Genomic DNA, 541532 nt, shown 5'->3' on the forward strand with positions numbered 1-541532 from the left:
AAGTAGGTAGATTGTTTTGAAACAAGGCCTGTGTCTTCCCCCAGCATATTCCCAGCCTACCTAAGACATCTTGCAGTTCTTCAGATGGTGTGGGGTCCTTTGTTTCTTCAGATGGTGTGGGGTCCTTTGTTCCTTCATGACCCCTCCCATGGAGTCCGTGTAACACCCGCTCACCCTACAAAACCTGAGCCAGGTGTCTCCACTTTCCCAGACAGGGCCACTCGCCTTCCCTCCTCTGGGCTGTCCTGGGCCCCCAACACAGTTCCCACACGCTAGTGTGCAGTTGTCTTTTGCTTGTCAAGGAACCTCATGGGGGAATTAGTGCAGCTGATTTTGAATCCTGGCTCCATTACTTTCTTACAGTGTGGTTTGGGGCAAGTTACCTACCTTATCCAAGCCTGTTTGTTCATCTGTAAGGTAGGGTGATATACCTTGCAGAATTACAGGATTAGAGATAATACCCATAACATACCTCACATTGGGCCTGGAAGGTGCCCAGTGTGTGCTATCTTCATCTCTTCACCTCTAATCCTTAGTGCAGTGCTGTGCTCAGTAGATACACTATAAATATTGGTTCAGCAGGTTAGGGAACAAATTACTCCCCATGCCCAGGTAGTTTTCATTTTAAAAGCAGAACTAATGAGGCCCAGGTGTAACCCAAAGAAAAAGGCCTAACAATGGGATCTGAGACCCTGTGTAGGACTGGAGTGCAGTGAGAAGCTTGGGGCATGTGTGTTGGATCTCCTTAGTAGAAGCCCACATCCTGCCCATGCAAGGAGAAAATGACCCACAGTTGTCCTGCTCCTGAAGCCGCTCCTTGGTTCCCATGAGGAGAGCAGGAAATGGAAGGGAAACAAGGTTGACAGTTCCTGGGCCCTCTGGACTTCCTGCCATCCCAATGCCCATGGCTCCCTGAGCTGGGCCTCAGGAATAGGTAAGGGCAGAGTGGCAACAGCAACAATGAATCATGTTGGAGACCCTGAAGGCAAGAGGCATCTTCGTGCCTCAATTAGTGAAGTATGGGGCCTTCACAAATGGCTGAATTTTCCCCTTTATTTAAAAAGCTTAATTTTTTTTTTTTTTTTTTTTTTTTTTTAGACGGAGTCTCACTCTGTTGCCAGGCTGGAGTGCAGCGGCGCAATCTCAGCTCACTGCAAGTTCTGCCTCCCAGGTTCAAGCGATTCTCCTGCCTCAGCCTCCTGAGTAGCTGGGACTACTGGCATGCGCCACCACGCCCGGCTAATTTTTTGTATTTTAGTAGAGACGGGGTTTCACCATGTTGGCCAGGATGGTCTCGATCTCCTGACCTCGTGATCCTCCCACCTCGGCCTCCCAAAGTGCTGGGATTACAGGCATGAGCCACCACACCCAGCAATAAGCTTAATTTTTTTATAAGCAAATTCTTAAGATCAATGCAAACCCAGTTGAGCACCCCCAGTTTGCACTGATCCTAAGAATTTGCTTATCATTTTCTCCGGTGTTAAGTGTACTGGGGGAAATGGCTGACACAGCTCAAAAGGCTTTTGAACTTCAGGTAGCTCCATAAAATGTTAATAAATATTATATTTATTTCAATTTAATTTTCTCACCTTGTTAATAATAAAAGCTCCCGTCTATCCCTACAACCAGCAAGTGCTACCAAGGAGGGGGACTTATGCACCCATTAGCAACATGTTTACTAACTTGTTACTCACTCACCTTTAAGAACCCCAGCTCTATCAAGGAGAGAAGATAATCAAGGAGAGAAGGGAAGAAAAGGATTGGTACCTAGATCAATATAGATGCTGTCATTTCTTAAAGGTGAAATTGGGGTTGTTGAGAAAAAAAATCAGAGGAAAGAAGGGAGTAGGAGACATGAGAGAAGGGCTGGAGGGGAGTGACTGTGCAGAGAGTTTACAACTGAGGGAGATCTGATGTAGAGATCAAGAGCATAGCCATGCAGATAGACCTGGACTTGAATGCTGATTCTGGGTAATTTAGGTGAGGGACTTAACCTCTCTGAGCCTCAGTTTTTGCATCTGTAATATCATCTGCATCACCGAATTATTGTGAGAATTCGATGAGATTATAACTAAGCAGCTCTTAATGCAGTGGCTAGTACAGAGCAGCACCCCATAAATGACAGCTACACCCGTGCCTCAATGAATGATGCCCAAATGATAAGAGTGGGACTGGATGGCCCCGATGCCTCTGCTCAGTCAGTGGGTCCCAAGCATCCCAAGGCCTGGGCTCACCTCTTGGGAGTCACATGGGGCAGCTACAGGAGCCTGGGCACATCACTGCCTGGCTCTGGGTCTCCTCACTGAAAATGAGGATGACAGCTGAGTTCCTTCCACCTACACACTCCATGCCCACACACTTAAAGAGCAGGGTAAACAAGAACTGGCAACACAGGCTGCTGCTAGGGAGAGAAATGGATGACTGGATTCAAGGGTGGGAAGAACTTCATTGTTTCCTTTTTCCTGTGTTTTGAATTTTGAAATATATGAATACATTATTCAAAAAAATAGATAAAATTTTTTAAAATGCAAAGACCAAATTAGTATGCAGCCTGAGGCCATGTGAGCCCAGAGGAGGAAGGCTGCAGATAGCAGCAGTCACAGTTGCATTGGGAATGCTCTTGGGAAAGGAAAGGGTAAAGAGAGCAGCGGGGGCACAGGAGTGTCAGCTAATTGGGGTCCCTGGGAAAGAGCAGTGAGAGGCAAAGGTGTGTGCACCTCAGCATGACAGGAATTCTCTGGGAGTGGCATATGCTGACTGGACTTCACAAAAAAATGACCTAAAATGGTCTTGTATCAAGTTCAAGTTTGCTTCTGTTGGGAGGTAGATTGTCAATAGAATGGAATTAAGAAAAGGGAAGGAGGATGGGATCGCAGCCTGAGCCATTCATTCTGAGTATCTATGCTGTAAGAAATTTGCCACTCTGATAATCCTTGGGGTGGAATGTAGCTGAGTGTGGCTGTCTCTTGTTCACTTCTCAACACTCTTGGGGGTGGTATTATCCCCATTTTAGAGATAAGGAAATTGAGGCTCAGAGAGGTTAAGTAATGTTTCCAAAGTGACACAGAAGGTATTAGAGAGAACTGTGATTTGAATCCTGGTCTGAAGTCAAAGTTCATGCCTTTTTCACTCTGATACCCTAATCTTTCCATCTCCTCTTCTAGTCTGGGAAAGTCCTGGTTAGAGCTCCACAAAGGGCAGAAGCAGAGATGGAGACGCTCAGAGTTTCCTGAAGAGGCAAACAGTTAAGCTGGCAGGAAAAGGGAGAAAGGTTGATATACAGGGCCCTGGGGAGCTGATGCTGGCTCTCCAGGCTTCCACTCTGTCACTAGCAAGTCCTGGGGCACCTGGGAGTGTTGGGGACCAGAGACTGGGGGGTAACCAAGGGGAGGACTTGAGGAGAGAAGGGAGGGCAGCTTAGAGAAATAGAGGGAGGGTCAGTAGGCGGAGGAAACTAGAAAGTTAAAATAAAAATCTTATACTTGCAAGCATTTATCTGGGGATGGGAGGGTGTGTTGACTATACACTTATTTCACGTGGTATCACTACTTAAAGAGCATTTCCAGAACAGCTGCCTCTTTGGGACATGCCTTCAGTTGTCTGTAATTTGTCCATTCCTTCCTTCCTTATTCACTCATTAATGCAGGAATGAATCAATATTGACTGAATATCCAACTTCCAGAACTCACTAGTCTGTTGAAGGTAGTATATCAATGGTAGCTAATAATTTTTATTTGGGGGTGGGTTCCATTTGGGTAAATAGTCAAATAGCATTCACAGCCAAGTCTGATGCTGTCACTTTGGGCTGGGCTTCCTAAGCTCACTGCCATATGTCCCTTATTCACTTTACCAAGTGAGCAAGCAAGGTGGGGAATGTTTATGTTTTACCCGCTGTAATTCAAACACTAGCCCTGCAGACCCTGTGCTATGGGGATCTGCAGCTTTGCCCAGATGACCAGCAGCAGTCCTGGAGGATGGAGGCCCTGGCAGTGCTTGCATGAGTGGGGAAGCTCTAGTATGTCTTGTGTTTTTCTCTACCAGTGCTTAGCGTGAGGGACGGGGGTGTAATCCTGCTCAGAACAGGAAAAAGGTCAGATCTTTAGAAAAACACAGAGGGAGATGGGAGCATTAAATGAAAAGTCTCAATAAACATTACTTTTTCATACTAGCATCACAGCGATAGGAGGATAGAAGGAGGAGAAGAAAGAGAAAAGAGAGAGAAGCTGTGACTACAAAGCTTTGGAGGAAGAGCTGGAAGGACTTTGAAAGTGCTGCTGGGAACAGGTGCAGTTGCCCTGGGGAGGTACTGGAGAGGAGCCTGGGGCTCCCACCAGGAGCCAGTTCCACCCCAGGATAAGGCCGTGGTGAGGCTATGAAGGCCAAGTTCCCCAGGGGCTGCCACAGCAAGGTTACAGATGCCCAACAGGCCAGAGCCAGCTGGCAGACATCAATGCAGCATGGAAAACATTAAGGGGAAATGGAGGCATTTAGCAATGAAATGACTTGATACCTGGGATTTTTGTCAAACTAACTGTGAGTTGAGGTATATGCTGAAGCTAGGTGGTGAGTACATGGGGATTCCTTATGCAAGTGTCTCTATTCTTGTTTATTGTGCTTGAAATAAAAAGTTTCTAATAATAAGCAAAAGGTCTTTTACAAATAGGGGTGTTATGAAGAAGCCACACACTGCAGATAGGATAACAGCAAAGGAATAAAAGCCATAGAATAGAAGCAGAAATTAACAAGAATTTTGTCTTGGGTTCTCTTAACTAACATTGCAAATCAGGAGTTCTTAACCAGGGAGTGATGGATGAGTTGCCGGGATCCCTGAGCTCTCCATAATCATGTGAAAAGTGATCTAATAGTTTCCAGCAAGTTTTCAAGGAATCTCTTTTCCCCAGAGGTTAATAAATTGTATTCTCTCTTAAGTGTGCTATGCATGTATCAGTCACTTGGTGAGTGGTTTTTACATTGAAGTTTTCTTTTATAGAACTGGAATGTTCATATCTGGCTCCAGTGTTGTCAGTTCCCCTCTCAGTCAGCCATACCCGGAAGAGGGCGACATTGTCTGGCTGGCTTCACAGCCCATCTCTCTGGTGACAGCTCCCAGGGTGCCTACAGCCCTTAGCCACAACACCTTAAGTGGAGGTAGGGGAGGGCTATGTCTCAGAGACAAGGGTACACAGTGGGGAGGTGGACACAAACAGGAGAGGTCTGGGGAGGTCACTTGGGGATCTTCGGGAGGCTTCCTGGGGTCTGAAAGAGTAAGAGGGGGCGCTGGGGGTTGAGGTTGTCCTCTTTCAGCTGCAGGTATGCAACAGAAATCACCGTGTTGACTAGTCTGAGGCTCAAAACCTAAAGACACCTCCCCACTCCCCAGAGAATTTCTTAGAAAACACCTTCCATTCTTCTCAGGGCAGAATAATACCCAGTCTGACATCCAGCCCCTTGAAGCTAATTCTTCCAAGAAGTGCAGCTCCCTAGAATGGACACAGCAGGCTGTCACTTGGACTTGCAGCCCTGTTGAGCAGCAAAGAGGGGTTAGTTTAGGGGACATTCGGGGTCTCCTCAGTCCCTCTCTCTTGGAACCATGTCCACATTTAGGTCAAGGCTGGAAGGCCTTCCCTTATTTGCTGATACATGAAGATCTTTCTCTCCAGCCTAATGCATCACAGGCCAGCATCAGAAGCACAGACTTGGCCCCTGGCCCTGAGAAGAGAGATGGGAGGAGAGGATGGAGGATGGGGTCCAGGCACTGCTCTGTAGCTGGGGCTCTGAGCTCTACTCTCCATACCCTCCTTCAGAGGAGACAGGTGGGGACCGAAGCCATTTCCCCATCTCCCACAGTGGGGCACAGACTGACAGACAGTCAATGACCCTTGTTTCCAGGGGCTTGTCTTCTCTCCTCCATGCATCTGAAGCCTTGCAGCTTCCCTGCCCCTCACTTGGCAGCCCTCCTGTCTCAGCAGTGGAGAGAAGTGGGGGCCCTGGGAAAGAGTCGCCCGTTCCTAGACCAGACTGCAGGGCTGAGGGCAGGGGAAGGGAAGGAGGTGGGAGAGTGAAGATTGAGAAGAAGGTCTGTCCCAGGCCAGGACTGGGTGAAGGCATGCGGCTGGTGTGCAGCTGTCTGGGCTCTCCTCTCCAGAGGCCTGCCGCCCCTCTCCAAGTCCTGCGTGGTGTCCTTCCTCCTTCGGAATGCTCTTCCCTCCCATCCTGGCATTCAGGGTCTGGACACCTCTCTCCAGCTCATATCTAAGTGTAGGACAGGCAGCATGCCAGGAAACCCCCCAGGGGAGGGCCCCTACTCTTCTTTCTACACCCCTGCCCCCACCAGGACCCTGACTGAGGGCCCAGAATCCTGTTTTCTCCATCCCTGCAAACTGCCAAAGCAGCAGGAGGTGTGGGGCCAAGAGCAAGATGCTTGCTGGTAAATTTGGAGTTACATCCTCATCCTTCTTCCTTTATTGTGGACTCTTCCCTCCACTGCCTCCTTCCCTAAGGTGTCACGTAACTTCCCCCCAACCCAACATTTGCTCGGCCTTCAGGTCGGGTGGCCTTGGTGGCCTCCTTTCTGTCCTGCTTGGACACTGTGGCCACCTCTGCCAGGAACCCAGAAGAATGAATTTGCAATGGGGACTTTCAGAGACACACACCAGTCCAGAGAGATTCTTCCTAGAGTGGAACAGGACCTCCTTTTATTGTTCCCATCACCTCCCAGAAAGAGCCTCACATGCTGAGGCTCAGAACGAGGGCCTGTGTCGCAGATTCCATAAAGAGGACCAAAGCTACTTCCAGTGGGCAAGCCTTGGGGCTGTGAGGCACAGCTGGCCAGAGTCCGAGAGGCACAGACCAATGAAGAAATCTTTTTTTAAACTGTGCTTTATTTAGGGCTAAGCTGGAGAAAGCGTCATCCAATAGTTACAGAAGGTTACAAGGAGTTTTAGGGAGTTGAGTGTGAAAAGAGCAGTTGTACTGAACTGCAGCTGTTTTCTTTTTTTTTCTTTTTTTTTCTTTTTTTTTTTTTTTTTTTTTACATCTGGACATCCTAAAAGGAGGAGTCAAGAGAAAAAAAGAAAATGAAAAACAACAACAACAACAAAATTGACAGAAAGAAAGGAAAGGCAGGAGGCCCTAGAGGTACTGGAAATTTGTTCTTCTAAAGGGAAACAATGGTAGGTCTGAGAACCCCCGGCCTCCAGATGACCTGGACATCAATGAGAAGGAATCAAGGCAGAATGCCAAAGCAATCTTCCCAAGGGTGCAAATAAATTATAATAAATATGTTATACTTTAAAATATATGTGTTCTTAAATAATTCAGTGTTTTTTCTGATTCTGAGTTTTTTAAGCAATGTCTTTAACTGCTCTAAAGTCATTTACCAAAGATAAATATCGTGCTTTCATTAAATAGTTTTCCTTGTTTTTTTCTCTATCATTACAATTAAAAGTCCTACAAAATATGCAAATTTATTTACAGAAAAACAGAGCCGGCATCATTTTAAACATCCCTGTTTTTCAAAATTCCTTGTAAACAGTTTCAGAAATTCTTCAAAGATTGTTTATTTTTCTCTCTCTTTTTTAAGGTTTTGTGTGTGTGTGTGTTGTCTAGTTGTTTTAAGATGAAAGTTCCCAGTTCTCCCTTGCCCGGAAAGTCTCTGGAGCAAGCGTGGAAGGCGAGTGAAGCGGAAGGTGAGTGAAGCGCGCGCAGCTCCCAGAGGGAAGCGAGAGGCGAAGACGACGGCGGCGGTGGCGGCGACCCGGGCGACGCGACCGTTCCCGGCCCACGGCGTGGCCTCCACCGGCGTTGGGCAGCCAGGCGCCCGCAGGTGTGGGGCGAGTTCGGACTGGCCCTTGGGGACAACGGCATCCGACAGCACTCGCGGGGAGAAGGGATTGATGCTCTGTCTAAACTCTACAAAAGTACAGTCCTACAACATCTGGGATTTTAGCAGTAATGCTAACTTCTATAGATTTTTTTTTTTCCTTTTTTATTTTTTTTTATTTTTTGCTTTCCTCTAATTTTTCTTCTATTATATAGGTATTTTAAACTTTTCCTTTTTAAAATTCTGTACAACTATTATGATTTTAAGAGGGGGAAGAGTTAGAAGCATTTACAGACTTTTCACAACAATGACCTTGCTTGGTAAGTCCCATTTGTTCCCCTCCTTGTTTTCTCACACTTCACGGGTGAGTTTTAAGATTTGTGTTGCTTTCCCCAAATATCCACCAATTTGTTCAGCTTTTAACAGCTCCATCCAGACATAGAATACAGAAAACCATAGGAAAGTGTCATAGACTTGGATGAGGGTCATCAAAGCGCCTCTCAAAGTATCAAAGAACTATTATCTTGCTGTTTTAAAAGCACTGAAGCATTATTTTTCCTTTTTTGTTGTTTTTTTGTTGTTTTTTGGTTTTTTTTATTTTTTATTACATTTTTTCATAGAATCGCTCTAAGCTGTTTCAAGAACAGCCATGAGGCAGGAAGGAGGAGGTCCTCCATTCCCCCTCTATTTGACATAGAGCTACACATCTGCAATAAAAAGTTTGGTCCTTTGGTCCCTAAATAGCTAAAGGAATGACAGATAGAGATGCTCAGTGGCGGCCTCTCAGCCGCCCCTTGGGGACAAGGCCCCACGCACCACTTGCCCCAGCCTGCCTCAGGCGCCCGTGGGCTGGAAAAGCCCCGGGATCGGTAAGCAGCGTCTCCTCCTAGTTCCCAGCCCTTCAGCCTCCCCGTCTGGTCTCATGATATTTTGTTTTAAAGTTGCCTTTTGTGTGTTTTTTTTTCTCATTTTTCTTCATCTTCTTCTTCTTTATGTCATATATATTTTTCCCCCAAACACGTGCCCTCTGAACTCCATAGACGCTATACTTTCCTTGAAGAAATGTTACAGTCACACAGACAGTGTCTGGAGTCTTCAGCTTGATTGATATTGGCTGATATGTCAAAGGTGTCATCCAACAGTTCTCATTTATAAATATATATAGAGAGAGGTTTGTTTTTTAATGTAGCCCGTTCAGCATCCTGCCCTAAAATGAAGAAAATCAGGGCTGATTAAGCCAAGAGGGAAAACACAAACAGCATCCAAACACCAATAGGAACCTGCCTCAGGGGCTAGGATGGGAGCTCTAGGGGATGGTGGGAGGGAAGGAAGAGAGACCAGTATGAGAATTAGTCATGATCATGATACATTAAAAAGAAATATACTCTTCTATTCAGAGTAGAAACCACTGGGAGGTCTAGTGGTGATGGTTGTAGCTGAGGTTTCGTTGTTGGGAGAAGGTTCTTGATTTGGGTTACTTTAGCATTCTGGATTGGGGGTAGCTACATCTAAGGGGAGAATTTGGGACTACGGGATATGAATTCATAATTAAACTTGTCTCTGAGGGATCTAGCCCAGATACAATATGTATACAGAAGCCTAGCAAACAAGACAGGAAAAATCTAGCAGCCCAGCCCACTCCTCCCAGCTCAAGGGAAAGAAGGAAGACACATCCGTGACTCAAATTTTGTAGAATCCTTGCCCAGCGTCCAGCCAACCACTTCTTTCCCGGGGTCAGTAACTATTTGCGAGGCTGTGTATATATATGTATATCTGGATATATGTGTAGAATATATTCACCTGCACATATGTGGATATACATGGATATGTGTGTATGTATATGCATATATACACACATACACACACATAATACTTTTCTCATACATGCCAGGGAATTTAGAGGAATTCAGAACTTCAAGGGAGTGGATGGGAAAACCTAAAAAAAGGTCAGAAGAGATTTAATTATCAAACTTAAATAAATTAACTCAGACAGTGCTTGATTTTGTTTTGAATGGTGGCTTTTTGGTGTTTTGTTTTGCTTTAAAAAAAAATCATGATCTGACTAGAATCAGAAGGCGAATGCTTAATCATTGTGAATTAACAAATGAGACTCATCTCCATTCTAGCAAGCAGCTTCCACTTATACATGGGGGTGACTGGTTACATCAAGAAAGTTAGAACTGCAAAGCCCCCACTTGAGGGGACAACGTCATGCGTATATCAATCCATGCTGGCAGGTTTTTCACACTGTTGATTCAACAAACAGCAAACCGTACACAGCAGTCTAAACAATTACAACACCAAATAAAATAATAATAAAATTAAAAAACACTTGTCAAGGACCCTTTTTCAGTTGTAAACAAAAAGGTGCATTTTGCTTTTGTTAGTACTGTTTCTTCCAAACCAACCAAAAAAACCCTCCCGAGCCCCCAGTCCCCAGCCTCCCCTCCCCACATTTAATTTAGCAGAAGTGGTTACAATACAAACCTTACAATTGTTACTGGGCTCTCTTGCAGAGGCCTCTGGCTTTGTACTCTAGTTTTTTGGTTTAGAATTTTTTTTATCATTCTGTTACTGTAGATATTTTGTTTTTGTTTTTTGTTTTTGTTTTTTTTTTTTTCCCTTTGAAGTGAGATTGAAAATAGCCTAACTGGAAAAAGACCAGACCTAGGAAAGTGTCAATTGAAAAAGGCCCCCAAATTTCTAGAAAAAAATAAAATCACAATATTTTCAAGTGCAAGTAAATCAACCACGCATAGATATTTTTAAGATGTTTTCCTTATTTTTAAGAAAAAAATAATGGTTTGCACAGGTAAATGATCCCATGTTTGATAATTCAGGAATTCATCTTTATTTTGACTATTTTTTGTTCTTTTGTTTTGTTTTTTTCTCTATGTGACATCTAGAGAAGCATAAAAAAACGCTGAACAAGAAAAACCAAACAACAGAAAGTAAAACCACTGCAAGCACCAAGAACGAAACGAAAATGAGCACAGCAAAAAAGATTGTGGCAGCACAAAAGTCAAGAAAATGCACGTGTGATCATGACTGGCCAATCATCAACTGATACAACATCCAAGAAAAACGCTCCAATCACAGCACCTCCACGAAACTTGACGGCAATTGTCATGCAACCGATTCTTAGCCTTGTTACATGACGCCATCATGTCACACTGTGAACTTTGAGTTGATTTGAACTTACGGATGGGGGACTTTTCTCCACTCTCATGTGATTACGTGAACTTTATTCCTAGCTCAGCGCGAGACTGTGGTGGATTTGACTGGCCCTGGTTGGGTTGTTGGAATTTGATTGAATGACAAAAGAAGAAAAGATTTATATATATATTTATATATGTAGAGAGAGAGAGAGAGAGGACAAGAGAGTGTGGGTGGGGGAAGGAAGAGGTAGGGCAGGGCAGGTGGGGTTGGGGAGTGTGGGAGGGCAGGGAGGGCTGGGATTAGGGTTAAGGAGGGCAAGGAAGAAGTTAAAACAAAATTAAAAAGAAAATATATTTATACAGCACCAGACCACAGCATCAATCTAGAAGCTCTGATGAGAGAACAGCAGTCAAATCATAAGAGAACTGAAAAGAACTCAAAGGATGGAGGAAGCCAGCAGACAAACATGGGCACATCAACACACACACACGCACACACACACACGCACACACATACACACATACACACACACGGTTGTTTATGCAGACACATGATACACTGTGAACGGAAGCAGAACCTCACACAGGGCCACTAAGGGCATCCATCATGCGTTGGGGAGGGGGGCATGGGCGGTTTGGCAAGGAGGCCAGAAAAAAATAAAACAGCCCCTCAAACCACTTTGGCCAGCAAGCAATCTCAGGGAGCAGGCGCTCTGGTTTTCATCACCCTTGATTCTTTCTCTCCCCCAGGGGTGGCGCTCCCCCCATCCTCAGCTTTCTGTGACTGCAGCCTGTGGGACAGCAGGGGATGTCTGTCAAGGTGGCCCTGGTCAGCTGGGTAGGTCAGAGGCTTGCTATGGTAACTGCTGTGTCCACGGGGTCCATCTACAAAACGCTTTGCTGCCATAGTACCACCCAGGCTGGCAGCAGCTCAGCCCTCCCACCCTGTGGACCCACCCTGGCCACCATCCTAGAGAAGGCTGCAAGGGCACCCACTGTGGAGGTTATGGCCCTCCCCCGCTTCAGCTCCACCTCAAATTACTTTCCTCAGAACCTGAGCAGGGTTCATTTTGAGATTCAGGGTAAAATTCATCAGTGTTCTTGGAATTCTAGAAACATGCCTTGGCACTACTGAGTTCATCTTGCATTTGCCTTACCCTCTTTCTTTGCTCACACTCTTTGCCTTGCTCCCAAGTGGCCTGTGTAACCAAACTGAGGCTGCATCTAGGCACATGAAGCCCTTCGAAGGTTCTGCAGCCCTGACCCATAAAAGCGCCACATGGAAGGCTGGAGGGTGCCCTGCAGGGGGCACAGAGGCGAGCGCCTCCAGCCTCTGCTGCTCCCACTCTTGCTCTGCTGACTTCCCCTGCTCCTTACCCCATCCTCTTTTCCCACCCCCTCACCCCACACCCCACCATGAACAGCTTTCCAGCCTGGCCCACCGCAAGGCCCCAACCTTCGGCTTTCTTTCCTGGTGGAGCCCTAAGTGTTTGAGAATGAGTTCTTTTCCCTATCAGGAATCATCAGATGATTCAACTTTCGGTTGACTTCTCCACCCCTCACCACTTCATAGTCCTCTGCTGCACCTGGGATTTGGGGTCCCTAGCTCCATCCCTCCCCATAGTTATCTTGAGCTTGCACTGGATGCCCTGCTCCCCTGTGGCACTCAGGCCTGGGCCAAGGCCTGTGTGCCAGGTTGATCTGCAGGCTTTCCAGTCCACAGGCTTCTACATACAGTGGACTTTCACTCTTAGCTTTATGCTTTCCTTCAGGGAGGGAGGAAGGGAGGCCTGGGATCTTAAAATATCACTGTGGATGAGGAGCAAAGAAGCTGAGCCCAAGCCCGGCCTCCAGCTCAGCCTTCACAGAAGCACCCCAGACTCCTCCTCTGCAGACCCCAGCCTGCCTGCCCACCAGGGCTGGGTTCTTTGTTCTTCCAACATTGGATCTCCTTCCCCCAGATCAGGGACCATCCCATGCCCACCAAGTCCTGAAATGCCACTTCCAACTCCTGCCAGAAGCCCTTAGACCCACCCAGGATGGCCAATGGGAGGTCCCATTGGCACAGGAGAAGAGGCCTAAGGAACTAAGGAGGGTATTGCCATCAGATGGGGGCTGTGGCAACTGCAACTCAGGGACTCTCTGGGACTCTCCTCTTTCTCCCTCCATTCCAGCCCTGAGCCCCTCATGGGCGTTTACTCCTTCCCACTCTGCCTGCTCCTCTCCCAGCTTTAGAGTGCAACTGCTTGTCAGGGCCAGGCACTGTCCTGTGTACTGCAGCACAAACCTGAATAGCACACAGCCCCTGTCCCTAAAGCTCAATCTAGGGAACTTCCTCACATACACCCTCATCTCTCACACATGCGTGGCCCTAGACACATAACACACCCTCACACTCAGTCCCTGAGGAGCCCCCAAGACTCCACGGGCTCAGCTGGCTACTGTCTTCATTAGGAAGCAGCTCCTCTTCTGCCTGCAGGGTGACCCTTTCCCAACCACTCTCGGGGTGGAGGCTCACAGAGCACAGCCCTAGGTGTGGCAGTGGGATCACTGACCGGCATGGTAAAGTCCAACTCACCGAGCTGGGTGAGGAAATTATGGCCAGGCTGAACCAATTCAGATCTCAGGTCCTAAAATCAGCTGGACTCAAGCAAAGGACGGCCAGGCCGAAAGCCACAGCCTGGCCCTCTATAGGTCAGACCCAAAGCACCTGTGCCTGCAAAGCCTGGACCCGACACTCTCCAAAAGCATACTCAGAGCCAGAGTCACAGGACTCACTGGGGTCAGGACAAGATGCTTGGTGCACTCTCCAGCCATAGAACTGGAGTGCTAGGAGTCTGAGAACCTGGCCTGCTGCTGGAGCCCAGTGTGTCTGGTAAGCGGTGGCAGAACAAGGGGCTCAGAGGCCAATCTCTGAGCTGGGCGGGGCCAGGCTTGGTGTGTTCTGCCCGCTGGCTGTGGACCTGGCCACATGCAGGTTTTTGCCTACTCTTACTGCCTTTGCTTCCTTCCTTATTTAGTTTCCTGGCAAAGATTGCTTAGAGAAACTCCAGTCTTAGCACAAGACAACAAACCCAAGCCGCCAGAGGGGTAGGGCAGCGGGGAAGCAGAAAACCAGCCAGGAAGGAGAGTCACTGACTCCAACCCTGATCCCACCCCACTCAGGACCTTCCTTCATGGAACCAAAGCCCAACTGTACTGCCCACAGCTGCCCTGCCTAGGCCCCTCTCCCTCCCCCAGGTCTGCCCCCACTCCCTTCTGACTTGGCCTTAGAAAGCCTGCACTACCATGGGGCAGCTGCCCTAGCCCTGAGGTCTCCCTTCCACCTCCCACTTTGCTCCCAGCTATGGCTGGTCCCTCGGCCCCTGTTCAGGCTTCCTGCCCTTCTGAGCACCTGGGGCTGCAGCTCAGGCCTCAGCACGAATGAATACCCTTTACTGGCCTGTGATACCCGGCAGTATTTTAGCTGCTTTTTTGTGGCTTTTCCTCCCTTGCTGGCAGTCCGAGGGCAGCCACTTCTCATTGCAGTCCCCAAGGCTACCTTGAGAACCTCCCTATCTCTTCTTAGCAACCTCCTTCTATTAGAGCTTCCAACAGTCTTGGGCTGGGAAGCCTGACAGCACCATTTGTTAAAATACTGTCTAAATGAAAATTAAATGTCAACTTTACTGTAGGAGTTATGTCACATAGTAGTTTTTTAAAGGACTGCTTAGTAGAAAGGAGGTGGTTAGATGGCTGACCCCAGAAAAGTGACGTGTCATATGTGCTCCCTCAGGACATTCAGGGTACTCTGGGGTGATAGGTTGGGGTGAGGGTAGTGTGGGGCTTCTCATTCTCCTCACTTGAAGGGGAGTAGGCTCCCTGGCTTCAAAGCTTGGCTCTGCGACTCACTAGCTGATGGGCAAGCTACTTAATCTCTCTGTGCCCCATCTGTGAAATGGAAATACTAACAGTACCTACTTTATAGGTAGTTGTAGCTATGTAGTTAACATCTCCTAATTGTTACTTCTCAGAGCAGTGCCTGGTGCATGGTAAGCACTGTGTAAAGGTCTAGGGTTCTGATCTTTCTGCCCTTTGCATGCCCTGGTGGAAGAATCCACTCTGTTTTAAACCACTCCTCCCAAGCCCCCACCCCAACTCTGAATGCCAGCTGGTTCAACCCTGTGGGCACTTCTGACCTTATATCCCAAACAATAAACCTGCCTTCTACCTCCTTCATCTGGGAATTCTTCTAACCTAGAGGTTTTATCCTGGCTTGAGCCAAGGAGGCTAAGACAAGCTACTTTCAGGGGTGCCCCTTGGAATCTTGGGGCATGACCCTGCCTGATTCATATCCCCCTACCCCCAAATCTTCTAGTTGACTCTTAACACCTTAGTCTCATTAATGAGAAAAAAGAAGCCCAAAGAGGTGTAACCCAGGTCACACCTTAATGGCAGAGCTATGCTGATTTAAGAAAAAGTGTCCTATATACAGAAAAAGCTGCTTTCACGAAACCGTCCCTCCATTCCTATGGAAATAACCCCATCTGCAAGCTGCCTCCTGGTGTCTGTGTGTGCACAGAGCCAGAAGCTCCTTGAGGGCAGGGATGGTGACTCATTCATCCTTGCATCCCCCGTACTGAGCCCAGTGCCTGGCACAAGAAGGTGCCCAAACTCTGAATAACATGTGTGTTTGCATCTGGACACAAGCCAGAAATGGGCAAGGATGGGAAACAAGCCAGAAATGGGCAAGGATGGGAAACCAGGAGGCAGGAAAGACGGGTTTTGCTTCTCCAGGATTGCAGAGAGTGGAGACACAAGCACTCCCCCAGAGAGAAGGCCCCTGCTCTCTGAGGGTGACAGTTGCTACTTCTGGGTGGAGGAAGGGTGTTCTGTTGGTATCTGTACCCTAGCACTGGGTGGAAGATTTGAGGGGAGACTGAGAAGCTGGAGACCTCCCTCCCAAACTCTGGACTCTGAAACTCAACTTAAATGTGTAGTTCTCACATACCTAATCTTTCTCCCAATCCCTCTGTTCTTCCAGTGACTTGGGCCAAAAGCCTGGGACTCATCCTTGGCTCCTCTTTCAAAATAAATCTAGAAATTAATTCCTTCACTTCTCATCAACTGCTGTGACACTGGACTGAGTGGTCAGTGCAGTAGACCTATGCTTTGGCCCCCTGCAAGCTATTATCAACACAGAAGCCAGGGTGACCCCACTGAAATGCAAGTTACCCATCACTCTCCTATTCAGAACTCTCCAATGCTCTCTCCATCTCCCATTTCAGAGAAGAGACCAAAGTCCACGCAATGGCCTTCAAGGCCCCACATCAGGTGGCCCTCCTCACTCTCCCAGCAACCCAGTCCCTTGCTGTTCCTATCCCACTCTGCAGCCCCACCTTGCAGCCTCCATACTGACTGTTCCCTCAGAGGCGGGGGCATGGCTGCTCCCCTCACCTTCTATGCTCCAATTCACTTCCTCAATGAGATCTACACTGACCATGTGGTTTAACTGTAGCCAGCAATCTCGACATACTAGATCATATTCTTTGATCACATGTCATTGTTTATTGTCTGTCTCCACCTTCTCAGTCTTGCTCACTGCTGAACCCCAAGTACCTAACACAGTAGCTGGCACACAATACTGCTGAATAAATGGAGGAACATGGGCAGGGAGGGGCGGTCAGAGGGCAGCAGGGTGCTGAGTTGGAAAGGCCCGAAAGGAGCCTTCACCTCTGCTCTGTGAAGAAGCCGAGGCTGCAAGAGCCACAGCACTAGGGAAAACCATTCTGAAGGTTGACTTTTGATGTCCTGGGGAATCTCCCCCCATTCTTTCTACAGGAAGCACCTTGCTCAGGGGAACACGTGGGCTGGAAGAGGCGTGGCTGACTGTGTCTTCGGCTCCCAGGCAGGACCCAGCGCAGCAGAAAAGGTAACAACTTCCACTTATCATGACCCATGTGGGGCAGGCAGGGCCCAGGATCTCAGTGCTGTACCGTCACCCTCCTCAGCTTTCGTCCCATCCTGCTTTGTTTCTTAGTAAAGTTCCCTTTGAAAGATCCTGTCCTTCCTCTCTTCACTGAGCTATGGGGAAAGACAGGGGTGCAGGGGCAAGTGTCTAAAGGCTACCAGCCCCCTCCTGGGAGAACTGGGGAGGAGAGAGCCGGGGGTCTGGAAGCAGGCCCCGCGGGCGGCTGCAGCTCTCCTGGGTAGAGCCTGTTCTGCTCCCAACCTCTCTCAGCCTGAGCTTGCCACCTGTTCACCCCAGGGTTCTCTGGCCAACAGGACTGCCACTGTAGACACGGAGGCGCAGGCCCAGGGCTCGCCTCACCCGCCCGGACTGGCTCCCTCACTCCTGCCCCTGGTGACCCTGCCACAGGGAGATGGCCAGGCCCATTTCTGCCGGGGTGACGGCAGCTCTGCGCCTGGCCCGAGGCGCAGGGCGAGGAGCAGGTTGAGCCGGGCGCAGCGGGTCCAAGGCACCAGTGAGGGTCCGGCCCACGGAGGCCGGAGGAGGCGGCGGGTCCGTCTGGTTCCCTCCCAACCCCCGTCCCCGCGCCCCGGCCGCCCCCGGTTACCTGTGCGAGTCCTGGTCTCCCCCGGGGGACGCTCCCGCCGGCGCTCAGTACGGGCGATTGGCGTCTTTGGGCCGCTTCAGTTGCACCTTGAGCCTCTTCATGCCGATCTGGAAGCCGTTCATGGCCTGGATGGCGGTCTGCGCGCTGGCCGGGTTGTCGAAGCTCACGAAGCCTGGCGAGACACGAGGGACGAGGGCCTGGGTTTCCACGGGGCCGCCCGGGGCGCTGCCGGCGGGGAGGGGTCGGGGGACGGGGGGCGGGGCGGGCCTGAGGCTCTTCCCCTCGGGCCCCGCCCCCGGCCCCGCCCCGGTGCCCGCCCCCCTCCAGCCCGCGCGCGCGTGCTAGGCCCCTCCCGGGGCGGGCGCTGGCGGGGACCCGGCTCGCTGACCTGCGCCTAGTCTCTGGCCGCGTCACTCGCCCGGCGCCCGCTCCCCAAGTGGGGCCCGCGGCCGGGCGGCGCTCGGAGAGGCGCCCGCCCCCCACCCCCGCCGGCCCCGGCACCTCAGCCCTCGCCTCGGCGGGAGAGGGCGGACACACCTGCGGGTGGAGGAGTTTATTGGACACTGTCCTCCCTGACAGGAGGGGGCCTGGCAGCGCGCGGGCACAGGGTGCCGGCCTGGGGAGAGAGACGAGTGCGAGGGGCCGGGAGGGAGGCGCCGCCGAGAAACTTCTCCACAGCCGGCCCGGCCGCCCCCCTCGCCACCGCAGGTGCCCGGCCGTCGGGGGAGGCCCAGAGGCTGAGCCCTCGCGGCCCCTCCGCCCCCACTCCCGGCCCTGCCCGCCCCGCCAGGCTCCGGGTGGGCCCTGGGCGTCACCTCGCCCCGGGCGCCGTCGGCACCGCTCTTCTCCACGCCCTGCGCCGTGGACTAAGCACGCACCAGCTGATATGTCCATAACAAGTCACAAGACCATCAGTGCAAATCAGGCCACAGCCCTCCGTGCAGAAGCGCTTCCCACGCGTTCACTCCTGTGCCCAGATGGGATGCACAACCTTGCGGCTCCCAGGCCCAACCGCGCAGGTCCCAGATGGGCACAGGTCATGTTCCCAAAATGAGGTCAGAAGTCACCTTTGGGGGGGACTCTGAATGCATCTCCTTATACAGACAACATTTTACACCAGCATTTCCCAAACTGGCCCTAATAGGTGCTCCTCGAGAAAGGGCTTGTGTGGTCAGGAGGTTTAGAGCCAGGCCCACTGGGCCAGTCCAGCATATCAACAAATAACGTCCCCTCCCTCACCGAGTTGTAGTAAATGAACCTTCATAGCTTTGTTTAGTCTAGTATTTCCTTGAATTTATTCGACTTTAGAGGCCTTTTCTCCTGTAAAAAGGACTTAGATCCTGCAAAATATATGAAAGCTTGGTGAGATACCAAGGCGTTGCTATGAACGTGCCCATTGCGTACTGGTCCCCAAATGGCCATTAGGTATAAGACAGAGATGCACAGCCACCCGGGAGTGAAGTAGAAGCGGTCTTCTCAGTTAATTGTCTGTGGTACCTCGGGCCTGCCTTGGGACTTCTCTCCAAGAAAGAGAGCCCTTCCTCACTCTCCCTACCTGCTGGCTCTTTTCCCTATTTCCCTCTGCCCCAGATGCTGCCTCCATCGTCTCTTTCTTTCTCTCCTCTCCTTCCTGCCTTGCTCAAGTTTGCTCCTGCAGCCGAACAAGTGCAACAATTGGTCAGAGCTGGGCCCAGAGCAACAAAACTAATCTCTGTATAAATATAGATACCAGAATAAACAGGGAGAATTTTGGCCGATCCATATGAGATTCACCTCCAGCCATATTTCCACCAGCTCCCCTCAGCCCCTCCTGGCCTGTCCCCACCTCCGCTGACCTGTATGTCTAATCACTAAAGTCAAGTCACGTCAAGTAAAAGTCAAGTCCTTAGTAAACCAGAGCAGTTTTCAAATATGTGAATTGTGTGTTGATACTGCTTTCCCCAGAATAAGGAAGGTGGCTGGACAAAAGCCTGTCCCTGCCAGGACAAGGTAGCCCGACTATGGGGGACACGCTGCCCCTCATTCTTCTCATCATCCACCTGAGCTCAAAGAAGGGAGGGGAAAGAAGATAAAAAGGGCTGGAGGAGCTGTCTAGGGCACAGGTGTAGCGGCAGGCAGAACCACTGTGTGGGGAGGGCAGAGAGAAGTTCTGGAGGAGGGCAGAAGCCCAGCCTTCCTGGAAGACTTTAGAGGTCCCTGGAAGCCCGAGAGTTGAGAAAGAGTCCAGGGTCAAGGGAATTTTTCTTCCCTTGAACTGTTATTAACTGGCTAGCAGTCTGAGCAGGGTCCCTCCCCTGCAGTCTGGAGGCCCCTGTGGCAGGGCTCTGGGCACTGTCTCCCAAGTTCATGGTTCCAGGACTGTCTTCCTTCTTTCAGAGCTACCTCTCCTGCCCTCCTCCTACCCTCAGAAGGTTTCTGCTCCCAGGCCCTGTGGGAAGGCCCGCAGATAGAATCCCCCTATGGTATTCCCCCAGCCCTCCTTCCAACATAGGAATATTTGTGCTAGACATGCCCTCATGAAGGTATCTGGAAGATTCTGCTCATAAACTTACACGTGTGCTTATCAAGAGTGAATGTGGCCTTTGAGGAGTTCACTTTAACATAGGGCCACTTTTATAGCAAAAATAGCGCTTTAAGAACAAAGGGGACCTAGCACTTCCTGAGGGTCTGCCCTGGGTAAGCTCCCTCACAGCATCCCTGGGGCGATGATTAAAATCCCCTTTTCACAAAGGAAGAGAGTGAGGCTCACAGGGCTAAATGACTTGTCTATGAGAGAATGCTGAAGTTAGGTATCACTTTATTTTATTTTTGTTTATTTATTTATTTTGTTTATTTATTTATTTTGTTATTTATTTTTGAGACGGAGTATTGCTATGTCGCCAGGCTGGAGTGCAGTGGTGTGATCTCGGCTAACAGCAACCTCCCTTCCCGGGTTCAAGCAGTTCTCCTGCCTCCACCTCCTGAGTAGGTGGGACTACAGGTGCACGCCACCACACCCAGCTAATTTTTGTATTTGTAGTAGAGATGGAGTTTCACCATGTTGGCCAGGCTGGTCTCGAACTCCTGACCTCAAGTGATCTGCCCACCTCAGCCTCCCAAAGTGCTGGGATTATAGGCATGAGCCACTGCGCCCAGCCTAGGTTTCACTTTAAAGGCCTCTGGGATATTGGCAGAAAGCTCAGCTGCCTGGTGAGAGAGAGAACCCAAGTGGCTTAACCAGGAAGAGCTGGGCTGGACCAGCATCTCAGGAGTCTGTCGTTTTTTCAGGGCTGGTATGCTTGACATCAGAAATTTGTTCAAGGAGGAGAGCTAGATTAGAGGTATACAGAGAATGTTTCTTTAAAAAGCAGGAAGAAAAAAAAAACTGTAGTCCTGTCTAATTTAAGTGGGCTAACAGCTTAAAGAGGGTAGTGCTTAGAGCAGACTGAAAGGAAATGCCTTTGGAAAGCCGGACTGCACCCACACCCAGGACGGTGCAAATGTGCCAAGCCCAGCTATGGCTGGAGACTAAACCTGTTCCAGCAGAGGCGCCCAGAGCTTCCTGGGCTCTCAGCAGCGCTCTTCTCATTTATGTAACATTTGGGACTTACTTAAAGAGCAGATGCAACTGATTTCCAGCTTGTTGTTTTTACATACATAACTGTAATTCATAAGGAGAAATACCAAAGAGTGGAGGGCTGCAACCCTGTCTTTTGCTTCTGCTTTGTTTTTCCACACCCAGAGAGAAATGAGCTGCGGGGGCAACTCCATGCCATTGAAAGACCACAAGTTTCCTGTGGCAGCTCTATAGGGGAAGGGACAATGGTGCAAAGATCTTGACTACTTTGGGGAATATGCTCCGAATCCTCAAGCCCTTCATGATTCCAGAAGGTTGGACTCCAGACTGGAAACTCCTTAACATGTGCTTCCTGATGCTGCACTCCTGTCTCCTCTCCCCTCCACCACCCTCAAGCTGTGACCTGGGTTCCCTGCAACTCAGCCTCCTACTCTCTCTTCCCAGCTCCAGAATCTGGGGGTCAGCCTGGAGATACTGAGTTTCTAGCAGACTCAGCTCTGGTTCCATATGTGGCTCTCTGGGGACCGGACTCTTCAGTCCTCATGACTTATGAAAGGGGCTGGCCCAGAAGGAAGGGCTGATGGAGAAGGATGAGGAGGTTGGAGGGCAACAGGGAGGAGTGGAGGAGAGAGGGTGATATGAAATTCCAGGAGGAGGTCTGACGCTTCCTGGATAGGGTTGCCAGACTTAGCAAATAAAAACACGGGATGCCAGTTACATTTAAGCTTCACATCAACAATAAATACTTTTTACTGTAAGTACATACTTATACTAAAAATGTATCCTTTGTCTATCTGAAATTCAAATTTAACTGGCCATCCTATATTTTATCTGACAGCCATACTTCTGGATGCTTTTGAGTTTTCCCTCTCCCATCTAACACCATGCCTTGGGCACATTTCCTGCAAACTTTATTTTTATTACTCTCAGCTCAAGGACATCCCACCGTTTCCACTGCCTACCACACCCCATGAAACACCCCCCTCTGCATAGTGGAAACCCCCCAGCACAGACACCACACCCCCGTGCCTGGTCTCCCTCTCACTGTCCTCTGGCTCGTCTCACCCCAGCCCCATGCCTTCCTCATCCAATTCTCCCCACCTGGAGTTCCCTCCCTTCCTTTTTGTGTATTTACATCCATCTGCCTTTCTTGTCGCTTCATTATTAGGTGCCTCGCAGATTTCACTGCTATAAACATAATTTTCATCTAAGCTCAGCGCTTAGGCTTCCTGAGGGCAGGGACCAGTCTCCTCTTCCTGACTCCTCAACAATGCCCAGCTCTGGTGGCCTGAGGCAGGTGAGTGGGGAGGGCAGGAGGGGAGCAAAAAGCAGGGTAGACAGAGAAGGAGTTGGGGCAGGACAGAGAGCTGGAGAGAGGAGGCGAAGGGACGGGCAGGAGAGGGGCCTGGCTAGGTGACTGCCCTGCCCAGGTGTCACGCTCTGATTTAGCCTCGGGCTCAGGCCAGGCCACTCACCATGAGAGGAGAGGGGCTACTGGGGGAATGGGTGTGGCTGGGCTCTGCCTGCTGCCCCTGCTACCCCTGTCAAGGTGGCCCCTTTCCCTTCTCAGAAGGTTGGAATTTGGCTGGAAGAGGAAACCCATTTCTTGGATTGGGAGTGGGAGATGGGGAGCCAGGTTGGGTGGGTAAGGGAAAGCCAAGAAGCAAAAGGAGTAGTGGGAGAGAGAAGGGTGCGATGAGGCTGGCAAGGGCCATGGAGCAGCTGGGGCGGGGGCAATGTGAAGGAGCAGGTTAAAAGCAGTCGGACACCGGTAGGTTGGTGCGAGCACCGCCCTGTCCTAGGTGAAGCTAATTGGTTTGTTATCTTTACCCACCAAAGCATTTACTTTGGTTAGTCGCCCGATCCACAAACACTTTCGAGGAGATGACATTACCGAAAGGGAGGAACATCTGCATCAGCTCAGCGTCCCCAAACTCCTGGGGCAGATGGTAGATGAACAGGTTACAGCCCTCGGGCCCTGCGGTGAGGGGAGGGGGTGGGCGGGGGAGGAGGGATGGCGGGGTGGGGGAAGAGAGAGACAGAGGAGAGGTGAGCGAGTTAGGCAGCACAGCAGGGAGGGGTGGGGACAAGGTTAGGAGGGGGGGTCTCATTCCAGATCCAAGGGTGCCCCGGAAGAGGCAGGGATGCTGAGCCCCGGGTCTGAGCTCCGGTCTCTGCTCTGCCCTTGGGCAAGTCACTGAACCTCTCTGTGCCTCAGTCGTCTTTTCTATAAAATGGATCCGTAGCAGAGGCTTGGAAACCCTAGGGCTCCAGAGGCGGAGTCGACCTACTGCTGTGTCTCTGGAAACCAGGTGCTGAAGATAGGGAAGTCCCGGGAGATCCGGGAGGCCTCCCTCCTGCCCTGCCCCTGCTCTGGGGGGACCAGGGCATCCCCTGGGGCAGCCGTGTCCTGTACCGGGGAGACACCCCACTTTCCCCTCTCGCAGGCCAGGCTCAGACTCTGGGATTGGGGTGCCCATCCTCCCCCTGGCCTGCAGCCTCTCTTTCTCATCTGCCCCTAATGGCCCAACTGTCCTGCCCAGTTCCACACACCCAGGAAACCAAGATTTATCCTGTCTCCTCCTGTGTAGGTCCGTAGGAAGGGCTGCAACCGAGGCTCTATGATTAGCCAGGGAACCCTCCAGCCTCATGACATGAAGGTTCTTCATTTTGTTACCACAGTAACAGCCCTGCGACTTCAGCAGCACAAACTACGTGTCAGGCTGTTCTGAGCACTTTACATGTCTCTAACTCACTTAATCCTTACAGCAACCCTGTGACGTTATTATCATCATTGCCACTTTACAGATGAGGAAGTGAGGCCCAGAGAGGTTAAGTCACCTGCCAAAACATGCACAGCTGGGAGGGGCCTGGAGCCAGGACATGAGCCCAGCCTGTCTGTCTCCGTAGTGTGAGTTCTCTCCCTCTTGCTACCAAAAAATCTCAATATCCCAGACTCCCTGAACACTATGTAGGGCTTTAGCTTTCTAAAATTCCCAATAACTATTTACCTGTTTCTTTTGAAATAGTCAAAACGCTCAATTTTAACTCTTTGAAATGGAAATCGTTCCAAGATGCGTCTTAGATAGCATATGCCACATATAATTTCATCTTTTAAAGTGACTTGTGGTCATTTCAATGATGGTATCCAAGCTGTGGTGGGAATGGGAAGGAACCAGCTACACCTAGCGTTGTGTAAGAAGCAAGGTTCTGACCAGAGGCTGCTGGAAACCTAGGCACGAGCTGAACAGTGAAGGCTGTAAGGCACCAACATGGGCCGCTGCATGGCTTTCACAGCCAGAGCCAACCATCCTTGTTCTCTGGGAGCCGTGAGGCTGCCAGACAACCCAGTTCTGGAGTAAAGGTTTGATTTAGAGACTCTGCACCTTCTCTTCTGCTCCTCTACTTTCTACTCTCCTCCTTTTCTCCATCTATCTCTACTCCCTCGAGGTCCACAGCCTAGAACAAAAATTTCCCCAACCCCTAAAGCTGCCCAAGGAGCCACTGGCCTCCTCCCTCCTTGGTGCTCGCCCTGTGCCCTCTGCCCACCCCAGCCCTTCGGCCTCCCCTCCCTGGACTGCTGGCTCCCGGGCATCCTGCTGGGGGACGGCACATTCAGAACCGGGCACAAACGTGCTCCCTCACCCCCTTCCAGGGGTTCCTGGTGCTGGATACCCCCGAGCTCTGGTGGCCCTCCCCTCACCCTGTCCCCTCCAACCATGCTGTCTTCCCACTGGTTCATGCACTGTGAATGTGCCCTCGATGGCCCCCAGCTCCCCATACCCTCCCTCGCTGAAAGAACCTCCAGCCTCTCCCTGCTCGTGCCCGAATCCACACTTCATCCTCTGGGGTGGGGCTCTTTCTCTTTTATGTCTGGAGGTTTTTCTCTTCAACCAGACTGGCTGCTCCCAGGGGCATGCTCCTTCTTGTGTCCTCCTGCCTGGCCCCCTCCAGCCCCACACACACCTTCCTTCCTCCTCCCATCCTCACTCTTCCAGGCCCTGATTGCTCCAGCCCATGCTGACACTTGCCTTGACTTGGGGCCCTGGCTCCGAGTTCAAGTTCTGCAAGCTGCTTTATGTGGAAGCTACATCTATTCTCCTTAGAGATAAGAAGTCTTCACAGACAGGGCCCGCAGGCTCAATCCCACATGTGCGGTGTGTGGCGGAGCCCCAGGGATGACTCTCTAGCCCAGGCCTGACGAAGAAGCCAGGGCAGCGGCTCTAGTCCCTTCCCCTGGACAGTGAGCCCACACACTGTCTAACTCCAGCTACTGCCAAGCCCTTCTGCACTCCCTCATTCACAGATTACAGAACATGCAGATGGCAGAGCTGGCAGGACTTTAGAGACCAATGTGGTCCAGCCCAGCCTTCTGAGAAATGGTGAAGCGGAGCTGAAGAGACAGAAAGCGGCTACCCCTGACCACCTTGCAGCCCTGGCAGAGCCACTGCGGCAGCCATCCCTGAGGGCAACCTTGTCCCATCTGTGGGGCAGATGGCCTCTGGGGAATTCAGGCATCTGTCTGTTTTCAGGCTCAGCTCAAAGATGAGGAGGTGGCAGAAGGGTCCTCCCCTGCCACCAGAATATCCTGGTATTTCCATGACATTCCACATGGGGAGGGGACCATGACATAAAGAAGCCAACTCTTGGCAGGGTTGGAGGAACGCAGCCTTCTTTCTTGTCCATGACTCGGACAACTCTGTGGGACACGGCTTTGGCCAGGCTCCAGCCCACCTTGCGCCTGTTTCTCCCTGGCCCCATGCGCACCTTGGACTCTGCAGCAGCTGCACTGTTGCTCCTGCTGTTCCCCTTGCCTGGACCTCCTGCCTCCCCAGCTCTATGTGCTGCCAACCTCTGCTCATCCTTCCAGACCCACAGAAGCCTTCCTGACAAACCACTCCCAGTGCCACGCTCTCACCCACCCATGCTGTGCGGCTCTGTTGGTATCGTGCGTTACTCTTCCCCATCCCCTGCATCCCTGGGGTGGCTCAACCCATGCACCATGGCCTGGGAGAATGGGGACAATAGCAGCAGATCCTGCCACCCCAAGGAGAGGCTGGATCCAGGATTGGCCACAGAGGGCCTAGACTAGGGAGCAGGGTGGGTGAGGGGGCAGGAACTGCAGCTGCTCAGAGATGGCAAGAAGGAATGAGGAGGAGTTCAGAGCTATGCACATGAGATGGTGCAGAGTGTAGGGTGGGAGAGGGGCAGAGGGGCCCATGGGGGCCTCAGTTTAAGGCCTGCAGTAGGGGCTGTCATGTGTGTTGGGCAGGGTGCCATTGACCTATAGCTGTGTGAGGGGTGGGGCAGGATTTAGAGACCCCTGAGCCAATAGGCCAGAGTGATTCAGGGAGCTGACAATGGCACCAGTGGGAGAAGAGATATCAGGGCCTATAGGCACAGCTCTCTGTTCTGCAGCTGGAGCGGGCAACATGGGGACTCCTGGACCCCACCCCTTGTGGCCCCGGTCTGACTGATGAAGGCTTGGACTGTGGGGAAGGCAAGGGCAGGGCAGGCCCAGGGCTGCAGCCTGATGAGGGGACCACCCCCATCCCCACTTCACCAGTGGTAGCCCAGTGTCCCTCAGCTGCAGCAGCGTGAGGCAGGGTATGGGCTGGGCCTTCCTGTGCACCCCTCTGGGTCCCTGTAACTTGGCTTTCCTGGGCATGGGAAGCCCTGATGCCCCTGATCTCAGAAGTTGCCTGCTAGGTGTGAGCTGGGGCAGTATGCCTCATGCACAGCCTTGGAAGGGGTGGTAGCTTGGTAAAAGAAGGGCAGTGTGCACAGACACTTGCAGAATGGAGTTCGGGGACAGACTCAGCTAGCTTCGTCCTCACACCCCTCCAGAGAACGCTCCCCACTCTCCTCATTTTGCTGTGAGGACACTGAGGCTGAGGGCATAGAGTGATTTGTTCAGACTCACAGGGGAAGGAGGTGCCAGAGTCCCACCCAAAAGGGTTTTCTCTGAAGGCCAGGCTCTCAGCCAGGCAGGCTGTGGCACCTGTTTGGGGTCTGAGGGACTTGTCTGGCACTGGGGCCTGTCAAATGATGTTGGACCGGCAGACTCTTGAGGCTCTTTCCAGGACTAACCTACATCGGAGGGCTCCAGGACTCTGTGCTGCAGGGGCTGTGAGTCAGGCTTTTGGAGGCCACCGGAAGGCTCTGACCACACGGGCTGCAGGGGCAGATTTGGTGCCTCACTACCCAGTGACCGTTTCCATAGGGGTAGAGAGAATGGGACCTTGTTAGTGTCCTGCCCCCTCAAGCTGAGCTCTCTGTGGCAGGCCCACAGAGTCCCAGAGGGTGGGCCTGTTCATCCAGCCTCCTGTCTTCCTGCTTATGTGGGTACCTAGGCACTGGGATGGGAAGACACTGACTGGCATTCTGAGGTCCCTGGCATCTGACCCAAAGATCTTGCTGTCCTGCCATGTTCACACCAGGGCCTTGGGACACAGCTTTCCAGGATCACCCCCTTCTTCCACTAGGCCCGCACTGGGGCATTCCCATCTCTTCTCATCCTGCCCACGCAGTCCTGCCCTGGGAGCTCCACCTGCCTTTCCTGGTCACCCAGATGTCACAGCTTCTGTGGGTGATAAACTCATCTCCCTCTCTCATTCCCCTCAGCCATGAACACTCCTGCTTCTCCCCACCCTCCCCACTGGCCAAATCCTGCCCGTCAGAGGAGGGGGATTCTTGGACCCCACCTCCTCTGGGGCTTCCCTTCCTGACGCTCTCAGCCTGGTTACCATCTTTTCCTCAATGCACACAGCTATCAGAACTGGTTCTGCAATCCACCATGTTGTTGGAGTCTCATCTCCCAGCTATTCTCCCTGGGAACACAGTGGGGGGCCCTCCAGTGACGACCCCAAGGATGGGCCTCTATCTCCTCTGGAAGACCAGAAACTCCCTGGGTCAAGGACAAGGCCTCCACTGGTACACACATGCCTAACCTCTGCTAGGTTCTGTTTAAGGGATGGTTCAAGGGCTTGCCAAAGAAGAAACACAAACCCAACCATTCGGAAAGGGTTCTCATAGACCAAGGTTTCGATATGTGAGCTCTGTGTCAGGCCAGCAGCAATGATTGAAGGGAGTAGGAAAGGCGCCTCGTATGGGACCTGCCAGCCCTCAGGGCATTCTGTCCAGGCCCCTGCCCCTGGGCCAGACACCACTCTGGTGTACAGAGCTGCCCACAAGAAGCGGACCTCTACCCTTAAGTTGGAGAGCGCCACTCCTCACAGCACTGCTGTCTTCCCTTGCCCACCTCAACACAGCACACAAACGTGGTCACCTTTCCAATGCACACCCCAGCCCAAGGCCCAGGTGAGCAGCCTCTTTGGGGACAACAGGGGGAGGGAGGGGCCCAGGAGCTGGCCTGCAAACTCACCTTCTCTCTGCTGTTGGGGGATCATTGGAGGCGGCTGAGGAAAGGCCTGGCTTATCTGACCATAGGCAGCAGGGTAGGCGGCTGCTGGAGGCCCAAGACAAGAAGCAAGAGCCGGCGACAAGGCAGAGAGTGGAAGCAGGAAGAAAGAGAGAGATTTCAGTGCAGGCAGTAAAAGCAGATCAGCCAAAAAGCACCCTGCCACTCAGCCACTTAGGACAAAGCCGGCTTTCAGTTCCCGGACTAACAGAGGAGTTGCAAGGTGAAGAGTGGAAATGCGTGTGTGGGTGTGTGTACGTGTGTGTACATTACATGCATACATGCATGTATGTGTGAGGATGTGTGTGTACATTACATGTGTACATGCAAGTGTGGGTGTACATGTGTGTACATTACATGCGTACATGCATGTGTATGGGTGTATGTACATTACACGCATACATGCATGTGTGTGGGTGTATGTGTGTGTACGTGTGTGTACATTACATGCATACACGCAAGTGTGTGGGTGTGTGTACGTGTGTGTGCACGCGTGCACTTGTGTACATGGTGTTAGTGCATGTGTGCATACATTACATGCACACATGCACGTGCGTGTGTGTATGTTTTGGGGGAGGCAAGTTGAATTTGAAATAGTGGATGAAACACACGTGTGCATAACACACAATCATGGATAATTAAAAACACCAAAATGGCCTGGACAAGATCACCCCACACCACCTGGAATCCACAGGAAGGATTTCCCACTTTGAGCCACAGCTGACTCCAGCTGGCAGGCCCTCACTCCCACTCAAATGGCACCTGTGTGGGAGGTGGGGGGCCACCTGAGGTGTGGACTTGGCCTCTGGGAAGGCTGCCAGGGGGTAGTCCCCAGGGACAGAGGACTGAGTTGGATAAACCTGATTGTCCAACTGGAAAGGGCCCCAGGTAGGACAGGAGTGGCCGGCTCCCTCCTCTGCCTGGCCTGGCTCCCATAGCAGCAGAGCCTGAAGTCAGAGCTCAGGGGACCCAAGAGGTGACAGCACCTCCTCTGGGCTCCAGATGTGCCAGGCCAGCTTCATCTGTCCCCTCACCCCTTGCCAGGTAGCCCCACTGCACTCATGGGAGACAGCACTGGCTCTTCTAAGCACAGGGAAGAGAGACCCCGATCAGGTCAGGCAGTAGGACACAGGCTAGGCAGGGACGATGATGGGGTGCTGTGTAGTCCGGGGGTGACAGAAAGAGAGAAGCCTGGCTGACAGCTCGGCTTGGGCTCAGTGATCCCAGGCCCTCTGCTCACTCAGGGCTGTCCCTTCCCACCTCTCCTCCTCTGCTCCCTGTCACACCTGCTGGAGCCCCATCCTGCTGCCAGTGTGTGAGGAAGGGAATGGGGAAATGGTATCTCTTCTAGAGGCCCTCCTTCTCTCAAACCAGGCATCTGTGCTTCCTGGGCCAGTGACTGTGGCCCATGGTGGGCAGCACCCAGGTCCAGCCTCGCCTGTGGTGCTGGTGTCAGACCTGGTGCTCCTGGGCAAAGTGGCCCTGGAAGCTCCTTGGGGAAGGGAAATCTGGCCTCAAAGACAGGTAACTGCCCAGCAAGGGTGAAACTTCCACCTGGCCTGCCCACTTGCCTGAAGTTCTGCCCAACCCCACTGAAGGGGCACTCTCGGTGGCCCGCTGACAAGAAGGCAGCCTGGAGGGTCTCTGCCAGCACGGCCCCCCCTCTTTCCACTCTCTCTCCCCACCCCATGCAGTGCTGGCCCCAGGTCTGAGGGGGCACTGGTGTCACAGGCGTGGAGAGATAAACGGAGTTGGGGAAGGAGCCGTGGGGACGCGTGGATACTAACGACCTGCATACTGCTGCACTCCGGCGTAGGCCTGCTGCAGGGGGTCCGCGGCGGTGGGGCTCTGCGCTGTAGGGAGCCAAGGGGACAGAGGTCAGCAGTGCCCACCACACTGGCCCTTCCCCTCATGCCCATGGGGACAATGATGTAGCTGCACTGCCTTTTCTGGCTACTGCGGGCTTTGCCCTGGGGCAGGGCATCTGAGACAGAAACCCTGAGTGCCTGGACCCTCTGGGGGTCACCTTCCCTAGCCCAGGGCTCTTGGCAGGGTAGACAGTTGCCCACCCTGGCTGGGGGATGCAAGCTGCAGTTGGCCTAGGGTTGGGGTAAGATGGGGGCTCACACAGAGCACTGTGGAGGGTTGGGGAGGAGATGCCAAGGAAACCTCAACACTGAGATGCTGGTTGGGGGGACACACAAGGGGCCGAGCCCTGCAGAAGGGCTGTGGGGAAAGGGGAGGGGGCTAGCAGCCCCCAGTGGGTGAAATAAAGGGCAAGAAGGCCTCACACTACCACTTTTTCCTCCTGGGCCACTGTGCCTGCTCACACAGAGGGACGCACCCTCACTGTCAGGGAAGCTGCACCAGGCATGGAGGTCTTCCACCCCCAGTCCATGGCTAAGATCCTCTCAGCAGGGACCAGCTATGCAAATAGGGTCTTCCCAGCAAACTGGGAGGGGGTGCTGCCCGCAGAACCGAGGAACCGGAAGACCAAGGACCTTCCTCCTGTCTTCCGACACTGTGACCCTGGGATGTCTCCTGCCCAGTGGGAAGAGAGGTCCCCTGTACAGATACTTTGGCAAGAAACTCAGGGAAGCTGGGCTGAGAGAAAGGCTTGGTTCCCTTCTGTTGCCTTTGCTGTCTCCGCAGAAGCTGTGGGCAAAAGCCTGAAGCATGGGCCAGCAGTAGGCACTGGTTTTGGCGACCAAGGCTGGTGGTGACTAATGTGGGAGTGGGCTGGTCTTGGAAGCCCAGAGAGGTGGTAGAGGCAGGGACTGCCCAGAGGGAGGATGAAGCCCTAGGATGCTTGAGGGAAAACTGGATAACACGAGGTGGCAGGAAGAAACTATCTGGGATGATCCGCCTATCAACTCAGGCCAGCTAAGCTAACTGGCTATGCCAGGCTTTGGGACCTTTAGTCTAGGGAGAGTGCCCCAACTTCCCTCCTGAGCACGTTTCCCTGAGTATCTCAGTAAACCTCCATTAGAAAAAGAGCACCTGGGCTGGGCAAGGTGGCTCATGCCTGGAATCCCAACACTTTGGGAGGCCGAGGTGGGTGGATCACCTGTCAGGAGTTTGAGACCAGCCTGGCCAACATGGTGAAAACCCGTCTCTACTAAAAATACAAAAAAATTAGCGGGCATGGTGGTGGCCACCTGTAATCCCAGCTACTCAGGAGGCTGAGGCAGGAGAATCACTTGAACCCGGGAGGCGGAGGTTGCAGTGAACTGAGATCATGCCATTGCACTCCAGCCTGGGCAACAAGAGCGAAACTCTGTCTCAAAAGAAAAGAAAGAAAGAAAAAGAGCACGTGGGCCTGAGGGGTGCCCAGGGAAAAGCCTGGGGCAGAGGTCCCTAGAGACAGTGGGACAGTAGGTTCCATAGCCTCCAGGAGCAGGATGCGGCAGGGGAGTCAGACCCACAGGGGCTCTGCTCAGATGGGGGGAGCTGAAGATGAGCCACAATGCAGGCTGCTTCCTGCCTGGGGCTGTCCCCGTCCCACACCCTGTCCCTCTATTTCCCCCATGGTAGAGACTGGCGCTGAGGGCTCCTCAGTGTGATGTACTTGGGAGGATGGTCTCCTCTCTGCCTTCCCTCTGCCCCTATCTTCTGCCAGCCTCTAAGCTCTATGGAAGGAGAACCACATCCGGATTGTGTTCTTGGTCTTTCCAGCTATTCACCCATGCAGTGTCTTTATGCAAATTAGAAAAGGGTGCCCCTTCCTTTGGGCATACAGTTTGGTGCCCTCATGCAAAATATAACCTGCACGATTTGCATGGCAGCTGCCAGCACAGTGCCAGGAACATCATAAGCATCTGGCAAAGAGTATGATGAAAAGAATGAATGATCAATCTTTAATGTTTGCAAGAGCCACCCCTTCAAGGGTGTTTATGTGACAGTAAAGGCCACACTGTGTGTATCCAGCAAGAACCCAACAGGGGAGATCAGAAAAGCTACCTGGGGCTGGGAAACAGAGAAAAGCATTTATGAGACCTTTCTCTACTTCTCTGCCTAACGACCTCATTAGTAACTGCCAAAGAGTGAACATTTTGAAGGATCTCGCTCATTACAGCGGGTCCAAACTCCGCATTTAAAGATGGTAAATTAATATTTTTAATGTACTACTTTTTTCCTTTCCTTCCCTCCATCCCTCCCTCCCTCTTGCTCTGGCAATAAATTGTTTATGAGATATGGCAGATTGTTACAAATAGGGGAAGAAACATTTCCAAATTCCATGAGGGAAATAGCTCACAGATGCCAGAGGGGGTTGGGAAGGAGCAGGTTTATCAGGATCCAGAGATCCAGATGGGCTTGTGGGCAGGAAGGGGTGGGAAATGAAGCCATCCAGATGTGCTGGGGATGCCATCTCCCAGCCCATGAGCCTTAGACTGGTGGGATCTCTTCCACCCCCAGCTTGCACAGCCCCACCCTGCCACCCTACCAGCTTGGGATCATCACCCTTAAACAACACTCCAGATCATTAGAGCCTCATCACTTCACTCTCTAGACTCCTCTGGCCTCTTCTTGGTGGACTGAGGGATATATTATGGGGCAAGCTCTGGAATGGGGAATGGGATCAAGGACAACTCCAAGTTCAAAGTCAGGAAATTCTCCTCTATTTCCCTCTAGTACAGTGACCTTGCACTCTGCCGCTAGTGGGACTTTTATATACTACAAATGCCTGGTCTGCACTCTAGACAGGGAAATGAGAATGTCTGGGCTTATGTGGTTGTATAAAGCCCCACAGTGGATTCTGATGGGCACCCAGAGTGGGGAACAGGACCCAGCCCCTGCTGCCAATCCACCTTGGGCTGGCCTGCCTGCCGTGTGTGCCAATCTCCTTACCACCTCCACTCTTGCCAGGCAGGTTCCTCCAAAGGAGGGTGTTCCCTGTTCATCACCTCTCCAATTCCTGCCCATCTGTTAATGCTCGATGGTAGTTTCCTCCTTGGGAATGCTCTTTTGGGCTTCTTTAGCCTACAGAACTCTCCATTCATTGGGATCTTTAGCATTTCAAGTCTGAGAACATTCACTCATGATCAAACTTAATTCTGCCGTATTGTCTCATCATTCTGCAGACTTAGATTGTGTTCCCAATGGACTCTGACCTCCCAGAGTCCATGTCCTGCTCTACTTCTTGGGCCCCCCTTTCCCAGCACAAACTGAGTACTTACTGATACTTACGGGGACTCTAACCTCATCCTCTGCCCTCCAGGAAGCGGGGCGGCACTCCACATCTGGAGCACATTGCCCTTGTAGTTTACTAGAGGGCTTTGGGCCCAGCTTCCCTGCCCTGATAGCAGCCCATTCTCCAGACCAGGGAGAAGAGCTGCTTCAGGCCAACTGGGCACTCTCACCCTGTGAGGACGGCTAAGTTTGAGGAACAAAGTTAATCAGGAGCAGGCCTCCTGGATCTTTCCGTGTGCCAGACTTTTTGAAAAAAAAAAAAGATAGTTTAGGAGCTGTCCAAGGTGCTGGGCTGTTTGTGGTGCTGAGCTGTCCAGGGTGCTGATCTCGCTTTTGCGTGCACCATGATCGCACTTTTGTGTGCATCAAGGGACGGACTGGTCTGTACTAAACAGACTGCCAATTGTTATACCTCCCTTCACTCCTTCCCAAAGAGTCTTTTCCTACTTAACACTAACCCTGATTGTTCTTCTAGTTTCTATCCCCTTACTTCTTGTAGGTTAAATTCACACTCAATTATTTTGCACTTACTGGCCTCTCTACATGGTTGTACAACTGCACCCAGTCTCCTTTCTTCCCTAAGGGAGTACCTGGAATGGGGATCTGTCTCCCAGATCAGAATGACACATCCCCAAGGGCAGGATTTTGGTCTCATTTTTTCCATCACGGGCTCCCTGAAGGAAGATGGGAGGCTGGCCCTCTCTGATCACACTTGGGGTTTCATCAAGGAATGGACAGAGGGCAGGAGCCACATCTTGTTATAACAGCAAGGGAGGGACAGCATGGATAAAGAATGTGCTGCATAGGGAAATAAGTGCTGACAGATGTGCTTACCTGGGTAGGGGTGGATGCCATTGGCGAACACAGCTTCCGCAGCAGGTTGCCCATTGGCCTGTGGGGGGAGGCCGGTGAAGCCATTCACCCCAATGGGGGATGGGATGCTAGGCACGGCTGGTGCAGTGATGCCCGGAGGGGTGCTGCCACCTGGTTCCAGGCATATGGAAGGGTGGAGGAGGAGGGGAGGCAAGCAGAACAAAGGTGAGGAAGGCTCACCCATAAAGCTTCACTCAACTGTTTCCAAGGACCTGCAGATAGACTTGGACCTCACATACCAGCTCAATCTTATCTATGACCCATGCCTTGGCTTATCTCCCTATATGAAGTGACTTCACCTATCCCAATTGTATCTATCCTTCATGGCAGAGTCCAAACTCCACCTGCCCAAATAAGATTTATCTGACCCTGATGGCTTGTCCTTAGACAGCACATAGACTACTCTCAATGCCCTTGACTGTAACCACACTTGGTCTTCCTTAAGTCCTTTTCTTTTTTTTCTTCTTCTTCTACTTTTTTTTTTTTTTTGTCTTGCTCTGTTGCCCAGGTTGCTGGAGTACAGTGGTGCAATCTCAGCTCACTGCAACCTCCGCCTCCTGGGTTCAAACAATTCTCCTGACTCAGCCTCCCAAGTAGCTGGGACCACCAGCATGCACCATCAGGCCCGGCTAATTTTTGTATTTTTTAGTAGGGTTGGGGTTTCGCCATGTTGGCCAGGCTGGTCTTGAACTCCTGACCTCAAGTGATCCACCCGCCTCGGCCTCCCAAAATGCTGGGATTACAGGCATGAGCCACCGTACCTGGCCCTCCTTAAGTCTTTTTCAGTGCTCTTACTTTCTCTTCAGCTAAGGCTGGATGAGCTGGTCTTTACTCGGTCATTGGGGGGCTGATATGCCTCTCCAGGAAGAAGTTTTTCTGCTCAGATGGAGTAGGTCTTAATTCTGGCATTCTCTTGTACTGAGGCAGAGAGGTTATTACAGAGCCCAGACTCAGCTCTAGCTCATACACAAAGTAGACACTTTGGCCTCCTCCAGTTGAAGCAATAGTAATGGTCATGATGGTGAGAATAAAGTTGGGGTCAAATGACAATACCCTGTGTCCTCCCTATGCCAAGTGGGTGGAACCTGAGATGTGGATATTACGGTGATTGTACTGAAAGCCCAGAGGCTGGAAAGGGCCTTCCTCTCATGTAGGAGGCAGGGTCCCTCTGAGAATGTGGACCTGAGGCTGGCCACTGCCTGGGCTCATGTGTATCCCTTGAAGTTGGGGATCAGAGGTGAAGGGTAGTGTTCAAGTTGAGCCCAGAGATGGCACAGTCTTTTTGGCTTTCACCTGGGAAAGGAACAGCTCTTGGATGTTAGGAAAGTTGCTGCTGTGGCCTGGGCACAGAGAGCCAAGGAAGCTCAGTGAATGAGAGCCTGGGGTGCAGGACCAGCCCTTAGCACTAGACTAGCGTTTCTCAACTTTGACACTATTACCATCTGGGGCCAGATAGTTCCTTGTGGTGGCTGTCCTGTGCACTGTAGGATGTACAGCAATATCCCTGGCCTCTACCCACTAGATTTCAGTAGCAATCCCCACTCCCAGTTGTGACAATCAAAAATGTCTCCAGACATTGCCAGATGTCCTGGGGATTCGGGGGCATAACTGCAACAGCTGAGACTCACTGGACTGGACAATAGCCAAGATTCAATTGAAAACATGATTTGTGAGCTGGGTTCTTTCCAAACTCCTGTCCCTTGATAACTCTTGTGGCCCTCTTTAGCTTGTTGCATAATTGTCTTAGGAAAAGCCAGTGAGTCTAGGTTGGGTTAAAGGGAAATGAAAAAAAAAAAAAAAAAAAAAAAGACGACACCCAAATGGGTTCCTTCTGTGCTTGGGCCAGGGGCTGAACAAGGCCACAGAAAGGCCAAGGCTCTTTTCATCATAGACTCCACAGGGAGATGTCTTCATGTCAATTTCCTTCCAGGTCTCTTGTTAGTAGACATCAAGATACATTGTTTCCTGATAAGGTTAAACAGCTTGAGAGAAATCCGCCCCACCCTGAAATCACACGGTAGACTGCGTGAGTCCCATATCTCATCTTCCCTTGGATCCCCATGGATTAGAACATTTTTGAGATAAACTGCCAGAAGGCAAGGCCTCTTGGGCCCAGACACTATGTGCTTTTGCCACAGAATGGTCCGCTGGTAGCTGAAATTAGGTCCCAGCCTGGGGCCAGCTGTTCTCCCACCGGGCTAGACCCTGTGTTGGCACCTGCCAGCTCACCTGAGGTTGGGGTCATAGGTGCGGCCGCCAGGCCATTCATGTTGAGGGCCGCCATCTGCTGCATCTGGGCGGCAGCGAAGGCAGCCATGGGGTTCAGGTAGCCGCCCTGCGCGACTGATGCCATCAGGGCCGCTTGCTGCTGCATCAGCTGGGGCAGAGGGAGTGGAAAAAATATCACGTGCTTCCAGGGGGCATCCCTCCCCGACAGGGGCCTCAGCTCCTGGAGACCAACCTCCCAGGCTCTGAGCCCCAGAAGCTCCCAGCTACCACTCCAGAAAGCCCTGATGCCTCTCCCATTCTTGCCCTGTACCTCAACAGCTATTAGAGTCCACCGCCCTGAGAGATGACTGTATTTAAAAGTAATGCTAGGGTCTTTGGAACTCCAAAGTTGTTGCTAGGGGCAGGGGAGGAGACTGGCTCTGTGGGTGCTAGTCAGCCCTGTGTACAGCCTGTCATTCGTGGGGAAGTGACATCCAAAGCACTAGAGACATGCTGGATGAGCCTCTGCAGAACTTACTTAGCACAGGTTTCTGTCCACAATGGTTTTAATTTGGAGTCTGTTGGTAGAAGTGACAGGAGAATTATGAATAGAACCCCAGGCACCCCTAGCGTTTTCACAAAGGTGAGTGCAGACAGGGGAGGCTGCGGAATGTGGCCAAGGCGGACAGTGCTGCAGAAGTGAGGTAAGCCTGCATTTTCAGACCCAGAACCGTGGCCTGCCTCAGTGCCACCCACATGGGGGCTGTGGTTACCAGTCTGGAGGGAGCTCCGGGAGAGGCTGACAGAGTGGGCCCCCATGTGGAAGAAAGAAGTAGGTGGGCCAGAGGCCTGAGGGGATATCAGAAGTGTGGGTGTGTAGGGCTTTAGGGCGCCTCACAGGAGCCCTGCCAGGAGAGACCAGAAGGCCTGAAGTCATCGTTCCATGGAGTAGGGGTGGTGTGCAACCAATGACCTGAACCTCCCCCTCTCATCTGTGCTTCCTGGGGTTCAACGTTGATCTGGCTGAGAGGAAAAGGCTCAGGGTAACCCACCTTTCTGTGGGGCCTTTCTCAGCTCTGCCCCTTAGAACCAAGACAGCAGCCCACCTCCTCCTGGCAGCCACCCCAACTGGGCCAGCCTTCTTTCAAACCCTTCTGAAGTTACACCCCCCGGGTTCATGGGTTCATTCCCGGCCCCTCCTCACTCTGGAGGGAGAGGACAAGGGATAGAGTAGTATTTTCGGTTTCATGTCCCGCTCTCTGAGGCTCCCAGGGGAGTGAGCTTGAGAACCGCTGCCCATGCGCGCTGCCACTTACTGCCTGAGCGTAGGCGCCGTAGGCCCCGAACGGGATGGCCATGGGGTTGAACATGCCCATCTGGCCAGCCATCTGCTGCATTCGCCGCATCGTGCGCTCCTTGTCGGTGTCGGCGAACTTGACCACCAGACTGGACGAGGCTCCCTGCGGCCGGGGCGGCGCGTGAGACCCACCTGCTCCAGAGCCTCCGCCCGCAGCTGTCGGTGGCTCTGGCCTGCGCCCACCCCGCCCGCTCCTCGGGGGGCTTTGGAGGGGGCGGCATCTGCGCTCGCCCAGGGGAATGAGGTGTGAACCCCACCGCGGGCATTTTCTACCCGGGTTACCTCAGGCCGGTTCCTTAACATCCCTGGGCTTCCAGGTCCTTGTCTGAGGCCCGGGGATAAGGGTCATGCTTTCCTGTCTCTTGGGGAGACTGGACAGCCGGCGGGGCGTAGCGGGTGCTGGGGTCTTGGCCCGCCACTGCCCTCGCCCCCGCCCCAAGGGGCCAGCACTCACCGGCATGGTCTGGCTGCCGTGTAGCGCGTTGATGGCGGCCTGCGCCTCGGCATGGGAGGAGTACTTCACAAAGGCGCACCCTGCGGGGACGCGAGAGGCCGAGCTGGGACCCAGAAGCAGGGCCAGGGAGGGGCCGGGAGGAGAGGACGCATCCCAGGTGAACGCAGACCGGTGAGGCAGAGATTGAGAAAGAGACAGCAAGAAGCCCAGAGACAGACGACGACGGCCCCGGAGACTCAGAGGAGCCCTCAGGTCTCCCTCCGCCTCGCCCCTCCCTCCTGGGCATCCCTCCCGGCCCCGCCCCGCGCACCCTTGCTGTTGCCGTCGGGCCCGCGCAGGATGGTGCACTCTTCGATGTTCCCAAAGGCCTCGAAAAGGCGGCGCACGTCGTCCTCGGACTGTTGCTTGTTGAGCATGCCCACGAAGAGTTTTCTATCTTCTAGAACAAAATTAGGAGATGCTTACCCGGGCCAGGGACCGGGCTGCGCGGGAGCAGGGCACGGCCGGAGGGGAAGGGCGGCAGGGAAAGGGAGGAGCCGGGGAGGCGGGGCGGGGGCTCGGAGCCGGCGAGGGAGAGGTGCGGGGGAGGGGGACGGGGGCGGGGCTTAGTCGGAGCGGGAGGGGCGAGGGAGAGAAGTGGGTGGGGTAGGAGCGCACAGCCGTGGGACAGGTGCGGAGAGGGCTGTGGCAGGCAGGAGCTGGATCGCAGCGACTCGGCCTCCTCCCGCCTGCAGGGCAGGCTGCACCCTGAGGAGCAGAGCCCCTGGGCTGGCCCCTCACTAGAGCACACGGGCAGCCTGCGTTCCCCTCCTCCCTCGTCTCACGCGCTATCCTCTACAGGCTCCAAAATGAATCACAACTGGCGGGTCTGACCTCGGGCCTTTGCAGATGCTGTTCCCCTGCCTGGAGCGCACTTATCACGAGGTCCAGTCGTCTTCTTCTAGGTCTCAGTTTGAGTATTGCCTCCTCACCCATGCCCCTTCTTACCCCTCCCTTACTCTGTCTCAGCCCCCCATCCCTGTGGCCGGAATGTCAAAGGACAATGACTACTTTGTGGGTTTCCGTATAGCTCTCCTTTCCCACCCATTCCCTGGGATGCTCACTGGGGAAAGAGACCAGGGCTCTCTGCTGAAGCAGCAGTGCCTGAAGCAGCAGTGCCTGAAGCACAGGAGGCCCTCCATTCAGTGATGAGGTGAATAAAGAACGAATGACTGCCCGCCCTGTGCCATCCCAGGGCACACCTCCTTGGTATCTCATATTTTTTCTTCCATCTGGATGTGCCCTCCTCGGTCTGGCTCTTCCTATTTCTTCACGCTGCAAAATTCGACCCTGGGCACTTTGGGGGCGCCTGTTCCTGAAGATGCCTCAGCAGCCCCCACACACCTGGGATGAGTATCAAGTGCTTTGTTGACTCCATGCTGTGTGCTCAGGGAGACAAGGCATGCACGCACGGGGCTGTATCCACCTGCAGCAGCCGGTGAATGACTGCAGAAGGCACCCCCAGCCCACATGCTACTACTTCAGTGTGACTGCCACACCTCTCACTGAGAGTCGGGGGGCGTATTCCTTCCCCTTGACTGCTCTAACAAATAAAGAATGGCAGAAGGGATACCAGGTGACTTCTGAGGTTGGGTCATAAAAGAGATCAGCTTCCACTTGCCTCTGTTTTGGCGGGGGGATGTTAGCTCTGTGGAAGCCAGCCACCATGTTGTGAACCCCCAATTAGGCCATGTAGAAGAGTCCCCATGGAAAGGAACTGAGTTCCCAGCTGACAGCCAACATCAACCACCAGACATGTGAATGAACGAGTCCTCAGATAATTCCAGCTCCCAGCCTTTGAATTTTCCAGCTGAGGCCCAGACATCCTGGAGCAGAGACAGGCCTTCCATGCTGTGCCCTGTGAATTCCTGACCCACGGAATCCATGAGCAAAATAAACGGTTGTTTTATACCACTCAGTTTCGGGCTAAATTGGTATGCAGCCATAGGAACTGGAACAGAGTCCCAGGGGTGGCTGCACTCAGCAGGCACTCACTAGATGTTTGTGGATGATTACATGATTGACACACAGCCAAAGCTGCAGAAATGCAGACCCCAAAACTGCAAATGGCCATGTGTTCATGGTTTCCTCTGAACACATGGGCACTCAGGGACCCTGTGTCCTTCTGTATTCAAGGTGGTTGGTACCTTCTCTCCCAGAGAACCCCCACCTTGCCCAAATTGTCACGAGAGTTCACTTAGAGCTGAGGGTCTGTCCCGGGTTCTGAAGCAAAGCAGAGGAAGTTTCCAGGCCCCTGCGCTCCACAAGCCACCTGCAGAGTCCTCCTGCCTTCTGCCCTGCTGGTACTCCTCAGTCCAGATGCACTCAGCACTGGGCCAGTTCTCAATGATGATGTGGTGCCGCGTCCCAGCTCCTCCCATAACCTGTAGGGCACATTTGCTGGTCCCTGTTACCAGCTGTGGGTCAAAAAACACCAGCTGGCCCTCCAGCAGGGTGGGCCTCAGCTAAAGCTCTGGACCCCAGAGCCCCAGCCCCACTACCTGCCTCAAGCTGCTCTTCTGGCTCCTTTGGCTTGGCAAGACTTTGGGGCACACCCCCACCCCATCTCCAGGGTTCTGCGTGCAGCCCTCCCCCACTTACTCCAGGCTCTGGGGCACAAGGAGAAGGAAGAGAGACAGGGAGGGTGGAAGAGAAAAGCTGAAGTGGGATGGGAGGAGATAGAGTTCAGCGCAGAAAGGGAGCGGGGGAGAGAAAATGGCAGGAAACACAGACAAGAGAATTAGAGGCAAAGAGCTGGGAGAAGAGGGCTGGGGGGAAAGATGACAGAGACAGAGGAAAGACTGGGGAGCCCTTATGTTTGACTCCTGGAAGCAGCAACAGCAATTTACTGGAAGTGAAATGGGAGCTTTTCCTTCTTTTGTGGAGTAATTAAAACTCTTCTCTCCAGGCACAGCCCCCAGTGTTCCCCCTACCTCCCCCTCAACCTTTAGTGCCTTTTAAAGGCTCAATCGAATAGGGTTTCCAGAAAGACTTAGAAATGGAACCCCGCCCCTGCTAATCCCTGGCCCTCTTGCTAAAAATTCCACTTCCTCACTTGGACAGAAAAAGGAAAGAAAGGGAAGGCACCTCCTCTGCCCAAGCTTGATTTACATGCGGAGACTGCAGCTCCTCGCCTTCGCCTCTCCTGACGTCTGAATGCATTCCTTTATTATTGCTATGACAGCTTTCTGATTGCATTAAAATTCATCCACATGTGCCTTTCTATCCAGCCACTTTCTTTTTTGCCGGTTTTGGTTTTTTTTTTGTTTTTTCCTAATTCCTCGTTCCCCTCCCCTGAAATTTCCCTTTACTGTGCAGTTCTCAGTTAAGCGCCTCCTTCTCGAGGCCTTTCTAAACATATAAACTGCCAGGCTCCCCCTCTTCCTCCCCATCTGGATTTCCCCAGGGAAACTACAGCCACCCTTACCTTTCTGGAGGGCTGCAAGATACCAAAGAAACCCAGCCTCAGACTCAAATGTCTGAGGGAGTAGGTAGAGTCTGTATTCGCCACCCCACCTGCGCAGGAGCTGGGGCTGGGGGAAGACGATAAAATTGTGGACAGGAGAAGCTCCCAGTTCTGTGTCAGGTGAAGGTGCTGACAGCCACCTCAGGAGGGGCTGGACAAAACCCCTGACATACTTTGCATCTCCCCTCTGGCTCCCCTTTCAGCAGGCATTGATTGAGCACGCACTGTGTGCCTGAGAATTGTTAGAACAGAGGATCTGAGATGAGTTTTGGGAGCACTTCTGGGTTTTCTCTTTTAAGGGGTTGGGAAGAAAGAGTTGTGCATGGCTCTGAGATCCATGGAGAGTCCAGAGTCTTTGGTCTGTGGGCCCAGAGCCTCTGCATTGGAGCCCCTGATGAGAGAACAAAGGCCTGATAGATACATCCAGTAACTCTGGGATGAAGGCCAGAAGAGGCTAGAAGGGGGAGGAGGAACTAGCTACACCCTGACGGCTTCCAGGAGGAGGTGGGCTGGAGTTATGAAGTGCATGGGACATATGCAGGGACTACAGGCCCACAACAGAATTTGAGCAAAGGCAGAGAGGTGGAGGGACGCCTTCGGCTGCCCTTTTCAACTGCTCCAAGTGGTCCCTGCCTGTGGCAGCTTTGCAAGAAGGGGACCCTGAGGAAGCTTGACTTTGCTTCTTCACCTGCCTCCTGCCTGCTCTCCTTTCCACCAACGCATACATCACCCATTCCTCTGGCTTCAGGACACTTTTTAATTTTCCTTAAACCCCAGTCTAACTCTGAGCTCTATAAAACCTATAAAAAGCATTGGGTGACACCCAGGGAAGTGATAGGTGCTAACGAAAAGACAATGGAATCTGGCTGCCAGAATCTCTTGCATCCTCCCATGGGTGCCTCCACGAGGGAGACAAAAACTCCTGAGCTCATTCGATTCAGGGTGTCAGGAAAGGACGGGGCTCAGGCTGAAAGGATTTGTATTCTAAAAAGAGAGCCCAGGGCACCCTCAGTGGAACCTCAGGATTAGCACAAACCCCTAAGGGGGATGTTTCGGGGCTGTGCCTTCTCTGCTGCCCCACCCTAACCACGTGGGAAGCATCTTGCTGGCCGGGCAGGGTGAGTGGGCCCCTGAGTGGTGAGGAGGGAGGTACCACTTGACTCACCAAATGCCAGCATCCTGGCACTAATGCTCAAATTCCAGTTTAATTTTCACAATTTGATTCACTCATTACCATCAACATTAAACAATATTTCTTGCTTAAGGATAGACGATTGCAGGGGCACTGTGGGCGAGTGTTCAGATGGTTAATGCCTTTTATTACCACAGTAGATTTTTACTATTCTCTTCCCTCCAGCTGCTGAGGGAAGGTTGGCGGGTACTGAGCTGGGGAGAATGCTGGGGTCAGGGACCAGGGTGGGGAGTACATGGCTTTGAGGTCTAGTGGCTGGTGGGGTGGACAGAGAGGCTGCTAGGAGACCTGGAGGCTCAAAGGCAGCAGTTTGGGGGTGCAGAGAAAATGCCAGATATTCATGATGACAGAGCTGGAGGCCTCTTTCCTGCTTTGGAGTCTTTGGTCTTGGGGAGTGACAGGGACTGGGCAAGAGCCCAGAGACCAGAGCACCCCATGAATCTGATCCTCAGCTGCCAGGCAGAGGCTGGAGCCCAGGGTCATTCCATGCAGTGCCCCCCCCCTCCCAGGGTACCTCCTGGATCCCAGGGTCTTCTATTCTCTCTGGGCCCGCAGGCAGTGACTCTGAGGATGAAGGACATGCCCCCCTCTTTAACTTTACCTGTGGATCAGGGAGGACCTTCAGTAGCAAGGGACAGGGAGACACACCTGACTCAACAGGAGGGCCAGGCCAATGGTGTCCTCCAGATACTAACTGAGGCTGTTTGTCAAATCCTAGTTCCACCACATTTTGGCTGTGCAGGCTCAGGCAAGGCATATAACCCCCCAGGCAGGTCTGGAATTAAATGAGGTTTTTAGCACGTGCGTGGCACAGAGAAAAGGCTCAATAAGTGCCAGCTATTGTGAATGTTGTAACCATCACTACTGCTCACCCATGGGGACCCCAGCTGGCAGGAGGGTGATGCCCACTCCCACCCCGGGAGTGTAGAGAGGACCACCAGGGACATTAAACTGAGCAAAGTTGTGCCAGCCCAGGTCAGTCAGAGAAGCCAGCAGCATTTTGAGAACCACTGAGATGCTCTCCAGCCTCCACCAGGAGGTCTACATGGGTTGTGCAAAAACAGACATTTCCCCTAAAGGTACTGAGCATCCCTACATGCCATTTCCATGAATTCTCCCAATCCAGATCTGTCAAGCACCCATGGTTCCTAAGGGACAAGCAACTCATCTGAATCTACATCTGTGCAGTTTTCAAGGTTGCCTGACCACTCCACCCCAAAACCCAGAGGCCTCCTTTTCTTCCCCTTTGCCAGCCCTTGTAGAGCCACCTCACTGCCCCAGGGGGCAGCATACAGCAGCAGAACTGCCTTCTAAGTAGGGATGCAGTGGATAGGGACAGGGGTCTGCACTCCCATCGTTGGAGGCTGAGAACCCAGCAATTACCCCCGATGAGGTTGGCGCAGACAGTTTCCAGCACCACTGTCCACACTGGAGTCAAGAACCTGCAGCTATGTGACCAGGCTGGCCATCCTCCCAAGAGCCAGTTCCTTCACCTGAGACACAGGGTCACCACAGGCCAGGTCTCAGGAGGGCTTTGAGCCTGAGCCAGTGGAGAGCTACGCACTCCCCTTCCCTCCATCGCACTGTGCTACAGCCAGCTGGGCTGGGAGCCACCTCTGAGGATAAAAGCCTTCCTGCTTGGGAAGAAGGCTGAAGGAGACATCAAACCAGATCAAAGGCTGCTGGGATCAGGAAGTGTTTGGGGGCCTGCAATGGCATGCAAATGAAGACCCTCACCCGCTCTGCCCCGCCCCCAAGGAGGCAGTGCTGGCCTTGATCTGCTTGGCTCCCTCCAGGCCTGGTGCTGTTTGATGTTGGGGTGGAAGAGGCAGGAGACTGGAGTCCCCGTCACTTGCACTCCTTCGCCAGCGCTGCCTTCCAGATACTTCAGGGTCCGCCATCCCTCCTCCTTCTCCCCTGAGGTTGGAGCCACCCAGGCACGATGGTCACCTCCTCAGTGCTGACACCCACCAAGCCCCTGCTGTCTGCTCTCCACAAAACAGCAGAGGGGGGCATTAAAATCCAGGGCAGACCCTGTCTCTCCCCTGCTGAAACCCTGTGGTGGCTCCCCTTCACTCTGAGACCAAGCCAAGTCTGGTAATATCATGTAAGGGGCTACACAGACACCCACACTCCATGCCCTCTGACCTCTCTCCTCCATGAATGAGATGTCCATGTTCGTTCATTCATGCAAGGTCCAATTCCTAAGTCACCGGGCATGTAGTAGATGCTCAACAAATACACGTTGCCATGAATAAATGAATCCATTTGCTCAATGAGCATTGGGAGTGGGGCTGCTATAAACCTGGCATGGTGATGGGTGCAAGGGACAAGGAGCTGACCTTCAGGAATCCTCAGAAGGTAGGAAATGAGTGTTTCCTGGAGACGAGTAGGCACTGGACATACTGCGGAAACAGAGCATGGAGTGATGAGCCCTGTAGGTATGAGGGGCTGAGAAAGACCTAAAAGGCCTGCGCTGGACCCTGAATGATCCATGGGCAGGGTCTGCATTGTGGGAGAGGCAAGGGGCGGGCACTGCGGGCCAGGGAACAGCACATGCAATAGCAGGGAGTGTGAAAGGGTGTGCGGTAGGAGGGAGCGGCAACTCACACACAGACACACACCAGTACATGCACCATGCGTATACCCCAACACACACATACGCATACACACACCAATACATGCACCACACATATACCCCAACATACACACACACACACACACACCGCAATACACGCACCACACATATACCCCAACACACACACTCTCACACATACCAATACACTCACCATGCATATACCCCAACACAAACACACCCCCCATACACGCACCATACATACACCAACACACACACACACACCAATACATGCACCACACATATACCCCAACACACACACACACCAATACATGCACCACACATATACCACAACATGCACACACACACCCCAACATACACACCCGCAATACATGCACCACACATATACCCCAACATACACGCACATCCCCAATACACACACCACACATATATCCCCACATACACACACCCCCAATACACGCACCACACATATACCCCAACACACACACACCCAATACACACACCACATGTATACCCCAACATACACACACCCCCAATACACACACCACACATATACCCCATCACACACACACACCAATACATGCACCAACACATATACCCCAACATATACACACACCCCCAACACACACCAAAGCATATATGCCAACACACACATGAATACACACCAATGCATATACCCCAACATACACACACAGACACACACACAATACACACATGAATACACACCGATGCATATACCCCAACATACACACATACAGCAACATACACCCTAACACACATACATACATATACACACACCAAATATACACAAACCCCAACACACACAACCAACACCCCCACACACCCAACACACACACATACACGTACACACACATCAACACATAGCTACACACCCAAACACACACACACACAACATACACACATATACACATACATACCCCAACATACATAGACACACACCCAACTCACATCCCAACACACAAACCCAACCACCCAACATGCACACACACCCAACACACACACACACCAACACACAAAGACACATACCCCAACACATACATAGACATAGACACTAACCTACACGCACCAATATGCACACCAGCACCCACCCCTCAACACATAGATACACATACACATACAGATACACACGCCCATACTCTCCAACACATACACAAACACATATGTGCAGATACACACCAACATACACACACAGATGCACATACACATACACACAGATACACCAACACACACCTCAACATACACACATAACACACACAGACACACACCCCAATGCACATACACACACACACACCCCTTCCTCCTCTCCCACCCACCCTGATCTAAGCACCTCCCCAAGGCAAAAGGCCTGGCCCCTCTCCTCTGACCTCTGGAAGCCTGGCCTGGGCCTCCAACCCTGGGCCCATTCTCGCCTGCGCCTGGCCTCAGAGCGCACCATGCCCTCCCTTGGCTCCATCTGGTTCCTCATCCACGGCACCCATGGCTGCTCCTGTGGCCCAACACAACGTCACCCAGGCCCTACATGACAAGAGCCTGAAGGACCCAACTCCCACATCACAGAACCTCTGCCACCCCAGCCAGCGCTGCTCAGCCCAGTCAACTCCACCTCCCTGCCCCGGGCTTGAGATGCCCTGCCCATGGCTGCGGCTCTGACTCAATCCTCCAGGTGGTGGCTGTAAGAGCAACAAGAAGAATCACAGTGGTTCTCATTTCGCCCCCAGTTACTATGATCCAGACACTGAGGACAGCACTTTACAGGTATGGCAGGTATTTGATTATTTCCACTGTTTACATGAAGAAACTGAGGCACAGAGAAGTTAAATATCTTTCCCAAGAAATCACACCCAGTCACTGGTGAAGGCAGGACTCAGCCCCAGGTGGTCTGGACCGAGCTGAGCTTTGGGGGTCTTCCTTTTCCCCCCAGGCAGAAGAGGGTACCGCCTGGAGTTCTCACTCCCTCTCTTCCCTCTCCACCCCTCCATCTCTGCACAGACCACTGGCAAAATGCCCAATAACCACACTGCTTTTTGAGAGCTAGGGCTTTGGTTGAGAGCCCCAAGGGGTGAGTGGGTGGGGCACCCATAGCCTGCTGCTAGCTGCAAGGGAGTGGGCTCATGGGATTCCCCATTGCCTGGGGTCCCAGTTAGGCCTCACAGTCCCTCCCCAGTCCTGCCCATCCCTCTGATCACAGCCTGCCTGTCTGGAAGTCTCCTAGGTGCTCGAGGAGGTAAAGTTTTTCCTTTTGAGTCCTCTGGCCTTCCCCTCCCTTAAATGTGGGCTGAAAATGTCCTCTCTCATCATCACACAGGAAGTCTGCCCTGCTGGCAGAATCTCCTCTAACTGCACTACCCCCTCCATGCCCGAAGCCCCTCCCTGGCCCCTGAGGCCTGTTCTGGGCAGAGGTGTGGCACCTGAGAAAGGGGTTTGTAGGGGTGCCTTTGAGGGGCTTGCAGTATGTTTGCAGAACCAGAGCCAGAACTTGGGGTCTGTTCATTCCACCCTCTGGGGGGCCAGGAATGGCTCCTTCACTCCCATCTCTTGCGCTCTGAGAGGAGATGAGCTGGCCTAGGGACCCTGAGTCAGGAGAAGCTGAGCCTTGGGATTCAGTACAGGTGAGGGGTCTGGGAACTGTCCCCACCTGCCCCCTTGCTGCCTCCCTCTGGCCTTCGGACCCTTGCCCTATGAGTTTGAGTCAGGCCTTTCAGCAGGAGCCTGGGACACCACAGTGGCTCTATGTAGAAGTCACCTTTTGCTGGGGTAGTGGTGCGCAGCCGTCTCTCCAGGTAACTGATTATACATTTGATCTGCTACATTATCCACCAGGCGCACGGCACACGACAGACGGCCCTGGAGTTCTGTGGGGACTTTTCGCAGCCGAACTCTGTTGTCTAATGGGGTTTCCGCTGGCGTCTGGCACACTCTCCTGCATTTCACCCATTGCAGGATAATTTATAACATAATGGGGCTTTTTTTCCTTTATATCACGCGGGAGCATAAATTATGGCCAGTTTTGTCCTCAGCTTTCAAGGAGACAGACAAAGCAGGGCTATTCCAGCATGGGCGGGGGGAGGCTTCTGCAGGGGAGGAGGAGGACAGGGTGGTCTACAGGGCAGGAGCGGCAAGAAGAGACCAAGGAATGGTGTTAAAAGCATCTCATTGACAGGGCAAAGAATCTACTCCAGGTGGCCACAAATGCTGGGGAAGAAATAAAAGACTCACTTAGAGCTGTTTGTCTCTATTAACCACGGAGCGGGGGCTCGTTAGCTGGGCGCAGAGCTGCACAGTGATAAGGCTGTGTGGGGGGCAGTGGTCGCCGCCTGCAAACCACCTGGCCACAGACCTTCCAACATTAGCCACAGGCTGACCCTCATGGGGCCTCAAATCCTCCCAGCTGTGACCCAAATTTCCACAGTCTCACAGAGAGGGTGAGTGGGCATGGGTCTCCTCGGTGCCTCCCGCCATCGCCAGAGACACAGTGAAAAACTCAGTGCTGGGGGCGGCCATGCAAACCCCCTGCCCCTCTGACCCACAGCCCATTTTTAATATCGACAGTGGGGCTTGGCTTTCTGTGGATGGACAGCGATAGAGAAGCTGCCTACCAGCCCACTGTCCATCTTCCCGGGGAGATGCAAGGCCTCAGCATCTTCCTTACTTGTCTAACCCGGGAGGAGTTACACTGGAATGAAGAGACTGACCTGGCGGCTGCAGCCACCACGCCCATTCCCCACACCTGAACACTGTGCCGAGAACCTCTAGCAACTCTGGGTTGGGAGTGGGTCTTCAGAGGCCACCTGGCCCAGCCTCCTCCATTACCACTCAGTTGCAGGAATGATGCTTCCTGATCACCTGCAGAAGGCCTGCTGGCCTCCCTGCGAGACCCAGGAGGGAGCCCAGAATAACGTCTTATGTGCCTCCAGAGCCCAAATCCCGCCCTGTAGCACCAGCGGCTGCCCCTGCGCCCTCAGGACAGCCCTTCAAGGATGAATAACAGGTGTCTTAGATCTCATGGGACAGAGATCTTTAGCCCTGGCTGCCATGGAAATCACCTGGAGGCTTCGACAAGCCAGGTGACTCGGGCTGGCCCCGGAGATACGGATTTGAGGGATTGGTTGGGAGCTCAGATGTCAGTATTTCTGGTTTTGGTTATTTAAAGCTTCTCAGGTGATATCAACATGCAGCCAGGGCAGGGAAGGGATGTGATTGGATTGGTCTTCTCCAGGCTGCTCGTCTCTCCTCAGGCACTGCGTCCCTGGCCCTCCACCTGCCTGCTGGGATAGAGCCCTTCAGACTGCAAAATTCTGGGCCCTGTTGGTGCAGGGATGGCAGCACCCACCTTCTATGCCCTGACACCTGCCTGTGCCTGGCCATCCTTCCCATTGCTCAGGAGTCACCCTGTAAAGCTACTGAACTAATTTCAGGAGGCAGGGTGAGGGGACTTCTCTAGGTCAGCATGCGGCTTAGCCCCTGAGGGCTTTGCAAGCCCCCTCTTCTTCCTCCTCTCTCTTCCCCTGTGCCCCTTCCCCCTCCATCCACCAGCCAGCCCTGCTCTGAGTGGGGAATCCCAGGCCCCAGTTTCTCAGGCCTCTGGGTTCCTTTCTATCCCTCTTTGTTCCAGCCATCATGGCCCTCCTGGATTCCCTGCTGCCCACTCTCAAGGAACTCAGAGGGCCCATGCTTAAGTACACGGTGTATTAACTCATAACTGATAATGGGCTGCAGATAGACATAGAGATGGATGGATGGTAGACATGATTAATAGATGCTAGATATCCAGATTAAATGTTAGATGATAGATAGATACACAGATGAGAGAAAAATGATTGCAGAAAGCAGATAGATTTATGATGGATGACACATAAATAGCAATAGGTAAATGTGGATGGATGGGTGGCCAGGATGCTTCTGAGGTCTTCAGGTAATGAGGTCTAAATGCAAAGGTCAGAAAATCAGTCACAATCACCCACACCTGCTGGGGTGCTGACTCTCAAAATAACAAGGAACGCTGCTCTGTTCAAGACCTATCTTGAACCAGCTTCTCTTTCAACACAGGTCCCTGCATCTCTACATTTGCCAATGGGTTTGCAATTAACATAGGTTGCAATTGGGCTGGTTTTCTGTGGACACCTGAAGATTCTCTTTGACATTTTCCTCAACCTACTGGCAGGCTGAAATGACCTCTCAAGCCTCCACTGCACCCAATGAGGTCCTCCCTTCCTGCGGGGAGGGATGTCTCCCTTATAGGTGCCTGCTCCTAAGGGAGCACTGCTCCTAAGCCCTGCAGTGAGACAGCAGGTGTTAGCCCACATGGTTTATGCAGAGCTCCATGCATTCATTCTCTTGGTCAAAGACCATGCCATCAGAGAGGATGATGGCAACACACACCATGGGCCAAGAGCAGCTCAGAGCACTTTAACCTTATGAAGTGGGCACCACTGTTCCCCATTCTACAGATGAGGAAACGAAGGCACAGAAAGGCTTGGCAACCAACTTGCTGGGGATCCCCAAGCTAATTCACAGCAGAGCCAGGCTTTGAACCAGGTGGCCCAGCTCTCCAGCTCTCATGTAACACGCAGAAGGCATCCCCCTGCCCTGCTCACCGGAGGATGGCCATGAGGCCCTGCTCAGCTCAGGAGGGCAGGCGGCTCTGGGCACCTGGAAGGGCTGCACCATCTGCAAGCCTTGATTCTTTCTAATGACTAATGAGATTGTGAGGGGGAGAGTTCACTTTCTTGAGAGAACCAACTATTTTGAAGGGTGGCAACATATTATCTGTTGGTATGTGACTGGCATTGCTAACAACAGAGGAGCCTGTTCTCTGTTGTTAGAGAACAGAGAACAGAAATATTGCCTTTTAAGGGTGGCAATATTTGGTTACCGTGAAATTCCTTTAACAGAGAGGCACAAGAGAATTTTCTGTCTCAGAAACCTGCATGCCAGCTCTGGGGCTGCCCTGGACCTCACCTGCTATTCACCACTCAGTCCGGCAGTCAGTATTCAGCAAACTATGCACAAGGGACTGTGTGAGGAGATGCCGGAAGTAGACTTGATCCTTCAGGAAAAGTGCTTCCAAATTAGGGCCTGAGTGGCCCAGCTGTGGAGGGCAGACCATGATGGGGGATCCTGGGGTGAGAGGAGATGGGGGCTGGCAGAGGGGGAAGTACACGGTGGAGCAGCAGGAAGAGTTTGCCACGCTGCAGTGTCCTCATGGCTGAGGTCACAGGGCACTGAGGTCAGGCTGTGCTGCCTCTCCAGGGAAGGGTGGGGAGAAGGATGGAAACCTGGGGATGGGAGCTCAGAGGACAGAATGCAAAGAGTTTCATTACTCAGCTCAAGTGCTCAAGGAGAATTGTATTTTGAAAATCAAGACATGGTCCTCCCACCCACAAGTCTCCAGGGGGTTCTGGGGATGACAAGCACTGTGGGGCTGCTCTGCCGGGAGCAGGTGGTCTGGGGGTGAAGGAAGCAGGTGAAGGCCCCCACTTGTTAGCTGGTAAACCCCAGCTCGTCCCCCCACCTCCTTTCCCCCACAGCCAGACTCTGCTATCAGGGACACTGTCAGCTGCCCTTTGGATGTCCTGACGGTGGGCTCTGTGCCAGCTGGCCGTCTCCACACATCCTGTCCACTTCTCACTACCATGCTCCAGTAGAATATGATGAGACTCCTGTTTGATAGATGAGTTAACTGAGGGTCAGACAAGCTAAGAAACTGGTGGAAGCTCCCCCAGGCAGTAAGTGGCGCAGGTGGGACTGGACCAGGTATCTCTGGTGGCTGCACCGCCTTCTCTGTTGTGTGACATGGAGTATTACACAGCCCTGGAGTTTCATCTTTTGGGTTCTAAGCCTGCAGACTGGGCATTGCCCTCTTCAGGGAAGTTTTTGAAATGTGGTGGCTCTGGTCACCTCCACATGACTGATTTTGCCAGAAAATGTCCTTTGTGATCAAAAGGACCTGATAAGCTTTTAGGCCTCGAGTGCCTGAGAAGGGAAGAGAAGTGGAGGAGGCAGCATGGAGGGGCATGGCTGGGAGAGGGCTCGACGCTGGGGAATTAAGGGCAGCCTGGTGTCTGGGAGGTGGGTGGTGATGGTGCTGAGCTGGGGAGGCCAAAGAAGGTGGCTGGGCTGGAGGGAATGTTCCTTACCAGCCCCGACTCTCCTTCCCTGTCCATACACAGCAGCTAGATGGCCCAGGGCAGTGGAGCCCCCTGAACATGGGTCCCAGGCACCTCAAGCTTTGTCTGTTGGCTGCATCAGAAAGCTTCATCCACAGGTATATGTGACTATTTTTCAAATGCATCTAGATGCTGTTGTGATTTCAAAAATACAAATCCATTTAAAAGCATTGCTGAATTCAAGGTGGAATTTTGTCATTTTGCATTCTCTCAAACAATGGATACTCGAAGTAAAATATCTGTCAAGGGGGGCACTGATGAATTTTTGATGTTAAAAATGGCTCCTTAACCTTGAGAAGTCTGGAAATGCTGATCCAAGAAGGGCAGCGGGAGCTTGAGCAGGAGAAAGTGCCTGAATTCCAGGCCTAGTGCGTCTCACCCACAAGAGCACACATTACCTATCTAGAGGGAAGAATTGTGGTGGGAGGGAAGCAGGGACCACCCCAGACATAGTTAGTAAACTCACCTCAAACTACAACCTGGGCCTAGTTTCTGCCCTCCTCTGGGCCTAATCCTCAAATTTATCCTTTGATTCGACCGAGATAGTAATAACCAAGAGAGTGAAAATGATCGCCTGGGGGCCTAGACTGAGAGCTGTGTCTTCCCCTCTTCTCCTCCTCCTGTCTGTCTTTCTCCATCAGCCTTTTCAGCTTCCTTTACAACATGATCCACGACAATTTTCAGTTTTATTTTTATTTTTATTTTTTTTTTGAGATGGAGTTTTGCTCGTTCTTGTTGTCCAGGCTGAATACAATGGCATGATCTTGGCTCACCGCAACCTCCGCCTCCCGAGTTCAAGCAATTCTCCTGCCTCAGCCTCCTGAGTAGCTGGGATTACAGGCATGTGCCACAATGCCTGGCTAATTTTGTATTTTTAGTAGAGATGGGGTTTCTCCATGTTGGTCAGGCTGGTTTCGAACTCCTGACCTTAGGTGATCTGCCTGCCTCGGCCTCCCAAAGTGCTGGGATTACAGGTGTGAGCCACCGCGCCCGGCAATTTTCAGTTATGAACATTTCTGGTGATGTGAGCCTGGGAGTTGTGCGTCTTCCCACTGCTGGGAGGCCCTAGTGTGATCCCTGCCTCACAACACAAGCTCAGGAAGCACTGTGAGAATGAATAGTGACTGTAACCCATGTACTCAAGAGGAGGGTTCATGTCAGAAAGCTCAAGGTTGGGCAGGGAGCCTGGACCCGCAGATGCATCTCTTTCTACCCCACACCCTGGTGTGGTCAGGGTCTGCCTTCAACAAAGATAAAATGTGAAAATCACCTTGGATTTAGTGGCTGGAGGCTTGGATTTGGTTTTCCACCAGCCCTGTGATTGGGGCAGGGGTTCAGCCTAGTCTCTCTCCTCAGCTACAGAATGGGATGACCAGGCCTGCCTCAGGACTGACCTGAGGGCCTGGGCATGAGGCCACGGGTTTTTAGAATCCTTTTGATTTGCAGAATCCTTTCAGCGGCTGCTCACAGGGTGGTTCCCTCTACTCATCAACCTCCTCTGTCCCACCACATCGGGGACATCCCTCTGAAGTCTCCAGGGTCCACAGCTGTCCCTTAGAACATCTGAGTTTGGCCAACTCTACTATACTCACAATCAGATTCAGCCTCTTTCTAACCCTCGTGGAACTGACCAGTTCCTTGTCCCAACACAGCAAGGCCTATGTTCCCTGCTGTAGTCTGGATGTGTGTGCCCTCCCAAAATTCACATGCTGAAATTCTAACCCCCAAGGTGATGGTATTAAGAGGAGGAGCTCTTGGGGGGGTGATTGTATCATCAGGACAGAGTCCTGGTGAATGAGATTAGCACCCTTATAAAAAAAAAAAAAGAGGCCTGAGGGAGTTTGTTCACCTCTTTTCCACCACGTGCAATTACAGCGAGATGTTCTCACCAGATATGGAATCTGGACATTCCGGCCTCCAGAACTGCGAGAAATTGATTTATATTGTTGATAAGCTACCTGGTTTATGGTATTTTTGTTACAGCAGCCCAAATGGACTACGACACTCCCACTGAACACCTTGTCAGTTCCAGGCACTAATGGTGGATTAGTGCGTCAATGAGTTTTTCATTGACGTTCCAGGTTCCAGGAAAAGAGGTTCACCTCTTTTCCACCACGTGCAATTACAGCGAGATGTTCTCACCAGATATGGAATCTGGACATTCCGGCCTCCAGAACTGCGAGAAATTGATTTATATTGTTGATAAGCTACCTGGTTTATGGTATTTTTGTTACAGCAGCCCAAATGGACTACGACACTCCCACTGAACACCTTGTCAGTTCCAGGCACTAAAGGTGGATACTGCGTCAATGAGTTTTTCATTCCAGTACAGGTGCATTTTAACAAGACTGTCTAAAGCCTTAATCCAAAGAAGTGGAGGATTGTGGTGACATTTGGGGGCAAGTAGGGGCAGATGTGAGATGGCTCAGGGCAAGGAGACCTTCTTGGGGCCCTCAAACCACCCCACAGAAGCGCCCACTCGTTCAGCCTTTGGGAAGACTGTGGGTGAAGGGGGTGTCCCAGGAGAACTTCTTCCTGCCTGGCTTTTCTCCCTGCCACCGGAAGTGACCCGGACAGGCCAGGTATTTAGCACAGTCCCTGGAATGGAGGAAACTTGCTGCGGTTATTAGTGGTGCCTAATGATATTTCCATAGATTAACAGACTTTAATGCAATCAGAATGCCACAATCCCGAGAAAATAATGAAGAAATCCATTACAAAGTCATAAAGTAACTAAGTCAATACAGTAATAACTTGATCCTGTGTTAGTAATAATTTCATCTCCTGCTGCAAGGCGATTTTGCAATGTGCACCGTTTCTGGACACTTTTATAAATTTCACCTTTGTTTGAGATAATTAATTAACAAAATAAAAAATACACTGCTGGTATTTTATACAGTAAATTAGTCATTAGTCTAAACTGGCAGGCTGTAATAAAACTTATTATGATGGATGTGCTGGGATTTTTAACTTCTCTTCAAGTGGCCTGTAACCCTCTCATAGGCAAAACTCAGGGCTGCCTGATGGCAGTGGCTCAGGTGGACAGAAGGACCAGCAGGACCCCACAAAAGGGGGTTGAGGTGAGACAGGTTTGGAGGCCTAGACGTGGGCCCACTGGGCTCGTGGAAACCCCTTGGGGACCTGCATCCTCAGCCCAGGCTCCTTCGGGCACAGTCTTAGTTTCCCAGGGCTGCCATACCAAAATGCCACAAACTGGGTGGCTTAGAGCAACACGGATCTATTCTCTCACGGTTCTGGAGGCTGAAAGTCAGAAATCAAGGTTTTGACAGGGCCACATTATCTCTAAAGTCTCCAGTGGGGTTCTTTCCTTGCCCCTTCCTAGCTTCTGTTGTTTCCCAGCAATTCTTGGCTTTCTTTAGTTGTAGCTGCGTCACTCCAGTCTCTGTTTCTATCCCTATGTGGTGCTCTCTCTGTATGTTCTGTGTCTGTGTCTGTCTCTAAATTTCTTTCCTCTTCTAAGGATGCCAATCATATTGGATTTAGGGCCAGTATGAATCCAGTATGACCTCATTTTAACTTGATTACATCTGCAAATACACTATTTCCAAATAAGACCATGTTCACAGGTTCTGGGTGGATGCAAATTTGGGGAGAAGACTACTTAACCCCCTCCAGACACTGTAGGCTGTGAGATCACTGTCCTTATTCCTGCAGGAAGGAAGGGACAGACCAAGTCATGATGAGGTGCAACGACTTCCAGGTGAGTTGCCTAGCAGGGACTGGTTATTAGAAATCTATGGTATCCTAAGAGATTATCTGATGGGCTAGAGGGGACTGTGAAGTCTTTGAAATGATCAGCACCATTTCATGTCTATGGCTGCTTCTCCTGGAGAATAGATTCAGAGCTTCCATCAGATTCTCAAAAGAGCCTGGCACCCCAAAGTGTGCTTATCTCTTAACCACATCAAACATATGGGGGTAAGGGAGGAAGGGATTACCAAAACCAACCAACTAACCAACCAACTAGCCAACCAGCTGACCCACCAACCACCTGACTGACAACTTCCAGATAAACAATTTCACAAAGTTTCCAGAAATCTTCCAATACCCCCCTATCCCAAAAGGAGTGCAGATTCTGGGGCTTTAGAAGGGAAGCTGTTGAATATCTGTATTTCCACTGTGGCACGGGTGAGGGTGGGGGCAGGCCGGGGCACTCCCACGGTTCTGTGTCTAGAATGAGAACTTTGCTGGGTAGATGTCTTTGGATTTTGAATGTATTATCCTTCATCTCATCCTTCGGACCAGTTTCAGGTCATCAGCACATTTTAAAATCAGCTTCTATGTTTCCCACCTTTGAGAAGTTCTCGATAAAAATGTTCAACAGGAGGGTACCAGAGACAAGGGCCATGGCCATAGATGTCACCAGGAACCTCCCTTTCTGTCGAGCCAGCTCTGAGTTACCCTGGGCAACTTTGCCATCTGCCCCTAGTACGTGACATGATGCCAGCTCAGGTCCTGCTCCTATGCATGGGGCACCCACTTACCAACACAGACACCCAGCTTCCCTGCTCTGGCTCACCCTGGTGAACCATTGTGGTTCCTAAGTCACCATCATTTTCCCCCAAATGCTCTCAAGCCATCAGTTTGACAAATTTATTCTAGAACTTGGCCAAAGGTTGTCTTCAAGACTGCCAGCCTGCTAATTTTTAGAATCCAGCCTCTTCACCTTTTAAAAACTTGGATCTTTGTCCATTTCTTGTCTCCACAGTGTCTCAAGTGACCTGCAGCAGCTCTGTCGGTGGAATACCTGTTTCATTTGTCCACCTGAGGCCATGGCTCAATTTGCTCTGTCCTAGAAATACAACCTAATTTATGGGGCCAGATTTGATCTCCTTGACTTGTTTGGATATTAATTCTCTTTTATGACGTTTATCTACATTTCCCATCCTGAAGACCAGCCTCTTTGCTACAGAAGATGGAAGAAATGCAGAAGGTAAACTTCTCTTTTTCCGCTAGTTTGTAGTCTGCTTTTCAAGCAGATAGAATTGATGGGTCTCGGGCAGGAAAACATGCAATGCGTTGTTTGTCTTTCTGGACCACGTAGGTGAACTGCAATTCTCTTTCTTTTTTTTTTTTTTTTTCTTTTATTATTATTATTATTATTATTATCATTATTATACTTTAGGTTTTATGGTACATGTGCGCAATGTGCAGGTAAGTTACATATGTATACATGTGCCATGCTGGTGCGCTGCACCCACCAACTTGTCATCTAGCATTAGGTATATCTCCCAATGCTATCCCTCCCCCCTCCCCCCACCCCACAACAGTCCCCGAAGTGTGATGTTCCCCTTCCTGTGTCCATGTGTTCTCATTGTTCAATTCCCACCTATGAGTGAGAATATGCGGTGTTTGGTTTTTTGTTCTTGCGATAGTTTACTGAGAATGATGATTTCCAGTTTCATCCATGTCCCTACAAAGGATGTGAACTCATCATTTTTTATGGCTGCATAGTATTCCATGGTGTATATGTGCCACATTTTCTTAATCCAGTCTATCATTGTTGGACATTTGGGTTGGTTCCAAGTCTTTGCTATTGTGAATAATGCCACAATAAACATACGTGTGCATGTGTCTTTATAGCAGCATGATTTATAGTCCTTTGGGTATATACCCAGTAATGGGATGGCTGGGTCGAATGGAATTTCTAGTTCTAGATCCCTGAGGAATCGCCACACTGACTTCCACAAGGGTTGAACTAGTTTACAGTCCCACCAACAGTGTCAAAGTGTTCCTATTTCTCCACATCCTCTCCAGCACCTGTTGTTTCCTGACTTTTTAATGATTGCCATTCTAACTGGTGTGAGATGGTATCTCATTGTGGTTTTGATTTGCATTTCTCTGATGGCCAGTGATGGTGAGCATTTTTTCATGTGTTTTTTGGCTGCATAAATGTCTTCTTTTGAGAAGTGTCTGTTCATGTCCTTCGCCCACTTTTTGATGGGGTTGTTTGTTTTTTTCTTGTAAATTTGTTTGAGTTCATTGTAGATTCTGGATATTAGCCCTTTGTCAGATGAGTAGGTTGCGAAAATGTTCTCCCATTGTGTAGGTTGCCTGTTCACTCTGATGGTAGTTTCCTTTGCTGTGCAGAAGCTCTTTAGTTTAATTAGATCCCATTTGTCAATTTTGGCTTTTGTTGCCATTGCTTTTGGTGTTTTAGACATGAAGTCCTTGCCCATGCCTATGTCCTGAATGGTAATGCCTAGGTTTTCTTCTAGGGTTTTTATGGTTTTAGGTCTAACATTTAAGTCTTTAATCCATCTTGAATTGATTTTTGTATAAGGTGTAAGGAAGGGATCCAGTTTCAGCTTTCTACATATGGCTAGCCAGTTTTCCCAGCACCATTTATTAAATAGGGAATCCTTTCCCCATTTCTTGTTTTTGTCAGGTTTGTCAAAGATCAAAAACCACATGATTATCTCAATAGATGCAGAAAAGGCCTTTGACAAAATTCAACAACCCTTCATGCTAAAAACTCTCAATAAATTAGGAATTGATGGGACGTATCTCAAAATAATAAGAGCTATTTATGACAAACCCACAGCCAATATCGTACTGAATGGGCAAAAACTGGAAGCATTCCCTTTGAAAACTGGCACAAGACAGGGATGCCCTCTCTCGCCACTTCTATTCAACATAGTGTTGGAAGTTCTGGCCAGGGCAATTAGGCAGGTGAAGGAAATCAAGGGTATTCAATTAGGAAAAGAGGAAGTCAAATTGTCCTTGTTTGCAGATGACATGATAGTATATCTAGAAAACCCCATTGTCTCAGCCCAAAATCTCCTTAAGCTGATAAGCAACTTCAGCAAAGTCTCAGGATACAAAATCAATGTGCAAAAATCACAAGCATTCTTATACATCAATAACAGACAAACAGAGAGCCAAATCATGAGTGAACTCCCATTCACAATTGCTTCAAAGAGAATAAAATACCTAGGAATCCAACTTACAAGGGATGTGAAAGACCTCTTCAAGGAGAACTACAAACCACTGCTCAAGGAAATAAAAGAGGATACAAACAAATGGAAGAACATTCCATGCTCATGGGTAGGAAGAATCAATATCATGAAAATGGCCATCCTTCCCAAGGTAATTTACAGATTCAATGCCATCCCCATCAAGCTACCAATGACTTTCTTCACAGAATTGGAAAAAACTACTTTAAAGTTCATATGGAACCAAAAAAGAGCCCGCATCGCCAAGTCAATCCTAAGCCAAAAGAACAAAGCTGGAGGCATCACACTACCTGACTTCAAACTATACTACAAGGCTACAGTAACCAAAACAGCATGGTACTGGTACCAAAACAGAGATATAGATCAATGGAACAGAACAGAGCCGTCAGAAATAATGCCACATATCTACAAGTATCTGATCTTTGCAATTCTCTTTCTGTGTCTGGGGCTCTGACTTGAAAGCAGGGAGGAGGCATTTCCCCTAGCTGTGTCTCACCTTCCTCCAAGAGGGGGCGCCCTGAAAGCACCAGTCCCTGGGCCTCTCCTGGATGCTGGCTTGGCTCGTCCCAGATCCCTGCCCCTGCCCGAATGAATGAGGAGGGCTGCAAACGTCCCCTTTTCCTCTTATTGTTTTCCTCAAAGATGTCATCCAGTGGTCACTGGTGCCAAAGGCCTGCTGATGCCTGAGAAGCCCAGGTTTGGCAGATCTTGAATCCAGATTGGAATGGTGTGGCTAACAAGCTGAAAGGATTATGAGTTGCAGGTAGATAAGGGGTTTGTTTTTGAAATGAGACATACATCATCCTTGAATTCAGCAGCAGTAGATCTGTGTCAAGTGGTGATGAGTCTAAACATACTGGCCCAGGTCAGAGACCACTCCATGCCAAGAGGGCTCAGAGCATGCTGGAGGCAGGGAGGCATCTGGGGAGAAGACGACTTCTATTTTTGGAACTCTTGCAATGCACCAGTCATCAGAAATAATATTATTGTTATTGCTACTTTACAGAGGAGGAAATGGAGGCACATAAAGAGGTTAAGAAGTTCACCTACAATCAAACAGTTAGTAATGGGTAGAATATGATCTGTACTTCACATGCCCATTCGAAATCCTGGTGTGGGCATGGGGAGTCTCCAACATACAGCATCCGAAGGGAGGCACCCAGGTGAAACCTAGAGTTGATCTTTCCAGCACTGGCAGCGAGAGGAAGAGGAACTGCACTGGGGGTCAGGGCCTGGGTTCTGTCCTGGCTCATCAGCAGGCTGTGTGACCTGTGCCCAATGGTGCCACTTGTGTGGGTCTTCGCTTTCTCTTGCAGATGTGGTAGTGTGAGATTGGTGTGTCCCACTCAGCTGGAGAGGATCTCTGTGAGAAGCTCTGAAGCCCTCGGCATGTGCAGAGACCCTCAGCCCTGTCCCCTTCCTCTCTGCTATCTCCTTCCTTTCTCCTTGTCCCCCACAAAAATCCTCATTCCAGTGACTTGGCACACCCATGGGCATCCCTGCTTCTTGGCTTGGCCATTCAACTATCTTTTTGGCTTGTTTGTTTCATATTTTATTTTGAGACAGGGTCTGGCCCTGTCGCCCAGGCTGGAGTGCAGTGGCACGTTCATGGCTTACTGCAGCCTCTGCCTTCCAGGCTCAAGCCATCCTCCCACCTCAGCCTCCTAAGACTACAGGTGTTACAGAGAGACTATAGCTTCCTGAGACCACAGCTGGCATTACAGGTGCACACCACCATGCCTGACTAATTTTTGTACTTGTTGTAGAAACAGGGTTTTGCCATGTTGCCCCGGCTGACCTTGAACTCTTGGGCTCAAGCAATCCACCTGGCTTGGCCTACCAAAGCACTGGGATTACAGGTGTGAGCCACTGAGCCTGACCTGTTTGTTTTTAATGTGTTGGGTGACCATATAATTTATTGCCCAAACCGGGACCCTCGGGACCCTCATTGGTTTGAAAGGGAACACTATTAATAATTAGTCCAGGACAACAGGCAACTCCAGCCTTGTCCTGGGCACCTTGGGACTTGTGGGCATCCTAGTTTGGCTCTGTTGCCCTTCTTCTGCTGATGGCAGTCCTCCCCAGTCTTGAAACGCTAACAGCCCTGCCTTTTGCTCCAGCCCACACCAGTGCCCCACCTGTGGGCCCCATCGACAGTCCAGCATCATTCTATGTCCTCCTGTTTCCTAAAGGAAGCTGTTGAACTGTCAGTCTCGGCTAGGTGGCAGTTCTGGGGCTGGTAAGTTAGCAGTGAACAGGAGGATGCCCCTTCACCCCCAAGGGTCAAACCAGGGAGCAGAATCTCCCCTCCAGCCTTTTCCCACCCAGAGGCCTTAACTGGGCCAGGTGAGGAACACACCAGACTGAGGCCAGACTCTGCAAGCAGCTCAGGCCTACAACCAGAAATCAACTAGGGAGATGTTGACAGCGAGCAGGGAGAGAAGAGGGGAGCAGGGGAGATTGAAGGCCAGGCTAGGCATCAGGGGGTGCAGTGAACTGGGAGGCCAGTGGAAAGGCCACTGGAAGGGGTGGAATGGGTATAAGGTTTCTTTCCCTCCCTCTCCTCTCCCTGGCCCATCACAGTTATGAGCAGATCACCTGCTATCAGTGAAATGTAGCAGGTGGCGAGGGCACCGGGAGGCCACTACCCGCCATCTACCAAGGGGCCTTGAATCCCACCATTAGAGATTCATCTCTTTGGGGTAAGCATTGCTGTCTTCAGAATTCTCTTTTAAAATGCAAGATCACTTTATCCAAGCAGTCAGCCTCTCATGCTTTCACATGCATTCCTCATCGGAGCACGGTCCTCCTGCAGCAGCTGGCTCAGAGCCCTTGACAAGGTGCAGGACCACTGTCCCCAGGAGGAAAGGTCCTCCTAGGCAGCAAACTCTCCTAGCATTATCTGGGATATGTCATCCTTTTTAGGTCTATTTTTTTTTAAGATAAAATTTACAAACAGTGACATGCATACATCCTAAGGATATAATGTAATAAGTTTTGACAAATGTGGACACCCACACCCATGAGAAGATATAGAGCATTTCCGTTTCCCCAGAAGTTCCCTCATGACCCTTTCCAGGCAGGGTCCCCAAAGGCAGGTTCCTCAAAGGCACCCAGTGCTCTGAAAGTCTTTCACCATTTTTTGGTTCTGCCTGTTCTAAAACTTCATACATTAATCTAGTTGTCTGTGCCTGGCTTCTTTCACTTGATGTAATCTCTGTGAGATTCATCAGTGGGGCCTGGGCCATGCAAAGGCCCAGATGCCAGACCCCGTGCCCTCTGGCCATTAAGTAGCAGGCTGCCTTCTCCAGGCATTCAGCAGAGCCTGTTGGGTGTTTGGGAAGCAGGAGTCCCTTGGCCAGAGGTGCAGCCACCAATGGTGCACGGTTCTACTATTAACTGTCCTCCTTGTGTGGTCTGCACTGGGCTCAAGGGATCTGCTGGCCTCAGCTCCATGAATGGGCTAAGGATTAAAGGTGTCTACTAGAGTTAGGGTGAGAGGCCCAGGAGGCTGGGGTCTGAACCCAGGGCTGCAGGAAAGAGTGATGGCTGAGAGTGTGTATAAAATGGCCCAAGGATCTGCAGATGCTGGTTCTTCCAAGGAGAAGGATCATAGCTTTTCTCACAATGACAGCCACCACTCTGGTCCCAGCCATGTCCACCTCTCCTGTGTGACTGCAGTGACCTCCTGACTGTCCTCTGTGTCCACACAGCAGTCAGAATGAGACAGTGTATGTCACTGCTCTGCTCAAGGCCCCTGGTGGTTCCCTGTTCCACTCTGAATAAAATCCAGTTTTGGCTGGGTGCGGTGGCTCACACCTGTAATCCCAGCACTTTGGGAGGCCGAGGTGGGTGGACCACTTGGGGTCAGGAGTTTGAGACCATCCTGGGCAACATGGCAAAACATGGCGAAACCCCGTCTCTACTAAAAATACAAAAATTAGTTGAGTGTGGTGGCACACACCTCCCAGCTACTCGGGAGACTGAGGCAGGAGAATCGCTTAAACCCGGGAGGCAGAGGTTGCCGTGAACCGAGATTCTGCCATTGCACTCCAGCCTGGGCGACAGAGCGAGACTCCTTCTCAAAAAAAAAAAAAAAAAATCCAGTCTTAACAACAGTCTACAAGATCCGATAGGATCCTCCCCTTCTCTCCTGCTACTCTCCCCTCACTCCCAGTTCCGCTCCAGCCAAGCGGGGCCCGGTCCTGACCAGGAACACTGGCTAACATGCTGTAGTCATTGCTTTCCTTTGGGGTTCTAGCATACTTTCTGCTCTCTTCCCTAGCTTGTAAGTCCCAGGAGGGCAGTGGTCACCTAGCACTTAGCATAGGGCCTGGCAGGTGGCTGTGCTTGCTAACCTTCTGTGGAACAATTCAATGGAAGAATGAAATGCTTCTTCAGTCCCCCAAAGGGATCTGTGGCCCAGAAAGGCTAAGAGCAAGTAGGCAGGATCCAAGCAGGCAATGCTGGGCCAGGCAGAGAGGGCCCCTGGGGTGAGCTCCCTCCCAGGCCCCCACTCAGTCACGGCGCCATGGGGGAGGGCCCTAAACAGAGGCAGACCAGAAGAGGCACTGCAGCAGGGGCAGGACTCAGACCATGAGCTAGGCTGGCGGCTCCAGAAGGCAAGACATTTGCGTCTCTTAAGCCTACTTCTTGCAAATATTTTCTTGATTTATATGTTGTTTATATGTTGTTTCATTGTGCCCATCCCTTAGAAGTGAGGGGAGGAAAAATGGATGGCCAGGGCCCAGTCACCTCTGGGCAGGGATGCTCCTGGGAGTGAGGGTCCCAGGGGCCTGGTATGGGGACCAGGCAGAACTGGGACAGGATGGGAGCCTTGGGCCACATGGAACCCTCCCACTCAGAATGTCGGGCTCACAGGGACAAGGGATCCAGGCCAGAGGCCCCAGGAGGAAGGAGTGAGAACCAGGAGAGGCTGGCACTGCGGGCTTGGCGTCTCCTGCGGCGTGAGCACTGCTGCCTCTCTTTTCCCTGTGTGTCACTTAATGTTTGCAGTTAAGTATTTACAGATATGTTCCCATGGCAACCAAGGCCTCAAAGTTACTCTCACAATTCTGTTTTCTCAAATGTGTTTCTCTGGCTGATTGCACAGGGTTTTCTGGAAGCCAGCCAGGCTGAGTGAGTCACATTCCCTGCCCTGTGCTCCCGTGCCTTCTCCCTTCCCCCTCCAGGGTCCAGCCAGCCAGCATGGTCCCCACCCCCATCTCTCCCAGGCCGAACAGAGCTCCCAGGCCCATCCTCCCCAGCTTGGTCAGGTTGTCCCAGGGCCTGGAGTGCAGAGCCACAACCCCCACCATCTAGACCCTTCAGCTCTTTGGATCATTGCAAGCTTCCCCTTCCAGGAATCCTTCTTCAGCTTCCCTGGCCTATGATGTAGACCTGAAACTGCCCCCACCCCATGCTTCTTGAGGTTCCTTAAAGGAGGGGCCTTCCGCCTTCACTTCTGACCCTGGACACCTGGCCTGGGGGCCCCATTCACATAATCCCTGCTGTTGTAGGTGTTCACTGAACACACCACACTCCCTTGTGCCTGTTTGTTGCATGTGATCCCATGCTCCAGCAATTTTTTTTTTTTTTTGATACGGGGTCTTGCTCTATTGGCCAGGCTGGAGTGCAGTGGCATGGTCTTGGCTCACTGCAACCTATGTCTCCCAGGCTCAAGCGATTCTCCTGCCTCAGCCTCCTGAGTAGCTGGGATTACAGGCACCTGCCACTGCACTTGGCTAATTTTTGTATTTTTATTAGAGACAGGGTTTCACCATGTTGGCCAGGCTGGTCTCGAACTCCTGACCTCAGGTGATCCTCCCACCTCGGCCTCCCAAAGTGCTGGGATTACAGGTGTGAGCCACTGTGCCCGGCCTCCAGCGCTTTCTTATGGCACTGCCCTGTGGGTCCCTGTCCTGTGCATTCAGCCATTCATTTCCTGAGCTCCTGCTCTGGGCAGGGCACTGTGCAAATTGCCAAGATACAGAGAGGAACAAAGAGTCCCTGTCTGCACGGAGCTCATCTCTAAGTGGCAAGGGGTGGATAATGAATAAGAAACAATCAGGGTAGTGATATATGCCATGAATAAAATAAAACAAGGAAGCAGATGGAGGAAGTGGGGCTGCATTAGGTTGGAAGTCAGGACAGGTCGTGGGTAGAGGGACACAGAAGCTGGGACAGGGTGAGCAGCAGTGGCATCTGGGGGTGCCTGGCAGAGGGAGCAGCTAGTGCAAAGGCCCAGAGCAGGTAAGTTTGAGGAACAGCCATGAGGCCAGGCGCCTGGAGCAAGAGATTCGGGCAGGCACTAAGGCAGCAGGGCTGGGAGTGGTAAAAGGCTTGGACTTCCATGTAAGTGAGGATGACCAAAGCATCTGATTGGGCCACTGTGTAGAGAATGGAGTGGTGGGGTAGGAGACACAGGAGGAGGCAGGCAGATAGAAAGGAGGGGGGCAGTTGTCCAGGAGACAGAAGATACTCCAAGTGGGCAGGGATGAAGGAGAGCTCAGATGAGCAAAACTGTGGCACCAAAGCAACCAAGCTTGGTGGAGTGTATGTGGGAGGTGAGAGCTGGAGAGGATGTCAGTGCGACTTCCTGGGGTCCCAGTGGGTCCTATTGCCCCAGCTAGAGTGAGAGGCCACTGCAGGTGCTGCCACAGCCCCCTGTCCCTGCCTGATTCCTTGTTTCTATCCTCCACCAGACTGGACACTAAAAGAAGGCAGAGATGGGGGCATGAGTGCCTGTGATGGCTCCGTGTCCAGCCCAGCATACCCGGCAAAGACGGCTGCCTCCCCGCAGCCCCAGGAGTAGCCCTCTCCCAGCAGAACAGCTACCACAAAGTCCGGGGGACAGGTGTCTCCCTCCATCTGATGGCACTGGGGGCTGCCTCATGCCAGGCACGGGGCTGGACCATGTGTTTCTCCTAGCTCAGCCCTGCTCCAGGTTGGGGGTTCTCCTGCTCTGGGCTGCCCTTCCTCAGATTCCATGAGCCTGGAGGTGCAGAGGTGCTCAGAGCTGGAGCCCAGGCTGAACCACCGCTCTCTGTTGGACCCTGCTGGGAGCGTGAAGGCTCTGAAGGTACCTCCTTTAAAGAGCCGGAAGGCCTTACTCGGCTAATGGCTCATTGAGTGGCTGTTTCGCTACTGTAAGTGATTTCAGTCACTAGCCCTTAATTGATGTTATCCACACAATACATATGACACAGTGTGGGAAAGTTCCTGTCCACGGAGCAGGTAGGTCTCTGGCACGGCATGCCATGCCACCCACCTTTCCCCTTCCCCCTGCTCTGCTGGACTCACCACCACTGTCCAGACCTCCCACCTGCTCTGGACAGGGGTCATTCAAAACTGGGGAACATCGAAAAACTCAGGCCATCCAAAGGGTTGAACAGCATGCAAACCACTTTGGTTGGCTTTGGGATATATGTTGACTTTCATAGCGAACAAGTTGGATGCTTATGGGAATTTGGGCCATATTAATAAAACTCACAAGAATACACTGGAAGAACTGTCCAGAATGCCCACTGGTCACCCCTTCCTGGCACAGGTGGATAGACTTACCTGTCCAATGCCCCACCTCATCAGAGCCCCTCCCCTCCGCTTCTCCTATCCTCTCCTGCTGCTGGAGTTGGCTAAGCCCCAGTGTGTGGGGAGAATAGGATTCCTGTCTGTATCCACACAACTTGAGCCCCCAAAGTGCTTCCTTTAAGTGGCCAGAAGGCCTCACACTGCCTCCGTCCCCTGATCATTGGGGCAGGCACCCCTCTTATTGGATGGGAATTATCACCCCCAACATCAGCCAGCAACATGGCTCCTGGGAGCCCCTTCTGATGAGGGCACAAGCTGCACAAAGGGAAGACAGACGTGAGGATACCTACGAGGGAGGATGCACATCAGTGACCACATCTGAAGACGCTAGGGTGACACTGACAGCTTTCCTGGAGGTGGGGAGGTGGAGGGAGGGAAATGGATGGGTGAGGATGGATGCCTCCCCAGGCTTCCAGGTGAGAGGCACAGCAGAGTTTCCTGGGTGCTGCAGGGGATGGAGAATGTGAGCCTGAAGCTTTGTTAGGGTGTGTGGTGTGTTCTGAAAGTCAGACTTTCTCCCAGACCAGCAGGGTGAGCCTTCAGGAGGCAGAGGGTGGGGGGGTGGGGGGCGGGCTGGCTGGTTGCAACAGCTCCCTCCAACAGCATTGCTTCCTGGTCCACTTTTTCCTTCAGAGTAGTCAGGAGCAGCCAGGAGCACAGGGCTGTCTGAGGGACAGGGTGCACCAGCCAGGCCAGGCACAGAGGAGGGGTGGGATAGGAGAGTGGGAAGGGGGCTCCACCTCCTGCAGAAACTGGGGGCCCCTGGAGGATGCTTAGCAAGTAGGGAACTGAACACTGTAGGAGGGGAGAAAGAACGCAGCAAAGATGGTGGAAGAGAGGAGAAGGAACAGGCAGGAAAGTACCATTGTTCTCAGCACTTCCTTTGGCTCTTTTGAACCCCCTGGGTGAAGGCGTGCTCTGGCTAGAGGCGGGGACAGAAGTGAAGCAGAGCCGTGGCCCCGGGAGTCCCAGAGCCCACAGGCATTGAGGGCTAAGGGGATTTGACTCTGTTCCCTCCTCCCACCTACCCAGGCCCCCTGCAAAGCTTGCTCTGCAACAGGGAGAGATTAACATTTGAAATCCTGGCGGAAGGCTCCTTCCTCCACTCCCCACCCTTCACTTCCCTACAAAAAGGAAAACAGTCGTTGAAATTGAAAAATGGTGCTCAGTGAAGGGTTTAAAGACATTTTGAATTTAAAGTATATTTTAAAGGTCATTTTCAGCAGTAATTATGTTATAATGGTGGGGCTCTTAGCAAAAGGCAGTCCCCACAGTAATATCAGACCAAACAGGAATCGGAGGAGAGCTTGGATCTCCTGCAGCCCTCAGAACTAGGCTGGGCAGAGGTGAGGCGGGCGGAGAGAAAAAAAAGGGAGGCAACACATCCTCCTTTTTAGAGCCACATCTTGGTCACTGCTGGCTCTCCAGGTCCCCAGGAACAGGGAACTACACAGTTAAATCTGGCCCTGGCATGGAAGCGTCCTCCAAGATCCCTCCCAGGCTAGCCTTGTGGGCTTTGGGGGATTCACAGGACCCTCTGATGAGGCGGGTCTGGCCTCCTGTCTGACGGGACATTCTACCTCCTCCCACCCCACCCCATGTCCTTTCCTTCTGTTTCCAGACACTCATTCTGTGGCCCATCCTGGCTGCAGGCATCCCAACCCCTCCTGGAGACAAGTCCCCGGGGGTAGCATCATAGGGGAAGGCTGCCTTGGGCCCCAGCCCCATGGTAAGTGCCAGCCACCTGCCTAGGCCTCTGCCCAATGCTGCCTGACCCAGGACCAACGTTGCAAGGAGCCTTCATTTGGCGTTTCTTGCCCATCAGTTGTGCTCTGAATTTTTTTGAACAGACTGGGACATGAATACACTGGCTACTTGTCTGAACCTCACCATTTTCTACCCTGTATCCCCAACTTACAAACCCACGCACCCTGGGCTCACATTCTCCCTCAGTGAGGGCATCCATTCTTTGCCGGAAGCATCGCCCACACAGACGCTTCACACAGGCTTGTGGAAGCAATGCACTGAAAACACATGCATGAGCACCTGCTATTAATCAGACTCAAAATATTCTAGAAGGGCTGGCTGTGGGTGAGACACTGACCAGGCCCCAGGGGGTTCCATGAGACAGCAGGCTTCCAGACTATGGGGAGAAGACACTGCAGAGGGCAGTGAGGAAGGGATATAGCTGGGATTGTAGGAACAGCCAAAAGGGCCCATTGTGGGGCAGTGGATGGAGGTAACCTGGGAGGGCTTCATGCAGGAGGTGTGTGGGGCATAAATTCAAGGACAAACTGACCAAAGAATGAAGAACAAAGAGCCAAGAATAAAGAAATGAGCTTCAGCTTCAGCTTCTTTCAAGCCTTGGCCAATGCCAGTCCACCTGGGGAGAGGCAGGTTGATTTTTAGGCTTCTGCTGGGTCCCCCAGCTCAGCAGAGCCCTGGAGGTGGGGTGAGGAGCACAGAACCAGGCCTGGGGACAGCACTGTGTGGTGTCTCCCTGCCCTGAGCTGCCCTGCCGCTATGGGGTTCCTTTCGGGGAATGTAGAAGCGGAGCAGCACCCAACTAGGCGGTGCTCCCCCTTCCACCAGCCCTGGGGTGGCTCTCCGCAAAAGGGAGGCTGTCCACAAAGAAAATTGAGGGTCCAGAAGGGAGGGGGAGCAGGTGGGGGCTGGAAGTCCCAAACAGGAGCCAGCAGTGGTCCCAATTGGCCTCCACAGGAATAGGGTTCCCAGGTGGAAGCATGGCTCAGGGATGGTGGTGGCAAAGGGACCGGTGGGGACGTGGCTCAGAGCCTTGGAGGTGGCCACAGCGTGGAGGGGAGCAGGAGGAGGGGAAGGGGTGAAATATAAAAATATCCGGGAGAAGCGCAGCGCTGGGCTACAGTGTTATTAAACTAAAGCATCTTATAAAACTCGAGCCATTAATAACAGGCTGCCGCCACGTTGGGGTAATTTATTCAAATTGCGGGTCCGGGATGGAGGAGCAGATGTTTCAGAGCTGCTGGTGTCACTGAATGAGTTTCAGAGGAGGAGGGGTGGTGCCAGCATTCGCGGGGGCTTGGGGCGCCGCGCACCCTCCTTTGTCCCTCTTAGCGAATGTCTCCGCTCCACATTCCACAACACGGTGGAGACTCACCCAGTCTGCTGGAAGGGAGGAGGAAGGATCAGACTGTGGACAGCTAATTTAGGTCAGCAAGTGCTGACCTAAAAACTAGGGTGTGGGACAGGCAGGCAGGTTCCTCTGTCTAGAGTGTAACAGCTCCCATCCCGGCCTCTGCTGGCCTCTGTACTCTGCTATCCCCTCCAGTTGAAATGCCGACTCCTACACAAAGTCACCCATGGTTTTCGCAGACCCACAGTGGGGTGGTGCTGGGAGTCAGATGGCCTGAGAATCAGATGGGCCTGGGCTCCTTCCTGAGTGCACCACCCACCAGCTGGTGACCCCAGCAAGTGAGCTCATGGGCCTCAGCGTCCTCATCTATACAATGGAGCAATGATACCTAAGTCATGGTCTGGGGGAAAAAGAAACACATTGACCCACAGGAAGGCCTTGGCCCATGCCAGAGGGCTACTAAGGTAGGTTGGTGTCTGGTATTGAACCTGATGGCCCTCACTGATGGTCAACTTAGTGCTTTGATTCTAAGTCTGTCCCTCTCTTCTAATTGTTTCCTTGGTTTTACCCTTGGCTCCAACCAAATGTAAACACCCTGAGGCCGAGAATCAAGTTGGCCTGGGAATCGGTGGGGGTATGGGGCACCCACTCTGCTTACAGCTGAGTTGGTGCACTGGACAGAAGGACAGGACCCAGTGGGCTTCTGCCCTGATGGGGAAGAGGCATCAAAGCTCGCACAGGCCTTCCCTTAGACTAAGCGCAGCCCTCTGGGTTTTGAGAAAACCTGGGTCCTGGTGGGGGGCCAGGGCCTCAGGGTCGGGATGTGGCCACAGTTTCTAGGACAGAGACTGTCAGGCAGTCCCTGAGGACTGCCTGTCAAGCCCTGGGGCAGAGGGACTTCTGTAGATGGAAGCCCTCCTGCCAGATCTGCCTTCGGGCAAAGCAGAGGCGCCCGGTGAAGTCATCTTGGACTCTGTGTCACTCCCCTCCTCGTGTGTCTAATGCTGGGGCCGGGGGCACTGCTCTGCTGATGTCTTCATGCCTGTGAGTGACTCCACCTGGCTCGTGGGTGACTTGCTGTGGATGTGTTGATTTTTACTGCTTACCTCTGCCCCAGGACAGGGGACACAGAATGGGCCCAACAAATTCAGAGTGCTCTGACTCCCAACTTCAAATGTGTGAAAGGAGATTTTCTCCTCCTTCGTCTGCTTGGCAGAGCCAGGTGGCTGCTCACTGAGTGGCTTTGGGTGTGGCCCAGCCCAGTCAAGAGGTGCTCTGTGCTGCCCCTGCCTGGGGGGGGTCCCAGCCTTGTGCTTGGATTCTGGCCAATCACTGACAAGAGCCCTTCAGTGGCCCTGATGGCATGCTGTGGTGAGCGGTGAGTGGATAAAAGGAAATGTCCCAGTTGGAGGCCGACACGTCTCTTCCCATGGGGCCCGGCGCTGATGGTGCCACCAAAACGTAAGGAGAGGAGAATGGGGAGGGCCCTCTGCCCCCAACACAGCTCTGACCTGAAATGACACCGCTACAGTGATACTCCATCAGGGCGAGACTGCCAAAGCAAATTCTGCACTTGACAGGACAGCGTCGCTGCATTTCTCAAATGCTGGGGCCCAGGGAGAGGGGAGAGGAGCCATGTTTGCCACCTCTGTGGTCTGGCCACTCTAGGCATGGGGGCAGGTGGGAGTGCTGCTTGTCAGAAGCCTTGAGTGAGACAGAGGGGGCCACCAAGACCTCCCCAGGAGCGGTGAGGGAAGGTAGGTGGCTGTGACGGCAGAAGGGGGCTTGTCCTCCACTCCCAGCCTGGCTGTCCCCCAGGGTGTTCCCGGCCCACCTGGCTGTGAGGGTCAGTGGCAGCTGCCTGCCCTGTGCCTCTGCTCTGGGCAAATTGGACCTGCTCGTAGCTCAAGGTTCATTTCAAATGAAGGAGAAATCACAGCCCCACACTCGCAGGGCAATCAGCGCGCTCTGTGATGAATGGAGCCTGTGTCACTCAGCGAAAATGAATATTTCTTTGTGATAATGGCCAGATGGTAGCAACTCTCCGATCCAAATTAAAACATGCATGATAAATGCCAGGAAAACAGAGGAAGACAAAACCCCAACCTGGAGTGAATTCTCTCTATAAATCTTCCCCCGTCCCCCGCTCCCCACCCCCCCCACCACAGCGGCCCTGCTAATAGCCATTAAATTATTAAGATGTGCCGCAAGGAGAATGCCAATGTCAGTGGCATCGGCCCCACTGCCCACCCCATGCCTGTGGGCTAGGGGGTGGGGAGACGACAGAGGGGCTACTTTTAGACTGGCAGAGAGCCTGAAGGTGGGGAGGACATCTGCGTAGAGATGGGCCTCATGGTGCAAGCACAAGGAGGCTGTGGGGCCTGGTGGCCAGCCAGGTTCTGTGGAGGGCCAGACCTGGCTGCCCTCAAGGAGGGCACAGTCTCTGTGAGAGACAGGAGTTAATTGACATAAAGGCTCAGACAGAGGGCAGGGAAAGGGTTCAGAGCTGGGAAGGCCAGTGGGGACCCGCTGGACAAAGCATTGCAGTGGGGTGTGCCGTGACGAAAGCTCTGACCAACAGCATGGAGCTGGGCAGGCGGGAAGGGTCAGAGATGACTTTCTGAGGATAGACATGCGCCTGAAAGTATGTATGTTCCTGGAGGTCTGGAGGCAGCAGGTCCTGGGCAGGGCAGGGATGGCTTTGGGGCATACATTTCATAGCAATGACAGGCTCCTGAACCTATAGTCTAATTCTCCTGCCCCTGCCCAACCCCTCATGGCTGGAGGCTGCATTGGTCTCTGGTTGGTCCCTCTAATTTCCTTTCCAGTGCTCCCTGCAGGTGACCTGTCTTCCTAAGTCCAGCTTCTGTCAATCACCAACTCCCTCTCTGGTCTCGAAGACTCCCCATCATCTTCTGGAACTGCCTCCCCACCCCAAACTCCTTTGCCTGGCGTTCCCTGAAACCTCTTCTCTGGCCAGCTGGTTTCCTCCTTTTGCCCTGGGCAGGCTCTAAGCCATGGCGTCTGCATTCCTGGTCTCAGCAGCTTTTCAGCCTGGAACCGCCTCCAGCAGACACTGTCCTCCAGAGAGCCTTCCCTGACTGCTCCAGTGGGCACAGGCTACCCCTCTGCCATGCACGATGTGCTGTCTCCTCTACTCATTGGATGCTCAGCATGCAGCTGGCTGATCTCCCTGCCCCCAGACTGTAAGCTTCTCTAGGGCCCAGACCACAGAAGAGGCTTGAAGACATCTCCTCCATGTACCTGTCTGTCATCGCCCATCAGCTCTCCAGGAGCAAGGACTGTCCCTCGAAGTTTAAAGTTATTTGCAACTGGCCATTTATGTGCAGGCCTCAAGCCTCCTAAGACATCTAGGCCAGTCACCCAGTGCCAGGATTTGGTGTCTAGGATGTTGGGATCATGGATTTTCCCCTGATAAGGGTCCCAGCTGATCTCTAGATTTCTGCAAAGCCTTTGTCATTGCCAGGCCCTAGACAGACAAAGCCACGACTGGTCAGGCTGGTTCTCAACCTGGGCATACATGGAGTTTCTCTACCTGCTCCTCCCAGCTGACCCTCCACACTCAGCACAGACAGGCTCATCCTGCTGCTGGCTGGGCTTGCACCTGGGCAGGTTCAGCTTCAGACCCTCTTTGAGGACACCTGGCTGGGCTTTGACCTGGGTAAGTCCAGCCTCAGACCCTCTCTGAGGACCCCTACTACCCACCCATGCCAAACGGCATGTGGGGTAGGGGCATGAGAAGCTAAAGAGCCCAGCCTGAAAACTGAGGCAGGACCCATCCTCATCCTTAATGGATCTGATAGTTGGTATTGAAGCTGGAAGAACTTCCTCTAGGTGTCAGCACCCCAGCACAGATCCGAGGGAGGACAGCAAGACTTGGAAGACTGCCCAGAAAGACGGAGGCGCGAAGGCTGATTACTAGCCATGTGGTGTTGAGGAAGTCACCTCTCTTCTCCAAGCTCTCATTTTCCCCTCCATAAAATGGGAGTGCTCCTCACCCAATTGTGCAGGGCTGCTGTAAGGCTCAAGGCACTCTTACTGGAGGCTCTGGGGTGACTTAATGAGAGGATTGAGGCCCCACTGGCTCTATTTACTTTCCTTCCAGAGCCCTAGCAGCTGCTGCTACAGGCAGTAATTGGTCCCCATGTGCCTTGTCCTGGGCTGGGGAGGGAAAAAGCAGACCCCGCTAATGGAGGCAGGGCATGACCAGGAAGACTGGATGGGAGAACGAACTAGAGAAACAAGACTCCAGGATGGGCCTGGTAAGCTTCGGCTGGAGGATGAGAAGAGACGATGTCCCCCAAATGCAGATACTGTGTGCATGTGCATGAGCAGAGGTGTGCGTACCCTGGGATGTCAGCAGCAATGAGATTCACGGTTTACCAAATCTGGGTCTTTCTATTCCAGAAAGTGGACCCTGTTCTTCAGCCAAACCAATTCTTCATTACTTTGAAATATCTAGGATGCCACATATTTGCCTTGCTTGTCTCTGTTTTCAAGACTTTGCCTGTGACACAGTCCAGATTTGTCCTCTCAGTAGACTTGTCATTCCCATAATCACCACCCCCAGGAAGGCTTCCTTATCCCATTCCATTCTGGTAATTCACATGCTCAATATAGCTGTGGCCCCAGGCAGTGTGATTTCTATTTGCACTTGTCAATCAAACCTTGCCAGAGGTCATCACCTCTGCCACCTCCTCTCTTTTCCCATGGACTGGACTATAAAAATAAAATGACAACTTCAACAGCTGTCATCAAGGAAGATTCCACAGTTCACCAACTATGTTTCTCCCGTGGCAGCTCTGAGGGGATGTCACCATCCACTTTGCAATAGGAGTATGCAGCTCTTGGGGCAAGATAGCACTGTGAGAAGGGGATGGAATTGGGATCAGAGGGCTTGGCGGGCAGTGAAGCCCAGCCAGGTCCCTGCTCCCCGCCTGCTCTCGCTCCCTCCCTCTATCCGGTTCAGAAGGCCTAGACGACTGCTTCCAAAACTCCATTTCTATCACATAACTCTCCTGCCCAAAAGCTTTAGATGGCTTCCCTTTACCTAAATGTATCCATTTAAAGCAGCTTCTGGAAATCATTGCTCCCCACCAAAGTAGGCCCCCCATTCTGGCCTCTTGGGGTCTTCCAAGACTGCCTTAGTTCGGATTATTTTCCCACTTGGGAAGCTCTGCTCTTTGAGCTCTTCCGTGCTCAGATCCTCCTCCCCTCTGAAGGCCAGGCAGGTGCTACCACTTCTGATCTCTCTGGTTCATGCCGTCTCATCCTTCTTCCTGTCCCTCCCCCATGATCACCTGTCCCTATACACCCCGCCATTCCAGTGTTTTATCAGGCTGTTCCCAGTGCAGTGTGCCGGGTCCAGGGGAGCGCTGGATACATCACGTTCAGGGCTCACTCAGTGCCCACTTGGTACACCAGGGCTCACTCTGTGCTGTGTGGAGGACACCACCTAGCCCTGGGAGGATTGCCTGGGAACCTTCTCTCCTCTCGCCCATCTCCCAAGGAAGTAGGGGTCTCCCTCCTCCACGCTCACATAGTGGCCTGGCCAGATGGTACTGACATGGGAGTGGCGATGGGATGGGACACGAGAAGGCCGTGGTGCCTTCTCTCTGTCATTCTTATTCCTGGGCACACAGGCATGAGGCAGCTTTTAAATATCATCCAGAAGCCCATTTGCTATGATTAATATCCCATTTCCCCTGAAACAATCCTTTGCTAAATTAGCCGGGGCCAGAGGGAATTTGTCGAGGAGCTGTGAGTCTCAACTTAACTTTCCAAATGGATTAAGAAAAACTTCAAAAACAAAATGCAGATCAATCAACACCCCCTCCCGCAGCTGAAAATCTAAAGTCCATTTAAATTCAGCAGGTTTGCAGTTAATTATATTTTCGCACCTATGGCAGGAGTTACAGACGTATTTATAATGTGTGCCTGCTCCGCTGGTGCCTCTGCAGGGCCCTCCCTGGGGACTCTTCCCCACCAGCCACTTCCCTCCCCAACCACGAAGACCAATTCTTCACGCAGCTGCTGTTTGGGTCCAGTTGTGTCAATAGAAGAGGCTTCCTGGCTTTTTAAAACTTATTTTTACAAAGGGGCTTGAGAAAGAAAGGAGACAAAGATTCTCTTAAATTTTAAGTCAGAAGGGCTGGCCTGGTGGCTCACGCCTATAATCCCAGCACTTTGGGAGGCTGAGGCGGGTGGATCACCAGGTCATGAGTTCGAGATCAGCCTGGCCAAGATGGTGAAACCCCGTCTCTACTAAAACTACAAAAAATTAGCCGGGCATGGTGGCACGCGCCTGTAATCCCAGCTACTGAGAAGGCTGAGGCAGGAGAACTGCTTGAACCCGGGAGGCGGAGGTTGCAGTGAGCCAAGATCGTGCCACTGCACTCCAGCCTGGGCGACAGAGCGAGACTCCGTCTCAAAAAAAAAAAAAAAAAAAAAAAAATTAAGTCAGAAGGAACAGGGATCTGCCCGGCGCGGTGGCTTACGCCTGTAATCCCAGCACTTTGGGAGGCCAAGGCGGGAGGATCATGAGGTCAGGAGATCGAGACCATCCTGGCTAACATGGTGAAATCCCATCTCTACTAAAAATACAAAAAAATTAGCCAGGCATGGTGGTGGGCGCCTGTAGTCCCAGCTACTCGGGAGGCTGAGGCAGGAGAATGGCATGAACCCGGGAGGCAGAGCTTGCAGTGAGTCCAGATCACGCCACTGCACTCCAGCCTGGGCTACAGAGCGAGACTCCATCTCAAAAAAAAAAAAAAAAAAAGGAACAGGGATCATTGAGAATAAAACCCCAGGGCAGAGAAACGCTGCACTGTGATCTAGGGAACCTAATGGCTGGAAATGCTAAAGCAAAAATGGCAGGGAATGTGGTCAGATAGGTGACAGAACTTCCTGACCAGCAAGGAAGCCATACCTTGGGCGAGCAACTGGGCCTGGCCAGGAGGTGTCTAATCCTTTAGCCCTTCCTAATCTTTCATACCGCATGCACAGCACCTGTCTGAGCACCGAGGACTGTCGGGCCATGCTGTCTTATGTCTCACACAAACCTCTTGTGTTGTAATGTCATTTCTTAAACATCAGCCCCCAGTAAACCTGGGATTCAAGTATACGAAAGATCTGTCAGGACATACACTTGGCGCTGGTTGATGTTCAAGGGAAAATATGCCCACCTATAGCTTGAGAAATTCAGATAGGGGATAGGACAGGACAGGCAGGCAAAGCAGGAGCCCAAGGCATGGAGAGGAGACTGAAAGAGGCTGTGGAGTTGTTTTACTTCTTAAAAATGTTTTAAAATGGAAGCTGGGTGAGAGGCAGACTCATAGGATGGGGATAGGGTAGACACAAGGGCTCCTGCCCACCCCCCAGGCCTAGGAGGTGCTGTGTCCTGGCCAACTGGGCAGGTAACTATCCCCCAATCCAAACTCCCCTTGGTTTCCTGTGATGCCTCCCCAGGACCCCTGGCCAAGGACATGGCTGTGGAAGGGCTATGGTGATGAGCTGTGGGCATCCAGGTCTGGAGCAGGGTCTGGAACAAGGATATGTGGCCCCCAAAACACATATACAGGGGCCACAAGTGGAGGCCACACACAGCCCACCTTTCAGAGGCCTCTGTGGGACAGGAAGTGTGGAGGCAGGTGGGCAGATGAGGGTGGGGTTCTCCGGCTCTGAGGGGCAGACTCCTTCTCCTTCAGTCACTGGACGCCTTCTCTCCCAGACTGCACCCTCCATGCTGGGGTGGGGTTAGCTCTGCTCATCCCAGGGTCTCCCACGCAGAGTCCAAACCAACACCAAATCAATGGGTAAGGACATGCTGGACCTGGGAGGAGGCTCTTAGTTTCTTATGGACTCAGTGCAATTTCAGATTAATTTTCAACGTGCTGTGGTCCCAGCCCTCTGGATGTTTCTCTGCAGTCCCTCCTGCCTGGGCCGAGGGCTTCCTCAGCAGAGCTCTGAGAAGTTTCTGTGCGCCCAGAAGCTTTTGTCCAGTGAGTCACTCGCTGACTCCTAAGATCGGAAAATTGACACTTCTGTATATTGAATTTTTGTAAAGCAGGGCCAGCTTGCACATCCAGTTAATCTGCATACTCGCTCAACTGCCTTCCTAGTGTGGGAGAGAATAGCTAGAAGAGTCTGGAAGGGAGAAACCCACTACCGAAAGTCAGCAGTTGTGGCTAGGGGTCTCCCCAGCCATGCCCCACAGCCTGTCCCACCGCAGCCACTGGACGCTGCCCCCACCCAGGCCCGCACTCCACAGCTGGTGGCCTTTAGGCCCCTGAAGCCCTTGCAGACAACACGTTGTCTGTGTCTGTTTAGAAATAAAATAATGCTCGGAGGAGTAATGAGGAATTTAATAGGATTTTAAAAGCCGCAGGAACCGACAGGGCTACAGATGGTGGAAGGGCCGGGAGGATGCAATCGGCCACGGGTTTATGGTGGGGAACGTGGCCTCAGGGAGGGCCTGGGAGCCCAGTCACTCACATTATGTCCAATCTCATTAGCTGGCCCAGCGGTACTCCACTGCCACATCAGTGCTGGCGCAGTGAGGGGGGATGCCCTGAAGACCCTGTGAAGTGTGCTGGGAGCACCTAAAGGCTGCAGGAACGCTGGACACTTGGCCAGCAGCTGTCTCAGGGATGCCTCCCAGGCTGTCACACCTGACCTCAACCCTCTCATGCCTTCCTCGCCCTGCTGAGGTCCCACCAAAGACAGGCTGAGAGACAAGAACACAGAGACACAAGATGTGGGAGTGCGGGAAGGGAAGAAACACTGGCTTCCGGCCACGTGGTGGCTCACGCCTATAATCTCAGCACTTTGGGAATCTGAGGCAGGTGGATCATTTGAGGTTAGGAGTTCAAGACCAGCCTGGCCAACATGGCAAAATCCCTTATCTACTAAAAATACAAAAAAAAAAAAATTTGCTGGGCATGGTAGCAGGCACCTGTAATCCCAGCTACTCTGGAGGCTGAGGCAGGAGGATCGCTTAAACCTGGGAGGCGGAGGTTGCAGTGAGCCTAGATCGCACCACTGTGCTCCAGCCTGGGTGACAGAGTGAGACTGTCAAGAAAGAAAGAGAGAGAAAGAAAGAAAGAGGGAGAAAAAGAGAGAGAAAGAAAGAAAGAAAGAAAGAAGAAAGAAAGAAAGAAAGAAAAAAAAGAAAGAAAGAAAGAAAAGAAAGAAGAAAGACAGAAAGAAAGAAAGAAGGAAAGAAAGAAACATGGGCATGGGCTCCCAGGTCTAGATATGGAGGCCAAGGGAGGAAGGTGAGCAATTCTGCAGGACTTGGGGAGGGGAGGGTAACATAAAAGAGGTTCATTTACCCTCTGAAACTTCCCAGGGGGTCTGCAGATAGCTTACTGCCACCACCCTGCCTGGGCCCCCTTCCTGGCTGGTGCCCCAGGCTGCTCCCCTTTCCGTCCTCCAGCCTCCCCTGCAGCTCGTGGGGGGAACAACAGGACATTCTCACGGCCAGCTCAGCCCTGCCTGCCTTCACCTGCCTGCCTTGCTTCTCCTGGGTTCAGTTCTCAGCTGCCTGCTTTGCTGATCTGCCCTGGGCCTGATAGAAGCCCCTGAAGGAAAACAGGCTCCCATTGACCAGGGAGAGACTCGGGAGCCCCTCAGTGGTGGGACCTCCAGCCCGGGCCTCACTTGCCACAGCCAGAAGTGTGTTGTCGGCCGGTGGTTTCATCTGGCAGCTTCTCTATGCAATCAGGCCCGATTCTGCTGTGCAGGTGGCCACCTGTGTGTGTCTGTGTGTCTGTGTGTCTGTGTGTCGTGTGCTTTTCAGTTCTGGGTTCCTGGAGAGGGTGGCAGACCCTGGAAGGTGGTTTTCTTTCTTGCTGTGTTCCCTCTGGATGGACTCTCCAGTGCTAGACCCACCCCCTCCCAAGCCTGTGCCTTGGGAGACAAGAGTTGGGCCTATTATCCCCAAGGCCCTGCTGAACAGAGCTTCCACTTGGTTCTCAAGTGGCCACTGGGTAGAAAGAGACAAAGGGACACCACAGGACAGACAGAGACAGAGGCAGACACAGGCCCAGAAACACGGACAAGATGAGCACGGGCAGGTGGCAGCCCCTAGGGGGTCCTCAAGTCCCCTCTTTCCCAGGACTCTCCTCCCAACTCTTCATGGTTTTTAACTTCTCCCCAGCCAGCCACCTTGCTGGCTTTTCTGTCATTTTGTGTTGATGAAATAAAACCTGGTGGCCCCAGTCTGTGCCCCACCCCAGCCAGCATCATCAAAGACCGTCCCCACCTCCTAGCAGTAACCATCACACTGGGGTTTAGCCAAAGTGGGCCTTGTCTGCTCTGTGTCTGGAGGAGCCCAGGGTGCTGCCACACATTTTCCCATGGAGCACCCCTCAGTGTGCCATGCACTCATGGTCACTGACAGAGGCACTGCAGACACACGCCCAGTTCCACACACGCACCCAGGGAGGCGGGAAAGAAACGTCCTCCCCAGGGACACAGGGGAGATAGCACGCATCTGCAGTCTGCTATACCTGACCCAGGTATCAGCCACTCGTCCCCTCCTTCAGGGCCCCTGTCTGGCTGCTGATCCTCTTCGGCCCACTGAGCGGGGTGGGCACACACCTCCGTTCAGCCCAGGAGCTTCCCAAGCAAGCTGGCTGCGTGAGGCCACAGTAGTCAGAGCCTCTACCTCCTCATGTCTGACTCCCTGAAAGTAGGCCCTACAACCTGGCTGCAGGAGGTACCTTGGTCGGGGGACTGTCCTGTCACCTGGACTGAGACCTGGGAGGAGAGGAAGTGGTCAGGGCTGCAGGGCAGCTTCCTAGGGACACCCATGGAGACTCCATTTAGAAACTGAGCATGAGCCAGCTTTGGGGTCTTGGGGTGGGGTGTGTCTGCCTGCCAGGAGGCACAGGACACTGCAGCGCATGCCCTAGGGAGGTATCATCACCATGTTCAAGGCAGGCAGGGAGGGGCCTGCTCTCCACCTGGCTCTGTCCCCAGCCAGCATCACTGGTTAATGAATTGGTTTGCTTACATTGGGGATAAATCTGAGTTTAAATACAACTTGTTCCAGTGTGCTCTTGGGGATAACTGGATCCCCCAGGCAGACAGATGGCTCCTGGGGAGGCTCTTCTTTGGCCTTCCTTCCCTACTTAATTGGAACCCCAGCTCCTGGTGGTGGTAGCAGAGGCCCTCTCTCTTCTCTTCCTGCCCAGGGACATTCCAGCCCTCTCTCTGTCTGTGATCTCTTACCCAGGATCAGTGCTCCTGCTTCCAATGGTGACAAGCCCAACCCCTTGGCCTTGTGTTCAAGGCCCTGTTTTAACTTTGTGCCCTCACTGTATCCCAGCTCTCCACCTCTTGATCTAATTCCTAATTCCCACTTCCTCCAGGAAGCCCTTCCTGCTTGCTCCAGGCCACAGTGAATTCTCTCTTCTCCGATCCACTCCTACCCTGGTCTTTCATGTCTCATGAATAGGTCTGGGAGCTCCTTGTCCAGCCTAGCCTTGCCTCCCTCACCTGGAACCCTGCTCCTCTCACTTCAGCCGCCTTGAGAATGGGCCTAAAGGTGAGACAAATGTCTGTGGTGCCTTCTCACTGCCCCTAGGCCACCCAGAGACCGAGAAGCCCTCCTGGGAGTGAGAGGAATATAGGTAACCTGGGTTCTGGTGGCTGACAGGTAGGAGTTGGAATTTTGGTTCTGCCACTTTCTGTCTGTGTGCTCTGGAACAAGTTATCTAGCTTCTCTGTGCCTTGGTTTGTACCTTTAAGTGGGGCCAAGAACATCCATACCTTGAGGTTGCTGTATAAATTAAACATATTTCCAGCCGGGCACGGTGGCTTATGCCTATAATCCCAGCACTTTGGGAGGCCAAGGCAGATGGATCACCTGAGGTCAGGAGTTCGAGACCAGCCTGGCCAACATGGTAAAACCCCATCTCTATTAATAATACAAAAATTAGCTAGGCGTGGTGGCGCACGCTTGTAATCCCAGCTACTCCGGAGGCTGAGGCAGGAGAATCACTTGAACCCAGGAGGCAGAGGTTGCAGTGAGCCAAGATCGTGCTATTGCACTCCAGTCTGGGCAACAAAAGCAAAGTTTCATCTCAAAAACAAAACAAAACCATATTTCCATAAAATCCCTAACACTCAGTCAGTGTTCTGTAAATAACAGCTTTGTGGATAATGACTCCTGAGACCCCCAGATGGAGGCCCAGAGAAGGTGGTGTGCCTGAGCTGGAGCTCATTCCGGATAAGAACCTTCCACAAGAACAAGAACTGCATCCTATACTCTTCCTGGACTCTTCCTGGTGCTTGCTCCAGCCAAGCACTCAGCCAGCTCCACTTCCCTCTGTACCTGTATCTCCACTCCAACCCCTCCAGAGGCAAGGCTGGCACTACCCTCACACCAAAGAAAAAAGAGCTCCCTGAACTGCTCCTGATAGGATGGTGGCCTGTCAGCCTCAGCCAGCAATCCATGCGTGTCAGAGACAGGAGCCGTAAAAGTTACAAAGCCTCTCCTGTGCACACAGACCTGACAACTCTCCGCCATGCCCATCCCTAGACACCCCCACACCTCATGCGTGTGGGTGGATGTGACTGGGAATGTGTCTAGAGGCCTGAGGTGGGGGATGAGAAGGTGGAACCACGATATGGCCATACAGTGGGCTGCAGCCTGCTCTGTGCTGGGCGAGGTGGAGAGAAGCCTTCCTCCTGCTCCTTGGCCAAAGGCCCCGCATGTTCCCCAAATCCTAAGCAGATAAGACATCTTTCTGTGCTACTTATGAGCATTCAAGTGTGCCTGGAAGGCAGCTGGGGATGGGTGTCCTGTGTCCTCTGGGTTTTGGGGACTCGTAACCTGGCTCACTGCTGAGCCAGGGCTGGGGCTGACCGTCGCCCTCCTTCTGCGGCCACTGCCGGCTTCTGCTCCCCTCGCACCACTGTGCCGCAGTCTTCCCTCACCCACTGTCTTCAAGGCCTCGCTCCCCCTCCTCCTCCTGCCGCTTAACCCCTCACCTCTCTACTTTTCTCACCTCCTTCCCTTCTCTCCTCTCCTCCTGCCCGCTGCTGTCATGCCACCTCCTCCACCCCTCTCCCATTCCTTCTTTCCATTCCCCTCTCCTGTTGCCTATTTCTTTAATCTTTTAAAATGTTCACTTCTCCCCCCTTCTCCTTCTCCCCAGAAGTATTTAATGGCTATTAAATTATTTTAAACTAACTTTCTTTAAAAAAAACCACACAGCTTGGTGATAGTGCTGACTCAGGGCCATCTCACTGTTTAATATTGAATATGCAATTAATAGATAGATGTTTAGGTTTGGCTTTCCCCCCACCTTCCCCCACCCCCCACCCCCCACTTTCTACTGCAAGAAGAATAAAAGAGCTGATTAATCTGTTTCGGGGCGAGTGTCAGCCACAGGAGATATATGGGGGAAAGCCGATGAGGTTAGCATCTTGGAATCAGAAAGCTATTGCCTCTGAGGCAAGTTCAGGGAGAGAAAGGTTTGAGTTAGAGCCCAGCACGGCCTTGCTGGGCAGAGGGGATTCCAGACATCCCTCTTCAGTGCTGGAGAAAACGGCCTGGACTCTGACCTGCCTGCTCCGCACCAGATGGCGCCTCCTTGTGGCCCACAGAGGCCTGGGTCGGTGGCCCTTGTTCATGCCATATCCCCTTCTCAAGCTGTGGGATCTCCCACCTTCAAGACAAGAAGTGCCACCTCCCCTGAGGCCTCTGGCTGCCCCCACCTGGGGGATCTCCTCTCCGGAACTGCTGCTGGCACCTACTATCCCAGCTTTCCTGCCCATCCGTGAGAGCTTCCCTGTGCCACTGCCTCCTGGGCGGGCCGTGTGAACTGGGGGCTGCAGGTGAGTCACTGTGTGCCTGGGTGATGGTCTCCAGGAGAAACCCCTCGCACTGCTGTGGGCCTCACGTGCCCTGGACGAGGCTGAGTAAGGATGGCACTCCTCTCACTGCCAAGGAAAGGACAGGAGCAGGCAGCACAAACCACATGGGCTTTGCTCACGTGGGCCCCTCACGCCTGAAGCATCTCTAACCCTCAACCAACTGGACCTCGACTACCGGGGTCCTTAGGACAGGAGCACTCCATGGGTGTGAGGAGGTGCATCTGTGCCCTGGGGCATGGGATCCCTTCAGGCAGCACCAAGACACCAGCCGAAGCCCTAGTGGGTAGGATCTGAGGTCTGGGTTGGGAGGGGGCCTGAGTCCTAGAGGCCTTGTGCCTGGGTCAGTGCCCTGCTGGGGCAGGAGGGCAGATGCCTGACTGAGGGGATGAAGGAGTGTTCTGAGCAGGCCCAGGACCCAAGGATGAACAGATCACTAGTGGCCACACCACAGCACCCTCCAGGACAACTGGCTCTCCAAATTTGCAAGTAGCTTTCGCCTACTCGACATTTAGCCCTTGATTTCCTGGTAAACTTTCTGAGGAAACGAGGGGGAGGGAAATTCCTCGGTTCCTGGCTGATCTAACCAGCAGGGAGAAACCCAGAGCACTGGGCCTGGGCCTGGGCCTGGGCAGGGGAGGGTGGTGAACACGGACACTTGGGCCAGAGCCCAGGGCATGGCAGGGTTGGCAGAAGCCAAGAGCTCCTGGCCAGGAGGTGGAGGGCAGCTGCGACTGGCTGTCCCATCTTAACTACCTGGGCCCTCATGCTGGACACCCCAGCCCTGGCGGGAGGAAGGGTAAGCTGGGGCCACCTTGGAGGCTGTACCTAATGTCACCTTCTCAGGGCAACAAAAGGCCCCAACTCTGGCTGGGCACGGTGGCTCACGCCTGTAATCCCAGCACTTTGGGAGGCCGAGGCGGGCAGATCACAAGGTCCGGAGATTGAGACCATCCCGGCTAACACAGTGAAACCCCGTCTCTACTAAAAATACAAAAATTAGCTAGGCGTGGCGGCATGTGCCTGTAGTCCCAGCTGCTGAGGAGGCTGAAGCAAGAGAATGGCGTGAACCTGGGAGGCGGAGCTTGCAGTGAGCCAAGATCACGCCACTGCACTCCAGCCTGGGCGACAGAGTGAGACTCCATCTCAAAAAAATAAAAAAATAAAAAGGCCCCAACTCCTTACGCTCCCCTTGGTGGCCTCATGGGTGTTCTCAATTTTTCTAAACCCTTTCCGGGCTGCTCCTGTCTCTGGCGAAAGAGCGGCCAAGGTGTCTCCCATTGTGGGAGGAGGCTGGAGGTAGGGAGCCACCGCCCATCTGTCCTCTGGTAGTGTTTCACTTCTGTATGGCTGTTTGGCTCACTGCCTGGCTGTGCCTCTGTGGGAACTTGGGCTGGGGCCCCTAGCTGGTGGAGAGGACAGAGTCTCTACTCGGGGGTCCTTCACCTGCTCGGAGCCTCCGTTTGGCCCCCTTCCCCTGGGAAGTGGCTGAGAGCTCAGTTTAGAGCAACGTCTGGGCAGGGCCCGGGGGGATGAGGCTCAGTGTGAGTGCCAGGGGCTAGTGATCAGGAAGGACAATGGCCCCCTCCCAAGGAGGTGGGACAGGAAGGGGGCACCTGGCAGGGGCCTGCACATTCTTCTACCCTATGGGGCTGGTGAGTCTGTTTCTCTCCCACAGGTGAGGTGTGATGGGCTCTGTATCCTTGGGGCAGTTTGTTTCGGGAGGAGCTGGTGCCCGGGTAGGGGAGGCCTGATCTTGGATGCTGGATGTATTTTCTTTGCCACGTCTTTGCCTTTCATTTTCTTTTAATGTCAGAGTATGTTTGAATCTCATCTAGGGGAGCCTAGGGCCAGGGCTGTGCCTAGGGTGGGCCCTGGTTACTCCTGTGGCTGGGATGGGGGGGGGCAGTACAGACACACAGGCACTGTGCCAACAGGATGCTGTTACTTGGTGACGGAGCTGCCCCTGGCTGGCCATCTGCCTGACCCTTCCAGCGGTGAGCCTCAAGGTGCTGCATTCCCTTACCCAGGCTCTCCACAGCCAGTCTCCAGTGGGCTCCACATTCTGGGACAAGCGTCTGCGGAGTGAGGCTGTGTCCTTCCCCTCTGTCCCTTTCCAGACACCTGTCTGACTGCCTGCCTCTATCTCCAGGATCTCTGCCTCAGTGCTGGCCTTGAGTGCCCACACTCCCATGGACCACTCAGATTTGCCTCCTATGGCCTGAATCCTTCTACAGCACAGCTGCGACCACTTCCTGTCTCCCTTCTGACTGCACAAGCCCCATCACGGTGGGGTTTTCCTTGGCCACACCGAGGTGGGCACACCCTTTTGGGTGTTTTAATGGAGGGGAGAAGAATATCCTGGGACATGGCACTTGTTTACTCTGAGAGGCACAAACCCCACCGTCTGAGGACCCCAAACACCCCCCTTCCCCCCTGTCTCTCTCCACACCAGTCACCCAGAGCTCCAAAGCTCTGTCCCCAACCCTCAGCCACGAGATCCCCAGAGGGGCAAGAGGAGGAGGCGGGGAGTCGCTGCATCGCATTGCTGCATCGGGAAAAGGAGGGAGGAGTGAGAGGGGGAGGGGGAGGGGCAGAGACAAGTGGGCCCTCACGTGAAGGGGGCTGGCGCAGGCAGCTACTACCTCCTCGGCTCTCGCTGTCCGCAGGCTTCACCTGGATCGGCCGGTTCATCTGCAACAGAGCACAGGGGGACAGCATTATAGCAGGCCTGCGGGTGAGGGGACAGACACCCAGCACTCAGGTGCACAGGTGGATGTGAGTATACAGACTGCACCCACAGACACACGCTCCCACACGCTGTTGCAAGCACACACACCTTCACCAAAGTGCTGCCCGTCTCCCCTCGACGGCACGGCCCCATGGCCCCATTCTTTCAGGGGGGTGTCTCTGGACAGGAGACCTTGAGATGCCTCCTCCTCCTACTCCGAGCAGCTCCTGCTAGCCTTTGATATCAGAATCTGAGGTTGACAGAAATGCTGGCCTGTCCCTCTGCGTCACACAGGCCTTTGTGTCCCCAAAGCACACCTTTGGCTCAGCCCTGGTTCACTCAAGCATCTGCCTTTATGGAAATGAGCTGGTCGCTGGCTGCAGATGGACCCCACCCAGGCCAGGGCATCCAGCTTCATCCCAGCCCATATCAGCTCGCAGAAGTGGCCTGTGGGTCAGGCGTGGCCAAGTCTCTGGGCCGTCCAGCTCCATGGTTAAAGCAGAGCTCAGGGCTGGGGCTCCCGATTGCAGCCAGGGCCGTTCTCTCAGGGAGCGCGTAGAGTGGGCACAGCTACTTGTCCCCTGTGGTGTCCGGGTGCCAGGAGGACAGGAGAGCAACGCCTGACTCCCCTAGCCACCGGCATCTCTCTTCCCTCTCGGGGATCTGTGTCAATGGCCCATTCAGGCCACTAGGGGTCTCTGGATTCCAAGCATCCCGGGCTTGGCTGCCTGGCTTCAAGGCTCACCGGGAGGTACCAGGGTGGGCTCTACAGCCAGGAGGTCTCAGAGTGGTTTAAGCATGAGGAGGATCACGCAAGCGGATTTTGACCTGATGTCTTCACCAGTGCTTCTGCCCTTACGCACCTCCCTGAGCCCTTCTTGCATCTGCATTTCTCTCACAAACTCAGACTCAGAGAGGCAGTGGGGCAGGTACAAACACCCCCATTTTAGAGATGGAGAGGCTGAGGCCAAGAGGCATTCAGGTACTTCCCAAGGCCACCACGTGGCAGGACATGGCTGGGAAGTGGGGCCTGTGGAGTGATTTCTGCATGTCTGTCCTGCGCTTTGAGACCTTCCGTTGCCAATTCCCTCCCGTACAGCGGCTGGACCAGCCAGTCACAAGCTTCCTCCTACCTTCTGCTCTAGGACTTGAAGTGAGTTTTGGCTGCATCAAGACAACTGGGTGGGGGAGTATGGGTGCCTGTGACTCAGCAAGGTGAACACGAGGCCAGTGGAAGGGCAGAGCCGCAGCCGGGAAGGACAGAGATGGGAGGCAGGACGCAGCCGACAAGGAAGGAGGCACAGGTAGCCAGAGGCAGCAGGGGAGGATGCCAGGGCCAGCCCACCGAGAGGGGCCAGGGTGTCATTGTTCACCACCAGGTCCCCACTTGACATCCCTTATGGAGTTGAGGGGAAGCAAGGTGCTTTGTTCCCAAGCCCTGGCAGCAGAGAATACTGCCATGTTACAGCAAATTCCAATCACAGGGAGAAGGAGGAGGAACGTAATGAAGTTCCTGGGTTCCCCGTGAACCAACTCCTTTCCAGTCTTTGAGGGAAGGATCCAGAAGGCCGCCCAGGCATCTGGCTATGGGAGAGGGCCTCCAGGAGGGAGCCAGGTTGCTCCTGGTTCCCTGTCCAGTACTGTTTGGGACTCAGCATCTCACCCTTTCCTAGGCTGCTGTGTCCTCCTGGAATGCCCCACCCTCCTAGCCTCCCCTTCCCTGAAACCTGCAGCATTTTTCTCCCCTAAACAGGTCTTAAGGACTGACCTGGACCCAGTTCTAGCCCTGATGCTCTCTTGGACAGATTTCTACAGCTTTCCTGCTTATGTAATTTTACAATTCTCTGAGGTAGGGATTATTATATCCATCTTTTCAATGAGAAGAACAAAGCACTGAGGAGCGGCAGAGCTGGGATTCAGCCAGGATGAGTAGGCACACGAGTGCTACCAATACAATGGCCTTTGGCTTTGTCATATTTTATCTCAGTTGACCTCAGCTGCTCCAGGAGGAGAGGACCAAGGAGGAAGAAAGTGGGAAAAATACCCATCCCATAAAGGGGGATTGAAGCCAGGTTCCTTGGGCCAGCAAATCAAGTATCTTTTCTGCCTGACCCCCACCCCACAAAATCTGGCCCCACCACCTCTTGTACCACTCCTACTGCACATCCTGGCACCTCCCTCCCCCACGTCCATTCCCTGGGCCTTCAAGCTCCCTGCTGTCCCTCCCAGCCTCCTCCTCTTGACAGTCTATTCATTCTTTGAGCCTAGTCCACTTGGCTTCTGTATGGACTGAAGTGTGTCCCCCCAAAATTCATATGGTGAAGCCCTAACCCCCACTGTGACTGTATTTGGAAATAGTACCTTTAAGGAGGTACTTAAGGTTGAGTGGAGTTATAAGAGTAGGGCCCTCATCCCATATGATTCGTGTCCTCACAAGAAGAGGAAGAGACACCAGGGATGTGCACACAGAGAGAAGACCATAGGAGGACACAGCAAGAAGGCCGCCGTCTTCAAGCCAGGAAGAGAGCCCTCACCAGAAACTAATCCTGCCCACACCTTGATCTTGGACTTTCAGCCTCTGGAGCTGTGAGAAATACATTCCTATTGTTTAAGCCATCTGGTCTATGGTACTTTGCTATGACAGCTCTAGCCAACAAATAAGCCCCCTAGTTCATGAAACCTGGTTGGTACCCCATTGGGAAGGGTACTACAAGGAGCTCCCTGTTTTCCATTAAAAAGGTACACTCAAGGCTGGAAATTGACTTGCAAGTGGGGGTGGTGCTTAGGCGGCCCAGGCCTCCCCAAGGATCCATAACACCCCTGAGAACAGGAACAACTGCTATACTCATTGCATTGCTAGATCATCACAACTTCTCCTGTGATGTATGCAAATAGATTATCTCTAACTTCAGTCAAGGAAATGGAGTTTCAGACAGGTTAAGAAGTTAGCCTGAGGTCACAAAGGTTGTAAATGGTGATATCAAGATGAACCCAGGACTCCTGACATCTGCCTACTCATTTAGGAGATGCTGGGAGCAGGTGGAATGGGCTTGGGATGGTCCAGGAAAGTTCCAAGCAGAGGCCAGGAGTGTGGGGGAAAGAGAGGAGAGCAGGGAGCCACATGGGAAATTCAGGCTTCCCCTGCAAGGATGGGAGGAAGGCCTGGCTGAGAAGGGGCAGGCACAGGGTTGTGAACCAGAATCTGTTGGGCTTTGCCGCTCTGTCCCAGCTGGGCAGTGAGGCCATTCCTGGGGCAGGAGACTCCATTTCTAGGGCCAGAGCATGCTAGGCAGACCCCACATCCCTAGGGGCCTCATCCTGTGTGGGAGGAAGGCTGGGACCACTGGAGGAGACTCCTTTCCTGGCACCTCGTTTCTGTGTTTTACAGTCAGTCTTCTCTAATCGGGCCTGAGAGCAGCTGGGGTGAGTCCTGCGGATTGGCGTGGCTAGGATAGAGCTGTTTCTGAAATGACGGGTCCTATTTTCCATGGTAAATTAAACTGAGCAAATGAAATCTCCCTGTGTCTGGAGACTTCCACCGTAGAGGCCACCCCAGTCACAGGCAGCCAGCCCACTGTCCTTGGCACCTGGGCACCTGTGATGCTTTGGCCTAACATCCCTGCTGCAGGAGCCCTCCCAACTGGACGGGCCCTGGATGGTGCAGGCAGACCTCCTCCATGGCGTGCTGTTGAGCTCACCCCTCACACACAGGCCCCTCTGCTTCTCTCCAGTTTCACTGTGGGCTTTCTGACAGCAGGGACATGGAGTCTCATCCAGCCTCCCAGCTGCCTTCAGCCATGGGCTAGGCACCTACGGGGTGCTCTAAACAGACTGGTAAAGGAGAACTGAATTGGTTCCCATGCAGCCATGGCTCCTGGGGTCATTTTTCATGTCCCATTATAATCTGATGGTGGTCAGCATCCAGACAGCCTTTGAGGGGCTTGTCAGAGAGTTGCCGAGCTAGATGGTGAGATAATATACGGCCCTGTGCTTTCTTAATTCTCAGCAGAAATAAAGTGTCAGGCTTGGTCGGGAAGATTTCTCAGCTGGAGCAGTCTCTGTACAGGTGGCCCTGGCCTGAAGAGAAACCTTCCTCCCTCCCCTAGTCCTCGGCCAGCCTCACTCAGCCCTGACTCTGCCCTGAAGAGGGAGGAGGATGGAGCACATCTGTCCTGGGAGAGGAGGCCAGACCAGGCTGCAGAGATTGGGAGAGAACAAAGCAGAGCACGACGACAGAGCAAGGGGAGAGGTGAAGAGAATGCCGGAGAGGGCGAGGGGAAGGGAGAGCAGAGGGGTCGGGGAAGAACCAGGAGAGGAGGGAAGAGCCAGGAGTGACACCAGGAGGAAGACCAGAAAGCCAGTTGCCATCTCCTTGCCCTTCTTGTAACTTTGCCCCCTGGGACCCTGGCCATGGCCTCAGGACCCCTTTGGTGCTTTTCCTGCCCCCATCTCTGCTCCTCTGTCAGCTATTCCTCTCCACCAGCGCGCTGTCCTCCCCGGAGGGCCCTGGGGCTTGCGGCTGCTGGGAATCTGGGGTGGGGCGCAGGAGCCTTCCTTGCTGATTCTCTTTCAGAGATGTCCTCAGTGTCCCCATGGAGGCCCCGTGGCCTTCAGTCGCTGTCTTCCTCCAGGTGCCTGAAGGGGGTTTGGTGAGCCAGGCCTGCCTTCCCTGGGTCAGGAAAAGCTACCTGCAGCTTCCCTGGAGGCTCCTGGGGTTGGCCCCCCAGGGACATCACAAACCCTTGTGGACTGTGTTTCTACTTCTAGCTGGGCGTCCCTCTGGGGGAGCGAGTGGGCCTGGCCCAGATCTGGAGCTGTCTCTGCTCCCGCCTGCGGCAGGGGGTGGCCAGGTGGACGGCCCCTTTCCTCTTCCGCTCAGGCTCTGCCTCCCTTCCCCCTCCCCATCCCTCTGCCACTTTTTGCATCAACAGATATCCATGCATTAAACAAGACATTCCATTAATTTCTTCATCATCATAACTTAAGCTGGGACATACCCTTTAAATATTCATTCAGCTATGAAAACTGGGCATTAAAATTTTAATAATGTCGAGCTCATTTGAACCAGCCTCCTTGGGGACGATTACGATACAATTAGAATAAATACGATGATTGAGCTGGTCGAAAGGCTTCACCTGTCCAGTGTGGCTCCCTCTGGAAGGGGAGGCCTGTGGCTCGTGGGCAGACAGACAGACAGGCCAAGCTGCTCTTTCCTGACTCCCTCCCAACCTCGCCGCTTCCCCTGCCTCCTCTTGCATCTGGTTCTGGTTCTGTGCTGCCAAGTCTACTCCCACCGGCCTCTGCAGGTCTCTGCTGCCTTCTTCCCCGAGGACCAGGGTGCAAGGGGCCCCTCCCTGTCTGAGAAGGTGGCCCTGATTCACCCCACCGGTTCCTACTACTCGTTTCCTGGTCCTGGTATGACCTGGGCTAGCTCACTGGGCTGGTGAGTGACATTTTCCTGCCTATACACGTCTCTTCTCCCCTACCTTACTAGGACTCCCCGAGGCTGGAATGAGCACCCAGCCAGAGCAGGGCCAGCCTGTGTGTGGGGTGTGGAGCCCAACTGCATTCTGCCACCAAGAGGGGAATGTCTTCACCTGGCTTCTCCTTCAGCAGCAACCACCATCCTGAGGGTTGGCCTAGAGGTTTGGGATGGGGCTGAGCCTCCCTTGTCCTTCACTGCCTGATGCCTGCTTAAAGCCAAAGCTGAAAAAGCCAGGGGGGAGGGGGGAGGCAAGGGGGGGTCCACTCCTGCACTCATCCTGCCTCGCTCTCCCTCGGGACAGCTGTCATCACACACAGGATCATGGGCCCTCCTCAGAGCTGGCCCCTCGTCCACCTCTGTGCCCTCTGCTTCACGCTGGGCCCCAGCAGGGCCCCCTCACCCAGTGCTGTCTCTGAAATAATGGAGTTGACTTTCTCCCCACCTGGAAAGCTTCCCTGTCACTCCTCATTGCACCCAAACCCTCTTATTCCCCCAAAGTCTAGGTTTGAAGCTCACCTCCTACAGGGAGGCTTCCTGATTGTCGCACACGAACCTGCACTACTCCTTTCTCTCTCTCGTGCGTGTGTGCATGTGTGTGACAGAGAGAAAGAGAGAGGGAAGGAGAGAGAGAAAGGAAGACGGAGATGGAGACTTACTTCACAAACAAGAGCGGAGATCAGGGCCCCTACTCATGGATCCCCAGAGGCAGCCTCAGGACTGTGCTTCTTCCCCGGAGTACGTGTGTGCAACTGATTAGTGCTATGTGACATCACAGACATCCTAAAAGAATTCACTGCGGCAGGAGCAGGGGGATTCGGATTGAACGAGATCATGGAAGAAATGTGCAAGAGCAGGTTCTCAACAAAGGTCAGCCTGCACTGGAAGGTGGGGACCGATGCCCCACAGGGAGCTGGGGAGAGGGAGGATAGGCGCTGGCAGCTGAGGTGACTGGCCCATGGGATGGCCAGAATGCTCTCCAGAGTGACTATTCAAACCTCAGAGCTGAGGGTCCTTCTGGTTCCTTTTGGGACGTGTTGGAGCCTGAAGATACCTGGCTCCCTGCTCAGCAGAAGGGCTCACCTCGCCAAGCTTCGGAGGAATACCCCTGGAGACACAGATTCGTATCTTCCCCAAACAGACATAATTTGCAGCCTTCACCAGGAAGGCAGCTCTTACCTCCCCATTCCTGTGTGGTCTCTGAGGAGGGGCAGTCCTTGACCACCTACTTGTGGACGTGCTTGTGTGGACTTGGCCCTGCTCGTCAACTATCCTGGTGTTTTAGGACAACACCAGTTCCTGTCCACCCAGAGAACTCAGGTTTTATGCTCTGCCCTCCAACCCCACCCCAGTACACACGATGATCATGGAAACAGTGAATCAGCAGACCTGCACGCTAGAGCTCACTGGGGGAGTCTGTGCCCTAATTCCACCAGCATCACTGCTCTGAGAAAACAGACATAATTTGCAGGACCCCTTGTTCCAAGTGCCAAAATAAAAAGTGTCATTAAAGTACTAAAATATAAAGCCTTTCCTTCTTGGTCTTGCTCACTCTCTCAACTTGTGGGTTTTTTTTATTTGCATTTGATGTCATTTCAAGTAAAGAAAACTATAAATTTTAAATTATTAGCACAGACTTTACAGTTCATCTTTATTTTGTGCAATGCCAGTTTTAAATGCAAATATCAGAGCATTTACCTCCTATGCAGAGTCACCAAAATTTCACAGTTTGTATTTTGTGGTTTATGCCTGGAGGGTGCCTTCAGCTGGAAACGCAAGCCAAACTCAGGAAGCCTACAAGAGAGGTCCCCCAGGCATGAGAAGTTCCCAAGGGATTTCTGCCTCAGACACGGGGACCCTCACAGGCCCCTGGAGTCCCACCTGCAACCTTGGGCCTGAGGACTGCCGAGGTCCCTTCTCATTGGCTGTGGACTGATGTGTCAAGCCCCAGCTGAGGGTGGGCTCTGAGAAGTCGAGCCAGACATCACCTCTTCCCACGGGCTCTCGGTCCTAACCCACAGTGGACAGGAAACTTTCAAGGGTATTGTAAACTCTGTGCCTGGGACGTGCTAGGTATCTGTGCAATAGACTCATCTTTGCTGAGTCATGGCCTCTTTTGGCTGGCCAGATGTGGCACAGCACGGCCAGCCTGGGCTACCACAGGGTGAATGTGACCAACCCTGATCCCCTTAACCTGTGCCTAGACCACTGCTGGATTGCAGGTGGGACTCTGGACATGGGTGGACCGGGCAGGTAGAGAGAGGCTGAACTATGCATGAGCAGAGACTCCAAGCCCCATGGATTTCATTTGCAAAGCACACATTCAAAGATAAAGTGTTAAGAATTTCAAGATGGAGACTGCAGAGCACGAAACCCAAGCGTAGGACTCTTCTGAGTGTGGGGCCCTGTGTGGCCACACGGGGTTGTCTGCCCATGATGCTGACCTGGAGGTGCCTTTCTGGGTCCCCATCTTCATCTGCCCACACCAGACATCAGGCGTTTTGTGGATAATCAGGTGTTTTAAGCATTGCCCAGGTCTGTGCATTAGTGCTATCTCCAGAAAGATCATCAGTCCATTTTTTAAAGATAAGCTTTGTGCAATTTTGAGGGGATAGACCAAGAATTTTCAGCCATAGGGATAAAAGCCTGGTGATGCAACCAACTCGATAAGGACAGAGAACTCACCAGTGAGCTTGTGGGGATCAAAGGTGGGTTTGCTCTCCAGAGACCCTGCCCTCCACCAGAAATTTGTCTTCCCGGCGCTTAGCAAATTGTAATTAACAAATTAATTAATGATGAAATTATTTGTTTAAAGCCCCAGGAGGACAGGGTCTGAATCACAGGCCCTGTTGAATTCCAGGGGCTGTGCTTAGTAGGCTTGGAGTCGCTGTGGGAGGAAAGAATGAACCCTTGCCTGAGGGCTTCTGCAGTCCCCTAGTGAGACTGGATCCCAGGGGAACCACAGAAGCGGCACACATTATTTCTAGCTTGTTGTAAATATATTAATGCTTTAATTACCTCCTTAATAAATCACATATGGTGCGTTCCATAGAGAGGGGTTAGAGATTCAAGAAATCTCATCTGTTGTCAGCATAAAATTCTGACTCCAGGACACCCTCAGCAGTGATTTCAGAGACACCTGACAGATTTATGGATTTGTTTGTCTGTTTGTCTCCACCCTGAGGAGTTCCCGATGCCCACGCAGGGCCCAGCATGGCCCCGATGCACAGTAGGTGGTCAGGAAGTACTGACCAAATGATGACTGAATCCTCCATCACACCACGTCATGACCCTCATTCCCTCCTGCCTCATCTGTGCCCTTGCAGCAAGAGTGCCCAGAGACCAGAATTGGGTCACCACCGGACAGCCTTGTTTCCAGCCCAGAGAGAAAGGCCCTTTAATCCTCCCTCCTCCAGCAAAGTGGCGTGCTGCACCTTTGGATTAGGAAGGGTTTATTGAAGCGGTGGCGATCATCGTTTAGAGAGACAGCCAGTGAGCACTGACCAGACAGAAGAACCGGAGGTTATTGTTAAAATATGCAAATCCAGAGCCTATTAAAATGCAAACCCTCCAGATAAGATTTTTTAATAAATTTGGTCTCTGCTCCCACTCCCCACTCTGAGGAGGCCATCTGATGCTTGTCGGGTCAGGACACATACCGGCATGTAGGCCCTGTTGGCTCTTCACCCCTCTCCTCATTCAGACAGCTGCGCTGCCTGGGCAGGGCTGGCTGTCCCTTCTTCCCGCAACGCCCTGTCCCTTGAACAAAGCACTTGAGGTCGTGTCAGGGTAATCTGCAGACATGTCTCACCATCTCCCCATACTGGCTGCATTCCATGTTTCACCTCTCCTCTCATAGCTGTGTCTGCAAAGTGAAGTCACAAGCCTTTGCCTCCTCCTCCAGCAAGCCTTCTGTGATTGGGTCCACCCAGTTACACTTACTGCCTTTCCAGTCATCGCCTCTGGACTCACTTTCTGTCAAAAGTAACCCTCAAGGGGATGATGGGAAGGTCGCTGAGAAGCTGCACAGGCTCCCGAGTATGATAATGATATGGCGGGGATTCAGGCTGGGCTTGGACATGTTGGCTTTGAGTCAGGGTGGAAAGAGCCATGCATGTGGGCTGGTGCTGTGTGCCTGGCTGGGGGTGTGCACTCGGGTCTCAGAGGCATGAGTGAACTGCAGTGGGAGAGGGTTTTCAAGTCCTTCCCATGCTCCAGACCTTCTGTTGACCTCATGACAGGGCTCAAATCCTTCAGACCTTCCTGAAACCTGATGAATCAGGTGAGCAAACTCATGGGGTGGGCAGGGTGTGGATGGGGTGGGGGTGGGAATAACCACCAAAGACCTGGAGGAGAGTGGAGGGAAGGGCCAGTAGGGTGTGAAAGGGTGTGCAGCAAGTCACCGAGGGTGGGAGGACAGGCAGGCAGGTGGAGGTGGGGAGGATCTGGTGTGGCCGCAGAGGATCTGGTGTAGCCATGGAGGGCCTGAGCTTGTAAAGTGGGCAGCGGGAGCCCCTGTTAGTTTGCAGACAGCATTGCGCACTAGGACTGCGTTTGGAAAGAGCAAGGAGGTAGCTGTGCGTGCAGGAGGTGCAGGAGGTCAGAGGTGACTGGACAGAGGTGCCCGAGACACCAAGCAAACGTTTGTTCAGTTCAAGAATGACCAGCAGAATCTTGGCACCAGGTGCCTTCCCCACCTGTGGGAAGACAGGAGCCTAAAGCTTGTACATAGGAGGTGCTTGATGAATCGGCCCAAATTTCCCCAGGTTGCCTTTTATTCTTGGTTGTAGAATGACCCCTCACTCCAGTCCAAGCCTGGCCTTGCCCACAGTCCACTTGCAAAGGGTCTGGAGGATGTGGGGTGGGACGCAGTGGCCTCGGTCCAGGTGGCACCCTTTGCAGCCCACGTAGCCTCACTGGTCCAGCCCCCCACAAATAGGCCCGGGCAGTTGCTATGCAACAGGCAGCTCTGCTCAGCAGTGTCCAGAAAGAAGCGGTGAGCGGTGAGCGGCCCTGACATAGCCTGCTGGTGGGCTGGCTGGGGCTGCCTGCTCCTCCTTCTCTCTGCTCTCCCCACTCTCTCCCATCCCTCTCCGAGCCTCCATCCTCTCCTATCTCTCTACAAAATGCTTTCCCTTCACCTAAGGGGCAGGGCTGGGTTGGCATAAACGAAAGAGGTGCCCCTCACAGTGGTCAAAGGTCCCTCAAGAGGCCCAGCCCCAAGCACACTGCTGGTTTCCCAGGGGGAGGGATGGAGCCCCTCCCTGCTAGGGGTTTGGAGCCATATTTATGGGTAGAAGCTTCCCGCGCATGGCAGGTAAGGTGGAAAGACACGATGAAAATCACCAAGATGGAACTGGTGGACCCGTGACCATGCTGCTGCTGGGCTGATGTGCCCCCAGCTCTCAGCCAGAGCTCCCTGAGGCCCTCACTGCCAAGGGCAGAGGGCCCTTTGTCTCCAAGCCCCACGTCCGTCTTGCTGCTCCCGCGAACACGCCAGGGCTGCACTGGCAAGGGTGGGAGGATCCTTGTGGTCTTAATTAAGATCTGCTGCCATGGCAACCAAGCTAATTAGGCGGCATGGCCGGGCTGGGTCGCTAACCCTCTTCAGGGTGGGGGAGTGAGGGCATGCAATTTTTTAAATAACAGTAGTGGATAGATAATTCTGATGAAACAGGCCCTGATTTAGTTGTGAGGCCTGGATTTCGGTCTTAGCTCTGCCATATACTTGCTCATACAAGGCGGGGCTGTTAACTTAACCTCTAAGAGGCGTATCCACGTATCCCCTCATGGGGTGTGGAAGGGATTAAATATGATCGCTCAGGCCAAGCTCTGAACATCGTGCCTAGCACCTAGTAACAGCCCAGGAAACAAGCGACAGCTACCCTCTCCCTCCTCCCCCTCCACTCCCTCCTCTCCCTCTTCTCCCTCTTCTCCCTCCTCTCCCTCCTTCCCCTCTTTCCCCTCTTCCTATTTCTCCTCCTCCTCTCACATCTTCCCTGCTTTTCTTAGTATTTCCATCACTTTTGAGGAATACCTAACATTTGATTTTTCCCTTTCCACTCTGGAATACTCAGGCTCTTTTGGACTCTGCTGAACTGAAGATGTTGGACTCTGTGGGGAAGAGCTGAGAATGGGATAGGGAGGCCACGCCTCATGGAGAGGTAAGATGCACCCTGAACTCAGGTTCTCATGGCTCCATTCTGCCCATGCTGCCTCTCCTCCACCCTGCCCCAGCTCTGCCCTCTCTGCTTGGTCTACCAGCACTGAAGCTGTTGTTGTGATGGGCCACAAACTCCATCCATCCATCCATCCATCCATCCATCCATCCATCCATCCATCCATGCATCCATCCACCCATCCAGTGCTTACTGAGCACCTCTGTGTGCCAGGCCCTGTTCTTTAGAATTGGATGGCACAGAAAACATGAGTGGCTCTTCCCTGAGGGAGCCACCACCCAGTCTCCAGAAGGGCCTTGTTGGGAGGGCACCGGGTCCATCCTTCCTCGGCACTGGCTGTGCACTGTTGCCTGATTGCCTGAATGCCCAGCCATGCAGTCCTGCACTTGGCCTCCCACTCTCCTGAAAGTCTGTTCTTTACCTCTGATGTGTGGCTCTTGGGTATTTGCTCACATACGTATAGTGTTGGAGTTAGGCTCCCTCCTGCATAGGGCGTCGTAATCCAGGATGGCCAATTCTAGTGATTAGAAAGGAGGCATGTCTAGCCCCAACTCATCTCCCATTCATTTTCCCTCATCCACCCTGCCTGGTACCAGCCCCCCACTGGGCAACTCAAGCCCATCTTCCAGAGGCTGCCCCCAGTGCTGGGCCACTATGTAGCCCTGAGGTTTCAGTGTCTTTCTTCTAAACTCCCAGGCTTCCCTTCACCACTGGGTTTCTGGCCCTGTCACCCTGACAGCTCACAACCATCTAGGAGCCCTCATATGTGGGGTCCTGGGCCTGGAGAGGGGATCTCTCCAGCTGTGACTGGCCCTTCCCAGCCCACAGTGGGACCACTGCCTTCGGATTTAGAGCACACTGGCTGGGTGGGAGTGAGAAGCGGGTGGCATTGTGGCCACTGGCGGCTGGATGGAGACCCTTGTCTGTGTTATCCAGGGCCCAGTCTCCCTTCCCCCTCCAAGCCCTCCCCTGTGTAACTGTTCCCTCCACTCCCCTGGGACTGTGGACTCTGTTTCTAAGATGAGCCTCTCCATGGCCAGGAGAGGTGTCCTGGTCCACCCCTACTCTGCCCTGACCCGAGGGGGACAGCTCCTTTCTCTCTCTTGTGGCTGCCAGGCCTCAGTCTTAGGCCTGGCGAGAGCAGGAGAGAGTCCCCAGGCATGTTAAAAGAAAAAACAAAGCCCACACCAAGTAAATGACAAATCGAGAGGAAATTGCTCTTAATCCCTACGACACAGCCTGATGATGCCGGCCAAGCACAAACCTGAGTCATCCTAGAAATGGCACCGACATTTGCTTTTTAGAATTTGTTTTGTCTCTGGGCTTTAGATTTAATCACTCCCTCTCTCTCTCCCTCCCTCCCTCCCTCCCTCCCTCCCTCCCTCTGCTCCCCCCTCTCTCCCTCTGCCCCTTGCTCTCCCGTTTTCTAACACGAGCCTGCACCGCCAGCTCGTCCAAGTCTCTTTTCCTGGCCTTAATTAACACAGCTCTCCAGCTTCCAACAGGCTAATGATGAATCGGGTTAAATTCCAGACAACAGCCGCGCACCGCCATCAATTAGCCATCTCCGGGGCAGCTTCATTAATAAGCATCGATCACAGCCCTCCTCCTGGAACACGCCAGGGTCTCTGGGTCACGGGCACTGCCTGCAAGCGTGTCAGGCTCAGGTGTGGATGTGAGCGTGTGTGCGTGAGGGCTGGAGTGTATGGTGAGGGGTCTGCATGTGAGTATGTGTGTAAGGATGCGGGTGGGCCACGTAAATGGGTGACTAGGAGTGTGTGAGGTGTGTGTTGCATATGGAAATGCATGTGTATGCATGTCCATGTGTGAGGATGCATGTCAGTGCGTGCAGTGTGTGTGTGTGTGTGTGTGGAGGTGTGGGGGTGACCGGGTGTAGGTATGGTATGTGATGTGCTTGCTGTGTAAGTGTGGGAGTGTGGTCAGGCCTGGCCCCCTGCTGGCCTCCGCTGTGCCTTCTCTAGCTCTCCTCTGAATTCCGTGTCCTCCCTGGCCTGTGTCTGGGCAGGTGGCTCAGGTCCTCCTCGACCCCTGAACATCAGGGTTTTCCCAGGTGCGCTGCCCCTAAACCTGCCCCACTGTCCTCTCCCCTTAGAGACTCTGCCTGTGGCTCTTTCTTCAACCTTCACTCCCTTGAAGGTAATTCCAAAATCTCCACCGCCATCCTCTCCCTTTTCCTCAACACATGCTGAATGACTGGTCATTCTCCTTGGCATGGCCTCCAGCCCAAGGCCTGACACCCGCAGCCTGCTGGGGCAGGAACATCACCGCCACTGCCCAGGGGCCTGACTCCCTCCCTCCAATACCTTCTGCTCTCCTAGCTTGGACTCCAACTCTATTCCAGCCATTCGTACTCTCAGTCTTGACGGTCCTGCATTCAGCCTCCTCTGACATTCTTCGCAGCGCACTTCTAAGCCCTGAGGAGCAGCCCCCACCTCCCCAGATTACAGCCCATCTCCTCAGTCTGCTGGCCACACCCCCCACAGCCGGCCCCAGGAGCCTCACTCAGGGAGGGCTCACAGCCAGAATGCGCCCCTCATGGCTGTGGTGGCTGCCAGTCTCCTCCTCTCTCCTTTTCTCTATCCTGTGTAGGGCCTCACTCTGTCACCCAGGCTGGAGTGTAGTGGGCTCAGGCTCCTGCCTCAGCCTCCCAAGTAGCTGGGGCTATAGGCATGTACCTCCACGCCCAGCTAATTTTTAAAATAATTTTTTTGTAGAGAAGGGGTCTCTGTTGCCCAGGCTGGTCTTGAACTCCTGGGCTCAAGCAATCCTCCCACCTTGGCCTCCCAAAGCTGAGATCACAGGCGTGAGCTACCCCATGTGGCCTATCCTGTGTAGTTCTTAGCATGGCCCCTCTCCACAAGCCCAGGCCCCCAGGACACCTCAGTGGGAATTTGTCCACCCGCCATTTCTGAAAGCCTGCTATGAGGGAGTGGCTGGGGACACCCTCAGACTCATATGTGTGACAGTGTGCCCAGAGAGCCCACAGGCCCTGGCACACGTGCATGCCTGCAGGGATGGATGTGGCCTCCTGAGGCGGCCACCAGCAGATCATCTCCTTAAAGGTTAATTAAGAACCTGAAGCTGGCCAGCGTGCGTGGCCGATGACGGTGGATGCGGCGTCTCTCCAGGCCATTAAACACTAATTAGGTTTGGAAAGTCTATCGAGCTCCTGAGGTCTCGTCAAGGCAGGCGCTGGCCCTGGGGTGCCCTTTGAAATGCCAGCGCTGTCATCCCAACCCCCGGCGGGGCTGCCGGGCTGGCCCCATGACCCGGACCCGAGGCTTCCGCTGCGTCCCACTTCATTTCTTTCCATTTCATTGTCCCTCCTGGGCCCTGGCCGCCTCCGGCTGTGCCCCGCTCACCACACCTGGCGCTCACAGGCCTGGTGGTCTGTCTGTCGACCCTTCCATGCTACATCCTTTCTGCTCGGGCAGCATCTCCTGTCTCTGCTTCCTCCTCAGTGGCTCAGAGACACTGGTCAGAAACAGGCCTGCGGTGGCCCTGGGGTCTGGTGAGCAGGACAGGAAGCTAACCGTGTGGGCCCAACTGGCCTGGGCTCCAGTGTCCCACAAGCGGAGGGAGAGGAGGATGTTGTGGGGAGACTGGCGAGACCCACCGCCTCCCATGGTGAGCCTCACACCCTCCCCTTGAGATTCTCCCCATCTTCAGAGCCACCTGAGAGCCTTTCCTGAGATGGCCTGGCCTCAATACTGCCCACCTTTAGCACAGCTCCTGTGTCCCCAGAGACCCGGCTCTCCAGCTAGGCCCCTCCTTCCCAGGGTCTAATTTCTTCCCCGGCTGCTGAGTTCAGCAGGTGCCACCAGGAGGCAGCTGTTCCTGATGGCATTCATTCATTCCCTCCCTCATTCATTCACTCACCTATCTGACTGCAGCCCTGGCATGTTCCGGAGGGCCTGCGGAGGAAATGCCCCTGCAAGGAGGCCCCCTCAGTGACTGAGGCTTCATCTCCAGATGGCAGCGTCCTCTGCCTTGGAAGTCATGTTCCCAGCACCCGGGGCCCTTTATCTTCAGCACAAATGGTTTGTCACATGGTGCGAGATTTGCCACTCAGTGACAGAAGCACGCTCATGTCCAAGTTTACCAGAAGGAAAGGTCACTCTACCCACTTCCACCTCTATGCTCTCCCAGGCCACCACGCCAGGGACAGGATTCTTGGTTCAGTTCTTCTAGAAAAGTTGTGAAGCAGAAACAAGTTTATCTCCAGTTCTCCCTGAAATGCCTGTCTGTGTTTAACCTCACCCCCGCCCCACGTTTGCAACAAACATCTGGAAAATCACCACTGTCACCACCACCATGTCACCATCACCATCGTCACCACTACTGTCACTGCCACCACCACCACTGTCGCTGCCACCATCTGTTACCTTAACCTTGTCACTATGACTGTCACTGACACCATTGTCACCACTATCATTGTCACCATTATCAGCACCTCTGTCACTGTCACCACCACCATCATATAACCTGTATAAAATATTGCTTAGCTCAAAGAGATACTGCTAGTGGTGGGATTCTGGGTGCTGGGGTGGCGGGGTATTGTTCTGGGTGGAGTGGAGCCTTCTAGGGGCCCCTCACACCCCATGTCATAGCAGGCCCCTACAATCTTTGGGCTCCAGTGGGCACCAGGCCACATGATGTCATGGGAACAGCATGACTAGCTCGGCCATGACTACCAGTGACCTGAACTCAAAATAAAAGATTTTAAGCTCTCTGTGCTCTTGCTTCATTTCATGGACTTGAAAATGCAGGAGCTGTGTGTGTGTGTGTGTGTGTGTGTGTGTGTGTGTGTGTGTGTGATCTACCTCCACAGGGTGGCTTTGAGAGCAGAACAAGCCACATGGGCAACCATGCCCAGCGCCGTGCCCCAGGGCCAGGTTGACGTCCTTTTGCTTCCCTCCACCTTTCTCTCTGGACAATGCCCTGAACCCCCACTGCCCCAAGGAAGACCAGGTAAAGGATGGGCGATGGCCATCGTTTGGGTCTCTGCATCCATCCTGGTCCCAGAGCCCAGGGTTCCTAGCCTCCTTTGACAGGCAGAGCTGATGCGGGCTGTGTGGGCACAGGAGGCGCAGCCCAATTTTATAAGCACAAAGTATTATGATTGCATTGATTTCCATCATAAATCATACTTCCTATCTCCTGCCTCTCTCTCCTGCACACCCCAAGTTAAGCCTTGGTATTTTCTTTAGCTGCTGCCACTGCCAAGCCTGGAGATGATATTAGGATAATGATGATAAATTTTACCCTGCTGCCAAGCCACTGCTTCTGTATGGGGGAGGGGGAGTGTTTGTCCCCCAAATGGATCCCTTGACCAGAAAGTGGGGGCTTGGCTTGCGCGTGGAGGAAGGAGGATGCTCACCAGAGCTCGGCTATGTGGGTCCATGCAGATGGATAGGTGGATGCATTTGTGTGAGCATGAGTGTGCTCATGCATGTAGTCATGTGTGTGCAAAGGCCTGAGAGGTGGACAGGCACAGTGGCTCATGCCTGTAATCCCAGCACTTTGGGAGGCTGAGGCAGGTGGATCACTTGTGGTCAGGAGTTTGAGACCAGCTTAGCCAACATAGTGAAACCTCATCTCTACTAAAAATACAAAAAGTAACCAGGTGTGGTGGCACACATCTGTAATCCCAGCTACATGTGAGGCTGAGGCAAGCGAATTGCTTGAACCTGGGAGGCAGAGGTTGCAGTGAGCTGAGATCACACCACTGCACTCCAGCCTGGGTGACAGAGTGAGACTCTGTCTCAAAAAAAAAAAAAGGGGGGCCCGGGAGGCATCTTGCTGGGTTTCTCGTGTGTGGACGCATGGTCATGCCCCTGCCAATGAATGAACACATAGCAGAGGGGGCAGGGGGCAAAGGCAAGGGGAGAGGGTAGGCGCTGAACTTCCCAAGGTGCAGCCACTCCCAGCCTTGGGATTGCCAGTGACTCGGGATTCTGTGTGTCCCACTGTTTCCCCCATAGAGTGCACCCCACCTGCCGTCAGCGCATTAATCCTTATTAGCATGGCTGCATTAGGCCCTTTCCTCATTAACAGCCTCAGCAGTTTCCATTGTTATGTGGTTTAGATGGGGTCTCCCCCTTTCCTGACTCCCACCACAATGCCCAGCCTGGGGGGCTCTGATAGGAAAATGTCCACACACATTTTCCTACCAACCCCAGCCTCAGGAAATCTTGCCGGAGTGCAGCCAACACCCAGGCTGGGGCACCCATCCTGACCTCAGAAATGCCAAATTAAGTGAGAGTGAGAAGCTGGTTAGTGGCTCTCTGAGCTCTCAGGCTTGTGCCTTTGCCAGCTGGGCTGGGCTCAGCCCTGACTGAGTGGGGGCTCCTCCAGCAGGTGATAATGTCACTGGGGTACCAGGACCAACATGACAGTGCTCCTCACAAGGTCCTGGGCTGGGTCTTCATACAGTGGGGGAGTCCAAGGGGAGGCTGTAGGTTCTCTGAATTGGGGATGAGCCTGGGACAGGAAGAAGCTTCAGTGGGGACATGGTCTTGTGGCTGATCATTCACTAATTCTCTTGTTCATTCATTCACTCAACAACTATTCCTGGGCTGAGTTCCCTCTCTTGTCTCCCAGTCCCACAAGCCTGAGGGTGGACCCCAGTGATCAGTGGGCTTTCTGTCTTCTACACCAGGGGCGGCCAGCCTGAGATCCCTGAGCAGAGGTGTGTCGGGTTTTCTCAGATGGTCACAATTAAAGAAGTCTTATTTTTGAAGAACGTGTCCATGCTGATGTAGATGACAATGACAGTGAATCACAGACTCAGAGAAGATGCAAGGGCCCTAATCCTACCAGGCACAAGCTACTGGCAGCATCTCACAGGCAACCCTGGTTTGAATGCCTCTGCTGACTGGAGGCTCACTCCATGCATGAGTCAGCTGTTTTCATCTATTTGACATTCCTTCAGTGATATCAAGCTAACATCTGAGCCACTTGTAGCTTCCACTGTTCAGTCCCCAGCCATTCATACAGGAAATGCCAAATTTTTCTTCTTTAGAATAATTGCTTAAAGTAGGTATGGTGACAAGAACCACCTTGGCGAGCAGGGAAGGGCACTAGCCACTCAGACTCGCCAGTGTGGGTTCAGTAGGGCACTTAGATAGGAAGTGAGGTTTCAGGGCAGGATTTGGCTACCATGTGCAAGAAATGGATCCATCATGGTTTGAATAACCAGGCTCCATGGGTGTGGCTGTGCCCTCCCAGGGGGCCTTGGAGGGGACAGCAGGCTGGGCTCTGGTCTGTGTAATCAGCAGCCCTGGGATCCTAGAGGGGCAGACTGGGAGGAAAGTGCCCACACTGGGCAGCTAGCTCAGCATGAGACGTGCTGCTGACAGTGGGGGTGGTCTGGGCCACAGCCCACATGGGGACGTGGCATTTAGGTCAAAATATGCAGCGTGTTCAGACACAAGAGAAGTATATCCACCTTACATGAGGAGGGTTAAAGGAGACGGGGGCCACTCAGCCTGAGGAGGTGCAGGGGCATCCCACTGGAAGGCAGCGAGTGGAGGGCATAAGGGCTTTCCACCTGGCTCTGGGGTTAGGACATTGCAGACGGTTCATGCAGGAACTCCTGGTCCAACAAGGGCACAGGCTGCCTGGAAGCTCAGAGTGTCCTCTGCCCCATGACCATGCTCTATCAAGCAGAACCTGTGGGCTGCTGTCCAGCATGCTCCAGAGGGGACCCTGCCTGGGGTGGAGTTGGGCCAGTGACCACTTAGGTTCCTTTTGACTCTAGGACTGTATGATGACAAAAGGAAGTGCTCCTAGGAGCTAGGATGGTGAAGGTTTCAATCCAACAATGCTTGCCTCACAGCAGGCACTTATCGTTCTAATGGATCCCTGATGCCATTAGGCTCAAGATCTTCCTCCTCCAGGAAGTCTCTCCTGATTAATCCCACAACTCTCCGACTCATCTGGGTCTCCTTGCTAAGACTCGCATACTCTCCTTGTTTGTGATCTATCTGTAAATGGATGTCTGCAGGCTGCATGTCTGTGGTGCTTGGTGTTGTGTGTGTGCGTGTGTGTGTGTCCCAGTCTCCTCTCAGGTGGAGGACAGGAGGACAGTGGAGCTCATCCTTGGTGCCACACACAACCTTTTCTTCTCTGCCAGCCCCTCAACTGGGTCTCTTAGAGCCATCCCTGGCAATTGTGTCCTGGTAGGGCTGTGGCCATTTTGTATCCACATAGGAATTTAGGCTGGGGAAAGATAACAGCACGTGCACACACATACACACACACACATGCTGGGCACACGGCAGCCTCTCCACCTCCTCCCCAGTTTTCTGTTCCTGCCAGCAGTCCCTAGGGCCCCATAAAGATAGCAACCTTCTCTAAGCAGGTTAAGCCTGGAGAGTGCAAGGGTGGAAGAGTCAGAGAGCGGGACTCAGAAAAAGTGACCCCATGTTCTGTTTCCTGATGCTGCAGCTTGGTGGGGAAGGGGGCCTGCCTCGGAGGGTGGGAGGCCTCTGAGAGGCAGTGGAGGGCAGGAGTGAGGAGTGGGCACCACCCTCCCCTGTGCTCTGCAGCTGTGGCCCTTCCTCATCCCAGACTGGAAACAGCTCCACTGGGCCTCAGGTCTCCCCAGGGAGTACAGGCCAGGGTCCAGGCAGAGTGGGGGAGCCTGGGTTCCTGCAGGCATCTCTTAGCTGTGTGACCCTAGGCCAGTTAACCTCCCTGAACCTCCGTGCCTCCATCTGGGAAAGAATGGGGGAAATAATAATGCATATTGAGCTAACGTAGATAAAGATGTGTTGTGAGCTACATGGGACAAAAACCAATGCAAAAAAAGTTGAATCTCACCACTCCCATTAGTGCAAGGAAGCCCCCTGGGTTGCAGCATGAAGGATTCTGTGGGTGGTGCCCCCCGAAACCCCTATGTCATATCCCTGGTGGTCCCCATGGCGTGTGGGTGTCTGTGGGAACATGATCCCTGTGGGAGTTGCCCACTGAGCCACTCCCACCCTTACACTGAAGGAGGAGATCCTGAAAATGAAACGTGTGGGCGCCAGGTAGATGTGGGAGCTGGAAGGGTGTGCACCGTGTGACCACAGGTGAGAATCACTGGTGTGCTGAGAACAGACCAAGGCCTCTGGAAACTCAGGGAAGCTTGCTGTGCTTGTGCCTGTGCTGGGCTAGCAGCAGTGTCTTCTACCCTTACTTTCTGAATTTTAGTTGGTGAGAAGAGGTAGAAAAGAAGTGTGCATGGGAATGACTGCGTCTGTGTCCCTGTGTTTGCAGCAGTTTTGTTGTGAAGCCCTGTGTGCATTTGGGTGTGGGCCATTGTGTTGAGAACAGGTGTTGATTCTGTGTGTGTGTGTGTGTGTGTGTGTGTGTGTGTGTGTGTAGACACGAGGTGGGGAGGGGGATGCCACTTCTGGGTGTGACATCCCAAAGGCTCCAAAATCCTGAAATCTTAGAGGGCGCAGAGCTGCATATAGCCACCAGATGGCACCCGGGTGCAGTCTAAGGGTTGCCGGCCAGGCTCGGCTTTGTGTTCAGCCTCCCCACCTCCCATCCCACCCCTGGTATATGTGGTGCATATGTGTGTATATGTGGGGGTGCGTGTGTATATGTAGGAGTGCAGGAAGGGACGGCCTGACTGCAAGCTGGGCACCTGTGCGTGTATTCAGAGTGGCCGGTCTGGGCATGCCGCATCCTCTTCCTTGCCATGACAGCTGGATGCTGCTCGTGTTCTGTGCCATGCGAACCCTGGCTCTCTAAGAACACGTGTGCAGACAAGTGTGCACATGTGCTGCAGCAGACCCTATCCAGACTCCCCACTCCCAAACCCTCACCTTTCACTCCTATCAGGCTGTCCACTCCCAACTCTCTGGTACCCCTCACCATGGCTGGTTCTTCCCTCCTCCTTCACCCTGGCTGTTCCCTTTGCCAGAAATGGTCTCTCTGCAACCAAACTCCTCCCCATTTTTCAAAGACTTCCATCTAAGGACCCCCTTCTCCAGGAAGCCCATTAGATCTCTTAGCATCAACCTTTTACCCTCATTTTGCTCCTTTTCTGATCACCCATTGCCTAGGACTGTCAGCTCCACACTGTTCATCCACTGCTGGCTTGATGTGGCTCATTCATGAGGCTTCCTCGAGAGGTTGAGTTCTGCAGGGTAGGATGGGGCTGGGCATCCACAGTAATACCAGGTAAAAACTAGATCATCGATGAGCACATTTCCCCACTGGCCTGTCCCATGGGGTCCAGAGAGCAAGTGCTGAGGACAGATGTGGCTTACGCATGGCAAGCAACCCATGAAACAGAGAACAAGTGACTCCCTGGAAATTTGGCAGGCATTGCCACAGCACTGGGGTGCCATGGGGCAGAGGCAGGGGGTCAGGGGAGAAAGAAGTAACATTGAGTATAGCGGCTCCCTGGGTTTTAAAATCCAAAGGTAAGCCATTTGCTTTCTAGGAAGTGTTGAAATGTAGCATTATACCTTGGCCATAGCAAGAGAAACTACAGGTAGACTCTGGAAGAACTGGTCTTTGCCGAGGTGAGGAAAGCTCTGGTGTGAGCCATGAAAGCTTGTTCCCTTGGAGTTAAAAGGAGCCAGAGTCACCACGCATATGTGCACAGCTTTCTGTATTTTTCATCATGTCTTGCTATCCATGCACTAACCCCGTGTTACATGTTGGCAGAGGGTTTTCAGAGGCATGCAGACACTCGTGAACCTGAAGACAGGAGCTGTCACCATTCCTGTTTGACAGATGACGGGAACGGCTCGAAGGAGAGGGGACACACCCTGGCAGCCCAGCTTGCTGGTGGACTTGCAGCATCCTGGATTTCATCCCCCTAGGGATGCATATGAAAATCCTTGCCCTTTTTGCAGACTCTAAGAGGGGAGTGTGCCCTCCCTGATCTCATCAATGCCTGTAGCCCCCAGTTCTGCTCCACCTGCTGGAACCCGCTTCCTGTTTGTCCAGAGATGACCCAAGTCCATGTTTGCAGGATGTAGAATGTGCTGGGGTGGAGAATTGGAGAATGGCTGTGGAAGCGGGCAGTAAAATTTGGGTGCCTCGGGAGGCTCTGTCTCTGGAGGGGCTGGAGTCCCCAGGACTGGTGTGCAGAACTCCTATAAGGATGGGTTTAATTAAAGGATTGTTAGGTTAGGCCAGGCATCATCTCAGCAGGGGCTACCCGCACCAGCCCATTCCCCAAAGAAGAACTGCAAGAAAGCAAGAACATTCCCTTCACTCATTTTAATTGTTCCACAAAAGACCCTAAATGCAAGACAGCATCATAAGGTGGAGGAGTGGGAGAGAGACGAAGTGGAGAGAGGGGCAGGGAGAGGGCAGAACAGAGGGCAAGACCAGCAGCCAAGAGCTGGGCCCTGGCCACATCCAGCCTCTCTGTGAGCACTGGGTGTTGGGGGGTGGGGTGGGGGACACAGGCTCCCCTAAGGGATGGCTGCATGGCCTTAGAGACCTCAGTTGCAGCAACCAGCACATGGTAGATGCTCAGTAGACATTAAAATGAACTGAGTGCTTTGGGGTGGGGTGGGGCAGACTTTCTTATGGGTGGGGTGGCAGCCTGGGGAATTCAGTGGAGGACTCCTTTGGAGTGGCTGAAGGCCTGGGAGGCTTTTGGGGGAGGAAGCTGCAGGTTGGGAACCCCACCTCAAGAACTTTTTGAGCAGGTGTCCTGCTGCTCTAGGCTGAAGGGAGAATGGAAACAGGCCCCAGGGAGGCTGGGGACCCCTGATCCAGAAAGGCACAGCCTACCCTGAGGCTGAGGTCTCTCCAGTCTCCTGGGTCTCTCCTGCACACCTTGGCACTCCCAAAACCACCCACCTACCCACCTACCTACCTACCCACCTACCCACCCTCTTCAGTGCTGAGGTGGCTGAATGGGCTCTGAGGCTCCCAGTGCATGCCTGGCCCCCGGAGCCCCCAGGAGTTCTGTCCCAGTTCCTGGAGTGGCAGCTGGGCAGGTTACATACACTTAATTACTAGTAATTAAAAAACTGATTACTCCAAATGGCGCCCTCCTGGGGAGAACCGTGCTGTGCCTGTCCCGCTGGTCCGCCACAGAGGCCATTTCTGGAGTGTGCAGCAGGGACCAGCCTGCAGCCTCCTTCTACGTCTGCTGGGGGATGAGGGCTCCTTATGTCAAGAACAGTGCCTGCCCCCACCTCCTCCAACTGGCCTGCCCCAATGTCTAGTGCAGCCGCATTCCAGCATCACTTTAGTGGATGAGTCACTGGTCCCTTCCAACGTGCATATCCCTTGGGAGGGGACATACCCAGAATGCTATAGGTCACAGGGAAGGAGCCTCTTTAGGGAGCCCAGGGGGAAAAAAGAGCTCTAGGCCCCAGGGGAGAGGTGGGGAATGAATGCAGAGTGTGACAGAGGCAGGGCAGGTTTGCCAGTTGCAGAGCTGGTATCCTAGAATTGACTTGTTTTAGTCATTCTGTGACTGGGGTTCAGCAAGCACCTAGTACACACCAGGTATGGATGGACCACCCAGTCGGGTTCTTTGTGTGGATGAAGACACGCCAGGAGGTGGGGGGCAGGTGCATGAGCCATGGTCAGTTAGGAAAGTGCTGCTGGAACCAGGACAGAGAAGAAGGGGGTGCCCAGTTAAATGGGCAGTTGGAGGAAGCATCGCAGAGGAGGGGTTATTGAGGGCGAGGCTCGGGATTGGAGCCAGTGTTGGGGAGGAGTATGTGGAAGGGGTTTGGGCAATGGGAGCTGCTTGTGCAGAAGCCCTGGGGGATTGGCAGAGCCTGGCAGGAGGGAGGAAGCCTGGGGCAGCCGTGGGGGCAGCATGTCTCATGTTACTGCTGGGCTGAGGAAGTCAGCGGCCCCAGGATCCCATCCCAGGGTGTCTGTCTTTCAGCAGCATTGGGGAGTGGTGGATGGGGTATCTTTGGTGGATCCGGAGAAGGGACTGGCTGACCTGAGCCTCTGAGAACAGTGAGGAGGGGAAGAAGGGGAGTGGGAGAGTGAGGGCTCATATGCCCAGGCTGAAGTGGGAGGGACAGTGGGTGGGCCTGGGAGGTGCCTTGGAGAGGGGGGCCTCCTGGACCTGCTGATGGAGGGTGTTGGAGGTGAAAGGCCCAAGCTCACAAGAGCGAAGTCTGAACAGACAATGGCCAATACCTCAGAGGACCCTGAGGGTGGGAAGTCTGTCTGTAGGCTTGACCAGAAAGAGAATAGGGAGCCCCAGAGTGTGGAGGAGGGGTGCACAGGGAGTCTCCAAGGTCTCCCCGCCACCCCCCACCCCACGCCCAAGTGGGTTGGTGACAGCGGCCACGAAGGGAAGATTCATCCGAGGCCCTTGTGTGGGAGATGCTGTCATGCAGCCGTGCCCCTCCCTCAGGGGAACGCTGGGCCAATTATTCATTTATCACTAAGGGGTTTGCAGGCCCATCCCCCACCCGTACACTTGGCTCTCTGTGCCTGAGTCTGCTTTTATTCTGGAAAGTGTCCCACAGAGGCCCTGCCTCACAGCCACTCAGGTCCCTGCCTGCCTTTCTAGTTCGGGGCAGGTCGTCACCTGCATGAAGGACCCAGGGCGGCCGCACACCCTCTGCTGGAGGTTCCTTCGCAGCTCCGCCCCTCACTTCCCTCTCTCCTGAGCATATGTCTGGGGGCATCAAGCCAGCCCCAAACCCGCCCCTGGGCACCCTGGCAGAAGGAGCCAAGTAGAGGGGTGCCAAGTCCAGGGTACCCAAGGACTTGGGTACACAGGGGGCAAGTCCCACACCACACAGGGGGTTGCAGCAGGTGAGAGACCAGAAGCCCGCTGCAGGGAGGAGGAGGACGAGCTTGGTTTGGCCCTGCTGGCCTGGCTGCTGTGGACTGTGTCCTTGGATTAAGGCTCAATCCAAGATGGGCCTCCCAGAGGGCTCCCCTTTATTTTCTTCTTCTTCGAGAGATACCTCCCATGTTCCCAGCTCAGAAGGGGCCAACCAGGTGTCTCAGTTCCCACCCTGAGAAACACAAGCAGGTGGTTATGGGTGGGCCCGGTGCCTGAGGTCAGCAGCTGACCTTCCTCCAGTCCTGGCCTCTGGTCTCCTGCCTGCCTGGCCCTGTGCCCTGCATCCCCAGTTCCGTCTTTGCCTCTGTCTACCTCTGCATTTTGCTCTTCTCTCTTGCACCTCCTTCTCTAAACAGCCTTTTGGAAAGAGCACAGAGATCAGTTATTATTTGACCCCTCTTAGCCACAATTTCCCCACCTGCTAAGCAGGGTCAAATGTCCTTCACCTGGTGAGGTGAGGCTCAGGAGCTACACGCACACGCTAGGCCCCTGAAGAGCCTCCTGGGCCAGAGCACTCCCAGCTCACCCAGAAAGAAGGGCTTCTTTGGTCCCTTCCTTTTTTGCCCACTGAAGCCTTCCTCCCTCCAGCCAGGGGTGTGAATTCACCCCGAGTCCTGTCCATCCCACATCACATCAGGCGCTTCCGGGCACGGACCATCTGCTCCACAACCCTGCTTCTCTATGACACAGCCTCTGGGGCCAGGGGCTCAAGTGAGATCTCCCATTTTCTATCTGCCTGGATTTGGAGAGCAAGGGACAGGACCATGGCCTTGAAAGTCTTGGAGGAGGGAGGTGGAGTGGGACGGTGGGGGGATGGGAGCAAAATTCCCTCCTCCTGGTCTTGGCTTTTGCGGTTTCTATCCTCCAAAACAACAACAACAACAACAAAACCCATCGGGAGTCATTCCTGGTCTCCTCACTCCTCCATTACTTTCTCACTCCTCCTTTCCTCCTTTTCTTCCAGGAGCTTTTATTATCACACACTCCCCAAGGCAAGGCCCAGCCCATCCTCTGCTTCTGGGAGAGGGGAGAGGAAGAAGCAGTCACTCAAGGCCACCCTTGGGGTGCTTAGAGACTCCCCAAGGGGAGCTGCACTGGGGGAGTCTCTCTCCCCTCTCTCATGCCTCCAGGGGATTTGGGAGAGGCTGCAGGCTGATCAAACTGGCCCCTGACCTTGCCTGCTTTGCTGATGAATGTAACTCTCCAAAGGTGGAATGAGCTGGAGATCGCAGGGTGCAATTGCGGCGCATCCACGGGGCCTGGAGAGAGCCCTGGGAAAAGTCAGGGATGAAGCAGGGGGAGGTGCTGGACACGGTTTGAGGGTAACCCACACTTCATGAAAACAGTGTTTGGAAACTCAGAGATAGCGCAGGCAGTTTCAGCAGTTCCCAGTTTTCTGAGGTTGGCCCTGCCCTCCCAACCTGAACTCGCATCAAGGATAGCCACCAGGACGTCCCTCCTATCTGAGGGTATCTGTTTAGGCTCTCAAAGAAGAGGGACAAGTTGGTGGGAGAAACTGGAAACTTCCTTGTCTAAGTCAGAGGCCCTGGAGGGGCCTATCAGCCTGGAGATGCGATGCCTTCCCTACCGTGGCTGGATTCTTTCTGTAGTGGGTTTAGGGAGGAAGGAGGGAACCAGGAGATGACACAATAGGCTTAAATTAAAGCAGGACAGATTATGGCAGGCCTAAAGAATCATTTCTTTTTTTATTCAGAAGGCAATGGAAAAGACACACTCATTTACTCCAAAGCACTTATTGTGCATGAAGGACAGGCAGCCCCTTTGCCAAGTGCTAGGGTGTATCTGAATAAGACACAGGTTCTACCTGTAAACCAATAATGCAGGTGAGCTAAGACCCAGACAGCAGCATGGGCCAGCCCATCGGAACCACAGAGCTGTGAGTGACCGAGGATGTGCTCTAGGGTGGTTGGTGCAGTTGATTCCTGAAGGACAAACAGGAGTTTTCCAGCAGCATGAGGCTGAGAAGGGCATTCGGGCAGCAGGACAGCAAGTGCAAAGGCTCAGAGAGAGAAGACCTGTGGTAAGTGGAGTGAAAGGTGAGGGGCTGCACTGAAAAGGGGAGCCGGCCAGAGTTCACAGGGCAAGGGATGGGTGAGGGGATAGGCAAGTGGTGGCCCCTCGATCACGTGCAACGTGACTGGGTTTGCTTTTTAGTAAACACTCTGGCAGCCTCCAGGAGGAGGAGAGATAAGCAGGCAAGGAGGACCCGAAGCAGGCTGTGGCAGTGTAATTTGGGAGAGGGACATGCCTGGGACAGATAGAGGAGCAAGAATCTGTAGAATTTTATGTCCAGTGAGGTGGATGAGGGGCCTTCAGCAACCAGGGACAGGCACATGACGGGAACAGAGCCCCATTCTCCCCTGACAAATGCAGACACTTTAGCAAACTGCCTGCAGCACACAGCTTAACGTATGATGACCGGGACTTTCTACGTGAACATGACTTGACTATCCAGAACATTCTCGTCCAGGAAGCAAAAGATGCAAATAACTTTGTTCCAAGAACTTCCTGAAAATCCAAATTTCTGAGCAGTAGACCACGTGCGCTCCTCTTCTCAGGACAACAGCTCACTCACCCGGACAAATCTGCTGGCCTGTGAATGGCTGTTTACTCACCCTCACCTGCTCAAACCCTGGCCTTGCTCTGTCTACCAGTTTCTAAAGGATTATGTCATGGAGCCTGTCCAATCCCAATCAATACTGCACATTGCAGGACCCACCTTCAAACAGACCCCTAACCTCCCCTTTCTGAAATTTCCCGAGGCCACCAAGGTGGGGGTGCTCTCTCTTACTGAGCTAGGCAATCTGAACTTGGCTTTGCTGATCAGCGGATTATTCTGCTGGTCTCTTTGGGAAATGAAGCTAAAATCAGATGACCTCGCAAGGGTTCTTTTATCTCTCCGAGTCTAGCAGGCTCCAAATGTCTGATTCTGGGACCATAGGCTTATCTCACTTAAGACCCCAGGATTCTGGGATCCCCAGTTTCAGGTGCATCTGGCCTGAAGTCCTGAGGGTCACCAAGAGGAGAGGGCGTAGTCAGGATTCCACAACAGCTGGGGAGCAGTCCTGGAGCTCTGGCCTGGGCCAGTCTTGGGTCTCCGGGGAGACCCCACTCAGAGAGCTCATACAGCCTTCAAGGTGACCCAAGTCTCCCTGTTGGTCACATCCCTACCCACCTCCCCCCTTCTTCTTTCAGGGTTTTATTTTTGGCCAGGTAATTAGTATAGCTCTTCTCATTAATATTATATTTAAAAACGCAAAGGTGCTGGTGGGGGAGAGGGGGGCTGGAAGGGAGGGGCTTGCACATGCCAGTAATTGTCTTGACAGCCGGAGATCCTGGTGCAATGACAGTCTAGTTTAAGTGGCCCAATTAGCATAAGAAACGACTCGCCAAAAGTTCTGAAGGCATCGTGTTGATTAATGCAATTTATCTTGCATACCAGCAGCAGACAGCTGAATCGCTGCTAATGATTATTATATACATTTATACACATTATGTACATGTGGCTTCCTCTCCAAGAAACGATGCCTCTCCCCTCTCCTCCTGCCTGCCTGCTCAGGCCCACAGGCCCAGCATATACCAGAATGACTCTACCTGCCCTGAACCTCCTGCCCAGGTTTCCCATTGGTCATCTGAGTCCTCAACTCTAATTGCCAGGTTGCCTTTGATATGAAGGGGCTGGTTTTATGTTGATATTATATTCAGTCTTGAGCCAGTGTCCAGAAACACAATTTTCAGCTTTCTTTTTCTTCTTTTTTTTTTTTGAGGCAGGGTCTCACTCTATTGCCCAGCCTGGAGTGCAGTGTTGCAATCTCGGCTCACTGCGGCCTCCACCTCCCAGGTTCAAGCAATTCTCCTGCCTCAGCCTTCTGAGTGGCTGGGACCACAGGTGCATGCCACCGCGCCCTGCTAATGTTTTTTCTATTTTTAGTAGAGACAGGATTTTGCCATGTTAGCGAGGCTGGTCTCAAACTCCTGGGGCCTCAAGTGATCTGCCCGCCTCAGTTTCCCAAAGTGCTGGGATTACAGGCGTGAGCCACCACTGAACCTGGCCCAGAAACACAGCTTTCAAGAATATTTTTCACTACTCAGGGGAGGCAGCTGTAGGCGGCCAAGGGAGTGGCCAGCAGATGAAGTTAGCATAGTGAAGTCTGTCTGGGTACACGGGTCTCTAAATGTTTGGTTCACAATCACGGTTTAAACGAGGGATGCATGCAATGTGGTGCTGCCAACATCCTCCTCCCTTCCATCTTAAACATCTTGTTATTCTGAAAACAGGGAATTTTTATCCTGGGTGTGCAAGGGCAGAAGCCCAGACCACACCTTTGCAGGTGTCTCTCCTTCTGGGCAAGGCCAGAAGAACATCAGTGCAAGCCACCAAGCAAGGGGACTATGATGGCTGTCAGTTCATGCTGGCACAGCCATGAGAGCTTACACACACTGCCACATTTGTCCTCAATATTACCTCCTCCCCATCCTGCAGAAGAGAAACGTATCGCTGCATGTTGTGGCTCCCGCCTGTAATCTCGACACTTTGGGAGGGTGAGGAGGGAGGATCACTTGAGCCCGGGAATTCAAGACCAGCCTGGGCAACGTAGTGAGACCCAGTCTCTATAAAAAATAATTAGCCAGGCCGGAGGATCCCTTGAGGCCAGGAGTTCGAGACTGCAGTGAGCTATGATTGCACCATGGCACTCCAACCTGAGCCACAGAGTGAGACCCTGCCTCTAAAAAAAAAAATTAGAAATTAAAAAAAATTTTTAAGTATCTGCTTTGGAGTCCAGGCAGCCTGGCCCTAGAGCTGGTGTTGCCTTCATCGCTATTCTCAGCCACCAAATTAGGTCAGAATCTGGAGGTCAGCATTGGAAGCGGGGGATGAAAGCTGCCACTTGGAGGTGGATGGGGGAATTTAGGTAGGAAAGGCTCCCAGGTGGAGATGCCAAGACTCAGCTGAGAGGAGGCAGCTGGGAATCTGGGGAAAGACAGACATCAAGGTGCAGAGTGGGATGGGGTGGAACAGCGTCTTGCCATTGGTGCCCGAATGCACCAGAGGCTAGGGGAACAAGAACCCTTTCTTGGCTGGGCGTGGTGGCTCATGCCTGTAATCCCAGCACTTTGGGAGGCCAAGGTGGGCAGATCAGGAGGTCAGGAGATCAAGACCATCCTGGCTAACACAGTGAAACCCTGTCTCTACTAAAAATACAAAAAATTAGCCAGGCGTGATGGCACGTGCCTGCAGTCCCAGCCACTTGGGAGGCTAAGGCAGGAGAATCGCTTGAACCCGGGAGGCAGAGGTTGCAGTGAGCCGAGATTGCGCCACTGCACTCCAGCCTGGGCAACAGAGAGAGATTCCATCTCAAAAAAAAACAAAAAACAAAAAACATATATATATCTATATATATATCTATAGATATATATAGATAGATAGATAGATATAAAAGACCCTTTCTTGAGGGGGCTTAGGGACCAGGGGTAAGCTCAACTGGGCATATGGTTTTATAGTTAAACTATAAACAACTGGGCCTCCAGTGAGGCCAGATTCAGCAATCCCAGGGGTCAGCAATGGAGTGACAGGGCTGGCCCCTGTGGAAGGGTCTGAGGTGATGGCGTGGGTGCTGAGGAGAGCAGTGGATGTGGGGGAAGGGGAGGTTGGTGTGGAGCTGGGAGAACCCGTTGGAACATCCTGCAAAGGGCTTGGAGGCGGCTGGCAGCAATAGGGCATGGGGGAAGAACTATGGGGACTTGGGTCAGCAAGCAGGAGAGACCAGGAGCCGTTCAAGGGGACTTGAAGATTCCATGACAGTGATGCTGTTGACAGTAATAAGGATGTGAGGTGGGGCTGGGGGAAAGGTGGGGGACTGGGGATGAGGGGGAATGATGAGTTTACTTTTAACTCTGCCCAGACTTCAGGTAGAAATGCCAAACAGACCAGTGGGCTGGTGGGGGGGGCCAGTTCTTCCTTTTTTTTTTTTTTTTTTTTTTTTTTTGAGATGGAGTCACCCAGGCTAGAGTGCAGTGGCGCGATCTCGGCTCACTGCCAGCTCCATCTCCTGGGTTCACGCCATCCTCCTGCCTCAGCCTCCCAAGTAGCTGGGACTACAGGCGCCCGCCACTACGCCCAGCTAATTTTTTGTATTTTTAGTAGAGACGGTGTTTCACCGTGTTAGCCAGGATGGTCTCGATCTCCTGACCTCGTGATCCACCCACCTCGGCCTCCCAAAGTGCTGGGATTACTGGCGTGAGCCACTGCGCCCGGCCTGTGAGGGGACCGGTTCTTAGGACAAAGGTCAGAGCCGGAGATGAGTTTTTACTTTTTTCCCTTAGGACTTGGGCCCTTAGGGGAGGAAGTGAACTATGCTGAGCACCTGCTGTGTTCTAGGGAGTGTGCCAGGAGCTCACGTCCCTTCCCAACAGCTGCATGAGCTGTTATCCCCATTTTACAGATGGCCAAACTGAGTGTAGGTGAGTGACCTTCCAGGGCCATGCAGAGTAAGGGAAAACAAGCTCAGCCTTGCCCCAGTGCTGTCAGACCTCCAAGTTCATTGCTGGGGGAAATGAAGCCCATGCTTCTGATTGTGGGGCCTGGTGGGGGGCGCAGAGGGCCTGGGCTTTTCTGTCCCAATCTGGGGTGCCTGGGAGAACTAAGAGCCACCTCTGTGAGTACAAGGCCAAGGAATTTCTTCCACAGACCTATGCTCGGCTGCATACAAATGTGAACTTGAAAACATTCTGGTTCCCATAGGTAGGTAAAAATGTATTCTCTTAGCAAATGCTTTTGAATTTGGGACCAGGCTCTAAAATTGGAGCCCTTTGGGGTTGAGGTGGTGCCATGTTGGCTTCTGCTCCCCTGACTCCTTACCCTGTGGCTTTCAGGAGAGGTGGGTGCACTCTGGGGTGAGCAGAGGCCCAGGGTGGGGGACTTCAGGAGGAAAAGGGCCCTCTAGGCCTTCCCACCATGCCTTCTCTCCAGCCCTCCTGCCCCGCAAGGAGCCGTTGATGAACCTGTTTGCGAAAGTTCTAAATCCTCACCCTGCTGTTCAGATCATTTTGATAATTCTGGTTTGTGGTGGGAGCCGGGGAAGTAGCACTTAGGCCTCAGTGAGGCCTCTGCCTATGGAGAGAGATATTTCCATAAGGAAGAAGCCTTTGGTTTTCAGCAGCTCTTTCTCCAGACATTGAGAGCAGGGCTCTGAGGGTATGAAGTTGATCACATGTGTGCCTACTGTGCATATGTGCAAGTGTGTATATGTGTACACGCATGTGCATTTGTGTTCCTGTGCCTGGAAATGCTTGATTTTGTGTCTGGACACGATGGAATCTGTATGCGACTCTGGGAGAGAGACAATGTGAGCCTACTTGGGGATGTAAGGTGTGCGCACACAGGACATAGAGTTGTGTCTGTGAATGTGCGCCTTGTTACTGATGTCTGCACATCTGTGAGTGTGTGCACATGTGAATATGTCTGAGAAGATGAGATTGCCTGATTATGTCCAGGAATGCATGTGGTATTGAGTGTGTATTTCTGTGTGTGCAGGTACATGTTGTGTCACATGGAAAGCTACAAACTTTAAACTGAAAACATAGACCTGGCCTGGTGCAGTGGCTAACGTCTGTAATCCCAGAACTTTGGGAGGCCGAGGCAGGTGGATCACTTGAGGTCAGGAGTTTGAGACCAGCCTGGCCAACATGGAGAAGCCCTGTCTCTACTAAAAACACAAAAATTAGCTGGGCGCAGGGGTGCGTGCCTGTAATCCCAGCTACATGGGAGGCTGAGGCAGGAGAATCGCTTGAACCCGGGAAGCAGAGGTTGCAGTGAGCCGAGATCATACCACTGTACTCCAGCCTGGGCGACAGAGTGAGACTCCGTCCCCACCACCCCACCTCCCCAAAAAACAAAAGAAAAGAAAGAAAACACAGACCTGAAGAGACAGAGTGCCATGATGAAGAGTGGGTGGCCAGACCAGGCAGGCTCCCTGGAGGAGGTGGTTTCTGAGACCTTTACTCAGCCATACCTCCAAAACTGGCTTCCCTGGGCTCTGTGCCACTGGACTTTGGAGTCAAACCAGCCAGGAGCCAAGACTCAGCAGGCCTCTGCTAGGGAGCTGCAGTGGGGATACCTACATGAGATGGGGCCTTGGAATGCCCTGGAGGCATCTGTTCTGAGCCATCACTGCAGTCTGTCTTCATCAGCCACAGGCACTCAGCCCAGCACAGCCCAGCCCAGCCCAGCCCAGCCCAGCCCTGGTCTGGCCCCAGGGTCTCTCTGGAAATGGTAGCATGGGTGTGCCGAGGCCATTTATTTTCTGATTCAGGTGACAGTCCAGTGGCCAAGGAGAGTACCCACACCTTTCCATTTTCTATTAGGAACCAATGACCAATGGACAGAACCACCATGGGGCCATCAAAGCCATTCTGTTGAGTTTTTGCTTTTTAATAAGAAAAAATAGTATGTGGCACTCATCCACTTTTAAAATGAAAAACAGTGAACATAAAACTTGATTTAATAAGGACACCAAATAAAATATTCTTCTATTCTGTGTTACAGTAATTGAAGGGAGAGTGACAAAAGGGTGGGGGGGGGGGGGGCAGCAAAGAGAGAGAGAACGGTTGGGTGTGGAATGGCAGCCCAGAAAGAGACAAGGACGTGAAAGAGTTGCTGGGAAGGCCAGAGGTGCTGGGAAGGTCAAAGGTGCTGGGAAGGTCAGAGGTGCTAGGAAGGCCATTGGTGCTGGGAAGGCCAGAGGTGCCGGGGAGGTCAGAAGTGCTGGCAAAGTCAGAGGTGCAGAGAGTAAAGAGGGAGAAGTGGATTCAGGTCCCTGGGCACTAGGAGGACCCCAATGTTTGCAGGGACCAACATCAACGAAGGGGCCCCCTGGGCTGGCAGTGGCTATGCTTGATATCTATTTTTGGCCACATCCTCTCAATAATCCCAAAAACTATTAAAGGAAAGGCACATGGCATGCAGCGAGCTTCAGTAACTTGCCTGAGTCCTCAGCTAGGCTGCCTTCTGACCTTGGTTTCTCTGACCCTGACCCAGATCTCTCTACTGGCAGCCTGGGTTTATGCCAGGCATTCTGCACCTTGCTTAGCCTCAGGTGTCCATGCCTCACACTTCTCTGCAGCCTCCCTTGGGACTTCTTCCTACACTCTTCCTCTCCCAGAGACCTGTACTCTGCCCCTTTTGCAGGATCCCAGGCCCAAGCTGCCTCCAGCCCCTCTCCTACCCATTCATCCACCTGCCCCAGGTTCCACCACTCGCTTCACTGGGTCACACCCATGCCTTTTAGTCTGAAATGCCCATGGGGACTACATAGGTTTGTACAAAGCCCAGTGGGAAACTTGGAAGAGGGTCTAGCAGCGTCAGTGAAAGTTCCCAGAGGAGCTGAGGTTTGAGCTTGGAGCCCGCAGGCCTGTGAAGGTCTGAGAACATTCCAGGTGGAGGGAACAGCAAGCGAAAAGGCAAGGAGGGTGATATGGTTTGGCTGTGTCCCCACCCTGCGTCCTAGCTGCTCCAGCTGGGGCTGAAAGCGGCCAGTGTAGAGCTCGGGCTGTGGCTTCAGAGGGTGCAAACCTCAAGCCTTGGAGCTTCCATGTGGTGCTGAGCCTGTGAGTACACAGAAGTCAAGAATCGAGGTTTGGGAACCTCTGCCTAAATTTCAGAAGATGTATGGAAACGCATTGATGCCCAGGCAGAAGTTTGCTGTAGGGATGGGGTCCTCACGGAGAACCTCTGCTAGGGCAGTGCAGAAGGGAAATGTGGGTTCAGAGCCTCCACACAGAATCCCTATTGGGGCACTGCCTAGTGAAGCTGTGAGAAGGCCACTGTCTTCCAGACCCCAGAAAGGTAGATCCACCGACAGCTTGCACAGTGCGCCTGGAAAAGCCACAGACACTCCACACCAGCCTGTGAAAGCAGCTGGAAGGGAGGCTGTAACCTGCAAAGCCACAGGGGCAGAGCTGTCCAAGACCATGGAAACCTACCTCTTGCATCAGCATGACCTGGATGTGAGACATGGAGTCAAAGGAGATCATTCTGGAGCTCTAAGATTTGACCGTCCCACTGGATTTCAGACATGTGTGGGGCCTGTAGCACCTTTGTTTTGGCCAATTTCTCCCATTTGGAATGGCTGTATTTACCCAATGACTGTACCCCCACTGTATTTAGGAAGTAGCTAACTTGCCTTTGATTTTACAGGTTCACAGGCGAAAGGGACTTGCCTTGTCTCAGGTGAGACTTTGGACTGTGGGCTTTTGAGTTAATGCTGAAATGAGTTAAGACTTTGGGGGACTGTTGGGAAGACACGATTGGTTTTGAAATGTGAGGACATAAGATTTGGGAGGGGCCAGGGGTGGAATGATATGGTTTGGCTCTGTCCCCACCCAAATCTCACCTTGAATTCCCACATGTTGTGGGAGGGACCCGGTGGGAGGTAATTGAATCATGGGGGCAAGTCATTCCTGTGCTGTTCTCATGATAGTGAGTAAGTCTCACAAGATCTGGCAGTTTTAAAAACGGGAGTTTTTCTGCACAGCTCTCTCTTTGCCTGCTGCCATCCGCAAAAGATGTGACTTGCTTCACCTTGCCTTCCGCCATGATTGTGAGGCTTCCCCAGCCACGTGGAACTGTGAGTTCTCTATTACACTTTCCTTTAAATTGCCCAGGCTCGGATGTCTCTTTATCAGCAGCGTGAAAACGGACTAATACAGAGGATAAGACACTGTGTGCAATGTGGCCACAGCAGGACATGGAAGGGTAGGGGGCTGGGGTAAGGCTGGCAGGGAGGCAGGTACCCCCAGACAAGGCCACCCTGCCCTGTTTGTGTTCTCCTGAATTAGTCCAGGTGCTTTACACCTCGCTGTGAATCTTTCTTCAAGGTTGACAAAGGAGCAGGACGCAGGCACACGCATGAAGGCGCGTAGGCTATAGTCCCTCCCTCAGGTTGCAGGACTGCAGGCTCCAAGAGGGCACACAGTGTGCTGAACTTGTTCCCTGTGGCCTGACACAGAGTAGGAGTTCAGCAAAGACCTGTCAAAAGGCTGGACGGTGGTTCATGCCTGTAATCCTAGCACTTTGGGAGACCGAGGTGGGTAGATCATGAGGTCAGGAGTTCAAGACCAGCCTGGCCAACATGGTGAAACCCCATCTCTACTAAAAATACAAAAATTAGCTGGGCATGGTGGCGTGCACCTGTAATCCCAGCTACTTGGGAGGCTGAGGCAGAATTGCTTGAACTCAGGAGGTGGAGGTTGCAGTGAGCCAAGATCGCCCCACTGTACTCCAGCCTGGGCGACACAGCAAGACTGTCTCCAAAAAAAAAAAAAAACCACAAACCTGTCAAGTAAGTGAAAGGGTGTCATGTGAAGGGTGAGAAGGGGGCCTGGCAAAGGAAAAAGGAATAAGCAAAAGGCAGGTCAGGCACCCTGAAGACTCAGCCCATGTGAGAGGATCTCAGAAGTGCCAAAGAAGGGCTAGTCAGTGGTCACCTCTGGGTGTGGAGCTGAGCAGTGCTGGGCCATCTGGATTCCAGCAGAGCCATCATTTGTTGCCTTTTTGGTTATTTATTTTTTAAGGGTCTCACTCTGTCACCCAGGCTGGAGTGCAGTGGCGGGATTATAGCTCACTGTAGTCTCAAACTCCTAGGCTCAAATGATCCTCCCTCCACAGCCTCCCAAATAGCTGGGCTGCACATCACCAGGCCTGGCTAATTTTTAATATTTTGTAGAGACAGGGTCTCGCTATGTTGCCTAGGCTGGTCTTACAGTCCTAGACTCCTGGCCTCAAACGATCCTCGTGCCTTGGCCTCCCAGAGTGCTGGAATTATAAGCATGAGCCCTATGTGCTCGGGAAATTGTTGCCATTCTCTTGTCTCAGCCTCCCAAGTAGCTGGGACTACAGGCGCATGCCAACATGCCCAGCTAATTTTTGTATTTTTAGTAGAGACGGGGTTTCACCGTGTTAGCCAGGGTGGTCTCAATCTCCTGACCTCGTGATCTGCCCACATTGGCCTCCGAAAGTGCTGGGATTACAGGCATGAGCCACCATGCCTGGCCTTTCTTCTTTTTTTCTGGAGATGGAATCTCGCTCTGTTGCCCAGGCTGGAGTGCGGTGGAGCAATCTCGGCTCACGGCAACCTCCACTTCCCCGGTTCAAGCAATTCCCCTGCTTCAGCCTCCCAAGTAGCTAGGATTACAGGCACACACCACCATGCCCAGCTAAATTTTTTTGTATTTTTAGTAGAGACAGGGTTTCACCATGTTGGCCAGACTGGTCTCGAACTCCTGACCTCAGGCAATCCACTCGCCTCGGCCTCCCAAAGTACTGGGATTGCAGGCATGAGCCACCATGCCCGGCAGTTGTTGCCTTTTAACCTGCAGCTGTCTGTTTCTGGTTGCTCAGCTTTGCCTGCTGAAGGCCCCTTTGCAATCTCTGGCCACCACCACCATGGACACTAAACATCTGATCCAGGGATGGAGTCTCAGAGGGCCCCAGAGACCTGAGGGCTCTGGGCAAGCACCACTTTATCACTGCTGGGCCAGGGACCTCCCCTGACACTGGCACCCACCGGCTGCACAGGAACCATCCTGCTGAGCACAACCTGTGAGCAAGGCCTTCTGCAGAGCCCTTCAAGTGGACCTCTGAGTTGGGGGGATCCCCAGTTACTAACACGAGTGAGCACTTACTGTGTGCCAAGCCCCCTTCTCGCCCTTCACATGACAAGCAGGGCAGTACTACTGAAATCATCCCCAAAATGAGGACAGATGAGGAAACTGAGGCCCAGACAGGTGAAATCACTTGTCTGAAGCTATGCACTGGTCTGCTCAGAGCCTCACTGGAGGCAGGCAGTCTTGTTGCAGGGCTATGCTCTTCATGCCTGCAGGCTTCTTCTGGGCAGGGAAGGCTCCTCTGCTGGCTTGACATTTGGGTTCTGTACAGGCACCTGCAGATGTGTGGGTGAGTTCAGGAGGACCACCAGTGGGACAGAGGGGGAGCTGCTTGGGATTTGTAGCCAGACACGCCCATTACTGAATCTCAGTTCTAATGCATGGAGCTATGTGATTGCGACAAAATCCCTCACCCTTGCTGGGTCTCCAAAGTGGGGTTTATTTACATATGAGCCTGTTATCTTTGTCTTTGTGGGGTTGTCAGGATCAAGGCAGGCACATGTTATAAAACAAGACCTAGCACAGGTATGGCCCACAGTAGGTGTTCATTAAATTCTAGTTACTTTTAGCAGCCATGCCCCTCCCCACTCATGTTGGGGCCCCCAGCAATGCTGGACATACATTAAGCCTTGGCAATTCTGCTTGTGAAGGCCATTCATACAGGAAAGCCAGTTGTCATTTGTACAGGTACTTTTGAGTTTCCACAAAGGTGTTGATCTTTGCAAGTGTTGCATTTTCTGCCCTGGATCTGGCTCAGCAAACATATCAACCCAAAGGGCAGCGTTAAACCAAGAGCTAACCTTGGGTATGGAGAGTTAAAGATGCACCAGGATTAAAGTAGCTAAATGGGGTTTTTGGTTGTGCCTGTGGCTCACCGGCTAACCGTAGCTCTTGTCCAATGCATCCAGCTGCCTGATGGGTTCCTGTTCCTCCAGGGAAGCTGGGGTGGGGTTTGGCAGGCTGGCCAGGCTGGCAAGCCTGGGGTAACTGCATGCAGCCGCCCCATTAGCGAAGTTATTTAGACTTTTGTGTTAACGACTTCCGAAGGCAGCACTCCTCCTGAATATGCAAATCAAGAGTCTTGGCTGTTAACAAAATTAGCCGCCTCGTTTACAGTTGCACCCCTACTCAGCTCCAGGGTGTGGCCTGGAGCAGTGCCTGGGCCCCACCCAAGTGTGGAGGTGGGGAGGCGGACTAGCACTGAAGCTCCCCTCAGCTTTATTCCGGCCTCTTTCCCTCCTAAGGGGTCACTCCTGCTCATCAAGGATATTTTAAGTGGCTTTTAAAGCCTTTGCTCCAGCCTCAATGGGAAGACTACCCTCAGAGATGCCCAGCCAGGGGAGCAACCTGGCCCATTAGAGCCATTCTAGTGGCAGCCCCTGCTGGGGAGGCGTTATGGAGGGGGGTGGGGGATTCCTTCCCAGCGCTCGAGAGCACCGGGAAAAGAAAGGCAGGAGGGAAGACCAAAAGAAGCTTCAGCGAGTACCCAGGGGCACTGAGGCCAGGCCAAGAGCCTGCTGGAGCGGGAAGCGGACGGTCAGAGGAGCCCTGTGGTCCGACCTTCACCTGGGTCCTGGGGTCCGGCCTGTGCTGATGGAGGCTGTCCCTCAGTCTTGGTGAAATGAGCAAAGGGCCCGGGGCAGATCAGGGGAGGAGGCCTGTGAGGAGGGGCAGGCGGCCTGGCCACATCCCCAGCCCTGCCGTCACCCTGACCCCCAGGGACAAGTACGGATCTTCAACTTCAACTTGGCGTCTGAGGTGCAGGCTCCCCAGCCCAGACGCCCTAACCAGCTTTAGCTCCAGCTCCAGCTCCAGCTCCATCTCCAGCTCCGAGGTTTGTTTGTTCCAGCCCCGCTCCTCTAACCAAATGGCATTTAAATGTTAATCAAGTCAGGGTTGCGGACGCACCACTCCCCGGCGGCAGCCGAAGGTCAAGGCCAAGCCTGGGAGGCAGCCCCATCTCTTCTGGGATTGGCGATTCTGCAGCCCTGTTAGCTCCGGGCCTGGGGCTGGCCGGCTGTGGGGCTCCTTGGACAAAGCGGGACGAGGACAGAGTTGGGGGGCTGGGGCACGGGCTGGGTATGGTCAGAGAGCACAGTGCAGACTCTGCCGGGCTGGGCACCCTTCTGCCAGGACACAGGGAGGGCCACGGGGCTGCTGCAGCCTGGGGAGCAGGCTTGCTCTGGACTCCTCCATGGGTCCCCTAGCTCGAAGAGGCCACTGGGGCGCCCGCTGGCTGCCCTGCCCGCGCTGAACTCTGAACCTTCCTTCCCACCCTGTGTCACCTGTGGCCTTTCTCTCCATCTCTTGCCGGTCACCTGCTCTCACCTCGGCTCTCCCTGCCGATCTGCTGCCTCCCGGGGCCTCCCTCCCATCTCGTTCTGACAAATCTGCTCTACACATTTGCACACCTCAGTTCAGGGGTCAGGTGGTCAGGTGTTGGTTCGGGCAGCTTCTCGGTCTGGACCAGAGAGACGCTATTCCCTCTCAGGCCCCTCAGGAGATAACAGGAAGGACCCTGGCACACAGTAGGGTCTCTCTAGATTCTTCTGGTTTCTTCCTTGCTTTTCTTCTCTGATTCTCCCTGAAACTCATTTCTCCCACTCTCTCTTCTCCCTCTCTGTCTTGGGCACACCCCTGCAGAGAATTCACCCCAGGCGCCTGGCTGAGCAGCCACCAGAGCAAAGACCCTCCTGGTGCACTACAGGGTCTGCTGGGGGGGGCGTCTTAGGGGCTGTGTGGGGAGGGGACGAGGGCGGGGGAGTTTGGGAGGTGCTGAGTAGGCTTTCATGCTCAAAAAAATCCCATTAGTAGCCTTCCGACAAAGGAAGGAAACTTCCCATCAAGGCAATATTTTCATGTACAGAAATTTATCACCTACCAGGATATAGACAAGAAATAGGAAAGGAGGAAACATTTTTCCAGGGATCCAAAATGAACATGATGAAAATAAGTACAAACATTCTTCATGCGAGAGACTTCTCAGGCCTACTCTTAGAGCCCTACAACTTTTACTTTAGGCAGAATTCTAACCCTATTGATGCTGTGTGGTCCTAGTACACAAAATCGGGACACAATGAGGGGTGGCAGGTGGCAGATGTCACTAGAGAGTTATGCTAGTAGAAGTAGAACTTGTTGGCTGCCAGCCACCTTACTTACAGGAGGATGATACAAAGAGCGGTAAGATTTTGGTGTCATAGGGTACGGGTTTTCAGTGACCTGAATGATCCTTGGTTAATCAAAGCATGTTATTTAGCATGGCTTCTTCATAAGTGGGAGGCAGGCTCTGAGCCTGCTGTCCTGCAGTGGGCTGAATCTTTGAGCATGCCCCCTGGACAGTGCCTGGTCCCCTTTATGCATGTGCCCCTCCCTCCCAACTCTGTGCCTTTCTCTGCCCCACTCCAGCCCCTGTCTTATGCTCAGGACCCTGGGCACTCTCTGGCCTCCTCTGCCTGGTCCTTGATGCACCCATCTGTCTGCAGTGAGGTGGCTAGTGGTGTGGATTGACAGGTGGGGACCACATCTGTCACTGTATCTCCAGGAATCTATTGCTTCTAAGAACCAGGGGCCCTCTGAGGAGAGGCCTGAAAAAAGGGATAGGGGCACAGCCTCTTTGCCTGGTGGAGGTCTTTATTCTATGTAATACTTTGTCCTCAGATTCCTTTAAATGGGACTGTTTCCAGGGGATTTCCAATGAGGCACGATGGGAGCTTCTGTTTGCACTTAGGCTTGGGGAGCAGTCAGTGGGTGCACGTGCCCCGTCCCTTGCTGGCCTCCTTCCCTCCTTCCTGCACCCCTGTCTCTCCTCTCCCCTAACCACCAGCTTCTTTACAGACATAATGTTCTTGGTTTTTGCTCTGTTTCTCAACCCAAGGTCCTTTGCCCGGGGCAGGAGAAATGACAAGTGTCCTTTCACTTCTCCCTGGCAGCCACTTCAGGAATTGGCCCCATTCCCAGCCTGGGCTCTAGAACACATGCTGGAATGTCAGGCACTCAGGCCAGGGCTGAGGAAGACAGCATGGAACACAAGGATCCCAAGACAGTAATTTGAGGATCCAGCACTGGGGCTCCAGGCTCCAGGCTGTGGTCTAGAGGCGTGGCTGTGGTCTGCAACCATGAGCCTGGATGGGGTTTCTCTTGGGGCTTCATCTCCCTGGGGACCCCGAACTCAGGAGCACACACTATCCACCAGGCCCAGGTATCTGCTCAGTCCATGGAGAGGATTTGCCCAGTCTTTTCTGGTTAGGCCTAAAGAACTTAGAATTAGGAAGAGAAACAGACTGCTTATAAGTAGAACCAAACTCAAATGCTCTCATCATAAAGTATTCCAAAGCTAAATATGAATGATTTCTATGCAGTTCAGTGATGGGGTATGGGAAAATAGAAAGAACAGAAGACAGAACCTCTGCCCTCTGTAGACTGGAAGAAGGGGCAGGGAAGACTGTAGCAGTGACTGTGGAGCCCAAGACGGGCAGACAACGGGTGCTAGAAGAGGTAGGAGAGACGGAAGGTCAGCAGGGACCAGGGCAGTTACAAGAAGTCTCCTGGGGTGGTAGGAATCTGGCTGGGTCTTAAAGGAGGAGGAAGATTTGGGAAGATAGCAGTGATGGGAGAGGTTGCTGGGAGAATGATTTATAGGATAGGATGGGCGACAGCAGAGAATGACTTTACTGAATTAAGGGGTGGGTGCTGAGCAAAAGGGACTTTAAAGGGAGAGGAAGAGTAAGGCTAGAATACCAAGGGCCTTGAAGGCTCAACACAAAGACAATGGGCAGCAGCTGCAGATTCTTGAGCAGGAGAGTAGCCTGCAGAAGATAGCAGTGTGGGTCTCAAACACTCTCAAAGTTGGGCAATGGAGAGTTGATTGAGCCTTTCTGAATACCCTTCTACCAAGCCCAATGAAGTGAATGTAATGAAACCTCATTCAAAGGGAGAAGCATGTCGCCCACCCCCTGTGAATTGAGGCTAGGAGCCAAAGGCTGGGGAGGGATCTGGATGAGGCAGAGGAGAGAGAATTTCTTCACAGATCCCTGAAGGCGGATGGGGCAATTTTTTTTTTTTTTATGTTTTTTTGAGATGGAGTCTTGTTCTGTCACCCAGGCTGGAGTGCAATGGTGCTATCTCGGCTCACTGCAACTTCTGCCTCCGGGGTTCAAGCGATTCTGCTGCCTCAACCTCCTGAGTAGTTGGGATTACAGGCACCCACCGCCACACCCAGCTAATTTTTGTATTTTTAGTAGATACCAGGTTTCACCATGTTGGTCAGACTGGTCTCGAACTCCTGACCTCAGGTGATCCGCCTGCCTTGGCCTCCCAAAGTGCTGGGATTACAGGTGTGAACCACCGCACCCGGCCTGGGATGGGGCAAATTTAAAACTAAGTCAACAGCTGGACACCAGATCAACTCTTGAAAGATGATGGACATAGTACAATATGGACATAGTGTTCATACTTTACAATAGTAAAATCCTGCCTATGGGCCCAAATAATCAACTGAGTGATCAGGAACAAGGGCCCCCTATTGACCCTTTGTGTGAACATGACCTGGAAGTTTCAGCAGGAATTTAGAGGGAGGCAGGCTTTAGGTCAGCCTAAGGAAGAACTTTCTAGCTCTTAAGACTGACCATGGAATAGAGCATCTTGAAAAGGCCATGATCTCTGTCACTGGAGATGTTCACAAAGGAGGGGCGGTATCTATCACCATGTTCTTCCCTGTGTACACTGTGCTGAGGAGGTTGGTCTCTGCTTCCCCAAACCAGATCTTGAGGCACTCAACAGGGTAGGGCTGGGGCTGGAAAAGCTATAGCGCAGACCCAGAAAGCTGCTATAGCACAGAGCAACAGTGTGGCCAGGTCTTCACTGTCACTGTGGTTATGTGTAACATCCACAAAGACACTCAAGTCACACCCAGATGTCAGCTCTCCTGTGTCCAGGCTCTCACTTCTCATCTCCACTTGCCAGCTCCGAACCTCACACAAGTCCCACAAGATGGCTCCTATTCCATTTTTGCAAACAAAGCACTGAGGCTGAGAGGTGGGTGGCTCATCTGGTCAGGGGAGGTGCAGGGGCTGCAGTGTGCCTGACTCAGACCCCGTTCTTCCCCACACTCCAGTTTGGGGTCCTTGTCTGGTCCTCTCCCTGCTCAGTAGGACCTGAGGCTTGGTTCCCATGGAGATGGAGCCTGGGAGAAGGTGGAGTTTCTCATCTGTATGAGAAGCCCCTAATCTCCATTAGGCAAGGAGGGTTAGGGAGGGAGGTATCGCCACTATCAATGGAAGACAAGAAGACTGGGCTTGGAGACGGAAAGTAGCATCCTTGGGGTCACAGAACACCTGGATTTGAATCCCAGACCTTTCTAAATTCCATGCTTCTATTTTTCCCACTACATCCAGAGCCTCCCTGTCTGGGTGGAGCCCTCCACTCCCATCCCACCCTCTTCACTTCTCTCTGCTTCCACGCATCTACCCGTGCCCCATGGAGCTCCTCCTCTGGGTGGCCCCTTCTTGGTTTCTCATTTAAGAGGTATTTACAGAAAACACCATTGAAAAAGCCAAGCTCTGTGGGATCATCTTGAAAAGGAGTGGGAGACTGGGGAGGGTGGCATCCCAGAAGCCTTAACCTGGCTTCAGAGGTGAGATCTGGGAGAAGAAACTTGGCAAGCCATGTGGCCAGCACTCACCTGAGGAGGGGGCATTGCAGGGTTCATGTGCTAAGGTGTTCGCAGGAGGAAGAGGAGGAGCTAGGGCTCAGGTTGTGGTGGTGGTGGTGATGGTGGTGGTGGCTACCTGGAGGAGGTGTGACGAGAGAGATGGAGAGCATGGAGCAGGTGGACAGAAAGGAAGCAGTGTTAGTCAAAGAGAGGGGGTGGGAAGGATGGAACAGCCAGACTGGAGGCAGACACGGGGGAGTGGGGAGATGTCACTGGAAACAGTTCGTTTGGGGCCAGGAGCTGTGGGCTCCTGAGCCTCTGTTTGATTCTCCCAGCCCTGGGAGGCAGCAGTGGGTTCCTGAGCTGGGACAGGGGTGGGGGTGGGGAGGACAGAGGGAAAGGATGCTCTGGGAAGGCCTTTCTTGTCCTGCATAAGATGCTTGGGACAAAAAGGACAGGAAGGCCACGGCTGACTTTTCCTAATGAGCTCTGGTGTAGGGTCCCTGGAAGGTGCAACGTGCAGGATGATCTCTACCTTCCCAGCTGTAGGAACAGAGGAACGGAGGAAGGAAAAATGCAAATCAGGTCATGGAGACTGTGTTTTTTTCTTTTCTTTTTTTTTTTTTCTTAAAAGAAAGAAAGAGAACGAAAGCACAAGTGACATTTGGAGCCATAATACCTTAAAGTCAATATCATTACCTCTGATATTTACTGTCAGCTCCGTGGCGCCGGTGAAGTGGGAAAGTTCATCCATCTCTCCTAACGCTGCTGTGTTGCCAAGAGTGTCCCTCTCCCCACCCTTCCTTTGTGCAATTCCAGTTAATTGTTTGGCTGTGTTAACACCCCCACACCCAGCCCGTCTTCCAGCAGAGTCGGGGGAGGGTGGGCTTGCTGAGAGGAGGCGGCACAGTGCGGTGCAGCCCAGGGAGGTGGGAGGGGAACCAGCCCTGGGTATAAAGAGCCAGGTTCCAGCACCAACCTGAACACAGCCTGTGGGTCATTTGGGTCTCAGTGACTCCATCTGTGGAGGAGACCTGGGCATGGTGACACTACATGTGACCTGGGTATGGTGACACTCTATGTGTCCCAGGATACAGGCGTTCATTCAAGTATTCATCAATTCTTCAGGAGAGAACTCAGCCTTCCCCTGTCTCCCAGCCCAATTTTGTGAGGCTTTGGTTTCCTCTTAGCACAATGTGGAGGAATCCACCATCTGACCCCATCTCCCCCTTCAGCCCCATCCTTCCCTCCTCCCTGCCGATCTCCCTACTCTAGATCACAACTCGGGGAATTCTCTTCAGCCCTTGTTGCCTGTCAGCCCTCTGCCTTGATCCTCCCCACAATGATGCACACAGCAGGGGCCTGATGGCTCCCCAGGGAGGGGTAGGGAGGGCACTGTCTCCCTCCTGCTTGGTTCCTGGCTGGACTCCCCTCCCACTGCCCATGCCAAGGTCCCGTCCCGTCTTGGCTGCTGCTGTCTCTGACTGAACCTCTTCCCAGGGGCCTGGTCTGATTTCAAATCCAATTTTCTGCCATAAACTTCCTCCTTCTCTGTGTTGGCAGTGAGCCTCTGTCACTTTCAGCCAGCAAAGTCATTTTTCCAGCCTGACCCCAAGGTTTGGGGTCACCTCAGTGTGCAGGGAGCAGGTAGCTACAGCATCCTCCTCCCCTTCCACATGAGTGAATGAGCCCAGGTCTGTCTAGCCTGTGTCCCTATGGAACAGCCCTGTGTGCACACCAGTGAGCTGCCCATGCACACCTGTACAGTCTGTGCCTGTGGCGGTGCAGGTGGGCATGCACCATTTGGGTGCAAGCATGAGGACCTGGGTGAACACCTGGGCATCCCTGTTTGGGGGAGATGTGTGGTCCTGGTGCATACAAGCCTGCACACATGACCACATGGGCACTGCAAACCTCCAGGGGATCTGCCTCCTGGGGGCTGAGTGCTTGCTTGGGCAGCTGTAAGGTGGATTCCAGAATGGGGAGGGGAGGAAGGAGCAAGCCTGAATAAGGTTCATTTTGAGATGTTTCCCCAGGGAGATGGAAACCTCCTGCCCCCAGGCCGTCCCATTAGCCAAAAGGCCAAAACTCTTTTTCCTTTCCTCATCTGCAGCCTCCACCATGGGGCTCCCAACACCCGAACATGTAAACATATACCTGTCTCTCCCAGAACACTGCAGTGTATGGGGGGACAGCGGGAGGCTGGGCTCTCTCTCAGAGTCTACTGGGACCCAAACCCTCTCCCAGTCATTGCCTCCAGGTGCCTCCTTTCCCCCAGTTCACTGTGGCTACAGTATCTTCTAGAGGATTGGCTCTCTGGGTCTTTGGAGGAACCTATGAGTGGCTCTGGGGACCAAATGTCACCTTTGCCCAGGTGGGTGAGCGGTGTAAGGATTGCTCCTGGGTTTTCTGAAACCTCAACAGCATCCTGTCCACACCCTCTCCTTGTATACTTAAGGGCCAGGCACATTGAAATAATTTACAATTCTTTAGACACTCTGGGATTGCTCCTTCCTCTCTAGTTTCACCATCTCTGCCCTCATTGCTTACAGTGCTACACCTACACTTGATTCCACCACTCAACAGCTCAAAGACATGCTATGGCTCCCCAGTGCCAAAGGATTAACTTTAAATCCTATGGACCAGAATTCACAGTTGATCCCAGTGACTATCGTAGAATCACTGCTGTCTCTAACACCATTCACTGTCTGTTCGAGCCAGGCCAGGCCATGCGCTCATCTCTGTGTTCATACTCTCTGTGCCCAGCCAGCACAACAGATCCCAAGAGATATTGCCCAGGAAATGTGCCCGTGCACTGTGCCCTCTGCATGAGAGCCGTGCCTGTCTCCTCCTGGCTCTGGGGCCTTGGGCTGTGCAAACTGCAGAAAGCCGAAGCTCCCCTCTTCACCTCTGCTAAGCTGACACTGCAAAAGCCTTTGCTCCCTCTCAGAGCCCAGCCTAGTTCTCTGGCTTGCCTCAGCCTAGTGTTCCTCTAAAGCAGAGGCACCTATAGCCTGAAACCACAGGGACAGGGACAGAGAAATCCAGCAAGCAAGAGACCCTCAGACTGTTTCCAGCTTCCAATCCAATAGGTCCTATCCCAGAAAGGTTCTCTGGCCTTAGTGTCCTTTTATGCCTCCCGAGGGACGAGTTGTCCTGCTTTCCCAAGCCCGAGGGGAAGGAGGAGAGGATGGCTGCCTGGTTGGGGGCCATTTCCCCAGGTTTACATTACTCATAGATCCATTGTACTGCTCAGAAATGGAGGGCTCCACTCTTCCCACCTTGGTCTTGGGTGTTACTGGAATCATTACACTTAGAAGGGGTATGGCAGGCTGGAGGTGCCCTGCATTTCTCCAGACCCAGTAGGAAGCACAGAACCCAGATGTCTCTACAAGGGAACTTTGAGGCCATCCAGCCTCCTTACATCCTGACCACAGTCCCACTTAGTGACCCCTGCTTTGAGACATCCAGTTTATCTGCCTATGATGATCTAACCGCATGACAGTGGCCACATACTCCTTGCACAACAATGAAAAGTAGCACGCTTTTAATGTTTGCCTAAAATCTGACGGCTGGTACTTTCCGCAGGTGGCCCTCCTGTTGTCTTTTGGAGCCCCAGGAAACAAGCCTTTTCCTTAGGACCACCCTGGAGTGACCCTTTTCGCAGTTGGCCCCGCTCAGCTTCACAATGCTGGCTCTGTGACCACATGTCACGTGTCAATCATGTAAAATCCTTCAGTGTGCTACCCACTCTCTTCTGAACTTAGTTTTTGTGTAATTTTTACCCAATTCTTCAATTATTCCCAGAACTGGTTGAAACAGCAAAGAGCAGACTGTGACTGACACCTCCTCCTGGATGTCACACGTGTCTTCAAGTGCAGTTCCATCCGGGGCAGCCAAATGCTGCTGGAGCCTCCTATTGAGCTGTCAGGAGAAGCACTTGCCCGCGGGCACAGCAGCTGTGTTCTTCGCCTGTCCCTGCCTCTGTACTTAGATCCTCAGCCCCGAGTGAAAAGGCCCCATATTTCTCCCTATTGAACTGTGTCTTGTTGGATTCTACCCATCACGTCCATCTGCTGAGATCTCGTTGCATTCTTTTTCTGCCATCTAAGGGATGCACCATTTTTCTCAGCTTTAAGTCATCTGAAGATTCAGTCAATCTAACCAACATTATCTTTAGCCAAGTCATTGATAATGTGGATTATGGCAGGACCAAGCTGAAAAATTCATAGTGCCAGCCCTGGAGCAGTTCAGAGGTGGCCAAGGCCCCAGGGTGCTCTGTGGGTCCTTAGGGCCTAATAACTGGCCAGAAGCCCAGGGATCCTGGCCTCAGGGGATGTGCAAGGACCCTTGGGGAGAAATGAGCCCTTTGTGGCCATCTTGCCCAGCGCCTTCTCTGCAGGAATGTAGCAGCTACTCTCCTGATAGAAAGATCCCTCCTTTCCAGAGACGTCCTCAGACTGAAGAGTGGGGCTTCTCATGATCTGCTTCTAGAGAAGCCCTTTGAGCAATGCCAGGCTCCTAGTGTTGGCTTTCTTGATTCGTTGTTGAGAAAGGGAGAGAAGAGGCATGGTCTTGCCACCAGGAGCTGGGAGGGGGCAGTCAAGGCCCTTGGCTACCCCTGTGAATGTGACCACAGGGCTGGCCCAGGATGGAATAAAAACAGCCAGAGAGGGCTTGGGGTAGTCATTAAGCAGTGCCCAGGCCCTGGGGATGGTAACAAGGGGGACTGAGGCTTATGCCTGACTCAGGGGCCCAGGAAGAACAAGGTTCTCAGGCCAGAAAGGCCACATGACAAGCCTGGGAATGCATGCAGTTCAGCAGCTCTGAGTACACTCTTCTTAATGTGTGCATGGTTTCTTTTCAATGTGCAGTTGGAGCTTGTAAGAACAATAACATAGACAACCAGCCTTAGAAAGAGAATGATGTTCTACTTTTACACTGTTGGTGGGAGTGTAAACTAGTTCAACCATTGTGGAAGACAGTGTGGAGATTCCTGAAGGATCTAGAACTAGAAATACCATTTGACCCAGCCATCCCACTACTGGGTATATACCCAAAGGATTATAAATCATGCTACTATAAAGACACATGCACACGTATGTTTATTGTGGCACTATTCACAATAGCAAAGACTTGGAACCAACCCATATGTCCATCAATGATAGGCTGGATTAAGAAAATGTGGCACATACACACCATGGAATACTATGCAGCCATAAAAAATGATGAGTTCATGTCCTTTGTAGGGACATGGATGAAACTGGAAACCATCATTCTGAGCAAACTATCGCAAGGACAGAAAACCAAACACCGTATGTTCTCACTCACAGGTGGGAATTGAACAATGAGAACACTTGGACACAGGGCAGGGAACATCACACACTGGGGCCTGTCATGGGGTGGAAGGAGGGGGGAGAGATAGCATTAAGAGAAATGCCTAATGTAAACGACGAGTTAATGGGTACAGCACACCAAAATGGCACATGTATACATATGTAACAAACCTGCGTGTTGTGCACATGTACCCTAGAACTTAAAGTATAATAATAAAAAAACAAGAAATCACAATGAAAAAAAATTACCATATATTTTCAATGGAAACAACCATTTATAAACAAACACAGCATAGATTTAAATGACTTGCTATTACTTATGAGACTCAACTGGGTAAATGTTTAATAATTACCCAGTTTCCAGATAAGATACTGATTATTTTTAATGAAATAAAATAATTTTTACTTATTAACCTGAAAAAAAAAAAAGAGAAAGATGTTCTCTGGGTGGGGCAGGGTCCTGCCCGAGCATGTGAATTAGTGTGATCTGTTGAGGGCTGGGGTGAGGAATATGCCAGGGGAGGGACAAGAGCCCCAATCGTTAAAGATTTCAGCCAAGAAGACTCCATTCAACAACCAACACCCTTACACTCTCTTTACCTGGTAACTCTGCTTTCATCTCACAACAAGCCAGGAAGATATGCAGGGAAAAGGTGATTCCCATTTTACAGATGAGACACCAAGGCAAGCCGAGAGACTGAGGCTGGAGTGGACGCCGCCCTGGTGAGTGGTGGCAGAGCTGGGGCCACTGACTCTACTCTCTGTCCCATGCCACTGCCAGCTCCAACATGAGCCAGGCGAAGACTGGCCCATTCTCACTGCTGGTTCCCATCAATCAGGGCATCAGCAAGCTGGTCTCGACTGAGGGTGTCTCACAGGCGCAGCCATGTGCCCAGAGCCCTGCCCTTCTGATTTCAGATGCGGAGGGGACGACCAGGCTCTCATACACCCTACCTGGCTTGACCACAGACAGCCCATCCTGGCCCATCCCTACCCGAGACCCTGAATGGTGGGGCACTGGGCATGCTTAAGACAGAGCCTCTGCTCCCTGGGGAACTTTGTTGGAACAAAGAACATGCTAACGGCAATGGTGATGGTTAGCATCACTGATGACCAGCAGGTGTGTGTGTTTCCCCACTTGCTCTTCACCCCAGCCCTGTGAGAGGAGCACTTAGGACCTGCATTTTACAGACTAAGAAACTGGCACAGGGAGGGTCAATAATGTGCCCAGAGCGAGCCAGCTCTAGAGTGGGCTGTGTCCCAAAACCTCCCTGCCAGGTTTCAGACTCTAACAGTGGGAGGGGCTGGAAAGCAGCCCCAGGGGTCCGGGGAGGCTGTCCAGGCAGGGCATCATGCCAGCAATGTGCAGAGGATGGGGTCCCTCGTGGGAGTGCTCCCGCTAGGCACATGAGAGGCCCAGGTGGGCAGGTACAGGACCCATTCCCAATGCCACAGCCTCTGTCAAGCTGCCTGCGGACTCCTAGCAGCCAGGTGATCTACAGTTGCTGGCTCAAAGATGTGCTTTAATAGAATAATAATATTGGGGAGTGAGGAGCCACCATATATCAGCTCTCACCAAATGAAAAATTCGAAGGATAATGTAGGAGGTGAGATGCACTGGAGTGGGCATTTTACCAAAATCCACAGCAAGTCACATGCCAGAAAGGTGGCTACTCCACCGCCCAGCCACTGAGATCACAGGTGGCTACTGTGTCCCAGACCCAGCTTGGGCAGAGAAGTTCCCCACAGGTCCCCACCTCTTCACTCTCCACCTCACCATGCACCCTTAGTTCAGCCCTTTGAAGCCTCAATGCAACTAATTTGTTGAGTCAGGAGGTGAGGCTTTGAGCCCTGCACCCAGCGAGTTTGGGGTCTGCTCTGCCCTTTGCCAGCGCACAGGGCGGTCCTCACTGCCTGGTGCAGGGGCTCACGCAGCTCATCTCCACTCTGACATCCGGCTCCGAACTTCCACAGCTGGGGCTGGGATATCCACATTCCCTACCCTTCTGGAAGCCTCCCGAGGAGCCCACTCCTCTCTGTAACTTCACTGGCAACTGAGGGGCTCACTGCCTGTTGTGGGTGGCCAGGTCTGCATATTAACAATGACAATATGCAGACTGACAATGACATGCCAGTGTGCAGAAGCAGGGGCTCCCCTGGTCTGGCCAGCATGTGTACAGAAGGTGAGCACTCCCAGGCACTCCAGAAGACGTGGGGGCATTGTTCTGAGTCAGTCTCTGAAGAAAAGCCTTAGGAAGACCATCGTGTCCCTTCTTGCCTGGTTCCTTCCCCTGTGGAAGGGAGGCACAGAGTGGATAAGCATTGTCCTTACCCAGCACTGAGTTCAAATCTCCCCTTTGCTTCTTACCGGCTTCCTACTCCCAGCCAGTGGCCCTGCCTCTTTGAGCTGCAGCCCCATCCTCCAATCCTCTGAATGGTGGGAGGAGTGAGCCAGTGGGTGGTTATGAGGTCATGTAGTTCAGGGCCAATCCTGGGACAGGGCCCAGGTGAGCAGGCACTCTTGCAGTTGGAGCCATGGTGTGTGCATGAGTGTGCTTCTGTCTGTGTTGTGCGGCCTGCCTGTGGTGTGTCGGCCTGTCTGGCCTGTGATGTGTGTCCTCAGGTTGGGTGTGTGTATGGGGTGAGAGTTTTTTCCATTGGCTACAGCTGGCCTGGGCAGGGGAAGCTGTGTCTAGGGTGGGGTGGGGGCATGAGAGCCTGTGGGTGCGTGTGTGTGTGCTCATGCGTCCTCCAAAACCTCCTTGCCGCAGAGTATAAATATTTATACAGATACCTGCCATAAATCTGCCTGCCTGGCAAACAAATGAATTGCAAAGGTAACTTTGTGTGTTGGGAGGGGGGCATTTACAAAAGCACTCAGTGATGGGGTTGAAGAACACCAAAGGAAGTCAGCGATGACGCTGGCTGGATGGCTCTCGGGGCCAGTACCAGGGCAGCAGCTAGGTCACCACAGGGCCTTCAGAGCTGGTTCCTTCAGCGAGGGGGCAGGGACACATCCTAGGGAGCCCCCCACTGGCATGGGATAAATGCCTGAACCACCCCACCAGAGTCAGCTTTCCCTGACCTCCGATGCTGATGCTGTCCAAAGAGCTTGGTCCCTATAGCTTATTTAACCCTCCCCACCCCTGTGAGATGGAAACTTAATATTCCCAGATCGCAGAGAGGGAAACTGAGGCCCAGAGAAGGAAGAGGCTTCCCTAGATGGCAGAGGCAGGACGTGAAACTGAGTCTGAGCTAGAGCCCTGGCTCCTACCAGTATCCTGTACCACTGCCCACCTGGCCTCTGGGAGCTCAAGGCCTGAGTGTGTGGGATGCAGCCGGGCTACAGCCAGCTCCTCTAGGGCTACAGCCAACTCCTCTACTCTTCCACCCTCAAGCATCTACTTCTAATGACTGCCCTCTCCGTGCTCCCTGGTCCCAGACCCTGGCCTGGGGAGCCTTCCCCATTCCAGCCCCTCCCCATGGGCTGGAGGAGGCCTTTTTAATTGGGTCCACAAGAACTTTATTACTGGGTAACTAGTTCCTTTGCTTTTCCTGTAACAAATTATCCTAACGATGTGACCCGGGACCAGATGTTAATTGCAATGGAAAGTAATCAATTTCTTTTACTGAGCACAGGCTCCTGGGCAGGTTTGTCAGGAGCAGAGCCAGGCTTTTTAATGAGGAGGGCACTGGAAGCATCTATCCCAGGCTGCCTTCACCTTCTCTCTTCCTGACCAGCCCTCACCCTTTCTCAATAAGGGCAGTGCCTGGCCAGCCCTCTCCCAAATGGCAGCCTCCTACCTCTTCAGGCCATGTCCCTTTTGGGCCATCTACCTTTCAAGAGGCCACCTACCTTCCTCTGGCTCCCTATCCCCCAGGAGATCAAGCTTAGTCCTCCCTCCTGGCACACGAGGCTTCTGTAATCCACGTCAAGCCCCTGCCTGGCTTGGTGTTCTTCTCTCCCTAGCCGAGACACTGCAGCCCAGCCAGGCCACTTCTCTGCCCCTGCAAACCCTGCATCCATTCCCACCTCTTGCTTTCTTCTGCAATTCTGCTCTCTCCTGGGTGTGCTCCCTACTCCTCCCACTCTTCTGGTCCTAGCTCAGTCTTCCTCTGGCCTTCAAGGCTTCCGTGTCTGCAGTGCTGGGGGCTTGAGAATCCCAGGAAGGCCCCCCTCCATTTCTGTTCTGCCATAATCCATCATCCTCAGGAGTGTGGGGCTCTGGGTGAACGCAGGAATCTTGGGGTCTGGCCTCACCTTGGTGGAAAATAGGCAAGGCCCTGGGGCCCCCACAAAGCAGCCTGCAGTGCTTGCAGGCTCACCTTTCAGGGTGCAAGGGGAGGGTAGGTCCTGTTTTCCTCTGGCCTGGCAAGGGTTGGAATCATAAACTGGAGTTCAGTTCATGCTAGTGGATGAATTCTGCAATGTGCTCCATTAGAGAAGCTCTGCTCAATTTGAAAGCAGAGCACAGGAGAGCCCCTCCCTACCTCTGGGTACACCTGGGTTAATAATGAGTCTGCTTTCAGCAGGGGGCACAGCAGGCAGCATCCAGGGATGGGGGAGTGGGCACAGGCGAGGGTGGAGGGGAGAGGGGAAGGGGAGGTGAAGGAGGGAGGACAGAAGAAGATAACTAAAGCAAGGAGGAGAAATAAAAAAAGAAGAGAAGAGGCAAGACAAAACTGGAAAGAAATGGAGAAGGAGAGAGAGAAAAAGGAGATGTGAGGAGAAAAAGGGGAGAAGGGAGAGGCCAGGGAAACAAAGGCATCCTGAGATGCAGGAAGGCAGTGGTTGGACTGGTGGAGCAGGGCTGGCAGGTGGAGGGGCTGTCCACTGCCTGGTAAGACTGCCTGAGGACGGCCTCCTGCTTCTGCAGGACTCTGAGGTCTACATGTCCCAAAAAACTGCCTCAGTGGAGTCCAACCCTGGCTGCATTTTAGAACCTCCTGGGAGCTTCAAGGAAAAACAAGAAAAAAGAAAAAGAAGGAAGAAAATCCCCCTTCCCAGGCAAATCCAATCAGACCAGTCTGTGGGACCCAGGCATGGGATGCTTCTCACGAGCTCCCTGGGTGACCATAATGCTCTGGCACCAGATTCAGGGCAGGCTGGGCTGGTGCCAGCTGAGGGGTCATTCCTGAGGCTTAGAAATGAGAGGGAAGCTGGGAACACGGTGATGAGAGAACATGGAGAACATGAAATGAACGCGCACAGATCTGGCTTCTGACCAGAAGCTTGCGACTGGGCTTTCAGGAAGACAGGTGTGTTCCTGGGGACATGTCTTGAGTTACTCAAGTCAAACTCTGCCTTTGGGGTTGGGGTCAGAGGCAGGACCCTTCTCTAGAGTGTGCTTGGTTCCCCTTGGACCCTGCTGGGAAGGATGCGTTTGTCCTGAGGCGGGGCTGATGCCACTGGAGGAAAGTGGGTTTGTGGCGTAGGCGGAAAGGGAGGGTAGGCAGTGCTCTCAGAAGGAGATGGGGGACTAAGGGGAACAAGAGAGCCGGAGAGCCACAGAGGAGGCAACAGGAGAGAACCTCTAAGGCAGTGGAGAGCAGAGGTCCTGAGTCCAGCAGGGCCCTTCTCCTCCTCCCTGCACCCCTACGTTGGAGCTGGCTGGGCTTCCAGGAGCCTCGTGCTGGGTAGGGGAAGATAGTCACATCCCTGGTCCTCACTGTAAGACACAAAAGAGAGCAGCTCCCACTCACCTTGCCCACAGATTGACCCTTTCCCCAGTTCTTTTCCCACGGTGGACCCCCTCCTCTGGAGAGCAGCACTCCCTGGACAGAGGCTACAAGAGACGACTGCTCGCCCCACGCCCACCCCAGCAGCGGAGGGTGCTTTCTCTGCCACCCCTTGCTTGTTGCTTGGATCGCGGGAGGTGGGGTATGGCCCAACAGTGGCTCCGCAGGGCTGGGCCACCCCCACAGAAGGGAGCCCAGGGAGCCCAGGGAGGGGGCAGGCACGGAGAGGGCCATAGGGGTGGCCCAAGGACAAATTCCCCCGACTTTACAATTTCCCTGTGAGTCTACAATTCTATTAAATAGGATAATGGATTTTAAAATGCCCCGAAAAGCAGAGAGTGCTGTAAGATGGGCGGCATTATTGTTATTAACAACCGCATCCTTCTTAGAGCGTCGAGAGGAAATAAATCAGACAACACTAGCGATGGGAAAGTCCCGTGGAAGCATTCATTGCCATGAAATAAACACATATATATTAGAAACCCCAAATTAAAGGGAAAGAGCACTTGGGGGTAAGCCATGCTTTTATTTTTTAGGGTCTTATTAAAACCCACAAATGCTGGGAAAGCCGGTCTGAGCTGATTGGCTCATGTGCAACCACAGTGGGGCTTGCCCAGGCTCACAGAGGAAGGAGTAGCTGTGGGGGTGCACTGCCCCATGAGTCAAAAGCAGGCCCTGGGGACAGCGTGGACGGGGCAGCATGGGAGGGGGCAGGAAGACCGGGCTGGGCTCCAGCCAGCCAGCATCCCTGAGCATCTAATCTCATGGTATCACCCAGCCTTTTGTTCTCTGCAAGGCTGATACGTCCCCTTCTCCAGAAGGTCTCCCAGGAGCTCCCACCCTCCCTGGTCTTCCTGTCTGTGTCTGACCATGCTGCTGGCTCTTTCTCACCTGGGGGCTTGCACTGCTTGTCCTGCTTAGGCTAGGAGACCAGCCTCCCTGCAGACCTTAGCAAGGTGTCTGGGGCCTCATCCAGTTGTTCACCTGCCTCCCCCAGGGCCTGGCCTAGGCAGGCACCTAGTGGGTGCTGTGAAACACTTAGTTGAATGGAGGATTGGATGAGAGCAGCGATAAACGGTGAACTCCCTAAGGCAGAGGATGTCTTCACTCTGTTTTTCCCCTTTGGCCCTGGCGTGGGGATGCTATTGAGGTGCTAGTGTGGAAGCTCAGGTGGGCTGCCATCCTAAAAGGGACTGGGAGTATTATTTTTTTCTCTCTTACCTCATTAAGCTTAGCTTCCAATTACGTGTTAATGATGCTGGCTGCCTTTTGTAGGCTGGAGTTTACTGCAGTGTCTTTAAATTTAATCACCTTCATAATGGCCAGCTCTGGAATCACAAATAAGAGGCCATGAGAAAAAAAAAAAAAAGTACTATCCTTTGCTCCTGTATATGCCAGCAAGATCTGGGGTCCCACGGAAGCCAGAAAAATCCTTTGATATCTCCCTAGCCTAGAGAAATTCTAAGAAATTCTGAGGACTGTCTTTTGGGACCTCAAACTGGGCTCCCTCTGCTTCCTTGCTCACAAATGCACCAAGAGGAATAAAGGTCAGACTCAGGGCAGGACTTCCTGCTTGTGCTGGAACATGAGCAGAGCTGGAGAGGTTCTTCTGAGAGTGCTTGAGAGATCTGGTGACCCACTCCTGCTCTCCCTCCAGCTCTCCATTTTGTGTGCATGGAGCATGGTGTTGGAGAGAGGCAGAGGGGTGGATTAAACATCTGGTGTTCAGGGAACCTCAGTGAGGGAGGCCAAGATGCTTTGCTGCTCCAGAGTCCCTCACCCTTAGACCCACCCTTCCACTCAGAGGGTGGATAGGTTTCAGGGACTCATGTGTTCAGGACCAGATCTTCTGTCCATGTTCTTCACTGAACCAGAGCCAGGCCCTTTCAGCTTGTGGCTGGTGCCTCCACTCTCCTGTCCAGTTGTCCTGTATTTGATTTGAACCCAAGGTTGAATTACTGATGCCAGGCTGGCACTCCCAATGCTGTTGTGATTTTTCCGATGCAGAGAGAAGTTCACCTGCCCTCACCTCCCTCTTGGACCAGCTGCCATCCCTTCCACATTCTGACAAGCACCACTCCCCCAACTCCCCACTTTATCTATCACTGTCCCTCCGGGGAAACTTCCCCAGTGCTTATGTGGCACTGAGTCTTCTCTCCTATGCCTCAGGTTGAAGGTCTATGTTCAAGCTCTCTCTCCCAACTACTCCTCCCAAACCCATTCTCATGTCTTTGCCCAATTGCCCATTCATGTCCTTCTCTGTACTCTGGCCTCTGGTACTCCTGCCACCCATCTACAAGTAATCCATCGGTCATTCTTCCACTTAGCATCCATTATTAATCCAGCATCCATCCACCATTTATCATCCATCCATTCTCCATCCATCTATCCATTCTTCCAACCATTTATTTATCCATCTATCCATCCATCCATCCATCCATCCATTCATCCACCATTCATCCATCTATTCATTCCTTCATCCATTTATCCATCCATCCATCTATCCATCCATCCCCTGATTTAGTCATCCATCCCTCCATCCATCCATCCATCCATCCATCATCTATCCTTCTATCCATTCCTGTATCCATTTATCCATCCAGTCATCCATCCATCCATCCATTCAATATCTCTCCTTCTATCCATTTCTCCATGAATTCATCCATGCATCCATCCATCATCTATCCTTCTATCCATTCCTGTATCCATTTCTCCATCCAGTCATCCATCCATCAATTTATCCATCCATCCATTCAACATCTATCCTTCTATCCATTTCTCCATCCACTTATCCATCCACCCATCCACCATCCATCCTTCTATCCATTCCTCCATCCATTTATCCATCCATCCATCAATCAATCCATTATCCATCATTCATCCATCCATCCATCAATTCCTCCATTCATCCATGAATTCCTCTATCCATGCATCCATCATCTACCCACCATATATCCTTATGTATCCATTCATCAACCATCCATCATCCATCCATCTATCCATTCCTCTATCATCCATCATCTACCATCCATCCATCCATCCATCCATTCCTCTATGCATACATCCATCATCCCTCCGTCTACCATCAGCCATCCACCATCCATCCATCCATCCACCTACCATTCATCCACTCAACAATAAGTATCAAGGGCATACTTGATGCCAGGCCGTACACTAGTACTGGAATAAGGTCTAGTCCTAGACTGCAAGGGGCCAGGTAGGAGTAAAGAATGTAAGCAATCTATTAGGCAATTGTGTCACAAAATCAGAGAAGGCTTCCTGGAAGAGGTACTCTCTAAGTTGGGCTCTAAAGGGCAATGGAGGAGGCCCTCATGTTCTGTTTGTGCTTGACTCAGTCCTCCTGGCTCTGAGCTCTGAACTCCCAGAATGCTGATGCTTGTATCACATTATACGCGAGCTCTGGAAGGCAGGAAGCTCCTTGAGGTGGGAGCCTTGCAGGCACCCTAGGGTAGGGACTGAACACTCCTTCACATGAACATTCCTTCAGAATGGGAGATAGAGGAGGGTTTTGTGTCCTCTATCTTCCATTTGAATGAGGTCTCTCTGATGGCAGGGATGGTTTTCTCTATTTGTCCTCATCTTTCCCACTACCCAGGCCAGGACTCGGATGCTGGAGTTTTTCGACTGAGATTGAAGGATGTCTTTAGCTGCTTTGCTGATTAAGGAGACCTCCATGCCTCACTGCTGCCCTTTGGGTCAAGGCTCAGATTCCTGTCAGCCCCAGCTCTCCCTCCGGCTTGGCCCACTACCTGCATCTACGAGAATTCCTAGCAAGTTGCTGTGCGGTCCCAGTCTCACCCTGAGTGCTTTACCACTGGCAAGTCTTACTGAATATTTACTGATGGGCCCAGTGGGGCCAAGCAGGGAAGAAGACGCAACCCAGGGATTGTAAAGGGGGCCTTCATGTGCTCTAGGCCTGGGAGGAGGAGCCTTGGACTGGGAAGGTGGCCTGAAAGTAGTAACTAGAGTTAAAGTCTCACTCTTTATGTTAAACCTGGTAGTCCTTAAATTGACCTGGTAGGGAAGTTAAAGCAAAAGTAAAAACAGCAAACATTTACTTAGAGCTTATCATGTGCTGGCACTGACTGTTCTAAGTGCTTGACTTCTGTTGACAGAAGTCCACTTCACTATGAGGCAGGGAATGTTACCATCCCATTTTACAGATGGAAAAGCTGAGGCGCAGAGAGGATAGGCAGCTAGCCCAGGCCCACAGAGCTGGCATCAGCAGTCAGCACGTGCAGTTTGGCTCTTGAGCATGTTCTAACCACTCTCCTTCTCTGCCTGTCTTAGCAGGAGCTCTTTTAGAGAATGGGAAACACAGGTCCAGAGTGGTTCAGACCTGCCCTCCCGACACACACAGAGCAGGTCCATAACCAAACCAGGCTCCGTCTTAGGTACGATGATCCAAGACTAGGGGTTCCTCCCTCTTCACCATGTATCCTGGGCACCAGAGAACACAGACCTGCTGGCCCACTGCTTCCAGAGCCCCTGTTTACCCCTTTCACTGGGCGAGGTGGTAAATTCACACATATGTGCATGCGTACACACATGCCTGAGTCATGCCTTTTCTATCCAGAACAAAACTAGCAAGCAGGCTGCCTTTTTCTCTAGAACACAAATGAACACAGAACTGAGAAGTAGGTCATGAAGGCCCTTAGGATTTATTAATCCCTTCATTGATTAAACAAACGTAAAATATTTACGGTCCGTGTATTAAAACTCTTGTGCACTTTGCTCATAGAAAGCCCACTCTAGGGCTATTAACTGCCAGTTTACAAACAATGTTGACAAGCTGCTCACCTGCCCCCCTCCACAGAAATGTAAGCGCCCTGACCCTGACCCTGGATGGAGTGTGGCCCACTCCTACTCCTGGTGGCCTGGTCATTCCAGTTCCCATCGTTAGAGCTGACTTGCCAGCTCTAACAATTTTATTATATACATAACAATATTATGTATGTAATAGTACATACATATATGTATGTATGTATGTATGTATGTATGTGTGTATGTATTATTTTTTGTAGAGATAGGATCTCGCTATGTTGTCCAGGCTAGTCTTCAACTCCTAGGCTCAAGCCATCTTCTGGCCTTGTAAAGTGCTGGAATTACTTATAGGCATGAGCCACTGCACCCAGCCACTGATTTAATCATACGGACCAGGAGGCGCTGAGAAAGGCTGAGGCCTGGCAGACCAGGCAGAGCAGCGGCCACTGGGGGAAGCAGGAGGCTCAGGAAGGTAGACGTGGGTGGTGCTGCAGCAGGAAACGGCCCTGGCCCTGTCCTGGGCATCCTGACAGCACCACCCTGCATGGAAACAAACTGGGGGCAGGAGGAAAACTTGGTTTTATACTGAATAAGGAAACCGAGAGCTTGGAGTGCATTTTAGAAAGATGTTTCCTCCAAGTAGTTAAAATGAAAGTTTAAAAGTTTTGATGCTTGAAGGAGGCAATCCTCAGCCAGCTGAAAACTCTATTATACATAATACTTAATTTCCAGATGGTTCATGTATAATACAGAAGTCTGTAATATGCAGCCCCAGGAATTTTTCCTCCCATGCCAAATGCCATGTGGCATCTGTAAACCACTCCTTTCTTTTCCAAGCACGTCCACATCTCGTTTGATTCCCATGATAGTCTTGTGAGGCAGGGAAGTCGGGTATTAACCCTATTTTACAGAAGAGGAAATAGAGACCCAAAGGGGTTCTGTGTCTTGTACAAGTTACAACTGGGACCAGCCACAGGGCCAGGGCTCTGGTGGGCTAGTCCAGGGACCCTGCCGACTCCTGAGCTCCTCTCCTTGCTGGCTAGGAAGGCAGCAGACCCTCAGCGATTGGAAAAGCAGGAATTCTCCCTAAATCCACCATGTCTGCCCTGTGGGTTGTGGCGGTGAGGGGGGTGGGGGGTGGGGGGGTCGGGGGGCGGAGGCTGGTTGTTCCTCTTCCTTCCAGACACCCTGCTGCACTGACTGCTCCTCCACTGCTCCCCATGGTGCTGAGCTTGTCCTGCCTCCTGCATGGCTAATTGGGAGACTGGGCAGAGATGCTCAATGCGGGGGTGACAGAGAGATAGATACATTGATTGATTGATTGATGAGAGGAAGTCGTACAGGTTGGCTAGTGGGAGGGGGACAAATTTGGCTTCCCCAGGCTTGTTATCTCATTTATGGGGCTGGGGGAGGGGAGACACTCTGTCCTTCCTGAGCTGCTAAATTCTGTCACAAAAACATTTATTAATATGCAAATTCTAAGTGGCAATCTGGACCCAGTCGGGTTGTGCTAATTTGCACATTAATATCTGTCTTCAGACCGGCCTCCGCTCTAGGGAGGGAGGCGGAGGGACTGGGGATGAGGACAGGGGAGGGAGGACACATAGGTGGGGCAGGGTGTAGAGGGGCCCTGTTGGGGGCCTGTGGCTTGTCCAGACAGGGGCGGGCAGGGACTGAAGCCAGCCTACAGGGGAGGAACTGGAAAGCACCGAGACTCAGCAGGTTCAGAATGTGCTGTAGACACAGGCCTGGGACACTGGCCTGGAGGTCCCCCGGGCCATGTTGGGAGCCTTGTCAGGAAAGGGACTCTGCAGAAGCCTTAGCCTACGGAGGGTGGTGGTGTCAGGAAGCAGAACAAAGTGAAGGTGGTAGGAGAAATAAATGGGGAACATCACGGGTCACTTCAGCTGGCCAGAGTGGCTACTGTCATCCCGCTCGCCATCATGAGCTCCTTTACTCATGAGCAGGATGGCTAAGGAGCCCCTCCTGCTTTATCTGCTCCTTCTTGGACCAGGACCCATTCTTCACACAGGTCACCCAGTGAGGTGGCCAGTCCTGCCTGTCCCAGAGCCACCTGCCCTCCTCAGTGGACTCATATCCCTCATTAAACTTACTAATGAGTACGGAACCATACGTCTCAGATTTGCTGGGTCAGTCCTCATTCCAAGCCTTTTCTCCCTTTGTCTTCATAAATACACACTTATATTTGTCAGGCTGTGTGTCTGATTTTTTTGTTAAGAAAATGTGATCACTAGGCTGGGCATGGTGGCTCACGCCTGTAATCCCAGCACTTTGGGAGGCTGAGGCGGGCAGATCACTTGAGGTCAGGAGTTCGAGACCAGCCTGGCCAACATGGTGAAACCCTATCTCTACCAAAAATATAAAAAATTAGCCGGGCGTGGTGGCGTGTGCCTGTAATCCCAGCTACTCGGGAGGCTGAAGCAGGAGAATCGCTTGAACTCGGGAGGCGGAGGTTGCAGTGAGATCAAACTGCTGCACTATAGCCTGGGCAACAGTGCAAGACTCCATCTCAAAAAAAAAAAAAAAAAAAAAAAAAGAAAAGAAAGAAAATGTGATCACCTCTAACTAGATTAATGCCGTGGTGGTGGCAATGATAGGGATGTCAAGGGAAGTGGGGGTTGCTACTGGCTGTAGTTTCTCCCCATCTTAGCTTGTCCATGCCACCTGGTTAATCAATTAGTCAGTAGTCAATCAGGCCAGTAGTTAACTGAGCCAATGTCTCCCCTCCCCTCCACCACCCCAGCCCACAACACCCTCTTGCCTACTGGCTTTATTCTAACCTGATTCATTCTGCAAACCCTGCCTTGGGCATGGAGCCCTCCCTGACATCCTGTCCAGAATGCTTTTTCTATGATATTGTGCCACACACCTACAGTTTTGTTTCTCTAGTGGTTTCAAGTGCGAATCCTGTTTTTCCATCTACATGGGAGCTCTCTGCTCCACAGTACCTGGCAGAGACCCCACATGTGGACTATTTTCAATATGTATTTATTGATTTTCCAAAGTACTTTCTTCAGTTAACATATTTACCTTCATATAAGTCTGTGAAATGACAAGGTTGTTATTTTCATATACTACACTCATAGTGCTCAAGTGTGACATTTATTGAAACTTCAAAAGTTTAGATTTAAGAATTAATTTAATCCAAATAAACTAAACTTGCAATTCTAAATGTGGCCACCAGGTGGTGATATCTACCTTGGTATATTTTTGCTTTGGGTATATTACCTGGAGATGATGAATGAATGTATTCATTTTTCTCACTCTTCTGCCATCTTAATTTGCCTACTCTTATATTCCAGGCACATACCCCTCTGTCCCCCTAAAGAATGTCTGCTCTGTGGACCTGCAGATGTACAAAGAGGATGACAATTATTACATGATGTGTGGAAATAAACAGTGTTCTGGAAGCTTAGAGAAAGGAATAATTAACTTAATGAAGAGGAAGCCTTTACAGAGGTGGCAACATCAGAATGAGGTAAGTAAGGAGGAAATAAGGCGAGAGTGGTGGCCTACAGTGGTAGGAGGCTGAGCGAGGATACCTTGCGGTCGTGGGGAGAGACGGGAAGGCAGTGCTGTGCGGAGAGGCCAGCTTGAGGGAGAACCAGCTTGAGGGAGAACCAGCTGATGGGAATGAGGAGAGTGAGGAGGAGAGTGAGGCGGAGAGCCGTCCTGATTCAAAGACTGTCTAGATGATGGTGCCATTAACTGAGAGTGAGAACACACGCTTCCCCACTAATTATCCTTAGAAAAAGTCAAAATAGAACTTTTGATTGAATTAAATTAACTTGAACATGGTGCCATTAAATGAGATTGGAAAGTCTTATAAAACAAGCCTATAAAGAAAAAACACCTAGGTACAATTCAGTCCCTTTCTCAATAATCTTTAACTGTTATGGTCCTAAATAGTCTCTCTTTTCCTAAATAGTTTCCTCTCTAGGGTTTCAAAGAAGAAGCCCTTGACTGCATGTTCACCTCTTCACTTTGTTCTCATACCTCAGGGTGTGTACAGAGTGGGGCTCTGTGAATTCTCTTTGCATTAAAAAGGCTTTATTGTCTTCTGTAGGACAAGTTTGTACTCTCTCTCAGTGACTTGAAGAAGAAGAAGTCACTGGTAGGCAGAAATGATGGACTGTGCCTCTCACTGGTCCTGGGGCTCTCTTGGCGATAGAGAGATGGCACGTACGGGGCTGAGCCTGCTGCGCTGTGGAGGCGGCTCCCCAGCCCTGGCTGGCCTCAGTGGAGGATGTGGGGCTTTTGCTTTGATCCTTGCCCATGGTACAGATTCTAGCAGTAAGAAGAGACAGATGGCCCCCAAGTTCCCCTGGTTTCTTGTCCTGGGCATTACTTTGTGCTGCCCCTTCCTCCCTGCCTTCTCCCGGCAACCAGGGCCATCCCAAGTGGGGGGCTGGGCCAACTGAACCCCATGGTGAAGCTGAACCCATGCCTCTGGGCCAGGCCTTGCTCCCTCCCCAAACCAGCAGAGCGGCAAGGGGCCCTCACAACCTGCCCTGGGACCCTGGCTGGCTTCTGTCTTGGTGGGATGAGGCCTGGATACCCGGAACCACAGGCAGCCAACTGCTTCCTTGACCTCCAGAGCCCCTCTTCTCATGGGAGGCTCTTGTTCAATCCCAGAGATTCAGGATCCAGGGCCCACCTTGTGCCAGGCCCAACTGAGTCCGGCTTCCCAGTCTCCACCCCGAGAGGATTGAATTCAGTTGCTTCTTCCAACTCCTTTGGACAAACCCAGAGTCTCGGTGTAAAGTTGAGGACTCTGGTCTGGGGCTTTTTCTGGCCTCAGGAGGCTGGTGGAAGAGTCCAGGGCTGGCTGAAGCTGCAGGTTTTTCCTTGTACCCTAGCAGCTCCTCTGTGGGTGGGACTCTGTTTTGCAGCATTCTGAGCAGATCTTCATGTCCTGCTTTCCAGTCTGACCCTTTACTCCTTCCAGCTGTAATCCCAGTAGATCTTGGTGCTGGCCCACAGCATCCCCAATCCTGGCGAAAGAGCCAAGGGCAGGTAGCCCCCTGCACTCTCTCATCAGAGCAGAACAGAGTAGGGTCTCATCTCACCTGGCCTGGGGTGAGGCCAGCTTTCTCCCTAGTATTCATCCAGACCCTCCTCCTTCTCACCAGCTGATGAGGTTCTGTGGCCCTCTGTGGCCTTTATTGTCATTGTCCCTGCTTTAATGCCACACTCAGTGGAAGGCAGGAGTAGGGGGAGGGGGGAGGGTATTGTACAGCGCAGTGTGATTTGGGTAAGTCCTTTGGGGCAGGTTTCATTGAGGGGAGAGAGGAGGGATCACCTGAGGTGTGAGAGGGGCTTCTCTAAAGGGAAAAAGAAAGGTGAGGCTGAGGGTTCAATGCTAAGCTCAGCACATCTGTCAGGCTTGGTCCTAATGGTGCCAGAAGTCATGCACCATTGCATGAAAAGATGGGGTAGGGAATGCTGTCCCTTCTCCCCAAACAGGCCACCTGCGGCCTCTGACTGCACTCTGATGCTTCCTCCTTTCCCAGCTCCTCCTCTGTCTCCTTCTGCCCTTTGCTTCTCCTCTTCCCTCCTCCTTTTCCTCCTTTCACCTCTCCTTCTCTCTCCTTCTTCTCTGTCTTCCTCCTCCAGTCTCTCCCATTCTCCCTCTCTTCCTCCTCTCCCTCCCCAAGGCCAGTGGTGCCCTGGCCCTGGTTAAACCTGGCATCATGCCCTCTCTAGCTTTCCTGTTGCATGGGGTTCCTCTTGGTTACTAATGAGCTCAAGACAGCAGCAAACACCCTTCTAGGTCTGCTGCTGTCATTCATTAGCATAATGGGCCATATGAGGAGTGGTTATTGCAATAAGTGCGGTGGGGAGGGAGAAGCCAACAAGTCCAACTTACACAGGAGTAGGGGGCCTCCCAGAGCCTCCACAGAACACGCTGAGGATGCCTCCCGAGCATGCCCTTCCAGTCTAAGCCCCCACACCCTCTACTTCTGCCTGGAGCACCTCAGCCCTTGTCATCCTGGACCCTCTTGTCCAGGAGACCTTTTGCAGTGCCCTGAAGGGTGACCTGGGCCATGTCATCCATCGGTTAGTTACCAGGGACTTCCTGGGTGCTCCTGTGCACCTCCTGATGGCTCTTCCTGAGGCTTCCAGTGAAGGCTCTCGGAGGCACCACCCAGCACCTCATGAACAGACTGGGGTCCTGCCCTGGTGAAACAGGGTGGGAGTTAGCCCCCACCCCAAGTTCCTGATGGTTGGCTTAAAGTGAGAAGAAACACAGAGGGAATGAGGGGTCACTATGGTTGAGAGTTGGAGATGCACCTGAAACACGGAGCAGGCACCAGAGGCTGCTCTCAGGCTGTCGCTGTCTTGCTCAGATGTGACGAGATGGGGACCAGGCGGGGCATGGTGAGACCTTCAAATTACTGATACCAACCTCCTTCAAGTAGCCCAGCCCTTCCCTGGGCCTCCCCAGATCGGATCAGAGTCCACACCCACAGGGTGGCCAGTCGGGCTGCCAAGCACTGCAGGCCACCGGAATGTAGGGCTCCTAAAATTTATGGCTAGACTTTATGACAATGGAAATATTTTTTTAATTGAGCCTTGCACCACCATTACACTGCTAATTTAATTATTCCCTATATTTCATCCATCACCATCTGATCTTCAGGAAGCAAATAGCTTGTCTTCTTGACAAGAAAGCACCAAATTGATGAAAAGTGTGTGTGGGAGGGGTGCTGGGCTGTGGTCTGCTCACCATGGCTGGACCTCTGGGTATGCTTGGGGGAGGTGGGAAGCATGGAAAGCAGGACAGATGTCCACTCCCCCATGCACCCACACACACCCCTGAGGATGGTCACCACATCCTGCCCTCCCTGCAGCCTCACTGTCACACTGAGCGTCACACGTACAGGAGTGTGAGCATGCACACAGTCAGAAATTTATAGACACAGCCTCCAGTATACCGCAAAATGCTGCCCCCACCCACACGGAATCTGGCAAATAAAGCCGTGCACAGCGAATCCACCCTGGTCACAAACACACACAGGCACAGAGTCACGCACGGCTGTCTCACTCAGGGACACTGTCAGGAAGCAGTCTGGATTCCTCACGCTCACTCATGCTGCACAGATCCTTCAGGGATGGGCCCATGGAACATTCTGGGGCTCCAGGCTTGCTTCTGTGCAGGGTTTTGGGCCTCAGCCTGTTCTATCCCACCCAAGAGTGAAGGCACAGCAGCTCTCTGCCAGCCAGCCCTGTTGGGATGGCCCCTCTGCCCCTGCTAGCTCCAGGATGGCTTCTAGGACACCTTGTCCACGCCCCCTCCCCGCCACATGCTGTAGGTGGCATATGTCCATGAGCGTGCGCCACATGGGAGCCTGCAGCGTGGGTTATGGAGGCGCCTGAAGGAGTGTGGCTGTGTGTCGTGTCAGTTTCTCCACTTGATTCTTCCTCTCGGTTCCAGGACGCCCCCGACAGCTCCCAGAGCCCTGGTGATGAGAGAACTGGGAGCCATGTGTGGCAGCCCCCAGCCTGTCACTTCGGCCATCTCTTGGCCATGCCCCGGCTGGGATTTCCTAGTAGTTTTGTGCATGTGGGTCTCCTCACTCTGGCTGGAGGGTAGCTCTTTCAGGGCAGTTACTGGATTTTCTCCTCTTTTTCCCTCTGCTGGGCCTGTAGGGCTGGCTAAGGCATGGCTTGTTGACTGGGGCAATCCTACTGTCCAGGTGATGGTGAGAGCACCTGTCATGTGGAGGGGGCTTGGCAATGGTGCTGGTGAGCAGAATTAAGCTGGGAGCAGGGGGCTGGGCAGAAATCTCTGGTGAGTAATCAGTAAATACTTACTGACTGGCTGACTGAGTGAATGGGTGGATGAGTAAAGCAGCAGCCAGAACAAGAGCCAAGCATGGGCGGCACCTGAAGGTGGACTACCTGCTGAAAAGCTGGGTGGACGGGAGGGCTGGTGGTGGTGATGGGGCGGGGGGGTGGGGGTGGGGGTGCTGCTGCCCGGCACAGCAGTGGCAGCACTGCCATTAGTCATCTTGAAAGCTCCAGGTGCCTGGTGCAGGCCCAGCAGACCCCTGACCCAGCCTGATCAATCCTAATGGAATGGAGCAGAGGGGCAGCCGCTGCAGGGAGCAGGCCACCCGTCCTCCCTCATGTCCCCGTCCTTGTAACTTTGTCAGCTGTCACAGCAGCCCTGAATGTGGAGGCTGGCCGCCTCAGTCATGTCTGGTCTCATTTGGCCAGCCTGAGCTGCCACCAGACAGGAGATGTAGGGAGGAGAGGACAGGGATGGACCCCCTGGGGAGGGGCCCCTAAATCACAGCCTGCAGGTGGCAAGCATAAGAAGCAGGCAGGGAGAGAAGCCTCTTGGCGAAAGGCCCCTGCCTTTAGTTCATATTTGTCTCCTGAGGGGGCAGAGGGTCAGGGACCCCAAACCTTTTCTTAACCATCTAGGACACATGGACACATGCCCTGGCAAACCTGCCCCTCTCTAAGGAGCAGTACCCTTGCTCGTGCCTGCAGGAATGGACCCTGGCATCCCTTGCCTAAGCAGCTGTCTGCTCTCTGAAGCTCTGCAGCAGTGGCAGCCTGCTCTGCTGGGTCTGAATGCAGGCTGGGCCCTCCTGGCTCAAGGTAGCACTTGCCAAGGTCCCATGAGGTCGAACAGTCTTTGTGCTGGAGTGGTCCTGTCTTCCGGGCTGGGCACCCTCCACCCCATGTCTCTGTCGTTGCTATGATGTGTTCATGTGTCTATCTCCCCCACCAGACCATGCCTTCCCTTGGTTGTCTTGATGTCCCGACCCATGGCATGGCGACCAGGTCAGGGTCCATGCTCAATAAATGCTGGCTGGTCCAAGTAGTGAGTTCTAGCCTGAATCCCCTCAGGGCCTTGCATAGAGCTTGTTTTCTGATTGTCAGAGAGGATGCCACCAAGGGCAGATGTCAGGACACTGAGGGTCCGGGGGGAGATTCAGGACACAAGAGAGGCACAGCTAGGATAAGGCTCCGAGCAGCTCAGAGGCTGCAGTGAGTGTGCTCTGCGCAGACAGGAGCAGGCAGTCGGCACCAGGCATTTTCAGCTGTGGAGTTTCGCCTGTCTTACCCCACCCTGAAAGCCCGGATCCAAGGCACTATTGGTCCCAGGGTGGCTTTAGTGTGCAAGGCTGAGAACCAGAGGGGTAAACCATGCTGCCTGCAACTGGGTCATCAGAACCGAATTCAGGGAGACCCTGCCCTGGGGGCTAAGAGCCTCTGCTCCCCTCCAGTGGACACTTCTGTGACGATGACTCAGCTTCACACACCCATATCTGCTCATCACTGTGGTGGGGGAAGTGAGAGAAAGAAAGGTTTTCCCCCAAGAACAAGCTAGTTCTGGGCAAGAGCTGTGAGCTGGTGATCTGGGGCTAGGACGGGCTCCGTCACAGAGAGAAGACCTAGTTGCACCCCAGGGTACCTCCACGAAAGCCACCCACAGCCATCCCCATTTTTAGCTTGCGTTGCTCTGTGCTTGCACTGGGCCATCTGTTTTGCATAAGGGACAACCCCTGAAAGCACTGTTGAACCCTTCGTGTTTAGGCGCACAGCTTGTGAAAGAAGATGTGGTGAAGCCTCTTGCTTAGTGCTCCTCACACTGGATCTGACCGCTGACCACTCGGACAAACTAGGAACCCAGAGCTGAGAGGAGCGGGGAAGAGGCAGCGCTCACTGCAAGGCCATGCTCTTCCTTCCAACAACAGGCTGTTTCCTTCACCTCTGAAGTTCCTTTGTGCCCAGAAGCAAAGTAGAGATGCTACTTAGTGCAGTATGGCAGCACTCCCTAGCAGGCCATTTAATTCCTGGTCCCCAAATCACTGGACTCAAATGCTTCAAAAAGCATTCTGCAATTCACAAACTCAGATGGATTTTGTTTGTTGTAGAAGGGAACTAGCCTGTTGTGCTACTGAGCATGCTCCAGTGGTCCCTCAGGTCTCAGCTCAAAGTCACCTCAGTAGGGGCTTTCCGGCCACCACATCTCAAACAGCCCCTTTCCTTTCCCCCTGTCACCTGCTTCATCCTCTTCAAAGCTCTTATCAGCGCCTACATTGATATTGTTTATCGGTGGATTATCTCCCTTCTCCCATGTCATTCCATTCCACGGGAGCAGATTTTTTTTTGTCTGTTCCCTGTGGTGCCCCATGCCCAGCACGGGGCCTGACACCAGCATATGCTTAGGCATAGGGTGTTGCACAGACACATGGACTGCAGTGAGTTGGACAGACACATGGACTGCAGTGAGTTGGACAGACACATGGACTGCAGTGTATTAGAGAGACACAGGGATTGCGGTGTGTTGGACAGACACAGGGACTGTGGTGTGTTGGACAGACACATGGACTGCGGTGTGTTAGACAGACACATGGACTGCGGTGTGTTGGACAGACATATGGATTGCAGAGACAGGGTACAGGCTTGAGGAGATAGCTTGGTTCCTCTCAGGGATACCCGGATGCCCTCCTGCCACCTCCTGGTCAAGAGGTGCCCAGCTTGGCCTGGCACCCAGTGGGGAAGACCAACCCCAGACACAGACCTCCTGATGGGATGTACCTGGCACTTGCTCAAAGCCACTCAGAGCCATGGAAACAGGGCATGGGGTAAATTTACACAAAGGGGTCATTCATTCGTTGTTCTCCAGGGCACTGGCTGGGGCCCAACTTTTACCCTCAGGAGGGGCTGCTCAGGGACTTGTGGATGGGGTGGCTCAGGTTTTCAAGAAGCAGCCCTTTGGACACTTGGGCCCAGGTCTGGGTGGGCAAAGCTGGGTTTGGGCTGCCTGAAGTCCTGCAGGGAACTCATTGCTCACAGAGGGAGGGCTCTGCCAGCAGCCTGCAGCCCCACATCCCCCGAGGGGACCAAGTCCCACAGAGGCATGTGGTGGGGAGAGGAGGTGTGGGCTACACTGGGTGGGGCTGGCTTTTGGAGTCGGGACTTGGTGCTCCAGCCCCGGTACCTGAGTCTCTCTTGGTGACAGGTGCCCATCTAGGCAGATTCCTTCACCTTTTAACTCACAACCCATCCCCAATCTGAACAACCTGTGAAGGTGTGGAGCACACTTGGCAGCGACAAATGCTACACTCAGATGAAATTAAGTTATATTCCTTTACGTGGCTTTTTTTTTTTTTTTTTTTTTAATTTTAAGCAACACCAACAATTCCAACTGCAAAGGCCAAGGGAAAAAAAAAAGGCAAAAACACCCCACCTCCTCCGATCGGAGCGCCAGCGGCCGGCTCTGGGATTTGCATGACAAAAGCACTCTACAAACAACAACAAATTGCCAGCTTGTCGGGGGCCGCAGGGCGCGCGGGACAACTGGTGCTTTCCTCTGGGCGGCGCTGGGCTCCGAGACCCGCGGGAGGGGCCCGCGGCAGATGCTCGGGGACCGGCCCGGCGGGGGCGGGGCAGCGGGGTTCCGGCCTCCATAGCAACCGAGCTGTGACCATGGCCAGAGAGATGGCTCGGCAACCGCCACCTCCCACTCAGGACAGGCGCGAGGGGCGGGGCGGAGGGCGCAGGCCGCGCAGAGCAGGGAGAGGGACGCGGGGCGGGAGGCAGGAAGCTGGGGGACGGAATTGGGCGGCTTCTCCCCTCCTGCTCGCGTGTAGCCGCCCTGACCTTAGACCTGGCCGGCGCCCACGGGCATACCATGCGGGCACCAGGCAGGCCGTGAGCTGCCCTCGGTCCAGCAGCCGGGCCTCCTCCTGGCCGCGCGTGCGTCCAGGCTGGGCTGGGAGGGGGAGCGCGTGATGAGGCAGCGGCCGGCTCCCCCCCGCCGTGAGGCCCAGGCAGATGGCTGGCCAGAGCTAAATTGATTCCTAATGATTTGTGTCTCTCCCCTGCCCGGCAACGGGTAACTTTTCATTAGAGACACAGATGTCTTCATAAGGCGTTGCCAGGGCCCTCCCACGACAGCCCCAGCACCCCTCCACTCCACTGCAGACATGGGGGTGTCACACGGGTGAGAGGGTGGGAGGACTGAAGGGTCCAGAAGGAGGCCTGCCACACCCAGCAGTCTGCTGTCTCCAGGATGCAATGTCAGCCGCCCACTCTCCCCAGACCGCAGCAGCTCCTGACCTGCTCTGGCAGTGGCCGCTGGGGCCACCTCCTAGGCCCTAGGCTGTGTGGGTGCTCCAGCATCACTCCCTCCCGGGCAGGCCTGTCTGGTGGCCATCACTCCACAGCCTTCCTGCCATGCCCATGACCCCCTGCCCCCCAGCCCCGGCCTCCACTCACTGTCCCCAGAGTAAATTTGCCACCCACCCCTACAGATCCAAGTCTCACCTGTCCACTGCCAACCTTCAAACTCTGTCCAAGACCCATGGCCATGGGTTTCCCATATCTTCCTGGGTTTTGACCACTATTTCTGTCTACATATCCCCTCACCATGTCATCTCCTCTATGCCATGTTCACTGTCTCCCTGGCAGAGCCTTAGCAGACAGGGAGGCAGAGGCTCACTTTCTCCTGCAGTCCTGTTGCACTTCTGTGGCACTTACAACCCACGGTCCTGGTGAGAATGCTGAGAATGCTTTTTTTGTGTGCTTCCCCCACCATTTCCTCCTGCACTACTTCATTCGGTGGGTGATGACTGCTCCCATGGCGGGCTAGGCTATGTGTTAAAGGCCAGACACGTTCCTTCCTCTCCCTTCCAGGCTCTTGCAAGCTGCAGTCTGAGCTGACCCCTCTGTATCCTCCCCGTTCCTGCGCCGCACACTTCATGCATAGCAGGTGCTCACTGGAGATTTAGGGGAAGGGAACCGCAGTATCTTGGTGACCACTATAGCAGTTTGTCATTTTGAGATCAGTTGTTCTTCTCTGGGATCCTCTTGTAAACACTAAGCCCCTGAGGGGTCAGGTGAGTGAGGGGTGAATGCTAGAGTCCCCATCTCACAGAGTGAATCTGTCATCTTGTTTCTTGCCTGGGGGCACGACTCTGTCAAGTGGTAGAGGCGCTGAAGTCCAATCCAATTGACCTCTTGGTTGTTGGGGGTCAGCCCGGCTTGCCAGGTGCTGAGAACTCCAAATAGCACACACAAGTACCAGACCCAGTCCTGAGGCCCCCACACGGCAGCCAGAGGAGAAAGGAGGTTGGCTTCGGGGCACTCAGCTCCCCGTGGTGTGAACTCCTCAGCCTGGGATCCAAGGCCCTCCCAGCCCCGTCCAGCCAGCCTGATCCATCTAACTCCCGTGCTGTGTGCTCCAAGCCACACCTGCTCTCTTCTTGCCCGGGTCCATTCATGGACCCTGGTGATTTTGTCTCACTCACTCCTCCTTGGCATCTTTGGTCTTCATAGGTCCCCCCTTCTGATACTCTCCCCATTCTTGCCTGTCTAGGTAAATCCAACCCATGGTCCCAGACCAGGTTAAGGATTCTGTCTAGTCTGTGGGTTCTTTCTCTCTGTCCATGAGTACAAGACTGCAAGAAGACTCTGACTTCTCACATTTCTCTCAGGACTCAGCAAAGATGCATTTGGATGCGCTTGTGGATGTGAGGTTGCAAGTATCTCTGCCTGCCTTGCCAACAGCCACACGCCACTGTGGCTCTTGTGCAGTGCTCTTGTGCAGCCTGTGACCACACAGTACATGCTACAGGGCTTGAACAATGTGCTGCTGCAAGATGGGAGATCCAAATTCTTGTCCTAGCTGTGCTGCCCTTTTTCCATCTGTAAATTTTTGGCTATTGAAAACATGTCTCAAGGTGGTAGATCGGAATAGGTTTTCAGGATTAAAAACAGACAAACAGAAACAAATAAAAGCAGGGTGAGTGAGTCAGGGATAAAGGCTGATAAGGAGAGCTGCTGTGAGAGCAAGGTGTTTCCATTGCTCACAGCTGTGTCCTCTGCACTAAGCTTGGTACATAGTAGGTGCTCAGTAAGTCCGGTTGAGTGAATGCAGCTGCACTGTCTTACCAGTGTCCTTATAAGAGACAGCATGGATGAGGCGGGTGACTGGACAAAACTAGGATCACTCTGAGTCTATAATTGGGGTCAGTCTGGGATGGGAGATTTGGATTCTTTCCCCCACACCTTGTAGGGTGCGAACCCATGACCTCAGTCTCAGTGACGGCACAGCCAAGCCACCACGTGTGTTCCTCCCAGACAGCCCTCCTAGAGGAAGCCAAGAACCTATCCTTTCTACCTCCCCAGCATCTTTGAGGCAAACTCACCCTGCTCATATCTTTTGTTTTTCTTAATTAAAGGAGCAAGAGCCAGGATTCCGTCTCTGAGGGTGCAGGCTTGTGTCTGGATGTCTTCATTTCTGCCAAGCTATTGGTGTGCCTGCCTGTGTGGCAGCTGGACGCTGGGCCTCCAGAGCCCAGGGGGGAGGTGAGCGGACTGCGGCTCAGCCCATGTGCCTCCCCACTGCCTTTGTCACCCCCAGCTCCCCACAAACCCTCATGCCTCCCAGACATTATAAGGACTGCTGCTGTCCTGTCTGCAGACACAAAGCAGCTGTTCAGTGCTTGGTTCTGCCTCTCGACTCTCTGAACTCCTTACAGTGCTTGCACATCCAGCCCCTCACCCTCCATTTAAAGAGCTTGGGTGCTTTCATGCACAGGGCATCTTGGCAGACATGTCATTTATTCAGGGAGATTTGCCAGGCCCTGTGGTAGGCCTGGGGCTTGGGGCCAGGCTAGACAAAGCCATGATCCCTGTCCCCCAAGAGTTTCCATTCTAAACTGCAGCTGGGCTGGGCAAGGGCAGGACCATCTGGGTTGCCCTGGGTACCCAGGACCATCTGGGTAGCTCCAGGCTTTGGTTTTCTCATCTGCAGATTGAAGGGATTGGTTGGGATCCCTAAACTGCATGGAGGAGTCCTGGGGAGTCCATGGGTGGGGAGGGATGGAGGCTGGGCAGGCTGGGCTCTGAGCTACTCCTGGCCACTTCCTCTACAGCTGCACAAGTCATGCTGCCCAGAAACCAGGCCCGAGGTGGGCAAACCATGCCTGACAGATGACCAGCTCCTGGCTTATGGCACCCTCTATATTTGTAAGTAGCACTGGCTGTACATGAACCTTGTGAGGTGGGTATGTTGGCTTTTTATCAGAGAAGTCTAGTCTCAGCTGGGGAAGAGTGGAGCTGCGGCTCGAACCCAAATCTCTGTCTCTGAGCTCTGTACCTCCCAGGAATTCCATCCTCAGACCCCGGGTGGAGTGGGTGGGGGGCAGGGGGTGCAGATCCTTGGATGTGCTTTGTTCCAAAACAAGGTCATCTCTGCTCTTTCCAGCAGGGGCTCCTCCCACCCTCTATCCTGACGATAGGGCTGCCTCCTCCCTCTGGTCTCTCCCCACTCAGGCCTGGGTCAGTGGCAACAGCTGTGGCAGTGGGGCTGTAAAGGGGCCCTGAGCCCATCTGGAATGTGAAGGGCAGGTCCTTCAGGGAGGACAGGTGTGTCGAGTGAGCTGTCGGCCCTCGCTGTTGGGAGGGAGGGAAGGAGGCAGAAGAGCTTTTACAGCCTGTGAGCCCTTCTCCCATTCACTTTCAATAATAGTCCAGGCCAAATTACTTCCTCCTCTAAAGTTCTGGAGTTTGGAGTCAGAAGGGAGAGGGGGCTGGAAAATTGGCGAAAGAGGGCCAGGATGACAGTGAAAATCCTGTCCTGGGAGGGTGGGTTTCGGGAGGAGAACTGTTCTATTGTGGACAATGACCTTTAGAGAGAAGGAATCTCCCTTCGTGGCCTGTGCCTCACAGACATGGCTGCTCCATGGTGTGGTTCTGGCACGTGAGGGACCTTGAGGAGCAGACACCTGCTGATCTTCAGGAAGATCCTAGCCTTGGGACAGTGGGAGGAGGCTTCCTGCTGTGGCCCAGGAGTGAGGCCACTGGCCCGTCAAAGGGGTCTTCTGCTGGGACATAAGGCTGCAGCCCATCCCTCCATCTCACCCTCCTCCCTGGCCCACAGACATCCTCCCAAGGAGGCCCATCGGTGAGAGGGCCAGGGACACGTACCAGCCACTGACACTGCTTGAAGCCTCTGGCCTTTGTTTCTCTCCAAGGCGTGGGGGTTCCGGAGAGTGGTGGAGCTTAGCAGGCAGGGCACCGTGTTGCAATCACTCGAGATCGCACCATGGACCCAGCCACCTTGGACAAATCCCTTCTCCTGCCAAGTCCTAGGTTCTTCAACTGTAAGATGGGGGTGGCTACATCCCCTCGAGTGGCTGAGAGGATTTACAGAGATCCTGGGGGTGCATATAGATTTCAAACTGCCCATGCTTCACATGTGACTGCTTTGTCCTGCCAATTACCTTCCCAACTGTGGGTGAGGCCTGCCCACTGCTTCTCACTCTAGGAAACCCCTTTCAGGTCAGCATTTCTATTGTAGTAGGCACTGTGCCAAATGATAGGGCGCCCAAGGTGAATAACGCACAGGAGATGCTAACAGTCGTTTTTTGTTCAGAAATACTTGTTGATCACTGCTATGGTTTGAATGTTTGTCCCCTTCAAAACTCACATTGTAAATTTAATTGCCATTGTGATGATATTAAGGGATGGGACTTTTTAAGAGGTGATTAGGTCATGAGGGATCTGTCATGGTGAATGGATTGATGCCGTTATCATTAGAATGTTCCTGTGAGAGTGGGTTCCTGATAAAAAGAATGAGTTTGCCCCCTTTTTTTCTCTCTGCCTCATGTACTTGTGTCCCCTTCTGTTTTTCCTCCTTGGGATGATGCAGTAAGAAAGCCCTCAGCAGATGCTGGCTCCATGGCCTTGGACTTCTCAGCCTCCCCACTGTAAGCCAAATAAGGCTCTATTATTTATAAATTACCCACTCTCAGGTATTCTGTTATAGCAGCAAAAAATGGACTACGACAATCACCAACACAATGCCTGGTATCCTGTGGGGGCTTTTACTAACAGGCTGAACAACAGTTGCTCTAGAAGGGTCCAAATAACAGAAACACAAAGTGCCTGAGATACACCCACCAGTTGTCCACTAACCAGAGTTGGTTTGTAACAGCTGCACACCTGTGGCACAGGACCTTGCCTAGACTTGGAGGCAGGCAGGCAAAAATGGTTGGTTCACGTGGCAGGTGAGCCTACTGTGGTCCTGATTCAGGAAGACGCTTGCCCATCTAACTAGCTATGTGACCTTGGGCAAATCAATTCAGTTATTTTGGCTCCAATTTCCCTAAGCACATCCTTTCCAGGGTCTGCTCTGGCTCAATCATTCCTTGATGTTTCGCTTCTCACCCATGCAGATGAGCCTCACTGATTTAGGTCCACTGGGAGAGGAGATGCTGAGGGAAAGGCAAATCCTGGAGGCAAACTGATGAGATGGTTGGTTTTATGTATTACCTTGGCTAGGCTGTAGCATGCATCTTATTTAATCAAACACAAATCTAGGTGTACAGTCTACATCTACCAGTATTTGCCTTGAAGTAAAAGGAGGGTATATGGGTGGGCCTCATCCAATCAGTTGAAAGGCCTTAAAAGCAAAACTGAGGTTTCTTTGAGGAAGAAGAAATTCTGCCTGAAGACTGCAGCTTCAACTCATGCCTGAGAGTTTCCAGCTTGCTGCTCTGCCCTATAGATTTCAGACTTGCCAGTACCCCCACAATCACATGTGCCAATTCCTTCTAATAAATCTTTATATATGTGTGTATATATGTATATGTGTGTGTGTATGTATATATATGTATGCATGTACACACACACATACACATACACATGTGCACACACACGTATATATAGCTTCTATTTCTCTGGAGAAGCCTGACTGACACACCTGGGCTCAAGAATATCTCCAAAGAAATGTGTTCATTGCATTCATGTTCTTTCAGCAAATACTACTTAGAAACAGATCAGATGGCCAATTCCAGTAAACGGAGAAGAATCATTTGTAGTTAGGTCCATCCGTTGGTCTTCAAACCATATATTGGAGCACTTAAAATACATTCTCTTCTTCTTCATTGAACCAACTGCCCAGTCCAGCTTCCCACACCAGGCTTTGTGTTCTCAACCCAGCCTGCCCACGGTATTCACAAAGGCAAGCTGGATTCCATCATCCCAGACCCAGAATGAATGCCGTTCATGGGAATCTCTAGTTTTTGAGAAATTTGACTGGTGTCTATTTTACTGTTATGAGCAGATGATGTTCTTTGTTTATGAGAGAAATTAGGCCAAATCCGAGTTTTCCACAGATGGAGACGCCTGAATTATTGATCAGAGGCTCATGGATTGGGTTCTGGCAAATGACAGGGCTGAGGGCGGCTGATTTGTGTGTCACTATGGGAACAGCTTGATCCCAGCGGGGCCTGGGCCCTTCTGATGTGGTGTTGGGCCTGGCAGGGGCCCCGGGGGCTGGCTCTGAGAATGGAGTAGGTGTGGGGGTAGGAGTGGGGGTCCTTCCTTAGCTGCTTCTGCTGGGCTCCGCTGGTTCCCAGAGAGCTGTGAGGCAGGGCCTAGATGGGGGCCTGGACTGGCAGCTGGGATGAATGCTCAGGCTCCAGCGATTACTCTGCTGGACCCCCAGATGGTTGTAGGTAGGTCTTCTTCACTCAGAAAAGAAAGCAACGGACATGGAGATGTTCATTGCAACTTCCCTTCTCCCACCAGGTCATCCTCTCCTTTAAAATTGAACTGCAAGGCCAGCTGATGAAACCTTTCACGTGGTTGGTTGTGTCTGGCAGCTCAGCAAGCACCTACTGTGTGGAGGCCCTGTCCTGGGCTCCTGATGAGCAACACTGCTTCATGGAAGAGGCAGTGAGCTCTGCATTTGTGGGGCAAGGACTCAGGAAAGTGCCTCTCAGAGTGTGATCCGGCCATCTTACAGACCAGTACTAACTTAAGTTCACTGAGCACAGGTCAACGGTTGTCCATGCATTAAATCATTTGGTCCTCAGAACAGCCTTATGAGCCAGTTCTGTTGAGAGTGCAACCAAGACACAGAAACATCCAGGAGCTTGCCTAAGACTTCCCAGTCTGTGAGCCACAGAGCCCAGCTCAGGCAATGTTCTACCCCTCCATGACATGGATCTGAGACTTCCCTGACACCAGCCATGAGCCAGAAATCCTTCAGCCTTTAGCTGATAGTTGAGTGGGGAGATAGACAAGGACACCATCCAGCGTTCTTCCCACCAAAGCATACTTACACAGGGCTGGCCTCTCACTTCCCTGGGGGCTGCAAGGTTACTCAGCTCAAGAAAGGGATATTGCATTTCAAGCCCTGAGTTGGCTTGACCTGGGGCCTGGCATGATCCATAAGGAGGTCTGGGCCAGACCCCAGGTCTTCCTGCCTATTCAGGTGCATCACTCTCTGGTTATAGCCCACTGTCTCCTTGGTGCTGTCTGCCTTTAAAACCTAACGTTGAGTACGCCATCAGTTTGCTGGGGAGTTGGGACAAATCACTGCAGCTCTCCGGGCCTCCAACTCCCTCACCTGAAACCTAGGCATCTGGACTCTGCCTCTGGGCTTCCTTCCTTTTTTATTTCTGAGGCCACCTGGAGGGGACGTGCCCCTTCTCATGCTGAGGCGGTGAACACATGATCCGCTGGGGATGAGCAGGGAGGCTGCTGAGGTGAATCCATAAGTGTTTGGTCTGAACCACTTTAATTTGCATTCCAGTTTAATTACCATCCGTCTTTAAGGTTGCCCACATGGGAGAAGAGGCATTGGGGCCCCAAGGATGCTCGCTCCTGCTCCTAAACGCTCCTATTGCACCTGCCTGGAACATACACCGCTGCCCACCTCTATGGACCTATCTGTTTCCAGGGTTCCAGGGTCGGGGGTACCCCAGGGAGCTGCCCCTTCTCTAACCCCTTTGAGCCTGGGTGGACCCCCCCCCCTTCTTGTCCTTGTGTTCTGAGTAGGAGCCCCTTCTCAATCCTTCCAGCTTGGAGGTGGCAGGTGGAAAGTGGGTGTGGGGTAGGGTGGGGGTAGAAGCTCCTTGTCATTCTTTATTCCAGCAAAGAGCCAGAGTCTGAATGTGGAAAAGGTGAAAGAGAAAGACAATAAGTGAGTCAAAGAGTAAGTAAAAGTTCAAGCCAAAAGGAACTTCTGAAATTCAAAACAATCTTTCTCCCCCCATAACAGAGCTCCCCACCTTGCCCACACCTAGCTTACTCTGCCCTGGGGACTGGCCAGGGCTGTTCCTTCTCTTCTGGGCAGCCCTGTGCCCTTCTACAGCCTAGCATGTTCAAGGTCCCTGCAGGCCTAGCTCAAGGACCTCTCTTCTGAGGAGCCTTCCCTGGGCCCTTCTCCCCCAGCCTTCCTCTGCCCTCCCCACCCTCCATGCATGGCCCGAACAGGCCCCAGTCCTGGCATGCACAGGGCCCCATGAGGCTTCCTGTGGCTCCGTGGGGGTGGGCATCTTTTCCCTCACTGGGCAGGCTCTCCAGCCCCAGGAAGGAGGGCTGGGAGGAAGGGAAGGAGGAGGTGGCAAAGATGCCTAATCTGAGACAGCGAGAGTGAGGGGAGAGATGGGGCAAGGAGGGGAGAGAGGCAGACAGAGAAGGAAGAGGTCTGGGGTTGGGGAAGGGCGGGCCAGCCAGCAGTCCTCATTGGACTAAACACAGTCCCGGGACAGCACATAATTCGGGCCTGAGTCAGCAAGTTTCGCCTATGATTTCTTAAGCATCTGTCAGGCCACTGTCTCCCTGCCCCCCTCCATAAGAGGAGCAGCCGCTTCAAAGGGAGCCTGGGAGTGAAAGCCTCATTTAGCAAATGAGGGGAATGTTTAAAAATAACGCAAGGAGTCACCCTCCATGGAGGCGAGGCCACCCCTCCCCTGTGGCTCTCTGTGCTCCTCCTCCAGTCACACAAGGCCCACAGGGAGGGCTGGGGACAAATGGCCGGAGTGGAGGGACAGGGCCATGTGACTCCATGTTTGCATGTGACTCCGTGTGACAGCGTGTGGCGAAGGGGTGGTGGGTGTGTGTGCTGGCAGGGGCCCAGGTTGCTGGGCGGCCTGGCCCAGCTGTGCCTGACGGTGTGCAGTCCTCTAGAGGTGGGGCTGAGAGGGCGTGGTGGGACAGGCAGGACAGCGCAGGTGTGTGTTCCCCTTCACAGAAGGGTGGCCCTAGGCAGAAGTGTGAGTGATACGTGTCCGAGTTTCCATAGCGCACATGAAATGATGTGTGCAGGGTCATGCAGATGCTGTGGCTGGGACAGAGCCACTGGGCCTCCTGGGCTAGTGCTGCTCATACCCTCTTCTGAGATGGTCTCAGCTACACAGACTCCCCTGGATTTAGCCCCAATTCTCATTCCTATTCTCAGAGGTCCCCTTCCTTACCTCAAGGCTCTCGGTACCCATGGCTGGCCTTGGTGTGGCCTTGCCCCCCGCTGTGAGGCCATCTGTCCAGGAGGCATTCAGGGTGCTTTACAGTCAGCATCTTCCACCCGAAGTGGGATCTTTGACCACCATTCCCGGATTCCCCCCTGGGGCCCGGCCAGGCCTTCACATGCCTTGTCACGGTTACTCCTCAAACAGCCCCATGGGCAGGCCTGAGCCGGCAAGTTCATTAACCCTACATCATAGACAAGACAGCCACAACTTGGAGAGGTTGAGGCACGTGACCTCGAGCACATCCCCCAACCCCTGAAGCTCCTGCTCAGCTCATGCCCAGTTCTTGAGCCCAAAGGGAAGCAGAGGGTCTCAGTCACATAGTGGAGGAGTTCTCTGCTCTCCAGACTACACCCCACAGAAGAGGAGGCCCCCCATTTCCAAATCCTGGGGTGCCTTCATGCAGGGCGCCTCTGGAGTTAAGTATTTGTTTTCAACTTATTAACTCACTGGCAAAGAGGTGGAGTAGGATCTGGGGCATAGACACAGGGCAGGGAACTTGGAAAACAGGAGTCCAGGCCCTGCCTGATGGGGCACGTGCACAGTTGGTTGCCCAGGGCCCTCCCGAAGCCATGGGAATCTCACATGGGGGCTGTGCCTGGGTCTGGACATCACTTCAGCCAGGTCCACCTGGCTCGACCTGCTCCAGCACTCTCACCCCATACACTTTGGTTCTTGGGGAGCTCGGCTCACAGAGGACTCAGAGGCACCCCAAGAAAGCACAGAGAGCCAGGATGGAGAGTGTACACCTTGTGAACAAGACCAGTGTGGAGGTGTGGCTGCCCTAACAGTGAGGTCCAAGGCACTCAGAGAGCCCCTCCTTCTAGCATCTTCCTTGTTAATCTACTCTGGAGGCTGGCATGCCACCATTAGCACTCATTTTGGGGTTAAGCACTGCCCATCCCTTGTCACATGCTTTTCCTTGCCTCAGCATTCTTATTAGTTCTGTCCCACCCTCTAAAATGTCTTTGCTATTTGTTCCACCAAACAAACATTCCTTGTAAAAAAAAAAAAAAAGTCCATCATACACCTGCACCCAGCTGTTCACCCATGGGGCCACTCTCTGCTCTGAGCTGGCTGGGCTTGGGTCTGAAAGCAGGCCCCAACCTCCCCCGTGTCCTTTCCTTCAGATTCCTGGTTCCTCCAGCTATTCCTCCTAGGACATGTTTTCCAGACACTTCTTCCACGTTGTCATCCTGTCATTTTCACTAACAGCTGAATGTCTAGTCATTTGACAGTGTTGTCCACAGGTCCCGTGGAATTGGGCCTCCCTGTGTGGGAGGAATTTCCACAGGCAGGGGCATGATCCACAGGGATGATCACATATCCCCCCACCCTCCGGCCCTGCCCTTGCCCCTTCCTCTGCTAGTTCAGATCTCTGCACCCAAGGCGTGCTCTGCTCAGTCTCAGGACTGGGTAATCATCCCGCGGCCTCTGCCCAGTTCTTTCTCTGTGGTGTACACGCCACTTCCTGCCTCTACCCTTCCTTTGAAGGGGGGGCTCTGCCCCGGGATGCAGGAGACCGAGAAGGTTTAGAGAACTAGCAGAGAGATGTGTACACCTTACCAACAAGGCCAGCAAGGCCCATCTTTGTGTTCCAAAATGCAGGGGAAGCCTTCTCTCTATAACCATCATTTAATTCGTTTATAAAATAGGCCTTTAGCTCAACACTGGAGGGTCCCTAAGATTGCTTCCAGTTTTAAGAACCTGTGGCTATGTTCTTCCTGCTAAAAGCAGGAGTCCCCTGTCTACCTGTTGAGGGAAGAGGGCGGTGGGCTGTGGCTGCAGAGGGAGAGTGCCTGTGAGATATTAGTGGGGGAGGTCCCATTGTCCCCGTCTGTCCCCTTCACACATCATTTCCATCACTTCAGGCCAGGCATGGGGTGGTGGTGGGGGGCTGGGCTGGCTCCCCTCCAGCCGGGAGTGGAAAAATCCATCACGAACCTAACATATATTTTAAAATAACTTACATGCATAACACCCCCACGCTCCCATTTCTGAGCCTCAGATCTGATTATCTGCAGCTCTCTTTCTCTCTCTCTTTTTTAATAAAAAATTGCTATAAATCTTTTTGTCACAGAAGATAGAAGACGCAGGTTCGCTGGAGAAACTGCCTCGCTGAGTTGTTTCATAGGGTGTTTGGTGCCCTGCTCCATTTTTATTTTTTTTTAAACTCCCCTGCAGCCCAAACTGAATTTCAAAGAATATGAGGAGTAAAGGAAAGCTGTCCCTGGTTGGCTTTAAAGGAGGGAAAGCAGTCAGCAGAGATGGGATGACACGCCCATCCCATCTCTATCCTCGGAGCCCCACACATGCACCCCAGTTCAGTTCGGTCAGTGGGACTGCAGAAGAGGGAGGAGAGATTCCCCAGCATAAGACCACAGGATAGCTCACTAAAAACATGCCTTCTACGGGAAAGGTCTCTCTGCCTCCCACATCCATCCCTATCCCTCTGGTTTAGGCTGACGGTCCTGCACTATAGGCTTGTTGGAATGGAAAAGAGGGTGAATGGGCTGCTGGACCTTGGGGGAACCTGGGCAGTGGGGCCAGTGAGGACCTGCATGATAAATCATCTACAGATAGACAACCTGGAAGGTGGCCTTTTGCTGAGCAATTGTTGTCCCAATATACCTGACCCATTTGTTACCCAGGCACAAAGCACACTGAAAGAAGAAAATATTTTCCTGGTTGCTCCATTGTGGGCCAGGGTTGAAGAAAAGGAAAACCCCTAATGTTGCCTGTTATATGCAGCCTTTGAGTGCAGGGCCCTGTATTCATCAGGTGCTCAGCAGCTGGACCTCAGGGAATAGAAGTTGGGTAGGGCAGGTAGAGGAATTGGACCTTTGGAAGAAAGCCAGAAAAGGTATTATGGGGTTGTGGGGAAGTGGGGGAATGGGGAAAGCCAGGAATTCAAGGTGGGCCTGTCTAGGAGGGGGTGAAGGAGACCAGTCTGAACAAAATGGAATGTCTGGGAGAGCTGCTGATGTGTCTATCATCCATCCATGCAAAGGTGGAATGTCAGACCTCACTTTGTTAGACCTCAGGAGAGACAGCATGGTTTATTGAAAAAAGAAAACAAACCTTAGGATCTAATAGACCTATTGTTTACTCTTCTTTGGACCTGGGCCAGTTTCCTTACATCTTTGTGCCTCACTTTCCCCCCTTGCAAGACAGAGAGGATGATATTATCTGCAGAACTGCTATGGGGGTTAAAGGCACCAGTATACATAAAGTTGGGCACACGGGAAACTCTCTGAAAACATTGTCCCTACCCCACAACATCACTCCAGGGAGAGGGCTGCTGGATATTTACTCCAGTTCCTGCCAGGCTGTTTTTAGAACGAGGCAGGTTTTTCCAGCCCAGCATGAGTGAGCAGACATGGCACCTGCCTGGCCGTTCCTGGGTCCCATCACTTCATGGGCTGTTGCTGGATGAGACAAATTTTATCTGTGTTTAATAAAGTCCAGTAGTGTGGCAGCTCATGAATCACAGTGTAACACAAGAGAATGGATACTAGATAAATATATGTGTGTGCATGTGTATAGGTGTGTATGTGTGTGTATATATGTATGCATATGTGTATATATATGTGTGTGTATGTGTGTGTAGATGTATATATACACATACCCAGACACATACATACAAATGCACACGTTAGGATGTTCAGGCATTAATAACAATAAATATTGTTATTAACCTGGTTCACAGCCAGCAGCCTGGTTTAATATATGAAGTGAAATGGCAGGTCTGCATCTGTCCTTCCCTCCCCTGCTCCTTGCCTTCTGTCTGCTCTCCAGGACAACACTATGCACATGCCATATTGGATTCCATTTTGGTCCTATTCGGATAAGCAGGAGATTAAATAATGAATGAGATTTCCATTAGCTCAATTTTTGGGGGGCATATTTCAGGCAACCTTTTCCCTTTTTAATCAAATCTGCTCTGTACCACAGAATATTTTTACATTGATTTTGAAAAAAAAAAAAAAGGATTTTTAAAAGGACTGGTTAAACCGCAACACTGTGTGTACTGAAATTTGGCTGGCACAGAATACTAGTGAGGAGAAGCGGCTGGGATGCAGCTGGAAGGCAGAAAGTGGAATCTGGAATAGCTCTGAATCACTGGGATGCTAGCTCTGTCTACCTTTCCTCTTTCCCACCTCACCACCCTCCTCTCTCCCATGCCAGGGTCTGCTGCTTTTAGACTGATGGGCTGGGGAAGACAAGTGGCTCCTTTGTTCTTATTAGTAAGCAGGATTATTTATTAAAATTCTATATCCATGATAGGAATTATGAGCAAGGTACCCATCCTTCAGGAAGCCTCCTTCTTTGAGTTGAGGCTACTGCCTTTCTCTTAGGAAGACCCTGAACCATATCTTTCAAAGGACTGCAAGGGACCAAGCACCCAACTTTCCAGGAACGTAAGAATCTGCTGTTTCTCAGCTACCCTGACTACACACATGGAAAAATCAAGAAGGTTTTTTTTTTTTTTTTAGTTGGTGCGGGGGGGTGGGGGAGGCAGGAGGATGTGAGAGGAGGAAGCCTGGAGATTCCATACGAGTTTGGCAAATCTGAAGGCCTCATCACACTTCACGTTATGATTCTTCCCGTTTCCTAGAACGGGAGGCAGAGTTGGGAAGACCCAGTTCTCGGCTCCTTTCCCCTTGGCTCTTCTCAGAATTTCACAGCTGCCCTTTGTTGAGTCCCAGCCACAGCTCCTAAGTCTGAGAGTCTGGATTCAGGCTGGGGACACCCGGCACACTCGCTCCCGAACACCAGCTTCTCTTTTTGGTCCTGTCCCACCGCCCAGCTCTTCAGGGTACAGGTGTCGCCGCCTGCTCCATGGTGTGTGGGGGTCTTTGTCTCCCTCTCCACCTACCCACCTCTCTCCTAGCTCTGGTCTTAGGAAGCACAGATGCCATGTCCTAGTCCTTCATGGGTCCCTTTCCAGACAGCAGGCAGAGAGGTCTGTCAATTCATCGTGGGATCCCCCGCACCGGGTGCTCAGAACATATGTGTTGACTGAATGACTCCAAGTGAAGGCTCAGGGGGTGGGGGCAGGGGCCAGGACTGCTGACTGTCCTCAGATACCCAAAGGGTGGCCATGCGGAAGAAACCCTGAGCCTGACCTACATACCCATGTGCTAGGAAATGTGGCTCTCCCCGATGATTTGATTTCCCACATGAATAAACACTTTCCCACCGGCTTTCTGGGAGGACTGACCAAAACCTGGAATGGGTTTGGCGCCTCTTGCCCTTTTGATGACTGGCCTGAGAACTAGGAGCCAGGGGGCAGCCAATGGGGAGGGCCCCCTCAGGATGTGATGCACTGATTCCTACTGAGGGGCAAACTCAGCGTGTTCGAGCTAGGAGGAACCTTGGGGGTACTGCAGTCTCCCAAGGATGCCTCATTGTGGGGGAGGATTGGGCAGACAGTTACTGCAGAGGAGGTCGCTGTGTTTTGGGACACCCCTTGCTGTAAGCACGCTCTTCACTGAGCTGAAATCTGTCTGCTCATCCCTTGTGTATCTGGTTTACTCTAAGCTATTCTGAAAAGTGGGCTAGGCAGACCCTAGCCTGCACCCTGTTGTCGAGGTCCAGAAAGCCAAGTGTGGGGGGCTGCATCAGGGAAGGGAGTGTCCAGAGTGAGGGAGATCCTGGTAGGGGGTAGAGAGAAGGGGTGACAGAACCTGGCAGGTGACAAAGACAGAAGGCGGAGCTGAGGGACATGGTAGGGAGGGGACAGAAGTGTCAGGACTCTGGGTCTATACTTGAGACCTAGCAAGGGGACAGGGCTCTGTTTACAGATGGGTTTCTTGCTCTACCTGCCCAGGCCCAACCACCGGCCATTCCGCCATTCTGGGCTCCCTGGGGCACCTCAGACAGAGTTTGCTTTACAAAGTGACCCTTCACACGCAGCGCCTCAGGGCCAGGCACACCCACTGGGCCCAGCCTGAAAGCCCTTCTCTCTCAGGAGTTTTGGTTGGCTGCTAATATTGGGATGAGAAAGGCCAATGAGAATGATGGAGGCAGAGACGGCCTCAGGGCCACTTTCAGGTGTTGACTGGACTGAGCGGCTGCCACTCCCCACGCCGATGTGTGTAAGGTTCTCAGGAGAGCATGACAGGAAAAGGACAGAAAGAGGAGAAGAGCAAAGCTGGACTCTCCCTACCCCCGCCTCTGCCTCCCTGGCAGCCTAGGCTTACACAATCCCTGGCTCCTGTTCCAGGCCCAATTAATCTACTCTCTCCCCTGTCTCCTTCCTTCTCTGCTCCTGAAGACAAGGAAAGGAGAGTGTGCCCTTTTGGCTGATGCCTCTGCTGAATTATTTGAGAGATAAGACTTTAAATGGATGTTTAAAGGGCCAGAGGCCTGGGCCTCCACTCCTGGGCACATGAAGGTCCAGGGCTGCAGGCCAGTGTGGGCATGCTGTCCCCCGGCCCACCCACTCCAAACCTGGGCTGCCAGAACCTCAGGCTGGCAAACCCGACGATAGGGCTTGACATCATGCCTGTGTGCTCATGTGTGCGTGTGGGCATCCCTGCACACGCTGTGCCAGCCACCTTCAGTGTGCGTGCTGGTGAGAACTGTCTCTGCACATAGGCCATCTATGCTTTTGGCATGTGTGTTGGGGTAGACGGATGTGGCATGTGAAGGCGAGGGTGTGTCCAGCAATCTCATATTGTATGCCTGTGTGCATGTACGACCAAGTGACTTAGGGTGCGTGAGTCAGCCTGCACACCCCGTCACTGCAGATGCAAGGAGGGCACGCAAGCAGCCTGAGGTGGACATGTGCCTGTAAAATCCCCTGCCAGGGCTGGGCTGCTGTTGGCCTCAAGGCCTGAAGTGGAAATGAATGGTCCGGCTGCCCTGCAGGGACACTGCTCCCTTGATCCTGGAGTTCTGCATCCATGAGATCCAGAGATGGGGAGAGGCACTGCTTCCCAAAGGCAGAAACCAAGATTTTTTTTGAGACAAGGTCTCACTCTGTCACCCAGGCTGGAGTGAAGTGGCACTATCATAGCTCACTGTAGCCTCAAACTCCTGGGCTCACGAGATCCTCCCACCTCAGCCTCCTGAGTAGCTGGGACTACAGGTGTGTGCCACCATGCCAGGGTAAGTTTTGTACTTTTTTGTAGAGACGGGTCTCACTATGTGCCCAAGTTGGCCTCAAACTCCTGAGCTCAAGTGATCCTCCCACCTTGGCCTCCCAAAGTGTTGGGATTACAGATATAAGCCACTATGCCCAGCCCAAATAGCCTGATTTTTAAGGGAAGAGCTTTGAAATTTATTTGGAGTTCAGCTGTCTCGAAGAGAGGGAAATCCCATCCCAATGTGTGGGAGATGTGTGTGTTTATGTGGGCATGTGGCTGCATTGTTGAGGCTGTGTGAGGGTGAGGGAATATGGTCCCACATTAGCCAGTGGCCCCTGGTCCCATGGGTATCTGTGTATGTGTGTGTGCATGGCAAGAAAAAATAGGGTCTGGCTTTGGCCAAACCATCTCCAGGAGGTGAGGCCATGGGGTGACTTACTCATGAGGGGCACTGCTGCTACTTCCTTCTCACTTTCTGATGGGTGAAGAACTTTAGGTATTAACTGGCATTTAAGACACACAAGATACCTAAAATCCTACAGAATCCACCAAGTCCAGCCTAATCAAAGTTCCCTGAAACCCAGAGAGCAGCCAGCACCAGGCAGGGCTCTCCCCAGGCTTCAGAGATGGGCAGCTCAGCAGCTTATCGAGAAGGGCAGTGGCAGGCAGGAGATGAGGCGGGCTGTATGGGAAAGTGGTGCAGTGCAGCTCCCTGCTAGCCTAGATAGGCCCTCTCAAGGCCTAGTTCAGCTGTACTGACTGTGCCTCCCTCCCAGCCAGGACCCATGTCCAGGGGCTCCTAGCCACTGTTTCTCCTGCAGGAGGGTAACTGTGCCCTCCAGCCGCCTGGCATACCAAAAGCAAGGTCACCTCCCTATCCACCTCTTCCATGGAGCAGATCCTGACCAGTCAGCACCCTTTTCTTTGCTGTGGTGTTTTCTTTATTTTCTTCCCTCATTCATGCTGGGGGATGAGGAAGAATACAACCACATAAGACCTCTAAGTAAGCCGTCCAGATTTGAATCTAAACCCATTCAAGTTCGCCAAACATTCACAGAGTACCTACTGTGGCTTAAGTGCCGAGAGTCCATTGATGGACAAGACAGATATGATACCTTCTGTTGCAGAACTTCCAGCCCAGAGAGGGAGACTGCTTATGGCATGTTATAAACCAGAGTGTCTGGTGCTGTCTGAGGATACAGAGGGTACAGCTGGGGTTCAATGAGAAACACATCTCATCCCAATCGGAGTGGAGATTCCAGGGGGCACGGACAGCATGTTTCTTCTTGCCCTCACCTCCACAGTCCTTAGTCCAGGCCTGAATTTTCACAGAATATGGATGGATGGATGGATGCATGCATGCATGGGTGGATGGGTGAGCAGATGGATGCATGCATGGGTGGATGGATGGATGGATGGATGGATGGATGCATGCATGTGTGTATGGATGGGTGGGTGCATGGGTGCATGTGTGTATGAATAGGTGAATGGTTGAGTGGATGGGTACATGTGTGTATGGATGGGTGGGTGGGTGGATGGATGGATGGATGGGCGCATGTGTGTATGAATGGGTGAATGGATGGATAGATGAGTGCATGTGTGTATGGACGGGTGGGTGGATGGATGGATGGATGGATGGGTGCACGTGCGTATGGACGGGTGAATGAATGGATGTTACTTCTGCATCACACTCTGCTCTCTTAGCTTTGGAAATTTTGGTTGGCTGCTAATATGGGGATGAGAAAGGCCAATGACAATGATGGAAGCAGAGATAGCCTCAGAGCCACTTTCAGGTTTTGACTGGACTGAGCAGCTGCCACTCCCCGCGCCGATGTGTGTGAGGTTCTCGGTTGTTCTCGGTGTGAGGTTGGTTGGTGAATTGGGTCAGAACTCAGTGCTGAGTAGTAGTAATGATATTCACTGCCTGCTCATGGCTCATAGCAGGCTGTGGGGGCTGGGCAGAGGGCCTCCCCTCCCCGCCCAGGCTGTGCACACACATTATTGGCTTGCTCTTCAATCATGCCTTTCCAGCTAGCTGCTCCTGTCACAGCACATCTTGTTAGCCCTGGAGGCTCAATGAAATGGAAATTCATGTTTAAATTTAAAAACAACATATTGACCCTGGGAGCCAGCGATGTCTACATTTTTAATAACTTACTCAGAATGAAGGCTTGGATGAGTATGCCTGTTTCTTCATGTCTGTGTGTCTGCATGTGTTCACGTGTGGGTGGACATGTGTGTTTTAAGGGGTGCATTTCTGCATTTGTTCATGTGGGTTCCTGTAGGTGTGTTCACCTGTGTCGGTGAGCATCTGTGTGTGTAGGGGGTGGCGGAATGTCAGCATTTGCTCTGGAGCTCCGTGGTTAAGGCTGTGTAAAGGTATGTTGTGGGGCATGTTGGAAAGGTTTTGATTTGATTGGGGTGTGTTTGTACAGAGGGCCTGACAACAGGCCACACAGGAAATGAGACAATTTTTCTTCCCACTCCGCCATGCCCTCCATTCCTGTGACATCTATTTTGGTCATTGCCTGTTCTACAGTTCCTCTTTAGTCTGGTCTCCTAATCCAGATGACCCCATGGACCAGTTATGGAAAAAATCTCAGTCAACTGAAGCTGGTTGAGTCCTGAGAGGGCACCTCATCCTCTTTCATTTCTTGGCAGAATCAGAGTTAACCACTTGGGACAGTGCTTTTTTCTTGGTCAAGTCCCACATCCTTCCAGAGCCCCATTCCTCCTCTCCAAGGAGCCTATCATCTTCCCTTATGTGCAGTGCCCTCTGGTGTGAAGGAAGAACTGCAATATGGTGGTCTGGAGACCCAGGATCTGGCCCTTCCAACCTGCTGTATAGTTGAGCAAAATGTCTATACCCTCTGTACCATAAGTCTCCTTTGTAGGGTGAGGGGCCACATTAAGGCCTCCAAAAGGCCCATCTTAAGGGTCTGTCAACTGTGATGTCATGATCTCCACTCTCCAACCCAGTCTGATCACCATCATCCTGTTCTAAGCACTCTCAGTGCCAAGTCATTGACACTTCCTCTCTGCTTTCCAACCTGACATAGCAGAGATAACCACCAAGGCAGGGCAGGGATTCAGCAAACACTTGCTCATTGACTGAAAACAGTATGATGCCAGTTTCAAGTTTCTTATTTTTCCATTCATTCATCTATCTATCCATCCATTCATACTTGCATACATGCCTCCATCTACCCATTTACTCTTCCACTCACCCATCTACCCACCTACCCATTCATTCTTTCATCCATCCATCTATCTACCCATCCACCTATCCATCTACCCATGTATACTCTTTCGCCCACCCATTCACTCACACCCACTTATTCATCCATTCACCCACTTATCCAACTAGCTACTCACCCATTCTTCTATCTATCCATCTACCCATCTACTAATTCTTTTTTTTTCTTTTTTTTTGAGACGGAGTCTCACTCTGTCACCCAGGCTGGAGTGCAGTGGCGCGATCTTGGCTCACTGCAAGCTCCGCCTCCCAGGTTCATGCCATTCTCCTGCCTCAGCCTCCCGAGTAGCTGGGACTACAGGCACCTACCACCGTGCCTGGCTAATTTTTTGTATTTTTAGTAGAGATGGGGTTTCACCGTGTTAGCCAGGATGATCTCGATCTCCTGACCTCGTGATCTGCCCGCCTCAGCCTCCCAAAGTGCTGGGATTACAGGTGTGAGCCACAAAGCCTGGCCCTAATTCATCCATCCATCCAGCATTCATCCACTCATTCATCTATCCATCCACTCATCCACCACCCATCCACCCACCTACTCATCTATCTATCCATCTCCCCACTCATCCCCAGTGGACTCATTCTACAAATATTTCTCCTTTCTTATTGTACTGAAAGATGTAGAAGACAACTTCCATTCTTGAGATGCCTGCAGTCTACTAGGGAAGATGGTATGTGGAAAGCAGTGTAAGAGGTATGTGTAAGAGTGGGCCAGGGTGCTCTAGGGAGATGTGGAGGAGGAGAAAATATGTCTGACAGGCAGGATCAGGAAAGGTTTCATGAAGCAAGTGGTGGCTGAACTGAGCCCAGAGTGCTGGTTAGGTCAGACGGACAAGGGAAGAGACATGGAGGGCGAACAGGAGGGCAGGGGCCCTCTCTGTGGTGGCCACGTGGAAGACATGTTTAGAGAATAGTGAACCAGCTGACTTGGCTGGTGTAGGGTATGATAGTGGAGAAAATCCAGCCTAGCTATCTATTTGTGGCCTAGAGCACTTTCTTTCCCATCACCTCACAATTATCTCATGACACCCAGGAGAAAAGCAGGGAGGCACCCCTTGTTTAGAGATTGGAGACTTAGCCCAGGATGGTTGAGTACTGGCTCAAAGTCACGCAGCAAGTTTGTGGTAAAGTAGGGATCATACCCAAGTTTCTGAATACCTTGAACTCAGGTTTCTTCCCCCCAATGATAGGAGAAAGTGCCCATCTAGAAAGTTTTTTGGAAGTCTTCTTTTTTTAACTTTAAGAGAAGTGGGAAAGGGTCTTCAAGCACTTTGTTTTTATTATGTATTGAAATTTGACATAATGCCTTGGCAGTTCCCCCTTAATATTCTGCTGTATATGGAGCCTGACGATTTCTACCATCGAATGTGACAGGTTGGGAAGATGAAAAAGAGGAGCTAAACTAGCAGCAGTTGGAGATGAGGAAAAGTAGCACATTTATGAATAATTTCAGCTGAATCCTCACAACATGACATTCCCTGGACAGAACACATTCATTATCTTATTCACCACGACTACTGCAATATTAGTGATTTGTTACTGAATCAATTATTAATTCATACAGGAGAACGAGGCTCTGTCACTTAACTCTTCTCTGAATGTTGGGCCCAGGGTGGGGCAGGGAGGAGGAAGGGTCAGATTTAACCTTCATTCTCTTGTTTGGTATCTTTCAGAAGGTGGCAAAACAGCAAAGGGTGGTGGAAAGTGGAAGAGCGAGAGTTTTGGTTGGGGAGCATCTCGTGCCACTTAGAGCCTGGCCTGAAACCATAGACACCCAATACACAGGGCAAGGCAGAGCCCAGTGGTCCCTTGGGGCCATTTGAAGTCATCCATCCATCCATCCATCCATCCATCCATCCATCCATCTAATATATTGCCTGCCATTTGAAGTATCTGACTCAAATAATTTGCTCTTGCCTGTAATCCTCCCTTCTTTGACAGCCCATGCAGATCCTCCCCCTGTCAGAGCCCAGCTCCTGGGTTTCACCTCCAGGAGCCCCCAGGTTTTCTAAGCCTCTAGCTTCCATCTTGGAAATCTCTAGTCCTTAGCTTGACTGCATATGGTTTTCACATAAGTGTCTTGTCTTTTTAGCCCAAGATTCCCCAAAGTATCTTGGTACCTGCTTCATATCATCTGGTCTGCTCTTTAACAAGGAAGATGCTGGAGCCCCACCACAGACATATGGAATCAGCATCCTGGGACCATGGCCTTGGAATCAGCCTTTAAAAAGAGGACCCAGGGGATCCTTGGGCACACTGCTCAGCCAGCCTGGGGGGCCTCTCTGTCTTCTCATGCATCAAGCCCAGGGCTGGGTCTTCAGGAAGCTGGGGGATGGGAGACTCCAGTGTGTCCAGGCCCTGTGAACAGGCTGTGGTCTTTCTCTCCCTCTTTGGGCTTCACGCTCCCTGTTGCATCTGTCCTGTGTTGAGGAGGCAGGAATGTACTTCTGCAATCAAGTAGGCTCAGAAGCAAGACAGGTGGAAATGCCAGAGGTGGTAGCATCTCTTTGGGGAATAGAGAAGGGAAGAGGAAGGGAGGGAAAGGGAAGTAGACACAGGAGGAGGAAAGGAAGGAGGACAAGAAGAAATGCTAAAGGGAGAATAGAAGAGAGATGAAAGGAAAGGAGAAAGCAGGAAGGAAGAAGGAATGAAAGGAAATCATTAAAGAGAGGAAGGAAGAAAATAAAACAGAAAAAAAGGGACAAGAAAATTAAGAATGAAGTCTTCCTGTGGTGGGAAACTGCCCAGGCATCCTGACAGGCCTGCACAATTGCACCTCTGTGTAGTTTATGGACAGGGAGAACTTGCTGACTGGGCTCCAATGCAGGAGATAGGGCTGCTTGGGAGCTGGGTCTGGGGGTAAACATGCCCATCCATAGGGATGGTTCAGCAATGGGCAGTCACTGGGGAGCAGGTAGCTGCCTCTAACACCTTCCTTCTTCCAGCCACAGCTCCTTTCCCGCCAATGGCCCAGAGACAGAGCACTGGGCTTCCCCTGCCTTTCCACTTCTCCTGCCTGCCAATTTCTCTGACTTAACTTGTGGGAAAGTCTCGCTTTCCCTATGTTCAGGATCCTTCCCCACATCTTCTCTGGACTCTGCCCAGCAGAATATAGCAGACTCAGTGAAGCCCCTCTGTTGGCCAAGTGGTGCTATCTCCCTTTGGAAGCCCGTAGGGCAGGTCCTGCAGTGATCCAGGGAGGTGCTTCTTGCAGCACTGGCCAGTAGCTGGAACCACCAGCTCTCCCAGGAAAAGTGCTGCTCCAGGGCCCATCAGGTCAAATAGGAGAGAGACCGGGTCAGTAGGACAGTATCCTGCAGATGCCATCCTCACCAGGACTACGAAGTCCAGTCTGATTGTAATCTTGGCCAGATCCTGACCATGTCAACCCCATCCAGATGTCCTGTAGCTGCTGTTAGACCCTCTGGATATCCTAGACTCCCTGTAAAGACCATTCAGAGCCAAGACCCACAGAGGGGTGTGGTAAGAAACATCACCTGCTCATAACGAGTCATGTGATTGATAGCTTATGGGTCTGAAGGATGTTTGGGGTCAACTGAGCTTCAAGTTCCTGAACACTTGTTTTTAACCCTCAGTTTAAAGACTGGAACCTGCCTACTTTCCTGGTATGCTTGCTTTCCTGGAAGCACTACCAGTGAGGGGCATCATGAAAATCCACCTATCTTTCAAGGCAAAAGTGATCTGATCAAAGACCCCAATTGTCTTTCCTCCCCAGTTCTCTTTCTGTCCTCTCCCCACCAAGCTGGAAATCCACATGATTGGGGAAGGTGAGCAGTCCCACTACGGAGCTTTGCTGGTGGCAATTGCTTTTGAATACATAAACCAGAGGTGGGCAGTGGAGACATTGGTAAAAAAGTCTAATGACTGTAGCATGGAGGTTTCACACTTGGTCAAGCATGGGCAGGTCTGATTTCTGTACCCTTGTAAACCACAAGCAGTCAGCATATCCCCATTGCTCACTCTTGGTGTTTGTCTCCCCAGTGGCTCTGCTGTCTCTTCTCAGGACCACCTGGCCCCCACTGAGCCTCTGCCTGTAGTTTTGGGGCCTTCCTAGACTTGACTTCATATGCACCCTGCTGCCTCAAACTTTCAATGTCATAGCATTTTCACAGTGAATGACACTTTGGAAATCACCTAGCCCAACCCTGGAAAAAGCAGTGAAGAAGGACCCAGAATGTTTGGGTTCTGGCTGTGTTCCTCCCACAGTGTGACCTAGGTCAAGTCACTTGGCCTCGCTTACATTTTCCTCATTTCCAAAATAATAACATATACTTTGCCTGTCTCATAGAATTGCTGAGGCTAATCAAAAAATACTGTAAAGCACATGTTAGACAGGAGGAAGATCATTGATCAGTTTTCTAAGAGGAGAAACTAATGCTCAGAGAGATTCAGGAACTTGCCAAAGGCTCATAGCTTCTCAAATCACTGAATGGGTGCCTGCTGTCAGGGATGTGTGCATTCTCTGAGAGCCAGGCTCTTTGTCTGAGCAAAGGTTAGGCGTGCTTGATAATTCCTTCTGGAATACTCAGCTGACATTTCATGCTGTGCCTGTGTCTAGTCTAGCATAGGTGCACATGGTAGGTGTACTTCTGGGGATGAAGAGGGGGGGACCTGCTGGTGTCCTCTGGTATGGCTGGACCTGGGGTGTCCAACAGTGAACTCATAGATACAGGACCCCATCTTCCTCAAGAGTGGGGCACTGCTCTGTTCCTCTCTATTTCCTTAGCATCTAGTGCAGAGCCAAGCACCCAGGAGGGGCTAAGTCAGTGTTACAGACTGATTGTTATTCAATATCGGTTTTAGTCTTTTGTTTGATTACATGGATTTTACAAATGAATTGGACTTTTAAGTGGTGAAACTGCATTTCTTTAAAATAATTCTGGAAGTATCTTCAGGGTCACAACTCAAGAAAGATGCACTGAGGAGGAGGTTAGTCCTTCTGGAATGTTCTACTCGGAGAACCACTGGCACTCTGTGAGTCAGGAAAAGAGGCAGGAGAGATGGGGCCAGAGTTGAGGTATGTGACTGCAGGGAAACCTCACCCCCTGAGCATCTGCTTTAGGAATGTTGGGAGATGGAATGTGGTTAGGCCTGGGAACTGGCATCAGGTCAGAAAGGATGGTGGCATTCCTGGAAGACGGATGGGGAGAGGAGCTGCCTCAGGGTGTGGTCAGGGGGAAGGGAGGGAGACGGCCATGTGGACATACGTTGTCCTATGCTGGTCAGGTGGTCAGCCTGGCCTTCCTCTCCTGAGAGGGTGGAGAGAGCTTAGGGAAGACTGTAAAACCCTCAGGTATGCCCTCCGGTACCCAAAGTAGGGGACCCAGGGGATGATGAGGGTTTGCTCCGCACTTGGAGGGTCCCTACAGGATTTTTTCAAGGACAAAGAGACAACCAGTCCTGTCTGGGTTAACAGCCCATCTGCTCCTCAGGAGACCCTCAGCTTCAGGCCAGCCTGGCTGACAGCGAGGATCTTGGGGACGTATCTAGCCCTGTGGTGGTCCGAGGTCGGCGGGAAGGGCGTCCTCTGTGAAGGACTCACAAAACGGCCACTCCGGGGTTCTGGCAGCTACATCTAGTCATCATGTGAGCCATCTGCTCTTGGTATCCAGCAACACATTGATCCACATGCTTTTGACACCCTGCTGGGAGGCTTGGGGGTGGGAAGGGTGGACCGAGGCCATCCAAGCCCTGGCCTAAAAGTGGCCTGCTATGCGGTGGGGGGACCTTGACCCTCAAAATAGAAGGAGCTGCAGGGGCTAATTCAGGTCCAGTGTCTGATAGCAGGCAGCAGCTGGGAGAGGCAGTGTGGCCTCATGGTTAGGGTGCAGACCCTGCAGCCAGAACCTGGGGGTTGCAAAAACTGGCTCTACCGCTCACTAGCCATGGAACACTGGGCAGCTACTGAATGTCTCAGCACCTTGGTTTCCTTATCTGGTAAGAGGATGACAGCACTTAGCTCACAGTTCCGATGAGGAGTGAATGAAATAGTGTGGCGTGCTGAGAATGGCTGTGAACGGGAATCCTCAGGAAAGGCTTTGTGTAGGAGGTGGGACTTGAACTGGGTGGCGAGAGAGGGAAATGCATGGAACTGTGTGAGCCAACGTGTGGGGGTGGGACCCGTGCTGGGAGCACTGGGTGGAGGGGCACTCTGTCTACTTCCCGGCTGTGGGGATGTCTGCCTGGCAGGCTGTGGCAGGGAGAGGGTGCAGGTGCTTGCAGGATAGCCCAGCCCCTTCTAGAGAACAGGTTCCAAGCATGGGGCCTGGAACCTGGCTAGTGGAATCATTGCTTCACCACACAGGTGGAGCCACAGGCTTCCTGCATCCCACGAAGAGAACTTTCTGAGCACAAACTGCAAGCCAGGCAGAAGCCACCAACCTCTCCAGTGCCCTGCCTTCCCATGGATCAGAGACTCCCAGCTTCTTGGAAGCCCTGCCTCATGGTCTACCTGGCAGCCTTGAGGGGCCAAATGACCTTGCTTTTCCCATTAAGAGCCTCATGCCATGTTTTGTAGTCCTGTTCCCATCCAATTCAGGTAAGAACTTGGCTTGAACCTACGACATTCCAAGTCTGTAGCCAAGATTCTTCCCTCCTCCTCTTCTTTCCTTTCCAACTCCTTGACTCAAGTGTAGGAGCTGCTGGGTCTTTGGTCCTGATCTTTCTGCCTCTTCCCCATCCCCTCCCCAACATCCATCTCCGGGCATAGGCCCATTCACAACCTGCCAAGTGTCTCACAGTCCCCTGCCCGGGTCATGGGGCAGGGCTAACCCCACACTCTCAGTCTGTTGAGATGGAAACTAAGGCTCAGAGAGATTGAACACGAAGCATGCTATGAGTAGGGCTGAGATTAGAACACAGGGCTCCCAGCTCCCTGGCCAAAGCATTTCCTACTCAGCTGCCTTCTCTCCCTCCTTGCGCACTGGCTGGCCTGGCCACAGGGGCTGTGGGGCTGTGCAGCCTCCTTAAACACAGGGCGGTTTTATCACTAACACCCTGGGCTCCACACAGCTTTCTTCTTTAGCTGCGGTAGGCCAGCTGAATGCATCTCTGCCTACAATGAAGAAGGCAGCCTAGGAGTCCAACCCCAGCCTCCTGCCCTGATTAATGGCCACCCTGTCCTCGATTGTGTCATGCGTGTGAGTCATGTCTCCCAGCCAGACAGTGACCCGCTGCCTGCTGCCATGGGCACGTGCCTCTATTCTTTGGGGTCCCTGTGGCCTGAGCACACAGTAGGGGCTCATGGGAGCCCACCAAGTGATAAACAGATCGGAGGCTCAGGTATGAGGGTGACTGAGTTTGATTTTTGCTCTCTCTTTTGAGAGTGGGCTTGTGGAGAAAAAGAATGGCCAAGCCAATTCCAGGACAGTCACGCGCAGCCTGTGAAATGTGAGCTGTAAAACACCGGATGTGAATTCAAGCCTTCCTCAGTCAGCATGGATTAGCATGGCCTGATTCTCTCCTCGGAAGGCAATCCTCACACCTCCCTCTGGTCACCCACGCGGTGTCTTTTTAGAAAGCAGCAGAATGTGAGCAAACACGGAGAAAAGATATTCCTGGAGCCTTGCCCTTAAGAACTCTCATTTTCAAAAGCTGGTCCTTCCTGTCTAACTGAAATCCCTCTTGCTGGAAGACACGGCGCTCAGTTGTGTGCTGGGGCAACAAATTATAACGCTGGCTAGACAAGTGAGGAAACTGAATGTGGTGGGGAGGCGACTTCTCCCAGGAGATCACAGAAGAGGCCAGGGCCTGAGTGGGGCCTGTGTAAGGACCAGATTCCAGACCCCAGGCAGCTCTTGCGGCCTCCTCTCCTCCCCCTGAGATAGGAGCAGGGAGAATGGCAGCTGCCTCCCAACTATGATGGCCAGCCAGGGGCCACTCTTGTGGCTGAATAAGAAACACAGCTGCATTTCCCTGTTTCGGCCATGTGGTCAATGAAACAAACAAGACATTTATCAGGGAGGAAGGAGGAGCTGGTTGACTCCCAGCTCCCCTCCCCTAGCACACTTCTTGTAGCTTTGACCCCAAGCCCCTGCACTTCTTAATGCAACACTCAAAAGGCAAAGTCAGCCCTGCAAGTGTCAGGAATAAGTGGGGGAACCAGGAGAGGAGCCTGGGAGCCTGGAGGAGGGAGCAGCTGTACCTGAAGAAGAACTGAGAGATGAATGTGTGTGTTAAGCATGTGGGAGTGAGTGTGTGCCCGAGAAAGAGCAGGCCAGAGTGTGTGCACATGTATGCATGCATGCATGTGCCAGCACATGCATGAAAGTGAGAGAGAGCCCTGGGTTTAGGGCACGCTGCCTTTGTACAGTTGCCCTGTTACATTCGTGGCCATAGGGAAGCCATGCCTTGTTATTTTCTGCCAGGGAAGCTGGCCAGAGACCACCCCCACTTCTGATTTCTCAATGAAAAGGCTCTGAAGTCATCCCTTGTCCTATTTCCCTAGCAGAAATGACCCATGAATGTTTCTCGCCTCTGCCATGAGCACAACACAAAATTTCCCTGTTTTCTTCAGTACAGTGCCCATCCCTCCACCTCATTTCCAAAGCCACTTTCTCTGCTTCTTCATGGGGCTGGGTAGGATATGGGAGCAGCTAGTGGTGCCTAAACATTGTGCAGGTTCTACACACAGACACACACACACAGAGAGAGAGAGAGAGAGACAGACAAACAGACAGAGAGAGAGAGTCAGAGAGACAGAGAGACTGGCTCATGAGCTCCAGACAAGTCAATGAAATGCCTAATGCAGTGCTGAGTGTTCCAGGAAGGTGGGTTGAGGACAAGGGGCACAGATGCAGGTGTGCCCTAGCCTTGGCTCATCCAGGTCCAGGTAGGCTGCCAGGGTCTTTCTCATGAAATAAACAGCACTGGGAGCTTGACCAGGCTCCTCAGGTCTTATGTGGTGCTGACTCCTCGGGGGACTGGTTTTCACAGGGAAAGGAATCCTTGTGGGGCCAGAGTGGGATGGGAAGACTGCCTGGAGGAGGTGGGGTCAAAGGCGGGCTTAGGAGGAGCTCAGAGACATTGTTGGTGGAAGAGGGGTCTGAGTGAGGCACCCTTGAAGTCATTCTTGGCGGAGAGCAGGGGTGACTGTCCTCCCACTCCTCCCAGGTCCCTGGCCTGGTGTTCTTCTTCCAGGCCCCAGGGCAACCCAGCAATGGCAGGTGGGCGAAGCTATTCTAGTGAGAAACCAAAACAGTGGAGGTACCAAAGTCCTGGTGACAGCCATGGCCTTGGTCTCCTGAGGCCATCACCGCACTCATCCCTAAGCCCTCTAGGAAAGGGGAGGAAGGCTACCTATGCTCCTTCTCCTCCTTGCCTCCACTTGAAACCTTCAGGAGAATGGCTTTGGGAGGCTTCAGGGCGATGCACCATAGCTGAGAGGCTCACAGATCTTTGACTGGGGGTTCATCATGCTTTTCCCACCTTCTCGCTCCATAAGGAACAGATTTTTGGCCAGACTGGCTGTACACCATGCCATCTCTTCCTCGTCTCTGAGTTTCTTCCTCCTCCACCCTTCTAAGTCCTGGGGAGAGGTCTCTGCCACCGAGAAGCCTTCTAGGACTCATGCTGTCTGGCCTTTTGAGACAACTTCCTGCTCTATGCACTTGGAACGATCTATTAGGTTGGTGCAAAAGAAATTGTGGTTTTTGTCATTGAAAATCATGGCAATTACTTTTGCACGAACCTAATAGCTCCCTTCTCTAATTTGTGGTTCCTGCAAGGGCCTGATTTGCTGTTAGCTCCCTTGGCCTAGGAACGAGAGGCTCTTGACTTTATCCCAAGAGGGCTTATCTAACATGGTGGTAGACTTTACCCTGAATGACAAGATCTCTGTGCAGGCATATGGAGCCAAGGAGAGGTGGGATATCACGGGAGGCTGGGGGCAGAGGGCAGTCTAGAAGGGATGAAATGGTAGTGGTTTGCCAAGGAGAAAGGGGTGCTAAGGGATTCAGAACAGGTACAGGGCTTGGTGGCAATACCCAGAGAGCAGAAGGAGGGGAAGGAGCTCTGGCCTTCCACCCCGTGTGGCCTTACAGCCTGCCTTGGAGGGTCGTGGCCTAGCTCCAGGACCAAGCACCTCTTGCCTCAGGCACTCTGAGCACCCGATAGCATTTACAAGCAATATTTTGCATGCTGTTACTGGGTTTGTGCAGTTATGCTGTGGCCTGGGGTAAGACTTCCCAGTCGCTAGCAGCAATGCCTGTGGTCACACAGGCTCAGAGGCCGAGGGAGCACCACTGCCCTTCCCTGGAGGTTCCCCAGCTACATGGTTACCAGTGTTAAGCCCGGCCTAGCTTTGGCTGCCTTCTCCCGCTACCCTTCTCACTCGTCCTGCGTTCTGGCTAGATGAGTAGTCCAACCTCCCCATCTAAGCTCCCAAGTCCAGGGGATTGGGCTCCACACACTCCTGACCCTGCCACACTCTTGCTACCTGCCTGCTATTCCTTGCTGTGCTCTTTTAGTCCTAACCATGTCCTCTCTCCTGAATCTGACCCTCAACCTGCACCTGTTCCACTCCCACACCCCCCCCCCCCAGAGTGCTCTCTGGCCACTGTGGTCCCCAAGGCAGGTTCTTAGCTCTCTGCCCTTCTCTGGGCATTTGGTCACATCCTATCTTGCTGTGGGACCCAATTGTCATTTGTGAATGTGTGACTCCCAGCAGGGCTTTGGGATTCTGGAGGATAGAAATAATCTATTCCAACTCTCTGGGTTTCCTGTTCTGCCAGGCCCAGGACTGGGCAACCTGAAGGTGCTCGGCCGTGACTAGACAAACGGATCATCTGACCATGATGTTACCGGCCTCATGTGTGGGCTAATGACAGGATCGTAGGCCTGCAGGTTGAAATAGGGATGCTGTGTACGTGTCCATTAATGTATCTGCTTTGGAACAAAGAGGACAAGGCCCCTCCAGGGCTCTAACCCTTCCCTGCTCAGTCAGCCATAGACAGGAAGCCAGCTGCAGGGAGGGTGCCTGAGGGGTCTCTGAGAGGCAGCTGCTGCAGGAAGCCCTCCTGGCTCCCAGATTGCCTCCTAACTGTGGGTTTATTAATGCATGCCAGAATACCCGAGACCCAAAGAATTCATAATAAAATGATTTCTTTAAAAAACATAAAAGAACAAAGGAAAAGGAGAGTGCGCTGCCTTTCTATCAAGTCATTCGTAATTACCTCATTATAGCAGACACTGTGCACTCGTCCACCAGGGAGAAAGCTCATAGAGATTCAAGAAAGAAAAAAGCAGGTGCCTTTGGAGACTTCTAGGGCCAGGAGCCAGCTCCCCTGGCACAGACTTGACCTTTGACATCTGCAGAAACTACAGCTGCTTGGCAAAAGCCCTTGGGCCATGGTCCTTGCCATCTGAAGACACCTTGGAAGATGGACATGTTACCATCAAGGCCTGCCTGATGAGGGGACCTTTGGTCTCCAAGACAGTTGGTTCTCTGTTAGGTGCTGGGGGTAGCACCTCCATTCCCCAGAGAGGACATCAGCCAGGGAGGGAGAGGCTTCTCTGCCAAGTCTGCCAGGGACAGTGCCTGGAGGGGAAACAGGCTCATTGGTGGTGAGGGACAGTGGTCACTGGGATCAGACCAGGACATAGCCCCAGCCCCAGCCCTTGGCCTGGAATCAATGTAGTCCCAATTCTGGCTATGGGCCTTTCTCCCCAGTAGCACTGGACAGGTTCCACAGGTCCCAGCTGGACCTGCCCCCAAGCACAGGTCCTGGCCATGGGGAGGATGATACGGGGGGAAGGGGAAACAACTGAGAAGGGGGAAGAATATCGGGACACTGGTCCTCTGTCTGCCACGGACACTCTAGGTGACGGAGGGTAAGTCATGTCTCCTCTATCAGCCTCAGTTTCCCCTTATGTAAAAAGAGAGCATTGGCCTGGGTGCCTGCCATGCCAGATCCCAGCTTTGGTCCTAGGAGTTAGTGGCTAGGCCACTCTTCCAGTGGCTGGGGAGGGGACACAGACTATCCTGTAACAGAGCCTTACAGAGCGGCCCAGGGTCACACAGGACCTTGTCAATGACCACCCAGGGGCTGAGCTGTGGGAGAGCCACTGGAGGAAGCCACAAATGGCCCACAAAGCCAATAATAAACCTGCAGAAATTGAGTGGGATGATTGCATTTCCTAAGTGGGGTGGGCGCGGGCAGGGTTGATCGCTTCTGCACCAGCCTCCTTCTTGCTTCCAGGAGTGGGACTGCAGAGGGTGCAGTGCGGGAGGGCTGGGGGCGGGGCAGCCTGCCCAGGCGGCCCTGTTCCCTTAAAAGTCTCATTAGAACACGTGGAAAACAATTTGCCAGGCCATGTTGCGTCGCCGCTGCCGTGTGCGGTTTGCTGCACATTAAATTCATTATTTTAACAGGTCAATGCCTCTGACAGATATGCATTTGTGAGAGATGAGCACGGCTGCTTCTTTAATCCCCATGGATTACTTGGCTCTCCCGAAAAGCGATACCAACGACTTGCAGAGACTTTAATCCCAATCACTCCAGACTGTTTACAAGGAGTAAAAAAAAAAAAAAAAAGACGGTCAAGGGGGCTGAGGCTCAGACTTGGCGGGTGCTGGCAGCAGCAAGGACATGGAGGGGAAGCTGGGCACCCTGGGTGAAGCCCACCGTGGCAGCAGCATAGAGCGCGGTCTGGCGGTAGCCTGAGGAAGAAGGCCCTTGTTCAAATGAAGCCTCCTCTCATCAGCTGGAAGCGGGGTTTGCTTCCTCCAACCCAAAGCAGATGTGCAGGATCGCTGGACTGGGGTAGGAGGTGGAGGGGTTCTGGGGTGGCCTCCTGAACACATTCTTGTTTTTCTGTAAAGTTTTCAATAGCCCAGGCAAGAAATAGCACAAGTGGCTACGGTCATGAACAAAAGGGGCCCCCTCCTAATGGACTCCCATAGGCAAAAACACCCAACTCGCCAAACCCAGCTCTCCCCAGGGCTGCATGGGGGATTTGCCCTGTGGACTGTTCTAGACCTTTCCTGGATCTGTTGATGTCCACATCTGGGTCCTTTCGGGGAACTGTGGGGGAAGCCAACTTGGGCCTGACTCGAGTTTCCTTTCCGTGGCCTCTGGGGACCCTTACAGCCCTGGCCTGTCCCTCTCTGCAGGCTCCCCAGCCCTGACCCCCAACCTGACCTCATTTCCTCTTGCATGGTCCCCTGCAGGTTCCCCAGCTACATGTGGAGACATCACTCTCTTTGTTCAGCTTTCAAGGGCTTCCCTTCCTGCTCAAGGCCCTGGGTTACTAGCTCCAGCTGCCATCTTTGGGACCTTCCTCAGCCTTGATCACCTCCTCTCGGTGCTGCTGTTCTCTGCACTGAAGGAAGAACAAAGAGGCCTCCAGTCGTGCAGAGTTCTCCACATGGTTGACAGATAGACAGGGGATGGCCTGGCACTGAAGACCTGGGTCTCCCATGCAATGTTTTGCTGTCCTCCTGGTTCCCAAATATATGCACAGCTGGATTTTACTAGGCCAAACTTCTACTGGGGAAAGTGTCTAGGGTGTGTGTATGTGTGCGTGCATGCACACACCCAGGCATGCATGCTTGTGTGCACCTGTTCTATGTGCAGCTTCACCTACCTGCAAGTATGTCCATCCATGTTCTGGGGGCAGCAGCTACCTGTCCACTGAAAGAGTAATTAATTGGTGGGTGATAAAGCAATTAGCCCTAGAGCTTTCAAAAATAATGAATGAGGGTCCTGTAGATGTCAATATTTGAAAATACTAATTTAAGGCCTATTAGCTGAAGCAAATTTTAATTAAACAGGGAATAATCAGGGTGATGAGAGGAAAGTAAAAGATTTGGCCAGTGGCTGAGTCCTCAGGAATGCACGGAGAGGGGAAGGAGGGGGCGGTGTGGAACTGGAGCTTGAACCTGACTGGCTGACATTTGGGTCATGATCCGGGGCAGGCAGGGGATGAGGGAGGAAGGTGAAGTCACATTCCTGCTCTGGGTCTCTGTAAGGAAGGAGGTGCTAAGCAGAGAGGTTTTTCTATGGGAGCGCATCCTTTGGGGTGTGGCTGTGTTTCCAAGGGCATCTACAAGGAGTCACTCCACAGTAGCTGCATCAGAACTCACACATCCAAAGGGGCTGCACCTACTCCAGTACAGCTAATGGGACACAAAAGCCTTTGAAAGGACTTATGATTTCAGGTTTCCCAAACAGGATCATCTAATTCCCTTTTAGGGAATCTCAGTTATGTACCAACTTTAAATCAGCACTCAGAGGAAGATTTGCTGTCAGTAGGGCTGTATGAGGCAGGAAGACCTGAAGGAGACTCCTAAAGTAGGCCCCCCATGTGTTCTGAGTAGCGGCCGCCCTGCAGGAGGAAGTGTGCCTGATCCCTCCAGCCCACACCACGCACTCCCTGGTGGCTGAGAACAGGCCTTCTTTATTTCTGTATCTCTTCCACAAACATCATTTTGACAGCCAGAGGGCACACAGCAAGTGCTTGCTAAACCCAGTGACCCATCGAGGGCATGGACTGCGTCTTATTCACCTGGGCACCCAGGATCTAGAGTGGTGGCTCCCAATAAATGTTTGCAGGGGCCTGAGCAATTGCATCGTAGGGGAGGCATGGATGCCCCTTGTCTCTGCTGCTGTATCATGGTGAGGGAACCCTCCTTCCTGCCATGGTAAGGAATATCGGAACACTGGGTGCTTGCTTACTTTATAACGGGCTGGGGCCATCGCTGGCTACGTGGGAGGTGTTCCTCTGAGTACTTGTTCTGAAATGTAGCTCTCTACCTTGACTCCTGACAACCTACCTTCTCTGGTTACAAGGACCCCCTATGGGTGTGGCCAGGAGAGGAGAGCCTGAAAGCTGGGAAGGTGTATGTGTAAGTCTGTGTGTGTGTGTTTGTGTGTGTGTGTGCGTTGGGGAGCATGTGTATGTGCCTCTATGTGTGCTCTGTATGTCTGTGTACATTTTGTCTGCCTCTTTGTGTTTGCTGGTGTGTGTGTGTCTGTGTGTGTCTATAGTCTCATTGTGTGTGCATGTCTGTGAGTGTGTATGTGTGCCTATGTGTGCCAGTGTCTTTGCATACCTGTGTGTTTGCATGCATTCTGTGTATGTTTGGGTGTGTCTGTTTCATGCAGCATCTGCTGCATGTCTATGTCAGAGGTCCTGGAGTTTCCAAGTGGGCAGTGCTACCCCATGCAGGGACTGCTTCTTCCCTGGGCCTCAGCTGTAGCAGACACAGGCAAGAACTTCAGCACACACCACTGCCTCTTTGTTTGGTTATTTATTTATAACTCACTCTATTTAAAAAATGAATTGAGTGGAGATCTTGATGAGGCTGGGGCTTCCCTTTGGCCTTGCGCAGGGGCTCTCCTCTACAGCCTATTGAGGAACACAGAACAACCTCATCTCTTCTTAGGACTGATCCCTACGGAAGACCCCACACTTGGGCCTCATCCTGCCCTGCCTGACTCCTGTGTCAGGCACACATCTGCACTTCCTGCCTCCCACTTAGCTGCTCCAATCCCTGCTCAGCTCCAATCTGTCTCCTGACTCTGAAGCAGGAAGTCCAGGCCAGCTGGTTCCTCCTACTGGCCACGCCCTTTGTCTCAGGCACCTCCTCCTTCAGCATCTTTCCCTAGGAACAGTGTGGCTCTCACTGCCCACTTCTCTCCTGGCCACCCCTCTTGGGGGAGGTAGACCTTGGCTCTGTACCCTGCCATCCACCACCCCACCTCAGCCTGAGCTGGCTTTGTGGGCAGGAACCACACAGCCTCCTGCCCAGTCCCATGCCTCGAAACTTTGCAGCTGAGCACGGACTGGGGACCCCATCCACTCAGTCAATGCTGGTGGAATTGCAAGTTGCATAATAACCTGGGGCCCCTTGGAAACTTTTCATCTCAACACGAAGACTGATTAAATAGCAACAAAAATAAATTATGTATACACAGAGTTGTAAAAGCACCCAGAGACTGGAGACTTGGGGTCTGTGCCTCATATAAATGCAAATACTGTAATAGCATTGCAGTGGGCCCTCCACCCCCACTCCACACAAACCTCGGGGCAGGGAGGGTGAAGCCAGCAAGGATGGTGTGTAGCGCAGTAACAGGCTAGAGCCTGCTGGGGCTTTAAACAAAACCTAAAGCCAGGCACAAGCCCAACCCAGCACAGAAACGACCAGATAACTGTGGTTTAGGGCCTGGTTTTTGCAAACGACAGGCTGCAGAAGCAGTGTGTGCATCTAGCTTCCTCTGAGCAGAATCGGGGGAGCACTGAGCAGGGCACCCCTAAGTTGCTGTGAGATGCCTCCTCCTGGCTCGGGCCCCCTGGTAGCTAAGGAAGTGGCCTGTCAGGCCCCCTCCAGTTGTGTCTCCCAGGGCTGAGCAAAAGTGCACTCCCACCCCAGGGGAAGTGCTTGCTCCTTCTCCTCACCCCATGGGGATCTGGCACATTAGCAGGTCTCACTTGGTCTGGAGGTGGGGCTGGAGCTTTTCATAGCTGTAGGTGTCTCTGGGTAAGGCCGCCTCGCCCACATTCCCATCCATTGCCTGCTTCTTCCCTCCCACAACCCTGGTCTGGGGAACTTGGTCTTAGGCCTGGCTGCTGGGTTAGGCTTGGGTCCTGGGGCAAGTATAGGGAGGAAAGGACTCTAGGTGCTGCTGTGGTTGGGTGTTGTGGGTGAGCCAGAGGTAAGGATGGGCCTCTGAGCCCTCCCTGCTCTCCTCTGTCTGGGGACAGCTCTGTTCCCTGACTGTGCCATCTAGTTCACTCCCTGGCGTACAGTAGGTGCCTAATTAAAACTGACCAACTGACTGATTAAAAAGTAATTATGCCAAAAAACAATTGCTTATTTTCCTGGAGGTCTTATCATCTCGTCTTCTTTTCCTGGTGGGCTTATCATCTCCTTATTTTTGTGTTCTTTTTCTATTACACAGCCACTTTCTCCTTTCTCTCCTTTTTTTTTTTTTTTTGAGATGGAATCTCTCTCTGTCGCCCAGGCTGGAATGCAGTGGCGCAATCTTGGCTCACTGCAAGCTCTGCCTCCCAGGTTCACGCCATTCTCCTGCCTCAGCCTCCTGAGTAGCTGGGACTACAGGTGCCCGCCACCACCCCCAGCTAATTTTTTTTTTATATTTTTAGTAGAGACGGGGTTTCACCATGTTAGCCGGGATGGTCTCGATCTCCTGACCTCGTGATCCACCCGCCTCAGCCTCCCAAAATGCTGGGATTATAGGCGTGAGCCACCGCGCCTGGCCCTTTCTCTTCTTCTAAGTTATGTGAAAACTCAATAAGCCACAGTCACCATATTAAGATTAAATTGTTAAACTTCCCTGGCAGTTGAGCACAGGACTTTAGGTTTTTCAAAATGCCATTGTATTAATCTCTCATCTCATCCTCCAAATGCATCTGTGAGGCCGTTTGGGCAGGTAACAGCATGCCCAGTCTACAGATAAGGAAACTGAGGTCCCAGGAGGCAGCTTGTCTATGCCCACATAATTAAGCCTCCTGAGTCCTTGGCTTTCGTTCTGTGGAAAAGCTATAAAAGCATGAAATAGGTCCCCCCACCTTGAACACTTAATTGTCCACTGATTGCAAAGAGTGTGAGGCATGAAAGACGCCTGTCTATTGCTGTCTCTGGGCCTGAGCTGGGAGGCTGTGAGGCTGGGAGCCCAGGCAGCTTAGCTTTGGGTCCCACCTGGTCCTCTCTTTGGATTCACTCCTGCTGGGTCCTTAGCCTCCAGATCAAACACACTGGCTGAGAAGCAGCCAGCACTGATGGCCTCTGCCCCTCAAGTGGATCCCACCTTCCCTTCTGAGCAGCAGAAGGGGTGCTGTTGTGAGGGCCACCTGCCAATGTGGGTGCACAGGCTTCAGAGGCCCAGAGACTGGTTCCCATCTGAGGAGGCCCCCAACTCCCAGCACATCCCACCTGGGCCCAGAGAGGGAGCTTGGAGGTGGGATGGGAAAGAGAACATTTGTTCTACCGATTTATTTGAAAAGACCAAATTAGAGAAATAAGAGAACAACAGATAGGAGAAATCATGGTAGGCACACTATCCTTCAACTTTATAAACAACAAAGACAACGAACGCTGCACCCGGACCAAGCAAAGCAAATCCTGGGGGCAGAGAGATTGGAGAGAGCTGTAAGATGCCAAGCAAAGATGTTTGAAATGAAAGATGCCCAGGAGAATACAACATATTCTCACTCATGTGGTTTGGCAAAAATGTCTGTGCAAGGACCTCATCATGTGACTATCTCATAGCTGAGAACAGAGCTTTCTGTTTCAGGGCTAGTGGCATTATTCAAGGCAGGGACCTGGAGAGACCAGCACTGCTGCCCCCGAGACCTGGCCAGTGCTTCACATTTACTGTTTTCTACCTTCCTCAACGTTCTCCTCTTTCAGGAATCCTTCTTGGCTTGAGCCCCTGCCTTGAATAACTTTCTTATTATGCTCTCTCAGCTCCTTCATCCTCTTTCTATTTCATGCTCTTTTGATTTGCTCCTGGTCAGAAGTGAGCTTGCAGTACCACCAGGCTTCTAATGCCTGTCTCCTGTCCCAATCCACGGTATGCGCAACACAGGAATCTTATTGCCACACACACCTGTCTCCAACATGATACAAAACCAATGAGTGGATTGAACGCCTGTGGGAGGTGAGCAGTGAGGGAAAGTGTGGCTAGGATGTGCCCATGAGTGGGGTGCCACCCCATTCACCTCTGTAAGTTCAGTGCCTCCTACACTGGCCTCCTCTTCCCCAAGAAGTGACTGTGTCCCTAGGAATGTGAGAGCCAGAAAGCACTTATGGGATCATTTGGGCCCACCCCTTTTTTTGCACAGATAAAGTGACTACGGGCCTGCCTAGGGAGGGAGCTGTTTCAGACCTCCCCATGGTTAAAGGTGGCCTGGGGACACTGCAGCCTGATGTCCCATGCCCTGCTCTTGCCAATACAATGCAGCAGTTGATGTGTTCTCTGTGGTATCATCATTCTTTTATTGTACATTTTTCTGGCCCCCAACTACACTGAATGTTGCTTGAGGACAAAGATTTTATCTCTGCCTGTCTGTGCCCCTACAGTGTTCAGCACAGCACAGAGCACACGATAGGCAAATGATGGCGCTATTAACATGAGAACCATTTTCGTTTGAGTTTTTGTTTTTGGAAATTATCTCAAAGTGCCAGGTCGGGGCCATGACTGTCTTTGTCTTGGAGCATCTTGTCACTGGCCAAGCAAGGAATGGGGTCACCCAGCAAGTGGGGAGCTCCCTGTGGGGAGGAGTGTGTAAGCAGATGGGGAGAGGGTTCTGAGAGCGGGTCTGAGGATGGACCACCTCTTAGGTGGTCTCTAAGCCTTCATGATTCTGTCACTTGGAGAATGAAAGGAGACGCGGGGAGGTAGACTGGGTGGCAGTGTCTGGAGCCCGGGAAGATGGCTTGCCTTGTGGCAACCAGTCTTTGAGACTGGCTAGCTCCCCAGACCTCAAAATCCCTACAAGAGGCAGAGTTTGGAAGTGTTTATTTTTATTTATTTAGTTATTCTTCCCACACCCAGGCCTGTGTGGCAGAAGTTTTTAAACAGAGAAATCTTAGTTGAGTACTCCCTACACCTAAGGCCCTACAGGCACCTGGGTGCCAAGGGCCGGACTGACAGGGCTTGGTATCTGACGCTGGTGAGCTGATCGCTTTGTTGGGGAGAAGGGAAGCTGCACATAAACTCTGAAACACAAACCATAAAAAGTAAATTAATACTCCAAGAGTTAACTAATAGTTCAGAATAAAAAGAGAAGCAATGTTTCAAGGCCATACACGATTAGCTGCCCAATGAGGAGTATAGACAATGAGGGTTTGGGTTACTCTGAGGAGAAAGCACCCACCTCAGGCTGCTGGGCTCATGGAAAGCCCCGGAGGCTGGTTTCTGGCATTTTTGGTCTATTAACTGCTGTTGTGACCACTGAAATTTGACTTCCAAGGACCGGAAGCCCAGAGCTAATTCTGCGGCTTGTCGGTCAGGGGCTGGTACCAGTCAGCTTCATGGGGCAAAAGCGCTTCAGTGGCCCCTGTCTAAAACAGCGGGCTGTGCCATCATCTCCCCGGCCCAACCGCCTTTGGGAGTGAGGTGCATCCACCTCATTACACCAGTGAAGAGCAGCAAGGAGATGGAAGACAGCCAGGGGTTTGCTGTGCCACCCTTCCCTGGTGGGGTGAATGAGCAGCTGCACCAGGAACCAGGGCCTTTCGGGCTGCATGGGGATTGGCCTTACCGCAGCCACTCTGTTGATGTCAGGAGGCCACAGATGCGATCAGTAAATACCTAGGGCAGCCTGCCTGTCCCATGGCCCTTTCAGCGTAGGGAGTAGGGAGGAGACTCTGGTCTCCTCACCAACTCCCCAAGTCCTCCCAGTGTTTGATTTGCGATGTTGCCTCTAAGTACACCCTCAAACACCTTCCTCCTGCATCCCCTCCTTTTCCCAGATGAAGCCCTGAGCAGGGAAAATGGGCATCTTGTCTTCCCTATTGCAGGGGGAAATTCAGATCTTTTGACTACCCTCTCCAAAACTCTTGGGGGAGAAAAATGGCAAGTCCACAGGAGGGGGGGATCCAGGGGATGTAGGGAGGTCACCTGCCCACTCTAGTAACTGTTCTCTTCCAGCCCCTGTCTGGGCTTCCCTGGGTTCCCCTTTGGGGGTAGAGAACCCAGGGAAAGGTGATCCTCGCCACATCCCACTTCCTAGGACTCACTACTCTGGCCTGACTGTGAACAAACCCCCTTTTTTAGCTCAGCTGAGACAGGTGGAATTTTTCCAGTTCTACTTTCTCTGTGAGCATCTAGAAGCCACAAGGATTACATATCTTGCAGGAGGCCCAGGGCTTGTTTGGCTGACCTGTGACCAGCCCGCAGCCCATTCCCCAGCTTGTCTGGTGTGCATGTGCACGTGTGTGTGTGCACGTGTGTCTTGGGTGTGTCTGACATGTTGCTGCCCTGCTGTCGATGGTTCTAGTCTGGGTCTGGGGTGGGGCTGTCCCTTTTGGCTCCTAGAACCTCTCTTCAGGCTTTAGCTCTCTTGACCACTGAGTTTCTCTCTCTTGCTTAGGGTCTCTGATCCCCAGTTTTCTTTGCAGAGCAGACTGAGACAACTGCCAGGTTTTGAACTTCACAAATGATCAAGCTCTTTTCAGCTCAGGATCTCAGCAACACCCACTTCCCTGGATTCTCTGCAATGATTCATCACTCAGGTGCCTTCTTCCTGCCCCCACCTCATCATGTCCCAACAAGGCACTGGCTCCCAGGCGACTCTCAGCAGGGGAGGCTGCACCCTGTCAGTTCAGCCTCAGTTGACACCCCAGTCCTCAGCACTGTAGCCCACCCTAGTGTGTCTTCCAGAGGGGCAGAGCCCAGTAGGATGCCACATCCCCAGGCAGAGCCTGGCAAGACCCCAGACCTTGAGAGGGCCTATAGGGAGGAGAGAAGGTGAACTAGTGGATATGAGGAATAAACCCAGGACAGAGTGGTGTCTCTCTATGGTCACAGATTGGAGCAGGTGGTGGGCACTCCAGGACCCCCGCTGCAGGGCCCGCACCTCTCTGTTCACCTCTCTTGGGAGGGGTGAGCTGGAGGCAGCAGGAATGACTTCACATTTTTGTTGCTGTAGCTGCTGGGCTGAAAATAGTCCTTTCTCGGGCAGGCTGGCTCAGGGTGTGAAAAGCTCCGTTCCCAGGGAGCGGCAGGAACCAGCCAGGGAGAAAAATTAACCACAGGCCTGGCGCTGGCTCGCTTAAGAGAAGAGCGCGGCTCAACTCTCCAGCACTGTATACCGATACGTTTGTTTAAGACGGTAACCACGAACTCGGGAGCAGTTCGAGATGCCCTCAAATACTCCCTCATTCAGACAGCATCTGCAGGCACGCTGGTTACCATTTCCCGAGGGCTTCCTGTCCGGGGTGCTGTGCTAAAAGCTCCTCGCCGTGCAATGTCTGATCCTCTAGAGACCCTGGACAGAGCTGGTTTCCCATTCATTACACAGATGTGGAAACTGAGGCTGGGGTAAATCAAGCAGGCTGCCTAGGGTCACATAGCAAGAAGCTGCAGAGGTGGGGTCCAGAGCCAGGGCTGACCTCTGCCCTCTGGGGAAGTTTCTGTTATTCCTGTTTGCTTAGGGGGACGGGTGGCCCCAGCACTTCCCTGGCAAGCAGCTCAGGCTATACAGAGGCTTTGGTTCTTCACTTCCTAGGCTGCCTGCTCAGGAGAACACACAATTCAGAAACTGTTCCTGGAGCCCTTTGAAGGGATGGTCAGAAATAGAGGCGCCTTCTCCCCATGTTGGAGGGAGTGGCTGGGGCTAGAGGGAAGTCGGGGCACTTCTGTACCTCTGCCCAGGAGCCCCAGCATCTAAACTCCCACATCAGTGTGATCACAGGGAGCTTGTCTATTCCCAGCACGATTCCCAACCTTCATTTCCACCCAAAAGTACACCAGATAATTAAGTCTCTCTCAGGCCTCCTCAATATAATGCAGATTAATTTATTATTTAAATCTGAGTAGAATATTAGCTCATTGTCTTAATAGTTCTGATAATGGGGGGAGCACAGGATAGAAATCCTCTCACTCACCCCCTCCCCAGCCAGAATGGAAAGACCCCAGGGGCTTGTCAGGCAGCTGGCAGAGTGGCTGCATGCAGCATAGCTGGGGGCCAGGCTCCCCAGTGGGTGGCAGGTGGCTACAAGTGTGTACCTCCAAATTGACTCTCAATGCAGGCCCCACCTTGAGCTCTGCCTGCCCCACCCCGTGCCCAAGAAGGAAAGAAGAATGAGAAGGCAGGCGAAGCAGGAACCAGAAGCAATTTCCCAAGCTGGAGGCTGCTGGGAGACCCCTCCTCCTGGCTGACGGGGACTGGGTGAGGATGGGCAAGCACACTGGTGCCAAGGTCTGAGTGTCAGGGGCCCTGCAGTCTGAGAGCCGGGAAGCCTTTCAGCATTGCAGTCTTCCCTTCTCAGAAATGGTTCTGGGGATACAGATATCTTCACCAAACGATCCAGAGAGCACTTTTGGTGGGGTTGGTTGTAGGGGAGATACTATGGAAACTGGGGGAATGGGGGCATAAATGGTCTTGGCTTGGCCAGCACTCTGCTTCCCCACTTCCACCCATCTCTCCTGTGATGCACACTTCTTCCCCATAAAGGATCTCTGGCGAGGACACATCCACGCAGGTGGGCAGAGGAATTGTCCTGGCTGCCTCTATTTCCCAGTAGAGTTGTCTTCTCAGCCTCCTGATCTCCACAGCCAGAGACAGAGATAATGAGAACTTTAATAGTCAGAATACACATCAGCACTGGGAGCTGTGGACCTTCCAGCCAAGTGCCTCTGTTAAGGACTTGACGTTTGTGACCCCTGCCACCCACATTCATATGTTGAAACCTGTATTGGGAGGTGGGGCCTTTGGGAGATTAAGTGTAGATGAGGTCAGGAAGGTGAGGCCCTCATGATGGGATTAGTTAGTGTCCTTAACAGAAGAGAAAGAGACCAGAGCTCAGTCTCCCTCCACGATGAAAGGACATAGCAAGAAGGTGGCTGTCTGCAAGCCCAGAAAAGAGCCCTCACCAGACACTGAATCTGCTAGCACCTTGATTTTGGACTTCTCAGCCCCCACAACTGTGAGAAATAATTGTCTTGTTTGTATGCCCCTCAGCCTGTGGTTTTTGGTATGGCAGCCCGAGTTGCCTAAGACAACCTCACTATGCTGATGTGGAGACTGAAGCCTGAAAGGTCAAATGATTGACTGTCAGTGAAGAGTGGGTTGGTTCCAGACTAAATGATGTGACTGGTGTTCCAGATGTCAGTGTTACCGCTTGAAATGGACTGAGTATCCATAGTGGGGCAAGGGGCTTGGCAAGGCAGGATGAAGGTATGTAGAAGACTGGGATGCAATCCTGTGCCCAGGATGCTGACAGAGTAGATAGAGTAGATGCAGTTTAAGCAGCTGTCCTGACAGATGAGGACACTGAGACCCAGGGTTGGTAGCAGGAGGGGCTGGCACCCTACCTCTCAATGTCGTGCACCCTACCATGTTTGAAGCTTCCCTGGCTGCATCCTAACTTTGGAATAGTGGTTCAGGGTCATGTTTACCCTGGTGCCTTCCAGGTCTGGAGTGGTGCAGGAGCCGTTGGCACAGAAGGTACTGAATCCAGCCAGAAAAAATATACGGGACACATCGTGTGGCTGTGGTTTCTTCACACCATCCAGTCATACAGCTGGCAATTAATTTCCCCTATAAATGAAACACCTTTCATATCACTTTATCTAGAGAGCTTGAATTGACAGCCGCGGGTGTAATTTATACATACTTTTAACCCATCTGTTAGCATTCAGGCTTTAGGCTGCTTGCATTTTTTTTCTTCAATTCTCTCCCCAAATTGAAAGGATTAGGTTAGGATTAGGTAAGTGTTTTAACCAGATATTCAGAAAGATGGATGGCAATATTTCCAGATGGCTAATGCCCAGGGGAGGCCTCACACAATGGTGGCCAGGTGGGGCTCAGTGATCTGGGAAATTGCCTCCACCTGAGAGCCCAGCAGCCTCCGCAGTCCTGATGCTGGAACTGCAGAGGGCCCCAGGGACTCTCCAGGCCCGCCCCTTCATTTTACAGATGAGAAAACTGAGGCCCAGAGAAGCAAAGGGACTCTCACTAGGTTTTGCAGCTGGCCAGAGGCGGGCCTGGCTGCAGTTAGCACTGGAGTGAGGGTAGCTCTGCTTTACTCTGAGAGGGGCAGGCGGTGGGGTTGGGGGGCATGGATACAATCTGGAAGTACTTGGATGGCCATGGGACTGTTTCTCTTGTCCCTCAGCATCCATGAAAGTGGGGTTTACATAAATTGAAAGTAGAACCAAGTTAGGTCAATTTCTGGAGGGCTTTTTTCTGATCATGTGTGTGCATGTATGCATGCATGCATGTGTGTGTGTGCATGTGTGCATCTGAAATACCGAGGAGCTCATGAGGGTTGTGCCACACCCCTGGACATCCACAGCCCTGCTATCAGTGTCCAAATGACCTTATTTCCTCTGACACTGTGTGCCTTCTTCTCCTAAGAAGTCTTGTGTTCCTGACCACTCCAAGGACCTTGGGGGCTAGGACCATGTTGGAGCCCTTGGGGACCTCCACAACTTGGCCTAGTTGCTCTTCTCTGGGAAGCTCTCCCCCACCCGCTCTCTTGTCCCCCATATCCCTGGAGCTCCCAGGTAGGAACCAATTGAGGCCCCTCAGGCCGGTGTGGGAGGCAGGGCTTAGTTTGTGTGGCTGGACAGCATCATGTCATCTCTGGCTTAGGGTGGGTAGGGGCTAGTGTATGCCTGTCTTGCATGTCTTTGGGGAAACATTTGTCCCCAAGACACTTATATGTGTATTAAATGATGACTGATGTGTAGTACAGCCCTGCCTTAGGCTCCTAGGAGGTAGACGTGAACACTACAGGGTCCTGTCCTCAGAGGTCACACAATGACTTCTGGTCCTGGGGATGGCCCACCTCTGCCACTCAAGGCCACAGCAAGGTGCTAATGGCTGCTGCTTCCTTCATCACCTCCCTCTTGCCCAGGCTCAGCCTTGGAGCCATTAGCCACGTGACTCTGTCTGGTTAGAACGAGTAAAGCAGTTTTGTATTAATGCAGGGACCTGGGGAGATTTGGCCATTAAATGTTACATTAGACCCAAGGTGTCCTGTACACGCTCCCGGTGGAGTTTTTCAGGCAGCCTTGGCTGGGGGGCCTCGGTGAGGGGGAACGTGCTGGAACTAACAACCACGTGGGGAGGAGGGGAGGCTGGGCTGCGCTCTCTCCCTGGAGCTCCGAGGACATCCTAGAGAACTGAGGAGGAAGGGCAGGCACGTCCTTGCTCCCGTTCAGCCCCACCAGGCCTTGCTGGCCATGGCTGGGTGCCCAGTTTGTCTCAGGCCCAGTGTGGAGCATCCAGGCTCAGCCCACTGTCCCAGGGCAGCCCTGATTTCACTTCTTCTACCATCTGAGGAGCATTTCCTCCATGTCAGACCAGATGTCCTCAGCTTCAGCTCCAAAAATACAGCCACAGGAGGGAAGGGAGGCACAGAGGAGAAGTGGTGTCTCCTTCCTTGGAGGAGGTGGGGCCCACAGGGAATAATTAATAAATGGCACCAGTTCAATTTAAAATACAACTAACTATATCCTGTGGGGCAGGTGATTACTGCAATGAGTGGCCTGGAGGGGAAAGCGAGGATATTGGCTGCAGTCATCTAGTCTTTCTGTCAACCTATTTAACTACCCCTTGCAATCACCTACTCATCCACCTATCTACCTACCTAACTACCCATCTGCCCAACTAGCCATTCCCCTGCTTATCCTCCAAGGAAGCTGGACAAGCTACAGACCCTCTGGGCCTTGGTTTCCCTGTTGCAAATGGAGATACCAATTCTCCCCTGACCTCCTGAGCTTGTTTAAAGGATTGGACGGACTTAAACATGATCCATAAAGTGGTGCAAGGAATGTGAATATTAGATAGTGGATGCATTATTTTTGTTGTCAACATTACTACCACCACAGTCGTATCTGCCGCTGCTGATACCTAAACCGTTCTTGTCTTGAGATCGTTTTCAGACTGTCTCTCCCCGCTGGCCAGTGACTCTGGACATCCACTGAAGGAAGGCTTGGGATTTGTTTTTAAAGATCTCCCAGCCACGGAGGGTGGGGCAGATCCTGAAGGAAGCTCCAGCCAGCCAGCCCCCTGTCTGCTTTCCAGATGCCAGGGAGCTGGCTCCTCCCTACCTCCCAGAACTCAACAATGCTGTGTGTGTGTGTGTGTGTGTACACACACGGGGGAGATGGGGACTGGGGAGCAGGCCTGTAGGGGCTGTAAGTGCATTAGTGGCTGGGATGGTTGCAGGGAGACCGCAGACAGATGCCGGATATGTTTGTATTTTCCAATGTTAAGGCCTCAGAACCAGAAAAAACAAACCAGGAGTTTCAAAATGAGGAGGCTAATTGTTCGGATGGGAAGATATTATTTACAGTAATGGGGCAATTAGGTAGGAGGGGTAGAAAGTCAGGGTGGTTTGGCTGCGGCAGCCTAGTCCAGCCCCTGTGGGGATGAGGTGGCAGCAAGGGACTATTATCTTGAGTCAGACCATCTGCTTTGTGGTCACCCTCTATCTCGCAAGATCACCCTCTTTTGGGGAAGGTGCACATTAAACACAAGGGGACACCTGTCCACCCAGGGTTTCAGGAGTAGCAGCCAGCTTGCCTCCCCACCCACCACTAGGCTTGTGGCCCTGGGGAGCATTCTATTCTTGAAGGCCCAGTGCAGCCCTCCTCCCTCAGGAAGTCCTCCTGACGACTGCAACTCACACCCATTCCCCCTCCTCAGAACTCCCCTGAATCTCCACACCCGAACCGCAAAGACCCTAGATGACATGGTGCATCACCGAAACTGCAAAGACCCTAGATGACACAGTGCATCACCCAAACCGCAAGACTCTAGATGACACGGTGCGTCACCCTTTACCTGGGGCATTTCCTTTGTTGGGTGCCCCACTGGCTCCTGCTGGCACAAAGCTGGGCCTGGCCAGACTTGTGGACAAAGGATGAATTACCCAGGGGCTTTGGGAGGGTGAATGGAGGAGGAGAAGAAAGGGATAAAAATTAGCAGCAGCAGCTCAGTGGAAGGAACAAATTAAAAAAATGACGAACATGGCTTCTGTAGGGACCCATGCCTCCAGGCCCACATTCATCCACCTGCTTGCCAAGTCATGCCATAAAGAAATAAAGATGGAAGTTGAGAATCCACACTCAACATGCACCAAACTCTTAGATCTCAGATTGATTCTCACTAGTCATTTGAGAATACTTAAAAACCAGATCTCAGAAAAAAAATTTTTTTTCCGTTTGAAGCAGAAATGGCCCATTTGCAAATTAATGGCTGGGTGGGCCAAGATACCCTCTAGAAAGGGAGAAGGGATGGCTGTCAATACCTCAGGAAGGGAGGGTGGCTGGGGTGAGGGTCATCACAGTGCATGCTACTGCTGAAGGGGGCTTGACCCAAACAGCACAGTGAGCCCATGGGAAGTCCACATGGCGACTCCCGGGAAGGTTGCTTTCAGTCCACCGGGCACATTTCCAATACAAGGAAACAGATTGTGTTGTGCCTCGTCTCTGGACAGTTGCTAAGAAGAGGCTCGGCCGCCGGTAGCACAGTCTGCAAGAAGGGCTGTGGAACCCTGAGCCACCTGTATGGGAATGAACAAGATGTCTTACGGAGGCACCTTGGAATCGTAGAATTCTCTAAGGAACATCTGGGCAGGGCTCCATAATCTCCCCCTCTCCGTCCTGTTAAGCTCTCCCTCCTTTTCTTACACAGTACCTGCTACCAGCCACACTGCCTTCTGGGTTAGTCTGCACCTATCTTCCTAGTCTTGTCTGCGCCCTTACTTCCCACTACCTTCTGCTTTCAAAATTCTACCCATCCCTAAGCCTCCCCTGACTTCTGCACGTGTGGCCAAACAAGGGGCAACTTGTTTCCAGTGCGTAGCTTTTGTCTTCCCAAATGGGAGCTCCTTCCCAAATGGGAGGGTGAGAACCTGATGGGAGTGGGGATGGGATTGGGAGGGGGACGTGTCTTCTGCGGATTAGAGCTAAACCCTAGGGCCTCACAGGGGGCAAAGCCCTAGCCTGTCTCTGTCCCTCCGCTTCCTGAGACTTATTTCTTCTCCTTCCTTTGGTTATAAAAGTGGAAAAGTAGAAAAGACCTGGACCATCATTTTGCTTGTTAAAAATAAACACAAGAGGCAGGCTCTGGGTTAGATAAACAGGGGAGTGGGGGGAGGGTCTCCCAACTGCACCATCTGCCCTGTGCTACCCCATCCTGATTCTAGCACACTCCCTCTGAGTAAAGGCCCTGGGCTGGCAGGAGAGGAGGCCCATGGCCTGCCGCAAGGTTTGAGAGAGCTCCCCACCACCGAAGTGTGTGCATGTGCTGAAGTGTTTTGGCAGAGGGGCTTCAGCCAGCGTTTCTCAAAGCAGGCCAATGACATCATCAGTGTGGGTGGAGGCTTTCATCCCTGAGTGACTGGAGAGTGGCTCCAAGGCTGTCCCTGGAAGGCCTCAGGAAGAGGGTCCAGGCTTGCCTGCCCACATCTTCATTGGTATGAAAGGGTGGGGAGCAGACCCCGATTCCTCGGCTCCCTCTCCCTCTCCCTCTCTGTGTCAGGGCTGGGGGTGGTCACTGACATGGAATCCTGAGCCTCCTTCTGTGTTCACAAGCTCAATCCCTTTTGGGCACAATTCATCCGCCCTCCATTCGCCAGATATTTACTGCTCACTCTGCCCAGCGAGATGTCAATTCAACAAATATTCAGTGTGCATATTCTGAGTGTCGAGCCCTAAAATAGATGCTAAAAATTTAGAGGTTTCTGTAACTGAATATGGGCCTGACGTGTATCTGTGAGATTCTCCTCACGCTCTATAATCCTTGGCCTTGAATCTCAGCACTGCTACGTACTGGATATGTGACCTGGGGCCGGTTACTAACTTCTCCCTGCCTCAATGTTCTCATCTGTAATTTGGGTTCCTGTGCTGATTAAATGAGTTAACATATGCAAAATGCTGGATCAGAACCTACTACACTGTTATGTCCCAAGTTCCTACTATGTGTGAGACCCTGACCCTGAGCCCACTCTCTTGACCCCAGGGTGCTTACCCTGCATTTGGTATCCAGGCACCTGTATAGACCTCCCGTGTGGGTAGGGGTAGATACCCCCTAGCATCCCCCTCCTGGGCTGCAGCTCAGGAGTCCAGAGCCCGGGATAGGTCTGGAGACACTGTGGGCAGCCAGGCAGGAGCTGTGGCTGGAGGCTTTGACGAACTCCCTGAGAGAGGCAACCGTGGGAGGAGGCAGCGGGCATCATCTGCAAGTCCTTCGGGGGTGCTGGACTCCATTTATGGTGAGGTCACTTATGAATATTAAATTCTTTGCTCCAGGCTCCAAAGATTCCCACTGCCCTGCTCTACCCAAAAGCCAAGGTTACAGCCGTAATAAAACTGCCCTTCTCCAAGAGAAACATGCTCTCTCTCTCTTTCTAGCATGCACACACACACACACACACACACACACACACACACACACGCACACACAAGAACGATGCAGTTTCAGAGGAGGAAGGAGGGAGGTGGGAAGGTGCAGGGGTGGGCTAGTTCCTGGGTATGGGGTGTTTCTCTACACTGTCCATGGCCCCGACAGGCTCAGGAGGGGCCCTCCAGACGAGGCTCCCCATTCCCTTCTGCCTTCCCGTACTTCCCTCCCGGAGTAAGGTTCTGAGAGACACTAGGTATGGTCACCAAAAGAACTTGAGTTGACGCTCAGAAAATAAAGGGAGTTTCCAGGAGAGGGTGCTGTTGGAACATCCTGTGTGCATGACGTGGGCTCCTGGGCTTTCGGCCTGCAGAAGGGCACACACAGCCTGCCAGCTTCAGGTGCAGACAGAGGCTGGGTGGGGCTGCTCGGAAAGGAGGAGGGGGCACGTAACTGTAACTTTGGTGCACTTGTTAAAGACATAGCCTGAGGGCAGGACCCAGGAACCTACGTTTTAACCAGCACCTCTAGTGCTGGCTGATTTAGGTGGCCTGATGCTGAGGACAGGCTGAGAAAGGCTGGCGAGAGACTAGGATCCTACATCCTCCCCTCCCCACCACACTGCAGAGACCCTGGGCTGCAGGAGCAGGAGCAGAGGGGCCGGTTTGAGCCCTTTGCTGGACATCCTGCCCCAGAGAGCGTGGCCAGGGGCTTGTTTCTCTATTCTCTCCCAGGGGAGCAGAAATGGAGCCTGGAAGGGTTTCTCTGTGTTTTGGTAGGCTGAGTCCCTGAGTTGGGTTTGGGGTCTGCTGCTGAGTCCCTGAGGGGGGTTTGGGGCCTGCAGCTAGGGTCTGGGGTCAGTAGTCACAGTGCTGGCATCCAAATGTGTGTGTGACTCAGAGTTGTCACCTCGTGGGGTAGTGCTGCCGCCAGACAGCCCGGGGCTGAGTTACAAGGACACAATGATTAAGATGATTAAGCAGAGGAGGGGGGAGCAGGGAGAGAGAGGCAGGCACAAAGACAATGCCCACAAGGATAGGGTGGCAGATGCAGGGAGGCAGAGGCCCACGGAGGGGCAGAGGGACGGGGCAGTTGGAAAGAAGGCAACTCTTTCCAAAAGAGAAAGGGAGGCATGAGTCGGATGCATTCCGTGTCTCCCAAAGAGCTTCCCCTGAGAAGCCGAAGAGGAGAAGAGACAGAGAAGGCAGACAGGGAAATGGCCATGGGAGGCCTGGAAGCCTCACATCACCTGTGTGCCCGCAGGTCCCTTTCTCTGTCTCCCACCGCCACCATCCTCCTCCTCCTTATCATCTACCCCTTGAGTGTCTACGCTATGCCAGGCCCCACGTGGACCCAGCTTTTATCCTCTTCACAACCCTTCAAGGCAGGTATTAATATCTCCACCTTACAGAGAGTGAGAGGGAGGCTCAGAGTGGTGAGAGCCCAGACTGTGACCCAGGCTTTGTTAGTGCCATCCTCCCCTCATGCTTGCGGTTGCTGCTCCAGAGAAGGTCACAGACATGGATGCTTTGCCTCAGCAGGAGAGGACTAATGTGGGTGGTGGGGCTGTGTCCCGGTGGGCTGTGCGTGTGATGAGGAGGGTCTGCAGACTGCATAAATGCTACAGCCATGCCACACTTTTGAACCCTCATTACCCACGTGCAAGAGACGGATGGATTTGGAGATCAAGGACCTTGTATTGTAGGCCAGGGGCTCCCCAGGCCAGTGACAGGTAAGGTGGGCTAGACCCACCTTTCCCTTACACAGCCCCAGCCTGGAGGGGTCGAGCCAGGCCTGGGTGACCGATGCAGCCCCCCAGGGTCCTCAACTGGGGGTGCTGTTGGGCTCCCTGTGTGAGGGAGGGCAGGAAAGGCTTGGACTGTAGATTTCACAGGTTCATATTTGAGTCCTGGCTCTACCACTCATGAGCTGTATACCCTTGATTAAGGTCCCTGGTCTCTTTGTGACAGCTTCACCACCTGGAAGATGGTCTCAGCCCCCAGCGTGTAGGGTTAAATGAGAGTCCATGTAATGCACTGGACACAGTTCCTGGCACACAGCAAGCATGCAGTAAATATTAGCTAATATTTCTTTAATCATTCAAATAATCATTTATTCTTCTTTGGTTCTCACCCTTCCTCCTCTCTCTACCTCTCCCTTCTCCTGAGCTCCCTCTCACCTCTCCCCTCATCCCTCACTGTCAAGCCTGTTTTCAGAGAGTCTATCAGGTGTCAGGAGCCACTCACGAGAAGACCATGGTGTTGCTGGGCAGCACGATTAAGTCAGTACCACACTACTGGTCATTTTCTGTGTGCAAAGCCCTGTAATTTGCACAAGACACACTGGCCTTTCTTTTTCCCTCAAGGAGCTTCTGCCAAATAGGAGATCCTTGGCAAGTATAGGAGTGACTTCACTCACTCACTCACTCATTCATTCACCATTAAAATATCCTTCATTGACTATCCAGCAGTGTGTGATCAGTTGCAGAAATGAGGAGATGCAATAAAATCCTGCCATAGTTGCTAAAAGTGGAGTAAGAAAAGAAAAAAAAAATAATCCGATAAAGGGCAGGGTCTCATTATTGTGAGACCAATGAAATGCCACAGTGGGTGCCTGTGCAGCCAACGGGCCAAGGGCTCTGGAGCCCAGAAGCCAATCACCAAACACTTGGCATCCAAATTCATGTGATCCAGAGCACGTCACAGAGAGGCTCCCTCTTGATTACAAGCCTCACCCTCACATGCTGGTTTGTGAAGCGGCTTGAGTGCATTATCTTGTTGCATCCTCCCCATAGCCCTGGGAAGGGCTTCAGGTGTCACTGCAGACACTGCACAGGGAAGGATGGTGACTTCCCACAGTGCCCCAGTGCTCACTGTCAGAGTTGGGGCCTCACTTGCACCCCGTGCTCCTTTACCACCCCTTCCAATCCCCATTGACCCGAACTAGGCCTTCCTCTCCTGCAGCTGGAGGGAGCGACCCATTTTTCTTTCTCTGTGCAGGCTCACTTCCCAGCCTCCAGGAGCTCCCGAGGGGCCCTGGCCCACCCAGCACATCCTTGGCTGCTGGAGGGCTCAGAGCCCTCTTTGCAGGTCAGCTGTGATGCCACATGGGCCCTGGGTTGAGGGGTGGGTGTCTGCACCCTCTACCCATCTGGGGCTTGACTTTATTTTCTGATTCGTACCTGCCCTGGTGTTCGGGTTTGGGCCAATGTTCCTGAGTTTTTACTGACTGCCTGTCTTTTTGGGGGAGATTCATTCACTTATTCAGTCCCTCTTCCCATCTTTGTTCATTCATTCCACATGAGCCAGTGGAGAACCCTAACAGTCAGATGGCCAGCACCACTGGGTGACCATCCCCCAAGCACCTCCACCTCTCCTCCGGGGCCATACAGGGCTCCCTGCAGCTCCCTTGCTTCCATCCTGCTGACACAAACGAGACGTATCTCTCCTCAGAGCCGCATTGGTATAAGCCTAGGTCTGAGTACATGGTGGCATTCAGTGATTCCCAAATTAAAATGATCTAGAGCCATGAGGCAGTCGAATGGCCAGTTGTGCAGAGCATCGCATAGTCATTACAGGTAACTTTTGGATGCTCAGTGGTGCTGCCATCAGCAGGAATTTGCTTCCCGATTCAAACTGGAGGGAGTGGGTCTCTTGTCACTGAGGCCTTGAGGCTTGTGTGTGATGACTGGAGCCTGAAGCCCGGGCAGTTCTCCAGGAGTGAGTTCTCTGAGGAGGATGGGGCCAGGGCCCTGGGTGCTGGCAGAGGACAGAGGAAGTCCTTCCCTTCCCTACCAGTCACCAGTCCTCTGAGGTGTGCCTCCAGCCCACGGCTGCCCGGAAGCCTCCCTGACTGCAGCCCCACTGACAGCTGAGCCCCCTGGCAAGGCCTTGCCTTCACACAGTATAGCCCTATGCTGTCCCCTCTCGGCTGTGACCTCAGTGCCACGGCAGGGCATGTCCAGCTCTGACGCATTTGCTGACTGGCTGGGGATGGGGAGTGGCAGCCATCCCCACCCTTTCCGTCTTGCGCAGGTGCTGGCCCCTGACAGCGTCCTGGCATCTGGGAGGCTGGCGGGAACTGCCGTGAGCTGCTCTGACCGCCTTCAAGGGCACTGCCAGGAATAGATGTGGCCACCCCACTGCCTGCATGGGTCTGGCAGCCTCGAGTGCCCCATCTCCAGACTCTGCGCTTCCCAAGAAGTGCTCAGCCCACTGCCTGGTTCCTTGGAGATGAAAGTTCCATTTGGTACTGGGACCTTGCTCTTCAGAATGTGTCTACTCACCCTCCCATGGCACGGCCCAGCAGATGCCATCCTGCCCACCCTCTGGGCCCACACGCCACAGCCACTGGCCAGGCAAGCAGACACAGAGCCAGCTGACTGCTTGAGGCCAGCATGGCCCAAGCCTCATGAGCTCCCCCAATGGGTTTGTCCAAGCAGGAAACCCTTAGCGACAGCATCACGCTCCTTTGCTTTTTTGGCCAAGAAACAATGCCAGGGAGATGAAATGACTTGCCGAGTCACAGCTTGCCAGTAGCAAAACCGGACCACCAACCCACAGCTGGTTGCCCCAGCTCAGTAGCCTAGGTGTTCACAGGAAAGAGATGGCTTCGGGATTGGAGATCAGGGAGGGCTGCAAGGAGGAGGAGGCATCTGAATGCTTTAGAACGATTTGGGTCCTGAGAGAAGAGGAAGGATGTTATCCTAAGGGATGGGGAAGCATGGGTTGCCTTTGACTGAGAGTGACTGGGTCAGTGTGACTGGGACAGCGGGATCATGGGGGACAGGGAAAGGAAGAGGCGTGCAGCCCAGGGAAAGGGGAGTGACAGTGCTGGGAGCTTGATCTCAACTCTGCTCCAGGCTGGCTGTGGGATTCTAGGGAGGTGGGAGAAGTTCTACCACCCACTCATTTCAGCTTGCAGGGTTCTTTGAGAAGCCCTATGCCACTGAGTGACAGGCCCTGTTCCAGATCCAGGGATACAGTGGTGAACAAAGTCCCTGCTCCTGAAGCACACGGTCTAGTGGAGGGAGACCAACAATGAACATGCAAGTCAGGGCGTAACTGGTTGGATGGTCACAGAAACAGTAAAGCAGAGTAAGGGGGAGGGAACAGCTATTTTAGATAGAATGGCCAGGGAAGGCCTCTCTGATAAGGTGACATTTGAAAAGAAACTGGAAGGAAGTGAGAGGGTGAGCCAAGTGAGCATCTGAGAGCAGAGCTTTCCAGGCATAGGCAGGGCACATGCAAAGGCCCTGGGGCATGTGGGGACCAGACAAGGATTTGTAACCTCAAGGTGTGTCCCTCATTTAGCTGGAGGCCCTTGGCTCTGGCTACTACCCCCTGCCCACCTTTCGCTCTTCCACACCCAGGATGCCATGAGCCCAGGACAGGCAGTGAGAGCAGTGGGTGCTGAAGTCCCTGCACTAACAAGGAGAAAACCCAACTTCGGGAGTTGAGGGACACAGGGTTTTCCCAGAGCCCAGAAGTGCAAGCCTATGGAGGGGCCAGGGTGGGGGAAGAAAATTCCAGGTAGGGGGGAGGGGAAGGGAGCGGGGAAAGGAGCAGGGAAGGCTCAGAGGCTAGAGGGTGTGTGTGTGTATTTATACGTGCATGTGGGAGGGTACGAGTTTGTATGGGAGCACATGTGGGTATTTATATTTGTGTATGTGTGTTGTGTATGTGTGTTATATGTGTGTGTGCATGTGAGTGTTGGGAGGAAGAAGCAGGCTGAGCGCTCCCATTGTGGCTGGAAAAAAACGTGTTCTGTCTCGCCCTCTCTTTGTGTTATACGTCTCTCTCTGTCGATCTTCTCTGCACCTGTGTCTCTGTCTTCCTGTCCAGGTCTCTCTCGGCGTCTCTCTCCTCCCTCCCTCCCTCTCCCCCGCACCCCCTTCTTTCTCTCAGAACAGGAAGAGGCCTGCAAAGGACTGCCATTTCCCTCTGTCTCCCCGCCCCCTTTCCCTCCCCAGGTTTTTTCTCTTGCTCCTTATTCAAGGCAGATAAAGTGCGCACAGCTGCTCCCAGCTGAAACGGGCCTTAATTGCACCCCCGTTGCCATGGCGATCCCTGATGATCTCCATGGCTGGAATGTTGCCCTCCCGATCTTCCCGCTGGGGCCTCCGGGCAGCACAGCCTCGCTGACCCTATGGGGCACCCGCCTCACCTCATGGGCTCCCCAGATGCCTTCCCCTCCCCCATGGTGCACAGCCCATCTCTGTGCCTGCAGGGCCTCGGTGGTACCTGTCACTCCTTGGGACGTTCCTGCGTCCAGCGTAACAATGCACAGGCTCCTAGCAAGGGACAACACATTCCTCTGTCACTAGCCTTGGCCCGGTTTTTCAGGAGTGGGAAGGAGGGGACCTGGCTCAGAAGGCTGTGCTCTGGGCCTCATCACTTCACTTGTGGACTTGCCAAAGCCCCACCCACTGCCCTGAGTGCGGCTGTGGGCGCCTTTGTCAATGCAAAGCAGCCCACATGTTGCAGTTTCTATCTGAAGGAGCCCCAGGGACATGGAGATGGTGGTGGCCCTGGTAGAGGGAAGGGCTGCAGAGACCAGGCTCTGCAATGGGACAACCAGCAGGATCAGCTGTCCCCCGTCCCACTGCAGAGGACATGGGCAGAGTAGGGGGCAGAGTGGTGGCTCCCTGAGCACCTTGGGAGGAGGAGGGGGACACTGAGGAAATCCCAATGGGGACAGGCCCATTGTGGGCCAGTGTGGTGTGGGCTGTGTGTGTCTGTGAGTATGAACGTAGTGTGTCTGTGTATACATGTGTGCTTCTGTGTGTCCGTGTGTATCTGTGCGTGTGTGCATGCTGTGTGTGTGCATGTGTCTTTGTGCATGTGGTTGTGTATGCATGTGACTTTTGTGTGTGTGCATGTGCATGTGTAGCATGTATGTGTATGCAAGTATGTACCCGTGTGCATGTGTGTCAGTGCATGTTTGTGCACACGTGTGCGTGCATGCACATGTGTGTATGTATGTGTGTGTGTGTCTGTGGTTTGGTCCACATCCCTGCCTTGCGCTTCCCTCTACAGGACCCTCTGCTGGCATCCGAGCTGGGCCACACAGTAGCTAGCGTGTGTTCACAGCTCAGTGGCTCCTGACAGGGGTCTCCGGGAGGGCAGTCGTACTTAGCACCCAGTCAGCACACCCTGACGAGCCATCAGACACGACGTGGGACAGCGCTGAGCAGCCCACGAAGCCCCGCTGCTGGTGCTGTTCCCTCACATCACCCACTCCATCCTCTGAGCAGCCAAACCCCAGCTGTCCATCCAGTGGGGCCTGGAATGGAGTGGGCTTCTCATATCCTGGATCTGATGGGCCTGCTTAATTCCCTCCTCCACCAGCAAACCTAGAGATGAGACCAGGGCAGAGGATCCCAGCACTTTCTGCCCACCCCTCCATTCCTGGGATCTGAGCCCTCCTCTGCCCAGCACCTGGGCAAGGCTCCCTGCCTCCATGGGCCCCTTCTCTGGGCTGGCATGTGCTGCCTGCCCATCAGCCAGGAGGCAGGGACAGTGGGATGTGGGGCAAGATTTTCCAGAATGGAGCATCTCTGATACCCATCTCTGCCAGCAATGGTGTTGGCTGAATGCACACCACCCTGAGCCACGCTTGGTAATGTAATAATGGCAATAATAGCAGCAGGAGTAATAACAGCTACTGCTTATTAAGTGGCTGCCACATGCCAGGTGCTGTGGGTAGAACTGCAGAACTCTAACACACCGTGGTGTCTTCTCACAACTCTTGAGGCCAGGACTGTCATTTCTGCACAGATGGGGAAACAGGCGGTGCCTGCCCAGCCAGGCAACTCAGCTCTTGGTGGCCAAGCTCAAGGAACCCCAAGGTGGACCCAGAGGCCTGTGGCTGTCGTACCCCAGGCCCTGGCAAGCAGTTTCTCTTTCCCTGGGTTGTCAGATGCCAGCACCTCCTGCCTGGGGTAGGGACATAGGCTTGAGGGGCTAAAATGTCACCTCATGCATTGTTTTGAAAGCAGAACTCTCTGGGAAAGGATTTCTGCTTGAGAGTCTGTGTCACGGTGTCTCTGCATCAGAGCACCACCCCACCATTTCCCCAGGTCCACTGGACACTGCTCAAGGAATCATCCTATTTCTCTTATAGACCCTGGTTAGTAGGCTTTCCATACATATTTGTAAATAAGTAAAGGTGTGAAATACGAGTGCTTCTTATCTTAATTCATCACTCTGACTTCTCCTTTTTCTCAGCCCCCAAATGGTTCCAGAATTCATCTCCTTCGCCTCTGCATAGCCACACCTCTGGCTGAGATCCCAGCATAGCCTGAGCCAAGTACCCACTGCCCCCACCCCTTCTTAACCCTCACACCCCAAAGGAGTTGAAACTCAGGGCTGGTACCTCACTGCTCCATGCAAAAGTCTCCTCCAGCCTGCAGAAAAATGTTGCCTGGCCTTGCCAGCCATTCCAGGCCCTCCAGATGAGGTACTACCCCCAGCTGCCCCTCACACAGCTGCCTCAACTTCCTGAATATGCTTCTACATCTGGCCTCTGCCTTGCTTCTGGGTTCCCTCTACCTGGAATGGCCCCCTCCTTTTCTCTGCCTGCAGCAATACCATTCCTTTTATGGTCCAACATATTTGCTCATACTTCTGGAAACCTCTTCCCGGCCTGCAAAGGCACCGCCCTCTTTTTACAAAACTGACCACATTATGTGTGTGTTCTTGCCATTTGCTGAATGGATGAATGAATATGATAAGGCAGTTCAGGAGAAACAGCTTGTGTTTGCGGGGTACTCCCTAACCTTTAGCCCAATGCTAATTTTCTTGAACATTCTCTAACCAGCCCCAGTAACTCTCAGGGTCACATTTCTTCAAAGCTCCCAAGGAGGGTATTAGGAGTACTGACCATGTGACACTCTTGGGGGAACTGGTCCCTGCTGCAAACCTTCACTGGGGCTGGAGGCTGCTGTCCTGACTTTAAGGGCTACGGGATTTAAGAGAAGGGGGTTACAGAAAAAGCTGACCCTTGAACTGGGAAAGATTTCGATGAAGAGAGGTCATTTCAAGTGGAGGGAACCTCAGGAGCAATGGCAAGGAGGTGGGACTCAGCACAGAGCATCGGGGGTCAATGGTGATGAGGCTGGCCTGCCTGGGGTGGAATTCAGGCTGAGGGCAGGGTGCAGATGATCCACCAGGGCCTCAAATGCAGACTGCAGTCACTGGATGGCCAGCAGCCTGGGAACAGGGTAGTCTGAAAAGAAAATGCCGATATGAGCCTCTGTACCACCCTGGCACCTAATAATACATAAGGTAAAATAAAGAAGCTTATTTTTCCAGCAGGACTCATGAACTCCCCACAGGCAGCAGTTGGTTTTCTTCTTCCCTCCCCCGGCTCCCTCCACCCCTGTCCTGTTTGATCTAACCCAAGTCTTGTTCCTCAGGCTGACCTTGGGTTTTGCCTGGATTTGGACTGAGCTGCCTTCTCCAATGAGCCAGCATTCCTCTCCACTCATCTGTCTTTCTAGCAAAAAACCCCTATTGCCTTGCCTCCAGACAGACCGATCATATTTGGAAAAAGGAAGTTATAATTCAGGTTAAAAAATAACTAAAAACAGCTTTGCAAACATTTGTGCACTGGGAAGCAGAAAAGCAAATCATATCTCTTTGCATCCCAACAGGTGGGCAGTAGTTTCTCGTTGCCTGAAAGGGGCTGGGAGGCACAAGAGGATGCATCTCAACTCTGAGCATCTCCTGTGTTCCATGCCAGGAGGCAGGTGGGCTCTGTTCTATGAAGGAGGCCTGGGAGCCCAGTGAAGTTTGCCCCATTCAAATGACCCAAGTCAGACCCTTAGGCTCCTCCAGTGACCCTCTCTTGCTTGGGTGGGGGACAGCCAATCCTTTGCTGACCTCCTTTACTGGTGGCCCCCACATGGTTCTTGTCATGCATCTTGTGACCTTATCTGTTGTGAGCGCCTTGAAGGCAGGAATGTAGCTTAATTTTCCCTGTGTTCACCCACAGCTTTGTTCACACTCCCGCAATAAGCAAGGTATTCAGGACAACCATGCTGATATGTGACGGCTGTATTATGACCACCCATCAATATGGAAATGTCCATCCGGCATCAGGAAAAAGAAATAGAGTCCACCTGCAAAGCATATTTTACTCCCAACATCAAGCTTTGTTTAATTAACTATCTCCACTGGGGGTTGTTAACACAATAAAATATATTTTTTAAAAATAACATGATTAACCTTGGGAATCAAATAGTCAACTAAACACGTTGTTTTCACTGTACCAGGCACAGGAACCAGCCCTGGATGTGCTACGGCCCCTAATGAGGAGAGCAGCCATCAGTTAACTTACAGCCCTTTCCTCTCTGTGACGTGTCTGCACCGTGAGGACATGAGTCCCTATCCCTAGAGTCAGCTCTGCTGTGGCCAAAGTCCCATCCCATCTCCCTAGTGAGAGCCTTCTCCCTCAGGGATGCCCAGGCTGTGCATTGCTAAGTGGCACTTTAGGGAAAAAAAATTCCACATTCAAATGTATTTCTCTCCCTCTCCACTCAAAACCTCTGGGCTTTTGGATACGAGAGCCTTTTATTTCCTTATAACAGCAGCACCTTCATTTTGTTTTAAGGATTTAATGCATTGAGAGGTGGGAGGAGCGGACGGGAAGTGAAGAATTTCTCAGGCCTATCTGCTCACACCTTCTAAAGGATGAACCATACCAAGTGCAGAGCATCCAATATTTGGGCCAAAGTTAATTCTCTCTTCCTTTGTCTTCAGGCTTAATTTGCTCAGAGGGTTCTTGTGAGTGAGACCTCCTTTGCTTTTTATTATTCTACCTCTTCTCCCTTCTCTCCTCTTCTTCCAACTCATGTCCACTTCCCACCAAGGGTGTCACTGTACACTTGTGGGATAGCACAGCCAAGGCCTGGGCTGTAGGGGCAGGAAGGAATGTGCTTTGGGGCTCCCCAGTGAGAAGCCCCTCTCTTTCCAGGCCCATAATTGGGGAGCCAGGGCTGACAGGGCTGAGCCCAGAGCGCCTCTGCCCCGGCCCTGTGACATCAGGGGTGTGGACACAGAATGTGAGCATGGCCAGTCAGGGAAGGATGATGGAGGTGGATGGCAGATCCCTGCAGATCTGCAGGACACACGCTTTTAGGTCATAGACAAGGTCTACGGGCTGGGTCACTGCAGGAAATCTTGCCACAGAGAATGACTGATCATACACCCACAGCTGGGACAGGCCGAGGTTTGGGCCCCAGAAGTTACCTCACTCTCCCAGGGCTCTGCAGACAGGTCCCCTCACCCTGATGCCACTGAGGGCCAGAGGAACCTCCACCCTGGAATCTTGCAGCCTCCTTCCTTTGGAGCCTGTCTGCACCCCCAGACGGGAAGCTCCCTGAGGGCTGGGCTCACTCTTCATTCACTCTCCCATCTCCAGCAGCATGAAATGCGCTGAGTGACTTCTTGTTGCTGAATCTGGGCCCCGTGGCTTCTGTTCTCCTCCTGAGGCCTCTGGAGTGTCATACCCACCCTTGGTCACCTGTCGCAGAGGGAACCCCAGAGCCTCGGTCCTGCTTCAGTGCCAGCACCTTCCTCTTTGGCTGCATAGCTGCCCCTGGTTTCTCCCCATCAAGTTGTCCCTGGGCCTTTTCCTCCTTCTCCAGGGCAGACACCCTGGTCTGGCCTTTTGCTTCTGAGGCCTTGTTTCCATCTCTGTTCCATAAAAGAACCCTCCATTGTGGGGCTTGGTAAGGACTCTGGAAGTGGCCTCGGTGGGGTGGCCCGTAGTGCTGGCTTGTTAAGCCCCTGAAAGGACAAGCCTGCTTCTGCAGGCCCAGGGCTCTGCCTGCCCTGTATGGATTGAAGAGTGAGGCTTTGCTTCTCTGTGTGCAGGACCTGGGTTAACAACCTGCCTTGTCCTGTTCCGTCCAGCCCTGCACGTCTGACAGCATGTAGTCCCAAAGGGGACTCTCTGTCAAAGGGCTCTGGGCCACCCAGATCCATGATGAACATGACTCCCTTAGCTGCAGGGCCACATCTTTCCCAAAAGGCTTCTGCTGCCATCTTCTGACTGAATTCTTTTGGGTCGAAATTGGGATGGGTCTTCTTAGCCCCCATTTATAGCTGGGGAAACTGAGGCCCAGGTGATCAGGTGATACACAGCCATGAATAACAAAGCCAGGCCTGTACCCTCCTGCGGATGCTCAGTCTGGGGCCTATTCCTGATGCACTGTGGCCATGCCCAGGTGACAGGCAGAGATCCCCATGCCATTCTCTGGGCTGCCAGTCTAGTGATCATCTTTACCAGGCCAGAGGCATGGCCTGAGACCACACCTCGGGAACTCCTCCAGCCCCAGGCCTGCATATTTAGAGATTCAGTCTTCATTCCACTTCTGCACTCCCTTCCTCATCTTTGGATGGGACAGCCTGATCTTCCTCTCTCAGGCTTTCTGTCACTGGGCCTCCCAGAAGCTCCCTCCCTGGTGATGTCTCTTCTGAGGAGGCTTCTGAGACCTGCCCCCATCTGGAAGGTTCAATGGAAGTAGGAGGTGGCTGCTTCTATCACTGGGTGCTTGCAGAAGCCGGGGTGCCTCCTAAAGAGCAGGAGGGCCTCTGAGTGTCCCTGGTTCTCCTCTTGGGATGAGGCACTGGCTCCCTGTGGCCTTTGTTGCCTCCAGAGCCTGACTGGAGCTGTCTTCAGGAGACACCAGTGGCTGATCATGGCCCCTCGCAGCCAGCTAGGCCATGGCTGAATCTACCAGGCCTTCCTCCTCCTCAGAGTGGTCCCCCTGAAAATATCCCAATCCTCCTGAAAGCCCCCTCCAGACGCAGAGTCAGCTCTTTCTGGGACCCTCACACCCCAAGATCCGGGGCTGAGAGTGCCACTGGGCTTCTGGGAGTGTGCAGAACTTGGAGAGATGAGGGGAAAGGAGTCTTCCACCAACCCACTTCCCAGGCAGCTGCTGAACAAATCCAGGGACTTAATAGGAGCCACACAAAGCCCTTGAGTTGCTTCAGAGATCAAGGGTCAGCCTAAGTACCTCATTAATTAACCGAGCAAGGTTTCCTGCTATTGACAGGGTCTGGGAGCTCAGCCTGGGAGAAGATCTCACATCCCGCAGCCCGAAGACCATCTCCACTTCCTCTTCCTTTCCTTTCTCCCACTCACTGGTGCCCACTGGCCTGTTCCATCTACTGAGCCCAGCTTTCCCAGGAGGCTCTGGCCTGGCAGGACTGTGAAATGTGACCCTTCCATTTTTAAGCCTGACCCCCAAGTTGTTTCCCTGTCCTCCATCCCTGCCCACTCCTCCTCCAGTCCTTTCTAGCATAATATCCGATGCTCCAAGGATCCAGCACAATCTGGCTCCCACACACCTTCAAATGCTGCTCCTGGATGTCTATCACCAGGGAGAGGATGTGACGAGCTGATTCACACTGAGGTGTCAGGCTGAGGGTGTTGGCAGAGTGGGTGGGTGGGTGGTGATTTCATTCCAATAAGGGTCATGCGTGAACTCTAACAGTATAAGTTTTAATGATGGGACTTCGAGCATCAAAGACAGGCCAGACAGCAGGATATTTTGAGCAAGGAGCCCTTTCCCGGGACGGCTAAGGTCATGAAGTGGGGGTGGCAGCATTCTGTGCTGGTGGCTGAGGCTGTCCTGTCTCTGGAGCTCTTTTTCCCATTAGGGCTCTGCTTTTTCTCTGCAGATGTGAGTATCTGCTTTGGCCACTTCCACTATCATCCCTGGCACCACCCCTGAGTTTTCCAGGTGCACACTAGAACTCTTGCCTCTAGGAGTTTTCTTCCCCCTAGTAAGGTTGTACCACTAGTGGAGATTTCCCCATGGTGGGGACTGGCCTCCCATTCAAATGTTGCTGAAGAGAGGGCTCCATTATCACCTTTGGGCTTATGCGGAAGGAATACTGCATGGCCAGGTATTTCACCTCCTGGCATGGAATGAGGTTCTTCAACCTGCTATTTTTGGGGACCAACACATAGGAGACCTTGTTACAGTTTGCAGTATCTCTGTTATAACTTGTAGAGCTCATCCCTGCCGGCTGACATTTGTAGAGCCTATTGCTGTTTGCAGAGCCAGCTGTTTCTTGAAGGGCTCGTAACTGGCTTTAGAGCCTGTGCTGTTTGTAGAGTCTCTTGTTTGCAGAACCGGGCATCACATGCAGAGCTCATCACTATCTGCAAAGCTTGCTGCCACTTATAAAGTTTCTCGGGGTTTGCAGAGCCTGATACTGCTTACAAAGCTCATTAAGGTTTGCAGAACCCATAGCAGTTTGTGGAGCCTGTTGTTTGCAGAGTTACTCCTTGCTTGCAGAGTTCTTCGCTGGTTTTAGAACCAGTTACTCTTTGTAGAATCTATTGTCTTTTGTAGATGCTAAGCTTGCAGGCTGAGCTCATCAGTATCCACAAAGCTTGTTGCTATCTGGAGAGCTTGGCTCTGCTTGCAGAGCCTTCATTTCTTGCAAAGCTTGCCTTGGTCAGAGAACTTGCTGCTATTTGTGAGTCTGACATTGCTTTCAAGGCTCATCACTGATGACAGAGCCATGGGACACTTTCTGATTCTACCTCCTATGCCTGGACTACCTGCCTTGTGGTGAATTTTCAAGGATGTGGGGCCATACCACAGGGCTTTAAAGTGTTTTCTTGCACTCATAGGTTTTTGGATTGAGCTGCTGAGTTCATGCTCCACATCATTCTCTTTGGTCCCAGTTTGTCCCCATGATGCTGGCTCCATGCTTAGACTCAGTCACCTCTCTAAAGCCAAAATGCTCTGTGTTCTCTCTCTCCCAGAGATAATGATCTATGTAGGTAACTCTCTCATCTCTTTTGCTCAGAGCTCTTGAACTTCCAGTCAGTTACCTGAATTCTCTTCACCTCTGTCTGAGTAGGATCTTATGTTCTTCCATCTACTCACTCTCTTCTTAGCATGGAGACCTCACATTTTCATAACCACAGTCATCCACAGGATTCATGGATGTGATGTGCTGGAAGTGGGAGGAATGAGGACTGGACAGGAGTTTGGGTCACACATGAGGTCAACTCCATGAAGCTCATGTGTGACCCAAACTCCTGTCACACATGAGCCTGTGGGCCATGTGACCTTGGCCTCAGAGCCTGGAGGGATGCATGCCGACCTTCAGCAACTCTGTCTTGAAGCTTCTGCCTTGGGTTGGCTGTGCTCACACCCAGTGGGGAGCAGGTGGAGGTCTTGGCACTTGTGCAAGGTTGTCATTGGCCATTACTGGAACACCCCAATCTATCCTCATCGACTTTGGACACTCAGCCCCTAACACCACACCAACTTGTTTTTTTGTGTGTGTGTGAAGATGCATTCTTCTAAATACATATGTCCGTGGAAGGCAGAGTTTGAATGGCATGATGTGCAGTTTATCATATTGAAAGACTTTTCAGAAAACCAAAAGGAAAATCAAATATCAATTCCCAGGTACTTTTTACAAAAACCTAGCAGTTCAAATTCTGAATGGATGGGCAGTATTGGCCAAGGGGGAGGAAGTCGAAGGAATAGACCCAATATCACTGGTGCTTCTTCGGGAAGTTTCCTAAGAATCACCATGGCCCCAGGGCTCGCCATGTCTGAACATGAGTGGGTCTGTGTAGAGATCTTAACCCTAAAAGTTTCTGTACTTAGGAAGTCTGTGATATGAAAACTCAAGTCCAGAGATGATCACCCACTTTATATAAGGAGTTCTTCAAATAACTCCCTGGACACATTTAAAATGGAACACGGTCCTCTCTGTAGTCCAACTAGGAACACAGCTCTTATGCTGAGCGAGGGGTTCCTGAATTACCCTTGTTTCTTTTCCAGGAGGTTGCAGCTGAGGACATCATGCAGCCCAACTACTAACAGTGATGAGGTCTGGATTTTCCTGACTTTCTGTGCTTCTGTGCCATGGAATGGCCAGAAGTTCAGCTTGTGGAGCACAGAATGGTCTGGAAGCAAACTCTTTCCTCTCCTTGAAATCTTGTTTTTCTGTCCTTTGTTCTTAGAAGAAACTAAGCTCTAGATACGTCTCACTGTTGGCTTTGTCCACAGGGCCCCAAGGCAAGCACTGCTGCTCAGGAGATAATTCAGAGTGCTAATGGCATACGGATGCATGCTAATTCATGTGCACACACACAAATTAGGCTGCAATTATCACAGGAACTATTTGCTAATGCTGGTTACCATTTGAACCATTACTTAGCACTGGTTCCCACAGAAGTCTGGTCACTATGGCTCAGCATGAGGCCTGCCTCTCTGGCAGTCTTGGAAACCTGGCATCAATACCAAGTAACAGCTGTGGGTTGATTGGATGTGGGAGGTGGGTCTCTTAAGGTTTGCTATGGGAAAGGAAAAAGCCTGCTGGAAAATGACACTGAGATTCCATCAAGGGAAGGAAAAACCAGCATCAAAGACAAGGAATGCCATACAATATATCACATGCTAGTGTGGATGGCCAAGAGTGTTATTTACACAGTGTGTCCATTTCACTCAACAGCTCTTCCCTGCTGTCTATTGCATGCCTGGGGTATGAGAGGCTTGGGAGAAGGTATCTAAGACAGGAGCCACCCCACATAAGCAACTAGTTCACCACAGGTATGGAGGCTGATTCCCCATTGAGTCCTATGGGAGTTATCAAGCCCCAGGGTGGAGGCAGGGCCTGAGATTTGCTGTCAAGAGTGCTGTATTAGTCTGTGCTCATGCTGCTAATAAAGACATACGTAAGACTGGGTAATTTATAAAGGAAAGAGGTTTAATTGACTGGCAGTTCAGCATGGCTGGGGAGGCCTCAGGAAACTTATAATCATGGTGGAAGGGGAAGCAAGCTCGTTCTTCTTCAAATGGCAGCAGCAAGAAGTGCTGAGCAGAAGGGGGAAAAGCCCCTTATAAAACCATCAGATCTTGTGAGAACTCATTCACTATCACAAGAACAGCATGAGGGGAACTGCCCCCATGATTAAATTACCTCCCACCAGGTCCCTCCCACAACAGGTGGGGATAATGGGAACTACAATTCGAGATGCGATTTGGGTGGGGACACAAAGCCTAACCATATCAGATGGAGTGGATTTTAGTGCTGGTGAAAGGAGGCATGGCATCTCGGCAGCCAGAGCTGTCCTGCTAAGCAATGTGGCTGTACGCCAGAATGGTCAGTGGTCACCGACTCCCAGCAGTAGCTTCTGCTCAGTGAGTGGCTGCCATTACCCTCTCCTCTTGGCAGCCCTGCAAAGGATGGTATTGTCATGCTCATTTTGCAGATGTGGAGGTAGAGGCCAGTGCAGGTAGGAGACTAGCTACAAGGCCACATGGGTGCTCTGGTTGGATTGGAATTAGAAGCTGTGTATGTCTGACTGTTGGTGAGGATGCTGAGAAGGACAAGGCATGATTGGGGGAAAATGGGAGGGTCAGAGTGGTACTGTTGAAAGGGCTCCTAGGAGGACCAAGTTCATCTTACCTATGAGGGAAATGTGGCACAGAGACAGTACTTGATACTTGGTCTGCAGCAAATGGGTGGCAGAGCACAGGAGAGTAGGTGATAAGCTTCACCCCACCGTGAGCCCTGCTGACTCCCTGGAGCACCCTGAGAGCTCAGCAGAGGTAAGGGGATGATCTGGGGGTTGCCCCTGTATCCATTTGCTCACCCCTGACCCAGAAAGCCCTCTCTGGCATTGCCTGGAGGTTTCGAGCAGGGAAAAGGAGAAGCAAGCATCACTGGTCTCCTGGGGGTATTCAGTAGCCTCCAGAGAGCAGTTTGTCCAGCTTCCCTTTAGGCAGCAAGCTGGGCTTCCCATTGGTGACTCCTGGTGCCACATCTCCTCTCCTCACCCTTGTGTCTGCTCCTCTGGAGGCCTTCCTGTCTGGCTGTCTGTCCACAAGCCCTGCAGGCATTGTCCGATTTCTCTCCCAATCCTTCCCTGGTGGACGCACCCTGAGATCTCTGAGCTGCCAGCTAGGCAGGCTCCTAGCCACCAGAGATTGGAGTCAACAGTGGGGTTGTCAGCATCCATGAGTCGCTGTTGCAGCAGGTGCTGACATCTACTCTTCTATGTTGAAGTGAGAGCTGGGGCCCCCACGTTTGCTGGGAGAGGGGAGTAGGGTTGTTGGAAGATGGTTGCTAGGGCCATGAAGGGAAGTAAAAGGGCAGTGTGCATGATAGATAGACAAGATTTGACTTATTCAAACTTGTCCAACCCCTGGCCCGGCACAAATTTGCAAACTTTCTTAAAACATTATGAGTTTGTTTTTTTTTTTTTGCGATTTTTTTCTTTTGGCTCATCAGCTATGATTAGTGTTAGTGTATTTTAGGCATGGCCCAAGACAATCATTCTTCTTCCAATGTGGCCCAGGGAAGCCAAAAGATTGGGCACCCTTGTTTTAGACAATGCAAGGTGTACCATGTGTAAGAGCCATTTGAAATGCCTGAGTTCTCTGTTGAGCACTCTGTGGACCTGCACTCTGGGGGACCACAGGAGAAGACACAGCCCTTGTCCTCAGGGAGCTCCTTTTCCAGAAGACACAATGAATGCACAGAAGTCCCTAGAGAACCTTCTCCATGAGGACAGAGTCTGATGTGATTTGTAGATGCAAATTGGAAATGTGGAGCCCCTAGTTCGAAAATGATTAAGAATTTCAAGATGATGACTGCAGAGCATTCAGCCAAGTGAGGGGCCCTCCTGAGAGTTCAGAGCTTCGTGTGACTGAGCCTCACATGTCCACGGCAGCGGGCATGGCTGCACCAGGCATTGCTGCACCAGGCCTGGCTGCAGCAGGTCAGAGAACCAAGAGCCCAAGCAACTCCCCAGAGCCCTTGCTGGGCCCTCAGAGGCACCCGACATGTTTGTGGACTGCGTCAGATAATTCACAAAAAACTCTTTAAGATCTCTCATTTCATGGGGTCTCTACCGAACCCCGTGATCAACTTTGAAATGATTCTTCCCAATTTCCAGAAGTGTATCTCAAGGCCTAGAGAGATTAAACTGTCTTCCTAGGGTCACAAAGGAAGCTATAATTGGAAGTGGAAACCGAAGTCTTTGGACCTGGGCCAAAGGGTCCTGCCTGCCCCTGTTCCCTCCTGGACCCTAGGACGCCAGCCCTCCAGGACTGCAGTGCCATCACCCAGTTGGGCCTGAGATCTTTCTTTGGAGGGAGTTTCCCAGGGCAATGACCACTCCTATTGTCACTGCTCCTCTCCAGCCCCAGCCTTGCTCAGTGGGTCCCAGCTCCTGGCCTGTGGCATCCAGGCCCTCTAAACACTCCTGCCAACCTGGAGCTTTTTTTTCTTACCTTTGTGGGTGTTTTCTAATCTGTCCCCACCCAACTGAGTGTGACATTTTACAGTCATATTCCTACCTCCTGGCAGGGCCATCCAGGGCTGCTAATGAGGCCTTCTTTGGTTTATGGTAATGGCGCCCTCCTGTCCCCTCTCCCTCATGAATTGTACCACACCTGCCACCCCCAGACTCCCAGGCCCCTCCTCCTGACCCCGAACTCAGGCTGCCCTCCCTGAAAGGCCCCAAGCCTTGTGGCATATTTACAGAAATGCCACTCAGCAGAACAACCCAAATCAAATGAACGGTAACGGGAAAGTTGCTAGCTTCTAAATTAGCGGTGCATAATTAGTTTCATGCATAAACCTCTGGAAAGCACGGGGCTCGGGCTGGTGAGAGAGACAATTAGTTTTTGCAAGGATGAAGAAGAAGAGCAGAAAAGGAGTGAAGGAAGGTGGGAAGGTTGGCTGGAGAGGGGTCTGGGCTGAGTGAGATGTAGATTGCATCTGTACAGCCAAGCTCCACACACTGCCTTTCTATCTGGGAGGCCTTTCTGATGCCTCCAGCTCAGGGCTCTTAAAGGCTCCCATCGATGCCCAGCCTCTCCCCTCCCACTGTTCTGGCTGCAGAATGACTCAGGCAGCCCTTTCTAGGCCCCTGGCTGGGGCTGCATGGTGGGACACTTGGACCGCATATGAGCCCTCAGGGGAGACATCAGAGCTTTGTCCATATCTGTCCCATGACTCAGGACTCTGCCTGGGGTGGGCTTGGGTGCCCTGGCTGGCCTGCTGTTTTGGGTGTGGAGGTGTGTTTCTCAGACGGGCTGGCTGAGAATCACAGCCTTTGAATCTCAGAGCCCCTGGCACTCTGTGGGTCACGGAGCCGCCCTGCCAGGGGAGGCATCTCACAGATGGGGAGTGGAGAAGCCCGAATTTTAGCCTGCCCTGGCTGGTTCACAGGGAGCAAGGGCCACAGTGCTATCTTCAGACTTCTAAACTCAGCCAGTTTGGCCCACCCACACTGGCAATGCTGCCCGAAGGGGGACAGAGGAAGAAAGTCCACGCTGATGTTCTCAGATGTTCTCCTGGGATAACTACTTCCTTGTGTGCAATCTCAGCAAATGGACAGGTCTGTGAGGAGTCTCCTTGGGTCTCCCGACTCCTCAGGATACTGCCATGTGCTGGATCACCATTATCCTGCTTCTGGGAAAGTCTCTTAACCTCCACAGGCCTTACTTAGTTTCCTCAACTATCAATTAAAGAGGGCAATTCCTGTCAACCTTCCTCCAGGCTCTGGGATGGCCAGTGTCTCTCAGGTTGGGGAGATGCCTGAGGAAAGCTCTTTGCATGGAGGCCTGCAATCTTTATTGCTTATTATATATTATTTATTTAGTCTTAATTTACAATTGCTTGATTTCCAGAGGATCTTAGTGCCATGGGGACAGAAATGTGCTGCCCAGTCCTCAATAAAGAATGTTTTTCCTGCCATAAATAAACAGAATATCCAATCAACCACCCATCAAATTGCCTGGCCCTGGCACAAACAGAATGCCACTAATGAGACACAACACGCATTAGCTTAATGCTCTACCAGGGGAAGAAAGCCGGCCCTGAGTGCCAGCCGGGTTATGGTGGAAGATGGGAATGGGCAGCCTCCATGTGGACACTGGGGGAGGGCTCTGTGTACCAGCACCTCAAGGGCCACTGGGCAACCCTCAGAGAGCTGAGGTTTGTCTCAGTGGGGTCACTGCTGCAGGTTCGCTTTGCTTGAAGACAGTGGGGGTTGACTGTGGGCCCACTGTGTGCCCAGAGCTGGGATGGCTCTGTGAGTACCATCAGAGGAGTCTGTGTATGTTCAGGGAGATAAAATTCATGATATAAAACAGAGTGCAATGTGGATTGGAGCACTGAGCAAAAATAATGTGGTTTTGCAGTAAGTGTCATGGAATGAAATTGGTCTGCATGGGGTAGTCAGGAAAGGCTGCATGGAGGAGGAAGACATGAACTCCTCCTTCAAGGACAAGCAAGAATTGGGGCAGGGGATGCATTCAGATGAGAGCCACAACATGGGCACAGGAAGGAAAAGAGAGCTCAGTATGCTGGCAGCAGAATCATGGGGGCCCAGGAGCTGGGGTTAGGAATCTGGGCTTTGTTTGATAGCACCAGGGAGCCATGGAGGGTCCTGGAGTGCTGGCAGAGTCAAAGGCCACTGTGGGCCACATTTAACCGGGTTCCTTCTTCAGCTCGCCTCTGCCATCCCCCTTTCTAGGCCAGCTGGGATGAGGCTCCACAAGGGGCTGGCTAAGTTGCGCCTGCTCTTTCTGTCTCCTCTTGATCACTGTCAGCTGCCTAAAGCCAAGCGCGAGACAGCCGCCCTCCCCAGCGGAGCTGAGCTCCCTGAAGATAAGATGAATGTCTGCAGGCCACAGAGCTGAGATGTTCTGCAGGAAGTGGAAGAGGAGGAAGAAGGAATAAACACCCATCACATTAATAAGAGTTTGGGAGAAATGAGGGGCTGAGGCCAGGAGTCTCCAGATGGTGTTTAGTGAAATGACAGTTTGACGCCTAAGAGGAAAAATGGAACTGTGGTATGCTGGGAGTTTCAATTTTCATGGGGTGGGGGTGGGGATGTGGGCTCATGAAGCCTGGTGTGAGGTCTGTACTTATACAAGCCTGACCAGAGCCCATTCTAGGTCCCAGCAGAAAGGGCAGACAACTTCTAGGATGTCTGCTTAGGGACTCCCACAAAGTGGGTCTGCTCCCAAGGGTTCATGTACCCATGCAGCCACCCACTGCATTTCAATAGCCTCACAGCTACTTAGAAATTAGGAGGCCAGCCTTGTGCCAATGCTGGGTCCACATGAATAAGTGGGACCCAGTCACTGCCCTCAAAGAGAGCACAGTCTAGGGTAGAGCAGTCATGTTAAACTCTGGTAAACTGAGGTAGGCATAGGAAATTCTAGGCATGTAGGAGAGGGCATCTTATCCAGCCTTATCCAGATTGGGGAAGGCTCCCTGGAGAAGGTGGCGTGTGAGCTGAGTTTGGAATGCTGGCCAAGGACTGACCTGGTGGAAGGAGGTTGGGGCGGACATAGGAGGACACCAGGCAAAGGAAACTAGTGGAGCCACTCAGCGGGTGTGGAGCCACATGCTCACGGGTAAGGGGAGTCAGAAGCCAGTGTTGTCCCGGATCCTGAGGTCAGAGTGGGAGGCGGTGGGGACTGGGGGAGGAGCTAATGGTCACAAGATGAGTGACTGAGTCAGTGAAGGGTATTCAGGAGTGTGAGTCTCAGACACCCACCTGATCCCATCCCTTGTCAATATACGGGTCATTATGGGGTGTCAGAAGGCTACTCTGGTTAAAACATTCTCCCTGCCCTGCCTGGTACACTGCCTGACATTCCACATCAGAGAGCCCTCCTTTTAGGTTAAATAGAGCACTTTTACCATCTGTCCTTGTTACAGGACAGGTAACTTGTTAGCAGGCACTTTCTCTGCTCTCACCTGGGGAGAGCAGAGGTCCCAGAGGGCAAGAGGCCATTTCTGGGATGCAGGCCATGTCTGGAACTTGGCCCTGACCATCCTGCACATGGGCTGGGGCAACTCCACAGCAGGGAGTTTTGGGCACTGCCAGAAGAAGGGCGGTGGCTTTACTTGTTAGCAATGGGAGCCATGCACTTGGGAAAGTCGAGCAGAGTCAATGGCCACTGTGGACCAGGCTGAGGATGAGTGGCACAGAGGCTGGTATTGGGTAGAGCCCACAGGGGAGTAGGCAGAGGAGGGCAGTGGACAGAAAAAGGAGAGAGCAAGGGAAGGAGAGTCAAAGAGGAGTCCCAGGCTTCAGAATCCATTCTGTTTCCATTTCCCCCCAAGTCACACAGCTGCCAGAGTTCAGACAGATGCTGTGATTAGCATTTTAATGCATTTCAGAGGACCTTGTCCAAACTGCTCTGGAAATCAGAAATCAAGAGTTTATCTTCAGCTGTCCCTAAAGAGCTACATTCTCCTTCAATTCCAAAGGAGTCTGAGAAAGTGTGCACACCTGTGTGTTCGTGTGCCCACATGTGGACATGTGTAGGATGTCATGTGCCTCTCCCATGTGTGTTATATGTTCACATCACCTGTTATGTACACATACTTTTGTGTGCACCTATATGGCATGCACTCTGGTGTGTGTATGTGCGTGCATGTGTGTGTGTTTGAGTGATGAGTGTGCAGCTGCATCTGTATGTGCACAAGTACATCTTGCACGTGTGTGCATATTCTACATGGGCCTTTGCAAGTACAATTTTATCCAGGATCGTTCACATGGAAGAGGGAGAGCTCCATGCTAGTTGAAAACAGGTCAGTACTGAGTGACTTGGGCTGTCAGGGTGCCTGGGCCTTAGAAAATGGGAAATGCATTTCAAATGTGTCTTTGGTTGCTTGATCTGATCCTGAAGCTGCGTTTCAAACAATGCAGCTCAATGGTATTTCAAGCAAAGTGCATTTCTGGAGTAATAATTCCACTCCTATTGAACAGTGCTGGCCTCAGAGGCCTAGCCTCTGTGAGGGTTTCTGGAGCCCCAGAAGAGGGTTGGGGCAGCTACTAGTGGGTCAGGGCTGTGGCAGGGCAGGGGTTGGGAAGCCAGGAGGCTCTCAGGACATCTGTGTGGGGTGAATCCCCTCTACCTGCCTCCCAAGATTCTCCTCCTGCCACCTCAATCTGGCCACACCTATATCTGCCAAGGCTGTTTTCTGAAAGATGGATGGCATCGGCCATTCAACTAGCTTCAGGAGGAAGGATTCCTTCTCCTGTTGTATTAGTCCATTCTCACACTGCTGTAAAGACATACCCGAGACTGGGTAATTTATCAAGAAAAGAGGTTTAATTGACTTACAGTTCTGCATGGTTGGGGAGGCCTCAGGAAATTTACAATCATGGTGGCAGGCAAGCAGAGGCAAAGGTACATCTTACATGGCAGCAGGTGAGAGAGAGCGAATGAGCAAAGGAGGAAGAACCCCTTATAAAACCATCAGATCTTGTGAGAACTCACTCACTATCACAAGAACAGCATGGGGGAAACCACATCCATGATCCAATCATCTCCTACTAGGTCCCACTCTTGACAGGTGGGGATTATGGGTATTATAATTTGAGGTGAGATTTGGGTGGGGACACAGAGCCAAACCATATCACCTGTCCTGGCCACCTTCTCTGGACATACTTCCCTAAAAGTGTACCATTCAGTTCCAGACTCAGATTTCTTGGGGCCATCTTCCCAGCCTAGGGAAAGTGGGATCATCACTTTCCTTCTTCAGAGGGAGGTACCTGTTACTGCAAGACTGTGTCAACTTTTAGGGAGCAGGGCAACACCACTGGCTCCTTTGGAGTCTGGGATCAACTAAAATCTAATCTTTAACCCTTGCCTGACCTGCTTACCCCTTCGTGTCATGACGGCAGGGACATCTAGTTGTAGCTGCATGGGGCTCCTCAGAGTCATTCTCTGCTCCCCCTGTATGGCACAGACAGTGATGTGGAGTTGGGGGATGCATCTGCTGGGAGGGGGCCGGAGAAGCAGCAGACAGTTCCTTGTGAATTTGTTTAATGTAAATATATCCTCTATTTATCTTTGGCTGTTAATAAATTCATGCATTATTAGAAAATCCCTCATACCAGCAGACCCGCTGAGTTAGATCAGCTTGTTTTAAGAGATTTCCTGTTGGCAGGATTCAAAGCCCACACCTGCAGCCGGCCCAGGCACAAGGATTTAACTAAACGCTGCAGATAATTAGATCAGTTAACCTTGCAAATTAAAACAAGCACATCGCATTAGCTCAGTTTATCCTAAAAGAAAATATAAGTTCCCCCAGATAAATCGTTTAATAAGAATAGAAGAAGATGGCACATACTCTCTTCCCAGAACCTCTGGGCAGGAGTGAGGGAGGGCTCAAACAGTGGCCAGATAGCGGGTTTGCTTCCATTGATTTATCTATCAGTGATGGATCAGGTTCTTGCCCACTGACTTAACAGGAGTTAGAAGAGTTTGAGGAACATCCAGGCATGGTGCAGGCTGGAGAACACAAACCAATAGCAAAGCTCCATGGGGTCTGAGAGTATTAAGGGGCATCAGTGGGAGGTAGCCCACCCTGCCACTTCATAACACAGGACAACCCCCAGTGAACCCCTGGGGGATGGCTAGAGAATGAAGGTTCAAGCCCATCAGGAAAGGCTTTCTGCAAGAACTGTGACACTCTGTGCCTTGGCCACCACAAGTTCATTGCATCTGCCAGATACTGAGTACTTAAGGAGTTGGTTGAAGTCTTTGTAGATTTCAATGCTACCAAGTCAGAATAGAGGGTAATTTGGACTTTAGGTGTAAAGTTGGCCGTTGGAAAATCTATCAAAAATTTTGATCAGCAAATAAGTAGTGTAGACAAAGTTCTATGTGCAGGAATATGTTGTCAACCTAAGACCAGTGTTTCCAAGTGGCTTACGAATCCTCTGTGTCACTTCATCACTGTGCTAGTTACACAGGCTTTGCATCTGTTCATTAAAGCAGTGTTGGACATTAACTTGGAAGCACTGTTGGGTTGTCTACTCAAAAGTAATAAAACTTCACTGAGCACACCCCATAATACGGATGCTAATGGAAATGAGTGTCCTCCCCAGCTCTTCTGAATTAGGGTGGGTTTATTTGGTCATCAATCATGGAGCCTTTTCAAGATAAAGGCCGTGTTGTAAATGAGAACAGACCCAAATGTGGCATCCCAGCAGCGCTGTGCCCAACTGTCTAGGCGAGTGGTGCTTATGTCCCTTTCCACTCCACTTTTCTGAGGTTCTCTAACCCTCAGGAGGAAAACATAATGGCAGAGTGGGGCCCTCCTCATGGATCAAACTCTTCTAGCCCAAGAGGAGGAATCAGTATTTTCTGACAATGCTGGACAAAGAATAGAGGAGCACACAGGGTTTCTGAAGCTGGAGGAGCAGCGAAATCACCCAGGGAGCATTTGCAACACATGGATCCCAGGCAGATCCTGACTCTTCATGACTCTGTGTGTGTGTGTGTGTGTGTGTGTGTGTGTGTGTGTGTGAGAGAGAGAGAGAGAGAGAGAGAGGGACAGAGAGAGAGAGAGAGAGAGGTGGAGCCTCTTTCTTTACATTTATTATAAATCTGAATGTCAAAGAAATCCCTACGTGCGATAGTGAGATGAGGTGGTTTGGAAACCTCTCCAGCACTGCGTAGCCTGCCCTGAATGGAGACTTTCTCCTTCAGGTGCGACAAGTGTTCAAGTGGTCAGGGCAATGCCCACTTCCCTTACCAGCTTCAGGGCAGAGAGGGAGCCAAGTTTCCCTTCAGCCCTCCACCAGCAGGACTTGCCCCGAACCAAGTGAGTAGCTGCTGCTAGCCTGCGCCCATTGAGGCTGCTCCTGGAAAGGGGGACTGAGGCAGGCTCTCCACTGGCCTCAGCTCCTGTTCCTGATGTCACGTCCTCACCTCAGTCCTCTCATCAGGACTGGCACAGGCCTTCCCCATCCAGACCATGCCACGTACCATGTGGAAGTGGACACTCTCACTCTCCTACTCAGGAAGCTTCATGAGTTCCCAAAAACCCAAAGGAAAGGGAACAAGCTCCTCAGTGGGATGTGTAAGGCCTTCCCAACTCACGCTAAGTCCCGTCCCCAAGCCCTTCCTGAACTTCAGCCAGAGCCCCCGTCCTCTCCCTCCTCCTTGCCTTTGCCCCTGCTATCATCTCACTGGAGTGACATCTGGAGCCCCCTCCATCCACCTAGATCCTGCCGATCCTGCCCAGGCAGTGTGACACTCAGTGAGCAGTCCTGACTGGAAGCGCTCCCAAACCACTCCCAGCTCTAAATTGCAATCTGGAGTCTCGATCCATTGTCCTCTAATTGCTTGGCATGTACATCTTCTCTCCTCCGCAGGAGGGAAGCCCCAGGGGTAGCAGGGTTCTTGCCCTCTACTCACTTCCACCTGCCAAGCAGCACCTAGTGCGGGGCTATGCTCCTGGTGGGTGCTCAGGAAACACTTACCGAATTGAATTACAAACCTTCTCCCAGGCTCTGAGCCGTTCCAGCTGCTGGATGCCAGCTGTCAGGGCTGCTGGGAGAGGCTGAATGCATATTCATTTGAGACTCTCTGTCTCTCGGCCTTGAAGGGCCTCCTGGACCATCTTAATCCATGAGGGTGTCCAGGGCATGACTCTGCTCCTACTCTCCCTGGTTAGGGTTTTCAATCTTCTGGGCTGTGCTCACCCAGATTCCAGGGGTGCTGCCGTGTTTTGGAGTGAAGAATGGTGAACAGGGAGTGGAGAGGGAGGTATGATGTAGGTCTCACTTGGGGGATTGTGCAAACCATGAGGACAAACTTAACAAATACCTCTTGTGGGGGCATGAAGGTGGTGATCTCGAGCCCTCCTCTTCCAGCACAGCCAGGCCTTGGCAGGGCCAGCTCCAGCGTCCTTATGGACCTGCCTGCCACTCACAATGGTTTCCATTCAGCATGGTAGGGTTTGTTGGCCCTTCCCTGAGGCCAGCCCTGCACTAGGCTATAAAGCTGGGAGGTTTGCTGCTATGCATCCTGTGTTGGCTGCCCTCCAGACCTGGGCAGCCAGGGGCCGGGCATGGACCAGAAGGGGCCAGGTAGGAAGATTCACTCCTTTCTTGGAGACAGAATCACCGCAGCAAGAGTGGCAGCTGTAGAGAGACTGTCATTGTGCACATTTCCTGTGTGCAAGAGCAGCAGGGTGTTCAGAGCTTTGCGTGCTTCATGCTATCCGTAAACTGCTCCTGGATAAAAGAACTATTGGCACCCCAGGGCTGAGATGAGAAAGCTGAGGCACAGAGAAGTTAAGTGATTAGCTCAGGGTCACACAGCTCAGAGTGGTGGAGCTGGGATTAGAGGCTAGGTTGTTAAATTTAAGGCATGAGCCTGCCCAGTGGCATGGAGGGTTTGGCCTCTAAGGCCTGAAGTCTTCAGAGAAGGGAGAAATTGGGAGGCCTGAAGCAGAAATGAGGATTACTCCAGGCTAGAGGCTAGGGAATTTGGGACCTAGCTAAACTGGCTGGGGCTGAGGACTGGGACTGGTACTATGTGGGCATTTATGATGGTTAAGCTGGTAAAACTTAGATAAAATCATGGGATCTTAACTTGCCCCCCAGAACTGATGTGGTCCAATGTTGGAATTACCTGCATCAACCCCTGAATCCCGTGACTCAGACTGCTTGAACATGTCTGTGACCAGAGGCTCACTACCTCATGGGACAGCCCAGGCCACTGGCAGAGGCTACGAGGGAGGGCCTCAGGGGTAGAGGGCAGCACAGGCCAGCCCGTGCTGTCCCTGGTCCCCTCCTTCCTGGCTCTCAGCCATGCTGAAGCTTACCAGGAAGGTCAATCTGAGGCAGCCTTTGCACAGAGCACCCCTACCTGACCCCACACCCCTTTACAAAAGAGGTCCTGCTTCAGTCTCTGATAATAAAGTTGGTGCCATTGCTGCTGGCCCTGAAAGCTGACCGACCCACTTTCAGAGGGTGTGAGACCACTGGTGCAACTGTCAAAAAAGTGGGAGTGAGGAATTGCCTGTGGAATGCCTGTGATGTGGCACAGCTGTTGCCGGCGTGGCGGCCTTTGATTCTTCAATATTTAAGCCACACACAAAGGCACAGAAGGGCACAAACTTGAGAAAGACACAGAGGACACAAATATGCTACCTAAGGGTAGCTGAAATTTTATTCCCTTCCTCCTTATGAATCTCACAGAATTGGAAACCATGTCAGTAGCTGGAATAAACATGCAGAGTTAGCAGTGCTGCATGAAGAAGCTCCTCTGGTCCACACCCTAAGACTGCTTTCCTGACTCAGCATCCTCATGGAAGCATCAGGGTGTGATCTAAGCTGAAGGCAAATGCGGCACGTGTGGGGGGGGTGGCTGCTGCTCCAGCCAGCTTGCTCTTCTGTAACCCCTGACCATCTCTACCAGGCTGTGTGAGGGCAGACTCTTCCAGGTCCCAACAATATTATCCGGCCCTTCTCCTTCACTGTAGAAGCACAGATTTGTTCATGGAAGACATGTGCATAGTCTTTGGCAAGATATCCTCTTTCCCAGACTTCCTTGCAGCTAGGGTGGCCCTGTGACATAGCTCTGGCCAATGAGACATACTTAGATGTCTCCTGGAGAGGGGACCTCTTGGAAACCTTTTGCATTCCCGATAGAAGGGACAGAGGCAGCTGGACCTGCTCTGCTTGATGACAGATGCAATGCCCTCTGACAGCAGTGAGGAGAAGGACTCTGTTATGTTGTTGCTGTTGCATGGTTATGTTGCTGAAGCAACACGAGGCCCCAGACTCTGTGATGTGCATAAAACCCAAAGTGTTATTTGTTGAGGCCACTGCAGCCAAATGAATTTCTAAGTGGAAGGGTGGCCACTTAGAAATTACAATTCAGAGAGGTTAAGTGGCTTCCAAGGGCACACAGTAAGGCTCCAGGCAGAGCTGGGGATGGAATCAGACTCTGCCTTCCATTCAGAACAGGACTTCTCCAATGCAGAGGTAGGCCAGGTGTGTGGTGACACCTTGAGGGCCACTGCCCTGCCCCACAGGGCCCCCCAGGTGTCTTGCAATCATGCCAGAGTCTCCTGCCAGAAGAGCCTGGTGTGTGGCCTTGGGGTGACGGGGACGGTTCCTGCCCTCATGCAGCTCTGGCTTTCTACAGGGTTAGTGCCCTAGGATGAGGAGGAAGGAGCATGGGCTCTGGAGCCAGATCTCTCCACGGTTTTCTGGTCTAGGCAAGCCCCTTTGCCTCAGTTTCCTCTTCCATACAATAGCACTAATAAGGCCTGGTTAAGACCTGGGTGATGCCGTCTTAAATAAATGAGATAATATTTGTGAAGTGTCTGGCTCTAGAGAGTACACAGTGATTGGTAGCTGTCATCGGGGTTAGAGAGACAAGATTCTTTGATCTTCTCTCTTATTTGGGACGATGCTGCAAGGCTCAATCTGCAGTAGATGTAGGTGGTGTCCTGCCCATGACCCCTTCTCTTCCCCACCTCAGTGACAGTGGGTTGACTTCCAACTGCCAGCACCGGCACTTCCAGCTTGAGGGCTTCCTTTGACTGTGGAGCCCACTTTGCCCACCCATGCAGCAAGCCAGAAAAGCTAGAGAGCGGAAGACCCCTGGGCACAACCTCGGCCACAGCCTGGTGGAAATTGGTGCATGAATACCCCAGTTCTCTGGCCCCTTGGGTGGGATGACTCCAAGGAGTATGATTGACATTGGCTCTAGAGTCCCAGTGGGGTTCAGCAACACCCGCAGTGGAAGCTGGTCGGCCTGATAAGACACCCCTTATTGATTTCCTCTCTTCCTTGTCTCCACTATTGACCCAAGTTCCTTGGGTCAACCCCACAAAGAAGCTATTTGCACTCAAATGCTTGTCTAGAGTCTGCTTCTGGGGGCGCTCCAACTAAGACAATATCCTTTAAAGCCTAACATTAGGCCAGTGGTGGTTGAACTTCTTGTGCCCACAAATCTCCTAGGGATCTTGTTAAAGGGTGGTGGGTGCTGTCTGAGTGATGTGGCTCAGATGATCTAGAGTAAGCTCAAGACTCTGCATTTCTAACAGACCCCGGTGATGCTGATCTGATGTCCACACTTTAGCCAGGATTTAGACTTCCGGTGCTGTTGACCTGCAGAGGCTCAGGCAAGGGTGAGATCAGTGTTGGTTAGAGCAACCTAGAGCAGCACCACAGAGGAAGGGAGCTTGGGGCTAGGTCCTGATGCCCTGGGAGGATTCTGGTGGGTAGGCTGGGAGTAGGCAGGTCCTTTCTAGGGAGCAGGGAAGCTGGAGACTTGCTGGGGTCTGAAGCCATGCCCAGCACGTGCAGGATTTCAGAGCAACTGATCTGCATGGAGTTGATTGGAGCCCACAGGCTGTAAGGGGCTAGAGGCTGTGAAGTACAGCAGTGTGAGAAAAGCCTCCTCCATCTCCAGACACATTTTCCCTGTTCTCATCCCCAATTCCAGGAGGAAAATTCACACTGACCTGGCTCCCCAAGCCTTCCTCCTCTTACTCATTTCTCGAGTTCCTCTCCCTTTACATACACAACCAACTTTTGCCCTCCCCGCTACATGGAGTCCTTTCGGGTCATCCCAGCTCTTTTCTGAAATATAATGGGACATATAGTCCAAACTGCATACTTGAGCCTTTCTATATTTTTATTATCCTCTTAATTATTTCATCTGTGAATTAGGAGCCACAGGACTTTATTGTGGCAAAGGACTCTGAAGGTCATCCCCACTCACATCATTGTTTTGTCATTAATAATACAACTTGGATGGTTTCTAGCAATCCACAGCATATAAAGGGCTCACACATGTGATTTTCATGATAGAAATTAGGGAACTCAGACCTGGAAAGGTTGGGTGGATGCCCCAAGTCAGTTGGTGTCCTCTGCACAGGCTGACAGTGTTCTGAAGGGTGGAGCAGAGTGTTCGGCATCATTTTGCCTCTTCTGTGCTGGGCACAGGGTTGGGCACACCAGGCTCACCATTAAACACACTGTGCTCCTTCAGCCACCAGAAGGGGATGCCACCCACATGGTGCCCCTGGTGGGCTCATGGGAACATACCACAAATGCCTTTGATTAAAAAAAGGGTGCGTGAACCACAGTAAACTTCGGGGCCCTAGAGAGACCTTATCTCCCCTGCACTCCAGCCCTTTCCTCTTTACAACAGCTGTTTTCATGAGGAATTAAAGAATAAAGAACAATACCGTTTTTTTCTATTATCACCCAGGCTTGCCTATTTTTGATGGCACGTGGCAGCCCACAGTTCCGGATCCCTGCAGGTCAACAACAAAGACAGGTCCTTCTGCTCGCCCACACACATGCACCCAGCAGAAACCCTCCAATCCTAAAACACATCCATCCCGGAGCAGGAGCTCACACAGACATTCTGTTTCTCAGCCTCGTTTTCTGGCGAAAGGTTAACAAACCCTTTGCAGCCTCACACAGATTCATGCAGGCACAGCCCTTGTGGCAGCCTCACATTCCCGCTCCGATGGACACACACCTCGCTCCACACACGCCCACATTCACACCTGCGCCGGCGGCAAATGCCTGGGCCAAAGCACTTTCCACACAGCACTTCCTTTCTACATCCATGACCAGAGAGCGAGGCTTTCTCCTCTTTCCAAATGTACCCCCGCAGGGTGAGCTAGGCTGAAGACTTTCTGGAGGGGCATAGAGGTGATATGGCTGGAATAGGAGCTGCCAGAATGATCTGTTGGTGCCTCTGGAAATGCCAAGGCCAGCAAGGTTGCTCAGCAGAGGGTAAGCTGCCTCCCTCCCACCCATCCTTGCTCTGGGCCAGTTCCAGGCACAGGTGCAGAAACAGGAAAGCAGGTACAGGCTGGGAATCCAAGATGGGAACTCTGGTGTTAACGGAGCAGCCTGGGCCCCAAGGGCAGTGCTGGGTGCTTGGATGGGGATGGATTGGAAAGCTCCCCGAGCGGGGCAGAGATTTTGTTCAGAGGAAGTGATGTTGGATTTGGGCCTCCAAGGATGAATGGAAACTCTCCAGGCAGAGGGAATGACATGGAAAAAGAGGAGCTTGCAGGAAGGCAATGTGCATCTGGAGGGTTTGTGGCCAGGATGGTGTCTGCCCTGGCTGAATCTTGTAGGTGACAGAAGCCTGGGTGGTTTGCAGGTGGTGGGACCTTTATTTTACAATGACACCCTTGGCCAGCCTCTGAAGAATGCATCAGAGGGGTGAGGGTCTGGAAGCAGAAGGCCACCGTGGTGGTGTGGGCTCCTCCAGGGCATGTTGGCTTATCCTGCCATCTCTCTCATCTGAACTCCTGGGCACTTCCCATCACTACCATTTTTGGGGCCCCTAAAGATATTTTCTGGATCATGAGCTGTCTTCACACTTGCCTCCCAAACCAGATTATAAACTCCTTCTGCAACAGGCCGTGTCTTACTTATTTTTGTCCGATGCCAGACACCCTCCCTCCCACAACCAAACTTCGCAGGGGGCAGGCTATCTGTAAACGCTGCTGCCGCTGACTTGGGTGATGGCAACCATGATCCAAGCCACACTGGGGCAGTGCGAAAATTGCAAAATGCCTGTCTGGTGTCCTTAGAATGAGACCTGAGCAGAGGGCAGGGGTGGGGGTACCGTCAGGAATCCAGCCCCAGCCCTGGGGGGCAGGCAGTCTGGCTGCTCTGCGTCAGGGAGAGACATATCTGACCCACGCTTTATTACACTTGTCACTAATGGCGTCGGGTAGTGGAGAGCAGGAGACACTGTCATCCTCGCTCTCCCCCTCTCCTCTCCTCTCCTCTCCCTGTTGTCTTAAGTAATGTGAGTAATGCTGAGCTCATTATTCTTAGAAATATAAAGAATGTCAGAGCTGGAAGGGGCTTGAGAGGTGATATGGCCCACCACCTCCTTCACAGTCTAGATGGTGTGTCCAGGGAGGGTCCGAGCTCATTGCTCTGCCCAGGCCACGTGGCTTGTTGGTGGCAGGCTGGACCTGGCCCAGGTTCCCTCTGTTCATTATCTCATGTGCCCTCTTGTTTGTTTATTTCCTTCAAGTCATGTATGATGACTGCAGGCACAGAGGTTCTCTGGTTCTTTCAGATAAACTTGTTAGGGAGCCTTTCTGGGCACAGCCCATGGCAGGCCTGGACTATGTCGTGGGGGCCACTGAGAATATGAGGCCCCTATGAGAGTCAAGAGTCACTTGCTTGAAAAACGGGGAACCCTCAGGACAGTGGTTGGGGCAGGGAAGGAGAAAGTGGGCAGTCTAGGAGGGAAGACTGTGGGCACAGCCCCAGGGAGAAGGAGGACTTTGAGATGTCTCTGTGGGGAGGAGATTGAAAAGATTTTGCATGAACATAGTGGGACATGGGGCTGGGCTAAGGGCTAATGTGGAAGAGAAGAGGCAAGTTTCAAAGGCATCACAGGTGTAGCCCTTATGCCCATCTGTCCCTCAGTACCTGGATTTAAAGTGCTTTGGACTTCTCTCTTGGAACCTTGGTGTTCCATTCTGTATAATGAGCCCAGGCTGGTGTTCTGTGGTAAAGGTCCTGTTTGGCTGGAAAGCCTGGCTAGGGCACATGCCTGCCAAGCCTGTTTGCTGTTGGGATGGGGGCTCTTCTGAAGGTATGGGCTGGAGAAATGCCCCACATGACCGGGACTCAAGGCCTGGGTTCTGGTCCCAGCTCTGTTATAGCAAAGTCTCCATTCACCTAACCCAGGAGCGAGCTGAGCTGGAGTCGGTGCTGAAACTGCCAAGCCCTTGGGTCAAGTCTGCCCTGCAGACATGAGTGCATGTGAATGGCAGGCGACAAATGATCCTTAATGCCCGGAGGTGGGCTCTGCCCTCTGCTCCTGCCTGTACTCCCCCTCTACCCTGTGCTCACACCATTGGAGCTTTTGCCTCTTCACAAGTCCTCCCTCTTGTAACACTCTAAGGACCTTTGGACTTGTTCCCTGAATGAATGAGAACCAGCAAGTAAGGGAGGAACACTCTGCCCCAGGGCCTCATTGTCCCACCTTCTACCCGCCCTAGGCCCGGGATGGGGTTTCTTTACCTTGGCATTGTTGACACTTGGGTCCAGATCATGTTTTGCTGTGGGACTGTCCTGTACATTGTAGGATATTCAGCAGCAGCTCTGGCCTCTACCCACTAGATGCCAGTAGCATCTCCAGACAATGTCAAATGTCCCCTGCAGGGCAAAATTGAGAACCACTGCCCTAAAAGGACAGATGAATACTTCTTTTCGGGGAATATGAGAAAGAAGAAAGATACATCATCCATTCTCCCAAAGAGAAAGAAAAAAGCATGAATCCAGGTGAGATACAGAGGAAAGGCTGGGTGACCCCCATGACTCAGACACTTTTGTAGGCCTTTGTCCTCCCTACTGTGGAAGAGCCACAGGGCAGCCCCTTTCTCAGTGTTATGAGTTGAATTGTGTTCCCCTCACAAGATGCTGAAGTCCTAACCCCAGGACCTATGAAAGTGACCTTCTTTGAAATAGGGTCTTTGCAGATGATCAAGTTAAGACGAGGTCATTAGGGCAGGTCCTAACGTGATATGACTGCTGTCTTCATAAAAAGGAGAAGTCTGGACACAGACAATGTACACTGGGAAGATGATGCAAAGACACAGAGGGAACACCGTCTACAACCGAGGAATGCCTGAGGCTCCCAGAAGCGAGGAGAGAGGCCTGGAACTGATTCTCCCTCACAGCCCTCAGAAAGAACCAACTCTGCCAACACCTTGATTTGGGACTGCCAGCCTCCAGAACTGTGAGACAATACATTTCCGTTGTTTAAGCCACCCAGTTTGTGGCGCTTTGTTGCAGCAGTCCCATGCTAATACAATCAGCAAGAGGAAGGACAACAGGACCGGGGAACTGGAAGAGTGTGTGGATCTGGCTGAGATGATCTCTGCAGAGAAACAGAAGGTGGCAGGGGCTGGGAGGGAAGATGCAGGTGCTGATGAGACCCAGACTCACTGTTCAGAGACAAAAACCAACACTGTGCCTATAGGACAAACAAATGGAAATACATCCCATTTCTAAAATGAAAAGCTTTGATTGCACCAGTCACTAGAAGTTGTAAAACTACCCCGAAGAATTAACAGCCTCCATACATGCTAACCACATCCATCATAAATTCGTCTTTAGTTTCTGTTATCATATCACTGTCTCTGGGGACCCCTGTCTTGTCATCATTTGCCCTTTATAATTTATTCATCTTGTTCTTGCCTGCATCCTTTCTACTTATCATTCATCTTTACAGTTGTACATAAAATTAGATGGATCCCTCAATGGCAGGATTGTCAGGGAGGGAGATGGGCCTTGCCAGGGAAGCCCCTGTATGGTGATGGGGTCCCCACCAGAGCCTCCTATGGATGTCAGGGTTGAGGTGGGGTGGGCCAAAGTAGAAAGAGGGAGGGAGGAGAGAGAAAGGGGAGACAAGTCTGAAGGATAAAAGAAGAAAGTGTTGGTGAAGAGATAGAGGAAAATGTGCAGAGGGAGAGAAGAGAGGAGAAAATGGGGGCACAAAGAGAAGAAAGAAAAAGAAAAAGAAAGAAAGAAGGAGAAAATGGGATTAAGAAAGAAAAATGAGAGGAAGGGATAGAAAGAAGAGACAGACTGAGATAGCGGTGCTAGAAATCCAGTTGAGCTCTCTGAAAAGAATTTTCCCACTTTAACATCTTTCCTGGTAAACTCGAAGGTCACATTGAATTTCCATGGAAGTGACCCATCCTGAGTCGTGGTGACCTGAGTCAGGAGGTGCAATGGCGGGACTCTGCATGTCTGCCAGGCTGACGCGAGGGGAGGGGAAGGGAGAGACAGCAGGGAGGAGGGTGTTAGTTTGCTTTGTATTCTAGGATTGCTGGAATGAGGACACAAAAGCCAATCTTTAACTAGTGAGTTGGAACTTTAATGTTTACCAAGGAGATACAGCTCCCACTTCCCCCACCCCCATCCCTGGCCAGCTCTAATTCCCACTGCTTCCTAGCCTCCTACTGGCTGGACCCAGCTCTTCCCCTGCCAGCCCTGGTGAGAAGCCCTTTCTGCTACCAAAGGAGCAAAGTGCTGGCCACGGCTTGTCATAGCACCTGGTTTTCTCTCATCTGAGCATCTCCCTTGAGACCCTGTATTCCCAACCTTGGAAACAGAAGGGCTTTTCCTGGAAGACAATTCCCCACAAAGTCCCAATGGCTGGAGGAGCTGCGACAAAGCTTTAGGGGTAGATTTTAAGGAACAGACTTCCTTCAAGAGGCTTCCCGTGCACACTCAGGCCCCAGGTGGTTCTCAGAGTGGGCCTCTCCTGCCCTGCGTGAGTCACCTGGCTCCTGGCCTGTTGTGTGTGCCTGGACTCTGGGTCGTTTCTCGGTCCAGTGCTCCCATCTGACTCATTTTACTCCCACCCTACCCATATCCTGAATGAAAACTTTGAGTCATTCCTGCACTCCATGGTCATCCTGGTTCTCTCTAAATTCCTAAAGCAACCGGTGGCACTGGCAGAGGCAGGTATCCTGAGCTTTGGTAGCAGACTCAGTGCTGGTCCTGGCTCGGCCACTTATCAATTTTGTGACCTTGGGCAAACCTCGATCTCCTACTCTGTGAGGGATAATCATGACATCTTCTTCATAGGGTAGTTTTGAAGATAAAATGAGGCAATGTAGGTAAAGTGCTTGGCATCATGCCTGTCATATAGTAAGCGCTTAAAAGTATTGTGATTATTGAACAATTGTCCACACTACCCATTTTATAATAACATGTGCTGTCTTGTATTGTTGACTATGTAGATATTTGTGTGTGTGTGTGTGTGTGTGGCTTCCATCCCCAACTTGATGGACAACTCCAAGCGGGGAGGTGGATGTGTTTTTCTTATCTCTGTATTTTACAGGACATCTGGCACACAGGAAATACTTGATGGATTGAGAAACTGCCCCATGTTGACTGTCCCCTGTGAATAGTGAAACAAATTTTGTGAATAGAGGAGCACGGGCAGGAAAAGAACAGGAAGTCAGGAAAGAGTGAGATCAAGAGTATGAGGGCAAGAGAGGCAGAGAGATTAGAAAAAGGGAGTCACTCTGCCTGGATTTTGGCAGAAGGCAGTGCTCAAAAAGACCCAGATGAAGCTTCATAGTTTAATAATCTAATTCTACTAAAGCATGCCAAACTCAAAAATAATAATCCATTTGTGCCACTGGTCCAGGGATGACTCCATCAGCCATCAGAGGGCCCTGCTCAGGCTGGTTCCCAGGGATACTGGGAATCACGTATCACTGATTTGTAAGAACAGCCACTGTGGTTTCTGAGCTTCCACTGATCCCAAGAGAAATGTCAGCTTCCCTTTTCAGGCCCCCAATGAAGACATGTGCTAGGGGTGCCTCTAGTTCTGTCTCTGTCATTTTGTTATTGTTGCTCATGGTGATGGTGGTGGTGTGTGTGTATGACAGCAATGGGATTATTTTTCTTGCTGGCAACAGGATGCGAGCTCCGTAACTCGCTAGAAACAGCATAGTCTGCCTGTACTATCTTTTCTCCTCCTTCTCTCCTCAGCGAGACAGTGGAGGGCTGATTTTAATGGCTTGATTTTAAGGGATTTTGAAGTCTGGAAAAGTGCCTAAATTGCTGAGGTTACTAGTTTTCCAGGTTCTTTTTTTTTTCAATTTCATTCTCTTTAGTCAGACATAGAGTGTGCTTGCTGGGGCGCCTAGTGTGGTCACCCCAGACAAGAAGAAGTCCCCCTCTGTCTCTCACCGAAACAGGCAGCCATGAACACAGCCTCAGTTGTCAGGATCGCCTATTATTTGGTTGGGTGAGAGCATTTGGCTTGGTCCCGTCCCTGCATTTGCTAGTGGCACACTTTCTCTGATCTCAGAGGAGAGAACCAACCAACAGCAATAACACCAGGTCTGCTTTCTGGAATCAAAACAACTCCACTTTAAAGAATAATTTTACTTGGTCATTTTGTGTTTCATTCGTCTGCATGCAGGTTTGTGTGGAGAAAATATGCCCTCGGAACTTCGAGCTGCAATCCGGTCTTTTATTCCTGCCCCTCCCTCCAGTGGGCCGTGCCTGCCCCGAGAATTGTTTGATGAGGTTTTTGAGGCCATGAGTTTCCCTGTGAAGCCTTTGAAGAAGGGATGGTGTTCGAGGGGACTCTAGGCTATGTTTCAGCTCTGCTGTTGGCGTCTATCTATCTTCCCCCTTCCCGTCCCAACATACATTCACGTTTCTTTTTGCCCTTTCCCTCAAACTTACTCAACTTGTCTTTGTGATTTCAGAAAAATGCCACTGGATCTCCCAGTATGAAGGATTAGCACAGATTATGGGGAACAGTGTTAATTATCGGTGGAAGGGGGGCTGGCGCGTCGCTCCAATGTGCTCCTGATTTCCCCTGGGCCTTTCTGCCTGGTAATAAGCCTTCTTTAATCTGGCAGGCCCCTTGGTGAAATCAGCACCACGGACAGTGATATTGATTGCTTCTGAGAAACCATCACAGCTGCTCAACCAAATTACCTTTGATATGTGACCTTTAATGTAATTACTGCAACATCAAAGTATTTCTATAAATTATTAAAGAACTAATACACTCCATCATTTAGCTATTCTATTATATGTAAAATAAACAACCACAAGTTAATGTTAGATCCTCAACAATCCACACTTGCTACAGAAATACTCCCAGTTCCCAGCCTCTCCTCTTTCAAAATCCTAAACCTCCCCCTCCCACCTTCTCTTTCTGTTTCGCCTTCTGATTCCGGCTTTTAGCCACCATGAAACTCCCCAGCAATCTCTCTCAAGCTGATGAAGGGCCTCCCATAACAATGTGGTATTTTCTATTCCATTTGGGTGGCTCTAAAATATCTGTCACAATCTCCCCCAAAACAAAGTACCATAAACACTTTATTAATCAGCACAAACCTTTCTCAGAAGCCTTCGATTATCCTACAATATGGCTTTATGCTTCACACATAACATGGGGCGATATGGAGCATATTTCTGCCATCTTACAGAGGGCACCCAGAAAGTAATTACTATAATATATGTGCATGTAGCCGCGCAACTGAAAAAACAACTGGGGAATGGCCACCCTGCCAGAGCTGGGCTTCACACAAAATCTGTGCGGTGCTCGATTTCCATATATTTGCATCTGTGGGTATGTTATTAAGATGACTCAGCCCCGTGCTTTGCAATCACAAATACCAAAATACAATACAAAGGCTGTCTTAATGGAAGGAAGGCCCTGTGTAATTCAGCTCTCCCCACCCCTAAACGAGTAAAGAAAGATCTTCGATGCACAGGAAGGCTGCCCCCGCCCGGGGTTGCATTTTCTCTCCGTCTACCTGGTTAACCATTCCCGCTGTGGGGTAGAAATTGAAACGTGTGTTTACATATGGTTGGCTTGGTAAGAATGTAAACATGCATGTGTAAGCATGGGTGTGCATACTTATAGAACACATGTGCTTCCCTGCAGTGTCCATTGTATAAGCGTCAACACTATATTTAGAAAATCTTTAAATTATGCCCACAAACACACATCTTTCCATCTATCTTTAGATACTCAGCAGCCGTATATCTCTCCCCCCTCACCACCGCCCCATCTCTCTGAACCCACAGGAGAGACCGCGCAGACCCTTGACCCGAAGAACACTTCTTATTTTATGGTGATGAACTAGCCTCGATAATAGCCATGGCTGATATCATATCCAGTTAGGGGGGCCATAAATAATTCTCTTCTCCCCCGCACAGAAGCTGTAAACCAGGGCCGAGGCGCGATAGTTTATCAAAGACGAGGGCTGGCTCCTTAAATAAACCGCGGTGATCTCACTCGCGGCGCCCCCTCCCACGCCGGCCCCCTCCTCCCCCACTAGAGCGGCCCGCGTCGACTCGATGGGCGGACTCGATCGCGCACGCGGCCCGCGGGCCCGGCGGAGGCAGCTCCCGCTCCGGGGATCCAGGACGCGCCGCTCCCCCGCCCCAGGCTGCCCTCGCAGTAACTGCGTCTGGGCTCCACCTTCACGGCCACGGCCAAGTGGGGCCCCGTCCCGGATCCCGTCGGGCCCAGACGGCCGGGAGCCCGGGGATTTGGGGGGCGCGCGGGCTCCCGAGCGCAGGCGGGCGGCGGGCGCCCTGCCGCCCTCTCCCCGCGCGCCGCGCTTCCGCCCGGCCTCCCGAAGTCGCCCCCTGTCGGCGCGTCGGCCGCTTGCGCCGCGGCGGGCGCCACTTACCCCGGGCAGAGTCTTCTGCTCGTGCAGCGCGCTCTGGGCCTTCAGCGCTGACTCACGCTCGCAGTAGGTGAGGAAGGCGCAGCCTGGGGAGGAAAGCAAGCGCCAAGAAGGGTCAGTGGGGCGCCCCCGGTCCCGCCGACGCGCCCTGCCGCCCGCCCTCCATGCTCCCTCCCCTCCCTGCCGCTCCGTCCCTGTCCCCACCTCTCTTTCTCTCCCGTGCACTCTTCTCGGAGCTTCTCTGCCTCTCGGTGTTCCCGGCTGTCTGTCTCTCGTACCTCCCTTTGCTTTCCTATTTTGCTCCCTCCGCGGAGTCTCCCCACCCTGCATCTTCCCCCCACCACACCCCCCTCTCCCTACCGTTCTCTCCTTACCCCACACCCTGGTGCCTCAGACCTCTCTGCCCTGTTTCAGCGCCAGCCCCTAACGCTTCCTAGAAGGGGCAGGTTCCACCCCTCACCCACAGCACCTCTAGCCACACTTGACCATGGGCTCTCTTTCTGGCCGGTAGGAGTGCTGGGCGCTGCTCCCTCAGGGATGGTGGAGGGCTCCTCTAAGCCTTCCAAATAAAGGCTCAGTCTGTAAGGAGACCCTAAGCCAGGCCCTCCTAATAAAATAAACGTACCCGGTGTCCCCTGTCCCAACCCCTGTTGTTTGATTTGCCGTGACAGATGGTCTTCACACCCCTCCAAGTCCGAGGGCTTCTAGGGCATATCCAGGCCACCGACTTACAGCACTAGACCACCCTTGCTCTGCCTTTAATTGCCTGGGTGACCTTAACAAATCACATCCTCTTTCTGGCCTCAGTCTCCCCACCTGCAAACTGAGAAGGCTCAGTCTAGCTCTCCCACTGAGTAATTCTAACTGGGCCACACCCCACCCCCTCGCCAGGGAATCTGGATTTGACAGAGGAATATACTCAAGGGGTGACTTTTCAGTGCTGTCCTTTAGGTGTGGTGACAAGGCCAAGAGAGTGGGGATGGGGGAGTCTTTCTGGGAGTTCCCATAAGCTGCCCAGCGTGCCCAGTGTCAGGCCTTCTTTCTCTGCCTGCAGATGTGGCTGAAGGTGGCTTGGGAGGCCTGCAAGGCTCAAAACCATGGGGAAAGCCCAAAAGCTCACTATGGCGAAAGCAGGCTTGACTGTTCTGGTGAACAGTCACCGCAGACCTTTTCAAGCCACCCATGGCCCCAGAGAAGGCACCCTGTGGAATGGCTGCCTCTCTTGTTCCTCTCTTTCTCACGTGATCTTATCCAAGGCCACATCCCCAACAACCTGTGTTCCCTTCTGCCCCCCATTCCTCTGCTCTCACCACCTCCTCACCTGGTATGCGCTTTTTCCCCATGTTCACTTCTCTGAAACCCATTGATCTTTCAAGAATCTGATCAAGTTCTACCTACTCCAGGCAGCCCTCCTTGGCTGGTCTAGTCCATCCCCAGCCAATCTCCACAGCCAGCCATTTGGTCATTGCCATGGCCATTTATTTCCTGAGTGCTCGCTCTGTGGCAGGCTCTGTGCCAGACTTCGTGGCCCAGGCCCTCCTCTCATGAGGCCCACAGGCTGCTGGTGCCAGTCTGGTACCTATGTCAGCCCTTGTCATCAGGCTTGCTTTAGACTCTGGTTGCTGGGCACAGAACACTGCTGGTGTCCTCTGCAGCTCCTGACTCCTCTACCATCCAGCCTGCACCCAGTGAAAACCCCTTTCCTCCCCTTCCAATGTAGAAATTCCTCCTGCCTCCCTTCCCTTTCTGGCTTCAGAGAGGAGGTGGAAAGGGAATGTATTTGTGAAAGGAACGGAGATGAAAGAAGGAAACAGGGAGAAAAGCCTGGGAGACAGAAACTCTCAGCTCCCAGTGCCCCCTCTGCCTTCCCCACCTCCAACTCCTGCCCCAGGCTTGGAGGAGCTTTGGAGAAGCCTCTCTCCCACTCCTTCTCATCTCTCCCTTCCTCCAGACCCCAGATCACCCCTCCTTCCTCTCCTGTCCTCCTCCCTCCTGGTCACTGGCAGACGGTTATTGATGGAGACACCCAGGGACTGAAATGAATAGCGGTCAGAGGCCCCCGTGACGTCGTCCCTCGTGCTGCCGCCTGCTTCTCCCGGGGGTGTCTTTCCTCCCGTCCCCTTGTTGGCCTTGTCCTCTGCCTGCAACCAGGAGGTGGCCACTGCCTCTGCTGCACGCAGGCAAGCCAGCTTGGGACAAGGTCAGGGGCAGGTTTGGAGGGAGGAGGATGAGGGGAGGGAGGAAGAGGAGGAGGAGTAGGAGGAGGAAATGACCATATTGTTTCCATGGCCCAAGATAACAAGAAAAGGATTCCAGAGGAAAAGGAATCTGTTGCTTTTGTCCAGCTTTCAGGAATTTCTGCCACAGTTTTTGAGAGAGCTCACAACTTTATTGTGAACCAAAATCTTTCAGGATCCTCCAGACCTTGGGTGACCTCCCCCTGCCGTCTCCACCCCCTGAATTTATCTCCTTCCAGTCTTCCCCTGGCCCCACTCACCAGTCCCCTCACTACTTCTTAGCCCCCCAGGCGCACTCTGTCTTAGGGTGTTTGCACTGGTCTTTCCTCTTCCCAGAACGGCCCCCCCACCCCACCCATGCTATCAGCATGGTGTGCTCCTTCCCTTCACTCTGGTTTCTGCTCAAATGAGACCTCCTCAGAGACACTTCCCTTGACCACGCCATTTGACATAGCCCTGCACCCACACAGACCCTGACCCCTTTTCCCATTTCCCTTTCTTTTTGGCACCCATCACTCCCTGACAGAGTCACATATATTTGCTCATTGAGGGGCAGGCTCCCCATGATCAGATGAGGTTAGGAGCCTGGTTTTGTTCTGTTTCTGCTTGGTTCTCAGTGTCCAGCATATGAGTGGAGGCTAATATGTATTCCTTGAAAGTACTGAATGCCAGAACACCTCAGCTAATTTGGTGGGGCCAATAGGCACAGAAATGGTGATCAGAGGCTACTGAGCGCTGTCCAGGATCTGTGGGCACTGAGGCACACTGGACTTCCATAGTGGTGGCAGGGCCAGAGGTTGCCCGAGAGTTGATAGGCGGGTTCCTGATGGGAGGGTTTTTGCCCCAAGAGCTCCCAGGAGCCTGTTGAACCTGACAGTGCACTCTCACCATGCTTCCCCCTTCACCCCCAAGTTGATCCCAGAAAAGACTGATAAACAACTGCAGCTCCTGACTCCTCCACCATCCAGCCTGCACCCAGTGAAAACCCCTTTCCTCCTCTTCCAATGTAGAAATTCCTCCTGCCTCCCTCCCCTTTTCGGGTTCAGAGAGGAGGTGGAAAGGGAATGTATTTGTGAAAGGAACAGAGATGAAAGAAGGAAGCAGTGAGAGAAGCCCAGGAGAGCCCCTTCCTAGGCAGGACCCACCCCAGCTTCCTCATCGGTAAAATGGGAAGAGTAATGGCCCTCAGAAGCTTGTGGGGAGACCTACTTGCCGGTGAGTATGAACAGCCTCTACACACTTCACTAAGTGCAGGCTGCAGTGCCAGTATCAGTTCACTGTTGTGAAGCAGGGGCTAGAGAGGTGCTGAAGCCCCTTCCTTCTCTCCCTCTGCACCTCTGTGAGGCGGGAGCGGCTGGACACAGAGGCTAACTGGGGCAGTCCCACTCCGGGCCCTTCCCAGTCCATCTCCAGCCCGTCCGATACAGCAGCTGACACGCCGGCACGGCAGATTAGTTGGCTATCTTAAGGCTCTTTGAGAAAGGCAAATGCGGATAAGCAGGTATTAGCACTGACTCCGGGGTTCAAAAGAAGGGACCAGTCTGCTCCCTGGCTGAGGGCAGAGCCTTGGGGGCATGGTGACTGTGGGGAGGGGGCTGCAGGAGGAGAATTTGCCATCACAGGATGCTGTGGATGGTGAGAGGCCTGGGGTGGAGGCTGGGGAGCCGGGGAAGAAAGGGTGCCCAAGCCTCAGCCATTGGACACTCACTGCTCTCTCCTGGGGAGGGAATGGGGGTGGGACACACAGAACCCCCAGCTAGAACAGCTGGCCTTGACTTCCTGTGGCTCATTTCCACATCTCACAGGGGTTGAGGAGGGGGCTGTGGGCTGTGAGGGTGTCTAGCTGAAAGGGGGGAAGGTGGGGAGCATCAGCCTCAGCGCAGCAGCCACTAATCTGCCAAACTCACTCTCCTATGTTGTACTGAGGTGTCCCCAGAGACATCCCTGGCGGGGCCCTTTGGGAACTCACAGTTGAGGTGGGAAACGGGATTCTCTCAAGGAGCAGCTGCCTAACAACACAAGACAGTGTGGGAGAGAGGCTAGCACCGGGCTCTGAACGCTGAGGCTTGAGAAGGTCTGTGGAGGGTGCCTCATCCTTCCTGGGGATGTGGCCAGTGGCACAGAAATCTCTCCCCATCTTCAGACCCAGAAATCCCTCCCAAGTCCTGGTCCTATGATCCACATACACTCGTGCTCACAGAGGAGTTGGCAGGGATCCAGTGTGGCTGCTTGGAATAGCAAAAAAAATTAAAAACCACCTAAATGTCCCTTAGGACAGGAATGCTTTCATTTTTAAACTGAATACTCGACAGCAGTTAAAAAGATGAAAATACCCTCAATGTACCAGCATGGAAAGCCACATTGTCAGATGGGAAAAGCAAGTTGTGAAATAATAGACACCATGTATATACAATGGAGACACAATCAACTCACCCATTATATACGCAGACCTGTATTTACACGTGAAAGACAAAGTCTGGAAGTCACACCAAACTGAAAACAGGGAGTACGGGGTGGGGAGTAGGGGGTATGTTTCCTGTGACTTTCACTTTTTTTGTTTTGTTTGACACATTTAGACCCAGAATGTATTCATGTATCACTTGCATAATTAACTTGAAAGGAAAAAAAAATCTTTGCTAAAAGAGTAGGATGAAATGAAAAGGAGGTGGGTGAGAATAGGTGAGCCTGACAGGATGCAGGGCCTATGGCCTGTATTGAGGAGACAAAGATCATTGCACATCTGCTGCCTGGCAAATATACTTCATGAGGGACATTATCCTTGGTGGGGTGGCTGTGGCCCTGCCTCAAAGCTTCCTCTGAGCCGGGGCTGGCTGCTGTGGTGCTGGGAGTTGACACAGGTGCTCTCGACTCAGCAAGCTGGAAATGTAAATGGTTCTGGTTCTTTGGCCCTGAGTTCTGGGGGTTGGTGTTTGGGGGATGGAAACCATGATGGTGCAGACACCTCCCCGTCTTCGCCCTCCCATTTTTGGAGGGCCCTCCCAGCTGTGCAATTCTGATAGGACCTGAGGTAGAGCCACCCAAGTGATCCAGGGGCTCTCTGGGTGGGTTAGGACCTCACCCTGAGCTGCCCCCTTTCCTGTCCCAGTGTCTGGGATGGTTCTCCCAGCACCAGCTCATTATGGAGTCTACCACCCGTTAGGGGTCAGCGCTTTCTGTCCCACCTCTTCCTGAGTCACGGGATCAAGCAGGATAGAAGCGCAGCCTGTTCTGGAGCAGAGACAGCTTTGGAAATCATCCAAGGCGGGGTGGGGGCAGAGAGGTGACAGAACTATGGGGTGAGAAGTCACACCACAGTGTTGCCCTCAGCAGCTGACACCTGGGCTCCCTATGGCACCCTCTCCTCACCCGAGAGGGACCCCATGCCCACCTCCTCTGCTCACCTGAGAGGGACCCCATGCCCACCTCCTCTCCTCACCCGAGAGGGACCCCGTGCCCACCTCCTCTGGCCAGCACAGACCTGCCTGTCTTCTAATACTTGAGATTCTATCACATACGCTGAACACTTTGGCCCGCACGCATGTTTCCTTATTCAGCCATGTCACCTTCTCCCACTTACCATTCTTATTTACTTATCCCTTCCATTTACCAGCTTGATGCCTTGTCTCTGAATAGACTTTCAATTCGGTGAGGGTGGAGACAGGCTCTTCTATGTCTATACAGCTAAGTGGAAAGTGGAGGACCCAGCTCCTCATTCAGGGGTCTGTGAGCTGGAGACCAAGAGGGACTATGGGGTGGGGGAAAGAGATCCAAGATTGGGGCACTGAAGGGAGATTGGGAAAAGTTGGCAAAGTGAGGAGGGAAGGGAGAAGGAGTGTGTGGCAGGAGAAGTGAGCTCTGGGCCAGGGAGAGGCAGGCAGCGTGGGCAGCGGGAGGGTGCTGTCGGGCTAGGGTGCACGCAGGGGTGGCAGATGCCCCTCTCCGACATGGGCAGCGTGCAGACCATGGTGCAAGGGGTACTGCTGTGGCCAAGAAGGTGGGCGGTGCCCTCTCCCATGTGGGGGGAAAACATAGTGCAGCAGAATTAATTGCAAGGAGATGGCAGTAATTTACAAAGCCCCCATGTGCCAGGATAAAAGGCCCTTGTCATTGTGAAGTGAAGGAAGTACAATTTCCTGCCCAACTCTGAACAGGGCCGAAGCCTGGGGTGTAATCATCGCGGAAGGGAAGGTTCCCAATGTGATGCTCTCCCTCCTCCCACCCCAGCTGGGCCTTGCCTTCCTACTAATTGAATTACAGAATTAGCCAGAGGAAGGTGGCCCTAGAATAGGAAGGTCTGGATTTTAATAAAACATCAGATCCTTTAGGCCTTGGACTTGGCCGGCCCGGAGGAAGTGGGAGAAAGCTGGGCGGTGGGGAATGGGAAGGGAGCAGGAGGCCCACTAGCCAGACCTAGGGGCCAAGGAAGGGGCTCCCTGAAGGCCCCTCTGCCCCAAATCTCCACTCATCCACCTGCCATGGTGCCTGAAATCACAGCCTGGGAGCATCACTCCTTAGTGGTCCTCACCCCTGGCTGCACCTGAGAATCAGCTGGAAGATTCAAAAAACATGCAGGCCACTGCAGAGAAGTTATAGTAGCATCTCTGGGAGTGGATCGCAAGCGGGAGGGAGGGAAAGTCCACCAGCTTCCCTGGGAAGAGGGTTACTGGTGTTCTGAGGTCACATCTGTTCCCCCATCCAGGCTCTGTCTTTCGTGCTCTGGGTGGGCAAAGGCAGTCTTCCTGGTACCTTTTGAAGCAGATGTTCTGCTGCCACATGAGAGAGAGGCAGCTACAGAGCAGCTCGTCATGTACATGTTCTTCCTCTGCAAACGTCCTCCCACTTCGAGTGCCCGGCTGGAGTCTACACAGCCTTTAAGACCCACTTCTTAGGTCCTACTCCAAGCTGAAGCCCTGAGCATCTACCTCGGCCACTGTGGTCTCACCTTCTATGGATTCGCATGTGGCCTCTGCCCATGGCCCGCCTCAAGGATGAGCCTCATTTTCTTACTTCAACCATGAACAACTTGAGGCTGGGCCCTTGGGGCTCAGCAGGACTGCGTAACAGGCGGGAAAAAGACCCCATGGGTCTGTGCCTCTCTCTCCGCTCTTCTCTGTGTGTCCAGCCAAGGTTGACCCTCCTGCCATCTTCCCAGGACCTTTCCTGGCCATTCTTGTTTCCCTAGTTCTTTCCACCTGGATCTTCTTCCTTCTCTCTTCCCACTCCTCCAAGTACTCCCTGCTGGTATTCCAACAATTTGTGCGGTTGTCCTCTCTCCATGTGACACAGTGATTCCCCACCCACAGAAGAGATTTCTGACTTCCTCTTGCTTCTCCACCCACATGGGGTAAACCCAAGCCTAAGAACATCATCCTTCCCTCTGCTGCCTTCCCCCATGCCTCACCGCTTTAGGGCCCACGTAACTTTCTAGGAGTGTCTAAGTTTTCCTTCCTCCAGGAAGCCTTCCCTGACTACTTCAACCCCAACGTCTCTCATAGCCCTTGGCAATGGTCTTTCTCATTTTGCAGTTAGAATCATACACGTCTTTGTCTGCCTTGCATTTGTGTGTGTTCACCCAGAATGTAAATACTATAGGAGTAGCTCACTCCAGGGCCCCCTTTCCCCCAGTGGCAGACAGTGTAGAATGCAGAGATTGCTGAGCTCCATTCTGCCTCTGGCTGGGTGAGAGTGAGCGGAGTGGCAGCAGGAAGTGGCTGCTGCAGGGATGCGGGTGTGGGGGAGGTGGGCCGTGAGGTCTGGGGAAGTGAACACATTGCTCAGGCCCCTGATGGCAGGAGCCATACGTCTTCCTCAGAGGAGGCAGCCTGGGGGGTGGGGGTGATGGGGACTGCAGAGGTGGGGGAGGGGGAAGATGGATGGTCCCCTAAGCCAATGCATCAGAGGCTGCAGCCTGCTCTCCTCTTTAGGGGCTCTCCAAGTGCTGAAGTCTCCCCGTTGGCCATGCATTCTTCTTTCAGGCTCCGTACTGCCCTCCAGAGTCCCCTCTCTTTAAATCAGAAACTCCAGAGAAGAACATGGCCCATTCTAGAGTGCGAATGAGTTTTGTTGAGTTAAACTCCTCTGTGTGGTATGGGAAAATAAATGGCTCACTGTGACTCTTTCTGCCCTTTGTACCCACAAGACAGAGATGTGCATGGAGCTGGGGTGGTCCAGATTTTCCTCAAGCTAGATTTGAATCTCCCAGGAAAGGGACCAACCTTCTCTTTCTCTTCTTGCTGAGCTCAGGGCAGCGTGTTCAGACCAAGGGACCTAACTGGCTCTGGACAAGGAGGTGCAGACCTCAGAGGGTTAAAGAACTAGCCAGTGGGTCCTTTGCCAAGCGTCCCTCCCTGCCAGTTGCCATTGTTTATGCCCTAAAAGCTTGAGAATTACATGTCTGGTGTCGGCTGCTCCATCTTTATAGCACTGTGAAAAAAGACAAAGTGGATGTGACATATTGATGGCCTGTCCCCCTTTTCAGCAAAGAGCTCCTCCATCTGTGGCCAGGGCTGATGGGCCCATGAGGTTCAGGAAAGTAGGGACTGGCCCAGGGTGGGTGTCAGCATTTCCAACATGGGCTTGCAGAAGTGAAGTCTGCTCAGCTGACCACATTTGTTGGGCTTTGTTCCTGCAGCCAGGGGCCTGCTTCTGTACCTCTTCTCTGGCCAGCAGCTCCTACTGGTCCCCAGGAGAGCATGAGGGTGCTCCCTTGTGTGTGTTTTTTCAGCAGAGGGCCTTGATTTGCCAGAGTGCCATGTGCATGATCTCACCATTCTTACACCTCAGCATAGGCTCGGGATGGGGTGGGTATCATCAGCGTCTGACAGCTCAGAAGCTTGAGACTGTGAGAGGCCCTGAGATGTGGCCACAGTGGGAGAGCAGAGACCCTGGTCTCCGGATGGCTATTTTTGGGCTCAGTTCCTGTTTCCCCCTCCAGGAGCCCTAGGCAGTGTCTGAGGACAGTGTGAGGATGGGCCATGCTCAGGGAGACACGAGGGTCCTTGGAAGGGAGAGGTCTTCCCTCCCCACCCCCATCCTGTGGCCTTCTCTTGGGATAAGGGGCTCAAGGGTGACCTCATCTTCCTGCAGACACCCAAGTAGAGTCAGCTGAGGTGGTGCCTGTCCTTCCTCTATCACAGGTGCCCTCTCAAATGTCAAAGGCAGGCACGCCATGGGCTCCTCTGCAGAGGTCTCTAGCTGAGCATCAAGGGTGGATTTTCAAATGCATTTGGGGCATTTGCTGCTCACATGAGTGCCAGGATAAATTCTTTGCTAGAACCTAGAAACTGAACTATGTTCCTTTCTAATGAACCTGGTAGGGGAGTTTAGATCTTCCTGTTTGAATTCTCTTAGACCAGGGTGAGAAGCCAGGCTCAACTCAGTGGGTATGGCCCACAGTGGAAGGGGCTCTCAGAGGCCTCCTTGGCAAGACCAAAACCATCGCTAAATTATGTGATATGGGCAACAGACAGGGTCCCCGATGAAGCTAGGCATCTTCACTGGTTTGGGAGGGAAACCACCTCCCTCCTCTCCAACAGCTTCTGAGCCTCTGCCTCACTCCTTCCACCCCTGCCCAGATTCCTTCTCCCTCTTGGCCTGTTTGTTCAGAACTTCAGAGCCTCACTAGCTGACCTCAGCCACATGGCTCAGCCCTGGCCTGACACCTTGACCTCCTCAGCACATAAGAATCACACCATGCCCCATCTGAGGCTCCAGTGGCTAGTGTCATTTGCTGGGTTGTGTGTGTGTCTTATACCTGCACAGCGAGCTCAGCAAATACTTGCCGAGTGTGTGGCAGAGAATTCCCCTTGCTGGAGCTCTTCGTGGCCATGGGACTGGTGAAGTGGAGGTGGGGGTCATTTTTCACAGGGGGAGCGCCTTCCCCATGCAGAGGGAGGCTCGGAGGACTCTGTCCTTGGGCTGCCTCTGAAGTCCCCATCCCTATCCCCAGGCCTGAAGCACTCCCTGATATATCTACAGGGACAGCTCTCTGCCCTCATGATTTGTGTGCATGTGTGCTTGTGTGTGTGTGTGTGTGTGTGTGTGTGTTTGGGGGGTGCGATGGGTGTCTCTGACTCTTACCTCCCATGAAAGGAGAATAGATCATACCAGCAAGGCAGTGGACCTATGAGTCCCTTTGTGGCTTCTTAGGACAGACCCTCCCTTTGGGTCACACAGCCAAGCCATGCCTCCCTCCCCCAGCAGTGTGTGACCATATCACTGTGGGCCTTTTCTTATTCTCTCCTCATGTCTGGAGTGCCTTCCCCACTCTTGGGCCCTCCATCAGATCCTCCAACCCTTTGAACCATGTTCAAGCTGCAGCTCCTCAGTGTAACCCTCCCAGTTTCTCAGCCCTTGCTGGGTCTCCTTCGAACATGTCTGATGCCCTCAAACGAGTGCTTGGTTGAGCAGCTTTCTGCTGTTCTCATCTGTGAGAATCCTGTCCCTCAACTAGACCACAGCTTCCAGGGCTGGACCTCTTCTCTGGAACCCCCTTACCAAGCCCCAGGATGGGGTTTCATAAGAGTAGTTGGGTTGAGCTGAACAAAATTCAGGAGGGGAGGCTGTGTCCACCCCTCTTTGATTGCAGGGTCTGGTCACATGGTGGCACTCAGGACCTGCCTGGTGAGGTGAAATAATCTCACCTCTCTCCTCTGGCTTCTTCCTAACAGGCTCTAATTCACTTAAAGAACAACAACACAACAACAACAACAACAAATTTTGTAAAAAAAGAAGCACACCAACCAAGAAATTCCAACCTCAGCATCCAAGACGGGCTATTTTGAAAAGACCAATAGCCAGGAGTCCCATATTACAGGATCAATGTTTGGAAAATGTGATTTTCTTTTTAAAAGAAGAAAAACAATCTCACACTGTCCTGGCAGGCCACAGTCCAGCTCTCGATAGAGGGTGTCTTTCTCTCATGATCTTGGCCATTTAAGCCACTGTTCTGGCCGGGCTTTGGGCTGCACCCAACATCAATACGGTAAGTTCAATCACAGGCATTTAGCAATATTTAACCTGAGGGCTGCGGTGAAGAAGGAGTCAGCAACTGTGACCGGGATGCCAGCCTCAATGAGTCAATCCCTCAAATCCAGGGGGGCCCTAAGGAAGCAGCATTCTCATTTTTCAGAGGGGCAGGGGCTCTGGGTTTTGCTCTAGAGCCAGCTGGCCCCGGTCCTGGGAAGGGCTAGAGCTATTCCAAGTCATCCTGCAATCATTGCGTACTCTCAAGGAGTGCCCAAGGTGGGTGAGAGGAGTTGGTAAATGGGGAGCCTGGCCTGTGGGGTAAGACAGAGCCCAGCATTTGGCTCTAGAGTTTCTTTTCCCAGAGAACCACGCACATGCCCACAGAACCCACCAAGAGAGAAATGAAGCCAACTTATCAGCTGACTGGTACACAAGACCCAACAAACCATGTGACTGGGGTTGGAGGTGCTGTCATCTGTGGGTGGAGTGAAAAGATGCTTCATTCATTCATTCATTTGACAACCATTTATTGATGGTCCACAATTTGCCATGAAAGACATACCTCCTGCTTTAAAAGAGACAATTGGTGCTGGGTGCAGTAGCTCATGCCTGTAATCCCAGCACTTTGGGAGGCCGAGGCAGGCAGATCACGAGGTCAGGAGTTCAAGACCAGCCTGACCAATATGGTGAAAGCCCATCTCTACTAAAAATACAAAAATTAGTTGGGCGTGGTGGCATGTGCCTGTAGTCCCAGCTATTCAGGAGGCTGAGACAGGAGAGTCGCTTGAACCCGGGAGGCAGAGGTTGCAGTGAGCTGAGATCACACCACTGCGCTCCAGCCTCAACGACAGAACGAGACTCTGTCTCAAAAAAAAAAAAAAAAAAAAGAAAAAGAAAAAAGAAAGACAATCGGTAAGCATGCTTGGAAGGCCAGGTGATGAGTGTGCAACAAACACACCTATCAAGCCAAAGTTTGTGCAGGGCCTATTGGTGGCACAAATGATAGCAGCAAACACTCACTGATTTTTGGTTGTATTTTGGGCATTGTTCTAACGGTTTTATATGTTTCGACTCATTTAATGTAAGTCTATAAAATAGACTTATCATCCCCATTTTACAGGTGAGGAAATGGAGTCACTCAAAGATTAAAGACTTGCCCAAGATCTTGTGACCAGGTCCCTGATAGAGCCAGTGTGTGAGATGGGTAGGCTGCCTGCAGATCCCATGTCCTGAACCCTGGACTCTGCAGCCTTGAGAAGGAGGTTACTCAACTCTGCCTGGGGGAGAACTCAGTGCAGGGACACCTGAGTGAATCTCCAACCCAGAGTAGCCTTAAGGGAAGGGTGTGCTAGGGAAAAGCTCTGCATGTGCAGACTCAACAGAGTGGGTTTGGGGGCCCTAGAGTGGTTTAGAAGGGCTGGAGCCTGTAAGAGCACCATCTCCTCAAAGCTCCCACAGGTGCCTTCCTAAACATCTTTCTTTGGCTTTCTCACTTTCTGTTCTTCCTCTCCTCTCTTCCCCTTCCCTTCCCTCCTTTCCCCTCCCCTCTCCTTCCCTCTTCTTCCCTTCCCTACCCTCCCTTTTCTTTCCTTTCCCTCCTTTCCATCCTCTTCCCTTCTCTTCCCTTCTCTTCCCTCTTCTCTGCTCCCCTCCCTTCCCCTTTCTTCCCCTCCCCTCCTCTTCCCTTCCTTTTCTCTTTCTTCTTTATGTCCTTTCCATTGCCTGACTCCTCCCTCCTCCTATCCCTTCTCTCTCCCTCCCTTCCTGTCATTCTGTTTTGTCTCATGGCTAGCACCTATATTATCTCTTGTCCACCTATTTAATTTTCCCCCTGACCATCCCAGGCTGCAGCATTTTTCCCATCCCTACACAGTGGTAACATGGGACCTTGAGGTTCCTGTCATCAGCCAGCTGGTGACTCTGAGAAAGCCATCCAACCCCTGTGGCCTGATTGCTGCCATCCGCAGGGTGTCTGGAATTCCGGGAGAGGGTTGCACCTGGCCTGGGTGGGAGGTGGGTCTGGCTGTGACAGTAGCCTCTGCTTTCTTCTGGGAGCCCTGGGGTAGTTTACAGAGTCTCTTCCAGAATCTGTGAAATGGGGATAATGACACTTACCCGCTGGGGTCTTGAGTGCCCAGCAGAGCATCTGGGATATAATTAATGGGGGGTATTACTCTTGTTGTTGTCCGTAGTAATAGTTGTGATGTGATGCTTAAATTCCCTACAGTATGAAAAATGGCTTTGGCTTCATACTGTCTATTTTCTGCTTCCTTTTGTAGGACCTGTGTGTGTTCTTTGGTTATAACCACACACATACACACTCATAGGGGACAGGGACCTCATTGCACTTCCTGTACAGCACAGGCCAGCGCGTGTGGGGGCTCACAGCGACGGATGGTTTGCTTGGAGAGTCTAGGATGCTGGTGTGTTTTGTTTCCCTTGTGTGTGTGTGTCTAAGATGCTAATGACAGGAGGCGGTAATGAGCTGGCAGGGGCCTAGGTGACAAAGAGCTGGCTTCATGCATCCCCAAAGAGGCACCTCAGTGCCAATTGTTTCTTTTGTGAGAGGAATTGTCAAGACATGGGAATGTGGGCTGGGGAGGGCTGGAGAGAGGAAAGCTGGGGTGTTGCAGACAAGGTTTACAGGAGGCAGATCTCCACACAGGAGCAGAACAGGGTCCTGGCAGCACTGAGATGGGACAGCCTGGGAGGGATGGGGAGCCCCAGGAGGGTGGCAGGTCCCTCGTGGGAAGGGAAGGAATGTGGATTGAGCACTCTCAACCGTGTTACCTGTTGACTTCTCAAGCAGACCCTGTGAGCTCTGCAATGGCAGGGCCGGCCCCCTCTGCATGCCTCTCATCTGCCCTACTCCTGGCACAGGGCCTGGCATGGGGACTGGAAGCATGGGGTGAGGGATGGTCAATGGTTTGCATGACAGTGCTGACTGGAGGGCTCCAGCAGGTCAATAGGTTTCTCTGGGCTTCAGTTTCCTTTTTTGCAAAGTGGGTTTGATGATCCCTACCCATGAGTCTGTGTCCTCAGCATCCAGCACAGTCCTGGCACCAAGTGGGTCCTTGGCACAGACTCATCAATGAATGAATGAGTGGAGGAGTGGGGCATGGGAAGTACACGTCCCTCTTTTACACACCAGGGAAAGGAGCACAAGTCAATCATCCCGAGATCGCGCATCTGGTCAGTAAGGTAGCTAGAGCTCAGGTGCTCAACCCCCCTCCTGGGTTGAGTAAGGCTGGGGAGCCCAGTGCCGCCCTGGCAAGGGGAGAGCAAGCCAGACAAACTGTGTAGGAAGCTGCCTGTGAGTCAACAGATGGAGGTGTGTCTCCAAGGCTGTGCACCAAACCGAAGGGAATCGGGAGAACAGATTCATGCGAGGAGGAGTGGGCCAAGTGCAGCCAGTGCCCCTGCCCCTGCCTGGGTGGACAGCAGGCGGCAGCCAGGGCTGGGGAGAGAGCGAGGCACAGGTGCGATGCTCACAAGTTTGACAGCTGCGTAGGGCTCTATTCTCTGTCTTCACTTCACCTTGAGAGGATCCAGGGATGGGAAGGAGTAGGGCCAAGAGGGGGTGTTTTGGAGACCCGGGCCCAGGCTTAGTGGGCTGTGCCAGGAAAAGCCAGCCTGCAGACTGACCTTAGCATCTCTTCCGACTCCTGCAGCTGAGTACATCTTGTCTTTGTGCCCTCAGTTTACCCCTTCTTTTTGCCTTCCAGCTCATTTTCTTTTCTTTTCTTTTCTTTTTCTTTTTCTTTCTTTTTTTTTTTTTTTAAACAGAGTCTCGCTCTGTCGCCGAGGCTGGAGTGCAGTGGCGCAATCTGGGCTCACTGCAAGCTCCGCCTCCTGGGTTCACGCCATTCTCCTGCCTCAGCCTCCTGAGTAGTTGGGGACTACAGGCGCCCGCCACCGTGCCCGGCTAATTTTTTGTATTTTTAGTAGAGATGGGGTTTCACCATGTTAGCCAGGATGGTCTTGATCTCCTGACCTTGTGATCCGCCCGCCTTTGTCTCCCAAAGTGCTGGGATTACAGGCGTGAGCCACCACACCTGGCCATTTTCTTTAGAACCTTTCTGTGTCTCAGCTAAGCTGAATGTACCCCAGCCCCACTGGGGAGGCTGAGGCAAGAAGGGTGGGGTGGATAGAAGGTCCAGCTGAGGTCTCTCCTGCCTAGAATCTGAGGCTGAGCAGAGGCTCACCCCCAGCTCTACCCTTCTTGTGAGGTGTGGGGCTGATCGCAGAGGCCTTAGTTTTGCCAGAAACATGGGCCATGGCCAAGGAGTCAGGCCAGCTGAGGGCAGAGGTCTGGGACTGGAGTGAGAGAAGGTGGGGGGTGGCCGGGATGCAGAACCATAGGGAGACCCTGGGCACAAAGGCCCCCACAGCATGGCATTGTGACAAGACACTGGGTTGGAAGCTGCATGTTAGCTCAGACGCCAGGATAGGGTCCTTCTGTCAAGTCCCTGTACCTCCAGGGACCCTAGCCACCTTATCTATAAAATCTCTGCTTAAGTGCAGGTTGATGTGGGAAAGTTCCAGAGAATGAAAGTGGGAAGGATGAGTCAGAGCTCTGGCTTTTAATGTTGCTTCTACTTGTTCTTCCTTCAGCTGAGGGCCCAGGTGGGACAAGGTGGAGCCCCAGCCCCTGGCAGCCCTCTGGGGCCTGTGGGTCTCCATTCCATTGTTAAGTGTCTGGGGTATCTGTTAATTGCTCAGCCCTGGCCTAGGGAGAGAAGGCAGAGAAAGAGAAGAAGAAAGACTACCTGACCTCAGGGGCATCCAGCCTGGGGATGGGCCTGGGACAGAGGGATATGGAGGAAGCCAGGTAAGGTGGTGTGTGGCCCAGTAACCAAGCTTCAGACTGTAGAGGCCTGAGGAAGCCATGGACAAAAACAGGGCATCTGGGAAACCTTCCTGGAGGCCGGGCAGGCTGCCTGGGCCTCAGTGGAGGTAGGTAGGAAGAAGGAGGAGGGGAGGGCCTTGCAGTGGTTGGAGTGAACAAGTTATGTGTGGGACTCAGAGGGGCAGTGGGCATTTGCAGTCAGCTGGTGTGCTCTGTAGAAATGCACTCCAGCGTTGACCAGCACAGGCTGCCTCCCGCTTTCTTCTCTCCTTCCATTCCTCTCTTTCTCTCTCCATTTTCCCCCCTCTCTCACCAAGGTTCTCTTCTGGGGAAGCTGGGGCATGAAGCAGGAGGACACGCATGGGGCTAAGTGAGAACCAGTAGCCCTCGGCTGAATCATGTTTGTGCATCACTCGTGGTCTCAGCAGCATGGGCTGCCTCTGCTTCCCATGACCAGGCCCCCCGTGAACCTCGAGCCACTGAGCTGCCCGCTTCGTCTGTGGGTCTAAATATAGCGGTTGAGATGCGCACTCTGGAATTGGATTTGATGTAGCCCTCTGGACTCGAGCTAACTTTTGGGGAGTAGTTTTCTTGGGAGCCTGCCAGTCCAGTTCCTCCCTCATGAACACTAATTACCGCACAGACTTTCTCCATGAAATCGGTGCTGAAGCCATTTCCATCCAGGCGGCTCTCCAAGACGAAATTTTTCTACTGGGAACCGACAGCCGCAAATAAACCTACCATCTACTTAGCAACAGAGAGCAAGAGCGGGAGGGAGGAAGGAAGGGGGGGCAGGGAGAGTGGGAGGGAGAAAGGAGAGGGAGGGCTCCGCTTCTTTTCTTCCTCCTGTTCTTTATTTTTCAAAAAGGATGTAATCATCTCTCACCGGGAAGGTGGTACAGGGTGTCTCATGAGACAGGGCAGTGGCCCAGGAGAAAGGCTGAAGCCTCCAGCAAGGCTAGTATCTGCTCTTGGTGGCCTGAGTGTGGCCCGGGCCCCACTGCACTGCTGGGCACCATTGGGGAGCAAAGGCAGCCCCCTGCCAGCTGCAGGGTTTCTTCCCTCCTTTCCCTCCCTGATCTCCCTCAAGCCTCTGCAGGCCTGGCCCATGCCCAGCTCCCTGTCTCACTTCACTAAGGATGGGCCCCATCCCTCTCTCTGCCTGGTGAATTCCCACCAATCAGCCAAGGCCTCGGTAACATCTCACCTCATCCAGGCAGCCCTCCCAAGCCCTCTAGGTAGCGCTGATTCCCTCCATTCTCAACTCTAGAGGCCTGTCCCAGGCACCCAGTGCTGGGGTTGGATCTGCTTTCCTTGCTTCCTAATTGAGCCTTTGCATTAGCTGCCCAAAGAAGGGTGGGCACTAGAGGGACGGAGCCTCACAGTACCAGGTCGGGTGGGTGCATCATCACACATCTGTGAGCAGATGACATTTCCTCCACGGTGCAGAGGATACCCATGAGGCACAGAGGGGTCGGATGGAATGCTCATGGTTACTCACTATCTAGGGGGAGGCAGGGCTTGGACTTAAATGCATGTGTCTGTGTCTAAAGGCCAGATACTGCGCTTTCTCTCCCCTGGCCTCCCCTGGGATGGTTCTGGGGCAGTGCCTGATTCTTTCCCACCTGTCTGCCTCAAAGGTCAGCCCAGGGCTCTGCGCTCAGCCCCTGTTCCAGGAGCACTTGCAGCCAGAGAATAGGAGAATATATTTTCCCATGAGGTTTACCAAGGTTGAGGGCAGGCTCGGCGAGCTCTTATGACCCCTGGCATGTGGTTGGCACTCCAGCCAACAAAGCCCAAGTGGCGCCCAGAGCCTGCTATCGAGTCACGAGTGCCGTGCCAACGTTGCCCAGTCAGCAGAAGGGCTACTCCCTCCCTCGGAAGAGCCCCTTCCACATCCTGTGCTTAGCTGTGTGCCCAGGGACACTCCAAGCCAAGGCCCCAGCTCACAAGTCACCTCCCCAGAATGCTTAGCATCTGTTTTCTGAGACTCATGTGTGGAGGACAAGACATTCTCAGAAAAGTCACTAAAAGGGGTGCTAGCACCACTTCTGCCACCAAGGCTTGATGAATCTCTTCACTTCTCTGGGTCTCAGTTTTCCCTTCCATCAAATGGGCATGCTGAGTCCTGCCCTAGTTGCCTTACGTGGGTGGGTGGTGCTGGCTTCAAATGAGATGGCAGCAGGGAGTACTGAGAGCCGCTTGAATGTCAGGCAGTCCCCTTCAATGTCCCTGCTCCATTTACTCTGCTTCATGCTCTCCCAAGACTCTCCTTTTCCTTCCCTGATCCCATCTGGAGTGGGTAACTAAGGCTGGGGCTCAGTTGTCCTCTCCAGTAAGAAGCAACCAGATTCAGGGCCAAGAGAGTGGCTTCCAGAGAGTCCCTCCTGGGGCCAGGAGAGGATAGGAATTCCTGGAAGAGCTTTCTCTTAGAAGAGACCTGGGCTGGAAATCATGAACATGGGTTTTATGCTCACAGCTAAGCCACTTTTCTTCTTTGGATGCCTGTGGCCTTATGTATAGGGAGGAATGGAGTTGGATGAGCTGATCTGTGCAGCCTGGCCCCTTCAGATGGTATGGTTAAGAATGGGGCTTGCGGCTGGGCACAATGGCTCACGCCTATAATCCCAGCACCTTGGGAGGCCAAGGCAGGTGGATCTTCTGAGGTCAGGAGTTCAAGATCAGCTTGGCTAACATGGTGAAACCCCGTGTCTACTAAAAATACAAAATTAGCCAGGCGTGGTGGTACATGCCTGTAATCCGAGCTACTCGGGAGAGGTTGCGGTGAGCTGAGATCACGCCACTTCACTCCAGCATGGGTGACAGAGCGAGACTCCGTCTCAAAAAAAAAAAAAGGATGGGGCTTGCACATTGCTTGGCTCAATTTCCTTTTAGCATGTGATTTGGGGCAGGTTTCTTAAATGCTTTCCTCGTCTGTAAAATAGGAGTCTAGCAGCACTTACTTACCTCCCTGGCTTGCTGAGGGTTAAGTGAGAACACACATGCCTGGTGTACAGGCAGGGCTGGCTCTCAGTAATCAGAGAGTACCAGTCACCACCAGCACAATGAAGCACTGCCTTGGGCCAGGGGCAGTGCTTAGTACTAAGCACACATTTTCTCACTTAGTCCACTGGCTTTATTTTCATTTTTTGGTGTGTCTGTGAGAAATATGGAGATCCCCAAGAGGTGAGGTCAGAGCGCTACCTGGAATTATGGATCTAATTTGGCATCTACAGAGTAAGTCTCAGCATCTGGCTGGGGCAAGAGGCTTCTTTACAAAAGAAAAGGGCCTGAGCCACAGACAAATTGAGGGCCAGTGAGGATGGTGACCACCAGGCCTGGGCCAGAGCATGGGAAGGCCAAGAGGAGTCCTAGGGCTGGCCAGAGCCCATCCTCCTCCAGCCACAGCAGGACACCGAGGCTGAGCCTGAGAAAGGCAGGAGAAGTGCCTTGGGGTTCTCTGGTTAGGAGAAGCAGGGGCAGGGGGCAACTGTCCTATTAGGAGAAGCAGGGGCGGGGGGCAACTGTCCCAGAGGGAAGTGAAGTCCTCATATGACTGGTGCCTCGCATGGCTGAGGCCAGATTGATGACCAACTTACATCTGTGTGACCCATGGGCCTGGTGACTGGGGCCAGCCAGGCTGACCTGTAGCTTCCAAGAAGCAGTCTCAGCTCCACACTCCCTTTCTTTCAGCAACTTTCCTATTTTCTAGTTTTGCTTCTCCACTTAGATTCCTGGTTAATCTCCTTCGGAAAAGCTCCAAATCCTTCAGCCGAGCTAAGCTGAAAGGGTCACATCCACCATGGGGTCTGCCTAGAGGGGAACATGGGAATGGGCATAACTATCCTGGCTGGAGTTGAGGCACAGTGGGCTTTTGGGAGCTGAAACCTCGGTGGGTCCAGGGCCAGGTGGGGTGATTGTGGGGGCCAAGTCCTTCCTGCCTAAGGTGAGTGTCTTTCTCGCAGGGGAATCTTCCCCAGTCTTTTTGTGAACAGAGGACCTCAGTGGCTGGCAGGGGAGCAGGGTGGTTAGAAACATGGGCTTTGGCATCAGACAGACCTGGAATTCTATCTGGGCTATACCACTTCCTGGCTATGTGATGTTGGGGGAGTTCCTTAACCTCTCTAGCCCCACTGCCCAGACTCTACAGGGGGATCGATAGTGTGAACTGTGCCCCAGGCCTGTTGTGACACATGTGAAGCTCCCAGTACACTGCCAGGCCCCACATGTGTCCCTGTTGTGATGCCATTAAGCAGAAGTGTCCTCTGGATTGCCCAGTCCTCCCAGAACCACACTGGGGCACGTCTTTTCCATGGGGCACGTCTTTTCCATGGGACAGGAGGGTGGTGGCCTTGATCTGCGGGCAAGTGCCCCTCCCAGGCCCAGGGAGAGTAGTGGGTAGGAGCTACCATTCAAAGCCTCAGCCCTGGTTTGTTTCTCCCCCCTCCCCTCCCACCCCCAACGCCGCCCCCCTGTTCTTTCGGCATTCTCTGTTCCTTCTCTCAGGCGGGCGGCTGAGCAGAAAAACAAATCAAAGTTGCCTTCGTGTCTTGAAGCCCACGATGCTCCTGCAAAGCCATCCCTTGCGTCCCATTACCCACCCCAATAACTCTTGTATATGGAGTGTGAAATAATTAGCAGTGGCAAAAATAATTTAGGCAACAAGAAGAAACTAATTGTATAGGCTTGTTTGGGGAAAACACAGCCGACCAAAAAATCTCACAGTGTAGGGAGATGTGGACAGACCAGCCAGCTCCCTGTAGGTCAAGCCCATGGGCTATCACAGGACCTGCTAACTCTACATCTGCCCCTCCAAGAGGGGGCTGGCTTGTGCTGTCACCAAGACAAGTGCCCTCATGGGCACAGAGGTGACTTCTCAAGACACATTTACATCCCATCTATGCCATCCCAGGAAGGCAGATGGAGAGAGAGGGTGGGCAAACTGGAAGGGTCTCCTGCGGTCACATGGGCCTGGCGTCCTCTCTGAACTTGAGCTGCAGTCGCCCACACGGCCCCCACATCCAGCAGGCCTGGAATGCTCCTGCCTGCCTGCCTTTGCCATTCAACTCTCCAGCCCCAACAGACACCCACTGCACATTAGCCCAACGGCAGCAGCGCCATTAAACGCAGTGTGGCGCTTCCCTGGGAAATGGGGGGAAACATCGCGCCTTGCATTTTATGGCTCTTCTAACTTTGAAAAGTTTGTTTCCTCCTTGGGCACTTTTCCGCCTCCTAAGCTCCCTTCCATCCTCCGCCTCATCTGCTCCTCGCTTTCCGGGAGCTGGGAGGGGATCAGGCATCCTCGTTTCCTTGGGCCAGATGAAAAGGAGTGAGGAAACCTCCACATTCTTGAATGGATGGTTTCAGGTGAGGGAAACTAGGGCCAGAGAGATGGAATTGTTGGCCTAAAGTCACAGTTGCCAGGAGGGTGGCTCAGGGTGTGACCCTGGGCTCTCTCTCTCTGTCTCCTGCTGCTTCTTGCTTTCCCTACCCTGCTGGAGAACTGTCTTGCCCACTCAAGGTGTTCACCATGATCCCAGCTGAGCACCATGGTCTCATATGCTCCCCTCAGTCACTGCTCAAGGCCCAGAGACCCCGACGGTCATCTGAGTGAGTTCTAGGCACAGGGTGGGGAGGAGGTCCCTCCCCTTCTCTGCTGCCCCTCACAAATACAAATGGGTGCATTTGTATTTGTCTAGAACTGATTTACTAGGTTGTTATTCAGGACAGAAATCTCACCTCTCTCCGTGCAAGCTCTTGTCTGCTATCTCCTCACTCATCTTCTCTTGTCTGATAACCTCCTAATTCATCCCCTGGCCTCCAGCGTCTCTGTTTCAGGCCAGCACAGTGATTGTCCTAAGGCCAGGTTCTGATCTGTCACTTCCTTGCTTTGAAATCCTCCATGACTTCCCATTTCCTCTAAAATCAGTGCACACTTCTCAGGCTTACCTGCTGTGTGATATTGCTCTCTGCCATCCTCCTTAGTCAAGTCTCAGTGTTCAAGGGATCACTTTAAATCTGGCTCGTCCTAGAGAAGGCAGCTGTGAGAGAGCAGACCTGGGTTTATACCGGGCTGCTTGTCCCCTACTTCACTGTTTTCACAGGAATCACAGCGGCTCCCACTGTGGCATGGCTGGTTCTCATCTCTCAGACACACAGCTACCTGCTGAACACAATGCCTAGGGCCCAGGGCCCCTCACATTTAACTTGTGCAAAGAGGCCCCTGTTATGTGCCCATATCTGCCCATCCTCCTGGGTTCTGCCACGCTGGTGATCAGCACCCCTGAGTCAGAAACCCAGCAGTTCTACATTCCTCCCCCTTCATCCTCACCTACCCCACAGCCATCTCCAAAGTGGATTCCTCCTCTGCACCAGCCCCTGCCCCAGCCCAGGTCCAGACCTCGCCATCACTCGCCATGTTTGTGTTTCCTGCAGTTCCCGGGAGCTGTTACCTCCTCTCCACTTTTCCCTGCCAGGCTCCTCTGGGCCTCTCCTTTCTCCCACTTCTTTTCCCTGGCTTGGCTGAAGTCTGGTGCTGAGTTGCTATGGCATATGAGACAGGCTGGGCTTGATCACTGCATCTCTAAGGCCAGACTAAGATATTGGAAGCTGTGGGTGCCAGTAGAGATTGGGGTTGGTAAGAGCCAGCAAAGCAGTGGCATGTCTGTGTCATCATCAGTCTGGAATCAGGACATGGGATGAGCTAGGGGAGAGTGTGTGGAGGCAGGAGGGTGACTCTCCAGAGACAGGCCCCTCTGGGCCCATTTGCTGTGCTAATTGCCTGACAGAATTACAGGGCAGGTGTCCAGGTCTTGGGCTGTGGTCTCATCACACACTCAGCAGCTGAGGTCTTTTGCGGAGTGGGGGTTAGGTGGAGAGCTACTGAGATAAGCATGGAGAGGCACCCCCCTCACCTCCTGCTGGGTTGATGGATGGCACTAGGCATGCATAGGTAGGGCATGCCTGTTCTCCAGGCTGACAAATGCCACAGGTGCAGCTGCAGGGGACATGAGACAGCTGCTCCCATCACATCTCTGTGTGTGCTGCTCAAGGTCATGCTGTGAGCTCAAGTGGTCCGGTGGACTGGGAGCCTGAAGCCCCCCCCTTGCAGCCATTGGTTGGTCTTCTTAGCTAACCATTCCTTTCTAGCTGGGGAAGCAGGAAGGGTGGTGGAAGCAGGAGGGAGGCCTCTTCCCTCTGAGCCAAGCCAGTTTAACTGTGCACGTGCTGACACGAACCCTGAGATCTAGCATCTGTATGCTTGGAGAGAGAAGGGTGATCTCTGCTGTGGCAGCTCAGCTGTCACTAGCGTAACCTCTCTTCTGCCTCAACCTGTTCTTCTGCCTCCTGGGACGTCTGCATACACCACTCCTGCCCTAATGTGGTCTTCCCACCTCAAAGCCCCATCTCGATTGTTCTGGGATGTCATCAGTCTGCCTCCCACAGGCAGGGCTCAAGGGTTCAGCCATCAAAATGGACTTCAGCTTTTCTTTCCCCAACTCACTTGTACAAAAATTAATTTAATGGAAGAATGTTATCAACTTTATATCCCCCTCCTCTAATGAAAAGAAAACAAAGATTAGCACCTGCAACCACTTATCTATAGTAGAATCTAGAGAATACCATTTTCACATGGAATTGATCTAAATTTAGAATATGTAGGTATTTTGAATTCTGCAGAAAAGCACCACGAAGCTAGGACATCCAGGCACTGGGTGCCCTACCCATGTGGGAAAGCCATGTGTGTGTGGTGAAAAAATCCAGGAATTGGCATCTGAGTTTTTGGCATCTTTCATTTGGTTGACCCAACACTTGATCTATCTGAACCTCAGCTTTGTCATCGGTAATGAGAATAAAACTGATCAGACAGGGTTGCTCCTAGGATTAGAGAGAGCAGGCATTGCATGACACAGCAGACACTCAGTGAGTATTGAGTTCATCTGAATCAAGGTGGGGACCTTGAGGCAGACAAGTCAGTTTGGACATTGACAAACAATAAGAAGGCATAAGCCATATGATCTAGCAATTCTACTCCTAGGTATATGCCCCAAGGAATTAAAGATGGGTATTCAAGCAAATACTTGTACATGCATGTTCTCAGCAACAGTATTCACAAAACCTAAAGCAGGAATAGCCTACATTTTCATCAACTTATGAATGGATAAACAAAATATGATATATCCATTCAATGGAATATTATTCAGCCATCAAAAGGAAGATAATTCTGACATACACTACTATGTGGATGAACCTTGAAAATATGCTCAGTGAAAGAAGCCAGACACAAGAGGTCACATATTATTGATTCCATTTATAGGAAACATCCAGAATAAGTAAATCCATCGATATAGAAAGAAGATTAGTGCTTACCAGGGATTGGGAGGAGGTAGGAATGGGGTATAACTGCCTAATGCATACGGAGGTTTCCTTCTAGGGTGATGAATATGTCTCAGAACTTGAGCATGATAGTTGCACAACACAGAGATGGTACTAAATGCCACTGAATTGTACACTGTAACGTGGTTAATGTTTAAGAGAAAAGAAGAGTAAAGAAAAGAAAGCATGGGGGAAATGAATACACTAAAGCACAACAACTTTACCCTCCTCCTGCCCCACGAGTTGCAATATTCCAGCCCAGAATCCTCAGTGCACAGTTCCTCAGTGCATGCCAGGCTTCTCCTTGCTCAACCTGGCCGAATGTTACTTGGACCCAGTTGGCCAATCTGCTGCAGGGACCCCTGTCTTCTTCCCCAGAAGCTGGCATTGATCCACTGTGCAGATTTGTCTCCTTGGCACTTGGGTGCCTCAGCTCTCCTGCTCCTCTAGGCTTCCTTAGTGACTCCAGCAGGCTTCCATCAGCCACAGGGGTTTCCCTCACTTCTAGAGGCCGCTCTGTGCAATCCATCTCTGCTCTCTACCCCACCAGGATGGTCTGAAGCCCCATCGTGAGCTCCCCACTTACAGAATGAAACTCGACTTGCCCTTGGCCCTTGCCCTGCCTTTCTACATGCCTGGTGGTCTGAGGGGATGGACTTCATGATGCCAGAGTTTCTCCCTGTAGAATGGTCCAGCAGTAACTTCTCTGCCCTGGGCTTCTGTTTTCTCCTTGGCTCTTAGGGCTTCCTTTGGAAACATCTTCCCTTCCTTCTCCAGGTGCTCCCACTTGGCCGTGCACATGCTCCCCCTTTCACCACGTAACAGAAACATCCAGGAAGAGTGTCAACAGTCAGTGCTGACCCAGGGGCTGTGACTGAGAGTGACATTGGAGGTGGCCTTCTGGAGGCAGCTCTGCCTCCCTGGGTGGTCTGTTTTCTGTTCCATAGAGTAACTTGTGTAGCCTCTAGGCCATTACCCAGGGGCACTGTTTGTCACCCATCACCCTACCTCCTGGTCATCACCATCCCCACCAGAAGGTGCCTTCCTGTGTCCCCCATCCCCCAGCAGTACTCTGTAATGATTTGTTAAAAGATTGAATGATGAATAAATAAAGGGGAGGATGGTCTCTTTCAGGACCTTTCACCAACCTCTCCCTTCCTTAAAATCCTCGCGTGTTGGAAGCCGCAACCTCGCATGTCCTTAGTTACTCACTCACCCATCCTGCCACAGGTATGCATCAGCTGCCCTCCACAGGCAGGCTCTTTGTTTGGCCAGGTGCCCACTGTGTGCTGCCCTCATGAGCACGTGAGCCTTGATGCTTCTGGCAAGCCAAGCTTCCTGGGGCACTCTTGGGTCTCCCCGCGTCCGGGTCCCCTGCACAAGGCTGTAGCCCATCAAGGTCACCCCCAAAGTCCTTGGCATTCCCCAGGCTCTCCTCTCAGGCCCATCTCAGCCTGGGCCTCCCTCAGGACTTGAATCCTAGTCTCGCTCACCCACATTTCACTCACCCTTCCCCAAACTCAGCCTGTGACACTCTTGGTCTAACATACCCATTCGACATACTCCTCACACTGCCATTGACTACCCAGGTGTGAATCTCCTCCTGGTGTGAGCGCCAAACAGTGGGAGCATGGGCTTCTTCATCTGTGCATCCATGGCAGCACTTAGCGCTCAGTCAACATCTCCCGGTGGTAAGGCAGGAGGTAGGTGGGATAAGTTGCTGGTTATCCTTTCCCTCACACTCTCTGCTCTTTTTCTTTCATTCTTTCTTCTTTTTTATAAAGCTGGAGGGAACACAACTTCAGCATCTCCACCCACTTTATAAATACTTTGACAAATGGTTTCTCTCCTGCCATGCTTACCCCAAGCAGGGGCATCTGTCATTTCCGAAAGCAACCATTACAGCCCCTCTGACCTTTAATGCAGAGTCAGCGGCTGGGGCTGGGGGTGGAGATAGAGGAGGGGGCAGCCACGACTGCAGTTCATCAGGCCCAGAATTTAAAAAAAGAAAGAAAGAAAGACAGAAAAAACCCTACACAACTCACAGAGTAATTGCTGTTTCCTTGGCAACAAAGCAGCAGTCTGGGGCCCAGTGTTCTGCTGTCCTTCGCTGGGCTGGGAGGGCCAGGGACAGTTGGGGGGCGGGGGGGCGAGAGTGTTTCCCTCCTCCTGTGGCCCTTGGAAGAGAATCTGTCGTCAAGTCACTCTTCAGCCACCTTTCTTGTTTTCTGTTGGTCTCTTGGCTGCAGTTCATAATATCCAGGCCAATGTCCATGTGCTGAGCGTGATGGGGCCGTGTCTGCCACCCACCCTCCAAGATGAGTTCCGTGGAGCTGCGGCCTCTCTGAAAGCCCAGGCACCATTTAAGGCATTGTCTTCTTTCCTTCTCCTCTTTCTCTTCCTCCTGTTCCCTTCTTTTCTCTTTCCTTTCTCCCTCCTCCCCCTTTTTCCTTCTTTTCCTTTCTCTTCCCTTTCTCCTCATGCTTCATTTTCCTCCTCTTCCTCTTTCTCTTTCTTCTCTTCCTTTTCTTCCTCCTCCATCTCCTGTCCTTCCTTCATCCATCCTTTATCTTGACACCTTTCTCGTCTTCCTCCTTCTCTTCTTTCTCCTCCTTCTCCTCTTCCTCTTTGTCCTCTTCTTCCTCCTCCTTCTCCATCTCTTTCTTCTCCTCCTCTTCTTTCTTCTATTCTTTATCTTTGACTCCTTTCTCTTTTTCTTCTTCCTCCTCCCCTTTCTCCTTCTTCCCTCCTGCTTTCTCTTTCTCTCCTTCCCTTTAGTCCTTCTATCCTTTCTCCTCTACTTTCCTTTCTCCTCTTGTTCTTCTTCCTCCTCTTCCTGTTCCTCTTCTTTCTTCTCTCTCCTCCTCCTCCTTCTCCTCTCTGCCCTTGTCTTTGTAAAAACACCCTTTTCCCGAGAGTTCTGCAGGTGTCATTGACCTTCAGGGTCCATGGATGAGAGCAGAGAGCTGGAGAATGGGAATTTTGAGGAGCGTGGGGTCTCAGAGGCTGGGAGATGCATGGTGGATCTCAGGGGCACAGGAGACCCAGGCAAAAGTAAGAAAAGTGCCTTATCTAGAGGTTTGGGAGAAGAGTTGAAACCCACGACCTTCCCTAGCATCCACCAACCACCTGGTCCAGTCATGTGTGGTGCTGCTGCGGGAACTGAGAATGGAACAACAGCCCTTTGTTCCCTGCCTCAATATGGGTCGCTTTTTCTTCCAAGGAAAACTCTGTGGTATCCCCCATTCTAGAAAGTGTCTCCCAGTTCTGCCAACTCTAATGGTCCATCCCTACTCTGCCACATGCAGGACCTTCTCTTTTAATCCATGTCTGTCCTCTGGGAGGTGGGATGGACTCCCAGGCACAGTGTGAGCAAACTGAGAGTTGGAGAAAGCCTCATTCTTACAGGCTCCTCTGTGTCCAGCAGGTGTTCAGCAAATGTGTGTCCATGGCTGGGCAGCAATATGGGTTTCCTCTGGTCTGAGCTTTACTTTCCAAAGAGAAAGGCATGGAGAGCCACTGGGCAGGGGCGTGGACCATTCTTATCGAATGGATTTTATGTCTCCATTCTTTCACTCACTCCAGGGCCTCTTTAGTCTGCACCAATCTTCTCTTCCCAGCTCTACCTACTAAGCTTCTGTCAAGAACATCTTCTTACTGTTCCTGAGACACACCTGCTCATTCCTACCAGATTGTCCATGCTCATCCTGGTTCCAGCTCCTGGAATACCCTCCCTAGCACTTTCTGCTTATCTTTATCCAACCTGTACTTTCAGGCCAATCCCCAATGCTCCCTCCTCTATGGAGCCTCCCTGAAGGGTTCATGAACTTCTGCATCCCTTGTCTTGCTCCAGCAGTTACAGTCCTAACTACCTCTCTTGTGTTGTCCTCTGATTGGTCCATGAGGCCCTAATTTTGTCCCTCTTCCCTTCTGTGTGATGTGTGTGTGTGTGTGTGTGTGTGTGTGTGTGTGTGTGTGTGTGTACCTCCTGACAGAGGTGTGGGATGGTGACTTCTGAGGTGATGGCTCTACCAAGTCCAGCAAACACAGATGCTCAGGACAAGTCCCTAGAAATGTGGAGACACAGATCTCTCTGGTCTACTGGTCAGCAGAGCACTGGGTCCCTGGTACCTCTTTCTGCATTTCTCCTACCCTGACCCATCTCAAACAACCAGAGGCTCTGATGCTCTCTGGCCCTGGTGTTCAAGGTAATCTGCTCCACTTCTCCCATCATCTGAGGGGTCCTTGACTAACAGCTGAAAGTATGGCCCTCTTCCCTTCTCTCTCCTAGGATGAGGGCATTACAACAGGAACCAAAGCTTCCTGCAAAAGGAGCACTGTTTTCTGGCCCAGGGCTTTCATGGAGTTCATGGGTTAGGACTTCTTCACAGTATGGCACATCACCAGCAAACACTTATTGAACACTTATTGCATGCATGGTTCTGTGCTGGATGCTGATGAGAAGGAAAAGAGTTTCTTCCGAGAGCCTGGTATCTGACCTCAGGGAGCTCAGAGCCCCCTTGAAGAGCAAAGCAGACACACGAACAGACAATCACACGAAGAATTGGAGGAGAGTGAAACCAACCAATTGAGCTCCCGGTCCCAAGCCCAAAGAGCCCTGGGTGGCAAACAAACAGCTTCAAAAAAGCAAAGGGAATTAGAATTTTAAAAACCTTCCGGTGATAATAAAATCTGGGGTATAAAATGGGTTAGGAAATTTATTTTTTCAATATATGATTTTTCCCCCTCTCCTTTGAAAATCCACATATCTATTCTGCTTCAGGTTGGGGCTCCTTTAAATGGGTTTATTAAAAAAATCATTTACTGTGGGCTTTTCAGTTCAACTTTAACTGGACCGCGTGGAAATTAAAAAAAGGATATTTTAAAAATAAATTATATAAATTACAGCCCTAATTATAAAGGAACTTTTAAAAATGTATCCAAGCATTAAAAGAAAATCTTTTTTTAAAAAAATGCCCCATTTCCCTGTTCCATTGCGGGAACATAATTTAGATACTTTTAACAAATCCTCATCCTTTGGAAGAAGCGGGCTCTCCAGGCCCATTTGCCTATGTCTCTTTCTGAGTGCTATTATTATTTGATAACTCTGGGCTTAAATCTGCATGAGAGCCAATTATCTCTCTTTGTCATCAAGCAGGCTTGCTGTTCGGCAGTGGTTTTTATAGTACAGTAAAAGCCTTAAGGAGCCTGGAGGAGGGGGATTTGCAGTTCAGATTACACTGCATCTTGCCTCCCTAAATGCCTTTCCTTATTCCCTTTTCTGTTTTTGCTTTTCATCCCTCCCTGGTGCAACAAGTTTTCCCCTCCTGGCTGCTCTGCAGGTTGTCTGCCCCTGAGCTTCTCCCCAGCCTGGCTACCCTCTGCCAGTGCTTTCCTTGAGGATCCCATCCTATCAAGGGTCTTTCTCCCTTCTATCTTTGGCAGGCCTAGGCTTCCTGAACACGAGTGGTAGGAACTGGCATTTCTTGGCCCATCCTCCAGTAGAGGCCTAAAGCAATGGTCACACTCTGCTTTCTTAACTAGCGGAGGTTGCATCAAGATCATAACGCTGGAGGGAGACAGGCCTTCCTACTCGCGGAGCTCACAGCTTGACTGGGACACCGAACAGACCCACCCGAGGGATGGTATCAAGGGTGGCGGTGGATCCAGTGCCTCAGCAGTGAACTGAAGGGTGCTGCCCTCCAGCCAGGGCATGGGGAGCTCTGGGGGTGTGGGCATGGTGTCCTGCTTCTTTTATTTCTCCACCAAGAAGAGCCAGTAAGTGCTGACTGGGAAGGACAGATGGAGTTTCGCAGAGGGTCTGGAGGACATTGGCCAGATCCTGAAAGGCTGGAGTGGGTGGAGGGCAAAGGCAGGAGACCAGGCTGGATGAGAGTACTTCATCCCAGTGAAAGCAGGACTTGCCTTCTTCATTGTGGCATCCCAGCATTTAGACTGGGCTGAGTGCATGGAGGCACTTGATGCACTTTGGTGGAGTGAGTGAGTGAGTGAATGAATGAATGAATGTGGATGACGAGGGTCTGATGAGGGTGTGGAGAGGCTGTAGATGGATTCAGAGGGTTTAGGGTATTAGACCTTTTCAGTCTCAGATAGCAAACTGCTTTTTTCTGGCAAAAAATATTATTTACTGGCTTCCCATCATCCTAATCATAGAGCCCAACATCCCTTTCTGCCCCCTGGTAGACCAGGCCTCCTCCCTGCTCCCTTCTTGGCCCTGGGGTAGGCATGTGCATACACTGTTTCCTCTGCTGGCAGGCTCCTCCTCCTGTCCACCTGGACCACCCATCCCACCACTGTTAAGCATCCCTTCCTCCTGGAATTCCTTCTTGACTCCAAAATTCAAGTCAGGGGCCCTGCTAGCTCTAGTCCTCACTAACTCTTCTGTCCCCATGCCAACACTAGCCTGGCTCCTGGCCAGCAAAGGGAGCTTGGGGAAGACAGAGCCCTCGCCCTGGCCACAGACTGACCCTTGTCTCCATTTGGGTCTTTCACACAAATATAAATTACTCCTAATAGTAGCTAGAATTAACTACCAGGACCAGGAATTAACTACTGTGGACCAGGCACCGTGGTCAGCATTTTATATAATTTATGGCATTATTTCTCAAGCTGAGATGTGGAGACCATGAATGACTTACTCAAGGCTGAACACATATGTGTGGCAGAAAGCCAATTCAGAACCCAGGCAGGTCTGGCTCTGAGGCTTTAGCTATTTCCCTTGTGTTGCTGGCTCTGAGGGCCTTGGGCTTGGAGAGGGTGGCTCACCCCCACAGCTGGCATAGGGTGCTGGCTCCCAACAGCTGCGCTCCTTAGCTGTGTAGCTCAGCTCTGGGGGCACATGGCTGGGATCTCCTCCCCATTTTAATACTTGACACAACTTCCCTCCCTAAAAAGCTGCATTAGGAAAATAACACAGCCTGTGTTCTCTCTCTCTGCAGACTGAGTAGCCCTGAGAGGCTGCGGGACCATGCCTTCAACTCTGGGTATCACACAGCCCTCACATATGTGCACATGCACATGCATGCCCCATCCCAGCACAGGGATGGGTGAGGCAACTGGCTCTGCAGTCTTCTGCCTTCCACTTAGCATTGAGAGAGCCAGGAATGCTGTGGGGTCAGTCGCTCCCTCCCCATGCCCTGCTTGGAAGACAGGGCTGGCTGAGTGTCCCCTCCCCTCTCCCCACTCAGAGAATATCCAGAGCTAAGTCTGAGCAAAGGGCCAGCTTTTGCATTTGGGGATGGGGTACAGGCAGATTCCTGTTGCAGAGCATTTATTTTACTTTTCAAGTGTGGGCTTTCTGGAAGGTAATGGGAAACTGCAAGGTGTCTTACAAGCAGGTGTTTGGCACATCTTGATGTGGTTCCCAGGGTGGCTTTTGGGCAGGGGCAGGGCGGGGTCCTCCAGGAGCTGTCTGTCGGTGCTGAGCTCCATCTGCTTCCCTACCACTCAGCCCACTGCTTGGATGATTCCCTCTGTCACTCTCATCTTACACTGTCCAGGTTTTAGCACTGAAAGTCATATGTGTGGGAAGCCTCTCAGTCCCAGGCCAACCAGAACAGTTGGTCGCCCCGTGTCTAACACACCTGTCTAACTGTCTCCAGGGCATGGCTCGTCAGCGTGGCTGTGGCACCCTCTCCCCGCCTTCTCTTGTCTCCCTCACTGTCAAGTCTGGGAAAGGGCTCCTGGTGGGTGTCCGATGAGGCACAGCTGGGTGACAAAGATGGCTCCAGCTCTGGTTGGGGTGTCCACCTCATGGTGACACCTCCCTCTGTGGGACCTCCGAGGGTGAGGGAAGGAGGCACCTTCCATCCTAGGTTTAGGATTCATTGCACTTACATAAGATTCCCCGTGGCAGATCACCTGTGTTCCAGAGGCTGTGTAGTTCAGGGTGTGTGTGAGGTAGTTGCATGGTGGGGGGGCACCTATAACTGGGGGTGAGTCTGTAACGGTGCAACAGATAATGTTAGAACAGTGAGGGTCCCCCTCCCTCTCAGGCCTCAAAAGCACAACCACCAGAGCTGGTGGGTGGCACTGGGCCATGGGGAAACCTGACCAGCAAGGCTCCCTCTTTCCTCTGTCCAGGCCACCCAGCCTGAGATACAGTGCTGGTCACTCTAGGGAATGCTGTGGCCCCCAGGGGATGCCCCTTGGGTGGCTGCTCCCTGGCTTCTGACTGCTGGCTGGCAGGCAGGCTGGTGGGCGGGCAAGCGTAATATTACCCCTAAGATAAATGAAGAAGAGTTTCAGCCCTTATTGGATTATAGTTTTTATTGAACTTTATAAATTCCAATTAGCAGACCATTGGGCAATAAGCGACACACAGCCAGTGGCTCGCTTTATAGCGTGATTATGACCCTGTTTATCCTCCCCTGAATGAGAAGTATTAATGGAGGAAACAAAGGAAAGGGACTCAAAAATACATAAAAACAGATATGGGTGACACAGAGATAAACAGACAGGAGTCAGGGAGAGAAAACAATCTCCGGGCAGGCAAGGGGGAACAGAGAATCAGAGATTCTAAGAACCCATGTGCTCAGAGCCACCGTGAGCTTGGATGTCCTTCTGACCTCCCTCCCAGGGCACAAAGGCCCCTAGACTCCTGAAGGCTGCTGGGGCCTGAAGAGCACCCTCCCTTCCCCACGCCCTACCTCAGGCAATCTTGCTGGGGTTGGAGTGTGATTTACTAAGTGCAGAGTCCAGCGTGCCCCACACTGGGCACGCTGCTACCTCCTGAGGCCCTCAGCTCTATAGCTGAGCAGCTCCAGGGGTGGCCCAGTGTGGTTCCTTACAGTTTTAGATATCTTCTTTGCCCTTTAAGAATCTGATGGACATTAACATGCATTGATTCTAGAAAAATGTCCCCATACATGCACGTGCATCATGTACATATGCAAGCACAAATAATTTTGCCTATAGGTACAGGGGGTTGTCCAAGCTCTGAAAACTGATCATGCATTCTGCCCCCTCCTCCAGGGGACTGAAAGCATAAGTTTAAGAATCCTTGAGTTTGAATTGAACCGAGCAAGATCTGTCTCCCAGGAGCTTCCACCTGGAGGTCTTGAGAGCCCACAGACAGATGGGCAGCCTCCAAGGGCCTGGCCACAGCTGGGAATGCCCCTACAACCCCACCTGCTTTTCATTTCTTCCTGGACACTCTGGGTTGTGTTCATCAGCTTTAAATTTCTAACAGCTATGACCCAGAACAGCAGCTGGGAAGAAGCTGTCCCTAGAGAGGTGTGGGGGTGAGCTGGGGGGTCCTGAGCCAGCCAGGTGGGTGGTGGTCATGTTCTCCCGGACTGAAACCCTTGCCCGACTTGCCGCATCTCCCAGGAGAAAGAAGTGTGCTCAAGGATGGCGTGCCCTCCTCACTTTGTCTGGCTTTGTTTGCGCCTTCCTCCCCCTTCTGCAGGTCATCTTTCTTGGAGGCTTCAGTGGAAGATTAAAAAGGAAAAAAAAAATCCTCCTATCAGCATTTTGCCGTTGTTTGGAAGCACTAACACAGAAGTACCCGAGGAGGCTTTTGTAGTTTGAACAGGATGAAAAATGCTTCAGGTGTTTGTCAGTCTGCAGCAGTATGTAAATAAGATGCCGAGATCTGTGGGCAGCGAGGAGTATGTCTGGCTGGCTGGGCCCATTAGGAGTCGCTGAGGAGCCCCTGCCGCAAGCGTCCCCCCCAGTGGCCTGGGCCTTGGCTCGCATATGCTCTGCACCTCTGTGATTTATGGAGCTTGCTGGGCACTGTCTTACTTCAGATAAGCAGTGTGGATGTACATAAACTCCAGTGGTCATGAACTGCTCCAGCCAGGACTTTCCTGATTCCTGTCCTCTGGGAGGCAGTGAGGCAGGGGGCCTGAGCCGGGAAAAGGGACTGGAATGACAGAGGCATATTCCTGAACTGGCAGACTGGTGGGAGACAAGGGGTTCCTTGTTAAGACCTGGAAAAACTGGAGGGAGAAGGTAGCTGTTTTCACTCAGGCACCAGGACGTCACTGCCCTCTCTTTGCAGGAGACTGGGGCTTCCTGAGAGCTTGCATTACCCAAGCAAGGTGGGGAGGCCTAGAGATGAGGGAGGCCATCCCATGCTGCCAGGGCTGCATTCTCTCACCCCAAACTCGGGGCCCCTAAATTGGCTGAGCCTGACTCCTGAAGAATAGGCTGCTCCTTCCCCTGGCCCCAGCTCTGGGGAACAGTGTCTCCTCTCTGCTCATGTGCTGGGCCCTGGGCCTGGCCAGGGGAGCAGGGGTCCAGGCCAGAGGCATAGAAACCAGGCCAGAGTGCTGTGTGCACTTGGCACTTTCCAGAGCACGGTCCCAGGAAGGCGTGAGTTAAATAGGGCGTGTCTTCTCCTCCCCATTTCATGAATGTAGAAATGAAGGCCCAGAGAGGCACTGTTGACCAAGCTTTGCACTATAGCTGCTCCATTCAAAGAGCAGGTTTTGGAGCTGTGTCTCTGGGTTACTGCTTGACTCAGCTGGCAGAGGGTAACAGGCTTTGGGTTGCTCTCTGGAAAAAAGGTGTTTTTCCTGATTTTGGGTGGGTGGGTAGGGGAATAACAGGGCCTGAGAGCAGAGCTGGGAGCCTAGAAGCCACTGGTGCTGTCTGTCTAGCTGGCTGGTTCCCGTAATCAAAAAGCCCATTTTGAAAGCCCCTGAGGCCTATGAAGGCTTGGACAGAGCACTCAGATCCCAAGACATCCCCTAAAGGGGATTATCCCTTCTTACCCAGAGGGGACAGTCTTATGATGTCATATATTTCTGGGCTGTCCCTCTGTTCCTAGCACACTGCTATGCTCACAGTAGGTATTCAGTCCATGATTTCAGTAGAGTGTCAATGCCAGGGCCTCAGGCTTTGGAATGCAGATTGATGGACAGTGGGGACTTTGGGGTTTTCCTGGCACTTCTGCAATCATCAGGAAAGCCCCTCTGCACATTGCCAAGGCCCTCCAGACCCCTTGGCATGGGGAGGGGTCCCTCAGGATCCTTTCAAACAGATGAAGAAGCAATCTGCCCAGGCAGTCTAGGGGATGGGATGTGGGAGAGGGGAGGGTATTGGGGGTTGGGGGACAGACATATATCGGGGGGCCTGGAGCCTCCTTCAACCACACCGGCCACCAGCTAGCCAAGTGACTGTGGCCCTATCACTCTGTCTCTGGGCCTTTGTTTCCTCACAGCAAAGTAGAAGAGTTGGCACTGCTGATCTCTGAGGTCCGTGCCAAGTCTAAGATCAGCAGATTCTCTTCTCTGATGTTTCAGGCACGAACACAAATTAGCACGTATGGAGAACTGTGGCAAGTAATAATGGTCCCCCAGCCCTCCGCCCCAAGCCCCCACACTCTCTATTCTCTCCTCATGCCCCCTGCAATAGATCATACAGGATGGATTACATTAATTTTCTATAAACTATATCAACTTGAGTGACATGTCCTTAAGGGTTGGCTGATTGATATCTACAATGCGGTCTTATAATCTAAAATCATATTAATATTAATATTAAAGATTTTCTGTCCTCTACGCGCACCATTAAATCTGGAGTATAAGGTGAAATTGACAACATACATTTTGACAGCTTATCTATAATAAATATGCAAATCTTGATGCCCACATGTCATCACAGATGCACCACGGCCCTCTGAAGATGAGAGCGTGCCTGTCTCCCGCGTGACATTTTCAGCGGAGGATCAGAGCAGCCGTCTGGGCTGCAGGAGCAGCACTAGGCGAGCCTTTGGCAGTGGTGACCCTGGCCTCTCCTGTCTGCCTGTGAAAGCCTGTCCTTCATCCTGCCATGCAGGCAGGAGGGCTTGAGGAGTGACAGTCACAGAGAGCAGGGGACACCATCTCATGCATCTTCTGAGTAGGCACAGAAAAATCCAGCTTCCGTCTTTATTTCTCTTAAGTCTCAAAGGAACTTTTGCTGTCTGCTCCACCTCCACCGTGCCTGGTTATAGCGGGTTACCGTCACTCAGCACCCGGTGAGTTTAAGAGTGGAGAATGCCTGCTAACCTCTGCTCATAACCTTCCATAGCCTCAGTTTCTGCATCTGTCTAAGAGGAGAGGAGAAATGGTGCCTTTCTTCTGGTGGACATGCGAAGGTTGAATGAGATAACAGAAGCCAGATCCCAGCACACACAGTAATGCCTCAGTAAAGGACAGCTCTTAAATTATTTTCTAAATGAGTCCCACCTCCTCCTGACTGGTGCAACATGCAATGCTCCTTCCTGTCCCTCTCTCTCCCTATCTTGTCACACAGAATCTAAGAGTTAGCATAGTGCCCATGGTGAATTCTTCTCTGCCTCTGACCAGTGCCAGATGTGAGCTCAGATGACAGGGACCATGCATCTCCCTGCGGCCCGGCCCCAGCCCAGGACCCAGCTGGAGCTGAGATGGAAGAGGGACTGAAATTAGGACTAAGGAACTGTCTCTAAGGGGAAAATGTTGTCAACTCTCCATTGAGACCCTGCCAGGTCTGACTGGATAGCTCTGTGTGTGTGAGCACGCACACACACACACACGTGTGCATGTCAGATGGGGGCAATGAACTGAGCCTGTGAAATGCAATATCCTTGTCACATTAATAGACATGTTGAGAGGAGAGCTGAGGAAACAATGAGGGGAATTTTCCACGGGTGCAGGGTTGTTCGTTTGAGACGAGCTCCAGTGGTCCCATCACCCCTTCACACCTCCTAACGGGGCAGCAGAACCCGCTGGAGGCCCTGGGCCACAGCTTTTCTCCCTGGCTTCCTTCTCTCTTCTCTGAGCCCACCCTGTGGGGCGGCACCCAATCTCCCAGGCTTCCGCATCTGTTTGGCCTGCCTCAAGAGAGTTGGGCATTGCATTGTCCCCTTCCCCACACATCCACCCTCCCCCATGAAACCATCCCTCGTTAGTCCCCTGACTTGGAGTGCTTCTGTCTCTGTACTCTGCAGCATTTCCAGTGTGGAGAGCCACGGGGCCATATTCTTTGTCATGCCTCCTTGCATTGTTCTGTGATCATTTGGCAGTGGAGAGGTTTGTTGCCCACAACCAGATTCAGAAGGGTGGGGTAGGCATGGCTATGCTCCCCCTTTCTGTTTCCCTGAGGGGCTCACCACCTGGCTGGGCACACATTCACATGGGCTTGGTTGGGACCCTCCAATAGTCTATATCTGATGAGGAGCAGACAGCGGGACCACATGGATCCAGAAGTCTTCAGAGGCTCATTTGTTGGGCATTTCTTGCAAAGTGACAGTTGACATGGATCCATTCTTATGCTCCCCCAGGTCTCTCTTGGGGCCAGGAGAGGGGCTCAGACGGGCCCCAGATGTTCTTTCGGGATATCAGGAAATTCCTTCACATCTCTTACCACCCCTCCAGGGGTAGATAGGCCCAAGGAAGAAGTTCCATCTTTCAGCACCTGGTACCTGCCATGTGTCCCTAACCCTGGGACCCTGAGCCACATGCCTGTAATCCTGACCAAGGGTAAGAAGTTTGGTGACCCCGGCTAGGGAGACAGGCTTGCTGGGGGAGTATCACTGCTGGGAGAACAGGCGGCAAAACTCGGGCCCATGCTTGGCTCTGGGAAATTCAGGCCCATCATAGGATGCCCATCAGCAAATCCTGCAGCTCAGGCTGCGAGTGGAATGGGTCTTGGGGAGGGCTTGAGACCTCATGGCCTGCTAAGAGGAGCCCCACTTATGGAGCTTTCTAGGCTTCCCAGCTCTTCATCTCACAGATTCTCATGCCACCAGTCCCTTCTGGTCCTTCCTTTCCGTGAAACTTGAGTCTCTACACTGTCTTTAATAAACAGCTGCTGATCTATCAGTTTCCATTTAATCAGTCAACAGAGGTGAAGGTGGGAGGAGGGTGGTGGAGAAATGAGCGTGTGGCTTCTTGCAACTCAGTCTGACTGAGCCCCCAAAACGCCTGCCCTTTGCATGTCACTACCACTCATTTGTCCATGCTTTCTGCCTCCCAGCAGATGGTTCTGTGTATGAGCCTCGTGGGGTGCCTGGGTGCCGTGGATATCCCAGAGAGACACTGTGCTCCGCACCCATGGAGCCTCCGAGGAGGTTAGATGAGATAATATTTGACTGTCACCAGGCACAGTGCCTGGCATACAGCGATACCTCCATAAGTGTTAGTTCTTCTCCCTGCCTTGAATGAGTCATATCTGGTTGGAGAGAAAAGGCCACTTAAATAAAATAGGACCAGATACCCATCTCGGGGAGGGCAGGCAGGGAAGCCGGTCAGGCTGTAAAGGGGCCTGTGGTCTTGGTGCTGGCGGGTGGGTGGTAGGATGAGGGTGACAAGGTGGAAGAAGGAAAATGGCCGATTTCAGATGGCTTCGAATGCCAACCCGAGGAATAAGGAGTCCAGGGTCTTTTAAAATCCCTGTCTCTGTTTGCCTCCTCCTCTCTCCTTCTCTTTCCCACAATTAACTCCAGGCTGTCTTGATGGCCCCGCAGTGACGAATGTTCTCCCCTGTTCCCACCTCCCCGCTTTTTTTATTTGTGTTGACTTGACGCGCCCTAATCCCTGACTCAGCTCCCACTTCTTGTTAAACCAAAGGTAAATTTTCGGCCGGCGGGGCAGCCCCGGAGCGGGAGGATCCACACCGCGGAGCAGCCGTGGGAAATATTGATATTAGCCGACCTCTGGCGCCGGCCGCCTGCGGTGAAAATAGGACAAGGAGCCAATCAATTACCGAGCCATTAAGGGCGGGGACGCAGAGGGAGCCGCCCACAGCCCCTGCTCCCCCGCCGAGCATCCCCTGAGCCGCAGGCCGCTGGGGTGCGCAGCTGCGCTCCACGCCCTCCGCGCCCCGGCCGCGGCTCCCGGCAGCGACCGCAGCGCCCAGCAGGAGAATGGGGCTCAGCCGGGCTGGGCCGGGGCGCGGGGGTCGCGGCGGCTGCACCAGTCCCGAGCTCGGTTTCCCGCTTCGCTCTTTGAGCCCCGCTTCCTCTCCCTGAAGCGTCTCGCCCTCGGCCCTCCCTTTCTCCTCTCTCCGCCTGCCCTCCTCCCTTCTCCTTTGTTAACCACCTCTCTCTTTCCTAGGGGCCTCTTGCTTGGCCGGCCGACCACCCTTCTGGTATCCCTTTTTCTGCCTCCCCCTTTCTTCCCTTCCTCTTAAGCTGGCCACAGGGTGGCTCCGGTTCCCTATCCCCTGGACGCCCTCTGAGGATGGCACTGCGCTGGCCCGGCTGGAGGGACGGTGGCCTGTCGCTCTCTTCAGAGGCCCTGCCCTTTCACATCTGTCTTCACCAGCAGGAACCAACAACAGGCCCTTCTTATTTTGGGTTAATGACTTCTGGGAATCCTTTCCATCTTTAATGTGTTGCCTTCTAACTCCAGACAATAGCCCCGTGTTAGAGGAGGCATGGCCACGCCTAGACCGGGAGCCAGCGGTGCTCCTGGCGCCCTTGGGGGTGGCCTTCTGGGTTGTGGGGAGGGGAGTGGAAGCTGCCCGGCATGTCTGCATAGGTTTGGGTTCTGTGTCTGTGGCTAGGTTTGCGCAGGTGTAGGGTGTAGAGCAAACAGGTTGTGAACTTGAGCAAATATTTTCACATTTCTCGGGGAGAATCTTCTGGTTTCTAGAGCTGACCTTTCTTAGAGGAGGGAGGGGTGGGGAGGGGCGGGAAGGAAAAGACTGTTAGGGTTCCTTGGTGACTGGCTGATGGGTCTACAGTATTTCCTCAAACTTCCATGACAAGAAAATGGGATTCATTAACATTTACGTTGATCAGACATTATGCTGAAGGGAGGAAATGGTACTTTCTCCCTTTAAAGAAGGATCCTGCATTTTACAAAATCAAAAATAATTATTAAAAACCCCTTTCACAAGATCCCTTGTTCACTGTCTCGTAGGGGAATGATTCTCAAAAGTGTGGCCGCGACCTGTAGGAGGACCCTGTGGGCATCACCTAGGCATCTATTAGAAATGCAAATTCTTAAACATTCCTTACCTCCCTTCGGAATCAAACTCTGGGGTGGGGTTCAGCCAACTGTGTTTAACGAGAACTTCAGGGCATTCTGAGGCGCACTGAAGTTTGAGCACCACTGACCTCAATTATCCCTGCAGTTCAGGAAGGTAGGTGGGGTGGAAATTATTGTGTCTTTTTACCTCTGGAGGAACAGCAGCAAAGAAATGTCACATGGCCAGATGGTAGCAGGGCCAAGGCTGGGACGATTTCCTGGTCTCAGTGTGAGGCATCCCATAAGGGTGTTAGAGGATGCATTTTCTTTCAACTCACAAGCAACCCTTAAAGGAGACAAAAATTGTGTTTGGTGAGGTGACCTGCATTTGCGTGGCTGTGAGTAAGTATGTCAATGCTAACTGCTATGAACTTATTTAGTACTTCTTTTGCTGCATCCCATAAGGTTTGGTATGTTGTGTTTTCATTTTCATTTGTCTCAAGGTATTTTCTGATTTCCCTAGTGACTTCTTCTTCTTCCCCTTCTTTCCTAGTCACTTCCTATTTCTGTCCTATAGGGGCCAGAAAGGTATTAGATTTTCAAGTTTCCCCTAGTGAGTACTACTCAGCGCTTGGGAGGTGGGTGACCTGGGGTAGGGCCACCTGCGTGAAAGTAGGATAATGCTATAAGAATGATGTTTTAATGGAACCGTTGAAGGCAGCTTGTTGCAGAGAAGCTCCTGTCTTACCACAACCTGCCTCAGGATGATGTTAGGTTTAAAATGCAAACTCTGGGCATCCTTCTTGACAAAGGGATTCCAAACGGCAGGGAGAAAGGGGTCCCTGCACTTTCTGGGAACTTCTGGGAACTACTTGGGAGAAGCTTTGTTGTCAACTGGGCCTAGTTTGAATCCCAACTCTGCCCTTTGTGGGCTGTGGGACCTTGGGTAAGTCACGTAACCTGTCCATTATGAAAGCCTGGATTTGCAAGGTGTGGTCACCACACCGATTCTCTGAGAGCTCTGAAACAAGCCACCCCACATGTCTGGGACTCAGTTGCCTTATCTATAAAATGGGCAGCAGACCAGGAGCCTCTGCAGCTGTAACAAACCGTGGCTAATGCCATTTATTTACGTAAGCCCCAAATAACGTAACATCAATTTAGCAGAACCCTCACCCATGCAATGGTTTTCCCATTGTCCCCATCCCCTTTGCAAGAATATAAGCTAAATCGCCTGCAAATGAGCACAATGATCAAGAAGAAAACAGTAAGCCCTGTGCTTTGTAGAGCCCACCAGACGCCAAAAACGCCAGCTGCACTCCCTGATATCAAGTTAGCCACCATAGAACTGACCTGAGAAGTGCTGGCTGTGAGTTTGGATCCAGCACTGGAGAAGGGTCACCAGCCCAGACAGACCCAAGCAGGAGAGGAGCTCAAGCCTCTAAAGTTATTCTTAGAATAAGCTGAACCCCCAAACCCTTTATACCCTCCATTACTCAGAAAACTAAATTAATTAGAACACTCCATTTTCCAAGAAGTTGGGGTAATCAAGGTTTACGTGTAGTAAACCCCCCACTCCCTCCAGAATAGTAAACTGAACTGATGTTTCCACAAAGAACTCAGTACTTAGTGAAGCTGCTGAGACAAGAGCTGATCCTCATTGAACCGGAACATCAAACCATGCTCTGAGACAAACCTGATGTTTCACTTGGTTTCAGTCAGTAGTGAGAAAACAAGCAGACTGTGGGGTGATTTGGGGAGAGAATGCAGGCTGGCTTTCCAGGCTCTGGCTGCGGGGTGGGATAAGATGTTTCCTCTTTTCATTTCCAGTCAACCCCCTCTGTGCATTTTCCTCCTTTTTCCACACATGCTTTACCTCCTCCAATGACAGCCCTGGCCACTGGGCCTTTGATCACTTTCCCCTGACCTTCTATAGGCCCACAGACTAAGCTGCACTGCATTTGATTTCAGGCTGTCCCATGTTGCTCCTTAAATTTTCTCTGGGTATGTTCTAGCTCTCCAACCAGATTTTAAGTTCTTTTAGGCTAGGAGAACTCATGGTTCCTAGCACAGTTTTAACACCTGCAGACACTTGGTAGATACTTAAAATCACAGACAGTAGAGCTAAAAAGGTTCCTGACCTTCAGTTTGCAGGTGAGGAAACTGAGGCCCTGAGAGCAAAGTGACTTGTTCAAGGCCTTACAGCTAGCTAATATCAGGGGAAAATTGGAAACTCACATCCTGGCAAATATTAAGCATTTTCTGATCATACATAATGTGAGTAAGGAGTTTGAGGAAACAGAAAATCCAACAAAGAAAATTTAATGGGAGCTTAAATTGGTGCAGTCTCTCTGGAGCCAAATATCAATCAAAATGTAGAATGCTTACGTCTATTGAAGTAATTTTCCTTACAAGAGTGTATTCTATAGGTAGAATTATACATGTATGCAGTGGATGCTCACGGAAATATTGACTGTGTATGGTTTGTAATAAAAGAACACACAAAACCAGGAGCAACCTAAATGTCTTATCAGTGAGGGGTCTGGCTTATGGCAATTAGTGAATTTCTGGACAATGCAATACTATGCAGCTACTAAATGGAATGAAGTAGATTTATATACATGCTGATTTGGAAAGATCCAAGATATGTTGCAAAGCCAGGAATCAAGGTGCATGGCAGTGTGGGGAGCACATTCCAGTTTCCACAATAGAAAGTGTGTGTGGGTGTGTTTGTGTGTGTCTGTATGCGAGATATTTCTAGAAGAATACACAGGAAACTGCACCTTCTGGAGACTGGGATGGGGTCTCGAGTGGGAGGGAGAATCACACTTCATTGTATACCCCTTTGCATGTGTTACTGACTGCATGTATTATTTTTGTAATAACAATACTAATAATTGAAAAACCTCAACACCACAGTCTCCTAGTTCAGCAGCATTTTCCTCCACAGTACCAGGTGGAGGTACCAGTGGTATCCTTTTTTGCTGTTATTCTTCTGTAAATTGGTAACTTGGAGGCTAATTGTCATAATTTCAAGTAGGTAATAAACAACAAACCATCTACTCTTAGCTCATTCCTTTATTATTATTTTTTTACCCCAAATTGCTACTTTCCCAGAGGATGGAGGTTCTAAGGTAGGATGACCCAGGTGGAGGTGGGTACTAAAGGATTAAGAACCAGGGTCTCAAGTTGGGGATTTACTGGGCAAGTCGCTCGGGTGCTCTGTGCCTCGGTGTCCTCATCTGTAAAATGAGGATGAGGATAGTATCAGCCTCCTTGCATCTGTGGGAGAAATAGATGAGATAATACATATATCTGGTCCTCAGGAAGTGCTTGGATGGGTAACCTGGACTTCTTCCTCTGATCCAATGGGCCTCTGCTCAGGGCCTGAGAGGTGAGAGGTGAGCCTGGTGAGCAGGACACAGAGGCACACTATCTGTCCAGTGCTTTGACCCAGACTGCATGTGTTGAGGTGCTTACGACACAAGGAGCTCAGGTCTGGCGGGACGTAGCATACCACACCCACTGCATGAGGGAGCTCACGGAGGAGCAGGCAAACCAGGACACATCCAATAGCTCAGCACCAGCTCCCAGATGGAGGAAACTGGTGAGTGGAACAGAGGCTGGGCGACTGGCAGTAGGAAAGGAAGCTCCAATAGGGGAGAGAGTCTGCTGCCTGGCCTTCCTACAGCCAAGGGGAGCCAACAGTTTTGGATTTGCTTTGCAAGCAACTGGCAGACTTCTAGACAAGCCAGGGAGGAATTTTTTGAGGGAAAGTGTGATGTGGTGCTGGCAGGGGGGCAGGAACCTGGGTTCTATTCCCAGGGGGTATCAGCAACCAGCTACCACTCAACAGCCACTGGAGCTTGGACTGGAATGTGACTTTCCTTGGCCTCCGTATCTCTCCCTGAAAAATGTAGGTGCCTGGACTTCACCCACAGAGATTCTGATTCTATGCAGAGCAATACCCAGAAGGGCTGAGACCTGCAAGCTTGGTCCTGAGGGGCTACTGTGAATGGTCCTTGGGGTGTTTTGCACATAAAACCACATCCACTCACAGAATGGACAATGGCCACTGCACAGAACCAGACACTTTGGTTACATCAGCGTTGGAGCACTGCTGAACTTTTTGTATTGTCCCTAGAGACCGCACTACCCACGCCATCCTGCAGAGATGAGAGCTGGTCAGACTCTCTTCCAGCCACAGTCCAGCCTTCGTGCACTTCGGGTGAAAGTATAATAAAAAGTATTTATTCATAATAAGACTGACATGTACACAGGTTCTTCATACAGGTGATTTCATTTAATTCTCACCACAACTCTATCAGGCTTTTGCAATGATTGTGTCCATTTTACGGGGGAGGAAACTGAGGCAGAGAGAGGCTAAGGAACTTGCCTAAGGTCTCTGGTGTGTCATCTGGCTTCAGCAGTCAGAGTAGGCTGCTCCACATTGTATAGGGCCGTGCCATCACCCCGTGCTTTTCTTGACTGTGGGTGACTCCAAGCAAGAGCCAAAGTCTCTGTGGCCCTAGGGGAGAAGAAAATCCACCAGCTCCTGCCTGCCCAGCAAGACACTTTAAGAATGGGGGTGGGTTATAATCATCGTTGTATTTCCCCACTCCCCCTACCCCCTGCCACCCCAGCTTCCATTTCCCAAATCAGGAGGTGTGTACAAAGCTGGGATTGGATAGCTCCCCTCAGTCCAATGGAGTAGGGGTCACATTTGCTTCCTGGGGTGGCCACTCTTTGTTTCACTTTCTGTTCCTTTCCTTTGTTCTCCTTCCTCCTCCTGGTGGTGACGTGGTCACCTTCCTAGGAGATAATGCCCGTGCGGCTCTGTCCTGACAAGCCCTTTCGGCCCTATCTCTAATCTTCTCTGGGTTTAGGATTAATAGACTTTTCCTCGTTTGGGATCAATAAGTACAGAGAGAGAGAGAGAAAGATGGAGAGAGAAAGGAAGGAAAAAAGTCAGCAGGATTAGAAAAAAAAAAAGGACTGATAAGAATCTGGTCCAGGTTGTGGAACCCTGATGCTGCCAGTAGTATCTTTAAGCTAGGGGGTGGCACAGGTGAGGGAGGGGTGGGGTAAGCAGGTGTCTTATCTGCTGAGGCAGGAGCTGGGGTGGGGGTCACCTGTGGGAGAGCAAGATGGGGTGAGGTCACAGGCTTGTCGGTGGCTCTGGGGTCCTCAGCCTCAGGCCAAGACAAGGTTCAGCTTGAATCATTGCCCAGAGCAGCCCTCTGAGGCCAGGGCTGCCTGTCCTGACAACCTCCGCAGGTACTGGGAGACCCTTCTATCCCAGGTTCCAGCCTCAGCTGGGGCCCCCCTCCAGCTATTCCTCACTGAGCAGGAAACTGGTCCTCATACTGCCTCTTTGCAGCCCCCCAAGGTCCCTTGAGGGTGTGGACAGTTTAGCTGAGCTTGCCGCCGTGGAGTCCCAGAGTCCCAGCTCTTTCTCGATGCTTCACATAGCCTAATGGAAATTGCACATGTCCCCTTGATGAGGCTGCACGGGGAAAACAAAAATAGCACCTCGCTGCTTTTAGCAAGAATTATATCCACTCTGTGTGGCTAACACTGGTTGCCGCATGCCGATCTGCAGCTTTGATTAGCCTTTGATTAATAAAAAATGGGGAAGGAAATCAATTATTTATTTAATAACAGCAGTTTGTTTTAAAGGCAAAACCTTTAAGAAAGTAAAGGACTTGAGAGTGGGGTGGGATGGGTGGAACCAATAGTGTCTTTGCATGTGAGAAGTTTGGGAATGGAGGATTTCCATCATGGAAGTGGCACTCTCCTGTGCTAGGATAGAGGGGCTGTTCCATCGTGGTTTTCAGGATGTAGGATGCAGCTGAGCGTGAGGGGACCAGACCTGTAGCAACCTGAGATCCAGGTGCAGTTAGGGTCCTTGGGTGCAGGACAGTGAGAGGGCAGGGCACTGGTCTGCTTTGGTCACTGTGGCCCTTCCCTGCCCCTCCAATAGGATCTCCCTGTTAACTCTGGTCTCAGTCTCTGGTCTGTTAACACTGAGAAATCTTCTCAAGGAAGGGCATGAGTGTGTGTCCCTGTCCATCGCCTATGGCGCACATTACTTGGCCTTGGGTCCAGACCCTTGATGATTTATGCTAGCTCCCCTTCCACCATGTCCACTGGGGGTCCGCCGCTGGCCTACCTGGCCCTGCACTATTTCCCTAGCACCTCTCTGCTGTTACTCAAATCGCTTTCTCCTTGCAGAGGGCACTTCTGCTGATCTTTGCATTTCACAGTCATATCCATTCATCAAGGCCAAGATCGAAGGACACCCCGTGCAGCAGCTCCCCAAGTCAGCCCCTCAGGAGACAGCCTTTCTTCTTCTGAACATCCCGGCACTTTGAATGTGTGTTCCTGTGGCAGTTTGGGGAAATGCGGCTTTGTACTTTATTTCTTTGTAGGCATTTGGAGGGCAGGGACTGCATCTCAGTCACCTTTGTAACCCTCACCCAGGGTTTGTGGAATAACAGATGGAGGGATGGATGCTATCTTTTGGGGAGACTGTACCCCATTAACATCTGAAACAGCATTCAGATGAAAGACCAGACATTTAAGAGAAATGATGATAGCCTCTTTGAGGGAAACAGGAAATATATGCTTTCAGGCACCTGAGAGAAACAGATTAGAACACTTGGGTCAGGGATTTGACTTTTTATGTTCTGGAAGATAAAGTAGAAAATTAAAAAAAAAAAAGTCAGGTGACATGGTGTTAATTTTCTGACAAAAATAAACCTAGCATGTTGTCTATAGAAGTAACAGCCCTGTATTCAACATATATGCAAACTCAGTTTTCTCATCTGCCAAATGGGATAATAATTCCTGCACTCATAAGGCAGTCGCAAATTTTACACAAAAGAAAAGAGAAGAGAGAACCTCTCCAAGGAGAAAGTGCTCTTTACATGAGGCATGGATTATCTATTTAGGTAACTGTCAGTGACCTAAAGTTCTTGTCTAAGTGGCTGCCCTGGAAAGAGGGGTGCTGGACAATTATTCAGGCACCAAAGTCTTTCTTCCCATCTCCATTATCTGGATATCTCTCATGGAAGCTAAATTTCCCAGAATTATCTGGGTTGTTGCCATTACTGTCTTCTGAGCTTACTGGCGTGGGCGGCTACTTCCAGAACGCAGCCTTCCAGCAAGCTGGCCCAGCCACTCCAGATACCATGCCCTTGAGCTTCAGCCAGGCACGCGGCTGCGGGTACACGGCTGCTTACGCACGAATGTCTCCTTCCATTGCTGGAGAGCTTTGAGTTTTCCTGTCTTGGTTCACAGACATTATCCCACGAGCTTGTCCTCATTTCCCTGAGTGTGAGTAGGGAACCCCAGAGAGGAGACTGGATTTGCTGAGCCACAGAGAACCTATTAGACTCTCTTTTGCCTCCACTACAGCAGGTGAGAAATTTGGGAATCCGGAGTTTCTAACATGGAGTCAATGTCTTGGCCCCCCAACCTCCCCAGCCATTGGCCCATACAGCAGGGGGGTGATTTGAGTGGGGGCTCTTCTGATTCAGAGAATAAATCACCTGGTAATTCAGGGGCTGGCTTAAGAACATGGCTATGTGGAGCCCCCAAGCTCATAAAGCAGATGAATTAAAGGGCAACTATTCGCATGGCAGAAGGATTCTTTTATTTCTAAAAGGATTCCTTATAAGGCTCTTCTGATGAGCAAACACAGCACATTTCAAATAAGATTCATTGTAAAATGACAAAAAAGAAGATAATAACAATTTGCATTCACTATTTCGGGAGCAGCTCCTGTGAGAACGGAGGCCCACCTGTATCTCATCAGAGCTCCTGCATGTCCCTCTCCTGGAGAAAGTGGGGAGCTGCAGAGATGGGGAGAAATTCGGGGGATGGGGAGAAAGGCATTGCTGTGACCAAATCTGTCCTTCTCTGACTTGGAAGGAAACCTTGTCATCTCCACGTCAGGGGAAAGCAGTGAGGTGGTCCTGGAGTCGGGGGCTTGGTTTGGCGGATTATTGGATCCTGGCTCCGTGGGGTGTATGGTGGAGATATTCCAGAGCCTTGAAGCGCAAATGCCATGAAGACAGATCTGCTGACCCAGCCAGGACTGTGGACCTGGCCGCTGGGCCCCGATGGATTCCCCGTCTCTCATTCCTTACTGACAGGCTCCTGGGTATTGGCAATATTTGCCTTATGGCATCAGAGCGGCGTTTCCCGTATTCACATAGTTAAATTAGTTAGCTGGATAGAAACCTCAGAGATGATGTATCTAGTTGTCAGTTGTGACTTGGTGCTAATGGCACTACAATTTGGTTACAGTCCTCGCCATCATTAATCATCGGCCCCTAGCTGGCTGCATACTGGGTGGTGGGGAGGGGGAAGGGCAGGGCTGGCTTGGGCAGAAGGTGTCCAGCACCCAGGCTGGGGCTCTCCCTCTTCCTCTGGGTAGGGCATGGGCTCTGTCACTGGGCAGGCCGCTGTCCCTCGGTCCCCACCGGCACCACTGCCACTAGCCCTGCACACCTCTATTTATTAGCATCATGCTACTTATGCTAATAGCAGACCGTACACTATTTCTGAGCATTAACATCTGCTCCAAGCAGCCGACTTTCACTTACAGAAACTGATTTCAGCTCAGTCAAGCAGATAAACAGAGAAATCAAAGCAGGTGGCTAAAAGTGAAGGAGGAATTCTCAATTCCTGCATTCAACTGACGAACTTTACTAAAGCCATAATTAATATTCAGATAACTATATTCCGACACATAGAATAAACAAGATCATTTAAAGGATGCAAAATACATCCCCAGGGCCAGAGGGGAAGAGAGGGAGGGGAAGAGAAGGGAGGGAAGGCAGAGGACTGGGTATGAATGCAGACACTTCCTGCTCTGGCCTATTGTCTGGTCGGTTTCAGCCTTAGAGAAGAGGTGACATGCCTCACAGAGCCGGGTGTTTACAGAACCCCTTCTGAAAGCGAGCAGGGGCTGGGGCTGCACAGCACTCTTCCAGGTCGTGGAACCCTGATGCTGCCAGTAGAAGCAAGAGAAACTGAGGTGCCATGTCCCAAAGGCTTGCGATGTCTACATGGCAGGCTGATGGAAAGCTGTCCTCTGCACTCATTTCCTCACCCTTGAAGCTGTCTGAAGGCACGGCTAGTCCTAGGCACCTGGCTGCCGTGTGGCCTTGGATGGGAGGTGGGCCTCCCTGCACCCAGGTCTTCTCCAACAATAGAACACCATGCTGGAAATCCTCCCTGACTATGGAGGATTAGCTAATTGGTGATTCTGGAATTAAAAATAATGCCTCTGTATGATTTGGACCAGGTGGAATCTGACTCTTTAGATTAAAATCTACATGACAGTACCTACCTTATTGGCGTTATTTATTGTCTTTTTGTTGTTTTTCCTAGTCAGTCTTTTCAAAATGTTAAAATAAGACTGAATTCATTGTACAGGACAAATTCTGAAGACAATTGCTCCTGTTCCAAAGAGCAGTGGCCCAGGGATCGGAGGTTGCAGACTTTCCAAGCAGCTCCCAGTCCCCACACAACTCTGAGATCTATATGGCAAAATTCAGGAGCCGCCTTTATCATATTAGTGTACAGTGATCATGAGAGTAGCAGGAAGTGTTCACGTAACCCATCACTTGACATGGTACACGCTCCCCTGTGTGCACACGTGGGCTGTTAGGTAGTTTATATAAGTGTATTACTTAAGAGCGTTTATATGTACTGTGAGCTCCGAAGGGATAGTAAGAAGCCACGTTCTGAATGTGGGATTCAAGCCAGCCCTGCGCACCCCCGGGGAGAGGGGCAGCCACCAGGAGGCCAGGCCACAGGGGAGCCTGCTCGGGTGAGCCCTGCCATCACAGAGTGTGAGATTCCTCCTTGGCTCCACACTGGCCACGCAGCGAGAGAGAACACGATTCACTTCCTGGTAAAAAGGACCTTGTTCACCTTTCCTGGCCTCTTTTTGGGTTCCTCTAGTCTCGAGGGCCTTGTGGCTGAACAACAAATGTCATTCAAAACTTTAATTCCTGCTTTTGGGGAACATCCGTCTCCCTCCCCACGCCCCTGCACATATGTCCTGTTTATGTCTCTTTCTCTGAGGATGGTGCTGACAGTGCTGGGAACCCAAGCTGCATGCTGGTTGCCATCAATGCTCCTCTGGAACCACTTACATTGTGTTTGAAATTTCCCCTGACGCCTGGACATTTTTTTGTTGTTGTTGGTTTCCCTGGAAATGACTCTCTCTGAATCACAGCTGTTTGGAGCAATGGGGGGAGGTGGGAGGATACTCCCTGGAGGGGTGATGGGAGGGGTGGGGTGGCAAACAGGCTTCCCCAGGGAAAGCTGAGAACTGCACAAGCCAGAATGGTTGTGGGGTAAGGCTTGTGGTCTTCAGAGTCCCGAGGGACAGGTGTTAGGGCGAATGGTGCATTGGAACCTGAAGGACTGGAAACTCTTTCTTCTCTAGAGTCTGACTCTCTTCTATGTACTTTCCTGTCTCCCCTACTCCCTCCTAAAAGGGAACTTCCTGAGCAACAGCCATCTTTTCAGCCCTGGGCAAGGGGTCCGCAGCTACAGGTCTACGCAGGGCACCTGTGTGCTGCTTGCTAGTGCCTTTTCTCCACGTTTTTGCCTAATCTGAGCATCACAACATCTGTGTGGGATGGGTGAGGCAGAGATTGCTATTTGCATTTTACAGATGCAGATAGGGAGTGGGGGAGGTGGTGGCCCACCTGAGATGGCACTGCGAGACAGGAGGAGCCCTGGGCCCCAGTCCCCCGGCAGCAAGTCCCCGCACATCTTGCACTTGCTCCCTCCCACACCCTGCCATCACCATCACCCCCACCTCCTAAAGCCACAGGCTTGTGTGCAGGCGGCCCAGGCTTTCACACGCTCACACAAAGCTCCCAGGCCTGCAGGGAGGCTTGGACGACACCTCCCAGTGATGTGAGCTGTGCTCTGCGAAGGGAGAGAGGAGATGCCCCACCTTGCCAGGGGGTGCTGGCTGACTCACTTCACAAGATTCCTACACATAAAGCCAAGGACAGATGTGATCTGATGTAGCACATCCCCTGGGACTGTCCCACAGCATGACTGGCGGGTGTCATAGGTCACCCATCCTCAGCCTGGCTTTCCCGACCCTTCTGGCCACTCAGCCCTTGCCTGGGCTTTCTTCTGTGCCCTTGCCTCTTTGTCCCTGGCATTTGCCTCCTCCTCTTGTATTTGTCTTCTCCCCTTACATTTTCTGCTGTGCACTCAGTTATCACCACCTTGATCATGACTTTCATTTGAATCTCCAAACTGTCACTGCCCAAACCAAACATAGGCTGGTTCTCAGAGCAGGAAGAAGAAAAACTGAATTTGGACCCAATTCCTTTGGAGTTTGGGAAATTGCACCCAGGCTGGACTGAAGGGGCCCTGTGTACACGCTGAGGGCCTGGCATTCTCAGAGGAGAATGGTGCTCTCTATCCAAGAGAAAGAGTTTCCAGCAAGTCCTTGGGGGTGTCTTTCTGCAAAAGGGCAACCTGAGTGCTAACTTCAAATGGCCTTTATGATTAAGGCAGGGAGGCCAGTTCCCGGTCGGGTCTCTGTAAAAGGACATGGTTCCTCTGTCATGCCTCTGCAAAAGGACACGAAAATTACAGGTCTTTGGGGACCGTTTCAGGCTGCTGTCTCTACCCCAACTCCACACGTGAGCCTGACAGTGGCTGTTTATATTATTTCCTTGCTTGGCTGTAGGGGTTCAGGGATGAGCCCCGGAGGTGGTGACAGATGGAGACACCCCTCCCTTTGCTTTCTCTGAAAGGAAACTAAAGAAAATACACTCATTTTATGTCCACCAGACACAAGCTCCTCCTGGGAGAAAACTTTTTTATTCAACCTGAAGTGCCACCTGATCTGGGAGGGTCTTGGGATTTCTCTCGTCCAACCAGGCCTGCCTCCTTGGAGCCCTACCCTCCACATGGAAGCCGCGGAAGTGACTCCCCGACCTGGTGTCCCATCATGGGCTCACCCCACGGGGCTGTGTGATTGGACAGACATTTGTGCCCTGTGCCCCGGAGAGTCCCAGGCGCTGAATCCAGCTCTGGAGGCGGCCGACTCCTTGGTCCGGGTTGTGCAGTAGTCCTGGTGCCCTCTGCTGGCCACGTCTGAAAACACAGGCGGCCTCTCGCCGCATCGGGCGGACCTTCTGGGGGGAGGCCAGAGGGATGGCGAGGTGGAAGGGCGGCCTCCTCATCCCAGGGTATGGCCCTGGTCTCTCCTGTGTGCACCTCTGAGGCCCTGCTCTCTGTACTGTGTGCCTAGGGATGTATTCCTTCTTCCTTGTCTCTCCATGGTAGAAAGACCTCACACCTGGCTCGATTCTTCACTGGCTGTGTAGCCCTGGGCAAGCTGTCCAACCTCTCTGGACCTTGTTTTGCTCTCTGAAAGGTATCACCCATTTTCAAAGTCCATTACAAATGCCAGTTCCTGTGTGTAATCCTCTCCCGAGCCGTCTCACCTTTGGCTGCTGAGGCCTGGAGCCTCTCTCTCTGGCTCTCCACTCCTTCAGGGCAGAGGCTCCTTCCTGCCTTTTTGCTTTTCTGAATCCCCCAAGCACCCACAACGCTGTCTTTACCCAGAGCAGGCACTCACTCAGCAAATACCTGTTGAATTGATTTGTGTTAAAATGGCTGCCTGGGACTAGTGATTCCCTCAGGTGCCTCCTCTGCTCTGATTCTTTTTCATTCCAATTGTCGCTTGTGGGTTGGTCTCATTCCCAGGTGAGACTTTAGATCCTAGAGGGCAGTGTGAGGGAATAGCTGGCCTGGTGCTTTAGCGAATATAGAAAGCAATTCTGACATTGTGAAGCAGTTACGCACGGGGTTCTCTCTCCCTCACTCAGCAGCACATTTCCCAGAGCCCGACTGGAAGATCCAGGCTGTAAACAACATGCTAAGGCGGGACTCCTGCTCCGTTCCTCCCGCCACCTCTGGTGTGCCTCCTCTCCTGGCACCTCCTCACCCCAGCACCCTTCTCTGCAGAGTCTCCTTCCCTGGCCGGTGGGGACCCCTGCTGCTCCCAGCAGCTCCCTCCCCGCCCCACCCTGCTGCTCTCAGGAAGCAGTGGCAGGCTTGAGAATGAAGCAATCCTCGGTCTCATCAGGGTTCTCAACGCCCTCCCCGACATGACAGACTCTTCTCCAAGGCTGCTCCTGCGCAGCAAACACACTGCCTCTTGGAAACGACAGTAACAGCTAATGTTTATTAATAGCTCACAGTGTGCTGGGAGCCTCTCCGAGAACTTTGCACATATTATCTCATGTAATGCTTCTAATAACCCTCAACAATGGCTCTGTTATTATCTTTATTTTATAAAGAGAAAGCTGAAGCACAGAGAAGTTAAGCCACTTGCCTAAGGTCACACAGTTAGAGAGTGGGAGAGCCCACATTCCAACCCAGACAGTTTGATTCCAGAGCTCATGTTCTTGACATTCCTTCAGGCAGCAGGATGCCTGGGGTGGTGGACAAGGGCTGGGCACCTCTAAGACACACACACACACACACACACACGCGTGCACGTGCACCCGCAGACACACAGCCTAAACACATGCACAGCTGTGTCCCTTGTGCTGTGCATACGTGAACATTCCAGTGACAGTCACACATGCCCATGTGTGTGTCTTCACTCATGCACTCTTGTTAGTCAGTGCATATGCAATGCTCTCCGCACTGTTTGATAGAACTTTCTGGCATGCAGAAAATGTGCTATGTAGACAGCACAGACTGCCTACCACTGTAGCCCCTCTTTACTTGTGGCTGTTGAACCCTGGGCATGTGGCTAGTAAAACTGAAGAACGGATTTTTAAATTACATGGGAATAAAGTTAATTTAAATGTAAATGTAAATGTAAATAGCCACATGCCACTGTTAGCTACCAAATTGGTCATGCTCTCATGGGTTTGCTGTGAGGATGGAGAGAGGTGATGATCAGGTCTCATGGGCAGCGCAGGCCTGGCACGTTAGAGAGCTGGACAATAGACATAGCTTTATTAATAACTACCCAATTATAACAGTGCATATGCATTGATGTGTGCGTAGCTCTCCCTGTCTCCACCTAGCCTTGCAGCCAGACACCCCATTATTCTTTACCAGGGCAGTTGAATACCACCCTCCTGACCGTGGGCTCAGACCCCAGAGTATCTCTCTAGGTGACAAGGAAGGAGGGCTTGGCTCTGGGATGCCTGTGAGAGAAGTTTGGGGTGGGGACCCAAGTGCCTCTCTCACTTGCTGGCACCCAGGAGGATGTGGAGAGGGTGCCTGTGGCCCTAGGGTCCTCCCGCCCACTGGCTCCCTGGCCCCAGCCCAGAGCCTGCCAGGTACCTGGGTGAATGATTACATCTCTCATTTGTAAGTAAAACAGCAGCATCTCTCTTTGTGTGTTGCTTTTATTGTTTTTTTTTTTTTTACTTTAAAACAGGGAAAACGGGCCAGCGGTCTGCCTCAGGCATTTGGTTGGGGCTCTGGGGGCCAAAGAGAAGTTCCCAAGGGGCTCTTCCCTTCTAGGTGTTCAGAGAAATGAGCCAACACGGTCAGGCTGGTGGGGGTGGCTGGGTCGGGATATGTGGGCCACAAGGACACGGATCGTGGGGCAGCCTTGGTGGGAAGGCTCCAGCCGCAGCAGTGGGGCAGGGAGGAGGGAGCTCTGCGACCTACATCACCACTGTGAATCTGGCTGACTCACCCCTGGACAGCAGTTCCCGCTCTCCCTGCTGCGTGGAATGCAACCTCGGCATCTTGGGAAAGATGCTCCAAGAAAGGGCAGCAGCAGTGGCCCTGGCAAGGGCTGGAGGGAATGAAGCTACAGCATGAGGGATTTAGGTGGGAGCATGGGAGGGACAGACCTGGGCTAAGTTCTGTGAGATGGTGCAGGACAATTTGAGGCAGGAGGAACAGTTTCCTTTATCTCATTCATTAATGACAAAGTGAGGGCTGGCAGTGTCAGTGTGGGTGAGCACCTGCTTGGAGGTGGGGTGGGGGCATGGGGAAGGAGGACTCCCAGCATCCTCTGTTCCAGGCTTCACGCATGCATGACCTCATAGTGTGCCTCACACAGTCTGTGACCTAATTGATGCTCAGTCCACACTGAGGAGGAACAATAATCACATCTAGGAAGTCTTGTTTAATTTGTTCTATTATAAATGACTTTAAATACCATGACATACTGATGCCTCTCAAATTTATACCTCCAGCCCAGATCATCACTCTGAGCTCCAGGATCATATTCCACCTGCCTTCCTAATGCCTCTCCTTGGACATCTAACAGGCCTCCCGCTCTCAGCAAGGCCAAATCAGAATTTTGATCATCCATCCCTAAAACATGTTCCTTCCCAGTAAATGGCCCCACTCAGCACTGAGTGCCTCTATTCGTCCTGGGCTCCTCTCTTTCTCCCCACATCACACCCAATCCACCAACAAGTCCTGGGACCCCTATCTCCCAAACACATCCTGACCCCATCTGTTTCTCGCACCTTCACTGCCCTTCTTAATCCATGCCCCACCATTGCTCCTCTGGCTGCCCCCCTCCATGTCTGCTCTCCTATAGCAGCTGGCTCCACACAGCAGCCGAAAGATCTCTGTGAAACATACATCAGAACATGGCTCTTCCAACATTTCTTGCTAACCTTAGAAAACAATTCAGACACCCCTGCCAGGCCTGACACAACCTGCCCCCACCAGCCCCTCCCACCTAATTCTCCCCATTACCCAAGGACATGCCTGTCACACTGCTCTTCCTCCTGTGCCTTGAACACGCTAAGCCCATTCCTGCCTCCGGGCCTTTGCACCTGCTGTTCTCGCTGCTAGAAGTGCTTTCTCCCACCATGTCTGCTTGTTGTTTGGATCTTGGCTTCACTGTCAGTTCCTCAGAGGAGCCCTCCCCACTGACACGTTTACAGCGGCCCCAGTCATGCCTCACCCATATGTTTTAATTCTCAGCACAACACTTATGATCAGGTTTTTAATTTTAATTTTTAATTTATCATCTGACTTCCTCATGAAAATGTGAGCTCCAGGAGATCCAGAGGTTTCTGTGCCATGGTCATCGTTGTGACTCCAGCAGTGGCACAGAGTGGGTGATCAGTAACTGTTTGTAAATGAGTGAATTATTCAATCCTGATGGTGTTTGTGGGAGAAGGCCTTCTGCCTAGGGTAGAAGTGGGAGCTCATAAATGTGTTTCCTGGACTGGCTCTTGTGTACGAACTGCAAGACTAATTAAACTCATACATATTTGTGGAAATGCAAATATAATTTTATTTACCAATGACTGTAATAAAGGTAAATGCTCCTTACTTAAACAAACAATTCACTTTGGGAATAGAGCTGTAAACAGAAGCAATAAATAAACACTTGTTATTGAGTGCTGGCTGTGCACCCACTGAACTTCATGAGCTGGCTGCTCTGATCTTCCATGGTGGCATCTACACTTAGGAAGGCTGAAGCCCAGTCATGAAGACCTCTACTCCCTGGATGTGGGTACTTAACCACAATAGGCACAGGCGCTCTTCCCCAAGCATATGACTCTTGGGAGCATGGCTGGGCATCTTGGCTGTGCCACTTACTTGCTCTGTGCCCTGGGAAGTTAGGGCAGTTAAACTCTGTGCCTCTGTTTCTTTGTCTGTAAAATAGAAATTGAAATGTTCTCCTAGGAAAACTGGGAACATTAAATGAGATAGCACATTAGAGCACTTGGCATCATGCTGGGGATACGGTAAATGATAAATACATGTTAACAATTCCTCTCTTATTATTATGATTATGATTATTATCATTATACAAGATTATTCTAGATGTTTCTACATTTTCTCACTTAATTGCCATAATAACTCATGAAGCCGGTATTGTTATTCTTGACTTACAGGTTAGGAGACGCTCCAAGCTCCAGGAATGAAATGCCTTGCCCCTGGCCATTGCCTGGCTCTCAGACATGAAAACCCAAGTCTCTGGGCTCTAGATCCAGCGCTCTTTCTACGACATCACTACTGCTTGAACTTGGTTAGAGCCCAATACTGATGAGGACTCCCCATCACACCCACCTCCATTTTAACTCTTCAATCTCTGCATGGACTCAGCACCTCTGACTGTGGTCTCTGAGCAAACCCTCAAATCTTCCCATGCCTTCCCATCCCCAGCCTCCAAGAGCTCCCCAAGGGTTGCACCACCCTAGAATCTGAACTCTAAATCCAGCATGAATTTTACATCATAGGGTTAGAGGCTGTGAAACAGGAAGCGTTCTTCGAGGTGACCCATTTCATTCCCATCCCCAGAGGAAGAAATGGAGCTCCACAGGTGCCCAGTGACTTACTCAAAGGAGTTCCTGGACTAGAATGAAAGGCTTCCTCCCTCCTCCAAACCTAGGCCGTACCCTGACCTACCTCCTCCAAGCTGGGCATCTTCCCAGCCATCTCCCCAAGCAGGTGAGGGACACAGGGCATCTCAAGTCAGGTTGTTGGTGGTGGGTTGCAGGGGCTGAATTTACTTATGCTTGGGCATGGCTTTTTTTGTGTGTTACCTCCCCATGAGTCTGTGAGCCTCCTACGCAGGGGCTGTGGCTCTGCCTCCTGCTCCTCACATGATGTGCAGCCCAGCACTGGGCACAGTGTGGGTGAGCAAGAGCCCAGCCTAGGTTGCATAAGGCACCTGGACGGAACCACCAGCCAGACCTAAGCACAATGACCAAAACCTTCACAGTCATTATCTTTGGGGAGTGGGAATATGGGTGTCCTCTTCTTGCTACATTGTCATCTTGTTTATTTTTTCTGTGACAAATACTATTGACAATGAAAACATTTACAATACACTTAGTATTGAAAAAACAACTGGTCTTTTCTGGGGACCAATTAATGGCCCCTCCCTTCCCTCTAGATGAATGAGAGAGGCTACTACATGGTCTGTGCCGCTGGGCAGGGAGGCTGAAGCTCCAGGGAGGCTGAAGCTTGGGGGACTCTGAGAGATTGATGGGGCTGCAGCAGTTAGAGGCTTCCTGGAGGAGGCTCGGCGTGGTCTGTCCAGAGAAGCAGGCCTTGGCTTGGGGGAAGCAGGAGTGAAGAGGGTACCCCAGGTGGGGGAACAGCTTGAGCAGAGGTGCAGAGGTGCAACTTACCTCCCAGGAAGGGAGGGCTGAGGTAAGGGCAAGGGCGGCAAGGCCAGGGATGTCCTAGGTCGTGAACTCTTTTACTTCCTTTTTTTTTTTCATTTGTTCAACAGCTACAATTATCTCAGGCTCACCATGTTTCAGGCACTGTCAGATGCTCCACCGAAATCACTGCGTTCCACGTTCACAAGCAGCTCATCTAGGCAGGATATAAATTCCCATTTGCTAGACAGGGAGATTGAGGTCGACCAGTAGGTAAAGGGATTTGTCCAACTCACACAGCTTGTCAGCGGAGCTGCGGGGCTGGACCTCAGTGCTGTGCATTGCATGGCCCTTGCGCTGCTTTCAAAGCCTCCACTCCCCACTGAATGGACTCTGGGAGGGGCTGGGAAGCTGTGTGAGGTGCTGAGCAGGGGAATGACTTCACAGCTGGGCACAGAATAGCTTCACCATTGAAAACAAAGAACTTGCACGTAATATGTCACCAGAGGAGTTGGCTGGCCTGTATGTGGGTACGTGTGTGTGCTTGTACGTATGTATGTGTGTAAGTATATCTGTGCATGTGTAACTACGTGAGGATGAGAATTTAAGAGTGTGAGATTGGGATCCACTTCCTACAAGTGGGGAAGACATGTCTGTTATGACAGTTATAACAACAGCCTAAGGAATCGGTTTTATAGCATAAGCAGATGGTTCCAAAAATGTAGGCTGTCATTCCCCCGAGGAAGAAAGCTGAGCCCCAGGGGCCATGAGGCAAGCCACAGAAAGTTAGGGGATACTCAGGAGGGTGTCTGGTTGAGGCCTGAGGAAGCCACAGCATTGTTGACAACTTGGGCAGGCAGCTGATCCTGGGGCTCCAGGGACAGGCAACGTGACATGCATGGAGACCCCTAAAGCTGCTTTCCAACTTGCAGATTCCTTTGCCTCATCCTCAGGGAATTCAAAAGTGTGGGGTTGAGGTCAGGAGCTTCGTTTCCCACCAGAATCCCAGAAGATTCTGATACATGTGTTCTGGGAGAGGCTGAGAAGGGTCAGGGTCTGGCCTCAGCTGCAGGAAGACCGGGCATAATAAGGGCACCAGTGCCCAACAGCAGCTTACTGCAGATGCATTGGGCAAAGCACACAGCCTGGGTGTGAGGAGGGGGTAGTGTCCTCAGGGGAAAGAGTGGCGGGGCCTCCAGATGAGCAAATGGGTAACCACCAGATCTGTGCCTGAGATCCCAGGACTCCTGGGCAGGTAGGACTGGCCTTCCTCCTGCTGCCTAGTAGCAAAATGACTCATGCTGGAGCCAGAGGTGGGCTGGGGCCAGGCTTGGGGATGGTCTGGCTTTTGTGCCTTCACCCCAAGTAGCTGAATTCAGCCTCCAGGGGGCCCAGAGATGAGGCAAAGAGAAAAAAAACTTCTGTAGCTGGACACATGGGCTAGGCTCAGGAGTTCTGTGTTTCTGGACAGAAGGACAGGCCCAGGAGAGCAGAAATGCATTTAGCCAGACAGCATCTCCCTGGGCCCCACTCTGGCCCTTCCCTCAGGACACGTTGCTTCCAAGTGCTGCCTCTGGCCTCGCTGGTCAGGTCTGAGCACCATCTGCTCAAGCCTGGATGGAGGCAGTGGGGCAGGGGCCTCTCTTTTCCTGTGGCTGCCCCGGCTCTCTCTCTCACTCTCATATGCATGTGTGTGCATACACACACACACACACACGCACACACACGGCCCTGCACTTGCAGCTGTCTCCAAGAAGAGACCTCAGGGCTACCTTCTGGGGAGCTGACCCCCTCTTCTTCCGGTCTCCCAGGGAATCTGTGGGCAGAATGTGAGAAGATGCCACAGATGGCCCAGCCGTGCATCCAAGAAAGTGGCGAGGTCTCTGGAGGACACTGTCTGACTTAGCGTCCCACCCAACTAGGTTGCCCACAACCACACGTGTGCGGAGCCCTTTCTCCCCACATACTTTTCCCACACTCCTCCCCTACAACTGGCCAGAGGCCCCTCAAAAAGACACCCACGCTCACACACATTTGCAGAGAACTGCAGGCGTGCCCACCCAGGGAGTTGGACTCATCTCTTCTGTTTTTTACATGCACTTGGTAGAAACTGTAGTCATAGACGTACACACAATCTGTCACTAAAAATTGGCCCACCCGAGCCCGTCACAGCCCACACACACTTGCATACACTCAGCATGTATGAGCATACACGTCCACACATCTCCTCATCTCCTCGCCCAGGTCTCACAGGCCGGGATTGGCGTGTACTCACTTGGAAGTGGTGTGTGGGCAGGTGCACACACGCACACTACATACTTGCACCCACACACTTGTATGCACACACATACACACACAGTTCTCACTGCAGCTGCAGTAAAATGCTCCCGATTCCAGAATCCTGGTCAGACTCAGAGCACTTCATTCAGGCTGTGGACAGATGTGGTCCTGGTGTGGGGTACCCCTGGACCCTGAGCTGGGAGGGAAAGGGCGGGGCTCTGCCAGATAGCAAGTCCCAGGATAAGGGAGCTTTGCAGCCTGGGAGGAATGAAGACAGCCCTCTGGGCATCCTCCCCTCTCTTTGCAGAACAGCGTAGAAAACACAGCTCTCCCACACGTGACACACACTGACCCACACAGCACCAACACACACGTGCGTGCTCCAGCAGATCCACAGGATGCAGTGTAAATACAAAACCCATGTCTACAACATGAATCTACATGGCACACCTCTAGCAGACACACCACAGCCTGCTCTGTGCCATAGTCCCCAGAGGTGTCCACCAAACCTCACTCCTTGCGGCTGGCTGGCACAGTTTGTCTATGCAGGACAGGGCAACACATGCAGTACCTCCAGTGACAACCCCTCTTCTCTCCTGTCCAGCACATGTAGCTCAAGTCAGTACTGCAAAAGCAGACTGCCCCATCATCCCGGGACAGACTCAACTTCCAAATGGTCAGTTTATCCAGCAGATGGGGGAAACAGAGAAGTCATTCCTGGATCCTCAGGATTTTATTTTAAAGAAAAGAAAACCATAGGTTTCCTGTTCCCTGGCGAACTCCTCACAACCATTAACCCTTTGCTTAGTGTGTGTGTGTGTGTGTGTGTGTGTGGCGCGTGCATGTGTGTGTGTGTATTCTCTTAATACAGCTGAGCAGGACCACCTTATCTTCCAAATGTGCTCCCATGAGCCAACAGGAGCCCCCCAAGGCTGGAGCAGGCTTGGACAGCTGAGGGCTGGGTGTACAAAAACCTTCTTTCTCACTCAGCCACAGCCGGAGGTGGCCTGAATGCTGGTCTCCAGGAGAGGCTGCGGCTGTAGACCTACCCTGCTCCTCTCCTTCCTTCCCAGTTGCCACTCCCTGGAGGCTGCCTCTTCTGCTCACAGGCCTCCCCTTACCTACATGGGAGCTGTCTATAGCCAGTGCCTGGGGCTGGGTGGCTCTTGGAAGGCCTGCCCAAAATTTCTCCAGGTCCTGCCTTTAGTCTTGGTTAGATGACCAGAAATTTGGCCAAGATCCTGCGGGTTGACGCAGAACGGAGATTGCAGGGGGAGTGCTCTCAGCAAATGCCTTCTGTTTATTTGTTGACTTCTAATGAGGATTTGGCCGCAGCCTTTATGGGGCCCCTGTGTTCCCGCCTCCCTTCCAAGCTGGGCCCCTGTCATCTCTCTCTCCAAACCAGCTGCTTTTACTTCTTCTTGCTAAAAAGTAAGGTGGATAAATTGTGTCTCTGGCCTTGCGGTTAATTAAGCTTTGTCTTTAAGGAGTGGTATGTGAGTATGTGTGTCTGTGTGAGGGTATGTATCTGGGTCCGTGTGTGTATCTCTATGTGCACTTCCTTATGGGTGCCAGAATGTTTCTATATGTGTGTGTCTACGAATGTGTTTGTGAATGTATCTGCATTTTTGAGTGTGTGTGTGTGCTTGCATGTATGAGTATCTATATGAATGCCTGTTTCTGAGTGTGTTCCTATGTGTGTCTGTGTGTACTGATTTTTGAATCTCTATGTATGTGTGTATCTGTATGAGGGTGTGTCTGTGTGAGTTATCTCTTTGTTTCCATAAATGTGTACACATCTCTGTGTGTGTGTGTGTTTTTTCAGATCCTCCATACAAGACAATGTGTGATAATTTCAGAAAACATTAGCCAGTAATGTCCCAGGGCTTCAGTTTTCCCACCTGCGAAATGAGGGAGATGTAAGAGATGATCTTTTTATTTACTTCCATAAAGGGAGCATGCAGTCAAGGAAGCGTGGCCGGCTTGAGCATATGACCAATCTGGGTGTATCCAACCTCAGTCGAGTTACTGCTCTCCGAGTTTCCATTTCTTTGGCATTCAAAGGGGCACAGTGACAGCTCTGTCGAAGCTTTGTCACGAGGATGTGGTGAGATAAAACAAGTGATAGGCTGTGTGTGTGTCACTGTCACGTAGTAGGTGCATTGCCAATATCCCTTCCCACCCATCCTCGGGCCTTTGTGCCGCCCCTTATGTGCTGTTTCCGAGAGTGAGCCAGACCCTCAGAGCTGATAGGAGTGCTGATAAGGGTGCTGGCCCTTAATGCATGACAGTGACCCTGGACATTTTAACTTTTACACCATATTTTCCCTTCTCATGTGATCCTCACAATGACCCTAAGCAATGGGTTGAGCAGGTGTTGCTGCAGTGATGTGAGAGCAGAAGGCCCAGGCTCTGAGCAAGGATGTGAGGACACTGGTCCGTGTGGGAGCCAGAGACAGGGTAGGGCAAGGACCCAGGCAAGTGGCTCCTACATGGAGTACATCCTTGGTGTGCCAGCTACCTCTGCAGCAGACAGTGTCCAAGGCATGAAACACTGCCTACCCCCAGGAGCCCTGCAACATTCAGGCCTCCCTGAACGATCAGGGCCAAGCTGGAGGGGCCTGTGCATGAGCCCCAGACACATGCGGACCATCCGCTGAACAGATGCGTGGAAACAGCCCTCCCCTCAGGAATCAGAGGGGTGACCGGTGAAGCGGGGCCAGTCACTCCCAGAGCTGGTCCTGGTTGTCTGCAGGAAGCAGACTACCCTTCTCCCAAACAGTCTACGCTGTTGTGGGTGCCCAAAGCCAGATTTATTAGCCTCATCACTCACTTTATTTAAAGGATTTGACTGTAAGTAGCATTTGCTATTTTTCTGAAATCCAAACCATCCTAGAGCAGTATGACCAGGACCCTGGAGAACAGAGGAGAAGGCAGCCTCCTGTTACTGTATGGGCCTAGTCTCACAGCAAGAGGCCTTGGAAGGGGTGCACTCATTTGTACATTTAACTTTGGGCAGGTTTGAGACAGGGAAAAAAACTCGTACTCGTTGAACGAAGGTTGCCCTTTGGCCAGGGGCTGCCCCGCAGCCCTGATTCACTGGTGACCCCTTCCCTGCCTTGCTGGCACACATCCTGAGCCGAGCCATTCTGCCGTATCCTGGCAGGATTTGACCAGGTTGTAATTTTCCTTCATGATCTCTTTTTCATTTTTCTTTATAAAAAAGATACCAACTGTACCTGGTTGCAATAGGGATAAAAAGAGGTACTATATAAGAAAGTATTTTACAGATTAAAATGCTATATAAATAGAAGGCATACTATAATATAAATAAAATACATTATTTAACTTCTATGGTACAGTGCACAAGATGCATGGTTCAACTTTAAATGACCAAAACACTTTTATATATAGGTTATATATATGCAGTATAACATATCACTTAATCTGGTATATAATGTGGTTGATAGTATGTCCTGTGATCCATACAATTATATAATATCTTATGACATATCATATCCCCAGCTCAGAGAAAAGTAGAATCAAAATCAGTCGACATTAGGCTATTTTGGCATTCGAAACACAAGCCCCAGATTTGTGATTTTAACAGCTGAAGCTGGGAGGAAGAAAACTAAAAATACTAATGGGGAAGATATCTCCATCAACTGGCAATGCGGTCCAATGGGTGGCGGTGGGGGGGATCCGTGGGAAGAAAGAAACCCCAAGAATAGGTCTGGGGAGGGGGCTCAGCAGGGAGAGGGGCCTCTCAGGAGGAGCAGGAAGAGTTGAGCTTGGCAGTGATTGTTCCTACTATTGATGAAGCCAGATGAGGAGCTATAGGGCTTGCAGTGGCCCCTGTGTCTGCTGATTAGCTGGAGATTATATTGATGATGTAATAAAAATTCACTTTGTCTATTAAGTTTCACCAGGACAATCAGGGAGAGATTAGATAAAAATCAGGGGAAATGAATAATAGAATGGAGGAGGAAAGCCACACGTCCCACCCCTGCCATGGTCCCTGCCTGCCTCTCCTTTTTCCTGCCCCCAAGGGAGCATGAACCAAGAAGCCGCTGCCCTGCACCCAGGCCAAGCTAAGCTGAAACTTCCCCAGAGCTAGGCACTCTTAAGGAGGGACGTGGTGTTCCAGATATGATGTTGGTTTAAGTTTACGGACCATGTTTAATATTTGATTAAACCTTTGGCATGGCAGCCTCTGTGATCCGCAGGCCCCACTGGAGCCCAGCAAAGAGATCAGCCCATCCGCTGGCTGCCTGGGTCCCTCTCTGCTGCAGCAGGAGAGGTGGAGTTCTGCCTGGGCAACAGAGCTCGAGGCCGGGCAGACCTCTGCTGCCTCCCAGTAGACAGAGGCGTTCCTGCCTCACGCTAGCTCCCTCTGGCCTGGCCTGTGCCAGAAAATTCCCCCTGATTAGAGACATTTCTTTGGGTTAAGGACTGGGCTCTAAAAGGTCCCTGTTAAAAGGCACGTGGCAACAGAGATGGTAACACATTAATGTCCATTAGCCGCCAGGGACACATCTGCCCAGTTTGATTCGTCAGACCAGCAAGGGGCAAGGTATAGAAATGATAGGAAAAGGAGGTCACTTTTGGTTGGGTACCGTTGCTTGAGAGCCCTCAGTCCTGGTTTGGTGGCCTGGGGGTTGGGGTTTGGACTTGGGGTGGGGAGTGTAGAGGCTGGATGACTGGGAACTCGGAGGGTACTGGAAGACCAACACTAGTGATGTCCATATCCCTCCAGGGAACTGAGTTTTTTAGTCACTCCAGCTCTATGACTGAGCCCAGTTCTGTTCTCCCCTGAGAAATCCCTGGGGTCAGGAGGATGCCAGCATTGTGGTCTGTGGAAGGCCTATAAGAGGGGAATCTCCCTCCCCTAAAGAGCCAGCCCCAAAGGCCACCTCAGCCATGACTGCCCCCCTGGGCTGAGTTTCTCTTCCAGAGATGGGAGAAGTATGCCCATTCCACTGTTTTCCTGCAGTAAAAAACGTCTGCTCAGGACGTTGCCCAGGTGTGCTGTCCACAATGGGGGCAGTTCTTCCTGGGACCTGGCAATATTTTTCCAGCTACAAGACCAGTGTCACCCCAGGAAACTCTGTCCTCAGCTTCATCCCCATGGCCTGGCTGCCATCCAGCCACTCCTGTGCTGGGGGCAGGAGCAGAGGAAGGGCGAGGGTGCGGGCAGATTCCAGCCCCTGGAACCCTATAGTGTATTGCTCAGGACGTTCAGCTGAGTGAGTCTGTGGGGACAATCTGGACGCCTACCTTGGTGACAGCAAACATGGCCACGGGTTTAAATATTCCATGAGTAATTTCTCAGCCCAAGTGGGCTGCAACTGGGACAGCTGAAGGACACTGCAGACCCAAAGCAGGTGAGGACAGCCCTGGCAGGTTCAGCATGTATCACTGACTTCTTCAGAGTAACAGCAACACACCCACCCACTCCTGACTGATTCTCGCTCAGCCAGGCTGGCGGCAGGTCCAGATTTATTCAAAATGAGAAATTCCTTTGTCCACCATTCTGAGAATGAGACTTCATTGCAGAGGGACAAAAACAAAACACAATGGAAAGAAACAAAACACAACTCCCCGACTTGTCAGCTCTCCAGCCCTCCTGCTCTGTCCCGTTCCCATCTGCCAGGCTGGGCTTATGCCGTCCTTCTCTATGTGGGAATCTGGCTCAGAGCCAGTGCCCATACCTGATTAGTCATCTTTCGGGGGTTCCCACATCCCCCTGCAACAGGGCATTTACACGGGACGGTTTTATGTTTGTGGGGTTGCTGTCTTCTATCACATCTCAGGTTATCTTGTGGCAGTGAAAGCGGGTCCCCCACTTTGTCGGAACAGAGCCTGACACTCAGGGCACCTGAATTGGACATGAATCTGCACCTCCATGAGGGAGGCCTATGTCTCCCCTATCAGACCCAGGGGCTTTCCTGCAGGGGGCCATGGTATGTCCCGCCACAGCCTATAATTTCCTGCCAACTCCCTGCTGTGCAGAAACCTGCCTCTGCATGATGAGGGTGAGTGTCGAGAGGGGTTGGGGCATCCCAGAAGTCAACGGCAGTTGGTTCAGTGACTCCCCAACTCCCGCCCCAGCAGGCCCCTCCTCCAGCCTTGGCTGGTCTGCCGGGGTGCTCTCCTCCTGGCTGTGTGGCCTCTGCTGCGGACTAGCCCTCTTAATCACTGGCTCAGCCAAGACAAGGTCAAAACATTCCAAGTTAATGTTTTGCTGAGAAACTTGAGAAACTAAGGGAGAAATAAACCAAAGCCCTGGTGATGGCATAAGGGGCAGATGGGGGTCTTGAACTTGAACACAAAGGGTACAGGAGCCTGGCTTTCTGCTGGCTCCAGCTGGATGGTTCAGCCTGCATGTTTGGCCCTTCCTGCCTGGCTTCCCACGTATCTCAGCTGGGGTCTCCTGGAGGAAGCGCATCCTCTGCAGCTGGTGTGTGGCTGGTCAGCCCTTCAGGAGTGTGATCTCTTGCTCTAAGGCCTGAGCTGCTGTTGCGACCTGATCTGCCCAGTAGTCATTCACCACAGCTCAACAACGTGCTTTTCCCGCACCGAGACATCACCTTTTAACTTGCTGTTCCTCTCTTTTCCCTGGGGACCCAACTCAGCCGCTGGGTCCCAGGCTTCGCCGTTTGTTCCTCATTCCAGATTTCCAAACTTGCCCAACAGAATGGCAACATAATTTACTCTAAAATAAATGTAATCATTTGCTTATTGAAATAGTCAAGATGACAGTACAGATGAAGGTCCTGTTTTTCAATAAAAAGATTTTTTTTTAATTGGATAAGAAAATGAGCCTGAAAATAAGCCAGTCCTACTCTGTGTCTTTGTCACTCTGATGATAAACTGGGCTTAAGTTGCTCTACTGGGGCCTCAGCTGGACCTGGGTGGTGAGTGTACCAATTGATCACTAATCTGTGGGATCTCCACCCAGGCCCATCCATTTCATCACACGTAGCGTCTTATGGGGGACATTTGGAGATTCCTTTGCAGAAGTTCCAGGACACAGCAGTTAGGAGTTGGACCCATGTCAGGCCCTAAGTATGCAAAAGATTCTGGTGCTTTGCTAACAAGTCCCCAACATATGGAATTAAGAATAAAAATGATACTAAATCATAGACTGTAATTATTAATTTTTGAAATGAAACAAAACTCACATGGATACAGAAATGACAATACTTTTTAGGTTTTCTGATCCTCCTCTCTGGCTTTGTGGTCCCTGTTTTGCTGGTGTTCCAGGCTCAGGCCTGGCTTGTCAAGTGAGGGAAATGACCTGGAGAGTCCCTGACCCGCGCAGGGAGCTGCTGTGCAGAAGGAGCAGCCAACACTGGCCGGGGTAAGGGGTAGGGTGTGGGAGAGGTTTGGGTTGGAGCTCCTAGGGTGAGGCCGGGCGTGGGCTGCTGCAGGAGCCGGGCAATTCAGACTGGGGCCCGCAGTGTGTGTGTAAGAAGTTCTTCGTCTCACCGTCAGAGGGCAGGCGACAGCTGGAGGAAAGAGGAACCCTCCCCTCACACACAATTTAGGGGCTGCCTCCCCAGCTATGAAAAAGGTGTAAAGAAGTGGTCTAGCTTCTGGGCTGTATGCTGTTCTCCCTAGAGCTACCTAGAGCCAGGTCTTGTGGCCGAGGAGGGGAGAGGACACTTTGGGTGGAGGACTGAATGCTGGTGCCGGAACCCACACTCCCCATATACCCTCTGAGGCTGTGCCCAGCCTGGGCAGGGATGGGAGCGAGTCCGGAGGCCTGGGAACTGTCTGGGGCAGCCTCGGGGGCTGGGGCTCTGCAAGGAAGGCTGGCTTGTGTGCACTGGGGAGGGAGCGGCAGTGACCCGCAGGGCTCTTTGTCCCGTAGGCTGGGTGTGAGCACCTGGGTGGGACCCTGACTGTGCAGAGGCCAGGGGACCTTCTTGCCTCTTGATGACCCTGGGTAAGTGGGAGAGCAAATCAAAGGAGGGTGGGATGTGGCTGGTCAACTGGGGCCTGAGCTGTTTCTTATGAGAAGGGGAGCACCGTACCTCAAGCAGCTCCATCTCCCATCCCAGTGACAGGCCCCATTTACTTGCCCTCCTTTAAAATCAAAGGCATCCCCCGCTCCCCATCTTAGTAGCCCCTTTCTTATTCATCATCACGCCCACCATGGGGCCTGGACTCTAAGGCAGTCTCCCTTTCAGTTGCCTTGACGACTCTGGAAACAGAGAATGATCAAAAAGCCAGTTGGGCCTTTGGCTGTCACCAGAGACACTTCCTTACTGCCCTCTTTCCATTCTGAGGAGCGCCCAGACACGGGGGTTCTCTCCTTTTCACTTCTTCCCCAGGACATCCTTCTAGGTGTTATCTATGGCTGCCAAGAAAGGCCAGGGACGTCCTGAGACAGGGTTCTTATAAGCAAGAGAGTGAGGAGTACAGGACTGCCCCAAGAGAATTCCAAGCCTTCCTTTGGAAGGATGCAAAGGCTTTCCTTCTCACTCACTGGGGCTGAAAGTAAGCCTCAGTGAGAAATGGCTTTCTGAAGTCCAAGATATTCCCACCCTACCAGCAATGCTGACAGGGCAGCACCCTGGCTGTGCTGATCCCAAGAATTTAATCACAGTGATTGATATGATTGGGGGCCTTTCCTTTCCTCCCGGGATACCCAGGCTGCAGAGTGCACACTGGCATCTCCTGGAGCCAGTATATCCCATCCCGGGAATGGGATGTAGCTTCAGGCTCATGCCACCCCTTTGGAGAGAGACCTCTTCACACAGCGGGACAAGCATGCTTTCCGTGCCTCATCCGGTGAGACCAAGCCAAGCCAAGTATTGATTTGACAGAAAGATGTGGATATGCTGGATGCATAATGGTTAGGGGATCTTATTTCCTTCTTTTCCTGTTCAGAGTACACCTCTCCTCCACCCCACCCTGTTGAAAAGCAAAGGCCGGATGAGGGAGAGTGTTCCCACCAGTCACTCAGGGACGCCTCTGTTTCCCCGGTCTCCTTGCAGGAGTTCAAAACCATAAAGCCTCTGGGAACAAGGACCCCCTCTCCCACCATGACAAGCTCTCCCAAGATCTTCGCCTCGCTGTATATTCTTAGAACCAGTCAATATGATTAATTTTACATGGGCATAATTTCCGGCTATCGCTGTGGAGTCCTCCCAGCCTCACCCATCAACAGCGACATGATACAGTTTCTGGTTACATTGGTCAACCAAGATATTGATATTATTAATAATGGATATCTATATGCTGACCTTTGTCCACACAACTGAATCACTCTGGGCTGGCTGTCACATTGCTTTAAGAGGTATTGATAAGCCCATTACTGGAAGGGCACGTATAATCTTAGGTGTATGCTTTTCACTCACCTTCAAGCATCTCCTGTGAAAATTGACCTTTGTTGCATGAACTGGTGTGGGTACCGTGGCATGTGGTATGCAAAAGAATGTGTGCGCATATGCTTGTGTGGTGAATGTATGTGTGTGTGTATGTGAGCGTGTTCACGTGTACGTAAGTGTGCGTGTGAGTGTGTGTATGAGTGTGTGTGTGTGTGAGTCTGTTTTGAACACCGTCCCTTTTAGAGCTGATCAAATAGTCAATTACAGCATTATAGGGAGGTAGCAGAATCAGAGAGTTCCTACAAATACACTGTGATGTAGCGTTTGATCTTTAGATGCCTCTTGTCTCCGAGGACTTGCGCAAGGAGGCTTGGCTTTATAAGGATATTATTAGGTTGATGCCTCATTCTCTCAATTTACCTGCCAGGCAAGAAACAGCACTCACTGGGAGCAGTCTGGCCAGAACCAGCCACTGGGAAGTGCGCTGAAGGCCATGCCGCAGGCTTGACTTTGGGCATACGCTACTCTCAGCCTCAGTCTCGACTTTGGGCATATGCTACTCTCAGCCTCAGTCTCTTTATCTGTGCAGTGGCAACAGTTAATTCAGCTCTACTTTCTAAAGACCAGAGAAGGGAAGTTTACTGAGCTCAGGCTCTCAATCTTCTGCACCAAAACTTCCAATCATATGAAAGCCTGGCATGCCAGCAGGCCTGATTGATTACATGGTGAGATGTGGCCCTTTAACTTTTAGAGGGAATGGGTTTGTATAGGTTTGTAGTAGAAGGCATGCTTTTTGTGCTTGTGTGTGTTCGTGCATGGTCACACAGACCTCATTGCTGTGCATCTCTGTGGCTGCTGTCATGCCTACCTGCATGGAACGTGGTGTCAGGGTCAGTAGCCTCTATCAGCTCGGTCTACAGTGATCCCATCCTGTTTGAACTCAGACAGCCTCACTTGTCAGGGATGCCCCCTTGCTTGTCCCTGTAAAGGGAAACTGGCTAGCTGGAAAGATCTTTTGGATCCTCAGACATAGTGTATGAATAAACCAGACATGGATTAATTAGGTGTGACTGCATCATTAAATTAGAATAATGAACAAACAGCCACGTATGGCATTCAAGTCTGCCTAGAATGACTCCAAGGGTTGCTTTCAACTAAGTCACCTGTCAGTTTGTAGGTTTTGGGGACTCTAGAGAGTGAGGTTCCTGTCACGTCTTAAGAAGTGGCTTCTTTAGGCACTACATACCCCAGGTGAGGACCATCCTTCAGTGGGCACCAAGACTCCACAACTAAATCCAAACAATGACTTGGTTCAATACAGCATCATCTATGCATGCTTCAGCTGCGAGCATTTCTCAGTGTGAAATACGACAGTGGCACAGGTGCTCAAGAGATGGGAGGGAGAAGTTAAGAGGTGTGGGCAGCGGATGTGAAATGTATTGATCCCATAATATTTATGTGGATGTGCACATAGTCACTTGTGCACGTGCATATGCGCATCCCCCTTTTGTGTTTCTACAAACTCCGTTTTCTTCTGCTGATACTCCCCATTTCAGTCAGATCGATTCAAGGGTGAACCAAGTTGTGTAATTTTAGGAACAGCTGCTGAACTGCAGCACCCTGCCCTCGGTGGACAACAGTTCTCACAATCCCGGTCCTTGGACACAGTGGCTCTGCAGAAAGGATTGTTTGTCTTTAACAAAGAGGAGGAAGCCAACAGCTAAGAGGGAAGAAAATGGGAAGCTAGCTTGCCTTGCTGGCCAGCTGTGGAATAGCCTAATACATCAGGGCTTTGTTTGAAAGATGTGTTAAGTATCTAGAAACCTTTGATCTGTAGCCACTCTTAACAAAGGTGATAATTAATTAAAGCAGAGTGCATTGCAATAAAGTAACATCGCGGTCAGTTTATGCATTGTCCAGAGCCGGCCTTCGGAAGTCGCTGTCAATTAAGCTCTTGTAGGAGGCCAGTTCATTATCAATTTTTTTCTTGAGTTTAATCAATATTTTTGGCTGTTCTCTCCCCACAGAAGCAGGACTATGTCTGTCTCCATGAGGGCACCCATTTATTTCCATCTTGCAGATGGCCACATAGGATTTGTTCCTGAGCTGAGCTGTGGGGAATCACTCTGTTTGAAATCCTCTATCAGCTCATGCTAGAGAAGAGATACAAGGAAGGATAAGAGAAACCAAATGTGGAACAAGTAGAAGGGGAGAAACCCTGTAAATGGATGGTCTTGAAAACATTCCTTTTACTTTTTTTTTTTTTTTTTTTTGAGACCGGGTCTCACTCTGCTGCTCAGGCTGGAGTGCAGTGGTGCAATCTCCACTCACTGCAACCTCCACCACCCAGGCTCAAGTGATCCTCCCGCCTCAGCCTCCTGAGTAGCTGGGACTACAGGCTTGCACCACCATGCCTCACTAATTCCCCTTCTACTTTTGAGGATTCAAAAATCAAGGCAATCACCTTGGGCTTCCTACTTGGCTTCCTTCTTGGTTCCTGTGGGTAGGGCTGTGGCTTGGGCTTTATACCCACCTAGGGCTATGGGGAACTTGATGGGTGGAGATGGAGGAAGCTCTCAGGGCAAGTACATAAACACTGGAAATTCCTCTGCAGCTTTTACTACCCCTGTAACAGTTTTTTTTTTTTTTTTTTTCTGTCCTGGTACCTTTAACTTATCTAATATTGCCGAATGGAACACTTATCTCCTTCTTCAGGCCCCACTTTGGGGTTTGGGTGGATATCTTAAATGTCAGAGAAGACAGAAAAGGAGAGGAAGGATGATGAAAGGGCTTCAGTCAAATTGTGGGAGGCGGGGAGGGGGGGCTCTATTCTACTCCCCTAGGCTGTTTGGGTAGGACTGGATGCTTTCTGCGATTCTTGGAGAGGCTGTGTATCTAAAGGCCTGCAGGAAAAGAAGAGGTGAAAGGAGTGGATTTTCTGCTCTTGTTATAGAGAGCCCAAAAGGAGGGCAACCGGCTCCCTGCCACGCCCTGCTTGGATTTAGGTAAAATGCAGTATTCTGCTTGGAGGGCCTGACTTGACTGAGCTGTCAGGGCATGTGTGTGTGTGTGTGTGTGTGTGAACACTATAAAAGGAAAGTAGCCTGGAATACCAAGGGGCAGTGAGTAAGGTGGGAAATGCAGTGGGTGAAGGGAATTAGCTGCGGCTGGCCACTCAGATTCCAGATGGAAGGTCATTGCTAAAATGAGTCAGTGGGTGAACAGAAGCAGGCCAGCCTTAAAAGGGTGATGGGTGGGGAATGAGGATGGACCCCTCCTCCAAACCAGGACTTCTGGATGGGGATATCAGGCAGATAAAACAAAAAGCACACCTTCACACTGGGACTTGGATCATTGACAAATCCAAGCCAGGAGTTCTGAGGTGGATCATGTATGTAATGATGAGGACAGCATCATTCTTTCCAGATTTTCTCCTTTTCTCCATCACCCTTCTCCCTGATCCTGCATATAGCCTTGCAAGATTAAACTGTCCCTAACATCATCTCCATGCCACTTGCATCTGTCATCTCTTCCCTGTGTGTGTGTATGCACACACACATGCTCACTCCAACACCCACACAAGCTGTAGCATCTTCCCTCCTCCTACCCACAGACACATAGGTTTTCACACCCTTTAGCTCTTCTCTCTGCATGTCACATGGGATTTCCCTTCCAAGTTCAAGAGCTGCTGTGGTTTCAGCCACTGTAAACGGGCACTCCCAGCTTCTAGCTGGCATTTTGACCCTACAACTTTCACTTTTTTTTCTCTACCTGCAACCTTGGGCCTTATTCTCTGTTGCATTTCTGTCCTGTAGAGTCTACTTATCCCAGATTCTCTTTAGGTGAGATCCCTCCTGGGTCAATTTGGAAACTGACTCTCTCCTGATGACATGGAAGGTGTGAGCCCTGGACAGAGGCAAAGTTGAGACCAGCTCTTTTCTCAAGCAAAAAGGTGATGTCTTGGATATCTTCCAAAGCCTCGCTCAGAAGCCCCTCTTCCCTCCTGATATAGATGCTGTAATAATGAGGAGGAAGATGCTACTATTAGTGATGATAATGGCCATGATCAAGTTGCTGGAGTGTGGCAAGATCACTGGGCAGTGGGAATGCCCTAGGACACAAGCTCCCTGATAGAACTCAGAACTTTACTACATGAGTGTGTAGGGGGCATAGTGATGGCAGGCAGTTTTGTCATTGTTTTCCTTTGCGTTGTTTTATGGCTATGATTTCATTCAAGAAAAGATTTCATTTTGTTGTGTTTGAGAGGCCACAAACATCCAGCCAATTGGAGCAGGTGATGAAGGGAGTGAAAGTATACCAAGGGGGTTATTTCAACCCAGTCTAGAATTCCCATTAAAACTGTGTGTGCTTGGGGATGGGAGGGAGGTTGTTAACATCTCCCTGTTGAATTGCACTGAAATCTAGGCCAGCCCTGGTTTCCACATGTGTGGGATGTGCTTAGTCATGCTTGCACATGAAAACATATACGTGCATACGTGCATGTTAATTTATCTCTGTGTTTGTTGATTCCAAGGAAGTCTGTTTAAAAGACAAATGAAATTATGCATAAGCAGCAAATAACCATCAGTCTCTCAAATAAGCTAATCATTTCCCAATATTTTTCTTTGCTCTTAAGTAGGACACTTATCAACATCTGGAATTTGGAGTTTGTTTTAATGGTGATTGTTGCTTTGATATTCTTTAGGTTTGTAATGATTGCTATTGATCATTTTCTTTGGTGAAACTTGTTTTTTTAAAAAATGCTTTTCTTGTTTTCTGATTATGGCTATTCAGTTTTCCCTGTCTCTGATAAGGCAAATCTTTCTTTTAAAAGCTGTTGGTGTGTACCCAGCCATTCTGCCAGTCTTTTCCCCTGGACAGAACTGAATTTTTATTTTTCAAAGTAATTAAAAAAAGTTCATCTTAATTGAGCTCATGCCCATGCTAATACTTCAGCTGCACTGTCTCTTAGACTCATTTGAAAATGGAAATCACATAGAGCCTCACAGTTTAAATCACCTGTCTACAGCAGAAAAAAAACACCCAAAACCCCACAAAACAACGAACCATCTTGGGTAAAGTCAAGCAGTGGAAATTCAGTGTTCTGAGAATTATTATATCTTAAACACAAATACAAGACATAATTTTATGAAGATGGTCACAAATCACCAAAACATATTCATATCCCCGTCCTTCCTCTTTCTCACAGCTAAACCCCAAATCAAGGGGCTTTAGGCATTTCCTATTCAGGTATAGTTGAAATAGAAGATTGTGCATGTGGTGGTGAGTATATTTTAAAATGATACACTCTCTGGAGTTAAATCCACAGAAGATTCTATTGCTCTGTCCCCACCCTTCTGGATGTAGTGTGGAAGTATGAGGGACTGAAATCCCTGCAGCTGTGGCTCCTGGGCTGAGAGCCCCCCAGGCTGCCAGTAGAGTAGATTTTCCTCCATGCAGCAGAGAAAACCTCAAAGCAGAGTGGTTACCCAGGCACAGATCTGTTCTGACTGGATAACAAGAGGGACTATGATGTGGACTTGGCTGTTTAGATTAAAATGCATCGTAGGCTCTGGGAACAAGCACACATCAGTAGTAAAGGCTGTTTAAACCTTTGGGGACAGCCCTATGTTTAGATTACATTAATTCATAAATATTATACTAAATACCACTTAAACTGGACTTAAATGACTTCAAAGATAATGCATTATAATATGGCTATCCAGAGAGCACTAGTCTTTATATCTCCCAGTAACTCAGTCTTTGCTTCCTCCCATCAAGCTAGACAGGACTAAAGTTATGAATGGATTGCTGATTTCTTCATGTGTGATCCACTGTGTATGTGAGTGTTAACAAGCATGGGTATGTGTGCGTATATGTGTCTTCAGCCACTGCCTCTTTTTGTTCTACAGGAAATGAAAAGAAGAAAAGAGAAATAAATTAAAAATGAGAGAAAGGAAGAATTGGACTACTGGGTGACCTGTTCCCTTCTCCAGGGTAGAAAAATTCTACAAAAAGGGGTAAAATTGGCCCTCAGCTCACTTCTGCTGCTACCCGAGGAATTCATCTCTTTTCTCTTTAATTAATAGTACAATGTCTTTCTCTTTGGAGCCTGGAAAAACAATCTTTCCCAAAGTGCTCTAATGGGGGAGAAAAGACTCTGAGTTGGTCGGGAGAGTTTGCATTAAACTCGGTTTTCTTCCTTGGGTGTTGTTTCTTTGAATTTTAATTCTGGGCTTTTTTCTTCCTTTCTCTCTCTGCCTAGCACCCAGATACCCCTCTCCCCAATTGCTTTCTGGCCTCCAGGGGGTAAATTTACCTTTACGGTAATCACCCCAGTCCACAGCTGCTCTTTGCTGCCTCCCCAGCCCAAAAGCCTTTCTCTGATATGGCTGGGTTTGCTCCACAACACCCACCCACTCCCTCCTCCACAGACTCCCAATTTGACTGGAGTAATTGCCTTTTAAGGTGCACTCTACGCATGGCAGGTATTCCATTAACCCTTAGAACTCCTTCCTTCTTTAGATATCTGAAATGGCAGATGGCCAACAAATGGAGACCCACCTGAAACCTCATGTGTTTAATTTAGTTTTTACTTCTTTTCCTTTTCCTTCTTTTTTTTTTTTTTTTGCCAATAAAATAAACATGACATCCAAACTGGAGGCCAGTGTCCTGTGTCTCTCAATTTTATCCTGTATGATTCATTAGAAGTTAGAAATTAAGGAAGGGGAGAGCAAGAGGCACAAATATGCCTAGAAACCAGGCTTAACAAAGGCATGATTCTATCCCTAACCTTATGTTGTCAATTTAGAGATGGGGAAATCTAGAAACCAAATGTAATCCTCATTCCTCAAGCCTCATCATGCTTTCTGACTTAACAGTAATTAATCACCAATGGCAAGCGAGTAATTTTTTAAGGTGTCCGGAGGCTTATTTTATGAGAATTAGCTAATAAATCAGGCTGCATCACCGAAGAAGGAGTTTAAACTCTTCTAGGACTGAATAAACCAGACCTTGGAAACGGTCTCATTTATTCAACTCTCTGAGAGCTTGCAAGCACTGTTAGGGACATTGTGGCCTAACCTCAATTATAAAAATCAGAAGGATGGAGAGGTAGGAAGTTTCACTGGGAAAAATATATGCTCAGGCTCTGAAGGGTGAGCTGCGACGAGGAACTCAGTATGCCGGAGCCAGTGGGCCTGCTTGCCACTGACTGAGACAGTTTAGGGGATAAATTATTTAGAAAATGAAGTTTTGTTTGTCCTAGGAATTCTGGCCACATATATATATATATATATATATATATAATATATAATATGCAATATATGTATTATGTATATATTATATATATAATCATAACCTTCTCTACCTCCCTAATGCAAATGATGAAAATTCTACTTCTTTGCTATTATATGAGAGAGTCCAAATTACATCAGAAACAAAGTGATGATATCAGGGATTGTAGAAAAGAAACCAAGGAATATTGTTAAAGTTTATCTTCATTTGAAATGAAGAAGCAAGTAAAGTACTTTAATCCAGATGCCATATGAAGCTCAGCTCCTCACAACTGTCTTTTGCCTCTAGTGGGTTCTGATTTTTTTAACTTTAAAATCTTAAATCACCACAAAAACTGATCATTAAGATGGGCAGAAGACTTCCCTACCTATGCTTTCAAAATTTTTATTATTACTATTTTTTAAAATGAGGACATTCAGAATAACAAAGGTTTGATACAAACCTTGATTAGCTTCTAGGAAGCTTGATTGGAAGGGGAAAAACTACAAAGATATGGTTGAATTCAGAGGGACGGAGGGAAAAGAAAGTGTTTTCTTTTTTTCTTCGAATATTATTTTGAAGCCTGCCTCCCCATTCCACCTTTCCAATCTCTCTTCTGAACAGACAGACATTTTCTCCATATTGGATAAAGGTTGGTTTCTCTCTCCATTACAGCCCCCACCCTCACCCCACCCCAACAAACCCAGTATATTTCCATTCTGCTGTGTTTTTGTGTTACTCAACATGCCATTAACTTTAAGATTTACTCCTCAGCAGGCAAGCTGGAAGATGCTAAAGCCAATAAAAACTGCTCTCTGGGACTCCAACTATGAAGAGTTTGGAGCTCTGTTTAGTATTCGAACGAAGGGAGGGCTGGAGAAAGAGGGTGGTTGTGATAGTGAAAATCGCTGCTGCTTAGAGAGCCAGACAGCTCTGCGCTCTGCACCTAATGTGCTGGAGGATCAGCTGTGTCCATAGCCCATTTGTGGCCAAGGATGAGGCTGTTCTCTATGTGGGGGTGGGTGTGCGTGTGTTTTCATCTTTAAAACCACCAGCTGTAACAGCATCTTCGGCGGCTCTCCACACTACTGTTTATTAAAAACGGAACATCCATACACATCCCCTACAACTTCCTTAGCCCCGTGCTCCTTCCCTGCCTGGCGATCAATCTCTCTCAGAAAGCATTTAACTTGCCCACATAGCTCCAGCACCGATTCATCCCCGCTGCACATCCTATATATTACTGTTAGGAAGCGGAGCACTGGGCTAATTTCGTCACCCACCAGCCACCCACACACATTCTACAACTGAACACGTTTGGGGCTCTGCTTTAAAGATAATAAAACAAGGAGAAAACAGGCAGGCTGCAGACAATTCCCATGACCACTTTCCTAAAAAGTTGCTGGGTTTTAATTCTTTGATTATTCTGTCTCCCCCTCCCCCAAGCACTCACTGGCAATGATCGCTTCAAGGGAGAAATAATGTACTATAAAGCTCTCTGCATGGTGAGTTTGGGATAAATTAGGGTACACCTTTCAAAATGCAAATCTCGCACACATTTTTTTCCCAAAGCCCCGCTTTCCTGGGAAAGGGACTATCCAGGCTTGCCAGACCCCCTACTCCACCCAGGGGATGGCTGGTTCCTTGCTAATTCTTGCCTTAGGTTTTATCACTGGTTCTTTCAAACATCCACCCCCCCCACCCCCAACACACACCACCACTCACACCACAATCAGATTATTGAGGCACACAGCTCGACAAGGAGAGTTTACTGTTACATTTAAATAAAAATATCTCTTTGAATTTGTCACCTCTCTCCCTTTTAGACGGCTGCGCTCCTGCTACTCTAACCCGGAGCAAAGGATGAGGAGACTATGTCGTTTAGTATTTTCAGCACCACGGCGATGGACAGCACCCTCGGTCCCCGGCCGGCCAGGCGCCCGCGAGTGCGTCCGCTCAGCGTCCTGGGCTCGACCGGTGCAGCCTTCCCCATCCCAATCTTTCAGGTCGCTGTACCCAAAAATCCAAGCCCCGTCTCCTCGATCCCCTCTCTCTTTCTCTTCATCGGCGCCCGCCGCTCTCTCCATGGCATCGTTCCTATCAGCACCTCGCCCAAAACCCAGTCTTGCCCCAGCGAACAGCTCCCCACGCACCCCAGCTCTGGTCTCCGCTGCCCGAGCGCCTCCCTCCACGGCGCCCGCCCGAGGCTTCCTCTCGCTTAGTCCGCCGCTCGTCAGTCGCCGGCCGGCTGGTCGTTCCGCCCGCCCGCTCCTGCTCCCCGGCAAAGTTGGGAGGGAAAGGTGTACTCACCTTTGTGCATGCCTGTGAACCTGTCCTTCAGAACCGTAAGCTCGTAGATTTTGCCAAACTCCTCGAAGAGGGGCTTGAGGTCCTTCTCATCCAGGTTGCGGGGGATCTGCCCAATGAACAGCTTGATGGCATCGTGGTCCTTCATGGGAATGGTCGACGGGTTCCCCGGGCTGTGGCTTAATCCGTTCATGTGCCCGGCACTGCCCGGGCTGCTGCCGAGCCCGTTGGTACTGAGGCTCGCGTTGTCAGCCTGTCCGTTTGCTAACGTGGCCATCTTTATATACATAGAGAAAATCTTCTTTCCTTTTATTCTTTCTCGCTCGCACTCTCTCGCTCCTCTCTCTCGCTCGCTCGCTCGCGCTCACACACGCACACGCATACACACACTCGGATTCTCTCCCCCTCGGTTTCTCTACACCTCGCTCTCCGCTCGCTCTCTGCTCTCTCTCTTTCTCCTCTTCTCTCGCTCGCTCGCGCTCGCGCTCTCTCTCTGCTCTCCCCCCTCTCTCTCTCCCTCCCTCCCTCTCCTCTCTCTCTCCCTCTCTCTCTCCTCTCTCTCTCTCTCTCTCGGTCTGATCTGATTTTTTTTTCTTTTTTTCTTTCTTTTTTTTTTTTTTACATTGAACAGACAGGATCTCTGTCCTTTCCGTTTAAACAGGCTGGACCGGTTCAAGTTCCCAGCCAGACCAGGGGTGGGGGCGGCGAGTGTGCGCGCGCGGAGGAGGCCGCGGGGGGCCGGGAATGGGCGCGCTGTGGGGGCCCGCGCCACGGCGGGCGGCGGCCGGGGGCAGGGCGGCGTGGGGCGGCGCCGGCCCCACCGCACCTCCCCCGTCGGCGGCCCCGCGCCGTGGCGGTGGTACAGTCCGAGACGGCCCCCGGCTATAAATAGCGCCAGGCGCATGGCTCTTCGGGAGGTGCTGAGATTCCGGGCCCGGCGGCCGCGGGGAGCTGGTGTCCGTGAGGAGCCGGGCAGCCGGCCTCCTCTCTTTGCCTTTTGGGGGTTCTTTTTGTAATAGCAGCAGGTGCAACTTTTTGTATTTTAAAAATAGTGATTTTTATTTTCGTGTAGGTATGTAGGGGGGCTTTATCCACCAAGCTATGCTCTATTAGGGCGCCAGGCGGGCGAAGCAAAGGCAGGGATGGCGGGCGGGGCGGCGGCGGAGGTGGAATGGGCGCTTTTTTCTTCCATCTGGCTTTATTTATTTATTTATTTAGACTAGAAAAGCGAGCCGGCTTGGAGGGAGTCCGCCCGGGAATCCGAGTGCGCATTCATCAGTGTCGAGAGAAAAAAAGCTACATAAATATATATTATGTGGATAAATCTATAGACAAGAGCTCTCTCGCGCGCGCTCTCTCCCTGTCTCTCTGTGTGTCTCTTTCTCTGTTTTTTTTCCTCCTCGCACCCCCAACCTGCCAGAGCAGCCCCACATCTTCCTCCCGCCCGGCATCTACCGCCACCCAAGCCACCTGCCAGGATGGGGCTGGGAGCTGTCGGGCCGCGCCGAGGGGCAGAGGGACGGGGAGTAGAGACTCGGGGTCCGATCCCCGCCCCAGCCCGCCTCCGAAGGCGGAAGGTGGGGGTCCCCGTCCCGGGCGGCCTCCCCCGCCCCGGAGAGCGCGGCTGGTCCGCCGGTGGCTGGCGGGAGGAAGGTAGGAGTCGGGCGCCCCTGCCCGCTCGCCCGCCGGAGGGGGAGGAAGGCGCTGGGCGCGGTGGCCGGTGAGCCAGCGCGGGGAATGGCTTGATGTTGCCCTCGTCTGCTTTACGGGTTCAAATAGAATAATTTTTTTTAATCACCATCAAAAGAATAAAGCCCCTGAATCGCTATCTGGGTTGCCGCCGGACCGAGACTCGCGCGGCGTGCGCTGCCCCCGCGGGTTTCGTTTTCGGCACCTACAGCTCCCGAGGTGCGAGGCTGAATCGTTCCTGCCGTGGGGACCGGGGGTCCAGCCGCCCGGTCCAGACCCCGCCGGACTCCCCGCCAGGCCCACTGGGGCTGGCACCTCCGCTGCGCGGGAAAGGGAGTGGCAGGCGCGGAGCCGGGAGCAGGGTCCGAGCAGCCCCGCCTGTAGGGGTGAATACTGGTGGTGAACTTGGCTGGGGTAGCAGATTTTCACGTTAATGATATTTACCTGCACCCCGTCCTCTCTCATGTTTGCTTTTTCAGGGCAGCCTCTTCGCTTCAGAAACCTGGCAAATTAACGCGCCCGCTCCCCCGCGGGCTGCGGGGCTGGGGAGCTGGGGCGGCGGAGCGGCTGGCCTAACCCCCGCCGGCCCTCGGCTGGCCACTTTCGGGTTTCACGGTTTCTCTTTTCTTGCCCTCGGATTACATTACGTTACTAGAGGATATGGCTGCAATTTTAATTAAAGAAATGAGACCCCAGCTGCCTGAAAACCCAGGCCAACCCCATTTGGTACAAGCACAATACGGAGCTCTCCAGCGCCGGAGGAGGCCCGGAGGCCCGAGGTTCGCAGCCCCAGGCCTCGAGTCCGCTCAGGACGCCTCTCTCTGAGGATCCCGGGCCCAAACCAAAGAGCAAGTATGATTTTTAGGACTGTGGAACTTCATCCTTTCATTTTAGCTTCTCCTGCCTTTGCTTGCTGGAATCGGGTGTAAGTACAGTTAATTCGTCACTTGGTTTCCCGGGCTTACGTTATCCGGTGTTATATGCTGGTCTAAGAATCGACCAAGTAGATGACTCGAACAGAAACTCACATATAGAGCCTTTGCCATGTGGTGGTTGTGTATTTGGTGTGCCTTTGAAGTGCCCTGATAAGGGGGGCAAGTCCCTGCTAAGCACTTGGAGAGTTTGTGTGTGTGGTTTGGCCGTGTGTGCCTGCTTGTGTGGATGCAGCGTGGGTCTGTGCACGGACCCTGCGTGTATCCACACTGCATATATGTGTGTGTCCCTACCAGGTTGAGACCTCCTCCTTCCGGTCGCCTAGGACAGACACATCAGCAGAGGCTATTAACTCTGTCCAAGATATCTCTTCCAACATCATCCTGTGGTGCTGGTACATGGCACCCAGGATCCTACAGCTGAGTGGCATGTATTTTCTGCTATCACAGGGGAGTTTAGGAGAGTAAATTCCTGCTCGAGGTCTGTTTTTCTCTCCTTGCCCCTCAACCCCTGAAAGCAAAGCCCGGACATCGGAAAGGGAAAGGGGCCAGCTAAGGGCAGCTGGAAAAGAAGGGAACTGCTCAGGGGAGAGTCACTGAAGTTCACCCTCCTCTTCCTGCCACCCAAGGCACCCCTAGGTCCAAGTAAATTATTCACAGGGGGTTAATTATTCATGTTATTAATAATAGCCAATACATAAATAAAAGCAATGATTGGGCAGGAGTGAGCCGGGGAGTGGGCTTGTTAATGAAAGGGGGCACTGGCTATTTCAGATGCTATGAAGACTCCTCCATTCTGTGCAGTGCCAGTTCCCTCCAGGACTGCTCCCCTGCCCTGTGCACCACAGCCCCTCCTGGTGTCTCTTCATCTGTGGACTCAAAGCTGTGGAGAGCTCCTTCTTCCTTAGAGATCCCCACCCTCCCCTTTCTCCCACCCGATGATGCATTATTTGGGATTTGGGTTATCTCACCTTAGCAGGTGGCACAACCCTTACCTCTCATCTTTCTGGCAGATATATGGCAAAATGTCCTCCTTCCCAGCTCCTGCCCCAGGACACTAAGTCGTGTCTAACTGAGCTACCCAGTGTAAACAGCAGCAGAAGCAGCTTCTGTTTAGGCATCGATCTCTTAAAGGTGCAGATCTGGATCTCTTAGGCTCCTACCTCTCCTCCATAGTAGAGTGTTGGGGATAAAATAACACAGACAGGTGTCTCAGACTAATGTAATAAAAGAGCAGGACCCCTGAGAAAATAGTATGAAACATGATTAGGTTGGCTCTTTGGTATCCTCACCCTTGATATTCTAGGAAGACTTGAGTTAAAATTTTTTTTAACCTTAGATCATCAAAGAGAAATGTAATTAGACAAAGACGGGGCAAAGTATTACTCACTGTGACATTTAAGCAGATTTAAAACTTTCCCTCTAAGTGCCACTTCATGGCCACAATTATTTCATCCACTGAGAGAGAGGGAGAAGGCTGGCAAATGGAAGCGGGGCTGGGAACAATTGCTTCTCATTTTGTCTCTGGGCTTGGTGTTTATATTTTGTTGCTGATTCATCTTTAGGGGTGTTAGAAAGTCCTGTGGGGGATTAGGTTCAGGTGGGCTAGCTACTCAGGCCTTGCCAATACCTCCTGTTCCTTCGCTTCCCTTTGCTTCTCTCATTCCTCAAGGAGGGGAGGGAGCCCTCTTTGGGCTCAGCTTCCCTCCAGCTGAGCCACTTGTCACTGGTCACTGTCTTCTCTCTGACACCCACTGAACTAGCATCCCTGGCCATGGCCGCACAACCTCAGGCCTGCTTTGGCTCTCTTGCCTGTGAATCTTCTCTTTCCACCTCAATTGTGAACTCATGGAGGGCAAGGACCCAGTAATGGTCTCTCCTCCTCTGCAACCCCTTCTGGTAGCACAGTAGGTGCTTAAGATGTAGTTTGTAGATACCAATGGCTAATCTGACTCGGGGAGTGGTGTCAACACTATATTCATATGGGCTCTAAGGAAGGGGAGCTGCAGGGCCCCAGGTGGACACTTTTGAACAGGTAATTTAGAAGACCCCCAGCAGTTCAGCATCCCGGGTCTGCACTGCTTTACTTGGAGGCATCACCACTCAGTCATTCTTGCATTCATCCAGTCTTTCTGACCTCCCTCTGGAAGCAGCCAAGAAAGGACAAGGCTGCAAAGATCTCACTGTCTAGTTAGACCAAAGTCATACCCAGCGAAAAGCCCCAGAACAGCAAATGGCAACAGATGGTTAAATGTCTTCCAGGCCTGAGGAGTTCCACATAGGAGAAAATAGAAAACAATCCAAGTTGCCTGTGATGATCCATGATGGGGGGTAGTAGCCTTAAGGAAAGAGGCAGTGAAGAAGGCAGGATGCAGAGGGGGCCAGATGGTGGTAAGCTGGGTGATGCTGGGGATTTAAAACTAGAAGGGAAAAAAGCAGGGATTACTCCAAGGTTATGTTGAGACCACGCTGAAAACAGAGCTGAGATCTACACTGGGCTCCCTAACAGACCAGACCTCCAATTAAACATCTCTATGGAGCGACTGCTCTGCCCAGACCTGCAGAGGGCAGTGAGGGCAGGCTACAGGAATGGAGACTCCCCTGTACTCTGTATAGGGCTCATGTGCTGTTTGGGCAAAGAAATGGACTGAAAGAGCCAAGTGGCCACAAAGGGTGTGATCCAACTGAAGGACAGAGTGAAAGGAGCAGGCTGTGTGGGCTACGGACCCCCAGAGAAGGTGGAACTTGTGTGGGCAGTGGTACTCAGGGAAGGCCTTCTGGAGGAGCAGGCCCTGCTGGCCCTGTAGGAAGGGGTGTTTCAGCTCAGGAAGAGAGGAGAGAGGTGGCCTTTCAGGTTGAAGTGGTGTTTGGAGTTGCCAGGCCTGGAGTGAGCAATGGGCTCTGAGTTCTTGCATGACAGGCAGAAGGAGGAGGCTCCCATGTGGTTATCAGTTTGGTAGGCAAGATGGGGCTTTGCAGGCAGCCTCAGCAGTATGGTCTTCTCCACAAACCCAGTGCGTCTCTGACCTGGAATACTTCAGGAAAGTTCAGTGATATAAAGAACAAAAATTGGGGCAAGAAAGGAAGAGAAAAACAATCCCTATTGCCTTTTAGCTAATATTGGCAGCCTCCTGCTACCCAAGTAGACAATTGAAGGACCTCCTATCCTGTTCTGAGCCCACAGCAGGTCTGGGCATGAAGGAAACCCCTTGGAGGGAGAATGCTGTGTGTTTGGGAAACCCAGGGACTCCCTAGAAGGACTGAGCTGTCTCCAGGTCTCAGACAGGTGCCAGGGCTGGCAGAAGAGGGGTCTCAGAGCTGTTTTTCTTGCTGGCTGAGCCTCAGGGCCATACTGCCTTGGTCTTGTGAGGGGAGCCCTGGCTCTGGCAGGGAATGGTTTTGGGAGTCCGTGGTCAGCTCCTGTTCCAGCCTTCCATGCTAGCCCCGGGGGTTCGCCTCACTTGTGCTGAGGACAGGTAGGAAATGTAGAGGCAGTGTGAGAGGCAGAATGAAGGGACCCCAGAGTCCCAGACAGGGGCATCCTGTGTCATGTGGCCAGGAGAGCCAGAACTCGGCAGTGGGGACCTGACTCATCACTCTCCTGGGCCTCAGCTTTCTCTTCTGTCAAGTGGAGACGGGGGTCTCTTTCTTCCACCTTCCTTTCCTTCCTCATATCACATCCAAAAAAAGATGAGACAGTGGCACTGTCTGTGAGGTTGACTAATCAGTTTTCATGTAAAATTATTTCATGTAAAAATTATTAAGGTGACAGAGTGGGGATTGAGGGTTTAAATGGGCTATAAAAGAATGTAGATAAATTTGATGAACTTAATTGCACTGAGGGGTTAGGAGTTTACTCCTTATCTTCCCCAAAGAATTGACTTTTTTTTTTAAAAGGGCAGTGCTCCATCCAGCACAAGCATGTGGTTTTAGCTGCGTTTAGGTGAAGCTGGCAAAGCCTGTGCTCTGGAGCCAGACTCCTTGGCTTCAAGTCCTGCCTCTCCCACTTTTTAGCTCTATGACCTTGGGCAGGTTGTTTAATTTGTTTGTGGCTCAGTTTCCTCATTTGTAAAATAAAAAGAGAAATAAAACCTACCTCATAGAGGTGTTGTGAAGATTAAATGAGTAAATGCAGGTAAAGTGCTTAGATCAATATCTGGCCAGCCAATATTGTCAGAGTGTCACTAACAGGCCACTGGGGGCTGGGGTCCTGCTGGAGCCCCCTCCCACCTCCTACAGAGGAGGAGGGGCATCCACCTCTGGCTGGGGCTGGGCTTGGTGTCCAGACTTGAGATGGACATGCTGTGGGTGTCCTTACAAGCTGCTCAACTGTTCTCAAGGTGCTCCTTGGGGAAGGAGGCCTTCCGGGAGAGTAAGTCCTGCATCACAGCCTCTTCTTAGGACCTGCTCTGTGTACTAGCTGCCAGCACTGTGGTGGTCCCTTTTTCTTACCTGAGAGGTGTTGCCTCAGCAAGTCCTTTTAATTGTGATGTTTCACTAATTAGTTTTTAATTATGTTAATTTGTTGTACATGAGCCCTGAGGTTTTCAGGCACTGGGCTCACTTTGGAAACTGGAATAGGAAGTTGTATTTATTACACACACAATGCTGTGGGTAAATGTCACTTCAGCAGGGCCACGATTTCTCTGATAATGCCATTAGATCGACAGTTTCTACCTGGGCTCTCTCTAATCCTAACATTCCCCACTGCCTCCAGGCTCCTACACAATCTTTCAGATAATGCAATGCCTCCAGGCTGTGCATGTGACATGAAGGAGTGAAGTGGCTGGGTGGGACCAGGGAGACACCAATTGGACGCAGTCTCAGGAAGGTGAGACTATAGGACCTTTGCACCATGCTACATCTTTAAAGGGTGGTTGTCTGGAGACCTCGGACTTCCCCCATCTGGGTGGACCCTCATGGTCACTCACCCGGGAGCTGGGTGCTTGACTTTATGGCCTGGGGAGAGGGAGGGAGAGGCTGAGGATGGAGGGGGCACAGGCACAGTCAAGTAGGGGGTTGCGGCTATGGAAGGATATAGGCTTGTGTTCTAAGGGTGGCAGGTGGCCGTGGGTAGGGGGTTTGCAGAAGGGCCAGCTCTTAGGAAAGGTTCAGGGTGGGGACTCAATGACCATATGCTGACTGGCTGATAATAACACAGAAGAGGGTAATCAACAGTACAAGACCAGGACAAAGAAGATACCTGGGTATTTAGGAAGGATACAAGGGGAGAAATCACTCCTCTGACCCCCAACGCACATATACTGAGGGGGAGGGTCACCATATTGGGCCCATTTTCCATAAATCATTTCTGCTCTCAAAGGATGAGAATTTGCTGCCATTAGGAATGTTTAAGAGATGTCAGAGGTTTTCAAGAAAGTTGCCACATCCCCCACAATAATTTCGAGATGACATTCTTCTTTTAATAAGTTTAAAGTCTTCCAAAGTGTACATGGAAAGTTGTATATATACGTTTTGGTGTCTTATTAAACAGATACATTAATATAAATTTTGTTCAAAGAGTACAGTTTAAAGAAATACAGTCTGTAAATACAGTTGGACATTTATTGCTTAAAAAATGTATATATCAGACTTAAGTTACTGTAATTTTTATATACGTATGTGCATAGGTGCGTGCATTGTTTTTAGAAAGAGTTTGGACTTTGAAACCAGACGGATCTTTAACTTACCAGCCATGTAAGCCATGCTCTCAGAGCCTCAGTTTCTTCATCAGAAACATGGGTGTAACAGTGCATATGATTGTCACGATGACTAAAAGGTAATACGTACATAGAGCCTGCTACGTGGTGGGTGCCCAATAAATGTTAGCTATGATTATGAGTGTATTTGTTAAATGAACAAACTCATTTCCAGGTATAAGCCATTGCAGAAAATAACTTTGGAATGTGTGTAATAGCACATGGAGATGTTCTAAGAAAGACGATATTTGGGGTTTCTCCTCAGTGGCCCTCCCAGTGGTGTTAGGGAAATGAAAGACATCCATAATGGGAAACTAGTTTGGCCCCTTCCGCATTACAACAAGTGGATGACATCTCTAGTTGGGTGCAAAGTTGTGTGAGGGTGTGAGGGAGAGAAGCCCGTGTCAGGTAGGAGCCCCCACAAGTTTCTTTCAGTGCTGCAGCTTCCTGATGCACACCTGCCGTCAGGCTCAGAGAGGCGCTCACCCTGTGGTAAACACCCAGTACCCCCTGCCTCCATTGTTAGGGGAGCCTGCACCCACACACCTGCACACCCTGACACAGGGAGGCTCCCACACAGGACTTCATCCCCTCACCTCCCCGCCAGGGAGGGTGGGCACGCTGCTGTGACTCACTCCCTGGCCCTGTGCCCTCTCGCTGAGTCACAGTGTAATTGATCCCTCCCTGCGCCAGGTTTCTACTGTCATGTAGTAGAAGCATGGTCATTGGGCCATGCTTCTACTACATGTAGAAGGGTCGTTGGGCCAGGCTGAATCTAGCAAAAGCAGGGTCGTTGGGCCAGGCTGAATCTAGGCTGAGGTTCTGAGACTGCTGGGTGGGAGAGTTGATCCCAGGAGGGAGGGACAGGCTGTCAGAACCTGCAATGGCTCTGAGCCTTTTACATGACACTCCTGGATGTCTGCTGAGGTGTTGTGTTTGGAGGAGTCAGGGTTGTCCACCACCCACCCATGATATATATCCCCTCCATTGATGTTCCCATCACTGTAGGGCTATCTCCACAGAAGCTTCCTTGGTTAAATAATGAAGGGGATGGTTTCGTCTTTGGGAATCTCCTTGAAGACGCCCATGGTCTTTGTGTGTCTGGGACTAGGGTGCCTCATCCTTGTTTCCAAAATGAGGTGTGGGCTTAAAAGATCTGAGGGTGTGAGAGTAGGAAGTTAGGTATGTGTGATCCACACATCATTAAAGGGCAGCGTTACCCCGTGGGGGTCAATCCAGGCCATCCTTACTCCCAAAAAAGAACCACCTCTCCTCCTGAAGAAATGGGAAACCCTGGCTAACAAGGATAAAACCACAAATCCTCCCAGGCTGGTGGCAAAGGGCAGGGTAAAGGTCACCTCTGCTAAGGGCCTCTCTTAATAGGCAGATCTGGGGTGGGGTGTGCAAGTCCCTAGACCAGCAAGAGCTACAACATCACCGCCCTGCCATGGACAAGCCATGCCATTGCTCTTGGTTTCCATATCCTCATCTATAAAATGGGCAGAAAATTCTCCTTAGAGAAGCATCTAATGAATAGATAAAGCTCTGAGAAGTAACCCTATTATCATAACCCTGCCTCTCCTCCGATTTTTAGTCTTCTCCCATCATCTTGTCTGCTGGGCAGGCAGCAATGTGATGGGATCTGTGCCCACTTTGGGTCTCGATCTCTGCTTCCAGTCCCTGCTCAACATCAAGGCTGCCCCACTGAGGCATTTCCTGCCTCGGGAGAGTGGATTCTGTATTTGGTCGTCAAACAACAAAAGGAGCTCCATCTGGGTTCTGGAGGGACTCAGCCAAGACTTGCCCTGTATCCTGGGTCACTGCTTCCCCTTTCTGGACCTCATTCCCTGATTTGTGGGATGGGGACCATAATCCTTGCTCTGCATACCTTGTGGAGAGGAATGAGGATGGACTTGCTACTCAGAGTGCAAGGTGCTTATGCTGTGAATAAGCTCCTCTCCCCACCCACCCTGTCCCTGTCTCTGCACGGCCCCCAGCCTCAGAGCAGCCCTGGAACAGAGAAAGCGGCCTGGCTCTCCCATCCATCCTCTTCCTCCGGATTTTTTCTCCCAATCACACTTAATAGCTGCCTGGCTTTTGGCTGCAGCCCGGTATATAATAACCTGCAATTATTGTCCACTTAAGCTGTCCCCAGAGCCTTGTCTGTTGCGCTGCCCAGGCCCGCACCGCCGGCCTGCTGATTTCCCTGTCAGAGTCATGGCCAATGGGAAGAAAGCCCTTGACGGGGCTAGACTGACAATGCTTTGGCAGGGCCACCACCTTCCAGGCTGCGACTTCCTAGGAGACGGGGCCTCAGAGGCAGCCCCCTCCAGCCACAGCCACACGCAGCCTGGGAGCCTGCCTTGCTGGGGCCTGGCCCTCTGGGCTGTTCCTGTATGCCCTGCCTCTATATACACGCTACTCTCATTTCAGCCTCTGCCTTTATTTACCCTTTACCTTGTGTGTCCACTTTACTGATTGCTACAGGCAGTCCCTTTCCCAGCTAAGTTGTTCTTCTCTGCATCCTTGTAAGAGAGGCATTGGCTTTTTACATACCAGGCTACTAAAGATCAGAGAGGTTAGGTTTCTTTCTTAGGGTCACATAGCCAGGAAGTGACAGTCAAAATTCAAAATCCAATTGGCTATTTCCATGGCTCACATATTTAATGCTTATGCTATGCTGTTTCCTGTCTTCCTATCAAGTCCTATCCACCTTGGTGGCTCTGTTGGGTGCCACCTTTCTTGGAAAGCCAGCTTCAGCACTGCAGCAACCCTGGCCTCTCTGGCTCTGAACCCCTACAGCCCTTGAGCATGCCCGAGATTCCCTTGGTCCTGTGTGGGCAGTGGATGAGTTCCCCTGCTTAGCTCTCCCCTGTCATTTAGTTCCTAAACCATCACTATGCAAATTGGTTAAAGCTGAGCCTTTGCAGTTGTCCACGTTCTCCCCTTCTTAGCTTCGACTTGCATTCTCATGAACATCTCTCCTAGAGCCTGGTCCTCACTGCTCCTGACAAGGGACCTTGCCCATCTGTTTGGTAAACATTTAAATTATCTCTGTGGTACCACCTGGCCCTGATGGTGGTGAGGGTGATGATGATGGCGATGATAAAAGTAGATTTCTAGGCTGTGAAAACACATGCAGATTCTGTGCTATCATTGGGAGATGGCAAAATCTGAGGGTGGGAGTATTTTCATGTCACTCTGAATCTAATAATTAAATGATCAGGGACAAAAGAGGGTGTCCAGACTCTAACTGAGGCTGGTTGTCTTGGTCAGTGAGTGTGTGTGTGCACATGGTCCAGAGTGCAGTGGCTAGGATGGACCCTGGGGCCTGCGGACCGCCAGGGCCTTTGATAAATGGAGCCCCGAGTCTGCTGGACTGACAGGCCAGAGCAACCAGGGGGCTGTGGGCTGAGGGAGGCTCTGAAGGACACTGTATCTGGAGGGTCCTCCATTGGCAGTCACACTGGGCTCTGGACTATCAGCAGAGAGGGAGTGGAGCCAAGATCCAGAGTCTGGTGGGTCCACCCTCTTGTCTGGGCCCCAGGCCAGTCCTTCCCCAGCCCTGCTCACAGGACACACCCTTTCCCCTTCTGGGCTCACTCACCCTTTGCCTGAATGTTCCTCACTGCTGCTTGCATTTTTCTTCCTTTGTCTTGCAAACAGCTTCTCAGCAAGGAACCTTTGTTGGGAATCAGTGTTGGGGCAGCCTGGGGCCTTCTCTGGCCCGTCAGGTCTTACAAGTTAAGTCTGAGGCTGGCCTGAAGGTAAACTGCCATGGGGCTGTCTGGGGCCTCCTTCCCTCTTCTGTGCCATCTGCAGAGGCTTGGGAGCCCTCCCTGACCTGGAGCTGAGGGAGGCAGAGGGCCTGTGTCTCCTGCCCCACACCTTCGCTTCTCCCCCAGTGGGTGGGGATGCTTCAGCAGCTCTGCCTGCTCTACACTGTTTCTTGGACTGGAAATGCCCCTGTCGGTCAGATCCCTGGCCTTTAGCCCTGGGATGGGGCCTCTCAGGAAGAGCCTGGGCAGAGGTCCTCAGCTGGGGGCAGTGCAGTTGAGGAAAGGGGCCAGAACCTGCCACGCCAGCTGCCCCCTGCAGCAGCATCCAGTTCCAGGGATTTACACTGTGAAGAGCCAACCTATGCAGTGGTCCTCACTTTCTCTAACTGCCATTTACTCCCCTGGCCCCTGTCACACCCATGCCAAGGGTAGAGGAAGACTTCAGACCTGCTAGTTAAAGGTAACTCACCCTCTTTTCAGGGTAAACTAGTCTTGTATGGGCAAATCTCCCATCTTTAGAGGTTTTCCTCCTCTCCCCTCTAGCTGAGATGGCATTTGAGGTAGGGGAAACATACACATCCTGTGTGGGAGAGGGGGCCTTGGATTGTCCTCAAACTGTGTCCTCTGGGGCCTTGGTGGGCGTTATGGGGTATGGTTGTCACTGTCTGGGTCATGGGAGCCCCAGAGCCCAGCCCACCAGGCCCCAGGTGGCCACTGTGCTTGCAGGTATCCTCTGGGTCCCCCTATACCTTCCTACAGCCCCTTCAGGGAGGGGGCCTGGGGCATACCCTGGCTTCCAGCTTTCTTCCTGTGCATCCCACGTAGATCACTTCTGGAACTCTCCTGCACCACAGGCAGCTAGGATGGACAGGGAGAGGAGGGGGATGAATCTATTTAAACTTATCTTTCTGCCTAGACCCGCTTTCCTTTTACTCCTCTAGGTAGTGGCCCCAGGTGGTCCAGAGCCACCCAAACAGGAGGTGGAGCCCAGTCTTCACAGCTTTCAGCTTTGTTTGAAATGGGCCTGTTTTCTCCTCCCTCCCCCTTCACTACTTAAGGTTCAGCTCTGAGATGGGAGGACTGGCTGGCTGGGGTGCCGCGGGAGGCTTGCCCTGCCCTCATCCTCCCCTGATCAAGGCAGCCTCTGGACTCTGTTCCCCGCTATGTCCTTTCCTGCGGGCACATGGACACTGGAGGACGGTCCTATAGCTCATTCACTCTGTGAGCCAGCCCAGCACCATGCTTGGCACCATGGCTAAAAGAGCATAAAACAACCAGTGCCACCGAGTGCTGAATTTGCTTAAGACATTTATAATACAAAAAACCCCCAAACTCCAAACCCCCAAACCAAAACCCAAATTATTTCCTTCTGGGGTGGCTTTTTAAACTAGTTTTGATCATGTGAAGAGTAAATTCTTAGCTACCTAGAGAGCTTGACAATCCAAAAGGATTCATTTGTCAAATATTTAGGTTGGTCAAGATTAAGCATTTACTAGTGTGTAGAAGAGAAGTGATTGTAAACTGATCAGACAAGTTTTATGTGCAGATGTTCTAACCACTGTCATCACGTATAGGCACGTCCTTCAACACAGCACCCTCCTTCCTGTGTGTGTGTGTGTACGTGCGTGCAGCATGCACGTGTTTGTCAGGGACACACGTGTGAGAGCACGTCTTCTTCATTGGGGTTTATTTTCTTTGTGCTGTTAATGCTTTTGGCCTCTGGGGGTGCTATATATATACAGATACGGAATTTGAGAAACACAGGATTTTCAACCTGAAAGGAACCGTAGGTATTTTCTAATCTACTTTTCTCATTTTGCGCCTTTGGCAATGTCCAGAGAGTTGAGGTGACTTGTTCAGGGTTAGATAGAGAATGTAGATCTCTCTCTGTCTTTCTCACGTGCACACACGCACATCCAAACTCACTGTCTGATAATGGTAATGGATAGCTGTTTCCTCTCTTTTTCTCCCCCTCTCCATGTGCCTCCTTTCCTCCATCAGTCTGTCTCTCTTTCCTCCTCTCCTTCTGCTCTGTGGTCCTGGCTGGCAGCTGAAGATGGCACAGGGCGTGCAGAGGCTAGCTCCCAGGAAGGCTGCCCCAGCAGCTGGCTGTGCCCCAACTCCCCCCTCCTCCCTGAGTTGGGAAATGGAGGCACAGTGTGTTCCCTGGCTTCCCTATTAGTCAGGAACCTAAGGGAGGACTACCTCAGTCCTGGGGAAGAGCAAAGAGGAAGGACAGATGCCTCCATTGTTATGCCGTCTGTTTGTAGCCGGATCCCCCTTCCCTGGCTCTCTCCAAGTGGAGCTGACTTTCTCCTAGGGGAGGAAATGGGGTTTCCTCCTTGACACCGCTCCTTCCTGAATCCTTTTCTCTAGCCCAAGCCACATAGCCTCCAGTTCAACTACCCCTTTAGGGAAGATGCAATGCTATTTACTTCATATCCAAAAAGCCCAGGGAAATGCTGCCTGCTCTAACCCCCTCTAATCCTGGTATCCTGATGCTGAAGTGTGGCTCTCAATCCTAAACCAGCTCTGTGGAAATGACATTTTGGACAGATCTTATTTTCCATTCTCAGATTTGGAATGGCCCTTCAAAGGCCTCTCTGTTACTCCTATGGTCATTGGAGGAAGCCATCTTCCAGCATTCCTGTTTCTCCAGTCTGCTTAAGCACTGCCATCAAAGGAGAGCTCACTCCTTCACACGACAGCCAATACCTTTACAAACTCCGGCTCTCATGTGTTTCTCCCAAAACACCCATTCTTGAAACCAATAGCTACCCTTGCTTTTTCCTCTTTGTTTCTTGTTGTTCTGTAACACTCAAAGCTGGCCTTTGCCCCCCGCACTTTACCAGAATTATTTTTACAAAAATCCTCAGTAGCTTCCTATTGGCCAAATCCAGTAGCTATTTTTAAAGTCTTCATCTTAATGCTTTTAATCACTTTATCTTGGAAATCTCTTTCTTTTCTCTCAGGACACACATTGTTCTTTCTTTGTTAACTTACTGCTTTCCGTCGATCCCCTCCACTGGGTCCTCTTTCTCTGTGCAGTCCTTAAATGCTGGGTTACCTTTGTCCCATCTTTGAACTTTTCTTCTTTGCAGGTTTCACAATCTCTTAGGGCCACGACCTGCTTGCATAGGGTAGCAGTTCTCCATACATGGCAACATGTCTAGTCTAATCTTTCTCACTGAGCTTCAGCTCCTCATTCCCAGCCTCTGGAGGGCTCCAAGAGAAGAATGCTAGATTCGGGGCAACTCTCTTCTCATGAGAAAAAGAATCTCCCCCACTTGAAGTCCCTGCCTTGGCTAGTGACCCCGTCTTTTACCCAGTCATCTCAGCCTGGACACGCATCACCCTTGACCATATCCTCTCCCTCATCCTGGAGATGCCCTTGGTCAGCAAATCCCATTGGTTCTCCTACATTTTCACCTTTCTCATTCTCTCTTACGCTGTTGCCAAAGTCAGCCAACTGGTTTCTTCGTATTGACCCTGCCTTTTCTGACCCAAATACACTTCAGTCTGTGTACAGAATGACGTTTCTAAGACACAGATCTGGTCTTGCCAGTTTTCTCCTTAAAAGCCTTCTGTGTCTCCCCATTACCTGCATGATAGAGCCCAGCTCATTGACTTGATCTTCCCGGGTCCTCATCACTCACCCTGTCCCATCTGCCACCCCTTCTGGACCCTTCTCTTGTGACTTCTTTCCTCCCCTTGTCCTGGGTCCCTGAACCCGGCTCCTACCACTCTCATCCTCACCCCCTCTGCTTCCATCCAGTTTGACAGCCATCCACAATATTTCTCACCCTGTTTCTCTTCCTGGAACCCTCTTCTGCTTTCTTTTGCTCACTAATCCCTGGTCAGTTTTCACTTCTCTGCTTGAACATCACTGCTTCAGGGAGGGCTTACTTGCGTGACTGCCCAGACTAAGACAGATAATGCATTGTGTACTCTTAAGGTATGTGGTGCTTTTTATAGTCATCTGCCTAATAGCAATTGTTTAATTAATTACTTGCTAGCTCCTCCCACCCCAGTAGATTGTAAGGCCCATGAAGGCACAACTATGGCTTTCTTGTTCAGTTCTGTATCTTCAGGCTTGGCTCCCTGTGTGTACAAGAAATACTCATTGTCTGTCTGGGTGGCTGGAGAGCCTCAAATGTCAGCCTGAGTAGGATCTTGATCCTGTGAGCAATAGAGTGCTGAAGGTTGTCCCCAGTATCATGATGACTTGATCAAATTTGGGGTTTAGGAAGATTGGCTGGGGAGCTTCATGTAGGATTGGATGGAGGCAGGTGGTATTGGGAACTGGGGTGCTGGCAACAGTACAGGTGTGAGATACCTTTTCCATTCCTATCCCATCTGCTTCCAGTGGAGAGTCTAGGTGATGCAGTTAATGTGTGCATAAATGAAAATGAACCGAGTCCAGGAATGGGCTTATAGTAAACTCAGCCCATAGCTGTGAAATGACCTTACCTTATTGTGAGAAGGGGTTTTTTTTTTTTTCCTCCCCATTTTCTGTTTTTTCTAAATCTGTTCTTATTTCATTTCTTGGTCCTCATCTTCTTCTCCTTCAAGGGCTATATCCAGAAAAGGATGCTTTCTAATGTTCCTATCTACTTGCCTGCTAATTTGTTAGTATTATTGCTAGTCTCTACAATACAGATGCAACTTTCAGATATCTTATCTGGAGGTTTCAACTCCAGGGAAGAATAAAATTGCAGTTGGAAGAGTCCAAAAAGTGGCTGTGGTTCTGAGGCTCAGACTGGCAAAATTGGTAGCTTTTCCCAGCTCTAATTTCTGTGACAGGAACAAAAAGCACCCTCTTATGGCTCTGTCTCCGCTGACCCATGCTCTCCAGCACAGTGGCAAGTGGGAGTGTGTTTTTTTGCTCTTTGTTATACTGGGTTCTGCCCCATCTTTCTAAAGCAATCTTATAAATCATTGATGAGAATATTTCTATTTTTGTCTTAAATATCCTAGCCAAGAAAGCCTTATGAATACTTTCCAAATCAAGTGCTGGCATTGCACGATGCTTCCTCATTGATGGCAGGCCCATTTCATTGTTTTTTCACTTCTTGGCTCTGCTTTCCATGGCAGCAATGCCAAGTCTCAGCTTGAGGGTGGGGGAGAGGGTTGACCCTGATGCAGAACCCTGTGTGCCTCCCTTTCTTGGACAAGAGCTCCTTCCTTTCTTCTTGCCCATGACTATCGTACATGGTCCCCACTACACCACCCTCATCTTAGACTTTTCAGCCTTGGAATGCTGTAAATGATGACTGGTATTTTTTCTCAGTAAGGTTTCCTCCTGCCCTTCATCCTGTCTCTGCACCACTTTCCCTCCATCCCCATCATCATCCATTCTGTGTCTAGTCATTCAAGTCACTTGAATATCAACCTTCCTTGAATGTAAAAGAGACCCTTTCATGTAGTAGATTCTAGACCCTGCTAGTTCATAAGGACTGTCACTCTCATTTACCACTGTGTCTGGGCACTTGCACAGGGGCCTGGCACGTGGTAAGCACTCAATAAATATTTGATGAATTGGGGAATACATGAGGAAATGAAAGATCTAAAGGATTGGGTGCCTTAATGCTGAATCTCCTCCCTTCCTGAGAACCACCTGGACCTGACACTGTAAGATGGCTAATGCAGGACTTTTCTGAAGCTTGAAAAGTATGCTCTACAGAGAAAGAAAGGTTGTTCAAATGCATCTTTTCTGATGATCCGCAACTTGTTTGGATTTTTCTTTTACTTTTATGTTTTTTCAACATTCATGTCAATAATTTACATTACCTGTCTCTTGCTTAGGTATTGCTTAGCTTTGCTCTTTCATATGAGTAAGTCTTGTATTCCCGACGAGAGTAGAAATACTAGGAAGGAGAAACTGAGTCCATTTACTTTATAGCCCAACTACAAGACTTCATGCAGCCAGGATTTAAGAAACACTTCCAACTTGCTGACTGAGTGAATGGGTCTTAAGCCTGACATCCACTTTTATTTTTAACATTATAGGTTAGGATTTAAACCCGGAGGGAATGAATCCTCTTTCTTATGACTTATATCATCCTTATCTGACAGCACAAAGTGTTATGGATTTATGTAGTTTATCTAATTGTGTAGGTATGCAGTATGAAAATGTTAGGTAAATCAAAATTATTTAGGAGACTGGGTGATTTAGTTTTTGCAATAATTAGATGCTTCAGAGAATTCATTCCTTGGTATTTTGATAATTGTTTTGATAACACATTTTCTTTGTTTTGGTTTACATGTCAGCAGGAAATGATAATCCAGGAACTCCATAACTGTCCATCAGTCTAGTACAGACTTGATTGGAGCTCACTATGATCAATGATGGGCTACCAGCCATCTATGCCATCCTCCCTGCCCCAAGGAGCTGCCAGTGCTGGGCAAGGCAGATGCATGCCTGTCATTTAAGGCCAAACTTGGAAATACCTATTTGGGCACATACAGAAGGATGAAGTTTCTTCTCATCAGGAGATCGATGAAGACCTCCTGCAGGAGTCAGCATCTGGATAAAGTGTTGAAGGAGGAGTTTGATCTTACAAGCCAGGACTGTGCCTAATACCTAGGAGGTGTTCCACAAATGTTTGCAGGCAGTCTGAAAGAGGACAGTGGCATTCTGGGCAGAGGGAAAGAGCAAGAAACAGGAGAGCAGGGAGGGCAAGGCTCATTTAGGGTGGAGTGAGTCGTGTTTTCAACCTGAAGCTGAAGCCTGAGGTGTCTGAGCCAATAGTTGGGGACAAATCTGGTTGGTTGGTTGGAGGCTGAGTGTGAAAGTCCTTGAATTAAGCTGAGGATTTTAGATTTCAATCAGAAGCCAAAGGACCTCCCTGAACGCGTGGGAGCAGGGACAGGACATGCTCTGAGCTGTGCTTCAGGAAGGTCAGGCTGACATTGGTAAGAAGGCCATATTGGGATGGAAGGGCTGGGGTAGAGGGAATCTTTGGGAGGGAATCACAGGTAATTGGGTGGGTGGGAGGGCAGGTAGCAGGGTCACGAACCTCAACAGTAATGGCGGGTGGCAGAGGGGCTATGTGAAGAGAGAGTTTCAGATCATGCAAGACTGGGAGATGCCTTCACAGGTGGTTTGTCCTGAGAGCCTCTCCTTCTCCTCTCCCTCTCCCATCACCTTCTCTTACATAACGTCAACAATTTGGGGAGTCTGGCTCTTGCATCTCCCACCACCTGGGGAGACTCTAGCTCAGGGGGAGGATTGACTTTAGGCAGATGTGAGTGGAAATGAATTTATTAAGATCCTTATTTATTTATCAGTTGTTATTTAATGCCTTCCTGTGGTCTAAAAGGATTTGAGGGAGATAGTGTGAATGTATGTAAATGTGTTTTTCCACCAAATGGGGCCCACACTTTCAGCCTGATTTGTTATTCCACAGCACCAGAGTTGAGAGGAAGGGGTTCGAATCCTAGCTCTTCCACCTGCCAACTACATGACCTTCAGCAAGTTACCTGTCTGCTCTGAGCCTCCGGGTTCATACTTGTGGAGCTGGGGTGAGCATAATCGACCTCCGGCTTTGTTTATGGATTAACTGAGATCATACATGCCACATGTTTAGTGTAGCACCTGAGGCACAGGAAGCATCCAGGTGGACAGCCAATATCAGATAGACTCTTTAACTCTTATTATTCTTATTACTTCTTCAGGTGTGTGAGGGCAGGGTGGGAGGGATTCTTAATGTGGGTATCCTACCTTACCTTTCCTAAGCCCTTGCTACTGCATCCTGTGCCTGGCCACCTGCCTCGCTAATGTGATAAAGAAGCACATATATTCTCCCAAAGCATGCATTCCTGTCCTGTTCCTGATGTTCTCTTGCATCAAATCCCGCCCGTTTTGACAACTGCCACAGAGGGAATACCCGTAGGTGAAGGTGCTCACATTTCTATTAGGACTAATTCATTAGATGCACTCTATAAAGACCTAGGAGGCAAAATAAAACATGGCCTCTGTCCTCAGAGAATTCCTATGAAGGGAGGGGAAGTACAGGCATTTACATAGATAATCACAGAACAATGAGACAGGCCATCAGAGGGCTGGGTGCCCTGCTGTGGGAGCAGACTAGCTTTGAGCAGGCTAGGTTTGAGATGAGTTGGGAAGGAGCAAGAGCACCTGGCACATGAGGGAAGGAGGTGTTCTGACCAAAGGGGTGACTGGCACACAGTGTGTTGGGGAGACTGCAAGTGGCTCAGTAAAACCAGACTGTGGAGTTTCTAATGGGGCATTTGTGTATCAGCAAGGAGTCTAATAGTAGAAAAAGTAGGAAAAAGGCACTGGAGCAGGTGGACTGGGGACATGTTTTAATGGGCCATCCATGTGTTCCTCAAATCACTCCCAGATCATCACCACTTTCTTCTGTGATTGGTCTTTACACACAAGCTCTGCATTGTATTTCCTGGTGTGACACTAAGATGAAAAATGAATAACTTCTTTTATTTTACTAGATTTCTAATCAATATCTTAATCTTCTTGAATCTTTTTTTTTTTTTTTGGAGAGGGGTATTCAGTGTCAAAGAGTGTCTGGCTTCATCAGCTCAGGATATAACCTGTGCCCCATCTCCTACACTTGGCAGAGGGTGGCAGGACAGCTGTTAAACAGCTGCCCGAGGAGACCTGAACAGTCCATTCCCACATCCTCCACCTACCTGAGGCTCTTGAGAGGCCAGTGCTTCTGACTGTTGCCCCCAGCACTGGCGCTACTCCAGTGTGATGGTAGGAGCTGGCTTCAGCATGGCCATCTGAGAAGGGCTTGAAGAAATGAATGTGGAGGCACCTTTCAGGCATCAGAGCCCTGCCAGCTTCCAGAACTGCCCTTGTGACTGTAGGGCAGACTACACCTGCCCTGGGACCATTTGCAAGGGCCTTTGGTCCAACACAGGACTTTAGCTGCCGTCTGGGACTAGGGATAGGTCTTTGTTTTTCACTTTTTTGTTTCATTCTCCATCTGGCTTATGTTCCTTTTCATTTGCACTTAATACCAAAGGACTATGGGGGAAATCACTGACATTATATTTATTGCTGAGGACTGAACAGGCCAGCTTCTTCCTCATGGCACTCAAGGTCCCATGTGATGTGACCCTCCAGTGGCAGTTCTCTCTTTCCTGTTTCAAACCCTTTGCCCTGGTAGGGCCATCTTTTCTGTCTCATTTCCAACAGGACTCCTTTGAGCCTGCAGCTCTTGGTTGCCTCTGGCTGTGATGCCCCACTGCCCCCATGCGCCCCACCCTGCACCCCAGCCTGGCCTGCTCATTCTTGGAGGCCCAGGCCTGGGATCAAACCCCTGGTGATGGCCTTTCTTGCTGTCTGTGACCTCACATATTGCAGAGATCAGAACTGGGAGCCCCAAGAGCATCTAAGGGTCTGAGAACACAGATAGGTACGTCACTGTTAATTCATGTCCACCAGCACAGTGACTTCCCACACTGCCCTATCAGCTTCCAAAATGCGGGGACTTCTCACTTCCTGTCTTCCCTGAGATGCCCCGCACAGGACAGGACACAGGAATTGTTGCCAGCTAGAATAGCTTATTGGTAGAGTGTCCTTTTGTTCTGCTGACTTTATTTTCTTCACAATAACATTCTTTTTGGTAGAGAATAAAGTGTGAAATGCCAGCATTTGAGTTTAAGGGGCCCTAGATAGACATTTGCTACATTGCAACCTGCAGGCAGGGGTGTGTACAGCCCTCCGGGCAGACCCTCACCCGCCCCTTCCTTTGTGGGCTGCCCCTCTCTGGACTGTATTTGGCAGAACTGGAGAAACTCTCTTAGGTTTTATCCCTGAGGGCCTAGTGTGCAGCCTGCTCCGTCCTAGGTTCTATGGGTAGATGGTAGAAGCAGAAGTCTCGGCCTTTGCCTTTGGAAGCTTGGGATACTGTCTCAAGGACAGTGCTGGGTCTCAGGGGATGGGGAGGTTTGGACAGACAGGGAGGCCTGGGAAAGCCATTCTAGGTGGGGGAGAGGTGCCTCGGGTAAGTCAGGCCTGTTTTGGGTCTTGCCTCTGGTAAAACTCCTGTGTGACCTCTCCTCTCTGTACCTCTATTTTCTGCTCTGTCAAATGGGTATAATCAACTGCTAACTGGCCCACAGGGTTGCGGGACAATGACCTGGGGTAACATGAGGGGAAATGGGGAAATGCCTTTCTGAGGATGAGGGCAGTGTCTGAATGAGGGGTGATGCCAGGACTGCCTCAGTAAATGTAAACTTCACCATCTCGTTTCATAGGTCATTTGGGGGGTGGGTTGTATTCTTTAAAGTTTTTTTTTTACCATGGAGTAATGGTACGGTTAATGTATTGTTATAACGTGCAGCAATACCAATTTACCATAGCAGGACCCCTTCCTTGAGAGAGAGAGTGAGAGAGTGTGTGTGTGTTTGTGTGTGTGTTGGAGAATCGCACCACAGGGACTTCTGGCTGAAAAAGAAACCTGGAAATGGTTGAGGTTCATCAGTCTCATCAATCAGTAGGTTTGTAACTCCCTATCCGATCACTTTTAAAAGCAGTTTAAGGCAGAACTTAAAGGGAGGTGCCCTGGAGGACCCGGAAATTTAACCCAGGACAAGGTTTAATTGGGGAAGTAGGTATGTGTTCTGAGACACTCATTGTGCTCAGGTCTGGCCTCTTTCCCCAGCTGTAGAACAAAAGGCTGTCTGCAGGCTTCAGCCTAGAGCTGGAGGGGAGGAAGGAACCTTACTAATGGGTGTGCTTTTGGAATTGAGACCCTTTGGAATCAGAACAAAAATGTCTTAGGATAATGGGATCTGAAGCTCATTCTTACTCTTTCCTGTTTCACTGGAATTCTAAAGATCAGAGTATACACTTTGGAATCTAGACTTTTTGTTTTCCTGGTTTGATTGATTGATTGATTAATTAATTGAGTGCTCTGGCCTGCAGACTGATGTAATTTGAATTAGTTGCCAACATTAAAAAGTGAGAACCTTCAGGAGGTCTGGACAAGTTGGGCCCCGATTCCTGGGGCTGAGCAGAGAGGGCACCCTGCACTCTCTTAAGACACAAGCTGTCCAGCTGCCTTTGCAGCTCAGGTCACCTGTTTGGGTCTGGAAGCACTTGAGTTTGCAGCCCTGGAGTGGTCAGCTGCACTGGTGGGTCTCTGTGAGTACTCTTACATTGATAGGCTAGAGCACCTCATGTACCTCAGACTATTGTCCTTGCCAATCACAACCAGTTTTCTGAAACCAAAGCAGTCATTTCTTACCTGTTTTGAGCTCCACAGCTTCTCCTCTGTATTTCCAAGTATGGATGTGATCTGAAGCCAATGAACTTGGGTAGGGCTGTACTTGGCTGGGATCAGAGAAAAGCTTTAAACAGGGGTGGGGACAGTCAGCTTTAAAAGGTGTTTCAGAGGGTAGAGTTTTTGGTGGTCAGAGTCATGCAGATGACTTTGCTGTTCCGATATAGATTCTCCAGGAATTTTGCCCCTGTAGGAAAGAAAATTTTTTTTTTCCCAAAGGCATAAGAAACTTGGGAGAAGTGGAAATATATGCAATCTATCTTTAACACATTTTAATATATTGTCACTTAAAAATTTATGAATGTAAATACTTATTAATTATAAATTTTTGATAATATATATGTTGATAATGCATAGAAATGTGAAAATATAGAACAAAGTCATATGCTTTCAGTGGTAAATGAAGAGATCTTTATTTTAAAAGCCAGATCTTTTTTAGAACATAACACACTCATTTTAGATACTTAGGGAACTAGACTAGGGGACCTCCTAAGGCCCTGGAGCTCGGAGGCCGTATGGAAATGTGTCTCCTTATTTTCCATCTAGTCAAATGGTGAAACAATTCTGTAAAACTCCGTCTGTTCATTGGTTATCCTATCTCTATCTGTGCTCTAACTAACATTGTACTAAGAAATGCATTTTTCTCTCTCCTGACTTAGATTTAAATCTTGCAATCACCGCTGGGAAGTGAGCTGTATCATCTTGAGAAATCAGACCACAGAGACGGGCCTGCAGCTGGCAGGCTGGGTCATCCTTAATCGCTTAACCCTTCATATCAAAGGATAGGTTGTAGCAGCAGATTCCTTCTTTAGAATTTTCTATGGCAGGATTTGTCAAGGAAAAGCTGGAAGTTAAAATGAAACAGTGTGTATAGCAAAAACCTTGCCTTGTAAATTGACTTTTGTGCCTATACATGCAACTGGTTTTATGTAACTTTGTCCTTGTGGGTATGTGTGTGTGTATGTGAGTACAAGTGTGACTGATGTGTGTGTACATGTGCTTTTGTGTGAGGATATGTAGTAAGTATGTGCATATATGGATGTGAGTGTGTGAATGTTTGTGGGTATATGTTGTATGTCTTGGGAAAATTCTTCCCTGTATCTTAAAATAAGATCCAGGTTATTCAAGCCTAGCATAGATTGTCTGAAAAAAAAAAAAAAGGCTGCAATAATCCCCTTCCTTGTATTTACACTCTTGTATTAGTGCCCTCCTAAACTGACTCTTGGCTTTGCTTTTTTTTTTTTTTTTTTTTTGACATGGAGTCTCGCTCTGTCACCAGGCTGGAGTGCAGTGGTGCAATCTCGGCTCACTGCAACCTCCCAGATTCAAGTGATTCTCCTACCTCAGTCTCCAGAGTAGCTGGGACTACAGGCGTGTGCCACCACACCCAGCTAATAATTTTTGTGTTTTTAGCAGAGATGGGGTTTCACCATGTTGGCCAGGACGGTCTCGATCTCTTGACCTCGTGATCTGCCCACCTCAGCCTCCCAAAGTGCTGGGATCACAGGCTTGAACCACTGCTCCTGGCCAACTCTGGGCTTTTCTTTAGTTAGTGACACATTACCAAGTGGGAGGTGATGACTTGAGGTAATGTGAGACATCTGAAAAAGAATTGCACATTGAAGTCATCCTCCTCTGCTGTTCTTGGGAACCCTCAACCACTACAATGTTGATGATCCTGGGCTAGCCTGCTGGGAGTATATGGCCCAGTCACACCTGTTGCTCCAGCTAACTGCCATGACAAACTGCCAGACATGTGAATGAGGTCATTCTAGACCTAGCAGCCTCCATCTCACCTGTGAGCTCTATGCAACCACAGGTGTGAGCCCCAGGGAGCCCAGCAGAAGAACCACTCTGCTGAGCTTAACCCAGCTTGCTAACCTATATAATCATGAGTTAATAACAATTAATTGTTGTTCCAAATCACTAAATTTTGGAGTGGTTTGTCACACAAACAGAGCTAATTAACTCCTCTAGGTGGTATAGGAGGAAAAATCTCTCCATTGGAGAAAGTGGTGTGTGGTGGGCATAAATTGTAAGAAGACATGTAATTCCATGTTTAAACATGCTTGATAATCCTGGACTCACCTTATAAGTTTAAAGACATAAAAATTAGTGTTTATTGGAGGACCTATCATTAATTCTCACACAGAAATGCTAATTAGCAAGGTAAGTAAGAACCCAGGATGAGAGTGCTGGCATGCTCCAACAATACTGAGGACCTGGGAGAAAAGTCATAAAGCAGCAAACCCAGGGAGGATGTTATACTACATAATCTGCTGTAGAAGCTATGGCTTGGCCTCTGAAAGTGATAGTATTCGTCTCATCTCAGCTCCTAGCCTGTCTCCATGGGGTGGGCATCTCTTTAGCCTCTGTTGCCTAGGAGCTCACCTCAGGCATCTTGACTCCTTGAAGAACAGCTCCTATAAAATGAGACTGTGAGAGAAATAAGATTCTCTTCCCTGCCTGAGGCCTGCCTTTCGGGAACCTGCCACCTCTTTGGATAATTGACTCTAGGGATGATTGTCCCTCTCAAGGGAGACTGCAAGTACTTCCAGGGCCAAGACCTTTACTCTACAGACTACAGGATATTAGGATGTAATGATTAGCCTATTCTAGATTGCCCCACTTATTAGTATACAGAAGCAGAGGGTGTGTGAAGAAATTCTCTCTGTCTGTGTATGTGTAAATGCAAGAATATTGGCTCAGAAGTGAGGGTATATGACTTTTGCAGCTCCAGCTCCTGTCCTACTTTACAAGAAATTCCTACTTGGTGTGATTGAGGGGGTTTAGAGAAGAATTAATCTGCTGTTAATATGTACTTTGGATCTGAAAGACATTTTATTTCTGAGTCCTTCTTAAAACACAGGAATACTAGTGAACACCTTTGTTATCAGTTAACATCTAAATAGGAAATAACAGAGTTAAGGCAGAGGGCAAATGCTTTAGAGCTGTTAGGGGATTCTAATGGATGTGTGGGTACCAAGTACTTATTACATTTCATACTTTTGAGTTTATCCAGGTCTGGACTTGCCCAATCTTCTTAGAAATAAATGCATCTCACACACGGCTCAAAAGAATGTGCTACATCAATTAGGTCTAAGGCTTAATATGACTTAGGTTTTTTGGGTAGACTTAAGGACATTATGTGTGAGAGAGGAAAAAGATAGGAGTGAATGGGATTAATATTATTGTTAATACAAAAGAAACAAGCTTTTATTATGTACTAGCTATTGTCAAGCCCTCTATGAAGCTGCCACCCACAGATGTGTATTATTACTCCGCCAGTTTTCCAGATAAGGAAACTGAGATTCTTAATTGCAAAGTTCAGGTGTTTTGCCCATGGCTGCTGGTAAGCATCAGAACTAAAACATGAGCACAGCAGGCCTGGGTGATGTGAAAGCACAGCTTTTATTTTTATTTAAGTTTATTATGAAACATTTCAACCACACAGAAAACTTCAGAGAACAACAGCTAGCATCCATGTACCCATCTTCCAATTTTACTAGATCTTAGTATTCTGCTACACCCGCTTTATATTCCATGGTCTCCCCTTTTTTTTAAGTTGGGATATCTGTCTTCTAAAAATGTATGTATAGAATTTCTTGGGTGTGGTCTGAATATAAATTCTGTGGATTGCACTGTCTTCACTTTACTTATGGTGGTATTTAACAAGCAGAAATTTTCATTTATTTAAATTTAACAATTTACAAACAAATGTTTGTTGTGGAGCTTTTTAGGAAATTTTTTGTAGTGAGCTATTTGGGTGTTGTTTAGTTTTTAATTCATTATTGCATTTAGTCATTTGAATCATTCTCTAATTTGACAAATATTTATGACATGCAAGTTGTTTTAAAATTTTAAAAAATATACATTTATGGTATACAACATGATGTTTTGAAATACATATACACTGTGGAATGGCTAAATCAAGCTAATCAACATATGCATTACCTCACTTAGTTATCTTTTTTTGTGTGTGGTTATAACACTTAAAATCTACTTAAGGCAATTTTCAAGTATACAATACGTTGTTGTTAACTATAATCACTATATTGTACAATCAATCTGTTGAATTTATTTCTCCTGTTTAATGAAAATTTTGTTTCCTTTGACTAACATTTCCCCAGTCCCCTCCCTGCTGTACTTCACCCCGGTAACCACCATGATATCTACTTTTATGAGTTCAACTATTTTAGATTCCACATATGAGTGAGATCATACAGTATTTTTCTTTCTGTAGCTGGCTTAGTTCATTTGGCATAATGTCTTCCAGAGTCATCCATGTTGTCAAAAATGACAGGATTTCCTTCTGTGTAAAGGCTGAATGGTATTCTATCATATATACATACAGTCTCCAACTTAAAATAGTTCGACTTACGATTTTGGACTTTTTGATAGGTTTATTGGGAGGCATCCCCTTTGTATGTCAAGGAGCTCCTTACAACTTGTGATGGAATTATAGTTTCTACTGAATGAATATCACTTTCACACTATCATAAAGTTGAAAAATCGTAAGTTGAATGATTTTAAGTTAGGGACCATATGCTGTGTTGCCAGTATTAAATGCGTTTTTGATTTGTGATTGGTTCATCAGGACCTAACCCCGTCAGAAGTTGAGAAGCATCAGTATATACCACATTTTCTTTATGCATTCATTGATGGACACTAGGTTGATCCATATCTTGGCTATTATGAATAATCCTGCTGTGAACATGGGAATCCAGATACCTCTATGTCATACTAACATCATTTCCTTTGTATATATACCTGATAGCGGGCTTGCTAGATCATATTTATAATTTTTTGGGGAAACTGCGTACTGTTTTTCCTAATGTCTATACTAATTTGTCCTATTTTTGAAATATTTTCCTTTGTTATCATCAAGATATTCTCTTTTTATTTCGATTTCTAGAGAGTTTCCTCCCAGTTAGCTTTCACGTATGTCTGGATTTTAATGTTTGTGTATGGAAAAAGGTAGAGATCTATTTTCATTTTTCCCAAATGGAAAATGACTTATCCTAGCACACTTCATTCATTAGTCCAGTCTCCACCCTTGTTTAGAATCCATTCTTGTGCCATGTGAAATCTGCTCTTCCCGAGCTCTGTATTCTGTCCTGTTGTTCTGTTGTTGATTGTCGTGCCAGTACCATGCTGTCGCTTTAGTATAAAATTTGATACAGGCAGTTCACATCTCTTCACGTTGTTCTTCCATTTTGTCCTTAGGTAATTTTGGCCTCTTACTCTTCTTTCACATGCATTTTTAGGATCATCTTGTGTAACTCCATAAAAAACCCTGTCAAAATTTGGATTGTAATTGCAATGCGTTTGTATATTAATTTGGGAGTGGAATTACACTTTTATATAGTCGAGTCTTCCCAACCATGAAAATGGTATATCTTTTTATTTATTTATTTTATGATTCTCGGTAACATTTTGAAAATTTTCCTGTAAAGTTTTTAATCTAGATTTTTAAAGTTGTATTCTTAGAAACCTCATAGTTTTTCTTGCTATTGTAGATAGAATCCTTTTTTAATATTATTTCTTCAAATTGGCATATAGGCACATTATTAGTTTTTAAAAGATTATCTTTTGTACCTAAGTCTTGCTTAACTTTTTAATTTATTCTAATAGTTGATAGATGCTTTTAGATTTTCTACATATACAAATATATTACTGCAAATAAGGCTATTTCGAGTCTTCATTTCCAATTCTTTTAATCTTGATAATATTACTTGGCTAGAACATCTAGTACAGGTGCTTTTTGTGTACCTATTGAAAAAGTCATGTGATATTTCTCTCTTATTTTTATATTTGAGAATCTTTCTTTATATTCGTTGGATAAAACTACCTGGTCACACTTCAGAAAATATATTCCTGAAGTTTATTTGCTTGTATTTTATTTAGGATTTTTATATCTGTATTCACAAGAATGTTTTATAATTTTATTACTCGTACTGTCCTTGTCATATTTTGGTATCAATAAAATGAGATGGGTAACTTTCCACTATTTTCTTTTCTCTCAAATATTTTATAAAGTAGGAATTATCAATTTCTTATAGATTCACTAAGTTATCTTTAAAACTGCCAGCATCTGGTGCTTTTTGGGGAGAAGATTTTGATAACCGATTCCATTTCTTCAGCAGTTACCAGCTTATGCAGGCTTTCTATTTTTCTGAGTCAACTTTGGTAATTCATAGTTTTCTAGAAAACTTTACATTTTATATAAATTTTATGGTTGCCTCTAGCTGGATGTGTGTTTTGGGGCCCTTGTTTTGGGGTGATATTGGGGTATCTCATATCTGGTCAGAGAACCTGTGATTACCTGGTTTCACTTCCTAGCCGCTAGTCTATGCCTTTTTTCCCCTCTCTCCAATTTCACTATCCAAAGTCTTCACAGGGCTGTGCCCCTTGCAGCAGGCCTCCCTTTCCCAAATGGGAGCCGCACCCCAGCCCTGGCTTCACTCAGTGATCCTACCTGGTCTTCTGCTAACTTGGGGTTCCCAGGGTCTCTGTTGATGTGCAGAAGCCAAACTCCAGGACTACAACTCATGCTTCCAGCTCTGGAGCCCAGGAGACCCATGAATCCACTTAATCCCTTGGTATTCTGTTCTTTTTCTGGTCCACAGCAATAACTACCTTGTTTTTGAGCTTAGATATGGTTTTTTGTTTGTTTGTTTGTTTTCTCCTTAAAAATTTTAAGTGCTTGTAGCAGTTATTAGAGCTGCTAACAACTCTTGGGTTGTTAGACCCAACTACTAACAATTGCTAACAATTCTTGGGGTGTTAGAGAAAGAATTCATTGAGTCATCATGCTTGGAAATTCCCCAGCACCCTGCTTTTAACTACTAGACTACACTACCTCTTTAATTAATCATGCCCTGAGGCACTATCTAATCATCTATCCAGAGGACTGATGGCCTGTTCTCTTCTCTCTGGGTTGAAGACAATGTAGTCTCTTTTGCTGAGATTCCCCTCCTTCCTGCCTACAACATGAATAAAACAAGAGGTTCTGAAATCAGTCTGTGAGGGTCTTTAGTGCCCCCTCCTTGTCCCTGACTGCCCACTTTAGAGATGAGGAAATGGAGGTTCAGGGAGATAAAATTATTGGACCAAATTTTCTCGAGCTAATGGTGGACATAGGTTCAGAACACCTAGGTATGATTTCAAATCTAATCCTTTTCCCAGAAGATAGTGGTTCTCAGCTTTGGTAACACCTGGAGATGTTGAAACTTACTTATACTCAGGCCTGAATCAGATGAATGAATTTAGAATTTCAGATGGTGGAGTCCAGATGTCTATATTTTTTCAAAGCTCAGGTGTTTTCTGAGACCCGATAGGAATTGAGGACCACCACACTGGATGTTGTCCCCTGTCTTGCTCAAGCCTCCCTTTACCCTCTGTGGCTTTTTTTTTCCAAGGGGGAGCCTTACCCCACAAGTAAATTCCCTGAGTTTGGTCTTTATCGCTTTCTCTGTTCTTGTCCTATTCCTCTAGTCTCCACCCCTCATCTTTTGCATGATTGGCATTTTCAGCACAGAATATGTTTTATTGCTTCTTTTAAAAATTTTCTATTAATTTTTTTTTTTGTAGAGATGGGGTCTTGCTATGTTGCCCAGGCTGGTCTCGAACTCCTGGGCTCAAGTGATCCTTCCACTTCCGCCTCAAAGTGGTGGGATTACAGATGTGACTCACTGCACCCTGTTTTATTGCTTCTTGATCCTTTTAGGAAGAATAGATTACTTTTAATTTCCGATTTAAAAACAACTAACATTTTTCTCAGTGAGTGCGTGGATGAAATATATGTACATACACACATACATACATGCATATACACTAAAGGTGCCTGAACAACAGATAATCACCTAGGATTTTCAGTGCTTAGAATTGGGTTACTCTTTGGTCCCTGCCATACTCCCCTCACTGTCTGTGTATATCCCCCTTTTACCTTGTGTGTGTACTTATGATGTCATAAGCACTCAAGAGCTCACATCTGCCGCAGGAAACTAGACACTGGCACAATTTGCCTACTCCTCCATCAGCTTTTCTAACCCATCTCTGGCTTCTCTGATGACAGCTAGTCACTTTCCTGAATCTTGCACTCATCATCTGCTTTATAACAGTTTTACTATATATGTTCATTCCTAAGATTATATTGCTTGGTTGGTTATTTTTAATTTTTTAGAAAAAGAAATCATGTTGCCTATAGTCTCCTGGAGCCAACTATTTTCAACAATAATGTATTGCCAAAAGTCAGCCATATTGTTGTGTGTAGCTGCAGTTCGTTAGTGTTGAGTACCTCACAATCTTTTCACTGTGGAGTACACCAGAATTTACTTATTCATTTGGGATATTTCCAGATTTTTGCTCCCAAGAATAGTGCTGCTATGAATACTTTTGTACATCCTTCCTGGTGCACACATGTAGGAGTTTTTCTGAGTATATACCCAGAACTAGAATCTGGGGATTGTAGAGTTTAGGACTATTTATAAGATAATGCCAAATTCTTTCCCAATGAGGTTTCACCAGTTTCCTCTTCCCCTGGAGATCCTGTCTCCATATCATCTCTGATATTTTATGATGTATTCTTTCTTAATTTTGTCAATCAAGTTGTTATCAAAGACATCATTGTGCATTTCTCTGTTATTTCCTCAAATGTTTATTGGCCATATGTGTTTTCTCTTCTGTGAGATTGTTGTTCATGTCTTCTACTCCTTTTTTTCTATCATTTTGTTTGCTCCTTTTTTATGGACTTGTAGTAGTTCTTTGTATATTTTCAATAGTCATCTGTTTTTGGTGGTATGTGCTGCAAATATATTTTTCCAATTTTTAAGTTATCCTTTCCTATATTGAGTAGTCTAAGATCACATTTGACACCTCTTACCCTTCTTTTGGCACCCCTTCCATTTAACACCATCAACTGTTCCCAAAACAAAACTGACTCTTGATAGTCTTGTGTTAAATTCCTTAATGAATCTGCATTTTGGTTTCCATGATTTCAAGTAGTTATCTATTAAAGGCATGTTAGGGTCCCAGAGGTGGATAAATATCCTCACAGTATTTATTTGCACTTTTATCGGGAGGTTCTGAGGCCTTGGGCTGTGACTTGTCAGTAGAAGAATATTTCTGGGCAGAGGAGCTGCCATCCCTCAACTCATACTTGTCTACACTCACCACTCCATGGGCCATGAAACATGTTCAGGATTCACATCCTGGAGAACTCTTCTAGAATACAATTCCCCAGGAAGCTTTCATTTTTCTCCAAGTAGTAAAACTCCCACTTCCTGATAGTTACAAAGATAGGTTTTGTTGTCATAATGCTTTCTGTGTGCTGCTTTGCAATCAGAGTTTTCACCACTCAATGGATCCATCATTGAGCAGCACATTACAGCAAACGCATATCAGTTTGCCGCTATTATTGTCATAATCAAAAGGCGGGGCTACAGTGAAATATTTGCTTCGTGCATGCATATCTGTTATCCGAAGGGCCCTTTAACCTAAATGGTGTGCTTTCTGTAATGTCTTCGATTAATGAATGGGTCTGTGAGGGCCTCAGAGCAGTGCAATGTGGGAAGAGTGCTATAATTTCTTTTTAACATGCAGGAATTCTGAATACGAGAAAATGCATGCCAAATTTTATTGCTTCTAAATCTGAATAATTGTATTTCTGGGCTGTGCATCTGGGTAGATAATAAAGCCACAAAACAATTTAATGAAACATATAAAAAATAAAATTACGTTACTAAATATTATAATATGAAGAAACTATTTTTTGCATATTGTCACCTAATCTTTCAACCATATAGCAACAAATAATGCAACCGTAATTGAAAGTTTTATTATCCATCTGAGCAAACTGAGCTCAAATTTACCTTGTTCTCGTTAGTTGGTGGGCAAGCCTACTGGGGTTACTGGCAGGATTTAATTTTCGTGGTGGATTATTTTTTTCTGCTTTCCTATGGAATCTAAAGTGATCAATAAATAGCCCTGCTGCTTAATCGATTCTGAACCCAGCTCTTCAGAAAGCCACTCCTCGGCCTGTGACCCATGCTGGCAGCCAGCCCTGTGTCTGCTGTTTCAGTTTCAGAAACTAGCTCTGCACACATGAGCCTTCCTGGTCCTAAAGCCCTGCGATCGCACCAAGGATCTCGGTATCTTTGCTCTTTGGCACGTGTCTCGTGTTTCCCTCTTCCACTCCTGCAGCTCCAGAGGGGGAATACTTTATTTGCTGTAAGAAGAATTCGACTAGATTTCTGGAGTGGAAGTTGGGAATATGTTGAAGCATGTTGCCCTGCGCTGAAAAGATTTCTCATTGGTAAAAAGTCCACAAACTGCTTCTGTGGCCTGGGGCCGGGTGGAGGCTGCACCACAGGGAGAAGTCCACTGGTATGCTGATCTCAAGACCCACGTGCTAGACCTCCCTGCTGCAACCAAGGCCCACCTGTTACCAGCAGAGGCCCTGAGGCGTGAGGGATGCCAGGCCTCGTGAAAAGACGGCACGTCTATCTGAAGTATCTGAAGGGTTGTAGGAAAAGCCCGACTGACTTCGATAGCAATGTTCAGTTACGCTTATTTTTAAAGTGTGCAGCCTTTCCTCGGAGCCCTGGCTGGGGGGGAGTCAGGTGTTAGGTGTTTCCCTAAGTCCACTGCGGTGTGCCTCTTGAGCTTGCCCAAGCTGTGAGCTGCCCAGATGATGTGTGAGAGAGGGTGCCTCTTCATCAGGAAGACGCCAGCGCCTCACAGAAACCCCAGCTCCAGCCATCACAGCCTGTCCATCTCACTGCGGAGAAGCTTTCATCCCACAGGCCTGCATCAGGGAGAATGAGTCGGCAGGAGGGCCTATCATCAGGAAGAGACCCTCCGCAACCACTCTGGAACCCAGGCTCTCTCCTGATGGAGCCCTTCGTTTTTTGTTTTTTTTTCCAAGGACTTTGTTCTCCTTTTCTGCCATTTGGCCTAGGTATGGCCTGCTCTAGTCCATCTAGTGTGTTCTAGTGTGTTTCAGTAACTTCAGGCTTCAAAGAGGAGTTGGAATTTTCCATCTCTTTCCTGCCAAGGCCCTGATGTGCTGATACAAATGTACTCAGACCCTCATCCTCACTCTCCAGCTCCAAATACAAAAGAGAGGGGAATTGCGGTGGCGGGGCGGGGGTGATAAGGAGATCCAGCTCTAGCGGGCTCACTGCCGAAGAGGGCCACCATTCAGGCAAAAGATTCCCTCACACACTTCCCCCCACCTACCCAGAGCAAAGCACTGAGACTTCCATCATGCACAAGTTCTTCAGCTTATTGGAGTCCTTCAACTTAAGTCCTTTCTTAACAGATATCCCATTAGGATTGAGAAAACCTCACCACCAGCAAAACCCATACCCCATCAACAGTGATGTCAGCATGAGGATTAATACTTTGGGGGAGAAATTTTTTTTCAAATAAGACTTCTAGGAAATGTGCTGCTTGCCATGTGCCAAGGTTTTGGGCTCATTCCCAGATCCTATGGAGAGAGGTGAGAATATTGGGGGAGTAATGAGGAAGCCCCTTTACTTTCTCTTACTCTTTAGGTAATTCAATATAAAACTTTCAAAACATCAGGTTAGACCAATCCCTAATTTGCCTAGTAGTTCTTTGGGGAGAACACATGCTCCTCTCTCTCCAAGTGGAGGGATGTCTGTATCCCTGGTTTCTCCCCAGTCTCTCTTTCCCAGGTTAGGGGATGGAGATGAAGCTCTGGGGGGCGGGGACAGAAGATGCTGAGCTTAGCCCCTTGCTCTCCCTCTGATCAGAATCTGTCTGCAGGATTCTGACCCCTGTCTGGACTCCGCCATGGCGTACAGAGCAGGAGAAGGGAAGCTTCAGGGTCTTGAATTTAGGGGGAAGGACTGGCTAGTCCACTTGGCCACAGGGCAGAAGCTCTGCTTTCCAATCAGTTCTTAGCCACCTTGGAGCTGATATTTTGTTCTTTTATTGGATTCTCCTGTCTATCTCTCAACTGTCTTTGAGAGGACTAGAGGGGAAGGCCTGTTGCTGACATGCCTAACATCGTACTAGAGAAGAAAATGAAGCAAAATTGAAATTTGGGAGCAAAGCTGAACAGCAGGATAATTCTTTTAGAAAGTTTTTCTTCTCAATTGCATTAATTCTTTTTAAATTGTGGTAAAATACACATAACATAAAATTTACCATCTTAATCATTCTTAAGTATACGGTTTGGTAGTATTAAGTACATTTCCATTGCTATGCAACCCATCTTCAGAACTCTTTTAATCTCGCAAGAATGAAATTCTTTTTTTCTTTTAATTTTTTTTTATTATACTTTAAGTTTTAGGGTACATGTGCACAACATGCGGTTTGTTACATATGAATACATGTGCCATATTGGTGTGCTGCACCCATTAACTCATCATTTACATTAGGTATTTCTCCTAATGATATCCTTCCCCCCTCCCCCACCCCACGACAGGCCCCAGTGTTCCCCACCCTGTGTCCAAGTGTTCTCAGTGTTCAATTCCCACCTATGAGTGAGAACATACGGTGTTTGGTTTTCTGTCCTTGCGATAGTTTGCTCAGAATGATGGTTTCCAGCTTCATCCATGTCCCTACAAAGGACATGAACTCATCCTTTATTATGGCTGCATAGTATTCCATGGTGTATATGTGCCATATTTTCTTTATCCAGTCTATCACTGATGGACATTTGGGTTGGTTCCAAGTCTTTGCTAGTGTGAATAGTGCTGCAATAAACATACATGTGCATGTGTCTTTATAGCAGCAGCAATAATGAAATTCTATACCCATTAAACAACAACTGTCTATTCCCTCCACCCTTAAGCTCTAGCAACCCCATTCTACCTCATGTCTCTATATATTTGACTACTCTAGGTCCCTCATATAAGTGGAATCATATAATATCTGTCTTTTTATGACTGGCTTATTTCACTTGGCATAATGTCCTTAAGGTTCAGCCATGTTATAGCATGTGTCACACTTCCGTTCTTAAACATTTCAGAATTTTTAAGGCTGAATAATATTTCATTTTAAATCTACCTGTTTATTCATTTATTCATCAGTAGATACTTGTGTTGCTTCCACCTTTTTGCTATTATAGTGCTGTTGTGAACATGAATACCCCTGCTATGAACATCAGTTCATAATGAATAATGCTACTATGAACATGAGTGTATGAATATTTCTTTGAGACCCTGTTTTAAATCTTATGGATATGTACCCCTAAGTGAAATTGCTGGATCATATGGATAATATCCTATTTTAATTTTTTGAGGAACTACAAAATTCTTTTCCATAGCAGCTGCACCATTTTGCATTCCCAGCAACAATGCATAAGGGCTCCAATTTCTCTGCATCCTTGCTAATGCTTGTTATTTTCTGTTGTTTTTGAATGTGATTATCCTAATAGGTATGAGGTAATATCTCATTTGTGGTTTTGATTTGCATTTCCTTAATGTTTAGTAATGTGAGCATCTTTTCATGTGCTTGTTGACTATATATCATCTTTGAAAAAATGTCTATTTAAGTCCTTTGTCCATTCTAATCAAGTATTTGTTTGTTTGTTTGTTGTGTTTTTTAGTTGTAGGAATTCTTTATATATTCTGGTTATTAACTTCTTATCAGATATATAATTTGCAAGAGACAGGAGACCGATTCTGTGCTGCCATGTCTTCTTAAGGAGGGAACTTGCTGGGGAGATCAGACAGCCCTTTTCATCAGCCCAAATATTTCAGCCCTTCAGACATCACATGGAGTTAGTACCAGAGTCTTAGGAAGGGGAAGGATGTGGTACTGTGGTTTTTTAGCTGCTCTTACTGGCCGGGCATGGTACTGGCCCTTTGGATGACTGTCTGATTTCTTCCTCTCAATAAGACCAGAAGTCACCAGCCCACTCAACAGATGAATAACTTAGGGTTAGAGGTTGTGGACTTGATCCTCTTCACAGTGATGGGTAACTCTGGGAAGAGTTATATTGACTACGTAAAACTTTATAAAGATAGTCATGAACTTAGTAACCAGTTTGAGGCTGAAGACAACTTTCTAAAACATTTTTTTGAAATTAGAGAAAATGGTTACAATTATTTCAAAGTCTTGTATTTTCTTATTAAAAATGTAAAAATCAGATAAGAAGTACCTTCTGCTCCCCAGCAGTGTACACCATACTCTGTTCAGCCCTTAGAAAGCCATGAGACAAGGTGTGGGTTTTGCTGTGGCTTAGTTCTACAGATCTTGGTGGTAGATATATTTTTCCACAAGATTTTAAACTCTGAGATTGCTGGGGTTTTTGACTGTTTTGTTCACAACTGTATTCCTAGAGCCAAAAAGAGTGCCCACTACAGAGCAAATACGCAATAAATATTTGTTGAATGAGTCCACTAATAAATGTAAGTTTAATCACAAGAGACAGTTAAACTTGTGCAAAATAACAAAATGCAGCTCCAGGATATTTTGCCTAGAACTTAAGATCCAAGGGCCATTCAGAAAGAAAATGACAGGTACTGGATGCTGTTATTGGAGAATATAATGGGCTTCCATTTGCTTTTTGCTATGGTCTGCATGCTTGTGTGGCCTGAAAATTTATTTATCAAAATCCTAACTCTCAAAGTAAAGGCATTAAAAGGTAGGACATTTTGTGAGGTCATTAGGTCTTGAGGGTAGAGCCCTCATGAATGGGATGAGTGGCCTCATAAAATAGGCTTGAGTGAGTTTGCCTCTTCCACTATGTGAGGACACAGCAAGGTACCATCTATGAACCGGGAAATGGGCCCTCACCAGACACCAAATCTACTGGCACCTTGATCTTGGACTTCTGACCTTCCAGAACTGTGAGAAATAAATTTTTGTTGTTTATAAGCTACACAGTCTATAGTACTTGGTTATAGCAGCATGAATGGACTAAGACACTCTTCTTAGAGATGGACCTGGAGTTGGACATTAATGGATGTATAGGTGGCTAGGAGTAGAAAGGATAATTTTGGATGTGAGAGAGGCCTGAGCAAAGCACAGGGTGTGAGTGTGGGAGGATGCTGAGTAGAGGTGAGCTAGCTGAGGCTTCAAGAGGCCACAGGACTTGCCCAGGATGTGCCACTTGGGAGTAAGTGCATCTAAACCCAGGAAATCTGGCTCCAGGTTCAGTCTGTGTTTCTTTGATAAATGCAGATGATGGGCAGGAGGAGATAGGCTGTGAGAAGCCGTTTCCATGGCAGAGAGGAACCTCGTGGGATGGTGAACACCCTTCCTCCTGATGTCCTCTGAGTCACACACATTTCCTATCTACGGAGGTCTTCTTGCTGCTTCCTTTTCACCACTCAGGAAGTGGGAGCAATATTAACCCAGCCACTTCTAAGTAGATGAGCATTAATGAGAGAACCACTTGGGAATTTCTAGGTGAAAAGTTGTGCATAAAAACAGAGCATTTCTATACCAGCAAGTGGTGAAAAATAAAGGACATTTCAAAGAATATTATCATATAACATGATTTTTGCATAGAGAATTCAGACAGACTGCTTTTGCAGACTTAAATAATCCCAGGATGAAAGGTACTATATATATGCAAAGTATTATTATTATTATCCGGTGGTAGAAAAGAAGGGCATTTCAAAGAATGTTTCAGTACAATACAATTTTACTTTGCACAGAGAGTTCAAGGGAAAAAGCTTTATTTTATAGACTTAAATAATATCGTTATGGAGCTACAGTAAAATAAATAATACAGATATGGTGTTAAAATAAATAATACAGTTAGGAGGCTTAAATAAATAATGGTGGAGAGAGAAGAGAAATTAAGAGTCCTGGGAAAAGGCAGGGGGAGACGCAATTTTGAATTATGAGTGGTAGACGATTGAGGTCCAAAGAGTCCTAAAATATTCAGGATGTATCTGCACTGACCAAAAGAAAAAAAAAGGCACAGGACAATTCGCAATTAAGGGATTGATCTTTTATTTTTTAGTGATAGTTTTCCCATTGTTTCAATGACACTGAAGACAGTATCAAAACTTTTAGCTGAAAAGTTAAAAATAATTAAATTTACCATGTTATGGAATTTACACTAAATAACATCCTGGGGTGGGCACTGCTCAAATTTTGCGGTCCCCATGTTTTTTTAAAGGTCTGGAATCTCATCTTTCTACAGAGACAGGATTAAAACACTCCAGGCAGAACAACCGAATCCTTTCTTCAGCTATAAACTTAAGCTGGGTGACTTTCTAGACCTGATATTCTGAGAATAAAAATGAGCTGGGTGCTTTTGGGAGGGAACAAGTAAAGGGACAGCCATTTATTTCTCCATGGTTCTGAGCTTGGCAGTGGACCACAGGAATCAGGCTCCTGAGAGAGTGTTGGAGACGGAAGGAAAGGGATTAAGAAGCCAGAAAGCTGAAGCTGAGGTGAGCTTCATCCACCCCAGGCCAAAGGCTGGCAGATTGGGTCCTCTTTGTGGTTGAAGGAATTTTTTTTTTTTTTTTTTTTTTTTTGTGATGGAGTCTCACTCTGTCCCCCAGGCCAAAGGCTGGCTGATTGGGTCCTCTTCGTGGTTGAAGGAATTTTTTTTTTTTTTGTGATGGAGTCTCGCTCTGTCCCCCAGGCTGGAGTGCAGTGGTGTGATCTCGGCTCACTGCAAGCTCCGCCTCCTGGGTTCACACCATTCTCCTGCCTCAGCACCTGTAGCTGGGACTACAGGAGCCCACCACCACGCCCGGCTATTTTTTTGGTATTTTTAGTAGAGACGGGGTTTCACCGTGTTAGCCAGGATGGTCATGATCTCCTGACCTCATGATGCACCCGCCTCGACCTCCCAAAGTGCTGGGATTACAGGCATGAGCCACCGTGCCCGGCTATTTGAAGGAATTTTTAAGGTCTTGGGACAATGAAGAGAAGCTTCTTGATGAGGAGTATCAATTCCATGCTGGAGACTCACTAGAGTATTACTGATATGGTTTGGCTGTGTCCCCACCCAAATCTCATCTTGAATTCCCATGTGTTGCGGGAGGGACCAGGTGGGACATAACTGATTCCTGGGGGCAAGTCTATCCCATGCTGTTCTTGTGATAGTGACTAAGTCTCATGAGATCTGATGCTGCTATAAGGGGGAGTTCCCCCATACAAGCTCTCTTTGTCTACCGCCATCCACATAAGATGTGACTTGTTCCTCCTTGCCTTCCACCACGATTGTGGGCCTCCCCAGCCACGTGGAACTGTGAGACCAATTAAATTGCCTTCTTTTGTAAATTGCCCAGTTTCAGGTATGTCTTTATCAGCAGCGCGAAAACGAATTAATACAATTCCCTTCTCATCCAGATGTGCCTTTAAATGCCAAGGTGCCATTGTGTTTGCAAAGAACAGCCTAAGGGAAACCTCATTTTTCCAAAGATGGAATAAAGGTCCCAATGGCTCTGTCCTCTACCTGTCCATGGAAGCCTAGCTGTAGGTCACAGCCTTCTTTAGTCTGACCTTGGTCCCTTCCAGCCCAGCTCCTTTAGCATGTTCAGGTTAGTCTGCTCATTTTGTCACTTGTCATATATTTTCTTTTCTGTTGAGTAGGCTGTCTCACTGTGTGGGACTTAGGAAGTAGACCATGAACTCCCATCTTCTCCTGCCTCTTCCAGATCATCTAGCTCTGGCCTAGGCATATAGTGGCTGTTTAGTGGATAATTCTTTTTTTTTTTTTCTTTTTGAGACAGAGTCTTACTCCGTCACTCAGGCTGACATGCAGTGGCACGATCTCTGCTGACTGCAACCTCCGTCTCTTGGGTTCAAGCTATTCTCCTGCCTCAGCCTCCCAAGTAGCTGGGATTACAGGTGTGCACCACCACGCCTGGCTAATTTTTTTGTATTTTTTTTTAGTAGAGACAGGGTTTTGCCATGTTGGCCAGGCTGGTCTCAAACTCCTGACCTCAAGTGATCCACCCACTTCAGCCTCCCAAAGTGCTGGGATTACAGGCATGAGCCACCACTCCCAGCCTTCAGTGGAGAATTCTGTATTATTCCTCACTAGGCAGAATGCTGTGGTCAGGGGAGAAATTGGGGAAGAATGCTACTGGGGACTAAAGGAGCCCCACTCACAGGCTTCCTGTCTAAACAATGCTGTGATGCCTATTTTGAGATTCCTCTGTGGTACTTGAAGTTAGATGTCTTCTTGGACAACTCCACATAGAGTGTGTCAAGAAAAGCCTCAGGGGGCATTGTTTCCTTAGGGGCAACGAGATGATGAGCTCCTTGCGATGTTATGTAACTTTGAGGGGAAAGAAAATAAAACAAATAGAAAGGCAGAGAAAATACAAATAAAAAAGAGTGCAAAGTTTTATTGTCAACTGCTGCTGTCACCTCCTGGAACTACAGTCGTATCTAAGAAATATGTGACATACTAATAGGAAGTAATTTACCCAAGGATGTTTTTGTGCCTTGAATTGCCTTTCCAGCCCGGCTGCGGGAACTTCGCAAGCGTATATGCATGAGAGCCGGTGCGGTGCTTCAGAAACTTCCCAATTTGTGCACAGTGTGACTTTTATAAGGCCATTAAACTCATCTTGGGGAAAAGTGCTCTGGAAAACAGTGATAAATGGGGTCTCAAGGAGCCTGTGAAGGCAGACAGAAATGGCAAAGTGGTGACCAATGCTCTTGGCTAAAGTGACTCTGAGGGGCTGCTGCTTCTCCAGGCTCCCACCTGTCCATCTGGGTAATTCTCTTTTCCCTACCCTTAGCAGTGCTTGGAGTTGGAGGGGGTGACTTTCCTTGGCACCATCTTGGATCCAGAAAGCACTGTCTTATTTTATTTTTGCTGCAATTGGGTGCACACTCTGAGACCTGAGGTTGGAACCTGGGCACATGGGATGGTCCTGGGGTTTCACTCTCAGCCTAGAAACAACCACAGAACAGCTGTGACTCCAGGGTCCTGGGGATGAAGCTCCATCGTGGCTCTAAGGAGGCCCTCACAGGCCACAACCACGGCTAGGAGAATCTAGGTATTTACCAGCCTGTGGACCTCAAGTCCTTGGAAGAGGAAAGGCCCAAAGGGAAGAAAGTCAGGCAGAAAGAGGATACAGCAAGTACCAAGGAAAGAGGGAGAGGGGAGAGAAGCAGGAAGGGTGGTGAAGATGGTAAGAGAGTCCAGAGTGAGAGAGAAGGAGCAAATCAGAGCCAGAGGATGGTGGAGGGACAGGGAGGAGGGTGGGGGGAAGAAGAACAGGAGAAGGATCAGGAGACAGCCTGCTTACGTTTTTTTTTTTTTTTTTTTTTTTCCTCAAGTGTCTTCATATGCTTGTTCTGTAAACACAGGCAGAGCCAGGATCAGAATATAGAAACAGTGAAATCGTTGAGAGCACCAGAGACAAGAGAGCTGGCTAACAGGGCTGGTGTTGCCCACGGAGAGAGCAGGTAGCCATTTCGAGCGCCCCTGCAAGTTCTTCTGCTGCTGTAAACACCTCCCTCCTACTTTTATCACAGTGCCTGAAATCCCACCACGACTCCAAGCTCGTTCTTTAAAATACAGTTCCACCTCAGATGGGGACTGTGCAGTCTTCAGAGGCTGAGGGAGCTGGGAGGGTGTTCTCTTTGCTGAGCAGGGCAGTGCAAGGGATGTGCACTGCTTTTGGCGTGGTTGGGGGTCTGGCTGTGATAAAAAGCCATAATTCAGGGCTGGGTGGTGAAGGTGGCTGGGAGGGGGTGAAGGCAAGCCTCTCTTGCTTCATCATTTTACTAGGGAGCAGGGCTCTGTGTGCAAAGACACCAGGAAAGGGACCTGAGGATGCTCACTGGTTGCGGGTGACTTCACAGGGACAGGGGAAGGGAAAGGAGTAGGGAGTCTTTAATTTGTACTCTGGCCTGTGTATCTCTCGGTGTGTCCTAGCTTGGGAAAAAAGAAATGAGCCCTTTATCAATTTTTAATAAATTGAAATGACAAATAATCCATTTAATAAATTATTAACTGAGAAAATTACTGAAAACTGAAATATCAAACAATCGTGAGCAAATGCTCAAAGCCGCGTGTTTATTAATAACGTGTCCTGCTGCAGGAGAGTGCTGATGCTGTGGGTCCTACAACCTCTCCCCCAACCCGACCGAGGCCTGGAGTGTCGGGGACCTCAGGCTGGGCATGCGCAGGGGTACGCTTGGGTGCAAGTGTGGGGTCCAAGGCAAATGGAATAGTTACTTTTGCCCATGGTCCCTATAGCTGGCCGGTTCACAGACAGCTCTTGGGTAGGGAATACGGACCTGGCACTTTGATGGTCACCAGGATGAAGTCCCCACATTCCTCCCTGATGGTACTGGAAGGGGGCTAGAAGTAATCCTACCCCTGGGGGGTTAGTTCTTTAAATTAAGAGCTGTATCCTCAGGATAAATTATATATATGTGTTTATGAAGTCTTGTGTCTATAGAAAGGTTGATGCCAACCCGTGATCTGCCTCTAGTGATGACCAGCTGAGCCTGCTGCCCTGTTGCAGGCCTCACAGGCTGCAGCTGGAGGTCTGGGGCACTTCCTGATGGGAGAAGCCCGAGTGTGAAGGCACTGGCTAGGGAGAGGTCTCCTTTGACACTCCTGAATGGCCTTCAGGCTCCAGATCCTGAGTGGCATCTCCAAGAAGCTTCCCTCTCACCTCTCTTGGAACTCCTGCTTTTACAGGTAGTCACACAAATTTGTCCAGCATGACTGGGGTGCAGGCAGGAGTGGGTGAGGGGACCTCTCACCACATTTCTGGGCATGGTCATGTCTGCATTGGGCCTGTGGTGAGGGATAACTGGCATCATCCTCCCTGAAGTGCCTACTTTCTCTAGAAGCATAGCCCAGCCAGACTGCTGGCCTCTGCTCTCCCAAGGCTGCCGTGGCCTGGAAACACTTCTCCACTATAGCCCTGCTGTGGGGCTTGGGGCTGGTAGGGTCAGCTGACCTCCCTATGTCCTAGTTCCTTTATCTGTAAAATGGGGATAATAATAAACAGGGTTATTTGATGACTGGGATGGAAACAGTCCCATTATATAAATACAATACAGCAGTTTGGGATGACAGGCTGTAGGCTCGAAGATGGTGCTGCAATGGGTATTTTTAGGAAGGAGGGAAGGGGGGAGGGATGAGTGGTTTATAAATGTTTGTTGCATTAAAAAATGTGCTAGTTTGAATTGTGCGGAACAGAGTATCATTTGTTTCTAGAAAAATTCACTGCTGTGGAAATGAATTAGTTTACATTGAATATGTGATGGTTCAGAGAAAGGAATATTAACCCAATTTGCATTTCTTTGAACTGAAATAAATTATTGCCGTGTTTGCATTAGTTGGGTCAACTGGATGTGACTGGGCAGACTTGCCGTGGGGAAGGCTAGTCTTGGGCTTGGAGGTGTGCGATATGGTTGATGTGTACAGATCAGCAAGCACCTTCCAAATCTGGGCTTATTAACCTTTCGGGGGACTGCAGACCCTTATGGGGGTTTGATGAAAGCAGTGTGCACAGCCGCCCTGTACAATTGCTTATGAATCTCAGCAGACTCTCTGAGTCTTTTACCCTCTCATGATCCAGAGGTAAAGGTCCCTACCCATTGTCTTGGTGTCCCATGGTCAGATCATAGCACAGATTGATCAGAGCCCAATTTCTGAGGTCTCTTCCATCTGTGGAAATAAAACAGAACTTTGGTTCCAAAGAGGAAATCAGCCAAAGGCCATTTCACATATGTGCTGTGACCTGGGGGTTTTGGACATTTTGAACCTATGTAAGACACATTCTCAGCTGTGAGAAGGTACTGGCTGTGCCACCTGCAGCCCTGTCAATCATCAGAATTGACATGGTGGGACTGGCCAGCAAGCCATGGCCTCTTCCTCCCTCTCTTCTGTATGTTGATGCCAGCTGAAATTGCGTCCTGAACTGAATAAAGAATGCTCCCTGAAGGCAAGGGGGTGCCACTGTCTGGGTTTTTCCAAGCCTGGCCCTGGTCCTAGCCCCAGTAGTTCCCCACTGGGGCGGTGGGTGGGGGGACATCAGCACAGCCAGTCAGCAGGTCAGTGTGATACAAACTCTTCAATGCCTGACAAATGGGGTATTGGTCATTAGTGGCAATGTGTGAATTCTGACAGCATCATGTGGACAGCAGGTGACTCTTGCAGATGGACATCAAAATGTAAAGAGACATCGAGTAGAAACAGAAGCTACAAGAGCCTCACACCCGGACTTGCCCTGTGAGCCTGTTGGACCAAATCGTCCTCAGCACCCCTAAGCCCACCATGGTTGGGGAGAGAATGAGCATGGGAGGCAGAGGAAGAATCATCTCACCTCTCATCAAATAGAGGGCAGTACAACTTTAGCTAATTAGCAACCAGTTGCCAGAGAGTATTATTTAATGAGTTCCCCCATCTGAATTCACTTTTATTGGAAAGAGGCAACCACCAGAAAACAAGATGAGAAGCAGAGACTTAATTTAAAAAATAACTTTGGGAGAAAGTCGCCTTCATGTCACTTCTCTGCTTAAAACCCATCAATGGTGTCTTAGCAATTTCAGGATAAAGCTCAAATCTCATAACTTAGTATATAACTCATCACACCCTACTTAACCAGTAGTACTGAGATTTTTGCATTTTCCAGATATGTTATGCTCTCTTGTTCTCTTACCTTCACTTGGGGCCCCCTCTGCCCCTCCTCATCCCAAGTCATATCCTCTGGGCAGTTTTCCAGGCCCTAGACTGGGTTTGAGCCTCTGCGATAACACTTATTATATTATGCATTAATAGCAGGAGAGGCTGGTATGACCAGCCAGCCCATGGGCTCCTCAGGGCAGAGCCATGCTTGATTCACTGTAGCATCCATGAGGTCAGCCACATGGGAGGAGGTTGGTAAACGCATCTTGAACTCATGCATTCATAACGTGATGACTCAGTGAAGGAAATGGGGTCAGTTTCATTGTCCTGCAGCCCACCCAATCCATTGATTACCTCTACAACATAAAATACGACTTGCATTTACCAAGCTTCTCTCACTTGTAAAGTGGATCTCATACAGTTCACCTGATGCTCCTTGTGAGGGAAAATGAGCTAATACACATAAAAAGCAGTGCCTGGCACTCCAAGAGTGCTCAATGAATGTTAGCTATTATTCTGCACAAATAAGTTGATAGTGGCCCATCCCAGTACCGTTCTGGAAACAAGTAAGTGAAAGTGCTTTCCTCTGTTGTTAGAATCACCTTTAGCAACTAGTTAGTGAAAATGCTTCCAGAACACAATGTCTGGGAGAGGGGTGGGCTGGGTAGGCCAGGAGAATATCTGAGTCAGACCTGGGATCAGGAATCAGACTTTTAGGGGTCACCAGGACTCTCTACTCAGGCTGTTGGTGTTGCCAGATGTCAAGGTTGGATTGGGGAAATGGTAGTCAGGCGGGGATGGAGGAAACTCCTAGAAGAGCCCGTGCCAATCTCTAGCTAGGCTTTACTTAAGTTATGGGAAGGAATCCATGCTGGGTAAATGAGGTAATGAATGTGCAAGTGCTTTGCACACTGCAAAGTGCTATACAAATGTGAAGGATTATTGCACTCATCTATTTCTCTTCTTTGTGCTCCCAGGGTTTCCTAATAAGAGCTCTTTTTGAAAGTCCTAGCCTGACTTTGGGTTAACTAAAAGGAAAGGGTGTGTGCAGTGTGGTAGATTGGGGGTTTTATGTACCCTGAGTATAGCAGAGGACCTGGCAGGGAAAGCAGAGACTTGCTGGCAACAGGAATTGGGGAGTGAAGATGCTGAACGTCACACAGTGATTAATCCCTTCCGATCTGGGATGTTTTCCAGCTCCAGGGGCCATCCTGGAGCTGCTCAAACCATTCTAGAGAGACAGGATGGCCTGAGCTGAGAAGGGTGGGAGCAAACCCAGGGTCCTCGTGGCTGAGAATAAGTGCAGGCTGTCATGGGAAAAGTCCTCATCCCTGAGTCTGCGTTTGTAACTCAGTCACCCAGCCTGGCTCAGCACAATGCAAACCATTTCCAGCTGCTTTGTGTAAGGAATAAGGACTGGCTTGAGAAGAAGGGAAGAGTTCTGCCCCTAATATCCCTGATTATCTCAGCAGCATGGATTCACCAGCCTGATTTGCTGCTTCTTCCTGCATCCAGCATGCTCCTGGGTCTCCTTCCCCACCTTACAGCCATGGCAACCAAACGCACAGGCTTGTGAAGACCAGCAGCCCAACTTCAGCAAGGTCTAGCTGGCCTGGACAGAAGAGCCAAGGTACCAGATCCATTTCCAAGGCAAAAGTCCCCAAGTTTATAGTTAAACTCAACTTGCTTATTTGTGGATTTTGCTGGGGCAGAGTAGCCCCACCTAAAGGGAGTCACATGAAATCTTAGCCTTTTACTTGTCACAGAGTATAAGAATAAAACCTTTGATGATTGAACGGATTATCCTCAGGATAACATCTGTGATTCTTCATGAGAGTTATGTCTTCTTAAACCTTTGGAAGCTGTCAACACTACAGATTTCCCAAAGCACCAAGCTGCAAACAGCAGATTGCTCTTAAGCAATGATGCTGAAGCATGAAGCAAGAATCATGTTCCCATATCAGTGTTTTCACTGTTCTGAACCCAGCACCTAGCACAGCTCCTGATAGAGCTGTGTCAAACATGACAGAACTCCTGATAGAGCTGAGTCAACATGTCCGTTCAATGAGTGGATAGGAGTGGGCTATCCCAATGCAAATTTCAAAGCTCTCAGCAAGACAAGGTGGAGGTAAGTTCTTTACCCAATTGTTAGCTGATTTTTACATGATTAGCCATATCTCATCATTTCCCCAAATAAGTGGGTGTGATTTGGATAGATTGTGGAGGAAGGAAAGGACAATGGTGGTCGTTGAAGAATTCTACAAACCAAAGACAGGAGTGGGAAATGAGCGTGGCATGCTCACTGGACAATGAAAACTCTACCTTAATTTTTATTAAACTAGAAGGCCAGATATTAAACTTTCTCTAATTGAGTCACTTGTTTTATCTGAGACTGGATTGAGTTTTAAGAAAACTGTATGAATATTCACTCCTCTTCTTTCTCCTCCCTCAAATATTCATTGGTTTCAATGAATATTCATTCCTCCTTTTTCTTTCCCTCAAAGAAAACTCAATCAGTCTTGGATAAAACTACACTTACAATGGAAGCAGGAAAGAAGGGACCTAAGCCATTGTCTGGTCCTGCTGTTGTCAATCTTTAGAGCATATCAAAATCGTCTGTGAAACTTTAGAAACTTTAGGAATGATAGGTGTCCAGGCCCCAGCGCAAGCCTACTCAACCAGGACTTCCAAGAGCAGAGCCAGGGTGGAAAGGTGACAAAGCTCCGTAGGTGATATTCATGTTCTGAGAATGATCCTGATGCATAGTCCTGCATGTCACCCAATCCACTGGAACTTCTACAACATAAAGAGAGTTACTTATTTATATGGCACTTGCTAGTTTCTGTGGTTTCTGAAAGTGTGTCCCCAAATCAGCTTCCACATCTCATGTCTCCTCAGATTGGGGTAGAGAGCAGAGGGACTCTTTGTTGTCCACAAAGGGCAGCATGCCCACTGGTCCTTGCTTTTAGGTTGGTTATATTGCTGGGAGCATGGCATCAGATGGGAAGTTTAGATGGAGGTGGGGGAGAGGGAGAGCACAGGACGTTAGCCAGAGGGGCTGTCAATGTAGCACCTCTGTGGCAGCTCTGTGCAAGAACTGGAGCTGGTGCATTCCTGGCCTGATTTAGTCATTCATTCATTTATTTTTCATTCCTTTGTCAATTATTTGGTGAGTACCTAGTACGTGCTAAGGACTGCAGACACCACAGTGCACAAGATAGCCACGTCTCTGCCTCATGGATCTGAGAGTCTGAGTTGGGGAGATACAGATAATAAATAAGTCAACAAATAAATAACTTTTATACAGATTTTAGTGTGGTGAGAGAAATGAACAGAGTACAGCTGTAACTGATAATGACAGTCCTCAGAAATAGCTCTAAGCTCCTCTTCAAACTCTTTTACCACTACCCAAACCCACATTGAATCAGACAAAGTGGTCTTCTGTGTGTGTGTCACACTGGCTAATTATGCCTATTTCCTGCCCAGGAACCCCTTCCCGTGATCTCTCCATCCTCTTCCACCTGTCTCACTTTCTCTGTATGATTTACACCTTAGCATTTGGTAATGCCAAATATTTCACAGATGAGGCAGCTGAGATCTGGACAGCTGAACTGTCCTGTTCCAGAGCCAACAGCCAGCAAGTGGGGGTCTTCGAATCCACCCTTGTCCTTCTCTGACAATGCTCCACCCGCCTTGGCCTCTCTGCAGCCCCCAGAGTAGTTGTCGCAATTCCTTGTCTTTTAAAAAATTTTTCTTTATTATAGTCAAGACTTTCAATTAACTTTTCTCTGTAGAAACGACTGTATTAGGCAAAAGTTTGTGTGGGATCCAATAAAACATCAGATGATACTGAGCATACGTCAGGCAAAGCCTGCAGCCCAATAAGTTATTATGTGTAAATGTTACAACTTTATTTTGAGGAGAATACATGTGTACTATCAAGCTGTTTTATGGATACGCAGCGTGATTGATTACAGCATGCAGATCTGTCGCAACAAGATAAACTCAGATAGAATAATTTGTGGATATTTAGGCCTCCGCAATTTGTTATTCAGAGATGACTCTAGAAATGATAATTTCTTCCATTTCAGCAATTTCTCTCTTTCCGTCCCCAGTAAAAACCCATTTCCAGCGTGCTGACGTCTGATGCCAAGGTCCTCTTCTTGCTTCCGTCTTTTTCCAGTTGCTCAACACGAAGCAACAGAAAGTTGTATTTGCCGTCAACGCTGCTGCAGGAGCAGCTGGGACTTGGCCCAGAATGGGCAAGTGTTGAGGGTTGAGAGCTACGACTGCTGCCCGAGAAACAGCCTCTGCTTTTAAGCTAACAAAAAAGCAAGCACAAAAATAATCACCATGATTTGTTTAACACAGAAAACAGTTTTGGTAAAATGGATTACATCAGGTAGCCAACTATTTTGCAGATCAGCCCCAAGCAACTTGTTGCTAAAAAATGACTGGATTGAATTCATCGGCAACTTTTCAAAGAACAATTTATCTGGGGAATGAAGAGTTGCTTGAATGAATTAAATCAAACCCCAGCCCCCACTTCTTCCTTGAAGCCATTGCCCATTACCTTGGGATACAGTGACTTTCTCTGAGCTCCTCTAACAGTCTGGGACCCCTCTTTTGATAATGAGTCACCAATGTCCATTCCCTTGGATTCCTGTCCTGAGTTATGACTTCTCTTTGATTGTTAGATGAATTACCACATGCATGGAGAGAAGCCATGGCCCAAGGATGGGAATTGCAGATCTGGAGGCTGAAGCCCCGCATTGGCATCCTGGCTCTGCTCCCACTGGTTCTGTCACCCTGGGCAAGGCACTTCTCCCAAGCTGCAGTTCCACCAACTGAGAAGCAGAGCCAATAACACTTGTTCCACTCACCTTGCAGGGTGGTTGTGAGAAGGAAACAAAGTATTTGAAAGCACTTTATAAACTGTGCAATTCTATTCAAGAAATACTTATGAAGCCACTAAGACCACTTCACCTGCTTTGGGTGTAAATATGACCATTTTGACTTTATTTTCCTGATCAATCACTTAAGACCTCAACTGCTTTTATTGTCAGGAAGTCCAGCTTCTCATTTTGTTTCCCCCATTTGCATTCCCCCAAAAGCAGAGGGAGAAGAAACTGAAAGCCCCCTCTGTTTATGACACTGCTACTTGGTGGTGGGGGAGGGGTGTCTTTGCTGCATTCTGGTCCACAGGGCCTGTGTTGTCTGTGGGCTCCTGCCTGGCACCCTGATCATGCCCTTGTGGGTGCAAGTCCCTGTACCAGCAGCTATTGCTGTGTTTCCTGTGCTTGGGTTCTCACTCACACACTCTCATGTGCTAGGCCACTGTTTCCCTAAAGCTTCTCCAGAGTGACTGGGTCCTGAAGCATTTCCCATTTCTACCATGTCCTATGTAAGAATCACTTTGTCCCTATAAAATCTCATGGGCCCCAGGCCTAGTCACAAGTTCACATCCCCTTTTCACTCTTTGGAGGTCCCCTTTGGGGCCCCAGTTATCCTTACTCGGCCGATTAGCATTCTGAGTAGGAGAAATGACTCTAGAGTTGGCCTGTCTCCGTTCAAATTCCAGCTTCACCACTTCCTAGAGAGAATTACTTAGGATCACTGTGCCTCAGCTTTCTCAGCTGGAAAGTGGAAATAAAAATGGTCTCATTTCATGGGGTGTTGTAAAATTACATGAGATAATAGATATAAAGATTCTTCTTAGAAGAGTGTCTGGCACAGATTAAGCACTAAAAAGTGGTATTAGCTGTTTTCTACTCTGACTGAATGACTGATCATGGTCCCTGTGGTTCACATGCATGCTTTTACTACGGGGATCAGGACATGGGTTATCCCCCACTCCAAAGGCAGCTGTATTCATTACATTACATTAGGGCTCCAGGAGCCTTCTGCTCTTTGCTTCCAGTGCCACTTAGCAAGAATTGGATCTTCTAAGTTAAACAAAAAGGGGAGGAGGGAAGGTTGTATCAGTTAGCGTTTGCTGTATAACAAATGGCCATAAAATGTTGTGGCTTAAAACAACAACCACTTATCTAGTTTGGTGGTTTAAATGGGCAGCTTATCTCTTCTGGACTGGTTCAGGAAGTCACTTACAGGGCTTTTGAAAGTGTATCTGGGAAGCTGGTGAGTTGGCTGGTGGTTTGATGATCTAGTGTGGTCTCACTTATGTGTCTGGAAGTTGACAGGCTCTTGGGCAGGAATTGGCTGACTGTCAGCTGGGGTGCCTTGGTTCTTCTCCACAGGGGCTCTCAATTTCTAGCAGGCCAGCTTGGGCTTATTGACACGGCTGTCTCAGGGTTTTAAAGGTGGCAAAACAGGAAGTTACAAGGTCTTTGAGGTCTAGGCTTGGAACTTGTGCATTCTATTGATCATATGCACTGCCTGATGGAAGATGCTTTGCTGCTAAGATTTTGTGGTTATTTGCAGTTTATACAGCAGTTAAAACTTTTCCTTATGGCAGTGGGCACTTCCTTAGTTTCCATTTGCATTCTTAGAGGGCTGGTGATTTCTCCTTTACTAAGAGTTCTCTCTCTTTTAAAAAAATTTAATTTATTACATACCCACTCTGTGCCAGGCACACAAAAAGATATGGTGGTCACAGAGTATTCAGGGAGAATATGGAAAAGAGGGTAGAAGTGCTGTGTCTGTCTGGCAGGGGATTTAAAGAAAATAGGAAGACCTCCCTGAGAAAGCAAAGTTAAGGTTAAGTCTCGAAGGACGTGCAGAAGTTACCCATGTTTGGGAGTTGAGGGGAATGAGTGCAAGGATAAAATGGAAGGTATAGAAAAAGATCACCCAGTACTGCTCCCTTAATTACAGTGAAGCCTGGAGACCCTCCTAATTGTACCGACATTTAACAGAAGAGCAGGAACCTAGGCCTTCTGACCATCTGTTCTTGATTTGCCCCAGGAATTAGGTGATCAAATAGATACATCTAAGTTGAGGCTACCTTGGAAAGTCTACTCACAGATCTAATCATGTTTTATCTTGAGTTTTCTGATTCTACCTCCCTTACGAGAAGCTCCACATTCCCTTCCATCCTCGACTTCTATATATCTGTACAAGTGAAGATTTGCTCTAGGATTGAACTGGTGAATAACCCAAACAGATGTTTCCACTCGTAGCTCAAGGTGTTCCCTGTATACTCCTTTGGCCAATGAGGTACCTCTATGCAACCAGACATACTGTAGGTTGACCAACCCACATCATCCATGCAACATGCAACATGTCAGAAAAAATAACCTGAAGGACATTACACCAAGTGAAATAAACCAAATACACAAAGACAAACACTATATGATCCCACTTATGTGTGGTAACTATGTGAGGTGATGGATATGTTAATTCGCTTGATGGTGGCAATCATCTCACAATGTATCAAATCAACACATTGTACACCTGAAATATATATAGACAGATAAAAATTGTCTAGAGAGATGAATAAAAATTATATATAGAGAGACAAAATTGTATATATACACTGTATATATATGTAATTTGTATATATATACAGTGTATATATGTAATTTATATATATGTGTTCTATATATATACACACAGATATATTAATATATATATACAACTTTATATGTCAATTATACCTCAGCAAATCTAGAAAAAAGATACAACCATGCAGAAAATTTTGTCGGATATTGTGTGGCTGCAGAAACGTATAAAAGGCCATAAATTTGATGGTAATGCTTCTAAATACTTGGCTTTTGGATTCTGCCTGAACTAGAAATGTGCTTCATTGCAGCATGCTGGTGCTCCTTCTGGCTATAATTCCCAGCTGTGAACCTGGGCCATCCCCACAAGCCAGAAGTCAACCATGATCTCCACCATTGGCCATTGCCAGCACTTTGCTATATATAGACCCTTAAAGCATTCTCACATTCATCATCTCATGGAATTCTCATAAAACTCCACCAGACAACTAGATAGAAAAGTCTTCATGTAGTGGATAAAGAAACAGAATCATGGGAATTAAGAAACTTGCTCAAAGTGTCAATTAATGAGGGATTGATTTAGGACAGAAGGCCAGATCATGAGCCTGCAGGAGCTGAAATTTCATGGAGAAATACAGAACAAACAGCCTCTGGCATGACATCAGGGTGCACCCTCAGTGTCTCCTGAACTCTGGTGAAAGTCTTATCAAAGCCAGCCAGCCCAGGTGTTGGTATCTTCTTGAGCTCTTCTCTCTGATTTGACTTCCTTGCTCAAAGCTTGATGCCTACAACACCCACGTGATGCTTCCAGTCCTACATGCTCTTGTAGGTTCCAGAGTGCTTAGTCAGTGAGAAGCAGAGAAAACAAGGTTATTATCGCATATCACACACACCGTAAAACTTCTACCTTATGAAAGGCCATTTGCTGGTGGGGGAACAGAGCCTTGAAGCCATGTCTTATTTAACCAAATCAATGCACGCATATTGCCCAGCTGTTAGAAACGGAGAAAGGGCCACAGAAACTCCAAGGGAGAGGAAGCCTGGCTTAGAATATTTGACAAGACGCAAGTGATTAGACTCTCTTTGTGTTGCTAAGGGCAGAACTAGGGCAAACTGCTGAGAGCATCAGGAAGCCCATTTTAATCTACCTCAAAGAACTTTTCTAAGCCTTTTGACCTGTCCAGAAGGAGAAGATTTTGTCTTAAGTAATAGTTTATGTGTCATTCATGGGAGTTGTCGGTCCCATTGCTGAAGAGCAAGAACTGACAAAAGAGGCTTTTTCAGTCAAACTAAAGCCCATCAATTTTTCTTTATTAGGCCCAGCCATTGGTCCTAATTTTAGATTCTGGAGCAGAATCAAATAAAGCTAATCACTGTTGCACATTTTACAAGAGGGGCTTGTAAATGAATTTCTAATTGGTGGAGTTTCAGGCATGGTTATGAAGTGAAATGAATTTCAGGCCAGGGAGATATTTTGGGGGCAGTGTGGTTTTTTTTTCAGATCCCTTAAATCATGCTACAGCGCTGACCAGCTACCATTCTGGATTGGATGGATGGGTGAGAAATTCACTTTAACTTTCAATTGCTTAAGATTTTTTTTGGTGGGGATGAAGTGGCATTGGTCAGGCATTAGAAGCTCTCTCTGTCTTTGGTAATGTCCTCTCCTCTTCAGACTCAGATGATCAAGTCTTCTCCTCCCCTACCCTCCAATTTAGGAAATGGGTGTGCTGGATGGGGCAGGGGCTGGAAGGGGCATTGCGCACATGATCCTCTACATCTTGTCATCTGCTTGCTTGGGGATCTTTGTGGAAATATTCAAATTATTAGCATAAGCAATGTTGATAGCACACACAGGATGGGCCTGAGAAGAGCTCCACCAGCTCAGACAGCCCCTAGTACTAGACGTGGCTGTCATTACTGGAGGTGCCCTGGCTTCTTCCTTCATGGGCACTTTTAGCTGAGAGCAATATCTGGCAGCACCCAAGAGGCATTTATTTGATCTTTCTGCTGAAAGTCACAAGTAGAGACAGGTGGCATTGCCATCAAGGCGTGTCATTAGGGCCCCCTGCCTCCCGTTTGCATGACACTTCCTTCCTTCCTGCCCTCTTTTTGTGTCATGCACATTGTTTTGGGCCACCTTGGGGCCCAAGTATGTTGGAAGCAATAATGTAGTTGGTAGCAATAGTGAGGTGCCAGTGGTTCACTGAGGCTTCAGTGAGGCAGCGAACCATTCAACTCAGTGAACTGGTGGTTCACTGAATCTTCAATGAGGCAGTGAACCACAAGCACTATATAGGCGTATGTATGCCTGGCCTAGGGAGGATGGTACAATCAATTTCCTGGATATTTCCAGCTCTCTCAGTCTTCTTTGTTCATTTAATCAACTAATGTTCTTTTTTGGGTGGTAACAAGGAAACAGCCTGATCCTCCATTCTCCGTCCATGTATCCATCCTTTCATCCATCCAGATATGCACCCATGCATGTATCCATGCATGTATTAATTTGACAAGCACTTACTGGGTATTGACATAGAATCAGACACTGTGTTCATTACTAGGGACACACTCAGGGTAAAATGAAGTCCTTGAATTTTAGGAACTTATGAGCTAGCTGAGAGTCCTGCAAATAAACATGTCCTGCAAATACAATGATGCAATTGCTGCATTGGTTGTTTGCACAAAAGGCAGTAGGACCCAGGAAAGGCCTGATTGCCTGGGAGAGTAAAGAGGGTGTGAAAGGAGACTTAATAGATGAGTTAGCATATTCCAGGCAGACAAGTAGTCAGCTAAAGGTATGTGCAGGATGCAGAGATAAGAGATGGCATGCCATGTTTAGAGAGAAGTTCCCAGAGGGCAGGGGCTGTATTTCTTTTGCTCCTCATTAAACATCTGCTCATCCTGGACTCTTGCCGTTTCTATAATATATAGCTATACATGTATTTTATAGTTTGTATACCTGAATTAAACTTTTAGTTGTCAAACTAGCATATGTACATAATTACAAAATTCAAATTTTTGACAAGACTTAGGAAAAAAAAAACCTAGCTGTTTTCTGGCTCACCCTTCCTTACTCCTGGGTCTTACTCCTTAGAAACACCATTTTCAAATTTTGAACAATTCTTGCTGGCATTTAACTTCACACTTCTAAATAATATGATATTATTACATCTATAGGCTATATTTTTTACCTTCTATCCACAGGAATTTAGGCTTTCTGTTTTTTAGCTGACATACCATTCCTTTTCTTTCCTTCATCCTCCTAACAGTTATATTGCTATTTTCTGCTTAGTGAATTTTTAGGATTTTCATATTTATATCTATAAAAATATTCACAAAGAATACAAATATGATTTTCCTTTTTAAACAACTGTTGGTTTTTCCATGAGCTAATAATTGTCCAATTTAATAATTTGCCTAGTTTTCTATGTACCTATCACCGATTCTTTCCCAAAATCTCTAGCAGAGGTACCAAGATCTCCTAACAGAGTCAAACCCACTCGGTGACTGAACAGTGTTTTTTTTTGTTTGTTTGTTTGTTTTTTTCTTGGAACCACTTTTCCTTGGGCCCCAACCTCCTGCCTATTTGATTTGGACTGGCTGTCTCTGGGCCTGCTGCCTTGGTCTCCCCGAGCTCCTCGGATCACCTCATTCCTGGATGTCATATCCTCTTTGCTTTGCTCTCTTGCTTTGGTAAAGAGCCTTTTCCAGTTCTCATAAAAACATGCATGAGGGTAAAAATTTAAAACCCTTGCGTATCTGAATATTTCTTTATTTGCTCTTCACATTTCATTTACCATTTGGCTAGATATAGAACTTGAAGATGAAGGTGCTTTTTCCACAGGACTCTAAAGGCATTGCTCCATTGTGTTCTAGCTTCCAGTGTTCCTACTCAGAAGTCTCATGCCTCCTTGACTTCTACTCTTGTTACATGATCTCTTTTTTACCTTTCTCTGAAAGTATTTATTTCTACTCTTTATCCCTGGTGTGTTGAAATTTCACAGTGATATATCTACGTTTGCCTCTTTTATTCATTCATTATGTTTGATCTTTTGATGGACTCTTTAAATCTGGAACTTCATGCCCTTCAGTTCTGGAAATCTTTTTGGAATTTCTTCTTTGTAATTGCCTCCCTTGTTTTCTCTCAGATCTCTCATTAAAATTTCTTTTAAGAGACTATTGAACCTGCTTGATAGATGCTTTAATTTTTCTTTCCTGAATTCCATCATGTTATCCTTTGTCTACTTCCAATAATATTTATTGATTAGATTATCTTCTAGAGATTGCTTATATTTATCATCTAGAATCTATTTATTTTTGTATTATGGGTATTCCATATTTAATTCCCACATATTCTTTTTTAAATTTTTCTAATTATTTTATAATAATTTTCTGTTCTTGTTGCATGGATACCTATCTTTTTTTTTTTCTGAAGATATTTACAGTTTTTTTTTTAAGAATTTCTTTTCTTCTTGCTTTACTTTTGTTTCTTACAAGGCCCTATTTCCAATTTTTGTTTTGTTTTTTTTTGTTTTTTTGTTAGAGTTCTTAAGTGTCAGCTGTTGCTTGGCTATCTTTGTATTTCAGAATGAAGAACCACGTTGCTGACTGGAATTCTATGCTTACTGTTAGACTTTGTTGACTGATGGGCTTCAGTGTGGAGTGATTGGGTCCTGGAATTTTCTTAGCCAACTCTAAAGTCACAAGATTAGAAAGTTTGACTCTCTAGATACCAACCGTCCAGGTTTCTGTCTTGCTGTCAGCTTTCTGGGAGCCCTGTGGGTAAAGGAAAGGGGGTGTCTCGCTATTTAGAGGACTTCACTTTATGTAGGGTGCTAGTTCTGAAGGAGACAGGCCTGAGGCCTGACCCTTAGGCCACCCACACTTAGGAATGAAGAAGAAGGTAGAGTTAATGATGGGGACACAGGACTAGTCATAATAGCAAGAGGAGAGCCATGGAAGGGGAGATGATTAGCAGCATTGACTATATCCCAATTGTCAAATCAGTTGACTTTGGGCAATCATTGAAGATCTTCAGTATTATAGTGGAGGTAGAATCTGACTTGTAGGATGAAGGAAGACAGAGGAAGGGAAGCTAGATGGTCCTGCAGAGACTGAACTCTCTGCCTCACTATACCTTTTCCTTCCGTGGGCATTGCTGGCTCCAGTTCACCTGACTTCCAGAGGCACTGTGTAAATTCTAGAGAAACAAAGAGTGTATGCACACAAGCCATCAGAACTGATGGGCAGGAGACAAGAGGGATTCTTAAATGTATGAAAGTAAAACAAACACTTTATTTAAGGAAAAGGCAACTTGGAAAAAAGAAAAGCCTAATAAATAACTCAGTACAGCTGGCTTAAGCACTTTAAAGCCAGTGTCTGTGATAAGCAATGAAAACATTAATATAAAATGCTTCACCATAAATGAGTACAATTCAGGCTGATGTATTGCAGCTGAGCCGGCTGTCGGATGGCATGCTTTTAAAGTGATGTTTACAATCAGTATTTTTTTCTTTGGTAACTAGACAGCAGAAGTGGTTGGAAGACTTGCCAGGGTACAGCTATGAGCCTTGGGAGGGTGACAGCCCTGCCAAGTGGTTCATCCCCTTTTCTGCCCTGTTCCCAATCAGTTGGAGACAAGGCAGTTAGGAAGTCTCAGAGCAGGGTGGTTCTCAGCCTAAGCAGAGAGTTGGGAGCTGGATTCAAGTCAGTGGCCAGCTCTGAGGTCTGGAGACAGTGGATCAGTCTTTCTAGCCTCTTGGTTTCCCCAGCTAGTCCTGGAGGTCACAGAGGGTTTCTCCCACAAGCTCTGAGCCCATTGCCTTCATACCCTGCTGAGTCTCCTTCTCTGGCCTGGAGTCTCTTGTTGACCATTGAGTTCCTCATCCTGTTTATTCAAAATGAGAATGTGTCTCACTTTGACATTTTTACATTTATAAAGTGGTGGGGGAAAATACCACCAGTCTTACCATGTCAACGTGGTTATGGAAAAGTTAGGTAAACTAATGAGTATGAAGGAATGCAATGTAATGCATTCTTTTTAACGAACAGGTAATCTGACATTCCTTCTTATTATGTGATAATAATAAGAGCAGCTCATGTTTGCTGCGTGCCAACTCCATGCTAAGCCAAGTAGTCCTCCCTGGGAGCACAGCCACTGCTTCCTCATATGGGTCCTGGCTCTGTGTGGATGACCTTCTCATGGCCTCTGAAGCCTTTCTGTCTCCCTGTCTGCCTCAGGGATCCATGAGGATTTTGCTTCTCCCTGTTGCCAACACCTGTTTCTCCAACCTAGGTTTCTGGCAGTCCTGGCTGACTGGGAAATGGGAAGTGTTTTTTGTATTTTGTTCTGTTTTTTTTCCTTTTCTGTTCACGAAACAATTTACAAGGCCTTTTCCTTAAAGGTTTCAGCTGTCAATCACTATGGGGAAAATAAACAAAACAGCAAAGACTGTGAAGAGGTCAAAGAAGCAGAGCTCTCTTCGTGGCTGTCACTGGCTGGTGGTTCCTGTATTCTCTTTTAAATGATGACTTCAAAGGTTCCCAAGAAGGGGACTGAGCACTTCTCTAGCCATGTCTGGGGTCTCACTGACAGCCCTTGACCACTTAGAAGTGAAACGAGTCTGCTCAGACTCTCACCCGTGACCCTGGCTGCCAAGTCCTGCAGGGGCTGGAGGTATTCTCAACTCCCCCCAGCCTGCATCAGGTGAGGAATTAGGCCACTTCTCTGGGCTCCACAGAATTTCCCCCTGGACTTAGACAATCCTACACTGTTTCCTGTTAGTTTCTAGTTTCTTTCCTTTTTTTGAGATGGAGTTGCCCAGGCTGGAGTGTAGTGGTGCGATCTCAGCTCACTGCAACCTCTGCCTCCCTAGTTCATGCAATTCTGCTGCCTCAGCCTCCTGAGTAGCTGGGATCACAGGCACCCACCACCAAGCCCGGCTAATTTTTGTATTTTAAGACGGGGTTTCACCACGTTGGCCAGGCTGGTCTTGAACTCCTGACCTCAAATGATCTATCTGCTTCGGTCTCCCAAAGTGCTGGGATTACAGGCGTGAGCCACCGTGCCTGGCCTCCTGTTAGTTTCTTATGGCTGCTGTCACAAATGACTGCAAGCCCAGTGGCATAAAACAACAAAATTTTTTTATCTTACAATTCTGGAGGTCAGAAATGTGACCTAGGTCTCACTGGGCTACAATCGGGGTGTTGGCAGGGTGGCCTTCTTTCCAGATGGTCTTGGGGTAAATTCTTCTCTTTTGCCTTCCTCAGCTCCTGGAGGCAGCCCAGATTTCTTGGATCATAGCCCCCTTTGTCTTTAAAGCCATCCAAGGTTCGTGGAGTCTTTCCCAGATCACATGTTCTTGACACACACACTCATCCATCTTCTAAAGACCCATGTGAGTATGCTGGGCCCACCTGAATAATCCAGGACACTCTATTTTAAGGTCAGTCGATTAGCAGCATTATTTCCATCAATAAACTTAATCCCCCCTTACCATGTAGGGAACATATTCACAGGTTTGGGGGATTAGGACATGGACATCTTTTAGGGGAGGCAGTTTTCTTTCTTTCATAACTGGTTACAATTGACTTCTGCTCCTTGAAATTTGTCCCTTTCCTCCGAATATAAGAAATATCAGCTGGAAAGACAGCTTCCAACTCCAGGTAAAGCTGGTCTTCTCCCCCGTCACCTAAAGTTCCTACGTGGACAGACACTGGCCTAAGTTTCTCATAAAGAACCAGCAGATGCCAGCTTTCCAGGAAGCTCGCTCCCCCAGTAACCAGAAGCCTCTTCAAGGACCCTCTGTCCTTTGAAGACCTCACTCTTAGATCATATTTCTGGTCTGAGGGAGCCTCTGTTCATGGCACAGTGCTGTGGCCAAGAGGCTGATATGCCTAGACACCACAAAGAATCCTGCTGCTGGGTGCACTCTGCACCTACCCCACAAGGATTTTATGACACCCTCCAGGATTCCACTCTTGGGAATGGCCTCTAGAGTGAGAATTTGCCATCTAAAATAGTTTGAACAATGGAAACAAGAATCCATATATGTGTGTGTGTGTGTGTGTGTATGTGTATGTGTGTGTGTGTGTATAATTTGTAAGACGGAAGGAGGAGAAGTTTGCCAACCACCTGTCACAAGGTGATAGGCACTGCTCTGTGTGCCATGTCACCAATCCCATGCTCTGCACAGCAGGCTGCTATAGGGCTGCATTCTGGATCCACCCCTGTGCCACCTTGGCCAAGCTACGGCAGCTCCTTGAGCTTCAGTTTTGTTCTTCCCCAAATGCGAAAGGCTAATTTGAAGAGTGAGGAAAAGATAGCAGGTGTGTAGCTCCCTACTCCTCCCTGCACCATTTGCCTCTCCCCTCCCTTCTAACTCAGTTTTCCACACTTCTCTCTCATTGTTCTCATTCTGCTTCATTTCTTTCCAAAGAGCCTAGAAATAACATGTTGCTATTTTCAGCACCCCTTTCCCCCATCCTGACACATATACGTATACATATACACATACACACAAACACACATGCACACACACTGGATAGAGATGTGGAGATGGTGTGGCGATGCCTTGTCCTCCCCAAGTCAAGCCTGGTTTGTGCATGGAGAGGAGCTAAACCCACAAGAAGAAGGAACTGAGCACACAGCAGGAAGGCTTGAGCATTATGGCTGTAGGAGGGGAAGTATTTGGGATCATTTGAATTAACACCCACACAGCTTTCCGATTTGAGAGCCCCATTCCATTACCCTGGCCCAGTACTGCTCTGCTGTGTCCTAAACTCTTTCTCTTCTACCATAGGGATGCTGAGCAGGTGAGCAGCACCACAGAGTGGGGAGTGGAGTGGGGGGATTGGTCAGCTGCTGAATCCACCAGCAATGATTTCTGGACCAGAATCAGCCCAAGCAACATCCTTCCCTACTGGAAAAACCTAAACTCAAAGTGCCAGACAAACACGGCTCTTCAGCACTCCCTGATGGGTGCTGTGCTTCTTTCTAGACCCCATTTATAAATTTGAACTGAACAGATGTGTTACATGGAAATACTTTAAAACATTATTAGGAACAGATTTTGCATTAGTGGTAATAAATCCATACCGGCAGTCACTTCTTATTTTTGCCTGTTTGATAACTTGAAAAACAAATTCTGTTCCAGAATAAATTTGGGTAAATGGATTGGTGCCCTCTTTCCTTCACTACTCCTCTTCCCTCCTTACCAACCTACTGGTGCCCATGCCACCAGCCCTGCCCCACAGCACAGCCCAAGATGGAGGGAGGAGGGAGGACAGTGGAGATCTGCTTGGCTCTGACCCCAAATCCACTGTGTGATCTTGAAGGATTTGGGTACGCTCATTGCCCCTGTGTTTGGTTGCTTTGCACACAGCTCACAGCTTCCAGTGGTCCCTGCCTCCCAGTGTTCATGCCCTGTATGGGCTGGACCTAGCAATATGCTTCTAGTGAATGGAATACCACAAAGGTGGTGGGTTGTCACTTCTGAGGTTAGGTTATCATGATGGTTAATATTATCAACTTGATTGAAGGCTACAAAGTATTGTTCCTGGGTGTGTGCCTTTCCACGTTCTTCTGCCTGCTTTTATTCTGGCCGAGCTGACAGCTGATTAGATTGTGTACACCCAGATTGAGGGTGGGTCTGGTTTCCCAGTTCACTGACTCAACTGTTAATCTCCTTTGGCAACACCCTCACAGACACATCCAGGAACAATTCTTTGTATCCTTCAATCCAATCAAGTTGATACTCAGTATTAACCATCACAGTTATAAAGGACTCTGATGTTCATCATGCAGCACTCTTTCTCTTGCCTTCTTGGCTTGGGGGCTTTAATGAATCAAGCTGTCATGGTGGAGAGATCTACATGGCAAGAAACTGAGGATAACCTCTAGCTGATAGCCAGTGGGGAACTGAGGCCCTTAGTCCAACAGCCCAATGAAGAACCAAATCCTGCCAACATCTACTGTTGTGAACTTGGAAGCAGACCCTCCCTCATTTGAACCATGAGATGACTGGCTCCTGTGGATACCTGGATACAGCCAGTGAGAGACCCTGGAGGAGATGACCCAGCTAAGCTGTGTCCAGATTCCCAACCCACAGAAACTTGGAAATAATAATAAATCATATATGTGTGTTGCTTTAAGGTGATATTTTTTGGGGCAATTTGTTATGTAGCAATAAACTAACATAACATTTATGGCTCCAATCTGTAAAATGGAATTATTCCCACTAGTCTTCCTAAGTATAGCAGGAAACACGGGGATATTAAGATGTATTTGAATACTGAAATCTTATTGGGGTGGCATCAATAATGGTCAGTCATTGATTTATTTCATAAATACTTACTGAGCACCAGTTATGGTCAGATGCTGTGTTACCAACGTGAGCAACAAAGATAAATCCTTTGATGAGGCCATGGTCTTTATGAGGAGAGTCACATATGGTTTGGAAACAGTGAAACACAATGTGTTAAATGTTTTGAAATGTCCACAAAATGTTTTGGGAGCCCAGATACCAAATGCAACCACATACAATAAAATTTCTCACCAGAGTAGCAAAAATTCCTGGAAACTTTTAGGGACTCCTCATTTCCCCTATTGCAGTGACAGCTTCAACAAGAATGAATGAGTTGAAGAAGGACAGAAGGCTTAGAACTTGAAGAAGTCCTTGAGTACAATCTCAGGTATACATGGGATGCACTTTGGCACTTTGAACATGCTTTTAATAGGGGTCCCCCAGTAAACCCCACTTTTCCAGACACTGGACCTTGGTCCCTTAATGTGCTCCATCTGCAGCAGTCTCTGTCTTTATAGATGATTCCTAATGATTCTAAAGATTCCTGTAATTTCTCCCTCACATCTGACCCCAGACAGCCCATGGAACAGGAACTACATATTTCAGTGCCAGATTCTCTTTTGTTTCAAGTATAGTGTTCATTTATCCATTCATTTCTCTCTTCAACAGCAAAGAGATGGGGGTCCCAGGCGTCCTGAAACTGAGAGCAAGGGAGTAGGCTAAAAAGAGGATTTGTTGAAAGTCTGCTTGAGTTGTTAGTTCCTCAGAACCCCTCCAGTAGCCAGCTCCACACTGTGATAGGAAGAGGGAAGTTTAGTCTCTGGATAAATTGAACTACAGAGGTTCAAATTCTGCATCATTGGCCATAACGGGGGTGTTGGGGCCGGGTGGTGCCTTAGTGCAGATAGTGATTAAACTCATGGCTCATGTTGCTCCCACGTGGATGAGATCTGAATCGGTCATCTACATCACTGAATGCTCACTGATCCAGCATTACCTGAGTGCATAACATCCCCACTGGGAAATTCCAGCATTACAGCACTCACAATCATGCAATCCCACGCAAGTCCCATCAGCATCATTTTGCTCTCCAGACCTCCAGGCAGAAAGTCCCTCAGGGCCTTTGCACTGGCTCTTCCCTCCTCCAGGAATGCTCTCCCCATATATTGGTATGGCTGACTCACTCCTTCACTTCAAATTGTTGCTCAGACTTCATCTTCATAATAGGCTCTCTTCTGGTCATGCTATTAAAATTGCAACCCTCCTCCAAACAAATGGCATGAGCAATGTTTGGCACATAGTTTCCTTGGATACATTATGCTTTTGGAATGAGGTGAAATGTTTGAGCAGAGGCTGGAAGCCCCTATGTTTTTCAAATTGTGGTAAAATATATATAACATACAATTTGCCATTTTAACCATTTTTAAGTGTAAAGTTCAGTGGCATTAAGTACATTCATATTGTTGTACAACCATCACCACTGTCCATTTCTAGGGCTTTCTCATCATTCCAGACCAAAACTCTCAACCCATTAAACAATAACCCTTCATCCCCCCTTTTCCCCAGCTCCTGGCAATCACTGGTCTACATTCTGTGTCTATGAATATGACTACTCCAGGTACTTCGTGTAAGTGGTCATCCACTATTCGTCCTTTGTGTCTGGCTTATTTCCCTTAGCATAATGTTTTCAAGGTTCATCCATGTTATAGTATGGGTCAGAATTTCCACTGTATATAATACCACATTATATTATCCATTCATTTGTTGATGGTGGAAGGCCATGTTGATGGTGGAAGGCTCAAAGCATTAGTGTATTGGATGGCAGGTGGACTCAACCACCTGTCACATCCTTCCTGATGGATAAGAGCCAACAAGTTTTCTCTCCCACAGATTTGTGGTGACCACTTGCTAAGGGAGAGAAAACTCTGGACAATTAGAGGAAGTCCAAAAACTTTGGGTATGAAATTATTTTTCCGTCTCCAAGTACTACAGTGGAAGTTAGAAGTAGAAATAATTTAGTGAAAGCTATGAGGATGAGTTATCTACTTTATGCTTCATAAATAATGAAAAAATGGACTGTATGTTTCCAAACATTATTTATATCAATTCTTCATTGGATAGGTGACTTCAGGCTAAATGCTAAAACCAAAAACAAAACCTGAAATTAAAAAACTGTGGTCAGGAGCAATTGCGAAATCACTTCTCTAGAGAGCTCAAGGGGATTTCGACTCGATTTCTGGTACAAGGGTGCTCAAATGGCCAGTGGGCTCAGGACCCCTTGGGGTGCTGGGCTGGCTGGCTGCTATTGGGTGCTCTGAGAGAGCACTCAGTTCACTCAGATGGGGCACCTTCTCCTTCCACTTTTCTCATCCTGTCTTGTTTTGTTTGTTGTGTTTTTCACCTAATAATATACCTAGGGATAATGGTCATTTTAAAGGGGACTTATATAAGGTCTTTTTGTTTTCTGTTTTGAATTTGAGTCTCTCTATATAGTTTCTTCCATCTTGGATGTGTTTGACACAGCTCTTGGCACTAAGGGTGCTCCGTAAGACAATGAAGTCATCTTCAGCACTCTCCTGGTAGCCTTCCTGGGGCCTCTCTCTTCCTCTCCGTCAGCCACCAAGGGCCTGCAGAGCATGCAAAGGTTGACCCTGCTTGTCTCTCAGGGAAGGCTTTCCCCAGGGCTCTCCCTCCCTGAAGGCAGGACAACCTGGGTGCGAGTCTGTCTGCTTCCCTGCTTTGCACCGATGTGTTGTGGAGAACAGCATAATTTGACTGTTAACAGAAAAGCTGTGGAAAAAAAGGGAAAAACTGATGAATTATAGAGGGCGTGTTTGGAACTTGAGATGCAGGGTCCATTTCTCTGAGAACGTGGTGAGACCATGTGACCACTCCCACAACCAGCAAGGGTAGGATTTGAAGAGGAGGAAGAGTCCTGGGTTAGAGCTCCATATGTGCTCTCCCACAGAAACATGTTGGGGTCTAGGGTTCTATTAGTACCGTATTGCACTCCAGTTTCATGGGCTTCAACAGGCTTCTGTGGGCTGCCTGGGGACCTAACTACCACGCACAACATGGTTTCTATGGGAAAATGCATTTTGAGTACTAGAAAACTGACATACACTCAAACTTTTGGAACAGAGCCTGCTCTTAAGTTGGAGACTGCTTGAATACCACATTCACAGCTAAATTATATACATAGGCCTATTTTTAAGACATATGCCTATTTCCAAGATATTCAGCTTACGTAACAATGGGAATTGGAAGAAAGAATTGATAGAAGTAGAATCATGTGCTCGATGGGGAAGAGGGGGAAGATGTGAACATTTGCTGTACAGAATACATTCATTTTTATTTGGAAGGAGAGTAGAGGACACAGAGAGAATGCCTAAAATATTCTCTAGGTTTGTGTGGTCCACCCCACGGGACCTTTCTTTAAGCCACTTCGTATGCATATAGTTCTTAATTTTGAGACAAATAGTTGAATACTACAGTAACAGACAAGATTGCATTAAATTAAGAGGTCAGAGTATGACCAAGGCCTGCATTTTATAGGATCTGCCTAAGCCATGTAGCACCTCCGGTCCCTGTATCCCCTCAATCTGTGGGCTTCCAGCCTGATACATGAACTCCCTGCTGCCAGATCTGGATTTCCTTGCCCCAAATGGACTTACCCTGCAGGACCCACCACTGGTTTTGCTCCGGGCCATGTCTTGAAGCCAGTTTTCTAGAATTCTCAGTTACTTAAGGCCAACACCCATATCCATTGGCCAGCAACTCAGTAATGAGTACTGAGACTAAAAATGAACCAACCTAGATTTACTTCATTTTGCTTTACTTCAAATAACTCATTTCAACTCAGTAATTTATGGAATTACATTAATTAATTTTTATTTAACTACTTTAAATCAACCTGACAACTCAAGTCAGCTCAGGTGAGAATTGAATTCAAAACCCCAAACACTGATTAAGCAACCCTAGTTGGCTGTTACTATGTTCTTAATTATGAAAAGTAATGAAGATGGTTCAACTGGCCTTTGGGTTGGCAGAGAGCTGTGGGATGAATATTCTCCTCCTCTCCAACTGTGTGTATTTTATTCATAGACTACCCTGGTATTCTAGATAAAAATAACTAATGTAAATGCTGTTGTTTTTCAATTGTGAATTTAGGAAACAGAATTTTAGTTCTGATTCATGCCTCATGTTTGGAATAGAGTAGCTGGTGTCTCAGGATACTAGGAAAGATATGGAGGAAAAGAGGACAGGACCAGTACCTGAATTCCTGAAGAAAGCTGACCCTTCCTCATGGTGGGCTCACCATGGAATCTGGCCTCCATTCCCCGTGCTGCAGTGAGCAGGTGGCTTCCACATCCAGGAAGAGGAGACTCATGCAGAGTGTGTAGCTTCTCTATGCCTTACATTTTCATTAGCACATGCCTATTTCCCATGGAGATGGCTACCCAACTCTAGAGGGATAGATCTGTCTGCTGATAGTAGGGATAATGAGGCTAGGAGGGCGTTAGATAAGGATGTTTCATGGGGATGAAGGAGCCCCAGTAGAATGGCAAGAACTCTGGTCTGAGTTAGGAGACCTCAATTCTGTTTCCAGCTCTGTCACAAACCATCTGGGTGACCTTGTACAGATCACTTGCTTTGTGATCTGGCAAGTGGGCTAGTTGATGGCAAACACATCTTTTAACCCTACAGTCTGAGCCTGTGGTGGTATATGTTGGGGCAGGGATAAGCTGACTGTGTCCCTGGGTCCAGCTCCTGCCAGCCCCAGCAATGGACACCTGAAGCTGGTGCAGCCTTCAGCCCACAGCGCTTCAGTTTCTGCATCAACCCTGACCCAGCAGGTGAGCCTTTAGGTACCTCAGCCCCATGAACCAGTGGAGACTAAAATAGATAGTATGGTTGTGACCCTAGATGCCACTATTATAATTTTTCCTTCAACACCAGCAGCCCTATCTCTGCCATCAGTACCAACATAATAGTGTATGTGCCAGGCTCTGTGCTTTTCATTCACTATCTCATTTAGTCTTCCTAACAGTTCCATAGGAAGGTCTCTCCCATATTTTTCAAATGAAGAACAGACTGGATGTACAATCCATATTGACCTGATTCCAAAACTCATTCCCTTAATCCCTTAAGTCCAATTGATGCAATCATTATGACTGGTTTTCTGTTGTTCTTTTCTACCTTGCCATCCAGTTCTTTGGAAGGGACAGAATGCTGGCTTGAAGTCCAGGCCCCTGGGTTTGGCCTTGACTCTTTGGCAAGTTTGTGTGTAGACTCTCTGAGCCTGGAATCTGTTCCTTGCCTCCCAAACTTGTGGTTTGTGTCTGGCTCTTAATGAACCAAACACCCACATCATGATGCTGTCCCCCAACCGAATTTGACAACACTTCCCATCTGGCACACGCTGCTGTCATTCCTCATCCTCCAAGCTGTAGTTCTAGGGATCTAAGGGCTTGCTGGAGCCAGGGCTGACTTCATCACCACCCTTTAGGTCCGTTGGTCACTGATTTGAGGTTGGCCCTATAGTTCTCACAATTTCCCTCGCCCTCCTTTGGGCTTCTGTCCTCCTCCACCTCCCCTACTCCTGTGCACTCAGCATGATTTCCACCTGAGTTCAGCTGACTTGCCGCATCTGGGGCCTGTGGGAAAGAATGGAGTGGGACATGGAGATCCAGCCCTGGACTGGGAGGTGACCCCAGGGGTCCAACCAGCGAGAGGTGCTGTAGGGGTTGCCCAGCAGTGCTCCATAAATATACCTTTTGTTTTATTCATGTGTTCCTTTCCACCTTCCCTTATTTCTTTGCTTGTGGAGAGCTCTTGAGCACAGAGCCACAGGGGAGAGAGGCCTTTTCACTGAGTTGGCCCCGTCTTGTTCTGTCTCTGCTCTTTGCAGGATTTGGTTGTTTTCCATCTTAATTATGCTCCTTGCATCAGTGGCTGGCAGGCACACAACCTTTAGAGGAGTTTATCTTAAAAACCCACTCTCTCCTGAGAGAAGCAGTTCTATGGGGAACTGTGAGACTTCCAGGGATGGTTGTATATATGTGTGTGTAGGCAGTAGGGAGGTTGGTGACAGTTGCTTTCTCACTTACCATTTACCTTAGGGAGGTCAGAGCTTGCTAACACGGGCTGGGGCTACTTATGTGACCCCTAGTTTTAAGCCTCATTAAACACACAGAGCCACCACTATGGACTCAATTGGGGACAGTGATGATATTGTGAAGGGGAGCCAGGGATTGACAGTGGGTTAAATGAGTGACAGCACCATGAGTTTAGGTCACAACTATCTAACTTAATGACTAACTGTAACATATTTCTTTGGGTTAAGACTCTGAATTTCTGACTAAACACAAATATTTTCTGGCAGAAATGACTGTTTTTAATTATCAGTCATTTATATTTTAGTATAAGTTACCTTTTAGAAGACTCAGTTACTAAGTGCATAGGTCTCCCCATATCTGGAAGAACTATTTAATTGGCCCAAATAGATAGTTTTCTTATTGAGCCTTTAATTTACTCATTTGGAATTTTTTTTTTTTTTTTTTGTATAACTATGTACTCTGTTCTGTATAGGAAGCCCAAGAGAAGAAGAAGAACTGGTTCCTTGAGGACCTAGCCTTCTCCATAGGAAACAATACAGCATGCCAGAGATAAATTATAGTTGGGAGCTAGACCATGTGCTACAGAAGTAGCTGCACAATGATGTTGAATGAAGCAGGTGGGGCTAAGGTTAGCTCTGTGGAGGACCCAATATCTGCCCTGGATTTTCACTCTTGAAATTGCCCAGGTGAAGTTGATATGATTAAATATCAGAATGAATAGTACAGAATAAATATCGCAAAAGGAGAAAATGGGTGCACTGCAGGAACTGGAGAAAACAAAAGGCTTGTGTGAAATAGAAGGAAACTGGTGGATTCTGTGATAGTGATGCAAAGAGAAAGTCCTCGCTTTTCTTCCCCTACCTAGCTGTCTGACTTTATTCTTTATTAGCAATGTCCATCGCTCATTTGAATATTCTAGCTCCTGCCCAATTTCCCCACTAACTTTTTGGGAAGGTATAATGCTCTGCCTACACATAGCAGGTGCTTAATAGATGTATTGAATAAATTAACAAATGAATCATAAATAGTATTGAACACATCTGCTAGGTTGAGCTACTTAAGGAGCTTGACTTTGATTTTGCTGGACTAAAGTTGCTTTATCCCAAATCTGAAGCTGGAAAGGAAAGGATATTCTAATAGCAAATGCTACATTTTGATCACTGGTCAATCTTCCCATTCTCTGTCTGTCTCTTGTGAGCGTTCACATGGCCTTATTCAAACTCAGTCAGCTGCAGCAATGGTTCTTCCATTTACATGGCTAGATGCTGTGAGACAACCAAGCCAAAAAGATGCCACCCTTGCCCTCTAAGAACATAAAATTAGTAGTTAATTTTTTATTATGAAAAGTGAGGGATTTCCTCAGGAAAAGAGGAATTTAGATCTAGCCTATAATAAAATTAGTCACCCAACAGGCATTCAACTCTGATTTATTTATACGTGTCAACGCCGGGGCTCCTCGTTAGATTATATTCTCTGGGGGGTGAATCAGCTGAGAAAGAGGACTAGATATTTCTAACCTGCTCTTAATACTCTCTGTGGCCATGGGCCCCTCCATCTGCCAAAGATCAGGCAGAGAATGTGCTCTTCACTATAATGCAGATACCACGATCTCTGTGTTAGGGATTCAATGGGCCCAAACTTACCATCTCCCAAAGCCCTGGCAGGTGACTGAATGTGCAGTCCATAGCTTATAAAAGGCCTGATCAGTGGGTCCATAGGCTCCAGAGGTCAGTTTCTCATTCTGGAGATCCCCTTGGTGTCCAGCCATATCCTGGATCACGAGTCCTGTTTCACAGCTCAGTTCCCAGCCATGTGAGAGGAATCTGGGACTGGGACCAACACTATGATGCTTTTCTAATCTGTTCTTCTCTCCACTGTCTTTCCTGTCTCCACCCAACCAGAAAAGCAGAATATTTAAACTTCTGCCAAACTCCCAAGAAGCTGACTTTGCAATGTGCAGTGTCATTCCTCAGGTTGTTTCCCGCCCATCAAATGCCAGTGGCCTAGACTGACCATTGCCACTGTGCCTGGAGAGCCCAGGAAATACACTATGGTGATGAAAACGACTGTGGCAATCCAGCAGTCTGCTCTAACTGGATGATTGTAAGAGGGTAAAGAAGATAGTGCAGAACTTTGTGATGGTTTTATATTCCAGTAAACACCCAGTAAGACAACATTGGAGGCAGCAGGGCCCATATGGGTGTTGGAGAAACAATGGACAAAGTTGGACCAAGCCCAGTGGATGAGGGCAGGGTCTCACTAGTGTTGGTCTCACCAGTGTTGAGTAGAAGATGCCCAGAGTGTGTGAGACAACTTCCAGGACTAGAACTATGCATGGAGTCCAAACCAGGAGAGTTGGGGGAAAGAGGGCAGTTGGACATCATCTTCGTGGATGGAATCTTGCCAGGTGAGCCTTTCCCAGTCACGCTATGGTGCTGACAAAATGTGGGAACAACATAGATTTGGTCTTAAGTTCCATTTGTTGGGGTACAGTAGCTCTCTTTTGAGCTAGATTCTAGCTTTCTCTTATCGCAGGGTTAGCACCTAAGGTTTGGGGCCAGGGCTGGTTCTGCTCGACCACAACTCTTCCCTTGTGTACACCATACCAGACTGCTTCCTGTCCAAGGTCAGGCCCCAGCACAGCTCTGTGCATTCACTGTCCACCCAGCTGCCCCATTTGTCTCTCTTACAGTGAGCCCCACCCACCTGCTGCAGCCCTGCCTCATTGCCTCTGTGTGATTCTCCCTGAAGCCCCCACAATGCAGGACAGCATCACAGGGAGCTTAGATTAGTTGCTGATTGTTCTGTGGGTGACTCTGATTTCCTCATTTTGCTGGTATTTGGCTCCTTTTGTACTTTTTCAGATGGAGATCACAGGGCTGGGCCATGGTAGGTCCTCTGTCCTTTCCTTCCCATCATACTCATCCCTCACCTCCCCCAAATATCTCATGACAGTTGAGGGTGAGGAGGGAAATGGGGATAATGTACTTTTTCTGTCTTGCAGTAGAGCTAAGAAGCACCCCATCCTAGGAGGAACTGAGCTGACTTTATTTCTCTTTATCTTCCTCTTTCCTTCATCAAATAACTAATGAATGCTTCAGCAGCTTTACTGGATCTTGGGACAATCTGGTAAACAGACAAGATACTTTCTTGGAGCTTGGAAGGGAATATATTAAAACAGATAAATACATAAAATGGTCACAAATTGTTAAAAGAACTGTGAAGGAAACAAAGAGTGCTAACAAAGAACTGGGAAGTGTTGGAGAACACAGTTTAGAATGAATGGTCAAGAAAGCCAACACTCGAAGAATGAGATGGAGCCAGCCAAGTTCAGAACATAGCAGAGAGCAATGCGTAACAGAGAGCAATGCACAGCATGTGCGAAGGTCCTGAGTCAGAAAAGTGTTGGCTTATTGAAGGAAATAAAGGCATCTGTATGGTTGGAGAATGAGCAAGGTGGAAACAAGTTACAGAAGAGGGGCTTATTGTGGGAACTGTATTAGTTAGCTACAAAACAAACAACCCCAAAACTTAGTGCTTAAAACAATAGTGATTTATTATATCTCATGATTCTGTGGGTTTCTTCTGGTCTGGTCTTGCTTGGATAGGGCTGGATGATCTATAATGATCTCACTTACATGTCTAGGGCCTCAGCTAAAATGGCAAGCATGGTGGGAATGGCTGGGCCTCTCTTGGGGTCTCTTGTCATTCTATAGAAAGCTCAGGCTTGCTTAGATGATGGTTGGAGGATTCCAAGCATCAAGAGAAGGCAAACTCCATTGAGTAAGAGTGTTTCAAGCCTGTTTGTGTTACATTGGCTAATGTTCCATTGGCCAAAGCAAGTCACTTGGCCAAGTCCTGAAGTGAAGTCCAGAAAAATCTACCTCTTGATGGCAGCATCTAATAATATTAATGCCCCATTTTTCAACATAATCTCAGGAATGAAAACAGAAGCTCTGTTTATTAATTGGGTACTCACTCCAAGCTGGGGGTTCATTCAGTTTCCTTCCTTCCTTTTCCTTCCTTCGTTCCTTCCTTCCTCCTCTTCCTCCTTCTCCTCCTCCTCCTTCTAAAAATTATCTATTATGTGTCAGGCATTGTCTCAGACCTGCTGCTGAGAAAGACTCAGACCTTGCTCTCAGATAGTTCACATTATAGCGGGGGAGATACAAACAGAGCCATTTGCAGTTCTGGGTGGCCAACAGCCAACGAGTGTGCAAGATGTAATGATGGAGACAGAAGAGGGTGACTGACTCAACAAGGAAGTCAGAGAAAAAATGTCCCGGAGGAAGTGATGCTTGAACTGAATCCTGAAGAATAAGATGGTGAGGAAGGGGCATTCTAGGAGCAGAAGGTGAGCAAGGGAGCCACCTGAGGCCAGCAACAATTGGATGTCAGGCTCAAAAATGTGAGATTGGAGCTTTGTCAACCTCTCTTGCTACAAGCCACAATTGGCTCTGAGCCAGTTGTGGGGTCAGGGCTGGGCTTGAACACATAGTGGCAGTGACAATCAGAATCCAGGGATCCCAGCAATAAGGATGAGGAGAGATGGGACTGGGTCTAGCAGTGGCTGCAGACAGTCCCGATGTCTGTGTCGCACCCTACACCCAGGCTCTCTGCAGCTTGTGCCATGACTCTCCCTTCAGACTGGGAACTCCTGAGTCATATAGTCAATGCTGGCCAATGGCCTTAGCAAAGCCCCAGGATCTCTTTACTGGAAATGGTTTCACAATTTTCCCATACAGATGGTGTCCTGAAGGGACAACTGAGTGTGAGTGTATCATTCACTGCATTTTTCATATGTACGGGATAGGGGTGGGGAGAGAGAGAAAAAATATCAGGAAATGTGTATATTTATCCTAGCCTGGCCTTAAGAAAACACAGTCACCAATCCATCAAAAATGAATTTGAGTTTGGATAACATTAGTGTTTAAGGCGATGCTTTTCTATTGTATTGATTCTCTGTGGGTTGAAATGGAAACAATTTTAGAAATGTAGTCTTAGGTTTCCTTAATCTGCGTGGCTCAGGGAGGAAAAGGCTGTTGTCACTCGTGCTAATAACCACAAGAAACACAGTTCTAAAGTGCTTAGCTGGAAAATGAATGCCAGAAACCAGCCCTGGTCCTGACTCCAGGGAATTTGTTTCCTAAAAATTCAGCCCTTTTCTTTCCTTCAAGAGAGTTGCCTTATAAGGTATGGCCATTTGTGAAGGAGAAACTAACATGCAGAGTTGAGGATTCCCAGAAAGGGAAGAGTCAGCATGAGGTAGGGTCTTAATTGCTCAGTGATGGGGTGAGAGCAGGGGGTTGCTTGTGCAACTGACTTTGGGAGCCCAAGGGAGACCTCAGTCTCCCACCATTCAAAATAAGTATCTGCTTGAAGTTTTATTATGATATACTTTTATTTTAGGTCAAGATATTGGGGTTACCTCTTCAAATGTGTATGAAGTTTGGCTGTCTTAGCATGAACTAGGCATCATTAGCATTAATTGCCTCTCAGGGTCCAGAGGTGGAGGATCAGTTGGGTAGACAGCAGGGGAGGCAGAAAAACTCGTAGCATGGGGCACTGCAAGTGGAACAGAGACAAGGGTGGAGCCAGTGAGAGACAGAGAGAACTCATGGGGTGTCTGGGTTTGGTGTCTAAAAGGCAGAGGTGAGGATGGCTACCCCCAAAAGGGAGCACTGGTCCTGCTAAAGAAAGGCATGTCTGTTTGTAATTTGGGCTGAGCTTCCTAAGGACCCAACATTTGAGGCCTTGTGCCTCAACCCTTTTCGTCAAAGAGGGAAAGGTAGTGGGGTCACAATCGCTTTTGCATTTAGAGAACTTGAGCAATGAGATGGTACCTGATTGAGAACGGAAGTCAACCACTTTGTTTCTCAGCCTGCTATGTGGTCTTTTTGCCTCTGGCAATTAATAAAGCCCTTGTGGGTATTTGCATAAATATGGGCTGTATTTGCATAAAGTGTAGGCACAGTTTGCAGTGTCCCCTGGAGGAGCAATACGTCCTGTGGCCTATTCCCTGTTTGTCACTGGAGGTTTGTCACTTTGTACCTCTTTTCCTTCACATCCACCCACTTGTTCTGACCTAGATCTGGGAGACCGGAGCATGAAAGGAGGTTGAAGGGTGAGGATGAGTGGCCCTGTCTTCTGGGCTACCAAGATGAGTCCGCATCCTGCCTTCCTCAGAGAGGCCTTCCTCTTCCTCTTTCCAGGCTCTATCAGTCCTTGCGTATAGCCATGTATTCCTAAGTAACACCTTCCTTTTCACCCTAAGTAATTTGCTTCTGACATCTCCTTCAGCAGCCTGCATTGGGCACAGTATATGTGCATGACTCAGCTCTACAGGATGTATCAAAGAGACGTGTACCTAGGGACATGCAGAGGCCTGGCCTCCCTGAACCTTTGCCAGGAGGCCAGAGCTGTAAGGAATGGGCCTCTCCTGTACATTGTTCAGACTCTTTAAGGTGAAAGTGCAGATGCTCAGTTGACATCAAGAGTTTGAGTTTATACCAAGTGAGGCCACAACAGGCACGGACAGGACCTCCTAGGAACAGGAAATCAGGAGGACAGGGCCATGCCAGGGCTGTGATGGAGTTGGGGCCTGAGAGGGTTTCAGAATCAAGCCCAACTCTAGTGCCCAGGATATCTTGGTGCCCTCTTAGAAGCAGAAGCTCACAGTCTCCTATTCTTTCCATTAATGACAAACTGCCTCCTCTACTATTCTTACCTGACTTAAGAATTTCTGTTTACTTGTAGCTTCTGCTCATTTGGGCAAATCTAAGACTAAAAGCCTTTGCAGATTGCTACTTTTGGCGTGATTTCTGTGGTTCCACTATCAACTGGTTTACTTTCTCCCCACTAAAAAATTTCCAACAAAGAAAATAAAATGTTTCCAGCTGGGCACCATTGTCTCTATTTGGTCACAATGCAAATGCCTATTTCTTCAAAGTCTGGTGGCTAAGATAGAGGCCGGTTTCCTTAGTTAAATGCCACTTTGGATCTGATGTAATCAGCTGTGGCAGAGGGTGGGGGGACCTATGTGGGAAGATCCCTTGGAAGGGGTGGTGGGCATGCGAGGCATCCCAAACCTTAGCCTGATCCATATGCCTGGCTGGCTAAAGTGACAGCAACTTCTGTAGTAGTCAGAGTCCGTGATCATCTACTTACTGTGCTGAGGAGACTTAGATGGTTCCTGTATCTAAAACTGCAGTCTTCTTCTGGCTTGTCCATCTGTCGTACTGGCTGAGGGCTGCTGATATCTAGAGCAACGCTCAGTACATCCTCAATATCTGATAATGATTTGTGGAATAAGTAAGTGTATGCTGCCTAGATTAGCATGAAAACATCTCCTTTTCACCCACCTAGATTATAAGCAAATTTAGCATAGGAACCCTATGTGAAAAAATCTACAATACTTAAGGAAAAGGCACACAGTTGGAGTTATTAAATGCTTACTGATTTACTGCTTGGTAAATAAACAGAAAAGCATAAAAAAGATATTAGAGGGTATGGCCTACCAGCCATCCCAACTGGGGACTTTTGGAGGACTTTGGGCCAGCTTGTCTGGTATTAATGGTATATATTTATAATTAGGCCGTTGAGTGAGGAAACTGGGCATATGTGATAAGAAACTGAATAAAGTATTATTCTAGGAGCTTCATGAGCAGAGCACAGACTCACTTCACTATAAGGAAAAAAAAATGATCTTCTTAAACATCATTAACTCAAACTCTGCTAATTTAGAGTTAGCAATCACTCAGACCCACAGAGCTGAATTTTTATTTTATTTTTTTATTATATGAATCTTATTTATTATTTTTTTAATTTATTATTATTATACTTTAGGTTTTAGGGTACATGTGTGCAATGTGCAGGTTAGTTACATATGTATACATGTGCCATGCTGGTGCACTGCACCCACTAACTCGTCATCTAGCATTAGGTATATCTCCCAATGCCATCCCTCCCCCCTCCCCCCACCCCACAACAGTCCCCAGAGTGTGATGATCCCCTTCATGTGTCCATGTGTTCTCATTGTTCAATTCCCACCTATGAGTGAGAATATGTGGTGTTTGGTTTTTTGTTCTTGCAAGAGTTTACTGAAAATGATGATTTCCAATTTCATCCATGTCCCTACAAAGGACATGAACTCATCCTTTTTTATGGCTGCATAGTATTCCATGGTGTATATGTGCCACATTTTCTTAATCCAGTCTATCATTGTTGGACATTTGGGTTGGTTCCAAGTCTTTGCTATTGTGAATAATGCCGCAATAAACATACGTGTGCATGTGTCTTTATAGCAGCAGGATTTATAGTCCTTTGGGTATATACCCAGTAATGGGATGGCTGGGTCAAATGGAATTTCTAGTTCTAGATCCCTGAGGAATCGCCACACTGACTTCCACAAAGGTTGAACTAGTTTACAGTCCCACCAACAGTGTCAAAGTGTTCCTATTTCTCCACATCCTTTCCAGCACCTGTTGTTTCCTGACTTTTTAATGATTGCCATTCTAACTGGTGTGAGATGGTATCTCATTGTGGTTTTGATTTGCATTTCTCTGATGGCCAGTGATGGTGAGCATTTTTTCATGTGTTTTTTGGCTGCATAAATGTCTTCTTTTGAGAAGTGTCTGTTCATGTCCTTTGCCCACTTTTTGATGGGGTTGTTTGTTTTTTTCTTGTAAATTTGTTGGAGTTCATTGTAGATTCTGGATATTAGCCCTTTGTCAGATGAGTAGGTTGCGAAAATTTTCTCCCATTGTGTAGGTTGCCTGTTCACTCTGATGGTAGTTTCTTTTGCTGTGCAGAAGCTCTTGAGTTTAATTAGATCCCATTTGTCAATTTTGGCTTTTGTTGCCATTGCTTTTGGTGTTTTAGACATGAAGTCCTTGCCCATGCCTATGTCCTGAATGGTAATGCCTAGGTTTTCTTCTAGGGTTTTTATGGTTTTAGGTCTAATGTTTAAGTCTTTAATCCATCTTGAATTGATTTTTGTATAAGGTGTAAGGAAGGGATCCAGTTTCAGCTTTCTACATATGGCTAGCCAGTTTTCCCAGCACCATTTATTCAATAGGGAATCCTTTCCCCATTGCTTGTTTTTCTCAGGTTTGTCAAAGATCAGATAGTTGTAGATATGCGACGTTATTTCTGAGGGCTCTGTTCTGTTCCATTGTTCTGTATCTCTGTTTTGGTACCAGTACCATGCTGTTTTGGTTACTGTAGCCTTGTAGTATAGTTTGAAGTCAGGTAGTGTGATGTCTCCAGCTTTGTTCTTTTGGCTTAGGATTGACTTGGCGATGCAGGCTCTTTTTTGGTTCCATATGAACTTTGAAGTAGTTTTTTCCAATTCTGTGAAGAAAGTCACTGGTAGCTTGATGGGGATGGCATTGAATCTATAAATTACCTTGGGCAGTATGGCCATTTTCATGATATTGATTCTTCCTACCCATGAGCATGGAATGTTCTTCCATTTGTTTGTATCCTCTTTTATTTCCTTGAGCAGTGGTTTGTAGTTCTCTTTGAAGAGGTCCTTCACGTCCCTTGTAAGTTGGATTCCTAGGTATTTTATTCTCTTTGAAGCAATTGTGAATGGGAGTTCACTCATGATTTGGCTCTCTGTTTGTCTGTTTTTGGTGTATAAGAATGCTTGTGATTTTTGTACATTGATTTTGTATCCTGAGACTTTGCTGAAGTTGATTATCAGCTTAAGGAGATTTTGGGCTGAGACGATGGGGTTTTCTAGATATACAATTATGTCATCTGCAAACAGGGACAATTTGACTTCCTCTTTTCCTAATTGAATACCCTTTATTTCCTTCTCCTGCCTAATTGCCCTGGCCAGAACTTCCAACACTATGTTGAATAGGAGTGGTGAGAGAGGGCATCCCTGTCCTGTGCCAGTTTTCAAAGGGAATGCTTCCAGTTTTTGCCCAGTCAGTATGATATTGGCTGTGGGTTTGTCATAGATAGCTCTTATTATTTTGAGATACGTCCCATCAATACCTAATTTATTGAGAGTTTTTAGCATGAAGGGTTGTTGAATTTTGTCAAAGGCCTTTTTTGCATCTATTGAGATAATCATGTGGTTTTTGTCTTTGGTTCTGTTTATATGCTGGATTACATTTATTGATTTGCGTATATTGAACCAGCCTTGTATCCCAGGGATGAAGCCCACTTGATCATGGTGGATAAGCTTTTTGATGTGCTGCTGGATTCGGTTTGCCAGTATTTTATTGAGGATTTTTGCATCAATGTTCATCAAGGATATTGGTCTAAAATTCTCTTTTTTGGTTGCGTCTCTGCCCAGCTTTGGTATCAGGATGATGCTGGCCTCATAAAATGAGTTAGGGAGGATTCCCTCTTTTTCTATTGATTGGAATAGTTTCAGAAGGAATGGTACCAGTTCCTCCTTGTACCTCTGGTAGAATTCGGCTGTGAATCCATCTGGTCCTGGACTTTTTTTGGTTGGTAAGCTATTGATTATTGCCACAATTTCAGAGCCTATTATTGGTCTATTCAGAGATTCAACTTCTTCCTGGTTTAGTCTTGGGAGGGTGTATGTGTCGAGGAATTTATCCATTTCTTCTAGATTTTCTAGTTTATTTGCATAGAGGTGTTTGTAGTGTTCTCTGATGGTAGTTTGTATTCCTGTGGGATCGGTGGTGATATCCCCTTTATCATTTTTTATTGCGTCTATTTGATTCTTCTCTCTTTTCTTCTTTATTAGTCTTGCTAGCAGTCTATCAATTTTGTTGATCTTTTCAAAAAACCAGCTCCTGGATTCATTAATTTTTTGAAAGGTTTTTTGTGTCTCTATTTCCTTCAGTTCTGCTCTGATCTTAGTTATTTCTTGCCTTCTGCTAGCTTTTGAATGTGTTTGCTCTTGTTTCTCTAGTTCTTTTAATTGTGATGTTAGGGTGTCAATTTTAGATCTTTCCTGCTTTCTCTTGTGGGCATTTAGTGCTATAAATTTCCCTCTACACACTGCTTTGAATGTGTCCCAGAGATTCTGGTATGTTGTGTCTTTGTTCTTGTTGGTTTCAAAGAACATCTTTATTTCTGCCTTCATTTTGTTATGTACCCAGTAGTCATTCAGGAGCAGGTTGTTCAGTTTCCATGTAGTTGAGCGGTTTTGAGTGAGTTTCTTAATCCTGAGTTCTAGTTTGATTGCACTGTGGTCTGAGAGACAGTTTGTTATAATTTCTGATCTTTTACATTTGCTGAGGAGAGCTTTACTTCCAACTATGTGGTCAATTTTGGAATAGGTGTGGTGTGGTGCTGAAAAAAATGTATATTCTGTTGATTTGGGGTGGAGAGTTCTGTAGATGTCTATTAGGTCCGCTTGGTGCAGAGCTGAGTTCAATTCCTGGATATCCTTGTTGACTTTCTGTCTCGTTGATCTGTCTAATGTTGACAGTGTGGTGTTAAAGTCTCCCATTATTAATGTGTGAGAGTCTAAGTCTCTTTGTAGGTCACTCAGGACTTGCTTTATGAATCTGGGTGCTCCTGTATTGGGTGCATATATATTTAGGATAGTTAGCTCTTCTTGTTGAATTGATCCCTTTACCATTATGTAATGGCCTTCTTTGTCTCTTTTGATCTTTGTTGGTTTAAAGTCTATTTTATCAGAGACTAGGATTGCAACCCCTGCCTTTTTTTGCTTTCCATTTGCTTGGTAGATCTTCCTCCATCCTTTTATTTTGAGCCTATGTGTGTCTCTGCACGTGAGATGAGTTTCCTGAATACAGCACACTGATGGGTCTTGACTCTTTATCCAATTTGCCAGTCTGTGTCTTTTAATTGGAGCATTTAGTCCATTTACATTTAAAGTTAATATTGTTATGTGTGAATCTGATCCTGTCATTATGATGTTAGCTGGTTATTTTGCTCGTTAGTTGATGCAGTCTCTTCCTAGTCTTGATGGTCTTTACATTTTGGCATGATTTTGCAGCAGCTGGTACTGGTTGTGCCTTTCCATGTTTAGCGCTTCCTTCAGGAGCTCTTTTAGGGCAGGCCTGGTGGTGACAAAATCTCTCAGCATTTGCTTGTCTGTAAAGTATTTTATTTCTCCTTTACTTGTGAAGCTTAGTTTGGCTGGATATGAAATTCTGGGTTGAAAATTCTTTTCTTTAAGAATGTTGAATATTGGCCCCCACTCTCTTCTGGCTTGTAGAGTTTCTGCTGAGAGATCCGCTGATAGTCTGATGGGCTTCCCTTTATGTGTAACCCGACCTTTCTCTCTGGCTGCCCTTAACATTTTTTCCTTCATTTCAACTTTGGTGAATCTCACAATTATGTGTCTTGGAGTTGCTCTTCTCGAGGATTATCTTTGTGGCGTTCTCTGTATTTCCTGAATCTGAATGTTGGCCTGCCTTGCTAGATTGGGGAAGTTCTCCTGGATAATATCCTGCAGAGTGTTTTCCAACTTGGTTCCATTCTCCCCGTCACTTTCAGGTACACCAATCAGATGTAGATTTGGTCTTTTCACACAGTCCCATATTTCTTGGAGGCTTTGCTTGTTTCTTTTTATTCTTTTTTCTCTAAACTTCCCTTCTCGCTTCATTTCATTCATGTCATCTTCCATTGCTGATACCCTTTCTTCCATTTGATCGCATCGGCTCCTGAGGCTTCTGCATTCTTCACGTAGTTCTTGAGCCTTGGATTTCAGCTCCATCAGCTCCTTTAAGCCCTTCTCTGTATTGGTTATTCTAGTTATACATTCTTCTAAATTTTTTTCAAAGTTTTCAACTTCTTTGCCTTTGGTTTGAATATCCTCCCGTAGCTCGGAGTAATTTGATCGTCTGAAGCCTTCTTCTCTCAGCTCGTCAAAGGCATTCTCCGTCCAGCTTTGATCCGTTGCTGGTGAGGAACTGCGTTCCTTTGGAGGAGGAGAGGTGCTCTGCTTTTTAGAGTTTCCAGTTTTTCTGCTCTGTTTTTTCCTCATCTTTGTGGTTTTATCTACTTTTGGTCTTTGATGATGGTGATGTACAGATGGGTTTTTGGTGTGGATGTCTTTTCTGTTTGTTAGTTTTCCTTCTAACAGAGAGGACCCTCAGCTGCATGTCTGTTGGAGTACCTGGCAGGCCGTGTGAGGTGTCAGTCTGCCCCTGCTGGGGGGTGCCTGGCAGTTAGGCTGCTCAGGGGTCAGGGGTCAGGGACCCACTTGAGGAGGCAGTCTGCCCATTCTCAGATCTCCAGCTGCGTGCTGGGAGAACCACTGCTCTCTTCAAAGCTGTCAGACAGGGACATTTAAGTCTGCAGAGGTTACTGCTGTCTTTTTGTTTGTCTGTGCCCTGCCCCCAGAGGTGGAGCCTACAGAGGCAGGCAGGCCTCCTTGAGCTGTGGTGGGCTTCACCCAGTTCAAGCTTCCAGGCTGCTTTGTTTACCTAAGCGAGCCTGGGCAATGGCGGGCGCCCCTCCCCCAGCCTCGCTGCCGACTTGCTGTTTGATCTCAGACTGCTGTGCTAGCAATCAGCGAGACTCCGTGGGCGTAGGACCCTCTGAGCCAGGTGCGGGATATTAATCTCCTGGTGCGCCGTTTTTTAAGCCCGTTGGAAAAGCGCAGTATTCGGGTGGGAGTGACCCGATTTTCCAGGTGCCGTCTGTCACCCCTTTCTTTGACTAGGAAAGGGAACTCCCTGACCCCTTGCGCTTCCCGAGTGAGGCAATGCCTTGCCCTTCTTCAGCTTGCGCACGGTGCGCGCACCCACTGACCTGAGCCACTGTCTGGCACTCCCTAGTGAGATGAACCCGGTACCTCAGATGGAAACGCAGAAATCACCTGTCTTCTGATTTGCTCACGCTGGGAGCTGTAGACCGGAGCTGTTCCTATTCGGCCCAGAGCTGAATTTTACTGTTGCACTGTGAAAAGTGTATCTGTAAAGTCAGTGAGCAGTGTCAGAAGGGAAACAGGGGTGAGGGATTCAGCTGGTTATTGATCACCAATTATAGGTCCAGTACAAGTGCTCAGGAAACCCTCCCTGATCTGCTTGTTATCCTTGTTGAGACCCAGGTTGCCTTTTGTGCATGTGGCCCTCCATCATATCCCTTAGCAAAATGCATTGTAAATAATCCTACAACAGATGGGAATCCCTTGAAGATGATGCCCCCAGTCCCTTTTCTCTGTATCCCCAGCTCAAAACCTGCATAAATAAATGTTTGTCCAATGAATAAATAAAGCAAAGCTTCCACAGAAACAGTCTTTACATAAAAATGATTACTATGTTTATTACAAACACATATTATAGTAGGAATAAGGTTTTATAGATTTTAGCCAAGTCCTGAACAAATTGTTCTCCCAGACCTAGTATTACCACTGTAAAGGCTGAAAAGGCAACTTCATAAGAAGATTAAAGACAATTGATTTTGGTAGTTAATTTATTGGTAATTAGGCATTTATTCACTCATTCATTCATTTATTTACTCACTTCCTCACTCTGGGATCACAGGTTGTAAAGAACAAAACGAATGAGTAAATGAATGAAAGATTGAATGAATGCTGTACTGCTTATCTCACTGTGATTCAGGTTCTTCTCTTCATATTGTGACCAGGTTGCCTCCTGATGGGACTGGGTGTAGAGATGGAAGCTGTGATAGGATTTGGTGGGCTGCACAGGCCTGGCTACACCTGGAACCCAGCTAGGTGGAAGGACAGCTCTGAATGAGCAAGCCTAAGGTCAGGGGGAGGGGAAAGCTCAGCTTTGCAGGAGAAACTTCTGGTGAGTGCTGAGGAGCACTCACTGATGGTGCCCTGGCAAGTGGTCATCCTCAGAAAAGTCCTAGAAGGGGCACAGAGTGTCTCAAAAAGAGGAGGATATCAAGTGTTGGTAAGTTGGATCTGGCCAGTAAGTGGCATCCCAGGAACATTGTTAGATCCTGTGGTCCTTGCCTTATACACACAGAGATGCTGCAGTTAAAGGGTAGGTGAAAAGGAGCAATATGGAGCCCCAGTCCTAGAGGGTTTAGAAAACAGAACATGTCTTTAGGTACAAAGAAAAGGATGGATGAGTTTCTAAGAATTGAAGTGGGTATTATTTGGTCACAGGAATGAGACAGTAGCCCAGTTACTAGTGCTGAGACATGAAGCCACAGCCAGATGGGGGCAGAGGCAACTTGAAAGTGGATCCTCTGGGTATCAATCTATAAGTCCTTCAATTCCCTTTGATAGTAATATGTCTTTAGAGAAAGGGTGGTTGTGGGTGTGAGTGTGGGCAGAGGTCTCTCTGGAGTCAGAGGATAGTATAGGATTCCTGGGTGTCAGATGTGGGACACTACCAAAATAGGTGGACTAGATAATTTGAGACCAACTCTTCTGCTGAGGATTAGAAAAGATAAAAACAAAAACAGTAACAAAAACAAGTTGCCTGAAGGCATTGGAAATCTAACAAAGTAGTAAAGCATTTCTTATGAGATCAAAATATAGAGCTGTAAATACTAGCAAATCACCCTCAACTTGGATTGGGACTCTGAAAGGCTATACCCTGGTAATACAGGTGAATCAGAAGTAAACACACCCTCTCAAGACTCTATCCTAGCTTGAATCACTAGGTGGGGCAGAAATTTCCATTATCTGAAAGTGAATTAAGGTAATCCAAGGTTGTTATTGTCCTCAGAAGTATGACAAAAGTAAGTGGAAATAGCTTCTGGCAGAAGATAATTCCATTCTATGTCTCAAATTTGTTCTATAATGTTTTTTTCAAATATATTGTTTGGCACGCAAAGATAACCAGACATATAAGGAAAAAAACCCAAATGAACAAGAACTTGCCTAAAGAAAGACCCACAGAGTCTCCAGGTATTGGAAATGTTAGCCATTTTAAAATAACAATATATACTATGGATTCTAAAATAATATATACTATTTTCAAGCAATTAAAAACAAGATGGAAGTTTTGGCAGAGATCAAGAAACCATAAAACTGATATATCAGATTTCAAAAACTAGTTCCATAAAAAGCATATGAATAAAAACACATGGAATGGTTTATTTAAAGATTAGACATAGCTGAAAAGGGAGTTAGTTAACTGGAATATAGGTCAGAAGAAAATATCTCAAATGAAGCCAAATCATATGAAAGGTGGGAAAAAAACGACAAAGAGGGTAAAAAACAGAGAAAACAGTGATAAGTTCTATTATAAGTTTAATTCAAGTCCCAGAAAAAGAAGAGAGAGAATGGAGCAGAAGAACTATTGAAGAAGTAATATCTGAGACATTTCTAACAATGTTAAAATACTAAGCCAAGACTTAAAACTGCTATGACACATAAGCAAAAATTAAAACCCCACTTAGTCCACCATTTTAAAATTGCATAAAATCAAAGACAAAAGAAACCTGTAAAAGCAGTCATGAATGAAAGATAGGTTGCTTTTAAAGTGCAACAATTAGACTGATGAGTAACTTTTTCAGTAGAAAAAAAATGCTGAAAGACAATAAAATGATATTTTTAATGTGTTGAAAAAATAACTGCCAATCTAGAATTTTATCTCCTGAAAAAATATCATTTAGAAATGAGGGTAGAATAAAGACACTTTTGGACAAACAAAGGAAATCTGTCATCAGTGATCTTATACTACATAAAAAGCTAAGGGCATTCTTCAGGCAGAAGAAAAATGAGCTCACATGAGAAAAATGAGGTGTAGGAAGGATTAAAGAATAAAAAAATAAGAAATATACAATTAAACCTAAATGACCATTGATTTTTTTTTTTAATTTTCTACGGCCTACATTTATTTTTACCTGGACACCAAATAGGATGGGTGTTTTCCAGTTGTTCTATTTAATTGAGCAATTAGAATTAAAGGTCAGCATTTTCCTTGATGAGTTTTCCTGTAACTACATTAACCCTACTCTTTAAATTGGTGTTCAATGGACCTATTGTCACTGATGGCAGCAAAGTCACAAGTAAAGTCATTGTTATATTCCCTTCTTAGGGGGCTACTTTAAAGTTTGCTTTACATTGCTGAAGAGTTTTTTTTTTTTTTAAATTGTACTTTAAGTTCTAGGGTACATGTGCACAATGTGCAGGTTTGTTACATATGTATACATGTGCCACCTTGGTGTGCTGCACCCATTAACTTGTCATTCACGTTAGGTGTATCTCCTAATGCTATCCCTCCCCCCTCCCCCCACCCCACAATAGGCCCTGGTGTGTAATGTTCCCCTTCCTTTGTCCAAGTGTTCTGATTTTTCAATTCCCACCTGTAAGTGAGAACATGGAGCGTTTGGTTTTTTGTCCTTGCGATAGTTTGCTCAGAATGATGGTTTCCAGCTTCATCCATGTCCCTACAAAGGACATGAACTCATCCTTTTTTATGGCTGCATAGTATTCCATGGTGTATATGTGCCACATTTTCTTAATCCAGTCTATCACTGATGGACATTTGGGTTGGTTCCAAGTCTTTGCTATTGTGAATAGTGCCGTAATAAACATACGTGTGCATGTGTCTTTATAGCAGCATGATTTATAATCCTTTGGGTATATACCCAGTAATGGGATGGCTGGGTCAAATGGTATTTCTAGTTCGAGATCCTTGAGGAATTGCTACACTGTTTTCCACAATGGTTGAACTAGTTTACACTCCCACCAACAGTGTAAAAGTCTTCCTATTTCTCCAATCCTCTCCAGCACCTGGTTTCATGACTTTTTAATGATTGCCATTCTAACTGGTGTGAGATGGTATCTCATTGTGGTTTTGATTTGCATTTCTCTGATGACCAGTGATGATGAGCACTTTTTCATGTGTCTGTTGGCTGCATAAATGTCTTCTTTTGAGAAGTGTCTGTTCATCTCCTTTGCCCACTTTTTGATGGGGTTGTTTGTTTTTTTCTTGTAAATTTGTTTAAGTTCTTTGTAGATTCTGGATATTAGCCCTTTGTCATATGGGTAGATTGCAAAAATTTTCTCCCATTCTGTAGTTTGCCTGTTCACTCTGATGGTAGTTTCTTTCACTGTACAGAAGCTCTTGAGTTTAATTAGATCCCATTTGTCAATTTTGGCTTTTGTTGCCATTGCTTTTGGTGTTTTAGACATGAAGTTCTTGCCCATGCCTGTGTCTTGAATGGTATTGCCTAGGTTTTCTTCTAGAGTTTTTATCGTTTTAGGTCTAACATTTAAGTCTTTAATTCATCTTGAATTAATTTTTGTATAAGGTGTAAGGAAGGGATCCAGTTTCAGCTTTCTACATATGGCTAGCCAGTTTTCCCAGCACCATTTATTAAATAGGGAATCGTTTCCCCATTTCTTATTTTTCTCAGGTTTGTCAAAGATCAGATAGTTGTAGATATGCGACGTTATTTCTGAGGGCTCTGTTCTGTTCCATTGGTCTATATCTCTGTTTTGTTACCAGTACCATGCTGTTTTGGTTACTGTAGCCTTGTAGTATAGTTTGAAGTCAGGTAGCATGAAGCCTCCAGCTTTGTTCTTTTGGCTTAGGATTGTCTTGGCAATGCGGGCTCTTTTTTGGTTCCATATGAACTTAAAGTAGTTTTTTCCAATTCTGTGAAGAAAGTCATTGGTAGTTTGATGGGGATGACATTAAATCTATAAATTATCTTGGGCAATATGACCATTTTCATGATATTGATTCTTCCTACCCATGAGCATGGAATGTTCTTCCATTTGTTTGTGTCCTCTTTTATTTCATTGAGCAGTGGTTTGTAGTTCTCCTTGAAGAGGTCCTTCACATCCCTTGTAATTTGGATTCTTAGGTATTTTATTCTTAGCAATTGTGAATGGGAGTTCACTCATGATTTGGCTCTCTGTTTGTCTGTTATTGGTGTATAAGGATGCTTGTGATTTTTGCACATTGATTTTGTGTCCTGAGACTTTGCTGAAGTTGCTTATCAGCTTAAGGAGATTTTGGGCTGAGATGATGGGGTTTTCTAAATATACAATCATGTCATCTGCAAACGGGGACAATTTGACTTCCTCTTTTCCTAATTGAATATGCTGTATTTCTTTCTCCTGCCTGATTGCCCTGGCCAGAACTTCCAACACTATGTTGAACAGGAGTGGTGAGAGAGGGCATCCCTGTCTTGTGCCAGTTTTCAAAGGGAATGCTTCCAGTTTTTGCCCATTCAGTATGATATTGGCTGTGGGTTTGTCGTAAATAACTCTTATTATTTTGAGATACGTCCCATCAATACCTAATTTATTGAGAGTTTTTAGCATGAAGGACTGTTGAATTTTTTCAAAGGCCTTTTTTGCATCTATTGAGATAATCATGTGATTTTTGTCTTTGGTTCTGTTTATATGCTGGATTACGTTTATAGATTTGTGTATGTTGAACCAGCCTTGGGCATCGATGTTCATCAGGGGTATTGGTCTAAAATTCTCTTTTTTTGTTGTGTCTCTGCCAGGCTTTGGTATCAGGATGATGCTGGCCTCATACAATGAGTTAGGGAGGATTCCCTCTTTTTCTATTGATTGGAATAGTTTCAGAAGGAATGGTAGCAGCTCCTCCTTGTACCTCTGGTAGAATTCAGCTGTGAATCTGTCTGGTCCTGGACTTTTTTTGGTTGGTAGGCTATTAATTATTGCCTCAATTTCAGATCCTGTTATTGGTCTATTCAGGGATTCAACTTCTTCCTGGTTTAGTCTTGGGAGAGTGTATGTGTCCAGGAATTTATCCATTCCTTCCAGATTTTCTAGTTTATTTGCATAGTATTCTCTAATGGTAGTTTGTATTTCTGTGGGATTGGTGGTGATATCCCCTTTATCATTTTTTTATTGCATCTATTTGATTCTTCTCTCTTTTCTTCTTTATTAGTCTTGCTAGTCGTCTATCAATTTTGTTGATGTCTTCAAAAAACCAGCTCCTGGATTCATTGATTTTTTGAAGGGTTTCTTGTATGACTATTGATTTTATAAAGCAATGATAATATTGCCTTCTGGGGTTTAAAATTAAAATAGAAGCAAAATAAATAAAAACTGGTATATATATTAGGAGGGGAATAAATACAATTATAATTCTCTAATGTCTTTTTCTTTTCCAGAACAAGCTTCCAATTAACATTAGACTTTGATAAGCTAAAGATGTAAATTCAGTTTTTAGTTTAACCACTAAAAGAATAGAAAAATAAATGTCTAATTAGCCAACGAATACATAACCATCCCCTAAAAAGAAAGTTAAAAAAGTCAAACCATGAGAGAAATGAAAGAGGGAAAAATGAAACATAGAATAAGAGAGACAAAGTATAAACACATAGTAAAGTGGTGAATTTAAACACACATATATCAATAATTGCATTAAATGTAAATGGACTAAATATTCCAAATGAGAGACAAAGATTGTCAGACAGGGTTAAAAATCTCAATTATATTTGTTTTTTGAGATGTACAACTAAAACATAATGATATCAAAAAGTTAAAAGGATGGAAATATGTATTATATTAAGATTAGAAAAAGTAGGCTTGAAGGCAAAAATGTTATTAGAAACAGTAAGAATTTCTTAGTGATAAAAGATTCAACTTACTGGGAAAAAATAACAATTCTACCTTTAAATACAGCTAAAATATGACCTTAAACTAGAGTAAAAATGGACAAATCTAAAAGGAGAAATGAGCAAATCTACTCTCATAATATGTATTTTAGCTTACCTCTCTCATTAACTGAGAGAACAAACAGAAAAGAAAATGAGTGGGGATTTTAACAATTTTTTAAAATATTAATGTTTACATAAAAATATATAAATGTGTGTGTATATATGTGTATGGCACACTGCAGCCAACTATAGAATGTACATTCTTTTCAAGCACACAAAAGCATTGATAAAGTTTGACTACATTCTGAGTCATCAAACAAATCCCAACATTTCAAAGCATTGAAATAATATAGACTATGTTCTCTGATAAAAACACAAATAATCCAGCCAAATAAAATGATAACTAGAAAAATCTTCATTTGATTGGACATTAAGAAATGTGCTTTTAAACGAAATACCATATGTTCTCACTTATTAGTGGGAGCTAAATGATGAGAACACATGGACATATAGAGGGGAACAACACACACTGGGTGTGTTGCAGGGTGGGGGGTTAGAGGAGGGAGAGGATCAAGAAAAGTAACTAATGAGTAAGTACTAGGCTTAATACCTGGGTGATGAAATAATCTGTACAACAAACCCCCATGACACAAGTCTACCTATGTAACAAACCTGCAATTGTGTCTCTGAACTTAAAGGTTAAAAAAAGAAAGAAAGAAATGTACTTCTAGTTAACCCACTGTTCAAGGAAGAAGTCAGAAAGCACAATAGCAAATACTTGAAACTGGAGTATAATAAATATAAAATACATCAACAGTTATAGAGTATGGCAAAAGAAGTACTTACTGGGGAAATCTTATGCCCGTAAATGTGCATATTAGAAAAAAAAAGAAAGGCTGAAAATAATATAAGCATCCATTTTAAAAGTTAGAAACACAATTTCAAAATGAACACAAAGAATGTAAAAGGAATAAAATAATAAAGATAAAACAGAAATCATAAAACTAAAAATAATCACACAAAATAGGGGATCATTGGAAATAAAAAAAGTCAGCCTTTGAAAAGAATATAATAACTGATAAACTCCTGATGGGATTAATCATGAAAAAAGAGAAAGGTCACAAATAACAAAAAAGGGACTATTATCATGGATCTAATTAACATAAAAAAGAAAAAAAGGAGTATATTATAAATTTGAAAGTTTATTTGAAATGACAAATATTTAGAAAAAGCCATCTACTAAATATAAAAAGAAATTGAAAATTTGAATTGCTAATAAATACATTAGTTAATAAATAAATTTAATTTGTAATTTCCCCAAAAGGAAAACTTCTGAAACATTATTTCACTAGCAAATTTTCCCAAATATGTATAAGAAGAAAGAAATAGTAGTGATTTTAACCAAACTCTTCTTAGAGGGACAAAATAAGAGAAACATTTTCTAACTTGTTTATGAGGCCATCATAAATGTGACACTAAAACCTGTAAAAAAAAGAAAGAAATATTACAAGTCAGTGCCTCTCCTAAACATTTGGACAAAAATCATGAATAAGATAATAGCAAACCAAAATCCAACAAGATGTAGAAAAAATAATTTGTCATCTCTCATGTGAATGTATTCTGTGAATACAGAATTGATTCAATATCTGAAAATAATATACTTCACCACATTAGTAGAATACACTAGAAAAAAATTATTTTTATAGGTACAGGAAAAATGTCTGATAAAATTTATGATAAAAAGTCTTTAGCAAACTAGGAATAAGTATAAACTTCCTTGCAATAAAGGGTAATCTTTCTGATAAAGAATATGTACAAGAACCACATCTTTAATAATTCTTTCATAGAAATGTTGACAGATTTTGTTTTTGAGATTATGACTAAGACCAAGGTACTCACTATTATCATTTCTATTGAACATTATATTGCATGTCCTAGGCAATGCATCAAGAAAAGTTGAAAAATAAATATTATTTGAATTGGAAAGCAAGAGATAAAATTGTAAGTATTTATATATTGGTTATATTATTTCATATGTAAAAATATCTCAACAAATTTACAGATAAGTTACTAGCATTTACAAGTGAGTTTAGCACTTTTTAAAATAAATGGTATTCAAAAACCAATTGATTTTTAAATATCAGGTATAAATAATTACAAAATAAAATTTAAAATATAGCACTTATTGTAGCATCAAAATATAACATAAAATACTAAGAATAAATATAAAAAATAAGATGTAAATTATGCTAAGAATAGACAAGACACCCTTGAAGAAGATTTATTCTGTTGAATATTAAGATTTATTTTAAGGTTATAAAAATTAAGATAATATACTATTATAGTAATAATAGGTTAATAGATGCAGACCCATGCGTGTATTATTTGATTTATGACAAATACGGCACCTATTGCAGTGGGCAAAGGATGGTGTTTTGAATAAGTGCTTTGGGAACAAAATAGATCTCCATATAATTAAAAAAATTTTCACCCCTACTTAACGCTATTCCAAAAAAACCATATAGATTGTGTATATAATTGTAAATTTTAAATTTGCAACTTATAAATTGTAAAAATTTGTATAAAATTAATATATTAAATATTAATAGTATATAATTGTAAAAGGCAAAACAGTAAATCTTATGAAAGACAAGATAGAGAGTATCTTCATAATTGCAGAAGAGGGGAAGATTTTTAAACAGGAAACAAACAACACCAATCATAAAGAAAAAGGTTGTCAATTTATCTATATTCAACTGTAGAATTTTTATCATCAAAATAAATCCTCCGGAGAGCGAAGATGCAACCCTGGGAGGGACACATATATATAATACATATAAGTAACAAAAAATATTGTTTCTAGAATAAAGTACTCCTACAGATCAATAAAAGAAGATAGTGCAATAGAAAAATAAGCAAGAGACTTAAACAGGGATCCCACACAAAACCAATGTGTTCACATGGCAATGTGTCCACCTTCATTAGTAATCAGAAATAATGAGAAATATGAACATTAAAACCACAGTGAGATAACACTACATAACAATAGGATAGGAATTTTAAAAACCTGTTAATGACAAGTTTTCATAAGACTGCAGAGCAATCAGAGTTTTTATACACCACTGGTGAGAGTATAAACTGACACAACAATGTTGGAAAATTACACTTCCCAAAGCTGAAGATATACACACCCTATGACTTACCAATTTTATTCCTAAGTGTACAGTCAGCACAAATTCATGCACACATATGCCAAGAGATGATTTGAAATAGCTCAAGCTGGTAACAACTCAAATATCCATTATTGATAGAATGGATATATAAAATGTGGTCTTTTCAGATACAGGCATACTATACAACAATGAAAATGGGCAAATTACTGCAACATGCAAAACATAGATGAATTTTACAAACCAAACATTAAGCCAATGAATCCAAACACAGAAGAATACATGTGTGATTCCTTGTATATAAGGAACAGGCAAAATTAAACTATAGTGTTCAGGAATACAAATTTGTTGATAAGATTATAAAGAAAACCAAATCAAACAGGAATGCTTAGACATGTTTTTACGTTGACCTGGGTAGTAGTTACACGAGTGCTCATTTTGTACCTACTTATTAAAGCAGATATTTATATTTTAGGTTCTTTTCTGTACATGTGATATAATTTTGCAATACAAAAGAGGTGAGTCAGAGTTGAGAGATAAACAACACTTGTCTTCTATCTCCTTTTTCTCTTCTTCCCTCTTGTCCCCATCTCCTCTTCCTTTTTTTTTTTTCCCTGACCATCTAGGTCTACACATTTTAGAACTCTTTTATGTAAAGGCAAAATAAATATTTTCCCCCCAATTTTTTTCCTGTTTTTACTATTTTGTTCTGCAAAGCAAAGCATTTTGGAAGATGTGTTAAAAAGAAAGAACAGACTGAAATCATTAGTCACCTCAGGGTTTGTCTGCAGTTATGTTACCCATTCCATTAGTCTCTGCAACTGTGGGGGCAGGAGGAGCAATACTCTGGGGATTTGGAGCTCTGATGGCAGTACATAAAATCTGGCTGAGATTTTTTAAGTGCCCCTTATTCACAGTGATGTAAATAATTCGAATTCTTCTTGGATTAAGGAATATTACCTACCTGCTTGTAGACATAGACAGATCTGGTGGATGTTGCCTGGCACCCCTGCAAGGATAAATTCATTGGCAGTCTCTTCCCTGTCTGCTCTCTGAGCCCAGGGAGAGGTGAAGTAGGGAATTTCCTCTGTGATAGGAAAAAGAGAAGAAACCAGGGAAGGTGGAGAATTGTCAGAACTGGTTTGTTGCATGTCTGACTTAGTGGAGAGAAGAAGATAGGTGGAAATGTCCTGGATTAATCTAAGGAAGGTTCTACAAAGCTGCAAGGTGTCGATGAGCCAAAGTCCATCAACAAGAGAGTCCTTTCTTTCCTAGGAGCAGGTCTTCCTTAGAATCCCTGCCACATTTAGTCACTGTGAGGAGCAGCCTTGGGGAGCTGTCAACTCAGTGTGAATGCTGAGATGAATTTCAAGTCTTAGGAGTTCGGGGCACTTGTTCTTCAAGTCATCTGCTTGGGTTCCTTCCAAGTGTACTTTGCTTTTTTTCCTGTTTTAAAGCCTTTTAAAATAAACTTCCACTCCTGCTCTGAAACATGCCTTGGTGTCTGTTTTCTGCCTTATGCCCCTCAGTAAAATAAATAAATAAATAAATAAAATAAAATAAATAAATAAAATGCTAGGAGTTGAAGCCCTCAGTCATTTATGCTCCCTGTAAGTTTCTTTTCTTGGTATGGAAGGGTTTTTTTTGTTTTTTTGTTTTTGTTTTTGTTTTTCCATCCTTCCTTCCTTCCTTCCTTCTTTCCTTCCTTCATTTCTTCCTTCTTTCTTTTCTTTTCTTTTTTTTCTTTTCTTTCTCTCTTTCTCTCTTTTTTTTTTTTTAGGGTCTCATGCTGTCTCCCCGGCTGGAGTGTTGTGGTGTGATCTCAGGTCACTGAAATCTCTGCCTCTAGGATTCCCATGCCTCAGCCTGACTAATAGCTGGGTTTACAGGCACCTGCCACCACACCTGGCCAATTTTTGTATTTTTAGTAGAGACAGGGTTTCACCATGTTGGCCAGGCTGGTCTCAAACTCCTGCCCTCAAGTGATCTACCTGCCTTGGCATCCAAAGTGCTGGGATTACAGGTTTGAGACACTGCTCCCAGCCTGGAAGTATTTTTTCATGGCTGTGGTAGCAAGGAAAGAAAGGAGAAGTGGGATTCTCAGGACAGTTCCTAATGCCTCCTCCAGGTGGGAACTTGGAATGTTGACTGACTTCTTCCTGTGGCTTTGAAAAATCATTTAGGGCAATGATAATAACCCATCACTAAAGTTGAAACCCAATGATCTCAGCTGCCCCTATCCTGCCAGCCTCCAGGAGGCTGACCTGAGGTTCCTGATTTTGGGGCACCTCAAGCCAAGCTGGGAGTCAAGCTCTGGGGGAAGGAGAAGAGGCTCTCAAAGGCATCGTGTAGAGGACCTGCCCTGAGTACTATTTCTTTCTGACATGTGCCTGCACATGCACCATGGCATGTTGAGAATAACCCCAGAATCCTGCCATGGGGATTCTGACTACACCAGGCTCTGTTCTGGAAGAGGAGGAAGAGCAGGTTGAGGTTCTGAATGTTAGTTCTGGTATCTTTTTCTTAGCTCCCTAAAATAGCCCCAGTGGACATGACTGAGTCTCCATTTGGATTTCAAGTACTTCCCTATACCGGTTTCCCTTTGTCTTCAACTGGCCAACTTCTGATGCCTAAGAGTAGGGACCTGCATTTATCTTCTCATTTCTCCTCACAGGGCTGCCCCCAGAGGCTTCCCCTTCTCCCTCTCTCAACTCAGTCCTCCCTGCCTCCAGTGATTACTCAAATACTTTCCCAGGAAGCATCTGTGGGCTAATTCAACATAAGCTCATCTTCCTCACTTCTGAAGTACGGCATTGGCAGTGTGAACTGATCACACAAAAGCCTGCATTGTTGTCTAATTTGTTCCCTGTGTATCTTGTCCTTTCTTTGCTTGGGAGCTCTCCTAGGAATTTGCTCTTTCTTTGATCTCTGCCAGATCATCCAGCACAAGGTAGGGCACCTTTTATTTATAAGAAACTTCAATCAACAATCAACAGTACCCTAGGGCATCAAGATCAAAACTGATGATCACCTTTGGAGCCTGACTGGGAGAATTACATTGCTTCTGGCAGCAAGAGAAACCTCTGGAAGAGAAGCTAGTTTTAGAGGAAGATGGTAACATTTTCAACACAAGGAGCTTGAGAAGTATGTAGAACATGCAGATGGAGAGTTCTACACCAAGATGGGAGCGGGGACTGCCGATGCAGGACTCAGCATAGGGTGGAGATTTTCACTCCTATCAACACATGTTCACTAAGCATAGCATTGGACCACTCTCAAAACAGTTGGGACCATGTATCAGGCATAAAAACTCTCCTCAGAGAGCTGCTAATTTCTGCAGAAGATGAGACATAGATGTGCTAAATAATAACCTAAGATTCTTTAAGTAAAAGTACAAGAAAACAGAAGTGATGTGACTCCCAGTACATAATTAGTTGACATGTGAGAGATACAGTCATTAAGTCCTATTTATTCCAAAGAAGGAGAAAACATTTTAGGCTGGGGAAATCCAAGGTACAAGCTTGTGCTGAATCTTTAGGAATGGGAGAAAGGACGAGAAAATTCCAGATGGGTGTAATTCATTAGCAAAATGGAAAGGTGGGGGTTCGCAAGTCAACTTTGGATATATTCAGAAATGTCACAGAGATTCCAATCACCTGCAGTATAAGGCCATAGTTATCTACCTATCAAATTTTAACAAACTGTTTTGAAAACTGGTGTGGCGTTAAGGCACAGGTGCCTGGGTTATAAGCCTTTAGTCTGTCTCTACACCTGCTCCAGCACTTACTAATGACCTTGAATAAGACACTTAATATTTCCAAGTCTCTATTTACCATTTGTATGACCAATACCCTGTCTGTGTTAAAGGGCTTTTGTGGCGGTCCAGAGAAAACATCTGTGAAAGTCCCCAAAACACAACAGTTAGTGGATGTTGGTTATCATGATTTCCAACCTTCTTTGATACACACAGTGCCTTCTCTATTCTCTGAAGGCCTAAAGCCCCTATTCTTATATTATACCTTTTTACCTACCTGTACCATCTGTTATTACCTCTTAATTCCTTCATGAGTTTGTAGGAGCTTCTTAATTTGTCATAAACCCACTGTGGGCAAGGGCCTTGTCTTAGTCACTGTAGGTACATGCTAGGTGCTCAAAAACTTGTTTCAATGATTGATTTCTGTATTCATGAGGGCCAAAATAATCCCAAAGAGTTCCCAGAGGAAACAGATCTTGGGGTTGACATTGATAGATGGGTAAGTAATGACAGGAAATGTTCAAAGGACAGAATGCCTCGTAAGGGTAATGAGGTGAGATTGTGGCAGATTTTTATTTTTACTTTTTACTTTTCTGAATGCCTAATTCCCCCAGAACATTCCACCAAGTTTTGAAGTCGTTTATCACCCTGATACTTTGTGAGAAAATCAAATGAAACAAAAACCAAAGGAGAAAATATCCATCCAACAGCTGGACAGCTCAGTTATTTTTAGGGACAGGAAGAGAAGTCAGTGTTTGGGACTCAGCAAAACATCCCACTCTGTTTGGAGTTGACCAGCCCTTGGAAATGCATGGGTCTAAGCATTTTCTCAGCTGCAACTCTCCAGCACTTGTGTATTTGAAGGGAAACTTAATCCATCTTTTTCTGGTTCACTTATATTGAAGTCATCAAAAAAGCTGTTGACATGTCCTTTGCATGGCCCTGTTCTCTGTGAGTTTTCAGGAAATACCAACATAATCTTGAGGTCTTTTTGGTATCCCAGGGTTCTTGGGTTTTGTCTTCACTGGGAACACAGGGAGAGTGGAGAATGCTTTGAACTAAAGTCATTCCAAACTTGCAAAGCTCTGCTCTTCCCTCCAGGAATCTCAGTGGCTCCCAGAGTCTGAAAATCTTGGAAAAAGAACAAAGTTAAAAGCATCTTCGAGATCTTAGATCTCCTGTCCTTGTTCCTAGCAGAGCCTGAGGGATGGCCTAGGAGAGGGAGAAAGTGTTTCAGAGGCAATTTGGCCAGGAGACTAAGTTCAGGACAAAGAGAGTTTCAATTCCAGACAGTGTGACCTTGAGCAAAAGCAGTTCTTTTTTTTTTTATTCTTCAATTCCCCAAAATGTGGTAGGATAATGATATTGCAATTCTTGATCCATCTCCTAGATATGGCTTGTGTGGTTAATGTGTGGTTTGTGACTTTAAGAAACAAAAATATCACAGTAAGAAATTATTGTTTTCCAGATACACAGATGGCAGTCCTGATCCTCTTGGTGATGTGTCTTCTGGGTATCCCATCTCTAGCACTGAGTGTGGACAATACTGATTTGAGCTTACTTTTTAGGCTTAGTGAGAGGTCCAGCTTGGGTGTGTAGCCCAAGCCCTGAATGATGCTAACTGATCCATAAAGGGAATGAATGTTTCATAGCTAAGTCCCCTAGCCTCTCAGCTCAGGACGCACATTTGGGCAGGCATGGAAGGAGATTTGTGTCCCTTCCTGCATAGACATAGCTAATACCTCAATAGAGGAGAAAAATGTGTACACTCTCCTTAAAATCAAAAGCTGAGAAGGAACTTGGGAACTCATCACGTCATTTTTATTTTAAATATGGGGAAAATTAGACTGCAAGAGGTAAGATAATGTGCTTATCACTTACTGAATATTGATTTTGTGCCAGCCCTATGCCTAAGTGTGATCACATTTAGCAGCACTGGATGGATGATATTATTACCCTCATTTTGCTGATGAGGCAACTGGGTTGCAAAAGAGGGTGATGGCTGGCCCAAAGTCACTCAATGAGCATGTTGTGAACTAGAATTTGAATTCAGCTCTGCCATACTTCAAAGATCAACTGACATACAGAGCTAGCTAGTGAGGGACTAGAACACACAGAGTCCTGGATATCCCAGCCAGGGAATATTTCGAGATGTAGACATTGGGTTGTACCTGCAGCATGCACACCCTTTTGTCTATAGCACCTGCCACTCTCTGGTCCACCAAAAAATTAGCTGCCTGGGGAAGAAACCTCCACTGCAGAGGTAGAGAGGGTGATGAGAGGCTTTGAGAGGTGGAGGTGGAGCTGAATCTCCCACCTTAGGGCAATGTGCAGGGGTAGCCCCTGTGGGTAGTCTTCCAAGACTCCAACATGCCCACCATGGGAGAGCGAGTAAGCTGAGGTTTAGAAGCCAGCAGACAGTAATGGTAAGTGAATTCAAGGAAGAACCACCCCAGCACCATATCTGTAAAAGATATTTGTCACTTTCCATCTTGGTATCTATCCTTTTTTGTCATAACATACTAAAGAGTAGGGGAGTAGGAGGTATCCTAAGAGTAACAGAGCTCCCTCTCTCATCTCTTTGTCCTTTGAGCCATGGCCTGGCCAATGCTGGGGAGGGGAGGAAATGATACTTATATTGGATATACCATGGAGTTCTAAGTAAGCCTCCATTCATTTGTACTTGTTAATATTTGGAAGTGAATAGACAGCAATGAGATGTGCTTAGGTCATCATTAAGGATGGAAAAGGGAATTTAACAGGACCTGTTTGAAAACAGGGATTGGAGAAAAAGCAAATCATTTCATGTCTGTGCCCTGTGAGTTCTGGATGCTTAATGGACTGATTATCTTTCTCTTTTTCAATCCATCTGTCATATGGAGGGAATATAAAACTGGAACGTGTCCTTAGATAAGATTCTTCTCTTCCTTCTCTCCTCTTGGGCACATTTTGCTTGTGTCTGCACTCTCTGGTTTTGGCCAGAAGAAAAAGCCCAAGACACTAAGACATTGCCACATTGGCTATTCTTTCCAGATGAACTACTCAGTACCAGAATGGCTAGACATGGAGGAAGTGGAAGAGAGAGAGAGGAAGAGAGGGAGGGAGATTGTCCTCACAAATGTCAGGGAGAGAAAGGGACAAGATAGAGTATGAGGGACAGAGGGAGTGGGAAGTGCCGCAAAGGGAAGAGAAGGTGGGGGTGGGGGGAAAGAGCCTGGAGAGGGGAAGGCAGTGGGGGAGGGAGGGAGGAGGGCAGAGTGAAAAGAGTGAAAGGGTGAGAAGGGGGTTTTGGGGTCAGAGCCAGAGTAGCTTCCTGCCAGGCCTGCTGCCCAGCAAGCTGCTGGAACATCTGCATCCTGGTGGGGGTGTTTCCAAATGGAGCTGCCTCTTCCTCTGACTTCTTCCATATGCATCTGTGTGCCTGCCCAGTTAGGCCTTTCCCAAAGTGCTTGCTTTCCCCTTACTAATCAGCCACTTGTGCCCAAACAGCTAACTCAGCTCTGGACGTGGTCAATCCTGGGTTCAGCCAGGAGAAGAAGCATTGCTATTGGGCATCACAACTCCAGGCTCAGGAGGAGCAGACAGCTGTACTAATGCTCCCCTGACCTCTTCTTTAGTAACTCTGGGGTTATTAAATGAACACAGAAATAGGAGTCAGGGTCAGGGGGACAGAGTCCTGTGTGGTCTTGGCAAGTTGTTAGTCTTCTCTGAGTGTCAATCCCATCATCTGTAGGATAAGACAGTGAAGACATTTCTTAATGATTTTGAGAGAGATGGTAGGTCATGCAATATTATTGTAGTATTCTTGGTTATCTGATTTCTGAGCTTGGATAGAGAGAATTTAGATGGAAGTTGGAAGCTGTTATTCCCTCCTCACTGACTTTCCTCTTTCTGCAGCATCTCAGATTTGTGGTAGGGTCTGACTGGAGGGGTCCCTGAAATTATGTCTATCCTGGAGAGGGGCTACCAGATGGTTTCAGGTGTCAGAGCCTAACTCCAGCCCTGAACAAGAGGGAAAACATGTCCTCTAGGCTTCCCTAGCCACTGTGGTGTCCTCTTAGTTTCTTCTGGAGTCCCATCCCCGAGTGTCACCCTCAGGCAACTGCACCACTGCCTCTCAGCTGACAGATAATTAATCACTGTGAAGCTGTCCCATGACCTAGAAGGTTCTAACTGCTATTTGATGAAAAGAGGTTCTTGTGCAGAAAAGAGATCTTGTGCAAATCTCACTTGGAAGGTCACTGTCCTTTCCCCAGATTGCCCATCTCCTGGTTCTTCCTTTCCTTTCCTTACCACCTTCTTTTCCCTGACTCCCATGGTGCATGAGGATGATAGCCTTGGGGACAGAATCCTGGGCAGCCGGGTGGGGCTGGGCCACCTCTCATGGCCTTACTTCTGTGGGCATGGAGGAAGGTTGCAGGGGATCCACTCGGCCCCCTGCTGAGAACAGGAGGCAGAAATGAAGGCTTGGCTGGTGGGAGATGCCTGGGAGGACGCAGACAGTCCTCAGCTCCTGTTGTTGGATGTGGCCTAGGGCAGCTCCTGTCATTCATCTTCTGGGGCTAGCCACAGTGCTAGTGAAGCTGTCCTCTTGTAGAAGCACCCCCTCCCACCTAGGCTCTCCACTCCCACCCACTCTGCTAAGATTCTCCCCAAGGGGCCAGTGATTGGGTAGGAACACTGTGCTCCTCTCTTGCAGCCTTGCAGGTTTATGGGGATCTAAACTAAGGAGACGAAGGTCCCTTTCTGGAATTTTGGGCCTCCATCTGGGGTGGCACCAGGCTTAAGTTCACATGGCCTCTAGAAATCAACCATTTTTAGGCCCTGACTTGGCCTCCTAAAAGCTCCCCACTGACTCGTGGAGTTAATGTGTCCCCGGGTGAGCACGGGAGACCTGGGAAGGTATGTCTAGCACTGAGGAAGCTCTAGCAGGAGATCCTGGAGTGGGGGTCATTGTGTGAGATTTGCTACCCCAGGGGCAACACAGGTTGAAATGTAACTAGATGCCACAGATATATTTATGAGTCCATGGACTATAAATCCCAACCACCAAAGTGGACCTTCAAGGCAGGAATAAGATTACCATTTGTTGAACACCTACTATATGCCATTTGATATTCATCTACCCCTCACAACAATCATAATAGGTAAGCATCATTGCTCCTCCTTAAAGATGACACAGGGGCTCAGAAAGATTGTGAAATTAGCCTAAGATCACATGTAGCACAACCGGCAGAGCTGAGACTTGAACCTGGTTAAGGGGGACAAGGCATGCTTGGCTCTTGTCTGGGTTGTGGGATGAGGGGGACACCCGGGCACTGAACATCCTCTGCTCCCCATGGGCTCCCCACTTCCTCCCAAGTCCAGTTCTTAGGACTCTTCAAAGCTAGTGCCAGGCTCAGTCTTCTGGGAAAGTCACACATACCTCCTTCTTGCACCCTCTCTTCTCCACTGGTCATCTGGAGTTACTACAGGTGCACAGGAAAAATTGAGTAAGTTAATTCTCCACGTGGGACTCTTTCCTCTGCCTGGACTGAGGCTCCTGGCTGGCCTAGATGGGGCCTTTTCTGCTGTCCTTCCCTGACACTCTTGCCACGGTCCTTGCGGAGAGAGTAACTGAGTAACTAGTGTAGCTAAGCCACAGGGACTTTTTCTGGGCTCCCATTTGCTTGGCTCTGAGATAAACCAACTTTGTCTAGCTGGATCCTTACTGAGGACAAAAGCCTCACCCAGAGGAATGGCCATTCAACCACATGGTCCTCACGTGCCACAGACAAGTGCAAGTTGCTGCTCTTAGCGCAAGAACTCTGTCTCCCACCTGGGCCCCAGGGAACTTGTCAGCCGTTCCTTCCTTTACCCGGATCTATATATACTGAGGACATGGTGCAGGTGGGTAAATGGAGTCACATTCACTGTGACCACTTGCCGATGCACACAAACAACCTCTGCTAAGACACTTAGCTTCTCAGGTGGTGTTTTGTAGGCACTTTCCTGTAAGCAGTGATAAGTTAAGGGTGTCAGAGAATGCTTCACTACCCTGTGTGTGACATGCCCTTGGTGAGGTCACAAGTAGGAGCGTCTGGCAGTGTTTTTGGTGAAGTGGCTTTTTCTTGATTTTCCTTATAGCCCCCTTTCCCCCTTCGACCTGAGACATGGCCGGAATGAGAGGCATGTATGAGGGACAAGTGTCATGCTGCCCTCAAAATGACCTTCCTTCACTGACCACTCTTGCTCTGTCCTGGATTAAGCTTGGTTTCCTGACTTCTGCTTATTTTAAGAGGATTCTCTTAAATAGGCACCCAGTGGAATTACCCCATCTTGTTGCCAGACGTGTCTCGATCCCAGCAAGCTAAGATGGAGAGCCTGCTTCTCTAAGCCCATTGCCTCTTTATCAAGCCCTCTGATGAGATCAGGTGCATTCAGGGTGATACCGCTGTGGACTGTTAAGTCCTCTGTGTTCCTTCTGCCTCTGGGCCTTCATTGTGTCTTCTCTCTTGCCCGAAGCAGGTAGAAATGCATGCCTGAGTTGTGATGTCTGGGGGCACTTTTCCTCCACTCCAACCACCTAAATTCTACTTCTTCAAGGCCTAGCGGAATCCTCACTGCCTCAAGAAGCTTCCCTTGATTATTCAGTTCTGCACTGTAGTTTCCTCTGTTTAACTCTTACTGCCCTTAGTCCAAACCACCCTTACCATCATGTGACTACTTTATCCTCACATTGTTCTTTCTTCGTCCACAGTGGATGCCCTTGAGTATGTAATTCACTTCTCTTGCTTCTCTCAAAGAACTCACTGCTTGGCCAGTGCTCAGTGAATGTTTGAGGCCTGATTAAAAGCCAGGATTTTTAATCTGATGTGGCTGATGTGGGGCTGGGAGGTCCAGGTGGCCCAGCTCCCACCAATGATTAGCTCCTTTCTTTGTGCTGCCCTAAAATCCTGGCTTGGTTCATTAAGATGCAATAAGAAGTCTGGGACACTGGCATCTTCTGTTTGCAAGCCACACTTCATTTGGTCCTGCCCTTGTTCCCTCAGCCCTGCAAGCATAAGTGTCTGTCCGTCCCTTCCCAGTATTGCTCTCCACCTCTAAGAGGGAAAATTTAGATGTATGGATTTTGGCAAAGGCTTAAAACTGGCAAGAAATAACCAAAAATTCAGCATACCCTTCTGCATATTTTATAACTCAGTCTAATAAAGAAATAATCAAAGATGGCACCTGCTAAGAAAACTTAGTTTATTGAAATATGACTGTAATATAGGAAAGATGGCTAATGCACTAGGCTGTGCGATATTAATGCCCTGTACTTCAGCTGGTGTGTTTAAAAGAAGTCTCTCATGTATTTTATTTTATTTTATTAGGAGCCATATCATTAGCTTTTAAAGACACTGTGAGTGAGAGAAGAAAAGAGATTTGGACTATTAAAAACAAACAAACAAACAAAAAAAACCCTGAGCAACTCAACCTGCCTTTCTCTACAAATGAAACAAACCAAAAAAAAAATATATTTTTTTCATAAACACCTTTTTTTCCAGCTGGGATATTAGGACAGTATATTAAATTCCCCCAAAAGGAGGCCCTAGAACTATTTACATAATAATGTCTCCACTGTGGTTGTGACAGATGGGCTTCACTGACACAGACATACTGTTAGGGGCTTAGCAATAGATTAAAAAAACCACCACAATACTCTGTAACATAATAAAAGTGTATTGTAATGTACATCATAACTTGTGGCCAAGGTTAAATTTGCAGTCAGAGTATGAAAGTCGTATTCCATTATACAAAATAGATGTTACACAGAAAAGCATTAAAGATGAGTTGACTCAACCATTTATTTTTAGTTTATATTTTATTCTATTTTCCTTGGCCTTATTTATGCAATATATTTTTAATCATATGAAATGACATTGTTATGTGTCCCTTACCCCCACCTTGGGCTGAGGGGCAGCCTGAGATCTTCAGACTCTCCTGGCTTTGTGGCTTCACGTTCCAGGGGGCTTCAGGCTTTCCTGTGTTGGAAAATGGCTGATTGTGTGTTTCTGTTTTTGCTTCATTCGTAGCTTCTTGGCACAGCTGAGGCCAGCAGTGGCCTCTGAGGGTGGCCTCTTTTGATTTATGTGGAATCCTTGGAAACAAACTGTAGTTCTAGGGGCTTTCCCCATCCCATCAAGGGGTGACAAGGACATGAGATGTAAGTAGTCCCATTGAAGGTGGTCCATGAATAAAAGGTGACTGGGTTTTTCTTGTCCAGGACTTGACCACTGATTTCAGCTCAATGGTTCTGGTCCCCTGAACTGACCCTGAGTCTAGCAGCATGCTCTCCAAAGGGGAAGTAGCGTTCACTTTAGGCCAGCATGCTGATAATAATGTCAGATCCTTAAAGTGAAGAAAAAGTTTGGAGGCATACTTAAGACCCTAGGCAGAAGTTGCCTTTTATAAATAGATTCTCTTTCCAGTGCCAGCTTAGGAAGTTTGGATTATGCTATTTAAGAGAGGTGGCTTTTCCCTGCAAGGACTCAATCAATGCAGGCCCCAGATTCCACTCCAATTAAATGATATTAACCTTGATTTAAACAGCCTTTAATTCTGATATCTTTTGTTTTGGTCAAAGTCAGCAATCTCTCAGAAGATTCCATAGAAAGCATAGCTTGTCAGTGTTCCATGGCAGATCTGGGAGTTTTAGGCATGACTTTAACTAGAGGCCCTCCCTTGGGAGCCAGGAAGACTCCCAGCCCAGGTGGGGAGCCTGGCTCAGGGAATTCAGTTGGGGCTCAGCTGGGGATGCTGGGTGTTTCTGTGGTGGGGCAGACCATCAACCCTGGGGGGCCCAAGAAGCTGACAGCTGGTGGCTCCTTTTGGGAGTAATCAAGCACCATTCTCTAGAAGAATTCTGTCCTGAATTCTTATTGCTGCAGATAATGGAACCTCAAGCATAATCTGAGCATGCCTTCAAATAACCTGCATGTGGACTTATTTGAAGTACTAGAAAAGCCCTATTGTCCACACTAAGACTCCAATAGAAATGTAATGTGAGCCACATACATAATTTAAATGTATTAATAGCCACATTAAAAAGTAAAAAGCAGCAGGTGAAATTAATTTTATTAATATACTTTTAATTTAATATATGTAAAATATCCAAATTTTAACAAAATGTTATAAAAATTATTGAGACATTTTACATCTTTTTCTTCATGCTAAATCTTTGAAATCCCATGTTTATACTTAAAGCATATTGTAATTGGGATGAGCTTTGTTTCAAATGCTCAGTGGTTGCACGTGGCTAGTGGCCACCATACCAAACAACACAGGTCCAACGGACTATTCTCCTCAGATGTTCTGCTATTGTGGTGGACGGGGAGTAGATTAAGGGATTGTTACCCATTCTAAGTCAACTTTTAAGTGCTTCTGTTTTAATCCCTCATCAAACTTTAGCAACAGTGATTGAATTTCCAAACCTCTTTCCAATCTGGCTGGGGTAGATACAAGCCAAGGATTTAGCATTGCGGATGGGGTTTCAGATACTTAGGACAGTTAGGAGGCAGCTGGAAAGACGCATTACCTAGACGGCCCTGAGCTATGAGGAGAACAAATAGTGGAGATGAGGAGGTAAGTGGTATCTAGGAAATGCCTGGCCGTCTCACTACTGCTATAGTGAGAAGAGTAGCATTGGGATTGGCTGGCTGGATTTGCTAGCCTGGCTACATGACTTTAGAATAAATCACTAATCTCTCTGAACCTCACCTTTCTTATCTGTAACATGGGGATAATAAGCTCTTTCTTGCTTTCCTCAAAAGAGTATTGTGAAGCTTGAGTTATGTAATTCATGGGAAGTGGCTTCTTGTAAACACTACAGCACTGCTACAGAGTTAATTCAAGGGAAGCAGGTTTTATTAAAAGCTCGGCCTAAGTCAGGGAGTGTGGCGGGGGAGGAGGTGCCTCAATTGGAAAGGCAAAACTCAGATGGAAAACAATTAGAGACAGAATAGAATTCTGGAGGAGTGGTTCACACAGACAGTCCAGGAGCAGAAGTGGAGAGAGTGTGCAGTGTGAGCCTAGCAGGATGCAGAGGTTTGGACAGACAGAGGACAGAGAACATTCCTGGTGGAGGGCTTAGCACAGACAAAGGCCAAGAATGGACATGAAAAGCCATACACCGGGGGTATTAAGAAACTTCCTGAGTAGGACAGAAATAAAGGGCAGGGAGGGATGGCCCATGGGGTTCCTCCCCTTGGCAGCATCTTTCCTTAGGAATTAACTATCAGACAGACAGCCAGCTTCTGATGCCCTTGTTTTCTGCCTTGCCCTGAAAGTAGGTCACCCGTGGATAGAAGAGACCATCCCACTTGAAGTAAATATGAAATCTAACCACAGCCATGGTGTGGGTAGCTCTGATAATCACCAGGACAACTCTAGGAAGCTCAGAAAAGCTCTTATCTCAGACCATCTCTCTGCTTAAAGACTTGTCTCAGGAATACAGTTGGACAGAGGCACCAAAAGAAACAAAACTGTTGGACATTTCTAAAGGTCCCAGAAACTTCTGGCTTTCAAGCCAGTTCTTAATATCAGGGTGTTTTCCATCATGAATCCACACAGTATTACACATCCACACAATTCAGACTCTACCTGCCTGCACTGTAGATGTCCCTTCATTCCCTTAACAAGCACACAGACGTCCACCCCAACACATCATGCATGCAGGCACACATGAACACTCAAAAATCACACATGCCTTGGCAACATAGAGGACAGAACTGCTCTAACCTGAGAGCAGTGAATAAATGAAGACTTAAGGCCAAGATGCTGTATGACACTGTTCATCAAACACCCACATAGGTAGTTGTAGAAATGACACTGGGGCATTCGTGTTCCCTCTTCTTTCCTCTCCTGTTAATTCTCCATCAGCTCTAATTATACTTCAAGCTTTGGGGGTCCTTGCTTGCCTGTACCTTTTCTTTCTATTCTTAGGTATGCTTGTTTTCCAGGGTTCAGCTGGGTCCAGAAATGTGGAAGTTAGAAAAGATCATATTACCTTTTGCAAACCGTTTTCACCAGTTTGGGTAAGGAAGAGGAGCTTCAAAAAGTTCCCTCTGCCTTTGGAGACCTCTGTCTTGACCAGGCCATCTCCATTTCCTCTGCACTATTCCTGCTCTGACAAAAGGAATTGTTCTGTTTGGATTTGAATAATGTGCTATTCTCCAGTGTTCTCTTATTGGGCAGAAAACTCAGGCTGTTTCTGGCTGCATCCTCTCTTCCATGTGATCTCTCCATTTAGTGCAGTGCTAGACCCAACTCAGTAAGTACAGGATAGATGGATGGATAAACACAACGTTGTTAGTTTGTACATTAATTCCATTTGCCAGTGAAATTTTAAGCCCTGGTTTTGTCCAGAGGCCTGACCCCCAACCTGGAAAATGGCAAACCCAATTCCAGACAAATTCTTAACCCCAGCCCTGACTCCTGCAGCCATGATGACAGGGAGATGCACCAGAAGCACCACATAGGTTCACCGAAAGGACCCATCAAAGGCAACCGATGCAAGAATAGTCCCAGTGGTGCTGGAAAAATAAAGACAACGGAAAAACTGATTAATTCAGGAGAGAACATTGTGCCATTGCCTATTCTCTGACTCTCCTGGCAGCTGGGGTTCCGCCTTGCCCACAGAGTGTTCCTTAAGAGCAAGGACTGAAGTCACTTTTGGGTTCCAAGACTAAATTTCACCTCCAAAATTTAGATTCTGGTTAATTTGCACCAAAGTGAGAGGGCTACACAGACCCCAGGGGTCCCAATGACTATGACATTATGACTCCACTCTTCAGTAGGGGAAACTAGCATGTACTGTATGCTGTCTACCTGTCAAATACTGTGCCAGATATTCTCAATTGCAGGATTTTGCTTAATGGGTTTCACAACAATCCATGACTTGGGATTATTTTGGACAGAACTGAGAGGCTCCCTAAAGAAAGCAGCTCACTGAGTGCCACACAGGTGGCTGCCAAACACCCAAGTCTGACACCTTTGCCCTGCACCAGTGGACAGACTTAGAATGGAGAAGAATGAAATGGACCAAATTGCTATAGAATAGAGTAAAACACACAGGATGGATTAGAATGGGATTAGAAGCATTTCCCATTTCCTCTTCTCTCCTCCCCAAAGGGTCTGACAAGCTCTTCCCACACCGAAATGGGACAACCCTCTCCAGAGGATTTGCATTTTAAAGGGAGGTAAGCAGTTTGAAAGGAAGTATCCCCAGTGGAGACTGGCAGGCACCTAATAGAGGGTGAGAAGCCAGCAAGAGGCTGGGGTGGAGAGGTCCTAAGGACTTGTGAAGCTGCCCTGTGCTTTGAGCCTGTGCATAAGGCTGTTTGTTCCTGATTAATTCCTTCCTCTGCCAGGCCCACTTCCCTCTGCCCTTTCTGTCTGGCTCCTCTATTTTCTTGCTTTCTTTTCAGGATTCCGAGTTGCTAGGCAACTCCAGTCTGGAGCTGAGGTTCTCACTGTGGCAAGCAGCTACCACGCAGGGACAGGAAGTCTGATGGAGCCCTTGATTACAGGTGTCTGTGCAGAAAAGAAGACAACGGCAGCAACCTTTCCTCATCCCCTTGTTGCCTCCCAGAGACAGAGGGAGTGAACGATCTGGGAGCAGAGCGTTGCTTAGGCCATTTGCCATTTCCCCTTCCTGTTCTGCTCTCTCTTCGCACCAGCAGAACCTCCTTCCATGAAGCTCCCAGAATCCTTGCTCTGGCCTTCTACTGCCCCCACGCACACCCACACAGGCCCTTAACCCCTCACGTGCAGCTGCCCTCAGCTGCTCTCCGCTGCTCTCCAGTTTAGGGGCATCACACCTCCATGGCTTAACCTCAGCAAAGTGTCAGCAGGCCTTTGCAGGGGTAGGGAATGCAGGACCCCGCAGTACCTACAGCCGGAGAGGCATGCGCTATCCCTGGCACGTTTCCCGTGTGCGCAGGTGGCCCAGGGAAGGGGTGACTGCTCGCCGTTGCCCCGAGCTTGTCTCTGGGCCCCGGAAGGGCAGTGGGAATGCCACCCTGAGCAGAGGTGAGACTCACAGGGCATCCCCAAGCGCACTCTAGGCTTCAGTTGTGCACACGTACACATTTACTGAGCCTGTACCGTGTGCCAAGTGCTGGGGATTCCGCAAGCAAGAGAACATTCGGAGTCTCTGACTTCACAGAGCTAAAATTCACACGGGAGGAGGCGGTCGGCACGTAACAGACAAGTAGAGAATGACGCGAGTTGAGATGGCGTTTTTGACAGCTCCCTTCCAGAGGAAACTGTATTGTTCAGCGTTGGAGGGCCTGGGTTCCCTCCAGCAGTCCCCACCCTTCCATGAGAGCCAAGGCCCTGGAGCACCTGAAAAAGTGGCTGGCCTCCCGGGACCCCCACTGTGCGGCAGCTTCGGAGGTAGGAGTGTGATTGGCTCTGATCTGACGAAACCAGCCTCCTTATTGAAAGTTGTGGTTGTCAGTCTAATGGCGCCCTAGAAAGCTTGTGATCTAGACCTGGCCAATCAGAGCACAAGGATTAGTTAAAGCAGGGCACATGATCTTAGGATGGCCAATCAGAGGCCAGCCTTGCACTTTGGAAAGAAGGAGCTCTCCTTAGGCTGGGAGGGGCCAAGCCGCTGGCCCGTGAGCCTGGGACAGCTCTGGACTGTGCTTGCTGTCCTTGAGGAGAATACAGCCAGCCCACGGCAAATCAGAGCCAGGCAGGTAAGAGAGACGGCTGGGCCTGAGGCCAGAGCGCCTTCCGACCTTTGGGTTTCACAAGCCAATACATTCTTTAAAAATTTAAAAAATGTAATACTAAGCTAGCTTGCATGGGTTTTCACTACTTGGTGCAGTATGTTTCTCTATCCATATATCTTAATCACTTTTCCCTTCCTCTGGATCCCAGGTTTCCAAGGCTAGCCTCCAGAGTGAGGAGTCAGAGCTTAGACTAAGCATTCCTTAGTCAGAGCCCTGTTTCAGGCCAGGGACCACCTTCTTCCCTTTTCTTTTTGTTAAAACACACCTGTTCTGTGTTCCGTCTCTTTAGCGCCCTCCCCTCTGCCAGTGATCATTTGATTAAGTTACATCAGGGTATTGATGGCTACGAATTGCTCCCGATATCAGTGATCCTGTGTGGTCTTTTTACATTTGGACCATAGTCTTTCATGCCATAATCCATGGAACTGGATACCTAATAGTGGAAGTGATGCAGGTGGGGGGCAGGGAAGTGCTGGGTAGATGGGCGGGGTCCCTGGAGAGGGTGCCACCCTCGAGCTCCTGCCCATGGACCTAAGTGAGGATAGGAACTCCTGAGTTTTTTTCGGCCAAATGTTGCATTTTCCAAGACCACTCTGGCCCGCCATGGCCCCCATCCTGTGGCTGGAAAAACCCCGAGACCCTAGCGGGCACGCACACAAGTAGCTGAACGTCGAGAGGAACACACCAGCAAAAGAACACACCAGGAGACATTGGCAGGCCATGGACTGTGGAACGATGCGGATGCCAAGGGGAACTCGGTGGGAGGAGAGACCGGCCGCTGGGCGGCCCGACTCGCAGGGAAGACCACCTTCCCACTCCATTCCCCTTCTGGCCTCCCCATCCACCTCTCTGAGAGCTACCTCCACTCTATAAAACCTTGCATCCATCTTCCAAGCCCATGTGTGATCTGATTTTTCCAGTACACTAAGGAAAGAACCTGGGATACAGAAAGCCCTCTATCCTCACGATAAGGCAGAGGGTCTAATTGAGCTGATTAACACAAATAGCCTGCAGATGGCAAAACTGAAAAAGCGCACTGTAACACACCCACTGGGTGTAAACCCTCAACCCTAGATGCTGCCATGGGGTCAGAGCCCAAAAACGCTCCCCACGACCTGCCCTCTGCCTGCTCCCCCTAGGGGTTTGAGCAATAGGGCACTGAAGAAGTGAGCCACACCCCTCTCTCATGTCCTGTGAGGGGGATAAGGGAACTCCTGTTTCAGAAGTTCATGCACTGAGGCAGGCTGCTGAAGGGATGGTTTTATAGATGCTCCTCCTCCTAGTCCCTCTGAAGTTTGTTGGCTGGGTGTTCAGTTACTCTGCCTGTGTCCATGGCTGTGGGCCAACTCTCCTGGCTCACAGTGGAATGCCTGGGCCTCTACCAGAGGTCGTGTCCTTCTCATAGAAGGCAGACGAAGTATCTGAAAGGAGAGCTTTTGGAAACGGGCATCCAATAAGTCTGAGTCCTGGAGTGGCCTTGACTAGTCAGTGATCTTGCAGGGCCTCACTCTTCTCATTTATAAAATGGAGGTGTTTGATGAGCTGACTCCTCTGTCCTCTTCCAGCACAGATGTCCTGGGTGGGATATCTGTGTCTCTGAGTAACCTGTGGGCCTTGTGTGTTTTAGGGTGAAAGTGTCCTCATGGGAGAGTGTGAGGCACATTTGAATGGCTACTTTTTATAGTCCACTCACATTTCACAATCCATTCATAATGTTCATGCTCCCTTTGACTAGTTTCAGGCTTGTTTAGTGACTTACATTTATTATACACAGGCCAGTGGGTGGGAAGTGTGAGGAGCTGAGCTCCGACAGTTAGAACATCTGGTTTCCAGCCCCAAAGTGGCCATTTTGCAGATAGCTAAGACCTTGAAAGAGATGCTATATACTACTCTGGATCTGTTTTCTCACCTGTAAAATGGGAATGAAATCACTTTTCTTTGCTCACAAATTTGGTTGTGACTTAGAAAACACACTAAATGAAAATGCAATGAAGAGGTAGACTGTTTAAAAATGTGAGGGGAGCTTTCTGCTTTTGGCTTGGAGGATGCCAAGGTGTAACTTTTTTCAGTCATCCCGTATCCAGGTTCATGTGATGCTGGCCACATCCACCATTCTGCCCATGTTTGACCCCGACAAGATTATAGGCCTGTACCTGAGGTGCACCAGTGGGGAAGTTGGTGCCACGTCTGACCTTGACCTCCTGGATCTATCTGTTTTCAAAAACAGTTGGTGATAATATCACCCAAAGCAACCAGTGAATAGAATGGTCTTACTATTACAGAGGAACTGACCATTCAGAACAGACAGGCCAAATTGAGGTGGTACTTTTTGCCTCTGTCCTGATCATCAAAGTCCCCAAGGAACCAGTCAGAGACAGAAAGAAGCAGAAAAACATTAAGCACAGTGACAGTATCACTTTTGATGACATTGTCAAGATTGCCCAACAGATGCAGCACCAGTCTTTAATTAGAGAACTCTGGAACCATAATGTAGCTTTGGAGTACTGCACAGTTTGTGGGCTGTAATGTTGATGGCCACCACCTTCATGATATCATAGATGACATCAACAGTGATGCAGTGGAATGCCCAGCTAGTTTAGACCTATAAAGGAAAATATTTCCGTAGGATCATTTGACAACCAGGAAAGAAAAATACCAGGAGAAAGTGTCTAATTTTGGAAATGCACTTGGGAAAATAGTATTAGTCTTCTGCCATACCCAAGGAAGCAGATGGTGCCAAACTCTTTCTCTGACAATGGGAGGTGAGATGGGGACTCAGAGAGGAGAGGATATCAGCTTAGCCTTACACAGTAATTCTCAGGACTGAGGTGCCGTCTGCTGGCAGAGCAGGAGGCCTTCCCCTTGGAGCCATGTTGGCTTGCCCTCCCCCTCATTTCCAGGTTGGAGATTTGAGTCAGAGATGAGGCAAATGCTTAGGCAAGGAAAAATGTTTTACCAGCTTGCTCCGCAGGGAAAGAGTCCGTGATATGATATGAAGCTGAAAATAGAGTGCCTCAGGAAAGAAACTACCAACCGATGACTATCTCCTGGTGGAGGTGTGGGGGCCTCCTCCAGGAAAATTGGGGTTGAAATGAGAACGCAACAGTATTACCTTGTCGTTGATACTCTGAATGCAGATGCTCTGGGCTGGGATTTGGAATCCCTGTCACGAGAAAGGGGTCCCGCTGGAAATGCTTGTTTAGCAATGCTTTCCTGCTGGGGTCTGTGGAACATCCTGACACAGTCCAGGGCTTGAACAAGGGCCAAGGATTTATCCAGAAACAGCAAGCCTTGTACAAAAGATGATCCTGGATTTAGAATAGATGAAAGGTACTTTGAGGGAGTTCAAAGAACGGGCACATGCTCCCCGATGGCTGCTTGCTGGATATTTTGAGAGGCGACTTGGGCACACTTTACCTCCCTACCTCTCCCAGGGGTCTTTTCCAACACAGTTTCTCTCCATTAGTATATTCCAGAGCTCTCGAGCTTGAAGAGCTTGAAAGTCTTAATATGTAGATTTCTGTAGCTGTGGGAACAGGCCTTTCCCAGTTGGGGTTTGTGAAGGCCATTCTGATGATGTTCGTGGTGATGATTAATTGGCAGTAATCACGGAGATAGTGAAAGTAATGAGGCCCACCTGTTTAGGTGTTGGGAAAGATGAGGTAGGTGGGCACATGGTCAGGGTGGGGATAGTGATGGTGATGGCAGTAGCAGGTAGCTCAATCTTAGAAATTTGTTGAGAAACCCAGGGAACTAATCTTAACATAAACTTCACTTTTTTGTCTGGCAAAATAAATTCTTGGCAGAAAAAATAATCTACCTCTGGGAAGGGGGAAAGCAAAAATACCTTTTGCTTGTGGTCAGTCCTGTCAAAGCAAATAAAGTATATCAAGCACCCTATCATTGGCTTTCTAGGGGGACATCTAGTGATCCTAGAGAAGTTACATGGAGATACAAACTCAAGCTGATATGAGTGGCCACAAAACAAATTAGCAACCTCTAAAATGTCAGATTAATACAAAAAGGTGCCAATGTTCCTCATTTCCATGCTTTGAACAGTGTCTAGAGAGGAGGAATGAGAAAGTCAATCATCAAACTCTTTTTCAGGATCTGACACAATCCCGCTGTCTTTGAAGAGCGTTCATGTAAGGCTGTGCTTGGAATAGGTCCTTCTACTTCCCTATTTCCTCCCGTGAGTCATGACATTCTTGCCTTTCTGAGTCACTGGGTCCAACTGGTGAGATGACAGCATTAAGGCAAAGGAAATTTGATGTCTAGATGACTCTTGTGCATGACATTAATGGCACCCCAACGGCCCAGGATAAGTTGAGGGTCTCTGAGGCCTCATAAATGAGGGGAGCAACACTAGTTCCTGGTAATCCCAATTTTGCTAATTACCAAAGTCAGTAAGAAATAAAAAATAAAATAAAAGATGAACCAAATTTAATCAGTTCCCATCAAGTAAAATTTTGGTGCAATTGTAAAACATGGAAGCTTGTAAGACATAAGAAACTTGATTTTGGAATTTCTAGATTTCCCTTCTTTTAATTTTCTCTTTTCTGTGGGTATCCTCACCCATGAGCCCCTGCCTCAGTTGTGCCCAATTACCGCCTCCAGTCCAGGGACAAACTCCCATGAACACATTCAAGCAACGTTGACATCAGGCAAAATAACAAAGAGTGCTGCTGCTGATTCTGTTGCACTGTTACTGTGTGCTCCCTCCCCAGGGGATTTTCTTAACAAAAAGCCTGCAGAGGAAAATGCTTAACCCATGACTGGATCTGGCATGGTGGGTTAGTATAGAAAAGACCCTTTGCTCTTCAAACCACACCACATAGTTGGCGCCATGCATTAGGGCTATAGTAATAATGGCTTACTGAGAGGCCTATTTGCTCTTTGGGGCTGCAGTTCTGTAGTGGGCATCCCTATTTACCAAGGGTAGGAAGATATCAGTATCCTATTACCATATTGGTTACCAAAGCAGGCCCACCTTTTCCTAGGGAGTGGCTTCTTCCTGAGAAGAGGACAAACCAGAGAAGTCAGTTTCTTCACTTGTCCTTTTGTTGTATGCAGTCTTCTTTTTTTAGTAAGTAAAATTTTTCTGCATGCTGAGTAGTTAGGGGTAAAATTGAAAGGAATTACACAGAAGGAAATATAAAGTTCATAGATGTATAAAAATTTTTTTTCTGGTTCTCTTAGGTGAGGAAGTTACTAAGAAGACTTTTTGACATGTACAAGTCTGGATCTAAGGAATAAAGTGAAGGTTAGAACTCTCATTCATTCATTCATTTGTATAATAAATATACATGGATTATTTTTTGTAAAGCTAAGGGATTGAGGACTGAAAGTGGTCCAGAGGGGGGATCTTTGAGGCAGCAAAGATAAAAAGGTGGTGTGAATAAGTTCCAGTTATTAATTGCCATGTAACAAATCACCTCAAAACTTATTGACTTAAGATACAGCAATTCTTTTATTGTTATTATCTGTCAAAGGTCAGGCACTTGACTAAGCTCAGCTAGGCAGTTCTTAAACAGGGTCTATTATGTGTGCAGGCAGATGGTGGGTTTGGAGTCAGCTTAATACCTTTCTCACTTGCATGTTGGTGTTTTTTGCTGGCTGTTTATTGGGACTTCAGCTGGGGTCTTAGCCAGAACACCTACAAGTGGACTCTCCATGTGGTCTGGGTTTCCTCACAATGTGGCAGCTGGGTTCCAAAAAAGAGCACCTCCAAGAGAACTGGGTGGAAGCACTATCCTTTTTTTACATCCTGGCCTCAGAATTTACATAGCATCACTTTTGCCATAGGCACTGGCCCACTGAAATGCAAGGATAGAGACCATAAGCCCTGCCTGTTCATAGGAGGAGTGTCCATGTCAGCAGTAAGAAGAGTATGTGGGATGGGAGAACTTGTTGCAGCCGTCTTGGAAAATACAACCTGCCATGGGTGAGGTAGATCCAGATATTAGTGGGAGGAATTAATACTTTCAAACCCAGAATAATTAGACAGCAGTACAAAGAGGCATCTGATCAAATGGGTGATTGTATAACATGGATAATATTGGCTAAGAGAGTGTGAAGGATGAGTAGTTCAGTAAGGTCTGTGGTAGCCAGGGCAGACTTGACAGAGGAAGTCTGATTTTGAAGCCTGGTAAAGTCCATTTGGTTATGTGTAATTTACGTTCATCTCTTCTGAGAAAATAAGTGATAATAAACAAAATTATAATTTTTGGTAATTCTTTCATACTGAGACAGCTACTTAACATTGTCATGCATATCCTACCCCAGTTTTTCCCCTCTGGAAATATATAGAGAATTGCCAATTTTGAATACTACCTAACATTTTATTTATAATATTTTGCAAATAGTTCCCTTAACTCCTAAATATTCTTCTAAAATATAATATTGAATGGTTGCACAGCATTCTATCATGCTAATATACCATTAATATTTACGTTTCAATATCTTACTACTGGAAATTTAAGATGTTCCTTTGTATTCTATTGCAAAGAACACTGTGATGAAAGTCTTTATGCAGAAATCTTGGTGCTTATTGATGAATAGTCTTTTAAGATTAATTTTTAAAGTTAGAATTACGGGTAAAAAGCTATACACATTTTAGAAACCTTGTATTATCTTGTCATTGTGGCTTGTAGGGGCAGGTTGTGCTCACTGCTCTCCCTGCCAGGGTGAATCCATGTTTATTTGCAGATTTGACAATACCAATTGTTAATGGCCACAAAAGAAGCTTTTCTATTTGAGAGACCAAAGTGAGACTTTGGTCTTTACTGTGATTTTGTCTAATTATTAGAAGGGTAGCATTTTTCTGTATATTTCTTTATCATCTAGGCTTCTTTTTCTGTGATTTGCTAGTTTAAGTCCAGTGCTTATTTTTCCTATTGGTTATTTTTCTCCTATTGATTAATAACAATGCTTTATAAATTATTAATCTTTTATTTAGCATATATGGCTCAAATATTTTTCCCCTTGATTTGGTCTTTTATTTTTCAGCTTTGTTTATAGTGTATTTTCAAATGTAGAGACTTCTCTTAGCATTTGTGTGGTCAAATCTAGTAATCTTTTTATTTGTATATTTTTCTTTTGCTTGTATTCATGAAAGGTCTTAGCCATAATAATAAGATAATTTTACTTTGTTTTTCCTTTGTGTTTACGTGCATGCATGTGTGAGTGCACACACACACACACATACACATACACCATGCAATTCTTGAATCAATCTGGACTGTATGTTAAAATGTGTTCTGAGTAGGGTCTCCTACAGGCTATTTTCCAAGTATCTACCCAGATAGGATTTAGGTTGGTAGGGGGAGAGGTGAGCATCCTGTAACCTGCACACACATTCAGCATGAGGTGAACCTGGCTGAAGTAAAGGGTCACTTGTTGGGGCTGGAAGTGTCAGGGCTGCAGGACAACTGCATTCGAATTCTGGAGGGCCTGGCTTGCCAGGCAGAGCAAGGTGCCTCATTGGCACTGAGGACCATTTTAGGACTGAGAGTAGGAAAATGATTTTTCCTTCTCCTTGATATCTCTGTAGGGCTTGCCAGGAGCCATACTCTGTAAATATACATAATATTTCATTTAATTCTCACCCGTGCCTACAAGGCAGCTGCTATTATCCTCATTTTATAGCTGAGATGATTGAGGCTTAGTACGTAGTATGGCTGGAACTGAGTCCAGATCTGGCCATGTTCAAAGCTCTGTGTTCAACCACTATGCATATTCGTTTCTCAATATGATCAAACAAGAGTTTGAGAAAGTTAATCCAAAACATTGTACAGGTTAGAGGAAGGAGGGGAGTGCCTGGGGTCAGGGAGTTTCTTAAATGCTGGAGTTTCTTAAATGCTGGTGAGGGTTGAACTAAGGTGATGGTCGGGAGTGAACAATGATGAGGAGAAAGGACTGGGAGAGGCAAGGATCAGGCAATGGCTGGGAAGGTGAGGGGTGCTTACCTGGCTCAGTGTTCCTTCATTATTGTCTCTCGTTCTAAATATTTGATGTCCCTCTCAAGTCTTGCCTGTGGTTTTCATCAGCTGATCTTAGCAGCTGATCTTTGGATAAACAGGATTTTCCAAGAGCCAGAACTTCTTGTGTGTGAATTGAGAACAATACAGTTTTCCCCTCATCTATCCAGATCCTTGAAGGAAGACACTGTGATTAAGGCAATTTTTTGTCAGGGGATGGAGCTGTATCTTCATTTATCAATAAACATTGTATGGTGTATGGTGGGCATATGTATTGCACCATGGGCTATGAAGGACCCAAAGACACATCAAAACAGAGTCCTTCCCACACAGAGATGAAAGTTGAGCAAGGAAATAACCTGCAGATGCATAAATATTATAAAAAATGGAAAATGTCAAATCCCCCCAAAGAGGCATAGTTAATAGGTTAGGGGAGGTCAGAGAAGAGAGAACTGTTCTTGTTGGGAGGGCCAGGCACAGATGGAATCCTGAACTAATAACTAGTTTCTAAGTCAGGATCGTGCTGGGCTTGCTGTAAGGAACAGATAAGAATCCTGTGTAATGAGAACTTTCATTCTTTGTTTGCAAGCCCTGCGACCTGCCCTCCTACAGGCACGGGTGACTCCCTTGGCATTTGTCCCTCCTTTCCCCAGCCCGAGGTGGTTTTCTCTTCAATCACAACCGTGTCTTGCTGTAATTACAGCAATAGAGCAAGCTTGGTTGTTTTCTTTCTTTATACATTTAAAATGTTCTAAGGAAGAGGACAAAAGCAGACGAAAAAGAAATAAACTGCAGCTCAGTGCACAGAACATGCATCTTTATCAAAAGAATTACTGAATGGATGGTGCTTTTATTCTTCACCCAGGCACGAACTGAAGTCCTAACTCTATTTCACAGTCTTCCCTAATAACTCAAGTTGCACAGGTCGTCCACAGCCCTCATGTTTATGACCCCAATTTGGTCTTGTGGTTCGTGGTAGCTGAACAGTTATAAATAGGCTTTGGTCTGCAAGAGCACCCTACAAAATGTCTTTGAGACCCTTTTGCCCCACCAGACAGGCCCGTTAAGAGGGATAGCAGGGCCCTGGATGCTTAGGAGCTCCTGGGTTTGAGTCGCAGCCCTGTGAGTTCCTACTTATCAATTCCAAGCTGTGTGACCTTTGGAGAAGTTACTGAATTTTTCTAACTGCCAGTTCATTAATCTGTGAAAAGGGGATAAAAAATAGCACTCACTTACCAGGGATGCTATGAGGATTACATGGGGTTATGGAGCAAGCATTTAATATATAAGTGGGATTAATGCAGAATGAGGACAAGGGATGAATAAGAATCCTATATAATGAGACAGGTTCATAAGCCCTGGTTGGATGCGACCAGTGAATTTCATTGAGCTTTACCAGTGCAGGACCATTTCCCTTTGGGTTAGAAGTCACCATTCCACAGTTGCTTCATCAGAATGTTAGGAATGGTCTTTCCTATCTTGTTACAGGATGAATAGATCCTGATTAATATGTCCTTTGCATTACCATTTGATATCTCCTTTGAGGTTTTGAAAAGTGCCTCAGGTTTGGGAACTGTAAGTCTCAAACTGTGCAGACTGGTGAACGTTCCCCTTTTACCTGTATGTAGACCAATAAAGCACATGGCTCACTGCATTGTATCTGCCAGTTTTACTTGTCTGTATCCCTTACTAGACTGTGAGCTCCATGAGGAGGAAATGGGTCCATTTTATGTACCACTGCATTTCCGGGACATAGCATAGAACCTGGCCATGGTAGACATTGGCTGAATATTTGTTGAATGGATGGTATGATGATTGATCTCTGCCCATGGATTGATGCCAAACACCTTCTTGGGCTCTCTCTCTCTCTCTCTTTTCTTAACATACCTAAACATCACCGCAACCTGATGAATTAGGTCTTCTCATTTCCAATTTATTAATATAGAACAGAGATTTAGAAAGTTTAACCAACTTATCCAAGGTGAATGAATTACCTGCTCTTTTTCTCCACTCATTGTGTCCTTTCATCCTTAAATACTCCAACTCTCATTTGGTTTATGGCACTTTTTAACCATGTGACACCAGACAAGGTATAAACTCTTATGAAGAATCACGTTTGCATTGCATTATGAAGAATCACGTTACATTGAGAACGGTCTCACTGTCTTGGGAATGTTTTAATATTTTCTGGATATTCACAATCCTGAAAAATAAGTGACTCATCATGATACTGTTTTGATGAAGCCTGAAAATGGCTTGTCTATTTTTAACGTTGAGTGGCAGTAACTAATAATATGAGGTTCTCTTGTCCTACTCTGAGAGCAGAGAGAAGTAAAAGGTCATGAGGGTTAAGGAGTATCTGTAAGGAAAAAAGGGAGGGTGGCACTCTGACAGCACCCAGGATAGAAATTGTCCAATCATCCCAAGCACCTTGCCCGAAGCTGGATGCCCCAAGCCACATCAGGGTCTACTTTCTTGGAGCCTTGATGACAGTTGTCACCAGCACTTTCTTTGTGATTGTTCTCAGCTTCCTTCAGGCACGTCTCTCCAGCTATACTCCGTGTTTTCTCCTTTTCTGCTACATTTCTGTTTACATAGTTCAGATATTATCTCAGCATTTCCAGCAACTATCAAGTTACAGGCACAATGGGGTACTCAACTTTTTAGTTTTAATTTTTTGAAAGTATGAATGAATAAATAAGTGTATCTGGAGAGGAATTCAGAAGATGTCTAAGCAATGTGTGCTACAGAAGAGCAAAGAAGGCAGAAAGGGGGTTGGTGGTGTTACCTAATGGTTAGTGCTCAGGCTCTGGGGTCAGGCCCGAGCTACACCCTGATTTCACTGCTTGTCAGATGTGATATCCTGGGTAGATTACTTCCCTTTGAGAAGCCTCATTTTCCTTTCCTTTAAAATTGGAGATAGGGGAATATCTCTATTACTTAACTATTGCTGTGCAACAAACCACACCAAAGCTCAATGGCTTAAAACAACCACTACTTTTACTGCTTTTGTGGCTGGGGATTGGTGAGGGCATCTGATCTGGGCTGGGTTTTGCTGGGGTGGCTTTGCTCCATGGGTCGTTCATCTTTCTCCAACAGCAGCAGCCCAGTTAGGGTTTGTTCTTCTCAAGGGAGTGGCAGAAGTGCAAGAAGGCAGGAGGAAACATGCAAAGCCTCTTAAGTCCTGGATTTGGAACTGGAAGCTATCATTTCCACTCATTTATCATTGGCCACAACAAGTCACATGGCCACACTCAAAGTCAAGGGGAGAGGAAGTCTACCCTGCTCACCATAAGTACACTTCAAGGGTATGGATGCTGCAGGTGGGATAGGGGTAAAATATTGGATTGATTAATGCATTTTACCACATTGCCTTACTGAACTATTAGAAAAAATAAGAGACATAGTTCTTGTTGAAAGTTTAGCATGGCATCTAGTATATTGTGAGCACTTTCATCTGGTTGGTAGATTGTACACCTTGTAAGCAATCCATAAATTATAGCTACCGTAGCTGTTGTTATAACTACTATTGTCAGAAATGTTGACACTTGTTATCCCAAAGAGCAGGACTCACAGAGTTGTTAGCTGGGAGGAGTGGGTGAAATGGGCTATGTTTGGGTATAGTGTGTACTGAGCACTCATGTGCCAAGCACCACCCTAGGTATTTGGCATGTATTTGAGAATAAAACAAAGATTCTTGTTTGTTTGGAGCCTATATTTCAGCAAGGGAAGATACACACGAAAAAACATAGGGCTGGGAATGGTGGCTCACGCCTGTAATGCCAACACTTTGGGAGGCCGAGGTGGGCAAATCACGAGGTTAGGAGATTGAGACCATTCTGGCTAACATGGTGAAACCCCGTCTCTACTAAAAGTACAAAAAGTTGGCTGAGTGTGGTGGCACGTACCTGTAGTCCCAACTACTTGGGAGGCTGAGGCAGGAGAATTGCTTGAACCTGGGAGGTGGAGGTTACAGTGAGCTGAGATCATGCCACTGCACTCCAGCCTGGGTGACAGAGCAAGACTCTGTCTCAAAACAAAAAAAAACCCATGGAAATAAGTAAGTGATAGAGTATGCCGATGTATGCTAGGAAAGAAATGCAGAGGAAAGTAAGGGGATTGGGCATACTGGCTATGGGGCAGGTGCAGGATTACATTGAATTATCAGGTGGGCCTCCTTAGAAAGTGAGAGCAGAGGCATGAAAGGAGGTGATGAGGTGAGCCAAGAAGGCACTGGGGGAAAGAACATTCTAACCAGGAGAAGTCCAGAACAAAGGCCCTAAGGTAGGGGTGCAGAATGTGTTTGAGGCACAGAAGGGAGGATAGTGTTACTGAAGGTGATGAGTGAGGGGGAGAGTAATAGGAGTTGAGGTAAAAGAGGTCACAGGGAGGGAGGGTCTTATAAGCTGTTGTGAGGGCTTCAGTTTGCTCTGGGTGGAAGGGGAGCCACTGGAAGGTTTTAAACTGACACATGACATGATTCTTAAATCAAAGGACAAGAAACTTACATTTCAAAACATCCCTGTGGCGTCCGCATTAAGAACACCTCCAAGGAGGGAAGGGAGACTGAGTAATCCAGTAAGGACGTAAGTGTTTACTAGACTTGCGGGGGTGATAGCAAAGGTGGTAAGTGTCACGGATTTTGATGTTTTGAAGATAGAGCCAATAGAATCTACTGGCAGATTAGCTATGGAGTATGACAGAAAAAGAGGAGTCATGGATGACTCCAAGGTTTTTGGCTGAGTGGCTGAGATGAGAAAGGTTATGAGTGGAGTAGGATTGGGTTGGGGAAAAATGAGGGGCTCAATTTTGGACATGTGGAGTTTGAGAGGGCTCTTAGACACTCAAGTGGAGATCATCATATAGGCACTTGGACATACATATCTCTGATTCAGGGGCAAAGTCCAGGCCGGAGAGATGAATTCAGCATTCATGATCCTGAAATAGCATTCAAAGTGTATGATACTAGTCACATCAGCAAGGAGGTGAGTGTTGATAGAAAATAGGACCAAGGAACTGTCCAGAGCACTGGACATTTACAGTGTGTGGAGCCCTGGGTGTTGGCCAGTGTTGTCAAATGCTGCTGGTAGGTCGAGTGCCATGAGGATTGGGAAATGGCAGGCGGATACAATAATGTGGAGGTCCCTAGGGATTAGGTAAGAACAGCTCTGGTTGAGAGGTGTGGGTGAAAGTGGATGGGAGTGGGTTTAAGAGAGAAAAGGAGGAGAGGAATTTGAGAGGTGAGAAATACCCTGCTCAGAAGCACGTTAGGTGCAGTGGCACAGGGAGGAGTGGGGGTCTCCAGTGTCTGTGGCTTCCCACTCAAGGATCTTTTTAAAAAATCTTTACTGAACTGGCATCCAAATCCCTTCCTATGGCCTTCCCCTGCTCTCTACGTTCTGAATGCTGAATGCATTTTCTGCATCTCCCCCATGTGTGTTGTGACATTTCTGAGGCCGAGGACTGGGCTTCTCCTATGCTTTAGTACAATAAGCACTTGTCTAGAGCAGGGCAGCAGGTGGGTTAACACTTGGCAGTACACAGATGGGGGATGATGGGGTAAGCTAGGAGCAAAGCCTACAAACAGAAAGACATTTCAGCCCCATCTTTAAGTCAGCTGGAACAAGGCCAAAGTGGGTCTGATGGGGAGATTTAATCCCAACCTTCTGTATCAAATGTGTAGTATGGAGGCTGGAATCCAATCACCCTAGTCTACTGATGCATTTAGATTTATAAAAAGTGAGTTTCGGCCAGTCTTCTCTCCTTTACCTACTCAGTCCATGCCTGGAGCTGGGTGCTGTACGCCCCGGGAGGTGTTGCGCTCTCCCTTGCTGCAGACAGTCTACTAGAGGCTGGTAGTTACCAGTCAGGGATGCTGCTGATGGGCCTCCTACATTGCTGTCAGTTTTCTCTGAGGACCATGTTGGTTTTCTGTGGTGCAGCAGCCCTGCCTGGATGAGAGAGTGACGACTTCCTACGCTTACACATCCCCACCTCCTCATCCCTTAGTCCCACCTACACTCTTAGCCTGTTACCCTGCTGCTTACCTATCCCGAGTCTGCAGCTGACTCCTGAATTCCAGGCTACATTCACCCATTGCCTCAGTTCAGGCCCGTGACACAGGTGAGGGTTACAGGGAAAAGCATCAGTCACAAAACAAACTGAGGCTATTTTTGGCCACTTCCGTGCAGAGGAAGATATCTGTTCTAACGATCCTAGGTGCCACATGAATGAGATGCCACCAGGGGGTGCTTGTTTCTGGGTCCCTGAGATGAGTCGCCTGTTCTCTCTGTCTCTCCCAGCATCATCCTTAAATGCTGATTGGTGCCCACATTCCCACCATCATAAGAACATAAGACTTTGATCATCCTTAAAATGTACATACCCAAGAAAGAAATTGAGATTTCTGTTTTATTATTAGATATCCCTCCTGAGCGAGACTAAATATAAGTCAGTATCCTGAGGGTGGTACTATAGAGGGGAGGGATCCTGAAATGTGTATGGTCCCACTATATGAGAGAAGAAACAAAAGAAAAATAAGAAGCCAGAAAGTAGTGATTGGGGTACCCTGTAAAGAAATGTTTTCATCTCTACCGTCCTGTGGAGGGTGAGTTCTGTGCACCTGTTGCTCTACTACTCTTCAACCCTCGTCACACAGAGACTCCAAAAAGGCCTTCAGACTCCAAATGACACCCTCATCAATAAGCTTGCATTGCAAATCCACATTTTGACAACACATTTCCCAAATTTAGTCCCCTAATCCACTCCCAGAATATATTATGCTTTGCACCCAACAGATGGATTAAAAGCTTAAATCTTCTGCTTGTTAGGAAACCAACCAGAAACCAAAAATACAAACACATACACCCCTGCAGGTGTGAGTGCAATGGTGGGGGTGAGGAGAGAAGTGTGGGTGTATGTAAGGACCCAAGAGTGTTCACTTGGAGGAGGAGAGAACCACAGTAGAGAATGTGGAGAGGCCAGGGCATCCTCTGGGCTTTGAATGGGGTGAGGGGCAACCAGCTGCTTCCTTAATTCTTCTCAGATCCCTTGATTTAGGCCTTTATGTATCAAGTGTGTGTGTAGGTCTGAAGCACAGGAGAATATCCCCGTGAATATCATGCCACAACATGCCATGTCATGAGCAACATCCAGGTGAATATCATGTGAACTCCCACACAGCAGCCGTGGGTGGGAGTTCTCATGATATTCACCTGGATGTTGCTTATGACATTCTGGCCATGTATTAGGTGTGTATGTAGGTCTGAAGCACAGAATCCCTAGTGTGGGGGCTGCCAGGGTACTCAGTCAGGCTCTCTCCTACATAGAGTGGGCTTGCCTCTTGAGGAGACAGAGGCTTGAGCTGGGGAAGTGAACCTGGAGCCCTCCCTAGCACCAGATTTGGAACCAGATATCTACCTCCAGTCCAGGGCTCACTCCTCTCTTTTGGAGCCTTGGGGGCTTTGAGGATTCCCTGCTCTTCATTTCTTGGGGTTCCACGCTTTCATCATGTCAGTGACCATGTCTCATCTCCCCTCTGTGCATAAAATTTGTTGAAATCTCTATAATTGGAGGTTGTTATTTTGAAGGTGGTGGGGGTGGGGACAAATGGGAAGAGGGGATGCCAGGGGCACTTCTGGAGAATACAAGGGAACCCCCCAGGATCTGGGCTCATCAGGGGAAGTAGAGAAGATCTCTGGGTGTCTCTGGGAAATTTTAGAATCTCTTCCCCATTGTCTTGCTTTCTCATCATTGAAAAATTGCTCAGAATGCAATAAAAACAAGGTGTTCTAATTAAACAGATTTGTTTACATGTTGTGGCATGAAAAACTAATTCAATCTGATATACTGTACATTCCTGCTGTACTTTTTTTCCTTCCCTTTATATAAAACTGCCCATTTTTAAACAGTATTGTACTTAAGCATCTTAAAGAGTACCCTTGATTAACAGAAAGGAAGTAATTTTCTACTCCCTACAGCTTCAAAGGATTGTGTCAATAGGGAGAGAAAGAGAGCACTTGTGGGTGGGAGTTCTTGTGATATTCACCTGGACATTTCTTATGATGGTTCTGGCCATTTAATGTGTGCTGTACCACCAGACTGGACCCTTAGGTGGATTTTGTGCCGTGACTGAAACACAGAGGCCCAGAGTGCTGGGAGAATCTAAGGCTGGAGCAGACGTGGGGTCTTGTTCTGAGAAAGAGTAGAGGCTGTCATCACAGATCCTCCCAGGAGGGCAGTGGTCCCAGCATCCTTGTGGAGTCCTGGGAGAGAATCCACAGAGAGAAATGGGTGTGGAGAGATTGACAGGCATGATCATAATCATGATGGTTTTCATCACAAAAACAACGTTGTGTGGGAATGATTTCAGTTGTTGTATAATAGAAATTCTTTTTTTTTTTTTTTTTGAGACAGAGTTTCGCTCTTGTCACCTAGGCTGTAATACAATGGCATGATCTTGGTTCACTGCAACCTCCACCTCCTGGGTTCAAGCGATTCTCCTGCCTCAGCCTCCCGAGTAGCTGGGATTACAAGCATGTGCCACCAAGCCCAGCTAATTTTTGTATTTTTAGTAGAGACAGAGTTTGACCACATTGGCCAGGCTGGTCTCGAACTCCTGACCTCAGGTGATCCACCTGCCTTGGCCTCCCAAAGTGCTGGGATTACAGGCCTGAGCCATTGCATCGGGCCAGAAATTCTATCGATTAAAATTGTCCAAGAGTGGATGAAGATGACCTTATCTGGGGATGTTGGAGTAAAAGCCAGCCTACCATAATTCCAGAATTCTCTGGAAGGAATCTTTGTGTGCGGTAGGAAGTCTGGCTAGTTTATCATCACTTTTAGATTTTCAGAGCTGGAAGTAACCCTACAGCTTCTGGAGAGCAGGGACTCTCCCTAATCTCCAGATCCCCTGTGCCTTGTGCAGTACTGGGGCAGGAGGTGTTGATATTTGTGATGTGAATTGGGAGAGTTAGCAATGCTGTCTCCTCAATGTTCTGGACACCAGCCTTGCTTATTCTGACGTCCTGTCTTCATTCACACTGTTCCCTTCACTTGGGAACCTTTCTCCATCCACTCATCCTGTTGAAACATAGCCTACCCTTTGAGCCACCTCAGATTCACCACTCCCCTGACGTCTGCTCTCTCTGCATTCATTCTCCACTTATGACCAGTTCTGTGTTGTTTAGCCTGCCCTTTGATGATTCTCCTTGGTGATTGCCTTTTGACACAGTCCTGTCCCTCAGCTGGAGTGTGTCCTCTTCTCGGGTCTTTCAGCAGTACCCTGTGTTGTTCTGGGGAGACACAGGTGGTCAGTAAGGACATCCCCACTGATGAGTAGGTATTTGAGAATTCTTTCTTTCCCACTTCCACCTCTCCTTTCCTATTTTTTTTTCCAATTCATTCTTTGTTCATTCCATGAGTATTTAATGGTATCAGCCTAAGGTCCCATGGTGACCAACATGTCCACGTTGTTACATTGCTACTAGAGAGCACCAGCCCTGAGGGTTAATATGGGGTTTGGAGAGAGGAAGCATTTGGATCTGGGATACGGCAGCAGCCCATCAGCTTGGCCAGCCTCTGCTAGGGTTTGGAGACCTTGCTTTTTTACTTAGCTCCTCCCTTGCTCTTTTCTGCCCTGCTGCACTCTCCACATCCAGAGGCCCTCCCCCTAAGTAATCCTAATAGAAATGTCTTGGACTGGTGCTTGAGATAAGGGCAGGGAGAAAAGCCTGGAATTAGACTCTCTTTGAAGGAAATGTGTATCTCCTGGACCTCACTGGGCTATAACTGAAGAATGGGACAGAGATTTCAAAACTGAAGGCCAGGAAGAAGAAAATGTATGAAAGACACCAAACATATTCTCCCAGTTCACCTACAACACTCCTCTCTGCATGTAGATCTGGAGAGGCTTTCCTTTTTGGCATCCCTGATTCTCATGCCCATGTATTTAATGATGGGATTGATGTATTTCTTTAAAAATCATTCATTGAGGTTCTACTAAGTGCTGAAAATTTAACCTGTAATTCAAGAAATGAATGTTTGGCCCAACTTCAAATCCCACTCTTCTCCTACCAAGCCCATTCAGTCTACCTCAGCCAGGTTTCTCACCAACCACCGTCTTCCATTGGTCTCACTCACACCTTTATCCTGCCTTCAAACACTGGCTCCTGATGTGATGCTTTCCATCCCTGTCTACTCAGATCCCATCTATAATTCAGAGTCCCCCATGCCTCATATCTCCCATGGCTCTCCAGATCCACTCCCCTGCCCTCTGCCCTCTAACCTGCAGGATGTCCTGTATGAATTATGTCAATGGGCGTGTGAGCCTCTTGGCTTCTGGCTGCTTGGGCCAATAAGGAGGGACTTCAGTTGGGATAAAGTATTTCCCCTCTTCATTCCCTGCTGTGGGATCACCTCCATCTGCCACTGTAAGGTCCCTGCCTCCTCTGTGGTCTGTCCTACATGAGGCCCTCTCCCTTTCTGAGTCAGTAGCTTCTCCCTCTACTTCTCCCTTCAGCCTGAGGCTGGCCACAACTCCACTGCTACTGTCCCTGTGTTCCTGCACTAGTTCTTCTGCTTCCTCTTCACCCTGCCTGCCCCATGGTAATAAACTCTCTGTAAAGAAGCTCTCCTAATTTGAATGTCTTATTCTTTCCTGGAGAGTCCCTGACATATGGCTCCCCATATCTATCCCCCATTTTGTTTTGGAACTTATGTAAATCTTAACTTTGGCACACAATCTGGTAATGTTTTCTGAATTAATTTAAAAAATAATTTTAATGCTTATATATCCCATGCCTCTCCTGCTAGATTATGACCTCTTCAGCAGAAGGCCTGGGTAATTTTTTTATTCCTATCTTGTATCTCTTCTAGAACTTGATAGAAAGTAGGTGCTCAAACAAGTACCTGTTTATGGACTGATGAACTATTACATTAGCAAGGTCAGGGCGGAGGGGCATGGGCTTAGAGTTCAAGTTCAAATGATAGGGTTCAAAAGTGGCCTTCTTTTTCAGGGGACTGTGCCACCTTAACAAAATCATTGCTCTTTCTAAATCTCAAATTCTTTCTCTCAAAATTGGCGTAATATAAGCTACTGCATGGCTCCATATTTCATTTTAATTTTGTAAAAAGTGTGGTTGTGGTAGTGGCTTTGTGAGGCCTTAATAAAATCTGATTTAAGAAAGCTTACTCTATTTTATATATATTGAATCTGAAGATAGAATTTGAGGTCCAATATTGAAAATTTATAAGTCAATTAAAAATCTAAAAATGAGTACAGTTTTGTGCCTTATAAGACGTTTCAGTCAATGATGGACCGCATATGTGATGGTGGTCCTATAAGAGTATAATGGAGCTGAAAATTTCATTTAAAAATAATTTTAATACTTATATTTCTTTTGCTTCTCCTGCTAGGTCATGACTTCTTGAAAAGGTTTGGATGATTTTTTTTTTATCTTGTCACAGGGACATGCATTACTCATGTATTTGTGGTGATGCTGGTATAAAGAAACCCACTGTGCTGCCAATTGTATAAAAGTCTAGCACATGCAGTTTTGTATAGAATGTAATACTTGATAACAATAAATGACTATATTACCTGTTTATATATTCACTACACTATGCTTTTTATTGTTTTCTTAGAGTGTGCTCCTTCTACTTATTAAAAAAAGTTAACTGTAAAACAGTCTCAGGCAGGTCCTTCAGGAGGTATTTGAGAAGAAGGCATTGTTGTCATAGGAGATGACAACTCCATGTGTGTTACTGCCCCTGAAGACCTCCCAGTAGGACAAGATGTGGAGGGGGAAGACAGTGATATTGATGATCCTGACCCTGTGTAGGCCTAGGCGAATGTATGTGTTTGTGTCTTAGTTTTTAACAAAAAAGTTTAAAAAGTAAAAGAAAAAAATTTTATAATAGAAAAGAGCTTATGGAATAGGGATATAAGAAAGAAAATATTTTTTACAGGTGTATAAAATGTGCTTGTGTTTTGAGCTAAGTGTTATTATAAGAGTAAAAAGTTAAAAGTTTCTCAAGAAAAAAGTCATAGAAAGCTATGGTTAATATATTATTGAAGAAAATTTTAAAAAATTAGTGTAGCCTAAGTGTACTGAATATATAAAATCTACCAATAGAGTCCAGTAATGGTCTAGGCCCTCACATTAATTCACCACTCACTCACTGACTCACCCAGGGGAATTTCCAGTCCTCCAAGCTTCATTCATGCTAAGTGCCCTATACATATGTACCTTTTAAAAATCTTTTATACTATATTTTTACTGCACAGTTCCCATGTTTAGATGCACAAATACTTAACATTGTGCTACAGTTGCCTACAGTATTCAGTATAGTAACATGCTGCATAGGTCTGTAGCTTAGGAGCAATGGGCTACCCCATATAGCCTAGGAGTGTAGTAGACTGTACCATCTAGGTTTGTGTAAATATACCCTATGGTGCTTGCACAATGACAAAATCATCTAAGGAGACATTTCAAAGAACATATTCCTGTCATTGACACACTACTGTGTATCCTACTAGTGCTAATAGATGTCATTTACAGAGTATTATGTTTAAAAGTTTTGAAAGTGTTTTCTCATTTAATTTTACAACAGACACCAATAACCCTCTTTTACAGAGGAAGAAATTAGTCTTAAAGGTTAAGGAAATTGCTGGAATTCACAGAGTCCAGAAGTGACACTTAGGGTGTGGGCTCTAGATTGGTGCTCTTGCCCCTGGCCATGTGATTTCCTCAGTGGGGCACAGTCAGAACCAGGATGTCTCCAGGAAGACACCTCCCCTGGGTTATGCATACTTGCTTATCCTGTGTTATCTCTGGGAGAGAGGTTTCCCAACTGGGATTTTCTTTCAGAGCTCTCAGGGCTAAGAGGTGTGAACAGCTGAGAGGAAGAGGGAGAAATATTTTTTTCGTTTGTTACAGCCTCATTCCTCCAACTGAAATTTTAGTGTTGTTTCAAGCCATGAAAAAAACTTCAGTAAAATCTTGGTGGTGGAGACAGCGAGGGGAAGATCAAGCTGGTGATATACATACATGGTGGAAGTGACTATCCAACCTGGTAGAAGGTTAGGGATTTTGAAAAGAGGCTCATCAAAGTACTTAGCCCACATGGTAAGGATGTCAGAAATTTTATAACAGGAGTTTCATTTATTAGTAACAGATTTTGACTCTGACAAAATGCATTTGTTGGGGGCAGGCTACAACAGCCTAATGTTTTGAGCTATTGTCATCATTTGTCCACCTTAATGGTCATGGGTCCCAGCATCTTTGGTTGGCACCATTGAGGCCAGGAAATCCCAAAGCCAGAATAGATCACAAGGCAAAATTTTATTTAGGCAAGAATTTGTTGTTGGTAGGTTGGCCAGTGTAGATCAAAGTTCCAGGGATTGGTCAGACTCTGGACAAATTTATCTGAGCTCAGAGTGACACCTTTCTAGGTCCCAAGCAAAATCAAGCACCAGCAGAGCTCAATCACCAACCTCCATGGATTCAGAGGTGAAGCAGGGATAGGTAAGTATGAGCTTAAAAGTGGAGACCAGGGTCCAGGACTCACACCAGAGAGATGGAAGTCTAAATAGGGTACTCAGGACAGAGTCTCACAACAATATGGCAAACTCTCTTCAGGACAGGCACTGTCTACACTGCCCTGCCCTCTCCCCAGCGTTTTAGACCTGTCTTATGGATGCTGATACACAGGAGCTGGGCAGGGTCACAGCTACTCTGAGACATGCTCACAAACTGAACCCCATTCTCACAGGCCAGAAAATCAGAATGAAGGAGCAAACCTGTTTGGGGTTCTCCAAGAGGGAAGAAGAAAGGATAAGATGGGCAAACTCATGAACATCACACAGTGGTCCACACTATCCAACTGCTGGTGTGGCACAGTGACCAAGCTTTTAATTCTGTCATTAGAACACTCACATTAAAATCTTACCAGTTAGTTCTGGTTGTCTGTTGCCCAGAACCATGAGAAATGATGGTTCTGTAGATCAGCTAGGCTTAGCCGGGTGGTTCCTGAGTGGGGTCTTTCCTTCGGTTATAGTGACTGTAATTGATTGATGTTGGAGTCAACTGAAAGCTCTACTGGGCTTGTGTCCAGTATGGAGTCCTTACTCACATGTCTGATATCTCAGTGAGGATGGCTAGAATAACTAGGACTGTTCAGGCATCTTTCTTTTCCCACACAGCCTCTGCATGGGGCTAGCTTGGGCTTCCTCATAGAATGTCAGTCTCACCATAGCTTGGCTTCTTACATAATAGCGGGATTCCCTCAGAACAAGTATTCACATATCTATATCTATATCTATATCTATATCTATATCTATATCTATCTATATGTAAATATATATATATATTTTATTATACTTTAAGTTCTAGGGTACATGTACACAATGTGCAGGTTTGTTACATAGGTATACATGTGCCATGTTGGTTTGCTGCACCCATTAACTCATCATTTATATTAGGTATTTCTCCTAATGCTATCCCTCCCCCTGCCCCCTACCCCGTGACAGGCCCCGGTGTGTGATGTTCCCCATCCTGTGTCCAAGTGTCTCATTGTTCAGTTCCCACCTATGAGGGAGAATATGTGGTGTTGGTTTTCTGTCCTTGTGATAGTTTGCTCAGAATGATGGTTTCCAGCTTCATCCATGTCCCTGCAAAGGACATGAACTCATCCTTTTTTATGGCTGCATAGTATTCCATGGTGTATATGTGCCACATTTTCTTAATCCAGTGTATCATTGATGGACATTTGGTTTGGTTCCAAGTCTTTGCTATTGTAAAAATAGTGCCGCAATAAACATACGTGTGCATGTGTCTTTATAGTAGCATGATTTATAATCCTTTGGGTATATACCCAGTAATGGGATGGCTGGGTCAAATGGTATTTCTAGTTCTAGATCCTTGAGGAATTGCCACACCATCTTCCACAATGGTTGAACTAGTTTACACTCCCACCAACAGTGTAAAAGCATTCCTATTTCTCCACAACCTCTCCAGCATCTGTTGTTTCCTGATTTTTTAATGATCGCCATTCTAACTGGTGCGAGATGGTATCTCATTGTGGTTTTGATTTGCATTTCTTTGATGACCAGTGATGATGAGCATTTTTTCATGTGTCTGTTGGCTGCATAAATGTCTTCTTTTGAGAAGTGTCTGTTCATCTCCTTTGCCCACTTTTTGATGGGGTTGTTTGTTTTTTTCTTGTAAGTTTGTTTAAGTTCTTTGTAGATTCTGGATATTAGCCCTTTGTCATATGGGTAGATTGCAAAAATTTTCTCCCATTCTGTAGGTTGCCTGCCCTCAGAACCAGTATTCTAAGAGGTGTAGGCAAAGCTGTAAGGCTTCTTAGGATCTAGCCACAAAAGTCACAGCACCCCTTCTGCAGTACACTCTCTCTCTCTCTTTTTTTTTTTTTTGAGACAAAGTCTCACTCTGTCACCCAGCAGGCTGGAGTGCAGTGGCACAATCTCAGCTCACTGCAACCTCTGCTTCCTGGGTTCAAGCGATTCTCTGGCCTCAGCCTCCTAAGTAGCTGGGACTACAGGCACGCAACACTATGCCCAGCCAATTTTTGTATTTTTAGTAGAGACAGAGTTTCACCATGTTGTCCAGGCTGGTCTCAAACTCCTGACCTCAAGTGATCCACCCGCCTCGGCCTCCCAAAGTGCTGGTATTACAGGTGTAAGCCACCGTGCCTGGCCCCCTTCTGCAGTACTCTTATTGGTTAAAAGCAAGCCATAGGATCAGCCCAGATTTAAGAGGAGATTTAAGAGGCAATGTCCACATAGTGGTGTAAATACTAGGAGGTATGTATGGTTCATTGTGAGGCTACCTCACATTGTGTCAGCTGTGTGAATGTAGACAAGGCCTAGAACACTCAGTGCCTCCATTTTTTCGTGTGCAGAATGGGCAATGAAGTTACAAGGGCTGTTTCTGAGTGTTGTTTACTTATTAACATATACATGTCAAGGATTTCCCTCAAGGCCTAGCACAGCTAGGGGTTTGTACTAGTCCATTCTCATGCTGCTATGGAGAAGTACCCAATACTGGGTAATTTATAAAGAAAAGAGGTTTAATTGACTCACAATTCTGCGTAGCTGGGGAGGCCTCAGGAAATGTACAATCATTGTTGAAGGGGAAGTAAAACACATCATTCTTCACATGGCAGAAGGAGAGAGAAGTGCAGAGTGGAGGGGGGAAAAGCCCCTTATGAAACCATCAGCTCTTGTGAGACGTTACTCACTACCATGAAAACAGGATAGTGGAACCAGCCTTATGATCTAATCACCCCACATGAGGTCCCTCTCCCAACATGTGGGGATTACAATTTGGATTACAATTTAAGATGAGATTTTGGGTGGGAACATAGCCAAACCATATCAGGGTTCAACCACAGTTGGCACTTGTTAGTTACACATTACCTTCATCTCACACTTGGATTTCTCCTAGTATTTAATGTGTACATATGTTATCTTCCCTGCCATGCTGAAAGCTCCTTGAGGTCAATAATTATCCTATACTTCTCTCTTTAAATTTATTTCAGTTGTCCAAAAGAAATGCCTGCTGAAAGAAACAGAAGGAAAAAGAGATGAAGGAGCTGGGGACAATGCAAACAAGCCTGGACACCTTTATAATTTTCTTTGGGCTCGGCATGGCATCCAAGCTCCTGTAGATCTGACCTTTGCCTTTTCTAGAAAAAACTAATAAGTTATCCTAGATTGTATGGTGGGCGTTATTAATCTAGTTAATAGATTGCACTGTTTTTATGAGGGCTTTGGCCCATTAATTGTTTCCATGCAAATGGATGCCGTTAATTACAAATTAATCTTATCTTTTTGTTAAGGCAGGGCCATCAGGACCTCCACTTGGCAATGCTTGCTGGCACTTGATATGAATCAATGCGTACACTTGAAAGTAATAAAACTGCATTTATTTAAAGATAGTTAATAAATCAGATCTTCATTAATGCAGATAGGCCAGACCCCCTACTTGTCTAATTTAATGAGGTTCTAATTCATTACTGTGATTCATGTGTCCCCCTGGGGATGATGGCCAGCAGGGCAGGGCACATAGTAGGCAGTTAATAAATCCTGTGTTTTCTGAGTTTTCCGGCAGTGGGGAGGTGCTCCACTAGTCTTTCTCCCCATCATAAATGTCATTTAGATCTTCACCAGCCTTAATGCCATTTCCCAGGTAGTCATACAGGACCCTAAAGAGGAAACACAACTTTCCAGCAAAGGCTGTTGCTTTTATGCCCTATCTATGTTAGAAATTCAAGGGTTCCCAATTGAGAAAAGAAGGAGGGTGGCATCAGGAACACTGTTTGAGCCAGAGTGTTGGCTTGGTTAGCTGGTCATTGGACTCAGTGGCTGAGGCAGTCAGATGGGAACTGTCTGCCTGCCCTCGTCCATCCACCTGAGCATAATGAATGAACCAGTAAGCAATGGAATCCCAGTTTCTTCTTGGGACACATTAACGATTCATGTCTCAGTGAGACTACTAAATTGTTCCACAGTCTCTTTTCTCAGACAGATTTCTTTTACACGAAAGCTAGTTCCTCCTTATTATATTTATTTCCAGTCTAGGACTGGGCCTCAACTCATGTACTTCTAGCTACTGGGGTCTCAGGAGCTAAACCCCGGCTTCCTGTTTACAGAACAAGTGTGGGCCTTCAGACGCAGCGGACTTGCCTGTCCCTTTCCATTCTGCCCATGTGGCTGGTGCACCAGGACTGAGTCCAGAGGCACCACCACAACATGGGGAGAGGTGTATGAGTGCAGTGCGGGTGAAGGGGAAAGAAAACATGGCTTACGTTTTAGACTTGAGGAGCCGGCAATGTGATGAAACACTTCCCTCCGTGCCACCGAATTCATTTCTGTAAAGTTCCACTGTGCACAGAACCATTTGTTTCCACATTGTTTTTATTAAACAAGAAAGGCGAGCTTTATTACTGCGCAAATGAAAGCAGCCGGCAAAGACAGATACGTCCCAGATTCTTATTAATCTCCAAGAGTTATGGGGCCTCTGAAGTCCCAAAGAAATTAACATACTCCACAGAATTTTCTCAGCAAGTCATCCAGGTGCCGCACCCCTCCCTTATGGGTAGCGATAACTGCCCTGCCCTGGGCAGCTTCAGGGGGCTCTCTGTACCTGTCAGTGGCCTTCTGCCTCTCACCCTGTCATCTGACCCCACCCTCTCTTAGGTTGCAAGTGGGCCAACCTCATGCTTCAGTGCCCAATCATGGATTTAGTTGTACACCGATTCTGGACATTGTCTGGAAATGTGATTTTAGGTGTCATTCAATTCACTTCCATATACAATTAAATATGTATGGATTATTTACTATTGTAATGTGGGAGAGTCTTGACATCTGTGAGATTATATCCTGAGGCCTCCGTGAATCTCAAACGCATGAAAAATACAGTCATGTGTAGTTCCCTCTCTCTATAAATGCAGAACAATGATCACTCACTCATTCTACAAATATTTACTCAATGCCCTCCATGTCCTCGACAGAGTAGTCTCTGCCCTCAGAGGGTCCTGGGTGTGATGGGCAGGCTGGGAAGACATGGGAGAGTTTGAATGAAGGAACAACAGGATGTGTCTTATGATTTTCAAGGATCACATTAGCTGCTGTGTTCAAAGCAGTCCATCAGGGACAAAGCAGACATAAGCTGATGAGTTATAAGGATGCTGTAACAGCCCAAGGAAAATGAGATAGTCCAGGGTGGGCATAAGTGGCAACTGGAGGTATTCTAGATATGTTATGAAGGTATAGAGGCACAAATAAGAACTGACACGGCACCTTCAAATCTCTAGCGAGAGGTGCAGTGCCTGTCCAAAGGGGAGAACTGCTGCACTGGGTGGTCGATGAGTATGGGGCAGTCAGCCAGGCTTGCTCTCTAGGCTCCTGCCTTAGCCTACTATATCAGCCCCTAAATGGAAATCAGACTCCAGCAAAAGGGTAACCTACTGTTATGTCATATGATTTGGGGTTTCATGAAAACAGTCAAAGATGACGTAAGAGAATCTGTGAATGCCAGGGTCTGCAGTATATACAATTTGAGTAGCATATATTAGTTTAAGGTATTTTTAAGCTGGTTTTCCATTAAAGAAGTAAAGTGGCCCAAATGTCTAGTTAGCCCCCTTTTACAGGTGAGCAAGCAAAGGCTCAGAGGATTTTAGTGAATTTCCCAAAGTCACAAGATAATTAGACAGGTCCAAGGCTAAAGCCTGGATCTCATGTACACAAGTGCAGCTTTTCCCATGGTTCCCATGCAACTTCCTTACTGTGCATCCAGCCCTGCGCTGGGGTTGAGAATGGTGGCGAGGAGGAAAAGCAATGCTGAAGGAGATCTGGTCCTTGTCCTAGAAGAGCTAATAGTTTCTTTGCAGGTAAGACTTAAATATACACACAACTCTTAAGGCAGAGTGTGTCCTGGAATGGCACTCTTCAAAGTAGTGTTTGGTTAGGTGTTGGGGTTCTCCTGACTATAAGTGCCTCCAGCCATTAAGTTCGTCCCTATGGAATATCGCATGATGGGGTGAGGGCTCCAAGACGAAGCACATAGGACCAGATGATGTCCATATCATTGAGGATCAGTGTGTTTAGGAAATTCTTATTCTCTGATCTCATGTTTCCACCTTCCCACCCAAACCCTTTGGTTTAAGCAAGGCCAATGGCCCTAGGTCCTTCTCAAAATAAAGTCATTTCTGCCATTAATGGCTTTACTTACCTTGGTTCCTTGTTCCCTTTGGAGGGAAGGCCCTTTTTTTCTTCCCACCAGGATAAACCTCATTCCATTTTCCAGAGAGGCCCCAGTGCCACTGTCCTAAATATGTTTCCTGCTGCTGTGTACCAGCTCCCCCAGAGTACAGAAGTAAAAAGTCCAGAAAAACTTGGAGGGGAAGTTTAGGGATAAGAAGAAAATGTGGAAAAGCTTGAGTTGAGAATGGGGCAGGAGTGTGAGAGGAAGAATGTTGTTTAAACACCTAGACTGGGGTATTTCTGGATGCTGAGAGAGGTTCAGGGTGAAACCACAAATCAATTTGCATCACAGAGGAATGACTGCATGGTACTATTTTCCTAAGGTAGGAAGTAGAAACCAATTCAAAGGGTTTTGATGACTCCCAGAGGGGCTCTGAAGGATCTCACCTGTAAGAACTGGCGAGGGTGAAAGAGAACAGGTTAGTCAGCAAGGGCAAGCCTAGCTCTCTCCAGATGTGGGGCCTCTCAGGAGCCAGGGTCGGAAGTCCAGGAGTAGAAGGAGGTGTGGGTGAGCAAGGCCTCCTGGGACTCTTATTTGCTGGCAGATGGCCCTACTGCCTGCTAACTCTGGAGATCACATCAGGCCCTAAGCTTCCTGAAGTGCAAATTGGAGTGGGAACTGGGGAGTCCAGGACCCCTCTGTCCCTGTCCCTAGCACTGCAATTGAAGGTTGAGTCAAGGATACAGCTTCTAATACTTCTCTACTTCCCTGTGCTGGGACACTGGGGGAAAATAAGGGGTGTGCCCTGCAAGACTGCTTTGCCTGCAGTCTTATTCCTTGGCTTAAGGCATGGGCATACATATGTTACCCAGGACAAAGCATTGGAAGCTCCTTTCTTGGAAGTCACTCGTATTGGGATGAGATGATCAAAGTCTTTCCAGGTGGAGCATCTTGGAGGAGACTAGGGTCTGATATGAAGAGAAGTTTTTGGCACAGGATCTTAGTGAGTGCAAGTCTAGATGGGATCTGTGATATGTGTGTGTGTGTGTGTGTGTGTGTATGTGTATGTGTGGTGGGGTGGGACACCTGCACCTGCATCCAGGATTCCTATGGGGTCCCCAAACCAAAGAAGATTCTAGAAATCACTTGAAGAGGGGCGATCTCAGAGGCCAGGTTGTATCTTTCTTCACATTCTCAAGTCTCTTGGGCTAAGATGTGATCAATTGCTGGTCCAGTTGGATGGCCAGGAATGACTATCTGATAGTGACATTTACATATGTAGCATGACATTTTCCTCCTTGGCGATTCAATTCTTTTTCTATTTATTTTTGTTTATGTTATAGCCCCCTAAGTGCATTTAGCTCCATCAATATAAGCAATCCAGCCAGCCATACTGGCATTTTTTTTCTCTTAAGGCTGGTTATTTCCCCAGGCCTCTTTTCTCTTGTCCTTTTTCGTATTCTCACACTGGGATATTATGTCCCTGGTGCGGCATGATTGAGCAGATGAGTCTCTTGAGAAGGACTCCCCTCTGCCTCAGGTACACTCGACTCCCCAGTGGTAAGAGAACATACAAATGGGAGCTCCAGCCCCGCAGCAGGCTGGAGATGGCACACATGGACAGGCTAGCACTCTAACCATTGGGACTCATTCCTTATAAGAGAGACTTGCAAGGAGATATGAGCTCATCCGGCACAAAGGAGCCTTATTCTAGGAGCCTGACTTACTTGCAAAACCTTTGTCCAAGCACAGGACTGCTAAGAGGCAGGGAGGAGAAAGAGAGAAACAAATGGGAGGAACAGAAGGAGAAAAGAGGAGAGGAGTGGAGGGGAGAGGGGAGAGGGAAAGGAGAGAGGGCATCTGGAAAAATGCACTGAACCTAGAATTAGAACTTGTGGGTTGACATCCAAGTTCCGTACTTGCTGATTTTAAGAACTAAACAAGTTGCTCCTCTCTCTGAGCTTGAATTTCCTCCCTGTGACATGAAGAATCATATCACATCCTGCCAATCCAACAGATCAATTGTGAAAATCAAATGAGGTAACATAAGCTGATGTATTGTGTAGTGTGAAATGTCCTCTAATATAAATAAATGCATCTGTGTATATTTATGCCCCTGCACACTCATTTGCATGTTGTCATAATTGTAGCACTATCCTGTGCAGGTGCACATCAATTTCTGTTGCACCTTTGTCTTTGCCAATTCCCACGTCTGGCACACTTTGACCGTTTTTGACCAAGCCTTATGTGTTGTTATGAACCATTGCTCCAGCATCTGCTAAAGTCCTTTGGCCTTTGAGAAGCATTTCTTGACTGCCCAGCTACCACTAATACTGCCGTTCTTTGAATTGTGAGCCCTGTGATGGGGGAGAATGACTCAGGAAGGCTCCCTCCCCAGACCTACCTGCTGCTAGAGTCTAGCTATCGGCTGGAATTGTGAATTGTTTTAAATGTGAACACAGATGGGATGCTGTTATTGAACCATTTAGGAACTACTGTATTTTTATACAATGCCCCACAGTGTCCTGGGGTAGGAGAGTGTGTAGGGAAAGAGGACAGAGACTAAAGGTTTCATGGTGGGCTAAGATGAAGAGGGCAGTGCGTGGGTTTCTCATAAAGGATGCCAGACAGAATGGCAGGCGGCACTTCCCCCTTCTACCCTGAGCATAGCTAAGGACCCATTGTGCTGCTTGTTGTCCTTCCTCTAGACATGAGTGGTGGCAGATTGGAAGCCCAAAGCTGCTGTATCAAGTTGAGCCATTTTGAGAGGTGTTTCTTGACTGTTTAAGAAATAGTAGCTCAGAGAACAGAGGAGAGCACCTGTCAACCCCTGTTTTCTACATTGCAGGAACTACAGGTCACAGTGGGAAGCCTCAGTCTTTGAGTCAAAAGAGTGGGAGAGGGAAATGCACAAAAGTTATCTTATAGTCCATATCCTAGCATGTGGCAAAGGCTCTCCCATCTGCCTATTAAATTGAAATGCACACAGAACAACAACGACAATAACAGCAGATGACACAGGCACAGATCAGGCACTGTTCCAAATATTTCACACATATCACTCCATGTAATTCCCAGAAGAGCCCTAGGAGGTAAATACCATCATTAACCCCATTTTATAGATGAGGACACCAAGGTAAAGGGAGATTGAGTAAGTTGGTGTTAGGGTCACATATCCAAAAAGTGTTAAAGCTGAGGTTTGAGCCAGGCAGTCTGGCTCCACCATCCAAGCTCTCACTCTCTCTTTTTTCAGAGACAGGGTCTTGCACTCTGGATGCAGTGCAGTGGTGTGATCATAGCTCACCGTAACCTCAAACTCCTGGGCTCAAGCGATCCTCCTGTCTTGGTCTCCCAGCACTGGGATTGCAGGCATGAATACCACACCCATCCCTATCCAAGCTCTTAACCACTGCACTATGTTTCCACACACACTCTCTCTCTCTTCATGTGTGTATGTGTGTGTATACAGATTTGACGTAGTGAGAGACTGACCTGGAAGGGCAGAGAGTCCACATTAGTATAGGAGAAGAAGTTAGGAATGATTGGAAGGATAGGAGCTCTGAAAGGGAGAAATCCTGGTGGGCTTTGAGGAAAGCCTCTTTTTCAAAGAGCACATCCTCTAACAACTTATAGCAATTCCCACAAATAGGAATATTCCTGAAATAGACCATTCCTTCATATGCTAAGTTTGTATCAAGCTCATCCTTGTCTCATTTTTAGAACTTTAGGTAATCTTGACTTTCTATCAGTTGTCTGTGCTTTGAATTCTCTCAGGAAGTTCTTCCTGAGGTTGTTCCTCTTTTTGGCTCACAAAACATGCTTGGGCAAGCAGGCTGTGAGGCTGGTGGCAGACAGGAAGGGAGCCTGAACGCCATGGCTGCTGTTACACCCTGTTAGCCTCCTTTCCTCGAGAACTAATTATGTGTACTCAAATAGAGCTGGGAGGGGTGTGGGCCAGAACCTGGTCTGCTCTTATACCCCCATAGCTCTTAGCACAGAGTTTTGTACATGGTTCAAATTTGATTACCTTGTATTTATTAATTAGAGATCCACAACTGACAAGAAGTGGCCTTTCCTGGAGCCTTTTCCAAGCCTGGTTTGGTTCATGGGCAAGTCCTAGGCTTGCTCAGGGGTCAGTCTTGGTGGACTTCAAAGTGAACTTCTCAGCTTAAGCTACAAATTTTGTGGAATTTTCCACATTGAGGAATGCCATTTTCAGAACACAAATGTTCGTTTGGCCTATTGCATTTGTTATCAGACAACCTATCACTTGAGACACGAGAGAAGATGTGTTTTCTCAGCTCTAGTGATGTTGTCTTATGGGAGAAGTTCCACACAACAGAAGCTCATGAAACCTGGTGATATGATTTAGAAGCAATTCACCAGGTCAGAGACATTGTTAAATCAGAAATGTGGCAAGGGGACAAGAGAGAAATCTGGAACAGTTATTTTGTCTACAAATCAAGGGCATGGTAAAGTTTCTTACTTTTAACTTCTATTGAAACAATGACCATAAACAATGTGCAATGCTAAAAACTAATTAAATAGCCACCCTAAATCAACCAAAAAGGGTAAATTGAATTTTAAGTAACCTTTGCTCCTGCGAAATGTCCTTCTCCTTTTTTGGGACCTGTCCCAATGCTGATGCTTCTGTAAGTCAGGCCTCACTGATGGGTGAATTGATCAGCCTGTCCCTACAATCTCAGCTGGCTTCAATTCTGACTGAGCATTCCCCTCAATAGCTCCTCCTCCTCCACCTCCTCATGATCATCATCATTATGCTTTCCTTGAAGCCATTTGTTTAAACTACAATGTTCCCTTTTTTTCTGCATATCTAAATCCTGCTCATTCTTATAACACCCTCGGTTTTTATATCCAGTCTACCCAACAGTTCTTTAATATTCCTGCCTGTTAATGAATACCTCAATGATTATATCTCTTACTAGCCACCTTTTACATCCAGCTTCATGAAAGCTGTTCATTCAGTTCTCATCATTCTTATCAGTTTCATAGTGCCCCTGCTCCCTGCTGCCACCTCTCCCCATTCCCTGCCACCCCTGGCCTCTGTGCTCACCAGGATAGGCTGCTTTATGAAGGAACAAAAGATTCCCAAATGTCAGTGGCCCAACACCACAAAGCTTTATACTTTGTACACATGAAGTCAGTTGCAGGTCTAGATAATTTTCCAAGCAATTGACTTCCATGTGGTGACTCAAGGATCTAAGCCAAATAGTCTCTTCCATCAAGGAACTGTACCTTGGAGCACAGGGCCTCTTGATCACCATCACTGGATAGATTGTGCGTTTCACTCACCCATCCTGGATGTGACACTCACCATTCCTGCTCACGTTTCATTGGCCAATTAATCACACAACCCTACCCACTTACCAGCAGTTGAAAACTTTCCAGGTATCTGGAAGGAGAAAAGAACCAGATATTGGGGAACACATCCCTAAATAGATAATAACGTTATGAAAGCAGCTTGGGTTTCTTATATTTCTTAGTGTCTCCCATGATATTTTGGGTAAAATAGGCTCTCAATAGTGTCTGTTGAACAAATAACATCATTAGCCCTTAAGAAGCATTAATTTGTGACAAGATCTATGCTAGGCATATTGCAAGAATAAAGATCTGCAATGAAAAGCCTGGTATGCACTGGATTATTCATTCATTCATTTGTTTATTCATTCAACAAATACCTATTGAGTGCCTTATTATCCTAGGCACTGTGCTGAGCACTTGTGAATGATGCGTGGGTCATTGTCCTTGTGGAGCTTACATTCTAGAGAAGGAGACAGATAACAAACAACAAATATAACAAAGAAACTAAATAGTGTGATAGATTGTTTGTGCATTGTGAACACAAAAATAGAGCAGGGTAAAATATATAGTGACTGTGAGGATTGGGGTGCAAGAATTTTAAAGTGGGTGGTCAAGGCAGGCTTCATTGAAATGACATTGAAAAAGAAGTAGAGGAGACAGTTAACCATGCAGGTATTTGTAGGAAGAGCATCCAGGAAGTGGGAATAACTTCTGCTAAAGGAAGAGCATCCAGGAAGCGGGAATAACTTCTGCTAAATCCTAAGGTGTGGCATGTTTGAAGACTAACAAGGAGTCCATTATAGCTGGAGTGAGATAGAGTGAGCCAGGGATGATGAATTCAGAGGGGTGATGGGGGCCATATCAGGAGGGCTTGTAGGCCATTGGAGGACTTTGGTTGTTCCTGTGAGTAAAATGGGAAGCCATTTAAGGGTTATGGACATGTGTGAGACATGACCTGTGGTTGAAATTGATTATAGGAAGCAAAGGTGTAAGCTGGAAAATCATGAGTGAGAATAATAGTTCATGAGAGAGATGATAGTGCTTAGAACAGGGTGCCAATAGGGGAGGTGTTTTTAGCTACATACATGTATATGTATACTTTTGTGGTGATATATGTGTGTAATACATACCTATATGTGTTATGAATACATATAATCTGAAGAGGAAACTTTAGGTTTACATCTCATTTGCATACATAGATACATTTCTTGGCCCTTATTTTTGCCTTGTCAGAGAACTTTTTCATGTATTATGATGCAAAACAACTAAAAAGAGAGAAGAGGTTGGTACCATTATCATCCTCCTCCTATGTGTCACCTTTATGGAGAACTTTATGGGGACAGGGCCTAAGTGGAAATAGTGCTTAGAGTCCTTGTGGCCCTGCCACCACAGGGATGGGGTTTTTAGGGCCTGGCTTCCCAAGCACTCACATCACAAGGTCTTAGAGAAAGAAACTTAATCAACAGAGTCGAATGGATGGTAAGATGAGTTCCACATAATCCCCAGTCTCATCAAATCTGAGCATCTCTTAATAAAACTCACAGTTGTTGTGGGGAAGGGATATGGGGCTACAGCCTCTTCAGCCCGCTGAGCTACCACCTGCTCCCGGCAGGGGCTGCACCGTTAATCCCCTGAGCATCATAGCTTATTTCCCAGACTGCTTTCTCTTCCAAAAAGAAAATAACCGCTGGTCTGTGAGCTACATCAGAAAGTCTCTCCAAATGCCATCAGAGCCTCTGGCTGCTGCCTGTGTCGTGCTTCCAGTGACCCCAGGGTGGACCACCTGCACCAACATTCCTTTTAACTAATACCTGCTTGCTCATGTTTCATTGTCTCAGGCCTGCCACAGTGAGGGCTGCTTCTCTTCTCTACGCCAGGCCTTAGTTTACTTCTGTTTATTTTATTGCCATGTGATGGTGATTGCTGGATATGAGACCAAGACTGGCTAAGAGCATTTCACAATCTTCCCTTAATTTGTTGTTAGATGCTGGGTCAAGAAATCCCCACATCTTGCTGGCACTGATCTGAATCTGCCTGAATGGGCTGTGTTTGGTTTTCCTAGTGTGTCCCCAACAACTACTGAGCAAATACTTAATGATACCAACTACCTCCTGCCAATTAGGTGTCCAGCCCTATCTGAGCATATTCTCTCTTTGACGAGCATGTTGCAAACACCCCTGCAGTTGGCAGTTTTGTCTTTGCTAATTGTGCTGATGACACTGCATCTGCTGCTCCACCACTGTCCTATTCTGCTCTTTACTATCCTGCTCTCTGCCCTGGGATGCTGACCCTTGCATCCTACATCCCCCCAGGCTCCCTTGCAGTCCTGTGTCTAACTCCCTGTTGGCTTCAACCACAGTGAGACACCAGCAGGATGCTGGAGTTGCAGGAAGGAGAGCGAGGTCAAGGTGTTTCTTCCCTGCTCTCCCGCTTTGGGCAGCAGTTCTGGTGTGACCATTTCTCTATACCTGCAGCTCCTAACAGCTGGGCCCTCTTCTAGGGTTCTGGTTCTCACTGGGTTCTGGTAACATCTTTCCTCCCACCCTTGCCCTTTCAGGCTAAGTAAGGGTGGCAACAGCCCCTGCTATACAAATATTTGGGTGCCTCGACATCTCTTGTTGGCTTCCTTAAATCTGCATTTAATCCCATCATTAAATTCTTTTCAAAACCCCAGCTTGGTTGCCTTGCATTTCCTGCTGGAGCCTCATCAATGAGAAGTTATCTCTGAAGGTAGGGGTGAGATTTGGCCATAGGTATGGGGGACTCTTCCTATTATGTCACCCAAGGTTTCTATCCTTACCCTTTTCTGGTGTATGGTTTGATTAGGGGACTTTACCACAACACTTCCAGGGATGGGAATGAGGGTCATCTGCCAATGAGAGCACACTGGTGTGGGCTTGAGGCAATGGGGGTGGGGGGCTGAAATGAGAATGTGTGAACAGTGCCTTGGGGAACCCACAGACTGGCTGGGGATATAAGACATCACATACCATCAAAACAATATAACTAATGATCATGAAAAAATGATATCCTTATTTATTGAGCACATAATATGTGTTAGGCACAGCGGCATATAGTAGACTGTATGTAAATTGTTCCTAATTCTCACAATACCTTGCAGTGTTAGTATTATGATCTCTGCTTTACAAACAAAGAAGCCTGATACCGAGGGCACCAAGTGACTTGCCAGATACTACTGGAGCTGGATTTAAAACCAAGCTTTTTGGCCTCTAAACCATGATTATTCTTGCAGCTATATCATATCTATTTATGACATAGAAAATCATACAGGTTAATGTATGTGAAGCAGGGTGCCAGTGGGATGCAGCTCAAACTCTGTGTGCAATAGAAGGTCATACCCAGGAAGAGCAATGTGAGACATGAGAGATTTCATTAGACAGCAAGATTTGATCTGCACCTTGAAGGAAAGAAATGAGGACATGTGGAGAAAGAGAAGAGCGATGAGGGCACAAATGCCAGTGCTCTGTCCAGAAGTAGTGACTCTCTGACTTAAGGAACTGAGGAAGTGGCTTCCCAGGCCTTGTGACTCTCCCTATCTTTCTTTACGTTGCCTTTAGTGCTGAGAATTATCACCCCTCTCATCACTTCGTATTCACCTAAGTCCTTGCAGCCTTCCCTTACCGATTCTTGGAAATACAGGTGAATTCTCCATGGCTTCCAGGTAGAAGTCATAGGACTTTTTCAGTTCTTATCTTGCTTTCTGCAATAAATGAGCATAAACCTCCTCCTATAGGATCTTAGTAAACATCTTTCCTCTTGTGATCTCTAGGACACCATTTTCTCTGTAGTCTCCTTCTTTCTCTGTGCCCACTCACCACATCCTTCTTTCTCTCTCTGTTCTTCTTCTTTCCTATCTCAACTCCTAATCTCAGTCTGGCTATCATTCCCCATCATGGAGCAAGCTCTGCCATCAACATGATGCAGTGGTTAGACGTGTGAGCTCTAGACCTAGTTGACCTGGGTTTGAGCTTTGAGTCTTCCATTTGCTACTTCTTAATTGGGCAACTTATCATACCTTGCTGTGCCTCCACATTGGGACAGAACCTAGCACACAGCTAGCACTTGATAAACATCAACTGTTATCCATTCAATTGTCCAAGCAAGAAACCTAGATGTCACCCCAGACTGCTCGTTCCTCCTCATCCCACCTCTAATCCAGCACCAAGGATCCCAATCTTCTTATTGCCTGTCAGAGCTGCCTAGTTTTGGTTTTCTTCAGATCTGCCCATCTCAGAGCCTCATGTGGGGTTTGAGTCTTAACTGTTCTATTTGTTTTCAGTTTTCCTTGCCTTGATCCAATTTTTACTTTGAAGCCAAAGTAATCTTTCTAAGAAACAAGTATGACCTCACCCATGCTTAAAATCCTACTGGGATTGCTACTGCCTTCAGGATGGAGTCCAAATGCCTTGGAATGTAATGGAGGGCCCATATGCTTCCTTCTCCCTTGCAGTCATACTTCCCATCTCCTGCAAGCTTCCCAACATCCATTCCATGACCTAGCCATACAGTTTCCTAAAGCTGATCATTAAACATGGATCCATTCCTGCTGGATGAGACTCACTGGCACTGAGTGCCCCAGGAACCTGCATGTCTGACAAGTGCTGTACAAAGTCAGTCAGTTTTCACTATGCTGATAGTCCTTGGTTCTCTCTCTCCTCTTCTCCCTGCTTCCTTTTGGCCTCACACATTGAGCAGGGCCAGGTTTTATTCTAGTAAACTTGGGTAACAATAGATATGATTGTCAGCCTCCCTGGGGCTGGCCAGGTTTTTATGAAATTAGACATATTTGTCTTGATGTTTAGGAGCGAGCATGAAATTCAAATCTGTGTGTTGGCATTCCACGGGCTGGTCCTTTAATATTCAATGACATAACTTCATTGCGGGTTTGACAACACTATATAGAAGTTGTGCTTACCATTGAAAATTAAAGCTACTGAAAGCGTTGACAACAGCAAAATTGTGAATGCTTCCCAGCTCCCGAAGTGATTGCTATTCCAGTTTGTCTAGAAGTGCTTATTGTGTTTGTAATACCGTCAGTTCCACTTAAAGACGACTTGAAGTCGATGCAATACAGGTAAGTACCAAAGAAATCTCTTCCTTCCTCTCTCCACTTCTCTATTGCCTCCCACACGATTTTTCTACTCAGGGTCTATTTGCCTTTAGTTATAGAGCCCCTGATTCCCTCAAATTCTGAGCCAATTGATTGCATTCCTCTTTCAAGTTGCCAGGTTAGCTAGACTTTCATTTTTTCTCCTGTTCATTTTCCTTTTCTTTTTTCCCCCTTTTCTCCCACATGATTATCAAGGAAATTGAGTTATAGTGACTTACTCCACAAATCCCTTGTGTGTGTGAATGACATTTTCTTGTGTGTAAAGGAAATGTTGTGTGGGGTGGTGAGGAGGATTTGCATCTGAGGAAGGATTATTTGAAATTAATGCTAAGAATAAGGAGAGACTACTGTATTAACTGACTTCATGTCAAAAAGGGTAAAAAGAAAACTTAAAAATAATTATTTAATAATGGCCTGCTTTGCTATTGGTGGTAGTATTAAAGCAGACAGTTTGACAGACAATGCTGGCAAGCCAGCTTCCTTCTTAGGCTGATTTCTTGGTTTGGTCTTTGAAGATTTCCTTCCCTGTTTGCAAATTGAGGCAGAATGGTTTTTATAAGGGGGAAAATATATATATATATATACACACAGAGAGAGAGAGAGAAAGAAAATATATATAAAATATAAAATAAAATATATATTTTCTTTCATATATGTGTGTGTGTGTGTGCGTGTGTGTATATATATATTTTTTTCTTTTTTTTTTTGAGAAGGAGTTTTGCTCTTGTCACCCCGGCTGCAGTGCATGATTGTGCATGCATGATCTTGGCTCACTGCAACCTCCGCCTCCCCAATTCAAGCAATTCTTCTGCCTTAGCCTCTCTAGTAGCTGGGATTATAGGCACCTGCTACCAAGCCTGGCTAATTTTCATATTTTTAGTAGAGATGGGGTTTCACCATGTTGGCCAGGCTGGTCTCAAACTCCTGACCTCAGGTGATCCGCCTGCCTCATCCTCCCAACGTGCTGGGATTACAGGTGTGAGCCACCTCACCTGGCCCAGAAAATATTCTTTATACAAGACTTTTAGATAAACTTAAGCAAGCTGAGATCCTTGGAGTGGTAAACTAAGATGCAAATAGGAGAGCTGAGAGGACTGCCTGGGGCTTTGAAAGCAGTGATCCTGGAGAGACCCTGTGGCTGATGGAGGGGCAGTGTTTCCAAGAACAGTCTAGCATGAGGGAGCAGCTGTGTGGCACTCACAGCAGCAGGCTTGGGGTGGGGAACCAGCGTTTGGGCAACTCCCAGGCTCTAACTTCCTGCTTGCATCAACATACTTCTCATTGTAATTCACTTTCTCACTTTTCCAGAGCCTGCTGGACAAGAAGTTTCCCACCATAGACCATGAGCATTCTTTTCTGTTGCCATCCAGCCTCAGGGTTTGAAAATTATGAACCCCGTTGCTGGGGCAGAGCAACTTCGGAGTGATTTGAATGGTGATCAGCAGGTACAAATATCTGAACACCATATTATTCCTGGACACTTTATAATTCTTATTAGTTTGGCATAATCTTTCCTGACTTTTCAGAAGGACCATGTTATTCAGTGGAGCCTTGCATTCAGATAACCTTCCAAGGAGACTCTGGTACTTAGAGATACCATGTTTGTAACTCTTAAGCAGCCTGTTGAAGCCTTTAATGAGTTGCTGGCACCAAAAGGATTCAGTTGGATTAAGGAACATGGAGAGATTTTACATTTTTTAGGTATTTAAAGTAGAGGTTTTTTTGTTTGTGTATTTGTTTGTTTGCCTTTTGTAAACTTTCCTAGTCAACACACATCTTGGCTTGTTTGTTCATCTCTTTAAATGATACAGCAAATTTTGGTCTCTGTCCGTGCCACTTCTGACTGTGCATGAGATGGGCGTTGTGGTCTCTTGGGTGGATTGGAGGCTTGGAGTGGGCCTTGCTGACCATTTCCTGAGTTTTCCCTATTAAATTTGTTCTTTGGTGCCTAATTTCTCCTACTATTAGGACTATGATTTTTATTTTTTTTTAAAAAAGCTGGACTTTTGTCCAGAACTTTGAAACATGGCATTGTTCCATGGAACTTTGAATGTGAGTGATTTAGACATCATCAAAATGCAACTTTATTTTCGTTTCCTGACATTTGTTTAAACTTGTTTAGTGGGAATAATTTTCCCTATGCTCAACAAGAAACTTGGCAGGTCTCTGGGCTTTTCAGCTCATTTGTAGACACTAGAGAGACCTATGGCCATTATCATAGCCCACAAACACAGGCTAGAGCTAATAAATAGTATAACTAGTCTCATGTGATGATCAAAACTCTGAATTGGAATTAACATTACATTTTCTTTCCTGCCCTGGCTTGGACTGCTTTGGGCTGGAAGTCTGGGGTGGGAGATGGGGGATGGTTCTTTGGCTCTCTCCTGTTTCCTGATTCTTGGCTCACCTTCTCCTCGACTTGGTCACCAGCTGCTGTAGTGAATCTCACAAGGGTGGAGGCATGGGAGGGAGGAGAAGTGAGCAGATGAGATAGTATCTGCTTTGCTAAGGGCATCATGGTCTCTGGTAGTGGCCAAGGGATAGAGTTGATTTCATTCTCTTAAAAGCACTTTCATGGGATCTTAAGAGTTTTCCTGCTGGATCTTGTGACCTAAGGTTTTTGTGACCAGTGTGTGATTCCCTAATCCACTTAATTCAGGTAGACACTTGTGACATCTTCCTTTGCCGTGAGCATCTGATGGTATAACTCCAGCTTCTTTCTGCTGATGTCCTGCCTTCCTCCAGGCAGCTCAATTAGTTAGGACCCAAGAAGGCCCCAGGCAGCTTCTCCCAATCTGACCCACATCCAGTTCATGAGAAACACTCATGCATTTCTTCCTCTATTCTAGAAGTGAAAGCCAATCCTGGTGAAGCAGCCCTCACCAGTGGGGCAGCTGATCAATTCTACCTTCACCCTGTAGATTTTCAGGAAGGGGTCAGATTGGGTTCCAGTCTCCTTGACCTTCACAGATGTGTCAGGGGGCATTCCTCTGTGTCTTTGAAGTATAGAAATACATTTCCAATTTCTGCAAGTGGTCCCATTGGATAATCCCTCCTTAGGCCTGGGGAAATCTATATGCTGTATTTCTACTCTCCCTAAATACCTGACTGAGCTGAGGAGGTCCAAAAATTGAGAAACTATGTTCATTTGTTTTCCTTTGTAAATTCTGCATAAAGGAGTGATGTTGAAATGAAGCAGGATGTGTCTCATTCTGTCTTGCTGCACATGTTTCTCTCTTACAAGGGCCTTACAGTCTACAGAAGGGGCTTAAAAAAACAGAAAAAGATTTAAAAGCTATAAAGAAGATGTTACAAGTCAAGTAGCCCCAAGTCCCAGTTATACAGACAATGAGTTCTGTGGTTCAGGTTAGGGTTTGGGCAGGTGGTAGAAAGGGGGAAATGAGATGGAGTCAGAAGTGTGTGTTCAAAGCTTTCAGTTTTAGTCTTGTTGCAGTCTACTGCTTTCCTACTTGAAATTCAAGATTCAAACACTCTGAGATGATGAGCCAAGCTTCAAGGATTCTTCTGGCTGGAAATGACTGGCTGAGAAAATGCATCCAGGGTCCAGGCAACTCCTAGAGTGAGGAGCTGAAGATGATGAAATACAGCACTTATATTAAGCACCACGTGCATGTGAACCTTGTCTTATCGGCCTACGTGCATTTTTGGCCAATTCCAGAAGCTTCCTTAGATACTCAGTACATGGGAGAAGAGGTAAACTTAGATCAACAATATTCATTTTGCAGAATCACTTAGACGTCCCATTGATCATTGTTCATTCAATATATACATACATTCTCTCTCCCCCCTCCCCTCCCTCACACACATCATGCACCACTTTGCTCAAGACTCTATTCCAGGCATTGTGAGAGACAGTTAAAGTCTCCCAGGTAGCTCAAGAGATGAGAGACACACAGCAAATAGCTATACTCGCTGCTGAGGACAGTATATCTGAATGTGAGTACAGAGAGTACCTGGTTCAACTCAGCAAAAGAAGAGATGCCTTCTTCCTGTCATTATCCAGGAAAATTTTCCAAGAGGATTGCAACCAACTGTGTCTCACCTGGACTTCACCACCTCTCCAAGTGCTGGTTTCTCTTCTAGGCTCAGTCATGGCCTCTGGGCTCTCACAATGCCCACGTACTGATTGTGTTGAGTGCTGGCAAGTCTGACAGGGCCTCTGAGTCACCATCCCCTACACTGGAGGAGTCCAGCACTCTGAGAATTTTTATGCTATGCTTGGTAAGTATCTAGCACATTTCCTGGCACATAGTAAGTCTTCCCTAGGGATTTGTGGGTTGATTGAGTGGGAGCTTGAGAAGAAACTTCTAGGGTCATGCTGATGCAAGGTACCTCTGGCTTTGACTCTGACAAAGATGGGGTCCAGGAGGCTTTGTTGGGGAAGACAAGGCCAAGCCTGTGAGGGTGGTCCTAACAAGACAGAGATGCCCCTTGAGGACCTTTGTTTTCTGGACTTTTCTCCCCACCTTCCTATCCATTTTGCACATATTGGCTTGATGTCTCCCTTGGGGAATTTGTTTTACAGCCTCTCTCCCTCTGGAGGCAAATTGCTATCTCTGTTTTAAAACTCTCACCAAGCCTCCAGGAGGGGCATTTTGCATTCAGGTGGCTTTGGGGATAGTGACTGAGAAGTACCTTGCCAGAAGGTTCTTCTTTATATGCATACTAAGTTTCTCTTGTTGGAAGTGAGGGTCAATTTCTCCATTCCTGGTTTTGTGGAACAACTTCCCATGACCTCTTTTCTGGCATGGCTCACCTTCCCTGGGGTGCATTCAGGGATGAACCCAGAAGTTCTTCCCCAGCATTCTGCCTTCTGCTTCCCCTCACTGTGACCTTCCTTACAATGGTGCTGGTGGTCTCCCTCCCCTTAGAATCAGCCAGTGAAATTCCAGGGTGCATGGAGGATACTTTCCATGGGGCATCTGATTTACCATTGTCTGAATAAGGAAATCACTTCTTATGTCAAGGTTGGGAGCCCCTGTGAGCAGCCGGAGGGGCTCTCCCTTGGAGTGGAGGATCCCCAAGTCCCTGAACTCACACTGCCAGGTAGGGTGACTTCCCAGGGAGCTCAGAACCTCCACACTAGACTTAGCTGCCTCTCCTGCCACCAGTCTGAGAGGCTTCTGAGGTTACAGACTGAATCTACTCTTTAATTTCTAACCTCCCATGGCTCCCAATTTAGGGCTCGCCTATGGGGTCCAACCACTCAATTAGGGCAGGCATTAATGACAGTGGCTGCTTCTACAGTGTGTTGCAGGAGGCGGCAGCACATCCCCAGTCCAGGAGCTGTTCATTCCTCCACAATGGCCCGCCTTCACGATTTCTTTATCAGGTAGCACCTTGGTAGTCATTAATACCATGGTAAACATCAGACAACATTGACCTGAGGACAGTGGGCTAGGCCTTGAAAAAATGGGGCAGGTAGGGGAGCAGGGCACCAAGATGGAGGAAAGGGCAGCTAATGGTTGAACTGAAGGCAACAAAAAACATTTTCCCCAGTTTTGATATTTTGCCAAAGGTGACCCCTGCAGTCCATCACATCCCCTCTGCAGGGCTTCAACCACCTACTCTAATCTTCTAATAATATGAATAGCTACTCTTTATGCATCACCACCTCTTGAGATGGAGTATCTTTTTATTCCTACTTCACAAATGAACGAATGGAGGCTCAGGCAGGTTAATGATCTTCTCAAGGTGGCACAGCCAATGGGTGGTGGAGCTGGTATTAAATCCAAGCATGATCTCAAAACTGTTGTTCTCCACCACAGTCATGTTTTCCTACTGAACTCTCTCTCTTGTGCACTCTCTCTCTTGCACTTTCTGTCTCCTTTTCTGTTCTGAACCTGGTACCGACATGAATTTTAAGCTAGGTCAAGATTACTGATTTGTCTGGACCATTCATTTGCTTCCATTAAGAGTCAGGCAGGGAGAGTGGCAGGAATAACCTGGTATATATTTTACGAAAAACCCACAAGCTTTGAACACTCTGATTCTGTTCAATCTTTTCTCTTCCTCCTGTTCTTGGCAACTGTCCCTTAAGCCCGTCTGTTCTCTGCCTCTAATATATTATGCTGATATTTTATTACCAAACAATTACATCCACTAATTTGAAAAGGAAACGAGCAGGAAATTGCAATTATAAGAGTAAAAGCAATGCTCTTTTATTTCTCCCCTTTATGCATATGAAATATGGCTTGTCATTGCTGCAAAACAGACTTTTCTCCTCTTGCATGGCTCTTCACTGCCTTGTCTTTAATAATTGAGCAGAAAGCAGAGTAATAATTAGATTCCTGATAACAGGGGAGATATCCATAGATTTGCAGCATGTGGAGGCTCAGCTTGGAGCCTTGGGGCCCACCACCATGCCTCCATGGGAGAAAGCATACTTCAGGCTGTTTCACTTGAGTACCTTCCAAAGCCTTCTGTACATCCATGGTCTTCTATGTAGATTAAATATTTGCTCACAATTATTGTTTCCTTTCTGCCTTTGCCATGCTTTCCCATCCCATTGACTCTGGGCTTGGCCAAGACTTCTTTTGGTCAATGGAATATGAGTAGATGTGATGTACAGCTCGTTGTACTACACAGAAGCTTTCAATGTGCCTGCAATATTTGGCCTTACTTGTCTTGAGCAACACTCAGGATGGAGGCTGCTCCATCTAGGTCCCTGAGTGATTACGCTGCACAGAAACACCCTGCTGACTCCTGATAGATATGTAGTGAGAGCAAGAAATAAATGTTTGCTGTTTTAAGCCACTGAGATTTGGAGCTGTTTTTAAATCACAGCATAGCCCAGCCCATCCTGACTGATATGTCTGTGATCTCATTTGACTCTCATTATGTCCATGGGATAGAGAAAAGGCTGATCACACTGGGTGGTGTCGGGGAAAGAGTGTGTGATGTGGAATCAAAGGGACCTGGGTAAGAAGGCTTTTCCCATCATTGCTGTCTGTGCAGGCTTATCCAAACAACCCAATCTCTCTGAAATCCTGTTTCTTTATCTGTAACATGAGAATAAAAAAACTTACCTTGAAGATCCCTGTGGATCAGAGTCAATGTATGCCAAAGGTCCTGGTGTAGAACCCATCACAGAATAAGCAACTAATACAAGATAGTTGTTTTTTTAAAATTAGTATTTTATTTATTATTTTTATTTTATTTTAATTATCACTCTGTCACTCAGGCTGGAGTGCAGTAGCGCCATCTCGGCTCACTGCAACCTCTGCCTCCTAGGTTGAAGCAATTTCCCGGCCTCAGCCTCCTGAGTAGCTGGGACTACAGGCGTGTGCCATCATGCCTGGCTAATTTTTGTAACTTTTATATTTTTAGTAGAAACGGGGTTTCACCATGTTGGCCAGGATGGTCTCTAACTCTTGACCTCCAGTGATTCACCCGCCTTGGCCTCCCAAAGTGCTGGGATTACTAGCGTGAGCCACTGTGCCCGGCCAAAAATTAGTATTTTAAAATCTCTTTTTGACATTGTTTCCATTGAACATATGGGAATGCTGAGCCTAAATCTGTTGTGGGGACCTGCCTAGGCAAATTAAATAACAGAACCGGAATTCAAGTTTTGATTTTCAGACTGTGTGTCCAGAACTTTCTCCCTGGACTAATAAGTATTGCCTGAGTTCCACACCTGGAACTGTGCTAAGGAGGCTGGAGGGTCGGGGGGCAAGTGTTAAGAATGAGAACATTGCTTCTCCAAGGAGTGCAAAGTCTACATAGTGAGATAAGCTAAATAACAGAGTTAGTTCTAAAGAAGCAGCTGGTTTTTTTTTTTTAAGGCACACAATATTCTGATTTTCTAAACTTTGAATGCATAAGAGTCACCTGTGTAGCTTATTCAAATGCAGACTCCTTGGTCCTGCCCTAGAGTTTCCACTTTAATACTATCCTGTATGATTAGAGGAAGTAGAGCAGAGTGGGCTTTGGCACAAGGCTCCCTGGCTTCAAATCCCTCCTCTGGCACCTACAAATTAATTACACTATCTTGGGGGAAGTTATCTAACCTCCCTGTGCCTTGGTTTCTTCATCTGTGAGATGGGGGTAACATTACTGGTTGTCTTATATTACAGTGAAGATTAAGTTAGGTAATATGGCTAAAAGACATGGCACTTAGCAGACACTTAGTAAGTGCTACCCATTAGTATTCTGATGCAGGATTTCTAAAGACCATGAGTCTGGGAACTTCCTTAAGGAATGGCCCAGGACAACCCTTTTCTCTGGTGTCCTAAGTGAGTACCCTTTTATGGGGCTTCTTGAGACAATGGCCTCAACCCTTGTGGTGCCTACGTGGGAATACCAGTCATGGAAGCTTTGATCGTGGAGGCATAGTTGAGACCAGCAGTACATCACGATGACTTTTAAATCATATGTATGCTGCAGACTTCTGCTCACCCATGCAAAGGTTTGTCCCTGGTAGAAGACCTCCATGAGCAAACTTCATTTGGGAGCCATCTCTGGCTGTCAGATGGGCAGCAATCCAGAGAGGTGCCTGGTTCTTGGTGCCCTGAGGCTGAGTCAGGCAGGATCTGTCTCAGTGGAAATGTTTCACTTATTGCTCTTGCCCTGTGCCAAATGCCTCATTTTGCCCCTTGTTAATCATCAGATATTAGCGTCTATAAGAGTCACATTTACCAGGAGAGAGGTTTTCTCCTTCTTCTTTTTAAATGTCTTTGAATAATTCATATCCAATTTAGAAGGATTAAATATGGTGTGTTCTCCCACTCCAGCAAGAGCTGGAGGTGAAAATCTGGTTTCTCAGACTGCAGAGGCCAGGCTGCTGGGAACCCTCCCGGATTCAGCCTTTCTTCACTGCTGAGAACTGTTCGACTTAAGGCCTGCTGGCCTATTTTTCCCTGTTGTCTCACTTGCCTGTACTGGCTCTCCAGTTTTTCTTACTCTTCAAGACCCACTCCTGCTACCTTCTACAGAACCCTTAGCAAGCCATCCTCCCACACATGCAGTGATAGGGAGCCTAGACCATGGGAAGGCAGACTGGATCTTCTTTGGGAAGTGCAGGGTCTGGAGCTGGGAGGGCTGCCCATTCCCTGGGCGAGGAGACTGCTGCCGCATATGTTCTGCTGTGGGCCCAGAAGGAGCTAAGGGACAATGCAGAGCAGGCTTCTCTGACCAGTCTGCCTACCTGTGCTCAAATTCTGGCTCTACATCTCCTTGCAGGTGGTGACCTTAGCCAATAACTTCATTTCTCTATTGCTTCAGCATCCCGATCCATACAGGAGGATTGAGAACAAGCCCTTCTCATAGTGCTGTCCTGAGGATAAATGTGAAAATACAGGAAATATAGAAACATAGCAACATTGAAAACATAAATAGAAACCACTTAGAACAGAGTCTGTCTGACATTTGATAATCTCTCAATTAACATTAGTGGTTATTATTATGCATCCCTTAGATCAGAATTTGAAGTTTATAATGAGGTATAGGTTTTATTGTATTTTATTTGTTCAATTAAAAATTAATTTTAATTACATAAGGAATTCATGAATACATTCTCCTTGTAAAAAGTTAAAACATTACAGTGGAAACTAAATATCATTTGACTACCCCTATTGCCAAGCTCCCTAGCAGTTATCCATTTTCAGTTTGGTATGCAGCTTTCTACAATTTTTAAAAAGACGTATATATGTATATATATGTACTTGTAAAAATCATACAATATATAAATGTCTATTATAAATGATATCACACATGTATGCATTTTTTACTCAACATTGTGTCTTAGAGATTATTTTATTTTAGAACATAGAGATATGCTATATTCATTTTAACAGCTTTATGCTATTCCATATTATAAGGATACCACGTTTAATTTAGCCATTGTTTAAAATTTCACCAGTGCTGCCATAAATATCCTTGTAGATGTCTTAATATATGAATATATGTTAAAGGTTTCTCAAGGATTTTCATTTTGCTCATTTTTTAAAGTGATTGTACAAAACAGCTTCCCCATCCATTTATACTACCAAATTTAATTTTGCCAATCTAAGCAGTGTCAAAGAATATGCAATTTTATTGATGTTTTAATTTGAATTTTCCTTATTCCTTATCCTAATAAAGTTAAGCCTCTATATATTTATTGCCTACTGGTATTTTTTCTTTTGCGAATGACCTGTTTGGTTTGCTGCCTGTTGTTTTATTGAGTTAACTTTCTTTTTCTCACTGATTTTTTGAAGTTTTAAAAATATATAATTTGGACAGTAATCTGTGTTGTATTTGGTGACATTAATTTCTTCCATCCATTGTTTGTTTTTTGTCCTATACATGTGCTTAATTTTGATTTAGCCCATTTATATTACCCTGTTCCTTGATGACTTTTGCTTTTATATCCTATTTATAAGAAGACTCTCCTTATCTTCAACATCATAAACACATTTTTCAATATTCTCTTCTATTTTTAAAAAGTATTAAGTCTTTCATTCATCTGGGCCTTATTTTAGTAAATGATGTAAAGTAAGATCTAATTTTATGCACTAGTCATTGAGCTAAGAGCTTTATGTGCGTGATCTCAGTCACTCACACTATCCGAAAAGTTTGGCACACTCACATCCATCTTCCATATGAGGAAACAAACAGAGAGATGCAGTCATTTGCCTCAAGGTCCCAAAGGTCAACATAGAGCAGTCATCTGAAATGACATACACCGCTGAGATGACCCAGGTTTGTGTGTGCCCAAATGCCTCTTCTGGAGTTCCCTGCAGGTTGAACATGGACTGATCACAATAAGAGGAGGAATTTGGACCAAGTAGGGAAGATCCTCTCTCATGTAAGAACAGAAATTACTGAGCATCTCTGAAGACCAGGGAGACAAGCTCTAAAGCAGGCAGCTGACCTCTGAAAAGGACAAAGAATCCCACAGTCTCAGCACCACGACTCACATGTATCAGCTTTGGGCACCGCAACTCTAGGCTATGAAAGCTTCTTTGTGGGCATCCAACCCAGACAGGTCCTGCACTTCACTGAGTAGAACACCGGTCCAGGCTTGGCTCTTCTGTCTTTACAGCAGCAGGGGGCCACGAGGCTGTAAGCACAAGCTCTCCTTCATTACCCATTTCTGCTGGGCCCCTGACTGGGGAGGCTAAGTATGGGGTGGGGGTGTTCCAAGGGTCAACAAAAGGAGGAGGATGAAGGGAAAAGCCAGCCAGCTAAGGGGAAAAGCTCTTTCTGCTATTACCCTGCCCATCGCACAGCCCCCCACCCACTCACCTGTATGGGCTAGAAGCCTGGCCCAATTGTTCCATCTTTCCCCAAAGGGCCATGAAACACACACTTAGCAATGCAGAGTGGTGGCTCCAGGCACCCTCAGCATTTACTATAAATCACGGAGACAGGAGAGATATGAGTCCCCACCTGCAGAATCACTGAAGCAGCTACTCTGGGCATATCTTACCTGAAAATGGTTTTCCTGCTTCCTCCACAGCCCATTGGTGTTTGGGGGCCAAACACAGAGAAGCTATTCCCTGGGGCAGCATTCTCGAGTCCTGGAAAAGTGTTTTTGATATGATCCTGACATCAAGACCCTCTTAAATGCTGGCATTTTCTGACCTTCCTTAGAACTATTTTCCCCTGAAACCGTGCACTCCATGCCCGCCCTCATGTCCTGTGGTTTTTTTGTTCTGCCCTGATTATATGTGTTTATTATCTTCTTCCCACTAATAGACATTAAGCTCCTTAAGGGAAGGACTGGCCTTCTTTGTGGGAGATCAGTAAATTCTATTTAATTTCTTTTTAAAAAGGTACAAGGAAAAAATTCAATCTTCTTTTTCCTAATAGACCTTTTCTCCAAATCAGCTGCTTTCTTCCCTCTGCTCAGAACAGAATGCAGTCATTCCCCTATCTAAGCCTTTATTCAGGCCATTCTCCTCTTTCTTCTCTGTCTGAGTTGATGTTTAGATTCTCAGTTGTGTTGCTCAAGCTGCCCTTGATATGTTCATTTTAACTGCATGTCGTATTCTATATAATGGGAGGAAAAAGAAGAAGTGGCCCTTTATGCGGGGCTTCCCCTGAGTCTCCCCCTTGGCCCTAGAGCTGAACTTCTGTGTCCCAGCCATGGAAGAGGCTGTGCACAGCAGCTCAGCAGGCTTGTGCTCCAGACCAGCCAGTCCTGTCCTCCGCTCTTCATACCCAATCCCATCATCATCAGGTGGGTGATGCCCTCCAGATGCCCCCACTCAAGCACAGATGCTGCTTGGAAGGGATGGGGAGGCTCACTGGGCCCAGGCTGTCAGCATATCAGCCCACATCAGTTAATCAGACTAACTCGTGTATTCTGTTGGCTCTGTCACCTCTTGGTGGGCAGTTTCCTACCCAGAGCCCCCAGCTTTCCTTTCTCGAACCCAAATTCACATGATAGAGCTTGTCCCCATGCAATTTGGATTTAGCAGACACCTCTATTGGTGGATTAGTGGGAGAAAAGCAACATTTCCTTTACTAAAAAGTACTGAATTTAAAAAGATTAAAACATGATTTCCCTTCCTCCACCTGCCTTCAGTGAAGATGTCTTCCCCTTAGATAAATGTCGGGCTTATTGATTATTGGATTATACATGTTGGTTTCTTGAGGTCATTAGGCAAGGACACACGTGGATGCCCTTTGTAGGGTGCCGTAATTTCCACTGTTGACTGCAGAGAAGTGGATTCTTTGCTGGAAAGGGGAACCTCAAGTGGGCTGGGCCTCTCTTGCCTTGCTCCCTTGGCCGTGGAGCTTGTGAGGGTCCCAGTGAACTTGAATTAGGCCCCATGTGGTGGGCTCTGTTGCTTCACACCGACATCTTGTTTTGTCAGGCTATCCCAATGGTGCCCAACCTCTTAGCTTATTTTACCCCTGAGTCTGGTTATGTTCCAATTTGGGCAGAATGCAGGTAAGACGTGTGTGTGCCCAGCCTGGCTGTGAATGTGGTAGTGAGCGAGAGTCTTCCCAGGACAGCCTGGCTCAGTGGCAGGTGCAGGTGGCCAAGGGCCAGCTTCTCCCTGTCCCTTGTGGGCAGAGTCTTCAGCATTGCCAACCCTGAGCGATGTGGGTTTATGTCAGAGGGAGAGGTGGTTTTCTTGTCAATTCCCTGCAGGATTGCTTTAGGCAGAGGTCTTCATTGCTGCAGTTAGAGTCCATTTATTTTCCGCACCTGCATGAATGATCGTATGGGAAAATGTGGCATAGGGTGTAGTTTTACAACAGGGCAGATGGAGACAAACTCTGCTGGGGGAATGGAGGGAGATTTCAGGGGTTTGGGAGGTTTGAGAGTGAGTCAGAACTTGCTGAGGACAGAACAGGAAGAGCATGTGACCTTTGAGGGCATGTTTTGTCCCTAGAAGAAAGCTGAGCCAGTAAAAGGGTGGGGGCATCTGGGGAACAGATGGGAGGTGGGGGTGGGGGGAGTGAAGGGCCATTAGGCTTTATTGACACACAAAACCTTGAGTGTGACCAGGAATTTGGATTTCTGTCTATAATAGGGAGCACCCTTCTGAAGGCAGTATAGGTTGGTTTGATTTAGAAAACCCACTTAGGAGGCTGGAGTGATGAAGCTGGATTGCATTTTTCCAGGAAGAAGACCTCCTTGTGAAGAAGACGGGTGAGTGAAGGCAACAAGCAATTGACATGGATCGAACATCTATACTGGGTAGCTTTGTGTGCAGCTCTCTCGGGGCTTGTGGCTGTCTATAGAGGAGCCCAGCAAGTGAAGGGTTTTATAAATCAAACCAATTTATACTGCCTTCAGAAGGGCGCTCCCTTTTATAGACAGAAATCCAAACAGAATTCTGGCATAAAGAGGAGTTCGGCTGCACAGCAATGACTTCTTCAGTTGCCTTTGGTTCCTTGTTGAGGGAGCGTCTGTGGTCACTGAGGGCAAAGGGCCATAGCTCTCAGGTTTTGGAAATGGCCCCTTGAAGAAGCCTGTGGGAAGTGAATTGCAGCTGTGATTCAAGTCAGGTCAACCAGAAGTTTCAGAGTTCATGGTGAGCCCAGGACACCCTCTTTCCTGGGGGTCAGCTGAGGCAGTAGAGACTGCACACCTGCACTGGGGGACCTGTCCTCTGTGCAGGGGAAACAGCCCCAATACCAAGGACTTTAATAGGATGGCAGTGTTGCTTAGATTCCCAGGCAGTGCTGTCTAGGTGGGGAATGGGCTAGGACAGGGATAGGTGAGATTTGAAGAGGTAGAGAGCACAAAATGCAGGCATCCCTCAAAAGAAACACATCCAAATGGTTTTGCAAGTACCATTAGCTAACGTGGTTGAGTGTCTTTATGTGTAGAATTATGTAAGGAGTATGGAAGGCAGGTCAAGACCAAAGTGAAATGGTACCCCTGCTTTCTTGGGGTCCACTTGCCATGGAAGACACGTTCACTCATTTGTTCATTCCGCAAATACTGAACTCTTACCATGAGCTGGCTCTGCACTAGATGTGGGGACATGACCCTAAAAGGGAGGAAGGCATAGCAAACTAATATAGCGAAAGGGATAATATGTATTGGTTTGAAAGGGATAAACTCTGTAAATAATGCCTGTGAGGTCTTAGGAGGATGGAGTGATGAAACTGGATTGCATTTTTCCAGGAAGAAGACCTCCTTGAGAAGAAAATGGGTGAGTGAAGGCAACAAGCAATTGACACGGATCGAGCATGTACACTGGGTAGCTTTGTGTGTGGCTCCCTGGGGGCTTGTGGCTGTTTGTAGGGGACCCCAGCAAGCAAAGGGATACTTGTCATACACCATGATGAGAGTGACAGTCACACTTAAAATAGTGCTGGGAAGAAGGGAGGAGGGAAGGAGGGAGAAGAAAAGGAAGGAAGGAAAGACTCGTTAAGAGACCATCGGTTCTGTGTGTGTGTGTGTGTGTGTGTGTGTGTGTGTGTGTGTGTGTTATAGGGAGGGGCAGCCTCAGGGGACCCGGAGGGACCCTGTGCTTCTGTTAGTCTCTGTGATGTTGACGCTGAAGCCATGAACACACAAAGATCACAGACGGAAGGAGGAAGAGCTCTGGCTCTAGTTCCTGTGAGGTACTATGTGTCTCAGAAAAAGCATTAGGGAAGTAGGGAAATGGCTTTTTGATGCTGCTGCTGCATGAACAGGCTTCCCAGGTACAGGTGTATTTTAACGTGATGTTAAAAGACAAAGAAGGAAGAGTTGAAGTGCTCAGTCTTTCAGGCCTCTGTGTTGCCTCCTGAAAACCCATCTCATGGAAGTTGACCCAGGAAAGGAACCCACCTGGCAGCAACTCCTGGGGGCTGAGGGGCAGGTTGGAGGAGGGGAAGGCAGGAAGGACACGCTGACCACTTAGGTCTCTGGCATCACACAGGGAACTCTTGGCCAATCCTCCAGGGAAATCCCTAGAGGCTGAGGCCTGGGAAACCAGCTTCCTAAAGGGCACCCTGTACCTCAGGTTCTGATTTTTCATTCAGTTTACATAGCCTGTTTGCAGAGCCATCTTAAATATCCTTGCAGTGCATCTGGTGGCAAAGCTTAGGGCTGCCAGCAAGGTCTCCCTGCTCCGTGCCTCTGCCCATCATTCTGTCTTGGCTCTGTGAAAGGCTGCCCGAGGTATTTTTCTTGCTTGGCTTAAACATTATATCATTTGGGTTAAACATCACCGTCTTTGGCACCCTCCTTAAGTCTAATTTATAAATTGTTTTTTTCTGGGAAGGCTTCTAGAACTACCCTACCTTCTGCCTTGGGGCTCCCAGGGCTCTATGGGAAACATGATTACTGCACTAAATAGGCAGTCCTATAGGGGTGTGCTACTGAAATGCTGCAGCCTGAGCCCCTCGTCCCTCCACGTATATTATAGTTTCTCTGCCAAGGCAACCAGTGCACGTGCCCACCCTGCCTGTGGGCTCTGAAGGCTGGCATGGGCCCTGCTCCTCACCAGGACCCTGAGCCATCTTCAGTTGGTGCTGGCTGAAGGCCCCGGCACAGGAAACACGTTCCGATTTGTCTCCACAGAGTAACTATGCTCACTGCAACACCTTTCATTCCTAATAGGGAGGATAAAAACAAGCGTGAATGCATATAAACATATTGGATTCCTAAGAGCTGGAGTGATAGAGACAGTGAGGGAATGAATTAGAGAAGGGGCGGGGATCATCAACCTGATTGGCTTTCTAATTTTATAACCCTATTGTGCCTCCCAGGGTAGCCACAGTAAACACAATCCCCTAGTGGTGGCAAGGGCTTTACATCAAAGAACTGGAAAACTACCAAAGGGACTCTTCCCCAGAATCTCTTCCCTGGAGATCCATTCGCCCTACAATCCAGAGAATGTCAGTCTTCATGGGATGCTGAGATAGCTGACTCAATTCCCGCCCCCGCCCCGCCCCCATCCAACCCACAGAACTCAGTCCTGAAAAACAAAAGGATCAAGCTTTCGGGGGAATCTAACTGTACACACTGGTCACATGTCAGGGGGATGCAAAGATTCTTTTTCCTATTAATTTCCACTGTGATTTTAGAGACATTCTATAAATGCATTAGACCCCCAGCTCCTTAAGAAGGTAAGAGAATATAAGTTATTAATTACAGACTTCACATCCAGTATAGTGCTTGGCACATAGTAAGTGCTCAATAAATGATTTTTGGCTGAGATGTTGTGGTGTTCTTTGCTGTTTAATTTATAGTATCTTAGTGGGCTCTGGAATTAGATGAGCCCATATGTGTGCAGCAGATACTGTGAGGAGCACACTCCAGTAGATGAAAAATGTGGTGTTCAGAGGGTGTGGCTGTTCAAGCAAGCACCCCAAGGGGGAACCACTGTGAGGAAGCTCACAATCCTCATGTGTTTGTGTGTCTTGCACTGTTCTTAGCACTCTGCATGTGCCAGCGCCTTTTCTCCTCTCTGCTCACCTGGGAAGCAGGTGGTACTCATCTTTCTTTTACAGATGAGAAAGCCAAGGCAGAGTAAAGCAATGACATTCCCAGGTAACACAGCTGGTAAATGGTATAGGACCTCATCCCAGGCTAGCTGATTGGAGGGTTCATGTCCTTAACAACTTCCTTCTACTGCTTCTCTGCAGAGCATGGCCCTAACAGAGGGCAGTGTGAAACTGAGGAACACAGCAGGAAGCTGATTTAGGCAAACTCAGCAGGTAAGCATGGGGTTAGTCAACACAAGGGCCATCTCCATGGCCGGCCACTGGGGTCTGTAGCAGGGAGGGTCTGGATACTAGATTGTTGATCGAGACAGGGATTCATGCATGAGAGCAAGGCAAGAAGGCAATGGCCAGAATCAAGCAAGAGAGCTCCCAGGGCTCAACGTCTGGTTCATACTAAAGCTCACAGTGCTGAGTCCCAGGGTCTTATAATACACTTCTGAAATACTCCTTCTCTAAGCTCTGTGTTGGCTAAATTCTAGGGCAAGGCTGAACCTCAGTCTCAGAATGTTTTCTTAAATAAGGGAATGGAAAAAAGCAGAAACCATCCAGCCTTGTCCCCAGTGCACAGACTTGCTCTGTTCCCTTACAGTGAATGCATTCTCTTTAGGCCCACCCTGTTTTTTCACACCATCCAACTGGAGCCAGTGTTTATTTCCAAGGTTGTGTTATATGATGGGGAAAAGTTCTCTGGAGGAAAATTCTGGGGCTCATTAAACAGTGGGTAGAAGAGGAGGAATGAATGAGGGAGGGAAGTAAAGAGAAAATTATACCAGGATGATGTTTTCTTTTCCTGTAGGAAAGAACCTAAAATAATTGCATCTCTTGTTTAGAGCATTTTTATTTTTCACACTTCATTCCTGTTTATGCAAAGGAATGGGTTAGGAGATTGCATTCTTTGGGGGAAACTCTCCCCAGGAAATACATTGCTGTGTCCACAGGACTTTTTAGGTCATTGAGGGAATGGGTTGGAAACCACCATTTATTTATAGTGGAAGATGATTGACTAGAAGTTCCTTCCATTCCCCTTTGCTTTTAAAACACTTTGTGTTTATATATTTATTTGGACAAATTGATTGGCCTCCTTTTGAGTGTAACTGAGAAACCTAGGAATGCTTGTCTAAGATTGCTCAGTGCAAACGCAGGCTGGGGAATACTCCCTGATTATTTGCTGGGGGACTTATGGTGAAATAAGAAAGGGAATAGTGGCCAATACTGTCAAGCAGGGAGCTTTTGCAGGCAGCAGGCCTTCTACAAGTCCAGCTTTTTCTTTGAAATGACTAATGCCTTAATTCTCTCTTAACAACCATTAATCAAACCAACCCATAGGACACAACTTCAATAGCAAATTGAGCCTAAAGTATAAACAGCATATAATGGCTTTGTTTTCCCATCTCTTTGGCATTGGCATTTTAGCAGAGTCCTTGACTAATACAAGTATGTCCTGGATGGTTGAATTTCAGGAACTGGCCAGAGGCTGGTAGGAGGATTATTATGGGCAGGCTGGCTTTCCTCAACTCTTAATAACACCGCCACTCCACACAGAAAAGAACTTCTCTTATGACTGCCCTCTTTTCCTCATAAATCCCTCAATGAGTTTTCTGAGAATGGGCCCAATGGGCTGGCTGTTCTGGAAGGACTTTAATCAGCTTTCTTCATGATGGACTGGAGGGAAAGGTGAGAGAATGCCGCGGGAACAGTTCTGCAGTTGCTTTCACTGATTTTTCACAAGGGTGAAAGTTTCCTGAGCTCTATCCTGTGATATCAGCATTTGAGCTGGGAGACTTTGAGAGTGTTATGAACTTTGGTTTCTGGGAGAAGTGAAAGAATAAACTGGGGAGAGAAATTGAGAGAAAGAAGAGGGGTTTGGAGTTGAGGACTCTGTTAGTTTGCTAGGGCTGCTGTAACAAATACCACGAAATGGGTGGTTTAAACAAAATAAATGTATTTTTTCACCATTCTTGAGTCTGGAAGTCAGAGATCAAGGAGTTGGCAGGTTGATTTCTTCTGAGGCCTCTCCTTGGCTTGTAGATGGCCATCTTCTCTCTGTGTCTTCACATGGTCATCCTTCTCTACATAACTATGTCCTCTTCTTATAAGGACACCCCTCACATTGGATTAGGGCCCACCCTAATGACCTCATTTTTACTTAATTAAAAGTTCTGTCTCCAAATGCAGACACATTTCAAGGTACTTGAATGGGGTAAGGACTTCAACATACAAAATTTGTGAGGATACAATTGAGATATAACAAGGAGTGAATTTAGGGAAGCTTCTGCAACCAGAAGTCATGTACGTCCTTCTATTCGTAGAGGAGCCAGCTCTTGGCTACAGAGCAGAGACACTAGAAATTCAGTACCATAGACATTAGAAATCACCTAGGAGAGGTTCTAAGGCCCATATATTTTCCATTGGTTTTCCAGTTTGGCTGCTTATTAAAATCACCAGGAAGTTTTTAAAAACACTGATGCCTAGACACTCACCCTTTGAGACCCTAATTCAATTGGTGTGAGGTGGGGACCAGAGTTAGTAATTTTTAAAAACTTCTCAGGAGATTTTAATGTGCCACCAGCATAAAAGAAACTAGAGGCTAGAGAGGCTCGATGACTTGTCCAAGATCAGAAAACATGTGTAGACTAGTGCACAGGGCTCCTGACTCGGGTTCTGTGGCTCTTCTGCTAGTACATTTCTTTCCATTTCTGAAATACTGATATTCCATCAAGTTTCCTGTGATGGATGTCATAGTGCCCCAGACCCCCTGTCCAGCACTGAAGCACTCCTTCCCCCTACTGCTAGGGGCGTTGGTACACTGGTCCACCATGTAGAGACTGCAGGATGATAAAGTATGAAGACAGGATAATTCTGAAGGGCCCTTTCACCTCCAGAGCTTCCTGTATTGAAGTTGAACTGCATTGCAATTCAACTGCTCCATTTGCCCAATCCTCCTTCTCCCACTCCTGTCAGGGGAACTTGCAGATTCCGAAAACACCTTCCAAAAAATCCCTGCTGCCAGTTTTAATCTCAGAGTCTGCTTTCTGGGGAACCTGATCCATAAAGGTTCTTCCTGGTTCATAATTCTTTTGTGAGTACTTAAGAGTGCTTGCCATGTTGGGTTCTGTGCCAGGTGCTTGGAATGTGAAGAGAAATAAAACCCAGTTTCTACTTAAGCGGTTTGCCATCTACCAGAGGTGCTGGTCAGCAGCCACCTCCAATGCCCTGTCTGAGCTGCTGTAATAGCAATGTAAAAGTGGTATGGGATCACTGAAGAGAGAGATGCTGATGTCCTGGCCAAAGAGGTCAGCCAAGGCCACTCTGGTCTATACATTCTAACTCTTCTTAGCTGTCTGTTTAGGAGGCTGAACCCCTTCTTGAAACAACAGTTTCTCTTGCTTGCCCCTACAAACTTGTATGTTCCAGATAGTCTTTATTTCACTTTAGGTGGGCTGCAGGAGAGAAAGTGGTGAGTAGAGGAGAGACAATAAAGAAAAGAAAAAAGTGCAAGAACCAAGGTATATAGGACATCATGATGGTTAATTTTAGTTGTCAACTTGACTGGGTTAAGGCATACTCAGGTAGATGGCAAAACATTATTTATCAGGATGCTTGTGAGGTTGTTTCTGGAACACCCTTGCATTTTAATCAGTGGATTGAGTAAAGAAAATTTGCCCTCATCAATGTGGGCAGGCATTATCTATTTCACTGAGGGCCCAAGAGAACAAAAAGGCAGAGGAAAGGTGGATTTGCTGTTGCTGTTTGAGCTGGGACATCCATCTTCTTCTGCCCTTGGATGTTAGAACTCCATGTTCTTGGGCCTTTGGGATTTGGGAATTATACTGGTGGCACCCCAGTTTCTCAGGACTTTGGCTTCACATGAATTATACCACCGGGTTTCCTGGTTTTCCAGCTTGCCAACAGCATATCGTGGGACTTCTCTGACTCGATAATCACGTGAGCCAATTCTCATAATAAATGCACACCTATCTATCTATCTATCTATCTATCTATCTATCATCTGTCTGTCTATTATCTATCTATCATCTATATGATCTATCTATCCATCTACCCACTCATCCATTCATCCATTGCATTGGTTATGTTTCTCTGGCAAACCTTGAGTAATACAGATACAGTTCGAGAGTTCAGTTTGGGCCTCTCATCTGTGACTCACCCTTCCTTCCCTGGAGGCTTTTCACCATTGCCGTCACCAAGACCAGACACCCAGAGATCTCATATTCAGCCCCTCCCACGAAGAAGCTCCAGGATGAGAGCTGACCTGTTAGGGAGATAATATCAAAGTCCATGTGACACCCTCCAAGGGAGACTTTCCCTCTGTGTCTTAAGTGGTAGAAGAGAAAACAGTCATCAACCAGCAGGTGGGTGAGATTTAGGAGCATCCAGTGGGTCCTCCTGATACTTCTGACACCGGACCTATGTGGACCGATGTGCGCAGATGAGGTTATGCAGTCCTGCACCTCCAGACCTGGTGATGGAGAACAAGTAGGGCTGGGTCTTTGTGACAACTGCCCCTCTGTGTGCACTGGCTGAAAAGAGGATGGCCAGTACACCAGTACTTAGGAGGAAGGAGGCCCATAACTCCACTAACCTCAAACAGTCTCATGACGCCTGCAGAGCATCCCCTGTGGACCAAGCCCTGGTGTAGGCCACGCCCTGGTGTGGGCCAGACAGAGGGTGCCAGTGAAATAGAAGTGAAGGCCTCAGCCTTCGAGCAGCCTCCAGCTCAAATGGGTTGACAGGCACATCATCACCAGGTGTCTCAAGTCTGGTGGAAGACAAACAATCTGCATCCTGGGGAGCCTCAGGCCTCCTGGCCTAATTTGAGAAATGTGGTTTCTGCCACAGGCCAGTATTTAAGACAAACATACATGTTTAAAAGACCTATGAAGAGACACAAATAAGACATTAACATGTGCAAATGGTTACAGCTGGGTAGCTAGTGTCAGTAGACAGGACAGAGAGACAGAGCTGAGAGCAGGATGTCCCAAACACATGGAGTCAGCCTATCACCCCTCAGCAAAATCAGGTGATGATGATGGCGGGGGTGCGGGGGGAGCTCCAGGCAGCAGGAGGTACATTGTAGTTAAAGCATTAGTTATTAGAAAACCCAGTGTCCTCCCTAATTGCAGGCAGTGAATGCTGTACAATACTGAAAGTGAATACTGTGCAACTGTATGCATATATATGTGAAAGTATGAAAATTACCAAGGGGACATATTTGAGGGATCTCTAACAGCATCACTCAGGTGTTTTGTATGCATGAGTTTATGATTTGTGAGCATAATTGTGTGTAGAATGTGTGCATGTTTGTGTGTGTGTGCTTACACTTGTGGGGGCTTCCTTTTGGTTGGGGGAGGCTGAATATGCCCATGCATCAATAATCTAATCTGCTCTCTTTCTTATTCCAGGAGGTGTTCCCTGTGAACCCATGAGACTGCGTCCCTGCGTTGGTCTGGCTGGCTTTCCCTGTGAGATGCAGGTTCCTCCTGAAGAGCTGGAGCTCCGTTCCAGCTCTAGACTTCTCCTTGCTTTCAGACTTCAAGATGAGAAGCATTTTTCCAGTTCACAAGTGTTAGAGGACACTGCCGATGATGTGTGTTTTGCCCAGGCTGGACTCAGCTTCTTTGTCTGGGTAAAGGTTAAGTTTTCTTCAATATAAGAGGAATCTAGAGAAACTGCGACCATTAAGCAAATTTTTAGAAGTAGATGAGAAGGAAAGTTGGAAAACAAAGTACCCTTGCTTACAGAGAAACTAGGAGATCACCTTAATTAAGAAAGCACCTTAATTTGGGGCAGGGAGGGGTTTATAGAAAGTTGGTTGGAGAGAGTGGAGCTTGAAGTAGAGCTAATTTCCTGAATTCTTGGGTTAAAGACTCCCTACGGCATCCCTCCCAAAAGCAGACAGCAGTAAAAGGAGCAGGTTTGAGCCAGGGAAGCTGATGGTCTGGCTGCATAGTGGGCAAAGGGTCCTGGGGCCTGGACAGCCTGCTGCATGGCCCTTTGCTGATGGGCCTGGAGGAGGGAGAAAGCAACAGCCCTAGGTGCCCAGGCCCGACTCCCAGGGCATTTAAGGTATCTGAAGCGCAGGCAGGACAAGGGGTGTAGAAGATGCAGTCAGCTTTGGTTTCCTCCTGGCTTCACACAGCCCTGGCTTTGTCTGTCACTTGGGGCCCCCAACACAAGGGCAGTGATCCTAGTAACTATCACCTGCCTCTTCCTCTTCCTGTCCGTGGATCCTCACTGCCTGGGCCCCACTCCAAGGCCTTGCTCACACCTTTACATCCACCCAGAATGCCCTTCACTGCTTTACAGTGATCTAAACACCACCCAGTCTCCAAGGCTTGGTTTGAATACCACTTACTCCAGAAAGCCTTTCATGATTTCTTTAGTTCCCCAGTTCTCTTGGATTCTGGACTCTTCTAATTTTCCTCCTGCGTTACTGCCCTTATCTCACTCACTCTTCCTCCCACCCACCCGAATGTTGGAATACCTAGAGCATCGTGCTCGGCTCTCTTTTTTCCTTTACAAACACTTTCTCTTTTCAGGGAAATTTCTTTACCTTGTGGTTTTAATTACTAACCTTATATCAATAACTCCAAAATTATTCAAGTGTGTACACCTGGCCTTTTCCATGATCTTGAGACTCAGGTACCCAATTGTCTTCTCTTCACCTCTACTTGTTCATCTAATAGGAATCCCAACCCTCAAACATCCCCAAAGGAGGCTCTGCTTCCTTCTGTAACTTCTCTTTTACAAGTCTCAGTAAATGGCACCACCACCACCATATACCTAGTTGCTCAAGCCAAGCAGAAGCCTAATTCTAATCTATCTCATCTTTCTATTCCCTGGATATCTTTCATTGACAAATCCTACTGACTTTGCTTAAAAACATATTCTTCGTTCTTCTAAACTGTTCTCTTTCAACCCAGGGCAGGCCACAATCTTCACAATCAGGAATATTGCAAAATCTTCTTTTCACTCATTCCCTTGCCTTCATCTGTTACCTAAATCTACTCTTCACAAAGTCAAATGGTATTTTTAGGACATAAATGAAACCATGCACTCCTCTGCTCAAAACCCTCCAGGGTCTTTCTATCATGCTGAGGATAAGATGCACATTTCTTATCCTAGCCCACATAGTTGAATTTCCTGGGGTCTGGCCCTTGCCAGATTCTCTGATGTCATCTCTTGTTCTGCTTCTCTGTTTGCTCATCCCACTCCACCTACTGTTTCTCAGAGGCCCTGAGGTTGTCCCCACCTCGGTTCCTTGGCACTGGCTGTTTCCTTTGCCTGGGATGCTCTTGCTCTACATCTTGCTCTTGCTGGCTGCTTCCTGTCAGGCAGGTCTCAGATCAAATGTCGCTTCCACTAAGAGGCCTTTTCTGACCAGGTTAAAGCAGCCCCTCACCCTCTCTCCTACACCACCCAGCTTTATTTTCTTTGTAGCACTGATGACACCCTGGCACTGTGTTGCCTGTTTGTTGGGTTTATTTTTTATTGTCCATCTCCCCACACCAGCATGGAAACTCTATGAGGGCAGAAAGCCTCCCTGACTCACTCCCCAATTCTATCCCAGCCTTTAAAGTAATGCCTGGCCCAGAACAGGCACACGGCAAGTCTTTACTTAATGACTAAATAAATAAATCGGCCCCAAAGAGATGCCGTTTGATTTGGAAAGCTTTGATTTCCTTTTTGGGAAACAAGTTCTAGCTGACTACAATTTTTACTCAAAAGGATACAGTCTGTGTATTTTACCCAAATAACATGCATTTCAGTTTCTGTCCTTTCCCTAATATTTTGATACAACTATTACTAGGTATTATTTATTTGTTATGGAAGAGATGGACCATATCAGGTTTCCATGTCTTTGTTGATAAATTCTCAAGCATTGGGAGATTTATGTCCAATGTGTCTTTCTCTCAGCAGCCTGGCGAAGAGGCAGTGCTGTGCCAGGAAATAGCACCCAGGCAGGACGCCAGGGTGGTGACCGCTAATCTGGCTTTGCCACAAGTGAGTTAAAACCCATTTGAGAAAGTCATGTATCCCAATCTGGTTTTCTAGGTTGCAAGATGAGCTTAATAATTGTAGCCCTTCTGCTCTGATGAGGCAATTGGAAAGATGAAGGAGATAGCAAGCATGTATATTTAAAGGGAAGGTGGTTGTCACTCTTTATTTCTTCACTCATTCATCCATCAAATATTTCAGAGCAATGCACTACTGGGCTAGCTAATGCATGGATGAAAGGGTGATGGGATGGGCACTGTATACCCTTCCCACCCTCATGTGTCTGGTAGGCTTGATGCACATCAATGATGATGGCTGAGAGGTGCAAGGTTACATAAGAGAGGTGCAGCACTGTGCTGTGGGGTTCAGAAGCAGGATGGTCTCAGCTGGAGGCTCCTGAGATAGGGGAAGATGTTGCCTTGAGGAAGCCAGACCTAACCAAAACCAATGCCTCAGGGGTCTGCAGAGTACCCAGCCCAGGGGCCAACACAGCTCCGGCAGGCTGCGGACAGTAAGGTAACATCTCCCAGCCAAGGCCATCCTTCATGACCCTTCAGTGTTGAAGCTTGAATTGACCTGACTGGCAGATCCTGAAGATGTGGAGCAAATATTTCTCCTTTTAGAATAAGACTTTAACATTCACACAGAGATGGAAGAAAAAAAATGCAGGCATTTATTATCTTATATATGCTGTTAATTGATCATTTTGAGCCTTTTTTGCCTTGCCTCAATGGGGGTTCAGTTTTGTCTTCCCTGGAGGTGCCAGGCTGCAGGCAGGCCCGAAGAGTTTCACTGGGTTCTTTGGATCTCATCTCGCTTACAGCTACTATTTCCAGTAGGCGAAATCTTTTGCTCCAATTAACACCATCTCTGTTGCAGCCCAGTTCCCTCTGTTCTTCTTTCCCTGAGCAAAGCTTCCCAGGCTTGGAGCAGACAAGAGCCCTGAGATCAGGGCTCTTCTGGGAGTTGCTGGAAAAGACCAGAGAGGCAGCTGAGGGTATTTCTGCCAGCGAATCTCCAATTCTATCTTTATACAATGCACACAGAAAGGGAAGGCATCCCTGAATTCCTTCCATTGCAGATTGGAATGGCCTTTGACAAAGAGTTAAGGTGTCAGCATAAAATGTAGGACCAAGTCTCTGGAAAAAGAAAAAAGAAAGAAATGTGACAAAGCTTTATTTTTATTTTTTATAAAGGAAAATGCAAGTTCTATTTATTTGGCAAATGGAATGAATGTCGTCTGGAATAACATGACTGCTTTCCTTCTTTTTTGCATAAACAAACTTTCACAACACAGGTGGGAGGCAATCAGGGTGAATTTGTCCCCCCTAACATTGCCAAATTTAGCAAATAAAACTACAAAATGTGTAGTTAAATTTGAATTTCAGATAAAGAATAATTTTTAGTATAAGTATATCCCATGCAATATTTGATATTGAAACTAAAAAAAAATTTGCTCTTTATCTGGAATTCAGATTTAGCTGGGTGCCCTGTATTTTATCTGGCAACCCTACCTTCCATAAGCCTCAAGTTACCACTGAGCCCACTCAGGAGCTCTGGTTCTGGGGTTGTCCCCTGCCCAGTCCTCCAAGGATCTGCTCTGCTGCTGCCTTCTTTCCAGATTCTTATTCCAGGGCAACACATCCAGGGTTTCTGTGGGAGATTATCCTCCTCACAGTACTTACCCCAAAGTCTCTGGCTCCTGGGATTACCAAGAAATAATCATGTAGTGAGGTTTAATAAGACATGCAGGTGTGGTCTTCCTTCCAGTGGTCCAGAGCACAGGACTGTCTGTGTTGGTTGCACAGTGGAAATACAGGGGGGCTTTAGAAAAAATGCTGAGGCATAGGTCTCATCCCCAGAGATTCCGAATTAATTGGTCTGGGATGTGGGCCACCTACTGTGATTTTTAAAAATCTCCTCAGGTTATTCTAGTGAGCACCTAACACTGAGGTCCAACCTTAAAGCCACCAATGCAGAAAAGTGCAGGTCTGGCCTGAAGTCTCATTGACAGGGACTTAGAGAGAGCCTGAGTGTACGCAGGGTTACAAGAGAGAAGAAAGCCAAGTAAATGTCTTGGATGCACTGGTATCTACGAATCATTTTTATGGTTCTGGTCCTCAGACATATGTGAGGGATTCAAGGAAATGAGCTCTGAGACCTCTGCTGTCCAGAGTCTCACAGCACACATGGGGAGAGATGCTTCCTCTTCTCCACACCCCATCAGTGCTGAAATACTACCTTACATAGAGCCATGGACTGGGGACATCAGAGTCCAGTGTGTGTGTGACAGAGTGGGGGCTGGAAAGAGAGGTCAGGATGTGCTACAAGTCAAGGAAGGCTGGGCAGGAGCAAGACCAGGGCGGCCTCGATGGCCTAGATGCTCATTGCACTAGCGAGTTGTGAGAAGCTTCAATCCCTCCTAAAATGGGGAAATGATGCTAGGAGAAAGTGACTTGGTATGTGAGGGGGGAAAGGAAGGCAGGCTAATGTGTGAGCTCACCATCACAGCTGACACTTAAATGTATGCCTTAGAAAGGCAGAGAGTATGAGTGTAATGACAGTAACGAGAGCTGTTATTCCAGTACTATTGAATCTTATTGTAATGTTATTATTACATATAATATATTCTTATTTTTGTTAAAAAGTATAATGATATTAATGATAATTCTGGTTTACAGTTTCTTGTCCAAATCCGTGGGACCATACTTGTTTCAAAATAGAATTTTTCAGACTTCCTAAAGGTAAAGCGATAAATAATGTGTATAAAGCAAAACCCCAGTAGCAACTGGGGCAGTATTCTAACCAAACATACACTTCTGCAGCAAAAGTTATGAACATTGATCCTAAGTGGGGTGAATAAGCATTATAAAAAGCCTCATGTCTCTCCAGGTCAGGTTTTGAAAAACCTTTTGGTTTTTTAATCTTTTTGGATTCTGTGATTGTGGGCTTGTTATACCTGCCTGCATCATTTGTGGAACATTAACTATTTGATAAGCAGTGCGCCAAACACTTCAAATACATGATCCCATTTAAAACTCACAGCAGCCCTGTGAGGAAAACACCAAACAAACATTATTATAGGTAGAAACTGCTATTTCCCCTATTTTGTAGATAAAGAAAAGGAAGCCAGCAAGGTTGAACAACCTGCCCAAGCTCTGGGCCCATGGCTATAGAGTAGAAAAGTTAGAACAGGAATTCAAATTCTGTTCTGACTCCAGAGCTGAACTACCCTGCCAGGGGGAGCTGCAAGTGGGGAAGCTTTGGAGAGGGGTACACATAGTACCTGGGTAGACACAGAGACATGCACAGTCATGGTAGTCTCTGCAGAGGTGTGTGTCTATATGCAGAACATGTGTGATTGCTCTTGTGTGAAGCTGTGCGGATGAGTGTGTGTGTACCATAATTTGTGTGCTTGGGTGTCTTTCTGTGCTCCTGCATATCTGTGTGTTGTGGGGGTGTCTTCTTGGTGTAGGGAGTGTATGGACATGACACTCCGTGTCTTTGTGTTTGTGCCATCTCTTCTTGACTCTGCATGAGCAGTTCTGGAACAAGGAGAGTTACTCTTGTGATATGTCTGCTTTCACAATGTGTACAGCCCAGGGAGGAGGACGATTGAGTGGATTTCAGTCATTCTCAGGAGAGATGGAGTGTTCCAAGGGAGACCTGGTGATGAAGACTGAGTGCAGGCCCCAAGTGGATGAGTTAGTCAAGGTCAGTGCACGATTACCCATGGGCCCGGGGAGGTCCGGCAAGCACCTCAGTGCGGTCAGTGAACTTTGACTTTGTTCAGTTATTTTTGAGGGGACTGTCCTCTGGATAAATGAAAGAAATCCAGATGTTCTCAGAGGTTCTTAGGAGAAGGAAGAGATAAAGATGAAAGCCTTTGTGGAGACCTTGGTTTTGCATTGTTGGTCTGCATATTGGGCAGCCAGCAGGGCTGCATGCAGTAGGTGGGAAGGAAGGCTGCTGCACAATTGTGTTCTGTTTTCCTGGACCATACTCTAGAGAGTGAACCTGGGGAGGAGCTGAGACACCCTACTCCCTGGCAAGCAAGTTCGAGTAAGCAATGACCCTGAGAGTCGGAATTCACAGCTCAGGCCTTGGACACTGTGGATATTGGATGGCAAACCTCAACACACCAACTCAGAGACAAACAAACAAACAAAAAAAAACAAAACCACAAACAAAAAAACCAGCTATATTGCTTAGGGTTCATTGCCAGTCTATATTCTCTATGAACCCCTGACTTGTAGTACAAGGAGAGAAAAAAAGGGAAGAAGCTAACACATATTGTTTAATGTGCCAGGTGCCTTGTTAGTCATTTTTCATGCTGTATTTTGTTTCTTCCTGAGAGCTGCTTCTAAGGTAGGTATTACTATTTTATTTGCATTTTAAAGAAGCTCATGAGGGTTAGGTAGCTTATCTCCAGTCATCCTGCTAGCTGGGATTTGAACCCATGACTCTCTGACTACAATCCCTTTATACCACATTGCCTCTGAGTTTCCTCCCTTCTCAGAACACTGTTGCCAGTAGACCCTGAACCATTAACTGCAAACACATTAGTTTTCATTGTTGTAAATATTTCTTGTGTTTCCTTTAATACAATTATAAAAATTTCAAGTACAGAAGAGATCTGATACTATAGTTGAAAGTTCCCTAAACTGGGACTCAGGAAAACTGAGTTCTTGACTTAGGCCTTTATTGCTTCAGATTCCCTCATCTGGAAAACAAAGTGGTTGGCAAAGATGCTGGTATAAACCCTTTTTAGTTAAAGGTGGGTTAGGTTCTGACCCTGAGAGGGGCTTTGTCTTACTTCTGAGTTCCCTGAGAGTCTGTAGCACAGAGCCAGGCATAAGGTGACATTGGCATATGCACTAAATCCTTCATTATATCAAGTGTTGTTAATTCACGGTGATTTTTAAAACCAACAAATGTCAAAACACTAACACCCAAAGCACAAATTGACAAATAGTTGCTAATATTCCCTGAGCTCTTATTAGGTGTCAGGTGCTCTTTTCTAGGAATGGGGCGGACAGGGACCTTATAACTATTGTGCACTGTGACTTGCTTATTTAACCTCTGCGGTAAAAAGGAAGCTGATGGACCTTCCAACCCTGCTGAAAGCCACCCACAAACACATTGTAGTCAATATCAATTTTCCAATGTATTACTGATTCTAACAGGCATTAATTTCAAAACAAACAGTGGTTTCCTTTGGTGATTTCCATACTGCAGATACAACTACCATTTTTGCTGACCTGCTTATTGTCAGATATTTTTTGACTGTCTATAGAATGAAAGACAACTTTTTTTTGGGTGTATTTATTGAACTGAACTGGGAGAAGGGGGATAGGGGATTATAAGAGAGAGAATTGTTAATAACTGTCTCCACCCTACTCCCCACTGCTCTGCCCAAAGTTGATGTAAAACTCCCATATCCATGGTCCCTGATTCCTCTCCAATATGTGCTTTAAATTGCTTTCCTCATTTTGCCAGCACACATACACATCAATTGCATTCATCTTTGGCCTCCATTTCATTTTTGTTTGGCATTGCAAAAGCGCATAAATGCTGGTATGACTAAGGACTTATCTGTGAAGCATTCATTCATTCATTCATCAAATATGTGCAAGGAGCTTAGGTCTGAATGTAAAAAGTGCAGGTCAAGGTCAGAAGAGTCATTGAGGAAGGAGACTGGCCCTGGCATTAGCCCCATCTCCTTCTGAGTGGGATAGGCCCCAGAGGCAGTCTGGGTCCATGGAAGTTGATTTTCCAGGAAGTCCATACTTCCCATGTGCCCTGGGATGGAAATTTGTAGCTCACCCCAGGGGCCTACTCCGAGCTCCTTCTTCAGTCCCCTTCTTTTTATTTTGCCATTTCTCTGGCAATTGCATCCCCTCATAGGCTCTAGTTATTATTGCTGTACTGACTACTCCTGAACATATACTCCATCTCAGGTGTCCAATCTGAGTGCATACTGGGTGTCCTGACTTGCAGGCACCTCAGACTCAACTTCTCCAAACCAACTCCCCGCAACAAAAGACCCTCTACTGTGTCCTTTTTGTCCTCTGTACACCTAACCCACTGATGCCTAAAGGAAACATATGGGTTATCCTACAGTCTTGTTTCCTCTCACTTATACATCTAATCAGTTAATGACAAAAAATCCCCCTTTAATTAAAATTAAAGTAATTAATTAAATAGTAATTAAACTATTTTTTAGTTAGTAAACTTTTGTTAAAGTATAATATCCATACAAAAAGCTTCCATAGATGCACAATATGATGGGATTTTTTCCCAAGTAGGATATATATCTCTATAATCACAATTCAGATAAAAAATCAGAACTTTCCTAGCAGAACTACCCTCCATCACCTCTCAATCACTGCCCCACAAAGGTGGTTATTCTCCTGACTTCAAACATCAATGATAAGTCTTGTTTGATTTCAGACTTTCTATAAATGGACTCACAGTACACGTCTTTTTGCCTGGCTTCTTTCACTCCACATTATGTTTGTGAGATGCATCCAAGCTGTTACGCATGATCAGTTGTTTATTTCTCAGTGCCGTGTGGTATTCTTGTTGCATAGCAAGGGAGTATTATTATAAAGTGTGTATCTTCATGAGGCTCTTTGAAGACATACTGGATAGAGTCAAATCGTGAGAAGTTTCATTTCATAGAGTACATCTTTAAAAGAAAGGCACACCATTTTGTGATATTTAATTTTTTAATTTTTAGTTTACAATGTTTATTATTATAATGTTTTTTGAGACAGAGTCTCACTCTGTAGCCCAGGCTGGAGTGCAGTGATGCAATTATAGCTCACTGTGATTCCTGGGCTCAAGCAATCCTTCTGCCTTAGCCTCCCAATTAGTTAGGACTACAGGCATGTGCCACAAAGCCAGCTAATTTTCTAATTTTGTTTAAAGGTTTTTGTAGCAATGATGCCTCACTATATTGTCCAGGCTGGTTTTGAACTCTTGGCTTCAAACAATCCTCCCTCCTCGGCCTCCGAAAGTGTTGGGATTACAGGCATGAGCCACTGAGCCCTGGCTATAATGTTTAAAGCTTACCAATAAGGAAGTTGAGGCACTCTGGAAAGAACCAGATAGCTAAGAAGCCAGAAAAAGTAAAAGTGAAACTTCTATTTTCTGGAGTTTGTGCTCTTCGTTGCAGTTTTGAAAGAAGAGTCATGCTTCAATTAATAACAGACAACGGAGTCAATATGATGGGAGCAGAGACAATGATGTGGTCAAATGCCAAGAAATGACTGACAGCAGAAAAAATATCATGTGAGCCAAAGCAATTTCACTTGACTTCTAACTTTATTCATCCAACGAATAACATTTCATCACAGTTTTATCAATGGAATGCAATTCCACCCAGATCATTCTGTCAACGACAAGAAACAGCATCAAATCATTCTGTCCACACAAATAAATCAATTGTTGATTATTATTTTCTTCTATTTGGGATACAAGGAGGACCAAATATTTTGAGTAAAACAAAGGAAAGGAAAGCAGAAAAACTTTTTGTTGTTGTTGACAAATCCAGCTGGGTAAATGCAATTTATGTCTTTTGAAAAAATTCATCCTGATGTGAGGAGGGATAAACTGTTTTTAAACTTGAACCAGGGGCAAACTGTAATAATAAACACACTGGAAGAAACTGCAACCATTTATTGGTTCTTGCAGATAAAATAGCATTTCCAGTTTTTTTTTTTTTTTGCTGTTGCTTATGTAGTTCTCCTTACTGGAATTCCACTCCCATTCTTTGAATGTATAATCACATTTTGAGAAAACACGAAATCTCAGGGTCTTACAAAATCCAACAGGGGAACGTGTCATCTTTAAATGACAAGCTGTATGGGGAGTACTCTGATTATGAATTAGGCTCTTTTTCCTAGTACTGCAATTTCTTCTTGCTGCCATTTCGATGGTGTTGAAAGCCCTTTCTCCAGACTTGTAAGTTGGTGGGGGTCCACTACTAAATGGAAAGAAATCTGGTTTTCCACATGTTCTCACTCTTAGGTGGGAATTGAACAATGAGAACACTTGGACAGAGGAAGGGGAACAGCACACACCGGGGCCTGCCATAGGGTGGGGGGAGGGGGGGAGGGATAACATTAGGAGATACACCTAATGTAAATGATGAGTTAATGGGTGCAGCACACCAACATGGCACATGTATACATATGTAACAAATCTGCACGTTGTGCACATGTACCGTAGAACTTAAAGTATAATAAAATATATATATATAAAAATAATAAAAAAGAAATCTGGTTTTCACAAATTTAATTTCATATTCATGCTACATATGACAAAATTTTGCATCAAGCTTTTTCACTTAGTATGTTATGTCATGAGCATCTTCATCAAATTTGCCCTGGGAGGGAGGACTCTTCCAGCAGCATCTGTGTGGAGAATGGTTCTGTCCCTGGGGCCATCAGGAAAAGCTTGCCCTTTGCTGTGATTCCCTGGGCTGCAATGCTTTTACTTAACTGGCTCAGTCCCATTCATAGCTGTCCCCTAAGGCCCCAGCTGTGGTATCAGCAGGGGGTATAGTGTCTCTCATACTGTTTCTTTTTCCTCCCCAGGACCACTGTGGGAGGAGGTACTTTCTCTTTGTCAGAAGAACAGAAGCAAATGGTTTGCTTATAGCCTTTTGTGTGACGATGTGCCCTTTTTGCCACTGCAAGGGAAAGAGTCATCTTTGCTCCTCCATTTTGGTTTATCCTAAGAAAGACGAACACTATGTCTAGCCCAGAGAGAGAAACACAAAATAAATACAAGTTAAATCTTCAATGGGACATCAAGTTCCATGTACAAGGCTAACCTAGACTATAAAGTCCTTGAAGTGAGTGAATTTATTATATATCTCTATCGCTGGACACACTGTTTGCATGAAATGAAGAGAAGCTTAATAAAAATGTCTTCATAATGACAAAGACAGGGATGATTATTTGTAGATACAACATTTAACGTATAAATACAGTTCAAGAAGATTTGATTCTAATCGAAACACTTCCACCTAAATAAGAATCCTGATGCAAATAATGACTAGTTTTAAAATGACACCTTTTTTTCAGACATTACAAGCAATGCTTAGTTGTTAAATTAAAAAATAAATACCCCGTACGATTTAAGAAGAAGATAGAACACATCTCTATTCCCACCACTTAGCTAACATTTGGTGTGCTTATTCTCTCTGTCTCTGTCTCTGCCTCTCTCTCTCTCTCTCTTTCATTCTCATTCACTCCTGCCCTCACCTCTCTGTCTCTGTCTCATCTACCTTTGTTTTGATTTCATAAATTTAAGTCCATATTCATGATATACATGATTAAGGTTACACACTTAGCTTTTTCACTTATATCATGAACATCTTTGTCAAACTTTTATAAGCATTTTACCAAAGTCCTGTTTTGAAGACATGAAAGTTGTTCTTTATTAATTTTTAAATTAGGGATATATCATATGTGGGTATATTTATACACATATTTTGGAGCACATTTTAAATTGTTTCCTTAGGAAATATTGCTAAAAGTAGATTTAAAAAAATACTAAAGTGTTTGATAAACATTACTATAATATCCTCCAGAAAGTCTGAACTAATTTAAACTCCCATTAACAACATTTGTACATATTTCCATTGCAACCTTGTTAAGAAAGTACTATTTTGATAAACAGACAGAAAGGAAATCACACAGTTGTTTAATTTGCATAAAATACTAAATACTTTCTTCTTGTTTATTTTTTGTTTCCCTTTTGTGAATTGCCTGCTTATATTCTTGTCCATTTCCTAATGATCTGTAAATGCTTTTTAAAATTTCTTTGGAGAGCTCTGATAAATGCTATGAATATTTTTTCCAGATATTGCTTTTGTTTAAAAATTAAATAGTAATTTCTCCCCATAAACAGACATGTCTGATTTTAAAATGTAGGTATTCCTCAATAATTTTTTCCTTTGTTTTTAGATTTCAATCTGATTTTAAAATAACATACATTTTCTTCTGTTTTATTCTTTCTCCTTCCCTTCCTCTTTCTCTCCCTCCCTTCTTTCCTTTTTTTCATTTTACAACTAATTGGTCAGTACTTCTGGGATATGCTATAGAGCAGAAATCTAACGTTTTCTTTTCCAAACATGTAATCAGTTGTCTAAAAGCCATTACATTCTCTTCTCTCTCCCTTGATTTTAAATGTGATCTTGGTCAAATGCTGAACTTTAATTAGTATTAGAGCCTATTTCTGAAGCTGCTTCCCTGTACCACTGGTTCATTTAATAATTTTTGCTTGAGCACCATATGGCTTTAATTACTGAGCTTGACAATGTGGTAAGCGTCGTTTCCGGTAGTACTAGTCCCCTTTCATTTACTTTCTCTTTGAGAGGTTTCTGTGTTTATCCTTCTAGATGAATTTTTATGTTCATTTTGAAGAAAATTTTGCCATTTTGATTAAAATTTATGGAAACATGAATTCTTTTTGGAGAAAATGATATACTTACAGTATGAAGTCCTTTTGAAAAATTATTTCTTCCTACTCAGGAATTCTACTAGTTTCTCCATTTATTTAGAACTCCTTTAAGCTCATCAGTAAAGTGTAATAATTTTCTTCATCAAGTGCTACCTACTTCTTACATTTATTGCTAGATATTTTATACATTTGCTGATATTGTTGGTGGAAAGTTGTTGTGGATTGTGGAGTGTGCTGTGTGTTATATGCATTTTGTATTTGGCCCTAATATTTTGGTTTCTTCTCTGAAGTTTTCCTTTTGCTTATTAAAATATATATTACTCATGTGTTTTTTTTGTTTTGTTGCATTGGTTAGAACTTTCAAAGTATTACGTAAAAACAGGGACACTGCCTGTATTATTTGTATTGCTGCTCATTCTAAGGCAGATGGAGGAATCGTAAAGCTGGACCTTTGGTTTCATCATTTAACCAAGTGTCCAGTTTTAAGAGAGGTTTTTTTAGGAAGAAAGCTTTATTCTAAGTGTATATATATATATATATATATATCTTATATATACACATTTACATTTATATATATACAATATATGTACATTTACATAGAAATGATTTTAACCAGGAATATTATTTTTTATTTAAATATAATTTTTTCTTTAATCTTTAAATTTCTGAAGTTACATTTACTTGATCATGTGTATTGATCTCTATCTTCAGCAACCTTATGATTTTAGTTTGTGTTGATATTTTATTTTGGATTTTTGCACTTGTATTGTCAGTAAGTGGGGTTTAGAGATGTGTGTATATGGTGGTGGTGTGTGTGTGTGTGAGTGTGTGTATTTAGGAGTGTGCTTTCTCCATCAAGTTTGGGTATTAGGGTTATGGAAAATAACCTAGAAATCTTCTGTTAAGAATATATTCTGGAATATTTTATATCACATGGAGTTTCAAAGAACCCACATATTTTTCCGTGCCATTTAGGAGGTAATACGTATTTGCCTTTTGAGATTTTTCTCTGTATTTTTGATGATTTCAGATAGTTTTTCTCTTTATGATTAAGTTTTGATTCACTTATGTTTTCCTAGAAAATTGCCGATTTCATCAATGTTATAAAATTTTTTTAAAAGTATATGAATATATTTGTTTCCTCATTTTTAATTTTTTGTTTTTGTATCTTCTGTATCATTTACTTGTATATACTTGCTAGATATTTAGCTATTTGGCTTCTCCTTCCAAAGATCTATTCCTAGGATTTATCAATTTTCTCATTTTTAACTCATATTTTTAAATGGATTTATAAATTTCTGCTTTTTTTGAGTTTATTTTTCTTCTATTAACTAAGTTGGACGTTTTGTTCATTTATTTTGATATTTCATTTTAAATTTTGTAGGCTTTTAAGGCCTCAGATTTCACACTGAAAACACATTGGTGTCACACAAAAGTTTTATGTATAATTTTCCATTTGTTATAATTTTCTCAACAGTCATAAAAAACATTTAATTCCAATGTGATTTAGGAATACCTTTAAATTTTCCAAGTGGCTGTATTTTGTTGTTACTTCTCTTTGATATTCATTTGCAAAATTTCTTCTCTTTGCAATGTATTCAGATTTTTATTATGGCTTAATATAGAATGCATTTTTTTTTTTAGTGCTTCATGTGTATTTGAAAAGATAACAGTGTTCTCTGTTGGTAGTATCTATAGTTAGATATATTTCTGTAATGGGATACTCAAGATGAAATTTAATTCTAAGTATTTCAAAAACATAATAGAAAGTAAAAGTTGTTGGATAGCACTGATGAGACCAGTGGGCTAGAGCACACACAGCCATTAGAGACATGAGTGATTCCATCTGAAGCTGACAGACCTTCCCCCAGTCAAAGCAAAAATTATTAAATGAACCAGTGGTACAGGAAAGCAGCTTCAGAAATAGATTCTAATACTAATTAGAATAGACTCTAATACTAATACTGACAGTCAATCAGTCAAGGCTGGGGAGGCCAATCTTAGCCTGGAAAGTACAGTAGAGCACAGCTGGATGGAAAGGTCCAGCTCTCAGGAACAGAGTGAGGCAGGGCAGGGAGGGTTGCTGGAGGAACCCTGAGGGCAGGCCTTGATTGAGGCCTCCAGAAGTGGGTACATCTGCTGGCAGGGACAGTTGGTCCTCTCTTTCCTTCTTTATGAACTCTCAGTAAATCCTTGCTAAAGGCTGTTATCTGCTCTGGTATCTTCTAGACCTGTGCAGAGAGGGAAGGGGAAATGAGACCTCTGCCAAGGTGAGGGCAGCCTTGGCCCGGTGGCAGAGTACCAAAGATGGTGGCCAAGCAGCTGGAGGTGGTGGGGGTACATGGATGAACAGGAGGGCTCAGTCCTGGGGATTGATGAAGCAGACCTGGGATGAGGAGCCCTGAGGGGCTGTAAGAAACATCAGAGTGCACCTTGAGATCATTATTGCCTTCTAGGGTAGGTGGGTGATTAAAATGATCATGACTGGAGACATCAATTGAATTTTATTTTAGACCAGGATAGCCAGGTTGGAAGACAGTTAGATTAGAAATGTTTTAGATAAGCATTATTAGTCATATTATTTATAATTCTCCACCATTTTCTGACAATGTAATCAGCCATAACCTGAGAGAAATGTGTCCAACTTTTCTGAGGTGACTGTATGACACTTGGTTTTCTCTCATTTGTCAGAGATTTTGCTTTTGTTCTATTATGCTATAACAATGTGAAATGAGGTTGTGCATTTTTTTGTATCTTAATTGTGGATTACACCCATAATCAATCTAAAATGCCCCTCTTGGCCTGTTTAATGCTTTGTTTGCAATTTCTATCCCTGTTTCCTTTTTGTGTGCATACATCTTGGCTAAGTGCTTAGCCTTTATTTCTGACCTTGTTTGAGTTGTGGCTTAAGTATTTTGTATTTTGACCAAACAAAAAAGCCTTTGTCTATTAACGAGGGAGTTAATTACACTGACAGTGATTTTCAAAACTGATATGGGTAGTGAACATTGCTATTCCCTGCCCAGAATTTTTTCCTTCCTGCCTTGTCTCAAGTGAGCCCAGATATTTATAGGAATTCAGCCCTTGCATCCCAGGAGAACCTGACTCCACTCTAGCTCCCAGGGTGAGCCAGTTGGTCCAAGAGTAATCCCAACTTGTGTCAGTGATTGGCTTAGGAATGGGCAGGTAACTCAATTCTGGATAAGAAATTCTTATCCAATTCTTAAGAAAGCCACAGGAAAAGGTGGTCTTTCTGCTGAGCTGGATCACATTGAAATGGTACTCCTGGAAATGTGATAGATAGCTGTCTTGCTGCCTGCCTTGGGGGAAGTCCTCACAAGGATGACAGAGGGAAGAATTGGGACTCTTGAAAGTATCCCTGAGCTTCTAAATCAATGGTCTGATGGTCGTCCTACATTTTGTGCTCCTGTTACATAAAATTAAGCCATTTTTATTTGTTATTTAAGCCAATTTATTTTATTTTATTTCTTTGAGATGAGGTCTCACTTTGTTGCCCAGGCTGGAATACAGTGGCATGATCATGGCTCACTGCAACCTCCACCTCCCAGGCTCAAGTGATCCTCCCACCTCAGCCTCCCGGGTAACTGGGACCACAGGGGTGCACCACCATGCTCGGCTAACTTTTTTTAGTTTTGGTAGAGACAAGGTTTCACAATGTCACCCAGGTTGGTCTCAAACTCCTGGGCTTACGTAATCCACCTGCCTCAGCCTCCCAAAGTGCTGGGATTACAGGCGAGAGCCACTGTGCCTGGCCATAAGCCAATTTAAATCAGGGTCTCAGCTGCTTATAGAAAGAGCACCGAACCCGCACAATATGTTCATTTTAAATCTTTTTACCTTTATTTCTTGCTTTTTATGTATTATTTCTCTTTAGTTTTTGGTTTTCTGTTACATGTGTGTAGATATTTTATTTGCATTTGTTTTCTCCTGTGAATTGCTAAGGATGCATCTTTTTTAATTCTACTAAAAATCAAGTAGCCTAATATATACTCGAGCCTGTATTTTTAGAAGTATAAAAGTCAATATAATAATGATAATTATAATTATCAGTTAATGTTGTTTGAGCTCTTAATGTATGTCAGGCTATTGTGCTAAGCAATGTATGTATATTCATTAGATTGGTCTTCACAGCAGGATTTGGAGACACAGAAAGTTAAGTGACTTGCCCAAGTAAAGCAGAAACTGTCAGTTGACTACTCTGTGGATGAAGACATTAATACAGTTTTACTTTATGCCATGCTTTTAACTCTCCATTCATTTCCTGCTTTTGTTGTTATTGGGGAATTTCAGAACTGGAATTTTAATAATTAATTATTTTTACATTATGTATATTCTTTAAATTAAAATGTTTTCTTTTTTTTTTGAGTCCACATTTTCTATAATCATTCAGTCTCAATTCTACATTTAAGTGCTTTTGATACTTGCACCATTCCTCTTGAACTGTAGTCTTTTATTCTAAATTATTTAACACGTTCCTTTTTGGATTAACTGATACATTTTTGAGTAATTTTATTCAGAAGATATGTCGTTGTCATAGTTATCACAGAATAACCGCTGGGTTGGTTATAGAATTCCCCCCAAATTCTACGTATTTCTCTTAAGTCTTCTCATACTTAGTGCTGTACAGGAGAAGTTTGAGCCTGTTATTTTTTCTTTTTTTTTTTGTCTTGTAGTCTATCTGATTCATTTCTACTCAGATGCTGGTAGTGTTTTTTGGTTTTTTATGCAATTAATTTCCATTGCACAAGTAAGTTCTGAAAGCATTGTTCTTCCAAATATTAAAACTGTACAGATATATAAAAAACTCTATTTGATCTCCCTTTTCTGAACTCAAGCCCTTTCCCCAGAGATAACTACTGTGAACATTTTATATGAATCTTTCCATTAAGTTTTCTATGTATTTACACCTACATATCTGTAAATGTGGAAAAGTGTATACTGATATATCTGTAAATGTGGACACAGTATTATTCCAGGGAAAGTGTAACCTGATAATATATGTCAAATGCATCGGTGAGGAATTTTGGGGGCTGGGGGATGGGTAGGGGCCCAGAACAACTCCTGATTACCTGAGAAAGAAGGCCCCACTGCAATAGCAGGTGAATGGGCCAGTGTCAGATGAGGTAGACCTGGACTTCTGATTCAAGACTTAATTTACTCCATAGGAAAAGACGAGACCATCTTTTCAAGCTGTGGCTTTGTTCTCCTTGTCAGGCTGAAGTACCCGATCCATAACCCCCTCAGCTCCAGAACTCATGGAACCAGTAGAGCTTCTCCCCAGATTCTGACCAAGGTATATTTGTTAGTTAGCACTGTTAGTCTCCTTTTTTCTCATGTTTTTTTCCTATGGGGCTTTAGAAAAAGTTAAGTCCTATACTTAGGTAGGAAGAGGCCATCTTGAGGAAAAGATAGGACAAATTGCTCTTAGTGGCAGTACACCTGGAGTCCCAGGAGAGAATGGCTTAAACAACAAGCCCTACCCCAGTGCACCTCTAATCTTTTGATTAGAAAAGAGGGAGGCCTCTTTTCATGAGAAATCGGATAGTCCCGTGAGGATGGTGCTCTCACACTGATGGAGAGCAATTCAGGGAATGAGCTTGGGCCCTACCTGCTCCGAGCTCTACAGAAACGATGCCCGGACTCTTTCCCACCAAGTAGGCCTACTGTGTCCAGCTTCTGATGGATCTCATAAGATTTTGTTTCCCAAGAGAACCAGTTTGGTAAAAATATGTTTTCCCATTTTAACTGCTCCCTTAACTTCCAAAGAGCGTGTGATATTCCAGATTATCACACTAAACTGCTGTCATTCCTGGCAACAGCAAAGAAGGCTCTGTTTCATGAGCCAGAGGAGCTTACTGTGGGTAGACAACTCGAGCCAGGCTTTTAGAAGCTTTGAAGATAGAGCAATTTACTGTCTTTAATGACATTCATTTTGGTGTCTTTCATATTTATAAAAAAGGAACAACCAAATACACCAGGGGAGTGCTGACTTGTACATCTGTTGGGTCTGGCACCTCCTGGTCTTGCTCTAGGTAGGGGGTGCCTTCTGGAACCACCAGTCTAGTGGTCCTCTCCCCACCTACATCCCTCTCCATTTTGCCATCTGCTTTATTCACACATAATATGTATGGTCTATACTTATCTGATATATGCACTTCTTGCTTGTCCTCCCCCTCGAGAATGTACACTTGATGAGAGTAGGGGTCTTGCCTGTCTTATCCACTGCATAGCTCCAGTCAACAGAAGTCATTGCCATGGAAAAGGCACACAACAAACATGCCTTTAACTTGTTGAATGAACCCATCAAATTCCTGATAGTGGAAGTTTGGACACTGGAGTCCCAGGTGGGGAAAGAAACCACGATGCAATAGGACCCCAACTACACAGGGGTTCTGCTTATGTTAGAAAAGCTTCCTGACTTTGTGTGCAGTCAAGTCCTGTGGCTTGTGGCCAAGAGAGGATCTTTTCCTTTTTACCCATGAAAGATGACATTGGTATGTTGGAGTAATGATCCAGAAGATAAACATGAATGCAGACAAATTCTGAATTTGGATTCAAATAACAAGTTGCACAAAAACAAGGTAGGAGAGATGTTTCTTGACAATAATTTGTAGAAAAAAATTACGTTTTGGCTGACTCATTGTGAATTAATGGCATGAATAGCTGTTAAAATTTTATACTAGTAATGGAGTATCATGTCTAATAATACAAAAAAATCAACATTCTGTGTGGCCACGATTTATGCTGCACTAACCATGTACCAAGTACTGTGCTTAATGCATTTTTATACATGACTACAACTCCTGAAAACCACATTATTATGTTCATTTTATGAATGGAAAAACTTAGGTTCAAAGAGTTTAACATGGCCAGGACACAGAGCTAGGACATGATGAAACCAAGTATATCTGACTGAAAAAGCTGTTGTTCTTCACCACGGATTTTCTTGGTGCTCTATGTGGGCCTGAACATATCTAGGACATTTGGACTCAGTTGTAGAAGATACATTTTAAGACAGACAATAACCAAGCAGTGGCTTCATAGGGAGGCTATTAGCATATTAAAGAATATGGAAACCACAGCATGTGGGGAATGTTCAAAGAGAAGGGGGATGTTTTGTGCAGAGAAGAGACAATAGGAGGTGGAGGTCAAGAATGAAAGGGTATCAAATGGAAGAGAGCAGACATGTCCTGTGTGACTCCAAATGACAGAACTGGAATAGCAGATACAAGTTACAGTGAAGCAGATTTCAGCTTGACACAAGAACTAACTTTCTAAAGAATAGAGATGTGGGATGAAGCTCTTGAACTCATCCCCCTCCTCCCTCCAAGCCTGAACAGCCATCTGTCAAAGATGTTGGATTTCAGGAAAGAGAACCTTCCACCTCTAAGAGTCTGAGATTTTCTAGACGAGTTTAAAGTTTATTTAAAAGAAAGGTAAAGACCATTTGAGCTGATTTAACATGAATCTTGTCTAGGGGCTGGGGGATTATATTAGAGTCTGAGTTCCTTTCAGCCTTTTGAGCAGGTAACTCTTCTATTGGGGCCATAACTTAGGCATATTTTAAATCAGAAAGGGAGAATATCGTTTTTGTTCTGAATCTGAATACTCCTTAACAATAATAATTCTTGGATGGTATTTTTGCATTTAATTCATTTCAGTCTTTCCTGTGTGTTTATTTTGTGTTCAGCCCTGCATAGGTGATAAATTTGTAACCATACCCCCTCTCTAGCCCAACCCTCTTTAATACCACCCTAGGACAAGACCATGAATAGTCCTGCCTTTCAAGGCCCCTCCAATTCCTCCTTTCCCTGAGGTACATACAGGCATTGTGCATACAGAAGTTACCTGTGTTTGTAATTCACAAACCCCAAAGAGCAGTGAAAAAAAAAGGAATGAATCCTACATGATTACAAGGAAGGAGGGGATAAAGCTGGCTCCAGGTGCATTTCTACACAGTGCGGGTTGAATTTTCTCTAGAGAAAGTATGCTTATTATTGGTTTCCCACCAACCTTGTGGTGCAGAGGGCATCTACAAAGTGCTAGATGAAATAGGATCATGTGCAATTTCATAAGGTGTTCAAAGGGGATATAGAACCTTGGTATAAGATTTGAAGAGCCCCATTCCCTGAAATTGTCCTTCTGTGGACCTGAAATCTTACAATTTTATCACTGTTCTTCTGAGTTAAGCATTTCCCTAGCTATTCTTCTAAAGGCAATTCACTTGGGAGATAAATTACCTTAGCTCCTGATGTCAGTATTGGAAAGGGAGTCTTCCTCCAGGAGGCAGTAGTAGTTTATTGATTACTTGCTTCATGATAGGTGCTGTCCTAAGCTCATATCATTTTAGTTAATATTCACAACAGCACTATAATTATATACTATTATTATCTGCATTTTACAGAGGAGGAAACTGAGCCTTAGAAAGGTTAAATACTTTGTCTAAGTTCACACAGCTAGTAAATGGTGGAGTCTGGATTTGCCTTCAAAACCTATATTCTTAACCAGTATGTAACACTGTTGCTAGTGCTCTCTAGATACAATAATTATCTGACTCTCAGACACAGGAGAGAGTTCAGCTTAAGAATGCTATGTGTGTATTGGGGGAGGGGGGTAGGAGACACAGGGAGGTTTTATTGTGAATTAACCCTAAATCCTAACCCTAGGTCAATTATTAATCTAAAATTTATCTGAGACGGTTAATGTAATGCTGACTTCTGACATAGTAAGGTCATCATTAGCATTTTACTGTTTGCCTCAAAGTCAACTGAAGTATATATCAGGAAGTAATTACTTATGGACTAACCCAGCTACATTCTCTCTCCCTTCCTCCCTCCTTTCCTTCCTTCTTGCCTTCCTCCCTCTTGTTTCCTCCCTTCTCAGGTACTCAATTATTTCTGAGTATTTGCTCTGTGCCTGGCACTGTGCTATACATTGAGGATATGAAGATGAGTAAGTCTCAGTCTATATCTTTAGAGACCTCACAGCCTGGAAGGAGAGTTAAAAAATAATTACTATTCAACATGGCAATGGTTATAAAGGAGCAGATTTTCCAAACTGGTGTTTCAAGGAACAGTCTTTGGCAGGATGTTAAGTAAGTGTACCATGAAAAAGAAGTATTTTGAGTTAAAATAACTTTAGGAAATGCTGGGTAAAATAAAATTAAGTAAGTTTTTTCTTCCTGGGGAATTTTCATACCCTTTAAAATGCTAATGTGCACTGTGACTCTCCAAGAAGGGGAGAGCACACATTTTCCAAACTCATTTGACCTCCTAACCTTCTTTTTACATGACATACTTAATGAAATATTTGTTCATTCCTCCATCCATCCATCCATCCATAATCCATCCATCATCCCTCCACCCATCATCCATCCATCCATCTATCCATCTACTTATCCATCCATCCATCTAAGCATCTATCCTCATCCCTCCAGCACTTCTTGGTTACCCACTATGTGCCAGACACTACTACATCCTGGGGATCCAGCATGGAGTTTAGTATTCTATTGGGAAGATAAACACTAAGAAAGCAAACAAATATATACAATTGTCAGAGTATAGTAAGATTCATGTAGGAAATAACTAGGGTTCTATCATGAAAAAAAACAGGGTGATTCACTTAAGCATGTGGCCAAGAAAGCCCTCTGTGAGCAAAAGACATTTCAGGCAAGTACCTGGAAGAAGAAAATGAGCCAGCTTTGCAAAGAGCAAGAAGAGCCATCCAGGAAGAGGAATCAGCAAGTGCCAAGTCCCTGGAATGCAGAAAGCCTTGGCAAACAGGAATTTGAGCTTCCTCCAAGAGTGCAGGTCTGCTTAAAGGCAGAAGGCTGGACCTGATATTAAAAAAATTAGAATCTCATCCTCATATTATCACAATTGGAGGAGACCCTGGCAGCATCAATTCCAAGTTCTTATTCAAGAAGTTCCCATCTTGTAACATATAGGGCTGTCTGCCACATTTTGCTGTTTGTAGGATTTTCCACTTTAGATGGGAGGTTAACTTCAGCCCCTAATGTAGCTGGTGAGAATGTTGCTTGTGACATTTCTCTTTCATATGAAATGAGGACCAATAAGGATTGAACATATCGCTATGTTTTAAAGGAGAAACTTCTCTCAGAGGTGCGAATCCCAATACAAATGATCATAACTGGTAACCTTCATTCTCTCTTAGAGATGGGAAACAGCAAGCCTGAAAAAGGAAATTGACGAAGAAACAATTTGGTTATTCTTGACTCAGTGGCCAAGGAGGGAACACAGGTAACCCTGATTCTTGAAGCCTGGGTGCCCTGCTCCCCAGGCTTTTATCTTCCAGTTCTCCCTGCAAGATTAAACATCCCCAAACACCATTTTTGTGGTCTCTGCCCTGGTTCAAGGAGTTACAATGGATCTTCTTTATTGTCAAATCAACAGAAAACCTCTCAGCTAGACATTCAGGACTATCTATTATTATCATCATTTTCTTCTGGGTGACCCTTCTTCCTTCTCCTCATTCACTTTCCCCAACACATAGGCACCCTCTCTTTTTCTCTTTCTGTGAACGTGTTTCAGCATGGAATTAAGGCCACACACACACACAAAAGAAAAAAATTTGGGCTTTTGTGTTGCAGCTGTAGCTTTGATCTTCTTTTTTAAAATTTTTATTTATTTAAAACATTTTTTAAGTTTTTCTTTATTTCTTCTAAAAAAATGGGATATATGTGCAGAACATGCAAGCTGGAGCTTTGCTCTTTCTTATGCTGTTTGCCATTTGCCTGACTGTGCATCTTGCAGACCTTTAGCTTCTTTATCTGCATTCATAGGTAGTAATAATAATATTTATTGAGTAATAATAATAATGGTTACACAGGATTGTTGTTATTTGAACTCACCTGTCACAATATCTTCCCACTATGGGCTAGGACAGACTCCTCCCTCTGGAACCTAATTCTTCCATCTTGCTTGCCCTCTGCTGAGGTCCTTTCTCTTTGGAGACAAGAGAATCTTTCTGATTCTCCCCTCCCCATTTGGACTTCATGGCCCTTACTTAGCTATTTAGAGTTGGCCTTTAAAATGGCAGACTTTATTTCCCATTTGCTCTACTTTTTGCTTTCAGAGGCCACCCAGCTTTCCTCCATTCCCAGTTCTTGTGTCCAACCTAACACAGCCTGTGTGAGAGCCTTTGGCTCTTGCTTCTTTTGGAGAGAGAATTGGAAAGTTATTCTCTGAGGTCCAACCTTGGTAAGCAGAGACAATGAAGATCTAGTCCTATCCCTTGGCCAGTTTCTACTTAGTCAAGACCTCCTCTTTGTTGACTGCACAAGGAACTCTGGCATTGGTGTCTGGTCTACCTCTGTAGCCTCATGGTCTAGTGACTCTCACATATCACTGGACACACTCTGAAGCTAGCCATGACTTCTAGATCCTTGACTTACTATGACCTCAGCTAATTCAACAGGAAGATGGAAGAGTTTCATTCAGAACCTAGAATCCAGCATGTCCTAGCTCTTGCCATAGCCCTTGCCACATCCATTGACATTCCTAAATAAGCTTCTGCAGGTCATCTGTACACACCTTCCTCTTTTCTACTGTAGATGTCACAAGTTTACAGGTAAGGTGAGGTATGGGTCACTTATGTCCTTTTCCTGCTGTTGCTGTGGTTGGGGAAGCACTAGGGAAAGAGGTGCTTCTTCTGATGCTCAGGGCGTCTGTCAAGACTGCTTGGATGGCAATGTGCGATGGCAATTTGCAATGGCTTGGGCTAGCATGGTGGGGTCATAGCACCATCCAAGGCTCTAGCATAGACCTAGTAGTGGCTCTGTTAGGGTCTGAATATCCAAAATTCATAGGTTGAAATCCTAAACCCCAATGTGATGGTATTAAGAGGTTGGAGGTGATTATATTATGAAGGCAGAGCCCTTATAAATGGGATGAGTGCCCTTATAAAAGAGGCCCAAGAAAGCTCGTTCGTCACTTCCACTATGTAAGGACAGAGTGAGAAGGTTCAAGCCAGGAGAAAACAGGCTATCACCAAACACTAAATCTGCAACTCTTTGATATTGGACTTCTCAGTCTCCAGAACTGTGTAAATAACTTTTATAAGTAACTCAGTTTATGCTATTTTGTTATTAGCAGTGTGAATAGGCTAAGACACTCCTACCTAGAAAATGCCTCTTTCCTTGTCACTAGCTGGAGAAGAATGATTCAGAAGAGTGCATCCAATTCTGGAACAGACTTAAGGATGTTATTTTGTATCAACTGGTGATTTCAATGCTCTTGTCCTTGCTGCAAGAAAAAAATGGGTTGGAACTTGGGAAGTATGTGTGTAAAGGAGGAAGGAGTGCTTTATGTATTTCTCCAGCAGAATTTCGCTAATATATCATTAGAAACATTGTTACATGATCACCTCTAATAGCAATGAAGGCCAGGAAATGGTCTTTGAAACTGAATGCATCGCCTCCCTGAATTAAATTGGAATTCTATTTGTAGGAAGGAAAAGTGATAGCATTTGGTAGGCAACTACAGTATTTATCATCTCCAATGACACCAGCCAATCTACCTTACCTTCCATTTCTCTGAGCTCCTTCTCTTGGAACATTTCATCCCATAGCTACCTTTTCTCTGTGCTTTTTCTTGATGTTGCCAGAACCCAGGTCAGGATCTCGATAGAGTGCAGGCCACCTTAAAGGAGCTAAAATGTGCCTCCTGGTGGTCTCAGGATTGGTATAAAAAGCATTCTGACCAGTTCTTAGTCCCAGAAGCCATCTAAGAGGGAAACAATGATTAACTCTTCTTCTCAATGAGATACTGGAAGACCATTTGGAGCCTTGGAATAGTGATGAATAGTTTAGCACCATCCCCTTGGTGATAAGTGAGTTTTGCTCAGTTAGTTCATGGGAGATCCCATTGTTTGAAAGAGTCTGGGACCTGCCCCTTCTCTCTCTCTTGCTTCTGCTCCTGCCATGTGAAGCACTTACTCCCCCTTTGCCTTGATCCATGACTATAAGCTTCCAAAGGCCTCACCAGAAGCAGATGGTGGCACCAGACTTCCTGTACAGCCTACAGAACCGTGAGCCAACAGGGACCATCAACCTAGTGGTGTTGCAACCTAGTCCACTCATGTCATTTCTCATGTCTTTCCTGTTCAGCTGACTCTGAGCCCCTGCTGTCCTAGGTTACAAGCTTCTTATGAACAGAGCTATGACTTAGACACCCTCATGGGTACAAACAATAGGTGTACTTTAAGCATGTCATAGACTAATTAAATGAAATCCATAGCAACGTGTTGGGTTGCAGAATTTTACCTCTTCAAGAAAGCATTTACTAATTAAGGAAAAGTTAGGAGACACCTCTTTCCTCTCTTCCTTTGCTATGGTTTGGATGTTGTTTGCCCCACCAAAACTCATGTTAAAATTTGATCCCCAGTGTGGCAGTGTAGGGAGGCAGGGCTCCATGGGAGGCGTTTGGGTCATGGGGGTAGATTCCTTATGAATAGAAATGTACTCCTTTGTGGGTGAGTGAGTTTTAGTTCTCATGGGAATGAATTAATTCCTGTGCTAGTCCATTTTTGCATTGCTGTAAAGAAATACCTGAGGCTGGGTAATTTATAAAGAAAAAGAGATTTAATTGGCTCATGGTTCTGCAGGCTGTACAGGAAGCATCTGCTTCTGGTGAGGCCTTAAGAAGCTTATGATCATGGCTGAAGGCAAAGGGAGAGTAGGGGCATCATATGGTGGGTGCAGGAGCAAGAGAGAGAGAAGAGGGAGGTCCTAGACTTTTTTAAACAACCGGATCTCCTGTGAGCTAACTGAGCAAGAACTCACTTATCACTAAGGGGATGGTGCTAAACTACTCATGAAGTATCTGGCCCCATGATGCAATCACCTCCACCAGGCCCCACCTCCAACTTTGGAAATCATATTTCCAAATGAGATTTTGAGGGGACAAACATCCAAACTGTATCAGTTCCCATAAGAGCAGGTTATTAAAAGGAGTCTCAATTCCTTGATTTTTCTCTGTTGCTTTTTCTCTTCCCACGCGATCTCTTTGCACATGCTGGCTCCTCTTCCACTTTCCACCATGAATTCAAGCAGCAGGAGACTCTCACCAGATGCAGTTACTTAATCTTGTAATTTTCAGCCATCAGAATCATGAGCAAAATAAACTTATTTTCTTTATAAGTTATCCGGCCTCATGCATTCTGTTAGGGCAACATTAAACGGACTAAGAGACCCTCCTATCATTTAAATTTATAATACTCATGACTTTCTTTCCATTCAGCCCCATTGCTTATCGTATATTTTACTCTATATAGGGTTGTTGGTAAGGTCTTGCTAGGTGAGTTAGCTAAGTGGGCTGGCGCAGGAATCAACTGAGGCCATGATCTGAGGTTGGGTTTCCTAATGGACCATTTATCCATGATCTTGAATGGTGATAGGCTCTAGACCTTGGTCTTCTCAGTGGAGAAACCTATTCTTGCTTCAGGTAAAAAGACTCCAATATGTGCTACATAGGTAGGTCAGAAGCATTGTTTTAAATCAAGGAACCACATTATTTATGTGTGCTTCTTGGGTGGTCTGAATCAGGGACCCCAGGATTAGCACAGTGCTAAAAAAGTAGACTTGCTGCATCATTCTGGAGGCCCACATATTTCTTTATTATGTAGCCACTGACTACCTCCTTACACTTGAAACTCTAGTCACAGAACACCTTTTAACTTCAGATATAAAGGATATCTTAGTCTGGTCACTCTGTGACACTCTAACTTAGGGCTTCTCATCAAAGTCTTGGCCCTGACTTCAGTGTTCCCAGATCAGTGGCCTTAGGTAGGGCCTAGTTATTGACATTTTTAGATACCCTCCTTCCTCAGGTAATACTAATTGTGCATCCTAGAGTGTAAAACCACCTCAAAACCCCAGTGAGAAACTGAACTGTAGACTCCCTTAACCCCAGTCACAAATAAGCTCCCTGAAATCATTCATAGTTAATCCTGACTTCAACACACTGGCTTCTAAATCTTGTCAATCACTGATATGATGTCATACCAGACCCAACATGCCATCTACCTCACATCACCACAGAGAAAATCTAAAACTTCCTCTCCATTTGGTCACGTCTGAATTTTAGCTCTGAAAATACATAATTCTGTAATTGATGGCATAGACCATCTTTAATTCCAGAAAGAATGACCTCCTAGTTTGGCTACAGTTTCTTCTTAATTCCAGCTTTGGACCAATCTCTGAAGCTGGCCACAGACCGATTTCAAGACCAGACCCAAGTTACCCCATAATCATGATCATCCACTTTATATTTTGTTTGACCACTCCTGAATTCTTTCTTTGGTCGTAGATTGCTCCATACTTGATAAATTATAAATTTATAACCCTAGCCACAAATGGAACCCAGAGCTCCAGCCTCAGTTCAACCTCAAACTCTAGCCATAAATTAACAACCCAGAAGGACTTCTCTCTTTGGCTAGCTAAAAATCAGAATTATCATCAATTTTTAAATGAAAAATTTAAATATATATAGATGTCAAGAAACTAGTATATTGAGCCCTATGTGTGTATTTCACAGCTCCAACAATTACCAGTACATTCTTTTTTCATTCATAACCTTACTGACCCCTTTTTCCTCCCTCTCCTTGATTATTCTGAAGGAAATGCAGACATCATTATATCCTATCATCTGTATGTGTTTTGGTTTGTATCTCTAAAATGTAAGGGCTTTGTTGAAAAAGATTGACAGGTTAAAACCATGACATGATTATTACACCTAAAACTTAAAAATTCCTTATGCACAAATATCTAGCAAGTGATTTTATTTCTCCAATTGTTTTATATGTAGAAATTTTCAGTTTGTTTCATCCAAATAAGTTATTTGTTAAATAAGTACATTGTTTTTGGTTGATATGCCTGTGTCTTTTAATTTATAGGTTTCCTCTTTATTACTATTGTTATTGCATTTTTTGTTGCTGTTGTAGGAACTATTAACTGCCAACTATTAAGCTCTAAATATGGGGCCACACTGACGCTTAGCTCTGGTCACTGATGCACCAGTACAAACTGTCCCAGAGAAGGAAGGCTCTGATCCCAAGGGGTGCAAGCCAGGGAATGAGTGGCATATCCCTCAGTACAGCCACTAACCATGAAACTCCATAAAGCTTCTGCCCTCCAACTAGTGAGGAACATCTGGCTGTCGTATCAAAGGATGGCCAAATCTTGCATTTATCATGGTCATTCTGTTCTCTCACTGCTATTTCCTGACACAGAATCGTAGCAGCAAAGATGAAGCTAAACAGCCTGTGTATACATATGGAAAATTTAAATTCACATGCACAGGACAGGCTCATGCTGTCCTTGCCCATGCTTAGAATGCCTATGGCAATAAAACTTTGATTTGCAATCCAGAGCTACAGTTGCTAAGATAAGCCACTAAGGTGGACCATTAAGGTGGCAGTGTCAACATTTGCAGGGGTTTAGAGAAGGGAAAGAAATTGAGGCATCACCCAGTGGGAGAGAGAAGTGTACAGATAGCTTTCATCATGGAGAAAAATAACCCTAATGTCAAAATGACCAGGTTTTTGTGATGAGAACTTGACTGTTTCTACAAGCAGCTAGTTTATATTTGAGTGCTGAGATTTTTGAAGCATTTGGCATGATTAGCATTGAGTGAAGTAGCAAAAAACAGCATCTTCAGCAACTTTATATGGCCTTCAGAGAATGATGCTCAAACTTCTTGGCTGATATTCAAGTTTCTGCCCATCATATCCTTGCCTATTTTGACAGCCACATCTCCTTCTCTTCTACTGGACTCTTCCCCAGCCAGACTGAGCTCCTCTCTGCTTCCCAAACAGGACATGTACTTTTCTCTGTCTTTGCATCATCTGCTCATATTGTTCCCTACTCTTGGAATGCCCCTCCCAAGCCTTCTCTGTGCACATGCTATCCAGGAACTGGGATGATAACTCTTGGACGAAACAGGGACTGTTGAGAAGCAGCAGGAGGTGGGTCACCTTAAACACGGAAGAAACCAGAAGAAAGATTTGTTTAAAATGAACCGGAGTTTGGGGCTAGGAAGTTCGTGGATACCTAGACAGCTGGAAGAGGAGCATGAACCAGGAGGCCAGAAGAGACTTCACTCCAATCTGGTGCCCTCACTATGGCACAACTCATCCAAAGAGAAAAGCTCCATGAAAACATGTTGAGCAAAATTATTCGTTCTCATTTCTTAACGTAGCTTTCTGATTTAATAGTAAAAAAATGCTTGTTTTGGTTTAAATTTCTCTAGTTTTTAGATACCATTTTCTCTCCCAAACTAGGTCATTTGAATTATCTGCTGATAGTTCAGATCTGTAGATAATTTGCTTTTACTCACATTCCTAAGAACTAATTACCTGTACATATAAAATGATGAAATCTCATATTTTCTTTTAAAACTCTGACATGCATTTAATTACATTAGTCAATTATTACTGTACATGCTGAGGATTTGCTATTGACCAGCTCGTGCTGGAATATTTACTGCACAGATGTGTTACTTTAATTAAACAAATGTGATTACACACATATCAATTTTTATTTGGTTTCAAAGCCCAGAATCTAAAAGTGACGCAGTTGGCAGAGCTGTGTGGTGCGGTGCTGGTTCCCAGGAACACAGCAAGAGGCACTTTACTGAGGGAACGCTGCGTGCCTGCAACTCTGCGTGGGAGACTTCAGCCACAAGTGGGTTTTTGTCTGTGTGTAAATGCCATTGAGTGAACCCAAGAAGGGAACAAACAAACCAGCCCTGAATCTTTCTAGCACATCTTCAGCTTTGCTCTCTTATATATAGGAAATGAGGGACAGTGCTTGGAGAACCTGCAGGAAAACTAATCTAAAAGCCAGTCCATTTGAGAGTGGGAGTTGCTTGGAACTGGTGCTTGGTTAAATAGGCCAGCTGGTATTTCTCTTTAAAATAAGGGATGAAGTTGGACGACATTAGAACATTGAACTTGGTCTCTTGGGCTTTTCCTGCCATATCCTACAGCAACTCCCTAAGCCATGAGGTTGGCATCAAGAAAGGAGACCATCTCCCAGTGCCTAGTCCAAAGCAAGCAATTTTGAGGAACAATATGAAGACTGAGATGGAAAATCTGAATGTGCTTTACAAACTAGAGAAATGTAAAATTCTCTATAACTCTTGGTAAAATGATTCCACGTATCAGGTACAGAGTAAATAGTCTTGGTTATTAATAAAGGCCGTAAGTCAACTCATTAATCAACAAACACTGAGCACTGTATGAACTGATTTCTGGTGGGCACAAACAGAAAGACAAGAGTTTGTGCACTTGAATGCAGACTAGTTGTTTTCCTTGGCCTTGGACACAAAGGATTGCTGTGTTGGTTGTCAAGGGTGTCTCTGTCTGGGATGCATGGCTATGGCACCTGAAGAACCAATCCAATTGGTCAAGTCAACCAAAAGTTCTGCTTAAATCATCTCCAGTTATTTTGGATATAGGTAGTGTCTCTGAGGATGAGATTGGGAGCCAATGAGATGGGACACACTTGTGCTCCCAAATTCACCATGAGCATCAAGAGTTCACTGAAATGCTGAAGAGCATGTCATCCACTCCAGGCTCAGAAGGAGGTAAAGGAGAGGCAGCAAGTTGTTGCAAAAAGTGAAGAAAGTGCAGGCTGTAGGTGAGACAGAGAAGCACATGAAGAGCAGGTGCAACACCCAGCTGTATGGCTTCAACCTCTTATCGTGACAGTGCCATATCTAACAGTGATGATGAAACCCATCTCATAGTGTTGTTACAGGGATTATGAACCATATATGTGTGATGCCCAGAACTTAGTACATTCTCAGAAAATTGCTGTTGGAGATGATGAGGATAATAGGGTTGGTGTAGAGCAGCTTGGAATGATTAATTTTTGAAAAAAAAAAGGTGTTTTCATTCACTTTGCCTATGCCATTCTTCCTTTCAGCATTTGGCACAGCACTGACCCATTCCCATTCTCATCTCAAGACAAAAGCCTACATAGGTACCTTTGCAGAGTTTTAAGAGAAAGAAAGTTATCTGGTCCAGCTCCCCTGAAATGAATTGCATAACTCTTTCAGCTATGTAGTGGCAGAATTAGGAAACAAACCCGCGTCTCTTACTTTGAGTTAAATGCTCCTTACATTGCATTTCTTTATGGGATGAATATTATACATCACCTACAGAGATATGCATTTAAAAAGAGAAATATGGGGAGGGCAATAATTAACCCAAACTAGTAGTGGTATTTCAGAGATTTTTGTTTTATCAAGTGAGACACTCTTGGGATATTGCTGGCATATACACCTTCCTGGTAGCTCTTGGAAGGGGCCAGCATTTTCCTATGAATTAGACTTGAGGTTTCCAACACATGTGGATTGAAATACTGATCCCCTCAACCAAGTGGAGTTTGGGACAGCCTTCTTCAGGTTCCATATTCTCTCTCCTTCACCCTAAGTACCCTATACAAATATGATCATTTTCTATGAGTGTCATGAAGCTAGAAAGTTTGGGAAGCATCAGCTTAGCTGGACTAGCTGGTCCATAGGACCAGGCTTTGCCTGTGAAGAGCTAAACAATCAGCATATAAAATTATTTGAGCTTCAGTTTCCTTATCAGTGAAATTGATATAATTCTTATCTGGCAGTTTTGCTGTAAAGATTCATTGAGACAGTCCAGTATAGTGTCTAAAATATCATAGATGCCTAAACTCACTGTGAGTTGAAGGTACCACTATTTTTTTTGGTTTGTAATTTTATTTGTTAAAATAGAGAACACAAAGAACTTCTGGCTTTCCACTACCGTCACAGCTTGGTAGGTGGAATCGGAGATAACTTGGCTATTTGAGCTTTGAGCTTTGGCTGTGACCTGTTTCTGCCTTACTTCGAGTTCCATTTAATCCACCAGCAAAGATCTGGTCTGATGTGGTCACTATGGCTTAAGGTAGCAAAACTGGAGCTAGGCTCTGCTGTCCTCACTTCCTCAAAAGCACCCAGGGCTCAGCTCAGGCCTATCTCGGCACCCCAACCCCACCCCACTCCCCAGCTGCTGATCTCATTCTTTTGCCAGGGCCAATTATAATTAAAACCAGATTTGTAGGGAGAAACATGCGTGCACACACAGCCAAAGCCTGGAATTGCTTACCCAAAAACAAGTTCCCTCCTCCTTCTGCTCCAGTTCTTCAGCCTTACCAAGAGTAGGGGAGGGAAGTGGAGAGAAGAAATAGGATTTGCATTGGGTGTGCTGAGGCAAGGTGATCCTGGACAAGTGACAGGCAAGCAGTCATCCTCCACCTCACTAGTTTTTGGACTAGCTCAGGGCAGCAGCCTCAGGTTGCCCAGTGGAGTCCAGCCCAACAGTAGCACTTGGCCTTCCCTCCCTTGGGGTGCGTCACTGTGGGTTAAGCCCAGCACTGTGGGGGCCAGGGCTGGGCTGCTTGCCCACTGTACCTCATTATGTATTCCTTCATTGTTTCCTATGCAAATTAAGTTAATGAGAATTAGGAACATAATGGAGCCCATTCACCGTTCTAGTCGCTGGAAAATGGGTTTGACTACCAATTTTCCATTACAGCTGTTTTGTAATTACCGTGGAATACTCTGAATTCTAATGGAGATGCTGAGCTGCCTGACAGCCTCTTGACTACTTTTTTTTTTTTTTTTCCGGAAGGTTGAAAAAAGGAAACTCAAACCCTATAACATAAAAGCCTTTCTATCAGAGTGCCTCGGTTTGCTTCTCCTATGGAGATGTCCTCCACTCTTGCAGGAAAGGTCTGCTTCCATCACTGGGGTCCTGACCTTTGCTGTGATTAGGCTAGTTAACCTTTTCGCCAGAGTTATCCCTTGCCTTGCAAGCAAGCAAAATGGAATTTGGGGCTACACTCAGCCAAGAGTGGCCCTCTGAAGCAGGCCAGGGCAGTCCAGGGTCCAAGTGTACCACTGTTCCTGGATCACCTGCTACCCACCCTGCCTCTCCCACCTAGGACTCCAACCAAACACCTCCTTACCTGTTGCTGTTTGGGACACTTAGGAGTATAGGGGTTATCTTAGTCCATTTGGGCTTTAGTGTACTATAGACTGAGTAGCTTATAAACAACAGGAATTTATTTCCCAAAGTTCTGGAGGCTGGGAAGTCCAAGATCAAGGTGCCTGCAGACTCTGTTCAGTGAGGGCCCGCTTCCTGGTTCATAGATAGCTGTCCTCTTACTGTAACCTCACATGGCTGAAGGGGTGAGAGATCCCTCTGGGCCTTCTTTTATAAGGGCACTAATCCCATTCCCAAGTCACCTAATCACCTCCCAAAGGCCTCACCTCCAAATGCCATCACATTGGGAATAGAGTTTCAACACATACATTGGGAGAGATGCAAATATTTAGTTATAGCATTTCACTCTGGCCCCTCAAAATTCATGTACTTCTCACATGTTGTCAATTCAAAAACCCAAAGTCTAAACTATCTTCTAAATATCATCTAATTCAGATATGGGTGAGACTCAAGATATGAGTCATCCTGAGGCAAATTCCTCTCTAGCTGTGAATTTGTGAAATCAAACATGTCCTGTGCTTCCAAGATACAATGGAGGAACAGACATAGGATAGACAATCCTCTTCCAAAAGGGAGAAATAGGAAAGAAGAAAGTAGGAAGAGGTCCTGAGCAAGTCCAAAACCCAACAGGCAAATTACACTATCCCTTAAGGCTCCTTGGCTTGATGCTTTGCTCTCTAGGCACACGGTGGTGGGGGTTCTGTCTTCTAGACCGACTGAGACAGCAGTCCTGCCTCTGCAGCTTTGCTGGACACGGGTTGAGCCCCCAAGGCTCTGGGTAGCCCTGTTGTCTCGGCTTTGGGCACAGCCCCTGCCACAGCTCTCATGGGATGGAGTTGTGTGCCTGATGCTCTTCCAGGCTGTCTTCTAGACCGACTGAGATGGCAGTCCTGCCTCTGCAGCTTTGCTGGATATGGGTTGAGCCCCCAAGGCTCTGGGTAGCCCTGTCGTCTCGGCTTTGGGCACAGCCCCTGCCACAGCTCTCATGGGATGGAGTTGTGTGCCTGATGCTCTTCCAGGCTGCGATTGTATGCTGGAGGCTCTACAGGTGTAGGGTCTCTAGGGGCACTCACCCCCACAGTTCTGTTGGGCATTGCCCTAATGGGGTATATTTGTGGTGGTCCCAAACTTCTCAGTGGCCCTCCGCCTGGGTTCCATGCCAGCAGCTCCAGGCAGCTTATCCTTTGGAATCTAGGTGGGGGTAGCCACATCCCCAAAGCTTTGCTGGATACAGGGTAACCCCCACTAGGGCCCACTGAAGCCTCACTTAGGGGTGGCTGAATTGCTTAGAGCTGCAGTGTGGGGAGTGAAGCCAGTGATGTGAGGCAGTGTTGGGCAATGCAGGTGGTTACTCCTCTGCATTTTTTTTTTTTTGTAGCTTCTTTTGAGATGACTGACTAATCTCTATTGGGTAGTTATTTGGCCACACCCTTAGTATTCTTTCCTGAGTAGTCTTTCTCATTATTTTCAATGCAGATAGGCTGAAAATCTTCCAATTCTTTAAGTTCAGCTTCCGTATTGATTAATAACTCTGTTTGTAAGTCATTTCTCTCTTTTCACATTTTACTCTAAGCAGTCAAAAGGAACTAGGCCACTCCTTCAATACTTTTAAAGATATTTCCTCCGCCAAATTTCCAGTTCTGTTGCTGGCATGTTCTATCTTCTACCAAACACTAAGACATGAACACAATCCAGCCAAGTTCTGTGCCACTTTATAATAAGGATGGCCTTTCCTTTATTGTCTGACAAGTTCCTTATTTCTGATGAGGTCTGAGACCTTATCAGAATGGCCTTTACCACCCATATTTCTACCATCATTCTGTTCAGAATTACTTAGATATGCTCTAAGAAGATTGAGGCTTTCTCTACAGATCTCTTTTCTTTCTGAGCTCTCACTAGAATTGCCCTTAAAGATCTGTTACAACAATGTTGGCTTTTTCTAGCATGTGTCCCAGAACTCTCCAGCCTCTGCCCATTGCCCAGTTCCAAAGCTGCTTCCATATTTTTAGGTATTTGGTATAGCAGTACCTCACTTCTAAGTATCAATTTTCTGTCTTAGATCATTCAGGCTGCTATAGCAAAGTACCATAGATTGGATGGTTTATAAGCATCAGAAATGTATTTCTCACAGTTCTGGAGGCTAAAAGACAATGATTGAGGTGTCAACAGATTTTGTGTCTCGTGAGGGCCTGCTTCCTTGTTCATAGATGGCCACCTCTTCTGTCATGTCCTCACTTGGTGGAAGGAGCAAGGGATCTCTCTGGGGCCTTTTATATAAGGGTACTAGTCCTATTCATGAGGCCCTCTGCCTTCGTGACCTAATCACTGCCCAAAGCCCCTACCTTCAAATACTCTCACATTTGGGATTAGATTTCCACATACAAATTTAGTCTTTGCTATAATAATCCCCTCTTTTGTTTTATTTTAGCACTGGCAAAGACTCTCTCCTTGATCAGACTTTGATAAAACTCCCCTGAGACCTCTTCTCAACTGGCCTAGACTTTGGCTCCAATTTTTGCTGAACTTTCATAGATCAGTTTTATCAAGAATCCTACTAAGTGGCCAGGCATGGTGGCTCACGCCTGTAATCCCAGCACTTTGGGAGCCTGAGGCGGGCGGATCACGAGGTCAGGAGTTTGAGACCAGCCTGGCCAACATGGTGAAACCCCATCTCTACTAAGAGTACAAAAATTACCTGGGCGTGGTGGTGCATGCCTGTAATCCCAGCTACTTGGGAGGCTGAGGCAGGAGTATCGCTTGAACCTGGGAAGTGGAGGTTGCAGTGAGCTAAGATTGGGCCACTGCACTCCAGCCTGGGTAACAGAGCAAGACTCCGTCTCAGAAAAAAAAAAAAAAGACTCCTACTAAGTAAGTTTGGGAAGGGCTTCTTCAGCTCCACATCTGATCACCTTTGATATCCGATTAAATTGTTCATCCTCCATCCTTGACATCTGATCACTCAGACTTGCCTTCAGCAAAGATCTTGTTGGATTAGTTTAGAAAGAATTCCCCTACCCTTGATGTCTCTTCTTAGTAATTTTCCATCCACCTACCTTTCACACCTACCCTGCTCCTTGGCTATAAATCCCCACTTGTCCTCGCTATATTCAGAATTGAGCCCGGTTCTATATTGAGGTCTCTTTTCCCCTATCACTGTAGTTCTTGAATGAAATCTGTTTTCACTGCTTTAACTACTGTCTGGCTCTAGTTTTGTTTAATAGCACCAAAGACTCTAGGAGGAAGGACATGTTAAGAGTTTAAACAGTTCAAAATTTTCCAAGAGTCCAATGTGGCTGGATTGTAGGATGCAAGACAGTGAGGGTGGGGTTGACTGCAGGGAGCACTGAGGGAAGGGCATAAAGAGCCAAGATTTTATTCTTAAGACTTCTTAATCAGGGGAAAAACATGATGAGAGTTTTAGTTTAGAAGGACATTCTGGCTACAGTGTGGAGAAGGGATTTGGACATAGGTACAGAGGGGTGGGGTTGTTTTGGTTATGGTTCATATAAAACCCAGGTAGGGGGCCATGACTGTTATACACTGATCCTTATTGATGGGGAAACCATGAAGGCTTGAACTAAAGAGGTAACAGCTGGGATGTAGAAATATGAATGGATTAGGAAGATGTTGAGGAGGTAGAACCAATGAGTTTGATGATCAATTGGATACGTGTGGATTGTAGGGCAGTAGGTGACTTCAAGGGTTATTCCTTGGATTATTGAGTGATGTAATTCATTGTATGGTAAAAATATTGACAGCTAAAATTTATGGAGAGTATAATATGTGCCAGGCACTTCTGTTTTACATATAGAGCTCATTTTATCTTTACAATAACCTAATGAGGTAAGAACTGTTAACCTCAATCACACGTGAAGAAATTGCAACATAAGGAGGTGAAAACAGATACTTGTTCAAGGTTTCACAGTCAGGAAATATTAGAGTCAGGGCTCAAATCCAGGTGGTCTGGTCTCATAGACCAGGTGTGTTGGAAAAGGTATTTTCTCTGGGATATGTGTGTGTGTGTGTGTGTGTGTGTGTGTGTGTGTGTGTGTGTGTGAGAGAGAGAGAGAGAGAGAGAGAGAGAATGGATGAGTTCTGATGTGAGTTGCTGCCTTTGCAACACCATAGTGTAGATTTCCAGGGGGAGGTTGGATAGATAAGCTGTAGTTTAGGAGGAAGGGCTGGGATTGAAATACAGTGAGTAATGTGTCCATGTCATGACATAGGATTATACAAAATTTCCTAGAAGAGGTGAGTGAGGAGCCCTGGCCAATACCAGTGTTTTTGTGATACACTTAAGGAAAAGACTATAGAAGGCACTGAGTGAGAATATCACAAGAGTAGGGTGAAGATTAGGTCAGTGAAAAATTTCTCTACCTTTCTTGGGCCCTACTTCAGGCCCTCTGGCTCTTGGGCTAGGTATGTGTTTTCAGCTGCACAGTGGTGCAGCCAGCTTCTGCAGAATAGTCTTATTATCAGGGTCAGAGGCCTGGAATTTGAGGAAGTATGTGGTTGAGCTTTAAGTCCCCGAAATTTAGAAAAACAAGTAAGGATGCGTTTTAGGTTGGTTACTCATAAATTAGAACCAGAAACAAATAGTTTATTATGAGGTGATTCAGGAAGCTCTAGGAAGGGAGTGGTCTCATCTATATTCCATGTTTTCCTGACTGCTCAGAAGTCATTTCTTAGTTTCAGCATTTTTTGCCACCTGGAGAGGCTGAGAAGTTTTAAAACCATCAAGTCCTGCTTTCTTTTTATTTAACAGTTCTTCCCTCAATTTACCTCTTTTCTCTCACATTTCACTATTAGCAGCAAGATGCTGCTGGCAGTGCCTTCAACACTTTGTTTGGAAATCGCTTTAGCTGGATAACCAGGTTTACCCCTTACAAGCTTTGCTTTCCCCTTAAAGCAGATGACAATTTTGCTGATATTTCTGCCACTATGTAATAAAGACCCCTCTTTGTTCCAGGTTCCAGTAATATGTTCCTTCCTTACTTATGAGCTCTTACTGACAGGCTTCTTGTTTCTATATTTCTGCTAACAGCCTATTCAGGGCAATTTAAGCTTTCTCTATTATGCTCCTCAAAATTCTTCTAATCTCTACCCACTGCCCGGGTAGAGTGCTGGTCTCAAGGCCACTGCCACATTTTTAGGTGTTTGTTGAAGTAGCATCCCACTTCTGATACCAAGTTCTTTATTAGTCAGAGTTCAGCTACAGAAGGAAAGCCAGTAAGAGATATATTCGTGTGTATATATATATATGTGTGTGTTTATATATATATATGTATATATGTAAGGATTTGTTACCGGGCTACACAATTGTGGGAACTGGTTAAGCAGTCTCTGTAAGGCTGTCAACTCATCTAATGCCAGAGACTGAGGTCCAAAAGCAGGTAGTTGGGAAAGGAAAGTCATGAGCAGGCTGCAACCCATAAGCACAAGCTGAGACTTCA

General features: G+C 48.7%; 1 protein-coding gene and 2 long non-coding RNA genes across 56 annotated transcripts; 2 read left to right on the forward strand and 1 right to left on the reverse strand.

Moving 5' to 3' along the window:
- The first annotated feature begins 1114 nt into the window (after positions 1–1114).
- Positions 1115–11309, forward strand: LOC134760316 (uncharacterized). Of its 3 annotated transcripts, XR_010137663.1 has the most exons (4): positions 1115–3702; positions 4170–5148; positions 7053–8142; positions 10729–11309. It is a non-coding gene; the product is annotated as an uncharacterized LOC134760316 (long non-coding RNA). The 3 variants fall into 3 exon arrangements; XR_010137661.1 differs by having other exon boundaries at positions 1115–5148; XR_010137662.1 differs by having other exon boundaries at positions 1115–5148; positions 7056–8142.
- On the reverse strand, positions 6862–331161 carry CELF4 (CUGBP Elav-like family member 4). 52 transcript variants are annotated; one of them, XM_024235742.3, is made up of 14 exons: positions 330477–331161; positions 250824–250906; positions 87308–87356; positions 38906–39031; positions 38596–38675; positions 38101–38244; positions 36806–36953; positions 34538–34687; positions 30301–30366; positions 28478–28558; positions 22988–23071; positions 18075–18153; positions 17538–17709; positions 8791–9029 (listed from the first exon to the last, which is right to left on the reverse strand). In XM_024235742.3, exons 1-14 carry the CDS (start codon positions 330760–330762, stop codon positions 9003–9005), a joined length of 1575 nt encoding a protein of 524 aa, XP_024091510.1. In that variant the 5' UTR covers positions 330763–331161; the 3' UTR covers positions 8791–9002.
- A 109992-nt stretch (positions 331162–441153) lies between these two features.
- Positions 441154–466385, forward strand: LOC129051543 (uncharacterized). The gene is made up of 3 exons (XR_008515904.2): positions 441154–441421; positions 446657–446720; positions 466000–466385. It is a non-coding gene; the product is annotated as an uncharacterized LOC129051543 (long non-coding RNA).
- Positions 466386–541532: the final 75147 nt, after the last annotated feature.

This window comes from Pongo abelii, chromosome 17, assembly GCF_028885655.2.
Source record: "Pongo abelii isolate AG06213 chromosome 17, NHGRI_mPonAbe1-v2.0_pri, whole genome shotgun sequence".
NCBI classification, from domain to species: Eukaryota; Metazoa; Chordata; class Mammalia; order Primates; family Hominidae; genus Pongo; species Pongo abelii.

Excerpts from the sequence above, each read along its gene's own strand:
- CELF4 (XM_054537585.2), bottom strand. The coding sequence starts at position 330,762 with ATGTATATAAAGATGGCCACGTTAGCAAACGGACAGGCTGACAACGCG. Across the intron at positions 34,688-36,805 it reads ACCTATGACCCCAACCTCAG|GTGGCAGCACCCCTCCGGGC; the intron begins GTGAGCTGGCAG and ends GCCTGGAACCAG. Across the intron at positions 28,562-30,300 it reads AGTGCAGCAGTATGCAGGTC|CAGCCGCCTACCCTGCTGCC; the intron begins GTTAGTATCCAC and ends TTGGGCCTCCAG.